The 509,576-nt window shown below is 42.4% G+C and overlaps 4 protein-coding genes, 1 non-coding gene and 2 pseudogenes across 20 annotated transcripts in view; 3 read left to right on the forward strand and 4 right to left on the reverse strand.

Moving 5' to 3' along the window:
* Window positions 1–17,839: 17,839 nt before the first annotated feature.
* On the forward strand, window positions 17,840–484,145 carry RERE (arginine-glutamic acid dipeptide repeats). 15 transcript variants are annotated; one of them, XM_063668267.1, is made up of 25 exons: window positions 17,868–18,434; window positions 42,993–43,177; window positions 182,685–183,153; window positions 214,752–214,822; window positions 224,434–224,559; window positions 281,450–281,555; window positions 282,408–282,504; window positions 298,047–298,151; window positions 332,806–332,854; window positions 341,158–341,282; window positions 343,501–343,600; window positions 372,347–372,445; window positions 415,130–415,210; window positions 470,588–470,750; window positions 471,716–471,808; window positions 472,306–472,505; window positions 473,704–473,865; window positions 474,676–474,789; window positions 475,062–476,440; window positions 476,552–476,774; window positions 477,624–478,344; window positions 478,468–478,578; window positions 480,283–480,429; window positions 480,928–481,108; window positions 481,433–484,145. In XM_063668267.1, the coding sequence occupies exons 3-25, from the start codon at window positions 182,829–182,831 to the stop codon at window positions 481,464–481,466; spliced, it is 4,812 nt and encodes a 1,603-aa protein (XP_063524337.1). In that variant the 5' UTR covers window positions 17,868–18,434; window positions 42,993–43,177; window positions 182,685–182,828; the 3' UTR covers window positions 481,467–484,145. The 15 variants fall into 15 exon arrangements, with proteins under 15 accessions (XP_063524324.1, XP_054296837.1, XP_063524350.1 ...); XM_063668254.1 differs by lacking the exon at window positions 42,993–43,177 and having other exon boundaries at window positions 17,840–18,434; XM_063668278.1 differs by lacking the exon at window positions 478,468–478,578 and having other exon boundaries at window positions 17,886–18,434.
* On the reverse strand, window positions 36,084–37,114 carry LOC129008571 (large ribosomal subunit protein eL27-like; annotated as a pseudogene).
* On the forward strand, window positions 48,040–55,435 carry LOC129008562 (large ribosomal subunit protein uL30-like). The gene has a single exon (XM_054440954.2). The coding sequence runs from the start codon at window positions 48,808–48,810 to the stop codon at window positions 49,345–49,347; it is 540 nt and encodes a 179-aa protein (XP_054296929.1). The 5' UTR covers window positions 48,040–48,807; the 3' UTR covers window positions 49,348–55,435.
* LOC129008569 (ubiquitin-ribosomal protein eL40 fusion protein-like) lies at window positions 63,383–65,924 on the reverse strand. Its single transcript, XM_054440968.2, has one exon. It carries the CDS (start codon window positions 64,029–64,031, stop codon window positions 63,474–63,476), a length of 558 nt encoding a protein of 185 aa, XP_054296943.2. The 5' UTR covers window positions 64,032–65,924; the 3' UTR covers window positions 63,383–63,473.
* On the reverse strand, window positions 85,085–85,810 carry LOC129008244 (large ribosomal subunit protein uL30-like; annotated as a pseudogene).
* On the forward strand, window positions 327,421–327,545 carry LOC129023956 (small nucleolar RNA SNORA77). Its single transcript, XR_008496990.1, has one exon. It is a non-coding gene; the product is annotated as a small nucleolar RNA SNORA77 (small nucleolar RNA).
* Window positions 484,146–492,329: 8,184 nt separating the features above from the next.
* The window catches only part of SLC45A1 (solute carrier family 45 member 1), a 25,006-nt gene continuing 7,759 nt past the window's right edge, over window positions 492,330–509,576 (reverse strand). For both annotated transcript variants that reach the window (XM_054440985.2, XM_063668324.1), the window contains 6 exons: window positions 509,135–509,359; window positions 505,078–505,805; window positions 500,597–500,750; window positions 498,175–498,351; window positions 496,471–496,676; window positions 492,330–492,750 (listed from right to left, as the gene is read on the reverse strand). In XM_054440985.2, the coding sequence (XP_054296960.1) occupies window positions 492,484–492,750; window positions 496,471–496,676; window positions 498,175–498,351; window positions 500,597–500,750; window positions 505,078–505,805; window positions 509,135–509,359 (1,757 nt within the window). In that variant the 3' untranslated portion in view covers window positions 492,330–492,483. The remainder of the gene's footprint in view (window positions 492,751–496,470; window positions 496,677–498,174; window positions 498,352–500,596; window positions 500,751–505,077; window positions 505,806–509,134; window positions 509,360–509,576) is intronic.

Raw genomic sequence — 509,576 nt, forward strand, 5'->3', positions numbered from 1 at the left:
GTGGCACGTGCCTGTAGTCCAACTACTCGGGAGGCTGAGGCAGGAGAATTCCTTGGACCTGGGAGGTGGAGGTTGCAGTGAGCCGAGATCGTGCCACTGCACTCTAGCCTGGGTGACAGAGCGAGACTCCATCTCAAAAAATAAATAAATAAATAAATAAATACGATATTACAACTACAGCCAAAAGATTCTTCTTGGCTGGGCACGGTGGCTTATGCCTGTAATCCCAGCTCTTTGGGAGGCTGAGGGGGGTGGATCACCTCAGGTCAGGAGTTCAAGACCAGCCTGACCAATATGGTGAAACCCTGTCTCTACTAAAAATACAAAAATTAGCTAGATGTGGTGGCGTGTGCCTGTAGTCCCAGCTACTTGGGAGGCTGAGACAGGAGAATCGCTTGAACCTGGGAGGTGGAGGTTGCCGTGAGCCGAGATTGCACCATTGAGACAGGGCAAGACTCTGTCTCAAAAAAAAAAAAAAAAAAGATTCTTCTCACGTTGCCTTCCTGCCACCCTCCCCAGAGGTAACTGATCCTGAAGTTGGTTTCACTCTTCTTAGAGAAGATGTGTATACTTATATGTATCCATAGAGTACATATGGCATTGTTTAGTATGTTTTTTTTTTTTTTTTTTGAGATGGAGTCTTGATCTGTCCCCCAGGCTGGAGTGCAGTGGTGTGATCTCGGCTCACTGCAAGCTCCGCCTCCCAGGTTCATGCCATTCTCCTGCCTCAGGCTCCCGAGTAGCTGGGACTAAAGGTGCCCGCCACCATGCCCGGCTAATTTTTTTTTTTTTTTTTAATATTTTTGGTAGAGACGGGGTTTCACCGTGTTCGCCAGGATGGTCTCGATCTCTTGACCTCGTGATCTGCCTGCCTCTGCCTCCCAAAGTGCTGGGATTACAGGCATGAGCCACCACGCCCAGCCTGTTTAGTATGTTTTTATAATTCATATGAATGGTGCCATTCTATAAATGTCTTTTTGTGTGTTAACTTTCTCCTTCAACATATATTTATTTCTTAGATTTTTTTGTGTTACCTCATGTAAAATTATTTTATCTTCACTTATTCCTTCTCTAATGTTCCTCCTTTCTTCATGTATTTCTGAATTTCTGACCAATGTCATTTTTCATCTCTCTTAAAAATTTTTTTAATTTTTATTTTTTATTTATTTATTTTTTTGGAGACAGAGTCTCACTCTGTCGTCCAGGCTGGAGTGCAGTGGCGCGATCTCGGCTCACTGCAACCTCCGCCTCTTGAGTTCAAGCAATTCTCCTGCCTCAGCCTCCCGTGTAGCTGGGACTAGAGGCGCACGCTGCCATGCCTGGCTAATTTTTTGTATTTTAGTAAAGACAGGGTTTCACTGTGTTGCCCAGGCTGGTCTCGAACTCCTGAGCTCAGGCAACCTGACCGCCTCAGCCTCCCAAAGTGCTAGGATTACAGGCATGAGCCACTGCGCCCAGCCTTATTTTATTTTATTTTGAGACAGCGTCTCACTCTGTCACCCAGGCTGATGTACAATGGCACAATCTCATCTCAGTGCAGCCTTGACCTCCCTAGCTCAGGTGATCCTCCCACCTCAGCCTCCTGGGTAGCTGGGATTACAGGTGTGCACCACCACATGCCGCCAATTTTTTGTATTTTTTTGTTTTTTGTAGAGATGAGTTTTTGCCATGTTGCCCAGGCTGGTCTTAGACTCCTGGGCTCAAGCAGTCTGCCTGCCTCGACCTTCCAAAGTGCTAGGATTACAGGCATGAGCCACTGTGCCCAGGCAAAAAACAAAAACAAAAACAAAAAAAAACTTTAGGCCAGGTGCAGTGGCTCACACCTGTAATCCCAGCACTTTGGGAGGCCAAGGCAGGCAGATCACCGGAGGTCAGGAGTTCGAGATCGGCCTGGCCAACATGGTAAAACCCTGTTTCTACTAAAAATACAAAAATAAACCAGGTGTGGTGGTGCGCGTCTATCGTCCCAGCTACTCGGGAGGCTGAGGCAAGAGAATCACTTGAACTGGGAGGTGGAGGTTGCAGTGAGTCGAGATTGCGCCATTGCACTCCAGCCTGGGCGACCGAGTGAGATTCCACTTCAAAAAACAAAAAAACAAAAACAAACAAAAAAATACTTCGAACATTTTTTGAAAAGCAGGTCTGCCAGCAAAAATGACCTTAATTTTTTGTTTGTTTGTTTGTTTTTAGGCAAGAGTCTTGGTCTGTCACCCAGGGTGGAGTGCAATGGCACAATCATGGCTTACTGCAGCCCTAATCTCCTTGGCTTGGGTGATCCTCCCACCTCAACCTCCAGAGTAGGTGGGACCACAGGCATGTGCCACCATGATTGGCTAAGTTTTGTAATTTTTTGTAGAGGCGGGGGTCTCACTATTTTGTCCAGGCTGGTCTTGAATTCCTGGGCTCAAGGGGCCCTCCCTGCCTCAGCTTCCCAAAATGCTGGGATTATGGATGTGAATTTTCTCAATTTTTGTTTGTCTGATAAAGCTTTTTTTCTTTTATTTTCTTTCTTTCTTTCTTTTTTCTGAGACAGGGACTTGGCTCTGTCTTCCTGGCTAGAGTGCAGTGGCCGGATCTCAGCTCACTGCAGCCTCCACTTCCCGGGCTCAAGGGATCCTCCTGCCTCTGCCTCCCAAAGTGCTGCTGGGGAATTACAGACATGAGCCACTGCGCCTGGCCTTATCTAAACAAATCTAAACATTAAAAGGGTACAGTAAAAATATGGTATCTTCTGGGACGATCATCATATATGTGGTCTGTTGTTGATCAAAACGTCTTATGCAGTGTATGACTGTAGTTTCCTTTCAGGGCAGGCCTTATTAAGAACAGTGTTCTGGGCCGAGCGTGGTGGCTCATGCCTGTAATCCCAGCACTTTGGGAGGCCAAGGCGGGCGGATCACTTGAGGTCAGGAGTTCAAGACCAGCCTGACCAACACGGAGAAACCCCATCTCTACTAAAAATACAAAATTAGCCAGGCATGGCAGTGCATGCCTGTAATCCCAGCTACTTGGGAGGCTGAGGCAGGAGAATCGCTTGAACCAGGAGGCGGAGGTTGCGGTGAGCCGAGATCACTCAATTGCACTCCAGCCTCGGCAAGGAGAGCAAAACTCTGTCTCAAAAAAAAAAAAATCCCCCGAAAAAATCAGAATGTTCTGGGTGTATTCCAAAATGGCTGCTTTTCCTCTTCCCCTGCTGGAAGCATGAGGGGATTTTTTTCAGATCATTGTGAGAACCTAGTTGGGCTTCTGGAGGTAAAACTCACAAAATTGCAAGAGCCCCTCTGGCAAAGAGGAGGCAGGAACAGGAATCAATTGTATCAGATAAGAATTAGCCAGCTGGACTCAGTTTAGATGATCCCAATTTTGTTGGCAACATTCAAAGCATCATAATCAGGAGCCAGTCGAACACATGCCTTCTTCTCTCCATCAGGCCGAATCAGGGTGTTGGCCTTGGCCACATCCACGTCATAGAGGTTCTTCACAGCCTGTCTGACTTGGTGTTGTTGGCTTTAACATCCACAATCAACACAAGTGTGTTGTTGTCTTCCATCTTCATAGCAGACTCGGTGGTTAGTGGGAACTTGATGATGGCATAGTGGTCAAGCCTGGGAGACAGGCAAAATGGGGTCACCTGGCCTGGGCTCGGTAGAAAGATGGGCTCTCTTTTGGAGTCCAGCTGGCTCTCCTTTTTTTTTTTTCTTTTTTTGAGACAGAGTCTCCGTTGCCCAGGCTGGATGCAATGGCGCAATCTTGGCTCACTGCTACCTCTACCTCCCGGGTTCAGTCAATTCTCGTACCTCAGCCTCCTGAGTAGCTGGGACTACAGGCAGGCGCCACCATGCCCAGCTAATTTTTGTGTTTTTAGTAGAGACGGGATTTTTGCCATGTTGACCAGGCTGGTCTCGAACTCCCGACCTCAAGTGATCCTCCTGCCTCGGCCTCCCAAAATGCTGGGATTATAGGTGTGAGCCACTGGCTCTTCCTTTTGATAGGAAAAGTTTTGGAGGAGAGGTTGAGTTAGAATGAGATTGGGGTGGATTTTACAGAGAATAGGAAACAAGGAATTGGATACAGCAAATGTAGATCATTCTTTCAAAGGTGTTTTGCTGGAAAAGGGAGCAAAGAAATGGGGCAGTAGATAATGTCTAAAGCCTAGTTAAGAGAAGCCTTATCATGGGAGAATAAAAAAAATCTTATGTATATTCTTTTTTTTTGTTTGTTTGTTTTTGTTTTTTTTGAGATGGAGTTTCACTGTTGTTGCCCAGGCTGAAGTGCAATGGCACGATCTTGACTCATTGCAACCTCCGCCTCCCAGGTTCAAGCGATTCTCTTGACTCAGCCTCCCAAGTAGCTGGGATTGCAGGCATGTGCCACCATGACCGGCTAATTTTTGTATTTTTAGTAGAGATGGGATTTCACCATGTTGGTCAGGCTGGTCTTGAACTCCTGACTTCAGGTGATCTGTCCACCTCAGCCTCCCAAACTGTTGGGATTACAGGTGTGAGCCACTGCGCCTGGCCTATCTTATGTATATTCTAATGAGAATGATCCAGCAGAGAGCAAAAAAAAATAAAAAATAAATAAATAAATAAAACCCTGATGTAGCAGAGAGCGGGGATAATTTCTGAGTGATATCCATGAGTAATCAGAGGGGACTGGATCAAGTGCACAGGCAGAGGGCTGGGCTCTAATAGCAGAGATGCTTTGTCTATAATAGTAGGCAGAAGCCCAGAGCGTGGGGATTTAGAGAACGATAGATAGGTGTGGGGAGGGTGGAGATCACACAGCTTCTCTGCTGATTGTGTCAACATTCACAGTGAACCGAAAGAAAGCCATTAACTGGAAGTGAGGGGAAAGGAGGAGGTGTTGGAGGTTTGAGCAGAAAGGAGAGGTTATAAAATAACTGCTTGGAAAATGAAGGAAGAAATTAACCTGGATAAGTGTTGTATGATTGCCAAGGGGCATGAAGACTCCACGTGAGGTTTGTGGTTGTGGATTTGAAAGTGAAACTCGTTAGTGTGATGCCAGCCTCATTTGGCTGGACAGGTGCAGGTGCCTACCAGGCAGCAAATTGGAATTATCACCAGCGTTGTGGTTTTGCCCAGGGAGTGTGAGGAAGTGAGAGGGGGAGGTTGATAAAGGTGTACACACGGGAGAGAGGACTCTGACTATGGAATCTAAACAGGGACAAAGGGGAGGGAGGACATCAAGTCACTGATGGTATGATCTTAGGACTGATTCAGATTTGTTTTAGGAAGACAAGAATCTACCTCTACGGGGAGAATTCTTCACAAACACACAGATACAGACCATTATGTAGATATAATCTAGTCACAGGTTCTTGGGAAATATTTAACTTTTTGTTTGTTTGTTTGTTTTGAGACAGAGTCTTGCTCTGTCGCCCAGGCTGGAGTGCAGTGGCACGATCTCAGCTCACTGCAAGCTCTGCCTCCCAGTTTCATGCCATTCTTCTGCCTCAGCCTCCTGAGTAGCTGGGAATACAGGAGCCTACCACCACTCCCGGCTAATTTTTTTGTATTTTTAGTAGAGACGGAGTTTCACCATGTTAGCCAGGATGGCCTTGATCTCCTGACCTCATGATCCACCCGTCTCAGCCTCCCAAAGTGCTGGGATTACAGGCGTGTTACTTGGTGTTATCTTTACTCTCCTTGGGTATAGTAAGAATTTGCTACTAGTTTGAAGGTCATGGGGTCTTTTTGAAAGGCTTCTTGTGGGGATGTGTTTCGGGGATCATTCTTTTTATTTTTTTAGACAGAGTCTGGCTCTGTCACCCAGGCTGGAGTGTAATGGTGTGATCTCATCTCGGCTCACTGCAACCTCTGCCTCCCAGGTTCAAGCAATTCTCCTGCCTCAGCCTCCCAAGTAGCTAGGATTACAGGTGCCCACCACCATGCCTGGCTAATTTTTCGAATTTTTAGTAGAGATGGGTTTTCGCCATGTTGGCCAGACTGGTCTCAAACTCCTGACCTCAGGTGATCCACCCACCTCGGCCTGCCAAAGTGCTGGGATTACAGGCATGAGCCACTGTGCCCGGCTGTTTTGGGGGTCATTCTTATAGAATTTTTACTGATCAAGATAATGTGAACATTCTGTAACTTATGGTCTGCCCCTTCTCCCCTTCTTTTGGGTTTTCTCTGTAAGAAAGGACAAATGTCCACTGTAAAGGTGATTATTTAAAAAATAGCTGCTAAGGTTCAGTTTTACCTTTATCTTTTTTTTTTTTTTTTTTTTTTTGAGGCAAGATCTCACTCCTGTCGTCCAAGCTGGAGTGCATTGGCAGATCTCAGCTCAGTGCAGACTCAACTTCCTGGGCTCAAACAATCCTCCCACTTCAGCCTCCCGAGTAGCTGGGACTACAGGCGCACACCACCATACCCAGCTAATTTTTTGTATTTTTTTATTTTTGTTTTTGAGACAGAGTCTCGCTCTGTTGCCCAGGCTGGAGTGCAGTGGCACGATCTCAGCTCACTGCAACCTCCGCCTCCTGGGTTTAAGTGATTCTTCTGCCTCAGCCTCCTGAGTAGCTGGGACTACAGGTGCACACCACCACGCCCAGCTATTTTTTGTATTTTTAGTAGACAGATTTCACCATGTTGCCCAGGCTGGTCTCAAATTTAAGGGCTCAAAGGATCCACCCGTTTTGGCCTCTCAAAGTGTTGAGATTACAGGCATGAGGTGACACTAGCATAACTCTTATCTTTTTTTGCCACCACCCATTCCAAAAGCACATTACAGTAGTCCCACCTGTATCTGCCATTTCTCTTTCCTCGCTTTCAGTGTCCTGTGGTCAATTGTGTCTGAAAATAGGTTAATAAAGTACAGTATAATAATTTGAGAGCAAAGGAGAGCAATCACATTCAGGTAAGTTTTGTTTTCCTTTTTGAGACAGGATCTCGCTCTGTTGCCCAGGCTGGATTGCAGTGGTGTGATCACGGCAGCCTCTACCTCCTAGGCTCAAGGGATCCTCCCACCTCAGCCTCCCAAGTAGCTGGGACTACAGGCATATGTCACCAAGCCTGGATACTTTTTGTTTGTTTGTTTGTTTGAGAGTCTCACTCTGTTGCCCAGGCTGGAGTGCAGTGGCCTGATCTTGGCTCACTCCAGACTCCGCCTCCCAGGTTCCAGTGATTCGCCTGCCTCAGCCTCCCAGGTGGCTGGGATTACAGGTATGCACCACCACGCTCGCCTAATTTTTGTATTTTTAGTAGAGACAGGGTTTCTCATGTTGGCCAGGCTGGACTCAAACCCCTGACCTCAGGTGATCTGCCCGTCTTGGCCTCCCAAAGTGCTGAGATAACAAGCATCAGCCACTGTGCCTGGCCAATTTTTGTATTTTTGTAGATATGGGATCTCCCTATGTTGCTTAGGCTGGTCTCGAACTTCTGGGCTCAAGTGATTCTCCTGCATCAGCCTCCCAAAATGCTGGGATTACAGGCATTAGAAGTGTGAGCCACGGTACTTGGCCCATGTAACTTTTATTGCACTATATTGTTTTTGTTTTGAGACAGAGTCTTACTCTGTTGCCCAAGCAGGAGTGGAGTGGCGCGATCAGAGCTCACTGCAGCTTCAACCTCTGGAGCTCAGATGATTCTCCCACCTCAGCCTCCCAGGTAGCTGGGACTACCTACAGGTGTGCGTCCCCACATCTGGGTAACTTTTTGTATTTTTTGTAAAGACAGAGTCTCACTTTGTTGCCCAGGCTGGTCTCGAACTCCTGGGCTCAAAGGATGCTTGCACTTTGGCCTCTCAAAGTGCTGGGATTATGGGCGTGAGCCACCACACCCCAGCCCTCTTGTTAATCTTTTACTGTGCTTAATTTTTTAAAAATTTTTTTCATTTTCCTTTTTTTTTTTTTTTTTGAGATTGAGTGTCACTCTGTCACCCAGGCTGGAGTGTAGTGGCACGATCTTGGCTCATTGCAACCTCCACCTCCTGGGTTCAAGCGATTCTCTTGCCTCAGCCTCCTGAGTAGCTGGGATTACAGGCACGCACCACCACGCCCAGCTAATTTTTGTATTTTTGGTAGAGACGGGGTTTCACCATATTGGTCAGGCTGGTCTCGAACTCCTGACTTCGTGATCCACCCGCCTCGGCCTCCCAAAGTGTTGGGATTACAGGCGTGAGCCACTGTGCTCGGCCTACTGTGTTTAATTTATAAATTAAACTTTATCTTAGGTATGAATTCCTAGGAAAAAGCATGGTAGAAATAGTTTACTATCCAAGGTTTCAGGCATCCGTGGGAGTCTGGAATGTATCCCCAGCTAAGGGGATACTCTGGTATTTGTGTGACACATCAGGAGAGCTGTCACGCCCCTGGGCCCATCTTCAGACAAGCTGTCCTGCTGAGCCTTTGGGGAAGCAGCTCCCTGGGACAGCCTGGCTGTGCACTGACCGACGCCTGACAGCCTTCAGTGGCCAGGCCAGGGTGGGGCCTGAAAGGATGACCTGGGCCAATTAGGTTTCTTCCTCTTAGGAATTTTAACTAGGAAATACTGAAGTCATGAGGAGTTGGCAGAAGCCGCCCAAGCCGCTCAGTCATAAGCTGCGGAACAACCGGAAAAGCTGTGAGAAGCCACATGCAAGCCGCAATTACAAGGGAGGTGCAAATAGGAGAAGGCTGTGAAGTCAAGAAAAGCCACGTGGTACAGGGTGAGGAGGCCGGTGGGTGGGAAGATGAGAACAGGGGACCAGTGACATTAACGCTGGGGAGAGAGCTGCAGTCCTGACCTTCCCGTGGCCTCACTTCTGTCTCTTCCCTGCCTGGCTTCCACATTGGAACCTCCTCATGCTGAATCTATACTTCAGATGTTGAGCAAGTCTCCATTTTTCACCATAAAAAGGACAGAACTCAAATGCTCTTGCTTTTTAAATTAATAGACTCTTAATTTTCGAGATGGAGTTTTGCTCATCTTCCCCAGGCTGGAGTGCAATGGTGTGATCTCGGCTCACTGCAACCTCCACCTCCCAGGTTCAAGCAATTCTCCTGCCTCAGCCTCCTGAGTAGCTGGGATTACAGGTGCCCACCACCATGTCCAGCTAATTTTTTGTATTTTTAGTAGAGATGGGGTTTCACCATGTTGGCCAGGCTGGTCTTGAACTCCTGAACTCAGGCGATCTGCCTGCCTCGCTGGGATTAAGGGTGTGTAATCCCTAAAGTGTTGGGATTACAGGCGTGAGCCACCACGCCCGGCCAATAGACTTCATTTTTTAGAGCGGTTTTAGGTTCACAGCAAAATTGAGCCCAAAGGACAGGGTTCCTGTTCCTATATACCCCCTCACTCCCCACTGCTACCCCTGTTATAAACATCTGTCAGTGTGGTCTCTTTGTTATGACTGATGAGTCAATATTGGTACAGTCTTATTCACTAAAGTCCATGGTTTATTTGTATTTATTTATTTATTTATTTATTTATTTATTTTTTTTTTTGAGACGGAGTCTCGCTCTGTCGCCCAGGCTGGAGTGCAGTGGCGTGATCTCGGCTCACTGCAACCTCTGCCCCTCCATGTTTAAGCAATTCTCTGCCTCAGCCTCTGGAGTAGCTGGGATTACAGGCGTGTGCCACCGTGCCCAGCTAATTTTTTGTATTTTTAGTAGAGACGGGGTTTCACCATCTTGGCCAGGAAGGTCTTGAACTCCTGACCTCGTGATCCACCCGCCTCGGCCTCTCAAAGTGCTGGGATTACAGGCATGAGCCACTGCACCCGGCCTATTTATTTTTGAGACGGAGTCTCGCTTTGTCGCTCAGGCTGGAGTGTAGTGGTGCAATCTCGGCTCACTGCAACCTCTGCCTCCCAGGCTCAAGCAATTCTCTTGCCTCAGCCTCTCGGGTAGCTGGAATTACAGGCACGTGCCACTGTACTGGGCTACTTTTTTGTATTTTTAGTAGAGATGGGGTTTCACCATGTTGGCCTGGCTGGTCTAGAACTCCTGACCTCAAGTGATCCGCCTGCCTTGGCCTCCCAAAGTGCTGGGATTACAGGCATGATCCACTGCACTCAGCCTCTTTGTTTTTGGAGACAGAGTCTCTGTCTGTCGCCCAGGCTGGAGTGCAGTGGCGCAATCACAGCTCACTGCAGCCTTGAACTCCTGGGCTCAAGTGATCCTCCTGCCTCTGCCTCCCTTTACAAAGTGCTGGGATTATAGGCGTGAGCCACGGCACCTGGCCCATTCTGTGGGTTTTGACAAACGTATAGTAACATATATCCACCAGTATCATGCAGAATAATAGTTTCACTGTCCTAAAAATCTCCTGTGCTCCACCTAGTTATCCCTCCCTCTGTCAAAGCCCTCGCAACCACTAATCCCTTTACTGCCTTTCCCAGAATATGCCTTTCCTAGACATAGTTTTGCCTTTTCCAGAATGTCAGATAGCTGGACTCATATAGTATGTAGCCTTTTCACATTGGTTTCTTTCACATAGTAATATGCCTTTAATGCTCCTTCACACCTTTTCTTTATTTTTTATTTTTATTTTTAAAGATCATTACTATTTTTGTGGAGCCGGAGTCTCACCATTTGCTCAGCCTGGTCTCTAACTCCTGGCCTCAAGGGATCCTCCTGCCTTTGGCTCTCAAAGTGCTGGGATTATAGGAGTGAGCCACCACACCCAGCACCTCCATGCCTTTTCCTGGCTTGATAGCGCATTCTTTTTTAGTGTGGAATAATACTGCATTGTATGAATGTATCACAGTTTATCTGTTCACCTAATGAAGGACATCTTGGTTGCTTCCATGTTAAAATGCTGTTTTTATTAATAAGATTTTAAAAAAGCAAATGTAGCAGAATTTATTTTATTTATTTTTTGAGATGGAGTCTCACTTTGTGGCCCAGGCTGGAGTGCAGTGGCGTGATCTCAGCTCACTGCAACCTCTGCTTCCCGGGTTCAAGGGATTCTCCTGCCTTAGGCTCCTGAGCAGCTGGGATTACAGGTGCCCACCACCATGCCTGGCTAATTTTTTGAATTTTTGTAGAGATGGGGTTTCACCATGTTGGCCAGGCTGGTCTCGAACTCCTGACCTCAGGTGATCCACCCGCCTTGGCCTCCCAAAGTGCTGGGATTACAGGCGTGAGCCACTGTGCCCAGCCATAGCAGAATTTATTCTGGAAATTGGAGTAGCAGAAGGAGATATTTGGCATTGAAAGGAATGGGAATGTGGATATTTTGAAATTAAGGTGCCTGGAAAAGTTGAACAAAGAGGAGGGAAGCACTAAAATGAGTGTCCAGGCATGTGTCACATCGACACTGGAGCGTGGATGGTGGAGGTGAATTTTTCTGGTTTTTTTTTTTTTTTTTTTTCTGGGTTACAGAGTTTTCCCTCTTTATTCTGTTTGTGTAGATGCCTTGGATTGAAGAAGTGAGTTTTGGTGGCCAACAGCACCTGCCACATCAATGTTATACAATTAAATTCTGGACCCCCTAAAGACAATTTTAGAATCTAAAATATATTTTCTTTAATGAGGAGATTTCTTCTGAGGGCCCCTTTGTGATCAATGTTAGTCTTGTTTGTTTGGTGTTTAGACAAACTAGGGTTTGTGGATAGTTCTCAACTCCCCATTATTATGTCCTTCTTATCTCTAGAAAATAACACCTTTCCTCCAAGGTAAACCTAGGTAATTTACAAGTAGATGTGGAGGAAATGTTTATTTTGAAATGCAGCTTCCCCTAGGGTGGAATTCACTGGCTCTCTGGCTCATGCAGTTACCAGTGGACAGCTGTTTATAACAGGAAGTGTGGAATTGCATGTCTCAGTGAAATGGAAGGGAGACCGAAGGAGGAGGACTCCTCATTATCAAACTTGGAATTGGGCCAAGACAATGAAAATCAGCGTCTCCTCCCTTTAATTCTTTCACAAGCCCTAGGAGACTTTTAATAACCACAAGTGGTCAGGAGTCAGATGTTGGGTTTAGATCTCATCCAAAAGGCATCCTAGTACCCCAGACAACACGCTGTGGCTAAGTGCGACTCAAAGAGAAGGGCATCCCTCCCCTGAATCCGACGTGGCTCGGTGAAGCAGGGTTTCTTAAGATCTATCTGTAAGTGTGTTGATAATCAGACCCACTTCTACCTTGGTGGAAATAAAATTCAATAGGGTCTGGAGTTGAATTGGAAATCTTTTTTTTTTTTTGAGACGGAGTTTTGCTCTTGTTGCCCAACCTGGAGTGCAATGGCGCCATCGCGGCTCACTGCAACCTCCACCTCCTGGGTTCAAGTGATTCTCGTGCCTCAGTCTTCCGAGTAGCTGGGATTACAGGCATGCACCACCATGCCTGGCTAATTTTGTATTTTTAGGAGAGACGGGGTTTCACCATGTTGGTCAGGCTGGTCTCAGACTCCTGACCTCAGGTGATCTGCCCACCTCGGCCTCCCAAAGTGCTGGGATTACAGGCATGAGCCACCGTGCCCGGCCAGAATTGGAAATCTTAATTGCTAATCCACAATAAATCACAGCCAAATACAGGAAAAGGGTTTCTGATATTTGATCTTTTGTTTTGAAAAGCTGTTTCACCTCTCTCTGTATTTTCTCACACATGTGCTCTGAAACATCAACCATTTCTCCATTCCAATTCAGTGCAGGGACTTTCAAAGGCTATCAGGGGTTACTTACTTGGCCCGAGGGGAAAAAACTGGAGAGGGAGAAATTTCGATTTACAATAAATTATAAAGTGAAAACCCGCTGTGGGTAAATGCAAGGTGAGCTCGGAGAACTGGCAGTTGGGAAGAAAGAAGTGCTACTGGAGGCTCAACCTGAAAAAGTGCAACGGGAGATATAGCTGAGGCTCGTTACTGGCTTATATTTGCACTACATAAACTTGGAAGCCAATTTCATAGAAAATGCCTAGAAACAAGCTTCAGTCTGCTACAAGGCTTGCTAAAGCACCCTAGTTCGGCTTAAGGCATTTTAGGGGAAAATAATTTACATGTTCTAAAGCTTGAGTACTTCTGGTGAATTATGAAGACTAGTTACCAGCCATATGTTCAAAGAACTTGAATGTTTTTTTTTAATTATAAGAATTATCCATGCTTGATATGAAAAGAAAAAAGTCGAACAGAACAGAGTCGAATGAAGTCAAATGTCAGCCTCCTGTTCCTTCCTCACTCCCTCTTCCACACTCAGTGGGCTCAATGTACACAACTTCTTGGAGGATGTGCTTCCAGGCATTTTGGAAGCACATACACATTTGTCCTTTTAAAAATACAAATAGAATTATACTTTACATAATGATTGTATGACTTGCTTTTTTCATTTAACTCTGAATTATGGCTATCATTCTTTATCAATTCAGATTTACCTCATTCTTTTTTATTTTATTATTTGTTATTATTTTTTTTGAGACAGAGTCTTACTCTATAGCCCAGGCTGGAGTGCAGTGGCTTGATCTCAGCTCACTGCAACCTCCGCTTCCTGGGCTCAAGTGATTCTCCTGCCTCAGCCTCCCGAGTAGCTGAAATTACAGGCACCTGCCACCATGCCTGGCTAATTTTTGTATTTTTAGTAGAGGTAAGTTTTCGTCATGTTGGTCAGGCTGGTTTCGAACTCCTGACCTCAGGTGATCCGCCCGCCTCGGCTTCCCAAAGTGCTCGGATTACAGGTGTGAGTCACCCCACCCGGCCCCAGATGGATTTTTTTTTTTTTAATCTTTTAAATTTTTTAGAGACGGGGTCTTACTTTGTTGCCCAGGCTGGTCTGAAACTCCTGGCCTCAAGTCATCATCCCTTTCGGCCTCCCAAAGTGTGGGGATTACAAACATAAACCACTGCGCCTGGCCCTGAGTATTTTTTAATGTAAAAAAATGAAACTAATAAGCCAGGAATGGTGGCAGGTGCCTGCAATCCCAGCTACTCCAGAGGCTGAGGTGGGAGGATGGCTTGAGCCCTCCTACAAGATCAGCCTAGCAACATACCAAGTCCTTGTCTCTAAAAAAAATTAAAATAAATGATTAAAAAAGTAAAACCACTAAACCACAATTTCTTAGGTTGAGTTTACTGGTGCTTATTTTATTATTATCCCCCTTAACCTATGTACACATAATGTGTATTCTTTTCTCTATGCCAAATTTTTATGATTTTAAAAAATGAAATCAAAAGTATTAGAAGAACACTAAAACTTTTTCAAATCATGGATTGAAGAAGCTCTTTCTAACATGGCAGGAAATCCAAACGCCATAAAGGAAAAAACACCAATAAATTTTACTGCATAAATATTTTACATCCCTATAAGGCATAAAAACACCATAGCAATGCAAGAAACAGGCAGACTGGGGAGAAACATTTTCAACACATATAAGCAAGGGCTAACTTCCTTTTTTTTTTTTTCCTTTGAGACAGGGTCTCACTCTTGTCACCAGGTTGGAATGCAGTTGCATGATCACAGCTCACTGCAGCCTCAACTTCCCAGGCTGAAGCCATCCTCCCACCTCAGCTTCCCCAGTAGCCTGGACTACAGGCATACACCATCACACTCAGCTAATTTTTAAAATTTTTTTGTAGAGATGGGGGTCTCACTATGTTGCCCAGAGTAGTCTTAAATTCCTGGGCTCCAAAAAAAAAATTAAATTAAAAAAATAAAAAAATCCACCTGTGATTTTGGGGGTGGGGTGTGTTAGGAGTAATATGAATCTAGGGGGTGTGTGTTGTTGTTTTTTGTTTCCCCATATAGCTATCTTGTTGTCCCAATATCATTTATTAAATAATCCCCATTTTCCATCTTCTTTTAATACAGCTCTGATGTGATCTCTGTATATTTAAAAAAAAATCACTTACCTGTAGTAAGATACATAAAATAACTACAAAAAGTCCTTGATATTTTCAGATTCAATAACTACTTTATTTACTTTTATTTACTTAATTCCCACTTAAAAATATTGCTGAAAAGAGAATAAGGAAACTAAAAAATTTAATATGGGAAAAAAATCCAAGTCGGTATTTTACGTCTTTAATCTTCAGCTAGTTATTTAACTTCCGTAAGCCCCAGTTCCTTGACTTTTAAAATGGAGATAATAAGCTGGGCGCAGTGGCTCACGCCTGTAATCCCAGCATTTTGGGAGGCTGAGGCGGGCAGATCATCTGAGGTTGGCAGTTCGAGACCAGCCTGACCAACATGGAAAAACTCCGTCTCTACTAAAAATACAAAATTAGCTGGGCATGGTGGCACATGCCTGTAATCCCAGCTGCTCGGGAGGCTGAGGCAGGAGAATCGCTTAAACCCGGGAGGCAGAGGTTGCGGTGATCTGAGATCGCGCCATTGCACTCCAGCCTGGGCAACAAGATCAAAACTGTCTCAAAAAAAAAAAAAAAAAAAAAAAGGAGATAATAATAATACACTTCATGGGGAGAAAAAGTGGGCTAAAGAATGTAACATGTTTCTTAGGGCACTGGGAACATAAGCTTTCAATCAAAAGTTTAATAGTTGTTCTTAACGATGAAGATTATTTTACTACATTATCAGCTTCTCAGATCCTTGGAAGGAGGTCCAGTACTCTCCAGCTTTATGGCTGGACCACAATTCTTTCGTGGGACTGTTACAGTTGAATGGGTTTAGTTTGCTAATTTTGTGGTCTGATACCATATATTATGCTTTGTAATTATGTGGCATTTCTAGACTTCTAAATTTACATTTTTATGGATAAATGAAAATGACGGCCAATCCCTAATACCATAGTAAATGTTATTTCCTAACGTGGAGAGCCTCTCTCCTCCCTGCTGGATGGCAGTGCATTGTCCCTTTGTCTATCACAGAGCCGAATCTTTATTAGAAATAATGCTCCTGTAAGTTCGAGACCACCCTGGGCAACATAGTGAACCCCCATCTCTACTAAAATTACAAAAGTTAGTTGGGTGTGGCGGCACACACCTGTAATTTCAGCTACTCAGGAGGCTGAGGCAGGAGAATCGCTTTAACCGAGGAGGTGGAGGTTGCAGTGAGCTGAGATCGTGCCACTGCACTCCAGCCTGGGCAACAGAGCAAGACTCTGTCTCAAAAAAAAAAAAAAAAAAAAAGAAAAAAAAGAAAAAAAAGAAAGAATGCTCCTGTAGATAGAGATTTTGATGGAAACTGAAGCCATCTAACTGATATACTTTATCCCGCATCATTTCCAAACAGGAAGTCAGATAGTCCTATCCATATCTAGAATGTTGGAAGCAGTTTATTGAATTTATTAGGTTTTAAAATTCAGTTCTCACATTATCAGATATATAAAGAGATATTAACTAGTTTCCCCATTTCATAACTCCAGCAAAGAGGATTTTTCTTGCTGAAAGTTACTCAGAAATGTGATGGCAAGGATCTATCGCTTTCTTTTTTTTTTTTTTTAGATCTCTTGGGTCATGGTCCAATAGTATCTGTTAGTCTAAATTATTCTTTAAAGAATAATTGAATGTGGACCAGGCGCAGTGGCTCACGCCTGTAATCCCAGCACTTTGGGAGGCTGAGGAGGGCGGATCACCTGAGGTCAGGAGTTCGAGACCAGCCTGACCAACATGGAGAAACCCCGTCTCTACTAAAAATACAAAATTAGCTGGGTGTGGTGGCGCATGCCTGTAATCTCAGCTACCCGGGAAGCTGAGGCAGGAGAATCGCTTGAACTGAGGAGGCGGAGGTTGCGGTGACCCGAGATCGCGCCATTGCTCTCCAGCCTGGGCAACAAGAGTGAAACTCCCTCTCAAAAAAAAAAAAAAAAAAAAAAAAATTGAATGTGGAAATTATAATCTGAATAGATATTTCAAGGAGAAAATTATCACTTCATTTGAAATAGATGAGTGAATTATTTTGTGCTACGTTTTCTATCCCTTATTTTATTTTATACGGACCTTAACTCCTTCGGGAAGAGTGTATGGTATAAGGACACCAATAAGCATTTACAGAATATTAACCAACAATAGGTTGATGATTCACCCTGGATTCGTGCCAGGCTCTGTCAAAGAACTCAATAAACATGATGTGCATTTCAAAAACTGCTAATCATAATTGAAATTTCTAAACCCCTCAATCCCATAAATTATATTAACTAGAATATGATCATCTGGCCTGCCCCTACTCCCTTTACAGCATGATAGACCCTGTGATTATTAGGCTTTCGGAAGTGGGACACAATACTTCATTCTTCAAAGAAAAAGAGGTGATGTTTGGTCTTTTCCTCTTTTTAGATATTTTTTCACACCCTATAGGGTTGTACACTGCTCTTTCTAAAATCCCTTCTGTACCTGTACAGTCTCTCCTTTATGCCTTCATGACACTTTTTATTCTTTTCAAATAAGTAGTGCGATTTATCACTTTTATTTTTCTTTCTTAATTCATCTTTTGTCATGTACACTATTTGAAAAATATTACAAGCCGCTCATCAGAATTTCGAAAGAGTCCATATGCGAATGGTTTACACCCACGCTGTAGCCCGCAGGAACATGGATCCGCGTCCTAATGACTGAAAAGGCCAATTAAGACCCGGGTAACAGCAGGATCAACCGGACTCCCGCCCACCCCACCCGGGACCTGCCCGCGCCGCCAACCCGGCCCCGCCCGGGGGGCGCGGGGGGCGGTCCTGGAGCGCGGCGGGCGGTGGAGGAGGGCCGGTCTCGCACTCTCACAAAGACGCGCCCCCGGCGGGAGCCCAGCCCACCGCCTCGGGCCGCCGCCTGCAGCGCGAGCCCTCGAGCCCCGGGCCGCGGCGTTGTCAAGGCTCGGCCTCTCTCCGCCTTCTTCTCTGCTTATTTTATTAAAAAGATTAAAAAAAAAAAAAAAAAAGGAAAAAGAGATCCCGCCTCCTCCGCCCGTCCTCCGTCTCCCATTGGCCGGGGTCCCGGTCGCGTCACACCGCGCTCTGCCAATGGAGAGGCGCGATACTGCGAGGTGGGCCGGGCCCGAGCGGGGAGTGGGCGGTGGGTCGGTGCAGCAGCTCCGCCGCGGCTCCGCCACCATCGCGGAGGTACCGTTGCTTCCACAGACGCTCGTGAGCAAGCCTCCGCGCTTCGGAGCCTCCTCAGCCTCCCGCACATCCCGAGACGCTCGCCCCGCTGGGCCTCGGTCCCCGCCTCCTCCCCCGTCCTTTTCCCCTCTCGCTCCCCATATTGTCTCTGCCTCATTTTCTCTCCTAGTTGAGGATTAAAAAAAAGAAAATCACCATCATCCTTAGGGAGCCCCCTCGCCCTCGGAAAACAAAACCAGACATGATCCTGGGCTCCCGCTTCTGAAAGATCTGCCCGACCGAGGAGGAGGGAGCCTAGGTTCAAGTCGCAGGAAAGGTCACGGCAGGGAAGCCCCCTCAGCCCCTCCGCGTCGCCTCCCCGCGGGCCGCCCCTCTCGGCCCTGCGCCCCGCGGCCCCGCAGACTCCGCGCGGCCTCCCGCCCCATCCCCGCCACTTTCCCCGGAGCTGGGCCGCGAACACCTCTCTGTTGATGGTGTAGCGCTTTAGGGGAAGGTAAGTGTCCAACTTGCCCGCGCCGGGTCGTGTGCTTTCTATTTTGGCCTCTCGTCCTGGTGGTCAGAGAGGGTCGGCCGTGAAAGCAGTCACTTCCCCGGGGGGAGGCAAGAAGAAAAGGCTGGGGTCGAAGCCGAAGTCGAGGGGAGTCGGGCGAGGGCAGGGCACTTCTTTGGTCCTGTCCGGGCCAGGTGACCGTTCCTGCGTGCCTTCTGACCCCTGCTCGCTCTTGGCCTCTTATTCATGCTCTTGTTGTACTTGTTTGAGGTTAAACTATTTCATGTGACTAAATTATTGGCTGAAACTGGAAGGGAAGGAGGTCAAGGACTGAAACTGTAAATTTCTTGAATGTTTGTGGATTTCGGGGTGCTGAGGGGAGGACTTTATTATTAAAGTATCATTTTCTCATTGGGGGAAGATTTCCTCTTTGTGCTCCCAATCTCTAGTTCTCAGCTGTATGTGATTAGAAAATTATGAAAGCCAAAGTCACTTGCAGCAGAATAAAATTCTTACTATGCTGTTTTAGTTCTGCTCTCTGAAGGAGGGTGGCTTCTATTTATTACTAATTTTTAAGGTGATGGAAAGATTAGTAGTTTTACATAGGATGATGTGTGTATGTGTGTCTGCTGGGAGGGGGCAAAAGTATTGCAGGCTTCCTTTGAAACTGGTTGCTTGAGAAGTTGTTGAAAAGAAAACAAAATGATTCATTGTTGAATTGTCATTTTCCTCTGTCTCTTTTCCAAGGTTTGCTTACAATTTTTCTGGATTACAGACTTCAAACATTGATTTAAGTAAAATGGGTCCTTGAGAAACTGGGTGCTTTAAATGTTTCAGTGTGTGTTGCTATTTTAAGGTACATTTAGAAAGTAGTTTTGTTTGAATCCTGAAATAGCCTTCTTCAAAACAATTTTTTAAACGCAAAAAAAGATAACTAGTAGGAGGGTGAACTTGGTGAATTTCAAGACAGACATTTTAATATAGCAGGAATTGATGCACCTAAGATTTGAAACAGTTTTCATAATTGCTTTCCATTTAAAGAGAGACCTTTTTGTCTAGTGTACACTGGTCTTTTTAGTCTCAGTCTGTTGGGGGAGGGGAGAGAAGCTGGATCTGTACAATAATAAAATCATCTTTGGGTTGATATTTTGTTCCATGGATTTGCTTGCTGAGTTAATACTACTGTAAATTATCAACCAGTTTTGATTTTGATGGCCTGGGATGGGTGGAAAGCTGGCTTCCAGCTCTCCCTGTTGTTGTTGAGGTCGAAGGGAAAAGAGGCAGAGGCAGACAGACATACATATACACACACACACACATACACACACACAATACCAAGCTGAGGGCTCATTGTTCTTCCATACACACATTCATTCTCTCTCTCCCATATTTGGGACTAGGTTTGCACAGACAAACACAGCTCTTTTTGGGAGAGAAGAGAGAAGATGGGGGAAGGGAGGGTGCTTTTCTGTTTCAGCTTTCTTCCACCCATCTCATGCCTGGCCTTTTTTGCAACCTTGTGAGGCAGAAGAGTGCATTGGAAACTAAAGGACACTCAAAAACATGTTCAGAGACTTCTCTTCTCTCTGCCTCCCTTTCTTCCCTTTGCAGCCCTGGTTTCTGCTGCTCTTTCTTTTTTGTATATGTAAAGATAAAATCCCTCTTTATATGTTGTGGCCTTATGTTCAGCTCTCATTGCTTTCGTATTTCTCATTGACCCTGATTTTGTTGGGGACAGTGATTTATTTGTTCACTTGAGTCTTACTAGTGAATGTGAGCAGAGTCTTTCTAGGTAGAAATAGATTTTATTGGTTAATATTATAAAGGTTGTATTGAGGTTAATATTTAGCAAGATGATGTTTGCATGTTTTTAGTGGTGTGATGGTTCGATGGTCAGGTTTGCTGGCAATTGAGCTGTCAGTGTTGTTTTTGTAAATAAGGGTTATAAGAAAAGATCTGGTTTTCTGTTTAGGGGGCTCCTTTGAATACTGGACAGGGAATAGGCTAGTCCACCTGGGATAAACCCAGCTGTGGCCCAAGGATGGAGGATGGTGTGAATACATGTGGGTTGCAGAATAGCACCTTCTACTGGTTAATTGCTTGGAAAGATCCAGACGAAGAGGATGGGGGAGGGGATTAACGGCTGAGGCTTAATGATTTTCTTTTAAGCGCAGTTGTTGTGCCTTTCTGCAAATGCCACTTCCCCGAGCTGCTAATACAGATGTCCTTTGACAGGCACGGTTACACTGAGGCATTATTATGTTACTGGTTGTGCTTCGACATTAATTTGTTCTGTTACCAGAAGTATTTACACTTTGTGACTTCCCAGGACTCCTTTGAATGATACCTTCTCATCTTTTATGAGATAATTTCTCTTGAAATATTAAACCAGAGGGTTTATTTCTGTTCCCAGTATTGGAAACTATATCTACCAGCAGTCTTTTAAAAAAGTTTTTAGTATCATTAATAAAAAATCAAATAAACCTACTCTATGGAAAGTAAAATTGTAGCACTGGACAGAGGTTTTTCTCGGGATTTAACCCAGGTAGAGGGGTAGAGAAGGAGTTGAGGGAGGGAAATCTCACTAAAATTGGCAATTTTGCAAATGTAGTAGCCTTGCATTGCAGTAGTGTTGTTTTCAGTAGTCTTATAAAGTCTGATAGGGTGACTTATTGTATGGATTAGATAAAAAAATTAAAATTGGAAGCCAGAGAAAATGTGAAATGAGTGTGTACACAAATTAACATAGAAGAGGGTCAAATTGTTGCCCAAAGGCTTGTAAACTAAGGTGCAGTTTCAGAGATAATCTGCTTAATAAATGTCTCAAAGGATTTTTATTTTCACAAATCCTAGCCCATCTCAGTTGTTCTAATGTAATGAACTATTAGAGAGGTTTGCAGTGGTAAAGGGGACTGGGTGTGTAGGATAAACATCTGTTCCAGACTGACTGCTTCTAGGAATGTGACTTCTGATTCACTTTACTTTCAAAACTTCAAGAGTAATCTCTAAAGTTGTGTATCTTTTACAATGAAATGTGAACAGTTCAAATGTATTATTTTCTCAGTGGGAATGGATTCAGGGGATTTCAGTTCAATATATTCTCCATCAGTGTTTTGTCACAAGGAAACTAGAACTGAGAACCAATTCACAACAAAAAGGTAATCCAAATCAAGAAATAAAATGTACCAGTTACCTTTTCAACTTTGATTTACTGGTCAGTCAAAAAAGCTTTTAAAAAATAGGACAGTAAGGCCTAGTGCAGTGGCTCACGCCTATAATCCCAGCACTTTCGGAGGCCAAGGCGAGTGGACCACTTGAGGTCAGGAGTTCGAGACCAGCCTGGACAACATGGTGAAACCTCATCTCTACTAAAAATACAAAAATTAGCCTGGCACTTTGGCGCGTGACTGTAATCCCAGCTACTTGGGGGGCTGAGGCACGATAATTGCTTGAACTCAGAGGCAGAGGTTGCAGGGAGCTGAGATTGGCACCACTGCACTCCATCCTGGGTGACACAGCGAGACTCTTGTCCAAAAAAAAAAAAAAAAAAAGGAAAAAATAGGACAGTAAACACTATCAGGTCCTGCAATAATTATGTGTAATATTGAACAGATACTGAACAGAAATGTTCCAGGTGCTGTAAAAACACATATATAAGAATATAATGTGTGCCCTTCTAAAAACCTGTATATGCTGAATATTATCATGGATTTAGTAAGCATTCATTACTTAAAAATTAGTTTCAAATATCAGTGATCAAAAAAAATTTAAGTAGTAAAATAAGTTGGACATACCAAGTTCTTTTGGAAGTAGTATGCTTTCCTACTAAACTACTTTTGGCAGCTACTTTTGCAGTTGATTTAAAGGTTAAGATAGCAGAAAATTCAAATGTTTAAGTGAGTCATTAGTGTAACCTAGCTGTGAACTTCGTTACACACACATACACACATCCTGAAAGAAAAACTATTGTTTTACATAATCAGTTTCTGATAATGCTGTGCTCTAGTTAATTACAGGATTTCTTTTTTTACTACTAGGAATTCCTCTTGAATGATATTTGAATCATATTTGTGTGATTGGTATCCTGATAATTATTCTGAAGTTGAAGCTCTCCTTGTCCTATTTAAGTGTGATTTTGCTGAGCCTGTTGGCTTATGTTTGGTTTCTTGTCTAACAGAGTTATAGTTTGTGTGTGTTTTTTTTTTTAAATAATGGAGGAGAAATGAGCATTTTAAATATGTGTTAGAACATTGTTAAGATTGCATAGGCCAATTTAATGAACACTTGAACACAAATAACTCAAGTTCAAATACTAAATATATTTACTAGCTTCAAGTTTGGGTTGGAATTGTGATTTGTATGGCTAACTTGTTGGTGTGCCAAGTAATATAAGATGTACTGTGTGTCTGTACATTAGGTAACTAGGTCAGAGAGTACAGTTAATATAAGATGCTTTTTTTGGTAAAGTGGTCGGTTTGTGCCAGTGTAAAATTATTATTATTATTATTTTTTGAGATGGAGTCTTGCTCTGTCGCCCAGGCTGGAGTGCGATGGCATGATCTCAGCTCACTGCAACCTTGCTTCCCAGGTTCAAGCGATTTTCCTGCCTCAGCCTCCCGAGTAGCTGGGATTACAGACATGTGCCACCACACCTGGCTAATTTTTGTATTTTTAGTAGAGACAGGGTTTTACCATGTTGGCCAGGCTGGTCTTGAACTCCTGACCTCAAGTGATCCACCTGCCTTGGCTTCCTAAAGGGCTGGGATTACAGGCGTGAGCCACTGCACACGGCATATTTTTAATTGGTAAAATTTGCCAGTATGTCAGCAAGTGTGAGCAATATATTTAACTGTGAAAATTTTCCTTATATGGTTAGTTATAAAATGATGTGACTTCTAATTCATAAACCGCTTGGTATTTGAGGAATCCTCATACTCTATTTGTCTTGGGTTTTTGCATCAGAAGTCGAAGCCGTGGGTTATATCTTAATTTTAAAGTAGTTATATACATGACTTTTAAGGACTTTGGTTAGCCTGTTTTTCATCGCAAGAAACAGAAAGTCTTCCGAGTCATCTCAAGTTGGGGAAAAGTAGAACAGAAATTTAAGCCGTACGAGCCAGGCCTCACCTAAGAACAAAAACCCCAGGTCCACAGTGCCTCATACATACTGGAATACTGTCAGGGATATGGGTCCCACCCAGCTTTAGCGACCAGATACCTTGTTGCCTCCTCAGCAGGAGGAGTTTGTGGCACCTTACCCTAGTGCCATAGCCCTGTATATGAGTGTCCAGGCTGTGTGTAGCAATAAATATACAACCCTAAAGGGGACAGTATTAACATTGTTGGCCTGGACTAACCTTAAAAGAGAGCTTGTGAGGAAGCATGGCTGTGCGGCATCTTTAGACAGTCCTGAAGCAGCAGGGCAGAGCTCCTCCTGCAAAAACCCATTCTCGCTCCCACAGCCATGCACACGCTCAGCAGAGCATGCACGGACACATTCATTGGCACCTATGTATGTTCCCTAGGCTCCCAGAAGTCTGATTCTTTTTTGAGAGAGGGTCTCGCTCTGTTGTTCAGGCTGGAGTGCGGTGGCATGAGCATGGCTCACTGCAGCCTTGAACTCCTGGGCTCAAGTTATCCTCCCTCCTTGGCCTCCCGAGTAGCTGGGACTGGGACTAGAGGTGTGTACCACTACACCTGGCTAATTTTTTTTTTGTAGAAATCAAGTCTTGCCATGTTGCCCAGGTTGGTCTTGAAGTCCTAGGCTCAAGTGATCCTCCCACCTTGGCCACCCAAAGTGCTAGGATTACAGGTGTGAGTCACCATGCCCAGCCAAAGGTCTGATTCTTGACCTTCTTCCTGCTTCTAGGGTGGGAAGCAAGGGAGTACAGTGATGGAGGCACTCAGTGTGTGTGGGATGAATACAGTTCAGGGGGAGTGTGAGCAGATGAGCATGTGGGTGTATGTCTGTTTGTGTGAACTGCCTGGGGAGGCACTGGAAATCTTCTCTGGCAGGATCTGGCTATGCTGGGGAAGTATATCCAAACAAGTGGATTCTAGGCGTGAGCCACTGCGCCTGGCGGCTATTGTTGATTTTGATAGCTTATTCTAACAGCTTATTTTCCTTCAAGAGACTTCATAGTTGTAACTCGTAGTCAGTTATGATCCTTTTTTTAGGCGGTATCATTTTATTACATTTGTCTTATTCTCCTTTTATTTTCTGTGACTCTGCCCGCCTACTGACTAGCTGTCTACCTACCTGCCTACCCAAGTCAGTGTTTCCCAAACTGTATTTATGGCTTACTAATATGCTGCAAGTATTTTAAGTGTGAGGTGAAATAAGTTAATAATGCACATGAGCTCTTTAAAGCCTCAGAAACGTTTTATACTATAGAGGGTTTTTGTTTTTCATTTTCCTCCCTTACCCCAAAGAATACCTGTTTCTTTCTCATGAGATACTCATGGGATAGATACTACTATTCTAGTTTAATAGAACACAGTTTGAGATGCACCTGTAAAATTATTTTTTTTTAAATTTAAATTTAAATTTTTTGAGGAAAGGTCTTGTTCTGTCATCCAGGCTGGAGTGCAGTGGCGCAATCTCTGCTCACTGCAGCCTTGACCCCCTCGGGCTCAAATGATCCTCCTGCCTCAGCCACCCGAGTAGCTGGGACCATAGGCGTGCACCATCTCACCTAGCTAATTTTTGTATTTTTTATAGAGACAGAGTTTTGCCATGTTGCCCAGGCTGGTCTTGAACTTCTCAGTTGAAGTGATCTACCCACCTTGGTATCCCAAAGTGTTGGGATTACAGGCATGAGCCACTATGTCTGGATTTATTTTATTTAAAAATAACTTTAGGCCAGGCGCAGTGGCTCACGCCTGTAATCCCAACACTTTGGGAGGCCAAGGCGGGCGGGTGACCTGAGGTCAGGAATTCAAGGCCAGCCTGGCCAACATGGTGAAAGCTTGTCTCTACAAAAATACATTAGCTGGGCATGATGGTGGGTACCTGTAAGCCCAGTACGCGGAAGGCTGAGGTGGAAGAATCGCTTGAACCCGGGAGGTGGTTCAAGTGAGCAGAGATCATGCCATTGCACTCCAGCCTGGGGAACGGAGTGAGACTCTGTCTCAAAAAAAAAAAAAAGAAGACTTTAAAAATGTTTATATTATTTTGTTTGAAGGGAGGAGTATCAAATAATTTTTTTGCAGGGAGGAGTATCAGATAATTTGTAGATTTATTAAATTTAATTAATTAGCTAATTAATTACTTTTGAGACAAGGTCTCACTCTGTCCAGCTCAGGCTGGAGTGCAGTGGCGTGATCACAGCTCACTGCAACCTTGACCTCCCAGGCTCAAGTGATTCCCCCATCTCAGCCTCCTGTGTAGCTAAGACTACAGGCACATGCCACCACACCTGGCTAAAAAAGTTTTTGTTGTTGTTGTAGAGATGGTGTCTTGTTATGTTGCCCAGGTTAGTCTCAAACTCCTGGGCTGAGTCATCCTCCTGCCTTTGCCTCCCAGTGTTGGGATTACAGGCATGAGCCACCAATCCTAGTCTGGATTTGTTTTAAAACTGCCGTAGTAGTTCAAAGGAGAGAGATGTGACATTTAAAAAATGTTTTTCCCCTTGATTAGTTAGTCGTTAATATCTTGAAGCATTGCTTTATTTTGACTGGAAAATAGTTGCTGGTTCTTAGAGGAGAATGTCATGACCAGAACCTCACGTTATTCATCTTCGCTATCTGTTGAGATAGCCTTTATCTTCTACCTTCTTTCCGTTCTTACATCAGATTTAATGTTTCATTTAAAACTGTGCTCACGGCCAGGCGCCGTGGCTAATGCCTGTAATCTCAACACTTTGGGAGGCTGACGTGGGCGGATCACCTGAGGTCAGGAGTTTGAGACCAGCCTGGCCAACATGGTGAAACCCCGTCTACTAAAAATACAAAAAATTAGCTGGGTGTGGTGGCACATGCCTGTAGTACCAGCTATTCGGGAGGCTGAGGCAGGAAAATCACTAGAACCCGGGAGGTGGAGGTTGCAGTAAGCCGAGATCGCGCCACTGCACTCCAGCCTGGGCGACAGAGCGAGACTCTGTCTCAAACAACAACAGCAACAAAAACAAAAACAACAAACTGTGCTCAGGACACAGTGCCTGAAGTTTTTTTGGTTTGGCCACTTTTATTTCCTACCACTTAAATACCTTTTCTTCAGTTCTTGTTATAACCTTCTCACTCATTTGATCACTTCATGTCTTGTATTAATGTTTATTACTTCCATTTATATTTTAGAGCTAATTATGTTCTCTTTATTAGATTATACATCTCTTGAAGGCAGAAAGTTTTCCTTTGACTACAGCAGTATATGTGCTCACACTTAAAATTAGATGAAAAACACATTTATTGACTCCAAGATGCCATCATTTGTAAAATGCATTATTATTTTATATACTGCTAAGAATGAAAAAAATGCCAGTTAACCTCTGTGAGACCTTTCCTAATTCCAGTGGTATACTATACAAATGTAAAACAAACATTATGAGTCTTAGAGTCATTGTAATATGGTCCATCTATTTAGGCTGACTTTCTTTTCACAACTGTCTGTTCCCTGGAAAGCATGTCTGAAGAAAGATTTTAAAGCAGATTATTTTCTCTTGTAGTAACATTATTATAGGTTGCATTCTTGCCTAAGGATTTAGCATGAAAAATCTTAGCTACAGCCAACAGAGATGCTACCATAAACCTATAGTAATTATAGTTAAATTATGTTCTAGTTCCTATGGAGTAGGTATAATCATTATGTATTTTGGTTTGTAATCTATGTTGTATATCTATAATATACACAAATACTACCTTACTGTATTATCATTTTGACCTAAAGTGTGCTGAGTTTATGTTAAATATTGATGTTCCTCATGATTCTATCCATTAACTTCTCCCTCAGTACTTTTTTTTTTTTTTTTTCTTAAGACGAAGTCTCGCTCTGTCATCGAGGCTGGAGTGCAGTGGTGTGATCTCAGTTCACTGCAAGCTCTGCCTCCCGGGTTCATGCCATTCTCCTGCCTCAGCCTCGCGAGTAGCTGGAACTACAGGCGCCCGCCACCATGCCTGACTAATTTTTTGTATTTTTTAGTGGAGACGGGGTTTCACCATGTTAGCCAGGATGGTCTCGATCTCCTGACCTCGTGATCTGCCTGCCTTGGCCTCCCAAAGTGCTGGGATTACAGGCGTGAGTCACCGCGCCCAGCCCTCCCTCAATACTTTGTTTAAACACCAGTTTGGTCCAGCCTCAGATTTTGAAAATCTCTCTCTGGAGATGCAGATCTGTGTTGTCTTTTGCCTCCTTGAATATCTTTTTGGCCCTAAGTTTCAGAACTTACCAAGCTGTAGTATTTGTCTACTATTGACTATTATGCTATTGCAGAAAAGTTGTTAAGAGCTCTAGACTCAATCTGCAGCCCACTGCTTATTGACTCTGTGACTTCGGGCAGGTTATTTACCTTTCTGGGCCTCAGTTTCCTCATCTGTAAAATTGAGATAATAATACTACTCCTGGGTTTGCTGTGAGGACCAAAGTAATTAATTCATATAAAGTATTTAAAAAGGCCCCTGGCACATAGGAAATGCTCAATAAATATTAGCCTCTTTTTATTATTACTGTTATTGTCATCTAGAGATCTAGCTTTCCAGTATGTTCTCTTTGTTATTTATAATAATCAGGAGATCTGCAGGAGACAGTGGGTGAACTCTAGACGGTTTGAATAAATTCTCTCTGAGGTAACAATTCTAAAATGTTTGCTATTCCTTGAATATAGGAAATGCTAAAAAACAATATGTGATTAAATACCAAGTGAATAGAGTAATAGTATGGTTTGAAGTTTGGGGTGTTAATAAATGGTCAGAATGTCATGGCTTAGCTGTTCCTCTTATTTATTATGTTCCTGAAGGAGTTTTTTTTTTTTTTGAGACAAGGTCTTGCTCTGTTGCCCAGGTTCTAGAGTGCAGTGGTGCATGATCATGGCTCATTGCAGCCTCGACCTTGAGGGTCCAAGTGATTCTCCCACCTCGGCCTCCCAAAGTGCTGTTACTACAGGTATGACCCACCACACCTGGCCTCTGAAGGAGATTTATATAAGTAGAACAATGGCAAGTAGGAAATTAGAAGTATTACTTATTATTAATTTGGGCTTTTGGCCAAAATACCAATGTAAAGTTGTGTAGTAAACAGGGTGAGAGCATATTACTTAAGCTCCAGGACTAGTCAAGCGCTCTCTCATCCTCCTAAATTTCACTCTGTTACTACTCTTTGGTTGACGGCTTTGCAGAAGACCCCAACGATTAGTCTTTTAGAGTGTGTAAGAGTGAAATGACCGAGAACAAGAACACAAACTCTTGTATGTGACTTTTTTTTCTATCTTGCACTTGAATCAAGATTTGTGTAACTTTTAATCTTCATTGATCTTCATACTTGTAAACAGGGTTCAATCAGTACTGTGGACCCCCGACCCAAGCCGATTAGAGGGATTCAAGAAGAAAGGCAGTTGAGGGAGAGAGCAACACCTCTTGTTGGTCTGGCTTCAGATCTCTAATGAGGTTGATGTAATGGCCTGTGAGGAATAACTAAAAATATTTGGCTATCTGCCTAAGCAACCCTACATTCTGACATTTTTCAGGATAGTCCCTGGGACTGGGTGGAGGGTGGCGGAACTGCAAAGTATTTTTCAAATTTAAGGATAAAGCTGGATGTGGTGGCTCACAACTGTAATCCTAGTGCTTTGGGAGGTTGAGGCAGGAGGCTCCCTTGAGACCAGGAGTTTGAGACCAGCCTGGGCAATGTAACAAGACCCCCGTCTCCGCAAAAAAAATTAAAAATTAGCCAGGCGTGGTAGCACATGCCTGTCGTCCTAGCTACTCAGAAGGCTGAGGCGGGAGGATTGTTTGAGCCCAGGAGGTCAAGGCTGCAGTGAGCCAATATTGTGCCATTGCTCTCCAGCCTGGGAGACAGAGTGAGACCCTATCTCAACAACAACAAAATTTAAGGATAAGAGAACCCCATAAGGTAGAGTTAGGGAAAGATATCTTGTGATAAATAAGATTTGCCATGTGGAAAACTGACCCACCATCAATGATAGCTGCTATGGCATTTTGGTAAGATGCTGATGCTAATTTTGGTAACAGGAGTGTCATCTTTGAGGAATATGATTATGTGTGATTATATTAGCAGAGCAAAGCTGAAGTCTAGTCACATTGTATTCTCATATTGTAGCCTGAAGCAAGAATATGATGACAGCAGGGGAGTGATGAACTTGGAGGCTAGAGAAGAGGGAAGCAGAGGCTTCTACAGCCTCGGCTGCATTGATACTGGCTTGCAAACTCCCGGAGGAAGAGGCCCATCATCTGCTTTGGTCACTTCAGTGCACCTCGCATGCGAGGAATACAGTAGGCATTCATTTGTTAAATGAATGAATAATATTACCGTATGGTATTATTGAGGTAGAGATAAGGGAGATTTGGCTTAATCGCTTGACCCCAAGGCATACTTAGGAAGTTATTATTATTATTATTATTATTTTTTGAGATGGAGTCTCCCTCTGTCACCAGGCTGGATGATCTCAGCTCATTGCAACCTCTGCCTCCCGGGCTGAAGCAATTCTGCTATCTCAGCCTCCCAAGGAGCTGGGATTACAGGCGATCGCCACCACACCTGGCTAAATTTTGTATTTTTAGTAGAGATGGGGTTTTGCCATGTTGGCCAGGCAGGTCTTGAACTCCTGACCTCCGGTGATCCGCCCACCTCTGCCTCCCAGAGTGCTGGGGGATTATAGGTGTGAGCCACTGCGCCTGGCCAAAAAATTATTGATAATAACAATTTTATACCTCAAATATAGTGTAGAAAAAACATTTTAGAGCTTAGTTATTTGAATCATCAAAAATAAGTTTGTTGGCCGGGTGCAGTGGCTCACGCCTGTAATCCCAGCACTTTGGGAGGCCAACACGGGTGGATTGCCTGAGGTCAGAAGTTTGAGACCAGCCCGGCCAACATGGTGAAACCCCATTTCTACTAAAAATACAAAAATTAGCTGGGCATGCTGGCGAATGCCTGTAATCTCAGCTACTTGGGAGGCTGAGACAGGAGAATCTCTTGAACCCGGGATGCAGAGGTTGCAGTGAGCTGAAATCGCGCCATTGCCCTCCAGCCTGGAAAACAAGTGTGAAATTCCGTCTCAAAAAAAAGAAGGTTGTTTTGTTTTGTGATGGAGTCTCGCTCCTGTCTCCCAGGCTAGAGTGCAATGGCGCGATCTTGGCTCACTGCAACTTCTGCCTCCCAGGTTCGAGCAATTCTCCTGCCTCAGCCTTCTGAGTAGCTGGGACTACAGGCACGCACCACCATGCCTGACTAATTTTTGTATTTTTTTTTTTTGAGATGGATTCTCACTCTTATCGCCCAGGGTAGAGTGCAGTGGTGCAATCTCTGCTCACTGCAACCTCCGCCTCCGGGATTCAAGTGATTCTCTTGCCTCAGCCTCTCAAGTAGCTGGGAATACAGGCGCCTGCCACCATTCCTGGCTAATTTTTGTATTTTTAGTAGAGGTGAGGTTTCACCATGTTGACCAGGCTGGTCTGAAACTCCTGACCTCAAGTGATCCACCTGCCTCAGCCTCCCAAAGTGCTGTGATTATAGGCGAGAGCCACTGCACCTGGCTTAATTTTTGTATTTTTAGTAGAGATGGGGTTTCACCATATTGGCTAGGCTGTTCTGGAACTCCTGACCTCAGACGATCCGCCCACCTCGGATTTCCAAAGTGCTGGGATTACAGACGTGAGCTGTTGCGCCCGGCCCCCCAAAATGAGTTTATTTTAATCCTAGTAAGTTTAAACTATGTATTCAAAATTATTTAATAGCTGGGCATGGTGGCGGGCATCTTTAATCCCAGCTACTCAGGAGCCGGGACAATCACTTGAACCTGGGAGGCTGAGGTTGCAGTGAGCCGAAATCACGCCACTGCACTCCAGCCTGGGTGACAGAGCAAGACTCTGTCTCAAAAAAAAAAAAAAACAAAAAACAAAAAACCAAAACAAAAACAATCATTTGAAAAAGTAAAATTCAATAAATATAGTACTCTTTCTCTATAATTTTGCCTTGTGTTAGGATTAGATTCAGCAGTGAGTGGTAGAAACCAAAAATAACAATGGCTTAAACAAGATAGAAGTTTCCTTTCTTTCATGTATCTCATAGACAGTCCTGAACCAGTATGCCACCTTCATGCTCATTAGGGGACCCAGCCTTCAACATGGAACTGTTTCCTTTTTGTCAAAGGTGTGGCTTCTCCACTTTCTCACATCAGTTCTGCATTCTCACCAGCAGGAAGGAGGAACAGGCAAAAGCTGGGCACACCCCCTTCTTGTGAAGATACTTTCCAGAAATTGTACATATCGCTTCTGCTATGTCCCTTCGATTATAACGGAATCACAAGGTCACACATAACTGCAAGAGAAGCTAGAAAGTATATTCTGTGCTGGAAATTACTATGTGCCTAGTCAAAAATCAGGGGTTCTCTTACTCTGGAGGAAGGGAAGAATCAGTATTGCACTACATCTGGCAGTTTGTGCCATAAATACCAGTGGAATGGCTAATGTAGTATTAACACATTTGATAATTTGACAGTATTGTTTGTAATCCTTCAGTATTATTTGTAAGAATAACCCCCCACCTCCAGTTCAGTATTCAGTATAGAATTTTCACTAAAATTTGTCTTGATCTAACGATGGCTTCAGATTTTTATTGCTGGGTAAATTTTCTGACAAGATGAACTGCCTTCTGATTTGAACATTCTGATCTTGGTAGCATAATCTGCCATGTGTACGTATATATATTTCATGTGATTCATTATTGCAGGAATAATTACTGAAATTTCCTAAGTTGTTATACACTTAGGATTATACACATATGATTAAAGACCTTGTTGAGACTTAATTTTTAACATCTATAAACTGGAAAAATGTGCAGACATCTTGTTTCTATTAATATATTGAGAAAAGTTTTCATTAATATTAATATTCCTTAGGAAATCTAGCTTTATAAAACATCTACATGTTTCTTTCATATTTTGGTTGGAATGGTTTAGCACCTTTGTTTGCATAGCTTAGTGAGAATTTAGTCTTTGTGGAATCCTTAAACACTTTTGACGCTATAAGAACTTTAGTTGGCTGGGCACAGTGGCACATGCCTGTAATCCCAGCACTTTGTGGGGCTGAGGCAGGCAGATCACTTGAGCCCAAGAGTTTGAGACCAGCCTGGACAACATGGCAAAACCCAGTCTCTTAAAAAAAAAAAAAAAAAAAAAAAAAAAAAACCAGGCATGGTGGCGTGCTTTAGTGAAATACGAGTTTAATTAATGTAGCAAAATAGGGCATACAAAATGACCAAGACAGAGATTGTGCTCATGATGATTTTCTCATTAATGGGAAAGATGAGACATGTACACAACTGAGTACTAGGTAGAAGAAAGTGCCTCAAGAGGTGTTGATACTATGGTTTAAGAAAGAGAATCAGCTCTGGATGGGGGCATTAGGGAAGATTTGGTGTAGGAGTTGGTGTTTCACCTGTGTTTTGAAGGACTGGCAGGATTTGGACATGTGATAAGTAGCTAAGAGGATTTCAGGCAGGAAATTGCATGAAGCAAAGGCACAGAGCCTGGAAAGCTTGGGAAATGGTGAGTACTTTTCCTGCTTCTATGATGGGGATTATTAAATTGTGTTTCAATTTTCTTTTTTAAAAAGATCTCTTTTAAAATGTTCTATAGCAGATGCAGGCAGGCATAGTTTTTTCAACTCAGGTAATTTGTATTTGAAGCTGTAGCGGGTAGCTGTTCAGACCACATAGTAAGAGCATTTTGGAGAGGGAGTCCTTGGGACTGGTTTCTCAAAGAAGAAACAGACTGGTTTGGCCAGAACCATAGAGCACTGGAAAGATAGGTTGGGATCATAGCATAGGCAGATTTAACACCAGAGTTAAATGACTTTATTTGATAGCTTCATGTGTTCAAACGAAATACAAATTATAATTATAAAATTAATATATACTCATTGTAATCACTTTCACACAATTTAGTATTCCTCCAGACATTTTCTATGCATATATAAGCATACTATACATAGTATCTTGAATTTAAAAAAATTCCAAACATATATTTTTCAATTCAATACTTATAACTCAGGTTTGTTTTTGAAAACAACTGCATAATCGGACGCTGTATGGATGTATACTTCACTTTTCCCATTGATGGACGGTTAAATTGTCTCAGACTCTTTGGTTTGCATCCTCATATCTGTACTGTTGTACAATTGTACAAGTATGTGTATAGGATAAGCTCTTAAGTAGAGTTGCTGAATCAGTGGGTTATGTTTACTTTTTATTTTGAAAGCTGTAAATAAATTGCCCCCAAAGATATGCCTGTGTACACACAGAATATTTTAGGGTTTTCATTTCCTTCTCACCATCCCTGGATATTACGAAATTTTATAATCTTTGTTAATCTGATAGGTGGAAATGTGTACAATGATATTATCTTTTCGTTAAGAAAATTTTTTTTTGGCCGGGCGCGGTGGCTCACACCTGTAATCCCAGCACTTTGGGAGGCCAAGGTGGGCAGATCACCTGAGGTTGGGAGTTCGAGACCAGCCTGACCAACATGGAGAAACCCCGTCTCTACTAAAATTACAAAATTAGCCTGGCGTGGTGGCACATGCCTGTAATCCTGGCTACTCAGGAGGCTGAGGCAGGAGAATCACTTGAACCTGGGAGGTGGAGGTTCCAGTGATCCGAGATTGTGCCATTGCATTCCAGCCTGGGCAACAAGAGCAAAACTCCGTCTCAAAAAAAAAAAGAACAATTTTTTTTGAGACAGGATCTTGCTTTGCTGTCCAGGTTGGAGTGCAGTGGTGTGATCATGGCTGACTGCAGCCTCAACCTCCTGGGCTCAAGCGATCTTCCCATCTCAACCCCCTCCAGTAGCTGAGGCTACAGGAATGCACTACCACACCTGGCTAATTTGTGTATTTTTTGTAGAAACAGGGTTTTACCATGTTGCTCAGGCTGGTCTCGAACTCCTGGACTCAAGCACTCCACCTACCTCAGCCTCCCAAAGTGCTAGGATTACAGGCGTGAGCCACCATGCCAGGCCTTACAATTTTTTTGAGACTGAGTCTTGCTGTATCACCCAGGTGGAGTGCAGTGGTGCAATCTCGGCTCACTGCAACCTGCGGCTCCCAAACTCAAGTGGTTCTCCTGCCTCAACCTCTCGAGTAGCTGGGACTTACAGGCCTGTGCCACCACACCCAGCTAATTTTTGTATTTTTAGTAGAGATGGGGTTTCACTATGTTGGCCAAGCTGGTCTCAAACTCCTGACCTCAAGTGATCACACACCTCGGCCTCCCAAAGTGCTGGGATTACAGGCCTGAGCCACTGCTTCCGGCCCTTACAAAGTTTTGTTAGAGACGGAATCTCTCTTTCTCAGGCTGGAGTGTGGTGGCACAATCATAGCTCACTACAGCCTCTTAACTCTTGGGCTCAAGTGATCCTCCTGAGTAGCTGGGACTACAGGTATGTACCACAGTGCCTGGCTCCTACAGTATCATTTGAATTTGCATTTCTTTGACCATGAATGAAGTTGGTGATCTTTCCATATATCAGAATTTTAAGATATACTTTCGTGGTCTCTCAGTCATAGAGACAGGTGGTTTGTGTTATATGGAGTACTTCGTTCTGAGTGTCATTTATTTTTAAAACACATTTAAATAATAAAAGCTTCATTGAGATTGGTCACATGCTATAAAATTTACTCTTCAAAGACTGCACTTTCTGGATTTTAGTCATTTATTTTGTGTATTTAATTTTTTTTTGACATAGAGTCTTGCTCTGTAGCCCATGCTGGAGTGCAGTGGTGTGATCATGGCTCACTGCAGGGGTGTCCAATCTTTTGGCTTCCCTGGGCCACATTGGGAGAAGAAGAAATGTCTTGGGCCACACATAAAATACACCAACACTGGCCAGGCGCGGTGGCTCACGCCTGTAATCTCAGCACTTTGGGAGGCCGAGGCGGGCAGATCACCTGAGGTCAGGAGTTCGAGACCAGTCTGGCCAACATGGTGAAACCTCGTCTTTACTAAAAATACAAAAATTAGCTGGACGTGGCGGCGGGTTCCTGTAATCCCAACTACTTGAGAGGCTGAGGCAGGGAGAATTGCTTGAACTTGGGAGGCAGAGGTTGTGGTGAGCGGAAATTGTGCCACTGCACTCCAGCCTGGGTGACAGAGCGAGACTCCATCTTAAAAAAAAGCAAAACAAAAACAAAACAAAACATTAACACTAACGATAGCTGATGAGCTAAAAATAAAAAAAAAAATCACAAAAAAACTCATAACGTTTTAAGAAAGTTTACGAATTTGTTTTGGGCCTCATTCAAACGTGTCCTGGGCTGCGGGTTGGACAAGCTTGGCTTACTGCATCCTCAAATTCCTGGGCTCAAGTGATCCTCCTGTTTAAGCCTCCTCCTGAGTAGCTGGGATTACAGGTGCATGTCACCATGCCTGGCTAATTTTGATTTTAATTTAATTAATTAAAAAATTTAATAACCTAAATGAAACATCTAAAACCACAGCTTCTGGAAGAACCACTTGTTCTTGACTGTCTTGTACCTCTCTTTGAACTTGACCCTGGCCTCTTGTTAGCCTTGCATTTAAGAGCAGCGTCTCTGAAGACATCCTTGTTGATAAGAGTTTTCTCCAAGGGGATATCCATAGAGCACCTTATGGGCATGAGGTGATAGTAGTTATAAACTTTCACAAAAGACTTGATCTTTGGCCGGGCGCGGTGGTCCACGCCTGTAATCCCAGCACTTTGGGAGGCGGAGGCGGGTGGATCACCTGAGGTTGGGAGTTCGAGACCAGTCTGGCCAACATGATGAAACCTCATCTTTACTAAAAATACAAGAATTAGCTGGATGTGGTGGCGGGTTCCTGTAATCCTAACTACTCAGGAGGCTAAGGCAGGAGAATAGCTTGAACCCGGGAGGCAGAGGTTGCAGTGAGCCGAGGTCTGCCATTGGATTCCACCCTGGGTAATGAGTTAAACTCCGTCTCAAAACAAAAAGGCCAGGCGCAGTGGCTCGCACCTGTAATCCTAGCGCTTTGGGAGGCTGAGGCGGGTGGATCACCTGAGGTTGGGAGTTCGAGACCAGCCTGGCCAAGATGGTGAAACCTCATCTCTACTAAAAATACAAAAATTAGCTGGGTGTGGTGACGCACGTCTGTAATCCCAGTTACTTGGGAGGCTGAGGCAGGAGAATCGCTTGAACCCGGGAGGTGGAGGTGGCAGTGAGCCGAGATTGCGCCATTGCACTCCAGCCTGGGTGACAGAGCGAGACTCCACCTCAAAAAAAAAAAAAAAAAAAAAAAAGAAGACTTGATCTTTGACTCTTCTTCATCTTCTTCTTGCACACAACAGCTGTCAGTTTGCGGGGATAGTGGTCAAATCCAGCCACCAGAGCATGGCTGTAAGGGCGATCTGAGGTGCCATCATCAATGTTCTTCATGATGATATCTTTGCTTCCTGAGTAGCATCTGGTATAGCGTCTGGCCAGAATAGCACCACTTTCCCAGGTTTCATGAACTTGCCCATTTTTATAGCAACCACCCAGGCCTATAGCAGAAAGCCTGGGTAATTTTTTTTTTTTTTTTTTGAGACAGAGTCTTGCTCTGTCACTCAGGCTGTTGTGCAGGGGCAGAATCTTGGCTCACTGCAACCTCTGTCCCCCAGCCGGGTTCAAGCAATTCTCTTGCCTCAGCCTTCCAGGTAGCTGGGATTACAGGCGCTCGCCACCATGCCTGGCTAATTTTTTTCTATTTTTAGTAGAGACCAGGTTTCGCCTTGTTGGCCAGGCTTGTCTCTAACTCCTGATCTCAGGTGATCCACCTGCCTCAGCCTCCCAAAGTGCTAGGATTACAGGCGTGAGCCACTGCATCCGGCCTAATTTTTAAATTTTTTATAGAAATGGGGTCTTGCTATGTTTCCCAGGTTGGTTTCAAACTCCTGGCCTCAAGCGATCCTCCCACCTTGGCCTTCCAAAGTGTTGGGATTACAGGAATGAGCCACTGCACCTGGCCTAGTCATTTATTTTAAAATTGAGTGCCAACCATTGTCATATTATTTGTAGTAAATGCCTATTAGGCTGAACTTGAAGTTCTCTCTTTCTTCATTCAGCATAGTAGGCCCCAAATTTGAAATGAGAAAGTGCAAGTTTTCCTGTTACTCTTCCAGTTAGAGGCTTCTCTTACTAGAGACTGCAGTCAGGTACTTGGATTCTGAAATGGAGTTAATGTGACAACTGCTTTGGAATCTCAGTGCTTTGATACTGGATGGGGAGTGATTTAAAGTAACTTGTAGTTGAAACTGATTTCCAACTGCAAGAGGTGATACAAACTCTGACTTTTTTGGAAAATGTTTTAAATATAAAACCTGAAGTGAAAAAGGCCTCTAAGGTAAAAAGATTTTAAAATATGGTAAATGCTTTAAATTAGTAAGTCAGTTTTTTAGGTGGGTGATTCAACTGCTTTCTAGTTAATCTGTTCATTTTTTATTCCAGAGATTTCTTAATATGTCTACTAAAGCATATGTGTGTTTACGCTAAGATGACTAAATTGCTTCACCTTAAGAACAATAGTGATCTGGTGTGTATCTTTCTTTTGTGATTCATGCTGAGTTTTTTTTTTTTAGGCGGAGTCTTACTCTGTCACCTGGACTGGAGTGCAGTGGTGTGATCTTAGCTCACTGCAACCTCCGCCTCCTGGGTTCAAGTAATTCTCCTGTCACACAGTTATTTTTAAAGCATACCAGTAATTTGTTTGACTGATTTGTTTTCAATTAAAACAACTTTTAATTTTTTTGTAGGGTCTCCCTGTGTTGCCCAGGCTGGTCTTGAACTCCTGGCCTCAAGTGATCCTCCTGCCTCAGGCTCCCAAAGTGCTGGGATTACAGCATGAGCCACCGTTCCTGGCCTCGACTGATTTTTTATTGAGGAAACTAGTTCTGTCTTCTAGCATTGGCTTCCGTCTGTTGGGTCCTCTGACAGCCCTTGTCTGTTGCCCATGGATGATTACAGAGTAGTAGGTCTTATCACTGGCTAAGTCTGTGACCCTCATCTGTATTGTTTCACTTGGGAGAAGTTGTCAACAGAGGCTCATAGTAGATGGTTTTCTGTTGATTTTGATGGAACTAAATGTATCGTTTCCTTCCTTTTGCTTTTATATATACTTAAACATTCAGTTTCCTGTTCTTCATAGTAAAATATTCCTAAAATTGTGGTTCTCTGTATTTTAACCCTTCGTATTTCATTATTTTTCTATAGTTTTATGCCTCTTCTGTTTGGAAGGTCATATTTTTCATTGGCTTGCTTTTAGTCATTTAAATTACAGTATCAGGCTGAAGTTAGTGATTTATCTTAATTGGTGGTTACAGATCAAAATCCTTATTCTACTCTTTCCCTCTTCTCACTGCTGTATTTGACTATTCTAAAAAAAAAAATCGCAGCATCTCCTCTTTTTCCCTTTTGACATCCCTTTTTTTAATTCCTAATTTTTTCATGTCTTAAGGTTTTTTCCTACCTTAAAGTTCCTTTGCCTTTTAGTTGTAGTTTTGATTAAAGTGGATTTTTTCTTGGGCTTTTAATTAGATTTTCTTTTCCTTCAGCTTTTCATAGGGAGATTGAAGATGATGCTGACTGACACTTGGGTCAGTGGCCTGATTACTGAGAATAAGACTGTGAACATTGAGTGGCTTGAATATAGCATTTAACTTAGCCTGTGGATGTTTCCACTTCTACTTGAAGGCTATTTCCTGGCTTAGAGGCACTGTCCTGAGAAATAACAAAATGAATATAAATTAAACATCCCATGTATTCTTGTGTAGTGCGCATTTGAATCAAGATGAGATCTGAGATCTGGGTGGCCTATGGCAGAATACTATTTATAACTCTAGAAACAATATTTTGCTAAGAGATATGTTGATTGCATTGGAGAGAACTGCTAGGTTATATGCTAGTAGTTTAAAACATACTTTATATATGCTACATAATTCCTGTTTTTTTTGTTTTTTTTTTTTGAGATGGAGTTTCATTCTTGTTGCCCAGGCTGGAGTGCAATGGTACGATCGCAGCTCACCGCAACCTGTGCCTCCTAGGTTCAAGCGATTCTCCTGCCTCAGCCTCCTGAGTAGTTGGGATTACAGGCATGTGCCACCACGCCCAGCTAATTTTGTATTTTTGGTAGAGATGGGGTTTCTCCACATTGGTCAGGCTGGTCTCGAACTCCTGACCTCAGATGATCTGCCGGCCTTGGCCTCCCAAAGTGCTGGGATTACAGGCGTGAGCCACTGTGCCCAGCCGCGTAATTCCTGTTTCTTCTGGCTTCACTGAAATGTCCTGAACTGTGATAGCCTCTGTGCATAAGAAAAATAAGCCATGACTCCTGGTTGGCATAAGACCTGGAGTCCACTTCCACCTGAACTATGGGCTTGAAGTATGATTATGTGCCCTACTTCCTTAGCTGTCAAATAGGGGCAGTAGCACATAAACCGAAATGAACAAATAGATATGGAAATACCTTGAAAATATAAAAATGCATGCTGGACATGTGGCGTGTCTATAGTTCCAGCTACTTGGAAGGCAGAGGCTGGAGGATCACTTTGGCCCAGGAATTTGAGGCCAGACTGGGCAACATAAAAAACTTTGTCTCTTAAACAAAAAAAAAAAGTGGGAGGCCGGGGGCGGTGGCTTACACCTGTAATCCCAGCACTTTGGGAGGCCGAGGTGGGCAGGTCACAAAGTCAGGAGTTCGAGACCAGCCTGGCCAACACGATGAAACCCCATCTCTACTAAAAATACAAAAATTACCCTGGCATGGTGGCAGGCACCTGTAATCCCAGCTACTTGGGACGCTGAGACAAGAATCGCCTAAACCCGGGAGGCGGAGTTTACAGTGAGCCAAGATTTCACCACTGCACTCCAGCCTGAGCGACAGAGCAAGACTCCGTCTTGGGGGAAAGAAAAGACAGTCTGGGTAACATAGGGAGACCCTGTCTTTACAAAAATAATAAAAAATATTAGCTGGGTGTGATGGTGCATTCTTGTGGTTCCGGCTACTTGGGAGGCTGAGATGGGATGATCACCTGAGCCTGGGAAGTTGAGGCTGCAGTGTGACATGATGGCACCACTGCACTCCAACCTGGGTGACAGCCGTCCTCTCACCTCAGCCACCCCTCCCTCCCCACCTTCTGGCAGTAGCTGGGACTACAAGTGCATGGCACCACACCTGGCCAGCTTTTTAAAATTTGTTTTGTTTTGTTGTGTAAAGATGGGGTTTTGCTATGTTTCCCAGGCTGGTTTTGAATTTTTGGGCTTATGCAATCCACCCGCCTTGGCCTCCCAAAGTGCAGGGATTACAGGCATGAGCCATCTTGCTGGGCCACCTTTTTCTTCTCTTTTAACAAATTCAGCAACTTTTCAGTCCCAGAAATCTGTAAATACATTGTTTGTGGAAAAATACAATGGGAATGGCATCAAAAGATGGTTTCTATTAGGAATGGGAACAGGTAGCAGTTTTTCATGCCACCTCAGCAATCACAGGTCCAGGACCCTTTAATATAAAGATGTAGAGAGAGCCGGAGTTAGCTTTTAGTTCCTGAAATGATTTCAGAGGCTTTTTTTTTTTTTTTTTGAGACAGAGTCTCGCTCTGTTGCCCAGGTTGGAATGCAGTGGCACGATCTCGGCTCACTACAAGCTCTGCCATTCTCCTGCCTCAGCAGGACTCTACTTTTGTATTTTTAGGAGAGACGGAGTTTCACCATGTGTTAGCCAGGATGGTCTCCATCTCCTGACCTCATGATCTGCCCACCTCGGCCTCCCAAAGTGCTGGGATTACAGGCATGAGCCACCGCGCCCGGCCTTCAGAGGCCATTTTTGTCTCTCAAAAAAAAAAAATTTTTTTTTTTTTTGAGACAGAGTCTTGCTTTGTCACCCAGGCTGGAGTGCAGTGGTACAATCTTGGCTCACTGCAACCTCCACCCCCTGGGTTCAAGCGATTCTCGTGCCTCAACCTCTCCTGAGTAGGTGGGACTACAGGCATGCGCCACCACATTCGGCTAATTTTTTTGTATTTTTAGTAGAGATGAGGTTTTGCCATGTTGGCCAGGCTGGTCTGGACTCCTGGCCTCAAGTGATCCACCTGTCTTGGCCTCCCAAAGTGCTGGGATGACAGGTGTCATCGTACCTGCCCTCAAATTGTTTATTCCAGTCTAGTCATTAAGGAAATAAGATCTGAAGAGTCAAAGAGTAACTTGTAATTAGAACAGTTAATATGGGTCCTTTCTTTCTGCCCTTTGAACTGTCCTGACTCAGAGTTATCTGGTTAAGTGCCTCTTCCCATGAGAGGTTAATATAATTTAGGTTTTCTCACTTTTGGTTTGGTTATTTGGCATAGTTTCTTCCTGTAGGAAGCGGCCATATTTTTACCACTTCTTAGGAGAATATAGGTGCTGACAAATTCCTTGCATCCCCAAGTCCATTTTGCTTGGGTCTTAACCTCCTTGCAGTTTTCTGGGATGCTGATTGCCAGCCTTGTTGATGTGGGACTGGCTTTGAAATCCAATACATCTTTTGAGGATATCAAAGTACTGTAAAGGATGGAAATGTTAAGGTTGCAGAATACTTGGAGAGTATCACATGCTGTTGATAGGCTTATTGTAGTGATTTTTGAGCCTTGGAAATAGCTGATTTTAAATAGTGATTTTAAAATCACTAGGAAATAGTGATTTTAGGCCTTTGATATAGCTGTCATGAAGGTGAGCCTCAGCCCCATCTGTGAATTTCTCCAGAATCATTCAGTTTAGGCTCCCAGTATCAAAATAGATCCTTCTTTCTTTCTTTTTTTTTTTTTTTTTTGAGACAGTCTCGTTCTGTCTCCCAGGCTGGAGTGCAGTGGCGCGATCTCAGCTCACTTCAACCTCTGCCTCCTGGGTTCTAGCAGTTCTGCCTCGGCCTCCAAAGTAGCTGAGATTACAGGCGCCCGCCACCATGCCCAGCTAAGTTTTGTATTTGTAGTAGAAACGGGGTTTTGCCATGTTGGCCAGGCTGGTCTCGAACTCCTGACCTCAAGTGATCCGCCCACCTCGGCCTCCCAAAGTGCTGGGATTACAAGCGTGAGCCACTGCACTTGGTCTCCCTGCTTCTTTATGTTCCACTATCCTATCCTCACAGCTTCTTTAAACCTTCCTAATATTGAGAAACATACCCGATGTAAGACACTGTTAAAAAGAATCCAGCATCTGGGGGAGGTGTTAGGGAATTGAATGTTGCTAAAGCACCAAAGAGAGAGGAGTTTGACTATTTTGAGCTCATCTGTGACACCTGTTTTGTTTGGAAAATGCTAATGACACTAGTTGGCAGAGCTGCATTTTTGAAGTTGTTTCATTTAGACACAGTGATAGTCATCTGTCTTCTTTTAGGAGGTGATTGTCTAGGAGTAACTGTATGTGCGCTCAGCACCGGGTCACAACCACCGTGGGATCCACTTACAGAGAAGATTTGTGGAGAGCTTCAGCCTGTTTATGGTTTTACTGAGAAAGGAATTGTGGCCGTTTGATATAATTCTGGACGGAAGACCTCTTATTTGTATTACATTGAATTAGAGGTCAGTATTTGAAATTTTCTCCTTGAGTGGCTATTATAAGAGGATCCTGTAAGAATTGATTACTGTGAAATTAGCCAACTACATAGTGTATTTCAAAGATAAGGTAAACTGTTGGACTTGTGATTACCTGGTTTCTGGTATGAATTACTGAACTTATGTTTGTTTTTATGTGCATAGATAAGGCTATATGCTTGATACTCTTTCAATTATAAACTTAATGGGTTATAAGAATTTATAACTTGGGCTTCATTAAGTGAAGAAGGCGCTCTTATACTTTATCTTTTTCTTTTCTTTTTTTTCTTCTTTTGAGACAGGGTCTTGCTTTGTTGCCCAGGCTGGAGTGGTGCAATCATAGTTCACTGCAGCCTTGACCTCCTGGGCTCAAGCGATCCTCCGACCTCCGCCTCCCAAAGTATTAGGATTACAGGTGTGAACTATCATGCCCGGCCTAATTTATCTTTGTTAAGCTTCACCTGTTCTGTTGATGATAAATTCTGGGAGATGATGGTGTCCTTTATTTGTCTTTAAATGGTTTCTGACAAGTTTTCTTTTCTTAGTATTTTCTATTTTTGTTTGACTCTTAAAGAGTTATAGGTTTGAAACTAATGTCTACTGCCTCTCCCTCTTCTTCTCCTATGATTCCTATGGGTGCCCAGGAGCTATGTGTTTAGTTTGAAAAGAAGAGATTTCAGAATAATCATGTTTCCCATATACTTACACTGATCATGAAAAGTAAAATTTATTCTGAAAAGATAGACCAGTTACTTAGTAAGTGAAATGTAACTTGTTGTAGAAATGATCTGTAATTTCAGGCCATATTTTCTAGGAAGGTGCTGTCATCTAAGTCTCCCTTCCCCTGGGCATTTGGCTGTTAATAAGGGATTATTTGAGTGATGTTTTGGGCTTGCCCATTCATTTGGCAGAATTTTATTTTTTTAGTGTCTCTTGCAAGATATAATGCTAGGCATTGGGGATATAAAGATGAGTAAGATGTGTCCCTACCCTCCTGGAGGTCATGACGAAAAGTGGGGAACAGATATGAAAAAAACCCCACTAAAATACAGACTGAAAGAACTGTAGTAATAGTAGAAACATGATGCTCCAACAATCTAGAGAGTCATTAAATGTGCATATACTATCTTGGGCATTTGCGTAGCACTTAGGGAGTTAACAAGTTGGTGTTTATCTTGGCAGACCACCTTCAGGTAGCTACCTTTGTGGTGGGTGTGTGACCTCATGTAACTTAAGTGGGATTTTCCATGTCAATAGTTCCTAGGGAGTAGAGAGTAAATCTCTTTTTGGAAGAGGTTATATTCTCCTGAATCCAAAATACCTTTCTGTATGTTTTGTTGTCTTTTAAGAATATTCTCTCAGATATTATATAAGTAATTTCATTTTTTCTGAGTCCCTTCTTTGGAAAAGGAGTTCTTGCCAAATGAAAGAGACACAGTATTTGGTTTTTTAGTTCATTATGAAACCCCTGCCACCCTGTCTCCCTAAAGAAGTAAAGCCTGGGCCGGGTGCGGTGGCTGATGCCTGTAATCCCAGCATTTTGGGAGGCTGAGGTGGGTGGATCACTTGAGGTCAGTAGTTTGAGACCAGCCTGGCCAACATGGCCAAAACCCATCTCTACTAAAAATACAAAAAAATTATCTGGGCATGGTGGCACATGCCTATAATCCCAGCTACTCGGGAGGCCGAGGTACAAGAATTGTTTGAACCTGGGAGGTGGAGATTGCAGTGATCCGATATTGTGCTACTACACTGCAGCCTGGATAACAGAGCAAGACTCTGTAAGTAAAGCCTGACCTTTTTTCTTCCTAGAAAATGGCTTAGTTTATTTCTATATGAAGGATTTGAAAAACTGTAAAAATAATTTATTAGCATCTTTTAAACTGACACAGGGATTACCTTGGAGCTTTATTAAACTCTAGGCTGTTGGTTATACCTATTACCTTCATATTTCTCTTAGTGGTATTAAATCTATTCATTTATCAAATAGATTAATTATTTATTTGTATTATTAGCTACATAGTATAGAAGGTACTGGGGAGACTTGTAATATGGTGGGGTTTGCCCACATTAGGAACACATGTTTTTCCTCATGTTTAATTTTTTTTTGCGGGGGGTGTCCTTTAACTATCTCGCATTATCAGTACATATGCCATTTCCTGTCTCAAAGGAGCACATAAGTCTAGTCCTAATCTTGGTGCTTGAACCTACAGTTTCAGAGAAAAGCAACCGGCACTGAATGCTCTCTGGCTCATCTTTCCACCCAGGATCTGTCAGCTAGCCAACAGGTGTGGGAGGTGTGTTTTCCAAGTTTAATGTTGCTGTTAGTGGGTTACAAAAGAAATAAAAGTTACTGTCTTTGGCCTCAGAATTTAGGAGGGAAGCCTTGCAAGAATACAAAATTTAGAGATTTCTAGAACAAAAGTGGAATTTAACCAAGTACTTACTGTTTAGCATAAAAAATTTAGTTCAGTTTCAGGTTAGAGATTGGTGTGGATTAAATAAGTTGACCAAAGATCCATTGAAAAGCTGAGTGGTCCATTGAAGAATGGGTGCTGTTTGAATAGCAGACTGGGAGAGCAGGTTAGGACAGTCCAGGCAGGGGTCGGCCTGAGGCAGGAATGCATATGGTATGCGCAGTGTTCAGTAAAGATAACCTGGTTGAAGTACAGAATTTGTGGGGAGGAATAGTACCAGATAAGTTAGGTAGACCAAAGAAGACAGGCTTGGAATGCTAGGCACGGAGTGTCTGTTGGCACCTGAAGGGAATTGGGGCGAGGTAATAAGGTAGCACGTCAGCCAGAGACTGGAGAGTACACATCTGTCTGAGTAATTTTGGCCCCAAATTTGTAATGTGGGGATGGGAAGTGTGTTGGTCAGTCCTGATAAAGAGTTATGTGTGCATCTGTGTGATGTGTTAAAATTGCTTCCTGCCACTGCTTGTGTTTGGTCAGATAGTAGGTTAGGCTGAAGGAAAGAGAGGTAGTAGCCACAGGACAGATAAGCTTTGAGAAGCCAGAGTGGTTGGTAAAGTATTTGGCTTTCATTTAGTATCATATATATATATATATTTTTTTTTTTTTTTGGTAGAGAGGAGGTCTTGCTATATTGCCCAGGCTGGTCTCGAACTCCATCGGCTTCCCCAAATGCTGGGATTACAGGTGTGAGCCACTGTGCCCAGCCTAGTATCATATTTTATACAAGACAAATTTTACCAAAAATTCTGCCATCAAATATAGAAGTTATTTTAGTTTTTTAAAAAATAATAGTTCACATATTCTGTTTCATGTCTTCTCTTGCCTCTCACCCCGAGTACCTACTGATTCATACCTGTTTATCTCCCCCTCCTTTGCTTCTTAGCTCCTGTTTATGCTTCAGGTCTGAGTTTCGGGATCATTTCATTTGGAAAGCCTCAGGGCTGTGCCCAGGGTGCTCTGCCTGGCCCCTGTACTCCCCCGAGCCATCTCTTATTATGCCTTATTGTAATTCCACCTGTACTTGTCAGCGGCTTTGCTACCCTGTGCGCTCTGAAAGCACAGGGACGAGTCTTGTTTGCTGTTGAATCCTCATCTGTCAGGGCTGGTCAGGCACATACGTGCTACATGGTTAGTAAATATTTGTGCAATATAAAAGTTGGACTTCTTTGTTACTATCATTACAGCTTCTTAAAAAAAAAAAAAACAACACTGGCTGGGCGCAGTGGCTCACACCTGTAATCCCAGCACTTTGGGAGGCGGAGGCAGGCAGATAATGAGGTCAGGAGTTCAAGACCAGCCTGGCCAACATGGTGAAATCCCGTCTCTACTAAAAATACAGAAATTAGCTGGGTGTGGTGGCACACATCTGTAATCCCAGCTACTCAGGAGGCTAAGGCAGGAGAATCGCTTGAACCTGGGAGGTGGTGGTTGCAGTGAGCCGAGATCGCGCCACTGAGCTCCAGCCTGGGCAACAAGAGGAAGACTCTGTCTCAAACAACAACAACAACAACAACAACAACAAAAAACTCCTTGATAAACACCTTTCTGCTTCTATGTAGTCATTATTAACATATATTAAAAATTACTACATTGTTATAACATTATGATGTTATTATAACATATTAACATAACATGGTTGTATTATGTTTTTTTCACATATATATTCTTTAAGTATTTTCCTATTATTGGGCACTTGGCTTATTTCCATTATTCTTTTTTGTACTCTATCTAGTACTACAACCATAAACTTCTTGTACATACAGCACTCCTTTTTAATGCTTTTATTTTTTTGAGACAGGGTCTTACTCTGTCACCCAGGCTGGAGTGCAGTGGCACCATCATGGCTCAGTGCAGCTTTGACCTCCCAGGCTCAAGCCGTCCTCCCACCCCAGCCTCCCAAGTAGCTGGGACTACGGTGTGCACCACTATGCCTGGCTAATTTTTTTATTTTTTGTAGAGACGGGGTTTTGCCGTGTTGCCCAGGCTGGTAATATTAAATTAAGAACGATAAAGGAAAACCATACACCAAAGCACAAATTTTTTTTTTTTTTTTTTTTTTTTTGAGGCAGAGTCTTCCTCTGTTGCCCTTGCTGGAGTGCAGTGGCATGATCTCGGCTCACTGCAACCTTTGCTTCCAGTATTCAAGCCATTCTCCTGCCTCAGCCTCCCAAGTAGCTGGGATTACAGGCACCCACCACCACGCCTGGCTAATCTTTGTAATTTTAGTAGAGACGAGGTTTCACCATGTTGGCCAGGATGGTCTGGAACTCATGACCTCAGGTGATCCACCTGCCTTGGCCTCCCAAAGTGCTGGGATTACAGGTGTGAGCCACTGTGCCTGGCCAAAGCACGGTTTTTTTTAAAGGTGTGTATGTTTGTTTATATATTGTGTTTAACTTCAAAATGAGTGGCCTATAAAATAGCATTTGTTCTGCCCAGATTTCATTTTACAGGGAAATAAGTGCTTCAGTTCTGACTCAGATTAAACAAATTATAAAATGAGGCAACCATGATACTCAGACAAAGAGAGAGACACTGACAGGGTGTACGGATGGTACCATTTTAAGTAGGTTATTTAGGGATGGCTTCTCTGAAGAGGTGACATTTGGACAAGGCCTTGAACAGGCTAAGGAGCCATGCAGAGGTATAGGAATAGAGCTTTCCAGGCAGAGGGAACATCAGGTGCAAAAGTCCCGAGGTGGAAGCCTGTTGGTTTGGTCAAGGAACAGTGGAAAGACTCTGGGAGAACAGTAGGAGGTGATACTAGGAAAGAGGGGCAGGAGCCAGGTTATAAAGTTCCCTGTGGACCATGCTAAGACCTCTGGCTTTCATTCCAAGTATAATGCCACTGGAAGGTTTTCATCAGGTGTGTGTGACAGAATCTGATCTCTGTCTTATAAAGATCACTATGGCTGCTGTGTGAAAGTTAGACTGCGCTCTTTACCCGCTGGAACCGTGGAGGGTGTTGAAGAGAAGAAGAAGGTTCCTGCTGTGCCAGAAACCCTTAAGAAAAAGCAAAGGAATTTCACAGAGCTGAAGATCAAGCGCCTCAGAAAGAAGTTTGCCCAAAACATCCTTTGAAAGGCAAAGAGGAAGCTTATTTATAAAAAAGCAAAGCACTATCACAAGGAATATAGGCAGATGCACAGAACTGAAATTCGAATGGCAAGGATGGCAAGAAAAGCTGGCAACTTCTATGTACCTGCAGAACCCAAATTGGCCTTTGTCATCAGGACCAGAGGTATCAATGGTGTGAGCCCAGAGGTCCGAAAGGTGTTGCAGCTTCTTCGCCTTTGTCAAATCTTCAATGGAACCTTTGTGAAGCTCAACAAGGCTTCAGTTAACATGCTGAGGATTGTAGAGCCATATATTACATGGGAGAACCCAAATCTGAAGTCAGTAAATGAACTAATCTACAAGCGTGGTTATGGCAAGATGAATAAGCAAACTGCTTTGACAGATAACGTTTTGATTGCTCTGTCTCTTGGTAAATATGGCATCATCTGCATGGAGGATCTGATTCATGACATCTATACTGTTGGAAAACGCTTTAAAGAAGCAAATAACTTCCTGTGGCCCTTCAAATTATTTTCTCCACAAGGTAGAATGAAGAAAAACCACCCATTTTGTAGAAGGTGGAGGTGCTGGCAACAGGGAGGACCAGATCCACAGGCTTCTTAGAAGAATGAACCGAGGTGTTTACCACAATTATTTTTCTAGTCTGATCAGTTTAAATAAACAGTAACTGCTCTCAAGTTGAAAAAAAAGAAAGTTAGACTGCTGCCAGTCAGAGTGGAAGCAGGCAGACTGATGAGGAGTGTGGCCAGACTCTGCAGGGGACATGCTGTGGGCCTGGGTTAGCGTGGTAGTCGTGGAGGTGATGAAGAGTGGTTGGGTTTGGGATTTGATAAAATGATGTGTTCTGAGATGTGAAAGTCTTACCAGTATTTAAAAAAAACAGCTCAAGGCAGGCCGAGCGCGGTGGCTCACACTTGTAATCCCAGCACTTTGGGAGGCCGAGGTGGGCAGATCACTTGAGGTCAGGAATTCGAGACCAGCTTGGCCAACATGGTGAAACCCTGTCTCTACTAAAAATACAAAAATTAGCTGGGCGTGGTGGTTGGCACCTGTAGTCTCAGCTACTCAGGAGGCTGAGGCAGGAGAATTGCTTGAACCCGGGAGGCAGCGGTTTCGGTGAGCCAAGATTGCGCCATCGCACTCCAGCCTGGGGGACAAGAGCGAGACTTTGTCTCAAAAAAAAGCAGCTCAAGGCAAATTATGAGTTAATTGGAGTTTAAAATGCCTTTTTCTTCAAAGTATGTCATAGATTCTGTATCCTTGAAATTCCTTTGTTGGAGAATGGAACCAGGAAAGGTAAGGACTAGGACTTGGTTGCATTGTGAATCCACTTGCCGATGGAACAAGAAAGATAGAACAGCAGATGTGCGTATTTTCCTCTGTAATGGTCATTGATTTAATATAAAAGATACGTCTGAAGAATGTATGCTTGGATAAGTAATATGCTGAATTCTGGTGTTTGGTGTGATTGTATCAGCCTAGACCTGTTTAGTAGTAACTGTGAAATATGTTGCAGCAATAATAAGGAATGTAGTGGGTGCCTTTCTGCTATTATCAAAATCCATTAACAGGTTTTCCTATGCTTGACTGCCTTTCATTGTTACGCTTTATGGTTCATACTGAAGGGGCGTGTAAATGACTTCTCTTCTATGGTTTCTCCAGGTCTTAAAAACAATGTTGTATTTTGAGTAAACATCTCTTTATTCCATAGTAAGGATAGATGCTAGACAGTTTATGATTTACTTTGGTTCTACTCCCCTACTTTGGATAGGATTTTACCTAGGTGGAGCGTTGGATCTTGTTCTTGAGCTGTGTGGAACTTTGACTGGCTTATGTGAATGCTTCACACTGCTGGCCACTCTTTGTTGCTTAAGCAGTAGAGACATAAGCTCATCCTGGGTACACCTTTTAGTGTACAAGGTTCTGTGAAAAGTGGGTGAAGGTACTTGTCAAGCCATTAAATTGTAGTGGACTGTCTTTTTTTCTTTAGCAAAATTTGGTTTTGGGAGTATGAAATTTAAACTTGTGTCTGCCATTTGTAAGATATGAAGTCATAGTATGAGTGTTTTTGGGGTTTTGTTTGCTTTTTTTTAGAGTTGGGGTCTTTTAGGATAGAATTCCCTTTTCCTTAACCACTTAAAGCTTGAGAACAAAGATTTGGAAACCTTTTTTGGGTAACAGATCACTTTATTAATCTGATAAAACTGTGGATTCTGTTTCCAGAAAAAGACATATACATATACATGTTCGTTCAACAGATTTATTCAGCATGTATTTATTGAATAGCTACTATCTGCCAGTCATAGTCTATAGATGTTTAGGATACACCAGTGAACAAAAGAGAAAAAAAACTCCAAGCAAACCTAAAAACCCTGCCTCTGTGGAGCTTATATTCTATGGAATCCAATGGGTAATAAACAAGAATGTTATGTAGTAAATTAGAGTATGATAGATGCTATGGAAAAAAATAGATACTGTAAGGGAGTTTGAAAGAAGTGGAAAGATGGTGGTTGTTGCAATTTAAATAGGGGAGTCAGGATAGGCCTCATAGGATGATGTTTGAGCAAAAAGCTAAAATGTGTGGGAGTTAGCTATGTGGAGTTCTGCAGCATGAGCTTCCCAGACAGAGGAGAATAGTCAGTGGAAAGGTCCTAAAGTGGGCACAAGGAAGACAGTGTGGTGGGAGCAGAATGAGCAGGGGGTGGAGTGGTGTGTCAGTTTCCTGGGGCTGCCATTACAAGCACATGCTTGGTGGCTTAACACAACAGACATTTATTGTGCCACGGTTGTGGAGGCCAGAAGTCTGAAATCAAGGTGTTGGTTGGCAGGGTTAGTTCCTTCTGGGGGCTCTTAGGGACGGCCCATTCCATACTTCCTCCTTGCTTCTGGTGGCTGCTGGCAATCTTTGGTGGCAGTCCCCAGGAACTGGGGGTTAGGACTTGGACATATCTTTCTGGGGACCACCCATTCAGTCTACGATGTCTGTTTTGATTTCTGAGGTAGATATTCACCGGTAAGGGGGTGGGGGAAAGTAAAGGTGCTTCTTGGGGCCCTTTTAAGGACTTTGGCTTAAATTGAAATGGGGAAGGCACTGGATGGTTTTGAGCAAAGAAGTGACATGATGTGATTTGCATTTTCTCTTCTTTCTTTTTTTAAAAAATTTAATTTCTGTTTAGTAGAGACAGCTCTCCTTAGGTTGCCCATGCTGGTCTCAAACTCCTGAGTTCAAACAGTCCTCCCACTTCGGCCTCCCATAGTGCATTATTTGCATTTTAAAAGGACAGAAGACTCCTTTGTGGACAGTAGACTGGGACAACAGGCTAGAAATAATGAGATAGGTGGGAGGCTATTATGATAATAATTCATGTGAGAAATGATGGTGCTTACATCCATTTGCTAGTAGACTTGTGAGAAGTATATGACTTCTGGATGTATTTTGAAGATAGAGTGACAGTATTTTCTGATGAGTTTTTTAATTTTTTTAGTCAGAATCTCACTCTGTTGCCCAGGCTGCAGTGCAGTGGTGTGAGCATGGCTCACTGCAGCCTTGACCTCCCTGGCTCAGGTGATCCTTCTACCTCAGCCTCCCAAGTAGATGGGAATATAGGCATGTGCCACCATGCTCAGCTAATTTTAGAAACTTTCTGTAGAAATGGGGTCTCACTATGTTGCCCAGGCTGGTCTTGAACTCCTGGGCTCACATGATCCTCTTGTCTCGCCCTCCCCAAGTGTTGGAATTATAGACATGAGCCACCATTCCTGGTCTCTGATGAATTTCACTGTAGGGTAGGGGTTGAAAGAAAGGAGTCAAGGATGATTCCAAGGTTTGGGACTGTGCAGCTCAAAGGATGGGGTTGTCAGGAGCTGACATGGGAAGGCTGTGTTTAGAGCAGGTTATTTGTTTGTTTGTTTTTTAAGATGGAGTCTCACTGTGTCTCCCAGGCTAGAGTGTAGTGGCGCAATCTTGGCTCACTTCACCCTCCACCTCCCGGGTTCAAGTGATTCTCCTGCCTCGGCCTCCTGAGTAGCTGAGACTACAGGTGCCTGCCACCACATCCAGCTAATTTTTGTGTTTTTAGTGGAGACAGGGTTTCACCATTTTGGCCAGGCTGGTCTCGAATTCCTGACCTCAAGTGATCTGCCCACCTCGGCCTCCCAAAGTGCTGGGATTACAGGCGTGAGCCACCGCACCTGGCTTCTTGAGCTTAGTTTGGACACACCGAGGTTAACGTAGTATTAGATACTCAAGTGGAGATGCCAAGTAGACAGTTTTAAGATGGTGTAAGAGTCTGGAATTCATGTGAGAAACCTGGGTTGGAGATACCTAGTTGTGAGTGTGTGGCAAGTGTAAGTAAAGCTGGGAAACCAGAAGAGATTACCAGTGGAGTATAGGGAAGAGAAGAGAAAAGGTTCAAGGACAAAGTCCAGGGACGTTGGAAAGTCTGAGACAACAGTCAGCAACAAAAGCTGGTAAGAGATCAGCAAAAAAGGAGGAAAACCAATTATATGGCATCCTGGAAGCCAGATGAGAAAAACGTATTCAAGCAGGAGGGGTAGATGAAGTGTGTCAAAAATCTGCTAAAAATCAGCTTAGGACTGAGAACTGATCATTGGATTTAGCAATGTGGACAGATGATCTTGGCAAGATTAGTTTCAGTGCAGGGTTTGGTTCATCATTCTTATTGGAGTGGGTTTAAGAGAGAATGAAAGGAGAATTTGAGAGAGTGAGTATAGCACCTTTTTAAGGATATTTGCTGTAAAGGAGAATAGAGAAATAGGGTTGGAGCTAGTGGAAATTCAGTGAAGACATTTATAGAAGTAGCACGCTGCCTCAAAATCAGGTATAATTTCAGGGGATTAATGGGTCCCCCAAATCCCTCTGTGAACCTGCAATTTAAAAACTGCTTCTCAGTAAAACCATGAGGCAGTAACTTCATTTCCTTCCTTGAGATTTCTCTTTTATATTAAGATGTTGCATGGTTTGGTAATTTAGATCACTACAAGGAATGAGAATTCCTATGTGTCTTCAGTTTTCTTTGTAAGGAATAGGCCTCGGTAGAAATTGGCCTTACATTTTTGGAAATCTATTTTATGCTAAGTATTTACCCAGGCATTCTAGATGAATTTAATCTTTATCACAATCCTATGTAACAGGTATTATCCCCGTTTTATAATTGTGAGAAAATGGAGGCACGGAGAGATTCAATAACTTTCCCAAAGTAACTCAGCTAGGAAGTGGCAGAGCAGAGTTTTATTTTATTTTGTTTTTTATTTATTTGTTTTAAGACAGGGTCTCACCCTGTTGCCCAGGCTGGAATGCAGTGGGACAGTCATAGCTCACTGCAGCCTTGACTTCCCAGGCTTAAACAACCCTCCTACCTCAGCCTCTGGGACACAGGCATGTGCCACCACACCCAGCTAATTAAAAAAAAAGTTTTTTTTTTTTTTTTTTTTTTTTGAGACGGAGTCTTGCTCTGTCTCCAGGCTCTGGAGTACAGCGGCACGATCTTGGCTCACTGTAGTCTCCGCCTCCAGGGTTCAAGTGATTTTCCTCCCTCAGCCTCCTGAGTAGCTGGGACAACAGGTGTATGCCACCATGCCCAGCTAATTTTTGTATTTTTAGTAGAGAAGGGGTTTCACCATGTTGGCCAGAATGGTCTTGATCTCTTGACCTTGTGATCTGCCTGCCTTGGGCTCTGAAAGTGCTGGGATTGCAGGTGTGAGCCACTGTACCTGGCCAAGAATTTTTTTTTTTGGTACAGACAAGGTCTCACTATGTTGCCCAGGCTGGTCTCAACCCTCTGGGCTCAAGTGATCCTTCTACCTTGGCCTCCCCGAGTGCTGCGATTACAGACATGAGCTACCGCGCTTGGCCTTGTGGTTCTTTAATTGTGGATGCTAATAAAGTTTGTGAGTGTGTGGCAGAGAAGTGAGGTGTAGGTAGGTGTTGAAGGGCAAGTGGTGCTTGGGAATTCTTTGAGATTTTCAGTTGGAAGATTCTCTGAAAGAGGAAGCATTGTCCTCATGGATTGCTCTCAGATGACATAAAATAGATATAGTAAGATTATAATAGTTTTTAGTCTAAGGACTTGAGAATAGCTTCTTTTCCTCCAGCAGAGAGGTAAGCATCCTGTTCCATTGTGTGATAGTTGTTGGCTGACACACAGATCTACTTTTTCTATTTCCAGCAGGTGAAATCACTTCCTCTCCACCTGTACTTTATTTTCTGGTCCTTTTGACAGTAGGGCTTGATATTTTGGTATACCCTGGATGGCATTGTTCTCTTGACTCAGATGACCTAAATTACATGCTGTTTATTGTAAAGTGGTTCAAGGATGCTTTGAGGTCCTAGAGTTAAAAATGGATGCTTCTGAATCAGTGTGGCTTGAAGAGCATGTCACTGAGGATCTCCTAGTCCAGTGGGATGCAGCATTTGATCTGCTCCAGGTCGCATCCCCTTTTTCTCTGCTGTTTGTGTTAGTCTTTGCTTTCTGAGGTAACTCAGGCATGTACTCACTGTAATGTCTACCCAAAGCCAGTCTCATTAAGACCAGCCAAGGCCAGGAAATGGGGAGGAAATAATACATACGAGGGTGCTGGAGCCCAAATAGGTTGTCCTTTACCCTGAGGTACAGGTCAAATTAGTGACAGAGCTGGCATTAGAACCCAGTCTTCTTAATGCCTAAGTTAGTGACTTAGTCATTTTTTTTGAGATAGAATCTTGCCACCCGAGTAGCTGGGATTACAGGTGCGCAACACCATGCCTGACTAATTTTTGTATTTTTTTGTGGAGATGGGGTTTCACCATATTGGCCATGCTGGTCTTGAACTCTTGGCCTCAAGTGATCTGCCCGCCTCGACCTCCCAAAGTGCTAGGATTACAGGCATAAGCTGCTCCTGGCCACTAAGTTAATGTTTTTTAAATAAATGAGTGTAAGCACTTTTATGTAATCATAAATTTTCATCATCATTATAATGAATGCATAATGTATCATAAGTGTTTTCTGTTTTTTACTGTTGTAACACTGTGGATCTTTTTATTTTCATTCAGTAAATAAGTGATTGTCATTGTTCTAGGCACTGAGGATATGATAATGAATAAATAGAGAAAAATCTCTGCTCTCATGGAGCTTACATTCTTTCTTTTTTTTTGGAGACAGTCTTGCTTTGTCGCCCGGGCTGGAGTGCAGTGGCATGATCTCGGCTCATTGCAACCTCCGCCTCCCGGGTTCAAGCAATTCTCCTGTCTCAGCCTCCCGAGTAGCTGGGACTACAGGCACCTGCCACCATGCCCAGCTAATTTTCGTATTTTTAGTAGAAATGGGGTTTCACCTTGTTAGTCAGGCTGGTCTCGAACTCCTGGACCTCAGGTGATCCACCTACCTTGCCTCCCAAAGTGCTGGGATTACAGGTGTGAGCCACCGTGCCCAGCCTAATTTTTGTATTTTTAGTAGAGATGGGGTTTCACCATGTTGGCCAGGCGGGTCTCGAACTCCTGACCTCGTGATCTGCCCACCTCGGCCTCCCAAAACTGCTGGGATTACAGGCGTGAGCCACTGCGCCCAGATGGAATTTATATTCTAGCAGATAAATGTCATCTCATATTTACAATTATTTCCTTAGGATAGAGTCTAAGTGATGTTACACATAAAACTGTTTAGTAACTGGAGTGGGCGTGGTGGCTCATGCCTGTAATCCCAGCACTTTGGGAGGCCGAGGCAGGCAGATTACTTGAGGTCAGGAGTTCGAGACCAGCCTGGCCAACATGGCAAAACCTCGTCTCTACTAAAAATACAAAAATTAGCCAGGCATGGTGGCACATGCCTGTAATCCCAGCCACTTGGGAGCTGAGGCAGGAGAATTGCTTGAACCCAAGAGATGGAGGTTGCAGTGAGCCAGGATTGCACCACTGCAATCTAGCCTGGATGACAGAGCAAGACTGTCTCAAAACAAAAACAAAAACAAAACTGTTTAGTAACTGTATCTTTTTCTTTCTTTCTTTCTTTTTTTTTTGGGAGACAAGGTCACAGTGGCATGATCTTGACTCACTGCAATGTCCACCTCGTGGACTCAAGTGATCCTCCCTCCTCAGCCTCCTGAGTAGTTGGGACTACAGGCGCATGCCACCACAACTGAGTGGTTTTTGTCTTTTTTGTAGAGACAGGGTTTTGCCATGTTGCCCAGGCTGGTCTTGAACTCCTGGGCTCAAGTGATCCTTCTGCCTCGGCTTCCCGAAGTGCTGGAATTACAGTTATGAGCCACCACTCCCGAGCCACTGTATTTCTGAACATCAGAATCAACTTTCTTTTAAACTCTGTAAAAAATGAAGTCTTCTATAGTATTTTTCTTTGCTTAAAATATATAGTGTTTGCTGTCTCACATACAAGTGCTATCACAAATTAAACTGAGTAGGGACCTCTGGAAGGAAGTTTAAGTATCATCAGTTCTTGATAAGTAAAGAACGTTTTCACTAGATTGCTAAAATATATAAATAGATCTTGTGATTTTTGGCATGCCTGAGAAAATTTTCAGGTTATTTATTGTAAATTTAACTGCACATCAAGAAACATCTTCTTAGAGCTGAATACAGCAGAGAGACTTTAAGACAACAGTCTATGTGGGGTCATCACAATGACAATTATTTGATGCTGTAACTCACTGTCTAATACATTAGATAAATTTTATGTAATGGCTTGAGGTGAGTCAGTTCTTGCTGTTTGCTTAGTGTGGTAACTGTAAGAAATGGTTGGAGAAAAGGAATGATTGAGCTGCTGTATTCTTATTACTTCTAATAACCCATTCTTCAGGGTAGATGGTATTACTACTCATTTCCAGATGAGGAAATGGAGGTTCAGAGAATTAATTTGTGCAGGGTATCACTATTAGTAATATAACATTTGGGCTTCAAATTGAGGTCTGGGTAGTTGAAGCTTTTTTTTTTTTTAACCATACCATATACTTTTATTAAAAGTATGACACTTTGGGGCAGGGCACGGTGGCTCACGCCTGTAATCCCAGCACTTTGGGAGGCCGAGGCAGGTGGATCACAAGGTCAGGAGATCAAGACCATCCTGGCTAACGCGGTGAAACCCCGTCTCTACTAAAAAAAATACAAAAAGTAGCCGGGTGTGATGGCGGGCACCTGTAGTCCCAGCTACTCAGGAGGCTGAGGCAGGAGAATGGCGTGAATCCAGGAGGCGGAACTTGTAGTGAGCCGAGATTGTGCCACTGCACTCCAGCCTGGGCGACAGAGCGAGGCTCCATCTCAAAAAAAAAAAAAGTATGACACTTTGTTTTCAGAGTGACCTGTCTCAAACTACTCTTTTCTTTTAATTTCATGTAGAAAATGTAATGTTCATTCTCTTCTGTTTTCCTATTTTCTTGATATTTTTCTTCAAAAAGTTCTAAAAATTAAACCTAGGCTTGGGTATTCTCTTTGTTCTTTCTCCCTTCACAGTCACCTCCAGTATTAAATTTTAATGGTATAAAACATAAGAAGAATATTTGATGACACTTGATAGTATGTGTTTTCTAGAAGGGCAAAGAGAAAATCTGGACTTCTTAGATAAGCCAATACTTTCCAAAAGTGGAAGCACCCATATAACTTAACTTTTTAAGTAGGTTACAGTGTAAATGTTAGCAGATAAAATATTGATAACTTTCTTTCGTGTTCTACTTAGAGCTCCTTCAAAGGTGAAGTGCTTATTGGCTTCACTCAGAATAAGTGGTTCTAATTTTTGACTTTGATACTGTTTTAACATTCAGTAAAAGAAAGTATTTAGGTCTGGTGTGGTGGCTCATGCCTGTAATCCTTGCATTTTGGCACTTTGGGAGGTGGAGACAGGCGGATAGCTTGAGCCCAGGAGTTCGAGACCAGCCTGGGCAATATGGTGAAACCCCACCTATACAAAAAGTACCAAAAAAAAAAAAAAAAAAATTAGTTGGCCGTGGTGGTGCATGCTTACAACTCTCAGCTATTCCGGAGGCCGAGGTAGGAGGATCACCTGATCCCGGGGAGGTCGAGGCTGCAGTGAGCTGTGATGGTGCCACTGCACTCCAGCCTGGGTGACAGTGACACCTTGCCTCAAAAAAAATAATAATAAAATAAAAAAAATTTAAGGGGAAGTTGAAACATTGATGGTTTTTAGAAGAAGAGGAAAACTTAGTTACAAAATTTGGTAAGTTGTATATTACATGCTTAATAGAATGAAACAATGTTTTGGGGCTAGGTGCAGTGGCTCATACCTGTAGTCCCGCACTTTGGGAGGCCAAGCCGGGCAGATCACATGAAGCCAGGAGTTCAAGACCAGCCTGGCCAACATGGTGAAACCCTGTCTCTACTCAAAATACAACAATTAGTGGGGCATGGTGGCGTGCACCTGTAGTCCCAGCTACTTGGAAGGCTGAGGCACTAGAGTTGCTTGAACCTGGGAAGCAGAGGTTGCAACGAGCCAGTGTCACGCCACCGCACTCCAGCCTGGGCGACAGAGGGAGCCCCTGTCTTAGAAAAGAATGGGACAGTGAAGAAAGTAACCCGGTAACTTCAGGTGAATGAAAAAATTAGAAAGTTACTGAGCCATTTAAAGTGAAAGGAAATGTAAAGTTTAGGAAATTTATATAAGAAATGGTTTGTGAAAATAGGAAGAATGTATTACTGTGTTATGAATGATAAACAGATGAAGAATTTAGAGATTATTACAATTGGTATGGAAACTATGTACTAATTTGGTGTTTACTTGAATATATTGAAACTAATTATTAACCATGTTTTCAGTGGAAAGATTTCTCAGTTAAGCAAAAGTTTAGCCTGGGTTTGTGAGGCAGTGTGGCATGATTGCTAAGAGCACAGATGCAGAATCCAAGACTACCTGGGTTTAAATCTGAGCTCTACCACATAGAGGCTTTATATTAATGAGGAAATTACTTAACCTCCCTGGGCCTCAGCTTCCTCAGTACAAAATGGAGATAGTAATAATAACTACCTCATAAAATTGTTATTCGAGTTAGATGAGTTAATATATGCAAAGGTTAAGTGATGAAAGAGGTGAAATATTCCATTGTTTATCAAACACACACCATGTGTATTTTATTTATTTTTTGTTTTTATGTTAGTTACTTGTTACCTAGAAAACATGAAATAACCACCATGTGTATTTAATATTAGGTGCTAGAAAATACAGTCAAGGGAAAAAAATTTTTTTTTAAAAAAGTTTATTTATTTGTTTAGCTTTTAGAGGCAAGATCTTACCGTGTTACCCAGGCTGGAGTGCAGTGGCGTGATTGTAGCTCACTGCAGCCTCTACCTTCTGGGCTCAAGAGATCCTCTCATTTCAGCCTCCTGAGTAGCTGGGACTACAGGTGTGTGCCACCACATCTGGCTAATTTTTATTTTTTTATTTTTTGCCGAGACAGGGTCAGGGTCTTACTTTGTTGCCCAGGCTGGTCTTGAATGCCTAGCTTCAAGAAATCTTCCTGCCTTGGCCTCCCAAAGTATTGGGATTATAGGTGTGAGCCACTGTTCCCGGCCCAGAAAAAATTTATGAAGAAAGAAGAAATGTGGCTGGGTGCGGTGACTCATGCCTGTAATCCCAGCACTTTGGGAGGCCGTGGCGGGCGGATCACAAGGTCAAGAGATCGAGACCATCCTGGCCAACATGGTGAAACCCCATCTCTACTAAAAATTAGCCAGGTGTGGTGGCGGGCGCCTGTAGTCCCAGCTACTCGGGAGGCTGAGGCAGGAGAATCGCTTGAACCCGGGAAGCGGAGGTTGCAGTGAGTTGAGATCGCACCACTGCACTCCAGCCTGGTGACAGAGTGAGACTGTCTCAAAAAAAAGAAAAAGAAAGAAGAAATGCTACTATGAAAGGCGATATGGGGCTTTTCACATGATTTAATTCTCCTCAGCTGGAATAATGAAATAATTTTAAGGAAAAGCAGATGAGGGTTGGACTATTGAGGAGTTAAAATACCCACCAATGAATGAGCACTTTCATGTTTGTCATGTTTATATCCTTAAGAAGATGAGATAAAGCATGGTTTTATTCTGTATAATAGACTATTAATTCTTGTTTGATTCTTTTAGGTCATTGAAATAAGTTAGATTTCTTACAGGTTTTAATAGTTTGCCAAAATGATGGCCGGGCGTGGTGGCTCATGCCTGTAGTCCCAGCAGTTTGGGAGGCCGAGGCAGGTGGATCAGCTGAGGTTGGGAGTTCAAGACCAGCCTGACACAACATGGAGAAACCCCATCTCTACTAAAAATACAAAATTAGCCGGGCGTGGTAGCCCATGCCTGTAATCCCAGCTACTAGGGAGGCTGAGGCAGGAGAAACGCTTGAACCCGGGAGGCGGAGGTTGGGGTGAGCCGAGATCGTGCCCTTGCACTCCAGCCTGGGCAACAAGAGCGAAACTCTGTAGCAAAAAAAAAAAAAAAAAAAAAAAGTTTGCCAAAATGAAGGAGATAATATTAAATTCCTACAAGCAGTGAGTATAAACCAGAGAAAGTAGAAGTGAAATCTGAAAGATGCTGAAATGAAGAAAACTGAGGACCAAAGAAAGACAGGTACAGTTGAGGCTGGAGAACAAATGCATCTCGAGTATTCAGGATTGCTAGTGATTATGGCTAGAGAATGGGATGCCTTGAATGAATGGCTTTAGAGGTGGAGCAAGTTTGACTGCATGTGTGGATTCATGGAGAGAGGACACCTAGGAACCAGGTACCTGGTTAGATGAGTACATTTTTGTTGGATTATGACAGGATCCTGTTGAGAAGGAAGGCTATGAGCTGATGTCAAAGACTTGAGTAAATGAGTGGGAAAGATCACTTAGAGATCATTCTATTAAAATTCTGTGGCAGTTCTTTTGTGACATTTCCCCTTCTCATTGTCTTTGACTGTCATTGATATCAAATGTATATACAGCATTGTAACTTCCTTTAGATATAACTTTTTTCTGAGATGGAGTCTCGCTCTGTTGCCCAGGCTGGAGTGCAGTGCAGTGGCGCCATCTCAGCTCACTGCAATCTCTGCCTCCCAGGTTCAAGCGATTCTCCTGCCTCAGCCTCCCAAGTAGCTGGTATTATAGACACGCACCACCACGCCCGGCTAATTTTTGTGTTTTTAGTAGAGACGGTTTCACCATGTTGGTCAGGCTGGTCTCGAACTCCTCACCTTGTGATTCGCCCACCCTGGCCTCCCAAAGTGCTGGGATTACAGGTGTGAGCTACCACACCCAGCTAATTTTTGTATTTTTTTACATGGGGTTTTGCCATGTTGTGCAGGCTGGTCTTGAACTTCAGAGCTCAAGTGATTGGCCCACCTTGGCCTCCCAAAGCACTGGGATTTCAGGTGTGAGCCACCACACCCGGCCAGCAACCTCCTTTCAGCATCTGCTTTCTTTGGACAAGAGTTGTTATGAAGACATATCATCTGGTTATGATTTAATATAATTTCATATTATTGCTATAGCATTTCAAAGCATGAAATATTTCTTGAACATCTCTATTTAGACAGATGTTTTGACTTTTAGATCTTTAAGTTAAGATGACAAATAATAGTAGCATTTTTGGACCTTAAAATTCTCAAAAACTTTCTTTGGTAATTCAATCAGCAAAATTCTTTTTCTTTTAAGTTTAGTTGATATTGTATTAAAGGTACAGACCAGATATTCACTTATTTTTTTATTTTTATTTTTTAAAGAAGTAAATTTCTTAGTCACCCAGGCTGGAATACAATGCCACGATCTCTGCTCACTGCAACTTTCACCTCCTGGGTTCAAGCGATTCTTGTGCCTCAGCTTCCCAAGTAGCTGGGATTACACACGTGTGCTACCAAGCCTGGCTAATTTTTGTACTTTTAGTAGATGGGGTTTCGCCATGTTGGCCAGGCTGGCCTTGAACTTCTGGCCTCAAGTGATCCACCTGCCTCAGCCTTCCAAAGTGCTGGGATTACAGGCATGAGCCACCGTGCCCAGCCCATAAATTTCTTTATCTTTTCTTTTTTTGAGACCGAGTCTTGCTCTGTTGCCCAGGCTGGAGTGCAGTGGCCAGTCTCAGCTTACTGCAACCTCTACCTTCTGGGTTCAAGTGATTGTTCTGCCTCAGCCTCCTGAGTAGCTGCTGGGACTACAGGTGCCCGCCACCACACCCAGCTAATTGTTTTGTATTTTTAGTTGAGATGGGGTTTCACCATGTTGGCTAGGCTAGTCTTGAACTCCTGATCTCAGGTGATCCACCTGCCTTGGCCTTTCAAAGTGCTGGGATTACAGGTGTGAGCCACCACGTCTGGCCAAATTTCTTCTTCTTAGAAACACTGATTTTCCTTGTTGAGTTCCTCAAAGCCATTGTAAAGTTCTTATCAGAGCAAGGTACAGTATGTAATCTAATTTTTTTTCCTTGCTGGATTTGTAAGTTTACTTTGTAAGATTTTTCTTTTTTTTTTACACGACTGAGGTTTTTACTCCAATTTTACAGATGACAAATCCAGGGTCAGGGACATAGGGCAGGGACCAATGCCGGTGTGACAGAATCTAGGACAGAGGACCCCACAGGTGGCACAGAATGGAGTGCTGAGTAGAGTCCCTAAGGGAGATGCCCACTCTTCAGCCACCTCCCTGGACAGACCAGCCATGAGGACACCAGTTGCTGCTCCAGTCAACGAAAGGGACACTTTATTGAGGCTCCAGGGCCATGGGGCCTGGGCAGGAGGCTGCCCTTCAAGGAAAGAACAACCTTATTTGACCTTCTTCTTGGGACGCAGGTTGTTGGTGTGGCCACACTTCTTCTTGCGGCAGTTGACAGCACAAGGGTGAAGGCGAGCGTAGCACTTGCGGCAGATCATCTTGTCGCAGTTGTATTTCTGGGCAAGCTGGCGGAGGGAAGGCTCAATAATGCCACCTTGCAGGCGCAACACCAGGTGCAGGGTGGACTCTTTCTGGATGTTGTAGTCAGAGAGAGTGCGGCCATCCTCCAGCTGTTTGCCAGCAAATATCAGACGCTGCTGGTCAGGCGGGATACCCTCCTTGTCTTGAATTTTGGCTTTGACATTCTCAATGGTGTCACTGGGCTCGACCTCAAGGGTGATGGTTTTGCCCGTGAGGGTCTTCACAAAGATCTGCATGTTTGCGTCTGCCGCACGACCGCTGCCACCCGTAAGATTTTTCTTAGAACGATGCTTCAAGAGGATAAAGTAAAACAGAGTTTCATATATCAGGAACAAACATCTCAAGTAGCAATAAGTTTCAGTCCAGTGTAGTGACAGGTTATATCTCGTAATTAAAAAAAAAAGCATATGTTTGTAACTGAGTATGTATTTCAATATAAAACAGTTGAAGCTCCTGCCGTCATAGAGTTTATAGAGATAACAGCTGTCTGTATTTTGGTGTCTTTTCTTCCAGTCTCTTTTTCTAATTATATGTATTACAAAATTTGGATTATTTTACAAAATTGGGTATATAGATATTACATATGTACATATACATACGACAGTACATACATACAAAATTTTATATCTTTTCCTAAACAGCGTTTGCAGCAGAGTTCTCACAAGTCTCTAAAAACCTATGTTATCTTTTTTCTTTCTTTTTTTTTTTTGAGACAGAGTCTCACTCTGTCACCCAGGCTGGAGTGCAGTGGCGTGATCTCGGATCACTGCAAGCTCCGCCTCCCGGGTTCATGCCATTCTCCTGCCTCTGCCTCCCGAGTAGCTGGGACTACAGGCGCCTGCCACCGCGCCCGGCTAATTTTTTGTGTTTTTAGTAGAGACGGGGTTTCACCGTGTTAGCCAGGATGGTCTCAATCTCCTGACCTTGTGATCCGCCTGCCTTGGCCTCCCACAGTGCTGGGATTACAGGCGTGAGCCACCGTGCCCGGCCCATCTTTTTTCTGATTGTAAAATTAATATATGCTAATTATAAACTTTACATAATGCAAAAAAATATGTAGCAAATAGAAGTTCCTAATTGTTTTGTTTTTTTTTTTGAAACAAGTTTCTCTCTGTCACCCAGGCTGGAGGGTAGTGGCGCAATCTCAGCTCACTGCAACCTCTGCCTCCTGGGTTCAAGTGATTCTCCTGCCTCAGCCGCCGGAGTATCTGGGACCTCAGGTGTGCGCCATCACATCCGGCTAATTTTTTTGTATTTTTAGTAGAGATGGGGTTTCGTCATGTTGGCCAGGCTAGACTCAAACTCCTGACCTCAAGTGATCCACCTGCCTTGGCCTCCCAAAGTTCTGAGATTAGGTGTGAGCCATCACACCCGGCCAAGTCTCTAATAGTTCTCATCTCCAAAATGATAACTGTTAGAGGAGTTCCATGTGTTTTCTCTAAAAAACATTTATGCTATATGCATTTTCTTTTTCATTTCATTTTTTTCCCCCCAGCAGGTGGGTTGTTGCATCTCCTTAGTGGATTCCAACTGCTGTAGTTATTTTCTGTCTTTTTTTAATTAATAGAAATAAGATTTTATTCTACATACTGTACTGAGACCCACTTTTTAATCTTAACCACAAATCATGAACATTTCCCCAAATAGGTGCACACATAGTCTATTTTTTAATAATTACAGGTATTCCATAAGAAAACATGTTAGTGTTATAATTTGGCCAGTTTTCAACTGATAGATGTTTAGATTGCCTCCAGTTATTTGCTATTATGAATGATGCTGCGGTTAACATCCTTGTCAATATCTTTTCATAAACCTGTGAATATTTTTACAGGATGAATTCCTAAAAATAGAGTTACTGACTCCAAAATTAGGCATATTTTAGATTTTAGTAGAAATTGGCAAGTTACCCTCTAAAAAAGATTGTACCAATTTTGAGCAGTACATTAGCCATAGGTTTTTAAAATACAGCATTTTATTGAGTGTTTGCAGTTTGCCACAGTGTTGTTCTATGTCACTGTACCCTTCCCTTGTTCTTCATGGAGTGTTAAGTATAGTTATTTCGCAGATGAGGAAACGGAGGACAGAGCTAGTACGTAGTAGGGCTATAAGTAGACTGAGGCAGTCTGCTTCTCGAGACTGTGCTCTCAATCAGTAGGTGACATTTTCTCTAAATCTAGTTTTGGCCAAAACATTCAGTGATGCTACAATATTGAAAATGTAGGTTTGCATTATTGAGAAAGTAAGGCCCTAATTATCCATAATCCATGGGGAATGATCCCTTACAGTCATCCTTTAAAAAAAAAAAATTTAAATAAGTACCCATTCTGTGTCAGGTACTGTACCACATGACAATACCTTACTTAACTATTTCAATAATATTCTGAAATGAGAATCTTTACTCCGTTATAGGTGAAAACACTGTGTTCAGTGTTATTGACTCTTTGTGTTACAGAACTTTTGGTGATAGTTGTTTCAAGCTTTGTTTTAGAAAATTTCCAATATATTAGTGTACTTAAAAATTAATGGTGTTGGCCGGGTGCCGTGGCTCACGCCTGTAATCTCAGCACTTTGGGAGGCCGAGGCGGATGGATTACCTGAGGTTGGGAGTTCAAGACCAGTCTGGCTAACATGGTGAAACCCCATCTCTACTAAAAATACCAAAAATTAGCCAAGTGCAGTGATGTGCGCCTGGAATCCCAGCTACTTGGGAGGCTGAGGCAGGAGAATTGCTTGGACCTGGGAGATGGAGGGTGTGGTGAGCTGAGATTGTGCCACTGCACTCCAGCCTGGGCAACACAGCGAGACTTCATCTCAAAAAAAAAAAAAAAAAAAATTGTGTAGCCTGGGTGTGGTGACTCATGTCTGTAATCCCAGCATTTTGGGAGGCTGAGGCAGGAGTATCGCTTGAGTCCAGGAGTTCGAGACCAGCCTGGGCAGAGACCCCATCTCTACAAAAATAAAATAATAAAGTTAGCTGGGCATGATAGCATGAGCCTGTAGTCCCAGGTACTTGGGAGGCCGATGTGAGAGGATCGCTTGAGCCTTGGAGGTTGAAGCTGGAGTGAGCCATGACTGTGCCACTGCACCTCACCCTGGGTGAGTGATTGAGACCCTGTCTCCAAACAAACCAAAATGATGTGTTTTACATCCTTTATAGTGGTTTGGAGTTTTAAAACTTTAAAAATGGTTCGGAATTCAGTGTCTTAAGGTTGTCCTTCTGAATTACGCATCTGCCTATCACTTTGTACCTGGACAGTCATTTATTGGGTCAGTGATTTTTTGATGGAATACTGTGGATTGGGATTGGAAGTGCAGTATTTTAAATCTTCTATATATGATTGTTTTTGTTTTTTGTTTTTTCCTTGAAATTGCTTTTTTCCTAAAAATAAAATACAGCAGCGGTTTACCCCTCAAAGCAAAGTCTTTTACTCCTTTTACTCAAATCATTGGGTAAAAACATTTACTCAAATCAACGATTTACTATGTGAGGTAGTAAACATTTTAGGCTGCGTGGGCCAGATGGTCACAACTACTCATCTCTACCCTTATAGTCCCAAAGCATGGATACATGCTTTTACAGCAAATGGGTATGTCTGTGTTCCTATAAAATTTATTTGTAAAAACAGATTGCAGTCCAGGTGTGGCCTGTGGGCCACTGTTTGCCAACCGCTGGCCTCTAGAAGTTGCCTGATGAACATTTTTCCCCTAAGGATGATGAACTCCTTCTCTAAGTACACGGTTTCTCTTGGAACTTGGGGTGTGAAATGGATTTCCTTTGTCCTCCTAGTCCACACCCACATTTTTGAAACTTTAGAGCTCTTGTATTATGAGAATAGAACCAAAGGCTCTTCAGGGACAAGCATTGGTGTTGTTACATGTATTCGTAAGTGAGTGAATTCACATCTTTTGTGTTGTAAACAGGACTCTTGGGCACCTAACTGGCCTGTAAATTTCTTCATTTTCTTTATGGTAGGCACTACCCTCATGTGACTATTTAAATTAACTTAAATAAAATTTAAAGTTAAGTTCTTCAGTCACACTAGCTGCATTTCAAGTGTTCGGTGGCTGCATGTGACCAGTGGGTGCTGTATTGGCCAGCACAGATACACAATATTTCCATCATTCCCAACAGTTCTGTTGGACAATACTCGTTTAGAATTCTGACTTAAGGATTAGAGAAAAAGGACATAGAAATGATATTAAAGTATAATGAATGAATGATACTTTCATTATCTTCTGAAATGGATATTGTGGTTTATACAACTTCCCTGGAAAGAATTTTTTTCCATGGTTAGAATTAGAATGGAGAGTATTCCTGTGTAAGTACATAAATAACCAAATTACCTCTTAGTTATTTCTATCTTTAAGGTATAGCTGAAAATCAAGACTCCAGAAACACGTTCTGTTTACATTTTTTGGAAGAAAGTCATTATGCTACTAAGTAATTTTAAAGAAAAAGACATCATTCAGCTAATGGATGCCTCATGAAGTCATGGCATTTTTACTCCAAATGGCCTGTGACTATTTCAAGTACTCCTTCTGTATCCCTCCACCACGTAGCTTGTCTTTTCTCTATCACTTTTATTTATTCATTTTTATTTTATTTTATTATTATATTATATTTGGAGAAAAAGTTTCGCTCTGTCACCCAGGCTGGAGTACAGTGGTGTGACCTCTGCTCCCTGCAACCTCCGCCTCCCAGGTTCAAGTGATTCTCCTGCCTCAGCCTCCCAAGTAGCTGGGACTACAGGCGTGCACCACCATGCCTGCTAATTTTGTTTTTATTTTTAGTAGAGATGAGGTTTCACCATGTTGGCCAGGCTGGTCTTGAACTCCTGACCTTCAAGTGATCCGCCTGCCTTGGCCTCCCAAGGTGCTGGGATTACAGGCTATTTTTAATTTTTTTTTTAATAAAGAAAGCTTTTTATTTAGAAATCCCATCCTTTTTGATAAGCAGCATTTTTTTTTCTTTCTCTCTTTTTTTTTTTGAGACAAGGCCTCACTCTGCAGCCCAGGTTGGAGTGCAGTGGTGCAATCTTGGTTTACTACAGCCTCGACCTACTGGTTCAAGTGATCCTCCTGCCTTGGCCTCCCAGGTAGCTGGGATTAATACAGATGTGCACCACATCACCCAGCTAATTTTCACTTGCTTTTTGTAGAGATGAGATTTCACCATATTGCCCAGGCTGGTGTCAAACTCTGGCTCAAGCGATTGTCCTGCCCCGGACTCCTAAAGTATTGGGATTACGGGCATGAGCCACTGTGCCTGGCCTCCATCGCTTTTATTTCAATTATGTATTAAACCTTGGATTCCTGGTCTACTTTCTTATACCACCCATCCTTCCATTCCATTTCCTGAATTGATGACCTCATTTCCTATTTCACAGAGAAAACAGAAGCCATCAAATTAGAACTTCTCGGTTTTCAACCAGTATTGCTACGTGCCAGTGATACCCAACTACTTACAGTTTCTGGTGTAGAAAATGAATAGTCAATTTATTGAAGTTAAAAAGTTTAAAGTCCAATTTTCCTTAAGCCTTGAGTTCAGTTTATAAATCATATTAGTCTATTCATTAATTCAGTACATCTTATATAAAGGTAAAAGAAAAATAATACAGCTTTTGATACATGTTGATTAATTCAAGTTGAATTCTGTTTAAATATCCAGTTCTACTTGTAAACATAACTAACATTAAATTGCATTTTAAAATTAGATAAATGCCCAAGAAAGCTTCCAACCTCTTAAAACAAAACCTTCTCTAAGTCCTTATATAACTTTTGTAAATATAATTAAATTTCACAATACAGTGAATTTTTCTGCTCCCAAACATGTCTTTCTGTGTTTTCCTGTTTCGATAAATGCTACTCAGTTTTCTAAGTAAGTAACCCTGGGCTGTGTTGATTCCTTCTGTTCTCCCGACTATATAGAATCAAGTATTGTTTCTTTTTCCTGTATCTCTTATCTCTTCCTAATCCATTACACTAGTTCAGGCCACTGTCTCTCTCTCTTTTTTTTCTTTTTTGTAATGGAGTCTTGCTCTGTCGCCTAGGCTGGGGGGCAGTGGTGTAATCTTGGCTCTTGGCTGACTGCAACCTCCGCCTCCTGGGTTCAAGTGATTCTCCCACGTCGGCCTCCTGAGTAGCTGGGATTATAGGTGCGTGCCACCACATCCAGCTAATTTTTTGTATTTTTAGTAGAGATGGGGTTTCACCATGTTGGCCAGGCTGGTCTTGAACTCCTGACCTCAAGTGGTCTGCCAGCCTTGGCCTCCCAAGTGCTGGGATTATAGGCGTGAGCCACTGCACCTGGCCACTGTCTCTTGCTTGAATTACTTTATAGATTCCAAACCAGTTGGCATGTTCGAATCCTCTAATTTCTAACAAAATTAGAAATTTTGTTCTTCACTACTGTAGTCCTTTTGATCTTTTGTTTGTTTTTTCTTTTTGTTGTTGTTGTTTTGAGATGCAGTTTCACTCTTGCCCAGACTGGAGTGCAGTGTTGCAATCTCAGCTCACTGCAACCTCTGCCTCCCAGGTTCAAGTGATTCTCCTGCCTCAGCCTCCCAGGTAGCTAGGGTTACAGGTATGCGCCAGCATGCCCGGCTAATTGTTTTTTTTTTTTGAGATGGGGTCTCGCTCTGTCGCCAGGCTGGAGTGCAGTGGTGCGATCTTGACTCACTGCAACCTCCGACTCCCTGGTTCAAGCGATTCTCTTGCCTCAGCCTTCCGAGTAGCCGGGATTGTAGGCACATGCCACCACGCCCTACTAATTTTTGTATTTTTAGTAGAGACGGGGTTTCACCATGTTGGCCAGAATGGTCTCAATCTCCTGACCTTGTGATCCGCCTGCCCCAGTCTCCCAAAGTGCAGAGATTACAGGTGTGAGCCACCGCGCCTGGTCTAGTTTTGTATTTTTAGTAGAGACGGGGTTTCACCAGGTTGACCTGGTTGGTTTTGAACTCCTGACCTCAGGTGATCCACCCACCTCAGCCTCCCAAAGTGCTGGTATTACAGACTTGAGCCACCGCATCTGGCCTTTTGTTTAGTTTTATAACAGCTTTATTGAGATACAATTCACATATCGTACAATTTACCTACTGAAATTGTACAGTTCAATGGTTTTTTGTGTTCACAGAGTTGTGCAATCATCACTGCAATTTCAGAACATTTAATTATGCCCAGAAGAAATCCTGTATCCATGAGCAGTTACTCCTCATTTCCTCCTCTACTCATCCGCCAGCCCTAAGCAGCCCTTAATCTTCTTTCTGTCTTTATGGATTTGCCTATTCTGGACATTTCACTTTAATTGAATCATGTAGTCTTTTGTAACTGGCTGCTTTGACTTAGTATAATGTTTTCAAGGTTCACCCGTGTGGTAGCATAACATCTGTACTTCATTCCCAATAAATGCCAAATAATAGTCCATTGTGTGGCTATGCCACATTTTATTTATTCACTGGTTGATGGACACTTTGAATGGTTCTACTTTTTGGCTATTAAAAAAATGCTGTTGTGAACGTTCATGTACAAACTTCTGTGAGGATGTGTATTTGCATTTCTCTTGGGGTGACTTCCGAAGCCTAAGAGTGAAATTTTTGGGGGGCATGGAACCTCTGTTTAACATTTTGAGAAACTGACAAACTGTTTTCCAAAGTGGCTACACCATGTTACAATTTTACTAGCAATGCATGAACCTTGCAGTTTTTCCACATTATCACTAATACTTATTATCTGGGGTTTGGATTGTAGCCATTCTGATGGGTGTGAAGTGGTATCTTACAGTTTTGATTTGCATTTCCCTAATGAGGTTGAGCCTCTGTCTTGTGCTTATTGGCCCTTTGCTTTTTTGGAGCCTTTGATCTTTTAAAAATAGAAATCTGGGTGAATTACTTCCCTGAGTAATGCCTGTGTGGTGAACATTCTTCTCTTCTTCTTAGCCTAGTCAACTCTTGCTTGCTTGCTTGCTTCAGTTTACATGTAATTTTCTTCAGGGAGCCTTCCTTGAACCCCGGCTATTTGCATTCAACCCACTCTATTGTTGTGATTGTTTATCTATACTTCCTTTCTGACCACACTAAGCATAGTTAACAGAGATTATACTTGGCATGTGATTGACTGGATGACTGAATCCATAGATGACTGTAGCTTTTTTTTTTTTTTTTTTAACATTTAACTTAAAAAAAAAAATTCTGTCTTGGAGTTAGTACCCGAAGCAGTATTTCATGATTTTTGTGCGTTCCTTGTTTCCTCGCATTTTCCCAATGGCCCTAAGGCACCTGCCTGGGATCCTATAGAGAGCGAAACATTGCAGTTGCTCTCTGCATAGTAAGCTTCCCTCAAGAGTCATAGATGAGGCAAAACCCATGTGTATTCTGAGGCCAGGGCTGAGTGCATAAGGAGCAGCTGCAACTTGCCCTGGGGATATTCTTTGACCTGGAGGAGGTAGTGATGAGGGAAAGGGAAGACAGCATGGGAACCATCTTGATAAGAAGCATGGGGCTCTGAGAAATAGCCTCCTAGGATTGGTACACTGCAGCTGGTGGCAGAAGTCTTCTTGACCTTGAGTTAGCTTTTTGAGTGAGAATAAATAACAGTCAACTAGCACCTCCACTTCTTGAATTATAGGAGGGACTTTGTTTTCGTTTTTTTTTTTTAGATGGAGTCTTGATCTGTCGCCAGGCTGGAATGCAGTGGTGTGATCTTGGCTTACTGCAACCTCTGCTTTCTGGGTTCAAGTGATTCTCCTGCCTCAGCCTCCCGAGTAGTTGGGACTACAGGTGCGTGTGCCACCACACCTGGCTAATTTTTGTATTTTTAGTAGAGATGGGGCTTCACCATGTTGGCCAGGATGGTCTCTATCTCCTGACCTTGTGATCCGCCTGCCTCGGCCTCCCAAAGTGCTGGGATTACAGGCATGAGCCACCGTGCCCCGCCTTTTTTTTTTGTTTGCTTGTTTGTTTGTTTTTTGTTTGTTTGTTTTTTGAGATGGAGTCTAGCTCTGTCGCCAAGGCTGGAGTGCAGTGGTTCGATCTTGCCTCACTGCAACCTCTGCCTCCTAGGGTCAAGTGATTCCCCTGCCTTAGCCTCCTGAGTAGCTGGGATTACAGGCGTGCGCCTCCACGTCTGGCTGATTTTTTTGTATTTTTAATTGAGACGGGGTTTCATTACGTTGGTCAGGCTGGTCTCAAACTCCTGACTTGAAATGATCCATGCGCCTCAGCCTCCCAAAGTGCTGGGATTACAGGTGTGAGCCACTGTGCCCAGCTGGACATCATTTTTAATACTGCATGGAAACTCTTGATTATGGGAGTAGATTTTTTTTCTTTTAGTTTTCAAGAAGTACCTCTTATTTATTTTTTTAAGGACGTCTTATTTCTGAACTGAGAAGTGAATTACACCCTATGATTTTTTACAGAGTTGTACAAAAACAAATAGAATCTGAATTTGTTCCCATGGTTGTAACTTTACTGAGGTAAATATTATCTTTCTCCATCAGGATGTCTAGAAATAATCTTCTGTTTTCATTTTTGTCCTCTAAACCTGCTATATATTGCAGATAGGAAATTTCTGAGTCAGTGTTTTCTTTTTTAAGCTTACTGGACCCTAACTTCGTTTAGTCTTCCGTGCCTAGATTTTTGCTGATTGAGGGACTGTGATAATTTTTTTTTCCTCCTTTTGCATAAGAGTGTGACTTTACTGTAGAAGGCAAAATACTAATTTTCCATGGCCCCAGGTCATTCAGGAATTTTGAGCTCCTAGTCTTCATTTATGTGGTGTAGTTTCTCCATAAGCCTTGCCATAAGGGGAAGAAAAAGAGGAGCTGACCTTATGGTGGAAACATCAATGTTTGGAGAAGAAGTATTGGAGAAATAAGGAGGCTGTTTTAAACAGGGTGGTCATTAAGGTCATCTTGAATCGTTTAGTCCATTGTCAGAGGAGAGCCCTCCTGAGGCTTCATCCAGAAGGACCAAAGCTGAGGCCCTAGGAAATGTTCCTGGCCTCAGTGAATAGTAGAGTTAGATGGTGCCTGACCTAGCTAACTGATGCTACTTTTTTTGTCTTCAAATAAAATAAGCACCTTTCTCTGGGTATTCTAGAAACCAAAAAGGGCTGGTTTCATGGAAATTATGATTAGTCTTCACAATTTGTATGTTTTTAAAAAATTAAGTAAATGGGCACAAGTTCTTGTGCTAGAAAGCTTGTGTTATAACCGAGAAAGCTGATTTGTAATTTTTTCATTCATTTGTCAAATATTTAAGTACCTACTCTGTGCAAGTATATTTTCACCTGAATTTGTGGGAGACTCACTGTTCAATTAGACATTGAACCTTCTCCTAAGGCGCTTGTCTTCCAGTAGGGTGACGATGCTTGTATGTTAGTACAGGTACTTGTGACAGGAGGCTGAAATTGGTAAGGGTCAAGTGAAGTACTGCTGAAGTTCAGAGGAGGAAGCAATGACCTCTCCTTAGGGGAAGGAGATTACACAAGGTTGCCTGGAGAAGGAGGCATTTGGTCTGAATCTTGAAGGGTTGATTGGTGGTGGGGAATGAGCCTTTTTGAAGGTGTTCTAGTAAAGGAGTGACATGATAGAGTTGTGTTTTAGGAAAGCTATTTCTAGTATGTGATGAAAGGAAGAGAGTGAAGACTGGGTGGAAAGTAATGAGAATCTAACCTTTCTTTTTTCTTTTTTTTGAGACAGAGTTTCATTCTTGTTGCCCAGTCTGGAGTGCAATGGCGCAATCTTGGCTCACTGCAACCTCCGCCTCTTGGGTTTAAGTGAGTCTCCTGCCTCAGCCTCCTGAGTAGCTGGGATTACAGGCATGCACCACCACGCCCGACTACTTTTTTGTATTTTTAGTAGAGACGGGGCGGGGGGGTTTCTCCATGTTGGTCAGGCTGGTCTTGTACTCCTGACCTCAGGTGATCTGCCTGCCTCGACCTCCCAAAGTGCTGGGATGATAGGCATGAGCCGGCCTATCTATCATCATCTATCATTACCCGGCCGAGAATCTAACCTTTCTAACTGTAGGGGAAATGAAGAGGTGTGACAGATGGGAGACGTTGTAGAGGTAGAATTAGTTGGATTTGGCAATTGTTAGAACAAGGCATAGAGTCTTACATGTGGGGGAGGTGTGCAGCATAGGTAATTTGCATTATACCTGTGCCATTAAAAAATTGGGAACACAGGAGGACAAACTGATTTGAGGAAGAAGATGCTAATAAATACAGCTTTTTATTGAGCTGAGTGATTTTTGTCATTAGGCAGCTGGAAATATTTAATATCTTGAGAAGTCGTCCAGGTTAAGATGGAGATACTGAGAGTGGGGTAGTTGAAGCCCCAAGGTGGAATAAAACTGCCAAAGGATTTAGTGTCAGATGTATCTTTTCCAAGTTTGTCACATTGCAAAATCTGAAAATCCTCCAGTTTTAGGACAGGATTGCTCTGGTGTTGTTTAAAGAACTCAGATTCTTCCTTTATTTCTCTTTGAGATTCTTTCATTTTGATTTTCATTTTGGTAAGACAGTAAAGCATAGTGGTTCTGAGTCTGAGCTTGAGAACAGAAGGATTGGGCTTGAATCCTTGTTGTGCCACCTCTCTGTCCTATAACCCTGTTAGAGTTGTGGAACGTCTTTGTGCCTCCATTTCCTTGTCTATATAATGGAGCTGATAATAGCTAAATGATAGGGTTGTTTATACATTAGTGGGATAATGTATGAAAATAATTTAGCCTGGCACATGGAACATAAGAAGTGCTCCATAAATGGTAGCTAATGTTGCCCTGAGAGTCTTGCTGGCTCCACTGCTTCTAATCCTAGAGTGTAGAGCTTCTCTTTTTAAATATAAAATTGTACAAAGTGTTTTGTTTTCATTTAGCATAATTGACACTGGCTGGATTTTCAAAGAATTTAACTTAGTATTAATATTAGTATTCCAAGGGAGTAATTATCGTAAATATATTAAGAAACCATCCTGGGTGACAGAGCGAGACCCTATCTTCAAAACACAACGAAAATCCATGGAAATGGGCTTAAAATATCAAAAGCCTGTCCAAATTCAGTTACCTGTTCTTGGGCTTCCTGCTACCTTCCCTGTGACCTCTCACCCTTCACACCAAGGAACTGTGTCTCTCACACCCCTACCAGGTCCCTGCAGATACTTGCAACAAAGCTGTGCTACTGACCCAGGACTCTTTCTTTTAATTCATCTCCGATTTTTGGCATCTTATCTAAGGCTGACTTTTGTGAACTGTGGTGATTGATATAAATGATGTATAAATGATTGTCTTAACTGTTACAGGCCTAGGGGCTGGGCGCAGTGGCTCACGCCTCTAATCCCTGCACTTTGGGAGGCCGAGGTGGGGGGATCACTTGAGGTCGGGAGTTCAAGACCAGTCTGGCCAACATGATGAAACGCCGTCTCTACTAAAAATACAAAAAATTAGCTGGGCGCGGTGGCGGGCATCTGTAATCCCAGCTACTCAGGAGGCTGAGGCAGGAGAATTGCTTGAACCTGGGAGGCAGAGGTTGCAGTGAGCTGAGATTATGCCACTGCACTCCAGCGTGGGCAACAAGAGTGAAACTCCATCTCAAAAAAACAAAACAAAACTAAACTAAACTAATGATAGGCCTAGGTCTATTTACTTGGGGAGAATTTATTTTGAATTATTTCTCAGATAAATCTTCCTTTTCCCTATAGGAAACTGACCTTGATTAGATTTATACAATGTAATAGCTCTGATCATCAAGACATATTGTGTGTGTGTGTGTGTGTGTGTGTGTGTGTGTGTGGAGAGAGAGAATAAGAATTTAGAGTTATATGTATATCGGCAGGAAAATTGTCCCTCACATTTGAATTTTGTAGTGTTTTTCTTCATGTCCGTTGAACTTGTGTAGTGTTCTGAGTTCTTTATGGCTGTTTTGCAATTGAGCATAGTGGGTGTACAGTTTCACACAACCTGCAGTCAGAAGAGCCACTTAGTTACTGGGATGGGAATGGCACCCATATCTCTTGAGATTTTGATTTTTTAAAAACTGTGCTAAACCGTATTATCCAAAGGGGAGATAATACTGTTTTTTCTTTTGGGAAGCGTCTACTTTGGAGAATTTAACCCTTTTCTAAAGTAACTGCAGTTGTCTTTTATTCCCCTTTTTGAAATACCTATAGTTTGACCTATAGTTTGATTGGACCAACAAAGGCCTCAGGTGCACTGGCTTGTTTCACTTGTGTGCTTCTGGCCTTTTTCTTTCTAATTCTTCATCCTTGCCTTTTGAAAGGATGATGCTCTTTTCCAAGTGACATCTAGCAGATTCTGAGATGTGGTGTCCGATTTAGTAATTTTCTCATATAAAAGGATTCTACAGTTAAATTAATGTGTCAGAAGAGGTAATAGTTGACAGTAAAGTAGGACTTTTTCATTTTTCTAAAGGAAAAATATAATCTTTCAGTGACTTAATACCTCTTTCCTTTCTTTAACAATCACAGTATCTTTTTATTTTTATTTATTTTTTCGAGATGGAGTCTCACTATGTTGCCCAGGCTGGTCTCCAACTCCTGGACTTAAGCAATCCTCCGGCTTCAGCATCTGAGTAGTTGGGAAATATCTTTTTAGTTAGTAACTCAATGTTGAGGTGAGAGAATAACCCCATTTTTTAAATTGACAAAAATTGTACACATTTATTGTGTATACCATGATGTTTTGAAATATATATACATTGTGAATGACTAAAATGAGTATCTGTATTACTTCACATTTTTTTTTGTGGTGAGGACACTTAAATTCTTCTTTGCAATTTTCAGTAATATAATACATTATTATTAATTATAGTCACTATATTATAAAGTTGATCTCTTGAACTTATTCCTCCTCACTGAAATTTTGTGTCCTTTGACTCACATTTCCCCAGTCCTCCTCTCAGCCTTTGGTAACCACCATTCTACTCTTTGCTTCTACTTCAGCTTCAGAAAAAAGGTTGATGAGGCAGGAGGATCCCTTGATCCCAGGAATTCCAGACCAGCTTGGCAAGACCTCATCACTACAAAAAATAAAAATAAAAAGTTAGCCAGGTATGGTGGCGCACACCTGTAGTCCCAGCTACTTAGGAGGCTGAGGCAGGAGGATTGCTTGCGCCCAGGAATTTGAGGTTACAATGAGTTATGATTGTGCCACTGCACTCCGGCTTGGGCAACAGAGTGAAACCCCGTCTCTTTTAAAAAAAAAAAGATTGAGGGCCGGGCGTGGTGGCTCATGCCTGTATTCCCAGCACTTTGGGTGGCTGAGGCGGGTGGATCAGGAGGTCAGGAGATCGAGACCAGCCTGGCCAACATGGTGAAACACCCCTACTAAAAAATACTAAAATTAGCTGGGCATGGTGGCGCAGGCCTGTAATCCCAGCTACTCGAGAGGCTCAGGCAGGAGAATTGCTTGAACCTGGGAGGTGGAGGTTGCAGTGAGCTGAGATCATGCCACTGCACTCCAGCCTGGGTGACAGAGTGAGATTCTTTGTAAAAAAAAAATTGAACTTAACATTTTAGGATTCTGCATATAAGTGGGATCATACAGTATCTGTCTTTCTATGTCTGATTTATTTCACTTAACATAGTGTCCTCCAGGTTCATCCATATTGTTGCAAGTAACAGAATTTTCTTAGATCACATAGTATTCTATTGCATATATATATGTGTGTGTGTGTGTATGTATGTGTGTGTGTGTATATATATGTGTGTGTGTGTGTATACATATGTATATGGCTTTATCCATTCATCTGTTGATGGACACTTAGGTTGATTCTGTGTATTGGCTGTTAGGAATAACATTTTGCATCCTTATATGGATAGTAAATAAACATCTTTATGATGAGTGTTTTTGGTGAACAGACTTTGAATGTTTAGCTTTTTGGTTGAATTTAATACTTTAGAGTGAAAAAAGACTGACTAGAATGAAAAAAGGCTGACGTTCAAATACAAAATTTTAGTGAAGTAGTTTCTACCAGCTCTCTTAACCCAACTACAATGTTCGATCAGCTGTGGGAGGAGTTGAGAAAAACAGGAATACACAAACCAGGAACAACAGTGAGCTTACCTTGATTTTCTTCCCGTTGTCTTACATTTGTTCCTCTGATAAGATTATGGGAAATTATGTAAATTCTAGGTCTCTTTTGATGGAGCATCCCATTTAGTATTACATTAGTGATGCAGTAGAGAATTTGATTTTGGTAGCCCATGTGGTTCATTCATTTAGTCGTGACTAGAGAATGAGGATTTCCAGGGTATTTCTTTTGTGTTAACTTTAGAAAAAATTGATTAGTGAAAGAAATGGGGCAATAATTTGCTAGGGAAAGTTCATGCAGGACAGTGATTATTAGGAATGAATTTTATTTAACAGAAATAGGAAAATGTTTACTTTGTGACATTTGCCAGCTGTTGACACTTTCTTTGTGTGTTTTGTGTTGAATGACAAGTAGCTTCATTATCTTCCATCTTTATTAGTGCCATCAGAAGCAGTAACTGGTTTGCTTTTTTTTTTTTTTTTGAGATGGAGTTTTGCTCTTGTTGCCCAGGTTGGAGTGCAATGGTACAATCTCGGCTCACTGCAACCTCCACCTCCCGGGTTCAAGTGATTTTCCTGCCTCAGTCTCCCAAGTAGCTGGGATTACAGGCATGCACCACCATGCCTGACTAATTTTTTGTATTTAGTAGAGACAGGGTTTCACCATGTTGGTCAGGCTGGTGTCGAACTCCTGACGTCAGGTGATCCACCTACCTCAGCTTCCCAAAGTGCTGGGGTTACAGGCATGAGCCACCATGCCTGGCCAAGTAAGTGGCTTTCTAATGAATAAATCATTTTCAAAGTTTCAAACCCACTGAAACTAACAAGATTCAGTGCCAGATTAATATAATTGCATGTTTTCCTTCTAAAGTTAAAGTGATCCTGATCTTCAAAGAAAACTTTCAAAAAGATGTAGTAGTACAGCAAAGCAGACTAATATTTTAGAAAGAATATTACCAGTAATAAAAAGGACAGAATTATAGTTTGATGCATTAATTTTAATAACTTTTTTTTTACAGCTCTTGAGCCAAGATGAATAAAGTTAAACAGAAATATGGTTCTCATTTTGATTGTACTGAATTTATTATATGGCATGCTCTCCTCCCTTCAGATGCAGAGTAAGGGCTTTTAGGTCCTTTTTGTTTAAAAGAGTATGGGTGATGCTAATATTATATAGCACTAGAATTAAAAATTATTTTCACTGAATATCCTTCAAAGCAATGTAATAAAAATGCAATAATTTGAATATTGCAGTTGAGGCAGTAGTCACTTTAGTTATAAGTGGTGCTCTGACTTTTTAAAAATAACAAATTGTTAGCCATGATCTAATTCTGTTTTATGAATTAGTTGCTTGTAAGAATTATACTTGTTTCTTGACCTAAAGTTATTATAAAATTGACAATTTGATTATTTTTTACTTTATTTTTAAATTTTTAAAAATGTTTAGTGGAGATGGGGTCTCGCTATGTTGCCCAGGCTGGTCTCGAACTTCTAGGCTCAAACAATCCCCCTGCATTGGCCTCTCAAAGTGCTGGGATTACAACTATAGCCACCACACTTGACTGATAATTTGGTTCTTTAATTGACTTTTTTCCTTTATAATAGCCCTTTTGTTGTGGTAGTATGCTGTAGATTTGGAGTTTTAAAATTTCAATTTAATTTTTATTTTTTGTGGAGACGGAGTCTTACTATATTGCCCAGGCTGGTCTCAAACTCCTGGGCTCAAGTGATTCTCTTGCCTTGGCCTCCCAAAGTTCTGGATTTACAGGTGTGAGCCACTGCACCTGCCCAATTTGGGATTTTGCATTTTAGAAATATATGTTATAAACAAATTCTGACAATACAGTTTGTTTTTGCTGATGTGCTTGCCTAGAAAGTCTTGTTTGCTCTTCTGTAGGTTGTCAGTTAAACTGTCTGCTTTAAAAATTTTTGTATTCTTTGTCCCAATTCCATGTGCCACTTGGTGTACTATTTAGTTTTTACACTGCCTTTCAACCTCCCCAGAGGTGGATTGTCCATGAAGCTTAAACCAAAGAGACCCTCACTTGAATGGCCCTCTTGACATTTTGTATACAAATTTTTGTAGTCTTTTTCTTAAAGAAGGCCCCCCAACTTGTATAAACAACAGATCTACAAAACCTTCCTTTTCTAAAATACAGGACTGCTAAGAGGAAATGAAAAACAAAAGTAAATGTGGATTTTTAGTTTTGTGGTTTAGGTAAAAGGGATATAAATAGAATATTGAATGGATTTGTGTGTGATGCCAGATTTAATTTATCATGATAACCATCAGTGGTGCACCAGATGTTTTGACTGTATTTAGCTTCATATTAAATTAAGCATAGCCAGTGGCCTACAAAGTCCATCTGTACTGCGCCAAAGGTAGCACTGAAGACAGCTAGCCGCCTTTTATGTCTGTTACCACTGCTAGCTGCTGTTTCCCTCTTGCCATGGTATTTAAGCTTTGGAATTGCTCATGCAGAGGTGAGCCTTTGTATTGAATTGGAATTTGTATTCTGTAAATCGACTGTACTGAATGACGAGGCTTGTCTTTCAGTAGATAGTCTATTATTATTTTTGCTTACCTATAAACCAGTGGAAATAAATACATAAGATTAGTTAGGGGTTTATTGAGGCTTGAATTCTAGAAAGAGGGGAATTACTATATTATGCACAAGTGCCAGTTAAACATGTACCAATCTGAAGAAGATTTTTCTGTACCTGCTACTAATCATGGAAAACAATTAACTTATTGGTTTTTGTTATATAAATACATATTAAGATCTGAAAATCTCAGCAGTTAGTTTTATTTATAATCAGAAGGACAGATGTTAACAATCACCGAAAACCTTTATGTTTTAAATGAACGCACCTTCACTTTTACTTGACTTCTACTTCATCAGCATAATTGGAGAACCATAGATTCTTTCCCCATGAGTGAGGGCAAAACATACATCTGCAGTGTTCTTAGCATGAGGATCATTAAGATGGCAGACCTTGTAGATCAAACAATTTCCTCCCATACACCCTCATTCTTTCCTAGAAAAGCATTGAGACAGCTCTGAAATTAGACCTGGAAAGCATGTGCTAAGGCAAGAACAAATATCTTGAAAATTTTATCATAATGTTGCTTTTTAAAGTCCTAAATGTCCTCTAAAATGAAATTCTTTTGTATTAACCTTCTTTCATATGCTGGCTTTCACCAGACTGCAGAATTGCCTGATTTGACTTTCTAATGTAACTGTAATGAATCTTCTGGGAAGCTGAAACGATTGAACACACATACTCTGCAACTCCATTGTAAAATATTCAGTCAGTACTGTCGATGCTGCTGATTAAAAAAGGGGGAAAAAAAAAAAGGAATTGGGAGTGAGAGAGAAAAATGAAACACTCCCTAACACATATTAGGGCTTAAAACCAAACATATTCTCTCAGGGATTTCAACCTTTGCGAGACATTATGATGTGCAATAATACCTTGATTAAATATATTCAGTAATTCCTTAATAAAAACATCAAGTTGGGTGAAGGTACGGTCTGCTTTGTAAAGCCAGAGTTAGGGGTATATGATTATGTTCAGTTTTGACACATTTGACACATCTGAAAAAGCATGGAGAAAAACTGGCCCATTTGCACAAACAGACAAATTGCCCTGTGCATTATGCATGAGGACCCAGTAGAGTTAAAGATTTGCCAGCCTATGAATGTGGGACCTACATGCAGTGGAGCCCAAATGTTTAATGCTGGGTCTTTCAAATGTGTGTCCTTTACATACTTTGGGTCTTATTTAGCAGCCAGAGAATCAAGAGGTATGCTTTTTCGTCGTATAAGTAATTTATCCCAGGTATTTATAATTGTAGCAGTATGTGTTTGGCTTATTTATCTGAAAGAAATTGAACACCAGAATTTAATAATTAAGGATTTATTAGTTAAAACTGAGTGTTATAATGAGCCAGATGCTGCTGCATTGAAACAGCCATTTTCATTAGCATTTTTAAGTAGAAGAGAATTGAATTTAAATTTGGAGTGTCTTGACTTTGATGAGTTGACATTTTAAAATCTTTTAAAATCCATCAAATAGAAGGCAAACTTCTTTTAATTTCAATGAAAGACAACACTCACACTGAAATATCAAAATAGGTAAGTGAATAAAAACCTACCTTAAAAATCTGAATTTCTGATTTTGAATACTGTAAAATAATGTTAACTTAAAATGCTTGCAAAAAGAAACGATTGCAAAAATGTGTGGAATATAAAAAATTAATTTTACCTATGACTGAAAAAGGTATAGATCACTCAAATGGAAGAGTCATTGGTGAATGGGAATGGAGAAGTGTGTTTATATTGTTTATTCCCTCCTTTTATCGCAGGGAAGCATTTTTAATAATAGCTTGAGTGGTTTGATGAAACATCCGAAAGAAACTCCCAGGAGAGGAAGATTATACTGGAGAGAGATCTCTCTGTGAATCATTTATGCTAACCTCTTGCTGAAGCACAGCTTGCATTTTTAATGAAGGATGATTGCATTTCATAAACAGACCTTTAAAAATTAAAATAATATTGATCCTTCCTCATTTAGGCCTATTAAAATAACATGCTATACATTTCTTTCTGATAGCTCAGGACAGATTATTATTATTGTTTTAAAACAATACACAATTTAATAATGTCTAATCAAAAGTTTCTTTAAATAGGACTTTGCTTAAAATATTTCTGGAAAATTTTTCTTCGTAATGTAATATCTATGAAAACAAAATTTAAAAATTATGAAATGGTTTAAAATTTGGCACTTCAAAGTATTTCCAACACAAACTATCTCTGGTAAGTTTCCTTTAATTTCTTTTGGTCATATCAGTTTCCTACAAAGGCAATAGCTTCATTTCTTGAAACATCTACTGTAGCATAGGAAAAGAGACTCACAAGGTTTTAAGAATCCTTGCTTTTACCTACAGCCTTATGCTGAGTACAAGTTACGTTATCTCTCAGTTTGTCAGTGTTCTTACTTTTAAAATATGTCCCTCAATGAGATAAAGATTAAGATGAAACTTAAACATGAACTTTTCTGAATTACCACTTCACTGTTGTTTATCATTTTGATAGGCTCTTCTCTGAACCTGAATTTCTCTTGTAAGGATTATAGGAATAATGTAGTTTAATGCCTTCTGTATCTCTTATAACTACTAGATGATACTGGGGTATTTTTTTTCTTTTTTTAAATGAAAATGTTCCTAAGTTTTGCTTTAGTACAAGAATATGAAACTGCAAAGGAAGTGTTTCTTTTCTGACGAAGGATTAGAAATAAAAAGCAAAGTCAAAATTCATCATCATATGATCGCCTTCTGGGTGATAGTGAATTTTTTGTTTTCCATTTGAAGAGTAGCAGCATATAGTGTATAAGAACACAGACACGCAAGGCAAATCCTGTCCCTGCCACTTCACTGGCATGTTACTTAGCCTCTGTATCTTTTTGCTGTCTGTAAAATGGGGATAATAATAGTGGCCCTTGAATGGCTGTTGTGAAGGTTAAATGGGTTATTCTAGATTAGTGTCTGCCGCATACACTAAGAGCTGTGTTAAGTTTTAACTATTATTATATTGAATTGATCTTTTTTTTTTTTTTGCAATCTTAAAACAGTTATTTGGGGACAGTTCCTGTACTATAGTCAAGTGCCAAAAATTCTATTATGACTTCTTAGAATGAAGTCTTTTTCCATATTTACTTTGTTGTTGTTGTTTCTTTGGTGCCTTGCATATATAACTAGATGATAACGTAAGTTCTTTTTTTTTTTTTTTTTTTTTTAAGTGAAAGGGATTCTGAGCTAAAGATTTGGTATAATTATGAAGAACATAAAACTGCAAAGGAAGGGCTTCTCTGAGGAAGTCTGTATGGAGTTAACACTGGGTCTCTGTTTAGCTTCCAAGTTGCTATAGGAATAAGCGCAGTATTTTGGACTTTTCAGAATAATAAGCCATGCATGTTCTGCATGTTCTTTCACCTGTCAGTGCAGAGAGGATCATCAGAGCAAAACTAACTGGGTAGCATAAGTTTGACTTTGGTGTAGTTCAGGAACTCTGGAAGAAATGGAATTTGCTCCCTTCCACCCTCCTCTTAAATTCTTCCATCAGAGAGGTTTTCCCATAGGTACCAGGTATTAAAAATGTGTTTCCTATAAGAATATTGCCTTTGTTACTATAGATTGCTATTTATTTGGAGATATTAGACTCATAGAGTGTAGTAAGGAGCAAATGAGAGACTAGATGCAAAGTGCTTGGCATAATCCCTGGCATGTCCTAAGTGTTTTTTCCAGTAGCGGGGCTGGCAGAGGTACGGTTGGTGGATGTTTGTAAACGGGGGCTGCTTGAATAAGTATGTTTCAGAGTTATTGAGAGATTGTCGTGATGGGCAACAGCACACTACCTGTTTTGGGAAGTGTGCTTAGATGTTTCAAGCACTTTGGAGCAGCTTATATTGTAGATAGTCAAGATTTTCTTCATTCTGCCTCGTGGAGAAGATAATTTGAAGGGCCACAGGAAGTTATTTGCTTCCTTGAAGCATTTTCCAATAGTATAGATCTCATGATCCTCCATGCAGATGATGCCATATTTACCAAGAGATAGAGCAGTCAAAGCGTTATCTGTCAAAGCAATTTGCTTATTGATTTTGCCATAACTATGCTTGTAGATTAGTTCATTTACTGACTTCAGATTTGGGTTCCCCCATGTAATATATGGCTCTACAATCCTCAGCATGTTAATTGAAGCCTTGTTGAGCTTCACAAAGGTTCCATTGAAGATTTGACAAAGGCGAAGAAGCTGCAACACCTTTCGGACCTCTGGGCTCACACCACTGATACCTCTGGTCCTGATGACAAAGGCCAATTTGGGTTCTGCAGGTACATAGAAGTTGCCAGCTTTTCTTGCCATCCTTGCCATTCGAATTTCAGTTCTGTGCATCTGCCTATATTCCTTGTGATAGTGCTTTGCTTTTTCATAGATAAGCTTCCTCCTTGCCTTTCAAAGGATGTTTTGGGCAAACTTCTTTCTGAGGCGCTTGATCTTCAGCTCTGTGAAATTCCTTTGCTTTTTCTTAAGGGTTTCTGGCACAGCAAGAACCACCTTCTTCTCTTCAACACCCTCCATGGTTCCAGCCGGGAAAAGAGGCTAGTGGTTTTTAAAAGACTAGTGGGTTTGTGACACTCACAGATATTGAATGAGGCAGAATGGTTTCTACATGTAGCACTTTACCACCCAAGTCTTAGCCCTCATCTTCGTTACCTTGACTATTGAAGCATTCATTTATTCAACACATTGACTACTGACTATGTGCCAGGCATGGTTCTAGAAGTAACAGTCTCCTAATTCCTCTCCAGTCTTCCACTTTACTTTCATCAGTCTATAATCCGTTCTTTTTTTTTTTTTTTTTTTTTTTTTTTGAGACAGAGTCTTGCTCTGTCACCCAGGCTGGAGTACAGTGGCATAATCTTGGCTCACTGTAACCTCGGCCTCTGGGTTCAAGCAATTCTCATGTCTTAGCCTCCCCGGTAGCTGAGATTACAGGTGCCCGCCACCACGCCTGGTTAATTTTTGTATTTTTAGTAGAGATGAGGTTTCGCTGTGTGGGCCAGCTTGGTCTTGAACTCTTGGCCTCAAGTTACCCACCCGCCTTGGCCTCCCAAAGTGCTGGGATTACCGGTGTGAGCCACTGTGCCTGGCCTGTAGTTCATTCTTTACACAGAGTTGGAGGAGTGGAATTGCTTTTTCAGAAACATAGATCACCTCATTCTCTTCCTTAAAACCCTCCAGATTCTCATTCTGCTGGGAATAAAATATAGATTTTTTTCCCCCATGGCTGTGTGCCAGCATAGCTGACACTTCTGGGTCTCTGATATAACTCTGACCACTCTCCACTTGCTCCCTTAGCGTCAGTCACAATGGCCTCCTGTCCTTTCTGTTGTTTTAGGAACTAACAAACTTAACTCTCACCTAGGTGTACTGCATTCATCATAATTGCCTCAATGCGGTTCCATCAGGTTTTTTTCTTTGCTTCGTCTTACAATTTAGTTCACATTTCAATATTATTCCTTAGGGAGGCCCTCCCTGGCTTCCAGTCCAAAGTAGCGCATTACTCTACGTCACCTTATCCTTTTTTTTTTTCCCAGAGCAAAATTGTGTTGTTTTCATTTTTACTTATGTATTTTTTGATGCCTTTCTTGTGAGTTCCATAAAAGCATTATCTACAATTAAATTCCCACTGGCAGGAATAATTCTCAGAATATAATAAACTCCTAAGAAATATTTTAAAAATGAATGAATAAGCTCACAATGATCTCCTTCACATATCTCTATTGGAGTCTACCGTTATAGTGAAGTTGCTAGCATGAGGTGGTTAGGAGTGCTGGCACCTCTTACTGATTGGGTGACCTTGGACATGTTACTTAACTCCTCCAGCTCTTCAATTCTTTATCCAAAAATTGTGATAATAATAATAATTATGCCCACTTCATGGAGTGGTTTTGATGATTAAAGGAACAGACAATTAAATGCTTGTAAAGCAAGTAAAGCAGTACCTGACACACAGCTTACCGAGATCTTGATAAATGTTAGCCATTATTACCATCATCACTGTCCCCCATGCCTATGAAATGCCAGAATAGAGACCCACTTATTTAATTAGCTCCTCTTTTTTAAGATATGTATATTCTGATACCTCATTATGAACACTTAATCAAGACCTATTTGGGCCTTCTAGGAATGGCAGTTTTGATTGGATAAAAAAAGAAAGGAGTAATTTAGGAAGGTGGGACTAGGTCTGATGAGGTCCTTGAAATGCTTAAAGTCCACACCTTTGTGGTTGGGAAGAAAGACAGAAGGAGAAATTGAGCAATCACCAGGTTTTTCGTACTTGGTGATATTAATGAGAATCTTGAAGTTGGGATGCTACCAAAAATTGCTTGGTAAGTTGCTGGTGCTGGAATTAATGCATGCATACTGATGAAGAAAGCTCTTGACACTTTTGGCTCTGTTTCCATAATCTGTAGGGTCCCGTTATAACCATATACTTGCATTGGAGCACAAAACTTGTGTTTGAAACTGAAGAGAGTATCTGATTAATAGTATGGAGAATGGATGGAAGGGGAGGGTTGTACAAGATACAGCAACGTAACCTGTGAGCCTATTGTGGTAACTGAGTTTAGAGATGGGGAAGCTCTGAACTAAAATAGTGATGGTGTGAGAGTGAATGACAGAGAGCATCTGGCGTGGGGCTGAGAGAACAGTCTAAGATAATTCCCAGGTTTCTGACTGAAGTGATTGTGGATGAGTTAGAATCCCACGTTTGAGTCTCAGCTCCACTATTTGCCAGCATAATAACTTCTGGCAAGTTACTGCATTTTTCTGAGCTTAGTTTCATTACCTGTAAAATGGTAGAGGTAAATAAGGGTGTTTCTCTCCCGGAATTGTCTTGAACTTTAGACGAAATTATGTGTAGTTGTATACAACTACTTAAGTAATATAGAAAGTTATGGCCAGGCGTGGTGGCTCACGCTTGTAATCCCAGCACTTTGGGAGGCTGAGGTGGGCGGATCACTTGAGGTCAGGAGTTCGAGACCAGGCTAGCCAACATGGTGAACCACCATCTCTACTAAAATAAATAACAAAAATTAGCTGGGTGTGGTGGCATGCACCTGTAGTCCTAGCTACTCGGGAGGCTGAGGCAGGAGAATTACTTGAACCCGGGAGGCGGAGTTCTCGGCAGTGAGCCGAGATTGTGCCATTGCACTCCAGGGTGGGCAACAGAGCGAAGCTCCGTCTCAAATATACCTACTCTCTTATTATCTCTAGTAACAACTAGGCTAGGAAATAACATTAATGAGATAATCAGAGAGTAAAGGAGGATTAGGTTTTGGGGGTAAAATGTGTATGGGATATTTAGTTAGATAATTCCAGTTCATTGTTTGCATATGGGCTTTGAGTTTAGGAAGATAGTTCTGTAACTAGATAAGGTAATATTTAGAGTGTCTTAAATATAGTAGATACTCAGTAAATCAGGTATGAATATCATGTGTTGATTTATCTGTCTTTCCAAAGTTGTAATTGGTAGCAAAAAAATCAGGATGTTTAAAAAAAAAAATTGGACAAAACTTTCTTTGAGCCTTCATCACCTCTGGCCTGGCTACCCTGGCAGGTTCTTAACAGGTCTTGTTCTCCCTGCCCACCTCCCGCTTCCATGCCCACCCACATGCCATTTGTTTTCACAGCACAGCAAGCCTAAGGATCCTTTTAAAAGTTAAGTCAGGGCCGGGCGCGGGGGCTCACCCGCGCCTGTAATCCCAGCACTTTGGGAGGCTGAGGCGGGCAGATCACGAGGTCAGGAGATCGAGACCATCCAGGTTAACATGGTGAAACCCCGTCTCTACTAAAAATACAAAAAATTAGCTGGGTGTGGTGGTGGACGCCTGTAGTCCCAGCTACTCGGGAGTCTGAGGCAGGAGAATGGCGTGGACCGGGGAGGCGGAGCTTGCAGTGAGCCAAGATTGCTCCAGCCTGGGCGACAGAGCGAGACTTCGTCCCAAAAAACAAAAAAGAAAGTTAAGTCAGATCCTGTCCCTTTTCTGCTTGGGAATTTGCAATAGCTTGACCTTTCACAATGCCATCTTGGGGTGTCTGTCTGTCTGTCTCTGTCTCTCTCTCCCTCTCCCTCTCTCCCTCTCGTTCCCCCATCTCTCTTCTCTCTCCCCTCCCTCCCCTGCCTGCCCTCCTTCTCTCTCACTGCCCCCCCACCCCCCCAATACACGCCCCCACACTTGCTTGCTCTAGCCACACAGGCCTTCTTGCTGTTTCTCTTATCTGCCGGGTGTCCTCTTATAACTGTTTCTTCGGCCCTGAGTACAATTAATTGTAATGTAAGTCAGACCACGATCATGACTTGTATGTCAGTATAGTCTCTGACTTATGAGTCTTTGACTTAGAATTTTGTAAGTTTATGATGGTGTAAAAATGATACACAGTCAATAGAAACCATACTTTGAGTACCATATAACCATTTTGTTTTTGACTTTCTATACAGTATTCAATAAGTTACATGAGATATTCAAGTTTATTATAAAATAGGCTTTGTGTTTTTTTTCTTCTTCTGGTGGTTCTAGCAGAAGTTATGGGGAGGGTTCTCAGTGGTTCTTACTGAGACATGGGCCCATTCTTGAACAAGTCATGGTGGCCAGGAGGATTTAGTAAGGTGAGCAACCCTGGATCCACCCAAACTACATGTTATTAGGTCCCCATATGAAGTGGTAGTTCCCTAGAGTAAAGTGAGTGAGGAGGGTGCTTTGTTAAACAGACAAAAGCTATCGTCAGACTATGATTTACACTAACATAGATACAATCTCTTTGAACAGAGATATAAACAGAATACTTTGGCAATACCCTGAAGGCAACAAATAATTCTGATTGTGAGGATCAAAGAAATTTTCACAGAGGTTACATTTAAACTGGGCCTTTCAAAATAAGAGGAATTTTATTTGGTTTTGTTTTGAGATAGGCTCTTGCCCAGTAGCCCAGGCTGCAGGGCAGTGGCAGGATCATGGCTCACTGCAGCCTCAACTTCCTGGGTTCAAGCAATCCTGCTTTAGCCTCTCGAGTAGCTGGGACCACAGGCATGTGCTGCCATGCTTGGCTAATTTTTAATTTTTATTTTTGGTAAAGATAAGATCTCCCTGTGTTGCCTAGGCTGGTCTTGAATTCCTGGGCTCAAGCAATTCTCCTACCACAGCCTCCCAAAGTGCTAGTATTACAGGTGTGAGCCACCGTTCACGGCCAGTAAGAAAGATGTTTTAAAACAGAAAAGAAAGGGAATGTATGTTAGGGGGTGGAAAAGTATGTATGCCAAGACATGGAGGTTCGAGCCTGGAGGAGAAGGAGCTGAGGACAGAGGTCCAATCCGTATATTAGAGTATTTAGGAGTTTAGACTTCATTTAGTGAACGGTGGAATCCTGTAGAAGTTTTAGGCGGGAGTATAATCTCATCGCACCTCCTTTTGCAGTTTAGCCAGGCGATCATGACAGCTGAACCTAGACCAAGGGTGGTCTGGAATGGAATGGGACAGATTGGAAAACATTTGGGAGATAGAAATGAAATTATAATAGCTGGACATGCCAAGTGTCAGTAGCTGAGAGAAACGTAACCATGTGTATTAGTCTGTCTTTGCACTGCTATAAAGAAATACCCGAGCCTGTTTAATTTATAAAGGAAAGAGGTTTAATTGACTCACAATTCTGTGTAGCTGGAGAGGCCTCAGGAAACTTACAATCATGGCAAAAGGCAAAGCAGGCACCTTCACAAGGTGGCACGAGCGAATGAGGAGCGAAGGGGGAAGAGCCCCTTATAAATCCCTCAGATATCCTGAGCACTCACCATCTCTAGAACATCATGGGGGAAACTGCCCCATGATCCAGTCACCTCCTGCCAGGCCTCTCCCTAGACACGTGGAGATTATGGGGATTACAATTCAAGATGAGATTTGGGAGAGGATACAGCCAAACCATATCACCATGGAAGTCACTGGAATGCCCTGGGGTGAAGTGGTAGAGGAGTGGTTTATACCTGAGAGTTTCTATTCATGGACCCACTTGACTGGAGGTAGGATGAACTGCATCTACAGCGCCATGCATGTCATGGGAAAATCAAATTGTCCTAATATGTGATTTTTGTTTTCTTGGGTCTAGGTGATTTTGAAGTTTTCCATTTTAGACTATGGGCATTTGTCTCCATTATCCTGTACACACTATTTATTCCATCTTAGTAGATTTAAGAAGTCTTTTTGTATGGGGAACATATATTTTATTTGTCTCTTACCACAAAATGCAGTGTAGAACTTTGTACGTTTTAGCTTACTGACTTCTGTTAACTGATTAACACCTCTATTTCTGTGTTTTCTTATTTTATCACTGAAGTTTGAAGGTGATCTCTTTTAGACCATATTATGAGCTATTTTGATCAGTTCTGTCTTTCCTATTGTTTTAATGGCCAAATGGCACACTGGTTGGTATAATTTTTCTATCGAAATTACCAGATTGAGAATGTACCCATCAGTTACATTGCTGTGTATGTTTTAGATAGTAGGCGTGTTTAAGAATGCAGCTAATACAGTGTTTGTGAAGAGTTGTAGTATTAGAGGACGTGTGTGTGGAGAAACAAAGGTGAAATGGAATTCTCCCTGTGGTTAGTGTGACCCTCATAATGTTATAAGTGGTGTGGTGTAAAATTGTTACTACCCACATATGGAACTTAAGCAGTTTACATTTTCTACATCAGGGTTTTTCCATTGCTTTAGCAGGACATAGAATTCCTTGCATTTTGTTAAAATGTACATGAGCACCCAGGGGCAGCCTTAATGATTTTTGGGTGTAGTTGGAATAACAATTACATTTTGAAAAGTCCTTTGGGCTTTAAGTTAAATGAAAGGGAATCATCTCTTAAAAGTATGTCCACTCCCACTTTGAGAGCTTTTCATTTCACAGCATCAGAATTTCTGGGACTGTCTATTTTCTTTCATTCAACCACTATTTATTGAGCACCTACTGTGCTTCAACACACAGTTCTAAGTGCTGAGGAAGCAGCAGCAAGTGAAACAAACCCAAATATTCCTTAATTCTTGGAGAAAATATTCTAGTGGGAGAAAACAGACAGTAATAGACAAATAAGTAAAGATTTGATGGTGAAAAGTGCTCTGGAGAAAAATCAAGCACGCACAGGGGAAATGGCTGAGATTTGGCGGAGGGAGTAAGTGGTCATGGTGGGCTTCAAGAATAACTGGGGAAAGGTGACATTTTAGCAAATAAGTGAGGGACTGAGCCCTGTAGATGTAAAGGAAAGATCAGTCTTGGTAGAGAGAATATCCCCAAGGCCCTTGTTCAGTTTCATTTTATTGACAAGATTTTCTTGATTAGACTATGCATGTCTGTACTGAGACATGTTACAGAAGATGAAATATATATCAGTTGGAATAAAAATAGTTAAAAAATGGCCAAGTGTGGCCGGGTGCGGTGGTTCACGCCTATAATCCCAGCACTTTGGGAGGCCAAGGATTCCTTGAGGCCAGGAGTTTGGGACCAGCCTGGCCAACATGGCGAAACCCCGTCTCTACTAAAAAAAAAAAAAATACAAAAATTAGCCTGTAGTCCCAGCTACTCGGGAGGCTGAGGTGGGAGGATTGCTTGAGCCTGGGAGGCAGTGGTTGCAGTAAGCCCAAATTCTATCACTGCATTCCAGCCTGGATGACAGAGTGAGACCTTGTCTCAAAAAAAAAAAAAAAAAAAAAAGATAGGACTCCAGGCATGCACCCCTGCACCTGGCTAATTTTAAAAATTTTTTTGTAGAGATAGGGTCTTGCCTTGTTGCCCAGGTTGGTCTCAAACTCCTGGCCTCAAGCAGTCTTCCCATGTTAGCCTCCCAAAGTGCTGGGATTATAGGTGTGAGCCACTGTGCCCAGCTCGAATAAACTGCATACTTATTATGTCTTTTTTAAACAAGTGTGTAATAAACTCACACACTTTTAAGTTCTATAATACAGTTGTCCACAATATGTCTCGAGGATTAAACAATTATTGAGTTGCTGAAATAATGTCTGTTTGTATCCTAAGTTTTTTTCCCCCTTTAGACTGTGAGAATGATATAAATAAACAATAACAACAAAAAAGCTTAAATCTTCAAGATTATACTTTTTTTTTTTTTTTGAGACAGGATCTCACTCTGTCACCCAGGCTGGAATGTAGTGGCATGATCATAGCTTACTGTAGCCTCAACCTCCCAGGTTCAGGTGATCCTCCCACCTCAGCCTCTCGAGTAGCTGGGACTACAGGGATACCCCATCACGCCTGGGTAATTTTTAACCATCATGCCTGGCTAATTTTAGCCATCATGCCTGGCTAATTTTTGTAAGTTTTGTAGAGACAGGGTTTTGCCATGTTGCCCAGGCTGGTCTTGAACTCCTGGGCTCAGGTGATCTGCCTGCCTCGGCCTCCCAAAGTGCTGGGATCGCAGGTGTGAGCCAGCGCCCCTGGTGGTTGTACTTTGTGTATTTTAGAGCTTTGGCTTGTGTAAGTTCTAGTCCTGAATATATTTCCCCTGGCCATTGAGTGGATGAGATTTCTACTCACTATTATGGATTTGGCTAAATTTCCTCCCAGAGTGGCAGAGTAACTTTATATACCAATTCAGCTCTAAAATCTTTGCTCCATATATCCCTGAGCAAATTCCTGGAGTTAGCCAGAGAGATATTCCCTTTGGGAGTGTCAGAGAGGACCTAGTTTTTATTTCATATGGGTCAGAGTGCTTTAGAAGACTGTTTGCATTGCTTAATGACTCTAGAACTGTGGTTGGGTAAACAAGTTACTGAAAACAAATAGGATATATTGATTTTCTACTGTAGAAGCATGGTGTGCAATGGAATGTCATGTTATAATATTTGATTTTCATTATTGGGTGTAAATAAACAGAATCCTTTGTTATATACGTACTACACTGGGATGGCACTGTTCACCTTGAAAACTAACAGTCTTTTTCCTCATCTGCATACAGGATACTGAAATCATATAAATTCATATTGCCAGCTGGTTGAATTAGTTCTCTTTCTTTTGAGGAATAGACTTTATATTTTACTTTATCTTAATTGTTAGGCAGAGACAAAGGCATTGTCTCCTTATCCTTAGAGTTATATATGTGTAATAATTTTATTGCATGTATGCTGATCAACATATCAGATATAATGTCAAAGCCAAAATTTTCTCCTTTTAAGTTGTTATTCGCTTCATAAAATGCTTCCCCTCATATTTGTCTGTTCTCGCTGCTATAAAGAACTGTCTAAAACTGGGTAATTTATAAAGGAAATAGGTTTAATTGACTCACAGTTCCGCAATGCTGGGGAGGCCCCAGGAAACTTACAATCATGGCAGAAGATGAAGGGAAAGCAAGGCATCTTCTTCACAGGGTGGCAGGACAGAGCGAGTGCTGAGCGAAGTGGGGAAGAGCCCCTTATAAAACCATCAGATCGGATCTTATGAGAACTCACTCACTATCATGAGAACAGCATGGGAGAAACCGGCTCCACGATTCAGTTACCTCCACCTGGCCTGTCTCTTGACATGTGGGGATTATGAGGATTATGGGGTTTACAATTCAAGATGAGATTTGGGTGGGGACACAACACCTAACCATGTCACCCCCCTTCATTCAACATCCATTAACTGAGCTGATACTGAGTGTCTGCTTTGTTCTAGACATCTTGCTAACTCTTTGGGATTCAGTGATGAAGAAATTTTTCTTGCCTTCATAGAGGTAAAAGTACGAATGATGAGAGTTAGTTAATAAGGAATTATGGTCATGTGCTGTGTAAAGAAATTTTGGGCAGTGGTGGACCACACCAAATATATGACAGTGGTTCCGTAAGATTATAATGGAGGTGAAAATTTCCTGTTGCTTAGTTACATTGTATGTGGTGTAAGGTTGTAGCCCAGTATATTACTCAGGTGTGTGTGGTGATGCTGGTGTAAGCAGACCTAATGTGCTGCCGGTTATATAAAATATAGCACATTCAATCATGGACAGTATGTAATACTTGATAGTGATTATAAATGATTGTTTTACTGGTTTATGTATTTACTATAGTGTACTTTTTATCGTTATTTTAGAGTGTACGTCCTCTACTTACATATAAAATAATTCAGTGTAAAATAGCCTCCAGCTATTCTGGAAGAGGTATTCCAGAAGAAGGCATTGTTATTATAGGAGATGACAGCTCCATGTATGTTATTGCCCCTGGAGACCTTCCATTGGTCCAAGATGTGGAGGTGCAAGAGCAACAGTGATGATCCTCACCCTGTGTAGGCCTAGGCTAATGTGTGGGTGTTAGTTTTCAACAAAAACATTTAAAAAGTTAAAAAATTTAAAAATAGAATAAAGCTTATAAGGTTATAAAAATAAAATATCTTCGTAGAGCTGCACAATGTATTCATGTTGTGTTTTAAGCTGGGTTATTAAGAGTCAAAAAGTTTTAAAAATGGTTTATAAAGTAAAAAAGTTACAGTAAACTAAGGCTGACTTATTGAAGAAAAAATAATATTTAAAAGAGGAATTTAGTGTAACCTAAGCACACAGTATTTATAAAGTTCACAGTGGTGTATAGTAATGTCCTAGGCCTTCACATTTACTCACCACTGACTCACTGACTTACCCAGAGCAACTTCCAGTGAGCTCCATTCATGGGGTAAGTGCCCTAGGCAGATGTACCATTGTGTTACAGTTGTTTACAGTATTCAGTACTGTAACATGCTATACAGGTTTGTAGTCTAGGAGCAGTAGGCTATAGGTATCATCTAGGCTTGTGTAACTACACTCTATCATGTTCACACAAGGATGAACATATATCCATTGTTAAGCAACATGTGATTGTACAATAATGTGTGGTAAGTGTTCTCAGTGGGGAAGAAGAGGATTCTATTGGGTGTACTTAGCGGGGGCAACTGACTTGGAGCAAGAGAGTTGAGAGCTGAAGAATGATGAAGAATCAGCTAACCAAAAAGTGGATATGGCAATAGGGGAAAGAAGGAAGGCTGTTCTGGGCAGAGGAAACCCATGTGCAGTGGCCCAGAGGCAAAACAGAATAACAAAAAGCAAGCAGGTAAAACTGGATGGGGGGATTAACACTGTTCTTAACAATAATATATTATTAATTATGTAATATAATTAATTAAACAATATATCACTATTATTAACATTAATCATAATGGAGTGAAGTGGATGGAGTGAAGTAGATGGATTCAAGAAATACTTAGAAGGTAGGACCTGTAGGACTTGATGATTGGAGGAAAAATCAAGGATGCCTCTAGGTTTTCGGCTTGGACAACTGATAGATGATTGTGTGCTTGTGTCAGTTATTGATTTATTGCTTCTCACCTCGAAGTATGTCCTTCATTGCTTGCTCTGTGAAAATGAATCTGGGCCTTTTGCTTTTCCTCTGCCAGCTGGCATGATGTTTAGTTTTGTCAGTAGAGAGTGCTGGAGAGACATTGAGGAGGAAAGAGATTTACTTGCTGGTTCCAAGAGAGGCCAGTGTGGCACATGGCGTTTCTTCAGTGCTCAGGCATTTGCAGCTCTTAGTGGCCAGCAGCTCTCCTGCTGCCCAGGTAGCAGAGTGCGTCTACTGAGACACTCCCCAACAAACAACTTGCCTTGGCATTCTAGAGGACTGATTTCTGGCAAATTTCACAGAGTGGATCTCCTAAAGTTCTGTCAGGTATGAGCCCCCTCCAGCAAGGTCTGGATCTCAGCCCTAGAGTTGGGGGAACTCTTTCTTGGGTGCTCTGTCTCAGCCTTAAGGGTGGTGGCAGTTATATGTTGTGTTACATAATATTGTATTTGCTACTATATTTTATGTCAGCTATTGCTATGTTCTTTTAAGGTCTTTTTCTTATTTGCCAGCTTCTGATTAATCTCTTGTTATAGTTAATGATTTTTAATCTTCTCTTGTTCAAATTACCATGTAGTTTCTGTCTCCTGATTGGACTTAGGCTATGACTGGACATAGAGTGTTCTGTTAGAATCATAGAGAGCATATTTGGGGAGAGAGATGGACAAAGTTTGGGACATGACCAATTTTAAGTGCAGAACACTCATAAGGAGATATCCAAGTGCCTGTCCTATATGGGTTTGGAATGAGCTCTGAAGACCTGGATTGGAGATTGCCCAGGAAGAGTGTGAGGAACAAGATGACAGTATGGCCAGGATAGAGTCCTGTAGGTTACAGCCTGTTCACATGAAAAGGAACCTCCTAAGGAGGCTGGGGAAGACTGATTGGAGGGATACTATAGTTTATTATTATATTATTCATATGGTTTTTGTGAAGGTGAAATGAGTTGATATTATATAAAGCACTGTGCATAATGTCTGGCATGTAAGTCCTTAGTAAATGTGACTATTGGCTGTGCTGTTGTCTGATGGGCACTGTGGTAGGTGACAGGGATAGAGGATGACCAGGGCTGCAGGCTCTGCCTTGAGGGATGGGGAATGGGAAGAGGCTTGTTAAGTGTATTATAGTGAGTGGTAGGTGTCAGAAAGGCATGAATAGGCTGGGTGTGGTGGCTCTTGCCTGTAATCCCAGCACTTTGGGAGGCTGAGGCAGAAGGATTGTTTGAGGTCAGGAGTTTAAGACCAGCCCAGGAGAATCACTTGAACCAGGGAGGCAGAGGTTGCAGTGAGCCAAGTTCACACCACTGCACTCCAGCCTGAGTGACAGAGTGAGACTCCATCTCAAAAAAATAAAATAAAGAGCAACAACAAAGGAAAGGCACGAATAAAGCCCCAAAAACTTCTGCCTTGGGGATTCTGATCAGGGGCCACAGAGGAGGTAAAGGCTCAGCTGGATCTTGGAGGAGAGGTGTAGGTTTGCCCCTTGAAGAGAAGGCTGGGAAGGTCTTCTGAACAGAGGGAACAGCGTTAGCAGAGGAGGGAGAGTGCTTGACAGCCCAGTCCCACAGCGGGGTCATGGTTTGCCTCTTGACTTAGGGGTGGACAAAAATTGGACGCACTTTCTGAATGGCTGTTTATTCTGCATCCTTATATTCCACAGTGTGCTTTGTTCTCATAACTAGATTTATAATTTATTTAGTGAGTTTTAAAATTTCTGCAGCACATTTGCTAGTTAACAATCTAAAATGATTTAAAACTTTGATTTGTGCTAACATTTTGCTTAAGCTTTCATTGAGTGTGAAATTGGAGTGTGTAGGCTGAAATCTTTAAGAGGGGAAAGTTGAAATGTACCGTGTGCTGTGCCAGTTCATTGAGTTTTACTCTCTGGATGAAAATATTTTTTTCCAGCCACGTGTGGTGGCTCACACCTGTTATCTTAGCACTTTGGGAGGCCAAGGCAGGAGGATCACTTGAGCTCAGGAGTTGGAGACCAGCCTAGGCAACATAGGAAATCCTGTCTGTACAAAAAGAGTTTAAAAAGTTAAAAAAAAAAAAAAAAAATCTGCTTCCTGAACATTGATAGAGCTCAGAACAGTTTCTGGGTCATGTGAGTTCTCTTCAACTTGCAATTGTCTTTCAAAGGTTCGACAATGGAAGAAATGGAAATTCCTAAAAATTGTATGACTCTTCTCTCTATAGCTCACATTCTGGAGATTTAGGAAACAGGTGTGATAAACTTTTGATTCTTTTGGAGGGAAAACGTGGCAGTTAAGCCTTAAAGCCCTCTGTGATTTATTCTTTGTGACTGGAATGTTATTTTCCTTTTTCTCTGTCTGGCAAACTCTAAGTGAATGTACAGCTCACTTATTAGTTTTCTAGTCTTTTCTAAAGCTTCTGAATTTGGTTTACCAAAGCACTGCCCTAAGATAAGTCTGTGGTAATACTGGCATGCTTTCATTGAAGACCTTCAAATTGTCAAAAAAAAAAAAAAAAAAAAAGGAAACAGTCCAGCAAGCATTCATTAGAATGTGTTATCTTTGGACCCTGGTAGAGGAAGTCCCATGGCTGAAATGGCACACTCTAATCCAGAAATTCTCCTGAAAGGTCTGCTTCTGAGTCTTCAGAGGAAAGGGGAATACATTTTCTAAAGAAAGATAATCATTTGTTTTTTTCAGAAAGAAGAGTTAAACCATTCTTTATTGGCTAGGACTTCTGGGAATTATATAAGAAGGAAGCTGAGAAGGAAGATGTCAAACTGTGACTCTCCAAAGGTTTTAGTTTTTTTTTTTTTTTTTCCCTTGCTTCTCCTAGAGGTAACAGACACCGATAACTCTTTGTTCTTGGTGAAGACCAAGTGTTTGCCTAAAAGAGTGTTGAGAGACCCAAGAAAATGAGACACTTAGGGCAGTTTTACTTTACTTGACTATCCCTTGGGTAAAATGATGGAAGTTGAAGTGTGACTCTTCTGATAATTGCCTCCTCTGTTCTTTTATGATGTTAAGCCAAGGGTAACAAACCTTTCAAGATTATTATATTTTTGAAATTTGGGGATTGTTTTGAAGTTGATAAAATATTTCATATTAGCAATTTATTGAGAAGTTGAAAGAAAAACATGATGCTCTCTCTAAGAACAAGTATAGGCCGGGCGTGGTGGCTCACACCTGTAATCCAGGCACTTTGGGAGGCCGAGGTGGGTGGATCACGAGGTCGGGAGATTGAGACCATCCTGGTTAACATGGTGAAACCCCGTCTCTACTAAAAAATACAAAAAATTAGCCAGGCTGGTGGCGGGCACCTGTAGTCCCAGCTACTCAGGAGGCTGAGGCAGGAGAATGGCGTGAACCCAAGAGGCGGACCTTGCAGTGAGCCAAGATCGTGCCATTGCACTCCAGCCTGGGTGACAGAGCGAGACTCTGTCTCAAAAAAAAAAAAAAAAAAAAAAAAAATCTGATGGTTTAAATGCAGAACAATTGCAGGAATTATATAGTGAGAGCACCCCTGCACTCACCATTTAGATTCTACAGTTGCATTTTACTATATTTGCTATAGTATATACATTTACCATATTTACTGTAGAATCATCCTCTCTCCATTTCTTTGTGTATAAGGATTTTGCTTTAGTATTTTATATTACAACAAAAGGCTACAAACAATATAGGAGAGTGGTTGAATATGGTAAATGTAATAGTCTGCTCTTGCATTGCTATAAATACTGAAGACTGGGCAATTTATAAAGAAAAGAGGTTTAGTTAGCTCACAGTACTGCAGGCTGTACAGGAAGCAAGGCTGGGGAGGCCTCAGGGAGCTTTTACTCACAGTGGAAGGCAAAGCTGGAGCAGGCATCTTCACATGGCTAGAGTAGGAGGAAGAGAGGCGGAAGGTGCTATACACTTTTAAACAACCAGATCTCGTGAGAACTTAGCACCGAAGAGATGATGCTATACCATTCATGAGAAACCGCCCCATGATCCAATCACCTCCCACCAGGCCCCACCTCCAACACTGGGGATTAAAATTTGACATGAGATTTGGGTGGGGACCCAAGTTCAAACCATATTATTATGGAATATGATGGAATTCTCTGCAGCAGTGAAAAAGAATGAGGCACTTTGTATGGAGTGACACGGAACAATCTCAAAGATACAGGAAGTAAAAATGGGCTCAGAAGGATATATGAAGTATACTACTATTTGTGTAACAAAGAGATGTACATATATGTGTGTGCATGCTGTATATGCATGAAATATCTCCAGAAAGTATAAGCAAGAAGCTGATATGAGTGGGGGGGTGTGGGGTAGCCCACCTACAGTACCATGCATATATATTATAAATTTTAAAACTGTGTGCACTTATGCTAACTGCTGGAAAGTTTAATTGCTTCCTTGATATTTTCAGCATGTCAGAAATCTCCACCTCCTAGTCCTTAGATTTTAGATTGTAACAAATTGCAGCCAAACAGCTAAGGTTTGAATTCTTATTCTTTATTTATATATGGTATAGATTTTACTGTCAATAAAACCAGGATAATTATGAGTTATTAAGAAGTTTAAGTTAGATAGTCTAAGTAAAGTGCTTAATATGAAACAGTGGCTGACACACAGTACTTGACACAATAAATATCAGGTATTATTATCAAGCATACAATTTTGTGGGAGAGGCAAATAATAATTAATTTAAATATTCTCTGTAGGTGTGTCTATGTGGGATGCAGTAAGTAAAAGGGAAATCAGAGAAGGCTGTATAAGGAAGTTGAGAAGGATAATTGAGAGAGAAGTGAAGGAAGGCTATTCCAGACAGAGAAAGTCCCTTTTCTAAGGTGCAAAAGCATAAAACAGTGTGGGTGAGTTTGAAAATTCCAGTAGTTCATAATGGCTTGAAATAGTCTGGGTTATGAGAGATGAAATGGCAGATGATGATGATAGCTGACATTTATTGAGCACTTAGACAACGTCCTGTTCTAAGTGTTTTTTATGTTTTAATGTATGAAGTCCCTATGGTAACTATGATATTGGTAGTATAATTACCTTCATTTTACTATGGAGCAGACCGAGGCAGGGAGATTAAGTAACTTATCCAAGGTCTTGCAAAGTCAGCCCATGTTTGTGTGCACCCCTTGTGCTGCCTGATGAGCCTGCTAGGTAGATGTAGTACAGACATTGAGCAGTGTCTGGATTCACTTCCATAAGCTTTGGGAAACTATAAAGGATTTTAAGCAATAAAGTGAAACTCTCAGATTTCTACTCTAGGATGACCAGCAATGGCTTAGGGAAGGTGATGAAAATCTCGTTTCCGCTTCCTTCCTTTCCCTTCTCCTCCCACCCCAAATCCTTTATGTCCTGAAGAAATGATGTAATTCATTGTTAATATAATACTTTGAGAAATATGGAGGAGTTCTTTAAATTGATCTTCACCTTGTGATGAATTTGGACACATTTTCAGGACTTCTCCAGCTCTATCAAAGTAAAGGCAAGAAGGGTCAACAATAACAATTATATTATGTGCATTTTATTTTATTTTATTTTAATTTTTGAGACGGAGTCTCACCTTTTTGCCCAGGCTGGAGTGCAGTGGCATGATTTCGGCTGACTGCAACCTCCACCTCCTGGGTTCAAGCAATTCTCCTGCATCAGCCTCCCGAGTAGAGTAGCTGGGATTACAGGCATCCACCACCACGCATGGCTAATTTTTGTGTCTTTTAGTAGAGATGGGGTTTCACCATGTTGGCCAGGCTGGTCTCAAACTCCTGACCTCAGGTAATCCGGCCCACCTCCGCCTCCCAAAGTGCTTGGATTATAGGCATGAACCACGGTGCCCAGCCACATACGTATTTTAGATTAAGCTCCTATATGATATATGCAACAAAATACCTCCAAACTGCTGCTTAAAACAACATTTGTTATCCCACACACCTTTTGTGGGTCAGGAATTTAGGAGCGGCTTGAGGTCCCTTCTCAGGTTGCAGTCAACTGAAGGCTTGATAGGGCCTGGAGGATCCAATTGCAACATAGCGCATTCACAAGGTTGGCAGAGTTCTTGCTGGCTGTTGGCAGAAGCTTCAGTTCCTTGCACATGGAACCTCTTCATAGGGCTGCCTGAGTTTCTTCATGATACTGCACCTGGCTTTCCCGAAGAAAGGATTCACATAAGAACGAGGTGAAAGCTGCAATGTCTTTTATGACGTAGCCTTGGAAGACATTATTGTCAAGAGTTTGAATACCAGGAGGCAGAGCTCATTGGGGGCCATTTTGCGGGCTGGCTACCACAGTTCTCATGAAAATGTTAGTAAATAGAATAAAAAACTTAGAACTAAAAGGAGCCGTAGCTCAGTGGTTTCAAGATGTGGCTCTTGAACTAGCCGCAGCACTTGTGAATTTGGTTAAAATGTAAATTATTGGGCCTGTCCCAAGACTTACTGCATTAGGATCGAGGAGTGACTCCCAACACTCTCTCTCTCTCTTTTTTTTATTTAAATAAACTTTATACTTTAGAACACTTTCAGATTTATAGAAAAATCGGGCCGGGCGCGGTGGCTCACGCCTGTAATCCCAGCACTTTGGGAGGCAGAGGCGGGCGGATCACGAGGTCAGGAGATCGAGACCATCCTGGCTAACACGGTGAAACCCCATCTCTACTAAAAATACAAAAAATTAGCCGGGCGTAGTGATGGGCGCCTGTAGTCCCAGCTACTCGGCAGGCTGAGGCAGGAGAATGGCGTGAACCCGGGAGGCAGAGCTTGCAGTGAGCTGAGATAGCGCCACCGCACTCCAGCCTGGGCGACAGAGCGAGACTCCATCTCAACAACAACAACAAAAAAAAAAAAAAAAGAAAAATTGAAAATTGAGCAGATAGTGTAAGTAGTTCACACACACATACACACACAGAGTTTCCCCTATTATTAACATCTTGCATGAGTGTGGCTTATCTGTTACAACTGATGAAGCAGTATTAATATATTATTAACTGAAGTCTACAGTTTAAGGTACACTCTTTGTGTTGTACATTCTGTGGGGTTTGACAGAAACATAAATGTCATGTGCTTATCCACAGTTACGATATCCTGCAGAATAGTTTCACCACCATTAAAACTTCTGTGCTCCATGTAATCATCTCTCCCTTCTTTGCCCAGCCCCTGGCAACCACTGGTCCTTTTACTATCTCTATAGTTTTGCCTTTTAAAGAAAGTTGAAGTTCCTTTTAAAGAAAGTTCTATGGTTGGAATCATATAGTGTGTATACTTTCAGATTGGCTTCTTTCACTTAGCAATATGCATTTAATGTTCCTCTTTCTTGTTTTTTAGAGCTCATTTCTTTTTATTGCTCAATGAACACCACAGTTCGCATATCCATTCATGAAGTACAGTTGAAGGACACCTTGGTTGCCTTCTGTCTTTGATTATGAATAAAGCTACTCTAGAATTTGTGCAGATTTTTGTGTGGACATAAGTTTTTAAGTCAATTGGACAAAAGCTTAGGGGCACGATTGTGGGATTGTATGGTATGATTATGTTTAGCTTTTTCAGGTCGGGTGCGGTGGCTCATGCCTATAATCCCAGCACTTTGGGAGGCCGAGGTGGGCAGATCATGAGGTCAGGAGATCGAGATCATCCTGACTAACGCAGTGAAACCCTGTCTCTACTAAAAATACAAAAAAATTAGCTGGGCGTGGCAGTGTGAACCTGTAGTCTCAGCTGCTGGGGAGGCTGAGGCAGGAGAATGGCATGAAACCGGGAGGCAGAGCTTGCAGTGAGCCGAGATTGCGCCATTGCACTCCAGCCTGGGTGACAGAGCAAGACTTCTCTCAAAAATCAATCAAACAAACGAAAAACACATTATGTTTAGCTTTTTCAGAAAATGCCATACTGTGCTTCATGTTTGCTGTGGGTATAGATGCTAGATGCTTCAGTTTCCTGTAGTTTTCTTGTTTTTCTCCACCTCTGGTTTCTTTGGGTTTCCCTAAGAACTCCTTCTTGAATAGAGTCTGTCTTGAAGCTCTGTCAGTTGTAATGCTTTTTTTTTTTTTTTTTTATACTGGAGCTCTGTTGATGTGGTGGAAAGGTGTTGGGGAAGGAGTGCCTTCTGTAATCTAATATTAAATCTCAGTTTCTTAGTAGGCGTAAGTCTCTAGGCTGTGATCTTCTGAAGAGTTCATTAGCTTTCCTCCCCTCACCCCTTCTGTGAGAAGGCAAGAGGGAGTTGAGTAATTGTCCTTTCCCCAGGTCTACAAAGCTCTTGCAAAGTAGTTTCTCTTAGCAGGTGGGCCTTTGTTATGGAGAATGCTCTGAGCAATTGCAAAATGGTTACTTTCCCCTCTCCCTGCCTAAAATACAAGGGGATTTTTTTGTTTGATGTTCTTGTAAGAGCCTGTTCAGGCTCCTGGAGGAAAAAGCTGTAGGTCCCTCTTAAGTCTGGACCTCCAGAAGTTTTAACTCTCAAGCTAGTCCACACTCAGTCTTCTGTAGTTTGTCAAAATTACCGTTCAGGTAATGATTACTGTATTGCTTACTGGTTCCTGTAGCTTTCGCTTCTGGTAATCTGATATTTTCTGTGATTCTCTGTATTTTCTTGTGATTTTTTTTCTCCAAATTTTGTGGCAGCTGTTTGCTCTGTGACTCCAGTTCTCTAATGGATCTAAGAAAGGCCATTGATTTCAGTTTGTTTAGCTGTTTTCTTGCTGTGAGGATGGGAGTGATGACTTCTGAACTGAAAATGAAACCTGGCACCCAACACCCCTTGCTTTAACAAATCCCTCCAGGTGATTCTGAGGCATGCGAATGGTTGAGAACCACTGATGCAGCCTAAATCCTTCAGTTCACAGATAAAGTACAAAAGGGAAACTGGCTGGTCACTGTGGCTCACACCTGTAATCTTAGCCCTTTGGGAGCCTGGGAGGTAGATGATGCAGTGAGCTGTGATTGCACCACTGTACACCAGCCTGGGTGACAGAACAAGACTGTCTCAAAAAACAAAACCAGACCGGGTGCAGTGGCTCATGCCTGTAATCCCAGCACTTTGGGAGGCTGAGGCAGGTGGGTCACCTGAGGTCAGGAGTTCAAGACCAGCCTGACCAACATGGTGAAACCCCGTCTCTACTAAAAATACAAAAATTAGCTGGGTGTGGGGACGCATGCCTGTAATCCCAGCTACTTGGGAGGCTGAGGTAGGAGAATGGGGTGAACCTGGGAGGTGGAGCTTGCGGTGAGCCGAGATCGCGCCACTGCACTCCAGCCTGGGCGGCAGAGCGAGACTCCCGTCTCAAAAAACAAATGGGGAAGTTACAGTGAGAGTCAAAACCCGGACTAGAACCTGGGTCTCTTGACTAGATCTTCTTCTAGCTGTATTTTTGTATCTACATATAGTGACCTTCAAAGGGATTCATTATATTTCATCTTGTATGTTTGACAAGTATATTTGTTTTGATGGTTCACTGATTTCAGTCCTTGGTATTTACCTCAAGTTCATTCTGGGATCTGGTTCTATTCATACACATTATCATAGCTATTTGGAAGCTTACTTGAAATCTTCTCTTTGAAAGAAATATCAGCCTATCGCAGGTGTGAACTTCAGTGTAACATTGATGTGAGTGAAATAGTATGTTATATAGAAAATTTTATTTTCCCCTGCCATCCTTTACACAAGATTTTTTAAATACCTGAAAGAAAACCTTAGAGCTCTTCATTCAGTCTTTGGAAAAGCCTGATGTGAACCATCATATGGGAGGAATCAGCTGCGTCTGTCATTCTTTCTTCCCATGAGTTCCCATAATTTCATTTTCTTAATATGTAGTATAGGGTGGATAACAGTCATAATCCGCTTTTCCATCTCAAGCCAGCCCACACTCCTTAGCCTCATGCACATGACATTCCTCTTAAGTTGTGATCTGGAGAAGGCTGGGGATGTTTGCTGTTGGCAGTCTTTTTCTGTAAAGGGCCAGACATAGTAAATATTTAGTCTTTTCGGGTTGTATGGTCTCTGTTTCAGGTATGGAACTCTGCCATTGTAGTGGGAAGACAAACAACCATAGAAAATATATATAAAAAAATAAGGCCGGGTGCGGTGGCTCATGCCTGTAATCCCAGCACTTTGGGAGGCCGAGGCGGGCAGATCACAAGGTTAAGAGTTCAAGACCAGCCTGGCCAACGTAGTGAAACCTCGTCTCTACTAAAAATACAAAAATTAGCCAGGCATGGTGGCACGTGCCTGTAGTCTCAGCTACTTGGGAGGCTGAGGCAGGAGAATCACTTGAAACCAGGGAGGCAGAGGTTATGGTGAGGTGAGATTGTGCCACTGCACTCCAGCCTGGGCAACAGAGTGAGACTCCATCTCAAAAAAAAAAAAAAAAAAAAGTTGGTGTAGCTGACTTCCAATAAAACTTGATTGATTGATTGATTGATTGATTGAGATGGAGTCTCACTCTTGTTGCCCAGGCTGGAGTGCAATGGCATGGCATGATCTCAGCTCACCGCAGCTTCCACCTCCCGGGTTCAAACGATTCTCTGCCTCAGCCTCCTGAGTAGCTAGGATTACAGGCTTGCGCCACCACGCCTAGCTAATTTTGTATTTTTAGTAGCGACAGGGTTTCTCCATGTTGGTCAGGCTGGTCTTGAACTCCCGATCTCAGATGATCCACCCGCCTCGGCCTCCCGAAGTGCTGAGATTACAGGCGTGAGCCACTGTGCCTGGCTATAAAACTTTATTTTCAAAAACAGGTACAGTCTCTTGGCCCTAGTTGCTAGCCGCTGTTTCAGAGCCTGTGGAAATCTTATCTTCACTTTATGCCCCAAAGGATGCCGTCGTTTTTGTCTACTGGATGGGATCCCCAAGATTACTTAGATTGCTTTCAGAAGTAATAACAGATGTCTGGGTATGGAGCATAGCATCTTAGTTTTAGTTTCCTTTTTGAGGGATGCTTTTTGGTGTTATGGTATATACCACAGGTGCCTAGAGAAAACTCCGTTTTAGAGAAATGCAAATCAAAACCACAATGAGATACCATCTCACACCAGTTAGAATGGCAATCATTAAAAAGTCAGGAAACAACAGGTGCTGGAGAGGATGTGGAGAAATAGGAACACTTTTACACTGTTGGTGGGACTGTAAACTAGTTCAACCATTGTGGAAGTCAGTGTGGTGATTCCTCAGGGATCTAGAACTAGAAATACCATTTGACCCAGCCATCCCATTACTGGGTATATACCCAAAGGACCATAAATCATGCTGCTATAAAGACACATGCACACATATGTTTATTGCGGCACTATTCGCAATAGCAAAGACTTGGAACCAACCCAAATGTCCAACAATGATAGACTGGATTAAGAAAATGTGGCATATATACACCATGGAATACTATGCAGCCATAAAAAATGATGAGTTCATGTCCTTTGTAGGGACATAGATGAAATTGGAAATCATCATTCTCAGTAAACTATCGCAAGGACAAAAAACCAAACACTGCATGTTCTCACTCATAAATGGGAATTGAACAATGAGAACACATGGACACAGGAAGGGGAACATCACACTCTAGGGACTGTTGTGGGGTGGGGGGAGGGGGGAGGGATAGCATTAGGAGATATACCTAATGCTAAATGACGAGTTAATGGGTGCAGCACACCAGCATGGCATATGTATACATATGTAACTAACCTGCACATTGTGCACATGTACCCTAAAACTTAAAGTATAATAATAATGATAATAATAAAAAAGAAAATTCCGTTTTAGGTGCTGTCCTTTGAGGAAATACTGCTGATCTCAAATAACTGTGGGTAATTGAAATATCATACCTTTTAATAATGACTACTAATCCCCTAAAAAGAATATAGACTTTTTCGCTCTAAACATGGTTTCAATAGGGGTTTTTTTTTAATGGTCTCTTATGACTCTAGATTGAAACAAACAAGAAAATAACCCTACTTCTATAGTTACTATAACAGCTGAGGCAAGCTATACTACCAGTGGTGCATGGTAAAGCCTGCCTTTTAATAAGTTCTTAAATATAAAGAATAATAGAAAGTTTCAAGTTATGGTGTGTTATAGGTGCCTATGGAGTTATTAGGTTAGAGGAATGATTTTAATTTACTTGGAGTGCTTAACACATTGCTTATTGCATGCATGCTCAGTAAAAGTGGATATTGGTGTTTGTGCTTTGCAACTACCACAGGTCTTGGTTGTCATGGCTTCTCATTAGTGCATTAAGATCCCTTTAGAGCTCTGGTTGCCTGGCAAGAGAAAAGGCAGGAACTGCCAGGAGCTGAAAGGACAGATGCTTAGCTACAGAAGTAGCCTCTGGGGCGCATTGGCTACGTTGGCTGAGGTTCGTGTGCATGTGGTCAAATGTGTGAACTTGGGTTTTGCTAGACAAAACTCTGGGCTACATGGATTAATTAATACATGCTACAAGTGGTCTTTGTTTTAGAAATCTTTGCAGTTTGAGCTATTTAAAACTTTTTTTGAATAAGCAAATTGGAAGATTATGTTTGGGGTGCATTCCTGTCCTTTGGGGGGAAGTATTGCTGACCTTTAAGAATAGTGGGTAATTGGCCGGGCTCAGTGGCTCACACCTGTAATCCCAGCACTTTGAGAGGCCGAGGCTGGCAGATCACAAGGTCAAGAGATCAAGACCATCCTGGCCAACACGGTGAAACCCTGTCTCTACCAAAAATACAAAAATCAGCTGGGTGTGGTGGCACGTGCCTGTAGTCCCAGCTACTTGGGAGGCTGAGGCAGGAGAATCGCTTGAACCCGGGAGGCAGAGGTTGCAGTAAGCTGAGATTGTGCCACTGCACAACAGCCTGGTGACAGAGCGAGACTGTCCAAAACAAACAAAAAACAAAAAAATAAAAAACAGTGGGTAATTGAAATATTGTAGGTTTTAATAATGACTACTAGCCGGATGCGGTGGCTCACATCTGTAATCCCAGCCCTTTACGAGGCTGAGGCGGGCGGATTACCTGAGGTTGGCAGTTCAAGACCAGCCTGACCAACATGGAGAAACCCTGTCTCTACTAAAAATACAAAATTAGCTGGGCATGGTGGCGCATGCCTGTAATCCCAGCTGCTCAGGAGGCTGAGGCCAGATAATTGCTTGAACCCTGGAGGCGGAGGTTGTAGTGAGCTGAGATCGCGCCACTGCACTCCAGCCTGGGCTACAGAGCGAGACTCCGTTCCCCCCACCCCACGCCCTCCAAAAAAAAGACTACTAATCCACTGAAAAAAGGTCAGTTGGCTGGGCCCAGTGTGGCTCATGCTGTAATCCCAGCACTTTGGGAAGCCAAGGCGGGTGGATCACCTGAGGTCAGGAGTTTGAGACCAGCCTGGCCAACATGGTGAAACCCCGTCTCTACTAAAAGTACAAAAATTAGCCGGGTGTGGTGGTGCATGGCTGTGATCCCACCTACTCTGGAGGCTGAGGCTGAGGCAGGGGAATTGCTTGAACTCAGGAGGTGGAGGTTGCAGTGAGCTGAGGTCGTGCCACTGCACTCCAGCCTGGGCAATAGAGGGAGACTTCTTCTCAATAAATAAATAAATAAAAGTTAGTTTACAATATTAGAATACTGATAGCTTGAGTAATTAGAAGAGTCTTATGATTAGAATTAATTATTTCAGGCTAAAAAATATTAGAAGGAGACTCTAGAGGGCAGTATAAGTCAAGTCAACATGTTCATGCTTCTCCTGGCAATGGAAAGTTAAATTTTGCTTTGGAAAAATATTCCAGGTGTTCTGAACTCTTTTCCCACCACATGGTGTCCCGGTTTGGTAGAAATGTGAGTTTTGGAAAGAAGTGCTCTGATTTGGCTTACAAAGATTAGCTAATATATCAGAATTATATGGCCCTAGGGAATATCTCTGCTTGGTTTACAATACTGTTTTAGAAAAACTGGAATTCCCTGGCCGGGCGCGTTGGCTCACGCCTGTAATCCCAGCACTTTGGGAGGCCGAGGCAGGTGGATCACGGGGTCAGGAGTTCGAGACCAGCCTGACCAACATGGTGATGAAACCCTATCTCTACTAAAAATACAAAAATTAACCAAGCGTGGTGGCACGTGCCTGTAATCCCAGCTACTCAGGAGGCTGAGGCAGAACTGCTGGAACTTAGGAGGCAGAGCTTGCAGTGAGCCGAAATTACGCTGCTGCACTCTAGCCTGGGCGATAGAGCAAGACTCCGTCTCAAGAAAAACTGGAATTCCCTTATTGATTCAACTAAATTGAATTGAGTTTGCTTTTCAGACATTTGTGGAGCATTAAGTGAAAGGAATATGTCTTTATAGCTAATATGTCTTTTGTTTTCAAATCTTGTTGGGTAGGAAGTAAATGTACCCTCTATTCAAACAAATGGGAAGAGTTTGACTTATTTTGACTTTTTTTTAAACAACTTTTTAAAACAAAGTTGAAATTAGATGCCTGATTCGTGAATGTCTGTGTTAATGTTGAACCTTTCAGAAGTTTGCATTAAGCAAAACCCAGAGCCTATTATGCCTATCACTTTTTCTTCTAATTTTTAACCTTCTGTGCATTTTCAGGGAAATCTAATCCTCATGTTATTGACTTATCTTACATATAATTCATCAAATACGGTTTGGAAAGAACTGTTTTGCAGCCTAAGAAGCTCTAGCTTGTAGAGCCTCTTAGGGTCTTAGGCTTTACAAGGCAGAAAGTGGGGATTACCAAGGGCGAACTAATGAATCTCGTATAAATTTAGATTTAATATTTTAAACTATTAATTGCAATTTTTGTTTTTTGAGACAAAATTTCACTCTGTTGCTCAGGCTGGAGTGCAGTGGCACGATGTTGGCTTACTGCAACCTCTGCCTCCCGCGTTCAAGCAATTCTCCTGCCTCAGCCTCCTGAGTAGCTGGGACTACAGGCGCCCGCCACCATGCCCGGATAATTTTTGTATTTTAAGTAGAAACGGGGTTTTACCATGTTGGCCAGGTTGGTCTCAAACTCCTGACCTCAAGAGATCCACCCACCTTGGCCTCCCAAAGTGCTGGGATTACAGGCATTAGCCACCGCATCCGGCCAAAATAGTTATTTTGATGTAGTTACAACTATTTTTCCTTTGGAAATAAATCAGGAATTTTAGAAAATACTGAGTTTCCCACATCTTTCAGTAATGTGAAAACTCGTGTGCACTTGTGAGACAGGAACGAGTATCATGTATTGCCTTTGATTATTGGTATTGGGTATTAGGTTTACTTCTGTCGCCTCTTGTGCATCTATGTTTTTTTCATCCTAATCACAAAGAGTAATGTAAAATAAGCATTCGTGTTTACAAAATATACACTACTCATCAGAACTTTCACCTGAAATTGTGTGTTTTTAATTTATATAGAATTGGTGTGTAAACTAAAGGAGTTTTCTTAATGAAGAACTAGAAAGTTAATTAGAAAGTTTCTAGGAAAGAAGATTGAGGTGTTTTTTGTTTTTTTTTTGTTTTTTTTTTTTTACAAAGTATCTAGAAATAAAAGGTAAATTTTTTTTTCTTTTGTTTTGAGATGGAGTCTAGCTCTGTCACCCAGGCTGGAGTGCAGTGGTGCAATCTCAGCTCACTGCAACATCCACCTCCCGGGTTCAAGGGATTCTCCTGCCTCAGCCTCCTGATTAGCTGGGATTACAGGTGCTTACCACCACACCCAGCTAATTTTTGTATTTTTAGTAGCGACGGGGTTGCTGGTCTTGAACTCCTGACCTCGTGATCTGCCCGCCTCAGCCTCCCGAAGTGCTGGGATTACAAGCGTGAGCCACCGCGCCCGGCCAGAAGGTAAAATTTTAAAGCAGCTGTGTAATATGTAGAGAAAGTAACTAAATCTTTGAGTTTACAAAGGATTTGAGATATTTGCTTAATTCTCAGACTTGAAATTAACTAACTTACTAAATGTTTTCTTTATTCTGGCAAGTGACAGAACATTGATAGAGACAGTATTACTCACGTTTTGTTTTATTTGAATGTAAATCGGCAGTCTCTCAGTATCTTGAAATATACAGGAGAAATTTTCCTTAACCTAAGATTGAAATATTATTTAAATGTATAACACTGCACACATACCACTTAATTTATTTCTCGTACTTTGGAAAACTTCTCTATGTATAATAATCTCTCCTAGTCCTTTGGAGGAAATTTTAGTTACTATTTTTTCCCTAATTTATTCCAGTTTACCCAAACCCATTGGTTTGGTTTCCCCAATTTACCCGTTTCCCCAGTTTACCTGTTTGAATATCTTGATTTTGTTTTTGTTTTTGTTGTTTTCCTTGATGGCAGTAGCTTCTTTTGCTCTAGAGAAAACATTTTCTGATATTATGGTTATAAAATATTTTATATGGACTTATGCCTTTGGGTGTTACCTAAAAGGATCACGTTATTGTTAAATGGCAGTTTCATATCTGGAATAATTCATGAAATGGAGATGTCGTCTGATCAGTGTTGGCAGGAATTTACTTTCTAGCTCCAGATTTGCCCACTAGAGGACATTTCCTTTCAGTAATTACACCCCTTCTAGTCAAGTTGCTGTCCACAGCTCCTTACATGTTTTTTAACTCCCTTACAATAGCTGGAACAGGATTGGGCAAGCTTTTTCTGAAACGGACCTAATAGTAAAGATGTTAGGTTCTGTGGGTCATCAAGTCTCTGTTGCAGTTATTCAACCTTGCCTTTAAAATACAAAAGCAGCCATAGGTGATATGCAAATGAACAGCCATGATCGTTTCTAAGAAATGTTTATTTATGGACACAGAAATTGGAATTTCATATAATTTTCATGTGTCGTGGAATAGTTTTCTTTTGATTCTTCACCTTCACCCTTCAACCATTTACAAGTACAGAAACCAAAAGCAGGCAGTAGGCTGAGTTTAACCCATGGGCCATTTTTGCCAACCCCTGAGCCAGAAACCCAAAGAAGGATACATACAGAAGTGGTTTCTTATTGACAGCTTTAATTTATGCAAATATCCAGGGTTGTTTTGTTACTACCAAAAATAAAATAAATGTATTTCTTAATATGTTACATGATATAAATGACATCATTTTAAATAGTTACTTTCTAGGGATAGAATATCTTTGGTAAAGATAAAAGCTGGTTTTCTTTGTCAGATGTTAAATGTAGAAAATTGACAAGGGCTGTGGAACAAAATCTTTGATTTACAAGTTGACAAAATGCTGGAACACACAGAGACTATATGGATTCATTTGATATAAGAGCTTCATTTAAGGGAAGGAATTCAAGGCTCTTTCAGCTTGTGATTTCTATTTTGGTGTATTCTGTCCCCACCTAATGATTTATACAATGTTATGATGGTAATTCAGAGCTACAGAGTAGGTTGTTTCTGGTTTCAGTCCTTCTTGTTATCTGAAATACTGAAAGAGCCGAACTGTATTCTGTACAGGTAGTGGTTACTTTTCTTCTGCTTAAACTTCAAAACACAGCCTGTTTGTTAGCTTTTGTTGGCACCAAATAGTACTTGGACACTATATATTTCATAGCAGACATATTTTTTCTACCTAACATTAAGCACTTGCTTAATTTGAAGAACTGTTCTGTTGAGCCTGCCTAAGACAAAATTTCAGTGTACACAGCACAGTCTGAATTAATAGAACTCAAACTTACTAGGCCATGAAAATGGCTTAATCAATAGTGAACCCTTTAAAGACCTTGTCAGGTAGCGTTCTAATAGTGATTTTAGGAAAAAAACAATGATTAGTGTTTAAAGATACTCTTTGTTTCAGAGTTTTTTTTCTTTTTTAAAGCCCTCTTGAATAACTTCTGGGGTTGTGCCTATGTTCTGTTTAGAGGGAAAAAAATTGCATTTCTATACTTTATATTGAGCCACAGCCATTCAGTGTAATTACTAATCTCTTCTTGGTAAAAGCCCTTTCAGACTGAATTGTTTATTCTTCCTTATCTCTAACCTGAGGGTATATTGTTGCTGAGTTGTTAGATTTTATTCTTCTTTGTTGTCATTCTGCAGTTTCGTTTCCTACCTCCCCCTCCCATTTTGGTGATGGATGGCTGATCTGATGTTTGTGAGGCATTCAGGATTTGATAGCTGTGTTAAGAGAGACTCAGCATTCCTTTCTGGACACCTTCTCTTTTCTCTGTTGAAAGTTCTGAATCGTTTGTGCTGTCAGTAGTTTTTGATAGGTAGAGGGTCAAAGATAACTCTGTTGATTAATTGAATTTCCATGTCAAATAGCTTTTTATTTTGAGGTACAGAGCCTGAGTTTAAATGCAGGTTCTGGAACTAACTACATAGTCCTCTCTCAGTATTCGTGGGGTATTGGTTCCAGGACCATCGGTGGGTACCAAAATCCACACACATTCAAGTTCTTTAAATAACATGGTGTCGTATTTGCATGTAACCTATGCACATCCTCCAACATACTTTAGACCATCTCCTCCCTTATACTTTACTTCGTCTCCAGATTACTTATAGTATTCAGTGCAATGTAAAGGCCATGTAAATAGTTATTATACTGTATTGTTTATGGAATAAAGACTAAAAAAAGGCTATACATGTTTAGTACAGAAGCAACCATCCTTTTTTTGTTCCTCCAAATATTTTCAGTCCGTGGTTGGTTGAAACCACAGATGTGGAACCCAGGGATATGAAGGCCACGTCTATGGCTTTATTGAACAGATGTTACTTAACACCTTTGTCTCTTGGGTTGCTCACTTATAAAAGTGGAGATAATAATAGTGCCTATCCTGTAGGAATATTGTCATATATGTATAATACTTACAGCAGTACCTAGCGTACAGTTAGCACTCAATAAATATTAGTATCGCTGTCATTATAGTTTGGATGAAAAAGCTAATGTGAGTTTTAAGTAGGAAAGGGATGTTACCAGAATTGAGTTTCAGAAACATTGGTTTGATAGCCAAGGGGAAGGTAGATGGGGGCTAGGTTAGCAAAGGATGAGGCAGGAAGACCTGTGCGTGGATTGAGTTGTGTTTCTGTCAGAAGACACAATTACAACAAATATCGTTTAAAGATTTGTGGCTTTATTTGTGGTTCTAGAATTGGGTAATACCTTATGAAGTAGAATAAATATAAGCATTCCAATGAGTGCAGTAGAGGAGGTTGGCTTCATAGACAGAAAAATGGCTGAAGAAAGCAGAAACAAAGAACAAAAAGCACCAGTAGACTTCCCTGATGTAGGGTTGCCAAAGCCTTCAGTTTGCTAGGCGAGAAAAAGTAGTATCTGCAAAGCGCAGCAAAGCGAATGCAATGAAATGAGATATGCTGGTAGCTGACTGTTCAGCTCCGTGTTACTGCTGTCAAGACAGAGATAAGGGTTTATGTTATTAAGATGATTTAGTTTTGAGTTTTGAGGTTAGCTAGCACTGAGGGACCCATCTTACATATTTAAGCAGTCAGAAAGGAGAACATATTTTTGCCAGATAGTAATTAAAATTTCTAATAGAGGCCAGCAAACCTTCCAACACAGTGAAAGGAGGTGTGAGACCAAGTCACCAAATCCCATTGGTCCTGGTCAGGTGCCTCACTTCTCGCCAGAAGAGGTTTTAAGAATCTCTTGCCGGGCGCAGTGGCTCACGCCTGTAATACCGGCATTTTGGGAGGCTGAGGCAGGCAGATCACCTGAGGTCAGGAGTTTGAGAATGGCCTGGCCAACATGGTGAAACCCTATCTCTATTAAAAATAGAAAAAAATTAGCTGGGTGTGGTAGTGGGCACCTTCAATCTCAGCTACTCGGGAGGCTGAGGCAGGAGAATTGCTTGAACCTAGGAGACAGAGGTTGCAGTGAGCCGAGGTTGGGCCACTGCACTCCAGCCTGGGCAACAGAGCGAGACTCCTTCTAAAAAAAAAATAATAAAAAAGTCTTGAGTGGAAAAATACAAAAACTCTTTCGATTCAACTCTTCCATTTCCTGAGATCTTGTGTTCAGGCCTGCAGGAAGTCCCAGGCTGTCGTTGAGGGGCTTAGGGAAGCATGACCTCTGCAGTGCTCCCAGTTGTCTGAGGAATGCAGTGTTAACTGTCCAAGTTTTACCAGCCTAGGGCAGTGTCTTCAAGGTGGGCTGCTTCTAAGATGACTTATGGGGTACATGAGAAATACTAAAACAACTTTTTTTTTTTGAGATAGAGTCTCTCTCTGTCACCAGGCTGGTGTGTGTTGGTGTGATCTTGGCTCACTGCAACCTCCGCCTCCTGGGTTCAAGCAGTTCTCTTGCCTCAGCCTCCCGAGTAGCTGGGATTACAGGTGTGCACCACCATGTCTGGCTAATTTTTGTAATTTTAGTAGAGACGGGGTTACACCATGTTGGCCAGGCTGGTCTTAAACTCCTGACCTCAAGTAATCCGCCCTCCTCAGCCTCCCAAAGTGTTGGGATTACACGCGTGAGCCACTGCGCCTGGCTAGGTTTTTAATTTTAATAGAGCCTGGATGTTTCATGTACAAGTAACGTATTTTGGGATGTGTGCTTCTCGTCTACTCTTGGGGTTATACAATTGTAAGAACTCCCCTACAATGGCCTATGAGGCTACCCTGACCTTGGACTCGACTCGTCTGTTGCCAGCACCCTCCACCCTCAGTTGTGTTCTAGTCCTGCTGGCTCGCTTGCTCTCTCTTGCTCACTCTTGTTCTCTCTCTCTCTCTCTTGCTTTCTCTCTGAGTCTCTGTCTGTCTGTCTCTCTGTCTCTCTCTCTCTCTCTCCAGCTGGTACCTACCCTCTGCGTATGTTTAATCCTTCTTGCTCTACTTTTTTTTTTTTTCTTAGCACTTACTGCCTTTGAATATTGTGTGAAATTTATAGAATACAAAAAAATCTGTTGGTTATTGTTTCTCCCTGCAGAATGTAAACCCCTTGAGGTCAGGAGTGTCTTTCTACTTTGTTCATAGATGTATTCTAAGTGCTTGTGCTGTTTTTTTTTTTGTTGTTGTTGAGACGGAGTCTTGCTGTCGCCAGGCTGGAGTGCTGTGGCGCGATCTTGGCTCACTGCAACCTCTGCCTCCTGGGTTCAAGCGATTCTCCTGCCTCAGCCTCCCGAGTAGCTGGCACTACAGGTGCGCACCACCACGCCCAGCTAATTTTTTTTTTTTTTTTTTTTTTTTGTATTTTTAGTAGAGACAGGGTTTCATCATGTTGGCCAGGATGGTCTCGATCTCTTGAAATTGTGATTTGCCCGCCTCGACCGCCCCAAAGCATCTGGCACATATTAGGGCTTATAAGTTCCATTAATGAGTGAGTAAATTATTTAGGAAGATTTGGGAATACAAAAATGAATCAAACGTGCTCCATGCCCTGAGTTGCTTCATATAGCAGCAAAGACCAATTTATGTGAAAATAATTTTAAGTCTGTGAGAAACGCAGCAGTAGAATTATATGGCGGGTAGAGAGGTGACAGTAATAAGGAGGTGATTAATTCTCTGGGGGTGGTGGTAGACACATAAGCATTTAAATAATGTAAATGTTTTGAAAATGTGACAGTTTTTAACCCATTAACTGTTGGTAGGCTTACTTTTGCTTGTCCAGAGAAAATGGAAATGAAGATTATTTGAATACAGTGTACTTGTGACTGTAGAAACTTGTCTTTGATAGACATCTATGTAAGCTGAATTAAGCAGAGGGCAAATCTCTGTCATTTGTTCCTCTATGTTTATGTTGTATAATTTGGTGTTATTTCAATCATTTCATGATTCCTGCTTTAGTAAATTTATAGTAGGGTACCTGTTGGTAGTATATCAATGTTCCTCACCCCCTCCTTTGTTTCTAATACACCCTGGGTCCTTTAGGATATTTAATAATTACCTTAAGGATGCTAATTTGGGACAAAATGAATCATTTAGGGATGGATTACTTTATTTCATCAAAATCATTGAACAGAGTGCTTGGACAATAACGTTTTGACATTGCCCAGCTGCTGTGTGGCTCCACTGTGCTCTCCCTAGTGGTGACTGATGAAGGGGAGAGAGGAGGCAGGAAAGGCGCTTGCTCCTGAGACAGGCACTACCTTTTGTGATGGATGCTCTGCTTGCAGAACCCAGCTGAGCATCTGTCCAGACACACTCCTTGCCAGTTCACATAAATAATGCGGCAGTGATAGTAACAAGGATGAAAAGCAAAATGCTGATTTTGCTGCCCCCTGCCTGTTTTTTTTTCTTTTTTTTGATGGGGTGATGTACTTCACAGACAAATAATGAATCACCAACCTCACTGTTGGGGTGATTTAGGCCCTCCCTTAATTGTTTTAATCAGGTTTTTACAATAAGTCGATGACAGAGTCCAAGATGACAGTGTTAATGGTGTCTGGCATTCATTGAGCATTTCCTGTGTGCTGTGCACTCCATCCAAGGCCTTGCTTGAATTATTTCATTTCATCTCCATGATAACCTTGTGCAGTGGGTATTGTTATTAATCACATTGCATAGATGAGCATATGGAGACTTTCCCAAGGTTATGCAGTTAGAAAATCTTAGATCAGGAGAACCCTGGCCATCTGACTCCAGAGCCAGAGACCTTTACCACTAGGCTAAATTTGCTGAAGACTGGGAAGCTCAGTCAGAACTAAGGATGAAATGTTGCTGCCTGCTCTTAGAGTACCAGATGAAGAGAGTCACCTACCATTTAAAATCACCCAGCAAAATAGGTAGGACTAAATTTCACTATTGATGAAATTAAACCACAGCTTTATTCTCAGAACTAAACAAAAAAATTCAGCTGTTCAGTGCGTTAAGGTTGGTGATCCATTGGCTTGCACCATTTCTCTTTTCTCATGAAATAGAAGGCATTTCTGCCTTTGCTGTGTAATTTGCTTGATTTTCTTCATTTTGCCGCTCTTTGGTGTAGAAACGGGCACCCTGCTTCAGCTGGTGGGGACTAAAAACTAATAGGAGGAAAGGCAAAATTCTTATCTGACCCTGTTTTTTAAAGAAAACTTGTCAAGTTCTAGAAATCTAACAGTTTTAGAATTTATGATTTTAGGAACTTATATGAAAGTCCTAATGTTTTCTAAGGTAAATTGACTGCTTACTTTCTTTCATACATTGTACTTGCTCTTGTTCTTACTCTCACATTCTGCTTTAGTAAAGAAATGGAGGACATAACAGAGATACTATTGGTAAAACAGATGTTTCTGACTTGAAATTGCATGCACTTACGGTCCGGTGTGTTAACCACTCTTAACAACTGTGTTTACTATTGAAACTGGAAATACAGACTTTGATTATAATTTTTCCAGCTTGCCTGGTACTATTCTTCTGTAACTGGATTATTTTTAGTTGAAATTTTTGCTCCAAGCCCTGTCCCCCTACTTAGTTGACTCTTCAATCACCACTTGCAGTGCACGTCAGCATTCCCATGGACATTAGATACTCACAGTATAGACAGCACAATGGCATTTTCTATGTGAATTATTGGACTGTTTTGATCACTTTTAATGCTGAAAATGGAATCTATCCTGGTTACCTTCCAATCCTCTAATGAAATTTAGGGAATGTATGTCTATCTCCTTTCAAAGTTTATCCTGATAGCTATTGGTGGTCATTGTAAAATTATCTGTCTGAAAGTTAACAGATTGCAAATGAAATAGGAATCTTAGTATTTATTTTGCTACTGCCTAATGATGCCTCTGTTTGAGTCATTGAATACTTTCAAAGCATAACCTTTAAGGTGTGTTTCTCCATCTTAATTTGCCACTTGGTACATTTAGTTCTAACAAACCAGAACTAAAGCAAATTTTGTTTCATGAGAAACTGCTTGCCAAGCTTTAATTTAGGTGTTCTTAGAGGATTATTAATGAACTCATGAAGTGTACATAAGCACTTTTTATTGACAAAACAATGGCATTAAAATTCAGTATTCTCAATCGATGACAAGGCATTATTGTGTTTGAGAGATACTGAAAACTACCACTGTTGACCTCATGATTAACTTGCAATTTAGAACATCCTTGATTTTCCTTTCCCTTATCCATCTTATTCTTACTCTCTTTTTCAAAAACCATTAGCTGACTATGGAACATAACTGTGAATAAACAAATGGGTAAAATGCTAAAAATGATTTTAAAAATTCATTAAGTTTTTTGAAGCTGGATGATCCATTTGTACTTTCGCCTACTGCTTCTTTTAAAAGCTGTTACTTCAGTTAGTGATGTATTTCTCATTTATACATACTAAAATTATAGTGATTGAGTTGTTACATCATTTATTTTTTAAAATTGTGATTGTGTTTGTGTCTTTTTCCTTTCTTTTTGGTATAAGATTATTATTATCGAGGGTCCAAATTTCAGGAGTCTTACTAGCAGGTTGCAAAATGTAGTACAGCCTGCCCTCTGAAGAAAAATAAATTTCAGTCTTATGCCTATGTCTTAAAAAGATTGATTGCTTCTTTGGCTGGTTTTTTTTTATTCCTTTTCTTTTTTTCCATTCCGAAATGTTATTACTTTCTTCACCAGGTGATCAAAGCACATGGGTTAGTGAATTTTTTTTTTTTTAAAGGTAGCAAAGATCTTCTGGGAACATTTGTGTTAATTTTTAATTTCATATGATTTTTTTTCTAGGTAATATATGTGCATGTACTTAAGTGGTGGTGTACTGTTTTTTTTTTGTTTGTTTATTTGTTTATTTTAGTAGTTCCTCCCATCCTTGAGTTTCACTTCTCAGAGGCAAACTGTTAGAACTTTTAAAACCATTTATTTTGTCACTTATCTCAATATTGCTAAAGGACATGCTTATGTTTTATGTTTTATTTTTATTTTTTGAGACAGAGTCTTGCTCTGTTGCCCAGGCTGGAGTGCAGTGGCGCAGTCTTGGGTCACTGCAGCCTTGACCTCCCAGGCTTAAGTGATCCTTTGGGCTCTCAAATAGCTGGGACCACAGGTGTGTGCCCTAACACTTGGCTAATTTATTTATTTATTTATTTATTTTTGTACAGATGAGATCTTGCAGTGTTGCCTAGGCTGGACTTGAACTCCTGAGCTCAAGTGATCCTGCCACCTTGGCCTCCCAAAGTGTTAGAAGTATAGGCATGAGCCACCATGCCTGGCTTCTTTATCTTTTCTTTTTGTCTTTTTTTTTTCCCCCCCCGAGATGGGGCCTTACTCTGTTGCCCAGGAAGGAGTGCAGTGGCTTGATCACCATTCACTGCAGCTTCGCCCTCCATGGCTGAAGGGATCCTCCCGCCTCAGTCTCCCGAGTAGCAGAGACCACGGGCGTGAGCCACTGTGCCTGACCTGTTTTTATTTTCTATTTTAGACATCACTTGCTGAGTTTACCCAATGAGTAATTTAAATTTAGCCATTTAAATCTCTCCCCTGCCCGCCCCGCCCCAGACAGGGTCTTGCTCTGTCATCCAGGCTGGAATCCAGTGGCATGATCATGGCTCACTGCAACTTCTACTTTCTGGGCTCAACAATCCTCCTGCCTCAGTCTCCTGAGTAGCTGGGATTACAGGCATGCACTACTACACCTGGCTAATTTTTGTATTTTTTGTAGAGACAAGGTTTTGTCATGTTTTCCAGACTGGTCCTGAGCTCTTGAGCTCAAGCGATCTGCCTGCCGTGGCCTCCCAAAGTGCTGGGATTACAGATATGAGCCTTCTTGCCAGCCTGTCACCTTTTATATATCTTCTACTTTCTCCTCGTCCTCTTCCTTCTCATTGTGGTAATATCACCATTTGTGGTTAAATCAGTATTGAATGTTTATATTATTATTATCATTAAGACAGAGTTTCGCTCTTGTTGCCCAGGCTGGAATGCAATGGTGCAATCTTGGCTTACCAAAACCTATGCCTCCTGGGTTCAAGCGATTCTCCTGCCTTAGCCTCCCCAGTAGCATGGATTACAGGCGCCTGCCACCACGCCTGGCTAATTTTGTATTTTTAGTAGAGATGGGGTTTCACCATGTTGGTCAGGCTGGTCTCGAACTCCTGACCTCAGGTGATCTGCCCGCCTCGGCCTCCCAAAGTGTTGGGATTACAGGCGTGAGCCACCGCACCCAGCCAAATGTTTATATTATTATAGGCATGTATATATTGTTATAGCTTAAAACAAATATTGTGGGCCGGGCGTGGTGGCTCACGCCTGTAATCCCGGCACTTTGGGAGGCCGAGACGGGCAGATCATAAGTCCAAGAGATTGAGAGCATCCTGGCGAACATGGTGAAACCCCATCTCTACTAAAAATACAAAAATCAGCCAGGCGTGGTGGCATGTGCCTGTAGTCCCAGCTACTCAGGAGGCTGAGGCAGGAGAATCGCTTGAACCCAGGAGGCAGAGGTTGCAGTGAGCCAGGATCACGCCACTGCATTCCAGCTTGGCGACAGAGTGAGACTCCGTCTCAAAAAAAAAATTGTGGTATGATTGAATTACATTTCTTGTACAACTTCTTTCCTGGAATTAATAATTGTCTCTGTTTTGATTCTTTGTTTTGTTTTGTATGACCCTGTCTCTAAATCACCCTTAAATTTTCCAACATAACTATTTAAACTACCCTCAATGTAATGGAAAATATTAATCCATAGATCAGCCTTGGTGCTATCCTCCTGGTACCATTGCCTCATTTTGGTGTCTAGATCTGCCACTGAGTTGTTGGAAGACTTCCCTTTCATATGACTCTGAGATCATTTTTCATGGGTTCTTGGTTGGTTCCCTCTATTGTTTGTGAAGTATTTTCCTGAGAAGGATGCATGAGAAGTAAATGTTTTGAGGCTGTGTGTATCTGAAAATGTCTTTATTTTATACTCATCCTTGATTATCTCACAGTTTGGCCGGGTATAGAATTGTAGGTTGGAGACTATTTTCCTCAAAATTTTGAAGGCATTACTCTATTGTCTTCCAATTTTCAGGAAAGAAGCCAGAGCATAATACAGAGTACACTCAACTGAAAGCCAGTATGGGCCTTTTAGGATGAGTTGTTACTTGAATGATGCCCCTTGGAAAGATAAAGTTATTAGAGTGATGTCTTCTGAACCATAAGGGAAAAGATAAAGTTGAGAGAATTTCATTTTACTCCTATCTGTTAAATGGCAGTAGTTCAATCCTCTCTAGAGATATTGTGGAAATAAATATTTAAAAATTTAAAGGTAGCAAGAAAATTACTTCTTGGGGTGAATGGCAAACTTCGTGGTAATAGCCATTTATGTTTGTATTTTAAAGCACTTTATCATGATAGGATTTTTCCAATCACTACCCTTTAAAAGCCAAATGAATTTTAAATTCATGTGATATGTGTATTTTAATATTAATATTTGGATACTTTTGGCTTAAAGTTTTTATAAGATAACGTTTAATTCCATTTAAAATGGAGTCCACAATGAAAAAGCCTCATTTTGATTGCCTGTGTAAGCTAAATATAAAGAATGGAATCAGAAAATTATAATTTTTGAAATAAAATACCTTTAGTGTTAGGTATGTTGACTGTTTAGCACTGTAGTTGAAGTTTGCAATTATTATTATTATTATTATCATCATCATTATTTTTGAGACAGAGTTTCACTCTTGTTGCCCAGGCTGGAGTTCAGTGGTACAATCTCGGCTTCCTGCAGACTCTGCCTCCCAGGTTCAAGTGGTTCTCCTGCCTCAGCCTCCCAAGTAGCTGGGACTACAGGTGCCTGCCATCACGCCCAGCTAATTTTTGTATTTTTAGTAGAGATGGGGTTTCACCATGTTGGAGAGGCTGGTCTCGAACTCCTGACCTCAGGTGATCTGCCCGCCTCAGCCTCCCAAAGTGCTAGGATTATAGACGTGAGCCACTGTGCCTGACCAAAGTTTTTAATTATTAAAATTTTTTTTCTTAAAAGCAGAAACCAACCATTTTGTTAGGGATAAAACATTTTTAAAGTTAATCTGCCTTTTTTGCAAGAATTTGCATTCAAGCAAGAGTGTCATTTTTACATTTGATTTTAATAATTAATATTAGTATAATGATTAAAATAGAGGTAATCAATAGAAAACTTGTATAAAATGGCAAGCACCAATTCTTAACCCACTGCTAATTGTTTCTAGGAGGTTGTCTTAGCATTGGTTACTATGGTTTTTCCTTAGCCTTTATAAATTACCACAAAAGACAAACTGTTCCTCCTCCAGTTACTAAATTAGTTCCTATTTAATGTTGAAAGGTATCTTGCAAGATTTATGATTCAGATTTTATAACAAGTCTTATTTTAAGATAATGTGCTTTTCTAGTTATATGGATACCTTTTTGGCCTTTTCCCTAGGGACATTAATCCTTGGCTGGAAAGAATAAACTGTAGTCCTCCATAGCAGCTGACTGCAAACTGCAACCATGACGCCTTAGGCTGTTAAAACAAACATTTCTCAACCTTATAGCACAGACTTCCTGTTTTTAAAGCTTTTCTGACCTTCCTGAGAAAAAGACCAATATAGCTATGGTTACATCCTGTGGTTTTTTTTTTGTTTTATTTTGTTTTTCATTAAAAAAAAAAATCCATTGAATTTTTCTAAAGCCCTTGAGTATAAAAGTGATTAATGCACCAAAAAATGTAAATAGCACAGGGCTCATGTCTGATCTTTGCTAGGCCTTCAATAAAAGATAATAGAACCAGGTCGGCTTTTAATGCGTCTCTGTTTGTTCAATGTCTGCTACAATTGGAATGTCAGGAAAATCTCACATTAAAGGACCTGCCCTATTCTGGAGAGATTGTGAAGGAAGCATTTGGCAGTCATTTCCTTTCACTTAAGAGAATGAACATGCTTTACATTATAATCGTTTAAACATACCAGAGTCAGCTGATAGGGCTCTCATATTCACTGTAGAGTCAGCTTGCTCTGAAGATTGGAGGGGATGATCAATGTTTAGATTTTATTGTTGGAATTAATCAGATGATGTAAACGTTAGAAGTTAGCCTGTGCGTTCCTTTGTACTCACTCAGTTGCTGTTTCCTGCAGCCCGAGTATTTGCTCTTTTAGTTAAAATTAAACTCCAGAATGTATGTTCAGCATTTGTCTTTATGACAGTCTCACTCACTTCTAATTCCTTCAAAAGAAAACACAAGAAACCACCCTGTCTTGTGCAGATCAAACATTCTCGAATCTGTGGCTTTTTTGTTTTAGCCAATGTATTATATAATGTTTGAGTGTATATTTTTAACTGGAGTCTTCTGGCATTTTCTAGAGAGCAGTTATTGGCTTTTAGGCAGGCAGTTCCTGGATCTGTAATGCTACCTCTGATGTTGAGACTGGCAAATGGTACTCATTTAATTTTTTGAAACATTTAAATGTATGTATTTTTTTCTGAAATACACGTGTGTAATTTTATTTTAAAATATTTTCATTTATTGGCAGCATAATACTAGAGAAAACATGTCCTAATAATAAAGGGCAAAATTATATTTTGAATTTGTGTACATTATTTTAGTAAGTCATACAATTATCTGTCTGGTTAATATTTTGAATTCTTAGGATATTGATTCCAGTTGTGGTTTTGAGTTATCCTTAAGATTACTTCCAATACATTTGGCTGGATCTCTACACTGATTTTATCATATATCATCAGTTCAAAATGCATGAGGGGCCTCATTTTAAACATCCCATTGAGGCCCTGCATCCCTGAGCTCTTTCTTCCACAAAACTCTCTTTGTTTTTAAATCTGTAAAACCCTTTTCCAAACGAGAAATTTCTCTTCTTAACCCTGCTTTGGCTTTTCAATGTATCACTCTATTGGAATTTAATAATTTGATCTACACAGTCTGAGATCTCTAGTGAGTTTTGAAATAAAAATGAAAATGGCTTTAAACATATTTAAAGCATATGCTATCTAAGAGGTCTTGCTCTCTGTCTGAAATTGGTTTAAGGCTACATCCATGAGACGGCTGCACACTTCCAAAAACTAAAACCTCCAGGCCTGACCTTCGATTGATGACTAATGTCATAACGGTTTGCTGTGATGCCCACGGGAGCCTAGTGGAAAGTTGTATTTTTTGTTTTCTGGAATATATTTTTATAATGCTGATAATGTATTTCATGAAATAATACTTTAAATACTTATTAGCAGCTTATTACTCCTTTTTTTTGTTTGTTTGAGACAGAGTCGCACTGTGTCACCCAGGCTGGAGTGCAGTGGCTTGATCTGGGCTCACAGCAGCCTCCGCCTCCCAGGTTCAAGCAATTCTCCTGCCTCAGCCTCCCGAGTAGCTGGGATTATAGGCATGCGCCACCATGCCCAGCTAATTTTTGTAATTTTAATAGAGATGGGGTGTTGCCATGTTGGTCAGGCTGGTTTCAAACTCCTGGCCTTAAGTGATCCACCCGCCTTGGCCTCCCAAAGTGCTGGGATTACAGGTGTAAGCTACTGTGCCTGGCCTGTCACTCTTAAATATGCTTTTGGGACTATGGCCAGGCATGGTGGCTCACGCCTGTAATCCCAGCACTTTGGGAGGCTGAGGTGGGCGGATCAAGAGGTCAGGAGGTTGAGACCGTCCTGGCTAACACGGTGAAACCCCGTCTCTACTAAAAATACAAAAAATTAGCCGGGCGTGGTGGGCACCTGTAGTCCCAGCTACTGAGGAGGCTGAGGCAGGAGAATGGCGTTAACCTGGTAGGCGGAGCTTGCAGTGAGCCCAGATCATGCTACTGCACATCAGCCTGGGTGACAGAGCGAGACTCCGTCTCAAAAAACAAACAAACAAACAAAAAACATGTATCTATGTTTGGGACTATGTTGGAAAGTAAAACATGAAGGAAAGTTGTAACTAATGCCCAACCTTAATGTTGTACCTATGTTATTTCACTTTAAAGTGTGCTATTCAGAGTTTTACTAAAGGCCAGTCTGTCTTGGGCTTTTTTTTTTTCTTTTTATAATCTGATGTTATTTCTAGTTATTTTTCAAAAGTATATTACGTAGATTGCAACAGTATTTATCTAGAAATTAACTCAGACATTTTATTACTAAATATAAAAGAGTAAATACTTATTAAGATTATGGCAATACCAGACATAAAAACTCACTAATCTAATACTCATGGAGTATTTAGCTAATTATTGTAACATTATTTTAATGTGTTTATGATTCTCTGTGTCTTTTTCTGTGGATGTAATTATCACCAACCTAATTGATTTAATATTTTATATTTCTGTTCCTTAGCACTTTTACCTGCAAAGAAGCATATGTGGCTAATAGATCATTAAATACTGGCTGAATGGACAGTGATATAAATGGATAGGTAATTAGGAAAGTTATTTTAAAAATTTATATTAATATATGCCTGACTTTGATTTGCATTTAAGACTTGTGAACTGTGGATTAGATGATAGTTATCTATTACCAAAATAAAATAATATGAATCAGTAGTACTGAAAGCTAAGAGGTATTTTATATTTTAATGTGCTAATTCTGATTTCATATACGTTTTAGAATACAAGTCATATTAGAAAGGGCATGCTCTTAATACTTACACCAGGGCAACAGATGTATCCTGGGACTGGGTTGGGGAAACCAGGACTTAGGTGGAAGCACATTTTGATTTGGTTTGGGATTGAGAGTGTCTGTGGAATGCCATTATGGTGGAACCCACAGGGCATTTGCACATGTGGGCCCCTTGCTAAGAAGCAAGCTCAGCTGGAAAAATCAAATTTTGGAATCACACACACAGAAGCAGCTTGAGAGTGGACCTCTTCACTGAGAGATGGCCGAATGTGATAAGAGGAGGCTTGACAGGGACTACTTGTATTTAGGAGGAGTCATGGAAAGAAAGAGAGAATCGCCAGAAAGGTGGGAGATCCAGGAGAGTGCATAATCCAAAACCAAACCAACAAAAACCAGAATAAGAGTATGGGAACAGGACCAGGACCCACGGCTGGTAAGAGTATAAGTTGTACAGCTTTTGGATGGCTGTTTGACTCTCTCTGAAAGAGTGCATATTCATTGAACTAGGGATTCCTTCACTGTAGAAATACATGTATGCACAAAGAAGTTTGTTGTAGCACTGTTTATAAGAGTAAACAATGTGAAAAAGACTCAATAAGGGGCTTGTTATATAATAATTATGGGACTCCCACACTGTTCAGTTCTTTGCAGTTATAAACAGGAATGGGATGTTAATGGTCTGCTGTAAAGTGAGAGAAGTGACTTGCTGTATAACATAAAAGTGGGATTTCATCTTTGTGACAAAAAATCAACAAGTGAACCCTCAGACAAATGAATACATAAGTTTTTATGTATATGTGCATGCTTTTGTACATATGTTCTAGAGAAGAGCCTGGTAAACCTTCAGCCTGTTAAGTGGAATTGCTCGGCTTTTCCGTAGGAACATATACTCTAAAAAAAAAATCTACAAGGGAGCTGGGTGCAGTGGCTCACCTGTAATCTTAGCACTTTGGGAGGCCGAGGTGGGTGGATTGCTTGAGCTCAGGAGTTCAAGACTAACGTGGGCAACATAGTGAGACCCTGTCTCAATAAAAGAAAAAAAAAATGAAAAAATCTAAAAGAGCTTCAAGAATTTTATATTTTTCTTTTTTATTTTAAAAACTCTAGAGTTGCCAGGCATAGTGGCTCATGCCTGTAATCCCAGCACTTTGGGAGGCCAAGGCGGGCGGATCATGAGGTCAGGAGATCGAGACCATCCTGGCTAACACAGTGAAACACCGTCTCTACTAAAAAAATACAAAAAAAAAAAAAAAAAAAAAAAATAGCTGGGTGTGGTGGCGGGCACCTGTAGTCCCAGCTACTCGGGAGGCTGAGGCAGGAGAATGGTGTGAACCCAGGAGGTGGAGCTTGCAGTGAGCCGAGATTGCACCACTGCACTCCAACCTGGGTGACAGAGCGAGACTCTGTCTCAAAAAAAACCAAAAAAACAAAAAAACAAACTCTAGAGTTTTTGTTGTCTAGTGACATTTTGGTGAGTTGAAAAAGCAAAAGAAGTAGATAGTTTGCTTAAAATTGTAACTCCATGTATTAGTATGTTTTCATGCTGCTGATAAAGACATACCAGAGACTAGGAAGAAAGAGGTTTAGTGGACTCACAGTTCCACGTGGCTGGAGAGGCCTCACAATCATGGTGGAAGGCAAAGAAGAGCAAGTCACATCTTCTATGGATGACAGCAGGCAAAGAGATGGAGAGGTTGTGCAGGGAGACTCCCATTTTTAAAACCATCAGATTGGCTGGGTTCAGTGGCTCATGCCTGTAATTCCAGCACTTTTGGAGGCTGAGGTGGGTGGATCCAGTGAGGTCAGGAGTTCGAGACCAGCTGGCCAACATGGTAAAACACCATCTCTACTAAAAATAGAAAATTAACTGGGTGTGGTGGCACGCACCTGTAGTCCCAGCTACTTGGGAGGCTGAGACAGGAGAATTGCTTGAACCTGGGAGGTGGAGGTTGTGGTGAGCGGAGGTTGTGGTGAGCTGAGATCATGCCACTGCACTCCAGCCTGGGGGTCAGAGTGAGACTCCGCCTCAAAACAAAAACAAAAACAAAAACAGAAACAAAAAAACAACCATCAGATGTCGTGAGACTTATTCACTATGATGAAAACAGCATGGGAAAGACCCGCCCCCATGATTCAGTTATCTCCAACCGGGTCCTTCCCACAACATGTGGGAATTATGGGAGCTACAAGATGAGATTTGGGTGGGGACAAAGAGCCAAACCATATCCCTCCATATTCTGTATAGGACAGTAGTTTCCTCTTACCCTTGGGAATGTGTTCCAAGGCCCCAGTGGGTTCCTGAAACTGGATAGTACTGAACCCTGTTTTTACTATTTTCCTACACATACCTACCTATGATAAAATTTAATTTATAAGGAAAATTAAATTATCAATAATAAGAACAATTATAACAATACATTGTAATGAAAATTATATGAATGTGGCCTCTCAAAGTATCTTACTGTACCTTTGTCACCTATTTTTGAACTGTAGTTGACTGAGGGTAACTGAAGCCTTGGAAAGCGAAACTGTGGATAAAAGTGGAGTACTGTGATACAAATCAAATCCTCTCCACCCTAGCATCCTATGTGGACATAGCTAACTGGTACTAATACAACCCTGGATTCAGTCACTGTTTGCTTGATGACTTTGGGATGTACTTTTGACATTTTGACATGGGTGAGCTAAATTACTTGGTCTGAATGGTTGTACTGGATAATGCTATAGGAAAGAATGTTGATTGTCTCTAACTTGAGAGTTAGAATTTTGACACTTATTAGTGTTATTAAATGAGTGCTACTGTTTAAACTTTCATGTAAAAATGCAGTTTCCTTGCTGCCTCGGTGGTCTTGGGAAGTGGCCCAAAGTTGCCATCTTTAGAAGATATGGCTATGATTCTTCCTTTGCTGTGACAGAGCAGAGTGGTGGAGAGAGTAAATGCAGGGTGGTTGCTCCAGGTTAAGGGTCTGGAATAATGTGGGTCCTGTTCAGCTATTGCTAAGTTTCCCCTTCACATTTCCCCTGTGGGATGTTTCTGGTCATAGCTTTAATGTTAGTTTAACTAGACTTTCGATTTAATTATAACTGTTAGGATAAAGTCAGATGTCAGCTCACTTGGCTGCATGCTGAGGCCTGTAGAATATAGAGTGCTTTGCTTCCAGCCATATCTGTTGTCTCCTCTCATTATCTGTTAATGGTACTCAACTTGACAGGGTTGTTTTGATAAATGACGGGTGTTATGGAAACCAAGAGCTGGAATTTGTGTGGAATGGAGCTTAGGACAAAGAGAAGCAATGGTGCAGACCAGGCCAGGGAGATAACATGTGGGAACCAAGGAATCCCTTGTGGAATGCTGACAGTCATAATGAGTATTAATTTGGGACGGATGTGGTATATCTAATATTTTTTCATTTATCTTACATAATTATTCTTCCTATTACTTTTTCATGTGGTCATGTGCAAAACACTTGAAAAATTGTAGTTTTTGTTGTAATAACTTTGATTTTTCCTCTTCACAAAGTAATTTACAAACTCATAGTAATGAGGGTTAAAACAAATGTTTCACTTTGAGGAGTACACCCACCATTGAGTTCCTAGGTGGAAAGAGCTCTTTCGAAGGCTTCCATGTCAGGTCTGTTACTTAGAGAAAAAAAAACCTGAAAATAAAGTAAGTTCAGTGTAAAAGGGAGATAAGAATGAACTCCTCTCATTCACAGCAGAATTTGGTAGTGCTTTTGCATTCTCAGAAGCTTTGAAGACAAACTAGCGTACAAAGTACTTTCTAAGTTTTATATTCTGTTGATATTGCTGTGTGTGTGTACAAGATTTAGTCCTCTGTCCAGTTTACCTGTGGCTGTTTGCATATCCCTTAAGGGCTGGCTAATAGGAAGAACTTGGCTTGAATAAACTAGCGATGGCTTCTATACTTCATTAACTCTTAAAAAAAAGTGTAGCTTGGAAATAGGACCCTAGTTAGGATCTCTGTGTTTTTGAGTAACCCCAGGCACAATTATTTATATCTTCATAAAATGGGGATAAAAATCCTCCTTTTTACTAGACTTTTTATTTTTTTTTATTTTTTTTCAGAGACTGAGTCATGTTATGTTGCTGGACTCAAACTCCTAGGCTCAAAGGATCCTCCTGTCTCAGCCTCCTGAGCGGCTGGGACTACAGGCGTGAACCACCACTCTTGGCTTACTAGGCTTTTAAAGGTTACTAGAAGAGATTCTTTTTTTTTTTTTTTTTTGAGACGGGGTCTCGCTCTGTCACCCAGCCTGGAGTGCATGGCAATCTCAGCTCACTGCAAGCTCCACCTCCCGGGTTCACACCATTCTCCTGCCTTAGCCTCCCTAGTAGCTGGGACTACAGGTGCCCGCCACCACGCCCAGCTAATTTTTTGTATTTTTAGTAAAGACAGGGTTTCACCATGTTAGCCAGGATGGTCTCTATCTCCTGACCTCGTGATCCGCCCGCCTCGGCCTCCCAAAGTGCTGGGATTACAGGCGTGAGCCACCGCATCTGGCCAATAGAAGATATTCTTATATGCCTAGATGTTACTTATTTGAGATAGGCTTCTTTGTGCCAAGAAATGTGCAGAGAATATATGGAGTGAGTAAAGCAGTGTTGTTGACCTCAGTTCATTTATTCATTCAACAGATTTGTGTACCTGACATAAATCTATATGATGAGCAAACATATAGAACCTTCTCTATAGAACTCTATGGAACAGTTTAGAAGGGGCTATGAGTGTTAAAAAAAATCACACCCATGACTTACAAACGGAGATCAATGCTGTGAAGGAGGAACACAGTTCTATGAGAACTTATAACAAAGGAACTTGACCTAGAATGGGATCTCAGGGGAAGCTTCTCTGAAAAAGTAATGTTTGACCTGAGATCTGAAGGAGGCTTTAAACGGTCTGTGAGTGGCTGTTTGGGGCTGCAGGGAGATTATTCCTGCTCTGGTGGGAAGAAGCCTGCTGGCCTGTGGTAGAAATCCCTATACCTGGGGGAAGTGGAAAAACTAGTGTAACTGGAAGGTGGGGGGCTGGGTGCAGGTTGGATTAGCAGCGGGTGCAAGATGAGCACAAAAGAATTTGAGTGGCATAAAATGCTGTCAAAGCATTTAGAATCTCTGAGAGACTAGGTACAGTATGAATTCAGAATAGAGCGGTTTGCTTCTTCTCACCAGCCTTTTCCAACTCAGTATAAACCAGCACTTTTAAAATGGTCTGTAGAAAAGAAAAAAGAAATTCTTTTCAGCCTGTGCCATGTGTCTGGATATAGCTGGTTAGAAAATTGGAAGTGTGTCCAAGTACAGGAGTAGCTTTGTAGCAAGGCTTTAGGATCAATTTCATCTCTGACATATATGGAGTCATCTCATAGCCAATTGGTTATGAAGCAGATTTTCAAGTCACAGGTCCCCCTCAGGATGGTTTCACTGAGGAATGGTGTTTAGTGGAGCTTATAGCAGAGCTAGATTTGCACTACAGACCATCTCTGATTTGTATTGATCACAGCCACCTTTCAGGGTGGCAAAGACATTATGCCTCATCAGCTCTTGCTCTCAGTACATGTGCTGTGTTAGGAGTTTGAGACAGATATTTCTATGTCCTGTAGAATAACTTGATTTGTCTTTAAAGAGAGACCAGCAGTGTTATCTTTAAATAGCAAACATGCATGTGCATGTCTGTTTGGCTATCTGTGGCAACAAAGCAGGACCCCTGGGTTCTATTCAGCCTGGCCCCACCCCCATCTTGTTGAGAGACTATAGGCAAATCACTTTAATCTGTCTAAATTTCTCTATTTATTGGAAAGAGAGTACCTGATAATGCAGCCACTTTACAGGGCCTTGGAAAGTCTAATTAACATTTATGAAGCTATTTGAGAGTTCCATGAAACTTGCCTGGAAGGGGAAAGGTGTAATAGTGAAGACACCAGAAGTAATCATTTAAATTTTCAGCTTGTACCTTTCTAATTTGGGTTGACACTGAGTGAACTTAATATTTAGAATTTGTATTTTATAGGAATACATTTAAAAAATTCCTATACAATGTCTTCTTTGGGAGGACAAAATGATCTTGGCTATCACCACTAGAGAATACATGCTTTAAATGTACTTTAATTTTAATAAAATTTAGCAAGTTGATATATATATTTTTTACCAGACTTAATTGGGGGTGGGTAAGAAATTAGTTTGAAATTAACAGTTGGTAATCTGTTAAGATGCACATAAAAATTGAATTAATGAGGGAGTTTAGAATCTGGTAGCTGGTAGGTTGTATGTTTATTTAAAGCCACATGGTAAGGAATGTGCATTTATTTTGCTTCCTTATTAGATGAATTTCAATCATGCACAATTTAAGCTATGTCTTGTCTAACAGATGGATCTTTATTTACTTGTGGAAAAGGGATTGGTGAGATTTTTAAACAAATGGCTTGTAGAGAATTCTTAATGTGTAAGGAAAACTGGGGTCAGAAGTGTTGTTTGACACGAAACAATGCTGCTTTCTCCCGGTGCATCTTTGAAACAAATGTTTAGCTTGTCTGTGATTGTTGGTTGTTTCATCTGCATTTGTTAGACGTCAGAGGTGGTTGGCATTAATATTCCTGGCAGAAGCAGAGGCAGCTCTAGGATGTGTGAAATGCTGATCACTCACAGGGATGCGCTGCCTCTTTAATATCTTGCTTGCAGATGCATTTTCTAGCTGACCACGCTATTAAGAGCTGCCATCAATCACGCAGGCTCCCAGTTCCGGCTGTCGGAGGGGGAGGGAGGATTGGAGCGGGTGGAGGCTGGCCAAGCAACGAAGGAGATAAAATTGCAGCTGGCATTGTGTGTGCGCGCGCCCGCGGCGGCGGCCAGCAGGGGCGCGCGCGGAGCGGGCTGGGCTCCAGCCCGGGTTTTGCCGGCCGCCGCCGTCGCGGGGAGTCTGCTCTTTCTTTCCCGGCGTCTGGGTCACCGGCATGTGGCAGTGCTGGCCCGGCCTCCCCGGCTGAAGGAGTGCGAGCTGATTGCCGCGGCCGTGGGCAGCAGGCTCGGGCCAGAGCGCCCGCATCCCTAGCCGCGGGCGGGGCCCCGCGCGGCCACCGCCTCCCGGAGCCGCCAAGCCGCCGGGACCTGCGCCCGCGCCGTGGTGCCCTGCGGCCGCTCAGGCCTCCTTTTGTTTTAGCAAGTGCACTTCACTCCCCGAGCCCCCACCTGCCCGCCTGCGCCGCCCCTTTCCGCGGGTCCGGAGTTGGCGGGGCCCTGCGCCGGAGGAGGAGGACCAGGCCCGCAGGCTCAGCTCTCGCCACCAGCGGGCCGCAGGCAAGTGGCCGGCGGCCTCGTGCGTCGAGGGGGACGCGAATCTCGGGCCAGAAAGTTGGACAAGTGCGGGCGGGGGGCTCGGGGTGGGTGCACGGGAGTGTTCCAGCCGACCCTAGAAAGATGGAACTCGGGTGTTCCTAAGAATGATGATGGCTTTCCAGGAACGGGGAGTCGGTATTTGCCGTGTCCCATTGCATTTCTGTTGGTTTCACTAGTTTTTAAGTAGCCCCAAACTCTGGAAATCTCAGTTAAATAAATAAAACAGAAAACATTTTTTTGAGGGGGGAGAGAAAACACTATTTAAAAATACATGTATATGTATTTTAATTTTTTTCTTCTGAAAGGAGAGTGCTTTTGAAGCTGAGCGGAGTATAATGCAGAAGTCGCTCTTTGATCAGAAACTTCATTGCCTTACTGTGGAATAAACTGAAGTTTAAAAATAAAATGAATTTGATGGACTTGATTTGAGGCTACTTAAGTGACAAATGAAATTTTCTTCTTGGACCGAACTACTGTTATTTGGCCAGAGTAGCTAAAATGCGGAGGTAGTCTTGAAGATTGTTTTCCGTTTAAATTGTTAAAAGAATTTTTTTAGTGTGGGGTGCTGTCTTCCTTGTTTGTCCTCTCGTTTACTCAACTCTTGTTTTCTGAAACCGTAGGGAGACCTGCTTGACCACTTTTTGTTTGCTGAGAAGGAAACTCCTGTAATAGCTTACTTTGTTTTACTTGCAGCCCTTAAGCGTCCCTGGCGCACATGTGCCCCGCGCTCTGTGGGCATTGTTTGACTGGAGGCCTCTCAGCCACACGGAAAATCTAAAAAATGGTCTGTGAATGAACACGGGTGTCTACAGAGAAGTTCCATTTTCCCTTTGAAATTGTGTGCCTCTGTGTTTTAAGATTGAGACACTGAGTAAAAGTTGAGAACAGATTTAACAAAGTCCTCACAATTCTGTGCCAAAATTACTGTTTTGAGTTCTGGCTTTTTTTTTTTTTTTTTCCTCTTTCTGGAAACTCCAAATTTAAAGTAGACATGATTTGAAACCTTACAGATGGGAACAATATCCCATGTAAGCACGTTGATCTGTGGGCAATTATTTCCAGAAGCACAACCAACTCTACATTTTTATGCATGTGTTAGATTTGGGCTCTAAGAGGCAGTTGCCTTTCTGAATATTTACATTGCCTAGTAAATTACATAAGGCAGATTTTTAGATGCTTAACAGCATCTTCACAATAGTGTGGGGGCAGCAGATTTGAGCTTGTATTTTTTTTTCTAACTCTGTAATTTAGTAGTGTTTAAACTATTTTATAAAGATCCCTGGGACCAGTGGAAGATGGTTTTTCAGTCTAGAGCAGTTGAGCACTCATTGTACGGCAGGCGCTGGCGCTTGGCAGCTGCACTTGAAATGGTGTTGATCTGGTTGCGTGACACAATTGACCAGGGTTACACTTTTTCCCTCCCCGTGGCTAATGAAAGCAATGCATCAGCGAGAAGTGTTCAATACATATTTAAAGACTTAACCCACATTCATTCACTCTAAGATTTCCAAAAAAAGGCTGTTTAGATTTTTGTCTTGTTTTGTGGTTTTTGCATTTATGAATTGAGGCAAGAGCTGACGTAATGTAGCTGTACCACTTCCTTTGTGTGTGTGTTTTTATAGCGTATAGGATGTGTTCCAATCTACATGGTTGTGATTATTTTTGAAATGCCTGAGAGAGGGAGGGAGGGAGTGTGTGTGTGTGTTTGTGTGTGTGTGTGTGTATTCCCCTCACCCCCATCCTGGTCCCTTCAGCTGTATGGCAATTTATTTTTTACATTGTAGGTTAGGGGAGGGAAGACTGTGATGGTAAACCCCATCAACTTGTCAGTAAGGTTCACTGAATTGTCTGTGTGTGATGCAGACTAGCTTTTCATTTTAATTAGTGCAACTGTGTACAGCTGTTAGGTCAGAATGCATTGGCTGCTCCTGCAGTGTAAGTTTTATCTTACACTGAAGGTTTTATGGACTTGACTGGCTGTTTCTTAATCCCTCTCCCATGCCACCGTGCTTGCTTTTAAGCAAGTGATAGAACAAGACAAGCTTTTGTTTACTTATTTAATAGTTGACTTGTGAGAGATTTATTTTTGGTTTTGAGGAAATTGGTAAACCATGTAACTTATTAGTAGGTATTATATTTACCATGCTTTTCCAAGGCCCCAGAGGGTTTTGCTTGCTATTGTGTAGGCTGAGAAGCCGATGGAGCCATCCATTTTCTAATGACATAGGAAGCCAATATTTTGTGTAAAAATCAACAATGAAAAATGGGTTCTTTGTTTACTAGTCTAGGATTAGTTTGTAAAACTCAAGCAGAAATAAATATTGGCATCGTTGGAGATAAGGTGGCTAGAATGTTTCCCCCTCGTCTCTTACCTCTTGTTATATTGTACAAAAGGACCTGAGCAACCCATTGACCAACAGCAGTTTGGCCATGGGCTGGGTGGCAAATAGAAGCTTTTAGACGTATCTGCTCAGGGGCATGTGTGGCCAACTTGATATTTTATAGTGTTATTGTTTCAAATTATTAGAAAGTATTTATGAGTAGATTTGAGTCTTTGCAGGCTTTTCAGGCTGTAACATAGATTGTAATGTGACTGACATGGGTTCTCAGTGGTCTGGTCTCTTTACTGTCTGCTTTCCTGTTGAATAGATACTACTGTCCAGAGCTGTTATTATCTACTGCATTTATTTTTATTTTTATTTTTTTTGAGATGGAGTCTCACTCTGTCACCCAGGCTGGAGTGCAATGGCATGGTCTCGGCTCACTGCAACCTCCGTCTCCCGGGTTCAAGTGATTCTCCAGCCTCAGCCTCCTGAGTAGCTGGGACTATAGGCGTGTGCCACCATGCCTGGCTAATTTTTGTAGAGATGGGGTTTCACTATGTTGGCGAGATTGGTCTTGAACTCCTGACCTTGTGATCCACTTGCCTCGGCCTCCCAAAGTGCTGGGATTACAGGCATGAGCCACTGCGCCTGGGCTATCCACTGCATTTTTAAAGAGGAGCAAAAGTCGTAGAAACAAACTTGATTGAAATCTGTTTATGACTAAAGCTGGTATTATAAACGTGGTACCTTTGTCAGAGGCCCAGTTTGCTGATGGAAGATGGGGGCTGAGGGTTGTTGGGGCGGGGTGGGATCTCGTGGGGGTGGCTGGGTAGAAAGAGAGCTTGTCTTAGACTAAGATACTTTTTAATTCATTGGAGAAATTGGTCCATCTTCAGACAACCTGGAATGAAGCAGTAGAGTGCAGTATTTTCTAGAAAACGTGATAATTTCAGTGTAACATATAGAAAATGTTTTCTCTAATTAAAAGAAATTAAAACATTTAGATTGGCAACAGACTGCTGAATCCAAGGAATAATGGAGGGAAGTAGGTATTCTACATCCAATTCAAACAGGTTATATCACAAGTTCATTTGTAAGTCTTTTTCCAGATTATGTTATCCAATTCCACATATTAATGATGATTGGGGTCTTAGACTTGCCCTCTAAAATCTAATTAATCCATGAAATAGTTGACATACTTAAATATTTATAATAAAACAATAATGGTGATGCTTAGTCAATAGGAAAATTAGCATAATTTTACTCAGTTTTTAATGTTATCATTGAACTCTGGTGTAATTCATTAATTTATTCAGTACAGCGTAGTGGTAAATAGTTAGGCTGTCTGAGTTTGAGTTCTATTCTTAGATTACCACTTACTCACTGTGACACCTGGGTTAAGTTATTTAACCTCTGTGACTGTTTTCTCATACCAGAAAATAATGAGTCTACCTAGGGGTTTACGAAATGTTTAGGACCATGCTTAGCATGGGAAAACAGTGAATAGTTAACATAGTGAGCACTAATTATGTACTAGGTACTGTTTTAGTTGCTGAAGATACAAAAAAGATGAAGTCTCTGTTCTCATAGCATTTATTTTCCAGTGGAGGAGGACAAAACAAATAAAAATGAGCATGATGATTTGTGAAACTTACAAAGATAATTTCTGAGCAGGTCAGTGAGCCATGATTGCACCACTGCACTCCAGCCAGAGTGACAGCAAAACCCTGTCTCATTGAAAAACAAAAAAGTAGAAAACATTTAATTTTAGAGTGTTAATCAGAAGCTCCTTGTTAAGATAATAAGAATATAATGGGTAAGTATGGGAGATCATTATAAAAGTAAAGTGTTGGGGCCAGGTGCAGTGGCTCACGTCTGTAATCCCAGCATTTTGAGAGGCCCTATTTGGGAAGATCTCTATCTCCGGAGTCCAGAACTTCAAGACTAGCCTTGGCAACATAGTGAGACCCTGTCTCTATCTATTAAAAAAAATAAAAATAGAAAAAGTAAAGTGTTTATGCTGTTAATGATTTGAAATAATCACTTGTCGTAAAGCTGAACAATTAGATTTGTTTCTCATATCTTGTTTTCCACAAGATGAATGAGCTTTTGTAGTTGTAGTTTTAAGAAGGGGTCTATTTATATGTGACTGGTGGGCTTCAAAGGAACAAAAGAGCCGGGCACGGTGGCTCACACCTGTAATCCCAGCACTTTGGGAGGCAGAGGCGGGCGGATCACGAGGTCAGGAGATCGAGACCATCCTGGCTAACACAGTGAAACCCCGTCTCTACTAAAAATACAAAAAATTAGCCGGGCGTGGTGGCGGGCACCTGTAGTCCCAGCTACTTGGGAGGCTGAGGCAGGAGAATGGCCTGAACCTGGGAGGCGGAGCTTGCAGTGAGCCAAGATTGTGCCACTGCACTCCAGCCTGGGCGACAGAGCGAGACTCCGTCTCAAAAAAAAAAAAAAAGGAACAAAAGAGTGTAAATATACTGTGCATTTGAAAAATTGCTTAAGTCGAAAGCCTCCAGATGGTGTGTGCTGCTGTGTTCACAGCTGTATTTACCAGTAGCTCACCACATTATCTACCAATAATTTTAAAATAGCTGGGTAGAAACAGTGGTATAGTCAGCAGTAGTGACTTTACTTGTGTGCCTTTTAATAAAATGACAGTGAAAGTACCTCCTTTTGCATGTTCTTCAGGATTTCTTAGTTGGGGCAGTTTATGTTTTGCACAAACAACCTGAGTTTTACATACAGAAGCAGATAACCAAGTTATTTTTATGTGGTGGTCTCTCAGGAATGAGGCTGGAGAAATTCTGCTGATCTGTATCACTCAAAGATGTTTTTGTTGTTTTACTCACCAGCTTTATAATTTTAAACATTTAAAAAATGTTAAATATAGGCTACTCTGCCTAAGGAATAGCCATTCTTTATTCCTTTGCTTTCTTAATAAACTTGCTTTCACTTAAAATGTTAAATATATGTAATTGATAACTTATACATAAATAATATTATAAGGTGAGTCTTATGTGACAACATTCTTTGGCATTACCAACAAAAAAAGACAGGCCCTTCAATACCCAGATCTACTCCCTAATATGAACTTTTTTTTTTCTATTTCAAAGATTTAATACAAGTTCTTTTGGAAGGACTCAAAATTTTAAATCTTATTATTTTTGGCCACAGATACTACTGTTCATTTGCTCAGTAAAGTGAATGGCTTGCATAAGTTACATGTAAAACAGAGAAAGCGTTCAGAACATTATCCAGGAACTCTAGAAAGTTGTGTGTGGTAGGTCGGGTGCGGTGGCTCGCGCCTGTAATCCCAGCACTTCGGGAGGCCGAGGCGGCGGATCACAAGGTCAGGAGATCGAGACCATCCTGGCTAGCATGTTGAAAAACCCTGTCTCTACTAAAAATACAAAAAATTAGCCAGGCGTGGTGGCGGGTGCCTGTAGTCCCAGCTACTCGGTAATCGAAGGCAGGAGAATGGCGTGAACTGGGGAGGCGGAGCTTGCAGTGAGCTGAGATCACGCCACTGCACTCCAGCCTGGGGGACAGAGTAAGACTCTGTCTCAAAAAAAAAAAGTTGTGTGGGGGGGTGTGGTTGGGGGAAGAAAGATACATGTGTATTTATTTATTAATTGATTAAATTATACAGAAAAACCTATATCTAGATTGAACATTTGAACACTTTTTTCTTTTTGTTTTTGCTGTTTATTTCTTACTGTTACCTTCTTTTTTGAGTGGTAGGAAAATGACTCAGACAAGTTTTCATCTTATGTGTATGTTTTTTGGCTACTTACCTAGGCAGCTTCCTTTCTTTCAGAGCCTGTGCTCTTTCCGCAGATCATAATTCTCAACATAGGTTAGAGTAAATGTTCAGTAATGAAATATTCACCTTTCTCGATATGTTAGATGTTCATGGAAAGGACTCTAACAGTATTTACTCTTAAGTGTGTTGAGTGCAGGAGCAATTTGAGTTTGGATCTTATTTTTTTCACTAGTACCTCCATTACATTTTATTTACATTTTTTTCTTTTTGATAATTTCAACTGTTTTTATTTTATTTTTTATTTTTGAGATGGAGTCTTGCTCTGTTGCCCAGGCTGGAGTGCAGTGGCACAATCTCAGCTCACTGTAATCTCTGCCTCCTAGGTTCAAGCTATACTCCTGCCTCAGCCTCCTGAGTAGCTGGGACTACAGGCGCCTGCCATCACGCCCTGCTAATTTTTGTAGTTTTAGTAGAGATGGGGTTTCACCATGTTGGCCAGGCTGGTCTTGAACTCCTGACCTCAGGTAATCCACTCGCCTCAGCCTCCCAAAGTGCTGGGATTACTGGCATGAGCCGCTGTGCCTGGCTTTCAGCTGTTATTTTTAGATTCAAGTGGTACATGTGTAGGTTTGTTGCATGAGTATATAGTGTGGTGCTGAGGTTTGGGATATGAATGATCCCATTAGCCAGGTAGTGAGTGAGCAGAGTACCCAACAATTTTTCAACCCTTTCCCCCCCACTTCCCTCTCTAGCGGTCCACAGTGTCTATTGTTGCCACCTTTATGTCCATTAGTACCCGTCGTTTAACTCCCACTTGTAAGTGACAAAATGTGGTATTTGGGTTTCTGTTTCTGCATTAATTTTCTTAGGATAATGGCCTCCAGCTACATCTATGTTGCTGGAAAGGATATAGTTTCATTTGCTTTAAAGGTAGTATAGTATTCCATGGTGTATATATATGTACCACATTTTCTATTTGTTTGTTTATTTATTTATTTGTTTTGAGACAGAGTCTCACTCTGTTGCCCAGGCTGGAGTGCAGTGGTGCGATCTCGGCTCACTGCAACCTCGGCCTCCTGGGTTCAAGCTATTCTCCTACCTCAGCTTCTCGAGTAGCTGGGACTACAGGCGCCCGCCACCACGCCCAGCTAATTTTTTTTTTTTTGTATTTTTAGTGGAGATGGGGTTTCACCATGTTGGCCAGGCTGGTCTCGAACTCCTGACCTCAGGTGATCCACTCACTTCAGCCTCCGAAAGTGCTGGGATGACAGGCATGAGCCACCGCGCCCAGCCTTGTTCGTTTATTTGTGAGAGTGTCTCACTCTGTTGCCTAGGCAGGAGTTCAGTGGCACAATCTCAGCTCATTGCAACCTCCACCTTGAGGGTGCAAGCGATTCTCTTGCCTCAGCCTCCTGAGTAGCTGGGACTACAGATGTGTGCCACCACACCTGGCTAATTTTTATCTTTTTAGTAGAGATGGGGTTTTACCATGTTGCCCTGGCTAGTCTCCTAACTCTTGAGCTCAGGTGATCTGCTCACCTCTGCCTCCCATAGTGCTGGGATTACAGACGTGAGCTACCGCACCCAGCCTGTACCACATTTTCTTTATCAGTCCATCATTGGTGGGTTCTTAGGTTGATTCCATGTCTTTGGTATTGTGTATAGTGCTAGGATGAACATATGAGTGCATGTGTATTTTTGGTAGAACGATTTAATTTCTTTTGCATGTATACCCGGTAATGGGAAATCTCCAAACTGCTTTCCACAGTGGCTGAACTAATTTATGTTCCCACCAATGGTGTATAACTGTTCCCTTTTATCCACAGCCTCAACAGTGTCTGTTGTTTTTTGACTTTTAATAATAGCCATTCTGACTGGCGTGAGACGATATTTCATTGTGATTTTGATTTGCATCTCTCTGATGATTAATGATGTTAAACATTTTATCATATTTGTTAGCCACTTGTATGTCTTCCTTTGAGGAATGTCTGTTAATGCCTTTTGCTTACTTTGTAATGGGGTTATTTGTTTTCTGCTTGTTGAGTTGTTAAAGTTCCTTATAGATTCTGGGTATTAGACCTTTGTCAGATGCATGATATGTAAATATTTTCTGCTATTTTGTAGGTTGTCTGTTTACTTTGTTGACGGTTTTGTTATTTTGAGTTGGAGTCTCACCCTTTTACCCAGACTGGAGTGCAGTGGCGTGATCTCAGCTCGCTGCAACCTCCGCCTCCCAGGTTTAAGTGATTCTCTGCCTCAGCCTTCCAAGTAGCTGGGATTACAGGCGCCCACCACCATGCTTGGCTTTTTTTTTTTTTTTTTTTTGTTAGTAGAAGTGGAGCTTCACCATGTTGTTCAGGCAGATCTCAAACTCTTGACCTCGGGTGATCCGCCCCTCTGGGCCTCCCAAAATGCTGGGATTACAGGCATGAGCTACCATGCCCGGCCCTTTGTTGATAGTTTCTTTTGCTGTGCAGAAGCTCTTTAGTTTAATTAGGTCCCAGTTGTCAATTTTTGTTTTTGTTGCAGTTGCTTTTGAGGACTTAGTCATAAATTATTTCCCAAAGCCAAGGGTCAGGATGGTGTTTTTTAGGTTTTCTTCTGGGATTTTTACACTTTGTGGTCTTACATTTAAATATTTAATCCACCTTGAGTTAATGTCTATATGGGAAAAGGTAGGGGTCCAGTTCTGCATATGGCTAGCCAGCTATCCCAGCACCATTTTTTGAATAGGCAGTCCTTTACCCATTGCTTGTTTTTGTCAGCATTGTCAAAGATCAGATGGCTGTAGGTTTATGACTTTATTTCTAGGTTCTCTATTCTGTTTCATTGGTCTATGTGTCTGTTTTTGTACCCGTACCATCCTGTTTTGATTACTGTAGCCTTATAGTATAGCTTGAAGTTGGGTAATGTGATGCCGCCAGCTTTTGGCTCTTCGGGCACTTTTTTTGGTTTCATATGAATTTTAGAATTACTTTGTTCTGTGAAAAATGACATTAGTAGTTTGATAGGAATAGCATTAAATCTGTAGATTGCTTAGGAAAGTGTGGTCATTTTAATGATTTTTCATTTTAACGATTCTTCCAATCTATGAGCATCAAATGTTTTTCCATTTGTGTCATCTGTCATTTCTTTTTTTTTTTTTGAGATAGAGTCTCGCTCTGTCACCCAGCTGTGAATGCAGAGGTATGATCTTGGCTCATTTCAACCTCTGCCTCCCGGGTTTAAATGATTCTCCTGCCTCAGTCTCCTGAGTAGCTGGAAGTACAGGCATGTGCCACCACGCCTGGCTAATTTTTGTATTTTTAGTAGAGATGGGGTTTCACCATATTGGTCAGGCTGGTCTTGAACTCCTGACCTTGTGATCTGCCCGCCTCGATCTCCCAAAGTGCTTGGATTATAGGCGTGAGCCACCCCACCCAGCCCACTTGTCATTTCTTCTATCAGTGTGTTTTAGTTCTCTTTGCAGAGATTTTTCCCCTCCTTGGTTAGATGTATTCCTAGTTATTTTCTTTCTTTATGGCTATTATAAATAGGATTGCATTCTTGATTGGCTCTCAGCTTCAACATTATTGGTGTATAGACATACTGCTGAGTTTTGTAGATTGACTTTGTATCCTGAAACTTTACTGAAGTTATTTATTGTACCAGGAGCCTTTTTGATGGCGTCTTCAGGGTTTTCTAGGTGTAGAATCATATTGTCAGCGAAGAGCAATAGCTTGACTTCTTCTTTTCCTGTTTGGATGCCTTTTATTTCTTTCTGTTGCCTGATTGCTCTGGCTAGCACTTCCTGGCTCTTTGAATGGAAGAGGAGAACTAAAAGTCCGGAAAATGTAAGGATTAAAGCAATCTAGCCGTTTTTTTTTTTTTTGGGAAAGAAAACTGGTGTTCTTCATTTTTGCTAACAGGCCTAATATTTAAGCATTTAGATAAGTAGCATTTTATTTTATATGGTAGATTAAAACATTAAAAAATTTTAGAACATTAAATCAGTAGACTAGTTTTTAGAATGGTTTTGGGTTTACAGATAAATTGAGTAGAAATTACAGAGTTCCCGCATCCCCCCTAACTCCCAGTTTCCCCTATTAACATCTTGAATTAGTTTGGTACATTGTTACTGTCGATGAGCCAATATTGATACATTATTTATAACTGAAGTCTGTAGTGTATGTTAAGGTTCACTCTTGGTGTTATACATTCCATGGGTTTTGAAATAAAGTTTCATGACACACATCTACCAATACAGTATCATATAGAAGAGTCTCCACTGCTCTAAACATGCCCTGTGTTCTCCCTATTCATCCCTCCCTCTCTGCCCCCAAGCCCCTGGCCACCACTGATCTTTTTTAGTATTTCCATAGGTTTGCTTTTCCAGATGTCATATAACTGGACTCGTACAGTATGTAGTCTTTTCAGATTCGTTTATTTCTCTTAGCAGAATGTACTTAAGGTTTCTCCATGTCTCTGTGAGCATGATAGCCCACTACCTTTTATCACTGATAATATTCCATCATGTAGATGTGCTGAAGTTTATTTATCTGCTTACCTACTGAAGGGCATCTGGATTGCTTAAAGGTTTTGGCAATGATGAATAAAGCTGCTTTAAGCATCTGTGTGCAGTTTTTTGTGGTGAGATAAGTTTTCAGCTCCTTGAGTAAATACGAAGGTGTGTGATTTCTGTGTCCCATGGTAAGAGTATGTTTAGTTTTGTAAGAAACGGCCATGCTGTCTTCCGAGGTGTCTCTAGCATTTTGCATTCCCACAAGCAGTGAATGAGAGTTTCTGTTGCTCCAGATACTTGCTACCATTTGGTGTTGTCAGTGTAGTGGATTTTAGCCCTTCTTAGTTATTAAATTTTTTTTTCATATAACTGCTCATTTCCGATGCCGGCTCTGTTACAGTTTTTATTTTTCTCTACTATTTGTCATGGAGCAGGAGAAACGAGGACCATAAATCTTATGCATTACATGTGCCTCATTCTCTCTCTTGTAAGTGGAAAGCATAAACTTTAGATTTAAAAAGGAATAATACAATCTAATTAGATTTTTAAATGGGCATAATTCTGGTACAGTGATAGGTTAGGGTTCATGTAAAATATGCTACACTAAGCCCTTTGTATTCTTGGCTTCTGTGTCCACGGATTTAATCAACTGTGGGGCAAAAATGTTTAGGAAAAAATACAAATTAAAAAATAATAGCGTTTATATTGTATTAGGTATTATACGTAACCTAGAGATTCTTTTTAAAGTATACTGGGCCGAGTACGGTGGCTCACGCCTATAATCCCAGCACTTTGGGAGGCCTAGACGGGCAGATCACTTGAGATCAAGAGTTAAGAGACCAGCCTGGCCATTATAGTGAAACTCTGTCTCTACTGAAAATACAAAAATATTAGCCAGATGTGGTGGTAGGCGCCTCTAGTTGCAGCTACTCAGGAGTCTGGGGCGGAAGAATCGCTTGAACTGGGAGGCAGAGGTTGCAGTGAGCCGAGATCACACCACTGCACTCCAGCCTGGGTGACACAGTGAGACTCCATCTCAAAAAAAAAAAAAAAAAAAAAAAAAAAAAAAAAAAAAAAAAAGTATATGGGAGAATGTGAGTAGGTTATATGCAGATACTATACCGTTTTATGTATGAGTGTCTGGATATTGGTATCTGTGGAGGTTCTGGAACCAATTCCCCTTGGATACCGAGGGATGACCGTAGTATTAATTTGTTAGTGGTTCCATGTAAGTGTTATTTCCCCTCAGTTTCCCTGTGTTCTTCGTTTTTCAAAAACATTTCATTTTATAAAACAAAGGGATACTTTTCCATTTTTAGAAATAAACCCATTCTGCTAAGGTCCTTATTTGCTAGATCTATGTAGAGTTAAATGTTTGTATTATTTTCTTTATTTATTGAGGACCATTTATTTTAATGATCAAGGAACTCAGAAATGCAGACGATTTGATCCTGTCCGTGGAGCTTGTAATATATCTAGTAATAATTGCAGCAGTGCATATTCAAGGGCTTGCTATGCAACAGGTACTGTACACTTCTTAGAGGAGGTTAGAACTGCTTCCAGTGTAAGCTAAGTTAGAGCGTTTGACTCTGCATTTATCCAGTACTAGCTACTTGTTGGAATTTAACATCAGCCTAATTGTGGCATATAAGTACCCAGTGCCTTGGTTATTAAGATGATTTGGATAGGCTCTCCCGATGGTTATGTAGTTCATTAATTCTTGTTACAGGTCCTTAACTTTATTTTTCTCAGGGACTTCTTTGAGTATTGGTGTAATATATGATCTTTCTCCCAGAACATAATTTGTGACTGTTTGAGTACATAAATTGCAGGTGGTTTATGTAGCCTTTGAAGCCTGTCCATGAACCCTCTCATTAAGAACTCCTATTCTGGTGAGCCCTAGATCTATGTTTGAATTACTAGGAAGGCTTTGCATTTCTTATTTTTGGCAGGTTTGCTTTACTTGTATTGATTTGAGGCCATTGACTTGTGCGAGCACTTGTGGAACAGTGTTTGTGTGTACTGAATGGTTTATAAAGGGGTTCCCAAGGCTGCTGTTCACCGTATTAAACTGCTTTCTTTATGAGGACATAGAGATAAACTTTTCTTAGCTCTTAACACCAGAAAAAACAAGAGCTTCTGAGCATGTGGTTTGTTTTCTGACTTACAGATTTAGAATCCTGTAACTCATCAAGTTTCCTTTGAGCCATTTGCTTATAAAATTTTGGCCGGCCGGGCATGGTGGCTCATGCCTGTAATCCCAGCACTTTGGGAGGTGGAGGCGGGCAGATCACAAGGTCAAGAGATCGAGACCATCCTGGCCAACATGGTAAAACCCCGTCTCTACTAAAAATACAAAGATTAGCTGGGCATGATGGTGCGTGCCTGTAGTCCCAGCTACTCAGGAGGCTGAGGCAGGAGAACCGCTTGAACCTGGGAGGCAGAGGTTGCAATGAGCCGAGATTGCACCACTGCATTCCAGCCTGGCGATAGAGCGAGACTCCGTCTCAAAAAATAATAAAATAAAAATAAAAAATAAAATAAAATTTTGGCCACATCTAACAAAAGGCACAAAATGAACATGAATACATACTTTTATGTAGCAGCTCATTCATGGTTTCATCTTTTCGACTCTCCTCCTCTTCTATTTTTTTCTTTGTTCCAAGGAAAAGAGAAGCAATATTGTATAATTAAAAGTAAAGGCTTTGTAGCCTGTGTGACCCATGAAACTAGGTGTGTGACCTAAGGAAACGATCCACAAAGGTAAATACTTAATACTTCTTAGCTATTATTCTCCACCAAATACCCTCATCTGTTTTTAAATTTTATTTTACGTTGTCTAAATCTCAGTAAGCTACCTTCAGCCCCCTTTAAAGCCATCCTTTAAAAGTGTCTTTCTTTCTCGATACAAAGATTTAATTTCTGCCTAGAGACAATCAGTAAAGAAATTGTGTAGACGAGTGCCGTGGACTGCGTTGTATTGCCTCAAAATTCCTATGTTCAAGCCCTAGCTTTCCATTCCCCAAGTGCTATAGTATTCGGAGGTGGAGCCTTTGGAAGGCAGTTAGGTTTAGATGAGATCCTGAGGGTGGGGGTCCTCATGATGGGATTAGTGTCCTTATAAGAAAAGGAAGAGAGACCAGAGCTGACCAGTGCTCACTCTGACATGTAAGGACATAGCCCCAGAAGGTGGCCATTTGCAAGCTAGAAAGAGAGCCCTCACTGAGAAAGTGAATCTGCTGGCACCTTGATCTTGGACTTCTCAGACTCCAAAACTGCAAGTGATAAATTTTTGCTGTTTAAGCCACCCAGTCTGTGGTATTCTGTTACGGCGGACTAATACAGAGCATAAATTTTATACATGCAGAAGATGATCAGTATGTTACTACAGAGACTGAGCTTTTTGAGAACGAAATGAGGATTATACTTCTCTTGGCAGAAGACTTTAGACCTACTGAACAGCCTTTACTGGCCTCTAGTTCCATCCTTACAGCTACCTTCTGAAGGAGGCAGAACAGATGTTAGCCTCTTGGGTTACACAAAATGAGATCCAAGTGTAGGACAGTTCATTGAGTTTCCCACATTTACAGTTTACATTTTGGAAGTGGCTAAGCCTGTTAGTAGTTTTTTCCCCCCCCCGTATCCATTGCTCCTTCTATGGGCACCTTAATTTGTCAGTCTTACAATCGCTTTGCTTAGAAGAATATAACCTTCATTTTTAGTCCCTGTGGTGATTTGATTTTCAAGGTGAAGAACTCTCTCACTTCTCACATTCTGGCATGGGAACTGAAACTTCATTGGGGAAATTATTGAATTATCTTTCTTGTCTCAGGGAAAAAATACGAATTCCTTGGCCTGCTGTTTAGATTTGAAGTGTAAAATTTCTTTGAAGTGTCATAACTCTAAGAAATGTGATAATACCTGAATTAGTACTTGTGATATTGTATCCTTTCATTTTTATACAGGTATTGGTTTGTTACTCAGTCTTGCTGATGAATGTCTGTAATAGGATAGAGGAGTTATTTATAGCTATCTACAACCAGAAAATTGCTGTTTATTTTAGTCAAAGTGATTCAAGTATGTCTTCATCAAAGGGATAAAGCAGGAATGTCAGAAACTATAAACTTTAGCCAACTAAAGAAGAAAAACAACCAAACCAAAGGCCAAAAACTCCATCCTCAATTCTGCCCTTCATTCTGAAAGAATTCTGAGTCTCTACAAAGTTTATATTCATAAGCTGTCAGAACATACTTAATTTGCTCCATTTTCCATTGAAATTTCAACAAAGAAACTAAAAAAAAAATCAAATTTTTACTTGATAAAACTATTTCTTTAGATTAAAAGCTTGGATTAGATTTTAAAAAAAGCTTGAGAGAAAATTCCTATACGAGGTAGCTCACTCATTTAAAAAGTATACAAATCAATGGTTTCCAGTATATAGCTGTTCCTTGACTTAAGATGGAGTTGTGTCCCAGGAAACCCATCCTAAGTTGAAAATACATGTCAAAAATGAATTTAATTCACCTAACCTACCAAAATCCATAGCTTAGCCTAGCCTGTGTTACACATGCTCAGAACACTTGCTTTAGCCTACAGTTGGGCAAAATCATCTAACATAAATCCTATTATATAAGAAAGTGTTGGATATCTCATGGTATATATGTATGAATGGATGGATGGATGGACAAATGGACAGACAGATGGATGTTTTGCCCAGTGGCACGACCATAGCTCCCATGCTCAAGTGATCCTCCCACCTTAGCTTCTGGAGTAGCTGGGAGGCTACAGGTGTGTGCCACTATGCCTGGCTAATTTTTTAATTTTAATTTTAATTTTTTTTTTTTTTGAGATGGAGTCTTACTCTTTTGCCCAGGCTGCAGTGCAGTGGTGCAATTTTGGCTCACTGCAACCTCCACCTCCCGGGTTCAAGGGATTCTTCTGCCTCAGCCTCCCAAGTAGCTAGGATTACAATAGCAGGTGCTGTGCCCAGCTGATTCTTGTATTTTTAGTAGAGACGGGGTTTCACCATGTTGCCCAGGCTGGTCTTCGACTCCTGAGTTCAGGTCATCCGCCTTTGCCTCCCAAAGTGTTGGGATTACAGGCATGAGCCACCATGCCTGGCCTTAAATTTTTTGTAGAGATAGGGGTCTCATGTTCTCCAGGCTCCTCTCAAACTCGTTGGTTCAAACGATCCTCCTGACTTGGCCTTCCAAAGTGTTGAGATTATAGGTGTTAGTCACTGTGCCCTGAACTGAAAGTGAAAAATGGAATAGTTGTGTGCTTACCTAGAGTATGTTTTCCACTGAATGCGTATCGCTTTTGGACTGTTGTTAACTTGAAAAAATCGTATGTTAGACCCTCTTAAGTTGGGGACCATCTGTGTTCATAGAGTTGTGCAACCAGGACCCTATTATTAGAAATGGATTTTTATATGGCAATTCTTGGTGATAATTGAATGCTGTTAGATAATCTTTTTGTGTAAATTTGTACTTCTGTGAATAAGAATATAACTAAACTAAAACTAAATTTGTACTTCTGTGAATAAGAATATAAGATGTTTTACTTTTGCAATATATAATTGGCTTAAGGCATTAAAACCCTGCTTTTGTTTACCATGGTCTGACATAAGGGAGTTAATTTCAGCCTAAGGTTATTAAATCCTTCAATGACTGATGACTCCCTTCAAGTTATGTACGATGAAGCAATTATGAATATGGTGTGAAAATGGGATGTAATCTCTTTCAACACATTATTTGGAGAAATTACAACTCTCCCCAAGAATTGTATATTCAAATATGTTAGACACTGACCATTTTCAGCAGTTTGTTAAAGAATTTTTTATTTATAGTAGAAAGTCAGAGTCAGCCTTTATGTCTCAGATTTGGTGAGTTTCTTAGTGTTAATTCCCAATTGGTTAATAAACGTCAAATGGGCCCTTAAGGCTCCTGGGCAAGTCCATTCACTTGTGCAGTTTCTTAGATGCCTGTTTCATACATTGTCCTTTTATACTTCCTCCTTGGCTTCGTGGTGGGCTTCCTGCTTACATGAGAAAATCAGAACAGTCTTAAGAGCCCTTCTGCAGACTCTACCACATCTTGCTACCTTCCAGGGCATCCTGTGCTTTCCCCACTGCTTGTGTATAGACCAGCTGTTCAGGGAACTCTCTGAGGCGCCACCCGTGCCCTCTCACATAGTAATTTCCTGTCTCTTATAATGTTGATGTTTCATTCTCCGCTGGATCTTTCCCAGCAGCATACAAACATGCCGCTTTTCTCCAATCTTAAAACAGATACAAACTCCCGTATTTGGATCCCACTTACTCTGCCAGCTGTTGCTGATTTCTCTGCTTCCTTTGCAGCAAAACTTCTCAATAAGAGTTTTCTGTACCCAGATCTCCAGTTCTCCTTTCCTCTTAAATCCATCCGTTGTTGCTCCAGGGAAACTGCCCTTGTGGTGATCACTAAAGCCTCTGCACTGACTGTTCCTTCTGCCTGGGATATGTTTCTCCAAATATCTGTAGCTCACTGTCCCGCTTTCGAGTCTCAGTGAGAGGCCTGCCTTGACCCTCAGTCTCGGCTCTACTTTGTCCTTATTCTGCTCTATTTTCCCCTAGAGTACTTGTCTTCATCACAAACTACATCTTTATTTTATTTTATTTTATTTTTTTTTCGAGACTGAGTTTCGCTCTTGTCGCCTAGGCTGGAGTGCAATGGCATAATCTCAGTTTACTGCAACCGCCACCTCCCGGGTTCAAGTGATCCTCCTGCCTCAGCCTCCCAAGTAGCTGAGATTACAGGCACCCACCACCACACTCAGCTAATTTTTGTATTTTTAGTGGAGATGGGGTTTCACCATGTTGGCCAGGCTGGTCTTGAACTCCTGACCTCAGGTGATCCACCTGCCTTGGCCTCCCAAAGAGCTGGGATTTCAGGCATGAGCCACTGTGCCCGGCTACATCTTTATTTTTGTTGCTTATTGTCTTGTTTCTTCCACCAGAATGTAAAGTCCTGAATGACAGAGAATTTTGACTCTTCGGTTTACTCCTGTGTCTCCAGCACATAATAGGTGTCTGATAAATATTTGTTGAATTTCTACGTAATTCCCTAGGATGCATGGCTTTAAAAATTACCTAAATACAGGCTAGGCACAGTGGCTTACACCGGTAATCCTAGCACTGTGGGAGGCCAAGACGAGCGGATTGCTTGATCCCAGGAGTTCAAGAGCCTTGGGCAACGTGGCAAAACCCCGTCTCTACTAAAAATACAGTAAATTAGCCAGGCATGGTGATGTGCGTCTGTAGTCCCAGCTACTTGAGAGGCTGAGGTGGGAGGATTGCCTGAGCTTGGGAAGTCGAGGCTGCAGTGAGCTGAGATCGTGCCACTGCTCTCCAGCCTGGGTGATGGGTGTGAGACCTTGTTTCAAAAAAAAAAAAAAAAAAAAAAAATTACCTAAATAAAGGGTTTAAAATGTTATCTTTAGTCCAGACCTACTTAGCTGCCTTTCTTGTATCTCCACTCAGAAGATATAGCTCCACTCAGATGTCCAGTAAGCACCTAACATTTAACATGTCTAAATGGAACTCTGATGTTTTTCCCCAAACCACATATCATTGTGGAGTTTTATTTTTAACTTCTTCAGCCAGCAGAATTTTATGCACCAGCGTCTTTTCTTTGGCTTATACATTGTACCACCTGAAAAACCAGCGGTAATTGGAGCAATCTTAGGTTATTTAAATTAGTCTCATTTGGCATCTCTAAAGCAGTCACATTTTTGGACGTTGAAAACGATTCTAAACAGTAGAGTAGCTGGGACTACAGGGGCGTGCCACCACGCTTGGCTAATTTTTATTTTATTTTATTTTATTTTTTGTATTTTTAGTAGAGACAGGGTTTCACCATGTTAGCCAGGATGGTCTAGATCTCCTGACCTTGCGATCCACCCACCTCAGCCTCCTAAAGTGCTGGGATTACAGGCGTGAGCCACCTCACCCGGCCTTAATGGATAAATCTTTATTGTGGATTTCTTAGGATTATTTGTATTTTGTTGTTTTAATACTTGGAAATATGGTTGTAGCTTTCAAAGTAAGGAAGTAATGATAATTGTTATTGAAACTTGGATGACTTTAAAATATTTTACTTACTGTGTACTTAGCAAATATAAAATGCTTCCTGGAAAGCCTTTCTGTGTGTAGTAGGTAAACTGTTGAATCAGGAAATGTGTAGTTTAAAAGTTCCTCTCTATGGAAGCATCAAATTAGTTCTTTAAAATCCAAATTTGGGCTAGGTGTGGTATGTCACTCCTGTAATCCCAGTGCTTTGGGCAGCCTAGAAGAGAGGATTGCTTGAGCCCAGGAGTTGGAGACCACCCTGGGTAACATAGTGAGACCTTGTCTCTACAAAAAATTGAAAAATTAGCTGGGTGTGGTAGCACGTGCCTGTGGTCCCAGTTACTTGGAAGACTGAAGCAGGAGGATTGCTTGAGCCCAGGAGGTTGAGGCTGTAGTGAGCCATGATCGTGCACTGCACTCCAGCCTGGATCACAGAGCGAGATCCTGTCTCAAATGAATGGAATGAATGAATGAATGGATGAATGAGTAAAGGGATTTCCCACCCATCGCTGGTATTTAGCTTCTGGAGGTGACCAATTTGTGTTTCCTGTTTATTGCAATTGCAGGAGGCAAAGATGTTGGTGACAGGAAGGCTTCTCATAGGGAGAGGTGGGTTAACAGCTCATAGGGAGAGGTGGGGTTAACAGCTGATAGGGAGAGGTAGATTAACAGGCATCAGATTATGCTTGGGTTTGATTATCCTTTGTAGGAGCTATACTTTCTATTTCACCAAATACTTTTGAACTTGATTATTGCTTAATTAATCATTCTTGTTTGTTTTTAAATGTCTAGTTGAAATATGTTGGTTTTAAGCCCCCTTTTCCTGTGTCTGATACTTAGTGCTTCTGTAACAGTTGGTAAAATGATTGTATAAGCTTCTGTGTTTCAGCATTGATTCCATCATGTGAGAGGAGGGAGGGGTTTTTTGTTTATGCCCAGGATTTTTTTTTAATGATAAATTATTTCTTCTTTTATGACAGTGGCTTCATGATACTAGCTTTTCTAACAAAATTGCCTATAATTAAAGCGGATGTTTGAAAATGTATTTGGTCATTGAAGCATTCTTTAAAATGAAGGCTTTTTGCACACCTTGAACCATGAAAAATTTGTCATGCTTTAGCATGACTTTAAGTGGAAATTTTGTTTAGTATCTATCTTTAATTACTAAGATCCTTTTGGTGTGCTTTAATGTAATCATTTAAGGCCAGTGGTAAAAACCAAAAAAAAACTGGCATTTAACCTGTGAAGTAGTTTTGTTAACCTGGCTTTGAAGGAAAACCTGTGATGTGAATTTATTTTTTAATTAAGATTAGGTTGTAATATCCCCAGGGAGTTGGTAGCTGTGATTGGTTGATTGATTGATTGATTGATTGATTTGAGACAGAGTTTCGCCCTTGTTGCCTGGGCTGGAGTGCAGTGGTGCCATTTTGGCTCACTGCAACCTCCACCTCCCAGGTTCAAGCGATTCTCCTGCCTCAGCCTCCTGAGTAGCTGAGATTACAGGCATGCACCACCCTGCCCGGCTTATTTTGTGTTTTTAGTAGAGATGGGGTTTCGCCATGTTGGTGAGGTTGGTCTCAAACTCCTGACCTCAGGTGATCTGCCTGCCTTGGCCTCCCAAAGTGCTGGGTTTACAGACCTGAGCCACTGCGCCTGGTCGATTTATTTTTTAAAAACAAAGTCATATAAATGCATATATTTTGTTTTTAATCTCTGCCGTAAATGAATATTTTCTGTGTTTTATACCTTTATTGGTATTCTGTTAAAAGCAGCACCAGTAACTGTGGGGAACAGTTTTCCCTTAGACAGTCTACAGTGGATGGGTTGTAGAATTTCTGTGTGTCTCTGAAGAGGTTTCTGGAAAGGTGTCCCGTCCCTCCCCGTCTTTTCTCTTTAGCAGGGTCCAGCCATTTCATTTCTTTAGTCTTTAAGTAGAATGATTAGATTCTACTAAGTGGTGCCCTTTTATGCCATTCTCAAGCAGAGAATTGGGGAAAAGATGAAGAACAAGTCTGGAGGGAGGAGTGGGATTAAAAGGAAAACAAAAGGGTGAAGGTACATGTGTGGTATAGACTTGTAGGATTCCTGGGAGGATGGCTTGGCATGAGGCTGGGCCTGCATCCTCTCCTCTTTGAATATTCCATTTTTGATGTTATTAATTCTTCAGGCATTTGGCACCTAAAATATGGATAATTTGTAACATTTGTTATATTTGGTTTTTGAAGCTTGATGATTATACTAATAGAATTTTTGAGTTCCATTCTTTCCATTCTTTTTTTTTTTTTTTTTTTGTAAAGACAGTGAGGCAGAGTTGGTAAATTATGGAGTCTAACTTCTGATTCGGGTCTTCGGGCTATACCAATGTTTATTTTACCAAAGCATAGCATTGAGTAGTTTTATTTCCCATCATTGAATCTGTTATCTTCACACTCAGATCCTTGATTGCTCTTTGGATTAAATTAAGGCATGCGAAAGAATCACTTGTCATTTCTAATAAAGACTTGGCTGAAAACCTGATTGAGGCTGGCATACCTGTGAAGTATGAGTCATCACTTGCCTAATTTTTATTCTGCATTATAGTACTAGAGCCGGCATTTCTTGTTAAACATTATTACATGCTTCACATTTCTAGGTATAGAGACATTCGTGAATTAGTATAGTTATTTTTATTTTGTAGATAACAATTTTTACCACCTATACATTGGAAGGCTTATTACCAGTCCCTAGTGGACCTTGAGACATCAAAGAAATCAAGAAATACACTCATAAAACAAGACATGGTCCCAATCATTTTGAGAAAGTTTATGTTGGGTAAAACTGAACTGGACAGATAATTAATGTCATACAACAACAACAGTGCCCATAGGAAAGTTTCATTTAAACAATAAAACAAGTCACATAATATTTTCATAGTACCTCAGAACAGAAATTGGTTGTGTGGTTTAAGCAAATTCAAAGGCTGTGGTATTGATAAAGAGATTTATATTGAAATGTGAAGAAGTTATTGTATCATGGAAAGAAATGAGATAGGATTTAGTTGCAATTATTAGTCATGAAATTATGAAGAATATAGAGCCTGACTTTGTTATAGACAGCCTATAATATAAAGAAGGGAACAAGTCCCATTTCACCTATTACTAAGCAGACTTCATCTCATGATACGACAGAGCTTCGGTACAGGTGTGGGGTAAGCCTGGGTGGAGGAAGGCCAAAATCTGTCACTTAGCCAAAATAGGGTAGGTAGGGTTCAGAGTAAAGGAGATTATGATCAAAATAAGCCCCTAGTCTGATTAGGGCTTTGCATGGTTATGTTGAAATGAGAGTAGAATATACAAAAATATTTCTGGTGTGGAGTTTATTGTACTTAAGTGTTTATTTCTCAAACCCAGAACAAAGTTGGCTTACTATATTTGCCCAGATCTCTCAATATGAATATTAGGATATAAAAGAATCAATTTCCCCTTCCATTCCTGTCCTACTTATTTAATGGCTACTCTTAAAATTTCAACTAAAGATTAAATTTCTTTATTTCTACTGGGATCTGTGGAACTCTATGGTGATTGTATTAGTACCTATTTCAGTTTAATTTCTTTGTTGATTTCTAGTATTATAGATAAATTTCATTTACTTTTTTTGATTTAGTTTAAAACCTGTGATGTAGAACTTAAAGTGTTACCTAATCTCAATTTGTTGAGATGTTTAATAGCACATTTTAATCTGTGGCCAAATTTAGGTATTAATGATTTGAGGTTTCAACTCATATTTTGTATTTACAGGGGAAGTAGAACAATATATATGGAATAATTAAGCTAAGTAAATATTTGCCTTTTGCCATGGTGTTCAGTGTTCTAAAGTCAAATATTTACGATAGAAATGCAAGCTTAGCTAAACTGAAAGCCAGCCATCTTACCTTTTAAGATGAATAGGTATGCTGTGGCTTCTAAAACCTCATTTTCAGAGCTCCTGACAAAAATATTAAAAGAAAGACTCCCTGGTTATTATAAATAATTTAGTATATGAATAGTCCTATATGAGATCCTTATGATTTATTCCTTGTATATAAAATTTCTGATTGGTTTGGTTTGGAGGCGCCTGCACCAGTGAGAAAGTGATAGGAGAATAGTAGCTTATTGTTGGCCGTTTCTCTCCTGCCCCCTGCCCCGTTTGTTTTATTTCTGGATGGTTTCAGTTTGTGTTTTCTGTAAGTTAGAAAAGACAAATGGTTTTAAAAGCCTAGGAAATTTGTTTCCAGGGACCTCCATGGTTTTACATGCTTTCCGACTCCCATTCTCTGGGTCTCCACTCAGGTGGTTGAGCCATTGGACATTTTGACCTGTATTTAGCATTCGTAGAGGGCACTTGGTAATTTCTTTTATTTTTGCAAGTATTCCTGGAAGATTGACCCATATTAGCGGTAAGCAGTTGTCTCAGTCCTGTGTATGTTTACCTGTCTCTTTCTCCCGGGCTATAGTGTTTTCAATTTCCGACTCCCAGTCTGAGCTGAATGTGAACTGTGAAAGGGTGCTCAACTTCTAAATTGGTAAGGTTTATCATACTCCGAAAGGGAGTTGAGGAGGTACAATTCTTTTCCTTTAATCCTAGCTGAGTGCTTTCTTTTCTCTAAAGGATCCATTTAAACATAGATGTTACTTTTCACAGTCTCTCCTTTCTTTTTACCCTGAAGCCCACAGTTCTGATTCTCATGCTTAAGAACTAAGATTTTTCTCAGACTCTTCCTCTGTCTTCCTTCTTTTCCTTTCTTTCCCCCATCCATATGGCATTATGTCCTTGTTCTTGAATTGCTTCTTTCTGTTGTCAGAGTCCTTCTGGAAACATTTTCTATGGAATCCTCTCCATTCAAGCTAGAATTCCAGGCGAGAATTTGCTTTATACACCACACTATGTTTGCTTGCTTTCTCAGATTCAGAAGTGCTTTGGTTAGAAAGGAATAGTTGCCCACATTTTGGCCTCTTCTCATGGCAGATGGCTGACCTTTCCCCTCAGAGATCATTGGTACCTGGACTCAGAGGGCAGAAGGAAGTACTCCAGAGAAATGCAACTTATGCATATACTCAGATGTATTTTTTTTCTTTTAGTGAAGTAATAACCAAAAAATCAGAATGATAATCACTGAACAGGTTTTTCTGGCTTTCTCCATTTTCCACCAGGTGTATAGGAAAAGGACATTGGTGTCATGTGACTGCCTTTCTTGCGTGCACAGAATCTCTTGCACCCCTCCCCGCTACCACCTTCCCCATACATCACTAAGAAAACAGCTATTCCATGATGATAATTTTAAAGGCAGTAGCATAGTGTTGCATTATAGAAAAACGTGTGTAGTTTAAATTTCAGAGAATTTTATAAAACATCCCTGTGCAAGGTCATAAGTTCTTTCCCGTTTCCTCTCTTCCTGTGTATAAGCAGCCTGTGATAATTAACTTGAGTGGCAGATCACACCAGTGAAGTTCTCAGGGAGCGCTTGGAGATATTTCAATCATTCTTGAAAAATAAGTGATTGAAAACATGTGCTCCTAAAAGCTCTAGTTTTGTAGAAAACAGAACTCTGCCATCATCCTGTATTATAAATACAGAGGTAATTTATTGATTTTGCAGAAATTGAAGTTTTGTTTTTATTATGAAGAAAAATGTGCAGACTTCTACCTACCCACATGACAATTGCATAGGGTTGGGAAATCCTCTGAGGGCAGGTGGACTTAAATTGTATCCAGGCTGTCATTACATATAGCCTGTCTGCCAGAGACTCTAGGCCCTGATTTCAGAGTGATGGTATAATATGTTGAGTGAGTCAGAGAAGATCAGTGTGGAAAGGGGAATTTATAAAGGAAGAGTGCTGACGGTGTAAGATAATGGAACCTGTGATTCTAAAACTTGGCAGATGTGACTATGTTAGATAAAGGTATAGTGGAAAAAAATGGTTTCTTGCTCTTTTTTCCTCGGGTCACGTTGTGTAAATTGCTGAAGAAATGGAAGAATAAAGCCTTAGATTGCTATGGGACTGTCTCACTGTCTTTTCTAAGAAGAATTGTAATCTGTTGCCTTTGTGAGAGTCAAAGATAAAGTCCCCTGGGTTCATGTTTATGCATATTCTTGTACTTAAGGCTATTAGAGTTGATTAAAAGAGAGTGACTTATTGAGGAAATGAGAATCTTAATATTTTTACTTAACATACGTGTAGCTTTAGGTCAGCACTATGGAATAGAACTTTCAGTGGCAATGGAAATGTTCTGTGTCTGTGCTGTCCAGTGTGGTAGCTGCTAGCCACATGTAGCTAGTAAGCACCTGAAATGTGGCTAGTGTGACCTAGAAAGTACATTTTTAAAATTTTATTTAATTCTAATTTATTTAAATAGCCATGTAGATAGTGACTACTATACTGGACAGCATGGTCCTAGATTAAAGTTCTGAAGTGGGTCACATGGCTATAAGAGGAATAATACCTGAGAGCATTCTCTTATGTCTGGACATTTTGTGGTTTTGTGGACACATGATTATTTCTACATTTTTTCTTTAGAGAAAGTTGTAATGGAAAGGGGAATGTAAAGACTATTAGCATGTGAGATGGACAGTTATAATTTACTTTTTGTATTTTTATTTTTATTTTTTTTTGAGATGGAGTCTCGCTCTGTTGCCCAGGCTAGAGTGCAGTGGTGCGATCTCGGCTCGCTGCAACCTCTGCCTTGCAGGTTCAATCGATTCGGTTCCTGATTCTCCTGCCTCAGCTTCCCAAGTAGCTGGGACTACAGGCGCGTGCCACCATGCCTGGATAATTTTTTTTTTGTATTTTTAGTAGAGATGGGGTTTCACCATGTTAGCCAGGATGGTTTTGATCTCCTGACCTCGGGATTGCCCACCTTGGCCTCCCAAAATGCTAGGATTACAGGCGTGAGCTACCGCGTCCGGCCCCATAATTTAATTTTTAAAACAAAAAGACCCAAAAGTCGCCTGTTTTTTTTAAGTATTTAAGAAAAACATTAGTGAAAACCATATTGTTTTTACTTAAGATTCTGTGCCCTTTGATTATAAAAGAGGAAAGCTTGTTAGTGAATAATGAGAAATGAAATCTAATAAATTGATTTTATTCATGACCAAATATTTCATTACTTTCAGAGGTAAATGTGGCACAGTTGCTGTTCTCGTGGATCTGAACAGAAACCAGGAGACCATGCTTCAGCAGCCTGAGAAGGGTTGGCTTGGGAAACCAGGCTTCCAGAGGGCTTCCTGGCTTCCAGAGGGCTTCCTGGCTTCCAGAGGGCTGAGGGCCCTTTGGAGAGGGATATGAGGAGTCAAGGCAGGCTTCTTGAGTAGAACAAACAACTCTTCCTGTTAAGCAATACAAACAAATAGTTTTTCTGGGACCAGATTGATGTGTTTTAGATACTGTTTTCTGCAAAATGTTGATTGCTTGCCTCTGTGCTGTGGGATTCTAAAGATGTGAATAACATGGTTTGTCATCAGCAGTGTTGAGGTTTATTGAGCATCTTGTATCTGCTAGCATTGTGTGGATTGGTAAGTTTACATGGATTATTTTGCTTATTCCTCACAACTCCATGAGATACGTCATATTATTATCTTCATTTTGTCAGTGAAGAAACTGAAGTCTGGACAGAGAAATTGACTAGCTCATGTTTACAAAGCTAGCAAGGACAAGGGTGTGTTCAAGGGTGAGGGGAGATGATACGTGAAACATATGAATTAGCGAATAATAAGGTTTTTACATTATTCTTATGTGTTAGAATGCTAACCTGTAAAGTACTGACTGTGCGATTACAAAAGGAATTAAGGAACGGCATGGCATGGGTTGGAAGCATCAACAATTTCTTTTCTTTTTTTTTTTTTGAGACGGAGACTCACTCTGTCGCCCAGGCTGGAGAGTGCAGCTCACTGCAACCTCCACCTCCCGGGTTCAAGCAATTCTGCCTCAGCCTCCCAAATAGCTGGGATTACAGGCACGTGTCACCACGCCTGACTAATTTTGTATTTTTAGTAGAGACAGGGTTTTACCATGTTGGCCAGGCTGGTCTCGAACTCTTGATCTCAGGGGATCCACCTGCCTTGGCCTCCCATACTGCTGGGATTACAGACGTGAGCCACTGTGCCCAGCCAAATTACTTTTCTGACACTTGAAGTGGATGTGAATGGTGTGCATTTATCAAAAACCTGTTGGGCTACTGGCAAGGACAGCATGAGCAAAGGTGAAAGGGTGAGCTCAAGCACAGGGGATCTGTAGAGAAGGCTTGTATTGGAGAGTCAAGGGGGAGGCTGTTTAGGGAGGACTGGAGGAGTGGTTTCTTGAAGGAGGAAATTGGGCCTGACATGATTTTTCTTCGTAAGTTTTTGAATGAAGATATTAAAAACTGAGACAAATGTAGGTGGCATTTGCAGAGAGCAAATGCCTCATTGTCTAGGACAAATGAGGGCGCTTTGAATGGAGAAAAAGATTCACAGAACTGCCTCAGATGTTTTCCTCCAGTTCAAGTTAGTGACCAGCAATAATTGCCCTATTTGGTACTCATCCCTGTGGGTGGTTGGGACTCCCTGGGGACCACAGAGAGCTTCTGCCTTTGTCCCTAGTTTGGAGCCTGGGTTGTGATGAGGACTCATTGAGGGCAGAGATACTTTTGCCTTGGGACCCTAAGGTGGTTTTAGAAATTAACAGTCTCTTTTTCCTTGAGTTTCCAGTATTCCTTCTTGGTAGTTTAGTTTATGAACATTTTGATTGAATGTCACACTTGGGAGGTAACACCTCTCTCATTGCTGTCAGGTTCTTTTTTTTTTATGTAAAAAAATATGTGACTTACTTTAGTCCTTCAGCTTGCCATTTAAGAATGTTTTGTGACAGAATCATTCTTTACATGGTTCTTCATCTGAGCTGAGTCTCTAACGTGAAAAGAAAGGCCAGTTGGGCTATTTTGGATTACTTTTCTGAAACCCCATCAGTAGATAAGGCACATGTTGATGTGACAGATGTCAGATTCCCACCGAGAACGCCTAAGATAGTTAAGTGCAGTTAAATTGTAAGATTTGTGTTATTCTTATCTGTGACTCACATCCTATTCTAAGGAAGAGACTTGGCATTGATCATTTATAAGTTTTGTAATGTGGAGATGAATGACACTGGGAAATTTACTGTGGGTATTTAATTTTGTTGATTACTAACTTGTTGAACAGTTTTCTTACATATAGACTTCATAGACCCTTTATATGGTAATATATAGTGTAAACCTTAAGAGTCCAGGTTGAGGATCTTAAATCCAAAAATATGATATCTGAAATGCTTCAAAATTCAAAACTTTTTGGGTGCTAAGATGATGCTCAAAAGAAATGCTCATTGGACCATTTCAGATTTTGTGATTTGAGATGCTCAACCAGTAAGTATAATACAAGTATTCCAAAATCTGAAAATACCTAAAATTTGAAACAGCTCTGGTCCCAAGCATTTCAAATAAGGGATATTCAACCTGTATGTATGTATGTATGTATGTATGTATGTATGTATGTATGTTATTTTGATTCGGAGTTTCGCTCTTGTCGCCCAGGCTGGAGTGCAGTGGTGTGATCTCAGTTCACTGCAACCTCTGCCTCTCGGGTTCAAGCGATTCTCCTTCCTCAGCTTCCCAAGTAGCTGGGATTACAGGTGCCCGCCAACACACCTGGCTAATCCTCCCGAGTAGCTGGGACTACAGGTGCTTGCCACCACACCTGGCTAATTTTTGTATTTTTGTATTATTATTTTTTTTTTTGTAGAGATGGGGTTTTGCGACGTTGCCCAGGTTGGTCTTGAACTCCTGGGCTTAAGCAATTCTGCCAACCTTGGCCTCCCAAAGTGTTGGGATTACAGGCATGAGCCACCACTCTGGGCCTTTTCTACACAATTCTAATACTGTCTGATATTCTAAAAATGCTTTTTATCTATACCATATCATGTCATTTGTTTATTTAAACTATATCAAAAGTGACAGGCCTATATATAGGGAAGAAAGCAGCACATATCATAACCAGCTGATTTAAAAAAAAACACTGTAATTTACCAGTTGCTGAAAATGGCACGTCTCTAGGCAGTTAGTCATATTGTTAGTCACTTCAGAATGTGCAAGGTAAAGCAGGGAGGAGAGAAAAGAGAGGGATCTGTGCATTCCCCCAGGGCCCCATGGATTTGATCAAATTAACTAATCAGAAGTAGCAGTTTTTCGACTGAAAGCTTTTGAGAAGACCGCTGTTTGCTGAAGTGAGAAAGGGGATTTCTCTGGAGAATGCTGTTGTAACTGTGTGCTCCATTTACATTTCAGCCTCTCAGGTTGCATTTGTCAGTTGCTTTTGGGATTTATGTTCTCTGGTAGTGTATATTGCCTTTTTTCCAGGTGATCTGAAGGGTCGCTAGAGACTAGAGTTCTTCAGTATATGCTTACATTGGGCACCAAACTGAGCTTCTGATATTTTTGTGGTTGTGGAGTATGAAATGATTACTTTGCTTGTAAAATGAAGTATGAGTATGTAAAATGGAGTATGAAATGCGTATTTTTCCTTGACAACAAAATTGAGGAAGTTTGTCAAGTCAACATTGGGGCACTTGACTTTAAACAGTTGGAATACAGACCTTATTTAATCTAGCAGTTGCTCTACTGTCTTTATTTTACACTATATGAGATGGAAGCTTAGAAAGAAATAGCTGTGTGGTATTGATTAAGCCTTGCCAACACAAGACCAGTACAAGTGTTGTTGGGAGATCTGCTGGCTTGCGGAAGAAATGGAGTCTCTGCCTCCTTCAGTCCTGCTTGGTGTTATCATAGTTATTGTTTGTATGTGTGATCCTATTCAGTTATTTTCATATTTAAGAAAACTTATTTGGTAAACCTCTGAAGACGTAGCTGTTTTTTTGTTTTTTGTTTTTTTATCCTGAAAAAGAAGTATGTATTACTTTCCTTCTGATGATAATGTCCAGGTCCATAAATCAAAGGCTCTGTTTTAGCCTTGTGATATTTAACAGGCCTGTGTTAATAATTTATAAATGTCAAGATGAGGCCTCTCTTAGGCCATTGATCTATGGAAAAAGCTGCAACTTTGCACATATTATTTAACGAAAGCTTGCATTTTACGTTTGCTATAGATTTAATTTGGGTATGTTTTGTTATAAATGGGAGCTAAATAATACCAAAGAATAAATATTACAATTTTAATAATTTGAATATCTTTTAATATGAAAATATTTATTTTTGAGATAGGTCTTATTCTGTTGCCCAGGCTGGAGTGCAGTGGTACAATTATGGCTCACTGTTGCCTCAACCTCCCAGGCTCAATGAGCCTCCCACCTCAGCCTCTAGAGTAGCTGGGATTATAAGCCTTTGCCACCAGGTGTGCAGCTGAATTTGTGTAGTTTTTGTAGAGATGAGATTTGGCCATGATCTCAAACTCCTGGGCTCGAGTGATCTACCTGCCTTGGCTCCCAGAGTGCTGCGATTACAGGCATGAGCCACTGCGCCAGCCAAAAAATATTATAGCATTAAGCTTTTTCACTCCATTTTTTAAAGAAACACGATGCTTGACTTTTTCTTATTTTGGCACTTCTCTTTTGGAGCCCTTTTTTTATTTCACAAATAAATGCTTTTCTCAGTAATGACCTTCTTTCCAAGATCTTGACAGATGCTTGCTTTAGAGGGGAATCGTATTTATGTTGAAAACCCATGAAGTAGACTTGAAGACATTCTCTTTTTTATTCCCAGGTAGGCATTGTCAGGGGGTATGAATTTTTATTAGAGAATATGTTACATGCTAAACAGGACTGGAGTGTATTGTCTGTGATATGGGATCATTAGATCATCTTTGAGAGCTTGTTGTAATAAATTAAGCTCCTGGCTGGGCACGGTGGCTCACGCCTGTAATTCCAGCACTTTGGGAGGCCGAGGTGGGTGGATCACCTGAGGTCAGGAGTTTGAGACCAGCCTGGCCAACATGGTGAAACCCTGTCTGTACTAAAAATACAAGAATTAGCCGGGTGTGGTGGCGGGCGCCTGTAATCCCAGCTACTCGATAGGCTGAGGCAGCAGAATTGCTTGAACCTGGGAGGTGGAGGTTGCAGTGAGCCGAGATCATGCCATTGAACTGCCTGGGTGATGAGAGTAAAACTCCGTCTCAAAATAAATAAATAAATCGATCAATTAGGCTCCTCTCAATGATAAAGATTATTTTATTCTTGAATGTATGGCTGTTTTCCTTATCAGGAGGGTAGAAATGAAAACCTTTTCTTCCCTCCATCTGATTCTAGTCATTCTGTCCTCCAATTCTAATTACTGCTGATTAAATATTTAAAGAGCTTTGTTTGTTTGTTTGTTTTGCAGATAGAATTGGTATTTTACCCTGAGCAAATAGTATTAAAGATTTTTGTTTGGTTGTAAACATCTGATACAAGGATGCTGGCATATTCTTGAGTTTTTTTTTGTTGTTGCTGTTGCTGCATGGAGACGCTGTAAACTGTGAAGTTACAATAAGATTGACATATTGATTGAGTCCAGAAGCCAAGTATATCTGAGGCTGAATAACCATAAAGGTTATTGTTGACACCTGCAGTGGTAATTTTAAGTGACGTTTTTGAAGGTATGCGCCATTCTTTGCTTTTTCATAGTTTCCTTTTTCCACTTGCAGTGAGGAAATTTGTTTGCACAGGAGTGGATAGAAAGTGGTGGAATAATACTGCATTTTTTCCAGTTGCTGGAAGCATCTTTCCTGTCATTAGCCAGAATTTGATAATTTGATCTCTTTAAATTAGATTTCCAGGCTGAGCATGATGGCTCACACCTGTAGCCCAGGATTTTGGGAGGCCATGGTGTGAGGATTGCTTGAGTTCAGGAGTTTGAGACTAGCCTGGGAAACCTAGCAAGATCCCTACTCTACAGAAATTAAGGAAACTTAGCCAGGTGTGGTGATATGTACCTGTAGTCCCAGCTACTCTGGAGGCAAAGGTGGGAGGATTGCTTGAGCCTAGGATGTCGAGGCTGCAGTGAGCCATTATCATGCCTCGGCATCCCAGCCTGGGTGACAGAGAGAGACCCTGACTCAAAAAAACAAACAAAAAATATATTTCCAGAGTGAGATTCTTCTTTTTTTGTTTTTAAAAATTATTTATTTTTTGTGGAGATGGGAGCTCACTATGTTGCCCAGGCTGGTCTCAAACTTCTGGCCTGTAGTGATCCTCCTGCCTCAGCCTCCCAAAGTGCTAGATAGAATTTTAGGGATGAGCCACCACGCCCGGCTGAGAAGTTTTTTCTAAATCTAGCAGCTTTCCCCTTTCTCTTACAAATGTAATCATATATTTCTCATGATAATGCTCACAGATTTTGGATCTAGTTTTACCTTTTCATATCAATTACTTTAAAACAGTGTGCCTTCCTGAGACATATAAATGTTGCTCTATTTGAATTATTTCGGATTCAAATTGTGGTACCAGCTAAACATCACTAGCGAACCCATTAAATTTCATTTTTTCTACAGTTGAACTTTGTTTTAAATTCATATAAGTAGTCACTACATGTTTTCTTTTTCTCTTTTCACATGGACATTAAAAATTTTAATTTAGGCCCTCAAAAATGTTAAGAAAGCTAATTTTTAAATCTGATAACTCTTTTTAAAATTAATTTACAAGGCAAGAATCTTTCAAATAGTGTTTCCTTCCTTAATTCATTAGCCCAGAAGGGCCTGGCGAAAGTCATTTGGACAGCTGGTGTATTTCCCTGTGAAACAGCAGGGGGAGGTGTTCCCATCCTATGTGTCTTCTAGTGTGGAAACCAGCCAGGAAGGACTTAAGCAGTCTGGATTTTATTAAATGCAGCATTTGGTAACATCATTAATACAGAATTTGTCCATAGGCAACCATTACCTATGTAGAGGGCTTCTCTGTGAATAAAAAAGTGTATCGTTTTCAGAGCGTGGTCATGTACAGTCTTTCCATCATTCTACCATTGCAGCTTCATTGGCAGTTCGCAGAACGTTTTTGGCCTGTCCATAATGTTCACTCCAAAGCATTCTTTGCCATCTTGAATATTTCATCCCTAGTAGTTTGTTTTGATACCATCCAGCCCCATGGTTATTAGTACTTGTGCGCTGAGGACTCCTAGCTTTAGGTCTAGCCCAGAGCTTTCTGACCACTCAACACATACATCTTAATACATTCCAACAGAATTCCCAGTTTTTGTTCTCTTTCCATGTCAGTAAATGACTGTAGTTGCTTGAATTTAAACCTTATTGTCTTCCTTGGCTCTCCTTTTTTCTCACACCACATGCGCTCTGTCAGCATAAAACTCTGTCAGTTTCTGAGGGCTAGAATCTGACCACTGCTTAACACCTTCACTACTACGACCTTGCCTGAGTTGTTTCCTAATCGTAGAGGAGCCAGAGGGAGTCTGTTAAAATGTACCTCAGATTGTTACTTCTCTATGCAAAACTCCACCATGGCTTTTCCCTTATTTGAGTAAGTACTGAGCTATCTCTCTGGCTCCAACTCTTCTTGCCCTCACTGCTTCAGCCACCATGTCCCTTTGCTGTTGCTTGGACATGCCAGGCATGTCCATGCCTGAGTCAGAGCTTTGTGCTTGCTTTTCTCTCTGCCCAGAATGCTTTCCCCCACTTTAACCATGTAACTTGCACCTTGCTTCGTTTAGGTCCAGTGATCCCTTGCCAGTGATTACCTTAAATTGATGACCTCTCCATGCCCATTGCCCAGCTTTATTTTTTTTCTATAGCACATCTTATGGCCAACTTATAGACTGTGTCTGTAGTAATCTACTTGTTTGTTTATTGTCTGCTCTCTCCCCCACTAGATTGTAATCTCTCTGAGGTTAGAGATTGTGTGTGTTCTGGACATAGCTCCTAGGCCACCTAGTATGAACTCAGTAAACATTTGCTGAAATAATGGGGGAACTGACAGAATCTCCTCTGGAGATTGATGTTTATTTGATGATCAGTGTTATAACTACATTTAAGTGTTATGTTCTAGCTCCTGGGACTTCTCCTGCCCTCCCTGGTTAGTTACTAGTTGCTGGCATCTTAATTGAATTGTTCTAGTGGCTCTTCTGCTTTTCTCTTTGAATGACATCAGGTTAACAGAGACAGCAGGGTTAATACATTTGGTCAACCTAGAATCACACCCAGTTAGAATGGCTCAGACATAGAAAACAGCAAATTGAATTTTGACTGAGACTTCTGTTTTTAGTGAGAGCTACTTTGCCTTTTATCTTAGACTTAAAGATTCTAAGTGTTTAAAAGAGCTGCTCTCATGAGTTTTGTGGTTCCATTTTTCCTTTGATATAATTTGTACCTGTGGATTAGAAGTGCATTTTGAATGCTTTTGATTTTTTTCTGTAGGTGTGAAGTGTAATTGTATTAAGTTAAATATAAAATTCACCCTGTCATTTCCTTTCATCACACGCTGAGAGCTTATGTGCCATGGTTGCACATTACTTTGAATCTTAGAACTCTGCAAACTGAAAGAAACCCTGTCCAACTTAATCTACTTTTGAACATGCTATACAGAGATAGTAAGCCTGACCAAGAATTCCTGTATATTAAAGATTACCGTGGTCCAAAGAAGGCTCTCTTTCATTCTCAGCATTACATGAAATAAAACTCTGTCTACTAGTTTAATTGACTGTGTTTTTACAGCTTTAAAAGGTGGTTTTTCTCAATTGCAGAGGTAAAGCTCATCCTTGTGAATTTCATAGCCAGATGCACCTTTGTTTGGCTGTAGTGAAGCCTGAGCTTTTTCTTGTTAGTTTGTAATTGTTGCTGCTGCTGCTGCTGTGTGTGTGTGTTTTTAAAACAGCTTTGTTGAGATATAATTCACATGTCATATAATTTACCTATTTAAAGTGTACAGTTGGCTGGGCATGGTGGCTTATGCCTATAATCTCAGCATTCTGGAGGCCAAGGCGGGCGGATTGCTGGAGGGCAAGGCAAGCAGATTGCTTGAGCCCAGGAATTTGAAACCAGCCTGGGCAATACAGTGAAACCCCATTTCTGCAAAATACAAAAAAATTAGCCGGGTGTGGTGGCATACACCTATAATCCCAGCTACTGGAGAGGCCGAGTTGGGGGGGATTGCTTGAGCCCGGTAGGTCAAGACTGCCGTGAGCCGTGATCACGCCACTGCACTCCAGCCTGGGCGACAGAGTGAGACCCTGTCTTAAAAACGCAACACAGACACAGACACACACACACACACACTTTAGTGCATTTTAGAATATTCGCAGATACTGGCAACTATCACCACAATCAATTTTAGGACATTTTCATCATTCCCAGAAGCAGCCCCATAACCATAGCAGTCACTCTGTATTTACCCCTTGCAACCCTAGGCAACAAGTAATCTGCTTTCTGTCCCTATGGATTTGTCTTTTCTGTACATTTATTACAAGTGGAATCATATAGTATCTAGTCTTTTGTGACTGGCTCTTTTCATTTAGCATAATGTTTTCAAGGTTCACCCATGTTGTAACATGTATCTGTACCTCATTTCTTATTGCTGGATATTTTATTGTGTGGATGTATGCCACACTTTATTTACCCATCTGCTTGTGTTTTGCATTTATCTTTTCCACTTGGTTTTCTGTTTACAGCCATGCTTTGGGAAAGTGAGTTTAGGAATTCCTTTCCCCTTTCAGATCAGGGATTTGGTTTCATCGGCATTTGGCTTCCCTTGCCCTTGGCATTTGTGGACACCAGGTTTTCTCTTTAGTTGTGTGACAGCGGAAGCTTCCACTTGACCCCATGACCAGAGCAGGTCACCTATGAGTAATACTGTTCCTAGCAAGCTTCAGGACTTGCCAGTAAACAACAGAATTTTCAGGATATTTGATTATGTTCTCCTGATTCACCCTCAAACATCTGTGGAATTACCGTTTCAAGCAGTACTTTGAATTTGTCTAGTTTATTTCAGAGAACAAAGAACATGGCAGACTATAGTTTTTGTAATGGTGTTTTATGGATTGCATATTAGTGAAGCATAATTTTGCATGAAGCAACACAGATGCTTAACCCTTTGAAATCCCTGCAATGGACAAATAATTTGTTTAAAGCAGTAGTTCTCAACTGTGGGCACATTTGCTCCCCAGGGGATATGTGGCAGTATCTGTAGATATTTTTGTAGTTCTCATTGGGGCAGTGGGTTGCGTTGTTAGAATCTATATGGGTTGAGGCCAGGAATGCTGCTAAATATCCTACAATGCACAGGATAGCCCCCCACAACAAAAAATTATCTGTCCCCAAATGTTAATTGTAGTTCAGTTGAGAAACCCTGTTTAGAGTGAGCAGTGCATTTCCCGTTAACCTGCTGAGTAGAAGAGACACAACTGTTGGCAATGTACAAGCTAATTGTATATAATTGAAAAAGCTTCACATTTAAAAGTATGTGAAAGCAGTTACTTGTATGAATGAGTTGGTGTGGGTTTTGTTGTTGTTGTTTTTTTTTGAGATGGAGTCTTGCTCTGTTGCCCAGGCTGGAGTGCAGTGGCGCCATCTTGGCTCACTGCAACCTCTGCCTCTCAGGTTCAAGCAATTATCCTGCCTCCGCCTCCCAAGTAGCTGGAATTACAGGCACATGCCACCATGCCCAGCTAATTTTTTGTATTTTTAGTAGAGATGGGATTTCGCCATGTGGGCCAGGCTGGTCTCAAATTCTTGACCTCAGGTGATCCTCCTGCCTCGGCCCCCCGAGCATGCTGGGATTACAGGCGTGAGCCATCACACCTGGCCAAGTTTGTGTGTTTTTTTAAAGAAAGACAGGATTTTTAATTTTTATTGGAAACCTCCTGGGGCACCTTATCTTTGGGAATTTTTTGCTTCAAATAATAAAGGTTATATATCATTTCTTACTTGGTTTTAATTGGGTTAGTTGTAGCCTCGAGTTTTCCTGTTTTGGGTACTTTTGCACCCTCTGCAGCAGTCTTGTGTTTTGTTATTACTATGTCTTTTTGGAAGAAATTGAGAAGCCTTATTTATTAGAGTCTTTTAATCTTAGTTCTCTCAGTTGTTTCCCCAAAGCTCAAGGAGATGAGGAAGTGCTACTATCAGCATTAAACTCAGTCCTCATGAAAGGGTTTATTCTGTGCTGCCGTCTGCTCTGACACCACAAAGGCTGCTCTTTGAATTTGGCCTGGGCATCCCATTGCAGTTATTTAGGTTCCTTAAATAAGCCGTCTGTTCTGAGAATGAGTGTATAAACCCTTAGCAGGATTGATTGAGTTTATTCATTAACCTCAGAGGTAGAGAATTGTGCAGGGGTATATGTAGCTGTTTGCTTATGTGGTTGGTTTGGGTCAGGTGGAAGAACTTTAAAACATGGAAAAACTCTCAATACCGCATAACTTTCAGATAAAAAGCTGTTTTATTTCTGTCTGAGTTTACAGATCTGCTGACTTCATATTTCAGTGGTATCTTGCAGTTTCATCTGCAATTCTCTGGCATATTTTGAAGTATTCTCTGCATCAGGTTACTGTTTATGAGAATGCCTTACTTCTTATTCAGTGAATACAAGTGTTAGAGTGACATTTCCCTTTCCAGAGCAAAAGCCATTACGTCTTCTTTCCCAGGCGTGTTGATATGAAAGGCAACAGGAAAGGAAAATTGATTTCCCTTTGGAAGCAAGTCTCCCAGCTATAGGGTGCCTCTTTGGTTTTCTGCTGCGTGCTGGCTGCAGCTGCTTCTCTTGGAGGCAGGGCTAGCAGAGTAAGATGTTCATATAGGTCTTCCACACGTGGACTGTCTCCTTGTGTTCCTAAAGGAGAATGCTAACACATTTTTTGGATACACAATAAATGCAGAAATGGCACAGGCAAAAGTACTTGAGGTGCCTCGGTTCCTTACTTAGGCTTTCAGAGAATATGGATTTGAAAGTAAGTTTGTTTGGCCGACACTAACAACTCTTGGTGGAAAACATCTCCTACTGCCAGATAAGATGAATGTTCCTAGACTGCTCTTTTCATCACAGTAGCCTGCAGCAGCACCTTTTTCACTTAACCTACTGTATTGGATAACTTGGCTTTTAAGTCCATGTCATTGAAGGCAGGATGGCTTTGTGGTTAAGCATATAGGCTCTGGAGTCAGCTGCTTGGGTTCATATCCTAGGTCTCGCACATAGTTGTGTGGGTTTGGTCAACTTGCTCGGCCTCTCAGTGCTTACTTTTGCATTGATAAGATATACATAACAATAGTACTGACTGAATAAGGGTATAGCTAGGATATATGACCTGGCCTTCATATGTTTTTCCTGCATAGTTACTTGTTGTGTCTTTTTTCTCTCTCAGATCTATCCAGTTTGGATCATAAATTACATTGTCACCTTTGTTATAGTGAAGATTAAATGAATTAACATGTGTAAAGTGCTTGATGCATATTAAGTGCCCAGTGAGTGTTGGCTGCTTTATTATTTTTGGGGCATTCCATTATTCCTTCCACCTGCTCTACTTAAATTTACTTTTACTGCTCTTTTTCCCCTGTAGCTATTTAACTGAACACTCTCTTAAGTGAAGTTCCTCCCACCTGGACTGTCTTCTTCTCTTTGCGTCTCCTTATCCTACTCATGGTTTATGAACCAAATCAAGTACCTCTTCAGTTATTTATTCATGAAATATTTTCTTTCCCCAATAAAAATCTCATCATAATGCCCTCTTTACTGATCCAACGTATGTGTGAGAGGGTGGGAAGGAAGAAGAAATAATTTATTATTCCTCTTTCTGTGCCAGGCAGTGAGTTAGGAATTGGAAATACAGCAAAAGGCAAAAAACAGTCAAGGGTCAGTCCCTCATGGAACTTCTAGCTGGGAGGTGGAGATAGAAGCTAACCAAATCACACAAGTAAATTTAAAACTACAGTTGTGGAAAATGCTATGAAGGGGATTTAACCTGTTTTGGACAAGAAAGCTATCCTCAGGACGTTGCTGTTGAGCTATGACTTGAAGGAAGGCTAGGAGGCACCTAGGCCAGACGAAGAGCATTACGAAGGATAGGAAGAACCTTAGCAAAGGACTCTGGGTAGGAAGGAGTGTGGTGTGTTCAAGGAACTGAGGGAGGGATAGTGTGGCTGGGTGTAGACTGAAAGACAGTGCTGTGAGATGAAGCCAAAAAAGGATAAGCACCTTGTAGATCATGATAAGGATTTGGATTTTTAATGTACCAAAGTGAGGAGTCACTGACGTATTGTAAAGTGGAGATTGACATAATGTCATTAGTCTTTTTAAAGGAACACCCTGGCTGCAGTACAGTAAAATAATTGTAGGAGTTCAGAGGAATGGATTTGAAGAGACTAATCAAGAACCGATTCAAGTGGTCCAGGAAAGCCATACTAGTAGATTGAACTAAGATTTGTGATGTTGGAGGTGTTTGGAGGTATAAGTTTGAGAGAAATTTATAAGGTAACGATGAGATAATTTGTTGATGATGGGATGTAGGGATTAAAGAGAAGAGACAGGAGGATTGCTTGAGCCCAGGAGTTCAAGACTAGCCTGGGCAACATAGTGAGACCCTGTCTGTACAAAAAATTTTAAAAATTAGCCAGGCTTGGTGGTGCACGCAGAGTATGCCTTTGGTTTGGACATGTTGAGGTGCCTTTGAGATATCCAAGAAGAGACCCCAGGTGAACAGTTTTCACATGCGTCTGAAGCTGAAGGGGAAATCTGGTGGACATGTGCATGTGTGGATCCTCCTGTGTGTCCTGGTATCTGATTACTGATGAACGCATTATATATGAGATTGGCCAGGTAGAAAGTAGAGGATGAGAAAAGAGGGAGTGCCCCAACAGAACTCCTACACTGGTTGGCCTAGTATAAGAAGTGGAGGGAGCAGTTAGATAGGCCCTGGAGAGGATCGTGTCTAGAAAGTGAAAGGAAAAGAGGCCTTCCAGGAGGGTGTGTGGCCAGCCCCTGTCAGCTGCTACTGAATAATCAAATAATGATGAGGAAAATGCTCTCCTGAATTTGCTGCAGAGAGGAAATTGCTTGAGTGGGAGTTGCTTCACGGAATATGACATGGTAGACATGGTCTTTGCCTTTGTGGACTTTGCTGTTAGTGGGGAAGTGATGTAAGTTAACAACTGATAACACTAGTAGGATCAATGAGGGCCATTTTACAGGCAGGATTGAGGGGCAGAGAGAAGGCTGGACTCTGGGTAGGTCTGGGAGGCCTCCTGGAATTGGAGAGCAGAAACGCTGGAGACTCTGAGGGTCAGTAGACGGTACACAGACAAAGGGGCGGGGAAGAGTATTCCCAGCAGTTGGGTTCTAGGGACTGAAGGAGTGTCTTGAGGCAGCAGGAGGAGCATGCAGGAGGGGTGGAGGTAGAAGCAGTAGGGGAGAGGTGAGGCTGGAGAGGTGAAGGGGCAGCCCCATAATCTTTGAAAAGGAATGGTGGGCATTGCATTGTATGCTTTAAATGGTGATTCATATGGAATGTGAATTATATCTCAATTGAGCTATTATGAAAAAAAGTGGTGGGACCTCAGATATGCTGGCTGGCTGGCTGCACTGGAGGACAGATGGGAGGAAGGCAAAGGCAAACAATGTTTTGTAGTCACCAAGATCTGTTAGAAAGCAGTTGTATTCATCTGCATGAGGGATGATGGTGGCGTGAAGTAGGTAAGCTAAGATTCATTTGGAGCAGTGGGTCCATTACAGAGGTGTTCAGGATGTGTCTGGTAGACTAAGTGCTTAGCAAAATGCCTAGAGTGTGGTCGGGCATTTGAAAAATATAAGTATGTCTTACTGTGGTTGAGTGAGGAAGAATTAATTGGAGGACTTCGCTCACTGTATTTAGTCAAAAGTCAAGCATCCTAATAGCCTGGCTTGAGCAATGGAGATGAGTAGAGCTTGAGGATTGGGAACTCAGGAGGGAGGGGCAGATTTCCATGGATAAGTGAGTTTTACATGACCCAAGAGGAAATATTTTTAATTTTTTTTCTTCGTTTGTAGTTAATTCTGCATGATTTGTTTCTTAATCATGGAACTGGATAGATTTTACCCCCGCCCAAATAGATAAGTTTCTAGAGGATAGGGGTGTTTTGGCTACCTTTATATCTTCCATAGCTTATTATCTACCATAGTAGATGTAAATCATGACTGAAATAAATATATATTGTTGATATTTTACATTTGTAAAGCACTTTGCAATCTATAAGTACATTTACATGTAGTATACTTGTGTAATTCTCAACAGCAGCATTGTGAAATAGGTAGGTCTTGTCCCCTTTTACAGCAATGAAACTGAGACTCAGACAGGTAGAGTGATTTGCCCAAGGCAGTGCAGCAAGCGGCAGTGCTAAGAACTTGGATCTTGGCTTCTCAGTCCAGTATCCCCAGTTCTGTCCTGGGCCCATTCCTTAAGCTTAAGTACTGACAGGAAGTGGTTTTCTTTTTTGGTTTTTTAAGAGACAGGGTCTCACTCTGTCCCCTAGGCTGGAGTGCAGTGGTGGTGATCACAGCCCATTGTAGCCTTGAACTCTTGGCCTCAAACAATCCTCCCACCTCCCACCTCAGCCTCCCGAGTAGCTAGGACTACAGGTCTGCACCACCACGCATAGCTAATTTTTACATTTATTTTTCTTTTGTAAAGATGGAGTTTTGCTGTGTTTCCCAGGCTGGTCTCAAATGATTGCCTCCTTGCCTCAAATGATTTCCCCACTTTGTTATCCCACAGTGCTGGGATTACAGGCATGAGCCGCTGTACCCAGCCAGGAAGTGGTTCTCTTAAATGAGATTTGGGCCATGAGTATGACTGAAATTTTTGTGCTTTATCTGAATTGGTTTTGAGAAGTAGTGTGAGGTGTTTGCGGGTGGTGTTGGCTTCATTTTGAAGAGGTAAGATGGTGTTTGTAGAGGCTGAAGTAACCTAAAATGAAGAGTAATTCTGTATATTGGCTCTGTTGAAAGCTTTGATCCTTTCCCCTAGATTAAGTGGGGAATCTAATAGGATCAAAAAACTGTGAGGAATCTGGCCTTCAGCTAAATAGGTGAAGCTGCCATTATTTGAGCTTTGGCAACTGCCCACATATTCTTACTTAAGATGAAATGATGATGTATGATCTTCTAATCAGGAAATGATTGAGAGGAATATACTTAAAAAGAGTCCTAAGGGTACTGCCTTTGGAAATGTGTAACTCGTAAGTCTATTTTGAATATCCTCTCCACTCAAGCGTGAGCAATAAATGTTTTTATGAGTTTTAAAATTTTTGTCAAAAAATTGTACTCACTTCCTGGGTGATCTCATTCAGTCTCATGGCTTTAAAAACTAAATTATTATCTCCAGCCTGGACCTCTGCCAACTTAGACTCTATGTGATTTTCTAGGCTTCTTGATCAAGCTTAACACATTCAAAGCCAAATTCCTGGTCTCCCCATGAAACTCAAATAGCAGCTTCATCCATCCAGGCCAGATTCCTTTTTCTTTTTTCCCTCTCTCTCTCACCTCACAAGTTTATCAGCACATCCTATTTATTTGACTCTTACCTTTAAAACATACAAACATGAGACTTTTCCCATTCTCTGTTGCTACTACCCTAGCCCTTCCCAGGTGCTGCTTGTCTTCGCTGGGTGATCATGCCCCCTGTGCCCCTTGAGGTTTTTCTCAGCGGCCAGAGTGATCTCCGGTAAACAGAAGTCAGATCATGCGTTTCTTTGCTACTCACATCCCTGCTGAAGTGTCATTCGAGTAACTTCATTTCACTTGAGTAAAAGCCAGAGTCCTTTCCCTGGCCCATGAGGCCTGCCAGGATCAGGTCCTCCTCCCCCTGCCCCTTCAACCTCTGAACTCATCTCTGACCTCTCTCCCCCTTCTTGTGCTACTCCTGCCCCTCTGGCCTCCTGTGTCTTGAGTGGGCCTGGCTCCTTCCTGCTTCTGGACCTTGCACTTTTTCCCCTCTTTAGGTATCACCTCCCTTCATGTGTCCTTGGCTTTCTCTCTAATGCTCCTACTCAGGGTCAAAGCCCCCTCAGAGAGGCCTTCCCTGAACATCTTGTTTAAAATTGCAGTCCTGCAACACTGTCTGTCCCCCTTAGATTTCCCATGTAAGATCTTCTCATTAGGTATGGTGCCTTTTGTTGGTGGTCTCTCTTCACTGCTGAGCACATAAGCTCAGGATAAGGGCAGGGGTTTTGTGTTGAGTTTTCTGTAGTTTACCAACACCTGGAGCTGTAAATAGCACATAATAGGCATTCACTTGACATTTGTTCACTGAGTAGCTGAAGCTTGTTGTAAATCTGAAATGTATTCTAGGTTAGGTTTTCTTCCTTTTCTTATTTAAAGCATATTATAATGTGTTTCCTGTTTCACTGGGTTGGGTAGTGATTGACACAGATATTTTCAATGTTTTTGGCTTTCCGACTGGAGAAAAATAGCTTTGGGGGCAGAGTGAGTGTGTTTCTTAAATCTGTCTGCGTGAATCATCAGCATGGATGAATGTAGGAGAAGTTGGTGCCTGTGAAGAGCTGGAGACCCTGGCAGCACAGGCAGCAGGAGTTCCTGTGCAAGCCAGATAGGGTTGAGCTCTGAGACAGCTGCACTGGAATCCTACTTCGTGCCCATTGGCTGCGTGGCCTTGTGCAGATGATCTCTTCTGAGTTCTGTAGACTGTAAAGCGAGGATGACAACTTTTGTCCAGTTCACGTCATGAGTTGAAAGAATCAAATGAGGGACTTGCTCTGTAAACCTCATGTTGCTATAATAAAGATGCTGTTGTTGTATCGTCTACTTTGTAGATCATTTCTAGGAAATTGAAGTGACAACTCTCCTCAGTGCCATCTGGTTCCTCTCTGGGTCCCTTTCTTTAGCTGTCACATCATTGGTATGTGTTGATCACTGTACACTAAGGCTCAGAAGAATTATAATTCATATGTTAAACGTAGAGGAAAAAAATATATTCCCATTGAGCTGTATTTTAAAGCCAAATGTAAATGGTAATTGGATTGACTTTTGCTTAGATTATTAATGTTCATACTTATCTGAAAGTTGGTTATATAAATATGTCATTAATATATAAATGATATGGTATTAATTATTCATATAATTTAATATATTAATATAACATGCAGATAATGTAATATATAAATAGAGCCAACTTTCAGATAACTCAGAACATTGATTTTATAAATATACACATATACTGGATTTCGTTTTATAGACATCTTTATTGTTTCTTGAATTTTTTAACTTTCTTGCTTTTTGGCAGAAACAACTCTATTTTCTTTGTAAATAGAAACAGTGTATGATTTTGTAGTGAGTAGTGTTGAATGTACAATTTGGACTTACTATTTTTTCTCTTTGAGTGCTGAAAAAATGTTTTCTACTCAGTTTTCTGGAGCAGTTATTTTGTTAACCCCAGGGAGAATGATTTTTTTTCTTAAAGTTATCAGAAGTGTTTCTGTCTGAAACTGCAGTTGCAGTGGAGAGGTTTTCAGCCCAAGCTTTTCATTCTTTTTGGACTCCCAGTAGACACTGATGAGTTTTCAGGGTCAAAGAGGAACATTTTAACGATGGTGTTAGCTGATCGTTTTTTGTTTGTTTATTTTTTATTTTGAGACGGAGTCTCGCTCTGTCTCCCAGGCTGGAGTGCAATGGCACAATCTCGGCTCATTGCAACCTCCGCTTCCTGGGTTCAAACGATTCTCCTGCCTCAGCCTCCTGAGTAGCTGGGATTACAGGCGCCCACCACTGCACCTGGCTAATTTTTGTATTTTTAGTAGTGACAGGGTTTCGCCATGTTGGCTAGGATGGCTTCGAACTCCTGACCTCAGGTGATCCGCCCGCTTCAGCCTCCCAAAGTGCTGGGATGACAGGCATGAGCCACTGCCCCTGGCCTGATAGTTTTCTTTCTTTCATGATTGGCTCGTTCATGCTCTAAACTTAAGACTCGTCAAGGAAGTAGTAGGTCTCTGTATTTTCAGTTGCTAGCACTAGTAGCCTACCAGGACTTGGGCGTTTATGAATATCTGTTTAGCAGACAGTTCATCTGGGCAAAACATTTGTAGGCAGTGATAATTTTTCCTTTTCTTGAAATATGTTTAGAAAATGGAAATTCTATTTGAAAGCATGTTTCTTACGTAGAAGGAAGTAATCTGGTTTTGTGCTACATGCGTTCCTTCTTCTAATGTAGCTTATGATGCATGATTGCTCCTTCATCACCTATCTCCCAAAGACTAAATACTTTCTGTTTTGCTGAATGTCTAAGGATATTTGAGATGCTTATGAGGAGGTCTTTTCTGGTATGAGGTTTGACCTAAGAGCGCTGCAGAGAATATATGGTAATTGTTATGGTTTTAGCATGACCAAAGATAATTTTCTTTTTTCTTTTTTTATTTTTTTTGAGATGGAGTCTCTCGTTGCCCAGGCTGGAGTGCAGTGGCGCGATCTCAGCTCACTGCAACCTCTGCCACCTGGGTTCAAGCGGTTCTCCTAACTCAGCCTTCCGAGTAGCTGGGACTACAGGCGTCCACCACCACGCCCGGCTAATTTTTTGTGTTTTTAGTAGAGATGGGGTTTCACCGTGTTAGCCAGGATGGTCTCGATCTCCTGACCTCGTGATCCGCCCACCTTGGCCTCCCAAAGTGCTGGGCTTACAGGTATGAGCCACCATGCCTGGCTGACTAAAGAGAATTTTCTCTGCATCTGAAGCATACAACTGCAAACTGATTTGTTTGTGGTTGTTAAGTAAAGAGGACCAATCTTTTGTTTGTTTATATGGACTGTTTCCTTTCTCGCCCTAGTTGCATGAGAAACAGAAGCTTCTTAGATTGATCAGTTGCCTCCTTTTGTTGCATTTGAGCATTGAGAACAAGGACCGTGAGTTTTCTCCTCCATTGTGGTTTTAGTTCTAACACTTGGCACATAGTATTTAGTAAAGATTTGTTGAATAAGTGAGATAGGGTATTGGGGAAGATCATAAGAAAAACAAAAGATAAATTATTTATTTATAAATTTATTGTTAGGTCTATTCCAAAACTGACTTAGAAAGACAAAATTTTTTCCTGCTATAAAATATCTGTAAGAACTGTGTTGGGTTGGAGTTTGGGATTCACTTTTCCCATTGCAGATGCTTAAAAACCTCAGACTTTTCTTGTTGGGTTTCTTTTTGGGGAGAACTTTATTAGGGATACCATTTATAGTAGAAATTTGGAAGACTGTATAAACCACTTAATATTCCCGAAAGATGGAAGGTTGTTTCTGGAAGCTGCTATGTTTTGTTAAGGCAGAGATAATACATTTTCTTGTCTTTATGGAGACGGAGTCTTTCGCCCAGGCTGGAGTGCAGTGGTGTGATCTCGGCTCACTGTAACCTCTGCCTCCTAGGTTCAAGCAGTTCTCCTGCCTCAGCCTCCCAAGTAGCTGGGACTATAGGCGTGTGCCACCGTGCCCAGCTACTTTTTGTGTGTTTAGTGGAGACAGGGTTTTACCACGTTGGCCAGGCTGGTCTCGAACTTCTGACCTCACGTGATCCCCCTGCCTTGGCCTCCCAAAGTGCTGTGATTACAGGTGTGAGCCACCATGCCTGGCCAGTAATACATCTTTAGAGAGATCATTTTCCTTGGAACATAACTGAAAATGGTAGGATGAAAAGATGTGTAAAATGTAACTGAAGGTGGAAAAATCTTGCTCTGAAGCTCTCACTTTCGTTTGAGTTAAATATTATTTTTATTCTTGAAGGAAGTTCTGGGAGTTTGTAGAAGTAGCCAGAAAATATCTTTAGAATATAGTGCTCTATGCGATATCCTGAGACTTTTTTTTTCTTTTCTTCTTTTTTTTTTTTTTTTGAGACGGAGTCTCTCGCTCTGTCGCCCAGGCTGAAGTGCAGTGGTGCGATCTCGGCTCACTACAAGCTCCGTCTCCTGGGTTCACACCATTCTCCTGCCTCAGACTCCTGAGTAGCTGGGACTACAGGCGCACACCACCACACCCAGCTAATTTTTGTTGTATTTTTTAGTAGAGACAGGGTTTCACCATGTTAGCCAGGATGATCTCGATCTCCTGACCTCGTGATCCATCTGCCTCGGCCTCCCAAAGCGCTGGGATTACAGGCGTGAGCCACCGCACCCGGCCTATCCTGAGACATTTTTGACAGTGCTGTAAACTGTTACTGTTTTTTCAGGTAGAAATATTTTATTTTATGTTGGCGATGGGATCTCACTTTGTTGCCAATGTTGGTCTTGAACTCCTGGCTTCAAGTGGTGCTTCTGGCTTGGCCTCTCAAAATGCTGGGATTACAAGGCATGAGCCACAGTGCCTGGCCTGGAAATAATTTTTACTACAGATTCTTTCCTCTTTAAATTAATATTATGGGTTATGAAGCTCCTTTTGTATAATAATACCTATTATATGTTGTCTACCAGGGTATTGCTTTGCTTTTTCTTTAAAAAGGAGAAAACATGTAAGGTAGAGGAAGTGTAGTTTACTCTTAGACGTTCAGACAGTTTTTATTATTGGTGTCATAGAAAACCCCAAACCATTTGCGGAGACCAAAAACTGTAGTTTTAAAATTTTAACACTTAATTTTTCTCCTGTGGCTTGTGCGAAGTTTTTAGGTGTAAAGCATGAATAAGTAAGAGATTCATTTAACAAAACATTATTTTAGGAAACAAATATGAAAAAGCGTTACAGTAAAACCATTCTTTTTTCTCTCCTAGCATTTTTGAAACGTTGGGGTTGTTGGAGTGGTTGGATTTTCCCTGGAATTGAGTGAGAAATTCAGAAGACTGAAGCCCAGGCTTACTGTCTACCTTTCACGGAGGCCTAGCCGTGAGAGGACAGAAGAAGGCACGTGGCGAATCATGACAGCGGACAAAGACAAAGACAAAGACAAAGAGAAGGACCGGGACCGAGACCGGGACCGAGAGAGAGAGAAAAGAGACAAAGCAAGAGAGAGTGAGAATTCAAGGCCACGCCGGAGCTGTACCTTAGAAGGAGGAGCCAAAAATTATGCTGAGAGTGATCACAGTGAAGACGAGGACAATGACAACAATAGTGCCACCGCAGAGGAGTCCACGAAGAAGAACAAGAAGAAACCACCGAAAAAAAAGTCTCGTTATGAAAGGACAGATACCGGCGAGATAACATCCTACATCACTGAAGATGATGTGGTCTACAGACCAGGAGGTAAGGAGCCTTACGTTTGGGTCTTGCCAGTGTTTACAGTGGGGGAATGATCTTAGCATTATGGTGAAATAAATACGCTTTGTACACTTTAAGGAAGGCTTGGAATCTAGAAGAGTAGGAAACTTAATTTGGTAAACATGTGACCCACTTTTGGTCAGTTAGGTTTACCCACTTCTTGCTTGTGTCTGCCTTAATTTGGTCTTGTGTCCTGGTTTATGCATTCATGAGTTCTTTTCTTATTTTCCTGTGCTGCTTGTTCTCTAACTGGACCATCTGCTTAGTATTTTTTTGTCTTTTGAATTCATGCTTGCTTTTTAATCTTCAATCGTAAATGAGACTCTGGTGACCCTGCAGAATTGACTGCTTGGTGGAGACAAGTAAACCTTAAGATTCTTGGAAACAGGAAATTTTACCTTGGGACAGGATCGACCAGACTCTAGAGAGGTACTTTTGAAAAATGGCCTTTAGGCCAGGCATGGTGGCTCACGCCTGCAGTTCTAGCACTTTGGGAGGCTGAGGCGGGTGGATGACCTGAGGTCAGGAGTTTGAGACCAGCCTGACCAACATGGTGAAACCCTGTCTGTACTAAAAATACAAAAATTAGCTGGGCTCGGTGGTGTGCACCTCTAATCCCAGCTACTCAGGAGGCTGAGACAGGAGAGTTGCTTGAACCCAGGAGGCGGAGGTTGCAGTCAGCTGAGATCACGCCACTGTACTCCAGCCTGGGCGACAGAGCGAGTCTCTGCCTCAAAAAAAAAAAAAGGCCTGAAGATCAGAGATTTATTGCTCCTGCTAACTTCCTTTTCCAAAAATTTGAGCTTCAGGCTCTCTAATCAACGATAATGGAAGAAGTCATCTAACCTGCTTGGTTTTCCAGTAAATGTATTATGGTCATGCGAGTATATTGTGGCTTATAGCATTGCTCAAAAAAAGACAGACTCAACTTTTAGATGAGATCAGGGAAACAAGTGAGTCAAAACCTGTTGAACACTAGCAAAGCCTTTCCTTTTCATTTGATGTATTGTGTGTATTAAGACACCTTTTTTAGGCTGGGCACAGTGTAATCCCAGCACTTTGGGAGGCGGAGACAGAAGGATTGCTTGAGCTCAGGAGTTCAAGACCAGCCTGGGCAACATAGTGAGACCCCATCTCTACAAAAAATTTTTACAAATTAGTGGGCCTGGTGGCACACACCTGTATGTAGTCCCAGCTACTCAGGAAGCTGAGGCAGGAGCATCACTTGAGTCTGGGAGGTCGAGGCTGTAGTGAAGCATGATTGCACCACTGCATTCTAGCCTGGGTGACAGAGCAAGACCCTGTCTCAAAAAAAAAAAAATGAAGATACTTTTCTTACAGAAGCCAGTAAAACCTAGGTGAAATCATTTTGTTTCAGTTACTTTTACTGTTGAAGAGTGACATGAATTTCGTATGAGATGTAATTAGCAGATTAAAGCTGCCCATTTTTATGTTTTTCTGAGAAAGAGATTAAAATACTTCACTGTGTTATGTCCATAATCTGGAACAATCATTTTACTGAGGAATGCTGTTACTGTTCTGAACTTCACATCAAGTTCCAGATTTTCATTCTCCCACACAGGAGTTTTTTAAATTTCAAAAGATGTCAGTGGGGCTGGGCGCGGTGGCTCATGACTGTAATCCCAGCACTTTGAGAGGCTGAGGCGGCGGGAGGATTGCTTGAGCAATGTGGAGACCAGCCTGGGCAACATAGTGAGACCGTATCTCTACAAAACAGTAAAAAATTAGCTGGGAGTGTGATGAGACTGTAGTCCCAGCTACTCAGGAGGCTGAGGTAGAAGAATCTCTTGAGCTCAGGAGGGCAAGGCTGCAGTAAGCCCCGTTCACATCACAGCACTCCAGCCTGTGCAGCAGAGCGAAACCCTATCTCCACCCCTCCCCACCCCGCCCCGCAAAAAAAAAAAAAAAAAGTCAGTGCTAGAACTTAATACAGACAAATTTGCATTCACAACTACAATTTCTTGGTTGGAGATTAACTGAGAAGGTATTTGTGTGATATAAATTGATCAGAGTGGAGGTTTTAGAGCAGTTAGAAATCTGCTGTAAGGATTAAATGATGTGTGTAGGTTACAGTACTGTCTGTATTTATCTTTGATTTAGACTCAGCTATTGGGCAGTAAGAATTTCTTAGTGACTGAAGAATCTCTCAGAGTTACCACAGATTGTTTGTTTAGGGCGTACGTACATCTAAATCATGGGAAAGGAACAAAATATGTTAACTCTTTTTTTTTTTTTTTTTGAGATGGAGTCTCACTCTGTCGCCCAGGCTGGAGTGCAGTGGCGCGATCTCGGCTCACTGCAAGCTCCGCCTCCTGGGTTCACACCATTCTCCTTCCTCAGCCTCCCCAGTAGCTGGGACTACAGGCACCTGCCACTGCGCCCAGCTAATTTTTTGTATTTTTAGTAGAGACGGGGTTTCACCATGGTCTCGATCTCCTGACCTCGTGATCCGCCCGCCTCGGCCTTCCAAAGTGCTGCGATTACAGGCGTGAGCCACTGCGCCTGGCCGACTCTTTTAGATATAGATTACATTATGATAACTTCAGTATAAGGAAAGATTTACTTATTTATTATCCTTTCTCTTGATAACAATTTAATGTGGTAATACAGTTTGGATCACTGTCAAGAGGTAAGCTGCCTTGTGCAGTATTGAATGCTAACCTTTCTCAACATTTATAATATGGAACGTTATTCCGGTGTCAGTGGGGACATTTCACCAAAAATAGTAGTCAAATATGTGTTGAAAATGCTGCCTGTACAGTCTCCCTCATGAGAGAGTCAGAATTATTGATTCCAAGAAGCCCGACAGTTAAGGAAACCTCTTTAACATGAAAAACACCGGCTATTTTTCCCATTTACGGGACTGTGGCACCCTGTTTCTGCTGAGTATCTCCCTAAAAATAGAAATCAACCAACAAACCAAAAACAGTCTTGGATCTGGGCACAGTGGCATGTGCTTTTAGTCTCGGCTACTTGTGAGACTGAAGTGGGAGGATCTCTTGAGCACAGGAGGTCAAGGCTGCAGTGCTCTATGGTTGTAGTGAAATTTTTACAAATTAGCTGGGCATGGTGAACTATGATTATAGGAAGTCCTCCTGATATGGTTTGGCTCTGTGTCCTCACCCAAATGTCACCTTGAATTGTAATAATCCCCACGTGTCAAGGTCGGGACTAGGTGGAGATAATTGAATCATGGGGGCAGTTTCCCCCATCATGTTCTTGTGATATAGTGAGTGAGTTCTCACAGGATCTGATGGTTTTATAAGGGGCCTTTCCACCTTTGCTCAGCCCCTCTCTCTCTTGCTGTCATATGAGAAGGATGTGTTTGTTTCCCTTTCCACCATAATTGTAAGCTTCCTAAGGCCTCCCCAGCCCTGTAGAACTGTGAATCAATTAAACTTCTGTCCTTTATAAATAACCCAGTCTGAGGCAGTTCTTTATAGCAGCGTGAGAACGGACTAATACATCTCCCTTCTTGAGTCTGGAAGAATACGTGAAGGGAGATTGCTAAGGACTTATTTACAGAATGGTTCTTAAAGCGCTTGGGCAAGAACTATGTATTTATGGAGGCTGATAGTGTTTCAATGAATCTGAAAACCTCTGTGACATGTGAAAAAGGTATGCTGTCTCTGAAAGCTAAGTGTATTATGAAGGATCTATAAAGGCCACACATGGTTTGGAAGATTTCCGTGGCACCCAGAGCAAAACAACTCCATGTGAGGCACCCTTTTGCTTGAGTGGGGGCTGTGCCTTTGCATCCTGCCAGGTCCAGTGGATGTCTGACTGTTTGGTAAGGAGACTGTCTTTGACCTTCTCAGTGGTTTCCTTTCGTTTTGGTGATGGATTTGAAGCTAACTGAGTTGGCTGCCTTCTCCAAACAGCTTTTTCTCTAAATGAGTATTTGTTAAATATTGTCTGTTCTTTAGGGTTACTTAAACTGAAGAATCAGAAGTAGGGTGCTGGGCTGGACAAGGTGGCTCACACCTGTAATCCCAGCACTTTGAGAGTCTCAGGTGGGAGGATCACTTGAGGCCAGGTGTTTAAGGCTGTAGTGAACTACATGCCATTATATTACAGCCTGGGTGACAGAGCAAGACTGTCTCTTAAAAAACAAAAAAAACAAAACAAAAAAAGCAGAGTACTGCAATTAGATTCCCAGATGGGGGTTGAGTTTTTTCTTTCCTTTGTTTTGTTTCCTGATTTTTTTTTTTTTTTTTTGAGACAGGGTGTTGCTCTGTCATCGAGGCTGTCAGTGGTATGATCACAGCTCACTGCAGCCTCGACCTCCCAGGCTCAAGTCATCCTCCTGCCTTGGCCTCCCAGAGTGCTGGGATTATAGGCATAAGCCACTGCACCTGGTCTTTTACTTTCTTGGTATAAACTACTACAATAACGTCCTTTGTTAGTGATGAAAGACCATTATCCTCACCCACTTGCAGAGATCCTGTGTGCTTAGTTGTATCTTAAAAGCTTAGGATCTGTGGAGAATGTTGTAAAGGATATCTTCAATGGATTACTAGCTTAAAAAAAGAGAGTCTCACTCTGTCGCTCAGACTGGAGGGTAGTGGCGTGATCATAGTTCACCACATCCTCGAACTCCTGGGCTCAATTGATTCTCCTGCCTCAGCCTCTTGAGTAGCTAGGACTACAGGTGTGCTCACACCTGGCCTATTAACAATTTTTTTGTAGAGATGGGGTCTTGCTATGTTACTCAGGCTGGTCTTGAACTCCTGGCCTCAAGTGATCCTCCTGCCTACATCTCCCAAAGTCTTGGAGTTACAGGTATGAGCCACTGCATCTGGCCAAATTACTAGTTTTTAAATGGTAAATTTTTTTTTTTTGAGACGTAGTCTCACTCTGTTTCCCAGGCTTGAATGCAGTTGCGAGATCTCAACTCGCTGCAACCTCTGCCTCCCGGGTTCAAGCAATTCTCCTGCCTCAGCCTCCTGAGTAGCTGGGATTACAGGCATGTGGCACTACACCCAGCTAATTTTTATTTATTTACTTATGTATTTATGTATTTATTTATTTATTTTATTTTATTTTATTTTATTTTTATTTTTTTTGAGATGGAGTCTCACTCTGTCGCCAGGCTGGAGGGCAGTGGCGCGATCTCGGCTCACTGCAACCTCCGCCTCCCGGGTTCAAGCGATTCTCCTGCCTCAGCCTCATAAGTAGCTGGGACTGCAGGCGCGTGCCACCATGCCCAGCTAATTTTTGTGTTTTTAGTAGAGACGGGGCTTCACCATGTTGGCTAGGATGGTCTCGATCTCCTGACCTTGTGATCCGCCCGCCCTGGCCTCCCAAAGTGCTGGGATTACAGGCGTGAGCCACTGCTCCTGGCCTAATTTTTGTATTTTTTGTAGAGACAGGGTTTTCCCACATTGGCTAGGCTGGTCTCGAACTCCTGACCTCAGGTGATCCACCCACCTTGGCCTCCCAAAGTGCTGGGATTACAGACATGAACCACTGCTTCCAACTGAATAGATGTTTAATACTCATTGGTTTCTATGGGATATAAAGCACAAATTAAATTTTTCAAATATATTATTTATTGCTTTCTACATCTCTGAATTGGTTTTACTACTCAGAATAAGTATAAATTATAGGGACCTCTCGAAATTCCACTAAGAATGAGCATAGCAGGGATACTTTAAGGATAAAGGTAGGCTTTCATATAATCATACTTTTCTGTCCCAAGCTGTATTTAAATTGTTTAGTGTTTAGAAGCATGAGATCTTATGGAGAAATTAAATATTATTTAGAATTTATCACTACAGTTTAATCTCATGCATTGTCACAACCAGGTCTTTTTCACCTTTGCTCCTAAACTCTGGGATTACCTTAATTTTGTCCTTAGGAGCTCAGCATAATAGATTTTGTTACTTACACTGCCCATGTTCCTGCCTGCCTCGGGGCTTTTGCACTTGCTCTTCTCGTCTCGGTAACACACTTAATTCTTATCTTTTCTTAAGCTCTGCCACCCCAGTGTCATTGCCTTTCCTCTCCCAGGTTAGTCAAATAAATTTTCTTAATAAATACTATTATAGCCTTTTTTGTATCTTTTCTTCTAGCACTTAACAACAGTGATAATTTTTTTATTAGGATTAATAAGTCTCCCTGCTCCAAAAAAACAGCAATTCTTATTTTTCCCCACTCATCATTGAATTCCTGCCATCTACTGACAACAGTGTACACATAGTGTGTATTCCATAATACATATACATTTTTTTTTCTTTTTTGAGACGGAGTGTTGCTCTGTCACGTAGACTGGAGTGCAGTGGTGCGATCTCAGCTTACTGCAACCTCCACCTCCTGGGTTCAAGTGATTCTCCTGCCTCATCTTTGAGAGTAGCTGGGATTACAGGCGTGTGGCACCACGCCCGGCTAAGTTTTGTGTTTTTAGTAGAGTCGGGGTTTCACCATGTTGGCCAGGCTGGTCTCGAACTCCTGACCTGTAGTGATCTGCCCACCTCGGCCTCCCAAAGTGCTGGGATTACAGGCGAGAGCCACCACGCCTGACCTGTATTCCATAATATTTGTTGAATAAAGAAATTTCTAGAAACATTAAAAAAATTTATTGACTCATTGATGATGTTAAAATTAGAATAAGACTTCTGGAAGTCTGTTTTGTATTACTTCCCAATGAATAATTTAACAGACTTGTTAAAAATAAAACCAAAACAAAAACCTTGTGGGGCTCTATTGTATATTGTCCTTGAGTCAGATCTAACTTCTTTGTTGTCTGTCAGCCATTACTCCTGTTTTGAGATGACTGTCATGGTAACAAATTGATTTATTACACAGCTGGGTGCAGCCAGATTTCCCTTCTGGACTTCTTTAGCATAGGATATTGATTTCTGGAGTTTGCTGTAGGTGGCATATTAATTTCTTTCTACTGTTTTCAGTTAGGTTCTAGGAAATTTGATTCCTTTATTTCTGGTGTAGGTAGAACTGGTTAAAAAACTAACTTCATATTATTGCAAGATTTTTTTTTTTTTATTTTGGCATATTGGTATTGCTTGCTATTTGGATAATGAAATGTATTTTTTTTTCAAAAGTGTGTATTAAGCTGGTTCTCCATTTTTTAATATTTTGTCATATTAACTGATAATTTTGTTTGATTGTCCAGTTTACCCTAGATATAGTCCTGGAATATGCGTTCCTTCTACTTTCATGAACATAGTGCAAAACATGTATTTATGTAGATAAGTTTGTGGTTTGTGAAATCTTAGGTGATGCAAAATATTTGAACCTTTTATTTGCCAATTTTGTGGAAAAATGTCCTGGAAACTAAAATTGTTTACTTTGATCACTTAAGTGTTATTTTCTTTTGATGCAAATGGAATTTAAGCTGGAAAAATTCAAACTAGGCAAAATGAAACCTGAGGATCTAGTTTGAATAAAAATGGTATATACGTATTTCTAAAACCTATTTAAAGTAAATGACTATAGGTCAGGTGCAGTGGCTCACGTCTGTAATTCTAGAACTTTGGGAGGTGGAGGTAAGTAGGTGTATTGAGCCCAGGAGTTGGAGACCAGCTTGGACAACATGGCGAAACCTCGTCTCTACTCAAAATACAAAAATTAGCCGGGCTTGGTGGTGTGCTCTTGTAGTCCCAGCTACTTGGGAGGCTGAGGTGGGAGGATCCCTTAAGCACGGAAGGTCGAGGCTGCAGTGAGCAGTGATTGCACCACTGGACTCCAGCCTGGGTTACAGAGTGAGATCCCATCGCAAAAACAGGTAAATGATTTCAAACATAATGTTGAATGGACATATAAGAGCATAATACTGTATAATTCCTTTTATAGAAAATTTTAAAACAACCACAACTAATCTTTGGTGTTTGAAGTCAGGAGAGAGATTGCCCTATGGGTACGGGGAACAGAACATTAAGGGGACCCCCAGGTTCTGGTCATGTTACGTGTAATGGTACTGGTTACATGGACTTGTTCTGTGAAAATTTATTGCATTTTGTGTTTCTCTGTATATGTATTACACTTCAGTAAAAGTTTGCCTTAAAAGAAAAAGTAAAGATAACATGCAACTATTTTCTAAATGGAAAATTTCCATTGAATCAAGTTACTGTTTAAAGTGGGGAGGGAGTCCCCAGTATTTTAACAAATGGTCCTAACATTTAGCTACTGCTTCTTCACTGAGGGGTTGGTCTGCGGAGGCTGCAAGTGGTGTCACATCCTTAGTTCTCTGAATCATTGAAAGCTTCTCTAAGGCAATTAATTACTCAGACAAACATTTCCTTCCCAAAATAAAATGAAACCAAGATGTGGTATTTGATGTTCCAGGACACACACACACACGCACACGCACACGCGCACACACACACACACACACACACACACACACACACTTTTTTAAAATAAAATCTCATTTGATCTGTAACTTTTTATCTACATCTCTTAATATTTAGAAGAATTTTAGGTATTAATAGATGTGACATACAAATGAAGGTGTCTTCTTGAAACATTCATATTTTGTGGTGGGGTAGAAGTTTTATTGATAATGGCAAGAATATTTTTGTGTAACATAGCATAAAGGCATCTTTAGGCAGAGCTTAATGTTTTTTTCAGACCTGTGACAAATTCAGTTGCACTTATTAGACCTATTATTAATCTGCTTAAAGCTTTTCAGTGTATTCCCTGTTCACCAGCAGGTTCGTTTCCAGAACTTGGCACTGCAGACCCTCTGTGACCTAGTTGCCTATCTGCACAATCATCTTTAATGTTATTTAATCAATGTTAATCTTATTTGGGAGGAAACACAATGCGGCTGTGTGTTAGTTTGTTAGGGATGCTGTGGCATAGTATAACAAATGTAGTGGCTTAAACAACAGAGGTATGTTGTCTTACAGTTCTGGAGGCCACACATCCAAGAGCAAGGTGTTGGCAGGGTCGTATTATCTCTTTTTCATTTCTTTTTGAGACAGGATTACCCAGGCTGGTGTGCTATGGCACAATCATTGCTCACTGCAGCCTCAGTCTCCTGAGTAGCAGGGACTATAGGTATGCATCACCATGCCTGGCTAAGTGTATTTTTTGTAGAGACAGGGTTTTGCCGTGCTGCCCAGGCTGATCTTGAATTCCTTCGCTCTCACACTATCCGCCCACCTTGGCCTCCCAAAGTGCTGGGATTTCAGGCATGAGCCACTGCACCCGGCCTCATGTTACCTCTGAAGGCACCAGGGAAGGATCTGTTTCAAGCCTCTGTCTTTGCTTACAGTAGTTTGCTGCTTTGTGGCAGCATAGTGGTGATCTTTCATAGCATTCTCTTTGTGTACATATCTCTGTGTCTATCTACATTCTTCCTTTTTATAAGGATGCCAGTCATATTGGATTAGGGCTCACCTTACTTAATGTTAACTAATCATACCTACAGTGTAATTATATTTTCATGTGTCCTTATTTTAGTTACATTGGCAATGATGACCCTGTGTTTTTTTTTTTGAGTGGCGGGGAATGGTCTCACTCTGTTGTCCAGGCTACAGTGCAGTGACATGAACACGGCTTACTGCAGCCTTGAACTCCTGAGCTCAAGTGGTCCTCCTGCCTCAGCCTCTCAAGTAGCTGGAACTACAGGCACACGGCACTGTGCCCAGGTAGTTTCTAAATTTTTTTTAGAGAAGGGATCTTGTTTTGTTGTCTAGGCTGGTCTTGAACTCCTGGACTCAAGCCAGGAGTCTTGCCTCAGCATCTCAAAGTGTTGAGATTATGGGCATGAGCCACTGTGCCTGGCCTTACCTGTTCTTTAATAAGGTCACATTCTGAGCTATTGGGAGTAAAGACTTCAACATACGAATTTTGGGAAGGACAAACTCATCCTGTAACAGGCAGGAAGAGCTTTGTTGTTAGGTAGACTCAGGTTCAAGTGATTCACATTTGAGTGACATCTTCAGTTCTCTTAGTTGTATGTCTTTGGAACAGTTGGGAAAATGTAGTTCTTATTTTCAGTCACATTATAGTGAACTTTTAGTTGTGGATTACATTAGTTAACTTTTAATTTCTTGTGTTTCTTTTGAAATTTTATTTCATCTTTTAGTTGATTGCCTTTTCGCGTATATTAGGAAGTTATTCGAATTCCACGTATGTGAAAGACAATTCTTTAGCACACATAAAAACTTATTACTTTGTGAGGATAGAGGAAAGAGAAAATACTAAAGTTATTGTAATTAGAGAAACGGGAAGTGATATTTGAGACAAATTAATCATGTGTTTTTTGATTTTATAGGGAAAGGATCATGACATATCATGAAACCTGTACTGTAGTTGTTCTCTGCTCCAAGCATTGGCCGCAGATTGGCATCCCATGGGAGTTGGTTAGAAATGCAGAATCTCAGATTCCGCCCCCAATCTGCTGAATCAAAATCCATGTTTTATATAATAAGATGCCCAGGTGATTTAAACACACGTTTAGGTTTGAGAGTCACTGATCACTCATTAGTGCTTTCCAGTCTTTTTCAAGCTAACGCAGATAGAAAATGAGTCCATTGCATGAGGTGAGAGGATTAGTACTCAGCATGCTTGTCACTTACCTGTGGCAGACTAGAAATTAGGCAGATCAAAAATTAAAGAGAAAAAATATGTGATTTCATGGCTTGAGATTTTGATGTTAAAATATGATGCATGCAGTTCAAGAAGAACAGAGGTGGCTGCAGAATTACATTCTGGCCAAATTATTGGGAATAATTTGGATCTTCTAAAGTGCCTGATTGCAAGGGCACTGTGAACTTGGCTGTAAATAGTAAGGGAGCTACAACATGGGTGACAACCAGTTTTAAAGCACCTTCTATCTACTGGGTTTGCTTTGAGCGTGTAGTTTCTAGTCCTTAGAAAATTCCTATACAACCTAGACATTGTTTCCCTGCTGTACAGATGAGCAAACAAAGACATGGAGGCCAAAGTCACACAGCTGGTTTGTAAAATGGTGTGGGCCTGTGAGAACTGGTTAAAGCCAAGAATGAATGGATATTTGCATAAAATCCTGAAGAGAATACAAAAAACAAATACACCTGTGTTGAAGAAAAAAGAAGAGATAGACCGATTTCTTCGAAAATGCAAGTGATATAATTACTTTGCTCTTTTTCTCTTTTCTCCTTTTACTCCTAAAATTATTTATAACTCTCATTTTTCCAAAAATTGTATGTCTAGTCAGGCACAGTGGTGAGCATCTGTAGTCCCAGCTACTCAGGAGACTGAGGTGGCAGGATCATTTGAGCCCAGGAGTTTGAAGCTAGCCTGGGCAACATAGTCCATAAGGAAACTATGGGAAGTAAGCTGAGAAGATGAGCGGTAAATTGTTCAAGAATATATAGGCTAATGGTGATTACTGGATTTTGAACCCTTAGTAACTGAAAGAGAAATACTCATTTTCTGTGATCTAATAACAAGCAAGCATGTTGTATGCATGAAAAGTTTTTTGATGCAAGGTGGTGTACATTGATCACATAACACAAAAGGCAATTTGTTGTTAGAGTAGTTCACATAATTATAGGCTTTCTGCATAATGGTTGGGAAGCTGGAAAAAAGTCTCCAAAACCTACTTGGAACGAGAGCATTCAGATACTTGGTTGGCGGGAACTACTGACCATTCCAACCACATGCTATAACTGGAATAGGGCCCTTCAGGATCTTCCTGTCCTTGCTGTCACTCGGCTCAAGATTCACAGTTCCAAAAGAGTAAATATAGTATGTCTACCTTGAATTGCATGCACATGTCTTGTATAAAAAAAGACAGAAACCTGGATTGATTGCCTTCCCAAGCCTGCACATGGTGGGGCTGAAGTTATTCCCTACAATGAGATTGGGAAGCAGTTTGGTAGGGGAAATCGATGTGGGCTGGCCATGAGACCTTGTTATTGCATATGGATATTTAGCAATAGTTTGTTTTGCTTTGTGTGTGATAGGTAAGTAAATAGGAGAGTGATGTCAATAAAATGTGCAGTTTATGCTTGTTCATGTGCAACTTTTGCTAGGCAAGAGGAGTGTGACCACAGGGAATAGAATTATAATATATACTTTAATGGTATAATGTGGGATTGTATTTTAGCAGGAAAGGAAAAAAAAGGTGAGAATTTAAACCTTCAGTTTGGCTGTTGCACCAGCAGGAGCTTTCTCATTTCTATTGAAAATGAAATGAAAAATGAACACCTGTCCCCCGGGGTTCCCTCCCCAGAGAGGCACACGCTAACATTATGCTCTATGGCAGGTTGCCCTGCCTGCTGTGCTCACCTTCACAAAAGCCCCCAGATTACTGCATTGTTTTGGTGCCTTCAAGCCAGCATCTGTTGTTTTCATGTATTTTCAATATCACCTTTGGCAGCATGCAGCCACTCTTGGGTAACTGCCTGGGTTTCTTATTTCTTAAGTATTGATTTTTAACAAAATAGCCATCTGATTTCAGAGTTGCATAGGGTTTGAGTAGTCGGCTTTTTACCCTGTATTTTACATAAGTCCCTTTATTTTTAGTGAACATTTTTGCTGAATATGTGGTCTTCCCAGTAACCACTGCTATATATTGTGTTATAGCAGAAATATCTACATAAGAAGCAGTGAACCACAGTGTGTTCAAAAACTGTGTTCCAAAGGAAGCAGAAATGTTCTTTAGGTGGCTGTTTAAAAATCATGCTTAATAATGAGCAAAAACATGTTGAAAGGTCAATCTTTGAAAGTATTTTTATGAGCAATTAATGATCAGATTCAGGAATGCAGCCTGGTGATGATCTACTCATGGATTCCACTCTTCTACCTCTTAACTTTTCACCTTCCTACCTCTTAACTTTCCACCTTCCTGGGGCCAATTGATCCAGAAATTGTTTGAGCCCACTAGGATTTTCAATTCTTGGATCCCCCCACCTTTCACAGTCACTCACACCCATGGCATCTTCCATTTCCATTTCTGTTGTGTGTCTTTTTCCATGCTGGTTGGTTCGAGCAGGACAGGGATCTTTTTCCCAATGTATCCCAGGTACTTGGAAAAGTGTCTAGCACATTCTAGGCACTTACTCATTCCCTAGATACCTATTAGCATAGGCAGAGTTAGCTGCTAGATTTGAGTGCTTAGCCCTAGGTGCCTCTCTTGGGTAGCATTGTCTCAGCTGTGCTTCCTTTAGCAGTTGGGTACGAGACATGTGCACAGAGCAGTTGATGGGAGGACTTTTTGGGAAGAGTCCTTAAGATTGATATTGATATGCAGAAATGACTGTCCAGAAAGTTTACCTAGGTTTAAAAAAATTGATACTCAATTAGTTAAAGTTGCAAATTGAAGGATACTGTTCTACTTTTTTAAAAATTTAGCGTATAAATCTCATTTATAAGTTAAACATTTTAATCACTTTTAAGGGATTTTGAATTACGAATTAGTCTTGTTTATAAACTAGTTAATATCTTCAACATTTAAGCTTGCCTTTACTAATTTAATATTTGGTTTCTATTTTTAAAAAGTCTATTAACACAAACCTCAAGTACTTAACTCTTCTTATAAGTTAATTAGACTTACAAATGAAACAACCCTAAAAAATTCTCTTAGATGTTTCAGTGTTGTGCATAAACTTCCTTAGGTTTCATCTTGACCACAAAGCTGAATCAGTTACACAGAGGGAGAAAGGACAGCATAATCCAGTACCCTACTGCTGGTGGGTTAAGGTGGTAGAGGACAGCCTCTGTGCCTTTGTCTTTTCATCAATAAAATGGGGATAAGAGTACTTACCTCCAGAATTGTGATGGGGATTAAATAAGTATATACACAAGCACATAGGTGCGGAACTCAGAAAGGGCCAGTCCTATATTAAAATCCTTGTTAAGTATTACTGTTTTACATTGGGATTACAAGGCCAGTTTCTAACAGACCAAATTCTTTCAACTATAAAATGATTTAAAATATAAAATATATCCTGATTTTTTTTGACCCCCAAAATGTTAATACGATACTTTTGATTCTGTTAAATCCTTCTGCACTTTTCTAGATCTTCACAGGGATAAAAGATGCATATTAAGGAAGTGAACTGCCACCCTAGTTAATTTGATTACTTAATTTTTAATTCTCCTTGGTTTGAAAGATAGTTGCTAAGTCTCCATTATCAAAACTCCAAAAGGGGATGGCTCCTGGCCTCACGTGATCTAATTCTGAATGAGGAAAGACAGTGAGTTAGTTAAGGTGTCACCATTACAAACTAGGGTAAATCATGAATATTTTCAGAGATGTTACTGCCTCACAGTTGTGTGATATGTTCTGTGAGTCTTATTGGTTGGTTGTAAAAGCAAGCTGACAGTCTTCAGAAGACCTTCCTTGTTCAGCACAGAACCTGGAGGTACTTGTTTAATTCAGTAGTGTGTGGAGAGACACAGTGGGGCAAGGAGTTCTTTGGTTTGACTCTCCAAGCCAGATGCTAAAATCAGTCCGGAAGACTGTGACAGAGTTCCAGTCACAGTGCAACAAGATATATATTTACCTAGAATCTAATTGGACTGAGATTTCCTGCAGTTACATTAAAATCCTCTGTCCTTTTTTCTTAGTGAGCAAGCATTTGAACTCCTAAGCTCTGGAGATTTAGCTTTAGCTGGCTCAATTAATTGTTCAATGTTCCCCTTATTATAATTATACGTTGATGCCTTACTTTGTAGTAGCTAAGAAAATTGCTGAAAGAGTTGTTTAATCTGTTATACTCTATCAGTTTTGTAAAAAGCTCTGTTTAAAGGGAAACAATTTTCATTTGAAGTGGCATGGTGGTATTTGAGTTGGATAGTGTAATTTAAATGGAAATGCAGGAATTTGGCTCTTTTCTTGACAGAGATTGGCTTGTATTTGACATTGACCCATGTGTTTGTCATCTTTCCAGATATTGCCTTCTATTTATTCTGACAGCTTCACCAGCTGAGAAAACCAGACTTTCCAAAATTAAAAATATTGTCTGTGAATTTGAAGATGGAGCAGTGTATTTTGTTTGTTAAATTACTTTAAAATGTATGTGGACAAGAGTGATTTGTTGTTTTAAAAAGTTTTAAATACTGCAGAATAGATGGCTGTGCATGAACTTTACTTTGGAGCTATGTGAATACCCTAAACACTAGAAAAAGTGAGGATAAATGCTTCACTATTTTACTCCTTCCTTAGTATTAGTCTGAGTTTTATAATGCATATTGTTAAGTACCAGAGATAGCTGGGAGAAGGTAAGTTAGTCGCTTCATTATTTTAAGTGAATGCTTAAATGCCTGGAAATGGATAAATTTCTAGTCACTTTACCAAGTCTATTGAATTCATACATAATGACTATTTGTCATTATATATGCATTAAATATCCAGTACCTTTAAATCTTTTTTCATTATTTCACCATTAAAAATTTACCCAAACTAATTAGGCAGCATAGTATATGTTACGTATGAAAGATACTCCACCACTGTTCACTCATTTAACCCCTAAATGTGTTTTCTGACTTATATCTCTAGATTTCCCTATTCAGTTATGTTTGCAAGGAATGTCTTTTCAATTATGTACAGTGTGATAGTGTAACGTGTAAAATGATAAACCAAACTTTAAAAGGCAAAGGTACAGTTTTATATCCCTTTGAAGGCTGCAGGCATTGTTCTGGCTTTCTTTGTGTGTTGGACAGATGTTGATACTTGACAGATGGAGTGTTAGTGTCTCACTGTAGACTGATCAATAGAGATTCATATAGTTAAAAAAAAAAAAAAAGATGGGAGGGGAGCTTTGATTATAGTTATACCTCTCTTTTAGAAAGGGAAAGTGGAGTGAGTTTATGATACAGATTTTTCACATAATTTCAATATGTTGTTTTTTATTCTCTTTTTTTTCTTTTCTGAGACAGGGTCTTACTCTGTCACCCAGGTTGGAGTGCAATGGTGCAATCTCTGGCTCACTGTACCCTCCACCTCCCAGGCTCAAGCAGTCCTCCCCACTTCAGCCTCTCAAGTAGCTGGGATCACAGGTGCATATCACCATGCCTAGCTGTGCTTTTTATTCTTAATTTTTTCATTAACATTTTAATTTGGGCTCTATTTGTAAAGCTCTGTATAACTTGGCTCTAAAGCAGGCTATCATTATTATTAGACAGTATTTAGTTTTTAGACTTTACTTGTCCTGGCCATCCCATTGTGCTGGTATTATAAAACATACCTACTGTGCAGTTACCAAATTGATTGTGGCAATGTTAATAATACTGTGTATAATTATAATTTTTCCTTTTTAGTAGAGGGAAAGGAAATGTCACAAAAAGGTCTCACCTGGTATGCTGTATTTTTACATCCTTAGGAACAGTTTAACGGAAAAGTGGTGGTTTAATTACCACCATTTCACAGCATAGAAATACACATAAGGTTTTGAAGTTTGCATTTGATAATTACTCTATTAGCACTCAGACTTGGGGCGATGATATTTCTTCCTTGCAAGGAGTTATATGACTCAGTTTCTAACTGGACAGTGGAGACTTGATTTCCAGTTTATTCTCTGGACTGGCTGGAAGATATTTGGATGGAGAAAAACTCGGAGCTATCTTTCAGGGTTATAAACCAGAATGATTTTGAAGCCTACAGCAGCTATCCCCAAACTAGGTATTTGGCTTCATGGAGTGCAAGCTTTTTAAAGATTGCAGTTGGCATTTGGGTCAGGATTGGTGGAGGCTGGCTGTTGTAGAGACCATCAGTTTTGTCGTATGTTTTACTTCTATTATCTCCCAGTTGTCAGGAGTCTAAGTGCTGTGGCATCTGATACATGAACATACGGATTTCCAACACCCTTTTCAGTGTTGTTTCTCTAACTTAGCTTCTGTAACGACTAAGGATGGTCCATTTTTATGTTCTCTCCCCTGAATTTACTTACTGCTGCTTCTTTTGCCCTTTGAGTACGTTTATAATATTTGGCTATAGACTTCAAAAATTTTTCTTGGCCGGGCGCGGTGGCTCACGCCTGTAATCCCAGCACTTTGGGAGGCCGAGACGGGTGGTTAACGAGGTCGAGATGGGTGGTTAATGAGGTCAGGAGATCGAGACCATCCTGGCCAACATGGTGAAACCCTGTCTCTACTAAAAATACAAAAAATTAGCCGGGCGTGGTGGCGGGTGCCTGTAGTCCCAGCTACTCAGAAGGCTGAGGCAAGAGAATGGCATGAACCCGGGAGGCGGAGCATCGCACCACTGCGCTCCAGCCTAGGCGACAGAGCGAGACTCCGTCTCAAAAAAAAAAAAAATAATAAAATAAATTTTTTTTTCTTCTATAAGTTTCTTCCTGCATTTTCCCTTTTTGATGAACAAATAATACATTTTCAAGGAATAAAATTGAAAAATGTGGACAAGTAAAAGTTAAAATAGAAACTACTTAACCACTGTTAACATTTGTTGTATGGTCAGTTTTCTTAGTGAACATATATGGAGTTAAGCTATTTGCAGTTTTGTAATGTGGTTCTTAACATGTCCTGAATTTACTTCCATGCCAGCAATTGTAAATCTGAACTGTCCTGGCTGCTTTGTATGCCATTCATGCTGAGATTCATAACCTGGGGAATATGGCCAACCAAGGAGAATTTAAGGGATTGTGAACTTGGGTGAGGAAAAAATTGCATCTTTATTTTTACCAGTTCATCAAATTTCAAATGACATTCAGCATTCACTTCATTTATGAAGCTAGATGATAAGCGCAGCAATACTGGCAGTGCCTATGACATCAGTATAAATTATAGGCATTCTCCTATCACATCACATGGAAAAAAAAATCTCAAAATAATGTTTATATTCCGCATTACTTTGAAAGTATGGAGGTTATTAAGGGAATGACCGCTAGTAAATCCTGTTATTTAATGAATCAACTAAAAAGTACACATATTATTATATTACAAGTTTTTTTTATATTACGGTATTTCAATATATGTTGCTTTCGTACATTAAAAAATTTATTTGAGAACAGGTATATAGAATGCTAAAGTCATCCATGGCACAAAAAAATATGAGATGCTCACACACTAATGGGTATATGCCACGGTTTAACTAGTTCTGTGTTGTTGGACTTGATGTTTTCCAAATATTCTCCGTTCTAAACAGCAGTGATGAATATCGATAAATTTATTTCAGCTCACTTTCCTAAGGAATGGAATTACTGAGTTAGTATGTCTGGACATTTAAAGATTTTACACTTCTTTCTAACCAGCCTTGGTGTATTGTAGGGCTTTGGCCTATGAAAGTGACTGAATTTGTAGTTTTGAAATTGAAGAAATGTCCTTATGTAAATTTAGTGTCAACAAAAAAGAGAAATTGGAGAAATGTTGTGTCAATAGAACAGGAGACTTTGTATAATCTTTGAAGGGTAAATCTTTGCCACCATGAGTGGATCAGACACATTTTTGTGCTCTTCTTTTGGTCCCTGGGTTGAGGGTGTGGAAAGGAGGTAGAGCTGTGGCATCACAGAGGATATTGTCCTTCTACTATGAAGTAAAATATGGATTATAATCGGAGAATTTAGGATAGTATGATTTTGGTCAGCTTTAACTTTTATAAATAATACAATGTTCTAGAAAATTTGTTTATCAGTAGTCCCTATATTTTTGTGGAAGAAGCAGTCATGTATTCTCTCTCAAGTCCTGACCAAACCTGTACAGAAGTAGTGTAAGAAAGAGGGGAGACTGAGTAGTGCCAGCAGACACCATCCACCTGCCCTCACAAAGAATGCCAGGCAGTCTGCAGGAGAAGTTAACAGCACTTATTCCTACTTGTGCAACCTTATAGTAGAGTCATGCTAGGAACTTGACTTCACTGTAAAGTCTCTTAGGGGAGGAAGTTGTGACTTTATCTGCCGCAAGGGGTTGATTCATAATCCTAGTAGAAGGTAATAGTTTAATCAGCCTGTTTTGATCATTCTAAATTAAGAGCTCTGTTCTACTTTTTAATGCATCATCTGTTCCTAGCATTTTCTGTTTAAAAAAATTAGAATATTTTCCCCAAGATGTGTGTTCTGGATGCCACTAGGGCATCTAGAAATTTAAATTTAATGGACGAAATTTAAATATTTTGCCTGATTTAAAAATAATTTATAAAAATATTTGAGTATAGTGGCCGAAAATACTGATCTGTGAATCAGGAGATGTGGATTCTTGGCTTCCTTCTTGAGCTACAGGCAAAGCTTCTGTTACTCCATTGTATGTGGCCTCCATTCTCTTTGTTCTTCCACGCTCCATCTCCTGCTCCACCTCCACCCACACATTTGCCTTCAGACTACTAGTAAGAGTAAGAAGAGCAAGGCTTCCACTTTTCAGGATTCAGTTTCCAGAAGTTGAAATATTATAGGTCTGCTTATATTTCATGGCTAGGACTTTGTTGCATGACCGAGTTAGCTGTTAGAGAGGCTGGGAAATGTCTTTATTCTGAGGAGCCATGTGTCCAGCTGTGTACCAGATGTTATGTTTTTTATTTTTTATATTTTATTTAATATTATTATTGTTATTATTATTATTGCTTCTTTGTTTCTGAGATGAGGATTCACACTGTTGCCCAGGCTGGAGTGCAGTGGTCATCATAGCTCACTGCAGGCTCGTACTCCTGGGCCCAAGTGATCCTCCCACCTCAGCCTGCTGAGTAGCTGGGGCTACAGGCATGTGCCACCATGCCCAGCCTTCTTAATAAGGAAGAAGGGGAGAATAAATATTGGGCCCAGCTAGCAGTCCCTGTTTCAGAGACAAAAAAATAAGTAACCATTAAAATTATTGAAGACGGCCAGGTGCGGTGGCTCATGCCTGTAATCGCAGCACTTTGGGAGGCCGAAGTGGGCAGGTCACCTGAGGCTGGGAGTTCAAGACCTGCCTGACCAACAAGGTGAAACCCCGTCTCTACTAAAAATACAAAATTAGCCAGGTGTTGTGGTGCATGCCTGCATTCCCAGCTACTTGGGAGACTGAGGCACGAGAATCACTTGAACCTGGGAGGCGGAGGTTGTGGTGAGCTGAGATTGCGCCATTGCACTCCAGCCTGGGCAACAAGAGCGAAACTCTGTCTTAAAAAAATAAAATAAAATAAAATAATTGAAGACATACAGTTGTTTCCATGTCTACCTCTTATATTAGATTGTGAACTTGTCAAGGGAAGGACAGTGTTTTTTTCGCCTTAGCATCTCCAGCACTTACATGGCACATTAGTGGTGCCCAATCAGTTTGTGTGTGAATGTTTTTATGAGATTATGATTCTTCTCCTTATAGAATCTTTCATATTCTTTATTTTTAATGTAACCTTAACAAGACTTGCCTGTAAGACAAAGGGTCTTTCATATACTTTGTTTAGAATGGGGAAGTCTTAATTTTTCCTCCCAAAGTTCTCATACATTTTGTCTTAGCAGATGTTCAAAACGTAATTTTTCCAAGGTACAAATTACAAAAGGAGCATGCTAAAGCAACACTCTCATTAAGTGTTATATTGGCCTAGAGCAGCTGCACTTATTTGTTGAACGCAGTCTGTTGTGAATACGGTTTCATATAGAAAGCATCCAGAGCCTCTTATGGCTTGAACAATAAACAGAAGCTCTCGTCTCATTTTAGGAATCAAGAAGCATTTAGATACTTTAAATACTATGACCTTGCTGAAATCTGTGCTAATTTTGATTATGAAAGTGACAGGTGGACAGCAGATTACCAGACAAAATCCCTTACACCCATAGAATTCTTTTTATCCTGAGTATATTGTATATTTCATAAAGCAAAATCACTATATCATAAGGAGATGGATGATTGCAATCACAAGGAGATAGATGATTGGAAATTATTGTGTAGGTGGAATTATTTTTTCAAAATATCTGTTGAATATTTGTAAAATGACATTTGTAATTCACAGTGGGCTGAAGATCTTTAATGGAAAAATGAGGTCTCAATATTTATTGTCATAGGAAAGTGTCTTGATGTTTTAAATTATTCTTAAAGTATCTTTATTCAGGCCACGCACGGTGGCTCACGCCTCTGATCCCAGCATTTTGAGAGGCTGAGGCGGGCAGATCACAAGGTCAGGAGATCAAGACCATCCTGGCTAACACGGTGAAACCCCGTCTCTACTAAAAATACAAAAAATTAGCCAGGCGTGGTAGCGGGCACCTGTAGTCCCAGCTACTCACGAGGCTGAGGTAGGAGAATGGCTTGAACCCGGGAGGCGGAGCTTGCAGTGAGCCGAGATTGCACCACTGCACTCCAGCCTGGGTGACAGAGCGAGACTCCGTCTCTAAATAAATAAATAAATCTTTATTCTTTGACTTCAATTAGAAGAAGTAAGACCTGCGCAAACAACAGCAATGACAACAAAAACCCGAATGAAAACAACAACGATTTAAGGGAGAGAAGGAGTAGGTATGGGTAGATTTGGAGAGTGAGGGAACAGGTTTCATTTGCCCTTTCAAGTTTATATAAACTAAAGCAAACAATTAAATTTGAAGCCTGCTGACACTGTAATAGATTTCAAGTAAGCTAGTAGAATTTAATGGGGTGTATTAGATGTCAGCTATAGTATTAGTAGCATTTTATCAATCAGCCAATAAAATAAGAGCACAGTCTTCTGTGCCTGCAACTTTGTAGAAGATGTTTTGTAGTGGTATGGTACTGCAAGATAAAAAAAGTAGAAAGGATTTTAGCCCTTGATCCTTCATTTTGTGGGGAGAAATTACTCCCATTCAGGGAAGTGATATGTTAGTAATGGGCAGTGAGTGGGCAGATAACTGAATAGAACAGATTGTAAGTTGGTGGCATTTGGGTCCTGAAGGTTGAGCAGGATTGTGATAGGACCTGGTTGGGGAAGAGCGGTTGTAGTAGCAGCAGTGTGAGGATGGGCATGGCTTGGTCTTGACTGAATGCGTCTATAGGAGAGGAGAAACAAAGCCATGTGAGCAGACTTTGCTTGCTGAATGAAAAGGGTGTCTCTGTTTTACCTTTACTTCTCATCTGTCATTGTGTGACCCTGGTGGTTATAGTTTGGGGCAGCAAATTCTGGGTCCTTACCTTATTACTATTTGGGTGTTGATTTGATAAGTTCATTTCTCTTCGTCTTTTCTTTCTTTGACAGAGTCTCACTCTGTTGCTCAGGCTGGAGTGCAGTGGCACCATCTCTGTTTACTGTAGCTTCTGCCTCCCATGGTGAAGCGATCCTCCCACCTCAGCCTCCTGAGTGGCTGGGACCACAGGTGCACGCCATCACACCTGGGTAATTTTTTTTTGTATTTTTTTGTAGAGACAGAGTTTTGCCATGTTGCCCAGGTTGGTCTTGAACTCCTGGGCTCACATGATCCACCTGCCTCGGCTTCCCCAAGTGCTGGGATTACAGGCCTGAGCCACTGTGCGCAGCCAATAAGTTTCTTTTAAGGTGCATCTTTGCATGCCTTTTTCTGCTTTAAGCATGTCTTACGCAGCTGTGTGGATGTTTTCTCTTCCATGAAAGAGTAATCACTCAAGAAGAAAAATCACTCATGGAATTGTTGTGATTTCTAGTAAATAACACTCAGAAGTACATTTGTGTGTGTGTGTGTGTGTGCACATGCGTGTTTAAGAGACAGGATCTTGCTTTGTTTCCCAGGCTGGCACGCAGTATTATAGCTCACTGCAGCCTCAACCTCCTGGGCTTAAGTGATCCTCCCACCTCAACCTCCTAAGCAGCTGGGACTGCAGGTGCCTGCCACCATGCCCAGCTATTTAAAAAATTTTTTTGTAGAGATGGAGTCTCGCTATGTTGCTCAGGCTGGTCTCAAACTTCTGACCTGAAGTGATCCTTCTGCCTCCACCTCCCAATGTGTTGGGATTATAAGTGTGAGCCACTAAGCTTGGCCATAAGTAAATTTCTCTTAAACAGAATGTCAATCTCAGAAGCAATTCAGTGTATATTAATATATGCCATGTGCCTTGTTTGTATATTTAAATCCATATGGGATATTTAGTCTACTTTTAATAAATTTCACTTAATGTTTACATTGTAACTGATTTGAAATATATAAGAAAATCATCCAAGAGTAAGTTTTTAAAAATGTCATTTAATCTTGAATTTTGCTAACTTAAAAAAATCCATATTAGTAGAACATCTTTCCAGAATGGCAATTAAACTTTTATTTTCTGACATTTTGGTTGTATTTAAGTCCTAACTTTCTAGAAAGTTGGAGGTAAATATTTGAATGGGAAAGAATATTAAATGAATATGTACATTAGCCTTACAAGGAAGGCTTCCAAGAAATAGAAGATGCCCGTGAAGTACAGGAAAATAATTGGTGTGGGAAATTTTGTAGCTTGATGCTTGGACTGTGGAACAGTTGCATTTACAAAACTGAGAACTGCAGACTACAATTAACTGTCATTAATTTCTTTGAATAGAAATATGTTCCATTTACTGTACAATCAGGAGCCAGGCTTGAATGAGTTTAAATAGATGAAATCTAAATTATGCTGACAGTCTGTTAAACAGTAGCAGAAAACCTGTAAAGAAAATGGATTCACTGTGATACTAGTTTATAATAAAATCATTTGCCAAATAAGAATTATAATGCAGGCATTGTGAATTGTCCTGTGTATTTCCAGTGAGCCCTGTAAATTGGTTGAATCATTTATTGTAAAGCCCAGGCTCCTAGTGTGTTGTTTTCTGAAAAGGAGCAAGCGGTGTTGCTTGAAATCTTGTTGCTTGAAATCTGCGCTGCAGGATGTGGTACCAGAAGATCAGACCAGCAATTTGTTTGTTGTCAGCCATACGGGGAGAGAAGAATTTTCACCCAGCCTACCTGTCACTGATGATGTTTTCCTATAAATACTGGGCACAGTGTTCTAGAAGTGTTTGGACTCTTTGTATTGATTTCTTGAATGTACATTATTTCAGCCATATATCAGTTCTCATCATTAAGTTAAGGATCTGTCAGCATTTCCATTAGTAATCATCCTCTACTTAATAGGGTTTAGAGCATAGTTTTTTTGGGGGAGGGGATGAGTCGTTAAATTGAGGATAGAGTCGTCACCTGCATTTTTAAGCTTTAGGAAATTAGATACCCTGAAGTATCAAGGGGGCAGAAAGAGTGAGTGAAACCTGGAAGTTCTCTTCCTTTGTGTCTGTGGTGCCACAAACACTACTTCAATAGGTAGATGGCTGTCACTGAATTTTAAAATAGATTTCCCCCCTTGGATTACTTTTTTTCTCTTACAGCACATAAGCTGTATATGAACACAAGTTTTAAACTAGTATAGAGATCCACATCACTTAACTGGAACTTGGATGTTACATTGGCTAAACTCACTTTCATGATAGGGACTCAACCAACAGCTGACAAGGGGTGCCATTTAAGGAACGTTTTCAGAATAAAATAAGGAGATGAGAGTGGTTACAGTGTTCTTTGCTTGGGTAATATAAGTGTCCAACCATGGCTAATATTTAGCATATCAGTATAACTAATAAGATTTCTGCTACTGGCAGGATAATTTTGCTTTTTCTTGTTCCACAGAGTTTGCAAGTTCATATAGCATATGATTGATTTGGGAAGGGGGGTCATGCTGCAGCAGTTAGTCCAAAACATCCACATCACCGTTATTTTTTATTTTTTTAAGAGACAAGGTTTCATGCTGTCACCCAGGCTGGAGTGTAGTGGTGGTACAGTCATAGCTCACTGTAACCTCAAACTCCAGGGCACAGGCAGTCCTCTGCCTTGGCCTCCCAAAGTGCTGGAATTACAGGCATGTGCCACCTTGCCTGGCCCAGCATTATTTTTTAAAGTTGGGAAGATCATTATCTGAGATCAGTTTTTAAGTTTTCAATACATTGGGAGATTTCCTGACTTCTAAAGGAGAAAAGAGAAATGTAGGAATTTTCAACAAAATCCCTTTTAGTTTATTATGACCTGTTCCCCTCAACTTGTTCTCATAATTTAACTGTCCTTGTTAGCAATGAGGATAAAGACAGGTGAATGTTTGCTAGAAGTATTTAGTGTTCTGTGTTCAGACAAAAGCCCATGTAGGCTTTCTTTGTAGCACTACTTGGGAATCTATAGACATTTCAGTACATGGAATGTAATTATTATGATGTTTAAAAAAGAGGGAAACAAAGATATATGTTATCTGAGATCTTTTCCCACCAAATTTAGAATCTTTAAGATGATGCGGCTGATTTTGATAACAGTTGATAAACAGAGTAAGGGTAAGGACTGGAAGGCTTCATTTACGGAGGTGCCCTTTTCCTAATTTTTGTTTCCTTTTCCATGTATGTGTGTGTGTATGTATGTACGTATGTATGTATGTATGTATGAATGTATGAATGAGTGACAGGGTCTCACTCTGTCACCTAGATTGGAGTACAGTGGCTGGATCATAGCTCACTGCAGCTTTGAACTCCAGGGCTCCAGTGATGCTGTCACCTGAGCTTCCCGAGCAGCAGTCAATATGAGTTACAGTCAATATGAGTACCCCTCACAGCAAAAGATTCCGGCAGAAAACTAAAGTAGGTTACCTGGCAATCGAGTTATTTCCTAAAGAAGTATTAGAATACAGCATTTGTTTTGTTCATATTGATAGAGCGTAGCAACTTTCTTGCTAGGATCTCTCTCTCTCTCTTTTTTTTAAACCATGTCTCTGTTCAGTTTGTTTGTTCCTCATATAATTTTTGAGTGTTTACTATGAAGAACAGTGCATTGTTTATAGAGTTGAGGAATGGTGATGGGTTTGAGGATGGTTTTATGGTTTGGGAGACTAGAACTGGGAGGGTTTGTTGGAGGACATGCAGTATGCCAGAGACTCTGGATTGGAATTTGGGTACCGGGATTTCAGTGTTGTTTCCAGCATGCACACGCACATAACATGTACACTCTTTGTGTGTCTTGGAAAATGGAGGACATCTGTTTTAACTGTAAGAGATACTTGTGGATTTTTTATTCTGCAATATTAGACCAACATACTGTACCTCATTGACTGTTACCTCCAAGCATTGAGGGTGGAGGAGTCATGTAGAGGAGAAATAGAAAGCAGAAGAGCGGTGCAGTCCTGAGAGTCAACTTCCGTTGTTCACCGCTGTGCCACCCAGCTTGGTCTCCGAAAAATCTCTTTGTGAGAAAGTCTTTGTTCGTGCGTGCTTTTTACAACGGGGTTTTCTATTGGAAATTATATCAGAGTGGCACTGCCATGCTTTGCAAAGGGATGAGAAGGTATTTCAAAGATTAATAGGCGGAAACACATTGATAGAAAGGAAAATTCTTTATGAGGTGGAGCAGTGGCTGAGCGTTGCCTATATGTGTTGTGACCACAGCTTTAGTACTGGCGTGTATGGCACTGCTTGCTAAATTAGTGGGTGAGGTAAGTGTCCACTCTGCTCTGTAGGAGGCTGTCAGAAAAGATGCTGACAGGTTCTTTGTGTTTCATAATGACAAACTGCCTAATGCTTCAGACTGAGATTTTTACCCTTGAGGGGACTGTGCTTTTGCTATATTTACATAAACCTGCTGATTTGCTGAGGGTTGAAAAAGCAGAGAGGGCCTTCTTTGCCTGGAGAATCTGCCTTCACGTTTTGGCTGACTTCCTTCCCCACCTTAGCAAATGCTCTGTTGTTTACAGATGGCACAATTGATCTTTGGACATGAAGCTGTGCTGAGGTTGTGAGAAACAGCCAGAAATACCTCTGTTCAGTATCATTGCCCAAATTACGGATTTTGTTGCTCCCTGTTCACAAGGATTTGAGGTCACTTAATCCTGTGATCCATTCCCAGACAGAGGTTAGGTGTTAAGAGAGTAGGTCTCAACCTAGACCCATGGTTTCATTTCTAGACATCCCTAGTAAAGACACATTGGTTATCATGTGTTGGTTGGAATAATTGATATTGATGGTAATAGCCTCATTCATTTTTCTGGCCCATTACAGGCATGCTGATTTGAAGATTTAAAAAATATATATACTTGCCCTGCCGAAACCGTTTGCTCAGTTCTGGTAAATACGTGTTTTTATATGGGTGATTCTGAAAATGTGCGTTATGCATTTAGTGGATCGCATCAGCTTTGTGCAGTTCTTTCAGAACTGCTAGCTTTCTAATAAAAAAAGAAGTATATGCAGTGCTTGGGGGCCACGGGAGATTTTCAGGTTGAGAATCATTGATCCTGCTGACTAAAACCAATTTTATAATCAGCTTCAGACATCCCATGCACTCATAAATTGCATGAAAATCTTGCCAAATCATTTTGGCTTTAAAAGATTACTGGGCATATATTCCAACTGAGATTTTAACATGGCTCTTGACTACGTTCTCATCTGTCCCTTTTCAGATAAAGTACCTTTTATTTTTGTGCTATAAACATTTATATAAATTATTTTCTTAAATAGCTGCTTGATTAATGAGCCAAGGGGAAATACTTTTTATATGAGAATTTGGCTTTAATTGAACCTTGTTTTGAATATTTTTAAGAGTAATATAAAGTAGAATTTTTTTCTGTGAGACTTGAATTCTAAATTGTGTTTATTTTTTGTTGGGTCATCCTAATATTTGTCAGAGGGTTATAAAGAAAAGTTTGACTCTACAATAGTTCGTCATGCTTTGATTTTAAAAATGAATTAGACAAATCAGGTCAAAGCAATGTATTTTTTTTCCCCATTCCTATGGCAAGTTTTACACAGTGTAAAACATTTTTAGTTCTTATTACCCCAATCTTAGCCATTCTGTGTTTCATGACTATGTATGTAAAGTTTGTTTTTTTTTAACAGCCACCCTCCAGTGGCTTACAAAACTGTAAGTTTTGTCAGTTAATTTTGCAGTGAGCTTCTCTAACTTTTTCATATATGTGTTTCAAAGTACTAATAGAGATCACTTGATGCACTCACCCATTTTACAGATTATTAACCTTGTATATTGGACTGTCTGATATGAATTCATAGCTTTGGATCAGTTTGAGTTGCCATGGTCGTTTTTTAAACAAAAAGAGGTGGCTTTTAATCTAATGAAAAGTAATAGTGGTAATTCCGTATGTCCGGTTGAGGATCTCTCTCATGCTAATCCCTCATGGCAGCATTTCTTAGGCCAGGTGTGTGAGGCAGCTCCAGTACAACTGCTGAGAAGTGTTTAGGCAAACAGATGTGCTTGGCTGCTCTTGACATACTGGCATATTCCTTTCCTTCCTTCTCTAACAGAGCTGTATCGTAGTATATTTATAGGCAGTCCTTTTCCTGAATGTAACTTTGCAGTGGGAAATGAAAGAACATAGGTTCTTTTTCCTTTTTCTGGAAAGCTTTTTTGTATGTAAGTTAGCTTTATGTCTCAGAGTAAGATGGTGTGTGGTAATGATCCTATGGATTATTTAAAGTATATATAAGTAAAGCTTTTCTTTGTGTAAAAAGAAAAACATTATACATAGTCTTTGCTTTCCAAGCGTCTCCCATTTATTTCAGGTTTTTTTTTTTTTTTTTTTTTTGGGACAGTTTCACTGTCGCCCAGGCTGGAGTGCAGTGGCGTGATCTCGGCTCACTACTATCTCCGCCTCCTGGGTTCAAGCACTCCTCCTGCCTTGAACTCCTGAGTAGCTGGGATTACAGGTGTATGCCACCACACCTAGCTAATTTTTGTATTTTTAGTCGAGTTGGAGTTTCACTGTGTTGGCCAGGCTGGTCTTGAACTCCTGACCTCAGGTGATCCACCTGGCTTGGCCTTATTTTTTATTTTTTTTTAACCCCCACACTAATGGCAGACATTAGTCCTTGGTGAGTACAGGGAAGGTAGAATTGAGTACATTTCTCTGAGCCTACAAGATTGATAATAATTGTTAGTGGACAGTGCAGACCACCTTACAGCCAAATAACTTGACAAGGATGTAAATTGTTAATGTTACATAAAAGAAGGGAGGTGTTGCCATTTAGTTACAGAGGAGCCATGAGAAGTTACTCCATATGGAACTGATAACTAATTCTAAGGTTGATGTGATCAGGGGCTAGTAGAAGGAAAGAAGAAAGAGTTTTGCAGATTGAGAGCAGAGTTGGGGTTTCTTGTAGTGAATGCAGCCTAGGGGAAGATGGGGTGTGGAGTGAGACCAGACCATTGAATGCAGTAAGTTTTTTTGTCACTTGAGCCTTAAGAAGGTAGAAGCAATTAATTAGAAAGGGACCTATTAGTTCTGAAGCCAGTGAGTAGTAGCTGTAAGAGTTAAAGAATGAGGAAAGAAATGTGAAAAGTGGCTTAACAGTCAAAGACAGGTTCATTTTGGAGAATAAACCTGAGAGGAGCTTCTGGCTGATTTTGGTCAGGAGCACTCTCTATTACAGACTAACAGTATTACTTAAGGGTTTAGGGCAAGAGAGCTTATCACAGGCTTGGAATGTTTCTGTGTGGAGGAGAAGTTTATTGTGGGGTTGGAATGTTTTGGAGCTGACATCTCTCCAGCCAGAGGGGAGGTTATCTCTGGGCTGGCATGTCTGTGGTCAGAGAGGGGTTTATCTTAGGGTTGGAATGTTTCTGGTTGGAGATATCATTAGCCATTAGGCTGATGCCCTTTGGGTTGGATTTAGGTGGTTTTTGATCAAGGGGAACTTTAAAATGGTGGTGCTTGTCCAAGATGGTGGTGCTCCTGCTCTGTCAGTAGCTAGGCTATGATGGTGTTAATGTCATGAAATATAGTATGTAGGAAGCGACAGAAAGGAGAGGGCATGTTGAGTCGAGTAAGATGAGTAAATAATTGATAACTAGAGATCTGAGATGCGGCAGTGGGTATAACAGGGACTGAAACACAGGAAACTAAGAACTTTGGGTTGTTCCAAAATTGTGTAATTTGGAGCTACAGTTTTTATCTAGGGAATTGAGTTTCTTCTGTTTTTACTTGAATACCAAGGTAGGAGTATGAAAGAATGATCTACTGTGGTGGGAAGAATTCTCTTGCTTGTCCCTTAAGATGATTAGTATGTTAAGTTGATGTTGCCTGAATGCTGAAGCAGAGTTATTTAGCATCTGGGACCTTGGAACAAGATAGGGAAAGCTTAGTCAACTGTTCATTCCTGAGCTACTGTTTTACATGGATTCAGGGATTAAATCTCTGTTGAGTCCATCTTTGAGTAGAGAAATCAGTTGGGGAATTCTGAATGCCTAAATAGTTGGCATTGAGATTTCTTTTTTTCTGGAGTGCCTTTTGGGTAGGTACAAAGATCCTGATGTTCTGCAGAAAGTTTCTTGGAATGTACTCATTTGTGAGGACTTTCTTCATGATTGTCTTAGTTGGTCTGTTGGGGCTTGTGATGACTCCCAATTGCTACTTCTGTGCTTTTTCTTGGCTCTCAACGCATAAGACAAATGAGGCAGTAGAGGAAGTTGCCCGTGTTGTCAAGCATCTAAATTATTCTAAGACACACTCATTCTGAAGGGTCCAGAGGAAGTATAAAATGAGTGGCATTATGGGCTGGCCGTGGTGGTTTATGCATGTAATCACAGCACTTTGGGAGGCCAAGGCAGGGGGATAGCTTGAGCCCAAGAGTTTGAGACTAGTCTGGGCAACATAGTGAGGCCCTGTCTATGCAAAATGAATGAATGGGCATTATGGTCACTCTTCCTAGATTTGATTGCCTGTGCCTTTACTTTTCAGTAAATAATACGTAGACTTTCCTGACCTAAGCTTTATGAAGATCTCAGGTTGTGATATGGAGGTAGGAGGAGGTTAACTCTCTCTATAGCCACTGCTTTCCTTCAAATCATTGCTTTTTATTTAAGTGTCTTAACGTGGCATTTTAAAAAGCAACCTTGGCCAAGCATGGTGGCTCATGCCTGTAATCCTGACACTTTGGGTGGCTGAGGTGGGAGGATTACTTGAGCCCAGGAGTTGGAGACCAGCCAAAAAAAAAAAAAAAAAAAAAAAAAAAAAAAAAAGCAATGCTTTACACTCCAGTCATTGAGAGCATCAAAAATTATTTTCCAACCACTGCCATGTCAAATGTAATTTAAGAAAGCACCCTTCTTCCCTGAAGAAAATGCAATTTGGTTTACTTTATTCCATCTCTGATTAGTGGCATTGGTTTTATTTACAATTAGAAAATAAAATGTGTTTAGGGTACAATGTAATGGCAAATTGTCTATAAGAGATTAGTTTTCTTTTTCTTTTTGATTAGTTGAAAAGGTCATTGTAGTAGCATGTTCAGGCTAGTCATCTTTGTGTATTTCATTTATTTCCTCACAAAATATTTATTACAAATATAGTAGCATGTGGCAAAGCCGTTTCTCTTTTTTGAAGACATGTGAACATCTATCTGAATAAGATACTCAAGATTTCATCTTGATGTGTGATCTTGAGCAAGCGGTTTCTTTTATCTAAATGTCTTCATCTGAATATGGATAATCCCTTGGAATCCTCCCCTCCTTCTTCAGGGACTCTGAAGAAAATAATTTAGGCTTCATCAGATTCTTTAAATCATTAGAAAAATAATCAGAAAGAACCAAAGGGCTGTTTTCCTTTAGCCTAAAGATATTTACAATTTAATATCATCTTTTGGAAAAAAATTTACAATAAAAGATATATGCTTTGTCATTTATTTATTTATGCAGTGGCTTTATGGGCCCTGTCTTTGTTCCTTAAAGGTAAATGCCATTGTTGTAAAATTTCTTTTTCTTTTAAAGACTGTGTGTATATCGAGAGTCGGAGGCCAAACACACCGTATTTCATCTGTAGCATTCAAGACTTCAAACTGGTAAGCGTTTTTAATGTGCTGTTCACTCTGCTCTGTATTCTCTCTTTTTCCAGTTCCATTGGCTATCTCTTATTGTTACTCCATCGCTGTTGACGTGGTTACCAGTTCATCTTTTGAGTGCTAACTGCCTCATGGCAGTAGCACTGAAATGAGGGTTACTAGTTCCATCTTTTCAGCTTTGTAACACTTACTCTCATAATGCTTATATTGTAAACAGTATTTCTGAAGTTTTTATCCCTTTAGTAACTGTTTTGACAATTTCATATAGTCCCTTGAATTTCTGAAGTAGCTTGTTTCTTCTCAGCCATTGTTAAGAGCCTGAAGTAAAGTAAATTCAGTAAATTGATGAGTAGGGGAAATAGTATAAACGGGTCAGAGAATAGTTTCCAGTGGAAACCTGTCACTTCCTTCAATATTTCGGCAAGTGTGGAGTATATGTTGAAATTGTTGTGGGGGTTTCCCAGGGTAGCGGTTGAAAGAAGTCTGGCTTGGGCATGGTAAAGCTGTTATACTTTCTTTCCAGTTTTAGTGCATGTGTTGCAGAAGTGAGGACATAGCTTCTGTACTTTCTCATTAAAAATTCTTCCTGAATATTTAAGTGTTGATGTTCCTCATTATGAAATCGCTTTTTTAGGGCCAGTGGTTCTCACACTTTAGGCTTTGGATCCCTGGATGTCTGCAGAGATTTGGCAGAGGTCTGCAAATAAATATGCTAAGCTTTATATAAATAAATTGATCTCACACGTCTGGACAGCGATTTTTCAGCCTGTTTTCAGTATGCCTTTATGATTTTTAAAAATTTCACTTATTTAAAAGCAATACACAGTTAAGAACCACTATTTTTTGTTGTTGTTGTTGTTGTTGTTGTTTGAGACAGAGTCTTGCTCTGTCACCCAGGCTGGAGTGCAGTGGTGCAGTCTTGGCTCACTGCAGCCTCTGCCTCCCGGAAACAAGTGATTCTCCTGCCTCAGCCTCACGAGTAGCTGGGATTACAGGTGCGTGCCAGTATAACCGGCTGATTTTTTTTTTTGTATTTTTAGCAGAGAACAGGGTTTCACCATGTTGGTCAGGCTGGTCTCCAACTTCTGACCTCAAGTGATTTGCCTGCTTTGGTCTCTCAAAGTGCTGGGATTACAAACGTGAGCTACCATGCCTGGCAGGAACCACTGTTTGTTTGTTATTTTCCTCAAACAATTGGTATTTGAAATACTACTGAAGTAGTATCATTTGGGAATCTTTTGAAACATTTTGATCTTACAAGGGATCCTAGTACTTTGAAGATTGTGAACCACTGTCTGTACTCTCAGGCGTAGAGAATTCCTAATTCCTTAGCTTTGTAGAGATGTGTATCACTGTCTGTGAATGCTCTTATTTCCAACACCCTTTGTAATTTGACAGTATTTGTGTTCTGACATATGTTGTATATATCTCAATCTAAAGAAATGTAGTTTGAAAAGATCTTTCTCTGCATCTCCTTTGTTTTTTATCATTTTTAATGGCCCAAGTACCAAATTAGTATATTCAGTAAAAAAAAAAAAAAAAAAATCATGTATTTTTCTTTGTTAAAAAGTTATTGCTTAAGTTATTGCATGCTTACTGTTTTAAGATGAAGTCAAATGTGCTATTTACTTCTAAGATGGATCTATTCTTGATAGGCGGCTTTTAACTTTCTTGGTTGCATTGCGAGGTGGCCTTGCAGTTTAATCTTGCAAATCAAATGCTTTCTATCCAGTTTTTATGTCTATATGAATTTTTAAAAACCATTTTTAGAGGTCTTTGCTACTTATTATATCTTTCCTTCGAAAGTGTTTTTTTTTTTTTTTTTTTAAACAGATACAGCACTGACACCTGAAATACGGGTGTAGCCTTATTCCTGAAGAGTTTTGTTTTGGTATTGGCTGCTGCTACTGCCCTTTTCCTGCCCATTGTCTTTGTGTGTGATTTTTACTAAACCAAACATCAGTGCACTGTGAAAAATATATAGCTGTGAAATAAAATTGTAAATATTTTTAATTTACCTATTAGATCTTGAGCCCCCTTTGTACAGTTTTTGCACATTAGCAGTTGCCTTCATGTTTGAACAGCATCTCTTATGAAATGCTGATTACAATGTGATAGTTGCTGTTCTGGGCAGAGGTTCCTGCTGAGTTACGATAATTGCTCAGGGTATTAACAGTAATAAAAGCTGAAGCTTCTGTTGTCAGTATTGGTCTAATACAACACATTAAAGCAGTCTACAAAACCAATGTGGGAAGTAGGGTGCAGTATGTTTAGATACCTTTTTCTAAATCACACACTGCTGTTTCTCATGTTTTTGTTGGAGGTTCTGTATTCAGCACATCCTCATAGTTGTGTAAGAACAACAGATGATGAAATATTTGCTCTGGGAATAAATATAGTTATTTCCACTTTCTTATTTTCTTACTTCTCTGTACTTATTAAAAGATAATCAAATAGATGAGAATGATCAAGATTTTTTTCTCCTTCAGTTCACTGAAGCTGTAAGGGTAAAAGATGAGCAGAAGGAAATAAGCCTTGTTTCTCTGCAAGATTTTAAAAAGAAGAAGAAATTGAATTTGATTTTGCTCACAGCAAATAACATGACTAGTGGACCAATGAAAGAAACAAAAACCCGATAGCATTGAAATGTTGAGTAATTAGATATTTTATCTTTTTAATAATCATAAAATAAAACGTTGGTTTGGGGTTATAACTGAGAGATGTGTTTCATTGTTTGTACTATAAATGAGAATCCCTTTGCCATGGTGAAATTTTGTGTATAAAGTATGTTTGGGCACTGTAAAAGTAACTGGGTGAATGCCCTTTATGATACAGATTAGTAGGTACAATTACGATGTTAAAGACAACAAAAGCTAATGAGGTGAGGCGTGGGGAGGAGGAGACATCTACCGCCAGTCACCGAGACTAGAATAATGGCAGTGTATTGAACCGAGGGCCTTGGGTCACATTTCATGAAATAACTCTATATGAGATAAGGAGAAGGGTCTTTGTATTTTATGTGGGGACCTGGGTTGTCTTCTCAACTCTGCTGCTGCGTTCCCTTAGAATTGAGTCTGTGGTATAGAACACAGCTGCCTCTATGTCCTGATCCCTGTCTGTTGTCCTGCCAGACTACTAAACAGCCTCCCCTTTCACTCTCAAAAATGTCCGAGTGTGGATGATAGGTTGTGTGGTTATCTTGCCTTTGGGGATAGGATCCATGGCTTCTGCTTTATTAATGTTCAACCATCAAAACACATAGGGACACCACCGTCCTACACTAGTAGGTGTATTTCGAGCCCACACTTCCACAGCGTAGGTGGAGGCTATGAGGTTTTAAAGGTAGGAATTATGTATTCTATTAGGAAGCTTTCATCCTCTTAGGAAGTATTCATTTGGTTGGGCTTATTTACAGACGGAGAGGTCTGATTTTGTTTGAATGCGCTGACCAGAGTATTTATGGAAGAAGTAGTCAAAAGCAGGCGCCCAGGCGAGCGGAAGAGGCACGGAAGAATTATGGACAGCGCGCACTTAGAAGCAGGAGAAAGAAGTATTGTTGATTAAAAAGGTCGCTTCACACTGTAGATTTCTGAACTAAATAGTAAAATAGCCGGCAAAGTCTTTATTTAGCTTTTTGAAGGACTAGTAATACGGAATGACAGTCTGTGATCCTTGTGGCCTGGCATGAAAAGATTAATTGAGCCAAATTTCATTTTTAGAATTTAGAGTTGAGAAACTGAGAGACTGAGGTAGTTAGTAGAGGGGAAAGGTGAATAGATAATCAAGAATTACCCCTAATATATCTGTAAAAATTAAAAATAAACAAAGAATTACCTGAATGACAAGAACAAGGTTAGGGCTGGCATAGGCAAGCTCACTTGCTAGGGTAGGAAACTGGGAAAAGCAGAGGACAGGGAAGCTGTGGGAAGAGCAGCAGACTGCCAAGGGAAGTGTGTGCACAACCGTCTTTTCCTTGACTCTCCTGGGTCCCACTGCACTGATGTTCTTCCCACAGGATTCTTAGATTATCCTGTTCGCTCTGAGTAAAGAGCTCTCATCTGGGCTAGCTTGAGTGGATCTTCATGAATTGCAATGAAAAGAACCTAGGTTAACATCTCCAACCCTTCTGCTGCCCTCCCGTAGCTTTTATAGGTCACCATGTGACTTAGTTAGTTTTAGGGTTTTGTTCTGAATGAGTCAGTATCATTGAGGAGCATTATATCACAGAGTGCAAATAGGAATGTTTTGGGCTGTAATCAGGGCCTTCCACAGGCATTTACTGAATACCAGCTTTGTGTTCTTTATGGAACTCAGCACCTAAAGGGAGATTGAAGAAGTATAAAATATTGTTCATTCCCTCAGTGATCTTAGATTCTAAGTGGACAGACAACTTGTGGCATTATTGGATGTCAGTCTTCTTTGGAGAACATTCTGAATAGGATTGACAAGAAGGGCATTCATTCACTTTAGTTCTAAAATAAATGATTTCTTTTGTGTGTTTACAAAAAACAATAAAATCATATTTTTATGGAAACCCAGGCATTAAGAAGTATAATACAAATAATTTGCCATCTGGAAATAATCATGGAGTCCGAGAATGCTAACAAGGTCATGGAGACACTGATTTTCATTCCGTATAACACTGAGGAGCTCCTTGTATAGTAAGTAGTTCCTTGTAGCAGTTACTACCTTTCTTTATTCACAGATAAGTAAGCAAACTCACTCCTGTAATATTCTCCATGGAAATTCAGTGTGGATTCTTGCATTGCTGTCATTCATACAGTAGAGGAAAACATGCTTTTGGTTTCCTAAAGTTACATAGGTGTTTCAGCTGTTACTTATACCAAATGAGTTTCTAGGTAGTATATGTAGCTATAAGAACTATTTAGGGTTAATAACATTGATTCATTTTGGTTCCTTAACTGTTTTATTAAAACTTGGAAAATTGTCCTTAAAGTTAAGCCAGATACAGAGATTCCTTAGAGTTGGGGGTGATAGTTAGGGATGTTAAAGTGTTTCAGGTGATGGTTAGCTGGGCTCGACATATTGTTACGGTTCTGCATAGATGAGAATGCCACTGTATCATTTGTGTCCCTAACAGCCTACTTTCTAAGTGCTGGTTCTGAATGTGGAATAGCTAAGGATGCATACTACTAGTTACCTTGGAGAATGCACATTTCCATTATTGCTGTGAATGTGGGGGCCAAGTTATTTATCGTTTAATACCATATCCCTCTCGTTTCATTGTCAAATGTGAGCAGTTGGAGGAAAAACACTTGGAATTTCTCTCTGATCCCTGGTCTGTACTCATAAGTTGTTTGCTACTCACTACCCTTTATTCATGCCTTCCCCGACAATACAACAGCAGAAGGGCTGCAGAGAAGTTAACTTCATCTTAGGTTCCACTTGCCATTGAGATTGCCTGCCCTCCACCAAATTTATTTTCTTAAAAATTGATTAAAAGTAACAAGAAGCTATTTCTCCTCCTTTGTAATAAAAACTTACTGAGGATGAGTAATTATGTCTTCTTTTCTTATTAGGACCATAGATGATGCTGGTAGATATCAGATAGCGACTTAATTACACATACTCTTTGTGCACACATTCAAGTGTACACACAGTGACTTAATTTATCAGACTTACGCATTATCGGCCGCATTTCTTTAATCCCAGCTTGGCTGTTACCACTTAGCACAGAAGGTGTAGTGTATGGACATTTCACGGAATGGGCATTCGTTTAAAAGGAGGTAAATCTTGTATTAGAGCCCTTTTTTGGTTGTGGGGGTGGGCAGGAAGGTCCATATAATTTGAACATGGCTAATTCAGAATTTAGGATCTGTTATTCTGGGATTGAGATGAGGGATGGTAGATTGCCAAGGTTCAGAGCTCGGACTTCGACATCAGGTTGTCTGAGTTCACATTCTCCGTCCATCAGTTGCCATCTTTCCTGACCTTGGGAAATACACTTAACCCTCTTAACTTTCTTTAGTTACCTGTGAAGTTGGGATATAAAGTACCTACCTTGCCAAGTAGATTGTTTTTAGATTAAAAGGTCAGACTTACAAAGTGTCCAGTGCCCCATAGAATGACACTGATTCTGATGTTGATGTTTAGTTGGTACCTTAGGTTTATGCTTTTTATTCACTGATGTATGTATTGTGTGCTTAGCACATTGGCTGGCTGTAATGTTCACAGTAAGTATTTATTGAATACTGAATGAAGTAACATTTAAGTGGAATAAATTCACTGGATAAGTATTTTTAAAAAACTTTAGTAGTAGTTGTTTGATACAGTGCATACATCAACAACAAATTAACATTCTCTTAAACAAGCCAAAGAAGTCTACTCAATTACCTTTGGTTAGCCTGCAGTGCGTAATGTATAGAAATAATAAAACTTTATTTCTTTTAAAATACTTGAAGGAAATTCAGTTTCTTGTTTTCTTCACGAATTTGAATGAATGTAGCCTAAGTCATAACATTTTTTAGGCATCATTATATTGTTTTGAGTTTTCCATATGACTGACTTTCAGCAAAGATAAATGAGGGCCTAGTATACATGTGAACCTCCCAGAAAAGGCCAACTGTTATGAAAAATGCCTTACGCTATGATGATTTGTTTCTGTGTGACACGTCAGTTGTTTCTGTTTTTGTTTTCGACAGTCCTTCAAGGTAGGCCTGCAAAATTGAGTATTTCTTTCTATAGCTCCTTCTTCTCTTTACTTTCTTGGCTTGTACCATATAAAAAGGTCAGTATCACCCAGTTACGCCTTTGTGACTTGTTGTGTAGTGTTGGATAATGAAGTAAAAACTTTAAAGTTCGTTATCAAGTATTTTCAGCTATTATATCCAAGGACCAAGTGGCCTTTTCGCATATAAATTTGTGATTTCTAATGTTTAATTCTTTAAGAGGCAAGAGTTAGGATGGAATTCTTTTTTTTTTTTTTGGAGACAGAGTTTCAGTCTTGTCACCCAGGCTGGAGTGCAATGGCATGATCTCAGCTCTTTCCAACCTCAGCCTCTGGGTTCAAGCAATTCTCCTGCCTCAACCTCCCAAGTAGCTGGAATTACAGGCACCTGCCACCACCCCCGGCTATGTTTTTGTATTCTTAGTAGAGACGGGGTTTCACTATGTTGGCCAGGCTGGTCTTGAACTCCTGACCTCGTGATCTGCCCGCTTCGGCCTCCCAAAGTGTTGGGATTACAGGCATGAACCACTGCATCAAGCAGGATGGAATTCATTAGCCCTGAGTTTGATGGACTCAGTCAGAGGAGGTTGTATATCTATACTCCCCTCCTGCCACAATTATGGAGTAATGGTGTTGAAAGTTTTTTGAACCACCACATCCTTTTTGCATGATACTGATGTCAACCTCTAAATGGACAGAGTGGTATTAACATAAGTGGAAATCAAAATGAGGCCTTGGGAATAAATAATCCCAGCATTTTGCTGGCCCCCTTTTCTGAGCTTCCCAGCAATTTGTCTTCACTCGTAGCTGCCAGTCAGGGTCGGGCACTTGGGATTTTAAGTTTTAGTGTTTAACTACTACTGTGAGGTTGGGTAATTCATTTTCTTCTAATTTACTTGGGTCAAGGGACTCTAAGAAACTATTGAAAAAGTTTTGTTTAATTATATATATTTCCATAAAATATATTTCTGAAAATGTTATTTACTAAAATTGTTATCTATATGTGAAATTTTTTTCAATGCAGAAAACTAGGTATTCTAATTTTAAAGGAGCTTAAGAAAGGTTGAGACAATCTGATATTTGCAGCCATCTACTGTGCAAGAATATTGGTAAAGTCTTGTTCAAACTTAATTCTTTTCAATTGGAAATTTGTAATTTGTATGTATATATGGATGCTTGCGTTAAGAACCAACTCAATAGTCCAAGAAAAACCTATTAGAAGTACTAAAAAAAAATTAGGGAAACAGATACTGTCAACGCTTTCTCATTTCGTGTGTGAGAACAATGACTTGTTTTGAAAAAAATGCCTTTTTAAAATGCATAAAATGTTTTAATAATTACTTGAACTATTTGCATGTTTAAAATAATGCCAAAGTGTCTGGAAATGCTTTACCAGGTGTTTTTGATTTAAAACCCTTAATTTGAATTTAAGGATTTGAGTGGTTTGGGCAGTCATATTCCTAGTGGAAGAGATTATCCAGAAGTCCATTTTTATTTTGATGCTTCTGGCAAAAAATATTGAATATGCTGTACATTCAAGTGCACAGTGAATCTTTAATTTGGAGTTTGCAGTGTTGGTGATGGTGGGGAGAAGGTGTGTGGTGAGAAGGTTATGGCTGCTGACACTCTGTCAGCTATACTATCACTGAGGCCATGACAATCAGAGACTGACTGCACAGAAATTTTAGTGTAGAACCCAGGATGTACTCTAGATGGTCATCTTTAGAAAAAGAAAAGAAAATGATCATGATAAAACATTCTGAACATTAGCTTATTTTCCTGGTGTTTGTTTTGTTTTGTGTGTGTGTGTGTGTGTGTCTATGTGTAGGGAGCTTAAGAGACTTACAAAAATAGTTAATGAAATATATTAAAATCTTTGTTTACAGAAAGTTGTTAATTGCCCTTTGCTTTTCAAAGGGAATTAATATGGAACAGGACGCCCTAATAATGATTTAATTTTAAAAGGTTGTTCACCTGTAATTTTTAGACAACCGTAAGACAGGTTCTTATATAAATATTGGGATTTTATGGATTTTTTTAGTTCATTGAAAACCACATGAAATTGGTTTAAAAATGTTATGTGCTCTTTAAAATATTTGAAAAGGAACATATTCAAACTGTTTTCTGAGGTATACTGTGCTAGCTTTCAGAAGTTGCTCTATAGTCTTTTTTTTTCCTGGTTTTTAAATGTTTTCAAAGTTAATTTTAAAAAAGACACGTGATACATACTAAACTAGTTTTGCCTATAAAAATAAGTAATGTCTTTCTGGAACTTTATGCTCTGTGCCTGTTCATTATACTCACTTTGTGGGCGTTTGGAGAAAATTATAACTCATGTGAATGTTGTCTTTTTCCCTCTGTTTTGGGGCCTTTGTCTATTTACTTTGCCTTCAGCTTTACACAGTTAAACTTGAACTTTGAGAAAATGGCAGGGCCTTTCTTTGGCCACCCAAATGCCCTATTTCCTTATTAAGTACATGTCTTATGTCTCTAGCTTCTGTCATTAGAAACTCTTCTGAAAGCTCAGTTTGTCCACTTGTGATTCATTTTACGGTTGTGTTTATCTGACACCATTGCATTTCTGTTTTTATTATAAGCATAGCATGTTGCTGTTAACTGTGCTTTGGCACTATCTCACATCTTAACTTGGTTATTTTGAGGGGCACACACCACACTGCTTTATGATAGGACCTGGATTAAAGTGTGGAGCCAGAAGGGTCATATGTTTGTTCACACTGAAATAAGGTAACAGCTTTGATTAATGCAAAAAGGTTAACTTTAGTGGTAGAACAAATTATCTGAGGTTTCAGAGGTCATCTGCTAAAGAGTTTTTGCAGATACCGACTTGTGTGCTGCGTGCCCCTAATAACCAGGGCATGATGGGGCATTGGGCACGTTAACTTAAAACTGTTTTCTTTTTTAGGTCCACAACTCCCAGGCCTGTTGCAGATCTCCAACTCCTGCTTTGTGTGACCCCCCAGCATGCTCTCTGCCGGTGGCATCACAGCCACCACAGCATCTTTCTGAAGCCGGGAGAGGGCCTGTAGGGGTAAGGAGAATCCCGTTTTTAAAAGCTATCAGTATTTTATATCCCATAGGGTATAAAATAGGAATATTACCTCCCTCCCCAGAGCCCCTTTTAAAATGTGCTGTATTACATGTGTTTTTAAAGGAGTAACAAGTACATGCACAGAGGAAGCAAAATACGGGACTTGCCTTACCCCTCTAGGACAGTTCCAGAAGTTAGCGGGGTTTGGTGGAAGGGTATTTTGGCACCAGCAGAGAGCATGCTGGGCTGCTGCAAGGAGCAGGAGCTGGCAATCAGCAGCGAGTATGGATGTTGGCAACTGAAATGGGGAAAAAAGGGGGTAAGTTTGAGTTCAAGTGTGGAATGTGCGTTTCCCCAGGCTCATTGGGACTCATGGCCCGCCAATCTAAACTATTTTGGGTGTTGTCCTCTCGGGTGACATTTTGTAGGGTATTGCTCAGAAATAGCGAGGCTTTTCTTCAGTGCTAGATGCAGAATAAGCACTTCAAGAGGCTTGGGTCGGGCTGTAGCTATACTTCTTAACAGCTATCCCTTGGTTATTCATCTCTGTTACTAGTGGTGGTCCTGAGGGATGTGTAAGAGGCAGCAGGATTAAGTATCTGTAGTGTTTTATCCCTTAAAACACAGGGACCCGTGTGGGTGACCATAGGGGTTATTATCGTGTAGTGCATCTCCCTTTTTAGGAAAGTTCACACTTGTCTTCTTTTTTTTTCCTTTAATGGTAGGACTTAATGGAGGATTTAATGGTAATGTTTTCTGAAAGTCGAGTATTTATTATTCTGAATGACTACTGGGTTAATATAAAAGAAGTGTGGTTTTAGTTAAGCATTGAAGTCAGTGTAAAGAAGTGACTGTGGCACCCCAGTTCATACTGAATTAGCAAATAATACAAGAGGATAGCAAGCTCTCTCACACTTAGACACACACAGTGCAAGATACTGTCAATATACGGTGAATTGTTCAGTTGCAGTGTAGAATGTTAATATCTTGGGGCGAAGAAAAGAAAGTGCTCCAGATGGGCTGTGGCACTTGGGGAAGTTCTGTGAAGGTGGGTAGGTTTTGAGGATCTGGGTATGTTTTTCACACATCAGTAAGAAGTGGATAGGCAGAGTGTAGGAGCCTTCCAGGTGTACATGGCAGCCTGTCCTTATAAGCAACGCAGGCAGTGAGGCTGACGAGTCTGGGAGTTGTGAGAAGATGACCCGCAGGACATCACTGAAGAGCACAGGTTAGTGGATTTTGGGAGGCAGGTTGTGGAGATATAAAATGGGGCTAGATTATAGAGGATCTTCAAAGTTAGCAAAGTTAAGATTTTGTGTAATAGGCAGTAGAGAGCTTGTGTAAGCTTTTTTATTCTAGGCAAGCCACCTTGCAGACCACTGCTTAAGAAGATTGACTGTAGCAGTTTGCAGTGTGGAACGGGGAAAGATGGTGAAAGTTCCAAGTAGGAGGCTAGGGCCGCCATTCATGGGTAAGATGAAGAGGACCGAGACAGTAGAGATGATATATTGATAATTGTAACCAAATCAGGAGTAATTGTTGCAACAGCATAACACGTTTACATATTTGCTGATGTAATTACTCAAGGGTCATACCAAAAAAAGGGGTGGGGGTTTCACATTATGGAAACCTTGGAATTCTCTGTCTTACGGTGGGAGACAGAACCCAGTGTAGTGTAGATAAAAGTCTAATTTTAATTCCCAGAGAAAGACTGACGTCTTACGGGAGAAATTAGTAGATTCCCAACGTGACTACCTACTTTTAAAGCTTCAGCCTTTACCAATTGCCAATATGTCTTATTTACCGATATGTCTTATTTCCACATATATCTAAAAAGTAGGTTTTACTTTCAGGCTGATATTTTCTTAATCAATGTGGATGCTATTATTAATACTTTTATTTACTGTAATACTCAACAGGATTTGCTGAATGGATTTTAAGTCTTCCCCATAATAACATTAATTTTTTGGTAAACTTTTTATATTAGAATTAATGATTAGTATTTATTTTTTAGCAATAAAAATATTTGTGTCTACTGATGATTTAAATAAGTTCATTACTGGTGGAGCACTTGGGTACATTATATGTAGGTGTAAGAGATTCTGTAGTGAGAGGATAAATCTTTCAGTCAAGATGATGGTACATAAAGCTAACTGTATTGATTGTTCTTTAATGATGCTTTGTGCTGCCAAAGTCATTTGAGCTGGATCTGAATCAGATCCAGTTGGCAAAGCTTCCCCATATGTGGAGCTCTCATAAATCCTGCAGGCACACAGATCTAATACAGTGTGATGAGAGAGCTGCTGGGAGAAAAAATTGATTACAGGGTTGCAGACAATATCATTAACATTTCTTGCCATGATACACCAGATGTCTTCCCTAATAGACTATTTTTGTTAATTTAGTTTTTATAGGATAGCATTGATTGCATCATAATTTAACTTTCTTTGCATATTCAGGTATATGTGATCTGTGTTTCTACACTAATGATGGAATAAACATCAGATTTAATTTTGTAAGTTTTAACTTATCTGTTCATTTTTCTATCTGCTGGAGAGGCAACATTTTTACTTGTACTGAGAATCTGTTAGCTTGGATGTTTTCTAGTAAAAAGTACTGTGTTCAGTGGTGGGGAGGGAGTAGTGAGGGAGGTAGGAAGGCAAAGATAACATTGCCCAGAACCTCCCTAAACTGGTCAGAAATGATTCTACCCGCCAGCTGATTTACATAGAAACCACATGGCACCATGACAGAGGCTCTAGCCGAAGCAGGAAAGGTACAACCTTTCAAGGGGACATACATGCACATTTATCTCCATTGTCAAGGGTGTGGCTCTGGAGGACAGGAATCATGTTGGCTGCACCCATCCTCTTCCTCACTAGAAGATCAAGGACTAGTGAGGATATTAGTTAGCATCTTAATTCTTTTAGCCATATCTTTTTGTGTTTGACCTCTTTTGAGTGGTTAACACACATAATAGGACAGTTGTAGGGGTGGTTTGAACTGTTTTATTTGTGTAGTGTTTTGTTGTTGTTGTTGTTTTTGTTTTGAGACAGAGTCTCACTCTGTTGTGCAGGCTGGAGTGCAGTGGCATGATCTCGGCTCACTGCAACCTCCATCTCTTGGGTTTAAGTGATTCTCCTGCCTCAGCCTCCTGAGTAGCTGGGATTACAGGTGTGGGCTACCACACCTGGCTAGTTTTTGTATTTTTAGTAGAGACAGTGTTTTGTCTTATTGGCCAGGCTGGTCTTGAACTCCTGACCTCAAGTGATCCTCTCATCTTGGCTTCCCAAAGTGTTGGGATTACAGGCGTGAGCCACTGTACCTGGCTGTGTATGTTTTGTTGTTGTTGTTTTTTGAGGCAGAGTCTTGCTCTGTCACCGAGGCTGGAGTACAGTGGCATGATCTCAGCTCACTGCAACCTCCACCTCCTGGGTTCAAGCAATTCTCCTGCCTCAGCTTCCCGAGTAGCTGGGACTACAGGTGCATTCCACTACACCCGGCAATTTCTTTTGTATTTTTAGTAGAGATGGGGTTTCACTGTGTTAGCCAGTATGATCTTGATCTCCTGACCTCATGATCCACCCACCTAGGCCTCCCAAAGTGCTGGGATTAGAGGTGTGAGCCACCGCGCCTGGTGTATGTGTGTGTTTTTTTTTTTTTTTTTTAAATCATTATTTTTGTTGTGCATTTTCCATTAGGGAACTTTTTTTTCTTTTGACATGTTTCTTGGTAACATAGGATATGTTAACCTTTCTAACTCTTAGTTTTCTCACTTGTAGTATGGGTATAATAATACTACTGTCTATGACAAAGCGTTGTTGCAAAAATTCAATAAAATAATTCATTAAATTTCTTAGCACCATACTTAGCATATAGCAAGCATACATTAAGCATTGTCTATTATCCTATAAGACTTGAATTATACAAATTCTGGTCATTCTTTCTTTCTTTATTTATTTTTTTGAGATGGAGTCTTGCTCTGTCGCCCAGGCTGGAGTGTAATGGCACGGTTTTGGCTCATTGCACCTCTGCCTCCCGGGTTCGAACGACTCTCCTGCCTCAGCCTCTGGAGTAGCTGGGATTACAGGCATCCACCACCATGCCTGGCTAATTTTTGTATTTTTAGTAGAGATAGGGTTTCACCATTTTGGCCAGGCTGGTCTCGAACTGCTGACCTTGTGATCTGCCCGCCTCGGCCTCCCAAAGTGCTGGGATTACAGGCGTGAGCCACTGTGCCCGGCCCAAATTCTCGTCATTCTTAATCTGAAATCCATAAAGTCTCTTGAGTTTTAGAGGGTCTGTGAACATCCCGAAATTGCTGGCAAAGTCTCCTATATATGTGCATTTTTCTGGAAAGAGGATCTATACTTTTTGACTATGGATGCTAATCAGTAGATTGCTTAGGTGTCGAAAATAATTTAAAAGTTAAGATTAAAAACAGTGAAGGTTCTGCTGTTTGTCATTTAAAACCTCACCTCAGCCCGGGCATGATGGCTCACGCCTGTAATCCCCAGCACTTTGGGAGGCTGGGGCGGTTGGGTCACTTGAGCTCAGGAGTTCAAGACTGGCCTGGACAACATGGTGAAATCCCATCTCTGCAAAAAAATGAAAAATTATCTGGGTGTGGTGGCATGTGTCTGCAGTCCCAGCTACTCAGGAGGCTGAGGTGGGAGGCTCGACTGAACTCAGTCAAACCAGTGTTAATAGAGTTATTTTTGCTGAAGTAAGTCACTTACCATTAGTAAGTATCACTTCTAACATTAGTGCTTTCCATGCTTGATACTATGGTACCATTGAAGAATTAAAAATGAAAATTTATTATAAAATGCTCTTTTGGAAATGCTGATTGTGTTAGTTTGTTACCTACTTGTTGCTTAGAAAGAACTCCAATCTGGTTGCTTTTTTAGTGGTGCAGAAGTTTATAGAGGCTATATTGCTTTTTCATTATTTACTGTGGCTTCCCTGCTTTGGCATACTTCCCCATTAAATATGCCAAAAATAACCATTGATAAAGATCATGAGACATTGCTTTTTCTATTTGATTTTAGTGAAAGATATTAAGATGGCTGGATTTTCAGAAGAATTGCTAATACAAATGTTGGGATTAATCCAGCTACCCTAAATGAAAGATGATTACTAGTTGTCGACTTATAATGTAACAAATTAAGAAAATTCTGAAAGCACCCAGCTGACCTATAATGCCAAGGCTTACTGCTACTGGCATCAGAGAACCCGTCTGGGCCTGCTTTCAGCTCTGTTCCTTTCACCTGGAGCAGTTGTTGTGTCTGCTTCCCCATAAAAGCTAATTGTCAGTTAATTTTTTTTTTTGGGGGGAGATAGGGTCTTGCTCTGTTGCCCAGGCTGAAGAGCAGTGATGGGGTCTCAACTCACTGCAACCTCCACCTCCTGGGTTCAAGCAGTTCTCCTGCCTCAGCCTCCCGAGTAGCTGAGATTACAGGCATGTGCCACCACACCTGGCTAATTTTTGTATTTTTAGTAGAGATGGGGTTTCACCATGTTGGCCAGGCTGATCTTGAACTCCTGACCTCAGGTGATCTCCTGCCTCGGCCTCCCAAAGTGCTGGGATTACAGGAATGAGCCACCATGCCCGGCCTAATTTTTGTATTTTTAGTAGAGACAGGGTTTCACCATGTTGGCCAGGCTGGTCTCAAACTGACCTCAAGTGATCTTCCTGCCTTGGGTTCCCAAAGTGTTGGGATTTCAGGCGTGAGCCACTGTGCCCAATTTATTCTTAAGACTGTCTTTTCATCATATTCATCATCTTTTTTCCAAAAGGGGCATCAAGCCGCATTTTTAGATCACAAATATCAATAACCCTATGCTTTTATAACTGCCTACAATTTAAATGCCTTTTTGTTACCGTAGGCATATATTAGATTTAATGATCCTTTGCAAGTTTTATTGAGCTGCTGCTTCTTCTTTCAGGGATAGTGCATTGCTCTTTATTACTTACAGGCACTGTTAGGACTTTCAGCCCTGCCTTTCTTGGGGTATTTCATGTTTTGGGGTTTTTTTTTGTTGGTTTTACAGACAGGGTCTCACTCTGTCACCCAGGCAAGGGTGTAGTGGCACCATTCTGGCTCACTGCAGCCCCAGCCTCCTGGGCTCAGGTGATTCTCCTTTTTCAGCTTCTCATGTAGCTAGGACTATAGGTGCCTGCTACCTAAAATTTAAAAAATTTTTGTAGAGACAGGGTCTCCCTATGTTGCCCAGGCTGGTCTTGAACTCCTGGCCTCAAGGGATCCTCCTGTGTCAGTACCCCAAAGTGCTAAGATTACAAAGCCACTTGGTACAGCCCTTGTTCCGTACTATTTGAAAAAATATCTGAACAGCTGGGTGTGGTGGCTCATGCCTATAATCCCAGCACCTTGGGAGGCTAAGGAGAGAGGAGTGCTTGAGGCCATGAGTTCAAGACCAGCTTGAACTGGTCAGACCAGTCTCTGACCAGACCCTGTCTCTACAGAAAGTAAAAAAAACAAAAACAAAAACGTTAGGCCGGGTGTGGTGGCTCACACCTATAATCCCAGCACTTTGGGAGGCCGAGGTGGGTGGATCACTTGAAGTCAGGAGTTCGAGGCCAACCTGGCCAACATGGCGAAACCCTGTCTCTACTAAAAATACAAAAATTAGCCAGGCGTGGTGGTGGGCGCCTGTAATTCCAGCTACTTAGGAGGTTGAGGCAGGAGAATCGCTTGAACTCAGGAGGAAGAGGTTCCAGTGAGCTGAGATCACACCACTGCACTCAAGCCTGGGCAACAGAGCCAGACTCCATCTCAAAAAAAAAAAAAAAAAAGCCAGATATGGTGTTGTGTGGCTGTAGTAGTACCAGGCTCTAGTACCAGCTACTCGGGAGGCTGAGCAGGAGGATTACTTGAACTCAGAAGTTCAAGGTTACACTGGAGCCTCGACGACAGAGCGAGACTCCGTCTCAAAAAAAAAAAAAAAAAAAAAAAAAAAAAACAAGAAATATATATAAAACAATATGCGGGGCTTCTTCTTCTAGGCTTTATTTTTAGCAATAGAACTGCCAAAGACATTTCAGGCCGTGGAAGTAAGCTTGTGGTTTTACTTATTCTAACTTTGTTTTGAGGATATCATAGTATTTTTTGATGGGAATATCTTTTTTTTTTTTTTTTGGAGACAGGGTCTCTCCCTGTGTTGCCCAGGCTGAAGTGCAGTGGCCTGATCATGGCTCACTGCAGCCTCAACCTCCCAGTCGCAGATGATCCTCCCACCTCAGCCTCCTGAGTAGCCGGGAATACAGGCGCTTGCCACCATACCCAGCTAATTTTTAAATTTTTTTAGAGATGGGGCTTTGCCACATTGCCCAGGCTGGTGTTGAACTCCTGGGCTCAAGGAATTCGCCTGCCTCAGCCTCTGAAAGGGTTAGGGTTACAGGTGTGAGCCACTGCGTCTGGCCAGCAATATCTTCTATAAATATCAAGGCCTTCAATGGAAGAAGAGATGGTACTCTTTCCCAAGGATATTAAATGTTTCTAAGGACTGGAGTGAAGTTGAAGTAATACACTTAAAGTTAATCCTTTTTTAGAGTCTATATAAATTACTATGCCTGGTGCCTGGAAGTTGCATTTTCAGTTCTTATCTTTGATCTCATGTTTTACGATTAGATCATATCAGGTACTTTGCCCATCCCCTTAAAATGAATGTATTTTTTCCCTCTTATCCCAAAATGTATTCTCTAAATGAAAATTTGAGAATAGAAAATCTTAGATTTTCAGCCTGTAAATAGCTTTTGTGTTCTTTTTTAGGAACTAGCAACCTATTTTCAAGAAACATGCTGTCTAAAAGGACAGAAGGGTGTGTATTTCCATCATGCTAGTTGATGTAAAGTTTGTTACTGTATTCCTCCCACCTTTTGGCTTTTCTCTCCTCATCCCATTGACATTCTTATGATGGAAGGAAAAAGGCGTCTTTTTTAGCTTGATTAAAACTTAATAGCTGAAGTAACCAAAACATTCATAAAATGAGGAGATTGAAACTGCTTACAGATTTAATTTTTCTCTGGAGCATCCTAAATATTTATTCCTTGGTAATTTCTTTTTAAACTATGTATATTAGTACTCCTAGCCATTAGTAAATTTTAGTTATAGCTTTTCTCCCTTTCACTTAAATTTCCTGGAACATAAATTTGGAAATTTTTAAAATTTAGAATCCGTCTTGAATTTTTTGAGGTGACAGCTAGGTAGACGTTAAAAGTAGATAGAATTTTTAAATCTTGAAAATAGAAATTATATTAAAAATATAATATTCTTTGTCACCTGTATCTGGAAGTTGGAAAGGTCGTGTAATTTCAACCATATTACATGGTAATTGGTGGAAAATAGTTGAATACTAGCTTCACCTATGTAATGTAAAACTTCGGTGTTGGCTGGGTGTGGTAACCCATGTCTGTAATCTCAGCACTTTGGGCGGCCAAGACTGGAGGATTGCTTGAACCTAGGGGTTTGAGACCAGCCTGGGCAACAAAGAAAGACCTTGTTTCTACAAAAAATTCAAAAGTTATCTGCTACTTTTAGGGCTGAGGTGGGAGGATTGTTTGAGCCCAGGAGACTGAGGCTGTAGTGCGCTGTAATCATGCCATTTTATTCCAGCCTGGGTGACAGAGTGAGACGCTGTCTCAAAAAAAAAAAAAAAAAAAAAAAAAAAAATTGGTATTTAACACTTAAATTTGTTTTCTGCTGCCAGTAATGTAGATAATCTATTATCACTTTTTTTAGGTTTTTTTTGTTGTTGTTGTTTTTTTTTTTTTTTTGGAGATGGGGTCTTGCTCTGTTGCCCAGGTTGGAGTGCAGTGGCATGATTTTGGCATGATCACCTGCCTTCCAGATTCAGGTGATTCTCCTGCCTCAGCTTCCCAAGTAGCTGGGATTACAGTCACTCGCCACCACACCTGGCTAATTTTTGTATTTTTAGTAGCGATGGGGTTTCACCACGTTGGCCAGGGTGGTCTCGAACTCCCGACCTCAGGTGATCCACCCGCCTCAGCCTCCCAATCCAATCACGCTGGGATTACGGGGTGAGCCACTGTGCCCATCCTTTAGTTACCTCTTAAAGTAAGTTGGGAAGGCCAGGCTCAGTGGCTCACACCTGTAATCCCAGCACTTTGGGAGGCTGAGGCAGGTGGATCACGAGGTCAGGAGATTGAGACCATCCTGGATGACACGATGAAACCCCGTCTCTACTAAAAATACAAAAAATTAGCAGGGCATGGTGGCATGTGCCTGTAGTCCCAGCTACTTGGGAGGCTGAGGCAGGAGAATCGCTTGAACCCGGGAGGTGGAGGTTGCAGTGAGATCATGCCATTGCACTCCAACCTGGGTGACAGAGCGAGACTCCGTCTTGCGGGAAAAAAAAGAAAAAAGTTGGCAAAGAGTTGATTTGTCCTGTTTTTCAAGGGAATAACTAGATTTCACTTGACTGAAATTAGTTGGAGACATTGTTATATTGACTGACAAGAGATTTCATGGTACAATTTCCCATTGATCCATTAGGATTACAAAAAATTATCGGCTGTATGGGTGGCAAACACTTTTCTTGAGATTTTTCTTCAGTAAGATAAACCTCAATTCCAAGCATCACAGATTTTCTTGAAGCAGAAACTGTGCCTTACAGTTTAGCACAGAAGCAGGTGTTTTATGTAGTAGTGGAAGGGTTTAGAAATTGTGTGGTCAGTTGTTTGGACTTCAGAATGCATTTCTCTATAAACATAAACAGGTTTTTTTTTGGCAAGTTCGTAAATGTTAGTTTGAGTTTGTAATGTAGAGAAATACAGAAAGATCGTTCCTTTATTGCCCACTTTACAGATATATGGACTTCCTTCCTCCCTCCTTCCCTCCTTTCCTTCCTTCCTCCCTCCCTTCCTTCCTTCCTCCCTCCCTCCCTTTTTTAAACTCCTCAGCTTGCTATTGCCTGGTACCTCCTCTTCCCCCACAGCAAAACAAAATTGAAAACCACCCGACCTCCTCTGTGTGGAGATGGAGCTCTGCCTCTGCCCTCCTTTCAGAGGCCCCTGCCTCATCCTTTTCCATTTCCTATCCCACCTCTACCTCTTAACACGTCTCAGCCTGTTATCTATTCTGTTTGGTTGTTGTTTTTAACTTTCTATTTGAAAATAATTTCAAGCTTACAGAGAAGTTGAAAGAGTAGTTCAGGGAACTGCAGTATACCCTTCCCCCAGATCATGGAGGTAGTTAAAAAACCTCACGTTTTTACTGTTAAAATCATCGTATCGGTTTGAATCATGTTGGTTACACATTGACTAGTTGTACGATCAGGTGACTCAATCTCTCAGAGTCCCACTGTCTTCACATGTAAGATGAGAATACTGATTCATTTGTGTCAGAGTCAAACCCAGGAATCCATACTCCTTTGAAGCACTTCTCAAAAGATTTTGATGGGTGGCCAGCATTAGCAAATGAAGGCTTGTCCTCAACTCCAGTAACCAGTGTAAAAGCAGATCTGATCTTGTCCTTTGCAGGATGTAGAACTTCTTCTTCTTTTTTATTTTTCTTTTTTTTTTTTGACACAGGGTCTCGCTTTGTCCCCCACCTAGAGTACAGTGGCATGTTCTGGGCTCACTGCAGCCTCGGCCTCTCTGTCTCAACCTCCTGAGTAGCTGGGACTACAGGCACGGGCCACCATGCCCTGCTAATTTTAAAATTTTTTGTAAAGACAGGGTCTCCTCCTTATATTGCTTACGTTGAGGATGTGGAACTTCTGATGCAGTTCCAGGGTCTTTCATGTTTTTGAAACTTGAGTATGTTTACTTCAAAAATAGTTTTTGTGTTCTTCTATATTACTTAATTTCCTGCCTTCCCCAATACACAAATTAGGTATAATTTGTGTGCTTATATCCCTAATGCAGCTATAAAAGGCAGTTTATAAATTAATTTCAAACCAAACTACAAAACCAATAAAGTTCTAACTACCAACATTAATTTATTAGACTGGGCGATGATATTGTGAAATAACTAGCCACTTGTGATGTAACTGTTACTGCTTCCTTATGGTCCGTGTTCTTGGATGCTGGGTTGGTGCCTGGCTTGTGTAGATGGCTGGATTCCTTGTAATGACTCAGTTTTCCTGTCACTTTTCTTTCAGTTATTGCCACTCAGAAACCATCAGTGTAAATACAGCTTGCCATGAAGTGACTTTGCCTTTGTTTGGCATAAATGTGCCCTTGGCAAATTGAGTACATCTTGTTTATTTATCAGCTTGTGATAATTATGGTAGTACTACTTAGTTATATGTAAACTTCGAGCCAAAATCTTGTGCCTCTGAACTGTATTAATGAAGTTGTAAAACATGTAATTCCAAAAATGAATGTTAAAAATATTAAGGTATACATTGAAATCAAAAATAAAAGTGAGCCTCTCCTCTCCACCTCCCACTTCCAGTCATCTCTCGCTTCTGCCTGAGAGGCGCTGTCAGCCAGCATCGTTCTCACATCATGCCTCTGTATGTGTCTGTCCTCTTAGCTAGATTAAGAGAAGGGGCTGTGTTTCATTCACCTTTTTGTCCCCAGTGTCTGGAACAGTTCCTGGCTCTGAGAAATTGCCCCCTATCCATTGTATTGATAGTTTGTTTTAATTACAAGACAGAAAAGTCACATTGATTTTTTTTTTTTAATCAGATGAAGAAAGATTTCTTTTAAACAAATAAATTAAATGCATGGGACTGTTAACACAAAGGATAGCACTTAATACCGTCAGGAGAAAGATTGGCCAATACTAGCTAGAAAATTCTGCTGTGTGTAAGTTTTTTGGTTTTGTTTTTGTTTTTTAAAAAGGAAGTGACTGTTGGGTGTCTCTCTACCTTGCTTTCTACCTCCCTTGTAAAGGAGAGGGGCACGGAACCAAACGGGTATTCCTGGCTATAGTTTTAGTAATTTTAGTAGGTAGACATCAGTATATAGCTCAAGTTTAGTTTTTTTTTTTCTTTTTTTTTTCCTGAACTATTGGAATTCTTATGGGCTTCTATAACTTATAAAACATATACATGCATATAAATTTTCCAGTGAACATAGCATGAGGCTGTTTTATTATGTTTTGCTTTTCAATTTTTTTTTTTTTTTTTTTTTGAGATGGAGTCTCACTCTTGTCACCAGGCTGGAGTGCAGTGGCGCAGTCTCAGCTCACTGCAGCCTCTACCACCCAGGTTCAAGTGATTCTCCTGCCTCAGCCTCCCGAGTAGCTGGGACTACAGGCGCCCACCACCACACCACCACGCCTGGCTGATTTTTTTGTATTTTTAGTAGAGACAGGGTTTCACCATGTTGGCCAGGATGGTCTCGATCTCTTGACCTCGTGATCCACCCACCTTGGCCTCCCAAAGTGCTGGGATTACAGGCGTGAGCCACCGCACCCAGACTGCTTTTCATTTCTTTATGTCTGGCCATTATGTAATGCTGATTTTTGGCGTTTTGAATTTTTATTAGAGAGAAGTATACTGTGCTTTTACAACAGGTAAGTGATTGCCACACAAAGGGTGTGCTTTTGTTGTGAGGCTGCTGCCCTTGGTTGCAGCCTACAGACAGTGAAGTTTCTCCTTGATGCCTGATTAGAATGGAGAACACTGCTGCACTGCCACAGGGCCTTGTAACGATGGATAGTTTGGATGGAAAGGCAGAAGGACCTAAAAAGGCAGCTGTCAAATGCCTTCAGTCCTCTCTAATAGAAGAGAGAGAGAGAGAGAGAGAGAGAGTGAGAGAGAGAGAGAGAGAGTGTGTGTGTGTGTGTGTGTGTGTGTGTGTGTGTGTACCTTGGACATGAAGGCAGTTGGGATTAAGGTACCTCAATCCAAAGTATCATGGAAAGATGTTTGAGAATAACATCTTAAGGCAAATTACCAGCATAAATGATTGCTCCCACCTCCCACTCTCAAACAGTCTGTCACCACAGTGACACCCACTGTCACGTGGTCTGTACCCCCCACTCCCTGGAAGGGGGTACTAATTATTCACAGCAACAGTGATAATGGATAGTAGGGTAGTGTAACTGGATTGGGGAACATTCTCTCAGTGATGTAGTTTGATTTGTACTTGAATGAAAAAGTATTGGCTTGGCCGGGCATAGTGGCTCATCCCTGTAATCCCAGCACTTTGGGAGGCTGAGGAGGATGGGTCACTTGAGGTCAGCAGTTTGAAACCAGCCTGGCCCACATGGTGAAACCCCGTCTCTACTAAAAATACAAAACAGCTGGGCGTGGTGGTGCACGCTTGTAATCCCAGCAACTTGGGAGGCTGAGGCAGGAGAACTGCTTGAACCCAGAAGGTGGAGGTTGCAGTGAGCTGAGATCACACCACTGTACTCCAACCTGGCTGACACAGCAAGACTGTCTCAAAAAAAAAAAAAAAAAAAGTTTGGGAGACCGAGGCAGGCGGATCATGAGGTGAGGAGATAGAGACCATCCTGGCTAACACGGTGAAACCCCGTCTCTACTAAAAATACAAAAAATTAGCCAGGCATGGTGGCGGGCGCCTGTAGTCCTAGCTACTTGGGAGGCTGAGGCAGGAGAATGGCGTGAATCCTGGAGGCAGAGCTTGCAGTGAGCCGAGATCGAACCACTGCACTCCAGCCTGGGTGACACAGCAAGACTCTGTCTCAAAAAAAAAAAAAAAGTATTGGCTTGTTTTCAGTGTAATTTTTTCTGTGTTTTGAGTACTTTTTTAGTATTTAAAGATGCAGGGACACTCTTAAATTAATATTACTGCTAACTTTAGTATTTGGTTAATTTTCTCTGGAAGGTGGGGGACTTTCTGATCTTCCTATGTCAGGATAAGGAAATAATGACTGATTTCACTATCACTTCCCCCTGGCTTTTTCTTTTGTTACTGGCATTGTCTTGGATATATTAGAAATATCCACAGATGTCCAGAGAATTGGCACAGCTATTATTATGATTTTCAATCTGCTCTTAAGATACTGAGCAGATTTGTTAACAAACAAGTTGGAAATGCACAAAGATATCTGATGAATTGTTTAAAAATTCTTAAAGAAAAACAGCTGGCAAATGGTAATTGACAGATAGATGTGTTTAATCTGTAGGACTTGAAGTGCTGCTATGGTATATTAGTCTGTTCTCAGGCCGCTAATTAAGACATACGGAGACTGGGTGATTTATAAAGGAAGGAGGTTTAATGGACTCTCACAGTTCCATGTGGCTGGGGAGGTCTCACAATCATGGTGGAAGGCAAAGGAGAAGCAAAGGCACATCTTAAATGGTGGCAGACAAGAGAGTTTGTGCAGGGAAACTCCCATTTATGAAACCATCAGATCTTCTGAGACATATTTTCTACCGTGAGACCAGTATGAGGGAAACCACCCCCGTGATCCATTTATCTCCACCTAGCCCCTGTCCTTGGCACGTGGGCATTATTACAGTTCAAAGTCAGATTTAGGTGGGACACAGCCAACCATATAATATGGTTACTGTGGTTTAAGTAGGCAGACACATCTTCGAGATCAGGATTTTCTCTACAAATGGATGAGGAATGGCACGGAATCCTAGGTGACAGTTTAAGGATTGCATGGCAGAAAAGGCTCTGTGATTAAATTCTCTGATGTTGTCACTGAGCTGTAAGGCTGGAGATAACACTGTCTCCTTCTGCTGAAAATAAGAATCAATACTCACTCCTTGATGGGCTGAATTATTAAAAAGAGCCCTTCTTACAGTGTTTCATTATCTGGGATTTGCCTCAGCTGGTGATTTGTCAGTGGCACAGGGAGATTTGTGAGGCATTTCATATTAAAATTAGTCAGTAGCCGGTGAATCCCTTTGGATAATTCTCTTCCGTTTTACAGTGCTCCTGAATAGATTTGTGATTTATTTTTGCCTAAGTAGCTTTGTGTTTTTTTTGGAATTATTAAAAGAGGGTTGGACATCTACACACTTTTTTTTAACCTTGTTTTTCCTCATATTCTCTGTGTTTAACAGTTTAGTATTGGCCTTAGCAAACATCAAATATATTTGCCTGGTACATTGACCTGACACTTGATTAACACACATTGAACTTGATGTTTTTCCTGTATGAAGGAAGTTATACAAGATGTTGGGCTTGCTTTTTTCTTTGATTTTAACCGTGGACAGGGTTGGGGTTGTTAATTGTTAGGTGGCTGGTAGGATTTCAGCTCCTCGATTGAAAAAGAAAAACAGCCCATCTCGTGAGCCTCAGTGACCAAAAGAAATAGTCACTGTGTCATTTGGGTGCTCGTCGTGTCTCATCCCAGTGTAGTGTGATGGCTAGGGAGCAAAGAGAAGGCGAGCCTCTGAGGGTAATCCCTGCCCGCTGTCCTCCAGGCTGGGAGAAGTTCTGCAGGAGGTCCTCTCATGGGCGGTGCTTACTGGGCTTGTCAGTTGGAACAGCACAATTGCAATCTGCTGGGGGATGTTTGCAGCCTTCTGCCTTCTGTCTAAGGAGAGGTAAGACTCTCTACTTCAGTGTTTTGAAGTCAGTGCTGTGGTGTATTTACATTCTGCTGGTGGAGACAGTACTGTTCATGAAAGATTTTTTGGTTCAGCCTCAGGAAGAGTATGGGCAAAGCTGTGTTAGAAGACGTTGATCTCTGTAGCAAAACCATGAGGTGAGGCTAAAGAACAGTGTAATCTCACATTTCTGCTTCCCTGAAAAACTCATCAGATTTGAAAATCTTTTTCTCTGGCATGGAGGGGAGAGGGTTGAGTGGAAAGGGAGACTGATTAACAAAGGGCAGAAAGAAACAGAGGTCTTTGAAATCCAGATGGTCGACTTCTAGTAACAGAGCACTGGATGTGGTTTCTGTGTGTGGAATCCAGCCCTGGTGGGTGTCCAGCTGCCACGAGAGGCTGTGGAGTGACGGAGGACCGTCCTGGAAGAAACAGAGTCAGGTCTGGTTCCTGTGTGAGAGTCATTGGAGAGAACCGTGCTGCCTCAGAACGGTGCAACCCACCCAGCACCCAGCTCCATGACGTTGCTTCTGCTGGAGGGCCGGAAATGCCCTTCACGTCCCACCTGTCACCTGCTGGAGTCAGCGCCATCGTCTCATAGGTGGTTAACTGTTTTCTCTTCTGTCCAGTGTGTTCCTAGTTGTTTGTTTCCTGTTTCCCCTACCAGATTCACAGCTCGTATGTTCGTTCCTGCTTAGTCCATGGGAGGGAGTCTGGGAGCAAGAGCGAGGTGGCAGTACAGCAGGCTGGCTTGCTGTACACTTTATAATTCCAGCAAGGAAATCTTTCGAATACACACTTGCATTCTGTCACAGTAATGTGGAGAACACATCTAGGGCTTTCAGCTTGTTTTATTCAGCTGCCTGGAGTAGTTAGAATTTTTCTGAGCATATTGCTTCCCCCAACCCCATGAGGCGGGAAAGAGATGTTTAGAGACATATTTCTCTTTTAGGAAGAAATGCAGAACCACTGAGACCTGGACAACTGTTGGTCTTATTTTCTGCTTGGATGAAATACCTTCCTGCTGTTTCTTAAGGAAATATAGTTATCCATCCTCACAGTCACAGCTGAATACCAGGCAGTTGGTTGAATAGTGAGTTCTTCTAGAAGATGGACTGAAAAACTGTCAACAGGATTGATCATTTAAAAAAAAAAATCCAGTGAAATGTTTATTTAAAAAATTAATTGAGCTCCCTTGCTTTTAGAGACTTGACTATTGTCTAGATCAGATCTTGTCTCGAGTGTGCACATTCATATATAACAGGGCTGTGAATCAGACTGGGAAAGCCTGTGCTGCAGACATTCTTCCCTCCCCAGCAAACACAGGACAGGGGGTTCTTGGCACATTGTCAGATAAATTCTTTTCTATCTACATGTTTTAATTATGAAATTTTAATGTTGATTTTCATTCTGTTTTCCAATCCCATATATTTTTTCCTTCTCATTGGTTTATTGTATGGGTTATCATTTCAGTGACCTGGTTTGACAAGCGGCAACACGAATTTCTTTGAGAATTCAAATGTTCATTTAAAAATTAGCATCAGGGGCTGGGCACAGTGGCTCACACCTGTAATCCTGGCACTTTGGGAGGCTGAGGCAGCGGGTGGATCGCTTGAGTTCAGGAGTTCGAGACCAGCCTGGGCAACATGGCAAAACCCCGTCGCTATAAATAATATAAAAATTAGCTGGACAAGGTGGCGCTCACCTCTAGTCCCAGCTGCTTAGGAGGCTGAGGCCAGAGGATCAGTTGAACCTGGGAGGTTGAGGCTGCAGTGAGCCATGATCACGCCACTGCACTCTGGCCTGGGTGACAAAGGAAGTCCCTGTCTCAAAAAAAAAAAAAAAAAAAAAAATTAGCATCAGTACAAATTAAATGATTAAGCATTTGCTTTTTCAGCTACATATGAGACAGGTAACCCAGTTAACTTTATTGGCTCATGCCCTGGGCATCTGTCATGTTAATGCTTTTGACCTTTCTTAAAGATTATTAAAGGTGAAATTTCTTGCAGGTCAGGGGGGTTTGTACTTGAACACCACCAGGTACCTTGTGTCAGCGCTGTTTCCAAAGATAGACACACTGTGTGGTAAATCTTATCAGTTAATTCATTAGAGAAAATTGTTTTCTGGCCAGGCGTGGTAGCTCACATCTATAATCCCAGCACTTTGGGGAGTTGGAGATGGGAGGATCACTTGAGGCCAGGAGTTTGAGACCAGCCCTGGCAACTTAGCAAGACCTTGTCTGTACCAGAAAAAAAAAAAAAGAGCCAGGCATGGTAGCTTGTGGCTATAGTCCCAACTACTTGGGAGGCCACAGACAAGAGAATTGCTTGAGCATAGGAGGTCCAGGTTATAGTGAGCTTATGATTGTACTACTACACCCCAGCCTGGGTAACAGAGCAAGACCCTGTCTTAGTTAAATTAAAAAAAAAAAGAGAGAGAGAAAGAGTAATTTATTTTCCTACAAACTGGGTTTGTCTGTAAGAGAAAATATCAGTGCAATTCACTAGATTTTAATGTCATATTCTGACTTGTGTCTGAGAAACCGATTGGAGATGTTTTGTATTTGGGTCAACTTTTTAAAAGACAAATCTTATGTCTCATGAATTAAGACTGCATATGTATACACACCAAAGTGTTTATGAGGCAGAAAGCTTGCTCCTACCAGTTTCTAGAGGAGAGCCATCCTGTTTTTTGCTGCTGCTCAGCCAGCTGATTCCGAACATTCTTACTATTGACAGGTTATTTTTGTACTCAGGGACAGCAAGCTTTTTCTATTAGGGGCCAGATAGTTTTTTCAGTTTTATTTTCTCTATGGCAACTACTCAACTTAGCCATAGACAATTTGTAAACAAATGAGCATGACTGTGTGGCCGTGTTTCAGTGAAACTTTATTTTACTGGATCACTTTATTTCTAGTGGATCAGTAGAGTCCAGGTGGTGTCTGGACATGGCCCGTGGGCCTATAGTTTGCTGAGGCCTGAGCTGGTGTAAACTTTTGGGGATTGGTGCCCTGAAGGAGTCACTCCAAAGCTTGCTTGCTTTCTTCATTGTAGCCTTGTGCCTGTGTAAGGTTTGAGGGTCATTTGCAGAGTTAGTGGGAATTGCATTTCTTCTTTCCTATATTATTTGAGTTGATGCATCCTTTTTTTTTTTTTAATATATCTGTATCTATACCAATACATCCCTCTAACCACTCCTCCTTCCATTAATTGTTTTTTGTATAGTGTACTAGTGGATAGGTATTGTAAGAACTCATTTTCACTAATGATCTTTAAGGATTTTTATAACATGTTTAAATGCTAGGAGCAATTGAATATTGCTTAAACATGCTTTTTCATCTTTTTTTCTTTGGCAGTTAGTTTGTTTCTGAAGGGAAAATATGACAGGAAAATATGTACATAATAAGATACATTAAAGTTTGTCCGAATTTTTCTTGTGGGTGTGTACTTTTTTTAATGTTGTAACAAAATATTCAGGACAACAGAAGAGTTTTTATTGGCATTTAATGATAAATATAACTTTTCTGTTTAGTATTTAATAGTTAAGTATGGATATGGACAAATAAATGCTTTAGCATTTTTTTATTCAGATGAAATAAAATGGTTGATAACCACATAGGCAAAGAAAATTTATCCAAAGAAAAATTAGTCCACAGTCACAGATAACATGGTAGATCCAAACCAGCAGGTTTTTTTTGTTTGTTTGTTTGTTTTTTTTGACACGGTCTTGCTCTGTCACCTAGGCTGGAATGAGTGGTGTGATCATAGAGCGCTGCAGCCTCAAGCTCCTGGGCTCAAGCGATCCTCCTGCCTCAGCCTTTTGAGTAGCTGGGACCACACAAGCACATGCCACCACACCTGGCTAATTTTGTAATGTTTTGTAGAGATGAAGTCTCACTATGTTGCCCAGGCTGGTATCAGACTCCTGGCCTTAAATGATCCTCCTGCCTTGGCCTCCCAAGGCACTGGGATTACAGGTGTGAGCCACTGTGCCTGGCCCTCTCAGCTTTTTAATAATATGCTTTTGCTCATCAGGGCCTCCTGGAAGTGAGTGGGGATGGCTCTCTGCCAGCCTTCTTTACCATCAAAAGAATGGTTCAGAGCGCATCTGATTGCCAGTGATTCTCAGAAGTCTTATTTATGCCAAAGGATAGTATGTTACTATTAACCATGACATTATTATTCAAACTGTCTTAAACATTATTATTTATTAATAGATTGTATTTAGATCTAGTATTAGTTGAGACTATATGTTATATGTAGAGGCTCAAATGTTGAGACTATATATATAGTATTTGCTCATAGTTCACTTGCTATATTGCTGGCTAAATTACTATAAAAATTGTCTGTGGTTTTTGCGCCTCTATCTACTTTCACAGATGCTTTGTTACCACTGTAAAATGCAGCACATTCTCACTGTAGCCATTAAATCTGACTTTATATTAACTAGTTGACTGTGACATTTTTGTCATATCTTTCTACCCAGTGGCATACACATTTTATGTGGTTTGTTGTAAGTACACACCTCTGATCATGTACAGCGTATTTTATGTACAATCGTGATGAGGTGATTTCACTTCATGGAGAGGTGAGTTGTTTTGGAAAGGGTACCTAGCTGGCTTTTGTTTGTGGGTCTATACTTGCTGGCCGTGTTACTTTAGATAAGCTATTTAACTTTTTAGGACATTAGTTTCCATAGTTGTCAAATCAAAATAATACCCATGCTACATGCTTCATAGGGTTATTCTCATGTGAGAATAAAAAGCAATAATGTAGTGCTGTGACATTTTTGTAGTGGTCTACAAATGTAGGAGCATCAGTTGTTGTTAGGATTTGCTGTTTATTATATAACCCCAAATCATAGTTGTTTAAGATAAACATCTATGTTCTCATATAAAACGAGGTGTTTTCGGGGTGTGCTGCCCAGGGTTGGTAGAGTGACCTAAAGCTCAGGTATCTAGTCTCCTCCTGTCTGCCCCGGTGCATGGTTTTCTTCTCAAGGTCTCGCCATGGTCCCAGATGGTGGCTGGAGCTACAGCCCCTAAAGTCCATGCTCTAGACCAGTGCTATTCAAATGGTGGCTCACCAGTAGGACTGTTTGCTACCAGTCCAGCAGGAGATGAATAGAGAAGCTGACAGTATCTGCTTAGAAACTTTTCTAGCCGTTTAACATTGTAAAAATCACTGCTCTGCAGTGGATTGGGGGACACTGGTCCTCCACCCCAGCCAGGCAGCTGAAGGAGGGTGTATTAGTCTGTTCTCATGCTGCTAATAAAGGCATACTTGAGACTGGGTCATTTATAAAGGAAAGAGGTTTAATTGGCTCACAGTTCCACATGGCTGGGGAGGCCTCACAATCATGGCAAATAAGGAGGCAAATAAGGAGCAAAGTCATGTTTTACATGGCAGCAGGCAAGAGAACGTGTGCAGGGGAACTCCCCTTTATAAAACTATCAGATCTCATGAGACTTATTCACTATCACAAGAACAGCACAGGAAAGACCCACCCCCATAATTCAATCACCTCCCACTGGCTTTTTCCCACGACACATGGGAATTATGGGAGCTACAATTGAAGATGAGATTTGCGTGGGGACACAGCTGAACCATATCAGAGGGGCACACAGCAAAAGCTATTGTAGGCCCATTCCAGAGCTTTTCCAGTAGCTCTGCCTAACAACTTTGGTTTACTGTGCTCCAGTAATGTAGGTGCTCTGTTATTATGGAAAATGGGGAGAATGGAAGTTGAATGGGGAACAAGCACTCTCTGCCACAGTTGGACATGTCTGAAACCAGTCACACCATTCAGCACAGAATGAGATCCACAAACAGCCCAGTTCCTAAGTAGTAATGACCCCAAAGTTGTAGCCATTTCTTGGGATTAGGAGAATTATTGCATATCTCAGGTGGAAAAACATGTGAAGAATACCAAAACAGAGTAGAATGATAGAAGAGATTACGTGGTGATTGTAGGTAAGAACAGTTTCAACATGTTTTACATGTATTTGTATTTTAATGATTTAGAACTAAATTTATGAATTGAATTTCTGTTCATTTTCTTAAACAAACATGGATTATCTCCACGCAAATATGATTAAGTTTGATTCTCCTAGGATAAGGGTGTAAAAGTAGAACTCTGTGCAAAGATGACTTTTTCCTTTTGAGATGGGATCTCACTGTTTCCCAGGCTGGTCTTGAATTCCTGGCCTCAAGCATTCCTCTCACTTAGGCCTCCCAAAGTGCTGGAATTACTGGCATGAACTACTGCGCCAGCCAAAGATGGCTTTTAAAAGATTTTTTTTTAGGCTGGGTGTAGTGGCTGATGCCTGTAATCCCAGCACTTTGGGAGGCCGAAGCGGGTGGATCACTAGAGCCCAGGAGTTTAAGATAAGCTTGGGCAACGTGGTGAAACCCGATCTCTACAAAAAAGTACAACAATTAGCCGGACATGGTGGTATGCACCTGTAGTCCCAGGTACTTGGGAGGAAGAGGTAGGAGGATTGCTTGAGCCTGGGGAGGTCGAGACTGCAGTGAGCCAAGATTACAGCACTGCACTCCAGCCTGGGTGACAGACAGAGACCGTGTCTTTAAAAAAAAAAAAAGAAAAGAAAAAAAAAGTACCTTTTACTGGTTTGGAAGGGCAGGAGCCTATTATATCTTGCACGTAAATGCATTTAGGGTGGAAGTAGTAGGGAGGGTTTTAAAGACAAGTTGCTAAATATGAAATGGCCTGTGATTTAGTTAAATTGTTTATGTTTTCAGTTGTATTTCTTTGTTCCTTTTCATTGAGGGGGGGAAGTGCTATAAAATGTCTTTATTGTGAATGTACTACTTCACATTAGCATTACAGTGTTTTTTCCGTCTATAAAAATTTTTGTTTCCTTTCAGTGTGTTAAGCCAAAGTTTATTAAACCCTCACCTTACGTATCATTTTATAGTAGGCACCTTTAGAGGAAGGGATTAAATGAATGGTAGCAGCATCTTTAAGACAGGATCTGAGTTCTTACCCTCAGCATGTGCAGATTTCTGTGGGAAGGGCAGGACATACGTTAGATGTGTTTCACAAGAAAGCAGTGCATTTGGCATAGTAAGTGTGAACTGCAAAGGAAGCATGCGTGATGGAACCTGTCAGCTGGTAATGCTAAGGAGGAGAATTTGGAGTGAATTTGGAGTTGGCTTGGACAGGTATGAAAGGGAGAGAAAAGTGGATTCTAGGTGTAGAAACTAGTACCCCTAAGTCTTCTTGGTTTAGCCAGGAAGACAACTGCTTCCTGGAGTTGTCGTCCTACGGATAATTTCTAGTCACTAACTGGATTTGGACTGTGGGAACATGTTAGGGCAGGGTTCATTAGGTGGCTATATAGACAGTTTGCATTTTGCATTGAAAATAGGTGATGGTACTTGGATTTTCATCTAATGGCATAAATTGGCTTTTTTTTTTTTTTTTTTTTTTTAAAGCAAAAAGAGTGCTGATGGCCATTTGCCATTCACTGTCACTGGATGGTCAAAAACAGCCAGTGGCTTCTGGGAGGGTCAAGATTTTTCTTGCTTTTACACCATCTTTGTCTCGACCATTCTTTTTGTACAGTATATAACTTTTCTACTTGTTTTATCCCAGAAAAGCCTCTTCACATCACTTAAGTTATTTATAGAGAAAGGCTTTGTCTGGCAGCTCAGGTGGTTTGATCTTTACTTTCTTGTTGCCCCGTGGAGGCTGGGACATGATGTAGTAGATCTGATGTCAGCGCTGCAGAAATCTCTTGCAGCCTTCTCTTCAGAGTCTCAGTTGGAAGAGGTCTGCTGGCTTTCCTCTTTATAGTGAACACACATTTGGGAAGCTTGTGCTTAGTTCTTAACATCTGATATAGCCAAGTAACTTTTCAGTTGCTCCACACACTGATGGAATAATACAGTGCAGTCGGGATAGTTTGCAGACTCTTTCTACTCAGCAGTTCTTCAGCTGTTTCTAGAAAAAGAAACTGCTAGAGGATTCTGGGTGAGAGCAGGCCTGTGGTGTCTCAGAGGGAAGCAGCAGCTGTGAATCAGCGTGGCCCAGGAGGCTTCAAGAGTGGGAAGAAGTCAAGGAAGCTCACAGGTAAGTGAAGGAAATGCAATTCAAGGACTAGATTTTCCAGAACAGCAAATAGACAGTGTGCCTGGAAGCCTTCATATTTCCTAAGTGTGGACTAATTAAGGTTTTTTAAATTTCAGGTTCCAATTTGGAAAGCTTAAAGGCATAGTTTGTATACTGTTTCCAGCAGCCTATGTACCAGAATGAGAATACCAGAGGCACTAGCTTGGCCTTTGAGGGAACATGACCAGTGGGCCGCACGGCATTTCCATTCGTCCTCAGGCCATCTCTGGCCTTCAGCTTAAGTCTCTACAGTTTCATAAAATTTGTTTCCTGAGTTAATTTACTTCCCCAAATGGAATTTAAGCCTCTTGAGGGAGAAAACAGTTGTAAACATTTCTGACATTCTCTGTGGTCCATAGTACTGTTGAGTGTGGATTGTGGACTCTTTTTGATTTGATGGCTTTGTTCTGTATCCCTGAGTGGTTGACTCACTTTTTGTCAGGTGTTCGAATGGCACCTATTCTGGGAGGTTTTTCTTACCATTTTATTCAGGCCCCACCCCTTTTCCTTCTTAGTCATTTTCTAAGATACTGCTCAGTTTTAATATCTTTATTGTTTTTATGGCACTGATTATCATCTGAAATTACCTTGTTGGTTTATTTGTTTACTTGTTCTGTCTGGCCAACTCTCAGATGGATTTACCCCAAAAGCAGTGGTGGTAGGAGTGCTCCTGCAAGGGACTGACTTAGTCCCGAGGTGGTGCTGATTAGGATTCCAAAGAAAGAAGCACTAAACAGCAGGGCAAAAGAAGCATTTATTAGGGGAACTTACACACAGAGGGCTGTACCACACTTGCGATAGACATTAATACAAGAGATGTTCTACCTAGATGTGTCTATGAGGAGGGAGTCAGGTTATAGAGTTTATATGAGGGTTTGAGGAATTCGATTCATGGTCAGAACAAGTTTCTGTGAGTTTTGCCACATTTGATCTTGCAGTATTTCAGCAGTGCCTGGGAATGGCTAAGCCCTCAGCTTGGGCTCAAGCCTTCAAGGCAAAACTTGCAGCTGTCCAGGTCACAGAACTGTGAAGGCACCCTGTGTTTCTCAGCACAAAGAAAGAAAGTGGGAGGAACTGGGGGGCCCTACTCTTGTTTGCCTTTCTCCAATAAAATAAATTTGAGAGAAGACCTAATCTGTCTTATTCTGTGACTATCACAGGACCTAGCACTTAGTTAGATATTCAATAAATAGGGTGCCAAATGAATGCATAAAAAATAAATAAAAATGTGAGTAAATACTTGGAATTTAGCAAGCTGATTATTTGGTTCTTATCTATTACTTGGTCAGCAGTGTTGGTTTGTTTGTTTTTGAGACAGGGTCTCACTCTGTTGCCCGTGCTGGAGTACAGTGGCTTGATCTTGACTCACTGCAACCTCCACCTCCCAGATTCAACTGATTCTCCTGCCTCAGCCTCCCAAGTAGCTGGGATTACAGGCATGCACCACCATACCTGAATAACTTTTGTATTTTTAGTAGAGACCAGGTTTCACCATGTTGGCTGGTCTAGAACTCCTGACCTCAGGTGATCTGCCCACCTCAGCCTTCCAAAGTTCTGGGATTACAGGTGTGAGCCACCATGCCTGGCCTTGTCAGTAGTTTTTGTTTGTTTGTTTGTTTTTTGGGACAGAGTCTTGCTCAGTTGCCCAGGCTGGAGTGTAGTGGCACCATCTCAGCTCACTGCAACCTCTGCCTCCCCAGTTCAAGTGATTCTCCTGCCTCGTCCTCCCAAGTAGCTGGGATTACAGGTGCCTGCCACCACACCCAGCTGATGTTTGTATTTTTAGTAGAGATGGGGTTTCACCATGTTGGCCAGGCTGGTCTTGAACTCCTGACCTCAAGTGATCTGCCTGCCTTGGCCTCCCAAAGTGCTGGGATTACAGGCATGAGCCACTGTGCCCGGCCTCAGTCAATAGTTTCTTAAGCCATGTTTTAAGGTGGTACATTTTGGGGGATCATTATGGAAGATGTCCAAAGGGAGGTTCTGTGAGAGAAGCTCTGGGCTCCTGTTTCTACTTGAGGGATGATTTAGCAGATGAGCTCATGATCAAAAGTATTTCCTAAAGATTTTGTTTGGCATCTTGCATCTTTATTTCTTCTTTCCTGCTATTACTTAGTTGCCATTATTTCAAGTTACTGACAGAATTTGGGCCAGCTTATCTTTTTATCCTGTAATGTATGTGTTTTTGTCTGCTCAAGAGTTGGCTGCCTTTGGGTCAGGGGGTCACTCCTCATAGAGTCAGTGGGAGGCCCTAGGCCAGAGTTACATAAAACCAAGCATGGCCACCCAGAGAGACTGGACGAGGCGATGACCGTTCATTGGGGGATTTGGGAAGGGTAGGCCTCGGGACTTCTTCAGCCCAGGCACTTTGAGAGACTTTTGATGAATTTAAAAAGTCAGACATGTTTCTGAAAAAGAGAAGGCCTGCTAGAATATGTTAAATTTGCAGATTAGAGTATAAATGAGAGTTTTCAATGATTTACTTTAAATTTCCCCATTGTGTTAATTGGTCTTTTGAAATGTTTTGATTAAATTCAGCCAGCATTTATTAAATAAATACTGTATGAAGAACAGTCCATTATGCAGGAGGAAAAAGAGATGAATTAGTCTCCCTATCAAGAATGGCCGGCTCCATGAGGGGAGAGACATCTGCTTGTTTTGTTTACTGCTATGGCTTCAGGCTTTGCAGTGCATGGCACATAGTGGGCACTTAATGTGTGTTTGTTGAATGTAAGAATATGAATAAGATATGGCATCTGCACACAGAGTGGTTCAAAGTGAGTAACACTAATGAAACTTGCCTTTCAGGGTCCCAACATACCCTGCAGAGAACAGAGCTTGGGGAAGTGTGAGAGTGGTTTCTGAGGGAAGGACTTAGTCAAAGTAGGAGCTTTTAAGGTGGGACTCACAAGGTTGGAAAGAATTTGACTGGAGAATAGAAAAACTTTTTAGACAAAGAATAGAGGCAGAATATTTTTGTTGAATGTTGGAGTCCAGCTTGGTTTGGTAAAGAGAGTGGTGGGGGATAGAACTGGAAAGGTGTGCTGAGCTCTGAAAGCTGAGAAACTACATTTTATTTGTTGGTCACTGGGGGGCCAAGATGGCGTTTTAGCAGATGAGTACGTGATCAGAATTACTCTTTAAGAAAGATTAGAGATAGAACAAATTGGGAAGCTACTGAGACAGTTCACATGAACTGTATGAGGGGTCTGAGCCAGAATGCTGTTAGAGTTAGTGGTGGAGGGGAGGGATGTGAAGTTAACAAGCAGTGTTTATCTGCTTTGCAACAAAAATGTGTCTTTGCTGTCAGTGATTTGTATTGTAGATAGGGAACAGTTAGAATTCAGTGGAATAATTTGAGGTAATTATTAGATACACTGGGGCTGGAAGGAACTCCTTGTAGTGTTCCCTTGTAAGGGTCGACGGAAATGATTCTAGTTTTGCAGATTGGGAATAGAGGCTCAGAGATGTTCAGTAATTTTCCTAATGTCACATAGTGTGAGAGCCAGATTTCGAACCCAAGTCTCCATAATTTTAAAGCCTGTGCTTAAACTTTTCCTATGTAATTTTCTATAGAGGACAATTGAAGACAGGATGTCTAGGATTTCCTGGTTTTCGACTTGCTGTTAGATGTGTGAGAGGAGGGGAATGAGGATTCCTTTAAGGCTTTTCAGACCTAGAGGCTGGGAAGGGGCTTGTTCTATCAGAAGCTTTATGTCTGTGGCATTTATTATGAGTATGAGTTAATACAAGTTCTCTCATAAATGTTTTTTGCTTTTCATATTTCCGAATTATTCTTAAATTTTAGTTTCCTGGGCTGCATTCTTAATCCAAGGATGTCATTCTGATCACTCCAGACTGGGTAGGGATTATCTATTATGTGTTAAGCAGCTATTCTTCCTTTTGTAGGATCCTGTGACAATTCCAGCTGCTTTCTCATATTGTGTTTCTATTTTCTTACATACATTTTCTAATTTAGTTCTGTTGGTTTGGATGCTATTTTGTCTTTCAGCTAGAAACCACATAATTATGGAATGTTTAAGTTTGTGAGCATTGGTAAAAATCCATCTTTTATCTGCTGATATAGTGCATCTGTGGCATCTGGTCTCCAGCTGAAGTCTGTCTGAGTCAGGAAGTTCACCTTTATCCTGATGGGACTTGTCCTTTAGATTCGCTTCCCTTCTCCTGAGTTTCTTTCTGTGGCTGCCATAGCTTTAGTTGATGCATTTTTTCTAAGCAGAATACAGGTGAGGTATGTTATTAGTGTTTTCTTTTTAAAATCCTTTTGATTGTAGAATAAAACACAGATACATACAACCACACGAAACATATGTATAGCTTAATGAATTATAATGTGTAACTACCTCCCAGGTCAAGAAACAGGATGTGGTCAGCCATCTTCGAGGTCCTCTGCAATGACAATTCCTTCTTTCCCTAAGGAATTCATCACTATCTTGATATACAGTAATTATATTCCATTATAGTTTTGTCACCCAGGTGTAGATGTCTGTACACTATAGTTTAGTTATGCATATGATATGTCTTCTGAATCTATTATAAAATAATCTGTAGATCTCTCGCTCCATTGCTTTATTTTCCTAAATTTTGTTTGTTGTTGATTCCAAGTCATTTGACCTAGATAATCTACTGCAATCTGGATTTTATTGATTGTGTAGTACAGTTAAAGGTGTGCCTCTGACCCCTGCATTTCTTGTGTATTAGTAGCTGGATCCGGAGGTTTAATGAGACTCAGGTCTGTTCCTTTTGGGCAAGATTACAAGTGGTGTAGGATATTTTTATCAGGAAGTGTATAATGTCTGATTTTTGTTAGCCTGTATCCATTAATTCCTTGAGATTTTCAAAATTGTAAGATTTTAATTATATGATTTCATTTTCATTTATTAGCTAGAATAATTTTATATGGTAGTGTTGTCTGTCATTTACTGTTTTGTTACCCAGTTGCACCGTTTATATAGGAAAGACAGAATAAAGGTTTGGTTGCTTCCGTTTATTTACCCAGTTTTCAAATAATACACTGGAGTATTCTTAAACCTATTTGATGGATTTCAGCTAATTGCAATTCCTAATCCTTATTGAAGCCAGATTGTCCCATTTTTGGTTAGTGGGAACTTGTATTGGCTCCTGAGTCCTTCTGAATCTTTGATAGTTTCCTTACTATCTCTATGCCAGGGTGTTCCATCCTCGTCTTGTACATGTCTTGCAGCAGACACATCATTAGCATCTCTTCCCAAATCCATGGTTTATTGTAGTGAGAGATGTTATCGCAAGAGCATAATCTAGAACATTTGAGTCTCATTGCTGCTGGGCTGTTTATTTTTTCTGGGCCTGTTGATTTATATACTAATGATGTTAAAATATCTATAATTGGAGTGGACAGAGCTGGGAAATATTATATATGATGTCTTACAATTTATACTGATACAACACGCTCTCTCTCATTTAAATCCGGGATTACAGAGTTTTTATTTAATGTCAACTACTTCCATCTCTGTCTCTTTTCTTTCAGACAGATTTCTGGTTCGACAGAATTAGACTATCCCATAATTACTTCATTTTTTTTTTTTTTGAGTTGGAGTCTTGCTCTGTTGCCCAGGCTGGATGGAGTGCAGTGACATGATCTTGGCTCACTGCAACCTTGCCTCCCTGGTTCAAGTGATCCTCCTGCCTCAGCCTCCCAGTAGCTGGAACCACAGGCATGTGCCACCACACCTGGCTAATTTTTTTGTATTTTTAGTAGAGACGGGGTTTCACCATGTTGGCCAAGCTTGTCTTGGACTCCTCACTAAAGTGATCCACGCGCCTTGGCCTCCTTAAGTGCTGGGATTACAAGGGTGAGCCACTGGGCCCGGACTCATAATTACTTCTTTATCTCACCTACCCATACAGTAGTTTCAGAGTAACAATACTAGTACTGACACCACCAATTATGATTTCTGGAAACAGTAAAATAAAAAATTTTTGTTTGCACTCTCCCTTTTCTCCGTCTGTGTGTTAAATGATAATAGAATGTCTGCATTTTTAGATTACACACTATAGTCTTTTTAACCCTCATTTAGTCTTAGTTCTTCAAGTCACTATATACTTCATCTTCACCACTAGTCCTTATATAGCTGTCTCTCTAGTCATTTTTGTTCGTGGTCTGAAGTTTATTCTCTAATGGATTCCTTTGAGACAGGGTTTCTCATTCTGTCACCCAGGCTGGAATACCGGGCGTGGCAGGATCATAGCTCACTGTAGTCTCAAATTCCTGGGCTTATGTGATTCTCCTGCCTCATGCTCCCTAGTAGCTGGGACTACAGGCATACACCATCATGCCCAGATAATTTTTTTTTATTTTTCATTGAGACAGGGTCTTGCTATGTTGCCAAGGCTGGTCTCTAACTCCTGTCCTCCTGCCTGAGCCTCCCAAAGCATTGGGATTACAGGTGTGAGTGACCATGCCCAGTGCCTATTTTTAATATTTGTTACTTTCTCCTTAATCCTTTTCATATTTTTTATTTATTTTGACTTTTAAATGTTTTTTTCTTTCTGACTTCCCTTTTTCTTAAGACATTGCCAGCTGTGTTCACTCACTTTTATATTGCTTTGGGTTTAGTCTTAATTTTTGAAATTATTTATGTCTGTCACTTCATTTCTGAGTTTTCTTGTTTCTGATTTATGTTACTGTCTGATATCTGGTAGAATTTATTTAATAATATCTTTAGCATGTTTTGAAGTAGTACATTATAGATTTTTGTTTTTTATGAGCCCAGTTGTTGTACTGTCCTTGTCTATAGGGGTGTTATTCTGTTCTGTATTCTCTTTTTAAAATAGTAACATTATATGAGGTTTGTATAATGTACTTTGCTTTTGCTTGTTTTTATGTGAATTTAATTTTCCTGAATTTTTAACTTTACAGAGCTCCCCCTTCTGTTGTTTTTATGCAGTGGTAAAAAAAAATGGCAGCTTGCTGTGACTTTCTGACTCTGTTCCTCTCCTTCACTTTCGTTTGGATGTTCTTTTTTCTTTAATTTCTTTAAATTATTTAATTAATTTAAATTATTTTGTATTTTTTGCAGAATTTATATTCCATTACCGGTAGTTTCTCCCCTGCCTTGTCTCCTTGTGCCAGCAGGGAGCTATGGTGGCCCAGTTTTGAAGAGTTCAAAAGTGGCTAGATGACTTCAGCCCCTTTAGCCCTGCAGGGTCTCTAGGGGTTCTGACCTGCTGTCGGCATGGGCAACCCCACCAGGCTTCAGCTGCTCTTCACACATTGGCCTTCCTCATTGCCTGGTAGCTGTTTTATGGTCCTCCTGATCTTAGCTGTATCCCATATCTCATTGATTGATTCTGTTTTCTCTCGTGCAGATGCTCATATCCAGAGATCTTATGGCTGATGGTAGTTTATCCCTTCCAACCTGCTTATATTTTGCGGTTTGTAGAGATGCCTTGTTTCTGAATTTTGTTGTGTGTCAGCAGGAATTTGCTTTGACTCTCTAATCTGTTTTTATGTGGGGATTAAGGGACATTTGTAAACTATGCTGCCAATGCTACCATCCTTCTAGTACTTCTAGTATGTTAGTTTTTATTGAAACAGAGTTTTACTAAGCCCCAGGACCACAGACACTTGAGTTCTTAAATCTTAACCCGTTATCTCTCATGGCTGCCACCATTCCTGTATAAACCATGAGGGAGAAATAGGTATTGAAGACAAGATCAGACAGAGGAATCATTTTATCCTTTGCTAGTTGGCTTTTGTTCCCAACCCCCATTGATGTGATCTAGTCTGTGTCAGAGGTACAAGCATGTAAGTTTTTTCTAGGATTTTTCCTAGGCCAGGCTTAGATCTATGTAAAAGAGACCCTGGTCCTATCATCTTAAATCAGTACCCTAATTGGCCTGTGAAATTTCAGCTTTGATGGTGAAAGTATGCTGTTCTCTATACCGTGACCACTACCTCTGCCCGGTATCTGTTTTAGAGATTTCAGGTATGTGTGTGTGTGTGTGTGTGTCTGTGTCTGTGTCTGTGTCTGTGTTAGAGATTTCAGGTGTGTGTGTGTGTGTGTGTGTGTGTGTGTGTCTGTCTGTCTTGTTTGTTTGTTTTTGAGATGGAGTTTCGCTCTTGTTGCCCAGGCTGGAATGCAGTGGCACAGTCTCAGCTCACTGCAACCTCTGCCTCCCAGGTTCAACAATTCTCCTGCTTCAGCCTCCCCAGTAGCTGGGATTACAGGTGCCCACCACCACACCCAGCTAATTTTCCTATGGTTTAGAAAGTAACCCTTAAAATATAATAGCCAGGTGTGGTGGAGCATGCCTGTAATCCCAGTATTTTGGGAGGTAGAGGCTAGGAGTTTGAGACCAGCCTGGGTGACACAGTGAGACCCTGTCTCTACCAAAAAAAAAAAAAAAAAATTGTTTTTAAAGAAAGAGAGAGAGAAAAAAAAAAGCAGGCACTATAGGTGATACGCACCTATAGTCCGAGTCATTAATACTTGGGAGGCTGAGGCGGTAGGATTGTTTGAACCCAGGAGTTTAAGGCTATTGTGTGCTGTGATCAGCCCTGTGGATAGCCACTGCACTGTAGCCTGGGTAACACAGCAAGACCCTCTCTCTTTAAAATAATAACTTAAAATATATTAAGTTTTGAGGAAAATTTTACATTGAACCAGAGGAGCAACTGTGTGGTAGCTGAGGTTGGAGATTTGAGGAAATATGTCATTTAATATGATTATTTTTGTTATATACATTTTATCTGAATTATATACCAGCAAGCAATTATATTAATAGCTGAAAATTTACATATTTTATAAACATGAACATTAGCCATTAAAAGTGTCAGTTTCAGTGTATATGCATACATATTAAATAATAGTATATTTAAGAAGTGTAATTGCATAACTCAAATGGAAAAAATATCTCTGTGTACCTATTACACCAATATTTTGTTTCATGTAAATATGAGGTATATTAATAGTAGGAAATGATGCTTTCCAATGTTGGTAATACTATACAAAGTAAGATTAAAATGCCAGTGATCCTGTGGACTAAGATGTACTTTATATCTCTTGAATGCAAAATTAAATGAATCCACACATATATGATCAAATTATTTTCAGTGGGAAAAAAATCTTTTCAATAAATGGGCTGGAACAACTGGATAATCCATATGTGAAAAACAGAATATAACCCAACCTCATACCATACATTAATTTGAGATGGATCATTGATGTAAATATAATCTCAAACCTATAAAAACTTGTAGAAGAAATCAGGAGAGTGTGTTTACTTTCGTGTAGGCAATGATTTCTTAATGAGGGGATAGAAAGTACTAACCACAAATGAAAAAAATTGGAATTCATCAAAAGACATTGTTACGAAAATAGGGCAGCTTCAGACTGTAAGAAAATATTTGTCACTCATATGTCTGAGAAAGCAATTGGATGCAGAATACATTTAAAAAAATACCTTCCAACAAACAACACTCTTATAGGATAAGACCAAATCAGTGTTTTAAAATTGACAGAGTCTTAAACAGAGACACATTAATGGCAGATAAGCCCATGAAAAAGTGCCCATCATTATTGGTCATCAGGGAAATGCAAATTACAGTCACAATAAGATCCTCAAAACAGCCTCTAGAATGGCTAAATGGAAGAGATGGATAACCCTGAATGTTAGCAAGGTTGTCAGGAATGCAAGGAGTTCTCATACATTGTTGGTGGCAATGAAGATGGTACAACCACTTGAATAGTTTGACAGTTTCTTAAAAAGTTAAATATGAATCTACCCTGTGATTTATCTGTGATGGAAATCAGAGTAGTAGCAGGATCTGGTTGCTCACACCTGTAATCCCAGCACTTTGGGAGCCTGAGATGGGAGGAGGATCCCTTGAGCCCAGGAATTCGAGACCAGTGTCGGCAACATAGTGAAATGAGACCTCTTCTCTACAAAAACAAAAATAAGAAAAATTAGCTGAGCATGGTGGCACACGACTCAAGTGGGAGGATCACTTGAGCCTGGGAGGTGGAGCTTGCAGTGAGCCGAGATCACACCACACTGCACTCCAGTCTGAGCGACACAGTGAGACCCTGTCTCCAAAAATAGCTAGCTAGCTAGCTAGATCGAGGTTTTCTATGGGTAGGGTGAGGATTGACTGGGAAAGTGCTTGAGAGAACTTTCTGGAGTGATAGAACTGTTTTGAGTTGAGCCTTTATAAAAACTAAGTAGTATATCTAAAAATCTCTGCATTTCACATGTGAAGTGTAACTAAAAAAGTCCAATGCAGATTAGAAAACATTTTCTGTATTTTAGTAAGTGAAAATCTTATAATGCGATTTAATGAAATTTTAGTTTTTGGATTGAATCCACATTTTAGTTGTGTGTGTTTTTAAATTTTATTATGCAGTACATTAGAACTGAAATAAAAGCTTTCACATTTGCTTTCACTCACTTGTTTAGCAGGTTTCACTATAGTGCATGAGATGAGTTCCAGTGTATATGGACCAGTTATGTGGTAAATGCAATTAAACTGGTTATGCTGTGGACTCTGAATCACCTCAGTTATTATTCATGAATTTTCTCTAGATATTTAAGTTGTTTAATGATAGCTTATAGTAATGGAATTCTTTCTTCGTGTAAGTTTGCCTACTTTATCCGCTACTAGGAGCTGTATACATAGGCTCACATGATGGGCTGGTGAATTTCAAAGAAGAGATTATGTCAAATTACTTGACGTTGTCTATAATGTCAGTTAATTTTCTAAGTGTCCTTCCATTTTACTGTTGATATTTGGTTAGGTTTTAAGCATCCTTTATCTTGTGTTTTTTCTTTTTTGAGATGGAGTCTTGCTCTCTCTCTCAGGCTGGATCCCAGACGTGATCTCAGTTCACTGCAACCTCCGCCTCCCAGGGTCAAGCAGTTCTCCTGTCTCAGCCTCCCATGTAGCTGGGATTACAGGCATGTGCCACCATGCCCAACTAATTTTTGTATTTTTAGTAGAGACAGGGTTTCACCATGTTGGCCAGGCTGGTCTCGAACTCCTGACCTCAGGTGATCCACCTGCCTTGGCCTCCCAGAGTGTTGGGATTACAGGCGTGAGCCACTGTGCCCCGCCTTAGGCAGTAGTTTGCATGGCATGCAGATTTGAGATGGGGTAGTTGTAGCAAAAGTTAAAAACCATTGTTCTGGAGCCTGATTTGTGGTGTAGTTACCAGATAATGATTTCTTTATTAATGCAGAGGTAGTAGCCTCTATAAATTCCCTAGGCTTAGTTCCACTATCTTTTCTTCTGTGTGGTCAGATTGAATTTTCTTGGGTGTTGTTTCATTTTATGTTTCAATAATTATTTACTGCCTATTAGAACTCTGACAGTTTTTGTTGTTAGCCTATCTGACATAACATTGATGGTAGAGCTAGAAAATGATTTCCTACATTTCCCTCTATAGCTAATTTTTACCCTCCAATTATAGAATATGGTAATATTATTAATAGGTTAGTGGTGGCTCTATTATGTGTTAATTACCAAGAGTCAGCTATTAAAGTTTTCTTTAGACAGTAATAGCTTTTCTGAACACAGAGGATTAGGAACGTTTTCTTGATTCTTGTTTTAAAGATCATCATGTGATGGTAGCAGGCAGAGAGCTGGAATGTGCGTTTCTGCGTATCCATGAAATTTAACTTGTACTAATCGTGGTGGTTCTGCATGAGTAACAGACATGGACACAGACAGTGGAACACAGTGGGGCATAGCTTTGTGCTTGATGGCTGCTTTAACTTTGGGGCTCTAAGCAAGGATTTCAAGAAACATTTCTTTGGTCTTAAAAACTGGGAAATTAATAGATCTTCTGGACAAGAGGGCTCCCTAATTTCTGTGGGGCATGTGCCTAAACAAGGGCTCCTTAGATATTAATATAACTTCTTTGTTAGTAACCTTGACAAAAGCTCAATTTTTACATGTATTTATTTTTCACATAAAGAATCTTTTACTGTTTTGTGTTTTAACACAAGGGGCAGATGTCTCTAGCTCTGAGCTGTGCTTTACAGCATGTCTTGTCTTTTGAATGTTTCTTTAAACTGGAGCAGCTTCCTTTGTTAAAAGGCCAACAACCCCCTAAGTGAGATGTTCTTGGAAAGAGGACCCCTTGATACTTGAAAGGTGAGAAATCCATTTAAACCATGTGATGCCTTCCACTGCTCTACTGCTGGGTTCTGCTTGTTTTAATATTAGTGATAGATGCTCTGGCTGGTGTATTCAGTAATTGGAAGTGAACTATATAATATAAACGACATTTCATGGCATATGTGAGGGCACAGTGGATGACACTTGATTTCAGTGTTGCCTGCCTTTAGGTTTAAAGTTAGAAACCATAATGGAATTTAATTATCAGCATATATTCAAAGGTTAGTTCAATGCATTTGTAATACCCTTAGTTGTTAGGTAACTGTTTCATTATTGGGCATGACGCTGAGTGTGTGTGATTTATAATGCCAGAGTGTGCAGTGCAGCAATAGAAATGCTAACAGGCTTTGTGTAAGGACGTCTGCCATCAATACTTTGTCAGCAGTTTGCTGCCAAATAGTCTTCTTGGAAAGACATAATCTGTAATCAAAGAGGAGTTTGTGGAAATACGAAACACAGACAAAATATGTTATGATAAAAAGAGGTGCTCATTGCTTTCTTTCAGGACAGGTTTCAGTTACACCTTATTAATGATTTCCTCTTTCCCCCCCTTTTTTTTTTCTTTTTCCCAGACGGAGTCCTGCTCTTTCACCCAGGCTGGAGTGCGATGGTGCAAACTCGGCTCACTGCAACCTCTGCCTCCCAGGTTCAAGCCATTCTCCTGCCTCAGCCTCCCAAGTAGCTAGGACTACAGGTGCCTGCCACTGCACCCGGCTTTTTTGTATTTTTGGTAGAGACAGGGTTTCGCCATGTTGGCCAGGCTGGTTTCAAACTCCTGACCTCAGGTGATCCGCCCGCCTCGGCCTTCCAAGTGCTGGGATTAAAGGCATGAGCCACCGCACCTGGCTCCTCTTTCCCTTTTAAAGTGCATGTCCAACCTCAGTGGTATATCTCACAATGAGTAAGATTTAGTGATAAGCTATTTTCATTCTAGGGCTTGTTTATAAGGTAGCATTGAGTGGACTATCTTATATTCAGTAAGATACTCTAGATCTCATATTTAAAGGCTCTGTGCCTATTCACTTTCAGAAACATTGTGAGCATTTTTAAGGTCAAGTGATCTGTGTCAGCATGACGAGTATGGGGGGCCAAGGAGTATGTGATTTTCTTCTACAAGCAGTTGAAAACGTGTAACTTCTTTAAGTTTTAAGTGTAAAAGATTCGTCACCAGACTGTTGGCATGACCAACTGTAATTATATAGGCTTGTTTCTGTTCCGTTTTATTCTCTTAACAGTATATGGCTGATGCAGGTTCCAGTTCTGTTGGTCAGACACCATCTATCCACTGGAAGGCTAGCTACATAGAAAAGAAAGAGCAGCAATATACTAGGATAGAAAGAGAGGGGAGAGAGAGCAAGCAAAGGCCTATGACATAAACAAACACGCTGTGAATTTTTTAAAATAGTTTTTGAATAGGTAATACATTTGTATAATTTAAAAAAACAAAAAATAAAAAAATCAAATGTCATATTAAATTTCTTTCTTTCTTTTTTCTTTTCCTTTTTTGAAACAGAGTCTCTCTCTGTCGCCCAAGCTGGAGTGCAGTGGCGCCATCTCGGCTCACTGCAACCTCCGCCTCCCGGGTTCACGCCATTCTCCTGCCTGAGCCTCCCAAGTAGCTGGGACTACAGGTGCCGCCACCACACCCGGCTAATTTTTTTGTATTTTTAGTAGAGACGGGGTTTCACTGTGTTAGCCAGGATGGTCTCGATCTCCTGACCTTGTGATCTGCCTGCCTCGGCCTCCCACAGTGCTGGGACTACAGGCGTGAGCCACAGTGCCCAGCGCAAATGTATCTTTAGAATAAATTTCAGTAAGTGGTACTGCTGGAGAAACAGATCTGAGTATGTTTGTAATTTTGGTAGATGTTGCCCAGTTACTCTTTCTATAACACAATTGTGCCAGCTTATGTTTCTGTAAAACATAATGACAACCCTTTTCCCATAACCTGGCCAGCAGAGTGTTATCAACTTGGATATTTGCCAGTGTGAGCAATATATTCTTCATATAAGTTTAATTGGCATTTTTTTATTATGGTTTTATTCTTTACATTTCTATCTTTGACCCATTTAGAATCATTTCAGATCATTTTGAATCATACAGTATGAGGTATAGATACAACTTAGTTTTCTTTTTTTAGATGACTTTCTAGGAATCTCAACAAACTCATTAAATAGTTCATCTTTCCCTGCTATTCTGTAATTTAATCTTCATTATGGACTAAATTCCTGAAACTGATTTTTAATTGGCTGGCATTAACATGCTTTTATCCTTACAGTTACATGTAACTTTCTTCTTATTTATTTACTGAGTTTTAACTCTGATTGTTTGTCAAAATGGCTTTTAGTGACCACTGCCTATGGTTACATATTTTTATAATTGGCACTAAAGTTTATTTCTCCAATCTTTTATCTAACCCACCCCAAGCCTATAGAAAAGGTGCAGGTACAACACAGAGAATTTTTTTTTTTTCCTGGAACCACTGGAGAATAAGTTGCCAAATAAATACCCCTTTTACACACTGATACATAATGGGTGTGTGTTTCTTACAAGGACATTTTCTCATATAGCCCTCAAATCAACAATCAAACCTAAAAATTAATAACATTATTACTGTCTAATCCTCAGACCCTGTACACAGTTTGGCTTTTGTTTCAATGCCTTTTGTAGGGAATGGATCTAATCAGAATTATAGGTTATATACTTAGTTATGTTTCTTTAGTCTTCTTCATTTTAGAACAGTTCTTCAGTCTTCCCCTGATTTTCATGACCTTGACACTTTTGAAGATTGCAGTTCAATTACATTGTAAAATGTTTCTCAGTTTGCATTTGTATGGTATTTCTTCATTATTAGATTCAGGTTCGGGATCTTTTCCTTGTACCCTGCCAAGTAGGGCACAATTTTGGTTCCTTCTATTACTGGTATTCACTTTGATCACTTGAGATTGGGTTTACAAGGCCCAAAAGTTAATTATAAAGGTACTTCTTTGAGGTGGGCACAGTGGCCCAAGTCTAATCCCAGCACTTTTGGAGGCTGAGGTGCGGGGATTGCTTGAGCCAGCAGTTAGCGACCAGCCTGGGCAACATAGTGAGACCCTGTCTCTGCAAAAATAAATAAATAAATAAATAAATAAAAATTAGCCAGGTGTGGTGGCACAGTCCTAGCTACTTGGGAGTCTTGAGAGTGGGATGTTGAGGCTGCAGTGAACTGTGATTGCACCAGTGCACTCCAGCCTGGACAACAGAGCAAAACAGTGTCTTAAAAAAAAAAAAAAAAAGGTTACTTTTTTCATCCTTTGTTATCAGTGAATATTTTATGGAAAGGTGCCATGTGACTCTGAAAGTGTCTGGTTATTTAGCAACTATTCACTTTATTCATTTACCTGTATCAGCAAGGATGCACGATTTCTGGTTTTCTTTGTAGTTTCTACTCTATTACTAACATTATGTGTTGATTCTCAAGTTGTTCTAGCAGAACTAGCCCAGCAGGTCTATCCTTTCAGGCTGAGTTTTGCGTGTCTTTCACATTCTTTGAGCACTTTCTTACTTTTTGGAATAAGTTGTTTCAGGGTTCTCCTGCCAGCTTCTTGTATCTTTCCAGAGATACTTCATGCGCATACATGTTAATGTGTATATGTGTATGTAAATTTTAGCATTTGCGAATTAGACTTTTAATTTTAGAAAGATTTTAATTTTTAATTTTGTAAATTAGACTTAATTGAAGTCTAATATATATTCAGGAAAGAACAAACATTCTAAATAGAAAGCTCAGTGAATTTTCATATAGTGAACACATCTGTCTAACTTCTGGTATCAAGAAATAAAATGTGTGCACTCCAGAGGTTACCCTCATGACCTCTCCTAGCCACTAACTGCATAACTACTGCTGTGAGCCCTACCATCACAGATTAGTTATGGCTGTCTTCGTACTTCATATATAAAGGGAATGAAATGCAATATATATTTGTTCGCGTCTGATTTTTTTGGCTCAGCATGTTTGTGAAATTCATGTTTTTGTAAGTTGCAGTATTTTCATTTCTAAATAATATTGCGGGCTGATCATGAGGTCAGGAGATTGAGACCATCCTGGCTAACACGGTGAAACCCTATCTCTACTAAAAATACAAAAAGAAATTAGCCGGGCGTGGTGGCGGGCGCCTGTAGTCCCATCTACTCGGGAGGCTGAGGCAGGAGAATGGCGTGAACCCAAGAGGCGGAGCTTGCAGTGAGCAGAGATTGTGCCACTGCACTCCAGTCTGGGTGACAGAGCGAGACTGCGTCTCAAAAAAAAAAAAAAAAAAGACTATATATAGATCATAGTCTTAACATATTTCAGAGCATTGAAATCATACAGAACATGTTCTCTGACCATAGTGCTACTAAGCTAGGAATCAAGACCAAAAGGAGTACCTGGGAAATACACAGATGTGTAGAAGGAACCCAGATTCTTCTAAATAGTCTGTGGGTCAAATAAGAAATCACAGTGGAAATTAGAAAATATTTTGCAGTGAATTATTAATGGAAATACAACACATTGGTTGGGCACAGTGGCTCATGTCTATAATCCCAGCACTTTGGGAGGCTGAGGAGGGAGGATTGCTTGAGCCCAGGAGTTCAAGACCAGCCTGGGCAACATGGTGAAACCCCGTCTCTATAAAAAGTACAGAAGTTAGCTGGGCGTGGTGGCATTTGCTTGGAGTCCCAGCTACTCAGGAGGCCAAGGTAGGAGGAGAGCTTGAGCCCAGGAGGTCAAGGCTGCAGTGACCTGTGATTGGGCCACTGCACTGCAGCCTGGGTGAGAGTGAGACTGTCTCTAGAAATAAAAGGCAACACATCACAGTTAATGGCTTTATCTAAAACTATGCTTAGACATAAACTTTTTAGCCTTTAATATATATTTAAATTACTTAGTAAGACACTGTGAACAACATTTTACCAATACCAAAATTTGAACACTTAGCTGTGGCACCAAACATTCAGAGTAATTTAAATCATTTGAATAGATAAGTTTTATGTGTGAAAACATATATAGGAATACTTATTACAGCCAAGGTTGTAACAGTGGAAAACTGGAAATGACCCAAATGTCTACTATCAGGAAACTGTATGAACACATTGTGATGTGCTATATATGAAGGTAATATATGTCACTTAAAATAAGTGAACTAGGGCGTGGATGGATCATGTAAGCATAATGCTGAAAGAACAAAGCATATTATAGAAGAACTCAAAGAGTCTAGTGTCATTTATGTACAGTATAAAAACATGCAAAATAATACCTTATGTATTTTTAGTTATATATATTAAGTAAAAGCATGAAGTACTGGATGGGAAGGATCAGTGAATTCAAGGTGGTGGTTACCTCTGGGCTGTAGGCAGGTTCCACAGGCAGCTTCTTTAGGTTCGATAATGTTTTTGTTGCTTTAGGTATGTTTGGTACAGATGGTTTCTGTTTTTTTTATACCTTTCTGCCTGTCAAATATTTCGTAATAAAACTTTGAAAAGAAAAATAAGAAAGATAAAGCAAGAAAGTAGAACCACCTTTGGGAGTCTTCATGAACATGCTCAAGAGAGCAAGCAAGACATTTGGGTTTCCTCCTGGGTCCTGTAGGCAAAGAAACTGGTATATGGAATCATTAGGGTTATTTAAACCTGTCTCTGTATATGACATATCAGGTCACAATACAGTTTTTCCTGCTATCCTGAAGTACTTTTGAGAAGACCACTAATTTTAAGGAAAATAATATCCAAAGAGATTAAATAACAGTGTAAATAAATGTTACTTGCCTAGGATTTATGGTTACTAAGTGGCAGATTTCATTCATCATAACTTTTTAAAAGCACTTAACCATTATTGGACATTTTAGAGGAGAGGGTTGGGGAGTTGGTAAGGGGTCTTCTCCTCCATTGGAATGGAAGTTCTACCAGGACTGGGACTTTCAGTTTTTCCCACTTCTGTATCCTCAGCGACCATCTCCAGAACAGTGTCTGGTGCCTAGCAGATGCCCAATAAATATTCCTTATATAGTTTGAGGAAAGTATATCTCAGATCTAATTTGAAATTATTTTTGTTTATTTTTATATCAGTTGTCACTGAAACTGTTGTATGTTCTAGGAACTTCCTGAGACCATATTACATCTCAGCCCAGAAGTTTTATCTAGCCAATTACTTGATTTAAAGATCATGGGATTCCTGTCTGTAGTATTCTCTAGCAATAGATAGAAGAGTCACAGCGGACTCCAAATTGTTTTTCTCCATATTAACTTCTCTGTGTGCTAAAATGGAGGAAGGAAATTAGATTAGAATGTTGTTTTTCTGGCAACACTGGCACCCAAAGCCTTTTCATCACAGCAAATGTTGATTCTGTAATGGAAGTTGGTCTTTTTGTGGTAATGGGAAGGTTGCCTATCTTGATTTTGGTGGAGGTTACACAACTCTATACATTTGTCAAAACTAGTTGAAACTAAAATAAGTTAATTTTATTGTGTGTATGTAAATTATACCTCAATAGTTAAGATAAATCAAAACAAGAAACAAAACCCAAAAGTTGAAACTTGTTTTTGAAAAAAGATGACAAGAGATTTTAAAGGAAGGGGTCTTATTGCAGAAGATATGAACATTTCTGTGTGTTGTTGTTGGTGCTTGAACGTGATGCAGAATCTTTGTGACAAAAATTACCCTATTTTAAAATGAATTGTGGCTCCAGTCACATGCTCTTTGATTTTCTTTTTTTCTTTTTTAAAGCAGCATTTTCCCAGCTCAGCTCACACTTGACTGAATACACTGATCGATTATTTGGAGATTAACTAAGGCTTCTCATTTCCTGCTTTCCATTTCTCCTCTCCAGCAGGCCAGTGGGCCTTTGTTGTCTGGCATGTGCACTGAGATAAGGTATCAGGGCATGTTTGTATTAGAAAAATGGTTGTAGATGGAACGGTTATAAATAGACTAACTAGTATTAAAGGTTACCGTCTTTGTTTTGGTTTAAGTTAAAGGAAGAGAAGAAATAAGATATTTAAGATAAGACAGACTGATTTACATAAACCAGGAAAATATAATTTTTTTAGTGTTCCTGCTGATTTTCCCTATTCTTATCCAACTATTTGAATTTGTTTATTGGTAAGTTGCTGGCTGTACTTGGATTCCTATTATGCAGGCCAACTTTTGAGTCAGTAATTTCTAAAACTGTGTCTCTAGTGCTTCTTAAAAGTGCAAATATTTGTGTTGCTAAAAGTTACTTTACTGTGTTACCAACTCTACACTCAGGGTTTAATTCAGACAGCAGAGGTACAAAAAGCGTATCACCAGGAGAGGGCAGAATATTGCTAGATTCACATAAATTAGGTATATTAATCAATTATAAAAGATATGATTCAGTTAACATTGTAAGCTAATATCTTTCTTTTTCTTAAAGGTTTTGTTTAATGTTGCCAGTTTTCTCAGGTGGAAAGCAGTATCATTTTTGAAATGGCCGGAAAGTTGCCTGGAATAGCGGAAATTATCTAGGTTATTATTTTCTGCATGCTTTCAGCTTCAAGGGTTCACCGTTGTTTTAAAGTAGTATACCTTTTTAATGTAGACAAATACATACTTGTTTGAATCAAGCTTTAAATATTTCTTTTATATCCTGAGCTCAGTTTCTGGAGGGAAAGATACCTTAAATTTGACAATGAGAGTTTCCTATTTAGATTTTTCTTCTTGTATAACTTCTGCTGTCTACTGGAATGTCTGGAATGTTTGGAATGTTTGTATAAATAATGATGAAATCTTTTTTAATAGTATCTGACATCTAAATGAAATTGTGCCTTAAAATCTCTAGTCATTGTGCTGTTTCGCGAGCATACTTTTTATTTAAATAATTGTGTCTAAAAGAGAGGGCACCTGGAGCCATCTGTGCAGCTTGTCGACTTCATCTCAGAGACCAGCCATTCTTAACTATGGTCCAGGGGTCCGTAGAGTTGAACTATTTTCATAATGATACCAAGACATCATTTGCTTTTTTTCCACTGTCATTCTCTCAGGAGTGTACAGTGCATTCCACAAAAGGCTAAATGATGTGTGATATAGCTCAACAGATTGAATACAGAAGCAGAAGTATATATGGGAATCTGTTTTCTTATTAAGCCAGAAGTAAAAGAGATTTGCAGAAATAAAAGTGTTATTCATTTCCTACATTTTGTTCGTTCTAAAAATTATAGTTATTTGTTATAATTATATATGTTAACACGAGCATGTAGTGGGTTTATTACTGTTATTAATGAATTCATAAATTACAAAAAAATTTATTTTTTTATTTTTATTACTTTTTTTTTGAGATGGAGTCTCACTCTGTCGCCAGGCTGGAGTGCAGTGGCGCAATCTCAGCTCACTGCAACCTCCACTTCCCTGGTTCAAGCAATTCTCCTGCCTCAGCCTCCTGAGTAGCTGGGACTACAGGCGCCCGCCACCATGCCCAGCTAATTTTTGTATTTTTAGTAGAGACGGAGTTTCACCATGTTGGCCAGGATGGTCTCGATCTCTTGACCTCGTGATCCGCCCGCCTCAGCCTCCCAAAGTGCTGGGATTACAGGCATGAGCCACTGCACCCAGCCAAAAATTTTTTTATTTTTAAATACAGTAAGTATTGATAAGCTATAACCCATGTTCTTTGACTCTTTAATAATTTTTAAGAATCTAAGGAATCTTGAAGCTTAAGATGTTTGAGAGGTCCTTCTGTAAAAAGTGTATTGAGTCAATAAAATATATTCTTTTTTTTTTTAGACAGGGTCTAGCTCTGTCACCCAGGCTGGAGTGTGGCAGTGCCATCATATCTTATTGCAGCCTTTAGCTCTTGGGCTCAAGAGATCCTCCCGCTTCAGTCTCTGGAATAACTGGGACTACAAGAGCATGCCACCATGCCTAATTTTTAAATTTTTTATAAAGGCAGAGTTTCACTTTGTTGCCCAAGTTGGTCTCAAACTACTGGGCTCAAGAGGTCTTCATGCCTCTGCCTTCCAAAGTGCTGGAATTACAGATGTGAGCCACTGTGCCCAACCTCAAGGAATTATTATCATGGTAGCTCATCATCGGTTTTTAATTGTAAAGTCTCTGCCATGTATCTTTAATCATAAGTTGGTAACTCTTACTTGTAAAATAATGTGATGTTAAATAATGTGAGAAATTCCCCACCCTTTCTTTGACATCCTCCTCATTACCGCAAAGTCTGACCCCACCATTGATGTGTGGTTGAGCTCTGTAACTTTTCTGGCTATGTCTTATGTAAGAAGTCATTAATTCCCTCAAAATGAATAATATCACTGCCATCACCACCGTCAGCAAACAACAACTAAAGTATTATTACAAAACTGTCAAATTTTGTGATATTTGTAGTCTTTTTTTTTTTTTTGCTTTTAAAGAAATTTAATGGACTGTTTAAAGCTTTAGTAGGGATTAAGGGAGAATTTGACAATTTCTTATTACACTTTCTACGAATAGCTATTTTTTTCTTCCTTTATGGGAGAAATCCTTTGGACCAAAGAGAAAATTTGTGCTTCTGTGTTGATCTGATAAAACCAGAGCTGCTGGGGGAATACTGTTTAGAATGGGATTCATTTTTGTGTTTGGTCAGCAGATTTTGGAGGTCCAAGTATAGGATTTTAATTTATCTGTGAAATTTCGTCTTGCCAAATTGACCCTTCAAAACTGAACTTTTAAAGCTGAATCTGACATTTAGTATTTGTCAGTGTATTAGTCAGGGTTCTCCAGAGAGACAGAACCAATGGGCTGGCTGGCTGGCTGGCTGGAAAGATAGACAGATGGACAGACAGGCAGATGAGAGGGGATTTATTAAGGGAATTGTCTCACTCCATCATAGAAGCTAGGTCCCATGATAGCAATGTCTTAGTTTTTTTTTTTCTGAATACCTGAGACTGGGTAATTTATAAAGAAAATAAATTTATCATAGTTCTGGATATGATCTGAGACTGCAGATCAAAGGGCTGCATCTGGTTGGCCTCTGAGGAGGGCTTTGTGCCACGCCATAATGTGGTTGGTAGAAGGCATCCAGGACAATAGGGCTCACAAGAGAGAGCCAACCTGGCTTTTATAAGAGACGCACTCTTGTGATAAGTTGTTAACCCATGAATGCATCAGTGAATTAATGAGTTATCAGGCTCCTTGTGATCTAATCACCTCTTAAAGGCCTCACTTGTTAATACTGTTACATTGGGGATTAAGTTTCAGCATGAGTTTCTGAGGGTGACAAACATTCAGACCATTGCAGGTCATCTGCAAGCTGGAGATGCGGGGAAGTTGATAGTGTGGCCCAGTTCAAGTTCAAAAGCCTCAGAACCGAAGGAACCTATAGTACAACTCTGTCAGAGGCTGAAGCCCAGAGAGCCTGGGGGGCCACTGGTGTGAGTCCTCAGTCCAAAGGCTGGAGAACCTAGAGTTCTGATGTCCAAAGGTAGGAGAAGAAAGGTGTCTTAGCTCCTGGAGAGAGAGCAAAGTCTCTTTTTCCCTGCTTTTTTTGTTCTGTTCTGGACCCCAGCCGATTAGATGCTGCCCCACTTACATTGAGGGCAGATCTTCCCACGCAGGCTACCATCTGACACACCAGTCTCCTCTAGGAACACCTGTACAGACACACCCAGAAATAATGCTTTACCAACTATCTAGATGTCCCTTAATCCAGTTCAGACACCTGATATTAACCCCCATAGTCAGGTTGAAGTACATTGTGGGATACTTTTGGGGAGCTACAGAAGTGCTCTTTAGTTTGCTATGTCTGTCCCTACCTGCTAAGTCACCTTTACGTATAGTTTATCTGTGTGTGTGTGTGTGTGTGTGTGTGTGTGTGTGACATTAAGGACAACAGAGGTTATCTAGTTACCTAGCCTTGTAGTTTACAGGTGAGGGCAAGAAGTACAAATATTCCCAAGGTTTTACCTGTACTTACTTTTGGCCTCTCTGCTACAAACAAATACAAGAATGAATTGTCTGAAAATTTCAGTGTTCATACACAATATAATCCTAAGTAGAAAATCCTTGATGAGTTTTGACTCCTTAGCTAGCATTTCAGAGATGATTTAGTTTTCATGCACTGTTTTAGTTCCTACCAAAATATTGGTTGATTTTTCTCCATATTAAAGTGTAAAAATAATTTAACAGCAGCAGAGGTTTAACAAACAAGGTATCATCAAGAAACAGTGGTTTTGAAATTATTGCTGATCATCTGAGCCTGTGCTTCAATACATTCATAGTTACATCATCTTTCTGAGTGTTTGGATGTAGCCAGTTATTTGTATATCTTGATTGTAAACACTGTAAAAAGTCATCTGCCTTTCTACCATTCCCCCTTCATGCTTCAACATCTGATAGACAGACCCAGATGCTGATGTTATCTCTTGACAAATCTTTTGAATTGAATACCACTCATAGGTTTTGAAAATGAGCCTGTAACCTTGATCCTAGTGCCTACAAGCAGTAAGCAGCCTAGTCAGATGGATGTGGCCATGGTCTCCTTCTATTTCTTTCATCTACTTACTTTTCTTTAAAAATTCATTATGCCAGTTCTGGCCGGGTGCGGTGCCTCACACCTGAAATCCCAGCACTTTGGGAGGCCGAGTCAGGCGGATCACGAGGTCTGGAGATCAAGACCATCCTGGCTAACACGATGAAACCCCATTTCTACTAAAAATACAAAAAATTAGTTGGGTGTGGTGGCACGTGCCTGTAGTCCCAGCTACTCAGAATGCTAAGGCAGGAGAATTGCTTGAACCTTGGAGGCGGAGGTTGCAGTGAGCTGAGATGGCACCACTGCACTCCAGCCTGGGTGACAAAGTGAGACTCCGTCTCAAAAAAAAAAAAAAAAATTACTATTCCAGTTCTGAGTAGACCCCTCCAGTAGTCTGCTGTATATTGGATATACCAGGAGTTCCAGGTGTACCCATTTGGAAATGCTAATAAATGTGATGTTACCACCAACAGGATTCTGTGTCCCATCTAATTTTTGTTTTCAGGTTTTTTTGTTTTGTTTTTTGTTTTGGAGACAGAGTCTTGCTCTGTCGTCCAGGCTGGAGTGCAGTGGTGCGATCTCAGCTCACTGCAACTTCCGCCTCCTGGGTTCAAGCAGTTCTCTGCCTCAGCCTCCCAAGTAGCTGGGATTACAGGTGGTCGCCACCACGCCTGGCTAATTTTTGTATTTTTAGTAGAGACGGCGTTTCATCATCTTGGTCAGGCTGGTCTTGAACTCCTGACCTCGTGATCCACCTGCCTTGGCCTCCCAAAGTGCTGGGATTACAGGTGTGAGCCACCACACCCAGCCCAGGTATTTTATTATGTTTTATTTTTCCTCTACCTGCCCCTTGTTTTAAGGTATTTTAGAAATGGGAGTAGTGTGGCCACCTGAGGGGAGCTGTGCCACAGCTGTGGTCCTTCCACAGGTGGGTTCAGGCACCACTGAGAGTGGATGCAGAAGATGACCCTGTGGATTTTTAGGTCTGTTCAGTCCCAGCCCTACACTAAAATACACCGAGGTTGGGAGAAGGTGTTCCAGGATCAAACAAGAGTGGATACTTTATCAATGGCAATAAGAAATTTACTTGCCCTCACTCTGCCCTCTCAAAATGAAACAAAATGGTTAATGACTCTGTGCATTTGGGAATGTGTATAGGATGGTGTGATTATAAAGTATATTCAGAGTCCTTTCTTTCCCCTGAGAAAAAAAGTCTGTGGAATCAGTATTTCAGCTTTTCCCTTACCCACTGGTCCCCATGTCAGAGCAGAACCCTGGGATACATGAACCTTGATGGCCTGAGGCCTGGTGATATACTCTGCTTTAGGTTTTTCTATACCTCTTTCCTGGCATTTTGAGCTGTAATGGCTATAAGGTTATACAGATAATATATATAGATATGTAAAATTCTTAGATCCTTTTTGTTTGTTTTGTTTTGAGACAGAGTTTCGCTCTTGTTGCCCAAGCTGGAGTGCAATGGCACGATCTCCGCTCACTGTAACCTCCAACTTCTGGGTTCAAGCCGTTATACTGCCTCACTCAGCCTCCCGAGTAGCTGGGATTATAGGCACCCACCACCACGCCCAACTAATTTTTGTATTTTTAGTAGAAACAGGGTTTTGCTATGTTGGCCAGGCTGGTCATGAACTCCTGACCTCAGGTGATCCACCTGCCTCTGCCTCTCAAAGTGGTGGGATTACAGTCATGCACCACGGTTCCCAGCCATTCTTAGAGTCTTATGTTAAGTAGGGTAGAGGCTTGAAATATTACAAGATATTTCCTATCTGATTTCATTTTCAAAATTTCATTTTGTTGTAAGTTGACAACTTATAATTGTATATATGTATGGGGTACAAAATGCTGTGTGATTCATTAATACAATGAAGAATAATTAAATCAACCTAATTAACATACCATCACCTCAATTACTTGTCATTTTTTATGATGGCAACATTTGAAATTTACTCTCTTACCTATTTTGAAATGTACAATACACTGTTATTAACTATATTAATCATGTTGTGCAGTCGATCATTTAAAAAACCTAGTTATTCTTCTTTACTGAGATTTTGTACCCTTTGAGCATTAACTCCCCATTCCCCCACTGCCCAGCCTGTGTAACCACTTCTGTTCACTTCTGTGAGTTGGGCTGTTTGAGTCCACATGTAATAAGCACATGTGGTATTTGTCTTTCAATTCGTGGCTTATTTAACTTAGCATAATATTCTCCAGTTCCATTCATGTTGTTGCAGATGACAGGAGTCTTCTTTTTAAAGGCTGAATAGTAGTTTTATATATATATATGTATACACACACACATATATATACACACATACATACACACACACCACATTTTCTGTATCCATTCATTGTTGATAGGCACTGAGATTGATTCCCTAACTTGTTTATTGTGAATAGTGCTGTGATAAACTTGGGAGTGTAGGCTTTTCTTTGACAAACTGATGTTAAACATTTTGGTAAATTCACAGAAGTGGGATTCCTGGATCTAATTTCATTTTAATTGAATTAAATTTAATTTCAGATATTTATCCACAAAGTTGGGTAACTATGACTGGTACAGAAAGCTTATCTTTAGTTTTGATTTGCCTGTGTAAATAAATACAGGTTGGGCATCTTTAATTTGAAAATCCGTAACTTTTTGGGTGCTGTCATAACGCCGTTAAGTAGAAAATTCCACATCTAACCTTTGTGACAGGCTGCATATATTATTAAAATGTTTTATATAATTACCCTCAGGCTATGTGTATGAGGTTTATATGAAACATAAATGAATTTTGTGTTTAGACTTGGGTCCCATCCCCAAGATATCTCATTATGTATACCCAAAGATTCCAAAATCTAGAAAATTCTGAAATCAGAAACACCTCTGGTCCCAGGTATTTTGGATAAGAGGTTACTCAGTCTGTATCTGGAGTTAGCTTTGACTTTTGAAGAATAGTGATCTTTGACCCCATTGTCTGTCCCTATCCTTCTCCCTTGAAGTCGGGAATGATCGAAGCCATTATGACTGTGTCCCCAAGGTCTTAGCTAAGGTGACACGTCTAACAGTCATTGTCCTGTAAGTGGAGGTGGGCTCAACAGGCAGAGTTAATGCCTCTTTAAACTGGTTGGTGAGCGCACTTGAAGGGAGATAGTGATATCTCTAGGAGACGGTTTTCCCCCCTCTGTATGCTTAATTAGTGTCTGACTACCAATTAAAAGTTTTATGTATACATTTCTGAATTATACAGTAAACCTCTAATGTTCAGACAACTCTTAACCTTATTGTCACCATGTTGTGGAAATGCATGAAAAGTTTCTTCAGAAAGTATCTTTTTAAGCCATACAGTATACACATGTTAGCCACTTCATCCCAAATTTCTGGAGAAACTTGGTTGGCTATATTGGCTTATAAAGTAAGAATTTTGATCTGATTTCACTTGGTTCTGAATCAAGAGCCCCCATGACTAAGCAGTTAAAAATATGCAGGAGGTTACTCCTCTTCTCTCTAGCAGATTGTTTTGACTTGGCAAAGTTATTTATTTGCTAATATCCATCTTTGTACTCTGTTGAAGCTGTCTTTGGCCTTGATATCCCTGTCACATTTGATAACACAGAGGGACAGGAGTGGTCTGTTTTGGAGGCTTTGGGGACCTGATGATCCCTGCTATGAGCTGGTGGCAGGTATCATCAGCTGGTGATCAATGGGACAAAGAAGCTCTTTCCTCTCTATCGTAGGTGAATTTACAGTTGTTCCATCTGGCTTGCAGGCCACCTCTGTATGAAGGACTCTCTCTCTCTGCCCTAGTCCTGTTGGTATTTATGAACTATCCAGATACCCCCTCGATTATTATTACTATTTTTATGTTGTGGAAAAACATTGCCCTGAGGCTGATATTAAGACTGTTTGTGGGAAAGACTCAGGCTATTTAAATTGATAAAACACTAAACTAATAATCATGAAAGATCTCTAGGGAAGGAAGTTTCCATCTCAACATTAGACCCTGTGTCTGTATTTGGGCAGACTGTGTTGTGTGTTGCTGATGACAACACAGTTGCACTTCAACAGCAACTTTTTCTTGGCCTTGCCTGTCTCCATTGCCTTCCTTTTCCCCTAGTCTACCCCTTATCAGTTATCTAGTTCTGAGTGTTTCATTTCAGTTATTTTAAATTTGTTAAATCTCAACACTATTGTCTGATATTCAAAGATGTGTAGAAATCTTTGCTATTCTGCTCTCAAATAGCTACCATAAGGATCTTTTTTCTAAGCCCAGATTTGGGGGATGGATTGTGTCCTCTATTAATCTCCTTAAATCGACATATGTTCTTCATTTCAAGACAAATCCAGCCAGGGTCCATAATTTAGCCCAGAAACAACTCCCCCTCCCCCCCCTTTTTTTTTGCACAGAGCCCCGAAACTTTATTATAAGCAGATTGGATGTGCTCCTGTTTAGTGGTTTAAAACATAGCAAGATGTCCATCTCTACAAAAAAATTTTAAAAATTAGCTGGGTGCCTGTGTTCCTACTTACTCAGGAGGCTGAGGCGGGAGGATCACTTGAGCCTGGGAGGTCGATGCTGCAGTGAGCCATGATGGTGCCATTGCACTCCAGCCTGGGTAACAGAGTGAGACCTTGTCTCTAAACAAACAAACAAACAAACTGGTGAGAAGTTATTTACTTCCCAGTGGGCTCCTCTTACTATTCAGAAGTATACCCTAGGGTGCTTTCACACAGGAAGCTTCACTTCCCTCTTTATTCCGCATTCTGTTTAAAATATATTATTTATAAACATTTTGACATCTATGCCATTGTTATATTGGTAGTAAAAAATGAGGCTTCTTAAGAAATTATTGATAAGCGTCTAGAATTGTTGGAAAAGTGAAGACATTTTCCTCTTAATTTGCTGTATGACATTTTCATATTGCTATTACTAACATAATTTTGAATCTTAGAAAAGCAAAACCTTTAAGTGACCTCTTTTCTCTCTATGTTGGCTGCTCTCTTTTTCTGTAAAACAATGATAGTAATATCTAACATTTATTGAGCTTATCCACTTGCTTTATATTAATTTATTTAATCCTCACAACCGAATAAGGTAGAAACTTGGTTTTCTCCCATTTTGTATATGAGAGCATTGAGGCTTGGAGAAGTTACTTGTCCAAAGTCACATAGCTTAGTAAGTTGCAGAGCCAGGATTCAAACTTAGACAGTTTTGCTTGAATTGCATGATCTCTAAATTCATGTCTGGCTTTAATTTTCTGTGATTTTGAACAAAATTCTTCAACTAGTGAGTAGTAGGAATTACATAATTAATTACCTGTGTCTAACTTTAGAGCAATACTTTTGTGTCTGAGGTAGCTCTGGGAACACTTACTCAGGGGAGGGGATGCTCTCTTCTTCCCTCAGTATAGCAGTGGCCAGCTTCCACTGAAGGTGACATTTTAATTTGTAAACCTTCTTTAGGATGGCACTGTTAGCTAGTGCCATTGCACAGATACAGGGGAAAAATTAGATATTCTCCCACAGCATCATTTTATCTACTTGGTTTTGTTTGAGGAGGAAATCTAGATATAAACATGTAAGAATGGAAAGAGAGCATAGAAACAATTTTGTTCCATCCCTTCACTTTTCAGAGGGTTGGGGGACTCCACTAAGGTTGCAACTAGTGGTTGCAGACTGAACTGCAATCCTAGATTACCTAATTTTAATCTAGTACCTGCTGAAACCACACACTGCCTTCCTTTATAGACTTAATTTTTAATTAAGTTACCGGCCTATTTAGAAAGACTGTGGATATTACAGCTACTTAAATTTGTTCCAAATTGTTGTTTACTTCCAGTCTACCTTTGTGTGTTTTATCTGTGGAATTGATTGGGAAGTCTTTTTAGCACAATGCTGCCACTCCCTGGTTATTGCGTAGTACTGCATTGGGGAGTCCAATAGTTCCTTCACTGCCATTGTAAAGTATAATATTAGGAGTCATACATCTAGGTACAAATAAACCAAAGCAGTTAATTTATTTGTGTAATCAGGCATTCCTACGTCATAAGATAACATAGATATTGTACTTCAGAAGATCACCAGTATCCCTGGCTTGGTTCTAAAAAAATAGGCATTGTACAAATTTGAGTTACTGTATCTAAAAGGTATTTCTGTTGCCCTTCAGGTTTTCAGATGTCTTAAATGTGTTGCAGAAATACATAGACGGTAGATTTTAAAACATTGTTGTTAGGAGTGCTAGTAGATCTGGACTCCTGTATGCTCAGTGAAGTAATTCATTTCTGTGAGCACTGAAGCATGTATTAGTAGCTCAGTGACTAGAGATCACTATCATCCCTTGCAGGAAACCAAGTTCTGGTGAAGAAGTAACTCCTACACTTCTCGGCACAGTTCTTCAGATTTTTCTGTGAACTATTGGTTACAATCACCTACCAACAGAGGAAACACTTTTCATTGAGCACCTACTCAGTTCTAGATGCTTTCTGTCTTTTTGATTCTTTCAGTAATTATTTTAGGTAGATTTCAGTGTCTCCTTTTTACAGAAAAGGGGAGACTGGGAGAATCTCGGTCATGTGCCCCAAGTCACATACATGGGAAGTCATGGAATTGAGATTGGAGGGGCCACAGGCCTTCCCATCTTCTTTCCAGTAGGCCATCTTCCCTACCCTGTAGTGCTTGAACCAGGTTTTATTTTTGCCATTCTGGTTTTGTTTTCCTTAAAAAACAAAACAAAATGAATTACTAGACCAATGATTTCTCAACTAGGGACAATTTTGTCCCCACAGGGGAGATTTAGCAATGTTTAGAGACAGTTTTAGTTGTCAGAACTGGACGATGGGTGCTACTGGCAATTAGTGGTTAGAAGCCAGGGATGTCATTAAGCATCTAACAGTGCACAGGCAGATCCCCACAACAAAGAATCCTCTGGCTCAAATGTCGGTAGTGCTTTGGTTGAGCGAGTCATTACTATAGACGGCGTATTTTAACTGAATGCATCCCCGAGCACTGCCAAACAGGTGCTGCTGCTTCCCCTGGTTTATATGTATTTTTTTCTATAATGAGTAATCTTATCCTGGTCCTGCTTTTTATTATCCTGCCTAGGGAAGAAACTAAGTTTTGTTGGAGACAAAATATAATTTTTCCTGTACCCCTCTTAAATTCTTGGCAAAATAATCCTTGTGCCAGAGAGCATATTTTGAGGTGGTGTATTCTGATCTCCTACACTTCCTAGCTGCTCTCCCATATCCTGGCGATTTGTCCCTTGCTGCCTGTGTATGTGGTCAGCAATAGAGTTAGAAAACTCCAGTTGTCCTGTAAGCTCACTAAAGGCCAGACAGAGTCAGGACTCAGGTTCGTCTCCATATTTCCCTAGAATGGCTTCCTCGACGCATGCAGATGGACTGTGGGGTCTGGATATGTTCAGTAGTTTGTCTATCTTTATGTCTTTCAATGAAAAAATTCATTGAAATCTCTCCCATTTTTTCTCAAGTCAGATGTTAGCACGTCCGTAATCCCCTGCTGAAAGTAATTATTTCTCTAAACTGCTACATGTAACATTTATTCTATTTATTTAACATACTGGTATGTCCTCTTTTTCCCATCTGCAGCGTAAACAGTGTAGAAAATGTTTTTGCCATCAAAAATTTTAATATAAAGGCATAAAATGGATACATGTTGAAGAGTACTCATCATGTAGGATTATTCTATGTATAAAGTGTAATTAAACCAGTGATGATGCACTATTTTTGTAGGCCACGTGTATTTGGCACAGTTAAATGCAAAGAAAGAATCTTGGTATTTATGTTATTTACTTTGGTTTTTTGTTTTGTTTTGTTCTGTTTTTTGTTTTTTTGTTTTGTTTTGTTTTGAGATGGAGTTTTGCTCTTGTTGCCCAGGCTGGAGACACGATCTCAATGGCACGATCTCAGTTCACCACAGCCTCCGCCTCCCGGGTTCAAGCAATTCTCCTGCCTCCGAGTAGCTGGGATTATAGGCATGCGCCACCATACCCGGCCAATTTTTGTATTTACTTTGAAACAGCACATTTTCGTCTGGCGTGGTGGCTCATGCTTGAGATCCCAGCACACTGGGAGGCTGAGGCAGGTGGATGGATCACTTGAGGTCAGGAGTTCCCGACCAGTCTGGCCAACATTGTCAAAACATGTCTCTACTAAAAATACAAAAAATAGGTGGGCGTGGTGGCACACACCTATAATCCCAGCTACTTGGGAGGCTGAGGCAGGAGAATTGTTTGAACCTAGGAGGTGGAGGTTGCAGTGAGCCGAGATCACGCCACTGCACTCCAGCCTGGTTGGCACAGTGAGGCTCCTTCTCAAAAAAGAAAAAAAAAAAAAGAAATAACACATCTTCACATTTGAGTTCTGTTGAAACTTGTGGCAATTGTCATCTTTCTGATTCTTTAAATGGCTTTTAAGTGTTTTTTAGCAAAGGTTTTTTGGAGCCTTCCTGGTGTTTTAGTGTTGGCTATATTTGTGACTGCTCGTTAAAGCAGGAAGCATCTTCCTTCATTAATGAGGGCTCTTTTATCATATTTTAGGATTTAGGCATCCCCTTTATAAACATGAGGCATTTCTTGAATTTTAGCGCTCATTCATTACTGACCAACGGGCCTGTGATGAGAATGTAGAGGCTGCTGAAAGGCATGATACAGCATTCGCCTTGGAGAAGCCTGTTAAGGCCGCATATGGGTTGGAAAAGTATTTTAGGAGGCCGCAGGAAACCTCAGTGCACTCCCTGTTGAGCTATTTATTTCTTGACCAGCCACAGAGACGATCTTTTGCAAGCTGTAGCCCCATAACTTGCTAATGGAAGGGCAATATTTGATCCTTTATTCTCTGAACAAACTGGGAACAAAATTAACTTTTAGGGATAACATAGTTCAGTGTCCTGCAAACATTTACAGGGTCATTTATGTGATAATCATAAAATTCTTCATTATTCACAAATAATTATATACAAGATGTTCTATTATCTGGAGACTCGGAAATAAATGAGATGAGGTGTCTGGACTATGGTACCTTCATCACCACCCATTCTTCGCTATATTCATTTGGCACTTAACAGTAACTGTGGCTAAACAGTGGAAGGAGAATCTAATTTAGTCTGGGTAATAGGCAGACCTTGGAGAAGAGATGATTTTGTGCCAGGCCTTGTGGGGTAAGTTCTTTCTAGCTTATTGCCCTTAATGAGCCTTGACAGTCAGGTAACACTGACTCTAAATATTTACCAAAATGATTAAAGATTAAAATAGGATATATTAATGTAGTATTGTATAGTTAATGTTAAATAAAAATGTAATATTGAATGGATTAGTTAATCAAACTGGGGAGATAAACAGATTCAAGACTGGTCTCCTTTTGTTTCCTGAAATAAGCAGTTCAGAGGGGTAAGGTGAGAGGGATCTATTGATGGGTGTTTTTAAAAAATAAAATTTGACCTCATAACTGACTTACGTATTGTTGTGGTCCTGATGGTAATTGTGTCTCTCCCTATCTACCTGTCCACCCGTTTACAGGGGCTTTTGGTCATGGGTATGATATGCACTTATGGCCACCTGAAATCCTGTTCCTAATGCTGTTAGATTTTCCTTTTCAGAGTAAGAGGGACCATCTCCTCATGAACGTCAAATGGTACTACCGTCAATCTGAGGTTCCAGATTCTGTGTATCAGCATTTGGTTCAGGATCGACATAATGAAAATGGTAAATATGTCCTTCTGGTTTGATTCGTGTATTTCTTAGCTTTGGGCAGAGTTCTTTCTAGAGACATTCATTAAATGAAGATAACTTTTTGAAAAATGGATTTTGGAGTGTTGGTAGGCCTTATGCTTGACGATTCACATTGGCTACCAGTTAGTCACGTGAGGTGGGTCTGTCCCTCTCCAGTTCCAGATGAGGAAACTGAGGTTGAGAGATGCTAAGGACGTTGCTGGGGCCATGCATCCTCTATGTGGCAGTGCTGGCGCTGGTATCAAACTTTGCCTGGCCCTGATCCTGCTCCACTCTTCTCACAGTCAACAAACCAATGAAAAGCAGCTAGGAAGAATGATGTTCTTTTTTTCATCTTTCTGAGTTTTTTTTTTTCCTTCTTTGAAACTATAAAAAAAACCTCTGTTAAAGCGTGTAAATTATAGTTCCTTGTTAAAAATATTCTTTTCAATGGAAGCTGTGTGAGTTCACTCCATTTTGTAATATTTAGCAAGAAAAATAAGATGGACAGGATCACTAAGTATTTTCGTAGTTGAAGGAGGTGCTAGGATAAGATAGTTGTTTTTCTTCTTTTTCCATTTGTGCTGAATCCATTTTGGCAAAATATAGGTTCTTAGTAAGTGGTATAAAACATAGCCAAGAAGATACTTTGTTGACAAAAACTGTACATTCTGTTATTGTTATTCTTGCAATTTATGATTCCTCTTCTCTATTTTGCATACTTACGATGCTAACCAGGCCTGGTTATTTAGTGGGTGGTAAACCTGAAAGAAAAGTTTTACAAAATTTTTTTTACTTGTTTTGGGAAACTCAGTTTTAATGTCCTCTTAATTAATTTTTTGACAGACTCTGGAAGAGAACTTGTCATTACAGACCCAGTTATCAAGAACCGAGAGCTCTTCATTTCTGATTACGTTGACACTTACCATGCTGCTGCCCTTAGGTAAGTCCTGGAGACGTGCTCTTCCATGTAAAGGAGGAGTCACTGAGTGCAGGAGGTGGAGAGTCTAATCTCTCCTGATCTTTTAGTAGTCACTGTATTAATCAGACTCCTATTTTGGCTTCAGAGTGAACATTCCAGCGTCCGCTCTGGATTGTTGAGATTGCAGAGGTTCTCCATGTCTTCACTAATCTAGCTTTACCTCTCTCTCTCTCTCTTTTTTGATAATTTACTTTTTAATGCCATTTCTATATTATTGTATCTTCATTTCCTTGGAAATTATTATCCTGGTATTGTTTGCTGAAGTGTGTGGGCGAAATGTTCCGATGGGCCAGGTGCAGTGGCTCACATCTGTAATCCCGGCATTTTGGGAAGCTGAGGTGGGAGAAAGTGTTTTGATGGTCTGCAGTTTACTTTCTAAAGATTTAATTCCTGCCACTAGAAAAGATAGAGAAATGGATGAAGCAGATATGGCAGCGTGTAATTAATTGAGAACCCAGGCAAAGGTTATAGAAATTTTCATTGAACTGTTCTTCCATTTTCTGTATGTCTGAAAAATTTCCTACTATACAGCTTCATTGGCAGGGGGAAGAGATGGGTAGAAAGATACTGAAGATTTCATTCTGAGGCAGAAGGTAACATTCCAGCCAGTCATAATGTCTTCAGGAATTATGTCAAAAAAAGACCACGACATTTGCATCTGTGGGTATTTTCTGTCTCTTTCAAGAAAAGGATGGCCATAATGGCTCATTTTGTGTGTGTATGGCTGACTTTGTGCCTTTTAAGTGGTATAGGAAGTAAGACTACTAATATTCTTAAAACCCTTTCCTCACTGGAAATAAAGTGGTGAAAGACTACTTTTTTTTGTTAAGTACTGTAATATGGTTTTAACAAAATGCTGGGATTTTGGTAGCTTTTATCTTAAAACTACAATGAGTTACAATAATTTCTCCATTCTGATGCTCAGATGGCATTCAGGAAAACCACCTGGAGTCTTTTTTGCAAAGCTACATAGCTAAAGTCAGTTATTTCAAGGTAAATTAGTAGCAACTCTAGGGCAGGCTTTGGCAAGCTTTTCGGGTCAGCTATTTCACATGGTATCTGTTGCAGTGACTCAGCTCAACCATTGTAGCATAAAAGCAATTATTAGACAACATGGAAGTAAATGAAGTGGCTGTGCTGCAGTAAAACTTTATGGATATTGAAATTGGAGTTTCATTTAATTTTCATGTGTCAGGAAATATTCTTCTTTTGTTTTCTTTTTCAGCCATTTAAAAATGGAAAAACTCTTCTCTCAGGCCACAGGAAGCAGGCGGTGTGCCAGATACAGCTTTTCTGGCCGTAGTTTGCCAACTCTGCTGTGGGGTATGGCATGGATGTAGTTAGGTTTGACTTCTTACAGGAATTTAGATGAATTTAGAGAGTTTCTCAGTGTTTCATAAACTTCTTGTGAACTTCCACAAGCTTTGTGTGACTTTTAAGATTGGCTTTCCAAGCTTAAGCTCTCTTGCTGAACAAAGGAAGTTAATGCAGGGTTGATTATATTGATGGAACAGTTAAATGGTTACCTGGGACCAGTGACTTAATCCTGGAATATTGTTAGCTGGGACTGGTGACTTAATCGTGGAATATTATTACCTGGGACCGGTGGCTTAATCCTGGAATATTGTTAGCTGGGACCGATGACTTAATCCTGGAATATTTCTCGTCTTTTTTTTTTTTTGGAGACAGCATCTCGCTCTGTTGTCCAGCCTGGAGTGCAGTGGTGAGATTATGGCTGATTGCAGCCTCAAACTCCTGGGCTCAGGCAATCCTACCTCCCCAAGTAGCTGGGACTACAGGTGTGCACCACCACACCTGGCTAATTTTTGTATTTTTCGTAGAGATGAGGTTTTACCATCTTGCCCAGGCTGGTCTTGAACTCCTAAGCTTAAGCAATCCACCCACTTTGGCCTCCCAAAGTGCTGGGATTACAAGTGTGAACCACTGCACTCAGCCAAATCCTGGAATACTTCTTACGCTGGTTTGCATACTCTTTCCTTCCTGTTTCCATCTTGTCTCACGGGTTGAGGGAAAAGATTTTAAGCGATTTAGAGTTTCAGTTGAACAAATATGTGAGATATGTAACTGTGTATTCAACATGTTTTGACATAAATGCTTAAAATCAACATATTTCAGTACTTATCATTGGTATTGAGATTTGTAGAATCTTTTTTTCTGAGACGGAGTCTTGCTCTGTCACCCAGGCTGGAGCTCAGTGGCTTGATCTTGGCTCACTTTACTGCAACCTCCACCTCCTGGGTTCAAGTGATTCTCCTACCTCAGCCTCCCGAGTAGCTGGGACTACAGGCATGTGCCACGATGCCCAGCTAATTTTTGTATTTTTAGTAGAGACAGGGTTTCACCATCTTGGCCAGGCTGATCTTGAACTCCTGACCTCAAGTGATTACCCACCTCGGCCTCCCACCTCAAGTGATCACCCGCCTCGGCCTCCCAAAGTGCTGGGATTACAGGCATGAGCCACCACGCCCGGCCCGTTTTTATCTTTAGCATTTTTAGAAGAACAAGTTATCCTAAATAATTCCATCTGATCTCCATGAATTTACTGTAGCTAAGTTTACAATCAGATGTTTCTTGGAGATGTGTGAATGTGTAAGTCACTGTCCTTTCACTGGCCACCACAGCTGGAGTGCTACAGTGGTAATACTTTATCTTCTTTTCACTGGGTATATAATTAGAATCCTCATTAATTAGTTTTTTTTTTTTTTTCTCCTGTGGTGTTTTCTTTAAAGTGGTCTTAAAAAGTGGTAGCTGCTTTATAAAACTTTTACCTTGAATTTGATTTTGTAAGTTTCAAATACAACATCCTTTTGTGACTTGACTACTGGGTTTTTTTCAAAGACATCAGATGACAGGTGGTTGTTTGGTCACTGAACAAGCTGGCCTAATGGTGCAGTGTCGTGTGAGTGTGTGGACGTGCTGACCTAGTGGTGCAGTGTCTTGTGCTTGTGGACACGCTGGCCTAATGGTGCAATTTTGCGTGTGTGTGTGGACGTGCTGGCCTAGTGGTGCAATTTTGCATGAGTGTGTGGACGTGCCGGCCTAGTAGTGTAGTGTCACGTGTGTGTGGACGCGCTGGCTTAGTGGTACAGTGTCTCATGTGCATGTGGACATGCTGGCCTAATGGTGCAATTTTGCGCGCGTGTGTGGATGCACTGGCCTAGTGGTGTGTCGCACACGCGTGTGTGGATGCGCTGGCCTACTTGTGTGGTGTCACGTTTGTTTGTGGGTGTACTGGCCTAGTGGTGCAGTGTTGCACGCGTATATGTGGACACGCTGGCCTACTGGTGTGTCACGTGTGTGTGTGGACATGCTGGCCTAGTGGTGCGGTGTTGCACGCGTGTGTGTGGACTCGTTGGCCTACTGGTGTGGTGTCACAAGTGTTTGTGGACGTGCTGGCCTAGTGGTGTGGTGTCACGTGTGTGTGGACGCGCTGGCCTAGTGGTGCAGTTTTGTGTGTGTGTGGACGCACTGGCCCTAGTGGTGCAGTTTTGTGTGTGTGTGGACGCACTGGCCTAGTGGTGCAGTTTTGTGTGTGTGTGGACGCACTGGCCTAGTGGTGCAGTTTTGTGTGTGTGTGGACGTGCTGGCCTAGTGGTGCAGTTTTGTGTGTGTGGACGTGCTGGCCTAGTGGTGTGGTTTCACGTGTGTGTGGACGCGCTGGCCTAGTGGTGCAGTTTTGTGTGTGTGTGGACGCACTGGCCTAGTGGTGTGGTGTCACGTGTGTGTGGACGCGCTGGCCTAGTGGTGCAGTTTTGTGTGTGTGTGGACGTGCTGGCCTAGTGGTGCAGTTTTGTGTGTGTGTGGATGCACTGGCCTAGTGGTGCAGGGTCACACGTGTGTGTGGACGCGCTGGCCTAGTGGTGCAGTTTTGTGTGTGTGTGGACGCGCTGGCCTAGTGGTGCAGTTTTGTGTGTGTGTGGACGCGCTGGCCTAGTGGTGCAGTTTTGTGTGTGTGTGGACGCGCTGGCCTAGTGGTGCAGTTTTGTGTGTGTGTAGTGGTGCAGGGTCACACATGTGTGTGGACGCGCTTCCCTAATGGTGCAGGGTCGCATTGCTGTCAGTGATCCGGCCTCGCTCTTGGCAGCAGCGCTCACTGTGACAGAAGCGTTGCCTGTCCCATTACTCCCATAAAACAGAATGGGATGGCAGTGCCCCCAGCAGTTCTCTTTCTCTTCACCAAGGTAGATTAGCTTAAAAAATGTTTGGGATGTCTTTGGTGGGGGATGGTTAAAGTTAAGCTTTAACTTTTTTTTTCCAATTTTCTTCTCATAGTTTATTCACAGAAAGAGTTTATTCTTTCTCCATAGTTATAAACCAGCACTACTAAAAATAAATTCAATTTTGAGAGAGACACAAATAAAATAGTCTGTAGGCACATGAAAAGGGATCAAATAAATGTAATGAAAAAAACCATGGGGAACAAAAAAGAAAAAAGAAAAAGACTGATCATGTTAGTGCTTAGCACCATTCTTCTTGAAGATCAAAGGGCTCGGTTGTGTGGTTTCATCCGGTCACAGTAACTCTGAGGGGGCTCTTGCCATTCCATTCACTCAGGAGGAAACTGATGTATAAGGTTTTCTTTCAAGCTGGTGCTAGAGTTGGGTTATAAAGGAGGAGAGAGAGCTTTATCCTTTAGCCATGGTGAATCAAAAGGAAAACAAAATGCCCTGTAGTTTCTTTGTAAATTGTGAGATTATAGCTTTTTCCTACCAGAGTTTCTTCCTATAAGAAAATCTGAGCCCTTCGCAGTTGTAGAAATGTGTGTTGAAGTCCAGCATTACTTCATTGCTGTTAGTTTTGAATTCTTGACCTTAGCTATCCCTTATCTCTACCTTTCAAGATAAGTTTCTACAGCTGCTGATCTTATTTCATCACACTTTATCCATAACCGCCATAGAGTAAAGTTAGCATTTTGAATAGAGTATTTGTTGAGTTCTGTTTATTCCTGGGTAAGAATTTTTGGCTGGCATTGTGGTATAATAGACTGAAGTTAGAAGACTTGTGTTTGAATCCTGGCTCTGCTGTAGCCTTGTGGCCAGTGTCACGTTTTTTAACCTTTTGACAAACTTGTTCAGGGTCACATGACTAATGACAGAATCCTGAACCAAACACACACATCTGGTTCCACATCCAGTACAGTAAGGAGTGTGAAAGTCCCTCAAAGAGCATCTCAGGTCCTAGTAACATGTGTAGTACACTCCATAGCTCATTGAATTTCTGCTGAGTTCTTAAAAGTATAAGGGGAAGAAAAGAAAAAGTGAAATTAAGAATAATTTTGTACTGAGTTAATGACGGTGTAATCACTCAGCATACACTTATTTTACTATTTCTGTGTGGCCTGTTGGAGGAGGAGGGATTAGATATTTAGATTCCTTCAGGTATATGGAGAAGAGTTCAGCTTAGGGAGCTATCTCAACACACTCCAAGAACGAGCAGATAAACTTGTAACTTGTAATTTGTTTTCTATGCTACTTTTTCTCCTCTAAGGATAATGTTTTATTAATGATCCAAGGATCTGGAGTGATTGCTTTGTGATTGGACTGAGGACATGTGACCTGGGGAACATTCTCAGGTTTATTGTGTACTCGCATCAGTGCATTCTCCAGTATTGATTGTGGAGGGCAGCACAGGAGATCATAAATGTCTTGTCGGCTTGAGGGCTGTTTTCCAGCTTTCTGATTACCTGCTTCCTATTTGGAGGAGTCACTTGGGGAAAAAAATACTCTACTGCAGGTCAGGTTATAGGCTGTCATTTTACCCAGGGGCTCCTATTACAGGAAGATGCTTTAGGATGAATTTTCTGGAAGACCAGGGCCAAGGAGCCCTAAATTAGCTGTTTGAGGCTTCCAGTCTGTTTCTTTTCATTATAAATTAATTTATCTCCCTACTTTGTTATGAGCAACTAGGATCATGTATATGTTTAGGGCTTGAAACAGATTAGTTACATCTGTGGACAGTTTCCCAACCATTCCTTAAACCATTTAAAAATCCTTTAGTGGCCGGGCACGGTGGCTCACGCCTGTAATCCCAGCACTTTGGGAGGCCAAGGTGGGCAGATCACCTGAGGTCAGGAGTTCACGACCAGCCTTGCCAACATGGCAAAACCCCGTCTCTACTAAAAATACAAAAAATTAGCCGAGTGTGATAGCTGGTGCCTGTAGTCCCAGGTACTAGGGAGGCTGAGGCAGGAGAATCGCTTTAACCTGGGAGGTGGAGGTTGCAGTGAGCTGAGATCGTGTCACTGCACTCCAGCCTGGGTGACAGAGCGAGACTCTGTCTCAAAAACAAACAAACAAACAACATCAACAACAACAAAAACACCCTTTAGCTCCTGCAAGTTCTGTAAGGAGTTTCATGGTGTCTCAGAGCTCTTAGTTTTGCAGTTTAAGAATCCTTCTCTGGCTTTAATCTACAGTTGTTTTTATATGTGAAATAACTTTGATCTACAGCATTTTTATTGTTTTGTCTATACATGCTTAGTACTTCATTAGACATCATAACCTGTCAATTCCTTTATTTATTCATTCATCATTTAACACTTTATTAATCTACTAGTAGATGAAGGGCTCTATATTTGGTGATGGGAACCTACCCAGTAAGATATTCCGTCTGCCCTTCAGTACTTCATAGTATTTGAAAAACTTTGTTTTATTTGGAGGTATTTTTAGACACACAGCAAAGTTACAAGTACTCAGCTTCAATATATCCCTCCCCTAACCTCCCACAATGTGAACTTCTACAACTGTAGTACAGTTATCAGAACCAGGGAATTAACATTGATACAACAGCATTAGACTAAAGATTCTCTTTGAATTTCAATAATGTCCTCATTGTTGTTCTAGCATCTTATATGGGATCCCACATTGCATTTAATTATTTCTCCTTAGTCTCCTACAGTGTGTAATGGTTCTCCAGTCTTTCCTTGCTGTTCATGACCTTCCTTGGTATTGTAAATATTATTGATCAATTATTTTGTCAAATGTCCCTCAATTTGACTTTTCTGAAGTTAGGCATTTTGGGCAAGAACCACAGAAATTACGTGTTTCTGAGTGCATCTTATCATGGGCTTCATGAGGTTGATAATGTCTAATTACTGGTGATGTTGACCTTGACTACTTGATGAATGTGGCTTCTGCCAGGTTTCTTCACTGTAAAGCAGCTTTTCCCCGTACGTAATTAACTTGGAGACACTTTGAGACTCTGCAAATCATTTATCTCCTTAAATTTTCACCCAGTGATTTTAAGCACCTATCAGTGGATTTCACTTGTAAAAGTTACTTCTGTGAAGCTTGCCTATGGTGGTTTTTCATTTTTTTTCTTTTCTTCTACATGTATTAATTGGAATTCTACTGTAGTAAAGAAATCTCCCTTTTATCCCCTAAATCTATTTGAGTATTTACATCAGCATGAACTTATGGATATTTATTTTGTTTTGTTATAATTTATTATTTTTTGTTTTATTGCCCAGCTTTGGCCATTAGGAGCTACTTCAGATTGGCCCCTGCACTTTACCAGCAAACTTCTGTATTTTTTGAGCACTTTCTTATTTCTAGCTCCACAAGATGTTCTCAGACTTGTATTTTATTTTCTAACCTCCAGCGCTGGAATTAACCATTCTGTGAGGAACCCGGGTTCCCTTTAGTGGAGAGCAGTGTTTAGAAACCAAGATCTGGGTATTAGGCATGTGTATTACTACTGGGTGTCATTGTTTCTAGATCCAGTTAGCAGGCAGAGCTAGGATGTATATGTGTACTAACCTGTGCCTGTTCACTTCCCCTAACCCCAGACTCGTAAGGTTATATTAATTTCAATTCCAGTCCAACACTGGAAGATTTTATTTTATTTTTTTTGAGACAGAGTCTTACTCTGTTGCCCAGGCTGGAACGCAGTGCCGCAATCTCAGTTCACTGCAACCTCCGCCTCCTGGGTTCATGCAATTCTCTGCTTCAGCCTCCCGGGTGGCTGAGATTACAGGCACCCACCACCACACCCAGCCAATTTTTTTGTATTTTTAGTAGGGATGGGGTTTCAGCATCTTGGCCAGGTTGGTCTTGAGCTCCTGACCTCCTGATCCACCCAACTCAGCCTCCCAAAGTGCTGGGATTACAGGCATGAGCCACTGGGCCTGGCCTGAAGATTTTATTCTTCACTTTCCCTTATTTATAACTACTTTCTCCAACACAGAAGAAACTCAGTTCTCATTGTTTAAAATATACTTACTTGTTTTTGTTTAATTCTCAAATACATACAACTTAGTTTCAGAATTTGTAACCCACGTCTTGGTGAGAAACCCATTTATTGACTCTTTTTGTCTTCAGTCTTATAGTGCAAGATACTGTTTTTGCTCTTACTTAGGTCAGTTCTGTTCTTTCTTACCTCCTTATGTGCGTTTGTTTATTTGTAATACATTTAGGTTCATTTGTTGCTGTTTACATCCTATTTTTGGTTTCTCCTTGTTGACCTGGACTGTTTATTTTATGGGTGTGTGAGAGCATGTGGACTATTGCTGTGGTTCTAAGAGTCAGGGTTATAGGAAGATGCTCTTCAACCCTGCCACCATGTTCCCATCCTCTACTTCTTTCCCTCTCACTCCTACCTTGCTGCTCTAGGTAACTGATCATTTTACTTGCTGGATCATCCTTCCAGCATTTTCTTTTCACAAATCAGCAGATGCATGCCTCTTTTCTTAAAACCCCGTCTTTCTTATACGACGGGTAGAATACTGTAGATCCTCTTTTGTACTTTGCTCTTTTCACTTGATGACAGTATATTGTGGGAATTGCTCCTATCAGTTCATAGAGGACTTTCTCATTCTCTTTTACTTCCTTATGTTGATACACTATAGTTGATGTAACTGCTGTCTTGTGTATGAGCATTTAGATTAGGATTTTGCAATTATAAATGATGCTGCAATGATATCTTTGTGCATATATGTTTTCTTATCATTGGGAACTTCAGGGTGCGTTTATAATAGTGGGATTGCTGGGTTGAAAGGTTTATGCCTATGCGGTTTGTTACATATTACCAAATTTCCCTTCAGCTGGCATGTACCAATTTGTGTTTCTTCTGATAAGTATGAAGCAGCCTGTTTTCCTAATAGAATGTTTTGTCTTTTTAAAATTTTACGTCTGATAGGTGAGAAGTGTTATCTCCGTGTTTTTATTTTATTTCACTAACAATGAGTTTAAACATTTTTTCATGTTTGAAGGATATTTTTGTCTCTTTTTTGTAAATTGTCTGTTTTTGTATTTTCTATTGGGTTTTCTTTTTGTTTTACTTTTAAAGTGCTTTATATGACTGTGGTACATGGCAATTGTTGCAAATATTTTTCTCCCACTTTTGTCAGTTTTCATTTAATTTCATGTATTGTATTTTTTATTGTGTAAAATGTATTTTTATCTAATCAAATTTATCAGTCGTTTATTGCCTCTGGATTTTGAGTCATAGTTAGAAAGCCTTTCCCTACACCATATTTAAAGAATAATTCTACCCAGTTGTTCTAGCTCTACGTATTAAAATACCTATGTTGACTGTAGTGGTTTCAGATGTCACCATTGTCGTGTTTTGCTTTCCATATGTGTTTTGTACTTGCTTTTTTGTTTTGTTGTTCTATTGTCTATTCACGTGCTAGCACTACACTCTTAATTACAGAGGCTTTATAGTATGTTTTAATGTGTGTTCCTCTCTTTTTTAGTTATTTGTTTTTCCATGTGAACCTTAATATTTTGTTTCAAAAAAAAAAAAAAAAGCTTGTTGGTATTTGTACTGGGATTGTATTGGATTTATTAATTAATCTGTGGAGAAATGCCAATTTGAGTTTTCCTGTCTAAGAACATGGATGTTTTACCATTGTTCGCATCCACTTTTTTGTCTTTCAGTAGTGTTTAAAAATCTTCCTTGTTAAAGATTTTGTACAGTTTTGGACTTTTTACTCCTAAGCTAATAATCTTAATTTTGTTTTTTGTTTTTTGTTTTTGTTTTTGTTTTTTGAGATGAAGTCTTGCTCTGTCACGCGTCCTTGTAGTGGCGCCATCTTGGCTCACTGCAACCTCTGCTTCCCAGGTTCAAACGATTCTCCTGCCTCAGCCTCCGAAGTAGTTGGCATTACAGACGTCCGCCACCATGCACAGCGAATCTTTGTATTTTTAGTAGAGACAAGGTTTCATTGTGTTGGCCAGCCTAGTCTTGAACTCCTGACCTCTTGTGATCTGCCCACCTCGGCCTCCCAAAGTGCTGGGATTACAGGTGTAAGCCACCACACCTGGCCTACAGACATATTTTGAACTCTATCCTGTAATAATAAAGAATACACATTGATTTGTGTATCTTGCCACGTTCTCAAAAATTGGTCATATATTAGATCACAGAAAAAAAACATTCTGATTAAAATGCAATAAAACTGTAGTTTACTAAGAAAAACAAAGAACAGAAGACCCTTTCACCTGGAAATTTAAAACTTCCTGTTAAGCAACTCCTGGGCAAAAGGGGAAATACAAACTAAAATTATTTATTTATTTATTTATTTATTTGTTTATTTATATTTTTATTTATTTATTTTTGTCCAGGCATGGTGGCCCACACCTGTAATCCCAACATTTTGAGAGGCCAAGCTGGGCAGATTGCTTGAGCCCAGGAGTTTGAGACCAGCTTGGGCAATATGGTGAAACCCTAGCTCTGCAAAAAATTGTTGGGTGTGGTGGCACGCACCTGTAGTCCCAGCTACTGGGAAGGCTGAGCTGGAAGAATCACCTGAGCCTGGGAAGTTGAGTCTTCAGTGAGCTGAAATCAAACCACTGCACTTCAGCCCAAGTGACAGAGGGAGACCCTATCTCAAACAAACAAACAAACAAACAAACAAAAAGGCCGGGCATGGTGGCTTGCACTTGTAATCCCAGCACTTTGGGAGGCTGAGGCAGGCGGATCACGAGGTCAGGAGATCAAGACCATCCTGGCTAACACCGTGAAACCTCGTCTCTACTAAAAATACAAAAAGTTAGCCGGGTGTGGTGGCACGTGTCTGTAATCCCAGCTACTCAGGAGGCTGAAGCAGGAGAATCGCTTGAACCCGGGAGGCGGAGGTTGCAGTGAGTCGAGATCACGCCACTGCACTCTAGTCTGGGTGTGAGAGTGAGACTCTGTCTCAAAAAAAAAAAAAAAAAAAAAAAAGAATTTTTTATTATTAAGACTCCATCTTAATAATAGTAGCTTTCAACAGATTTACTACTGTAAACATTCTGTGTGTGCTCGTGCACGTCGTCCTGAGTCTTTGGGGTTTGCACGTGCCTGGGGATACAGGAAGACCTTCCCAGTTATTGGTAGTTTTAAGGGAGTGAATTTCTAGGCCAGAGTTTTCATTTGTATTGTCTCCTTACATAAGAGGGGCTCTCTTGTCTCTTCTTCATCCTTTTCATATAGCCACCTCCTCTTGGTAGCCAGAAGACCCTTCAGATGATGCCCCAGGTGTGAAACTCCCTGGGGGCCCGCTCCGCTGGGAAGGATTACTGAAATGAGTCATTTCCGGGACGCCTTTTTTACTGTTGAATGAAAGGATGCTAACACATGGGGCTTCCCTGTCTTTAGTCATATTTCTGTTAACAGTGAAGCATTGCTTTAGATACAGAGTATACAGGACTTTAGGAGGCTCTGGAACTGGTTATTTCAGCAAGGTGGATGTGATGGCAATTTTCTCTTAATGGTCCCTCCTCATCTACTCTGTAAACAAGGTCAAATAATGTCCTACTTTTGACAGAGATCATGGTGAGAAGAGCGCTCTGATAAAAAACACTGAATACTTAAAATCATACCCATACTTCTGCACACATATACACACATTTTTAAAGGTAAACACTGTTCATCACGAGGTAATTTGTAAAATACTTCAAATGGGTGCCACCCAGTCAGAGCCAATCCTAGTGGCCTTACCTGGTCATGGAAACCCTTTTTTCAGCTCTGCTCAATACTCAGTGTTTGAGGGCTGGCTAACTGGCAAGATGGCCAGCTTTAAACAGCTACAGCTATATGGTAATTATTCTCATTGTTTTACTTTCCTCCAGTAGTTTTTTAATATACAGTACAATGTAGATTTTAAGTGTACATTTTCAGAAATGTGTTTGACCCTAAACAAGACCTGGCATATTCCCCTTATCTCAGGAAGTTCCCTCAAGATCCTTCCCTCTCAAAACCTCCCACCCAGAATCACCAACTGTTCAGGTTTCTCTCACTATAAATTATTTTTTCCTCTTTTAAAGCTCATATAAGTGGAATCATACAGTGTATAATGTTTTTGTGTCTGGCTTCTTATACTCACATTTAATTTTTGAGATTTGTCCATGGCATTTTATTTATCACTAGATCTTTGTATTTGTGTAGTATTTTATTGTACATATATACAATTTGTTTATTTACCTGTTGCTGCACATTTGGGTTGTTTCTAGGCTATTATGAATAAACCTTTCATGAATAACAGCAACAAAAAAAATGTACAAAGAAGGAAATAATAAAGATAACAAATTTGTGAGGAAGAAAACTTAGATGTAATCAAATTCTTTTTGTTTTTTAAAAATTTAATACCTTCTTTAAAAAATACATTATGACCAGCTGGGATTTATTCCAGGAATGCAAGGTTGATTCAGGTTTTCACTCTGTTGATAACATATATCAAACTATTAAATCTAAAGGAGGATATCAGTCAATTATTTCCAATACTATGATTATGGTTTGATTGTCTATAAAGCTAGTGTCATATTTAATAGGAACACATGAGAGACATTTCCACTGACATCAAGAACTAGCCAAGGATGTTCACTCTTTCCACATTGTATTAGAGGTACAGTGCAATTAGAAGCATAAGAAAGGATAAAACAGTAAAAATGTTTAAATATCAGTACTTTTCATATATACAAACAGAATCAAATAGAGAAAGGGCTTGATGGTAGAGAAAAATCCCATTTATGACAACTTCATAATCATTTATCAGATGAAATGCTTCTATTCCTATTGCTTTTGGCTTTCTGTAAGCCAGTAGTTTCGCCCCTCACAGGAGACATTTGGCAAGTCTTGAGACATTTTTTGTTGTAAGGAAGAAATGTGTATGGGTGCTACTAGGTAGAGGCCAAGGATGCTCTTAAATATCCTACAATGTACAGGACAACCTCTGACAATAAATAATTATTTAGTACAAACTGTCATTAGTGCCAAGATTGATAAACCCTGCCCTAAACATACCTGATTTCTAGTGGTTGTGTTTAGGTTGGGTTTTCTTTACCTTTAATTGATACATTACTCACTCCAGTTTAAGAGTGAAATAACGAACAATAATAAAAGAAGAATCAATTTCCTTTAGTAATGTACAACAATAGGAATAACTTACTTTACATAGCATTGTGTAGTAGAGTTTTGTAGGCTTTGTCTTTATAAGTGCAGTAGGTGTTATTTCTATTTTACTGCTAAAGGAACCTATTTCTTTTGGCTTTCAGGGATTAAATCACCTTGTATGGATGAGTAGTTAGTTTAAAAGTGAGCTAGTTGTTCATTTGTAAAAAAGATCATACCTGCCTTTTCTTTCCCAGAAGCTTATTTTAGTTCTAGTTAAATGCTAGAAGAGGCAGTTTTGGGCTTGGGAAGTTGATGCTTAGTCGGTATTTTTCCTTGAATTGGATCTTACTATCTACAAATAGTAGGTATGAATACTGTAGCACTTCTAATAGAACTTTCTGCTGTGATGGAAATGTCTTATAAATCTGTGTTGTTCACTATGGTAGCTAGTAGCTATATGTAGCTATTTAGATTTACATACGATCAAATAATTTATTTGTTAAGATCAAATAAAATTTTAAATTCAGTTCTCAGTTGTATCAGTGTTGTTTGAAGTGCTCAGTAACCCTGGAATACTTTCTATTCTGTAGCTTCTATTCTATAGAACTATAGATACTTTCTAATCTATAGTTCCCAGAGGGACTTTATATCAACAGCATTGTTATTTAATTTAAAAAATGGAGATGGGGGCTGGGTGCAGTGGTTCACACCTATAATCCCAGTGCTTTGGGAGGCCAGGGCAGGAGGATCACTTGAAGCCAGGAGTTTGAGACCAGCCTGGGCAACCTAGTGAGACTCCCATCTACAAAAAATTTTAAAATTAACCAGGTGTGGTGAGATGGGGTCTCAACTAATGTTGCCCAAGTTTGTCTTGAATTCCTGGCCTCAGTCCTCCTGCCGTAGCCTCTCAAAGTGCTGGGATTACAGGTGTGAAGCCACTGTGCCTGGCTGACCCTGCTTTGGTTACAGGTACTGAAGCCCTTAAGGTAAAGAAGAACCTTGCTTTTTAATTTCTTGGTAGGAAGTGAATGAATGAACCCATGCTGATAACCCCTCAGCCAGCTCTTCCTAACACTGTGGCCATTAGCTGGTGTGTATGTTGTTACCATGCATACTCATGGAGTTCTTATCACAACAGATAGCCTGCTCAAGCAGTGGGAGGCCACGTCCTGGAAGTATGCTGCATGGCTTTTGATATGAAATGGGAACTTTTGGTCCTCCAATGCCATCTAACCTCACTGTAGCCTTAGGCTTCCACTTGACATTAAAGTGACCGGGAGGGAGTTAAGAGTTCTTAAGCCTCCCCTGCCTCTTTGGGAATACTGGAGTGATTGTGTGTGTGCATGTGTGCATTTGGATTTGGAAGTTAGGCCTCACCATGTGATATAATGCTTCTGGCATTTACATTGATAACTTGGTGCATGGAAACATTGCTTAAGCCGTTTTGGAGTAAGTATTGTAGAGTTTTCAACTACAGGTTGGTTTAACTTTAGGTGATAGATGAACCTGAAAACTTTACTCCACTTTATTTTAGTATTTCTATGGGAAAATGATTTCTAACTTATAGCCATTTAAAGTTACCCCAAAATTTGAGAACTCCTTGTATATTGGGGCCCATGTTTATGCAAAAAAGTTAAAATTTCTCTAGGTTTTACTTTCCAAGTAACTATATTTTGTTGCACATTACAGGAGCAGAAAAATATTTATTGGCCAGAAGCTGTATTCCAAAGACATGTCAAATATTACACATTTTAGCTTTAAACAGTTAAACTTTCTGCCTATCATAATATAGTAGGAAGAAAGACTCATTTTTTTTTTATGATTTAGAAAGGCTTTAGGCTGAGTTTTTCTTATTTTCACAATGGTTTTAATTTTTCTCCATTTCTACTTTGTTTAATATTCTTTCTCATAGTCCCGTCTCCAGTTTATCTTTGTTTTAATTAATTTTACTTTATTAGTAAAATGGTGATATAAAAGTAGTCAAATTACACAGGTGTACAGTGAAGGAGTCATGAAACAGCTGAATAGGTGAAATAAAGTGTGGTGTTTGTAGCCGATTCTCCACGCACATGGACTTGGTTCAGTGCTTCCTCCGCCCTTACCCCTCCAGTTTTGGTTAGCAAAAGCAGTTGAGGGTATTACTAATTATTTGTTTCTCTTTTTCCCAGAGGGAAGTGTAACATCTCCCATTTTTCTGACATATTTGCTGCTAGAGAGTTCAAAGCCCGAGTGGATTCATTTTTCTACATATTAGGATATAACCCTGAGACAAGGTAAGTGAGTCACTTGGGTCCATTCATTGAGAACTCTTTTCCTTTTCTCATTTGTGTGTGTGTGTGTGTGTGTGTGTGTGTGTGTGTAGTTTATGCTTCTGGACATACACTAGTAACATACTTAAAAAAAATGACTCCAGAGTCCTTCAGTAAACTTCTTTGGGAGGAGTTGTAATTAATGTCTTTGACATCTAAAGTGGCTTTTTGTTTGCTCTTTACTTTTATTCAGAAAAAGAAAAATGAGAAAATTTGGGTTGAAAGAAGGTGGAATAAAGGTATACTTTTAGTTGATCTGTATTTTGAATTAAGTATGAAGAATTGGTAGATGATTTCCCTGATTCACATTCTGTCAAGCCTTCCATAATCCCATATTGAAAAAGACTAAGTCATTTTGGAAAGTTTGTTGGTTACTCATTTGTTTTGTTCACTCTTGGTAATAAAACTCCAGGAACACACACTGAAATATCTTTAGTAAGACTACTAGTATAAGTCAGACACATCAAGTTCTCACAACATCTTGGTAAGATCTGTGTAACAGTTTGAATTACTATTTTTATGAAATGAGAAGCAATAGGGTCAGTAATTTAACAATTTTTATGTCTGTCATAGATGCTACTTTAATGTAGCACGTGGAAGAATTTTTATGAGCGTATGTATTCATACTCGCCCTGTATTGATCATGTGACTGCATATTTTATTAAGGATTTTAAAAACAGGATGTTAGCCACTGATCAAGTAATATATGCTCTGGACACCCAAGACATGTTTATACATGTGAAGATTTAGAAGGAAATAAAACATCCGCAGCCAGGCACAGTGGCTCCTGCCTGTAATCCTAGAACCTTAGGAGGCCACAGTGGGAGGATTGCTTGAGTGCTTGAGCTCAGAAGTTTGAGACCAGACTAGCTAGGCAATATGGTGAGACCTCTTCTCTCAAGAAAATATAAAATAAAAATTAACTGGATGTGGTGGGCTACACCTGTGGTCCCAGGTACTCAGGAAGCTGAGGCAGGAGGATTGCTTGAGCCTGGGAAGTCAAGGCTGTAGCGAGCTGCATTGGCACCGCTGCACTCCAGCCTGGGCAACAGAGGGAGACCCTGTCTTTAAAAAAATAATAATAATAAAAAAATAAATAAATAAATAATAAGTAAATAAATAATACTTGGCTCAAAGAAGTTAGCAAAAGAACTACATTAAGTGTAAAGGCAAAATGGGTATCATTTTATTGAGAACATTTTTCTAGAGGACTCTCAGAAACCATATGTAAAACTTAGAATGTTGTTGAGTGGTCAACGTAGGGGTAAAAGGGAACGTATATTTTGTTGTGGTTTTATGAAGCTGCCCACAGCTCTCTTGGGGCTCACGTTAGTGTATCTGTCTGTCTGTCTCCCTCTCTTCCTCTCAATATTAGATGCTAGTTTCTAGACAGCATCAGAAGCTAGATTCTAGATAGTGCTTGATGTATGGATAGTAATATGCTCATCAAAGAGTACCTTTTCTCCTTTAGAAAACTATGATGCTTGGCCAGGTGTAGGTGGGTCACGCCTGTAATCCCAGCACTTCGGAGGCCGAGGCGGGCGGATCATGAGGTCAGGAGTTCAAGACCAGCCTGGCCAACGTGGTGAAACCCCATTTGTACTAAAAATACAAAAATTACTGGGCATGGTGGCACACACCTTTAATCCTAGCTTCTCTGGAGGCTGAGGCAGGAGAATTGCTTTAACCCGGGAGGCGGAGGTTGCAGTAAGCCGAGATTGTGCCACTGCACTTCAGCCTGGGCAACAGAGCAAGACTCCATCTCAAGAAAAAAAGAAAGAAAACTATGATGGTTGAGTTTGTTTGTTTGTTTGTTTGTGTTTTCAAAAGTATGCCATGTTCCAATGATAAGCTGGTCAGTGGTAATATTTCTTAAGCATCGTATATTTTGAAATGTTTATTTTACATATGCATTTGTAGGCTGCCTTCTCATGTCTTCCTGTTGCCCAGGTAAATTGTAAAATGCTTGAACTTGGATTTCTCTATAGATACAAAGGAATTGGATGTTATTTTAGTGATATTTTGCTTATTTAATCACTTGATAGTTTTCCTGTTGCACAAGTTATATTAACTAAAGTAGCTTTTGTCTTTTAAATGTTCAACTCCTAGGTTTGTAACAACTAACCAAAATTATTTTTTACGAATGTTAGTTATACATGTTTTGCTGAATGCTTATTAAAGGTAATATGTAACTTACCTTTGTAAGCCAGGCACTCACACAAGTTCTTTTCTTATTTTTCATTGTGTTTTGCTGACAGTCTTTCAGGGCAATACATCCATCAGGTTTGTTTTAAAATATGGATGCAGTAAGGAACACAGAGACATGATGATAGCAGCACACTTACAGGATCTGCATCCTGAATCACTTCCCTTAGTGACCTTTCTAGTCACCACTGATTTTCTTCTACACTTGCGTTCCCTATGTCCACCTTCTGCTTTGTGTGTTTTAAGTGCTTGAGTAGTGTTGGATGAGTTGAATTGAACAAATACTTAAGTGCCCATTTATAAGTAAACTTTGAGGCAAATCTCAAACTTCTCACAGTTGAAGTGTAAAGGCTGTTGTAGACATTTGCAGCAGTGGAGCCAATGCAGCCTACTGCCTTGGCTTGCTAATGTTATCCTGAACATTTCCTTATATCCCTGAAGTCTGGGGTTAGGGCTATAGTTCCCACAGCTGCTCAAATGATCCAAAAATGCATCTAATTTAACAGAGTGTAGAAAAACTGGCTATGCACAGCCCAGTTCTTAGAATTCCCAGGGTGCATACCCTTGCAGAATTTACCTCTGTTTCTGTCTTCGTTTCAAGTTTGTGAGGGAGGAGGCTGTATGATAAGCTGGTTTCCTATATAGTTTTCCCCCAGTTTTAATGAGTAGGACTAGTAAGTAGTCATCGCTACATAGCGTACTGTATGCTGACTTTTAGTGCCCCGAGTTATTTCAGTAAATATGTAAGTTAATGTGGAAAGGAAATGTCAAAGTTTTTCTGATTGTGTAATGGTCCTGGGAAATACTGCATATAGGAAAGTCCACTGGAAATTTAAGGAATAGTGATTCCATGACTGCAGACTTTCATGACTGTTGTCCCCTTAAATAATGCAGGAACTTTAAAGTGAGCAGTTGAAAGTGAACCTTAAGATGGAACTGTTTATTTCTCAGAGCTAATTTTCCAAAAGTAGTTATATGTTGATTTATGTAATTTTCCATACTTTATTAGCATATTGAACAGCACTGAAAGTTTGGAATTTTTTCACATTTATTTGCATAGATCCTTTTTAAATTTCAGTGTACAGCTTTATTTTTTTCTCTAACCTGGTCATTATATTTCTGAATGTTGTGTCTTGTCAGCGATCTGATTTTTTTTGTTCCTGATGGATTACCTTTTATTGAACTAATAATGTGTGATAGTGGGAAACAGACTGACTGTTCTGTACTCTAGAATTTGTTGCCTTTAACATTTGGGGAGAATGGATTTCTTGGTAATTGGCATGGAATTACTTTGTTATTATTAGGTATAAACTTATATTTCATTCTTTTTAATCTAGAATACTTATTAATACTGATAAAGCATCTATAGTATTATATATCCATACTCTCTTAAATTCTGAAATATGAAAGTTCTGAAAATCTAACAAATTTTATGCCAAGGTTGGTACCAAAATGCATTTGATGGCTGAACCTAACCTGAACTGATAGGAGGCTATTTATATTCTTAATTCAGTTCGCTTTATGTGAGTTTGTATAAGTTTTACTCTAAAAATACTGATATGGTGGAATATGGATTATTACTTGAACACGGCTGGGGTGTTACATGCTGTGGTATATTTGCTGTAGTGCTAAAATAAAAATTCTGAATTCTGGTAAACCTCCCATTGTAAGGATTTTAGATAAGGGATTATGACTGTATTAGTGCTAGCCATGAAATTTAAGTAACAAAACTTATTATTTTGTTTGTTTTGAGACAGGGACACACTCTATTGCCTCAGCTGGAGTGTAGTGGCGTGATCAGGGCTCACCACAGCCTCAACTTACCTGGCTCAGGTGATCCTCCTGCCTCATCCTCCCAAGTAGCTGGGACTGCAGGTGTGCGCCATCATCCCTGGCTCATTTTTTAAATTTTTTGTCTAGTTGAGGTCTCACTATGTTCCCCAGGCTGGTCTCTAAATCCTGGGCTTCAGTGATCCTCCCTCCTCAGCTTCCCAAAGTGTTGGGAGTACAGGTGTGAGCCGCTCCACCCAGCGGGAACAAAACTTAATTGGGCAAAAATTTAGGGGGCATTTTTTTTGCCCAAATAGAATATAAACTACTAAGGGATTGTGAAAAATGAGAGAGCCTTAAATCTAATGTTGACCTGACTTTGAAACCTGAGGTAATTGGGCTTTGCTTTTGGAGTTTGTTTTTGATGTTTCTACACTCAGGGAGCGTTCAGTTTTGCATATGTGAACAAGATTCATCCAGATTTACTTCTGTGGTGAGCATACTCTGCAAGTAATGTCATTGTGTTCTCTGTTTGTTTGAAGGGTCTGATCTAGAGTCCGCCAAGAAACTTAATAAAGTCAATAAATTTCAGCTCAGAGGTCTTCATAAATAAAGCCAGTTAGGAGGCCTTAGGTGCATTTGGCTAAAACACCAGGGTCGATGGTTAAACTAAAATATGAAATAGATTGGTCTTAGCTTGCAAAAAGAGATGAGCATAGGGACGTGGTTATATGCCTCTCTTTACTGTCCTTAGTTGCTTTTTTCATTTGTCTAACACCATCTAGCCATTTAATCTGACTGCTTGATCCTTCCAGCCATCTGGTAAGATCTCTCCTCTTGGATCCGGGTGGCCTGGGTTCTAGTCCCGTGCTGCTACTTAATCCTCGTGTCCGTGGGTAAAGCATGCACTTTCTGGATCAGTAAGATGGAGATGATGAAAGCTACTCTGCAGAAAACTTCTGTAAACTGTCAGATTTTTTGTTTCTTCTTGGGAATTGCAGAAGTAATTATAAATTTTCTTTTAGAGACAAGGTTGAAAAATATCTAACTTTTTTTTTTTTTTTTTTTTTTTAAGATGGAGTCTCGCTCTATCACCAGGCTGGAGTGCAGTGGTGTGATCTCGGCTCACTGCAACCTCTGCCTCCCGGGTTCAAGCAATTCTCCTGCCTTAGCCTCCCAAGTAGCTGGGACTACAGGCACCCGCCACCACTCCTGGCTAATTTTTATATTTTTAGTAGAGAGGGGGTTTCACCATGTTGGCCAGGATGGTCTCGATCTCTTGACCTCGTGATCTGCCCGCCTTAGCCTCCCAAAGTGCTGAGATTACAGGCAGGGGCCACCGTGCCCGGCTAAATTTTTTTTTGTTTTAATCCTGTAAAGTGTTAAATCCAAAAGCAAAGCATAAACTACTTTTCTAGATATCATGATTCTGCCAGGTAGACCGTTAGCCATCTGGTTGATTTGCTGTTTCATTGAGAAATGGATTGGGACTTTTTATAGCAAATGAACCTATCCCCTATAGCAATTAAGTTTTGCTGGATTTTTCGTTGTTTTTTTACCCTATCTTCCCATCTCTCTACTTTCAGCAGTTCAACCATGGGCCAGTGCCTTCTATTTTTTTTTTTTTTTTTTTTTTTTTTTTTAATCTATACTCTGGACCCCTTCGGGCTCTCTACCCTCCTTTCTGGGAAAAGGTCTCCTTTGCTTCCTGTCTGTGAGTTAGGAGGGAAAGGAAGTAATGGTGAATGGAGTTCCAGTAAGAACAAAAGATATGATAATGGCCATTGGAGAAGAAATGGCTTTATCTTCTTGATAATTAAGCATTAATTTTCCCAGGCAGCTGTTCTTTTATTTCCCCTTGCCAAATGAAATGTTCTTTAGGCTCCTGAAGTGCATTTAAGGACAGTGAAGAAGACATATTATTTAAAATATAGCATTTTGTATGGGTGCTATCTCTCACTCTCTAATAATGTCTTATAAAACTAGCAGCGATTTCCTTAGGCTTGGTCTGTGCCGCAGAAACACCGAATTATATTCTTGGTTCTTTTGTGTTTTGCACACTAGTCTTCTCTTGCCAGTAAATGGAAAAACAAGTTGAAGGCTCAGGTCTGATCTCAGATCTTACCTGGGGGAGAATGTCCATGATCACCTGCAGTCTCCTGCAGCCTTTCCGCTTTTTTCCCACCTCTTCTCATCCTTTTCTCCCTTCTCCTCTTCCTCTTCCTAGAGTGTAGTTTTGCAGCGGTGTTGAGGCTTATATGTTACTATCATTATGTTCAGGAGCAGTCATAAACTTGAGGCGTTTGCAGGGACTATACTTTCTCTCTCCTAGACTGACAACTGCAATAATGTTAATAATAGCAAGAGTTAAGAGTTAGTGCGGTAGTTAGAATACTGTGTGCATTTTATTTTGTTTTAAAACAGAATAATTCCTTGTAAGTAGAGTAGAAGACCTTTATTAACCGAATCATTTGGAAGTATGTGTCACCCTGAAGCTCTTTCATACTCCAATATTTTGTGTATTTCCTATGAACATGAGCATTTTCTTACATAACCACAATACAGCCCTCAAAATCAGGAAATTAACAATGAAAATATTATTACCATGGTATTCTCAGGCCCCATTCAAATTTTGCTGGTGTTCCCAATAAAAACCTACAACAGAAGGATCTTGTTTGGCATTATGGATTTAGTTGTCATGTTTGTTTAGTCTCCCTAAACCTGGAACAGTTTTTCAGTTGCTTCTTGGCTTCATGACCTTGGAAGAGAATAGGCCAATTATTTTGTATCCTGTCCCTCAGTTTGCATTATTGTTATTATTTTTTTAAATAGCAATAGAGTCTTGTTATGTTGCCCAGGCTAGAGTGAGGTAGCTATTTGTAGGCACGGTTTAAGTGCACTGCAGCCTAGATTAAGTGATCCTCCCTCCCCCCTCAGTGATCCTCCCGGGCTCAAGTGATCCTCCTGCCTCAGCTTCCCTAGTAGCTGGGACTACTGGTGTATGCCACTGTGCCCAGCTGTCCCTCAGTTTGCATTTATGGTGTTTCCTTATTATTAGAGTTAGATCACGTATCACAGAAATTATGTGTTCTTTTTTTCTGTATCCTGTCAGTATACAATTCTTATTTGTCCAGTTGCTGGTAATGTTCACTTTGATCAGTTGCTGAACGTGGTGTCTGCCAGGTTTTGCCATTGTACAGTGTCTCTTTTTCCCTTTGTAATTAATAACCATTTGGTGGGAGGTTGCTTTGTGACTGTGTAGATCTCATCTTCATCAAACTTTCTATTTATTCATTTATTTAGTGGGATAATGGCCTCCTATTTTATTTAATTGTTTATAGCCTGCTACTGTTGTTGTTCATTTTGAGGTCAGATTGTCTCAGCATTTGGAGAATGATATTTTAAAACCTAGATTTGGTTCTAAGTGTGCTCATTACTTTGTGTTGCTGCTCTCTGGCCTTCTGAGAAACAGAGCTAGGGAGTGCGTGTGTTTGTATCTATCTATCACATATATAATGCACACATTTGCACTTATAGTTGTGTATTTATGTGTGTATATTCATAAGTTCATGTGAAATTCTCCAAGTTCAATCCAGTACTACAGAATTTCTGCTAGTTTATTCCCTTTTCCTTATTCGTAACGTTCTTCTTTAACATTAAGAAACCTTATTTCATTATTTTTAATGTCTTTATTTCTTAATTTTCTGTCACTTTGCTCTGTAACATTGGGACCATTTTTTCCTCAACATAAATCTTTATACTTAAGCAGAAAAGTTAACAATCTAAAACACCTGTATTTCAACTAATTTGAATTTGAGACATTCTAAAATTTACTTTCATTTGAGTAACAGTTCCCTTTTCCACTCACCACAGCTCGTGGTCTTTGTGTAGCTTTTGAAGATGAGCAGCTAGAGCTGGATACAAATTTTTTCCTGTTTGCTTTTATCTGCCATCACATTTGAATTCTCAAAAACATTTACTTGAGGTGGAAAATATTGGAGACGGTTGAGAGTACATGTTGGAAAACACAGCCTACTGAAGTTAAGATAACTTTAATAAAACAGGAGCCTATTTTTCATTTGATCATTTGATTTGATCATTTCAAAAACCCTTTGATCATTTCAAAAAAACCCTTTGTCAGATAACATCTAGGAATGTTATTTGGAGTAGTGGAATAACACATAACAAAACTTTTAACTGCAGAGCTGAGCTCCAAAGAATTAAGAGAAACTGAAAACTAAAGCAGTAAGCTGATCCTTCAGTAGCACATGGTGAGTTTGGATTGAGTTTGTTAGCATTTTCCAACCTAGAGGGGAGTAACAGGGAAACTCATCTGTTTAGGGTTGGAATTCTGGGCCCTTCAGAATATGAGAACTCTAGGATAAGAAGACAATATAAACAGTGGTCTCATGCCGGTAAACCCCTCAAGATACCTGGCAGAAGCATATGTAAAATGTTTTTTGATGGGACACACCCTCATCCAAGATCCCCACAGATAAAATATCCTTGGATGCCAAGCTTACCGTCAAAAATATCGGAAGAAACCATGTACCATTAACTGTGGTCAGATGACACAAACAGCAAGACACACCCAAGAACTTCAAATCCTGGAAGCTTCAGAAAGAGACTGTGTAAAAGGCTTAAATAAAATATCACTTTTATTTCTCTCTCATGTAAGCAGAGTTTGAAAGGAAGCACTCCTAGACTAGGACCTCACAGTCCTCAGGGGTCCACCCCTTACCACCTTGTCTGCCACTGTTCTCTTGTTTCACGGTGGCCATGTAGTGATGGCCATTACATCCAGATTTCTGCCTGGAAGAAAGAGGAAGTAGGTAAAAACTGCATACCTTCTCCCTTTAAAGGCAGTTTTTATAATTTGCGTTGGATAATTTTTTAAATCTCATTAGACCAAAAAGAAAAATAAATCAGGCTGGGTTGGTGGTTCACGCCTGTAATCCCAGCACATCGGGAGGCTGAGGCGGTGGATCACTTGAGGTCAGGAGTTTGAGACCAGCCTGATCAATATGGTGAAACCCTGTCTCTACTAAAAATGCAAAAAAAAAGGGCCAAGGGCGGTGGCTCATGCCTATAATCCCACCACTTTGGGAGGCCAAGGCAGATGGATCACCTGAGGTCAGGAGTTCAAGACCCGTCTGGCCAACATGGGAAACCCCGTCTCTACTACTAATACAAAAATTTAGCTAGGTGTGGTGGCATGCACGTGTAACCCCAGCTACTTGGGAGGCTGAGGCAGGAGAATTGCTTGAACCCAGGAGGCAGAGGTTGCAGTGAGCCGAGATTGTGCCATTGTACTCCAGCCTGGGCAACAAGAGCAAAATTCCGTCTCAAAAAAAAATTAAAAATAATAATATTAGCTAGGCATGGTGGTGCACACCTGTAATCCCAGCTACCTGGGAGGCTGAGGCAGGAGAATCTATTGAACCCTGGAGGTGGAGGTTGCAGTGATCCAAGATTGTGCCATTGCACTCCAGCCTGGGTAACAAGCGAAACTCTGTCTCCCCCCTCCCCAGACCCCCCCCCCCCCCCCAAATAAAAGAGAAAAAGAAAAATGAATCAGACTCATGCTTTACAGGTGAATTCTACCAGTGTTCCAGAGAACAGAGAAAGTTGGTATGGGTCCCCTGAGTCATTTTATGAAGCTAATAAAACCTTTATTATAAAACCAGGTTAAAAAAATGAAATTTATAGGTTCAATCTTATGAACATGAATGTAAAATGTTTAAATGAAATGTTAACAAACGGAGTCTAGCAAGGTAAATATGCATGTCCAAATTTATAGAATATAAGAATGGCTTAATAATTTATCTGTTGGCATATGTTACCTCTTTGACATATAGAAGAAGAAAACATAGACAATCATCTTTTTCTTAATTTTTAATTTTTGTGGATACATAGCGTATGTATGTGGTACATGAGATGTTTTGATACACGCATGCAGTGCATTATAGACACATCATGGTAAAATGGGGTGTCCACCCCCTCAAGCATTTATCCTTTGTGTTAAAAACAATCCAATTATACTATTTTAGTTATTTAAAAATGTACAATTGGATTGTTATTGATTGACTATGGTCACCCTGTTTCACAGTCAAATACTAGACCTTATTCATTCATTCTTTTTTTTGTACCCATGCAATCATCTTAATGTAGAAAAAGCACTTGATAAAATTCAATGTTCTGTAATAATTGGGGACTCTTAGAAAAGGAAAATTAATTGTAGAATGAATTTCCTTAGCCTAACAGAATACTTACCATAAACTTACAGCAAGCACCATAGTTAAAGGCAGAGTGTGGAAACTTTTTCCTCTAAAACCAGAAACAATAGCAGGATTTCAATATCCATTAAGACTTGAAGAAGAAAATATATGAGGGTTGGAAATGAAAAAATGAACATTTATTAATAAAGTATAATTTTCACCACAGGAAATCTGAGAAAACTTGTGAAAAAATTGGTTTTGTTGTTGGTGTTGGTTTTGTTTTGTGTTGTGTTTTTTTTTTTTTTTTTTTTTTTTTGAGGTGGAGTCTCGCTCTGTTGCCCAGGCTGGAGTGCAGTGGTGCAGTCTCGCCTCACTACAGCCTCTGCCTCCCAGGCTCAAGTGATCCTCCCACTTCAGCCTACTGAGTAGCTGGGACTACAGGTGCATGCCACCACGCCTGGCTTATTTTTGTATTTTTAGTAGAAGCTGGGTTTCACCCCATTGGCCAGGCTGGTCTCAAACTCCTGACCTCGGGTCACCCACCCACTTCAGCCTCCCATTATATTTGTGAGCCCTCGAGCCCATCCAAATTGTTAAAGCTAATAGGTAAATCAGCAAGCTTCCTGGATGGATGGATGGATGGATAGATAGATAGATAGATAGATAGAGAACTCAGTTCCATGTCTAGATATGCAGGGGCAACTAGTAAATGAAATTTAAACAAACTGCTTCTGAACACTTCTCTTTTGATGTGAAGTTAGTACTAATTAGAATATCTCTTCCAAACTTTTTCTCTAGAATTTCCTGAGTGTTGCTTTCCCCCCCCCCCCCCCATTTTGGCTTTAAAATTTCTTGTTAATGAACACAGCATTGTAGACATTTGTTGTTTCTGGGAAGTAGGAAATTCTTTAAGATAAAACTTAGGCAATTTTCATGTTACAGCTTTTAGTTAACTTTGATAGACGTACATAATCTACTCACTACAAATTAAGTATTGTAGTGGACAAAGTGGTTTTTTTTTAATTTTAGAAAAAATTGATTTGAATTGTGTATTTTTCTCTCCCACTCAGCTCTCATTTAATCTATTCAGAAGTGCTAATCCTTCAACTGTTGTTCACTTGGGATTAATAGGAGGAGAGAAGGATGTCTAGGATCCAGAGATTATAGATGTACATGGGGATCACAGGACTTCTGGGAAGGCCTTGGCAGTTGGCGACAGATGGAAATATGAGGGCGCTAGGTTGCAGATTGTGTGTACATCCCTGCAGGCTGGCAAACGATGGGCTAGAAAATGTGGTGGCAGGAGTGAGGTCCAGGTGGGTAGTCAGCATCAGTACGCAGGCAGCCCCTGTTCAAGCAAACTAGGAGAGAAAACAAGGCCCCTATCTGGGATGCCCTTAAGCACTGAGTAGAGTACCAGGGTGAACTCAGTGTAAAGTCTTGGAAACAGAGCCCCATTTCTAAAATTGGAATTTGTGGTTGAATGTGACCTAGTGGCTAACCTAATTATGGAACTACTCAGTTTCAAGACTCCTTGAGATTCTCTGACTAGGAGGAGGAGGAGGAGGAGGAGGAGGAGGACTGATCCTATATTCTTGAGATTGGAGTGAGTTTGGAGCTGGGTGTTAATTGACTTCCGTTTGTGGGTGAGAGCACCATGACCGCAGGCAGGGAGGCAGGTCATTCATTGCCCCTCGTGTCAGCTCTCCAGATGCCATGAGAACTGATGGTTGTGGCCGGGCGTGGTGGCTCATGCCTGTAATCCCAGCAGTTTGGGAGGCCGAGGCGGGAGGATCACGAGGTCAGGAGATCGAGACCATCGTGGCTAACACGGTGTGAAACCCCATCTCTACTAAAAAAAAAAATACAAAAATTTAGTTGGGTGTGGTGGCAGGCACCTGTAGTCCCAGCTACTCGGGAGGCTGAGGCAGGAGAATGGCGTGAACCTGGGATGCGGAGCTTGCAGTGAGCTGAGATTACTGCACTCCAGCCTGTGCAACAGAGCGAGACTCCGTCTCAAAAACAAAAAAAAAGGGAGAACTGATGGTTGTGGAGGCTGGTGGAGATATTTTTTGTTTGTTTAATGTATTTAAAATTTTTCTGTTTGGAATTTTATATTCATAATTCAAAGAGGAGTTATGAGACTAGTACAGGAAAGAACCTCCATATATCTTTTACTCAATTCACTAGTTGTTAGTATTTTGCCATATTTGCTTTATATTTATTTTATTACCTTTTAAACTTTATTATAGATTTGCTTTATTATAGGTTGAGCATCTCTAATCTGAAAATTCAAAATCTAAAATGCTCCAAAATCCAGAATGGTTTGAGCACTGAAGTGATGCCACAGGTGGAAAATTCCACTCCTGACCTCCTGTGACAGATCACAATCAAAACCCAGTCAAAACCTTGTTTCATGCACAAAATTATTAGAAATATACAGTTTATGAGATAACCTCTATCTCTTTTTTTGCTATATTGCTCTCTGTGTTACCATCTTTGCTTTCTGACTCTCTCTGTGGTACAGGTTGAATCTGTCCCTTACCTGAAACGCTTGGGATTAGAAGAGTGTTTTGGATTTCATGTTTTGGTGCGGGAGGGGGAATTTTGGAATATTTGCTTATTCTGTATCCTTAATCCAAAAATCTAAAATGTTCCAGTATTTCCTTTGAGCATCATGTTGGTGCTCAGAAAGTTGCAGATTTTGGAACATTTTTGATTTGGGATTTTGGGATTAGGATTACTCAACCTGTATTTTCCTTTTCTGAACAATTTGGGAATGAAATACAGACATCACACCCTTTCCCCTGAATACTTTAGTGTGTATTCCCAAGAACAAGAAAATTATCTTACATAACTGTGGTATGATTATCAAAATCTGAAAAGGTAACATTAATAGAATACGATATAGTCCAATATAGTTCATATTCAGATTTTGCCAGTTTTTTCAACAACGGCCTTCATAGTAATTTTCCCCATGATCATGAGCCTCATTTAATTGTTGTGTCTCTTTAATATCCCTTGTCTCTCTGTTTTCATGACATGTTTCCTCGCCTTTTTTAAAGGTTTTTTATGACATCGACCTTTTTGAAGAGTTAGAAGCCAGTTTTGTCAAGTGTTCTTCAGTTTGAGTTTGTCTGACATTTCCCCACGATTAGATCTAGCTTATGTAATTTTGGCCAGCCATACTATATGAGTGATACTGTGCACTTTCCACTGCTTCAGATAGAGTTTTTTGAGGTAAAAAATAGGAGAGTTTGGTGGTTCCAATAAAGATGATTTAGGTAGTGTCCTTGTCCCTGAAGGACTTAGAATCTAATAAGAGAGGTGCAGTTCCCCAGAGAGGTGCAGTGAGAGGATTCTGGGGGCTCCTGCATTTCCGAGCTGCTGCCGGGAAGGAAGTGTCTTCAGAGTGGAGCTGGCTGGCATGGTGGTAGTGTGGGTGACTTTTCCACAGGAGAGAGTGTGAAAGAGAGGAGATCTGGGGTGTGACCGCTGGAGTATGCTGCCCCTCAGGGGTGACAAGAGAAAGGGCTGTCTGTCTCGGTGGCATGGCATGTGAAGCCGACTGTGAGATGCCAGCTCCAGGAAAGACAATGAAGAGGATGTCCACAAAGGCTGGCGCCACCACTGGAATCCATTATTACAGGGGAAGGCCATTGGATTTTGGTAACTCAGGGCATCTAATGAGACCAAAATTAGAATCCACATTTCTTAACTTGCTGTTACAATAACCGTTTTTATAGTGTGCTCTATGTAACAGTTTCATGGGTTTTCAGAGACTGATGAATTTATTACATATTATTTTGTGTCGATTTCTTCAAGTAAACATTTTCCATATGAAAAGGTTAGGTAGTGTTTTTTTTTTAAGATATACGCTTTTGGGAGGAAATACTTTGCTGCTCATATTCATATTATTTGGCCGCTAGGTTCTAATTCCATTGCTTTTGTGTTTAGAAAGTATTTTTCTCTAGACTGTTTGTAGTAACAGCAGTTTTGGGAATATGTTGTCTCACATACCAATAAGGGAAAATGTTCTTCCAGCCTGTAGATACTTGTTTCATGTGTTAGGTCAAAGGAAAACATGTTTAAGTGTACTTGGCATTTCTTGTATTTTCTAAATTACATTATCAGCAGGATAAGAGTTTATTGAATCATAGTTTCAGAATTTAGTTTATTTCATAGCATAAACGGGAGTGCTATGGCAATGGAATTGATTCTGCATTTACTGTAGGAATCTTGAGGACACTGTCTGTTCTTTTCAACAGGCTTTAATTTCCTGACATTCCATTACATTTCTGGGAAACAGAATTGGCACTGCCCTTTCCTGCCCTATCTTGTCCTTTATAATTTTGGTGAAGGTTCATGGTCTTCCATTTCTTTTTCTTTTTGTAACTGATTAATAATCTATAGAATCACCTCTTAGTTTGTAAGTGGAAACTAAACCTGCACATCCAAAGCTAGGATTTCTTATATGGATCTGCCTTAGTATTTTGAATCAGGACCTCAAATGAGATTTTTGGATGTTCATGTGTTTGTGGCATGATGTTGAATCTTGAACCTTCCTACCTTTCTAATTGTTAGAATTAGATTCTTCAAGCTAGACTTGATTGGGCTAGTATTACTTTAGGAAATGTTTTAATTTATTATTTGGGGAATGTTTTATTATTTTTAGTTTCTTATCTAAGGAAGATTAAGCTGTTTGCAGAAAATACAGCTTTCTTTAGCTACCCTGCTCACAATACCATCTACACTGTGTCTGTACCTGTGTGACAAGGCCAAGCACTCCATAATTTTACCCTGATTGTTTGGTCTTTTTCAAAATGTTTAGAGTTTCAAAAAGAAATTTGTGAAGTTGCTTCTCTTAAGTAGCTACTACTATGTTTTTAAATGTGTTGCAGTATTTCTGTTAGTTGATCTTGTGTGTAGCCATTCATATCTGTCTTTTGATTCTACTTCTTGGTGATCTTGCTTTTTAAAATCACCATTTACCTTTAAAAAAAAAAAAAAAAGACAAAACTTGCTGTTGTCTTGACAGAGCAGAGAGCATTTAACTGAAGCTCCTCTGTGGCTTGGCTTGCTGAGTTCCTGACAGAGCGGGGCATTTAACTGAAGCCTCTCCATGGCTGGGCTTGCTCAGTTCCCTGCTGTTGGCTGTCTTAGATCCCCTTTCTAAGGCCCCAGTTCCCTGCACACTAGCTTGGTGTGCAGGGAGAAGCTGCAGAGTCTGTTGGCTGGGCTTTATTTACGGAAACAGCAGGGTTGAGATTGATTGCGTCGTCGAGAGACAGTGTGTGGATGAGGGAGGGTCACAGCACATGCTCAGTCCTGTCAGTGTGAGGGGAAGTTTCTGCGTTCTGCGTGAAGGCTTAGGTCATAGCACAAGCTCAGTGAAAGCTCTATGAGGTCTCTGAGACTGCATGTGCCTCCATTTTGAGTTGTTAGTGTAGAAAAGGGCAGAGTTTTAGCAGAAAGTAAAGGTTCAGGAATCCAGCTAGACTCACCAGAGCCCGTGTTAGTCATGGATGATCCATTCAGCCCCTGCAGGTAGGCTATCCTCCCCTGGCCTCACCGAAACAGTGATGGGTTTTGCTGCTCTTTCTCACTTCTGAAGGTGTTGATGAATCATTTCATCATTCATAGTGCATGTTCCTGAGAGCCTTTAATTCAGCCCTGGCTGGCCCTGTAGGTGGTATTGTGAAGCGTAAAATCAGAACTAAGAATGGGGACTACCGGAGAGGCATTCAGCAGACGTAGGATGTGAAGCTTTGTGGGTCCCTCTCTGTCCCTGTCCTCTTCCCCTTTCCCTTACCTCTTCGGCTCTTAGTATAATCTTAACCTGAGTCGTGCTGGGTGTGTGTTGCCAAGCTTGTTTGCCTTCAAGACCTACAGAGCAAGCCTGCAGGCCTCCCCCTTGCCTTGTGGCTAGTATGGAATGCCTGGGCCGGAGAGCAGCTCTGTTTGGATGTTTTAGGAAGGATGGTAGGTAGGCAGCTATTGGTTGCTTTGAAGGTGGGTGGAACCTTGTTTTGATTGAGAGCCTGTTTGCCAGAGCAAATTATAATTGTTGTGATCTTTTTCTGAAGTCTGACATATGCAGGAAACAGTTGTGAATTATGATTGCAACAATATCATCTTAAAATGGATTTTTTAAAAATGAAAGGTTATGTCACATCAGTTTTTACTTAGTCTCTTGCCTTCAAAAGGAAGTAGACTCATCTTCCTTTTAGAGCTTATGGAAAATTCTTTGGCAATTAAAAAAAGTATGCATTGACTTTTGTGTTAGAAATTGAAGTTTAGGTATTTTGTTTATTTTTGTATCTGTTTAAGAATCGGATAGCATTTTTTGCATATGTTTATGTTGTCATGTGACTTGGAATTCTGTTCTCTTAAATGGAGTAAAAAGAGTAGTTGGTGCTGAGAAGGCAATCATTGACAAGGCCTCATTTCGTACCCACTGCTTGATAGCCAGACACTAGTTTCTTCTACCCAGGGGAAGTTGTGCTTTTGGGGTGTCCTGTTGCAGAGCAGGTTCAGACAGATGGCTTTCACCATGGTTTATTTAGGGGGCCAGTCAGAATAAGATTTAGGACAAATTGAATTCTTACCCAAGCAGATATTAAATGAAGTTTTTGAATTATACTATTTGCTCCTTTTTGTTTCCACTCCTCCTTTTTCTTCTGATAAAGGTTAGAAAAAATTGGAATGCCACCTAAATTTTGTGCATTTGTGAGGATGGAAGAAAGCATACAATATAGAAGAATGTGCAACTGAAAAACCCTCATAGGAAGGAGAAGAAATTTACCATGCATTGATACAAGGAGAAATTCCTTGTGTAAGCTCAGTGGTGTAGTGTGAATTTGGAGCGTTGCATGGTCAACTCTTTCCAGGGGGGCCCTTGATTTTAGTGGAAAGTTTTTAGGAAGGCTAATGTTGGTGAATTCTAGTCACTGAATATATTACTGAAGTATAATCTGTATTCTTACAGATTGAATTTTGGGATTGCAACTAAGGAGATGAATTGTAGAAGGATAATTTAGGGTGTGCGTTTATTATTTTTGTGATCAGTTTTTTCACCCATGTGAGGGCTTTCTTCCCATTGTCACCGTATTTATTTGGGCATTGCACTGGGGAGTTTTGGGGAGGTACCCCATACCATATAATGTTGCTTCTGGAACTTGCCTTATTTTACTCTGTTTAAAAGCACCATTGCTCTTCCTTCCTGCTTCTTTCTTTTAATAAAAGTATCCCTTCAGTAGACGAGAGGAACTGGACACTGACTGCACCACTTTCTGTCATGCACTTGTGAGATCTGGGCAAGACTCACATTTCAGGCTCAAGGAACAAACTCATTGTTTGAGTCAGGAGAATATTGCCTTTCTGTTCTAGATCTTTACCTCTTCTGAAACTTTCTTTACAGTTAACAAATAAAAATGTGAACAGGAAGCTGTGCTCACAGCCGAATCAGCTCTGGATCAGGTTCCTGCCACTGGTGTGGCTGGCTTGTGTGAGCCTAGTACAAATCTGCATTTATGGAGCTTGGATGCTGCCATCTATTTGATGGTGAAGACTTGTGGTTACTGACTGTGATCTGTGGAAATTCTGTTAAGAGTCGAATTTGTCTATGTTTCAAATCCAATAAAGTAACTCATTAGAGTTACTTCTTGTGTATTTCTTCTATATTATCCTGTCTTGAAAAAATATTTTTTGGAATGCTAAAGGCTTGCTTCAGGGCTTCTGTGCTTGTCTGGTGGAGGAGGTGAGGGAACAGCACATGGGAAGTTACTCTAATGGTTGATGAAGTCTTTGGTCTGTGTAGCTTGAACATGGAAAAGATGCTAGTTTGTTTCATTTTGGCTTTTGGTTCTGCTTCTGTTGCACTTGAGAATATCAGAAATGTTGGGAATACAGCAAGTAGATGTTTCAAAAAAATAGAAAAGTTCACAAAGTTATTATATTATTAGTTGTTCTTATCATTGTAATAGAATCTTGAATTCAAATCTGAGGGAGCCTCACATTTAAAGTGTTCCTCTGTCAACATAAGTTTTGCAGTCTGTCTTTGGTTGAAAGCTAGAATGAACTTGATTGTGTTTAATTGACATGTCACTTTCTTTTTCTTTTTGAGATAGGTTCTCATGCTGTCACCCAGGCTGGATGGAGTGCAGTGGTGTGATCTCAGCTCACTGCAGCCTCGACCTCCCTGGGGACCTCCCTGGGCTAAGGTGATTCTCCTGCCTCAGCCTCCCACATAGCTGGGACTACAGGTGGGCACCACCACACCTGGCTAATTTTTTGTATTTTCTGTAGAGAAGGGATTTCACCTTGTTGCCCAGGTTGGTCTTAAACTTCTGGCTTCAAGCAATCCATGCTGCCTTGGCCTCCCAAAGTGCCAGGATTACAGGCCACCGTGCCTGGCCTGACACTTCATTCTTTTTTTTTTTTTTTTTTTTTTTTTTTTGAGACGGAGTCTCGCTCTTATTGCCCAGGCTGGAGTATGATGGTGTGATCTCAGCTCACTGCAACCTCCGCCTCCTGGGTTCAAGCGATTCGCCTGCCTCAGCCTCCTGAGTAGCTAGGATTACAAGTATCTGCCACCATGCCTGGCTAATTTTTGTATTTTTTAGTAGAGACGGAGTTTCACCATATTGGCCAGGCTGGTCTCAAACTCCTGACCTCAGGTGATCTGCCCGCCTCAGCCTCCCAAAGTGCTGGGATTATAGGTGTGAGCCGCCCTGCCCGGCTGACACTTCATTCTTAATCTGCTTTTCAGTTCTTCCTTGACTCTTGGCTACTGTGTTAATTTATGAATTAGAAGACTCTAATATATCTAAGACCAGATGTCTGTGATTCTCTAGTTGTTCTTTTTTCCTGATTCTTTTCCTTCTGAATTTGTTTTCTTTTCCATTTTACTTTGTGTATTCATTTATTCAACATATTCATACCAAAGACCCATTTGCCAGGTACTTTTTGTTACTGAACTGAGTTGTCTTCCACCAGAAAACCATGTATTCTGAGACTGTAAGATAGATGTCTGACAGGATGAGAGAGAAGGTAGAAAATAATAGCTAAAGGAATATTTTAGGTGGTGTGTACATTCACGAGTCTTCTCCTAAATAAGCACAGATAATTAGTTATCATCTCTTCTGAGCAGTTTCTGATGTGGGCATGCCTGTAATCCCACCACTGTGGGTGATAAAGCATGAGTCTGATTTATTTTTCTTTTTGGTCTAATGAGACTCATGCTTGAATGTACTTTTAAAACAATTCTGAAAGATAACTAATCTCATATTGTATACTCTATGATACTTTGAGTCTAAGGTAAAACACTTCATCTTAATTCAACTGGAAACATTAGAGATTATTTCTATCAAACTTCTTTGAGCTACACATTTATTTGTGATGATTTGATTATTTTCCCTATTGGACATCAAGCTTTTGGGGCAGGGGCCAAGTCTATTCTTATAGTCTCCATTTCTAGTAGAGTACCTGGCAAATGGGTCTTTGGTATGAATATGTTGAATAAATGAATACGTCATCTATGGTAAGAGGAAAGGCTAGATTTGGAGCCAGGTAGTATGGTTCAGATTCCACCTAATAAGTGACATTGGGCAAGCGGTGACATTCGACAGGTTCCTTCCCTCCTCTGAGCTTCATTTTTCTCATGGGTAATCTGGAAATAAATATTTCTTATAGTTTTTGTAAAGATTAGATGAAAACAACTTGAAAGTGCTTGGCACATAGTTGCTTAGTACATTATTGTTTTTAATTCACAGGTCAGATGTACAGTCTTAAGCTCATGTAGATATGATTATCTCAGCAACAACATATATTTTTAAAATTTTTAATTAAAAAAAATAGGCATGCAGGTCTCACTTTGTTGCCTGGGTTGGTCTCGAACTCCTGGCCTCAAACTATCTTCCTGTCTTGGCCTCCCAAAGTGGTAGGATTATAGGCATGAGCCACTGTGCCTGGCCAGCATCTTTTTATTTTTATTTTAAATAGCCCGTTCAACTAAGACAATGCTAGGGATTGTTTTAGGAATTACACTAATTATTAACCACCAGTATGTTTAATAACTATTTACTGATCCACTTTCTTCTTACTCTCTTTGAGTGTTTATGTTTTTCTTTATACGTCTCGGAGTTTTTTTTTTTTTAAAGAAGCTCTACTTCCATAATTTATAATATTGGGTGTGTTCAGCATTAAACATTTCCTGCCGGCTTTCTCACTTACACACACTAGGTGCATGTGTGTGTGTTAGTTATTGCCTGTTTGTGTTCTCTTCCTTCTGTATTCATACCACTGCAGCGAGGAGGAATAAGGCAATTGTAATGTTTTTTTATAACATTCCCCTGAGGGGACAAAGAAACCTTTTAGACGTGTTGTAGACATGCTTGCTTGGTCCAAAGTCCTTTTATTTTCCGGGGGTGCTTCATTCAGCTTTGTTATACAGTTTGATTTCAATATGCAGAAAGCTAGCACCATCTTGGGTCAGGAGAGCAGCTTAATCTACAGTGACTGCTGCTTTGTAAGTGGGTTTCGGTCATAGTGGGTTTTTTGTTTTTGTTTTTGTTTTTTTAAAGTTTTTTGGCTGAAGCTCCGTGTGTGTGCAGGCAGCTTTGTTAGGCCACAGGCCATTACAGTAAAGTTCCCTAGGAGCCTGTGGTGGAATGTTGTTTTATGACGTTGCCAGATACACGGTAGGTTACCACATAATGGAGGAGAGAGAGAAGGCAGATAAGAAATTTAGACAACGGAGCAAAGTCACTGTAGCACTTTGAAACTGGATCTTTCTCACCCGTTAAATTTTTTGACCAGTTTTTTTCCTGACATTACTCATACATTATTGTGTGTGGAGGCCATATTTACTGCGTCTTACCAGCATGGAAATTCTTATTATTCTTCAGGCAATGCCAAATTTCTAGTTCTGGACCCTGAATTATATTTAGGAGGACCCTGTGGGAGAGCTGCCTGTGTGGCCTGGAGTCTTCTTCAGTAATTAACTCAGTGTGATCCCTTAAAAGAGCACTTTTCTTTCCTTAGGCCTTGATTTCTTCTATTAAGCTAGAAGATTGGATCAGGGACCTCTCAGGAACTTTCCACAGAGAAAATTTAGAATTTTATGATTTTGGATTTTGGACAAGTTCTTGTGTTGGCCTTTGTATTTATTTGTGTGTGAACATGGAAGTGGTAACTTTAAGTTGACTAAATCTCTTTGTTTTTTCATTTGTATTTGTTTTTAGTTTTATTTTTGATTGAATAATGAATTTTGTTCCTGTTAGGCAGTTTAATCAAATCTACTTTTAAGTGAATTTTGCTTGGAGGGCTGGCTTTCTGTCACGGTGACTTCACTATCTGAGTTTTGCAGCAGAGCCATTACTTACTGTCTGTGGCTAAGCAGTAGTTGAGTTAGAATATTGGAGTCATTTATTTATTAAAAATGTATCTAATGAGAGCCAGTGAGTTCTGCATTATGGTGACCAAAACCAGTCTTAGTTCTTACCCGCATGTACTTCCAGTCTAGAGGGCAAGACAGCCATTCAAAGAAATAACTACACAAAATAAACATAAAATCCTGACTGTGATATGGGCAGAAGGAGAGGTAAGTGGTACTTCGGGAACTCATAATAGCCGGATTAGCTTCCATTCTCACTTATTGCCAGTATATAGAGTTTAATAATATTAATGACCCCTAAGCAATAGGTACTGTGTCTAGTTCTTTCCATAAATCGTCTTTTATTTTTATAACAACCTTGCATAGTAACATTATCAACTTCATATTATAGATGAGGAAACTAAGGAATTAGTGTCCTCAAAATCACACTTAGAGCTAACAAAACTTGGGTACTGAAACTTATTTTTTTATTTTTAAAATTTTATTGGCGACAGGGTCTTGCTCTGTTGCCCAGGCTGGAGTGCGGTGGTGTGATCATAGCTCACTGCAGCCTCAAAACTCCTGGGCTCAAGTGATCCTGTTGTGTCAGCCTCCCAGCTAGCTGGGACTGCAGGTGCATTTTACCATGCTTGGCTAATTTTTAATTTTTATTGTTTTTGTTGTTTGGTTGGTTGGGTTTTGTGTTTGTTTGTTTGCAGAGACTAGGTCTTGCTATGTTGCCTAGGCTGGTTCTGAACTCCTGGGCTCAAGGGACCCACCCTTGAGCCACCCAAAGTGCTGGGATTACACACATGAGCCACCACGCCTGGCCTGATACTAAAATTTTAATTCAGGTCATTTAATTCTGAAGACCATGCTCGTTCCCTGCTTTTGAACATCTAGACTCAGGTGTGGGTATGACAGTGTCATGGGAGATCCTAATAGGAAGTACAATGATGTTTCTTTTAATGTTTGTTTATTTGTTTGTTTATTTATTGCTGTTTCTTCAGGAGCAGGGCTAACCCACAGGAAGTATGCCCACAGTCGGCCAGCACAATGATTTTATTCAGATTTATGGAAATGTTTCTCTAAAAATGAATGGGAATATATGATGGGCTAGAATACAACATTCACATGGCTTTTTAAGATACTATGTCAGATTTTAAAAAGAAATTTCAGACTTGTTCAGGGCAGCTTTGAAGTATGTGTTCGTGCTGGAGAAAATTGAGAACAGCATACTGCACTCGTCTTCCTTCTTAATCCTTGCTTTCACTCCTACCCCACAATCCATCTAAAAAGGTGATTCTGATAAATTGCCTTTTGGTTTTCTTAAAATGTGGTGTATTTTGTTCTGGACCCACAGACTTCTTCTGTGGTCATTTTCTAAATGTGCTACTAAGTAGCGTTTCTAAGATCTTCATTCTGTTGATGCCATGTCAGTCTTCCTGCTCAACTTAATGCCCTGTGGAAAAGACAAGAATGTCTGCTGTGTGATGTTTACCATCTGAAGGACAGGGAGAGAGATTTCTCAGTGATCTCATTCATACATGACGCCAGCCACAGAACAAGGGTCTGACTTGAGCCTTTTCTGTCCCAGCACCTTGGGAATGGGCCACCGGCTACGCGGCTGTTACAACCCAAGGCTTGGGGAGGGGCTGAATGAGGGGGTCAGCTCTTGCCCTTAGTTGCTTCATGGTGGTGCCTTCTGTTCATGTGTTCTTCCCATATCTGTATCCTCCTCCCTCATCTTCCCTTGTAGAATCAAGTGCCTATCTTAAGCAGTCACCGTGATCACATAGAGATCTTTGGGTGTTTTTGGTGAATGTTCACAGAACATTGCCTTTCTGCCCCTTCCCCTTTCTTCAGGGTGAAGAAGTGGCCGCATCATGTTCTGGGCCAAGCCTCTGTGTTGGGCTGGGATCCTGCATCTAGCAGGCATGCTCTTCTCACAGACCCTCCCTTTGCCTGCCCTCGCCACCTCCATCTCCTCTGCAAAGATGCTTCTCCCTTTTTGATACTCATTTACAGGCTCCCTGCTCCTTTCTGTCCATTCCCTGTTTACTTCTTAGACTAAAATGTTTCCATGGTAACGGGTTACTTTTCAAAGGGAACATCTTGTCATTTTATTTAATCCACTGCAGCTGAAGAGGACTGAAATATTAAGTTGTAGTTGCTATGGATACTGCTTTGTTACGTTGGGGTTTTTTGTATCAGATTTCATATACAATGACTTTCTGTTTTTTTAATACTTCAGGAATAAAAACAACGACTTACCATTATTGTTGTAATTTGGCTTCTGGAACTATTTTTTTCATATACTAAAACAAAGATTTGTAGAATAATGCAGGCTGAACTTAAGTTGTTTTGAAAAACATATTATTTACATTAGCTACACAGAGAAATTCCTTCTTTTGCTGGGGATGATAGTGACAATTCTTAATTCGGTTTTTGTAATATGATTCACAATATAAAGATGTCTCCAAGATGATGAATCCACAGCAGAAATCCTTAGTAAACATAAGGAAAAAATAAATATGTCACTTAGAGTTAATTTCTTGAATCTCATTGCTGATAAGCTGTGGCCCTCTTTCTTCAGTTACTGGTTCAGCTGTGTACAGTGTAATTTGGGGTTGATCTGTTGTCCTTTAATCAGCTTTTCTCATGTCTAGTGTTCTTTCTGATTTCCCATCTGCCTGTAGTATATCCCCCTCTTCATTTGACTTTTTTAAAACTTTAAATTTTTTGGATTCACAGGAAGTTGCAAAGATACCACAGAGTGGTCTCATCTTTTGTAACTGTAATACGATACCAAAACCAGGAAACTGGCATTAGTAATTGTGTGCGTGTTGTTCTGTGCCATTTTATCACATGTATAGCTTTGTGTAACCACCACAACAATGAAGAGACAGAGCTATTCATCACTACAAAGCTCTCCCTTTGTGGTCACACCCTCGGCCTCCCTCCCTCTCCCCACCATCTCTAACACCTGGCAATCACGAATCTGTCTCCATTTCTGTAATTTTGTCATTTCAAGAGTATTATATAAATTGGCCTCTAACTTTGATAGATTTTTCTCTTTCATCATGACTTTCAAACTTAAAAATATTCTTTTGATCATTTTGTCTTGCTTGGGTGTTTGAAATGAACATAGAACCAAAATAGGGAAAGGGATATGGATTCTCATCATTCTGTTTGTAATTAATTGCATGATTTTGGTTCAGTAACTTAATCATTCTGCTGTATGGGAGTATGATTGAGAGCTCTGACTTTGGAGTCAGCTGACCTTGAGTTCTAATCCTGATTTCTCCACTTATGTGCTGTTTAATCTTGGGCAACTGCATAACGTCTCTTGGCTTCAGTGACCTGACCTATACACTTACTACAATAGCACCTATCTTACAGGGTTGCCTGTAAGATTAGATAAGAAAATAAATGGAAATTGCTTACCTTGCAATGCCTGGTACATAGTAAACGTTCAATGGATATATTAGTTGCTTTATTAGTGTTAAAATTAGTATTGTTATTATTACCTATGGAGATACTGCCTCATAGAGTTGTCGTGGAATAATGAAATAATATATGCCCAGCATAGAAAGCACTTAGTAATTGATAGCTAGTATTATTATTTTGCTTGTGTTTGTTATGTAACTATAATACACCTAGTTTTTTTTTTTTTTTCTCCTCTGAGATAGAGTCTTGCTCTGTCCCCCAGGCTGGAGTACACTGGCGGGATCTTGGCTCTCTGCAGCCTTCATCTCCCAGGTTTAAGCAATTCTTCTGCCTCAGCATCTTGAGTAGCTGGGATTATAGGCACCCACTATCGCACCCACTACCATGCTTGGCTAATTTTGTATTTTTAGGGGTGGGGCTTCTCCATATTGGCCAGGCTGGTTTCGAACTCCTGACCTCAGGTAACCTGCCCACCTCGGCCTCCCAAAGTGCTGGGATTACAGGCACGAGCCACCGCACCTGGGCTACACCTAGATTTAAGATAATGTATGTGAAAACTCTAAGATGAGGATAAAGATAGATGTGTGTGTATGTTGCATTATCCTGGACATGACTTGCATCTTTGGTTTCTTAATTCATACAGTAGTATCCTTTGTATGACTTGGCTAGGATTCATACTGCCTTTGGTCTGGATTTTTCTCCCGAAGTTGATGACCACCCTGGCTTTGACTAGACCTACTTTGTTAATTCAGCAGCATTGTACATCCAAGCAGAAACCTCTTTAGTAGCTATGTTTTGTTGTTGTTGTTGTTTGTTTTTTGAGACAGTCTTGCTCTGTCACCCAGGCTGGGGTGTAGTAGCATGATCTTGGCTCACTGCAACCGCTGCCTCCCAGACTCAAGCAATTCTCCTGCCTCAGCCTCCTGAGTAGCTGGGACTACAGGTGCCTGCTACTACGCCCGGCTAATTTTTGTATTTTTAGTAGTGTGGGGTTTCACCATGTTGTCCAGGCTGGTCTTGAACTCCTGACGTCAGGTGATCTGCCTGCCTCAGGTGAGCCACCACGCCCGGCCTGTTTGTTTTTATAAAGACAGTCTAGTTCTATTTTGCCCAGGCTGGAGTGCAGTGGTGTGATCATAGCTCATTGCAGCCTCAAACTCCAGAGCTCAAGTGATCCTCCTGCCTCAGCCTCCTGAGTAGGTGGGATTATAGGTGTGTGCCACCATGACCAGCTAATTAAAAAAACATTTTTTATAAAGCCTATTGCCCAGGCTGGTCTGAAACTCCTGAGCTCAAGCTATCCTCTTGCCTCAGCGTCCCAAAGTGCTGGGATTACAGGTGTGCGTCACCATGTGTACTGCTATGTTGTTTTGAACACAGGATAGAAAGACACCTGGATTTCCGTGAATAGCAATACTAATATGTCTGTTAATATCAAAACATTAATTAAATGCCTTAATATCTAGAAATGAGATAATATTGTAGAACACCTAGGACAGATAGTAAGTGCTGAAATGTTAGCTACTGTTGTTATTAATCAAAGAAGAAAGCTGGCATCTTCTAGATGAATTTTAGCCTCCAGGACTTTCTGAAGTTCACAGTGTGCCATAATCAGTGCTTCTCAGAGCATAGCTTGTGGACCTCATTATTATTATTATTATTATTATTATTATTTCCTTTTCTTTCTTTTTTTTTTTTTTTTTTTTTTTTTTTTTTTTTTTTTGAGGCGGAGTTTCATTCTTTTTTTGCCCAGGCTGGAGTGCAATGGCATGACCTCGGCTCACTGTAACCTCTGCCTCCCGGGTTCAAGCAGTTCTCCTGCCTGAGCCTCCTGAGTAGCTAGGATTCAGGCACACGCCACCCTGTAGGGCTAATTTTGTATTTTTAGTAGGGACGGCGTTTCACCATGTTGACTAGGCTGGTTTCGAACTCCTGACCTCAGGTGATCCACCTGCCTCGGCCTCCCAAAATGCTGTGATTACAGGCGTGAGCCACCTCGCTCAGCCTATTATTATTTTTTAATCCCAAGACTTGGCTTCCTGACTTAAAAGTCTTCTGCCCTATACCAGAAGACAGTGATTGTCTTGAGGAGAAGCCTCGGTTCTGTCGAGACATTTGAGTTAGAAGCGAAGCTAGCCACTTTTTTCATGGAATATCAGTTACTCTTTGAAAGAACAACTGACAGACAAACTGTGGTCATTCAGATGTGGGCATTTGGCAGAAACTTTCTTGAAGATGAATTAAGTGAGCTTGTTATTTCAAGGAAAACACTGATATTACTTGACAAGGCTAAGATTTGAACTTTCAAGTAAAAATTAGAATTTTGAAAAGCTTGTACTCACCACTCTGAGCCTGACAGCTTCTCTACACTGAAAGGCATTTCTTATGAGATAGGTGATATTAATATGATTTTAAAAAAATTCTGTATAAAGAACTGGTTGATATTTGAAAGATCTGCAGAACTGAGTAAACCGACATTCTCCATAAAACCAATGCATGGCATTACAAAATCACATCTGAGTAGAAGATCCATTCATTCAAAGGCAAGACAGACCAATGGATTTCGGAGTAGCACAGTCAAAAGGCTGTTGATAGGCTTTTAGATTCACCTTGTGTACACATCTTTAAGAAATGATTACTTGTTGAGTTTCTGTTTTGTTTTGTTTTTGAGACAGAGTTTCGCTCTTATCGCCCAGGCTGGAGTACAATGGCACGATGTTGGCTCACTGCAACCTCTGCCTCCCAGGTTCAAGCAATTCTGCTGCCTCAGGCTCCTGAGTAGCTGGGATTACAAGCATGCACCACCATGCCTGGCTAATTTTTTGTATTTTTAGTCGAGACAGGGTTTCACCATGTTGGCCAGGCTGGTCTCGAACTCCTGACCTCAAGTGATCCTCCCACCTCGGCCCCCCAAAGTGCTGGGAACTTGTTGAGTTTTTGGTGTAGTATCAAAAAGGCTATATTCTTCCCTTTTCTAGTTACATGGCTGTGTTAGGCTGTATTATCTTCATATAATTTAATCACAACAATATATTGCAGCAGATTGAATTCAAAAGTAGATAGGAGAATCTAGCTGTCTTTTCTATTAAGTCAAATGTTAATGAGATTTGCAAAAACATAAAATAATGCCTCACTTTTCACTAAAGGTTTCTGCTTAAATGCAATTACTTTTTATAAGAATATGCATATTGTTATGTAATGGGCTTACTGCTATTTTTAAATGAATATTTTGAAAGTTTTCAAAAATTTAGATTTCTTGGGATGTTCAGTAATTTTTATTTTTATTTTTTGCAATAAGCTTTATTTCTGCTTTGTCCAAAGCTTGGGAGAGGGGTCCAGGGTAGTGGCTGGAGGCGCTGCTTAGGCAGAAGCCCTGAACTTTGAGAGGGGCTCCTAAAAGTTTGCTGGGCTCTATAGGCTCCTAGTGGTGCTTGAGGGTGAGTCTTTTGGAAGAAACATTTACCCAGCCCAGCCTAGGGAGGTTGGTCTGGTAGTCACCGATCTTCTTGTTGAGTTTCACCTCTTCATCTAGGAAGTGGCTCTCCGGAAGTCACAGAGATGGGGGTCTGTGCAGGCAGAACCCAGGGCCTAAAGGTCGAGGATCTGGTTCAGGTTCTTCCCCAGGGCCATGATGGCTTCCATGCAACCCAGGGTTTTTACCCCCACTTATTTTGAGATGGCTTCTCCACATCCTGGAAATGGGTGCCGCTGCCACACACACATCTTCAAGAGACACTCAGTGCCCTGAATCTTCTTGGCCGATTTGTGGAAGAAGTCACCCATGCCTCCCAGAGCTTGCGGGGTTGGTCAGCAATGAGGAGCTAACCACAAAAACAGTGGTGGCTGGTCCCAGAAACAGGAGATGGCCGAGAAGAAGGGTCCTGGAGGTTGCAAATGGAGAGGAGATTGGAGGGCAGTTGGAGGCTGGAACAGATGGAGTCCCAGGATATGTGCTGTCCAAACATTGTTGAAACAAGAGCCAGATTCTGGGACCACCAAGACACACTCCAGTAATTATTAAGAGTGTAAAAGGGTACAGAGACCTAAAAGTTTGAGAAATGTTGTGTTAAGTAAAAGACAAAATGTAGTCATTGCATCAAGATTGCAATTGACGATTAAGAGTGTTTCCTACAAGCTGTTGATACTGTCCATGTTTAAATATCATTAATGAGTGAGGTGTGGACCACAAAGGGTGCATTCAAGAAGGGAGCAGTTCACAGACTCACTTTGCACCTGGCTGCAGCCTCATGGGGGTGCTTTTTCCATGTGCCAGGGAAACATTCTGGGGCGTTGTGGCTGCCTGACCTGTCAAGGGTGATGCAACTGTCTGGGGATACAGGATAAAAAAAAAAAAGAAAAAGAGAAAAGAGAGGAGAGCAGTGCGGCAGCAGGGGAGGGATACTTAGTTCAGTAAGGAGGATTCTGATTGCTCGGTGGATCCAGATACAGCTGGATGCTGGCACTTCCCCACCATGTGTACTTCCTGTCTTTCACCTTCAGCTCATATTCTGACAGTTTTTCTGTCAGCTGCATCAAGCTTTCTCTAATGGGGTGTGTTGCTATCTACCTCTTTATATCTTGGACCTAAAAAGTACTTTTGCCATTTATTCTATATTCTGTAACTCTTGCATATAGTAGGCTAATGCCATTGTCTGCATCTCAGATCCTACCTGCTCAAAAAGAACTTTGTTGTATTCCTTGCTACAGAACCCTGATATTTAAAAGTTACATACAGTTTATTTTTTTATTTTTATTTTATTTATTTATTTATTTACAATATAGTACTCATATTTATTATATTCCCACTATATGCCATCATCTGTGTATTAGCTACTGAGTACACTATAGTGAAGACAGGGTTTCTAACCTTTCAAAGCTTAGAATTTGGGAGGTTTGGAATGGCAAAATTATTGAGTCTTGGAAAAATTTAATTAAACTTTTTTTGGCTGGATGTGATAGATTACATGCCTGTAATCCCAACATTTTGAGAGGCCAAGGCAGAAGAAACACTTGAGGCCAAGAGTTTGAGACCAGCCTGGGCAACATAGCCAGACCCTGTCTCTATAAAATTTTTAAAATTAGCTGGGCATGGTAGTGTGCACCTGTAGTCCTAGCTACTCAGGAGGCTGAGGCAGGCAAATCACCTGAGCCCAGGAGTTGGAGGCTGCAATGAGCTATGATCATGCCACTGTACTCCAGCCTGTGTGACAGAGTGAGACCCTGTTTCTTTATTTAAAAAAAAAAAAAAATTTAAAGGTTGAAATTTTGTTTTGTTGACATACACAGAATTTTTTTGTCCTATTGTTAGCCAGCATAATTTTCTGAAGGTAATATGGTGTTTTTTTTTTATTTTTTTATTTTTTAATTTTTTTTATTTATGAAGTATTTATTGATGATTCTTGGGTGTTTCTCGGAGAGGGGGATGTGGCAGGGTCATAGGATAATAGTGGAGAGAAGGTCAGGAGATAAACACATGAACAAAGGTCTCTGGTTTTCCTAGGCAGAGGTCCCTATGGCCTTCTGCAGTATTTGTGTCCCTGGGTACTTGGGATTAGGGAGTGGTGATGACTCTTAAAGAGCATGCTGCCTTCAAGCATCTGTTTAACAAAGCACATCTTGCACCGCCCTTAATCCATTTAACCCTGAGTTGACACAGCACATGTTTCAGAGAGCACGGGGCTGGGGGAAAGGCCATAGATCAACAGCATCCCAAGGCAGAAGAATTTCTCCTAGTCAGAACAAAATGGAGTCTCCTATGCCCACCTGTTTCTACACAGACACAGCAACAATCTGATCTCTCCTTCCTTTCCCCACACTTCCCCCGCTTCTTTTCAACAAAACCGCCATCCTCCTCATGGCCTGCTCCCGATGGTCGCTGTCTCTTCGGAACTGTTGGGTACACCTCCCAGACAGGGCGTCTGGGCAGAGGCGCTCCTCACCTCCCAGACAGGGTGGCCGGGCAGAGGCGCTCCTCACCTCCCAGACAGGGCGGCCGGGCAGAGGCGCTCCTCACTTCCCAGACGGGGCCGCCGGGCAGAGGCGCTCCTCACTTCCCAGACGTTGGGCGACTGGGCAGAGGCGCTCCTCACTTCCCAGATGGGGCAGCTGGGCAGAGGCGCTCCTCACATCCCAGACGATGGGCGGCCGGGCAGAGACGTTCCTCACCTCCCAGACGGGGCGGCCGGGCAGAGGTGCTCCTCACTTCCCAGACGGGGCAGCCGGGCAGAGGCGCTCCTCACTTCCCAGACGCTGGGCGGCTGGGCAGAGACGTTCCTCACTTCCTATACGGGATGGCGGCCTGGCAGAGGCGCTCCTCACTTCCCAGATGGGGCAGCCGGGCAGAGGGGCTCCTCACATCCCAGACGATGGGCGGCCAGGCAGAGACGCTCCTCACTTCCTAGACGGGGTGGCGGCTGGGCAGAGGCTGTAATCTTAGCACTTTAAGAGGCCAAGGCAGGAGGCTGGTAGGTGGAGGTTGTAGCGAGCCGAGATCACGCCACTGCACTCCAGCCTGAGCACCATTGAGCATTGAGTGAGCGAGACTCTGTCTGCAATCCCAGCACCTCGGGAGGCCGAGGCGGGCAGATCACTCGAGGCCAGGAGCTGGAGACCAGCCCAGTCAACATGGCGAAACCCCGTCTCCACCAAAAATACAAAAACCATTCAGGCGTGGTGGCATGCGCCTGCAATCCCAGGCACTCGGCAGGCCGAGGCAGGAGAGTCACAGGAGCCCGAGGCAGGGAGGTTGCAGCGAGCCGAGATCACGGCAGTACAGTCCAGCTTCAGCAACAGAGGGAGACCGAAAAAAGGAGAGGGAGACCGGGGAGAGGGGAGAGGGGAGAGGGGAGAGGGAGAGCACATACAGTTTAAAAATACTTTTGTTGCAGAGAGGGATTTTTAAATAAGCTTTTAAGAAGTTTCCTTATTTTATCTTGGTTTTCATGTTATAGCCTACTTATTAGTACTCTTCCCTGTTATAAACTTAAACAATTTTCAAGTCTCTTAAGATGGCCCAATACATTTTTTGTCTCATTTGTATTATTAGTTTAATAATAATTATCTGCATCCTATTTTTATGGAAATACGTGAGATGTAAGTAGTACTAGTCAACAGGGTATTTGGGAGTTTGTTTCATTATCATGGCACATTGGGTTTTTTAAAGCTAAATATGACGATAAATTGGCTTATTAAAATAAAAATGGGGTTGTGGGGTGAGTGCGGTGGCTCATGTCTGTAATTCCAGCGCTTTGGGAGGTTGAGGTGGGGGTCCCTTTGAGCCCAGAGTTTTGAGAACAGACTGGGCAACATAGCAAGACCTCATCTCCAAAATAAAATAAAAATCAAACAGGAATGTTTTTTCCGGAATTATCAGGGACTTAACAGTGTAGCCATGATATGGAAATGATATCCAACCACTGGAGAACTCCAGAGTAACAGACCTTCTGGAAGAACCCAAAGGTTGAGCTGCAGGCACAAGTTACTGAATGGGCTGTGGCTGAAGGTTTCTGAAATGATACATTCTGGCTAGACCTACTTGTAGGCAAGAAAGCATTTGGAAAGTATTTAGAGCTTTTGGCAGCTTGTTTTGCTCACAGCTAGTTAGAAAATAGAAAAGGACAAGTTGGAAGGGAAATAGTGGTAACACTGGCTGCTTGCTTGTTTTTCTTAGAGAAGCGCTTGTGATTAAAATAACTTGTGGCTGATTTGATTCCTCTACATACCTCCTAAAACACCTTCTTCCATTTCCTACATAAACCTATGAGAACAATCCATCTTTTAGCTTCTTTTTTCCACATACCATTCTCCTAATGAAGAAATGAAGATGACTTGTATGATGAAGTCAGCCCACATGCAAGCATTTCCCCGTCACCGTCCCTCCCTTTCAGCCTGCCACCTCTGCATGCTTTCATTTCTACTTGGAAAGTCCTCTTTTTTTTCCTGCTGCTAGGCCTATTATCTCCTTCTGTGTCTTCTCTTGAAACCTGCCTCATTTTGGTACCTCCCTTTCACATTTTTGTACTGTGTCTTTTGAAGTGTCTTATGTTGATGAATACGGGCATCGGCCTGTTCTGGTGTTTTGGTACAGATGCTGCCTCGCCAGCTGGAGGCTTGTAAGATTCTTGACGACTGGACCACCACATTTTTTCTTCTTCCTCTTCTTCGTCTCCTCCTCCTCCTCCTTGTCTTCCTCCTCCCTTTCTCCCCTTCTTCCTCCTCTTCTTTTTTTCTTCCTTTGTCACATTTACCACCACCTTTGCCCAAACAAGATTCTTCATGAGAAGATGGTTGGATTAAAAGAAGAAAGTACTGGACCCAGGTGCCCTAAAGAAAATAATAGCTTTCCAAAATGTATTTTTAACAATTTCAAACACAGTGGGTATGGATATCAGATCCATGAGAGAAAAACAAGAGCATGTGCCTCCTCTTAGGCCATCTTCTTTGACACTGTTTTGTTTGTTGCCTTTTTTATAGACAGGGTCATGCTCTGTTGACCAGGCTGGAGTGCAGTGGTGCGGACATGGCTCACTGTAGCCTTGACCTCCCAGCTCAAGTGATCCTCCTGAGTCACTGGGTCTACAGGCATGCACCACCATGCCCAGCTAATTTTTAATTTTCTTGTAGAGATGGGGTCACTCTGTGTTGCCCAGGCTGGTTTTAAACTTCTGGGCTCAAGCGATCCTCCCGCCTTAGCCTCCCAAAGTGCTAGGATTACAGGTGTGAGCCTCTGTACCTGTCCCTGTTTGTTGCTTTATCCCCAACACCTAGGACAATTCCTGGCTTATAATAGGTACTTAAATATTTGTTGGATGGATGGATGGATGGATGGATGGATGGATGGATGGATGGATGGATGGATGGTTGGCTGGCTGGCTGGCTGGCTGGCTGGCCGGCTGGCTGGCTCAGTATGTGTCCTAGGATAAATTTTCTCATTTGTATTTTATAAGGCTTATGGTAGGGCACCCTGAAATGTTTTGAAAGGAAGAAATGTCTGACTGGAATTGTACTACAGGAATGTCCATCTCTCTGAGGCATGAAAGAATGATGGTATAGGGGCCAGGTGTGGTGGCTCATGCTTGTAATCCCAGCACTTTGGGAAGCCGAGGCAGGCGGATCCCTTGAGGGTCAGGAGTTTGACACCAGCCTGGCCGAACATGATGAAAACCCAAATTATTAAAATTACAAAATTTACTGAAATTTACTACTAAAATTACAAAGATTAGCCGGGCGTGGTGTAGGCACCTGAAATGGAGAATCAATTGAACCCAAGAGGCGGAGGTTGCAGTGAGCTGAGATTGTGCCACTGCACTCCAGCCTGGGCGACAGAGTGAGACTCTGTCTCAAAAAAAAAAAGAACGATGATGTAGGAAGGTTCTCATGAAAGGAAGCTGCAGTTCTTAGGATTTTAGAAGGAAAAGGTTTTAGAGGTGCGTGTGTGGTGGTGGGTGGTGTATGTATACAGAACATTAGAAGTAGTGGGGACGTTAATTCTTCCTCAGTTTTTCCTCATTTATTTGAAGAGAATTACTTTTTTTGAAAAATGTGTGAATGTTTATGTCAAAACTATATCGCGCTAACTTAATCTGCTCTATTTCTGTTCCAGGAGGCTGAACAGTACCCAGGGGGAGATTCGTGTTGGTCCTAGTCATCAGGTGAGGTTCATTTTCATAGCTTCCTTAATAGGTTTTTGTTTCTTATTATTCTGCTGGCACTTTATTCTGTTGAGCAGCATCTTAGAATGTTGTTATTGCTATAGGGAATTTTATATAAATACAGAGGTTTTTTTTTTCCCCCCCTCAGATCACCACATTCATTTACCATCTCCCATTTTTAAGTGCAAAGTTCAGTAGTTAAGTACATTAATATTGTTGTATAGCCATCACTGTCGTCTATCTCCAGAACTCTTTCTATCTTGCACAACTGAAATTCTGTACCCATAAACAGTAACTCCATTTCTCTTCTGCAGCATTGGCAATCACCATTCTCATTCCTCTCTCTGTCTTTGACTGTTCTACCTCATGAAAGTACCTCATGTGAATGGAATCATACAGTATTTGTCTTTTTGTGCCTGATTTATTTCACTCAGCATAATGTCCTCACGGTTCATCCGTGTTAAAGGCATGTGTCAGAATTTCTATCTTTTTTAAGGCTAAATGACCCATTGTATGTACGTGTCACTGTTTATCCATTCATCCATTGATGAACACTTGATCACAGATTTTTATTTAAAACATTTTTAAAGCCAGGCACAATGGCTCATGCCTGTAGTCCCAGCACTTTGGGAGGTTGAGGCGGGCAGATCACTTGAGGTCAGGAGTTCAAGACCAGCCTGGCCAACATGGCAAATCCCGTTTCTACTAAAAATACAAAAATTAGCCGGGATTGGTGGCAGGTGCCTGTAATCCCAGCTTCTTGGGAGGCTGTGGCAGGAAAATCACTTGAACCCCGGAGGCGGAGGTTGCAGTGAGCCGAGATCGTGGCCACTGGACTCCAGCCTGGGCAACACAGGAAGACTTTGTCTCAAAAAAAAAAAAAAAAGATAAAAGATGTTTAAAACCTCTTTTCCCGGCTGGGTGTGGTAGCTTCTCGCCTATAATCCCAGTACTTTGGGAGGCTGAGGCAGGCGGATCACCTGAGATCGGGAGTTTGAGACCAGCCTGGCCAACATGGCGAAACTCCATCCCTACTAAAAATAGAAAAATTAGCTGGGCGTGGTGGTGTGTGCCTGTAATCCCAGCTACTCAGGAGGCTGAGGCAGGAGAAGTCACTTGAACCCAGGGGGTGGAGGTTGCTGTGAGCCAAGATTGCGACACTGCACTCCAGCCTGGGTGACAGAGCGAGACTGTCTGCAAAAAAATAAACAACCTCTTTTCCTTCAGGAGAGTCAAGATGGTTAGGAAACTTTTCATTCAGAGGGTTGCTGTGTCACGACTGTTGCTCTTTCTTATTTCATTGCATTTACTACAGCTCTTTGGTTTTTGTTGTTGTTTTTACTTTTTTCAGAGACAGGGTCTCACTCTGTTGCCAAGGCTAGAGCACAGAGGCACGATCACGGCTCACTGCAGCCTTGACCTCCTCCTGGGCTGAAGCAATCCAACCTGCCTCAGCCTCTGAGTAGCTGGGACTAAAGGCATGTGCCACTGGGCCCGGCTCATTCTGTTTTGATCTCAGTATCAGTTAGGATGCTTTCACTGGCAGGACTCTGGCTGTGTTTCTGTCTCCCACGTCATGACATCCTGGTCAGGCAGGGCCGGGGCTCTGCTGTGCTTCTCTGAGACTGTCTTGTACCCAGCTGGCCTCCATGGAGGTGGCATCATCCTCAGCTCAGTTTGACTAATTCTAAGATACACTTTTTTCCTTCACATTTGCTCTCTATAGTTGGGCTTCATTGTACATTCTGTGGTGTGGTTATAATTTATTGGCTATATTTTATCCTTTCTCAGTGCACATAAAATAACAGTGGATCTTACAATGAATGAAATTTAGCAAGTGTTGAGAGGAAGAAAGAATTGAACTTCCTTTCCTCTTAGGAGCAAGGAAAATTTCCCCAGCAGGTCCCCAGTAGACCCACATATTGTTGCCATGGATTGGATCATGTGTCTATTTCTAAACCATGAGGAAAGAGTTTAACATGATTAGCATTTGAGTTGGAATGGATGCTGGGGAATCCATAGCTAAGGCCGTCATGTCTAAAGACATGGGATACAGGCAGCAATGAGCCTTGGAAGTGCATAGAGATTTCAGTCGTCTGTCTAGTTATTATTTCTGTCTAGATTTTGAGCATTTCTAAATTGGGTGTCATTTACATTTTTAAATAACCTATTTTAACTCTGTAATGAAAGAAATTAAGAAGTGAAGGAGTTAAGAAGTGAAGTGAACACAGAAACTATCAGGGTCACATAGTTTATAGAAGATACTTCTCATCCCAGACCTAGGGTTATAACTGATACAGACCGAAAGAAGCTGCAGGAGGACAATGTCTGCTTGTTCAAGTAGAGTCTTTTGTTGGTGTGTTCCATTAGGTGGGCCTGACTGCTGCCTCGGGGCTGTATTTTCAGTCTGGGAACCTGGTACTCACCTAATGCCACTCAGTTTCATCTCCCATTCTCTACTTTCTCTTGCACTGTATTTTACTACCCATTTTTTCCCTCTCACTGTGTATTCCCAGTGTCTTGAGATCTTTGTACCAGACTTTTATTTTATAGATTTTTTTTTTTCCTACCATAAAAGAAAAAGTAGTTCCTAAGGAAAAGATGCTTACTACATTCTTGGAAAAGGAGCAAATTTACTGTGATTGGATTTTTGTATACTACCGTTTAAAATCAGATGTTTGGTTTTTTACATCAGATTTTAAATGTATTCTGTGTGCTTCATTTTCAAAAAGAAATGTTTTGGAGCACCAAAAATAATAGAACTTTTAAAAATGAATTGGCAACATTTACCTTTTTAAAATTTTTGACTTTTGGCTCACGCCTGTAATCCCAGCACTTTGGGAGGCCAAGGTGGGCAGATCATTTCAGCTCAGGAATTCGAGACCAGCCTGGGCAACATGGCAAAACCCCATCTCTACAAAAAATACAAAAATTAGATAGGCATGGTGATGCATGTCTCTAGTCCCAGCCACTCAGGAGGCTGAAGTGGGAGGATTGCTTGAGCCTAGGCGGTTGAGGCAGCACTGAGCCAAGATCACACCATTGCACTCCAGCCTGGTGACAGAACCAGTCTTTAAAAAAAAAAAAAATTAACCTTTTTGTTAGGGAAAATACTAACATATACAAAAGCAGGGAAAGAATAATACAATAAAGTCCGTCTCTTCATTACTCAGCTTCCACAAGTATCAAATCCTAGTCAAACCCGTTGCATTTATTCCCCCTCACACATCTTCCTGCTGTTATTTTAAATGCCTCACAAATACATCATTTTCCTTGTAGATGTTCCAAAGATAAGGGATTTGGACACAATCACAATATATCACAACTTATAAAAATTAGCAATTTCTTAATATTCAAGTGTATACTATGCCCATATTTCCCTAATTGTCTGTCTCTATCTTTCTCTCTTTCTTTATATTTTCATAGTTCAAATTAGAATCTAAATGAGAGCCATTAATTGCAGTTGGTTGATAAATCTCTTTTTCTCTCTTAATTCCCAGGTCCTTCCCCCAGTCCCCCAGTGTATGTGTTAAAGAAGCTATTTCATCCTGTAGGGTGTTCTGCAGTCTAGATTTGGCTGATTGCATTAAATTTGTTACTTTGTTCTTTGCATGACTTGAGAATTAGTGGTTAAATCTAGAGGTTCGGCCTCATTCTAGTTTGGTACCCTGCCTTCCGGAAAAATGCTTCCTGGGTGGTGGTAGGTGCTTCTGCCAGGAGGCTCATATGTCTCTTTTTTAATTGTAAATAGCAGCCACTGATAATTTATTTTTTTTTTGAGTCGGAGTCTCACTCGGTCGCCCACGCTGGAGTGCAGTGGCACAATCTTGTCTGACTGCAACCTCCGCCTCCCGGGTTCAAGCCATTCTCCTGCCTCAGCCTCCTGAGTAGCTGGGATTATAAGCGACCGCCGCCACCATGCCCGGCTACTTTTTTGTATTTTTAGTAGAGACGGGGTTTCACTATGTTGGCCAGGCTGATCTCGAACTCTTGACCTCATGAGACACCGCTTCAGTCTCCCAAAGTGCTGAGATTACAGGCCTGAGCCACCGCACCCAGCTACCACTGATTATTTCTTACATCCATTATTTTATTAGGGATTTCAAAACAGTGATATTCTAATTCTACCATCCATTTATTCCTCGTACAAATAAATGAAACTTCACCCTTATCTTTCCATGGTTACCAGTGGATTTAAGATTATTTTTTAATCTATAATCAACTTTAATCAGTTCTTATTGATGATTAAAAGATCCATCTTGGGCCAGTAGGGGCATCTTCCTGCGTATTTGTCCTTTTCACTTAATCCCAGTGGTTTTTGTCCTTTTCACTTAATCCTTTTTCTCTGGTAAGACATGATTTTACTGCCTCACCTTATACATTGTCTTCCCTAGATCTGGAATTAAACTTGTCTCAGAAGAGCCCTCTTTTATTGTAGTGGGAAGCGGTATTTACATACTGGGTGCTGGGGTATTCATTCTTACTGAGTTGGTTGCTATTTCGAGGCCTTTTCAGTAGACAGAATAGGAAATAGGTGTTTTATTTCCCTACTTTCTTAAAGATAAAATACATTATAAATTTATGCTGATATATCCAATTCAAATTCAAATTTTTATATGGCCTTTATACTAATTCTGTCCTTCTTTTATCTATATCTTTATCCTGTGACTCAAATCCCATTTTTTAATGACACCAACAAAATTACTTATTTGCTTCAATTCCGTAATACACATATAACAGCCCAGAATAACAGTAATCACATGGCTACAAACAGTATGCTTATTGAAAACAGCTTGGTATTGCATTTTGTTTTGTATATCCTGCCAGGGCTGTATAAGCAAATTAATATATCTTAGGGTTACTTGAAACAGTTCCTAGAGTAGAACCAGCTCAATTGTTGCATTTCTTTCCATTTGGTTTACAGTTTTAATGAGATTATTATTATTTAAGCTTCTTATTTTCATTCCCTCTGCCCCTTCTTAGATAAATAATAACATAATGTACATCCTTTTGCCACCTTTCTTTTAACAATATATTCTTGTATTCTCCTCATAGCAGTATATAGAGCTCCTTCTCATTCCCTTCTATAATACTATTTCATAGAACTCCATGTGTGAATGTAGCAGTTTATTCATCTGATCCCTATTAATAGGCATATGAGTTGATTCCAGTCATTTGCCATTACATGTAATGCTGCAGTGAATAGCCTGTGCATATAGATTTTGATGTTTTTGCCAGTGTATCTTGGGGCTATATCCCCAGAAGCGGGATGACTGACTTAGAGGACAAGTGCATATATAATTTTGGGGGTGTTGTCACATTCCCCTCCACGGAGATTGTATCAGTTTGTGTTGACACTAGCAACTAATATGAGTGCTAGTTTTTTTCATGGCTTTATGTGTTGTCAAACATTTGGATTTATGTCAATATGATAGATGCAAAATTGAATATGTGCCATTAATTTGCATTTCTGTTGTCAGAGAGGTTGACTCATCAATTCTTAAGACGCATTTTCATTTCTTTTTCTGTAAACTGTCTAATTATATTTCCAGTCCATTTTTCTCAAGAATCGGGGGCGGAGAGGTTGGTCCTGCTCACAGTAATAGTACTTTTCGATTAATAACAGACATTAGAGAACTGCTGTACCCAGTACTGTAGTTGGTGCTGGGGAAGCAGAGCTCAGTACTAGTGTCAAAGACCTTTTGACTCCAACATTTGTTGTGTTGTTGTTGTTGTTGTTATTATTATTATTGTTATTATTTTGAGACGGAGTCTTGCTCTGTCACCCGGGCTGGAGTGCAGTGGTGCAATCTCAGCTCACTGGAACCTCCGCCTCCCAGGTTTCAAGCGATTCTCCTGCCTCACCCTCCCAAGTAGCTGGCACTATAGGCATGTGCCACCATGCCTGGCTAATTTTTGTATTTTTTGTAGAGACAGGGTTTCACCGTGTTGGTCAGTCTGGTGTCGAACTCCTGACCTCAGGTGATCCGCCCGCCTTGGCCTCTCAAAGTGCTGGGATTACAGGCGTGAGCCACCACGCCAGGCCCATTGTGTTTTAATTTTATGCCACTATTTTCACTACGTATTAAGCAGAACTAATTGTGACACTCAGTTTGATGTTATAGAAGGTCAGTACTTAACCAAAGAAGAACATCCTTGCTTGGAGAAAGTCAGCGTGATACACATTTAGAGGCATGGAAGACAGCCTGTAAAGCTGTGTGGGTGCTGACGGCTAGCCTGCCACATGGCCTACTAATGTGATGTTTTGCTATGCAGTTGCCTCAAAAACTTGAATAACCAACATTTAAAACCACAAACTTTTACATAAATGTGAAGATTTCTGGAATTTGGAAAAAGATGGAGGATGTACACACACTGGGTCCCGTTCCTATGTGGCAGCATTCCCTGGATGGGGCGGTTCTATCTCCATTTCACCGTGGTCCACTTCACTCTTGAGTTCTTAACACCTGCACATACAGGTCGGGAGCCACTGCCACACATAGCTGTTCAGCACTTGGAATATGGCTAGTCCAGATTGGGATATGGCATTTTGTTTAACGTGACTACTAGAATATTTAAAATTAAATAAATCTTATTTTATTTCTGTTGGATGATGCTGGCTTATATTCACCCTACTGCATTCACTTAAATTTTTTGCCCAGGCTTTGTGTACCATGGAGCTTTATCAGACTGATGTGCCCGTGTTCATCATTTGACAGGATGAGAACATGAGTATCTTGCAAATGTCTGACTTTTCACAGGTCTCTGCTGGTTATGGTGGTCATGACACCTGCTTGCTCTTGCTCTGTCCCAGCAGAGTGTGGGTGAGAAAATGCCACAGGTATTTAAATCTGATGACTTACAGTCTTGGAGGGGAGCGCTGTTGCTCGAATATTTTTTAAAATTCTTTTTATTGAGGTATACTCTATGTACAGCGAATTGTTCGTATCTTACGTATGCTTTTCAGTCTGCCCTGATGATTCGTATCAAGGCACAGAACATTTCTGTCATCCCAGAAAGGTCCTTCCTGTTCTTCACAAGCAATTCCTTCTTTTGTGAAGCAGTCACTACCCTGATTTCTGTCACCAGAGGTCAGTTCAACTACATATATAATAAATATATATAATTTTTTTTTTTTTTTGAGACGGAGTCTTGCTCTGTCACCTAGGCTGGAGTGCAGTGACACAATCTTGGCTCACTGCAACTTCTGCCTCCCAGGTTCAAGCGATTCTCTTGCCTCAACCTCCCAAGTAGCTGGGATTACAGGCGCATACCACCACGCCTGGCTAATTTTTGTATTATTAGTAGAGACGGGGTTTTATCACGTTGGCCAGGCTGGTTTTGAACTCCTGACCTCAGGTGATCCACCCACCTCAGCCTCCCAAAGTGCTGGGATTATAGGTGTGAGCCACCGTGCCCAGCCTCAACTATAAATAAATTTTTTAAATTTAATTTAATTTTACTTTATTTTATTTTTGAGACGGAATTTCGCTCTGTCTCTCCCAGGCTGGAATACAGTGGCATGATCTCAGCTCACTGCAACCTCTGCCTCCCGGGTTTAAGCAGTTCTTTGCCTCAGCCTCCTGAGCAGCTGGGATTACAGGCGCCCGCCACCATGCTCGGCTACTTTTTGTATTTTTAGTAGAGACAAGGTCTCAGCATCTTGGCCAGGCTGGTCTTGAACTCCTGACCTTGTGATCCACCCACCTCGGCCTCCCAAAGTGCTGGGATTACAGGCGTGAGCCACCAGGCCTGGCCTCAGCTATATTTTTTAATGTTTACTTTAATACTCATCTAGTTTTGGTATTGACCATGACTTAAATTGCTATTGACTGTCTTAAGAGTAACACTATTCTAATAGGATAGCTCACTTAATTTTTTAGCAAATATCCTTAGGTGAGGTATCATTTGCATGTCTTCTTTGTCAGCTTGTTATATTGGAAATGTATGTGTGTTTCCCTTCTTTATCAATAGCTGTTATCGTCTAAAGACATTATTTTGTTTTTTTATTTTATGCATATGTGTGTGCTTCTGTTTTACTCTTGGTATCATGCTGGCACTGGTTTACTTTGACACTGTTAAGCAGATATTAAGCAGTCTATTGTGAAATCTTCTATGGTGAAATGATCCTGACATGTGAAATAGGTCAGTTTAAATGACTCACGGTTTTGTTGTTATTTTTCTGCTGTCCAAAGAAAGAGGCTCAGTAAAACATTGTATATGTTCCTAAAGACTGCTTATTGAGATAGCTCTTTATAATTAATACATGCCTTGATTGTGACTTACTCATCCTTGTCTTACAGGCCAAACTTCCAGATCTGCAACCATTTCCTTCTCCGGATGGTGATACAGTGACCCAACATGAGGAACTGGTCTGGATGCCTGGAGTTAACGACTGTGACCTCCTTATGTACTTGAGGGCAGCAAGGTAATAAGAATCTACCCCCATCCTGCTTTCTGAATCAGACCATCTGAACTGATCATAGGCAGTAAACTTTGCCTTTCCCCTGAGATTTTATTTCTATATTGAGCGTTCTCTGACTTTAAGTTTGGTTACACCCTCTGTAATCGGGACCCTGGCTCTTCTTAGCAGAGAAAAATAATTTGAAGTAATTTTTTTCATGATGAAATAATGTTTTTCTTCTTGGTGTTTGCCCCACATCAAATTTTGGAACTTTTCAAGAGGAAAACAGCTTAGGCCATACATACAGTTACCAAAACCTCTCAATCCAGTTGAGTACTTGAGTCATTCAGCTCATCTTAAAACCCCACTACAGGGGGGTGGGGGTGAGGGGAGGGAGAGCATTAGGACAAATAGGTAACGCATTCGGGGCTTAAAACCTAGATGACGGGTTGATAGGTGCAGCAGAGCACCACGACACACATATACCTAATATAACAAACCAACACGTTCTGCACTTGTATCCTGGACCTTAAAGTAAAATTTAAAACAAAAACAAAACCCACTACAGATTTCATGTTCTCTCTCTACTTTGTGGCTGTTCATTAGTGCCTGTCCTGAACTTGACATTTTTGTGGCTTGCCTACATGAGAATATTTATCTGTGATCACCCTCGTAGCAGTTGCATAGAACATACAAATGCCTCAGATGCAGAGAGAAGTGTGAATTCGCTCCTCACACATCACAGAGCAGGCAGGCAGACTTTGTTTGTATGTAGTGATTCTGGGTCTTGGCAGCGTCAATAGCATGCAACGACAACAAAAACATGAAAGCAAGGATTAGGGCATCTGAATTTTAACCCTGGCTGGGTTTGTGGGTTTCTTTTTTTTCTTTTTTTTTTGGTTGTTACTTGTTTTGTTTTTTTTGAAACAGGGTCTTGCTGTGTCACCCAGGCTGGAGTACAGTGGCACAATTATAGCTCACTACAGCCTTAACTTCCTGAGCTCAAGCGATCCTCCCGCCTCAGCCTCCTGAGTAGCTAGGGTTATAGACCCGTGCCACCATGCCCGGCTATTTTTAATTTTGTTTTTGGTTGAGATGGGGTCCTTTCTGTGTTGCCCCAGTTACCTGGCTATTTTCTAGTCAACGGTGTTGTGCATGGTGACATTCAGTAGAGATGAGAATGTGTAAGTGGAGTGAATGACTAAGAGGTTTTATCTCTGGTTTCTCACTTTTTTTTTTTGAAGACAGGGTCTCACGCTGGAGTGCAGTGGTGTAATCATGACTCATTACAGCCTTAACCTCCTGGGCTCAAGTGATCCTCCCACCTCGTCCTCCCCAGTAGCTAGGACTACAGGCATGCACCATCATACCTGGCTAATATATATTTTTTTGTCTCTCTATGTTGTCAGGGCTGATTTTGAACTCTCTGGCCTCAAGCAGTCCTCTGGCGTCAGGCTCCCAGAGTGCTGGGATTACAGGCGTGAGCCGTCACACCCAGCCATGATTTTTTACTTTTAATTCATCTAAAGGTAGTTGATATGCAGAATGAGAGGAATGAAGTAAAATTTTAGATGACTTAATTTCACATGTTTTCTGGAGACTTTTCTTTCAGAAGATTGTCATCTACTGAAATATTGTGGCTCATAGATTTAGATTCTTCATGCTCTCAAATCTAAAATCTTGGTACTGATAAAGCATGGGAAGAAACAATACAAATGGATCTGACTAAAAGTAACATATGTCTTTCTGCGTGAGTGAAGAGGAACTTAAATTTATTTTTGGTCTGGGCGTGATGGCTCACGCCTGTAATCCCAGCACTTTAGAAGGCTGAGGTGAGCAGATCACCTGAGGTCAGGAGTTCGAGACCAGCCCGACCAACACTGTGAAACCTTGTCTCTACTAAAAATACAGAAATTAGCTGGGCATGGGGTGTGCCTGTAATCTCAGCTACTTGGAAGGCCGAGGCAGGAGAATCCCTTGAATCCTGGAGGTGGAGGTTGCAGTGAGCCAAGATTGCACCACTGCACTCCAGCCTGGACGACAGAGTGAGACTCCATCTCAAAAAAAAAAAAAAAAAAAAATTATTTTTAAACAGGAGCAGAGGCAGAGCTGGGAAGTGGTTCATCATGCGTGTGGTAATGGAATTTGTTCTGGGCTGGAAATGTCCTCTGAAAATTGAAGGTCTAAGTCTCTGTCCTGATATTACTATGTACTAATGAAGGAAAAACCTTTTCTTCTGAAGGAGCATGGCAGCATTTGCAGGGATGTGTGATGGAGGCTCTACAGAAGACGGCTGTGTCGCAGCCTCTCGGGATGACACCACTCTGAATGCGCTGAACACAGTAAGTCTTTTGAAGTCACCCTGAGTGGGAAGACACTTCTTTTTCCCCTGAACTGGCTGTAGGGAATGTGTGATGAGTGCGGAGCATGAGGTCACCTGTAGACTCAGGAGTGAGTTGTGATCTTGGCTGTTGGGTGCCATGGGGGCTCCAGGCCAGTGATGTGGCACCTGCAGGTTCATTTCCTAATCTGTGTCTGTGCTGCAGGTTTGAGGTGACTCTCAAATGAGATCCTAATAATAGCACCTGATACTTAACTGAGGCTTCACAAAGCCAAATACTGTGCATAGAAGATCTTGCTTAATCCTCACAACCCCCTCTAGGTTCTATTTTTATTTTTATTTATTTTTTATTTTTTATTTTTTTGAGATGGAGTCTCGCTTTGGCAGTGGTGCGATCTCGGCTCACTGCAAGCTCCGCCTCCCGGCTTCACACCATTCTCCTACCTCAGCCACCTGAGTAGCTGGGACTACAGGCACCCACCACACCCGGCTAATTTTTTGTATTTTTAGTAGAGACGGGGTTTCACCATGTTAGCCAGGTTGATCTCAATCTCCTGACCTCGTGATCCTCCCACCTCGACCTCCCAAAGTGCTGGGATTACAGGCGTGAGCCACCGCGCCCGGCCTCTAGGTTCTATTATTATCACCTTTTTAGACATAAGGAAGTAAGTTGAGATAGATTAAGTCACAATTTAAGGTCATACCCCCAAGATTGGAATCTAGAAGCCGTGTTTTTGTACTTCACTGTTTCTGAGGCCATGTATTTATTTTAAAGCACATGGAGGGATGGGAAGAAGCTAAACTTTTTTGCATAAACTTGTTTTTTATGAAGTATACTTTGGAACATGTTAATATTTTACATGACTATAAAAAGTTTTACAAGAATAATTTCTAAAAAATTAAAAGTAAAATGAAATAAATGAGGCTAATGTTACTGAGTTGGTTGCATGACGTACCATCATAATTACTCATCTACTTTAATCCCATAATAAACACACAGCAGCTCAAATAACAACACACTGCTGCAAACAATATGAATTCTGAAACCAGTTGTCTTTCATTCTCTTTGTTTGTTGTCGTTGTTTTTATTTGTTTTGGCCTTAGGCTATATCCCATGGGGCTGTATAGGAATATTAATGTATTTTAAAGTTACATGAAATAATTTCTCTCTATCATTACTAATGTGAAACCATTAAGTCTGAAGAGCTAATGATATTTATGGAATCAATTTCTGATATATTGATAGTGTGTGTGGTTGTGTATGTGTATGTAGGCGAGGCTAAGCACCTCTTCTGATGATTAACCAAATGTCATTTAAGCACCCCTTTATTCTTTTTTTTTTTTTTTTTTCTTGAGAGGTCACTATAGTTAGAAGAGACTTTCAAGATCATCTGTCCCAGTTTCTAAATAGGAGAATCCAAGGCGGCTAGATGAGTTAAATACTGACAATCCCAAAAGTTCCTAACAGAGGGAAGAAAGTAGTCCCCATTCCTGATTTAGAAATCTACTATGCAGCTTGCTTTTGAGGAAACATGTAGATATCTGCGTGATATGGCTGATTTTTATTCCTAGTATAATTAGATTTCTTGAGTATGATATAACATTTGAGTGGTTTTGCTAGGGATATGCCATTCTCTAAATAAGAGAATGTTTTTTCACATTGTCATAAATATTGTGTGTTTGTGTACATTCTCACTGATTTGATAGGATAGTTAGTGGGGATTTTTTTGTTTGTTAGTTTTAAATACAGAATCTTTATTTTGAGCTTATGATTGAGCCAGAAGGGGCCTTTGAGATTATTTTACAGTTGAGGAAGCTGAAACTCAGAGGTTGATGATACTACTGCCAGTAGAGGCTGTGGTAGGTTAGATATGAATGTCTGTGAATTCAGAATACCTTAAAAGTGTCTGTGCAAAGAGAGAAAGTCTTTGATAGGAACTTTTTTCTGTTGTTGTTGTTGTTTGTTGTTTTTTCTTGAGACAAAATCTCGCTCTGTCACCCAGGCTGGAGTGCAGTGGCACAGTCACAGCTCACTGCAGCCTTGACCTTCCAGGCTCAAGCGATCCTCCCACTTCAGCTTCCTGAGTAGCTGTAGCTGGGATTACAGGCATGTGCCACCGCACTCAGCTAATTTTTGTTTTTGAGACCATCTTGCTGTGTTGCCAGTCTGGAGTACAGTGACGTGGTCTTGGCTCACTGCAACCTCAACCTCCCAGGCTCAAGCTTTTCTCCCACCTCAGCTTCCCAAGAGCTGTAGCTGATATCATAGACGCCCACCATCATGCTTGACTAATTTAAAAAAAAAAAAATTTTTGTCAAGATGAGGTCTCACTATATTGCCCAGGCTAGCCTTGGACTCCTGGGCTCAAGTGATCCTCCTGCCTCGGCCTCCCAAAGTGCTGGGATTACAGGTGTGTGCCACTGCACCTGGCCCTTTTTTAAGTTTTATTTTTTTGTAGAGACATGGTCTTACTTTGTTGCCAGGGCTGATTTCGAACTCCTGGTCTCAAGTAATCCTCCTGTGTCAGACTCCCAAAGTGCTAGGATTACAGGCGTGGGCCACCATGTCTGGCCAGTTGTTCTCTGTATAAAAGCTTTGTGAAAAAAATCCTGCTTTCATAACTGTGCTATCAGTTGAATTTTGAATAATGAAGATCTTGCCATATTTAATTAAATGTCTGTTTTTGGCACTTTCTTGAATGTATATGATTTATTTCCCTTTTTATTCCAAATTCTCTTAAGAGTTCTGTAGACCATACTTCTGTATAGAAATCATTTTGGCTACTTTTGCCCATGGTTCTTTGTGGCAAGCTCCTTCTGAAGGTTTTGTTAGCACTCCCAGAGATTTTTTTGTTGTACTATTTTTTATTTTTATGACACTGAAACTCTGTAGACTAGCCTGACATGGCTCAGGTGTCTTAGGTTATGTGTACATATTTTGTGATGAATTGGAAAGTTATGTGCTGTTTTAATTTTTGTACTTCACTGTTGAACTGACTCCAAAAACTTTAGTTGCAAGTGTTTTCCTAATGAAAAGTGAATGAAAATATCCTGTGAGAGAAGTTACGGGATTTTTTTACTTCCCTAGAGTAATAGAAGATTTGAGCTGTGTTAAGTAATAAGTTAAAAAGATATATACATTGTTGTGTGGGAAGCATTTATTGTTTTCTTAGAGTATTGCATAGATTTAAAACAAGGTTAGGCATTTATCAGTTTAGAAGAAACCTGTGAGTAATTAGTATATATTTCCTGCTTCCTAGGGCAACATAAAACTTAAATGAAATAGGCTATATGGCCACATTAAAGTGTGTTGAACATCCAGTAGGAGTATTTAAATATAAGTAAATTTAAATAAATCGTTTCATTTTTAAAACTGCAATTGGTATAGAAAATTTTTGAGCTGTCAGTTCTTTTTTGTTTGTTTGGTTTTTTGAGACAGGATCTTGCTGTGTTGCCCAGGCTGGAGTGCACTGGTTGCCCACCAGTGAGTGGTGGATCACGGCTCACTGCAGCCTTGATCTCCTGGGCTCAAGCAGTCCTCCCACCTCAGCCTCCAGAGTAGCTGGTACCACAGGTGTGCACTACCATGCCCAGCTGTTTTTCATGTTTTGTTTTGTTCTTTGTTTTTGTTTTGAGGTGGAGTTTTGCTCTTGTTGCCCAGGCTGGAGTGCAATGGCGCGATCTTGGCTCACCACAGCCTCCCAGGTTCAAGTGATTCTCCTGCCTCAGCCTTCCGAGTAGCTGGGATTACAGGCATGCGCCACCAAACCCGGCTAATTTTGTATTTTTAGTAGAGACAGGGTTTTGCCATGTTGGTCAGGCTGGTCTCGAACTCCCGACCTCAGGTGATCCACCCGCCTTGGCCTCCCAAAGTTCTGGGATTACAGGCGTGAGCCACCACGTCTGGCCCAGCTGGTTATTTTTACTTGTAGAGATGATGTCTCACAATGTTGTCCAGAGCTATCAGTTCTTTATGACAATTATATGGACCTATTTTTGAATCTAAGCTCTTAGATTACTTATTTTTATTGTTTTTTTCTTCATTATTAACAAAAGAGATTGCTAGTGTGTAATTTTTGAAACAACTTATTGAGGTAAGATTTATGTATAATGAACTGCTCTGTTTCAAAGTCAAAAATTTGAGGGTTTTTTTTTCCAGATATATAAACCTGTGAAAGTACTATAATGTCAAGATACAAAACATTTCCAACACCCTCAAAAGTTGCCTCATGGCCTCTTATAATCATTTTCTGCTTCCAGCCTCAGATAGCCATTGAAGTATCATGTTTTCAATGGTTTTATTTTTTTTAAATCATTTTAGAGTAGTTTGCATTTCGTGGAATGTTACAGGAATGGAATCATATTGTATGACTTCTTTGGGCATAAGGATTTTGAGAGCCATTTGTGTTTCATGTATTGATGGTTCATCCCCTTTTTATTGATAAGTATTCCCTTGTATGGATATGCATATCCGCAATCTTTTCATATTCTTTAACCTGGTGGTGGACATTCTGCTTGTTTATAAACTTTTGGCCATTATAAATAAAAGTTTTTTCAACATTGTTGTATGAGTCTTTATGTTGACATTTATCTTCAGTTCTCTCAGGTAAATACTTGGAGTGGCAGTATTGTTTGTACGTAGGAAGCTCTCTCAGAAACTGTTAAACAGGTTTCTTTTCTTTTTTTTTTGGAGATGGAGTCTTGCTCTGTTGCCCAGGCTGGAGTGCAGTGGTGCGATCTGGGCTCACTGCAGCCTTCTCCTGGGTTTAAGCAATTCTCCTGCCTCAGCCTCCTGAGTAGCTAGGACTACAGGCATGTGCCACCACTTCCAGCTAATTTTTTTGTATTTTTCGTAGAGATGGGGTTTCACCATGTTGGCCAGGATAGTCTCCATCTGTTGACTTCGTGATCCGCCTGCCTTGGCCTCCCAAAGTGCTGGGATTACAGGCGTGAGCCACTGCGCCCGGCCTATAGTTTCTAAAGCGGTTCCAATTTAGATTCCCATCAGTAGTGTGTTATAATTTTACATCTTTAGCATCTTCACCAAGACTTGGTATTGTCAGTTTTTTTTTTAATTTTATCCATTTTAATGGATGTGTAGTGTGATATCTCATTGAGGTTTTATTGGAATTTCCTAATTTAATAGGGTTGAGCATCTTTTCATGTTTTATTGCCCATTTGTTTATCTTTTTTTGTGAAGCATCTGTTCAAATAGTTTGTTTACTTAAAAAATTTGTTTTACAATTTACTTATAAGGATTTTTTGTTAATATTTCAGGTAGAAGTCCTTTGATATATGTATTGAGAATTATTTGTCCTATACCATGACTTTTTTTCGTTCTTTTAAAAAAAATTTTTTTTTTTTTTCAAAGTCTCACTCTGTCACCAAGGCTGGAGTACAGTGGAGTGATTATAGCTCACTGTAACCTCAAACTCCTGAGCTCAAGCAATCCTCCTGCCTCAACCTCCCGAGTACCTGGGACTACGGGCTACCACACCTGGCTAATTTTTTTTAGAGTTTTTGTTTGTTTGTTTGTTTCTTCTAGAGACAGGGCCTCACTATATTTCCCAGGCTGGTCTAGAATGCCTGGCCTCAAGTGATCTTCCCACTTCAGCTTCCCAAAATGCTGGGATTAAGACATGAGCCACTGCCCCTGGCCTGACTTTTTTTCCTTAATGTTGATTTTAATATATAGTTATGCTGAAGCTTAATAAGTCATTATTTTCCTTTTATGGTACTATCTCTGATTACTCCAAGATTACAAAGATTGTTTCTGTGCTTTATTCTAGAAGCTTTACTTCTTACATTTAGGTCTTTGATTCATTTTGAATTGCAATGCATTAATTATGGTGTGAAAATTGATTCTCTTCCACACAGATACCTGTTGTTGGAACAATATTAGTTGGAAAAACTTTTCTCATTTGACTGCCTTGACATTGTTATTGAAAATCAGCTGCTTTTTTATGTTTGGATCTTTTTCTGGATTCTATTCTGTCTCATTGATCGTTATTAGGGCCTCTGTGTTTTGAATACTGTAGCTATGTAGGAAGTCTTGACCTCAGGGGTGTCTTTCTGCTTTAAATGTGATTTTAAAGATTGCTTTGGCTATTTGAGGTAATTTCCATTTCTATGTAAATTTTAGAATCAACCTGCCAGTTTCTAATTTTTAAAAAGTCTGGCAGGCGCGGTGGCTCACATCTGTAATCCCAGCATTTTGGGAGGCCGAGGTGAGCGGATCACCTGAGGTCAGGAGTTTGAGACCAGCCTGGCCAACATGGTGAAACCTCGTCTCTACTAAAAATATAAAAATTAGCCGGGCATGGTGGCACGTGCCTGTAATCTCAGCTATTTGGGAGGCTGAGGCAGGAGAATCACTTGAACCTGGGAGGCGGAGGTTACAGTGAGCCGAAACCACACCACTGCATTCCAGCCTGGGCATCAAGAGTGAAACTCCGTCTCAAAAAAATAATAATAATAAAAAATAAAAAGTCTGATGGAATTTTAATTGGGATTCTGTTGAATTTATGGATCAGTTTGGGAAATACTGACATCCTAACAATATTGGATCTTCTAATCCATAAATACGATATTTCTCTATTTTTAAAGAAGTTTTCTTTGATTTTTTTTTAATTAAAAAAAAATGTAAAGAGGTCTTGCGGTGTTGTTCAGTCTGGGCTTGAAGTCCTTGGCTCACGTGATCTCCTGCTTCACTCCTGAGTAGCTGGGACTACAAGTGCATGTCACCATGCCCAGCTTTCTTTTACTTCTTACAATAAGATTTTTTGGGAATACAGATCTTACAACATTTTGTTAAATTTACTCCTAAGTATTTCCTTTTTGAGGATTCTGTTGTAACTAAAATTTTAATTTCTAAATGGTCTTCGATAGCATAGAAACACAATCAGTTTTTATATGTTGGCTTTTTTTGGTCCTGCTAAACATGTCGTGTGGAAATATAGTTTTACCTCTTCCTTTATTATCTATGTGTTTTATTTCTTTTTTGTGCTTTATTACACTTCCTTGAACCTCTGCTACAATACTGAATAGAAGTGATGAGAGTGGACATTATCTTTCTAATCTTAGAAAGTTTTCAGTCATTTACTATTAAGTACAATGCAGTTTTTGTTGTGTTTGTTTGTTTTGAGAAAGGGTCTATTGCCCAGGCTGGAGTGCAGTGTAGCAATCTTGAATGACTGCAGCCTTGACCTCCCAGACTCAAGTAATCCTCCAGTCTGAGCCTCCCAAGTAGCTAAGACTACAGGGCACACCATCATGCCCAGCTAATTTTAAAATTTTTTGTAGAGAAGGGGTCTCACTATGTTGCCCAGGCTGGTCTCGAACTCCTGGGCCCAAGTGATCCTCCTCAGCTTCCCCAAATGCTGAGATTATAGGTGTAAGCCACTGCACCTGGCCTTTTTTGTTTTTTTTTTAATCAAGTTAGAATGTTTTCTTATATATCCAGCTTGTTGAGTTTTTATTGTGAATGGGCATTGAATTTTGTCAGTTGCTTTTTTTTTCCTTCTACATCTAATGAGATTATTATATGATTGTTATTCTTTGTTTTGTTAATATAGTGAATTACATTGATTTCAAATATGAAGGAACTGTTTGTTCCTAGGATGAATCCTGCTTGGTCACTACGTACTATTGGATTCAATTTGCTAATAATTTGTTAAGGAATTTTACATTTGTGTTCATGAGAGATATTGAGTTGTAGTCTTCCTTCTTTGTAATAAGGAGTTTTGTAATAAGAACTTTGGTTTTCATATCAGAATAATACTCCCTCAAAAAATTAGTTGGGAAATAGTTCTTCCTGTTCTGTTTTCTTAAGATGTTTATAAAGGATTGATATTTGTATATCAAATGTTTGCCAGAATTCACAGTTTAGCCATCTAAATTTTTTTATATAGAAAGTGCTTTTCGTCTTTTCTTTCTTTTTTTTTAAGATGGACTCCGCTTTGCCAAGGCTGGTAATTTGTTTCCTCTTGATCAATATAAAGATGTTTCAACATTATTGATCTTTTTAGAGTTTGGTTTTATTATTTTTTCCTGTTTGTTTTATATTTCATTAGTTTCTGTTCTTTATTAATTTTTTTCTACCTATTTGGGGTTTAATTTGATGATTTTCCTCCTATAATTCAGTGGTCAAAGAGTACTCAGTAACATTTCAGTATTTTGAAATGTTTTGAGACTTGTTTCTTGGCTGAGCATGTGATGTATCTTGGTTCATGTTTCATGTGTACTTGTAGTCAACTTATACTCTGTAGTTACTGGGTGTGCTGTTATGCAGGTGTCAGTAGTTGATGTTAGTATTCATATCTTTTCTTATACTAATTTTTTTTATCACCTAGTTGTATGTTACTGAGAGACATGTATGAAAGTCTTCAATAGTGATTGTAGGCCAGGCGCGGTGGCTTACGCCTGTAATCCCAGCACTTTGGGAGGCCGAGGTGGGCAGATCACAAGGTCAAAAGATCGAGACCATCTTGGCCAGCGTGGTGAAACCCCGTCTCTACTAAAAATACAAAAATTAGCCGGGCGTGGTGGCTCACACCTGTAGTCCCAGCTACTCAGGAGCCTGAGGCAGGAGAATTGCTTGAATCTGGGAGGTGGAGGTTGCAGTGAGCCAAGATCGCGCCACTGCACTCCAGCCTGCCAATAGAGCGAGACTCCATTTCCAAAAAAAAAAAAAAAAAAAAAAAAGTGATTGTAGAGTTGGTTGTTTCTCCTTTTGATTCTGTTAATTTTGGCTTCATGTATTTGAAGTTGGTTATTAGACACATGAACACTTAAAATATTTGTGTCTTTCTCTGTCTTTTGACCCTTTTACCTTTCTGCTGTAACCTTGTTTGTGTCTACTAATATTCTTTGTCTTGAAGTCTATTTTGTCTAATATTAATACAGCCACTATAGTTTTCTTATGCTTGTTGTCTGCATGGTACATCTCTTTACAACTTCTTACTTTGAATCTTGTTTTTTCTTGTATTTAAGGTAACATCTCCTGTGTTCTTTAGTTGTTTCATGCCTTTTTATCCAGTTTGGCAAGCTCTGCCTTTTGTTTGGAGTGTTTAGTCTGTTTTAATTCAATGAAGATGGTTTTCAGGTTATATAAAACTTCAGCCGTATGTCTTTTTTTTGAGACAGAGTTTCGCTCTTGTTGCTCAGGCTGGAGTGCAATGGCGCAATCTCAGCTCACCACAACCTCCGCCTCCCAGGTTCAAGTGATTCTCCTGCCTCAGCCTCCCAAGTAGCTAGGATTACAGACATGCGGCACCACGCGCAGCTAATTTTGTATTCTTAGTAGAGACGGGGTTTCTCCATATTGGTCAGGCTGGTCTCGAACTCCCTACCTCAGGTGATCTGCCCACCTCGGCCTCCCAAAGTGCTGGGGTTACAGGCGTAAGCCACCGGATCCAGCCCACATTCTTAATAGTAGAGGCCTCATTGAAGAATCACAGAGGCAGTTAATAAATATCTTATTTTCATGGCCACATGACTTGCTACCTTTGGTCCAATGGTGAACTGGCAGATAGTTCAGGACAGTTTATGTTAACATGTATTTCTTATCTTTTCATACATAAGAAACAGCTTTGTACTGCTGTAGAGGAAGAAGATGTAATAAACATGTTGGTCTCTCTCATTAGGAAAAGAGGGATTTCTTAGTAACACTGGGCGTATTCCTTTTTGTATGTAGCAATGATATGTTTTATTTTATTTTAATATTTCAAATGTGAACACCTATAAATGTAAAATTGTTTTATTTGGCTGGGCACAGTGGCTCACACCTGTAATCCCAGCACACTGGGAGGCCAAGGTGGGTGGATCACCTGAGGCTGGGAGTTCCATACCAGCCTGGCCAACATAGTGAAACCCCATCTCTACTAAAATTACAAAAATTAGCTGGGCGTGATGGTGGCGCCTGTAATCCCAGCTACTTGGGAGGCTGAGGCAGGAGAATGGCGTGGCCTGGAGGCAGAGCTTGCAGTGAACCGAGATGGCGCTACTGCACTCCAGCCTGGGCGACAGAGTGAGACTCCATCTCAAAAAAAAAAAAAGTTTTATTTGTATTTTTATATATTAAATATAAGCTTATGTTAAATATGAAGAAGTAATAGTGTTTCCCCAGAAAGATCTTGTGTGGAAATATTTCTGTGTGTGTTTCCTCATACAGTGTTTGCATTAGGCTCATCTGAACACTTGCAGCTGACATAATTTGTAAACATCATGCTATATAACATGTAGATGATCTGTCTTATCCTAATGGGGTTAATTTAGCCACCTTTGAGTGCTTACATTTATTTGGCCATTTACAAAATAGACCTTTATATTCCTATTTAGAAACTACAGAAAAGCCCCATCGTTTGAGACAGACTAAGGTTTTCTAGAATATATCATGCCAACTTATTTTTACTAAACTGATGTTGGATTTCCTTCTTTGGGCTCAGGTATCTTTCCTAGTTTCTAATACAATTAAAATTATTTTGTTTTCTCTTTCTCAGTAATTTATTGCCATTTTCTCACCAACACTAAACATAACTATATATTCACTGTGTGTAAGTAAAATTTATAATCATGCAACAAAGATTTCACCTCCGCCTGGACAGTTTTATTCCCTGAGACATGGGTGGCTTTTAGACGTTTGGATTAAGCTCTTTATGTATTCAAGAAAGTGCATGTTTGTTTGCTTATTTATTTATGCACACCCACATCTCCTTCAGCAAAGAATTCAAGGCTCCCAGCGGCTTCATAGTTTTTCATCTCTGGTCTATAAATATCACTATTTGTTAACTATTGAGTATTAATTATTTGTGTTTTCTAACCCTAGTCTGATGCCTGATACATGGTAGAGAGATACTAAATGGTTGTTGAATGATTGAATAGATAAATCAAGTTCAAGTTCATATCACTTGATCATCCAGAAATTGATGTTAGGAAGTTGGCATAGCAGAATATTGCAGATAACCCTATTCTAAGGATCATTTTCATTTCTCTTTTATTCTAAAAAATTAAGTCCATAGAATTTTTGTCAGGTATTTTGTTTGTTCATTATAAATGGCCTTCACTAAAGTATCTGGACCTGGATTAGCTTTGCAGTGCTTATGACTTGAATGTGGAATATTTCTCAGCTCCCAAATAAGGCATTGCCAGGAGGCCCTTTCATAAGTTTTCCCTAAGCATGTGAGAGGAGCCTTCTGACATTCATTCCATACCCACACCCTTTACTTAAATGTTTCTATCCAGATGAGTCAACATTAAATGGTTAATGTTTGCTGGCTTGGGTTAAGGTAAAATGTTGGGTTTTCTTGTCGTTCAGGATTTTTTATTTGTTGTTGGAAAGTCTAATGGGTAAAGCTGATATGCTGTATGATTTCTTATTATGGAAATCCAATAAATTTCAGAACAGCACCTCATATAAATCAGCCTTGACAGGCACTGTTGCCAGTGTTTTATTTATGTAATAGCAGGATATTGAAGTCAACAGAATGTTGCACTGTTAATTATAGCATTAGTGAGGATGCAGAAAAAGATCACGCAGTTGAGGTTTTCTGGTATAACCAAGACCTTTTCAGCTGATTATTAGCATAATAATATATAATTTTCAACTTTTATTGTTTGTACTTTGATCAGTTAGAAAGATTTTGAGCTATTGTTTTGAAAATTAAGTGTTTAGGTGTTCACCTATGTGGCTTCCTTTGGGCTGAGAAATTCATAAATTCACTTCTAAAGTTCCATGTAACAACATTTTAACACAAATTGCGTGATTTAATTTTTGTCTTTTTTTTTTTTTTTTTTTTTTTGAGACGGAGTCTCGCTCTGTCGCCCAGGCTGGAGTGCAGTGGCACCATCTTGACTCACTGCAAGCTCCAACTCCTGGGCTCACGCCATTCTCCTGCCTCAGCCTCCCAAGTAGCTGGGACTACAGGCGCCTGCCACCACGCCCAGCTAATTTTTTTTGTATTTTTAGTAGATGGGGTTTCACCATGTTAGCCAGGATGGTCTCGATGTCCTGACCTCGTGATCCACCTGCCTCGGCATCCCGAAGTGCTGGGATTACAGGCGTGAGCCACCGCACCTGGCCTATTTTTTGTCTTATTTGAATGCAATGGCTTTTAAAATTTAGTACTTTGTTTCTTTTTAGATAATCTGTAGCTTTATTTAAAGTCAAACTTTATACCCCACTTTCTTCTTTTCCCTAAACATGAGAGGGAGCATTATCTAAACTTCTCTGGGGTGGATGGGGAGATAAAAGGCCACTTACATGAGCAACCTCTGATAATGGTACCTTCCGTACTTACTGTCATGGAAAAGGCTTGATGCAGGCTCTCTTTGTTGGCCTTGGTCCTAATGCAGCCCTCCACAGCTGTGGTTCTGGCTTCACCTGCCTCTTAACCACTCTTATGTTTCTTAAGGCATTCCTTTCTTCTTTTCTTTATGTAACAGCTTTATTAGGGTAACATTCACCCATTCAGAGTGTGCAATTTTATGGCTTTTAGTATATTCACAGAGTTCTGCAACTATCACCACAATCTATTTTAGAAAATCTTCATCACCGCAAAAAGAAACCTTGTTCCTATTAGCAGTCACTCCCCATTTTCGTTTCCCAACCCTAGGCAACCACTCATCTGCTTTTTGTCTCTATAGATATGCCCATTTTGGACATTGCATATAAATGGCATCATATAATAAGTGGCCTTTTGTGACTGCTTTCTTTTACTGAGGGGGTACTGTTTTCAGGCGTCATCCGTGTGGTGGTATTAGCCATTTTTATATATTCCATTTTATTTATCCTCCTGGTCTGCTTTGCCTGTCATTTAAAATGTGGCACCTGCACTAAGCAACACTCCTCAGGTCTGATCAACATAAGGTGACCCGGGGATACCCCTCAGTTATCCTAAAAGCTCATCTTCTCAGTGCAGTCTCAGCTTATAAGAATGTGTGCTCATCACATTCTTTTTAGTCCTGTGTTGTAGTCTTGTTATGTTTCATTTTTCCTTGTATATGTGCTTTTGATAAGCCATTTCTTTCCCACCCTGAGCTTTTCCACTGAATTTTGAGCCAGTCATAGGACCTTAAGTTCATCACTATTAATTTTATTTTTTTAGGCATCAACTATTGGTCAGCTTCCTGATTTTATTAATAAAAACAATAAAATTGAAATGTATTTGTGGTTTGAGTATTTATATGCTAGGCAAAAGTTTAAGTGTTTTTTATGAATGAATTCATTTAATCTTCTTAACAATTCTATGAAGCAAGTGTGGTTATCATCTAAAAATTAATAAGCACACTTATTTATATACACAATATTTATATACATAACTATTTAAACTTGGTTTAAATTGAGGCCAGTACCTTATAGCGTCTTCTTGAAATGTCTGGTTAATCGGGCCGGGCGTGGTCTCACGCATGTAATCCCAGCACTTTGGGAGGCCAAGGCAGGCAGATCACGAGGTCAAGAGATTGAGACCATCCTAGCCAACATGGTGAAACCCCATCTCTACTAAAAATACAAAGATTAGCTGGGCGTGGTGGCGTGCTCCTGTAGTCCCAGCTACTCGGGAGGCTAAGGCAGGAGAATCACTTGAACCCAGGAGGTGGAGGTTGCAATGAGCCAAGATCACGCCACTGCACTCCAGCCTGGTGACAGAGCGAGACCCCATCTCAGAAAAAGAAAGAAATGTCTGGTTAATTTGTAATTTGGAGGATTTGCTGTTCAGCCAATCAGAAATCCTTCATGCCACAGCTTTTCCTGCATCTCCTTCCTGTTTCCTAGGTGCTCAGCAGGGACTGAGGAATGTGATTCAGCTTTTACTTTTGTTTGGCATAAGTTAGAAAGTTCATTTACTCATTTAACAAACTTCTTTATCAGATGATTTTTTTCCATGTTAGAGAGTGGTAAAATGTTTTGAGATGTATGTGGTATTTATAAAAACATCCACTTACCATTTGATCAGTTAGAATTTTAACATATTTGAGCTTATTAAGTATTAATAATATAATGTCTTCAGCAAATTCATAAAAGCCTTTAGCCTTTTTACATTTAAAAACAGGCTTAGGCCGGGTGCAGTGGCTCGTGCCTGTAATCCCAGCACTTTGGGAGGCCAAGGCGGGTGGATCACCTTAGGTCAGGAGTTCAAGACCAGCCTGGCCAATATGGTGAAACCCCATCTCTACTAAAAATACAAAAATTACCCAAGTATGGTGGTGCATGCCTGTAATTCCAGCTACTTGGGAGACCAAGGCAGGAGAATCACTTGAACCTGGGAGGTGGAGTTTGCAGTGAGCTGAGATCATGCCACTGTACTCCAGCCTGGGCAACAGAGCAAGACTTCATCTAAAAAAAAAAAAAAAAAAAAAATTTCCAGGCCTGGTGGCTCAGGCCTGTAATCTCAGCATTTTGGGAGGCCAAGGCGCGCAGATCACGAGGTCAAGAGTTCAAGACTAGCCTGACCAACATGGTGAAACCCCGTCTCTACTAAAAATACAAAAATTAGCCGGGTGTGGTGGTGCACACCTGTAATCTCAACCACTCAGGAGGTTGGGGCAGGAGAATTGCTTGACCCAGGAGGTGGAGGTTGCAGTGAGCCGAGATGACGTCAGTACACTGCAGCCTGGGCAACAGAGCGAGACTCTGTCTCCAAAAAAAAAAAAAAAAGGCTTTAATAAAATCATATATTCGTTTATTTATTTGGTAATTAACATGTTTGAGTTTCTGCAGCCCTTGTGGGGAGGGTGTTTGATGAGAATCTAAGTGAACACTTCATTGTTAGAACAAATCAGGCCCATGAGTTTCAGAAGGGCTCATGTATTAGTTCTACAGCACACTACAAAATTCTAAAATTTATAATATTTGTCCTAGTATTCATTTCCTATATTTTGGAAACATACCTCAGAATGCTTTTTTATAGCTCTCTTAAATAATTTTTTATCCCCAATTTTTGAATGTTAGTGTATTTATTTCCTGTGGCTACTGTAACAAATTACCCAAACTTGGTGGCTAAAACGACAGAGAGGTGTTCTCTCACAGTTCTGGAAGCCAGAAATCTGACATCAAGTTATCAGTGGGGTACCCCTCCGGCTCCTCCTGGCGGAGCCCACTCTTTGCCTCTTGTAGCTTCTGGTGGCTGTTTGCACATTTTGGCTGTGGCCCCATCTTTCTCTGCTCATCTTCACGCTGCCTTCTCTTCTGTGTGTCTGTGTCTTCTCCAGTCTGGGTTTCTCCACCACCTCTGTTTTATAACTACTTGTCATTGGAGTTAGGGCCCACCTAAGTTATCTAGAATCGTCTCCTTTATTTCAAGATCCTTAGCACATCTGCAAAGACCCTTTTCCCAAAAGAGGTCACATTCATAGGTTCCAGGGATTTGGTGTGTATATCTTCTGGTGGTCATTTTTTGGCCTACCACAGTTAAAATGACTATTATGTAAAATATTACTAAAATATATTACTTATTTTGAAATTAAAAAAAAAAAGTTCATTATTATTATTTTTCCATCTATTGTGACTTGCTTATTTTTATTTATTTAAAAATTTTTTTTTTGTAGAGACAGGGTCTCACTGTGTTGTCCAGGCTGGTCTCAAACTCTTGGCCTCAAGAAGTCCTCCTGCCTTGGCCTCTGAAAGTGCTGGGATTACAGGTGTGAGCCACCTTGCCCAGCTGTTATGACTTATTTAAAGTGTGGAGTTTCTGATATTGAGAATGTATAAAAATATTTCTAGTAGTGGCTATGATATTTCTGTAATGTGAGGACATTTGATTTATAAAATAGGGAGTATTTGGCTTCCTTATGCAAAGAATATATTTATTTAGATAACAAAATTGTTATGTATAACTACCATATTAATTGATACGTTCTGACCTCCCAGGTTGCCCAGTGTTTCTTCCTCAGCCACTACCCTAGCCCCTCAAAACTCTGGGTCCAGCCTGAGCCAGTCCTAGCCTGGGCCTGATAGAGTAGGGAAGGTATTGCCCATTAGCGACCCTTGCAGGCAAGTTCTGTTGTTTTAAGGTTGGTCTTTGAGCTGGCCTGGGATAAACTCAGGCAATCCTTGAAGCTGTAGCTTTTTCAAGTCTCTGGTGTCTGTTTTAGCTTCAGTTCCACAGCCCTCCCCAGAGCCCAGTCCCACTGGACTCTGACAACCTGTGTTGTCCTGGCCAGCCCTGTCCTCCAGAATCTTAGATGTTTCCCCCTTACCCAGCAACTTTCTGTGGTTCATAGGTAATGACACTGGGGTGCCCCACTCCTGTCCTTCCTGTTCCCCTATTGGTTAGGTGGCCTGTCTTCTCCCCATACCCGGTATTTGTTGGGCTGTGTATTCCAGCCACTGCAGCACTTTAGAGTACTAGTTATCCCAGCATTTTTAGGAAAACTGGCTCTTCTCCTCCTTTTCTTCTTTCTTTACTTTTTTTCTTCCATTTTAGAAATGAGGAGGAATACATTTTCATATCTTCTCAAGTCAAGTCCACCTTTACTCGATGCCTCTGAGTGATCATTACTGGTGTCCATTAACAAAAGAATGTGTAACTGTTAGAGTTTGAGCTCTTTGGTTTGCATAATAGTTGCTAAATTTTTGTGTCTCCCACAGTCAGGCTGTCTGCTGCTGCTCTTCTCTTTTGAAATCATAGTCTTTCTGATTTTTTCTTTTGAGACCTGTTATTAGATTGGGAAAGCTAGAATTGTGAGGTAACTAAGTGTCTAAGGCTCAGAGTGGGAGCTTCCTGGCTCTCCAGGGCCTTGGCTTTTGGGGACACTGTTTTGGTTGCTTTTTGCTTATTTCTTAATTACTAAAGCTGTGTTCTTGGCTGAAGTTTTTAGATAAAAGTGCAGTCGCTTGTATATTTTCCCAACTCTGGAGCTTTATATGCATCAGTGTATGCCTCTTCAGTCTTCGTTGTTCCATAACTTCATTATCATTGCCAAAAATATTAAGTGGACTGTTGTTTGCATAACCTTAGAATCACTCATCACAAAGCACTGAGATTCAGACTGCTGAGCCCTTGGATTGGGGGCAATTATTTCTGTACCTCAATTCTACTAAGTAGGATTTAAAGCAGTTACTATAAATGTTTCTTAATACTGATGTAACTGGTCTTGATTTTGTGTTTTTGTGCGAAAGCCTTTCACACACACTTTCTCGGTCAATTTAGCGTGTATGAGTGGGTTCACTAGTGCCTGCGTGAGATGGTGAGACCTGTGGTTTTTACGTCATCCTCCAGCCTTCTGCCCCGTTTCATGTCACATATTTTTTTCTGTTTTCAAGGCTGTGAGGATGCCAAGAGTAAGTGAAAACATGTTTTAGTTTTCACTTGTGGTCCCGAACCATTTCCACTTGTGGTCAGACATAGGTCTTTCTCAGCTGACAATTATTGAGAAAAGCAGCATAAACAGTCTAGGTTCACGAATGTGCCAGGAGCTTTTCTCCCTGTGGCCAGAGTTACACTCATTGTGGGTCCTCAAGCTGAGTCTTCTTAGTAGATTATTGACTGCGTCTGTGGAGTCCTCCTGCCCCGGCAAGCAGCCTACACCTTCCGCACCCTCCCTTTCTACTGTTCTGTGGCTGATCTCGCATTTATAAAAAAGGAGTCAGGCTGTAGACCTGTTAGCTATGTAAATGATTAATTATCCATAATTGCATTTAAAGACCTGTGGCATAAACTTCAGCTTTCACAGAGACTTGAAAATTAAGAGGCACAACCTTAATCCCTAAAGTGTAAGTGAAGCCTGTTCAGGAGCCATTCATTTAGTGTTTGGCCTGGGGAATGTGGCTTAATTCAATGGTTATATTGTTTTTTTATTTTTGTAAATTAATGTATTAACATTATTACCATTTGTTTATTCCTTTTTAGAAGAATATTCTATAATATTTTGCCTTTTAAAAAGTCTTTGTAAAGTGAAGGAATGTTGAAAACTGGAAAGTTCCAAAAATGACCTACCTCAGCCTCTTCTGTGACAGCGAAAGAAGTGAAGGACACAGGTCCGCCCTGCCTCGTGTAACCTGTTTTTACTGCAACAATAACACTGCTTATTTCTCCTAGAATAGTGTTTTTTATTTGGTTGTTGCTGTTCATAAAGCATAGGCAAGTTAATCATATTACACTGGTTGTTGATTTTCAAAACCTACTCTGTGAATGCATTTTAGATTTTCCAGACTGAGCAAATGTCATCCCCATCAGCTTTCATTTAGCACTTTGAGTGTTTTCATGGATGGGGATTTTTTTGTTAGTTTGTTTACATGTGTGTCTTTCCTTTTTTCTGAGCTGCTGGCTCCCTCCTTTCCTCCACCCACCCTCATCCCCTAGCCCCAAGTTAAGAAAAGACAGTGTGCTTGCTTTGTCATTGCAGCGGAAAAAGTCCCTGTGCCCATTGCTCCCACCAGATTGCCTGTCCTAAACTGCCCCAGTAGCGACATTCTAGGGTAGGGACATCTTCCTAGAACATGGGTTTATGTTAGAATCCTCATGCTGCTACTTGCTAGGGAAGTGGCCTAGAGAAACATACTGAACCTCTGGATTTCATTTCCTCGTTTTTAGTACTCTTGCCATGGAAGAGAGGCGTGTGGAATGATGAAATCATAAAGACCTAACACAGTTCCTAGCACACTGTGCACTGCTCAGCAAATGTTGTGAGCCCCTCCTTTCTTCCATGTTGACTCCAGGGCTGGCGCTTAATTCCTGGAACATCGTAGTTTCAGAAAGTGATGGAAAGAGGGAGGGAAGGTTGGTTCAATAACTGTATATTTCCTTCTGAAAATTAACTGGACCTTTCTCTCAAGCCCTACCCTCTGCAGTTAAATTCTTTGTCTTTTCCATTATCCCTGAATTTTGCTCCCATAAGACCATTCGGACAAATTTTAGCTTCTCTGGTACCTAGTAGCATTATATGAAATGATAGTGGCCAAATAAAAATAAACATTGTGCTCTTAGTTTCAATTCTAGTTTTTTAACATTTACGTGTTTCATATATATTGACTTGGCACTAGGTCATCGATGATGGAGGTATAAATGAAAATGTATTGATATTTGTGAATTATGGTTATAAGAAATTTTTCTTTTTCATTTCTTTTTTTTTTTTTCTTAAGACAGAGTCTCACTCTTTTCGCCTAGGCTAGAGTGCAGTGGCGTGATCTTGGCTCACTGCAACCTCTGACTCCCGGGTTCAAGAGATTCTTCTGCCTCAGCCTCCTGAGTAGCTGAGATTACGGGCACACGCTACCATGCCTAGCTAATTTTTGTATTTCTTTTTAGTAGAGACAGGGTTTCACCATGTTGGCCAGGCTGGTCTCAAACTCCTGACCTCAAGTGACCTGCCCACCTTGGTCTCTCAAAGTGCTGGGATTACAGGTGTGAGCAACCACACCCAGCCAAGAATTTTTTTTTTTTTTAAAGACAAAATCTCGCTCTGTCGCCCAGGCTGGAGTGCAGTGGCGCAATCTCGGCTAACTGCAACCTCTGCCTTCCAGGTTTAAGCGATTCTCCTGCCTCAGCCTCCCAAGTAGCTGGGATTACAGGTGTGCGCCACCACACCTGGCTAATTTTTGTATTTTTGGTAGAGACGGGGTTTCACCATGTTGGCCAGGCTGGTCTCAAACTCCTGACCTCAGGTGATCTGCCCACTTCAGCCTCCCAAAGTTCTGGGATTACAGGTGTAAGCCACTGCACGTGGCTAAGAAATTTTTAAATTTTGTTTTGAACATATTTTGGCAAGGTCTTTCTCACTTATCTTAATAGTTGAAATAATTAATTAAAACTATATGAAGAATTTTAAGATTTATTCCAAATCCTTTTTTTCCTTTCTCAATTATTTTGACAGTTTCTTGTGATGTATAAACAGATATTTTGCATAGCAAAAGACTTTGATATCTAATATTGTTCTTAATGGACTGGAATTATTTAATTAGCCTGAATGCAGTCTAACTTAAGTAGGCTTTTTATATAGTTATTATAATGGCTATATTTGAAAAGTATGCTTTGGCATAGTAGAAACTGCCAGATGCAATGCCATTTGATCTAAAAAGGTCACGGGAAAAGGGACATTTGAATTAAGTTATAAATTACAATTGAAGAACAATATTTTGATGTGTGAGACCAGAGATGTCAGAGCAGGGAGGTGTAATTCATGGGTTCATTATAGAACAGAGGTGCCTGACAGCTGAGCCATGCCAAAAGGAAAATTTATTTGCAACATCACGCAGACAGAAAATGGTAGCTAAGATGAGAAGCCAGAATAGAAACTTGAAACCTTGTGGTAATACACAGAGTTTATGCTAATAAGATTGCCTGAGATCCAGAGATGTTTAATGACTGCTGTAATATTAATGAGGTGCTTGCACATGTGCACATTTTCAATCTTATAAAAATTAAGACCTCATCCTTGCTCTATAAAATAACACACTTTATAACCATGCATTAAGGTGGATTCTCTTACCTCTCTGCTCAACATACAGATTTGCTGGAATTTCAGAATTGTTTAGGCAAAAGAGTTAAAGCTTTAAACAAGATTTTTATCCATGGTAGCTTTGAGGAAGGATATAATTTAATGTTTATAGCAATCCATGAGAAGTTCAATCATGAGTTAATTAAACTGTAGGCAGTCATTAAGTATTATTTATTCTTTTGAGAAGCTTGCCAGTAAAGCACTTATATATATTAAATTATAGAAAGTAATAAGCATGGAATGATTTGTCAGGCAGAGTGAGAGTAGCAGATTTAACTTGGGCAATTATGCAGAAATGTTTTTCTTGTAGCATGATCCTTTCTTTCTGCTAATCAGAAGGAGGTCAGAGGCTGTAGTAAGACAGTTGCAGATGTGTAGTGACTACCGGCATTGTTGGCTCTATTGAACTTCTTGTTTGAATAGTGTTAGGTAAGAGCCATGTGTCTAAAATATTACTCCCCATGATGATACCACTGTACAGCTTACAGCTATTTTACATTTCAGAGTATCTTGACACATTTTGTCTCATTTAGCACTTTCCATTGTTCTGTGACACAGCTGAGGGCTGGTGGTGTTAGGTCCATTTTACAGATGAAAACCTCAACTCAGCTGGTTCGGGACAGGGCTATTAGCAAGAATCTGTCACTTGCCTCACATCCTGTACTGTTTTCACTAGGCTGCAGAAGGTATTGACTAGTTGTTAATTTATTGTAGCACCCAGAGTTAGTTACTGAGAGCTTTTTATGCAACTAGCTAAATATGTCTAGTTATTGTGGCACAGTGTCTTTGGCTCTGAATGAATCAGTACAGTGGTTACTTTTGTTATAGTGGAGCCAGACGACTTGTTTGTTATTCAGAAGTTACTATTGTTTTTAGCACCAAAATCCCCGATGAAGTCCACTTTGCATAGTTCATGCATGCCTGTCTTTGCACACCACTGTATCCCTCCCCATTGCTAGCAGGCAGAGTTGCTTGGTACCTCTTGGTTGAATGAATGGAAGCAAAGAGAATATGGTGTGAGCAGCCTGCCTCTGAGGCTGGAATGTCCTACTGGGTTCAAGGACACCAAGGACTTCTGCTGCAGAAGGTGTGGCAGAAGAGGGCAAGACACCACATAGGGAAAGAGTTCACTCACATTTGTTCTTTCACAATGAACAACCAAAAACGAAGGAAAAATCACATCTCAGAGGATTCCATGGAGCAAACCCAGAGACCAAAGGCCAATTGCTAGAAAACAGCAAAACAGGCATAGTTCTGAGATGGAATGACTTGAAAGGCTGGTGGATTGTTGAAGAAATCACTGTTTTGTTATCAGATTCCCTAATCATAAATCCTAGGTCTTAACCTGTGGTTTAGGGAAGACAGGTTTTATTTGGGTAGAAATGCAGTCATGCAGTTTAGTGATGTGGAAAAGAGGCGGAAAGATTTACAAGTAAATGTTTCCTTGATCATTGGATTTAGTTAAAAAAAAAAAAAAAAAAAACACCACTGCCACACACCTGTGGTGATGAATCTGAAAGTGCTTTCTGCTAAATGACATCCTGCTATAGTGGTTGCGTGGGGGTAGCATAAGATCTAAGTGCTTCTCCCCTCCCTAGCTTTCAAAGATTGGAAGCTGTCTGAGTCACGATGCTTTATCTTGGTCCCTGCTTTTTGTACTGATCTTTTTACAGTTGCTCCAAAATGTACAGTTCTCTATACTCTACATTAAAATTGCATTTAATCCCAGATTTTACCAGCCTGACTTGGCTGCAAAATGGACAGAAAGGTTTAATTATCTTGCTTTAATTGCTTTTCTGTGGATACAAAGTGAAGCTGTAAGATGTTTGAGAGGTGTTTCTTTTTTCCCCATCTTCATGGCAATTTATTTTGCATAGCCTTCTTAGGAAAATGATAGAAAATCTTATTCACATTAAAGGACATTTTACCTTAGCAATATTGGGAAGCCTGTGTTTAATTTCCTGACTATAGACGGAGCTGTGTGGTCGTGATCAGGTGTTTAAAATTTGAAATCTACGTAATGTTTTTCACAATATGAAATTATGGCAATCCTTCAGAACTTGATGTTATATTAGAGGGGAATGTTTCTAATGACAATTTTTAGAGATTTAAGATAGCCAGTGTTTTGATAAATCTACCAATTCTACTTTATGTAAGGAATATAGTTGAAATATCCAGTTTAGCTCTTTCTTGAACATTATTTCTTGAACATTATCCTCATCTAAAGAAAGAAAAACTTTGGCTGGGTGCAGTGACTCATGCCTGTAATCCCAACACTTTGGGAGGCCGAGGTGGGCAGATCACCTGAGGTCAGGAGTTCAAGACCAGCCTGGCCAACATGGTGAAACCTCATCTCTACTAAAAATACAAAAATTAGCCGGGCGTGATGACGTGCGCCTGTAGTCCCAGCTAGTCTGGATGCTGAGGCAGGAGAATCACATGAAGCCGGGAGGCAGAGGTTGTAATGAGCCGAGATCATGCCATTGCACTGCAGCCTGGGCAGCAAGATTGAGACTGCGTCTTAAGAAGGGTTATTTGGGGCAGGTGCAGTGGCTCATGCCTGTAATCCCAGCACTTTAGGAGGTCTAGACAGGAAGACCACTTGAACCCAAGAGTTTGAGACCGCACTAGGCAGCATAGTGAGTTCCTATCTCTACAAAAAATAAAAAAAATTAGCCAGGCATGGTGGTGCATGCCTGTAAGCTGAGCTGCTTGGGAGGCTGCGGCAGGAGGATTGCTTGAGCGCAGGAATTCAGGCGGAAGTGGGCTGATTGTGCCATTGCACTCTAGCTCAGGCAACAGAGTGAAACTGTTTCTCAAAAAAAAAAAAAAAAAAAAAGCAACCCCGGACAGCATGGCAAAACCCTATTTCTACCAAAAATACAAAAATTAGGCATGGTGCACAGCTGTCCTAGTACTTGGGTGGCTGAAGTGGGAGGACTGCTTGAGCCCAGGAGATTGAGGCTGCAGTGAGCCATGATCGTGCCACTGCACTCCAGTGTGGGAGACAGAGCCAACACCCTGTCTCAAAGAGAGAAAAAAAGAAGGGCTATTTGATATATCCCAGCACCTAATAGAGTGCCTGGCATAGTTGAGCACTCAATAAATGTGTTGAAGGAAAGAAAGATGTCCTGATCACCAGTAATTTTCCCCAAATGTTGTAAAGGTAAGTTTCCCTATTATGAAGCTGTGTAGGCCATAACAACTTCTAGCATGTTAAAAGTGTATCTTTAATAAAAAGGCTGGGCGCTGTGGCTCACACCTGTAATCCCAACACTTTGGGAGGCTAAGGCGGGGGGGATCACGAGGTCAAGAGATGGAGACCATCCTGGCCAACATGGTGAAACCCCATCTCTACTAAAAATACAAAAATTATCTGGGTGTGGTGGTGCGCCTGTAGTCCCAGCTACTCAGGAGGCTGAGGCAGGAGAATCGCTTGAACCTGGAAGATGGAGGTTTCAGTGAGCCGAGATTGTGCCACTGCACTCCAGCCTGGTGACAGAGCGAGACTCTGTCTCAAAAAAAAAAAAAGTATTTCTTTAAAGATGTCTCAGAATTTTCTCAGACAAGATTTCTACAAGGTAGAAGTCAATGTCTATAACATTAAGAAGATAGTGCCCCTTTAGAAAGAGTCCCCTTGGTTCCCTAAGGAGGAAAGAGTCCCTTAGGTTTCCTAAGGAGGAGGGCACACCAGAACAGCCACTTGAGCAAGTTTTGTACTGGCCCCTGTGAAACACTTATGGTAGCGCAATAATATTCTTCCTTCATCCATTCAGGAAATATCACTTTGGGGCCGGGCATGGTGACTCATGCCTGTAATCCCAGCACTTTGGAGGTGGGTGGATCACGTGAGGTCAGTTCAAGACCAGCCTGGCCAACCTGGCGAAACCCCATCTCTACTAAAAATACACAAAATTAGCCGGGCGTGGTGGCGGGCGCCTGTAGTCCCAGCTACTCAGGAGGCTGAGGCAGGAGAATCGCTTGAACTGGGAGGCGGAGGTTGCAGTGAGTCGAGATCGTGCCACTGCACTCCAGCCTGGGCAACAGAGTGAGACTCCATCTCCAAAAAAAAAAAAAAGAGAGAAAAAAAAATTTATCACTTTGGGTAAATAATCCCACACTTTTTACTTCTCAGATGTGTCTTTGTGTAGGGGTGAGGACGGGTAGGGACTCTCAATACTTACTGGTATCATGGGAAAGTCAGGAATAGGGACTATTTTTTTAAGGAATAGGGATATTTTAAGAGGCCAGACAACAGGTCAAACAAAGGGAGAGAATCCACCATTATATAGAGAACAGAGTAGGGAAGGAAACTCGAGTTACCGTGTCACTGGAATAGCTTCTTAGGAGAAACTGCCATCTGAAATAAAGTTTTGTGAAGGAGGTGGGAATGCCAGGACTTGTTCAGAGGAGTGCCTCTTTCCCCATTAAGCTCATCAGTAGAAATTCAGCTGAGGGGCATTATGCAGGCTGCAGCCATGCTCTCTAACAAACGGAACAACTACAACGAGATGTTCAACACTTCAGTGGAAGCATCTCTTCCAGCTGTAGTTTAAAACTCTTCTTGGTTCACCAGAAGGCCGGAATGCCACAGGGATTAATGATATTTCATTGAACTTCATCCGCTCAGCAGTTTGCTTTTGGAGTGGGCTTTATGTTCTTATGAGCAATTTCCTGGTAGCAGGCACCTAAGATTTTATTTTTCTTATTACTATTATTATTTTTTCGAGATGGGGTCTCACTCTGTCTCTCAGGCTGGAGTGCAGTGGCACAATCTCGGCTCACTGCAACCTCTGCCGCCTGGGTTCAAGCGATTCTCCTGCCTGCCTCAGCCTCCCGAGTAGCTGGGATTATAGGCGCCTGCCACCGCGCCTGCCTAATTTTTGTAGTTTTTTAGTAGGGATGCGGTTTCACCATGTTGGCCAGGCTGGTCTTGAACACCTGACTTCATGATCTACCAACCTCAGCCTCCCAGAGTGCTGGGATTACAGGCGTGAGCCACCACGCCCAGCCAAGATTTTAAAATTCAAATTTTTTCCTGTATGTGATACCAGAGTTTTAATCAAATTTCATTTAACGTGGGTAATTTTATGTGACACATAAGTGGTGTTTGTTTATAGCTTAACAAAATTTTTTGTCTCTGAGAAGACCACTCTGTAATCTGGAAAGTTGATCAAACTTGAGGCCGATTTTTTTTTTTCTTTTTAAAAGAAGTAGTTAACATATATTTTCTAATATTATCCTCTACCCCTAGGAGGTTGATGTTATTATTTTATCCATTTTTAAAGATGTCAAAATTAAGGCACAAAAATGACAAGTAACTCTTTCAAGGTCACATACCTAGTAAATAGTAGAGCTAGAGTTGGAATCCAGGCAGTTTGACTCCAAAGTCCATAGTTTTTCCTACTTACCCTTTTTTCTTTCTTTCTTTCTTTTTTTTTATTGGAGACAGGGTCTCACTCTGTCACCCAGACTTGTAGTGCAGTGGTGTGATCAAGGCTACTGCAGCCTTAACCTCCCAGGCTCAAGCCATCCTTTCACCTCAGCCTCCTGAGTAGCTGGGACTACAGCTGGGACTATAGGCACATGCCACCACGCCCAGCTAATTTATTAAATTTTTAGTAGAGATGAGGTCTCACTGTGTTGCCCAGGTTAGTCTTGAATTCCTGAACTCAGTCTTCCTACCTCAGCCTCCCAAAGTGTTGAGCTTACAGGTGTGAGCCACTGTGCATAGCCTCACACTTTTCTTATAATTAATTACCCCATACAGTATAATTACCTCTTATAAATGTTGTTAATTTTGCCATGAGCTTTTCATTAAAAATTTATGATTTGATCAACTTCATTTGATTTCAAATTATCACTAAAATGTATGCTTTTTGCATTAAATAGGCATGTAATTCTTCCTTTTATTCAGTTCCAATCCACGTTGACCTGTGATTATAAATCCCCATTGTATTATAGAACTTGACAAATGTCTGCTTGTTCTGGATATTAGGCAAAGTATGAGAATCTGACTTTGTTTCAGATCTTTTTATATGTCTGAAAGAAGGCTATATTGGATAGTTTTCAAACATTTGCAAATCATAGTAGTATTTTATTTTTAAAAGAGTCTAATGATAATAATAAATATGAATCTAATTATAAATAATAATAAAAATAAATAAGTTAATATTTATTCATTGCACCACCACTCCCAAGTGGGATCCAGCATTGATCATTGTTGTAGGTCTTTTGTTTTGTTTTAAGATAGTTGATTTATTGTTATAGCTAATGTACAACCTGGACTTCCCAGTCTTGATTTAAAATAAATTAGTGTCCTCTAAACTGTGAGAATGCTCTGGAAATTCAAATTTTTAATACTTTGTGTTTTGCTGAGTGAGCATTGAAAATGGATGTTTGGGTCGGGTGCGGTGGCTCATGCCTGTAGTCCCAACACTTTGGGAGGCCGAGGCGGGTGGATCACGAGGTCAAGAGATCGAGACCATTCTGGTTAACACGGTGAAACCCCATCTCTATTAAAAATACAAAAAATAAGCCGGGCATGGTGGGCGCCTGTAGTCCCAGCTACTTACTCGGGAAGCTGAGGCAGGAGAATGGCGTGAACCCGGGAGGCAGAGCTTGTAGTGAGCCGAGATCGCGCCACTGCACTCCAGCCTGGGCAACAGAGCAAGACTCCGTCTCAAAAAAAAAGAAAATGAATGTTTGTGATATTCCTTTCGTTAGCAGTTAAATGGTTGGAAGAGAGACTTGCAGTGTGTGTTTCAGCATTTATTTATTGATTTCATTCAACAAATATTTACCACTGCCAGCTTACTGTGTGCCCAGCCCAGGGGCTCTAGCAGTTGCCAGGAAGGCATCTGCATGTCCTCCTGAGTCTTCTGTTAGAAAGAGGAAACACATGGCTGTCTCCTCTTGTGATTCCACAGGTCTTTGCCTAAACCTAAGCGAGAGTAATTATTACAACCTACTTAATCTTATCATTTTGCATGTTTTGTATCTGTACCAATTTGTAAGTTTCCTGGAAATAAGGGCTGCGACTTATTAAGGTTTATTCTTTACATGTCTTGAATGTTCAGCTTCACTTGTCCTGAATGTTCGGCAAATGCTGCCTCATTGTTAAAATAAGAGATTGAAGCACGAGTGAAAGATCAGAACGTCCACTCCATGAGAACAGGGATCTCTGTGTTGTTCACTGCTGTGTCTCAGAACCTAGTATTTTATTTAGGAAGTTAGCAAGTTTTTCTGGAGTATTACCTTATACTATGGACTGTGTTCAGCACTGGAGATGCAAGTCTCAGACAAAACCAATCTTTGTGTAAGAAGACTAGATGTATAAAGGAAAGGTGGATTTCCAATGAGAATTCTGAGTGACAGCCACAGTATGGGGAGGTAGATAGAGCAGGAGGATCTTTGTACCTGCTGTTTCTCTACATCATCTGCAAGTTGGAACTCAGAAACTTGGAGTGTCTGGAGTATCTTTGCGAGGTGGGGAGGTGTCTGTCCATGGTGCCAGACACTACACAGGGTTGAAAAGACGCAGGGTGAGAAAAGTTGATTAGCTTTGACAAGAAACAAGTCTGGTCCTAAAGGGAATATGTAGATAAACCTGCATCTTTATTCATATGTACTGAAAAACTAACATACTATTACAGACTTATTTTCTTTAAAAAGCTCTTAAATTTTAGGCACTTTAAATATTTTGTTTTTGTGTGAAATTAGCACAGTCGAAAAATTTGAGAAATGCTAAAAAGAAAGAACATAATCTAGTGTGACTTTACGTTGCTTTGCGGAGAATGAGGCAAGAGTGGGGGTCCTCCTGGCTGGGTTGGAGTCTTGGCTTCACCACCTGCTGGCTGAGTGTGTTGAACACCTTTACTTTATCTTTCTGTCCCTCAGTTTCCTCATCTGTGAGGTAGGGCGATGATAGCTCCTAAACTGTAGATTAAATGAGAGAATACTTTCCCCATAGGATTAGGTAAGATAATGATTACATGGAATGTCCTGAGCACTGGGCGGGGCCAAACATTCCCTAAATGTTTGCTTTATGGGAATATAGGGGAATCCTATTCCTATCTTTGCCACAATATTTTCTGCCTTGCTTGTCTCCCTCTCCCAGAGCGAGTAGAATAGGGGTTGGGATAGGGTGGTCTTGGATGAGAACAAATTCCTGCGCCTACTGAAATGATGTAATCTCAGTGCCCCTTTCCTGACTCTTCTGTGAGAGATAGTCAATGAGGAGCTTGCCTTGGATTGATTTGTGTCCTGTCTGTTATTTGGTGCAGTTAGCTAACTGAAATTGTTGTTGTTTTAGCTGCACGAAAGCGGTTACGATGCTGGCAAAGCCCTGCAGCGCCTGGTGAAGAAGCCTGTGCCCAAGCTCATCGAGAAGTGCTGGACCGAGGACGAAGTGGTGAGCAGGAACCAGCATTTGCCTTGTGCTCTGGGGCATCGGGCCACCGGCGTCTCAGTGTGTGACCTCCCTGCTGCTCAGGGAAAGCAGAAGCTTCAGTCATGCAGAATGGCTGTCCGTGGCGGCGCCAGGCAGGAGGATGGGGCCCTTCAGCCCCATAATTGTACAGAAAGACTTGATTTTATTAAGATTAGGCTTCATAGATGATGGGAAAGATTGTCCAACTTTCATGGAAAGAAAGGAGAAATTGATAGTTACTCCTAAAAAAAGTTAATTTGAACTTGTTTTTGGTGCAAGCTAGCTTGTGATACCTCCCTATTTAAAGACACAGCATGTTAAAACCCGTGGACATATAACCTAAAGTAGGGTTGGTGACTTGTCTTTTTTTTAATCGTAATTATTTTAGAGAAGGGGGTCTTGCTGTGTTGCTCAGGCTTGTTTTGAACTCCTGGGCTCCATCAGTCCTCTTGCCCCAGCTTCTTGAGTAGCTGGGACTGTGGGCATGCTCCACCATGCTTGGCTTGGTGGCTTGTTTTTATAGGGCTTGTAAGACCCCTGACCTCCTAAACGACATTGATTACAAGCGGGAAGCAGAGAGTTGATGAAATAAATATACTGGATTTCACATACTGATTGTATTGCTGTGGCCTGTTGAAGGAAGTGGGGAGAGAGAAATGCGCCCACAAATACAGCCTTGCAAACCCATGGATTCCCATCCAGCAGACAGTTTTAATGAAGCTACATCTCCATCTTGTGACTTGTAAAAGGCATTGCTGTAAACGACTTACGGATTTTTTGTGCTTTTGAAATACAGTCTTCAGTATGAATGTTACCGCTTGACATTTGCCTTTCAGGTCGAATGAAATTTAAATGAAGGCTGGCACTAATACACATATTGATTGCAAGTTCCTCTCCTGTATTTTAAAATATGCTAAGAAAGAATGTTTAGAAATTGTATGTGCTTTCCTGATCCCGCTCTTTCATTGATTCAGCAATATTTACTGAGTGCCTGCTTGCGTGCCAGGTGTTGTCCCTCCTTGGGAGTCTTAAGTTTTAAGAGGGGAGACCTTCGTAAATGAGTATGTGTCAGGGGGTGGTGAAGCAGATACAGAATAGGGTGATGAGGGAGAATCAGCTGGGTGGGGTACTGTCTTAGCTAAGGGAGGATCAGGAAAGTCCTGGTAAGTAACATTTAGATAAGACCTTAGTAAGGTGAGGAAGGCAGCCTTTTGGATATTAGAGAATTCTGGGCCCTAAGGTGAAAGCATGCTTGGCATGTTCAAGAAGTAGGCAGGAATGTTTCTGCAGCACAGCAAGGAGGGGAGTGGTAGGAGAGGTGGGCGGTGGGCTTGTGGGAGGGGTGTCCCAGAGGGAGCAGATCAGGTGTGACCTGTTGGCCCGCCGTCAGGGCGTGGTGATGTGCCCCACATGAGCAGCTTCTGAACAGAGGAGTGACTTGCTCCGACAGTGGGGCTCACTCTGGCTGCTGAGTCCGGTGGTCTCTGGGGGTTGCTGCACATCAGGCTGGGACTGGTGGCTGGGTGGTGTGGCAGCAGTGGTCGTGATAAGAAGCAGCGAGATCCAGGCTGCACCTTGAAGGCAGAGAAAAGAGAATTTGCTCCTAGAATGGCTGTGGGTGAGGGTGGGCAAGGGCCGAGGAATGGGAAAAGCTAGGCGGAGCTGAGACGCACTGAAATGGCCCTAGGGTTTGGTAATGGAGTGCTTGTTGAATAGTCCCTTAAGACTTTAACTTCATCAGACTTATGGAGTTCATGAAGCTGTTTTAAAACAAACAAACAAAAACATAAAAATCTTACGTGATTAATAAAGAGAAAGAAACATCTTAAACATTTAAAAATGTTTAGACAACGTTAAATTCAGTTTTGAGAAGTCATAATGATACTGTTTTTTTACCGTAAGCCTCTTTATGTGAGGAGTGGATAGGAGATCTGATTGACAAGGTTTTAAAATTCTGCGAAAAGCCTGTGTGGAAGAAACACATAAGGAGATGAAAAGGATGGAACAAGTGTATAGACTGTGGTCATTTAACCACCCTTTGTGAGATTGCCTTCACTCCCCTCAGCCTGGCCTAGGCGGCCTCAGGGCCTTGTCAGCTTGCGATCCACGGCTGCTTCTGCTTCTGCCTCTCCCTCAGTTCCTGGCCATCTCTCTCTTCAGTCTCCAGGCCCTTTGGCGTCCTCTCTCCTTCGCCACCTCTCTGCCTCTTCTTGGTGTCTCCCACCCTCCCCACTCCTCACTCATGCCTCCCAGCCCCTCGCTAGCCATGGCTCTCCTCTCTCCCTTCTTTCGTTTCTCTTGTGACCTTTCATTCCCTCTGGAATTTTAAAAATACACAGCCAAAGTCCTCTCTTCCTGCTGAAGAGAAAGCTGCTTTCCTTTTTCTGCAGCGCCTGCTTGTAACATCAGGCAGCTGTTGATTGTCTCCCCATTGCTGCTGCTTGGGGATTTGTCGCCGTGAGCTGAGAGGGAAGTTTTGCACATCAGAAAGAGCCTGGTTTATTTTGAAAAACAAAACAGGACTCCAAAGTGGTGAATACTTTGAGTATGGAATAGTGATCCTTAACTGTATACATCCGTATCCGTTTGGGGTCATTTTTATCATGTTTGCTTCTTGGTTTGAAAAATGTCTTGGCAGCCATCCAGCCCTTGCAGAGCCTCAGGATCAAATGGTTCCCTTATGTGTAGGAAGTGAAGCTTCACTTTGAAAACCTCAGCAGTGAAGAAGAGAGACTGACTGAATAATTGAGAGGTTGAAGGAAGCTTCTGGTGAATGGATCCAAATCAAATCTTTGAAGAGATTTATGTGGCAACAAGGCAGTCCCCTCTTGACCCTGGCCTGGCTTTGGCTGTGAAAAAACACCTGCTGTGTTCATGTGGCCCCCTTCTGTTGAATTTACCACATTTTCTCACCTCAGGAATCACAGGAATAAGCAAAACAAAGGTGTCCCAGCTAACATAAATACATGGGCCTACCTCCCCCTTTTTCCTCCCAGTTTTCTGTGTACTTAGAACATCCTAATTATTATTTTTATTATTATCATTACTATTTTTTAAGAGATGGGGGTCTTGCTATGTTGCCCAGGCTGGACTCAAACTCTTGGGCTCAAGTGATCCTCCCACATCCGCCTCGGAGCAGCTGGAACTACAGGCAAGCCACAATGCCTGGCTACTTATTATTAAACTTTGCTGCCGCTGGCATATTAATTTGTTCTAACTACCCACTGTCTGATCTGACTACAACAGTCTTGATGAACGGGTTTCCCTTGGCATTTTTACATGAATGCTTTGAAGCAGCTGCTCTGTGAGAGGGTTGGTGAAATAAGCACCTGAAGGTGTGAGTTCCCTGCTGTGCAGCGGACAGGCTGGGCCTCTGCACCTCCTGGGCCTGGCAGGCCTGCTGCTCTATGAAGAAGCTAACCTCTCATGCCAGTGCAGACCCTACTCATTCTCCAGGCTCAGCTCCGTTCCTGGCCCATTCCGCGGCCAGTGCTCCCTCTTCGCACTGTCTCCCCTCTGCGCGTCTCTCGCTTGGCAGTTCATCCTCTGCCTGCTCGTGCTGACTTCTGATCCCCAGCTCTTCATTCCTTGCAGTCTTATTTCCTTGCGGTCTTATTTCTGAGTTGATTGTCCTCCGAGTTTGTAAACTTGTTAAGGGTAAGGACTTAATGATGAAGATAATTTCTCTTCATATGAGAGGCTTGAAGAATATTGATGACTCTTTGTTCGAGGTAATCCTTTTAAAAAGTTCTTCACTATAATTGAGTGTCTTCAATCCAGCATTTTAAAACTTGTAATAGTTAATAGTTATGAATCAGCACATTAAAGAGAAAAACTTTTACATGCCTCAGAAACCAACCTTAAAAATTTTACTTTTGGAGCCTGGTCAACACGGCAAGACCTTGTCTCCACAAAAAATTAAAAACATAATAAAATAGCTGAACATGGTGCCATGTGCCTGTAGTCCCAGCTACTTGGGAGGCTGAGGTTGGAGAATCGCTTGAGTCCAGGGGTTCGAGGCTGCAGTGAGCCGTGATCATGGCACTGCACTTCAGCCTGGGCAACAGAGCGAGACTCTGTCTCCAAAAAAAATAATAATATAAAAGTACTTTTGGAAAAAGCTCACACATTAAACTCTTTCTTCTTCTTCTTCCTTCTCCTCCTTCTCCTCTTCCTCCTCCTCCTATCACCTGACCTCTTCTTCCTAGGTCTTTCAGATAATCATGAGTTCTGGAGATCTTAGACCTCAGAATCACACAATAGGAGGCCTTTCATCTCAAACTCTCAGTTTATTTCTCTGACAATGTGCATGTATGATGTTCCTAATTGAAGTTGCTTTGGAGCTGAGACACTTCAAATCTTGAACTGAAGCCAAAATGTGCCAGTTTCTGTCAAATTCTGTACCGGATACTGCAAATTAATTTTGCTTTTGCCGAGTGTCTGCGAGCAACACCTGGGTCGTGTCTTTCAGGCTAAGTAAACTTGGTTAGATCAGAGAAGCATTTTGGAAGAAATGCTAGGTCAGTTTGTGAAGCTTTAAATACCAAGGTATGGGCAAGGGTGGAGCCAAAGTAAATGGCTGCCTTCTGCCTCTGAGAGTTACATTGATGGTTAACCAATTTCACATGTATTATGCTAAAAATACTGTTCCTTTTCAGGAAGTCATCCAGATTGGTAGAACTTAGGAAGATAAAGAGGTGGAAATACAGATTAAAACATTAAAAAAAAACCCCAAACAAAACAAACCTTAGATTATTAGGTTTTTAATTAAACATGATGAACACATTCAAATATAACATAAAGGCCCCAGGCTGAACTGCACCTAATCGAAACAGATTAAGTCACCCTTCCATGCTTGGGTGGTTATTAATTCTGTTTATTTATGCATGCGAGCTGACGGTAGCATTTGCTGCTGTTGTGTTGGTGCATATTGCACTGGGATTCCGTTGCCGCTTGATGCTGTGCTCTTAATTAGCATTCAGCTGTTGATTATGGAAATACTGGGGATGCTAATTGAATTCTTTTTAAAATTCAGGGCCTGCATTTTCCTTGTGGAGTTTGGTTTGACTTGCAAGATTGTAAGATTGGGTGCTCCACTGAGCTGTGCATCTCACTCTTTGCTTCCTACCCACTTAGCTGTGTTTTGGTTTTTAAAATTATTTTCATGTTGAATTAGCTTTCTGCAACAATCCAGGTGTTGCACAAAGTGAAGGTTCTGTTGCTTACCATGTTACTACAGGGTGTTTTTATTTCATCTTGGATAACTATAGCTTTTATCTTGAAATACACTACCCATTAAATATTTTATATCAATTCTGATGTAATACATTGAGGTGAACAACCTAGATACAAATAAGCTCTGAAATTTTTATCCAAAGATAGTTAATCTGTGGTAGTGATAAACCTTAATTGGCCATGTACATGGATTTATTTACAAGCTCATAAATTTTAAAACATCTAAATCTTCCTTCAATTTAAAGCTCAGTCTATCATAAATATAAATGAAAATCCTTCTTTCAAAATTGACATGAGATGGCAAAGTAATTTTCTAAGTATTTGTAATCCAGTGAACCCGTGCGGCCGGTCAAGGAATTACTTACACAGAATACACACAACTATTTGCAGGGTGTCTTTCCCCAGCAGCATCTCCAGATGCCTTTGTTATGCCCTTTTTGGAATGTCTGCTTGAGAAAACATTGTTTTCATTGTTCACTCTTTTCAAGCTAGGCATCTGAATGTGCCAGAAGACAGGGCTGCTTAGTGGGGCAAAAATACAATGAATTTTATTTACTGTTTGCGTGGCAGCTGAGGAAAATGGAATTCACAGCAAAATCCCAGTTAAGGTCCAATAGCAGCAGGAGGTTGTGGAGGTGAAAACAGCAAGGAGGACAATGACAAAGAGAGAGAGAGGCTCTCAGAGCTTGTAGTTATGGTTACATGGATTTCAGATACTAATAATCTTGGTGATTTTGTTTTAAAATTTTACAACCACAATATAGGGGAAGGCTTAGTTATACTTATTTTAGGAATGGTAAAATTTCCAGAGTTGTTGACCATTTTATGTAGTCATTCAACAATGATGATAGGAGAGTCTTGTAGGTCATCTAGTATGAACCTTTTCACTTTCTTATTCTTTTTAGGATTTTGTGCAGATTTTTTTTTTATTGTTAGAACAACATCCTAAAATCATTAAAGGGAATTTAAAACCTCACCACTAACACGTCGTCTCACAGTGTCTGGCTTTATCGTCTCATTTGCTGGCTTCTTGCTCTCTTCTGGTCTTTGTTTATGTACGTACGTGGTTTTATGTCATTGTCAACTTACGTATGTGTACAGGTTTGCATACATGTGAGTTGAGTCAGAACATTGAAATTATCTTTCTAAAGAAATTATAACTTGAAAATTTTTACAATTCATTTGGAACCTTTGCCATTAACCCAAAATACAGATACAATGTATCTACTGCGTCACATAGTAGGTACTTAGTACATTTTAAATTGAATCACAGTAGGTTCTCCTCTCTACTAACCACCCTTCCTCCAGTTTTAAATGACAGTGGTACTGTTTCTTATGAAGAGCTAAATTTGTATATATGAGAGTAGGAAAAATAAGAGAAATAGAAATGTTGATATATTACACATATGTACATATTACTCCATATTATGTATTCTTAATGTGACCTATAGTAAGAATTAGCCCTTAATATTAAAAAAGAAAAATGTAGATTCAAGTGAGATTTGCCTGAAGTTCCAACTATTAATAAAATTGGACTATTTTTCCTATGGTTAATTCCCATCAGCCTTTGAACCAAACCCTTGCTTAAAGAAGTCAATAGTATGGATAGAGTGGAATTTATTGTCAAGTCCTTTCGGAAATGAGACAGCAAATTAAAAATCAATTATATGCACAGAAAAGTTGGTGTAAGGCAGTCAATTCTGTCAGTTAGTTTGCAGAAAGATACTACTGTTTAACAAGCTCTAAAGAGAAATGTATTTTTAAAATCCTTTAGTAAATGAAATAGGACAAGCATTTTACTAGAAGGTAAGAGATATTTCAAAAATATATTTCAGTAGTTCATGTCAGTAGAAGTCACCTGTGGGATAAATGTACAGATTCAGCTGTGACCTTTCCATTCACATCCATGGCTCACTACTTTCTAGGCTTCCTCTTTATGCTGTGGCCAAAGAAGTTAGTATGCCCATTTTGCTCTTTGTGTTTAACAAGATTATTCTTTTCTTACTGTCTTTAACCAGTACTTTTTTTAAGTTCATCATCCCCAGCCCTACTTTTAGATTAAAAAAATAAAAGCCAGCATACCTTGTGCTGTTCTTTAGGGCCGTGTGTGTGTGTGTGTGTGTGTGTGTGTGTGCGCGTGCACACGCATGCATGTGCACACGTCTGTGTTTAGGCATTAGGGCTATACAGAGACCTGGAAAGTAACCCCACATTGAATATAAGCACACCTTCAATTACTGCTGGCTGCTTGGGATCATCTTTGTAAATCTAAGAGCACTTTTTGGGTGTATTTTTCATTTTTGCTTGAGCGGGGAGTAAGGGCAGTAATGGGGGGAGTCTTCAGCTTGAAAGATTAATAAATACTAGAGCAGTGGGTTATTGAAGCCATGTTTCCATCTCATTTTCAAGGGCATGTAAAAAAATGGAGGTAGCATACACTTTCAGCCACTGTCTATCATCTTTCTCTGTTCATTTAAAAAATGAGAACAAGGCACAAGGGGACTTGAGAGATTGCATTTGTTCTCTCATAGAGTGGTTATTTTATAAATGAAGAGGATGGAAAACTCTTTTCTTGTGCAGTTTCTTAGCAACAGAATTGGAGTCAGTTTTAATGTGTGTGCTTAGAACATTCTACGTATAGTGACATTGGAGTCTTACATTTTCACAGGTGAGACATATTACATTGGTAACTGGAATTGAATGTTGGGAGAAGGAAACAGGAAGTGAAAAATGAGAACCCTACCATGAGAGGAAGTCATTCATTTAAAGCCACCTCCTCTCTCCTGGCATACTTCTGTCTTAAATCTAAAGTCTCCCTTAGGCTAGGCGCAGAGGCTCATGCTTGTAATCCCAGCACTTTGGGAGGCGGAGGCAGGGAGATCAAGTGAGGTCAGGAGTTCGAGACCAGCCTGGCCAACATAGCGAAACACTGTCTCTACTAAAGATACAAAAATTAGCTGGGCATGGTGGCGCGTGCTTGTAATCTCAGCTACATGGAAGGCTGAGGCAGGAGAATCACCTCCCCAGGAAGCAGAGGATGCATTGAGCCAAGATTGTGCCACTGCACTCAGTCTGGGTGACAGAGCAAGACTCTGTCTCAAAAAAAAAAATAAATAAATAAATAAAAAATAAATAAATAAATAAATAAAGTAAGTAAGTAAGTCTCCCTTAGGTAGAAGTAGTGATGGCCTTGGTAACCCCCTAATTGCCATCTTCACTAGAGTGCCAGCCTATTTTGTATCTTCCCTAGTAGTGTTTTGTTATTCTTTTCCTAACACCCTGCGTGCAACTAATTGACACTTAGATTTGATTTTGTTTTTGCACTTGCCTTAAGGCATTTTTCCGAAGTACCTTTATATAGGTGAATTCTAGTGTGTTTTCCATATTTACGAGGCAAAGTACTGAGCTATCAGGAAGCAGCATGTGTTTGGTGGTTATAAGGGGAGAAAGACAGTGCCTGATATTGGCCTCACCACCTGAGCATGGGGGCTCAGGATCTGTCTCTCTGGATCTGCGTTCCTTGCAGAGGAGTTTGGTGTTGGTTTTGCTCTTCCTGTGATGTTGACTCTGTGTGAACATGAAGATAGAATGATTCCTTCCTACTTACCAAGTTTCTCATTCAGTTCTGATTTTAGCTCACTAGTTGAAATTCATTCATTCATTCATTCATTCTTTCATTCTGGAAATATTGGTAGAGCATTGACACTCTGCCAGGTGATACAGCAGTGAACAAAACAGACAAAATTATCTGCCTTCATGGAGTTGAGATTGTAGTGGGGAAGGAGGATAGATTAAAACAATTTTGCTAAGTGACATATATATATAGTGTATTAGTCCTGAAAAAATTAAAAGCAGGAAAGTGATATGAAATACCAGGTAGAGGGGTTGAACTTTTTCTTAAGGTAGCCACGGAGAGTTCACTTTTGAGTAAAGACCTTAAAAAGTGAGGAAGCTAGCCTTGCAGATACATAGGGGAAGAGAATTCTGGGCCAAGGAAACTGAGTGCAAAGGCCCTGAGGTGGGAGCATGCCTGAGAGTGTTCCAGGAAGAGCAAAGATGCCCTGGAGTGGATGGAGAAGATGAAGTCAGAAGGCCACCAGGATCTTAGACCAGAGATGTTCACTTCTATTTTGTACCTCACAGTTAAATTACATTATCAAATTAATGAGGAATTCTTGAGGGCTGTTCTGTTTTCTCCTAACATCGTATCTCTCATAACAGTGTTTTTACGCCTTCAGTTATATAGGACTCTGAGTCATGCATTCCTCTGACTTCTGCAGCTGCTCATTGTGTCAAGATTGAAGCGTTTTTGTTTTGTAACTGGTTTAGACAATATTTACTATATATGTTTACTATAAATTCAGCATTTGTGAGAGGAGCTGTTTTTCCTGAGTAGGTGCAAGAAAATACCTAGAAAGAAAAGTGTACCTGCTGTACCTCTATCTTGGAGTAGTCATTACTCTTGTTATCAGCCTGTCCTAACAAATTTTAATTCAGGAAGTGAACACTGTGGAAAACTTAAAACTGCAGATGTCATGCTCTGAATTATACCACCTAATGAAAAGAGTCGTCTCAAAAATCTTTCTTTCTTGAGTTAAATACCCTGGCTTTGAGACTCAGCTCAGGGGAGAGTCCCTCTAATACTGCTGTTTGACAGAAGAGGCCAGCTTCCCTTGTCAGCTGGCATTTGCTTGCTCTAGGCCTGTGGTGATTATTCTTAATGTCTGGAGGATGGATGCTATGTGCAGTGACTAACTAGAATGCTGGGCCAAGTTTAGCGTTCCCTAGTAGTGTTCTGATATTCTTCTTTCCCCAACACTCGTTCTTCTGAGAGGTTAGGGTGCTCACGAGGCACTTTAGAATGAGGAGTGGCCCATGACTGATGAAGGCCTGGACGTCACTGCATTTTGCAGGCCCTGCTGCACCAGGTTGGGATGACAAGTTCATTTAGGTGCCTCCGCACAAAACTAGGAAGTCTTGAGGGCAGGGTTGTAGTTTAATTCCTTTTGTATTCACAGAACCTGGCCCAGCACCTGGAGCAGGATTGATAATCAGAAAATATCATTTGAGTGGGTGGAACAGAAGAGAAACCTCACATTGCTGCAGTGCAGTGACCTCTTTGGCTGAGCTCTTGAGCTGCCACAGTCTAGGGACGCTTCTCCTTTGAGAGTTAATTAACTGGATGTGTCCCTGTTCTTTTCCTCTCAGTAGCTTTCTTTGGAAGGAGCAACAAACTCCTTCCAGTTTGTGGTTTTATTTTCTAAATTCCAATTTAAAAAACTCATTCATTGCCAACATCACCTGATGTGTACTGATGATACGTGTGGTTGAGATGTTCTATTATGGGAGAATGAGTGATGGAGAAGGAAAGAGCTCAGTGGGCAGCACAGGTGAATCTGGCTGTTCTAATACACCTTCCCACACAACCCAGCACTGTTCCCCCAGTTCAGGAATCGTGCTCCCTCGTGATCTCGCCACTGCACTCCAGCCTGGGTGACAGAGCGATACCCTGGCTCTAAAAAATAAAAAATAAAAATAAAAAAAGGAATCATGCTGCTAAGAACACCAGGAAGATTGTTATTCTGAAAATAGGAGAATGCCCAGAGTTGCCCTGAACAGCTTCGTCACCACTGCCCCGTGTCGCTCCTGGCTCTGCTGTCTGAGGGCTGCTGACATCCTGGCACCTGAGCTCTCTAGGGAAGGCACAGTTACCTCCTGAAGAAGATAAGCCAGGCTCTTCTCTTTCCTATATGGAAAACTCATTTTTGGGGTGGGTTGGTGGGCAAAAGCAGGAAAAACAGGCCTGGTGGTTTGTGGAGAGAAAACTGGCCCGAGAGTCAGAGGTGCGGGTATCAGTACTCAGATTGGCTGCCACCTGTGTGGCCTCAAGAAAGTATGATCTCCCCACTCCCCTTCTTGAGTCTTCAGTTTTGTGGGGTTTTGTTGTTGTTGTTGTTTGTTTGTTTGTTTGAAACAGAGTCTTACCCTGTCGCCCAGGCTGGAGTACAGTGGTGCGATCTTGGCTCACTGCAACCTCCGCCTCCCAGGTTCAAGCGATCCTCCCGCCCCAGCCTTCCAAGTAGCTGGGATTACATCCTCACACCACCACGCCCAGCCAATTTTTGTATTTTTAATAGAGATGAGGTTTCACCATGTTGGCCAGGCTGGCCTCGAACTTCTGACCTTGTGATCCACCTGCCTCGGCCTCCCAAAGTGCTGGCATTACAGGCATGAGCCACCACACCCAGCAAGTCTTAAGTTTTTTTTTTTAATCTAAAAAATGATAGGAAAAGGAGAAGGAAAGGGAAGAGGAAAATTCCAAGGTGCCAGCAGCTGTGTTTGAAAGGAGGTCAGGATTAAGCCCGTCTTGGTCTGCTGCCTGCCCCATCCTTTCACTTCCCAGGTGAAAAATTGGCCACATGATTTATCTAAAGCTAACAGAGTCATTCCTGTTTAAGAAATTTGAAAACACACGTGTACACATGCATGTGTGCATACACACACACACAGTGTCCTTTTGTTACTGAAAGTTCTGGGATCTCCCTTGAAGCTGATTTGTAAGTTTTGATCATACTTTTATTTTTCTAAGCTTTGCCATTGACAGTAATGAAACCAAATCTCCTAGGCTGCAGAGACGCAGGCTAATGAGTACCATAGACTGCACCAGAGTAGGAGGAAGGATGGCCCATCACCGCAGCCGTGCTCTGTGCTCTTCTGTCCCTTGTGCTCCCCTCAACAGCAGCTTGGAGTCTTCTCTGCACCTCAGAATTAAACCACTGTTTAATATAAAACAGTGGTTTAATATTAAAAACTGTGGAGGTGTCACACATTTGCTAATAAACTGCTTTCCAAACAGACATGTTCATCCTAAGTATTACTCATTTTCTTTTTTCAGATAGGGCCTCTAATTAGTTAGGGTGACAGAGCTAAGTAAGCTTGGTTATCCAGTTTTCAAAGAGAATTTTAGAAAATGAATTTTAAAAGTTTTTTTTTTTTTTTTTTTTTTTTTTTTTGAGACAGAGTCTTGCTCTGTTGCCCAGGCTGGACCAGTGCAATGGTGTGATCTCAGCTCACTGCAACCTCTGCCTCCTGGGTTCAAGTGATCCTCCCACTTCAGCCTCCCTAGTAGCTGGGACTACAGGCGTGTGTCACCACGCCCAGCTAATTTTTGTATTTTTAGTAGAGACAGGGTTTCACCATGTTAGCCAGGCTGGTCTTGAACTCCTAACCTCAAGTGATCTGCCCACCTTGGCCTCCCAGAATGCTGGGATTACAGGTGTGAGCCGCCATGCCCGGCCTAAGGAGGTCTTGATAAGCAAAGGATAAGCAAAGGTTTGGGAAACTGGTTGACCTGGACCAAAAACCCACCTAACATTAATCTAAGAAATAAAGGAGCTTTGCCTAGCGAAGACCTGGAGCTCTGATCTGTGGTGATCTCTCCCACGTTGAAGTCTTGACTTCATCAGGCAGAGCTGTTCCAATTCTCAGAGCAGCTTAAAGAGTGGGGTGGGCTCTGGATTTTTGGGATCCTACCGCTCAGTCCAGTCCATGGAAATGAAATTCTCCAGTACTTTAGCAATAACAAAAGTAGAAAATTATTTTCAGATCGTCCTTTGAGACAGCCCAACTTCTTTGTCAGCTTCATAGTCACTTTCCAAGTTTATGACCCCAGAGCAATCTGACCTTGGTAGCTTGTCTCCCTCATTAAATTCTCTGACTTCATAATCAGCTCACATTCCCTTCCTCTCTCTCCCTCTCTTCTTAAATATCTGTAAAACATTCAAATGATCCACGTAGATTTATCTTGCTTTTAGGCCACACCCTGAGATGCGTAATCCGGTTGCTCACTCATTTAGAGGAGTCCGTGAGCATCACACCATGCTGCTCTCCACTGGTTTGAACATCTTAGGCACTCAGGCATTCCGCCGTTATGAAGATGGGCATGTGTAGGGGTGCACTCTGCTGAGCCTGAGTATCTTCACAAAAGGGGTGGTGGATTCTTGAAGGTGAAGAGCAAACATTTTTGTCTGTTTCTGGATAATTAAATTTACCTTAAAAATATACTGGAAAAAGGAAGGTCTTTATTTTTCACCTTATACTGAATTTAATTCTACTGCGTTTCCATTCCTACTCTTGTGTGCAGGGCTCTGCTGGATGTTTGAGACCCTTTTATCCACTGTTTGCTCTCATAATTCTTCCTCTAGTTGAATCTTCTGTTCCCATCGTTGTTAGTTTGTTCTTCTATTATTCAAGTGACTTTTTTTTTTTTTATTTGGCTTAGTTTTTTGGAAACAAGACTTAGAAAAAACATTATTGATTTCTGTGTACAAAAGGAAGGGAGCGTATCAGTGACTTTAAACAAACTGCATTTGTTCTTTCACTGCTAAGATCTCTGCAGGAGTTACCACCAACCTTGGTAATTGCTTGGCAGTATGGCAGGCGACATGCCATCCCACTGTGGTATCCTTGACTGATTTTGGTGGTGGGTGTAAATGAGTGCCTGAGTTGGATTTATCACCACAGAATCTAGAGAGGGGACAGCAGCCACACAATTGGAAACTTGTTTTGAGTGCCTCTTTTGCTTCAGATGGTGTTCTGGGGCTCACAGGGCCTGCTGAGGTGAGCAGCTGCTCCCTGCTCTTGGACAGGGAGATCAGGAAGGGTGCTGTAGAGGAGGCTTATTTGAGAGGACCTTGAAGGATGGATAGGATTTCACCGGGCAGAGTTGACAGAGGTTAATTGGAGAACAAGGGCTAAAAGAATTTGAGTGGTTGGTTAGTAGCAAGTTGCCCAGTTTGGATGAAGCTTATGGGAGGGGGAGGATGTGAGGTAGCTAATTCAGAGCCTCCCACTTTTGACTGAGAAGTTTATGTTTAATTCAACAGGAAACGAGGAAAAATTATATATTTTTGAATGTGGGGAAGGATAGGACTGGAGCTGCCCTTGAAGACCAGTCTGGCAGTAGCATTGGAAGAGTGGAGGTGGGCTGAGGATGTCTTGTAAACTTGGCTGTGCATTAGAGTCATTGCGAGAACTGGAAAATGCCCCAATGCTGGCCTGTACCCCAGTGAGTCAGAGCAGAATCTCTGGGGTGGGACATGGGCATCCAGGCCCTGAGAACTACTGGACTGGATCAGGACTATGCTCCTAGTGAGAGACGTTGAGAGCTGTCAGTGTACAGCAGCACTTCACACTGTTAGGAGCACGCTGGAGTCACATGAGGAACTTTAGAGACACAGAGCAGAGACTTGGGTCCAATTTAATTCATCTGGGGTACAAGTTTCCAATGTCCCAGGATGTTAGGACACTAATATGCAGCCAAAGTGGGTGGAAGATTGGGCTAGAAAATTGGTGGGAGGTCGGGATGTTGAGGCAAGGAGTATTTTTTTTTGTTCTTTTTTGAGATGGAGTTTTGCCGTGTCACCCAGGCTGCAGTGCAGTGGCACAATCTCAGCTCACTGCAACCTCTGCCTTCCGGGTTCAAGCGGTTCTCCTGCCTCAGCTTCCTGAGTAGCTGGGATTATAGGCACGTGCCACCACACCCCAGCTAATTTTTGTATTTTTAGTAGAGACGGGGTTTCGCCATGTTGGCCAGGCTGATCTCCAACTCCTGACCTCAAGTGATCCACCCGCCTCAGCCTCCCAAAGTGCTGGGATTACAGGCATGAGCCACTGTGCCCAGCTGAGGTAGTGAGTATTGACTGCATTGTTGAAATAATGGATAGTTAAGCCCCAGGCTGCATAGAGAACATGGGAAACCAGTACAGAAGTGGTAGAGGAGTTGAGGGACACAGTCAAGAAGAGGGATGTTGTGGGGGTCATGGTAGCTATGCAGTAAATAGGGAAAATCTGTAGTTTCACATCTTAGGTATGGCTACCGGTAGATGGCTAAGCTGGAATAAAGAGCACCAAGAATGGTAGACACAGACTATTAGAAGGGCCGTGGGCAACCTTTTCCACGTTCCTGAGAGTGCTGTCGAAAGGTAGGATGGAAGAAGAGACTTAGCTAGCTAGGAAGAGACTTTGGTGCCAGTCACAGGATAAGAAGGAGATGGGTTTGGCAAGTGGTTGACACTGTGATGGGGGACCCCGGATGGGCATGGTTGATGAGACGGTGAGACAGGATTGCTACTGTTGACAAAACTGAACTTCTGGCCCTATAACTGGAGGGGTTAAAAGGGATTCTGTGTGGATCTGAAAGTGAGAAAGCTGCAGCAGGGCTCGGGGGTTGGGGTATGAGGCCATATGGAGAACTGCGTGTGAGAGGACAGTAGGTCTCTAGGGGACGTCGTGCGAGGCGTCAGTTGGGATTTGCTAAGGTGAGCATCTGGTCAGAAGGACGTCTAGTCTGGACTGGGCTGGGAATACAGGAAGGGCTGGGAAGGAGGGAAGCGTGTGCTATGCTGGTCATTTAGGTCCCATGGAGAGGGAGGTGGGCGTTGCCTCCACACGCAGCTCTGCTGGGTGCTGTGCTTCTCGGTGGCTGTTGGAGCTCCTGGCTCCTCAGTGGGATCACTAAATAGTTAACTGGTAAATGGAGCCGAAGTGCATTAACATGGAGAGGTTGAAGGTGGAGGAAAGGTACGAGAAGATAGAGTTTTGTGAATGGAAGACTATGTAGACCAAGATCGCAGATTCTAGTGTTGGCTGTAGAATATATTCCTGCTGTTTATCTCCTCAGTCACTCAACAATGAGTACTGACTGTGTACAAGGCACCTTCTCAACTCTGGGAATAGAAATAACTGTGGAGGTACTGTTCTCATGGGATTTGCATTCTAATAGGGACCACAGACAAATAAGCAAATTAACTTAAATAAGATGAATTCAGGTAGATGCCATGAGGAGGATAAACTAGTTTTGCCACACAGAGACTGAGTAGGGTAGAGGTTGTATAGCTATAAAAGTGACTCCTTCAGGGTAGAAGCAGCTTCTCATTCCATGTTACTATTCTCTCTTAAGTAATTGTGGGTAAATGATACCACTGATCATTCATGTCAGTCAAGAGTGATCTGTATTTTTCTAGAAATTCAGATTACGACCCCCATCCAATAATCTTTGTGGTCATGTTTCACAATTGCCTATAAACTGCTCATTGTTAGGACCTGCTAAATAAATGTCTTTAGGACTCAATAATTTTCAGAGTTTAGGACAGATTAAATTTAGCTGAAAGGAAAGATGGAATCTCTGCTATGGAAGTGCAGTCATGTAGTGGTCTTTGACAGAGCAGTCTATGCGTTTTTCATACCTAGATGTGCATTTTTCAGCATGAGGGGCACAATAATAGAATATTTTTAAATTCTAACAAGATTCTTTCAAGTTTTTTCATGACATTTTGGATTGGGGGAAAGATTAGAAGAGAAAGGTCTGGTTCTTGTTAAAACCTTTGCTGATAATCTTATGTCAGCTGTGGGTGAATACTCCCCATGGCCAGGAGAGACAGAACAGGGAGAAGTTGGAGCTGAACCCAAAATGAGGCTCTGTCTAGCCGACGGAGTTCCCTTTAAATGTCACTGTCGTTTCATTTTCTTTGATGCTTTCTCAGTGTAACATGTTTTATCCAAACAGGCTGAAGGGCCTAAAACAAACAAACAAAAGACATGAAGGAGCTTGATGTGTGGATAATTCATTTCCTCTTTGTAAGGAACATTTCTTTGATCCTTTATTAGGCCACAAAATGTTTCTGCCTGCCGTTAGCCATTCTTGACTGTTGAGAGGCCCCGCCAATCCCAGCTGGCCTGGATTCAGAGCAGCCTGATCTTCCACCAGCCTGGGAAGAAGGCCGTAAAGGCTGATCTCATGTCTCAGGGCTGTCCCCAAGTTAACCAAGCTGCAGTGCTGTTGTGTGAGGTTTCGTGCATGAGGTTTCCTGTGTGAGTGGTGCTGACATCGTGTCCAGTCATTCTTCAGTTTGATTTTTCAAAAACAAGAAATTCTGGTTCTTCTTCTTTTTTTTGTTTGTTTGTTTGTTTGTTTGTTTGATTGATTGTTTGAGATGGAGTCTTGCTCTGTCACCCAGGCTAGAGTGCAGTGGCGTGATCTCGGCTCAGTGCAACCTGCACCTCCCCGGTTCAAGAGATTCTCCTGCCTCAGCCTCCCGAGTAGCTGGGATTACAGGTGTGCGCCAGGGCCATCTGGAGGCCTCTGCACATGACAGGCATTTAATAAATGTTTCTTCGATGACGTTTCCTATTAGCCACCGTGCCCGGCTAATTTTTGTGTTTTTAGTAGAGATGGAGTTTCACCGTGTTGGCCAGGCTGGTCTCCAACTCCCGACCTCGTGATCCGCCCGCCTTGGCCTCCCAAAGTACTGGGATTACAGGCATGAGCCACTGCGCCTGGACTTTTTTTCCCCCTTTTTATTCCCTTCCCTCACTTCTACCTTTTTCAGATAACGCTTCATCTATCTGTGGAAAATGCACCCAATAGTAATTATTTTCTTTAGAATATTTATGCTGAGAAGACAAAAATGTTGGTAAACCTGCTTTCTGGTTGAGTCTGTGCCTTGGACCAGTTGCTGTACCTTGGGAGAGTCATTGGTCCTCTCACTAAGAAATGAGAGTAATAATAATTAAATAGTCCCCTTCTGGCTCTGAAAGGCCCAGATGCTGATAATAGGAAACGTCATCGAAGAGACATTTATTAAATGCCTGTCATGTGCAGAGGCCTCCCGATGGCCCTGGACAGGAACTCCCCACCTCAAGAAGATGATGTTCTAATGGCAGTGGTGGACTTGGATGCCCAGAACATAGTGCTGGGCAGAATGGGGAAGTTCCATGGGGCACACAGAAAGATGGAAACACAGAGGAGCATGACATGACGTAGGCATGAGATAGTAAGGAAATTTGTTCAGAGCTGCAGCAGTGGTAAGTGGAGTACTCAGGAATCCAGGTCAGATCATCCCACTCAATATCAGCTCCCCAGACAGCAGAACTACCCTGTGAGGAGACACAGCGAGTGCAGGATGTATTCGAAGAAGCAGGCAGAGCCTGGCTCGAGTTGGATCTGGAGCTGGGGTGGCAGACGCAGGCAAGTGCCGCACACTCATTCTTCTGTGTCCATTGCATACACGGTCAACACAGCACAGCCTCCACTGTAGCTGAAACGAAACCTCAGAATCCACATGCTTGGTAGATTTTACCTCTGCGTAAAAGTGGGGTTCCTCAGGCAGCAACCTTTGCTGTTCTGCAGCCTCTGCTGGCGATACCCAGGCAAACAGATTCTGAAGTGGACCTCCAGAAAACTCCAGCAGACCTGCAGCAGAGGGGCCTGACTGTTGGGAAGGAAAACTAATAAACAGAAAGGAATAGCATCAACATCAACACAAAGGATGTCCACACAGAAACCCCATCTGAAGGTCACCAACATCAAAGACCAAAGGTAGATACACCCACGAAGATGAGGAAAAAGCAAGGCAAAAAGTCTGAAAATTCCAAAAGCCAGAGTGCCTCTTCTCCTCCAAAGGAGTACAGCTCCTTGCCAGCAAGGGAACAAAACTGGATGGAGAAGGAGTTTGACAAATTGACAGAAGTAGGCTTCAGAAAGTGGGTAATAACAAACTCTTCCAAGCTAAAGGAGCATGTTCTAACCCAATGCGAGGAAGCTAAGAACCTTGAAAAAAGGTTAGAGGAACTGCTAACTAGAATAACCAGTTTAGAGAAGAACATAAATGATCTGATGGAGCTGAAAAAAAAAAAAAAAAAAAAAAACAGCAGGAGAACTTTGTGAAGCATACACAAGTGTCAATAGCCGAATTGATCAAGCAGAAGAAAGGGTATCAGAGATTGAAGATCAACTTAATGAAATAAAGCGTGAAGACAAGATTAGAGAAAAAAGAACGAAACGAACAGGCTCGGCACAGTGGCTCACGCCTATAATCCCAGCACTTTGGGAGGCTGAGGCGGGCGGATCACGAGGTTAGGAGATTGAGACCATCCTGGCTAACATGGTGAAACCCCGTCTCTACTAAAAATAAAAAAAAAAAATTAGCCGAGTGTGGCGGTGGGCGCCTGTAGTCCCAGCTACTCGGGAGGCTGAGGCAGGAGAATGGCGTGAACCCGGAGGCGGAGCTTGCAGTGAGCCGAGATCACACCACAGCACTCCAGCCTGGGCGACAGAGCGAGACTCTAAAAAAAAAGAAAAGAAAAGAAATGAACAAAGCCTCCAAGAAATACGGGACTATGAAAAGACCAAACCTACGTTTGATTGGTGTGCCTGAAAGTGACACGGAGAATGGAATCAAGTTGGAAAACACTCTTCGGGATATTATCCAGGAGAATTTCCCCAACCTAGCAAGACAGGCCAACATTGAAATTCAGGAAATACAGAGAACACGACAAAGATACTCCTCGAGAAGAGCAACCCCAAGACACATAATCTTCAGATTCACCAAGGTTGAAATGAAAGAAAAAACGTTAAGGGCAGCCAGAGAGAAAGGTCGGGTTACCTGCAAAGGGAAGCCCATATCAGATGAGAAGAGTAACCCCAAGACACATAATCTTCAGATTCACCAAGGTTGAAATGAAAGAAAAATGTTTAGGGCAGCCAGAGAGAAAGGTCGGGTTACCCGCAAAGGGAAGCCCATATCAGACTATCAGCGGATCTCTGCAGAAATCCTACAAGCCAGAAGACCGTGGGGGCCAATATTCAACATTCTTAAAAGAATTTTCAACCCAGAATTTCATATCCAGCCAAACTAAGCTTCATAAGCGAAAGAGAAATAAAATCCTTTACAGACAAGCAAATGCTGAGAGATTTTGTCACCACCAGGCCTGCCTTACAGGAGCTCCTGAAGGAAGCACTAAACATGGAAAGGAACAACCGGTGCCAGCCACTGCAAAAACATGCCAAATTGTAAAGACCATCGACACTGTGAAAACTAACACAAGGACATAAAATCAAACACCACATGTTCTCACTCGTAAATGGGAGTTGAACAATGAGAACACATGGACACAGGGAGGGGAACATCACACACCGGGGCCTGTTGGGAGGTGGGGGGGTAGGGGAGGGATAGCATTAGGAGAAATATCTAATGTAGATGATGGGTCGATGGGGTGCAGCACACCACCATGGTATGTGTAAACTATGTAACAAACCTGCATGTTCTGCACATGTATCCCTGAACTTAAAGTATGAAAAAAAAAGTGGGGTTCCTGCCCCAGGTGGTTGCTGATGGAAGACGATTGTCTGTCTTCTTCTGCAGTTGGTTCAGAACCAAGATCACCTCTGTAATTTCCTGCTTATGAATATTATTGTCTTCAACCACTGGGCGTTGGGGCTGGCCCATCTACATGTGTAGATGATGGCTGAAAAATAAAATAAGTAAAAAAGAGTCCAGATGCTTTTGGGTGTGGTGTGGGTATGCGAGAGTCCAGGCTGAAGTGACAGAATGGAAGGTGCCAAGCACTTTAATTGGCACACTGAGGAGTTTGTGCTTTTTACTGTCCTTGAACAGAGCCATAGTCAGCTTTGGAATTCTAATGAAGAAAAGTCTGTACCTTGGTGGAACAGCAGTTACATACGGCAAGATCTTCCATGGTGCAACCTGCCTTGGTTCAAGAAAGTGTTTTCAGTGTGTTTCTGTTAGGTAAAACCAGACTAAATATAGCTGAGATGTGGAAGCATGCTTGGTACCCCAAAGAATTTCTGGGTCTTCCTTTAGGTAGATACAAAGCTAAGAAAAATATTTTATCCCTATGAAGCCCGTAAAAGAATTTTGCCTAAAAGCACATACCCACTCCCAAATTTAAATTGACATTTTTTAATGATAAGGATTAACTTCCAAAATTACAAACATTGACATTTAAAAATAAAATTGTCCCATCACTCTTTTAAATATTAAGAGTGAATTTTAAATACCATAGTGATTTATACACATTATCTTTTTTTTTTTTTTTTAATAAAGAAAAGAGGTTTAATTGGCTCACAGTTCTATAGGCTGTACAAGCATGACACCAACATCTATGCAGTTCCTGGGGAGGCCTCAGGGAGCTTTTACTTATGGTGGAAGCTGAAGCGGGAACACCATATCACATGGTGGAAGAAGGAGCAAGGGGGTGGGGCTGCTACACACTTTTAAACAACCAGATCTTGCAAGAACTCACTCACTATTGCAAGGACAGCACCCAGAGGATGGTGCTTAAACCATTCATGAGAAGTCCACCCACGTGATCCAGTAAGCTTTCACCAGGCCCCATCTCCAGCATTGGGGATTACATTTCAACATGAAATTTGGGAGAGGACAAATATTCAAACTATATAATTCCATTCCTGGCTTCCTGCAAACCACATGTCCTTCTCACATTACAAAATACAATTATCCCTTATCAATAGTCCCCCAAAGTCTTACCTCATTCCAGTATAAACTCGAAAGTCCTAAGTCTCATCTGAGACAAGGCAAGTCCGTTCCACCTATGAGCCTGTAAAATCAAAAACAAGTTATTTACTTCCAAGATACAATGCGGGTATAGGCATTGGATAAACATTCCTATTCCAAAAGGTAGAAATCAGTCAAAAGAAAGGGGCATTGAGCCCTATGCAAGTCCTAAACGCAGCAGGGCAATCATTAAATCTTAAAGCTCCAAAATAGCCCTTGACTCCATTTGCCACAGCCTGGGCACACTGATGAGGGGCAGGTTCCCAAGGCCTTGGGCAGTTCCACTTCTATGGCAGTTCCCAAGGGTTCAGCAAATTGGAGTTGAATGCCTGCAGCTTTTCCAGGCATACAGTGCAAGCTGCTGATGGATCTACCATTCTTGGGTCTGGTAGACAATGGCCCCTTCCCACAGCTCCACTAGGCAGTGCCCCAGTGGGGACTCTGTGTGGGCCCTCCAACCCTGCATTTCCCCTCCACACTGCCCTAGTAGAGTATCTGTGTGAGGGCTCCATCTCTTCAGCAGGCTTCTGGCCTGGGCACCTGATACATCCTCTGAAATCTTGGCAGAGGCTGCCAAGCCTCCATCACTCTTGCACTCTGTACACCTGCAGACTTAACACCACCTGGAAGCTGCCATGGCCTATGGCTTGCACCCTCTGACGCAGCAGCCTGAGCTATATCAGAAGCCCTTTGAACCAAGGATGTAGCCAGAGGGGCATGTGGGAAGCAGCGTCCCAAAGCTGCAGAGGGCAGCAAAACCCCATGCCTGGCCTTCCTCTTAGGTTTCTCATCCTATGATGGGAGGGGCTGATGGGAAGGTCTTTGAAATGCCTTTAAGGCCTTTCCCTCATTGTCTTGGATATCAGCGCTTGGCTCCCTTTTAGTTACACAAATATCTCTAGCAAGTGATTGCTTTACAGCCTGCCTGAATTTCTCTCCTGAGAGAGCTTTTCTTTCTTTCTTTTTTTTTTTTTTTTTTTTTCTGAGACTGAGTCTCGCCTGTTACTCAGGCTAGAGTGCAGAGGTGCTCACTGCAACCTCTGCCTCCTGGGTTCAAGTGATTCTCCTGCCTCAGCCTCCCAGGTAGCTGGGATTACAGGTGTGTGCCATCATGCCCGGCTAATTTTTTGTATCTTTAGTAGAGATGGGGTTTCACCATGTTGGCCAGGCTGATCTTGAACTCCTGAGCTCATGATTTGCCCGCCTCAGCCTCCCAAAGTGCTGGGATTACAAGCGTGAGCCACTGCGCCTAACCAAAAGCTTTTCTTTCTTTGCCACATTGCCAGGGTGCAAATGTTCCAAACTTCTTTGCTCTGTTTCCCTTTTAAGTATAAATTCCAACTTTAAGTCATTTCTTTGTCCCCACATTTGAGTTAAGCTAGTAGAAGCAGCCAGGCCACATCTTGAATACTTTGCTGCTTAGAGATTTCTTCCGCCAGATACCCTAGGTCATCACTCTCAAATTCAAACTTCAACAGATACCTAGGGCAGAAACACAAAACAGCCATCTTTTTTGCTAGGGCATCACAAGGGTGACTTTTGCTCCAGTGCCCAATAATGTCCTCATTTCCATCTGAGACCTTCTCAGCGTGGTCTTCACTGTCCGTATCACTGTCAGTATTTTGGTTACAACCATTTAACCAGTCTTTTAAGAAGTTCCAAACCTTCTCTCATCTTCCTGTCTTCTTCTGAGCCCTGCAAACTCTTCTAACATCTGTCCATTACCCCATTGCAAAGCTGCTTCCATATTTTCAGGTGTCTTTATAGCAGTACCCTACTCCTGGCACCAATTTTCCGAATTAGGCCATTCTTGCATTGCTATAAAGAAACACCAGAGATTGGGTGATTTATAAAGAAAAGAGGTTTAATTGGCCCACAATTCTGCAGGCTGTACAAGCAGGGTGCTGGCGTCTGTGTGGCTTCTGGGGAGGCCTCAGGGAGCTTTTACTTATGGTAGAAAACGTAGTAGGAGCAGGCACATCACATGACGAAAGGAGGAGCAAGAACTATCATCTATTTTTAAAATACGTGAGTAAGCTTTTTTTTTTTTTTTAAAGATGGAGTCTTGCTCTGTCACTTGGGCTGGACTGCAGTGGCACCATCTCAGTCCACTGTGCAATGTCTGCTTCCCAGGTTCCAGCAATTCTCCTGCTTCAGCCTCCTGAGTAGCTGGGATTACAGGCGTGCGCCACTATGCCTGGCTAATTTTTGTATGTTTAGTAGAGACAGGATTTCGCCATGTTGGCCAGGCTGGTCTTGAACTCCTGACCTCAGGTAATCTGCCCACCTCGGCCTCCCAAAGTGATGGGATTACAGGTGTGAGCCACCGTGCCCGGCCAGTTCATTTTTTAAAAGCAGTCCAATGTTGCATCGTATCCTTTTCCCCCTTTAAGTTTTATTTCCATTCTACTTCTCCAGGGACTTTATACTAAGATGATACATTTTATGCTTGAAAGTCTAGTGTCCGCTTGACCTTTGGTACTTCCCTGCGACAAAAAGCGTGTGTATTGAAATCGGGCATGTGGTCATTTCCTTTAACAATAAAGCTCTAAGTATAGGAGAAATGTTTTTCTCAAATTATAATTATTAGAGCACAGTTAATGAAAACGAAATATTGTAAATGTTGATATAATTTTCATTTTTGCTTGACATTTATTGGAAATAAATTGCATGGTTTTTTTTAAACACGTAAGTAAAAAAATGTCTTTTGTGACCATACATCCCATTTTGCGGACTATGGTCTTACACATCTTATATGCCAGGCCCAATTCTGGGCACAGGGAGAGTCAAGGAAACCCAGGCCCCCACAGGAGCTGGGCTGGTGGTGTGGAGAGGGCTAGCTTAGGAGCTTGGGGCAGGAAACCAGGCTGCACATTGCACTGGAGATTGAATGATGAAAAACTTGCTTGTCCTTGCCCTCCAAGGGTTTATCATCTGAGGTCACATGATAAAGCAAAACAGCCCCCTCCCCACCCCCCCGAAAAACAAAAAACCTGCAAGAACTAAAGAAAACCCTCTGCTAGCTCTTGTTATTTAGTGTGTTCATAGAGCAGTTATATTACTCTGGCATACTTTCTAATTTTTTTTTTTTGAGATGGAGTCTCCCTCTGTCACCGAGGCTGGAGTGCAGTGGCATGGTCTTGGCTCACTGCAACTTCTTCCTCCTGGGTTCAAGCGATTCTCCTGCCTCAGCCTCCCCAAGTAGCTGGGACTACAGGCATGCACCACCATGCCCAGCTAATTTTTTTTTTTTTTTTTGTATTTTTAGTAGAGAAGAGGTTTCACCATGTTGGCCAGGCTAGTCTCAAACTCTTGACGTCAGGTGATCTGCCGGCCTCGGCCTCCCAAAGTGCTGGGATTACAGACGTGAGCCACCGTGCCCAGCCTTTTTTTTTTTTTTTTTTTTAAAGATGGAGTCTCGCTCTGTCGCCAGGCTGGAGTTCAGTGGCATGATCTCGGCTTACTGCAACCTCTGACTCCCTGGTTCAAGCAATTCTCCTGCCTCAGCCTCCTGAGTAGCCGGGATTACAGGCATGCGCCACCACGCCCAGCTAATTTTTTGTATTTTTAGTAGAGACAGGGTTTCACCATATTGGCCAGGATGGTCTCTATCTCCTAACCTCATGTCCGCCTGCCTCGGCCTCCCAAAGTGCTAGGATTACAGGCATGAGCCGTGCCTGGCCATAAACCATTTTTAGAAGGAGTCAGGCTTTACCATACTGCCAAAGGGTCCATGGCACAAAAGAGATAAAGAACTGTGCACTCAGTGCTGGCCCCTTCCACATACTACAGATAGTTTCCAGAGTCCAAGATGACAGTTTCAATACAGTGGTTTCATGGAAGGATGCTGCATAGAGTTGGTGTTGGGCACAATGTTACTGGCTTGGTACATGCACCATAGATATTTTGTTTTTGTTTGTTTGAGATGGGGTTTCACTCTTGTTGCCCAGGCTGGAGTGCAATGGCGCGATCTCAGCTCGCTGCAACCTCTGCCTCCCGGGTTGAAGCAATTCTCCTGCCTCAGCCTCCCCAGTAGCTGGGATTACAGGCGTTTGCCACCACGCCCAGCTAATTTTTTGTATTTTTAGTGGAGATGGGGTTTCACTGTGTTGGCCAGGCTGGTCTCAAACTTTTGACCTCAGGTGATCCACCCACCTCGGCCTCCCAAAGTGCTGGGATTACAGGCGTGAGCCACTGTGCCCAGCTCACACCATAGGTATTTTAAATGTTGCATTAGACTCTCAGACCTGTTATTGTCCCGCATTATCCTAAGGATGCTACTGTTTCCTGTAATCCCATTTACAGTCAAGTATCAGGGAATCCACCTGGAACCGCCAGGGTTCCCAAGGGTCATTGACCTTCCTTGCTCCTCCTTACCATCTGAGGGAGAAAACTTTCATTGCCTCCAGATTGTGTTTCAAAACAATGGAGAATGTTCTTGGTTTTATTACTAAGTAGTCTTGACCTCTAGCTTCGTAGTTATTGTTTGGTTTGTTTCTTTAACATCTTGACATTCATTATTTTCTTCCTGGTGCTTTCTTAGGCAGTTGATTCCTTCACACACCAGCTCTCCTGACTTGAAGCTACGGAGATGCATTTAGATCAGGTTTCTTGCATGCTGCTGGCTTTATCTCATTTACAGTATCGCATTTCTGTTGCCATACACTGTAGGATCTGGGCCTCCCCACAGCTTTAGAACAATTAGTAATTGAGCAGGAAGTGTGTTTTTATTACAGTGGCCTTTGGATTTTGATTTTACAATCATGCAGTGTTTAGCAGAGAGCAGAGGTGGGCAAGTGGCTCTCTCAAACACATTTTTGACAGAGAGAAGTCTGTTGTTTCAGCCACTTGGCTATCTGTCAGCGGTTCTCAGACTTCCCCCGTGTGTGGGTTGCCTGGCAACCTGGGGCTGGAGCAATCAAACCGTGGCCAGTGCTTCTCCAGCCCAGATTGGGAGATGATTTATTGGTGGAACTGTAAGTACAGTAAACCCAAGCCTCAGAAATGGACCTTTTTTCTTTTTTAAACCAAGAGTTTATACAAACCATATCAAGGCAAAAAGAGAGGGAGAATATAAATTAGAGAGTTTTGTTGTAAACATTTTAAATAATAAAATTAGGGCGTGTAATGAGCTTGTTATTATCTATCCAAATATGTATAAGTTAATATTTTTACTTAGTTGGATTATTACCTTTTTTTTCTTTAACTATTTTACTGGAACACTCAACATTTTAAAAGTTAGTACTTTTAAACGCTAAATTTGAGTACTTGTGATGCCATCTTTCCACTAAAACCTCAGGCGCAGAGAGTGTTCATGGCTTGCCAGAGGTAAACTGTGAGGCCTTGGTAGAATCAGGCATAGAATCAGAGCCCAGCTCTCCTGATGCCTATGTTCCTGGTTTACTGTGGTGAGCACAAAATGCTGATTGCTCTTTCCCTATTTTTTAAAATTAGCTAAAAAATCCAGAGACCCATCTATATGGGAAATCCCTATACCTTCTGCTCCGTTTTGCTGTGAACCTAAAATTGCTCTAAAAAATAAAGTTTATGAAAACATTTTGAAAATGCAAAGATTCTGCCTTACTATATGCTGTTGTAACAGATGTTTTAGTAGGTCTCCCTCTTCGTATGTATATACATCTTTTTAACTGAAAATTATCCTATATTGACTTTTTTCCTACAGGAGTGAGATCTGCCTGGGCACAGTGGCTCATGCCCATAATCCCAACTCGTTGGGAGGCTGAGGCAGCAGGACTGCTTGAAATCAAGAGTTCAAGACCAAGCCTGGGCAACAGAGTGAGAACCCTGTCTCTACAAAAAAATATTTTTAAAATTAGCTGGGCATGGTGACTGACACATACCTGTAGTCTGACCTACTTGGGAGGCCAAGCCAGGAGGATCATTTGAGCCCGGAAGCTCCACGTTACAGTGAACTGTGATCATACCACTGTAGCCTAGGTGGCAGAGCAAGACCCTGTCTCTAAAAATAATTATAAATAATAATAAAAGTGAAATCTAACAGCACTTGTTGAGGTTTCTCCTTCATAGCATCTCAAATATCACAAACGAGGATGAAAAGGACTCTATTTCTGGGGACATACCGCATGGGGGTGAGGGGATCAGAAGTCTCAGCCTGGCTTAGCAGTAACCTGAGCATTTCTTTTTGTAAAATTTTAGAGAAATACTTTGAAACTCAAACTCCCCTCTGCATGCAGCCCATTGTATCCAGCTGTGTATGTAAATGAGCTATTAGTATGTTTGTATTCCTTATAAATATACAGATCTAATCTGTTCGTGTGTGTAATTTACACACAGCTGTGTTCATGCTCCCGTATTACCAATATTTTCAGCAAGAGTGAGGTATCATGGGAGCACTATTGTTCCAAACAAAAGCCAGCAGCGTAGCCTTGTGGTGGGGCCCATTACCAGCCCCTGATCTTGGGACCCTCCCTTGGGAGACTCTCTTGAAAGTCACAGCCATTCTGCATGGGGTAGGCGGGAGACCAGAGTGCCTGTAATAGAAAAAAAAACAATGATCACCTGTCAGACAGGGATCTGCATTGTGACTGAGGTTTGGCTTTTGTCATTGAAATGCTCCCTCCACCCCCACGCTGGACTACATTTCCTAAAGGGGTCATTGATTTTCCTTTCTTCTTTGAGATCATTCTTTAAATGAACAGAGTCAAATTAGGAACCCAGTCCCATGTTGTATTGTCATGAAGGGGAAACAAAATCCAGGAGCGCCTCCTGTATCAGGAGCTGAAGGAAGGCCCTGGTGCTGGTCGGGGTCTTCAGTTTCCCTTGTTTGGGAAGTGGGGCAGATCTTAAGAACTTTGGCATTTGGTCAAGTTCTTCTGGAAGACAAGTTTTATGTAATTTGAAATAACGGCCCTATGTGTTTTTATTTTAGGAATTTATGATATCGTTGCCCATGATTCTAACAGTATAGTTATTTTGCCTCCCTAATAGAAAACTTGGAGTGCTTTGGATGTTGCAGTATTTTACGAAAAAAGAAGTTAGGATTATTCTAGACCTGTGCTTTCCAATATGGTAACCACTGGTCTCTTGTGGCTGTTGAGCATCTGAAATGTGCTGGCCCAAGTATAGATACACAGTCAGTGTAAAATACACACTGATTTCAAAGACTGAGCAGGAAGAAAAAGAATGTAATATATTGATTACATGTTGAAATGATAATTTTTTTATCTTTTTAGTTAAATAAAACATTTAAATTAATTTTACCTGTTTCTTTTTAAAGTATGGTTACTAGAAAAGTAAAACTTACATTTTTGGCTTATATTTCTATCGGGCAACCACTGGTCTAGATTCCTTTAATTACAGTTTTTGCAAAAGGTTTTCTCACGGAGGATTTCTACTTTTTTGTTCCCTTGTAACTTCTAGACAATCCACATTTCTTTTTTTAGCTTATTTCTCTTTCCTCCTGTGTTGAGATCTACTTTGCCAAGGAAAGGTGAACATTTTAATGACCTACTTAGGAGCCACTTTACAGGGGCATTTATGTAGAGACTGTAGGGTGATATTGTAGGGAGAGAAGGAGCCTCCCATGCCCGTTTGGATTCTGTTATGAGTGTTGGGTTATTTTTATTTTTTTATTTATTTATTTATTTATTTATTTATTTATTTGAGATTGAGTCTTGCTCTGCCGCCCAGGTTGGAGTGCAGTGGCACAATCTCAGCTCATTGCAACCTCTGTCTCCCGGGTTCAAGCAATTCTCCTGCCTCAGCCTCCCAAGGAGCTGAGATCACAGGCACACGCCACCACGCCTGGCTAATTTTTGTATTTTTTGTAGAGCTGGGGTTTCACCATGTTGGCCAGGCTGGTCTCAAACTCCTGACCTCGTGATCCGCCTGCCTCAGCCTCCCAAAGTGCTGGGATTACAGGCATGAGCCAATGCACCCGGCCGTGTTGGGTTATTTTTAATTTGGGCGTAGCTGTGTGGCCATAATTGGCAAGAGGCATTTGTCTGGCACAGTCTCTACATCTGTTAATGCTGCTGCTTAACTAGCCAGTTCTCATTTGACTTGAAAGTGCATTGATGCATGCTTTCTGATATTTGCCCAGTGGCAGTACTTTTTGTTGGGCCTGCAATAATGAAAGGACTTCAGTGTACCCAATGTAATTATCTAGACCCAGAGGGGCACTGACAGAGATGTATATATAGGATAGCTCAATGGGCTGTGCTAGTGGGTGCAGTTGCTATTTAAACCACCAACATGAGGTCATTTTCTCATTGGGCACATGGTCTTTGAATGAAAAATGGAGTAACTTTTATTTGATATTTGAGACCTCCTGGGAAGGGTTTTTGGCATGCAGGTGTGTTGACAAAGGAAATCACTGGCTCTACTCTGGATGCTGAGCTGGCATCACGGAGGGGGTGGTGTAGTTCCTCTAGTGGGTTTGAACGAAGAACATCTAATGGTTTTGTCAGTAGTAGTTAGAGAGTTAGAAACTTAACAGTGCAATGAATATATATTAAGAGACGTTGAGTCAAACTGGAGAACAGATGATGAGAGGTCAAATAGCCTTGGAGGAACACTAAGCCCGATCACCTCCAGATACGTTCTTGTACTGAACCAGTGGTTGTCAAGCACCTGCTATATGTTGTCAAGTGCTGTTCTAGGTGCTGGGGATATAATAGTGAGCAAAACAAAGGCCCTTTCCTCATATATTCAATAACATAGCCTATATCATGTCATCTAATCATATCACATGGTGATGATAAGAGCTAGGCCTTAAAATGAAGCAGAGTAAGGTTATAGAGAGTGACAGGCATGCAAATTGGGGAAGCGTAATTGGAAGATTGCTTACTTGTTTGCTTAAAATTAATAGTGACTAACAGGTTAAAGTTTTTAGTGGTTTTAGTAATGAATCTTGTATTAGTTTCCTATCGCTGTGTAACACGTTACCCCTGATAATAAAATTGGCCCAATTTAAAACAATGATGATCATTTATTATCTTTCAGTTTCTGTGGGACAAGAATTTAGGAATGGCTCCACCGTGCAGTTCTGACTTAGGTTTTCATGAGGTTGCAGTCAAGTGATAGGTGGTATTGGAATCATCTTGAAGGCTTATTCACTTATGAGTCTGGGCTAGGAAGACTCAAATGGCTGGGGACTAGAATAGCTAGGGCTTCTGTAGCACCTCTCCATCCCTGATGGTGTCTCCAGCATGGTGACTTTAGGCAAGCCAGACTGTTTAATCTGGCAGCTCAGGGCTTCAAAGACACGTGTCCAGAGAGGGAGAGCCCAGCAGAAGCTGTGTTGCTTTGTATGATGTAGTCTTAGAAGTCACCTGGTATCATTCTGTCACATTCTGTTGGTCAAGACAGTTAAAAAGGTCTACCCAGGCTCAGGAGGAGAGAACAGAGAGACCCACCTGTCAATGAAGGAGTGTCATTATCACATTGTTAGAGCATGTGGGATGGAATCTGTATTGCAGTGGCCACCTCTAGAAAATATAGTTTGTCACAAATGTAAAGATTTTGTGGGTATGTGTGGTTTGATTTGTTGGTGTAACTTCAGTTAAATGATTTATGGTCCTCATCAGTAATATGAGGGTTTCAACCAGCGTAGTTCTCTCAAGCTTCTTTCTAGCTTTATCATTCTCTGATTCCACTGATAGCGCAGGTGTGGCAGGGAGTGTTGAGTTGACAGCTGCTCAGCTTTTGTAGACATTTCTGGGCACATCATCAGAAGAGTCAGCTGGGACATTGAGGGGCTGTTGGACTCTTGCTGGCCTCACACACTGAAAGACCTGGCACTTCAGTCACCCTTTGTGTTATGTTTCTATAGCTAATCTTAACTGGGGGTTGCTAGTGGTGGGGTGATGGAATAAAACAATGATTTAAACCAGGAGCTGTCCATTATCATGATACTTATGAACTAAGGAGGGTAGAACAGCCAGGCAGGATTATATTAGATCTACCTTCCCAAGTGCTCCTTCTCATTCTCTTTGGCCTTTGGAAGATTAGGAAAAAGAGGAAAAGAAAGGAAACAGAAAAGAGAACTCTTTGGTATTACTCCTCTGTGTCAGCTAAACAGCTGCCATATTTGACCCTAGAGAGGACTTCTTTTAGAAATGAATGGACTGTTCATTCTTTTAGAAATGAATGGACTGTTACTCAGGGGGCTTGGATTTGGGATCCTGTTGTAATTACCATAGAATCTTCTGGGACTAGCCTGGGAAACAGGTCTTTTTTATGTGTGCTGAAACTAGGATTTATTTCAAAGACACATGTCCAGAGAGGGAGAACCAAGTGGAAGTGGTGTTGTTAGATATTAAAGGTATTTAAGACAGTTGACAAAACGTATCATGCAAAACAGGATGTCTTTTTGGAAATAGTTCAGTCCTCCTCTTGTGTCTATGTAGGACCAAGAGGCTACCCTGCTTTACTACTGTTCCATTGTTAAGAGAACCAGGGACATAGAAATTGAGGCTTCGAAGATGGTGGAGGCCTAGACACCCATCTTGCACCCAGGAACACAGTAGTCCTGAGATAGGGCTAGTTACCAGTACGGGGGATGTAGTTATTTAGTTACTCAACCATGCCAGGTTGTTTGTGGGAAAATTTTTCTCATGGATATCCAGCATACAGCATATAATCTCCGACATGTGCTTTTATTTCAAGAGTTTAAATGTGTATATGTATATGTGTATATATATGTAAACTTTCCTTTAAAGTATCTTAAGAAGTACCTTAAGAAGTATCACACCCTTTATTCCTCTGAGATGAGTAGATATAAAACAGTGTTTTTCTGCACTGAGAGTCCAAGTAATTAATCCTATTTTAAAATATTATTTACTTCTCCATTCTTCTTGGAAAAAAAGAAACAAATCTAACATTGATTAAAAATTTTGTTTCCATCCTACCAAACATATATTGTGTTTCAGGGAAAACTCTAGGACCAAAAACAATACCCATGCAGCCACCCAACAGTTATCATATTGCTTGGTTACAGTTTGCCAGGCACTCTGAAGATTACACAAGACATGAAATACTCAACTCTTGCTGGAAAGGAATACACAATTTGGTGGAAGATCTATAGACCTTTTAATGGCAGAAGTGCTTATTCTAGTCGTAAACAGGAATTGTTTTTCAGAGAAGGGAGAGACAGCAGAGCGGACTCTGTGTAGGGATAGAGTTGAAACTGGAGCACGCTTTGCACAGTGCCTTGTGCTGTGCTCCTTGTTCACTCAGTGCCTCGTGCTGTGCTCCTTGTTCACTCAGTGCCTCGTGCTGTGCTCCTTGTTCACTCAGTGCCTCGTGCTGTGCTCCTTGTTCACTCAGTGCCTCGTGCTGTGCTCCTTGTTCACTCAGTGCCTGGTGCTGTGCTCCTTGTTCACTCAGTGCCTGGTGCTGTGCTCCTTGTTCACTCAGTGCCTCGTGCTGTGCTCTTTGCACAGTGTGTTCACTAGAATGAGGGCTCAATGAATGTTAGTTGAATTGATGTATTTGAATAAGCAGAAGTGAAGAGGGGACATTCTAGGTTGGGTAAGAGAGAAAGGCATTGGTAAAAACCCAGAGAAAGGAATCAGGATGGAGTACTGCAGTAACTAACTTCACTACATGGTGGTGTAGGTGATTGGGAACCCAGTTGTGGAGGCTGTTAACTAGCAGACCGATAGTTTGGACGTACTAGGAATTGTCACAGGTCTTCAAATAAGAGGATGCATTAATATACAGAATTCCCAGAATTGGAATGTTGGGGGGAGGGGTGTGGAGACACACTGAGGCCAGGGAGGAGACCAGTGCAGTCACTGGCATGACGTGGCCCTGTAGTTGGCAGAGCCCCTGCAAAAACCGAGGAGCATGCCCAACAGGAAACTCCATGAAGAATAAATCTAGAGGGCATGGTGACTGATGGAAGGAGTGGGAATAGACAGAGAGCACGCCAGGCACTTCTTCTAGGAGAACTCTGCTGCAGCTGACAGAAATAGGGCCACAGGGAGCCAAGAGAGGGCAAGCTGGCTTGGGGAGAGAGAAGCTGGGGAGATTTGAGGTGCTAGGCCCATGAGGTTAATTTTAAACTTTATAAAGTAAAAAAAAGTTACAGTAAGCTAAGGTTAGTTTATTATTGAAGAAAGGAAACATTTTAAATGTTTAGATTAATTAAGCAAACAGTGTTTATAAGACTACAGTGGTATACAGCAGAGGTCCCCAACCTTTTTGGAACCAGGGACCAGCTTTGTGGAAGAAAGCTTTTCCATGGACTGGGGGGAAGGATGGTTTCAGGATGATTCAAGTGCATTACATTTATTGTGCACTTTATTTCTATTATTATTACATTGTAATATGTAATGAATTAATTATACAACTCCCTATAATGTAGAATCAATAGGAGCCCTGAGCTTGTTTTCCTGCAACTGGACAGTCCCACCTGAGGGTGATGGAAAACAGTGACAGATCATCAGACATTAGATTCTCAAAAGGAGCACGCAACCCAGATCCCTCACATGCGCAGTTCACAATAGGATTCGTGCTCCTATGAGAATCTAATGCCGCTGCTGATCTGACAGGAGGTAGAGCTCAGGCAGTAATTCAAGCTATGGGGAGCATCTGTAAGTACAGATGAAGCTTTGCTCACTTGCCTGCCGCTCACTTCCTGCTCTGTGGCCCAGTTCCTAACAGGCGATGGACTGGTAGTGGTTTGTACCCTGGGGACTGGAGACTCCGTCTTAAGGTATATGCAGGAAGAAGTTTTGCTTGTTCCAGTAGTTACGTAAGGGTAATAAGCCTGCACCTCAGTTGGTATTTGGAAGACAAAGGAATGCCTGGAGGGGCCTACCCAGTGTGGCTCTGGGTCACCCTATGGCATCTACGGACTTTAATGGCATGAGTTAATACACAGAAGTACTTAGCAGCTCACACTCACTCTGTTACCATTGGCATGGTTTTTGTTGTTAGAACTGGACTTGAACCTGGCCCTGATGATGATTAGACGTGGATGGGCCAGGAGATTTAATTTACCTAACCTTTAGTTTCTTTATCTGTAGAATGGGCCCGGTTACACTTACCTTGGAGAGTGTACTGTGGCAATTAGCATACTTGTGCCACTGCCACTACCACTTCCACTCTGCACAGAAGCCTGAAGGCCTTGGGGAGCTCAAGAAACACTGAACTATTTCAGTCAGTTCTCTGGGTTCATGAGTTGCTGCTTTGAGGAGGATGTGGCCTGTGGGCTGTCAGTGCCCAAGTTGGGATGGTGATGTCCTAAAATTATGGAGGATGTTAGTCTGAATAGAAAGTGTAGGTGCAAGTCTGAGCTAGGGTAAAATGTCAGATCTGGAGAGAGATTTGAGAACCATCAATAAAAATGGGATGATTATTTTAAATTATCCCATTTGCTGCCTTTAAACTCTAACTAGTTTCATTAAACTATTAACTGGCTCTCCTGGAATAACACTAGCAAGTGCAAAGTGTTTTTAAAGTGGAGGCAGAAATCGGGAGCAGCCTATACTGGAAATTTTGGAAATGCCCCTCATGGCTTGCTGGCAGGTCTCCTCTCAGGCAAATTGGTTCTGTTGCTATTTATTGAAAAAGTAGTGCCTTACTCAAGTCACCCTTTCATTAAAATGTTAAATATGTAAAACCAAAACCAAATGATACATCTCCAAGCAGTATCAACAGTAAAGCTCCAGAAGGAAATATGTTTTAGATATGGGGTGACAGGATCTGTAACCAACAGGATGATACAGATGAAGTACAGTTCTCATGCAGTGGTTTATCAGTGAGAGCCAGCATTATGTAATGCAAACGTTTGGAAAGGCTTTTATTTCTTCTGCCTGGCATCCGTGTTCCCTTTTTTCACCCTACCCCTCCTTACTATTTAACATTTAGGACATGTCTTTTTCGTCTGCTGCTCTGTGTCTTTAGTGGAGCCATGGGTCTGTTCCTCTTACCCACTGCCTGTGTGTCTCCTGGGGGGAGCTATAGTTTGCTTACTTGCAGATCTGCCTGCTTTTCTGTCCCCTGTGAACCAGTAAGTTATTAACATAAAATTTTGTGCAGAAATCAGGATAAAACAGAAGGAGCCATTTTCACAGTAGGAATCATTTTAATACCTACAGTGTTTTCCAAACAGTTATGTAAGAGGACTGAGTAGACGTCGCTTTTCAGAAGTCATGGTGAGTTTCTGACTGTGATACACTAGTTAAAATTCACCAGAGGGAGTTAATTTTGAAAGCTCTCGGCCAGGGGTTAATGCAGAGGTATCTTTTAGCCATTTTTGTAGCTTAGCCCCTGTCTTCTGCTCTCTTGCTACTACAGATAGGGGTCAGGTCCAGCACCTGGGATAACGCCAGAATGAGATGTGCTGGGAGTTTCATGTGTAGATGAGGGGAATTCGCATACCTTACCCTCTCAGGGTTTACTCTCAGCCCAGTATTCTCTATCCACACATAGATTTTTTGGGAAACAATATCTTGGGATGCAAACACAGGCAGCAGCCACATCATCACATCCCTGGTCTGCACCCTTGGCTCCATTCCTAGGCCCACCACAGCTCTGAGGCTTCCCAATTTTTTACACTGGTCTCCCTTGACCCTCGCAGCCTGGTTTAAGGATTTAGTGATACATGGTTACTTTTCCCACCTATAAGATGGGAATAGTAGTAGCCTTTGCCTCATAAGGTTGTTGTGATGATTAAATGAGCTAGTGCATTAGAGCCTTTAAGACAGTGGCTGCCACGTTATAGTGCTCGGTGTTCACCATTTTTATTGTTCTAGGGTGGTGTTTCCCTGCCTTTCTCATACCATGACGCGTGTAAAAATTAATGCCGTTTGTACTCATCAGTAGGTTAATGGTGATGCTACTTGCACCAGGCTCACCTGCCATCCCAAAGGTGGAGAGGTGAGGACCAGTATCTAGGCAGACCAGTGAGGCTGAGCCACAAGGCTTGGGGGACTATGACGGGGTGGACTCAAGCAATTGCATGAGGAACTTTGAACACATTAATTTAATGCATTTTGACGTGGTTATTTTTATTTTTATGTTATTGTTATTTTTATTCCAATATAGCTGTTTCTAAAGTGGCTATGTCTAAACAGCCATGTCAGAATTTCCTTTTTGGAACAGAGGAGCAGACTAGATCACATGGCTTCCAAGTGTGAACCTTGTGTTCTTTCCACTGTAGCAAAAATGCAAAATAGAGCTTTCCAGGTTCTATTAAAACCCAAGGCTAGTAATGCTGGGTTCAGGTAACTTACTTTTTTAAAGCCAGAAGTTAAATTTTCTCTACTAGGGACTTGTAGGTAGGTAACTTTTGATGGTGATACGAAATTCAGCTCAGTAGTGGAAAACTATAGCAGTTTATCTAAAAATTAGAGCACAAAATCATAAACGTAAGTTGTAACACAAAGCAACAATCTCCTTGCCATAAATAAATATTTATTTATATTTGGATCTCACCTGGCTATGGGGATACAGAAACAGAAAAGGACTTGTTTTGTGTTTCCAAGGAGCAGCACCTAGTTGGGTTGGTTGGGCATGAACACACCAGAGAAACAAGTGCCAGCATCCCAAGATCCTCAGTTCGTGCATCTGAGAGTGGGCAGGCTATGAGCTGGGGAGCATAAACAGCTGAGCTGCCCAGCGCTGGCAGCAGTGGCCAAGTCAGTGACTCGCCTTCTACATTTCCTTCCTCCTTTACCCTTGGCATCCTGCTATTCTAATATCTATACACTGGGAGTGATAGAAAAACTAATGGACACAGAAATAATTCATGAGACCTTGAATTTCAGCACTGGAAATGCCGAATTTCAGCTCAACAACTAGAAGACTGTTAAGAAACAGACTGTCTCCATGAACTTGCATTTAGAGGCTAATAGGGCCTGTTAATTTATAAGTCAATAGTGTTAATTGTTAAAGTCTTAAAAACTTCAGGGTCTTCATTTGAAGAGAGATGAATTTATAGAGGGAAAGGAGACAGCCACAACAGAAGTCTCTTTCACGTGTGACCCCTTCCAATCATTGACTACTGTGAGTGGTCGTCTTTGTTTCGATTTTCAAGGCTACTCTACATTTCTGGTAAACCACAAGCTAAAGGCTGGTCTCTGAGAAGCAGATGTTTTGCTGGTTTTGAGGCCTTGTGGCTTTCCATAGAGAAGTAACAGTACAGGCCACATGAAGCTTTTACTTCCTTTTTTTTTTTTAAAGTGGGGCCAAGGGTGCTTTGCTCTTGATAGCATTATATTGACATACATTGACAGCTGTGGTAGGTCTGTGTTCACCACCAGATGTCAGATTCCTATTTCTGGAAGTAATTAGTTTGAGATACCTGTGAAACGTTCAAGTTGAGTGTTCCCAGTGGACTTGGACCATAGATTTAGTCTTAGAAATACCAGTGACAATCTCGAAAGATATTTAGAGGCAAGGGATCAGTGGAGATCATATGGGGAGAGGATATATATAGCAGAAAGCCCTAGGACAAAGCTTTAGGGAGACTCCAGCATTTAGAGGTTGAGTAGAGAATTAGGCCAAGTGGTATGAGCAAAACTAGGAGAGTTTGGCATCATGGAGCAACAGGTCAGCTCTGTTAGGAGAGTTCAAAATGGACCTTCTGGCTTTCAACAGTCCATTTCCACTGTGACCACCCTAGCCCAGGCCCTCAGCATCTCATGGTTGGTTTCACTTGTCCAGGTGCGGTGACTCACACCTGTAATCTCAACACTTTGGGAGGTCAAAGTGGGAGGATTGCTTGAGGCCAGGAGTTTGAGACCAGCCTGGGCAATATAGTGAGACCTCATCTTTAATAAATAAATCATTTTTAAAGGAAACAAAAAATGTGGTGAGCATCAACTGCCTAGTGTTATATGGAGGCACTAGGTGTAAGATGTAATTCTTTTAAGAGTTTATGGACTTTTTGGGTAAGCAGGCCTTATACAAATAAATAAACGAATGAGAGAGTAACTGGACATCTGGTTTCATTTGGGAGTAGGAGAGATTTTGAGGTGAACCTGGAGATGCCTTACCCAGATTCTGGAGTTGAGACAGAGGTCCCAATGTGGGCCAGTTGGCATTACTGGACGTCTGGCTGGAAAGGTGGGCAGGGCCAGGATCCTGGAGGGCCTTGTATTCAGGGCTAAGGAGTGTAAACACTGTCCTGCAGAGACCACCATGTTGTTCTTAGGTAGGGGCTAAGGGCCAGATAAGGTGGGACTCAGGATGAAATCTATAGTTTGGAAAAATTCCTTGGCAGAGGCTTTTAAATGGCTGGATGGGGGAGATGGTTAATAACCTAGCCTATTGGCTAGTTATTAGGAAAGAGATAAAGGTCTGGCCTGGGACTGCCACTAGCATGGACAGGAAAGGAGGGCGTTGAAAGACACTTCTTTTTTTTTTTTTTTTTTTTTGAGACGGAGTCTCACTCTGTCGCCCAGGCTGGAGTGCAGTGGCGCAATTTCGGCTCACTGCAAGCTCCGCCTCCCGGGTTGATGCCATTCTCCTGCCTCAGCCTCCACAGTAGCTGGGACTACAGGCGCCCACCCCATGCCCAGCTAATTTTTTGTATTTTTAGTAGAGACGGGGTTTTACTGTGTTAGCCAGGATGGTCTCGATCTCCTGGCCTCGTGGTCTGCCCGCCTCAGCCTCCCAAAGTGCTAGGATTACAGGCATGAGCCACCGCGCCTGGCCGAAAGACACTTCTTAGGAAGAATACTGAGAACTTCATGATTTGATGTTGGACCCGAGAAGAGGAAAGTACAGAGTCATAGAAAATGGTAACAGAAAATAGTTACCACTGTAGACACCTGCCTGCATTTTACAGAGTGTGGCTCTGAGGATTTGAGGAGGCTCAGTTTGAATTCTGGCTTTGTCTGGGAGGAGTTGATCTAGTTACCTGTCTGTGCCTCAGCTTCCTTGTCTGTAAAATGGGGATAATAATTGTACTTCCTTCTTAGGTTGTAAAGATTTCGAATTAATATATATGAGGCTCTTGGCATATAGTAGGTACTTAGTAACTATTGGTTGAATGGATGATGTTCAATGGATTGCATCACAATAAATGGAAGAAACAGGATCTGAATTTGTTTGTCCATCTCTGCCACATTACCCTGATGTTCTAGAGTCAGCCTTTCTCACATGCTGCCTTTATTGTGTAGCCCTCTTTTACTGGACCTGTTAGATGTCACTTGGCATCAAGCCCACATTCAGATTGCATGGTCCTGGCGTTCCACAGCCTGGCTCACTCCAGATTGCCCCCCCCAACTCTGTGTAGACTGTCTCCCATAACCCACCTCCCATTCTCCACCTCTGATCTTCACGGAGGGCCCGGTCACCAAGCCGCCTCCCACCCCTGCAATAGAGCCACCTCCCACCCCTGCAATAGAGCCACCTCCCACCCCTGCAACAGTTGCCCACCCCTCGTGATCTGGCTGATGTCACTGCCTTGGCGAAGGCATTCTGAACTACTACAGACCACTGCAGTCTAGCCTTCTTGGGTCCCTTGCTGCACTGATGAGCTGCACCTCACTTCTTTATGCTTGGCCAGATAACATCTCAGAATGTTCTGTAATGACTTCACACATATTTATCTTACGTGCAAAAATGAATCACAGTTCAATAAAGGTCCATGGCAACCTTTATTATCTTCCTAGACCCCTCTCAGCTAGGTGCTCGGTAAATACCTGAATACTTGAAGAATGGACTAAGCGGCAGGAATTCTGATGACTGAGGTGGAGTGTGCCAGTAGTTGAGGTCCTCATCTCATACCTGAACTGTGTCACCAGCCTCTTTAACTGGTCTGTCCCTAATCTACACTTAGGCCACACTGCCACTGGCACAGTCCTCATCCAGTCTTTTCATGGAAAGCTCCAGCTTCAGCCTTTCTGCCAGCCTACAATTAGGAACTCTTCCGAGCGGCCTGAAGGGCTCTCTGCAACCCGATCCTTGCCTGCCTCTTTCGTCTTATCTGCTGGCACTCCATTCTGCACACCCTGTCCTCCTTGCAGTTCCCAGAATGTTCTCTGTGCCTTTTCCTGGCTGACTTCTGCTGGAAGCCCTGCTGGAGCCCACCTGGCAGGCTCACACTCTTCCTTGTCACTTCCTCTAAGACATCAGCAAGCAGAGTAAGTTGCTTCCTCTTCCTAGCTCCACCCACCACCCTTTGTTCCTCTGCTGCTTTTCTTGCAGGCCCTAGGACTGGTTTGTTTACCTGTCTGCCTTCCTGGGCAGACTGCAGCTCCTTGAGGGCAGGGCCATCTTTCCGTGCCGTCTCTCCCGGTGATATGCTGTGTGCACACAGCGTAGGATGCCTGTTGATCATATAAACGATACTTTTGTCAAGTAACAAAGGTCACTCCTCCTCACACTAGAGGAGAGCTTGCTGCTTTCTTGTGCCTTGAGAGATTTTCCCTTCGAACTGTATGAATTATGTTGAAAATTGACTATGATGAGTCATATCTCAGCAAGGGTGAAATTCAAAAACGCAAAGCCTCCACTACTGGAATAGGAGGTTGCAGACTGGTCTTAAAAGGCTAAGTCTGGCCCTTCACTGAATCCGCCTGGCGGGTCTCAAACACAGGGAGTGGGAGGGACCCTCTGCCGGTGGGCAGGTGATTTATTGGCTGGGAAGCTTCGCGGTGATTTAGTTGTGAAGCGGCGCCCGGGGAAGTGCAGGCTAATGCCTGGGCCGGCAGGGAGAGGCCGCCCACAATCGCGGGCCGGAAGGGACCGCGGGGGGCGTCGGGGCCAGCCCCCCATTTCGCAGCTGACGCGGGGTGGGGGCGGAGGGCGTGCGGCCGGGGTGCTGCCGACTTCGTCCATCCGGAACGTGGGCTGGAGACCCAGCAGCCTGGGAAGGGCCCCAGCCCCGTGGGCGCCCTCTCCCCACGCTTGCTGCGGTAGGGAGGAAGTTTCTGTGCTTTACCGCCTTGATGTTCTGTCCGGAAGGAGGACACAGATTCCAGCGCCGGGTGCCCTGGAGGCTGCGGCCTGGGGGTGGGGGTCGGGCCGGGGGCGGGGCCGGGGCCGGGGCGCGGGGCCCCGGCTGGCGGGCAGGAGGGCGGCGGCGATCCAGGCCGCCTTTTGCAGCCGCCCGCGGCCGCGCCGGGCTCTGCGCGCCGCGCTCCTGCCTCCTCCCCCGTCGGCGGCGGCCCCAGCCCCGCGCCCCCCGGGCCCCGCGCGGCGCGGCCCCGCCGCGGTCACACGCCGAGCCACCCGCGGCCGCCTCCGCCCTGCGCTTTGTGGAGCCGGAGCCCAGTGACAGGCGACGGCCTCTTGCCGCCCCGGACCCCGGGCGCTTACCTGTGGCTGCTGGGGTCGGCCGCCCGGGAGCGGGCTGGGAGCCCCGAGGTGGGGGCTCGGAGCCAGGAGCTGCCCCCACCGGGGCGGGGAGGGGTGCTCGGGAGGCATGGGACAAAGTGAAAGTCTCCGGGCTGGGGTTGGGGACGAGTCTGAGACTGCTGCGAAAATGGATGGGGGCGGCGAGTGGCGTCGGGAGGGCGGAAGGGGTGCTGGTTATTCTCTGGTGGCTCGGAGTGGCTTTTAATGACGGACAGCGGGGCAGGCCTGCTGGCTTTCGTGTTCCCGGTGGGCTTCTGTGATACTGGTGCCTTCCAGTGCCTCCTGGCAAATTCTTTGGATTAAGGAAAGCGGCCTTTTAACCCCCTAGGGTTCCCTTCTGGAGAAGGGTCACCGGGTTTGGCTCTGTTGCCCCTTTCTGCTCGACACTTCTGGGAAGCTTGGTTCTCAGGTGGGAAAGCAGTTGTGTTTTATTAAAACATGGAGCGTATTTATACCTTCGTGCACCAGAATGTGCCTGGTGGCAGAGGGGACAGATTGCTTCTTAGCCTCAGACGCAGGATTCCCTTCTCTTAAACGCGCTGCCCTGCCTGGTGGGTGGGATTGGGGTTCTGATGAAGGTAGCTGGGGCCTGCCCTGGCCAGTGGGTCCCAGCTGAGCTGCTGACATACTGGCAGTATTCCCTAGCCGAGACTTTTTTTGTGGTTGTTATTCTGCTGATTGTAGATATCTTTGCTTTGCTGACATCCTGTTTTGTTTTTGGTTTTTACATCCCATTTGTTTCTTTTTATCACAGAAACGCTTCGTTAAGGGACTCAGGCAGTACGGGAAGAACTTCTTCAGAATTAGAAAGGAGCTGCTTCCCAATAAGGAAACAGTGAGTACAATTGGACTTTATGTAACTTGATTTTTTCCTCTTTGCTCCTGCTGCCTCTCCACATTTGATCTTATGAAATGGTTTTCTTTAACCCTGCGCTGTGCTCAGACTCGGGCTGGCCTGCAGAATTCTCTCCGTTTTACTCCCTTGACTTTTAATTTGAGTTCATGATTTTTAAATAGTAAAGTGACAGATTATGCTTATCCGCCTGGAGAACATAGACTTCTGTTGTAACTCTAAGAACAGAAAGGTCTTTGGGAACAGAGGGTTAGTTGTGGGGGAAGGATTGTTGGAGAGTTAACATCAAATTTTAAACATAGTGGCTGGAATAGGAAATAGCATTTTATCACTAGTTTGAATTTGGTAATTGGCAGAAATCATCAACCAAACCAGAGGTTTGTGGCTTATTATACTTTGAGTTCTGGGAGATTTTTTCCATTTTTCAGTGTTGCTCTGTTTGGAAGAAGAGTTTTAACTCTTTAATATTCTATCCCTAAAAGTTTGCACTTTCCGCTGGACAGATATACAAGGGGATCTTATAAATTGCTTAAATGGAGCTTTACAAAAAACTACTTTGTATTTCACAAAGCTGGGGGTCAGAGCTGACAAATATGCCCGATAAACGTGAGGTAGAAGGATTTGCTGAGGAAAATACAGAGTGAAATTATATGAAGAGAAGGCGGGGAAGGGATTCATTCTCATTTCACTATAGTTGCCTCCCTCCTCATCTCCTTCCCTGGTGGTGTAGAGGCAGATGGGGAGAGAGTCTTCCCTCTGGCTAGGCCACGGGATAGGGCAGATGGGATGGAGTTGGACCAGCCACTCCACTGTCTGAGGGCGAAGGGAGGACTCATTAACCAGAAACACTCTTCAGGACTTTGGGAGGAGTGATCCATGTTTAATCTGCCTAGACATTGAGCTGCTTTTTTAGGGAGTGGAGGTGGGAGATGGATGGAAGAATATCTACTATAAAAGTATGTGGATAATTTGGGTTTTTTGGCTTAGTTTTTTAATTGGGTGGTGTTTACTGATTTCCTCTTGTTTAATTCTGTCTTTTTAAAAATGAGCTGTTTTTCTGGACACTTACTGTATAGTACCTCAAGGACAGTGATAACTCATGGGGGAGAAGGGTTTTGTGATTTCAAGTATAGTCTTGTATATATAAATGGATGATTTGCATCAGTCAATGACAATTAAATTTAGGTATTACGCATCTCATATGCTAGGATGGATCATATTGAGAATGGTAAAAAACAGAGAGAGAAACCTGTTTATAAACATAAAACTAAGATGTATTATGATGCCAATCTATATAATCAACTTATTTCTTACCCTTCCCAGAACAGGTTAGAGTTATTTAATATGGAATATTGAGATACATATTTTAAGTTTTCTGGGGATTTCAGTGACTTGAAGTTTGATATGATTAAAAATTAAAATGCCTCTGCCCAAGTGTAGGAAGTTTGGTTTGGCTGAGTAAAAAAGAGATCAGTGAGTAGATTTCTCCTGATCGCTCAGATTGTAGCCTCTGAAGTTCTGTCTCTGCTCTGCTAAAAGTTGCAAAACCATGAAGAATTTGATACAGAAATATCTTGACAATTATTTCATCTTTCAGTTTTAAAAAATAAGTTTATAATTGCAAGATTAAGCATTAAATCTAAATTTTACCATCTGGCATTTGGAAATGCTGGGTAATTTTACTTAGTGTTTTATCTCCGTAGTGGAAGCAGATGTGAGTAACCTTTAACCTAGTTAAGTTCTTCTACTCTGTTTTTCTTTTTGCTCTTGATTGTCCCTTCTCATTGATGATGTGTGACTCTGTAAATAAATAGCCTTTTTTCTCCTTCAGAGGCATTTTCAGTACACCAACCTTTTGAGCTAGTTCTCTGGTTGTCTTTTCCACTAGCCTCTTTCTTGAGACCTTTCCCCATCACTCCTCCACCTTCACAGTTTCCCACCCTGTAGCTCTTCTCCCTTCTCTAGCACCCAGCAGTCTTCCTATTTCCAAAGTCTTCATCAGTCACCATCATTGGAACTAATGAGGGAGTTGTTTGCAGCAATGGAGAATTTATTATGCCTGACATTTGCTAAATATTCATAGTGTCCTTGCTGTCTTTTGCATTGCACTGGAGGAGTTTGGTAGTAGGGTAAATCTGTAAGTATTATAATGAGCTGGGAGAGGCACTCATCTTGTATTTTCTTATTTTCTCTAGTTATCAACATAGCCAAGCTAATCATTCACAGCCCACAGGGAGGGGAGGGCAGAGGTCATTTTTTACTTTTTGCTGCAGAAGATGAGATTTGCATGTACCAGTGTTGTTGATTCAAAACCTGCTGGGTAGAATTCTTATAGTCATGCCCCTTTTGATAGCAAATCCCTCTAATATAGATACTTTTCACATTCTCTCTCTCTCTCTCTCTCTTTTAATGAGACAAGATCTAACTCTGTTGCCCTGGCTGGTCTCAAACTCCTGGGCTCAAGTGATCCTCCCCTGAATAGCTGGGATTACAGGTGCGCGCTACCATGCCTGGCTTACATTTTCTTCTGTCTACCAGAATTATTAACTTATTTCTTTGCTATTCTCAAGTGACTTGAAATTTGAGAAGGGTGTCAGCATCCAAAAGAACATGCCTGATTGGGCATTGGTGCAAGGGTCAGCAGACCTGTGTTCTATTCTTGGCCTTACTGGTAACTATAGTACTTGATCTCTTTTTAACTGTGCAGTCTGCCTTGAGCTGTTCATTGGAAAGCTCAGGTCAAGTCTTGACAACACTGGGAAGTTATTTTCTGTAAAATGGTGTTTCTCTGCATGAGAATTGTGTAGGTGCTGTGGTCGTTATAAAATGCCTGTACATCATTACTTGCTGCAGTGCCTGAGAACGAAGTGATGATTCTTGCCTTCTCTGCTACTTACTTGCTCTGGGACCTTAGGCAGATTATTCATCCCCTCTGTCCTTTAATTTCTGTGTTTGTAAAATAGGGTGATAATTCCTACCCTTTTGATTATTTTGAGAATTTAAATGAAATAATGTTTGTAAAGAGTGCATAAAAATACTTGGAAATGATTGTTCTTTCTGTCTACCTTAATACTACATAAGGTGGTAGCTAAATGCTTTGAAGAGTACAGAATTCCTTTCTGCTTGTAAATATACTGAGGCTGTATAAAAAGAAGTTACCTGTTTTTCATTAATCTGTCTTGCCAAAAACTTGGAGGGCAGCGACTAGTTAACAACCTCCGTCTTGAAGCTTTGTTGAGACCTCATTCTTACCAGTTCATTCATGCGGTTCTAGCAGAGAAGGGTTCCTGGTGGGCATAGATGTAAACAGCTTTCCTAGCTCTTTTGGTTTCTGGTGTTTATTACACAGGAGCTAAATCTGGCTTTTCTCTGAACACTGCTGCCCACTGAAGTGGGAATAGTGGCTGTGATTGCGGAAAACCCAACTGTTTATAGAGGCTTAGTTGAATGGGTATTACGTGTTAACCTCAGGGTACCCAAGAGAATAACTACAAGTCAAATCTTTTAGTGTCATGGTTGTGCAAATATCCTGTAGTTTATTATACTTTTTCCCATTCTCTGTTTCTCTGTAACCATTTACCTCCCCTCAATATGCTTATAAAGTATAATTAGTAGGTGAAATGTAGTCAGGAATACGGGTGGAGCATTTTAGATTCACCTTGACTGTATACCTCTTCTCTGTCAAGCCACTGTTTGTCATAAACCACATCAGAGTCTTAAGTGTTAGTATATTTGTATAAGTCACAGAGCGTCCGGTGTCTGAACTTTTGGGAGGACAGTGGAGAACGAGGCCTTTTGATTCTGCTTTGAGCCCTGCCACTTATTGTTGGGTAGATGGATGGTACATGACCTTTGATGTTAAGATAATGCCTGAAAAAGTAGGAGGCCTAGTAGAGAATCTTAATTACCTAAAGGTGAATCCATGTTAGGAATAACACAAAATCGTGGATGATCCAAAAATAATTTTTTGTTTGATTTGTCTATACATTGCAGTTTTCCTCAAAATCATGAGATAATTATTCAAGCAGTGGTGACATATCTCTTCTCTGAAGACATATCGGTTATTTGAACCAAAGACTTTTTGTGTCTGGCACCTGGATGATTGTCCCTTGAATCCTGGCCTTTGTTTATAGCTGTGTCTCCTATTACTTAGACAAATTCAGCTGGCACTGGGTCGTAGTCCAGGAGCACTTCCTCAGTGACCTGCCATTGCTTGTCTCTGATGCAACTAAGATTGGTGAGAAGACAGTGTGATCTGCCCCAGCTTGGTAGCCAAGAGGTGTTCCCAAAGTGTTAGCCCCTGGAGAGAGATGGAAGGTGAAAGGGGACATGTTTTGGCTGTCTTTCTCATCTCTTTTTATTTATGAGCACTTAGCCCAGTGAAGATTAAGCCTGTGTCATTTGTAATCCCAGTTGGTGGTGCATTGATACTTACTATACCAGAAACTCATTTTCGTTCACATCCCATTATCAGAACTAAATTTTGCGTATAGTTCAACTTTTTAAAGTTCTGGGTACCCACAGAGCACTGCAATGGGTAGGGTATCTATAAAGAGAAGCAAGGTGCCATCCCTGCCCTGCAGGGAGCCAGCATGACATTTACGTACCTGCCATACTTGGTAGAATGTGCTGAGGGCCCTGGTGGGTGGAGGTTCAGGCCCCACAAAGTGAGCACAGAGGCTCCTAGAAAGCTAATTGGAAGGGGGTGGTGTTTGAACTGGGCTTTGAAGGAAGGATTCATTTTTGACAGGCCCTGGTTGGGAGGGTAGAGGAAAAGCAACTTTCCAGCCATAGGAAATACTATGAACAAAGGCACGGAGACAGGAAATTGTAAAACGTGCCCAGCAATTACATGAGCGTGGTTGGAAAGGAGGTTGCATAAGCGGATGCAGTAGAACTTGGGCCCAAATTATAGCTGCAGGGTAGATTTTGGGGGACCTTGAACTCCCTCCAAAGAATGTGTATGGGTGAGTGTGGGGATGGGACCCATTTAAGGCTTTTAAGAAGAGAAGTGAGGGCTGTGCTACCGAAGTATGTATAGGATGGGACCAAAGAGGAGGCTCTTCTTGTAGTTTAGTCTTGTAGGAAGACAGATAGGGACTTGAAAGTTCAAAGTTAATGGGAAGGGAAGCCTGCCTTCTATCTTCATTTTCTCTATTGGAAATGTGTCACTGTTTGAATGGCACCAAGGGCCCAGTGAAAGGGCAGCCAGTTTTGACGTTTTTAACTTTAAGTAATGGGATGAAAGGTATTAGAGATTTAAATTTTTAATTTAATAAATAACATGAAAATCAACCACCTTTCTTAGCCACATTTCTGGGAATGAATTCTATTAAATACGTACGTAACTACTGGCCATTAACTGTACTTTTTTCTTCAGGCAAAATATCATTTGCATAGACCATATTCCTGCAGCAGAGAATAAATGCTATTGAGAAAGGGCTTTAAGACTGAGTAATCAAGTTCCTGTTAATATTGAGGTTAAAAATGATTCTAGCATTCAATATGAACTTCCAGCCTGAAGTTTTATTTAACTTCAGATTATAACCTTAAATAAACAATTTTCCTAGCCTCATTAATGCTTAATCTAACGTTACATAACAAAGTATGGACTTCCTTAGTCGGTTGATGCTACTGAGAATGTGCAAATGTGCCACGGCCACATACCAGTACATTAGAAGAGCTCTGTTTTTAAACCTTGTCCCTCTTCTACAAACGTTGTCTATCCTGACTGCTCACAGTGTGCTCCTCAGGCCAGCACTCTCATCGCTGTCGTTAAAATGGAAGATTCTCAGGCCCTGTCCTTGTCTCTTGAGCCAGAATCTGCATTTTAATGGACCCCCCAGAGGATTCCAAAGTACTGTAAAGTTTAGGAAGCACCGCTATTTACAGTAATGCAGACTTGCGGAATTCTGGCCTACATAGTATATCATTCTTAAAATGATATTGTCTTTATTCTGTTAAAATTGTAAAGTTTCACTATTAGGGCTTGATTTTGTTTTTCTAATTATTGCAAAATATTTCAAACATACAGAAAAGTATCTGGGCTTATTTCCATTGTCAATAATAGGATTTCTTTTTTTTTTTTTTTTTTTTTTTTTTGAGATGGAGTCTCGCTCTGTTGCCCAGGCTGGAGTGCAGTTATGCGATCTCGGCTCACTGCAAGCTCCGCCTCCCAGGTTCATGCCATTCTCCTGTCTCAGCCTCCCGAGTAGCTGGGACTACAGGCGCCCGCCACCATGCCCGGCTAATTTTTTGTATTTTTAGTAGAGACGGGGGTTTCACCGTGTTAACCAGGATGGTCTCGATCTCCTGACCTCATGATCCGCCCGCCTCGACCTCCCAAATTGCTGGGATTACAGGTGTGATCCACCGCGCCTGACCGCGAGCCAGGACTTCTCAATATAGTTTTCTTCTCAATTCCCACTCCCATTTTTTCCTAGAAACATGATTGTAACTCCTGTCTTACTTTATACAAAAACTCTTGTTCTCTTTACCTTGTGGCATGCAGTCTGAGTTACCTTGCCAGATTCTATTTCAGTTTCTAATAAGCCTTTTTATGTGGAAGGATGGCCTTCTCTTGTTAACTGAAGTTTACATAGTCTTAAAGGTTTAATACCACAGTGTTTTCGGGCATTGCTTTCTTTTATTTGCATTCCTTATGTATGAAAAAGAAATATAAGTTATTTGAGGGGCTGGCAAGATGGGTAAGAGGAAAGACATTTATGTGCCATACTGTTTTTCTTAATAATTTGTGCTCACATAGATAAAAACAGTTGGAATTTTCCATTTGAGGCCAAAGTGATTGCCAGTAGAAACAGGCACTGCATTTTGGCAGTAAGTACTGTGATCCTATAGCTATTCCTGTGCTGAGAGTTTGTTCCCATTAAAGTGGAGCAGAGGCTTGAATCTGTTAATTGTGATAGTCTGAACTATAGGGATATTTGCCTGGGCAGTGGTCCAGTTTTAGTGAGGGTAATCTATGAGAGACTGGCTGATATTCCCTTGTGTAAGTGAAGTACGTAAGAGACTTTTGATGCTGATGTTGGAAAGAAAAGGAGGTATTAAAAAATTAGGTGACTTTTTAAACTAAGGGCCTTGGACAGTTGCCGTTCTCAGTGTAAACAGCCTGACCTTGGTGTTATCCTACATAAGAAAACTAGTGGGAATGGCATGAGAATGCTTTAATTATTTGAAATGTATTACTTATAGAAACTGCACTCAAATGAAGTATGCTTGGGGCTTTTAAAGTGTTATTGAACAAAATGTTGCTTGCAGGGATTTATTTGCTGTTGGTATTTGCTAACCTATATTTCTTATGATTTGGCTGTGTCTTGGTTACCTGGATGACTTTTAGATGGAGACATTTATGACTTTGAAGCCTAAATAGTCTCCACCATTTTATTAGCTAGTAAAACAAATGGAAGGTTTGAATTGGTCTTTAGAAAGACTTACAAGTTGTGGTTACTGTGGTTAATAGTCAATGGATGTATCCACTTGGAGCTTATATTTTATATCATAGATTCTTTTTTAACCTTGTAAGATCTATTCTGACTTTGAAAACTAGTTTGCTGATATTTTAAAAATATATCTATCTAGTCTGTTAGGAAACCGACATTAAAACTAAGTTTCAAAATGTATCTGAAATTATAATCCTTGAATAACTAGTTCATTTTTAATCTTATTTGAAACTATACCCTTGAGTAATGCTTAGGAAAATAGAGTAAAAATTAATAGTATTGTTTTGAAAAGTAAAGCAAAGCATTAACCTCAGTCTCAGTCCCAGCTGCTCAACATGGGAAAGGCATCCCCCTACTCCCAGTAAGATTTTTTTTTTCCTGTCATGTATAATTTGAAAACCATTAATTGTGTTAGGTAAATAGGAAAAGCAAACAGGAGAAACCTTCCTTTGGGATACCAGAATTCCATTAAGCTAAGTTTCTGAGATGCTGAATTTTTCAATTAAGTTTCAGTATTAATGGCCCATGTTTCTTCCCCCCCTACCGACCCCCCTACTTTGGAAATATAATTCTTTGTTCTGCTGAAGTGTCTTAAATCCTTCTTCTGAATCCTCTCAATTGTGGTATCATAATCCCCAGGATTTGACTTTTGAAATGTTATTTATTTATTTAGAGATGGAATCTCCCTCTGTTGCCCAGGCTGGAGTGCAGTGGCGTGATCTCAGCTCACCGCAACCTCTGCCTCCCGGGTTCAAGCGATTCTCCTGCCTCAGCCTCCCGAGTAGCTAGGACTACAGGCATGCGCCACCATGCCCAGCTAAGTTTTGTATTTCTAGTAGAGTTTTGGGAGAGATGGAGTTTCACCATGTTGGCCAGCATGATCTTGATCTCTTGACCTTGTGATTCGCCCGCCTCGGCCTCCCAAAGTGCTGGGATTACAGGTGTGAGCCACCACGCCCGGCCGACTATTGAAATGTCTAAACTATCCCAGTTGACAAAGTTGGGATTTTTGGGGAAGCTTTTGGTAACCCCAGGCCTGTGCTGTCTAGGATGGGATGTCTGAGGTGAATAAGGGTGCTTACCTTCATGGCCCCTAGTGAAGGGGCCAGGTGGGCCAGGGGTCTTCTCTGAAAGGTATCTGAGTTCCCTCGTTTCTTTTTTGAGATGGAGTTTCATTCTTGTTGCCCAGGCTGGAGTGCAATGGCGCAATCTCAGCTCACCACAACCTCCGTCTCCCTGGTTCAAGCGACTCTCCTCTCTCTTCCTCCCGAGTGGCTGGGATTATAGGCATGCGCCACCACGCCTGGCTAATTTTGTATTTTTAGTAGAGATGAGGTTTCACCGTGTTGGCCAGGCTGGTCTCGAACTCCCAACCTCAGATGATCCACCCACCTTGGCCTCCCAAAGTGCTGGGATCACAGGCGTGAGCCACAGTGCCCTGCTAAAGTTCCCTCATTTCTTAACGGTCTTGCTGGGGCTGCCTCTGCTCCTTCCCAGGCTGGTTGCTGTTACACAAAGGACCCATTTCATCTCAGCAGAGTTGGGTTTTGTTCCACCCTCTTAAAATTAAGATTGGCTAGGTACAGTGGCTCATGTCTGTAATCCCAGCGCTTTGGGAGGTTGAGGTGGGAGGATCACTTGAGCCCAGGAGTTCAAGTCTAGCCTAGGCAACATGGTGAAACCGCATCTCTACAAAAAATACAAAAAATTAGCTGGGTATGGCGACGCGCGCCTGTAGTTTACAGCTACTCGGGAGGCTAAGGTGAAAGGATCACTTGAGCCCAGGAGGTCGAGGCTGCAGTGAGCCAAGATCACGCTGCTATGCTCCAGCCTGGGCAACAAGAGTAGTCTCAAAAACAACAACAACAACAAAAATCAAAATTAAAATTTATTTTATTTTAGTCTTGGACTTGACTCTGATTCCTCTTTTCCATGCATTTTTATTCTGTACACATGTGTGCATGAATGCATATATGTATTTATATAGAATATAAAGCCTTCTGGGCAGGGACCTCATTTTAATACCACTTTGTGGCACCCTTAGAGTCCTGTAACAGGCCTTACTTATTATTTGCTTAAAATGAAATATGTGTGTGTGTTCACACATGTATAAATAATGGGTTAGAAATACATTGTAACCATGGGTAGATAATTAATGGTCCTAAGACGTGAAAACTCTTCATTGTTTTTAAAGGAACATTTTCCTCATCTTTTGCTCTTCAGTGTGAGCAAAATCTAACAGACCAAAGGAAAAAAAATCCATCAACAGTCATAGGAAGCTTACAAAGCTTCAGAGATCTGGCACCGCCAGAGCTTCTCCACCTGATCTGCTTTGAAATGCTCTTTTTAAGACCAGTTTGAAACCTGGATATCCCAGGCCTTAGACTTTGTATAATAGACAGAAAACCCCTGTGAACTCTACTGTCCCAGGACAATGGGACTAGGACTTGGGGTTCACTGTGCCACACTGGTCCTTCCTGTTCTGTTTATCATGTGCAGTAAATCAGCTCTCCTGTTTGCACAGCGGTTCTGTGTTCTAGATTATTTATAAGATTGAAATCCATTGTTTATTTTTCTCAGCAGGTTTATTGAGCCAGTCAAGAATAAAATACTGTCTTAAGCAGTAGAGTAAGCCATTAGCCAATTGCAACTTGGCTTCAAATTAATCCCTAAAGGGTGTGCACATGAACACACACACTTTGTATGTCCCACATACATGTGTGTACTGGAGGTGAGAGCCAGAGGAGGTGGAGGAGCTTTAGTGCTGCCAGATCTCTGCAGCTTTGTAAGCTTCCTATGACTGTTGACGGATATTTTTTCCTTTTAGTCTGTTAGTGAGTCATCATCATATGCCATTTTATTATCTTGAAAACAGTCTGTGGAATTTTTTATCCCGTGTCTTTGCTGTATGAGTGAACCACCACTGAGGGTGTTGGGAGCAATATTAAGCTGGAGACTTTCTTCAGTGATGCTTCGCTTATGTATTTGCAGCTGCTGCCATTGTCGCTTTGTTCCCATGTGCAGGAGTTGGATTTTTGTGATTGTTGTTTGGCAAGAAATATTAATAGTAACTTTTGTGTGTTTTATTATTTTCGGGGCTGGAGCAGCATCTATCCAGCACCTTTGGGATTTGGTGATTATTGACTTAGGCACAGGGCTTCTAAGATCAGAGCTTGGTTCTTCTTCCCACAAGTGCTCTGTTTTGGAAATGTGCTAATGAGACACATTGAATTAGGTCAGAGGTTTGTGGCCTTAAGTTGTTCAGGGAAGTGTTTTCATTTGGAGAGAATCTGTAATTTGTGGAACAATAGGAAGAATAATTAAGTTCTAAAGGAAATAGGCCCAATGAATCTGTATACATGGCTAGTTTCGCAAAGTAAAGCACAGAGCCAGTGAACTGGGGGCAAACTACACGTTTTGGATAATGTGAGCCTAAAAAGAAAAACCCTAAAACTTTTAAATAAATTTCTAAAAACTAAAATCTTTTAGTATATTTAATTTACTGGCTTAAAACTATAAATATTATAGTTTTAATAATTTTGTAGATCAGGAATTTAGGTAGGACTCAGCTGGCCATTTGTTTCCATGTCATGTGTCCAAAGCTCACTCTGTAGTATCACCTGGTAGATGGGTTGACCTGAAAGGTCCAAGATGGCTTCCCTTATGTGTCTGCCACCTTACTGGTGGCAAGCTGGGAAGCTGGCTCATCTGGGGCTATTAACCAGAATACTGGCATTTGTTCTGTCCTCTGGGGTGAATTTTCCCATCAAAACTTGAAGTTCTAGCAGGGCACGGTAGATGCTCCTACTATAGTTCCAACTACCTGGGAGGCTGAGGCAGGAGGATATCTTGAGTCCAGCCTGGGCAAGCTAGCAAGACCCCATCTCTTAAAAAAAAAAAAAAAAAAGACTTGAAGCCCTTATTTCTTTTGATCACATAAATCTATCAGGTGACTCAGGAGAAAAGTCCACGTGCCTCTTTCCATTTTATGGCCACCAGATGAGTTGAAGGATGTAATGCTTCTTTGTGTAGTAATTTTGTATTTTTATTAAGATGTCCGTGTTTACGAATAGGAATACCCATTTGTCCAGTATATCTTAGACTCATACAAAAGTGTACTATTTTCTTTTGTACAGTACTCTGTTCTAGTTATTATTTCTCCAAATGCTACATACCTTCCCAGGCATGTCTGTAAATACTTATATTTGTTGCAACATTTTTCTGGAAATCTGTTATTTGGGATGTTTAACTAGATGGTGTGAATGTAAGATGCTCCTAGTTTATTCCTAATGCTAGTCAATCATCAAGCGCTTACTGAACTTATTGAGCATGGGGAGAAAAATAGTGAGCTGCGGTTGTGCTCCCTGGGGATGTCTGACTGGCTGCCACAGTGCATATTGGAGGGAAACCAAGTGCCGAACAATGTAGTGTGGATATTAAGTAGTAATGGGAGGATGAAGGCTTGGGGAGTCTTGTGCATCCTGGAAGATGTACACTTGGGGCTTCAAGCTCTTTGAAGGATGGGTGTTTTCAGTATTAAAACTTGTTTGAAAGGCCTTGCCAAAGGAAGTCCTTGAAGTAGCTTTCTTGTCTTTTGAGATATTTCTCACTACCTGAACCTTCTACAGCATTCCTGCAGAGTGGGGATATCGAACCCATTAAATGAAGCCATTGTGGTTTTGAACAGTTCCATTTTTCGGGCCGCCTTCCTTTTATTAAGCTGAAATCTGCATCACTTCACCTTCCATACATTGTTCTGATCTCGTCCCTTGGAGACTTAGAGAATTATTGCCATAACATCTTCTTCATGGAGGCTCTTCATGTGGGCCTGTGTAGTTGGCACACCCCCTGCCTGTGCTTCTGGCTACAGGCTGCTCAGGCCTCTGCTTCCTGCAACAGCCATTCTGGGTGAGGTCTTGTGGACCTTTATCTTTCGGCCCTTTGTAAAAATTGATGTCTACAAAGAGGAGAAAGTGGCAACAATGGCCCCAGCAGCCATGTCCCCCAGCCAGGGCGGCCCCCTCCCCTGCCCAGCCCTCCTTCACCCAGCAGGCAGGCAGGTATGCATGCATGTGTGTTAACTTAGTGCCTCCTGGGTGTGCATCAGTGCACAGTTCCTAGACTAACATAAAGTCACATATAGGTTGTGTTTGTTCTGTTGAGTTGAACATGTCTTTATCCCAGCTCTCATTTCCCACAATGAGAAAGCATTAATGTTCGGATTTAGTAAAAAAAAAAAAAAAAATTGCCTGATTGAATAGTGCATACCCAGGCTAACCATTAATTACACCATTTCGACACTTAGAATGGACCTGAGCAAAGATTTCCAGTGCCAAAGCACAGCAGCATCATGCATGAAATAGTAGGCTCTTTGCTCCTGGGAGAGGGACCATTAGCTTTGATCATGTCCCCAGGCCCTCCCCAGGAACTTGTCCATGCTGATAATCTTAACACCTGTTAATTTCTCAATCCATTCCTACATGTTTTGATAAACTGTGGCTAAAGATTAAGATAGCAACCATTTAGCAGACATATGCCTTCATGAGTGTGCTGCTTTTGTTTCAAATCAGCTGTTGAAAGAAAAGCTCGAATGACAGAGTTCTCCCTTTTGCCCCCTCATAAACAAAAATTCTGGAAATGAGCTGTTCACAGACTGGCCTAGGAGCCCTGGATTTTAAGGTAAAATCATTGCTTTGGGATTTGCTGTCAGTCCAAATTGGACTTTCTGCTTTTCATTGAGCCTTCCCCCTGCTTCTATTCCTCTCCCCAAAACAGTGCTGCTCACAGGAACTGTATCCCGACAGAAGTGTGGACAGTTCTCCTTTTCTCTCTGCTGCCTCATGCGGTTGTTAGAACAAGCTAATTCCATCTGAGTAGGTAGTATAGCTTTTCATTCTGTTTACTATTGCTGGGTAACAGGAGAGCAAGGGCAGAAGGTATGGTAGATAGCTCAGCTTTACAACCATTGTCGGGGCTGAACATGAATCCTCAGGAATCGGGTTGGCCATTCCTCAAACACTGTACTCCCTCTGCTGGTTTTGAGACAACTGATATTTCCTTAAGAAGTGTGAGGCTCTGCCTTCAAAACGGCACAGTCTCTTTTCCCCAGATCTGCAACTGTGTGTGTTGCACACACACAAAGAAGACCATTCTTTCTGGCTGTGGGGAAATGATTTCAGTTCTTGGGCAAGGATGGCAAGGAATAAATGTAGAAGAAATTCCTTTCTGATACCATTCTCCTACCTCACATCCTACCCCCAAATCATTGCGGGACATTTAGACGTGTTTGGGGGACCCCCAAACACAGCATTCTCAGGCGTTGTGTTCACTTCTACTTGTTTTCTTTGACCACCACCACCCCCTGCCCCAAGCCCAGCCTCCACCTCCCTGCAGCCCTCATGGCAGGAGTCATTTTTTATAGCACACATAACCTTTACACCAAAAGGAAAAAGTGCATTGCTTATAACAAAATGAATCTCTTTTCTGCTTTTATTTTGAAAAGTCCTCCCTGTTGTTTAATGTGGAGGATATTCGTGCTGAAAGCCTGTTCCAAGTAGGCATTTGTGCGTCCCAGAGGAACTTTTGATTTATTTCCTTAACTCTGCCCTCCTTTCTCTGCGGTTCAGAAACCTTTAATGATCTGTGAAGCTCAGAGACTTCAGTGCGAAACAGTAGTCGTTTTAAGAACCCCTCCCGCTGTATAAAAGGCCTGCCAGTTTCCACATGCTGGGTTTTTGACTCCCTGAAAGGCTGACCTCTTACAAATTTTGGTTGTACAGCAGGGCATCCTGGGTTGGGGCCTTGATAATGCTTTTGTGAAATCTTTTTTCCTCCTCCTCTCGCTCTCTTTGAAAGTTGTAATGAAAATTCCGGGCTCTTGGCCAGCCTGTGGGATGTGATACAGTAGAAATGTTTCTGGTGCCCTTTGTTACTACTCGGCTTTGATTAGGTTTATTTCCCGTAAGTTTGATTTTGCTAGCCCTCCCTCCACCCCGCTTTTTTTTAATGGCTGAGGAGGTTAACTTAGCCAAGGTTAAGCGTTTTATTATGCAGGCTGCTTCAACCTAGTAGAGTCACTTTGGCCAGGCTTTTGTGGCAGAGAGAGACAAGGGGAAGCTGTGTTTTCCCTCCATGTTTGCATTTCTTCCTCCCAAGGCTGCCTTTTACTTTTAATGCCAGCATTCATAGAAGGTAACAAGCTAGGTAAGCTGTGTTGGTTTCCCATTTCTTTACTCAGAATGTTCCAGGAAACCATTGTACAACTTGTCTTAAGATTTTGTTAGTCAAGGTAAAAATCATGGTAGACTTCTCTTTAGGGTTTCTGCCAGGTGGAGAGGGCAAGGCCTTGAGAGCCGCAGTTAACAGCAACACGCCTTTGATCCTCCCCGTGGTTCTCTGTTTCAAAAGAAAGAAGTGGTTGCAGCTTTAACAAGGTTTTTAAATGCTGCTTTGACCTTGTATTTATAGCTCTTTTGCCCTTGCAATTAAGAGCATTTTATAGACATCAGCTCAGCAGTCAGCCCCGTAAGTCTATGAGGGCTGCCAGTATCGTTCCACATACACAGGTGGAGAAACTGAGGCACAGTGATACTAGAAAGGGCACCCTCACAGGTCTTGTCCAGGTCATGGAGTGGGGATGAGCCAAGAACTAGGGCCTTGAGAGGTAGGCTTCCCCCACAGAACCTCTGTGGTAAGTGCTTGCATTTGGGACAAGGTTTGCTTTTTATAGAAAAAAAAAAGTGGGATTTTATTATCTTAGAAATTCTTTATTCACAGTAGGATTCCTTGGCCAACTTATAAAGTATAAATATATGTGCTTCCTTTGTATCCTAGAGCTGTTGAGATGCGAACTGTCTCATAAGGTAGCAAAAAGCACTGTGATGGAAGCTTCTGTTTGATCGGTGTCCTGGAATCTGCTCCATCCCCTTCTCTAGGCAGCAATACGGTCCTGCTTCCTTCTGGGTTTAGGTCCTGGGAGCCTGTCACAATTCTGTCACACAAAAAGAGAATTCTGTAATGACCAGCACAGCTGTATCATTTCAAGGGTCTATGCTAAAAATGTGCAGATCACCAAATAGTTGGCCACTGAGAGAGCCTATACCACAGAGGGTTTCCTAATGCAAATGCCTGCCCCAAACACCGCAGACAGCACTTTCTGGACTTCATCCTCCGTGTTCATTAACTTTCCACTGATTGAACAGTTCTAACCAGAGTTATTCTTGATCTTTGATGAAGTAGATTTTTGAACCTCAGGTGTTGGATGTTTTGTTGTGGAGATGATGCAGGCTCTGTAGCACATTTGTGGCAGGGTTCTTTTCACTCCTCCACAAAGTTGTATGAACTCTGACTCTTGCCTGGGCTGAAAATGTGGTCTAAAATTATATATGTACGTAGTACTTCTTAGGTTTCTTTAAGATTCTCACTGGACTAAATGGAATAGAATTCTAAATTCTCAACCTGTTCTGATTATTCTGAACTATTCTCCCTCTCACAAAAACACATACAGATACACACAAATTTATTTTGTGTGTAACACTTGACTTTCAAAAAGTTTGGGTTATTCTATGCATAATTTTTTTAAAAAAACATTTGGTTTAAAATAATTTCAAACTTAAAGAATTTGCAAGAAGAGTATAAAGCATTCCCATATGTTCTTTACCCAGATTTTCCAAATATTAACATCTTATCACATTATTTAACCCTCCTTTTGTGTGTGTGTGTGTGTGTGTGTGTGTGTGTGTGTGTGTGTGTGTGGTTTTTCCCCCACATGAACCATTTGAGAGTAAGTTGCAGACCTGTTGCCCCTTTATTCCTAAAAATGTACCTTAAAAAGTAAAAAAGTTGCATTACTGCTTTCTTCTCTTTAAAATATTAATCTGACTGGGGACAGCATCACGCCTATAATCTTAGAACTTCTGGAGGCCAAGGAGGGAGGATTGGTTGAGCCTAGGAGTTCAAGACCAGTCTGGGCAACATCGTGAGACCCTGTCTCTACAAAAAAATAAAAATAAAAAAATTAGCCAGGTGTAGTGCCACACACCTGTAGTCATTTGAACCCAGGAGGTCGAGGCCGTAGTGATCCGGGATCACACCACTGCACTCCAGCCTGGGAAACAGAGTGAGACCCTGTCTCAATTTAAAAAATACTAATCTGGTGGATTGACTCACTTAGAATCCTACTGCTGCAGTTAAAAATCACAGTACATTTAAGTTTGGCTTTGTAGTAGTTAGAGGGAAAGGGAAGGGGTGTGTTTTTAGTAATTTTTTTCCCCCTTGAAAACACAGAAAAATATACAGTAGAAAATTAAAATCAGGCCAGCTGCGGTGGCTCACACCTGTAATCCCAGCACTTTGAGAAGCTGAGGCGGGTAGATCATAAGGTCAGGAGATCGAGACCATCCTGGCCAACATGGTGAAACTCTCTCTCTACTAAAAATACAAAAATTAGCTGGGCGTGGTGGCGCGTGCCTGTAATCCCAGCTACTCAGGAAAATGAGGCAGGAGAATCGCTTGAACCAGGGAGTTGGAGGTTGCAGTGAGCCAAGATCGTGCCACTGCACTCCAGCCTGGCAACAGAATAAGACTCCATCTCGAAAAAGAAAAATAAAAATCAGTAATTCCATCACTAAGAGATGGCCACTAATTAACATGTTGGCCCATATTCTTCAGACTGTTTCTAGGCATATATCAATAAATATTTTAAACAGAAATGGCCTCATTCAGTTCTATAACCTAATTTTTAATTTTATTTTTATTTTATGACTATTTAAAACTTACCTGTATTGATCTTTTGCTTAACGCGTGTATCTATGGAGTCATTTTTGATGGTTGCATTTTTAAAAGATATAATGTTATTAACCAACTTCTAGTTTTGAACATTTATTTTCAGTTTCTGGGGTATTTTTCGGGGGGTGGTTACTGCTGCAAAAAAAATTTCTTAATGAGTGACTTTGTCTTACTTGGGGGCAGTTATTTCCTTAGGATTCATTCCTAGAAATATTTATTTCAAGTAGTGTGTGCATTTTTAAGGCCTTTGGTAGCCAGTGCCTTGCATCCTCCTGAGAGATTATATTGAGCATACCGCTACCGGCAGAGCCACGCTCCCCTCTTACTCTTGACCATCAGTTACTATTCTTTCAGTGTTTTAACTTAGCCTGCAGTCTCCTTTTTCTTCAAAAACTTTATGGTACTTCAAACAACACCTCTGCCACTCCCCTACCCACCTCCACTCCCCAAAAAGCAAACCCAGAAAACCGACATAATAGTCAGTTGGTTTATCCAGAGGCAGAGAAGTAGCACAGGGACCAGGGGCTTCATCTCACCAGCTTTGGCAATATTTTGGTGACTGTCTAGGGCTGATTGCCATCCTCAAGGAGGGTGGGGTGAGGACCCAAGCTTTCAGGACTGTGCTCTGGGTCCTCCATATCACTTCACCCAGAGCAGCCTTCCGCCTGGCCCTGACACGGTTGGCACCAGTCTGCTGCCATCTAGCCCAGCCTTATAAGTAGCCGTATGGATTGTCGGCCCTGGTGTGATTTTACTGTGGTTTTTGATTGTCCAAGGACTCTTCTTCTCTCTCTCACTGTTAATCAAGAAGTAGTTTAGTCAACAATTACTGAGGGAGAGTAATCTCAGATTAGAATCTGTGGGACACTCTGCTTTTAAAAACGTAGGATGATTTGAAATGTAAAAGCTAAGATTTTGGCCAGGCTCACGAACCTGTTATCTCAGCACTTTGGGAGGCTGAGGCAAGAGGATCATTTGAGGCCAGGAGTTTGAGACCAGTCTGAACATAGTGAGACTCCGTCTCTTTTTTTTTGGAGACAGAGTCTCGCTCTGTCGCCCAGGCTAGAGTGCAGTGGCGTGATGATCTCGGCTCACTGCAAGCTCCGCCTCCCGGGTTCATGCCATTCTCCTGCCTTAGCCTCTCCAAGTAGCTGAGACTACAGGCGCCCGCCACCACACCTGGCTAATTTTTTTTATTTTTAGTAGAGACGGGATTTCACCGTGGTCTCAATCTCCTGACATCGTGATCCACCCGCCTCAGCCTCCGAAAGTGCTGGGATTACAAGCATGAGCCACCGCACCTGGCCTCTATTTCTTTTTAAAAAAAAGCTGGGCGCAGCAGCTCAGGCCTATAATCCCAGCACATTGGGAGGCCGAGGAGGGAAGATCATGAAGTCAAGAGATCGAGACCATCCTGGCCAACATGGTGAAACCCCCTCTCTACTAAAAATATAAAAATTAGCTGGGCGTGGTGATGCGTGCCTGTAATCCCAGCTACTCGGGTGGCTAAGGCAGGAGAATCACTTAAACCCACGAGACGGAAGTTGCAGTGAGCCAAGATGGCATCACTGTACTCCAGCCTGGCGACAGAGTGAGACTCTGTCTCAAAAAAAAAAAAAAAAAAAGAAAAGAAAAGGAAACTAAGATTTTATTAAGAAAAATAGAAAAAGAATAACCACAAAAGAAAGCAATTTTGAACGAGGAAACAGTAAAGGTAATAGCAGATATTAATGAAATGGGAGGAAAAAATGAGATGATCCACATTAAATCAAAAGCTGATTATATGAAAATACCAGTATAGGCTGGGCACTGTGGCTAACGCTTGTAATCCCAGCACTTTGGGAGGCCAAGGTGGGAGGATCACTTGAGGTCAGGAGTTCGAGACTAGCGTGGCCAACATGGTGAAACCCTATCTCTACTAAAAATACAAAAATTAGCTGGGCGTGGTGGTGGGCGCCTATAATCCCAGCTATTCAGGAGGCTGAGGCAGGAGAATCACTTGAACCCGGGAAGCAGGAAAAAAAAAAAAAGAAAATATGAATATAATACAGCAAGGCTGATCTTGTAAAAAAGAGAGAAGGACAAGTAAACAGTATTAGAAACAAAGAGCCAGTGCAGGAGAGAATTTTAAATACACAAACCCACACATGTAAGGGCTACTGTGAAAAGTTTTATGATAGGAAATTTCAAAAGAGACAACAAAATTCTCAAAATTGACTCAAGAATAGAGACTCCAAATATGCTAATAATTATTAAAGAAACTGGATCATTGGCCGGGCGCGGTGGCTCACGCCTGTAAATCCCAGCACTTTGGGAGGCCGAGGTGGGCAGATCACGGGGTCAGGAATTTGAGACCAGCCAGGCCAACATGGTGAAACCCTGTCTCTACTAAAAATACAAAAATTAGTTGGATGTGGTGGCACGTGCCCGTAGTCCCAGCTACTAGGGAGGCTGAGGCAGAAGAATCACTTGAACCGGGGAGGCAGAGGTTGCAGTGAGCTGAGATCGCGCCACTGCACTCCAGCCTGGGAAACAGAGTGAGACTCCGTCTCAAAAAAAAAAAAAGAAAGAAACTGGATCATTGGTTTAAGTACCCCTTTCCCAGCACCAGACCCCCCAGGCAGTTTTACAGGTGACTATACCTGATATTTAATTAACAAATCTTTAAGCTATTTCTCAGAGACTAAGAAAAGAAGGCAAGCTTCACAGCTTTTTTTTTAAAAGGCTAAGTTTAACCTTGATCTCAAAACCATATAAATACTATCTAAGAAGGAAACATTTTTTGTAGGCCAATCTCTCCCTTCACCAAGCGAAACATAAACGTCTTAAGTGGAATATTACCAAACTGAACCCAGCAATGTATAAAAAGTACTACATGGTGACCAAGTAGGATTTATCCCAGGAATGCAAAGATAGTTACCATGAGAGACTCTAGTCTTGTGTTCCAGCTGTCCACCGTTGCATGACATACCATCTCAAACCCATCCAACCTTTTTGTTCTGTTTATGGATTCCATGGTTCAGGAATTTTGCATGGGGCAGTAAGGGTGTCTTATCTTTGTGCCATGATTTTTGGGGCCTCAGCTGGGAAGACACAAATGGCTGTGTGTGACATAAACAGCTGTGATCTTACTCACATTTCTGCCACCTGGCTGTGATGGTGACTCTGAGGCTGGGCTCGACTGGGATGGAAACCTGGCATACCTGTACTTGGCCACTGCATTTGGCTTGGGCTTCCCACAGCATGATGGTTGGCTGTGTTCTGTGGCCATTTCTGACCTAGCCTTAGAAGTTACACAGCGTTGGCCACGCACAGTGGCTCACTCCTGTAATCCCAGCACTTTGGGAGGTCGAGGCAGGTGGATCACGAGGTCAAGAGATTGCGACCATCCTGGCCAACATGGTGAAACCTCGTCTCTACTTAAAGTACAAAAATTTGCTGTGTGGTGGCGCACGCCTGTAGCCCCAGCTACTCGGAGGCTGAGGCACAAGAATCACTTGAACCTGGAGGTTGAGGTGGAGATTGCAGTGAGCCGAGATCACACCACTGCACTCCACCCTGGCAACAGAGCAAGACTCTGTCTCAAAAAAATAAATAAATAAATAAAATAAAATAAATTCACACAGCATCACTTATACTGTTTTGTATTGTTTACAAAGCAGTCACTAAGTCCAATTCACATTCAAGGGAAGGGAAAGTAGGCTTTTTTTTTTTTTTTTTGGAAGAGGGTTTAGATGTCGTTGAGGCTGGAGTGCAGTGGTACATCACGGCTCACCGCAGCCTTGACTTCCCAGGCTCAAGCAGTCCTCCCACCTCAGCCTCCCGAGTAGCCGGGACTACAGGCGCATGATGCCATGCCTGGCTAATATTTTTATTTTTTGTAGAAATGAGGGCTCTCTCTGTTGCCCAGGCTGGCCTAGAATTTCTGGGTTCAAGTTATCCTCTTGTCTCAACCTCCCAAAGTGCTGGGATTATAGGCATGAGCCACTGCACCCAGTTATAGACCCGATATTTATTTATTTATTTATTTATTTATTTATTTATTTAGTGACAGGGTCTCACTCTGTCGCCCAGGCTGGCGTGCAGTGGCAGGATCTCGGCTCACTGCAAACTCCACCTCCCGGGTTCAAGCGATTCTCCCACCTTGGGCTCTGGAAGTCCCCATCTGTTGATGGGGAGCTACAAGGTCACATTAAAGATTATGTGAGGTGAGAACTACTGACTTGGCCGTCTTTGAAAATGCAATTTGCCATGTAATATAATTCACTGAGAAACAAGTGCATTTGTTTCCATAGTTACATAAAATTCAGTGGGTGAAATGCAGTGTTCTTTGTAATGATGACTTATAGAAGACTAGGAATGACAGGACATGTGCTTAATGCGAAAAAGAATAACTTCCAAAAACTATTAAGTGTCATATGTATTTATATATATGTGTGTGTGCGTGTGTGTGTATACATATGTATATGTATGTGTGTGTGTATATATATACACACACACATATACATAATTTTTTTTTTTTTTTTTTTTTGAGACAGAGTCTCACTGTGTCACCCAGGCAGGAGTGCAATCATGGCTCACTGCAGCCTTGACCTCCTGGGCTCCAGTGATGCTCCCGCTTCAGTCTTCTGAGTAGTTGGGACTACAGGTGCACGCCATCATGCCTGGGTAATTTTTGGGGGTTTTTTTTTTTTTTTTTTTGAGATGGTGTTTCACCATGTTACCCAGGGTGGTCTCTAACTCCTGGACTCAAGTGATCTTCTTGCCTCAGCCTCCCAAAGTTCTGGGACTTCAGGCGTGAGCTACTCATGTAGCCCCTATGCATCATATTTAATGGTGAAATTCTCAGTCCTTCACTGAAAATAAAGAGCAAAATAAGGTTGCCTACTGTCATCACTAATATTATTAGACTCTTCACTCAGATTTCTATATGACACAATTGGACAAAGACCCTATATATGTGTGTTTATATAAGAGTATATAAATATATGGCCAGGTGAGGTGACTCACTCCTATAATCTCAGTGCTTTGGGAGGCCAAAGAGGGAGGATCACTTGAGGCCAAAATTTCAAGACCAACGTGGGTAACACAGAAAGACCCCATTTCTACAAAAAATAAAAATATTAGCCGGCCATGGTGGCGTGCGCCTTTAGTCCCACTACTTGGGAGGCTAAGGTGGGAGGATTGCTTGAGCCCAGGCGTTCAAGTTACAGTGAGCTATGATCATACCTCCGCACTCCAGTCTGGGTAACAGAGCATGACCTTGTCGAACTATAATATATATGTACACACACACACACACACACACACACACACAAATATATGTATGACACAGGAATGGAAAGGAAGAGACAAAACTGATTTGTAGGTGATAACGTTTATATTAAAAATGTAGAGACTTAATTAGTGGAACAAATGAAAATATAGAAAAATTTTACAGTTTAAAGATTTTTTAAAAATAGGTAGTGTTCCTATGGACCACCATCAACAAAGTAGAAAATGTAATATATTAAAAATACTGAGCCAGATGCAGTGGGATGACCTTGTAGTTGCAGCTACTCAGGAGACTGAGGCAGGAAGATCACTTAGGCCCAGGAGTTGGAGTCCCGCCTGAATGACATAGTGAGAGACTCTGTCTCTTAAAAAAAAAAAATGCCGTTCACAGTGGCTACAGAAACTATAAGATTCCTAGCAATAAGTACAACAAATGATATGCAAATTCTTTATTTTTTTTAAAAAAAGACAAAATATTAAAAGACCTAAAAAAAAAAGACATAGATAAATGGAGAGATGATGTGCCAATGTTAATGGAAAAAGTACTCTACATTATAAAGATACCCTTACTCTCATTGCTATATCATTTCAATCAAAATTTTAACAGGGTTTTTTTGTGGAACCAGCAGACTGATTTGTGTGGTAGAATAAAGGTCCAAGAATAGCAAGAAAATTGAGTAAGAAACAAGAAAGATAGGCTTTATACAAATGAGATAAGACTTGTAAAGTTAGAGTAATTAAGACCTGGTGGTATTGATGCAAAATAGAGACGTCAGTGTAATGGAGGCAGAACTATGTGATATCCGTGGGGAAGTAACCAATTATTCAGTAAATGGTTTGGGACCAATGGGCTTAGCTGGCATATGGGAACAAAATAAAATAAGATTATAACTTTCAGATAAGTTAAAGCCAGGAAAAACAAGCCTTTAAAACTGTAAGAAAATAGAACATTTTAATGTTCCCTGAGTAGGGAAGGGTTTATAAGAAATAGTACAAAAAGTACAACTCAGAAAGTAAATGATAATATATTTATCTATATTAAGACTTAAAAAGTCTGTGTTTTATAGGAAACCATAAAGTGAGAAAAAAGTGGCAGACTGAGAGAAGATATTTATAACATAACCGGATTAGTATCTAGAATACATGAAGAACTTGTATAAATCTATAATAGACACAAGCAGTTCAATAGAAAAATGGGTGAAAGATGAGAACAGGTAGTTTTAGCTGAGAAAATCTGAAAAGTCTGCAAAGTTTTGCAGCCTCACTAACAGGGAAATGCAAATTAAAATGCACGTATTATTTCACACCCGTTATATTTACAAAAAAGTTTATCAGTTCTAAGTAGAAGTGAGGTTGTTGAAAAGCAGGTACTCTCATGTACTCCTAGTGGCCGTGCACATTGATGCACCTGTTTCTTGTTGAGATATGAAGTGAAAATCACAGATATCTGTAAAAATAGCAAATTTTCCATTGTATAGCAAGGCCCTGTGCCTGATTCCATGGGTGTAGTGGATTGCATACCCAGCTGGTCATCAGAGTCACCTGACAAAATCTGTTTTTAGGCTGAGTATTTTCTGGTGATCTTCCAGATTTGGGGAAGACTCCTCTGCCACACTAGAGTTCAGTGAATACTTCACTGGGGAGTCAAAACATAAATATGCATCATAAATAATAAGAAAAAGGAAAAATCATTTAAGACTGATAACAGATGTTAGAAGCACTACGTGATTAATCGCCAAATAAATTGTAGAGATGGTCGTTGTTAATAGAAGAGGATCTTATTTTACACTGGGGCGGTCAAGACACACTTCAGGAAGAAGCTGAGACTTGAACTAGGCCTTGAGTGATGGGGAGACGGTGAGAAGCAACCCTGAGCAAAGCACACAGGAGAGCAAAGCTATGGAGATTCATCAGCCACACTCAGTACTAACCCCCTTGCCTGAGAGTCAAGACCTTTTATACTGTGGTCCAAATCAGCTTCTCTAAGCCCCTTCCCTGCTGCTTTTCTTTCTGCACCTCTGGCCCTTGCCAAACACTCAGGCTTCCTGTCTACCGTTTCTTCCTGCAGTGTTCTGCCCAGAATGCCTGCCCTTCTGTTACTCCATGTGGGAATGCTCTATATTTTTAAACTTAATTTCCTTCATTAATCTTTCTCTAATCTGAGGAGGATATAACTCTCTCCTTTGAATACCCCCTGTAGAACAGCATGCCTCTCTTAGGGCCTTTCTCTGGCTCTTTGTCTTATGAAGTTATATCTTACACCTCCCTTTTTGGATTGAGCTCCTGAAGGCAAGGACTGTCTTACTCATATTATCTCCATCATGGTGCCTTGCACCTAGATGCTTAAGAAATATTTGTATTATTGAATTAAAGTTGAAAGTTGCAGTCAATCTTTTTGAAGATTATTCTGGCAACAGTGTGTATCAGAGAATAAAGAGCCTGAAATCAGAAAGTACAAATAGCAGAAGGTCTTGGGGGATGGTACCCAGTAAGAACACGAAAGATCAGAAGAGTCGGGATTACTGCATATCGCGGAGGAGGTAATAATGGTCTAAGGCACGTGGATCCTCAAGGCCTAGAGAACTGAGAAGCCAGCAGGAAATAAAACTGTAGCACAGTTGGGTTAGTGCCATTTTGGTGACAGTTTCATGTGTGGTTTTTTTTTTCCCCCTTGTGCGAGTGTGATTTTGCTCAATATGAGTTTGGTAAATGTGATCAGAAAGGTTTTGTTCCTTGGTACATTTTACAGAATGGTTGCTAAGCCAGCAGAACTCAGAATTGAGTTCAAATCCCAGCTATCCCACTTATTCTCTGGGGGTTTGGGTAAGTCTCTTAGATGCTGTAAAATTTAGGTTCCTCAGTAATGAAATGAGGGCACAAATAGAACCTCCCTCAGGGTCGTAGTGAAAGTCAAATAAGGCAGCGGTGACCGAGCTGTTATTATGCACTAGACACTGTTCTAAGCACTTGAACTTACTTAACCTTCATAGCATCTCCATGAGGCAAGTGGTGGTGTTGCCATCACAATACATGTGAAGAGAAAGGAGGCAGAGAGATTACGATGACTTGCCCAAAGAACACAGAGTTCACACTGAATTGGAACTGGAACTTGGGCAGTGTGGCTGCAGAGCACCCAGTCTTAGCTGCTGTGCTGTTTCTGACTCAGAATCTGTCACATAGTAAACATTCCATTAGAATCAGCTCCTGTTTCTCCTCCCAGGGAAGACACACAGTACATTTTGCCTGAGATAACTGTCTCACCAGATGTGTATACAGTCACGTGGTAGACTGGAAGGCACATTTGTGAGTGTTAGTTCTCGTGGTCCTTTGGGTTTTCCCTTACCTTTAAAATGCAACGATGCTGTTGAAAGTGAATAAATTGATACTGTGGAGAAAGCATGATATATCACAAAGAATGCCATTGGAGAAAAAGTTCATTTTGACTGCTTAATGAGGGGGAGGGGTCTCCTTTGGGGGATGATGAAAGTGTTTTGGAATTAGATGTGAGGGCTGTACACATTGTAAATGTATTAACTGCCTCTGAATTGTAAACTTTAAAATGATTAATTTTATGTTATGTGAATTTTACCTCAATAACAATTTTTTTAAGTTAATTCGAGTTGGGTTTTACCTTTGGAAGTATAATTACAAAAAGGAGTAGTGGGCAATACTTTATGCTGTTAAAATTAAACTTGATTTATTAGACGGCTGACTGCTTTCGTTGTTATCCACAGCTGAAAAGGAGATGAAAATCCTGCTTGTAGCTGGGCAGTCTTTAGAAGTCTGCTGCATTCCTCCCAAATTCCATCACTCTAATTAAGAGTAAGAGGATTTGATAATAGGGGACTGGTTTCCTCTTGGCTCTGTGATAACTGGGGACTGGTTCCAGGAAGGCAGGTACTTTGTATGTGAGTTTTCATGTACTTCACATTATGTCCATGTCACATTCTTCAACTTGATCAACCTTTGAATTTTGGCAGCATGGACAACAAACTCCACATTGAATTCAGCTCTAGAAGCTGGGATTCAGATTTGACCACAGAACGGACCCCAAGTGATAGCACAGCAGCCCTTCCCCCTCCCCCTTTCCTGGTGGTAGGAACAGGATAATTAGCATAGGTTTTCAAGAGATGATCTCTGCTCAGTTGTTCTGTGCCTTCTCACTTGTCACTAAGGCTCTTAGCCCTGGCTTGAAGGCTTTTGCTAATATTCCTTGGGGAACAAGGTCTTTCTCTGGAATCCATTCAAGGTGGGTAGTTAATGGAATGGCTGTCCTTTAAGCACAGAGAGAGGGGTGGTGTCCCCTGTGCCTTACAGAGCAGAATAATAATAATAGAATTGGTCCTCGTTCGAGTGTTCCTTCTCAGATTTGTGCTCCTGTGTTCCTTAGGCACTCTCACTGGCTAATTCTCTGCAAACATCACAACTCAGGCATGGAGCCTCTCATACTTCCTCCTGTGCCCCCACTGCAGGCCTTCAGTGCGTGGCGGTGGTTTTGGTTTTGGTTTTGGTTTCCTCTCCTCTCCCGTTTTAGAAACACAGATGTCTTACATTCCCACAAAAGAATTTAGGAAAATTAACCTGTTTACAAAAAGATCCACACAGGTTTGACATTGCTTCCTCAAAGCACCTTGTTCACAGTTGCCCTTCTAGGTCAAGCTCACCTTCACTTTTTTTTTTTTTCCTACCTCCAGCTTCAAATGTCTCCAGGTGCCTGCACAGCTGAGCAGGAGAGGTTCCTTTTTTATGCAGACAAGACCAAAGAGGAAATTGCTCATTCTTTTTTTTTTTTTTTTTTTTTTGAGACAGAGTCTCACTCTGCTGCTCAGGCTGGAGTGTAGTGGCGTGATCTCAGCTCACTGCAACCTCTGCCTCCCGGGTTCAAGTGATTCTCCTGCCTCAGCCTCCCGAGTAGCTGGGACTACAGGCATGCACCACCACGCCCGGCTAATTTTTTATATTTTTAGTAGAGATGGGGTTTCACCATATTGGCGAGGCCAGTCTTGAACTCCTGACCTTGTGGTCCACCCGCCTCGGCCTCCCAAAGTGCTCGGATTACAAGCGTGAGCCACTGCGCCTGACCTGGAAATTGCTCGTTCTTTGGTATTATTATTTTTAGTTTCTTTGTACTTGATTTATTCTGTGGGGAGGAGAAGGGGAATATACAATATCTTATTACAGGAAACACTAGACACCTTATCTGAAAGTTTAGTAACAAACTTCCCTCATTGAATGTCTTTGGGCTGTTTGGCCCTTAAAATATGTTTTCTTTTTAATTTTATTTACATTTATTTACTCACTCAACCAGTCACTCAACAGACATTTGAGTTTCTGTGGGAAAGACTTTTTAGATAGATGCTGAGGATATAAAAATGAGTAATACAGTTTCTCTACCCTTAAAGTATTAATCACCTGCTAAGAAATGCAAACAAAAACCAAGTGTAACTGTGGTAAGTGCTTCATGGAGATATAATATATATATACCAGTAGTGGATTTTATGGTTTATAGAGCAAGTTAACGTATTTTTTTCTTATTTCCTTTGGGTAACAGTCTTCTGAAGCAATTGGGTGACTCTGGCTGAGAGTTGGGACCTTATGATTTGTCACTTTTTTGTTGCTCATTCCCCCTCTCCAGCACTGAGTGATGTGGGATTCCATGACTGATAAGTTTGTTCTCTGCAGTAGCTCCTTCCTTCTTAAGTTAAATTACTGGAAAACGGAAATGTTTGTGAATTCTTTTTCCACTCCCGCTGTCCTTGGACAAATAATTTCATCTCTCTGTGCTTTAGTTTTCTCATCTATAAAATGGTGATAATATTATCTGCTTCCCAGGATAGTAGTGAGAATTAATTGAGTAGTTGATAGAATGATCTTGCCTGTATGTAGTTGTCGAACTTCAAATATTTTGAGAATCTGAAAAGCAAGAAATATTTCTCAAAATTATTTAATTTGGAATTGTGGGCAGTATGTTTAGCATACTTCCAATCAAGATTTTGGTGAAGCTTCTTAATAATGGGGAAAGCTCTGTATAGTGTTGTGTGCAAGATGAATTGTGTCTGTTTACATTGGATTTCAGCTCTGTCCTACCTGTGCAGTTAGAGCCACCTGCATTAGAAATTGAAAGTTGGGATTATAGAATGTCCAGAATGGCAGCTAATTTGGTTTTTCCAAAGTATAGGTCACCATCCTTCATTTTGTCTTTCTGGTCTCAGGGGCCCTTAGTGGAGAAATCAGGGATTTTTCTTGGGTTATGGTGTACAGGATTTTGCAGTGTTTTAAGTCCCCAGGTGGAGATTGGAGGTGGCCAGGCTTCATGGCAAAATCATGGGCCTTGAGCTCCTATCATCTGAAGCTTCTAATTGCCCTTCAAATTATAAACAAAAAATGAAGGAAGTTTTAAAAGGTATTTTTATATTTTAATATATTTTCTTAGCGACATTGTCAACTCCATATAGTTTTTACTTTTACCTGGATACTAATAATCCATAGTTGATTTGATGCCATTAAACTTTCATTCATGTAAATTGTCTCTGTATTATGTAGTTGCCCAGTTCTGGATACATCAGAGTTGAGGGTTGCTATTTTATCTTACCTATGCTTTTCAAATAATATTGATAACAGAAATAACCAGAAATGGACCTTGCCTGCGCTGGGGGACCTTGCCTCCCATTGGTTGGGAGATGCCCAGTATGCTTTATGAACACTGTATATTATTCTTAAAACACCTTGAGCTGTTAGGAAACCAACCCCATTTTATGAGTAGAATTAAATGGGACATGGAAGGGGGGAGTGCTCACCCAGAGCAGTTTAGATTGAGTCAGCAAGAGAAAGGAGGGTCCCCTAAGCCACTGCTCTTTGTCACGCTATGGTCTAATCAGAAAGGCCCAGATGATGTGGATGCTATGGTTCCTGGCTTTGGGCTCCCAGTCACACAGGCCACACTAAATAGGATACTGCATCTTACTTGGCATTTATTACCCTTGATGGAGGCGGAAATAAGAACTATTGTATTTGGATCTTCCTAGAGCAGTTGGTGAACTGATGGTGCACTAGACTAAAAAATTCACAGAAACATCTGGAAAGGTAAGATCAAGTACTATAAAGTGTAGGACAGTTTCTGGCAAAGTAGCCTCCTTCTTGGTAGGTTGAGTCTTTGGGAACTTGGGGACGAATCCCTGCAGAAGTCCTATCTGAGCACCTTGCTATTCCTTCTCATGAGTAAGCCCACCACATTCTCCTTCTCCTACTTTCAGGATAAACTTCATCATGGTATTTTGGTGCACATCTTCATTGGGTAGTATCCAAATATATTTTCCACTATCTCTACATGGTTTAGAATCCTTTCATTTTCTGTGAAATAGAAACCCTTGAAAATGCCCCCAGAGAATGCACATCGTGTTCTCTGAAGCACTCTGTCGCTTGCTTTGGTTAGAGGGCTGCTTCACGAAGAGCTGAAACTTTGCTCGCAAACATCCCTCCAGGGCTGGTAATCTTCCAGACAGGATGGCCCGCTTGATAGAAATGTTTTCAGCACAACCTTGCAGCAGATGTTTGCTGTGGTCTGCTGGCGTAACAGATGCTGACCATAGCTCTTGAGGGCTTCCACGTCCCTCATAGATCGACTCTACTGCTAGTGTGAGTTATGCATACTTCGGGGCCATAATTAAAGCTCCTAGATGGAGGGGTGGGGGTAGATACTGGCTGTGTTCAAAGCAGGTGTTTATGGTTGATAGGAAAGGGCAAATGTTTTGTCTTTGCTGAATTTTTAGAAAGCTAGGAATGAAGAGTGAGACCCAGCGGAGAGGAAAAAGTTTTGGCTAAGCTTGTTTTTATCTAGATAGATTAGATAGATAGATAGATAGACAGACAGACAGGAAAAAGTTTTGGCTAAGCTTGTTTTTATCTAGATAGATTAGATAGATAGATAGACAGACAGACAGAGAGATAGAGATATTCATTTTCCAGGTTAGGTAAAAATATAAGCATAAAAGGATTTTTTAAAAAAAGGATTTTGTTAGATTCAGCTTTTTTTATTTTTTCGATTGTGTATTTTGTTTATTTCTATTTCTTACAAATGCCCTCTGAGATTTTTGGTATCAAGAATGAGTCATTAACCTCTTGAGCATGTACATGGCTTTTTAGGTTATTTCTTCACAAGGTAAGTCAAGTTGTTATTAGATTTCTTTATACTCATTCATCTTACAGATATTTACTGAAGATCTGTAGAATGCTGAACGTTGTGTGAGGTGTGAGAAATGCAGCAATAAACAAAAGACATGTTCCCTGGTTTCTAGAATTTTAATTTTTTTTTTTTTTTTTTTGAGACAGAGTCTCACTCTGCTGTCCAGGCTGGAGTGCAATAGTGCGATCTTGGCTCACTGTAGCCTCTGCCTCCCGAGTTCAAACGATTCTCCTGCCTCATCCTCCCGAGTAGCTGGGATCACAGGCGCCCGCTACCATGCCCGGCCAATTTTCATATTCTTTAGTAGAGACAGGGTTGGCCAGGCTGGTCTAGAACTCCTGACCTCAGGCGATCCACCTGCCTCGGCCTTCCAAAGTGCTGGAATTACAGGTGTGAGCCACCGTGCCCGGCCTCTAGAATTTTAATTCTGTGAAGAAGACAGATTAGGTGAATAATTAGATATATAATTATAAATTCTCTTAAGTGCAATAATGGAAATCTGCTGAGTATTATGAGAAATTATAACAGGGGGGCCTAACTTAAGAAAGGAATATCTGAAGATATTTCGTTTCAGTTATGACCCCAGGGATGAGGAGGGAAGGATAGAATCAGAAGAGCCCCACAGGCCAAGGGATCAGCCTGTACAGAGGCCCTGGAGAAGGATAGGCTTGGAACTCAGGGGAAGCTGAAAAAGTAAGTGTAGCTGGAGTGTATGGAGCAAAAAGGAGAATGGAGGGGGGTGAAGTAGCAGTGATGGGGAGAGGTCAGGTCATGGAGACCTTGCATGCTCCATGGCAGTAATAGCATGTCCTGAGGGCCTCTCAGGTGCCGGACACTGTTCTCAGTGCTTCACGTGCATCGGTTCATTGACCACATAGATAGAATGCTGTGTAACTTACCCAAGTATGTACAGCTTGGAAATACCATAGCTGGGATTTACTCTCAGGCAATCTGGCTTTACAGTCCATGCTGTTGAACACCTCCCTAGATTTTTGTGCTGAGAATGTGACAAGTTAATAAGGAATCTCAAACAGGGAAGTAACGTCAGTTCTCCTGTTTATTTTGTTATTTTTAAGACACAATGTGGAATTTGGGTTGTAGTAAGTCAGGGGGAGTGGAAACTGGGCGCCAGGTAGGAGTCAGTGCGATCATGGAAGGTGACCCCGAGATTGGATGAGGGTGGTGGCAGTTGAGGCAGACAGAAGTACAGTTTTTTTTCTTTTTTTTTGAGATAACATTTTGGAAGGCAAGATTGGTGAGATTTGGTGTTGAATCAGAAGTGGCAAATCAGAGAGGACAGCGTCAGGGAGGACCCCCAGCTGGCACAGGAGCCAGTGGGTAGGGGAAGCGCTGCTTGTTAAGATGGGGAGGTAAGTTTAGGAGGGAGAAGTGAAGATCAGGAGTTCCCTCTTGTGTAGCTGGTTTTGAGATGTATGTTTGTTTTATGGAAGAATGGATTCAAAATGTACATCGTTTAACTGGATAAATATGATTTTTTAAAAATAGTTTTAAAAATATTTACTAGATAGGAATTAGTTGGGAGAATTTTGGACTTAGGTTTCTGGGGCTCTGTCTTCACTACTGTTTGGGTCCCTGAATGAGACTGATAAATTAGTGCCCCTTCTCCCTTCCCCAAGTTCTGAAGAAAGAGAGATGGGTTCAAAATATTACCTATAGTTATTGATACAGTTCAGACTATGGGACATAGATTAGTGGGCAGGGGAAGAGCCTCCCCTGGAGAAGAGGATCAAAAAGAGCAGCTAGCTCCCAAAACTACCAGGGCGCTAAACCATGCATGCCAGGTTTGTTTTTTCCACTCCCCAAATAAGCAGCTTCCCTACCTGGGGTGGGGTGACGACTGGCCAGAAGTTGTGCCAAAGGCCTCTCTGTACGTGGGTGTAGCTGTCTGGAGTGGGGTCTCTGCTCTTCTGTATGCCGTCGTTCTTGTCAGATGTGTCACAGGATGCCTCTGGGTTCAGATGTGGTGTGGTTGGTTGTGGCACATGGCTCTGTTGACACCTGTGGAGTAGTCATTTTCAGCCTTATCTGGAAGCACAGCTCTGCTTATTTTAGACTGATTTTGATAATTTTGAAGATTTCGTGTCACCCTTCCCAGCTCACACACGTCTTTCTAAGAAGTGTCATTTCATAAGCACTGTACTTTCCTAAAGATAATACAATACTGAGGAAAACAGTGATCCTAAGAAAGAGAAGGGGAGGTCATTTGGGTTTGAAGAGCTGGCACACACAAGTGTGCTCCCAGGTGGGAGTATCCCTGCAGTGGGTGTGCTGTGGAGCTCGGACAGCACCTTTAGAGTGGGTGGGCAGGCGGCAGTGGGGAAAAGTGAGGTCAGGTGGAAGAGAAGTCATTAAACCCCTTACCTAGCTGTCTAATGAGCAAGGAAGTACTTGCATATCATTTCCACATTATCTGTAGAGAAGAGAAGCCTTTCTTTAAATGCAGAATTGGAATATTTGACAATCTTCTGGTTTAAATTTTTTTTAGTTAAATATTGAAGAGTTACAAAAGAATGTAACGTTTATGTATGGTATAAAAACAGCCACACGGTGAACTGTCACCACCACACAGCTTAAGATTGCACAGACTGTTTCCTCTCTGGTGCAATCCCCCGTCCTTTCCACTCAAAGATAAACACTAGACTGGATATTCTGCTATAACCCCCCTCCTTTTCCTTATGGCTTGCCTCATAAATGTGTACTGCTACACAATATATTAGTTTTGCATGTCTTTGAACTTCCTATGAGTGGAGTCATGGAGGAAAAATGTCCTGCACCTTGTTCATTCCCCTTTATCCCGAGAGGCAGCTCTGCATCCTGTGGTACTTCACAGCCTTGTATGAATAGAACATCTTTTCCTTCTCTTTTCTGCCGTTGATGGACATTTCAGTTGGTTCCAGTGTTTTGCTGTTGCATACAGTTCTGCTGTAAACTTTCTTGCACACATCAGTTGGTACACATGCACACGAATTCTTTAGGGTATAGTTAAGACAATTTTTGAGTTACAGGTATGCATATCTGCTATTTTACCAAGAAAAGCAGATTGTTGTTGTTTTTCCAGCTGTATATAAGAATTCCAGTAACTTCACATCCTAGCCAACACTTGATAGAATCAGACCTTAAAATGCTTACCAACATTATAAATTTGAAATGTCTGAGTGATTTTAATTTGTATTTCCCTGGTTTCCGGTCATATTGGGCATCCTTTAATGAGTTTATTGGCTATTTGTGTTTCCTCTTTATGAAGGGCCTATATAAATCTTTTGCTTACTTTTCAATTGGATTGTCTTTTTCTAGATTTGTAAGAGTTCTAGATACTCATCTTAAATAATGTGTGTTGCAAATACCTTCTAGCTTGTGGCTTATCTTTTCACACTTTTTATGATTGGTTAAAGATTAATATGTTGTTAATTTTAACGATTTTATCCTCTCTCCTTAAATGTATCAGTCTTTATACTTTGAGCTTTTATTTGTAAGAAATCTCTCTCGGTCATTTAGGCAGTCTCCTGTACTTACTGTTTTCTAAAAGTTTTATAATTTTGCTTTTCATATTTAAGTTCTTAGTCCCTGGGTTTGGTGATTGTGTAACATAAAGAAGGAGACCAGATTTACTTGTTTCTGTAATACATCACCAGGTGTCCCAGTGTCATCTCTGGAGAAGTCCAGCCTTTTCTCCACTGATTTGTGTTGCCAGCTATGTCAAAGTGAAATTTCCGTAAGAGTGTGAATCTGTTTCTAAGCTGTTTTGTTCTGTTGGTCTCTCTGTCTATTCCAGTGCTTCACTGTCTAGCTTTAGGATAATTGTTGATAGTTGACTTGGCAGGTCCCCTACCTTTTACTTGTTTTTCAAGAGTGTCTTGATTAGTGGCACTTTATTCTTCTTTAAAATTTTTAAAATCAGCTTGTCTTGTTCCACAAACTAACCAGCTGGGATTTTGAATGAAATAGTGTTGAATCCATTTGAGTACGTTCCCTTTATCCGTCTTTTTTCTACTTTTGAAGTCCTTTCAAGTCATATTTTTATCCTCTCTCCTTTCCCTCACACTACTTCTGCACCCAAAGTTGCAGCTTTTCCCCTGAGAGAATATATAGTAGATTTCAAAACCTTTGTCTTCTGTGTTAACTCTTTGAGGTAAACTTTACTTGAAAATCCAACACAAAGAATTTGGGCATTTGAGGAGTTTGTATTTCCCTGGTTACTAATCATATTGGGCATCCTATAATGAGTTTATTGGCTGTTTGTGTTTATTTTTCATGAAGGGCCTGTGTAAGTCTTTTGCTTATTTTTCAATGGATTGTCCTTTTCTTTTTCATTTGTAAGAGTTCTAGATATTCATCTTAAATAATGTGTGTTCAGTTCACTGCCTTCAGAAAGGGAGCTCTCTGGCTGTTTGGGATTCTGTCTCGGCTGGTTTTCAGAGCTCAGGCCCAGGGAGTGGAAAGCCTTATTTGTGTGGCTTTACTGTCTGTATGAGACAGGGCCACACAAGCTCATAGGACCTCAGGAATGTTCTCATTATTGATAATGCCCAATGTGGGAAGGATCTCTTGGCTTGGGATGAGAGGGGTTCCTAAGAAGTTCTCTTGGCTCTATTTTATTCTTATGATTTATATAGGAGCAATGGTAATTTTTTTTTTTTTTTTTTGGTTTCTCTGATTCTAAAGAAAAATTTGTGAGGAGAGAATAGTTAACCGTAGTCCTACAAGTTTTCTTAAATATCTTGATATTTTGACCAGTTGGGATATAAGTATTCATGAAATTTATAAAAATTTTTGTCTTCACCTACATGGAGGCTTAGAAACTACTGCTCCTTTGTGGTTCTTTCGACTGCTGTGAACCAAGAAAAAAAAAAAAAAGAAAGAAAGAAGGAAAAAAATATATATATATAAAAGTTTTTTGTTTTTTGTTTTTTTGTTTTTTGTTTTTTTGTTTTTGAGACGGAGTGTCGCTGTGTCACCCAGGGTGGAGTGCAGTAGCGCGATCTCCGCTCACTGCAAGCTCCACCTCCCGGGTTCACGCCATTCTCCTGCCTCAGTCTCGCGAGTAGCTGGGACTACAGGCGCCCGCCACCACGTCCAGCTAATTTTTTTTTTTTTTTGTATTTTTAGTAGAGACGGGGTTTCACCATGTTAGCCAGGATGGTCTCGATCTCCTGACCTCGTGATCCACCTGCCAAAGTGGTGTTTTTTTGTTTGTTTGTTTGGTAGAAGGCTTCCCTTCAAGAAATAAAAGCTCTCCGGGTAGCTGGTCAGGCGTTCTGAGGCCACAGTTGGTTGTGTTGTGTTACATTGTTTTGTTTGGTCACCAGGAGCTGGAAGTACATCATTGTCTGATACTCTTCAGGGTCCTTTTGGCATCTGGGGAATTCCTGTATTTCCTTTGTGTTAATGTAAGGCAGGATTTAAAACTCCATGGTAGCCTGCTCCTGCTACCATTCAGTTTTTTGCAGTTGTATCCAGGGTCTCCCTTGGATCAGTTGTGATTTCTGCTTAAAGCACAGAGTCAACTTTCCCTGAGGCCTCTTGAGGGTTCGGAACTGTGTAGCTGCACAAAGGGCAAACGGGCAGTCTGAAACTCTTGAGGAAGGAAGCATGGGGCTGTCAGTAGAAGTTAATAATCAAGTTATTTCTTACACTGTGATGGATGTTGATATTATTAATTCAATTGCCCATTTATATGTGAAACTCATTTTGATTTTAGACAGTGAACATGTTAAATTCTAAAATACAATTAGAATAATTCAAGAGATATATTTTCCTCGGTGCTTCCTCTAAAGAACAGCATAGACCCAAGGCCATGCTTGACTCAGTCTTGCTAGGAATTCCAAGGAAGGAAGATGGAGGACACAGGACCTGTGGCTGGCAGAAATAGCCCTGCAGAGCTGCTTTTAGATGGGCCCATAAGGAAGGTGCAGGCACGAGAGACTTGTCAGGTGCTGCCCTGAGTGCACTTTTAGATTGTCCTTGAAGTCAGTGTGGTTGTTGCATTGGCTGAGAGCTGTACCCATGACTGGCATGTTGATGGCCAGCTATTGCCCTCTGCCACTCAGGAACGCTGGTCACATGCCACTGCCATTCCTGCCCACAGCAGGAGACAGAAAGTTTAGCTGGGACTGAAAAACAAGTAGCCCAACCTCTTTATTAGTAGCCTTCTGGAACAGGTGAGTAAGAGTGTACAGAACTGTTAATTGTAACTAGAGGGAGCAGAGAAAATGCCTTCAAAGCATCTGGTTGTGATGTCACAGCCTTCTGATCCAGATCATATGTGACAAGACTTTTTAAGTGCTATTCATCAGTTCAGATATTCATCACTCCTATCTGGAGTTAGCATACAACCGCTCATGTTTGCTGTTGCCTTAAGCAGATCTCATTTACCTCTTTATTTGCTGGTGTATGAAAGCACTGTTTAAATGATTGCTTGAGTTCCCAGGAGAGGATCCCTGCTCTTCTTATTAATGCCCCTTTAAGATATAGGTGTTTCAGTACCTCATTGCATCCAGAGAAGCATGTTCATTTTCTGAGCACATCAGCACATCTCTTTACCCCTATAGAGGGGACAGATTACAGAACTGACATTGTATCCCACAAGAAAAAACTAGGGCAGCAGGAACAGGATGCGCATGACTCAGGGAGAGATTGGACCTCCGTGCATCCCAGCTTACACGTTCCCAATCACACAGCCTAGAGGGGTAGAGGGACAGCCACAATGTGGAATAAACAGTAGGACCCCGACCTGAGGAAGCACTGGACCCAAGGAGGCTTTGGGGTGAGGTGGTTGATTGTACAACCTGTTCCCTATGCTCTTCTCAGCATCAGAAACAGATTCTTTCTAGCTTAATTCTAAAGAGTCTTTAGACCTTTCTACTAAGAGAGTTTGTAGTCTAAGCCACCAGTTTTCATTCTGGGGTGTGTGACACTCTAGTGAGCCCCACATTATCATAAGTGAATATTTTTAAAATTCGGCAATAGAATTCATTGTAGTTGGGCATACATTTTTATTGTATTTTATTTTATTTATTTTTTGAGACGGAGTCTCACTTGGTCACCCAGGCTGGAGTGCAGTGGCGCGATCTCAGCTCACTGCAACCTTCACCTCCCGGGCTCAAGCGATTCTCCTGCCTCAGCCTCTTAAGTAGCTGGGATTACAGGTGCGTGCCACCACACCCGGCTAATTTTTGTACTTTCAGTAAAGTTTCACCATGTTGGTCAGGTTGGTCTTAAACTCCTGACCTCGTGATCCACCCACCTCAGCCTCCCAAAGTGCTGGGATTACAGGTGTGAACCACCGCACCTGGCCATTGGGCATAAATTGTAACCTAAGTGTATGTTCTTCGACACATTTAAGAGTGGAGTGATGGTGTCATAAAATTAAATAATGGGACGTTGTAAGTCCCTTAAGCTGGACCTTTCCAATCTGTGCATCAAAGCTAATTCTGCATTAAAGTGCAAGGACGGCTCACAAACCCCATAGTTGCCTGATATAGATTGGCAGGTGCATTCTCTCAGTTTCATTTTTATTCCTGCTGAAATGTTTAATGATCTTGTGTGGCGTCATTCTGTTGCCGATTATGTAAGAGTAGAAGTTGGACTTGGGCGGAGACAGGCTTCTTAGGTGGCCTCAGTGGGCTGTTGGGCATTTATGGTTCTGCTGGTTGCAGCTGGGATCTTCAGACAGAATACTCTTCTCCTTGACCAGTGCTTATCTTTCAGATTGTGAACTGGGCCCAGACACCATTACCATTCACCATCTCTAACATTCCCTTATTCTTTGACTACATAAGGCGCTGTCGTTTTAGGGGAAACATGATAGAGGAAGGAAGTTGGTTGCAGAAACCATTTTTTGAAAGACTTTTTTTTTTTTTTTAAATTCAGTCAATTAAAATAGTCCTTTAAGGTGAACTTAGTTCTGAGTTTCTGGTCGTTTTCCCAGATGGAAAAGGATTTTTAAGAAAAAATCCTGTCACTTACTGAGCATGTGTGCCAGGTCCTTTTTGGCACTTTCATCCTCACCACAACCCTATAAAGGAGGGAGCTCGTGGCGAGGCAGCCCAGGTTTCTAGATAAGGAGAGTCTCGAGGAGGTTCCTTAACCTTCCTGTGGTTGTTTTTCTCCATTTTTAAAATGAAGAAACAGAGGCCAAGAGAGGTTAGGGAATTTGCGCAAGGTCATACAGCCAGTGGCAGCCGTTCTCACTCAGAGTTCCGAGAGAGGTAAGCCTCAGAAGCCAGGCATCCATTGTATGTAACGTAGTAACATCTTTCCTGCGCATCTAGAAAGGTACTTGTTATGTTTCATTCATAGGAGAATTGAGAAAATATTAATAGTCACTTCATTTTAAGAACTCCAGTTGAAAAGGGCTAGACAGTCAATGTTTGTTCATTGTTTTTCTCCATTCTTTCCCAGCATGCGCGCTCGCGCACGTGGCTGAGCCAAGGCCTAAGCTGAGGATTGAGTTTCCTTATTCATGTGGAGGCAGCTGAGAGTGCCACCTGATCCTGAAGAAACTGGGATACTTGTGGGCACAAAGGTGGACATGAAATCACTGGAGCGAAGCTGGTGGAAGCGTTGACCACTGCCGTCGGCAGAGAGCTGTCATTACTGGTGCTTCAGGCCACAGCCCAGCAGGCTCTCCTTGTTCTGCTTTGTTCTGTTTTCTTAAGAGCCTCGCAGCATGGCTAGCTTGCAGGCACAATCCCAGAGCCTCTTGCTCTCTGTCTGCAGGAAGTCTCTACGTGCTCCAGCACACTGAAGGAATTTGGTGCTCACTTTCTCCTGCTTTTGAGCTTTGGTCCTGTGTTATTACTAATCCTTAGAGGAAGATTTTGACTGTAACCACTTTCCTGAGTGCTCTTAAGTCAGGTCCAGAGGATTCTCACAGTGTGAAATGAGAAAACACTCAGCCTCAGAAAAATGGAAGTTACTCTTTTAGTGCCAAAGTGTCATTGGACCACAGTGCAGCTTGGTTAATTCAGGTTAAGACTTAGCCCCTGGAACAGTGTCAAGCCAAGGCTTGTGTGGTTTCATCATAGATATGTAAAACAAAAAACACATGTGTTCTGATAAATTCCAAGCGCACATTAGTGCATATGCGTATGTGCAGGAACACTACCCGTAAGACTCTTGTTCTCATTTCACACTTGCGCGTCCCCGGGGCTAGGGAAGTCATTTTCATTTTTGAGAGTAACCTTAACTAATTAAATGGATCAAGGGACTCTTTGTGTTTTGTTTTCATTTTGTTTTGTTTTTTACTTTAATGTACAGATAAATTAAGGGAAGTAATAATTACCTTGAATAATTTTCATTCTCATAACTAATTTTCCATCTATATGTGTTTAGCTCAATTTTGAAAAGGTTCACTGAAAGATTTCCAAATTTCTTACCAGTGAAACTGAGTTATTTCACTTTTATGACTGTTAGTGACTTCTCTGTTTTATGTATTTCTGGTGCAGTATAATTCTTCTATGTCTGTGTTCAAATTAGCATTTCCTGAGCACCCATCTTGTGTCAGGCACTCTGCTAATGATTGCTCAGGTTACAGGGTTTAGAGTGGCCACATCCCTGTTCACCTGCAGCTTAGAGTCCAGTCGGAGGAAAGGGAGGAGGGGATCGTGTTATAGACATAACTCGATATCCTGCAGGACTCAGTGATGGATGAGCCACAAAAAGGTCACAATTGAGTGAGAGAGTTGGTAATCATGGAAACAGGCGCATCAGAAACTCGCTTCCTATGGGTCAGTAAAGAGTGTGTGTGAGGCGGTGTGGATGACAGCAGATAGAGCTGGCGGAGTGGGCCAGCAGCAACCAGGAGAAGGCGTTCCAGGCGTCTGCACCCAAGAAGAGCCTGGGGTCAGAGGCAGGACATTTGGGAAAAACCATTGGTCCCTTTTACCCAGGGAAGGACTCAAGAAGCCGAATGTAGTAGGAGATGGAGGCTCCCAAGCCCTGGCAGACAGTACAGCAGCGCTGAGCACTTTCAGGACCAGGACCCCAAGGTCCAGCTCTGGAACGCCCCTCTCTGCCCTGACTTTGGTTCCTCCATCAGCAGAGGGGCTCCTGGGCCATGGGCTCAAGTCTGAAATCACCTTAAAGAGAAATCTCTACCTTTCTGTTCTCCTTCATTGCTGAGGATTTTGACTTGTGTTGAAAAGTTTCTGAAGCTTTCTGCAGCTGGAAACTCAAGCTTTTAAAAAAGCTCTTGATGGGCCAGGCTTGGTGGCTCACGCCTGTAATCCCAGCACTTTAGGAGGCCAAGGCAGGCAGATCACGAGATCAGGAGTTTGAGACTAGCCTGGCCAACATGGTGAAACCCCATCCCTACTAAAAATACAAAAATTAGCCAAGTGCGGTGGCACGTGCCTATAGTCTCAGCTGCTCGGGAGGTTGAGGGAGGAGAATCGCTTAAACCCAGGAGGTGGAGGTTGCAGTGAGCTGAGACCATGCCATTGCACTCCATCCAACCTGGGCGACAGAGCAAGACTCTGTTTTGTTAAAAAAAAAAAAAAAAAAGCTTGTTGACTTTTGGGAGTTGTGTCTGGGACCTAGGCTTGAGCAGTGAGGACGCAGAGCTCATCATCAGCATGGCTTGCTCTGAGGCTCTGTTAGAGATTCTGATGCCGAGAGAGGCAGGCCTTTTGCCATGTGGGCATGAAGGAGAAAATTACTTCCCGAGAGAGGGCCAAGGGCACCTTTGCATCACAAACCAATCTCAGCATAAACATGCATGGGTGGGAGGGATGGGGTTATGGTATGTTCTGGGAGCACAGTGACATACCTCCTCCTGCCACATGCCATGTCAGCCATGAGGTGGACGTTGGAGTGGGGTGACTGAGGTCACCCATCATGACAACAGTGGTGATTTGTCTCCAGAACAGGAGCGGCCAGGATTTGATGCAGGCTAAGGTGTGCTGTGGTGAGTTTGTGGCATACGTGCTGCATTAGGTGAAGTGATCCCACCCAGCCCCACAGGCTTCCCCACTACATAGCGTGTTGCAGAGATCTAGGTCTGTCTGGCCTTCAACTTATGTGTTAAATGGAAAAGGAAGCTCCTGGCTCTCCTTTGGGGAGTTAGCCCCATCATCTTTGCAAATTCCCTTTGGGGTAGGGAGCGGCTTCCTAGAGTCTCTAGACAGTGACCCCCGTGTGCTCCCTATGGGCCCCACATGCATAGCAGCCTGCATGGGATGGCGCTGCCAGTCCCACACTTCCTGGGCCTCTTGAGGGAGAGCCAGCCGCCCTCTGTAAAGAACCTTTGAGGAGACCTAGATATGGACCAGGAGAGAATCCTTGGAGCCCGTATCACAGTCACAGTCAGAGATTTGGAGATCCATGGCTGTTTTCATAAATTACACCCGAACCCCTGGTGGTTCCCATTGTGTGTGTTTTCTCAACTGCAGTGTGCCTGTTGATGTGAGGAGCCCAGAACAGTGTCTTGGAAACCCCTGGAACCACAGAGTTGTGGTGGTCAGAGAGCCTCACACATTTGTCTGTCTGTGAAGTGTGGGCTGCATGACCCTCTTTTCCCTGGTCGCAGCTTCATGGGAGGCTGTGCGGGGCAGGCACAGCCCCATGGAGCTGGGCTCTTGCCTGTGGAAACTGACCAGAATTAAGTGGTCAGAAACAGGCCCACAGAGACTCTGGAGGGTTCTTCCTTTGTGTTCTGCTGGCAGCAGTTTTCCTTCCCATCTTGTGGTTCTCTTCCGTCCCCCGTGTCCCTTCACGCGAGCCAGCTGTCTTTAGATCCACAGCATCTGAGAGCTGTTCTGGAGTTGGGCTGGTTCTCCTGGGTCAGAATGCAGCCGTCCTGAGGGAACTGTGTGGCATTTGCCCTTTAGAGCTGCTAGGATAAGCTGCGAGGTTTGGCCCCACTTAAAGTAGAAAATTATTTTGCTGTTTCCCATATTACTCTACCCTTTGGCACCTGTTCTTCTCCCCCAGCAGACTGCATCTTCACTGCTGGCAGTCAGCTCCATGAGCCCCGTCTCACAGCCCAGGGCTTAGAGGTTCATTCAGCAGGCCACACTTCTCTGCTGGTTCCTCTCCTTTCCTCGAGGCTCACTATGAAGCCCTGTCCTTAGGTTTATGTATTAGTCTGCTGTGGTTGCCATGACAGAATACTGTAGACTGGGTTGCTTCAGCGACAGAACTTATTTTCTTACAGTTCTGGAAGTTGGAAGTCCAAGACCAAAGTTCAGTAGGGTTGGTTCTCCTGAGGCCTCTCTCCTTGGCTGTAGATGCCATCTTCTCCCTGTGTCTTCCCGTGGTCTTCCTTCTGTGGGTGTCTGTGTCCTCATCTCTTCTTATAAGGACACCGGTCATATTGGATTAGGGCTCACTTAACCTCATTTTAACATAATCACCTCTTGGAAGAGCCTGTCTCCAAATAAAGTCACATTGAGAGGCCCTGGGGGTTAGAACTTCAGCATAGGAATTTGAGGGAGGACACAGTTCAGCCGATACAGTTGCATAAAGACAGCTGCAGTCTCTCACCTTCCTTCCTGGAGCTTCTTTGCTAGAAGGCTCTGTGAAAGAATGGCTCTGGCTGCACGTTTGAGACAAAAGCACAAAGAAGCAGGGGCCTGGTTTGCAGGCTTGCCTGAATTTTTCTAAGATGTTTGCCTTAGGTTAAGTCCAAAATTCAGGTGAAAGAGATGAGACATTTCACATCTTGAAGAGGGTACACAGTACTGTAATTGTGTTTTTGTGCTTTGAAGTGTAATTTTTGTTTCCGCTCCTTTTATTAAAGGTAATACCGTGACAAAATTAAGTACCCTTTCTTTTCCTTTCTTTGTATTGAGGAATTTTAAAATTCAACTTGCAGAAATGGATTATACATGATAATTTGCTGTGCATCCATAAAAACCATAAAATAGAAGAAGAAGTGTTATTAGAGTAGCTGTTCTCATTTCCTGGCAGTCATTACATGCTTCCAATACAAAAACATTTTTCTCCTAACTATCTTTTCTGAGCTCAAAAATGGATTTCCCTCCAGCCCCTGTCATTCAATTATCACCTCGGGAAATGCACAGATATAACTGATGATCCCTTTCAAACGTCCTGCGGCAGGCCTCGCTCTCTCATCCTTCATCGTTTGTCCCGCTCCCGTCATTAAATGTTACATTGCCGATGTATATTTTATAGGGTGACCCTGACGGATGTCACTTTGATGCTGTGCAGGGATAATAAGATTGCACATATAATGAAAGGCCAATAAATAGAAAAATGTTTACGAGATAGAGAATGGTAGTTTTAACAGTTTTATGGCTTTCGTTTTTTCTTTCGTCTCCCCCTTTGCTGGTAGAAAACATCAAGAAAGGTGAGGTGGCGATAGAACCAACGGCAGTGAAATCCCACTTGCCCTGTTTCTGAACTCTAATAAAATGAATTCAGGAAATAATGAAGTGTTCAGCTTGTGGGAAAGAAAAGTGATGTCAACAAATGAATTCTTAGGGTTTGGGAGGCGCTACCGAGAAAACAAGATTTTTCTGGTATTAGCATTATTACACTTAAAATATTTACAGCCTATATTTAAACAAACAGTTCAGTAAAACAAGAAATAAACCTCCAAGAGGTTTATAAATAAAAGCCTCCAAGGGTGCCCTTGTGTGTCGGTTCCATGTAATTGAAATCGTGTCAGAACTGCCCAGGGCTTCCAGGCCAGAGGCTGGGGTGATTCCCCTCATGTCGTGGGAGTCTTTCAGTTCAGCCTGGGCTTTAGACTGTTTTGCAATGGCCTCAATCTTTGCCTTCAAATGAGTGGTTTCCAAATCTGTTATTTATTTATTTTTAAATTATTTTAATTACTATTATTTTTTAGTTAAGTTGAAGTTAGGAAGCCACTGTCAGCGCTTCCTCACTCAGCAGCTTTATTTACAAATAAACAAGCAAACCAATGGTTATCTATTGCTTGATCAATGAATATAATTTTTTTAAATAGATCTGCTTGCAATGGGTAGCCACAAGGTCATAGAGGTTCAGCAGACCCACCCTGGGATCCCTCCAACACCTGTATGGTTTTGAGCCGCAGTTCAGAGCCACTGATTTAAATAGATACTTCTAGCTGGAAGCAGTTTGGAAAGATGCTTTGTATAGTAGGTGTACGCAAACATCTTTTTTTGGGCAGAGCCCATATCTCTTTAGGGACTCTACCTTGTCTAGACTCAGGCATCACTGCTTTTGGATCAAGAAGCAGGTGAAGGCCACTTTTTGGCACATTTCTGGGACATATGTTGCCTAGAGCCAAAAGTAGGCCAGAGGGCTTCTCCTATATCAGAAACTGGTGGGTGGTGTGAGGTATGGTAAGTAGGTAGTGAGGTGGGGAGGGTTCATGATTGTAGGCTCCCAGTGTCTGTCTCATGTCGTCATAGAGGTTGTTCTTGGTGCAGGAAGCAGAAAGCGTTTCTATAGACGTGCATAATTCTGAATCTTCACTCGTGGCTACCAAATGTGCTTCTGATTTGGGTGCCCCCGAAGTTGCTTCAAGCAGATGCAGTTCTGTAGTCCATGGGTGCTGGTGGGGGGGCTCTACCCTGAGCTGGGAAGGCAGGCATCCTGTTGTTACCAGGATGCACAGGGATCTTTTGTGCTCTTCAACCATAACTGCTAAAGGTCCAGGTATGAGGATTAAGATGCTATTGCGTTGAATTCCAGAGATTCCAGAGATCAAAGATAGCCCAAATTTGCCCCCCTCACTTAAAAAAATCTAGATGGCTATTTCCTCTTAGTGCTTTAAACCATGATGGTCAAACTTTTTAGAGCAGCAGCACAGCAGAGTCTAAGGTTAAGGGCGTTAGACTTCATTGATACTGAGCTTGGCCACATGGCTTCATCTCACTGTGCCTCAGTTGCCTCATTTATAAAGCAGAGAAAATGATGGTTTATCTATTTGGGAGTCTGTGAAGATAAAATATAAATAAAGATGAAGATAAAGTATATGTAAAAGATAAAATATATATTAAGATATAGAAAGATATGGCTAGCTTAGTTATCATGGTAGATTTCATAGTAAAAGGTTGTTTGCTTGTTTTTAAATAAAGCTGCTGAGTGAGGAAGTATTGACAGTGGCTTTTGAGTGAGGATGCATTTTCAGTGGCTGCTGAGTGAGGAAGCATTTTCCGTGGCTTCCTAAGCCACCATTCCATGATACTCACCTTCAGAGCAGCCACTTCCAAACATCGGCACGTGGATTGCGTTTTCACTGGCCCATGAGAAATAAATGTAGCCATTTTTCCTAACAGTAAATGTAATCAAAGAACTTTTTTTGTTTACTTTTTTGGAGATAAAATGTCATTTCTTTTATGAAATAATGATGAGATCAGGAGGCAGTTACCGCTAATGACCTTACTTGGCAAAATAAGAAAGTGGCAATTCAGTATCCATTTCTTAAGTTTTATCCTTTTAATTTCAGATGAATTTTAATTCTCCAGAAATAATCATTTCATCAGATGTTTACTGAATACTTATTCAAGATGTTGTCTTAGACCTGTGGGGTACTCACAGATGAGATGAGCATGTACTTTGGCAAGTTGGGTGGGCCCATGTGTGGTTACAGCACAGGGGCGGGAATGAAAAGATGTAGGAGTGAAAATTGTGTGATGCCATCCAGTGGTGGGGGAGTGAAGTGAAGGGAAGGCTTCTTGGAGAAGAAGGCAGCAAAGGTGATGAATTGAGTCCTGAGTGATGAGGAGGACTATAGGGCCTGGACAGAGGAGGAGGTGGGGGTGGTATGGGGCTCAGGGGCTCACCCGGCAGGCGGGAGAGTGCCGAGGAACAGAAAACTGGCCATTGTGTTTGACATAAGCCAAAGGCCGTGAGCCAGGGGAATATGGTAGAAGGAAATATGGTAGAAAGGAATATGGTAGAAAGGTCTTCCTGTAACACAGAGAAAGGCCCAGAAGAAGTAGTCAAGCAGCTGGGCCTTTGTTCCTTAGGCCCTGAGGAACCTTTGACTGTTTGGAGAAGAAGTGGCAAGGTACTAGCGGGGCTTTGGGAAGACTCACCTGGTCTGTGTGCAGCGTGGGAGGGCTGGCCCAGGGAAGAGCTATGGCAGAACCTCAGGTCCAGACGTCTTGAGTGGAGGTGTGGGGCCAGGGTGGGATCAGCAAGTGGCTGAGTTCATCAACCAGAACAACACAGAGCTTAGGAAATCTCATTACAGTGTTCAGTGTTGGCAGAAATCTTGAGCTATTACAGTTCCTTTGCACTGTACAAATGTAGTGGTAATAATTGTAAAAAAATTTTTTTTAACTGATTTTTTAAAATGTTATGAAAAGGTGCCTGGGTAAGGAACATCTTCATGAGTGTCTTAGACTGGCCCCACCTATTTACAAGTTAAAGCCACAAGACCTTCACGTACTTCCCTCCTTTCCCTTTGCCTTTCCCCAGAAGAGGATCTGGAGGTGGCACCGAGGGACTGCCTTGCCTAGAGGCAGCTGCCTCCTCACTGTGGGCTTCCTCGTGGGTGGCGGTTTAGATCAGAGCCCTTCAGCCTCTTGAACGTAGGAGGCTGAGATTTCAGAATTCCACTTCTCTGCGTGTGCCTTCAAGCACATCATCATTCTCCCTGCTGCACTCAGAGACCACAGAGGTGATATTTAACGATTAGCAGCAGAGCCTGCTGACAGTGCCAGGCTCCTTTAGGGATTAGAGGATTCGGTTGGTTAACAAAAGGAGGAGCCCAGGAGAACAGTGCTTTAATTACCAGAGTTGTTACTGGAAGACAACCAGTTGCCTGCTGGAAAAAGATCTGTAGAAGGTGGCTGCTCCTGAATATCGCTGCTGGTTCTGCCCAGTGCCCGGCTTCTCACCTCAGATGTTCTGAACAGTTGTCAGATCCAGCCCTTGAATCGTTGGGGAGGGAAAGGAAAGAATGACTCGCATAGGATTCCATGCCAGGAAATGCTCCTGACTGCACTCGGCAGCAGCGTTGGAGCACTGCAGTTAGAGCAGCTCTTCAGGGGACAGCGTCGCATGCAGACTTCCCTGGGACCGGCTCTCAGGGCCACAGCTCTTTCCTCATGGCCTGCGTCACTCTCTGGGCCCGGGTTTAGGAAGCAGCTCTACACCGTATTTCTTTCTCCCTCTCTGCCCTACATAATTTGAGGCCTTGTTTTTTATTATTTGTTGCTTGCTGGGATTTCTCCCTGAAAAAACATACCTTAAAAAAAATTTTAGATCTCTCCACTTCAGTACGGAAGGGGTGGATTTCTTCATCCCCTTTACGTGGACCACCAAGAAAGGAGCCAGATGATCACTGTGGGGCATTTTTTCAAACAAAAGTTTAAGCAGGGGAATTCTAATTGCACATTAGCACAGAGAGTTAAGGCATTGTATAGAGATTATTTAGCTGCTCCTTCTGTATTCATGTGAAAATATTTGTTTAGCCCTAGAAACAGATAATCTTGTGTCTTAAAGAATTAAAATGATTTCTTCTAAATGCTTACTTTTAAAACTCTGCGATGGGGTCAGGTGCGTACAAGGATGTGCACTCAGCAGCCCTGCCCCTGGTGGCTCCTGTCCCATCACATAACTACAGTCTGCTCAGCTGACAGTGGCAGGTGGGCTTCGAGGACCTGTGAAATAGCTTCGGAAAGAAATTGTGTTTATAATCCTGTTATCCATGAGAAGTTTCCAGGCCTGCCTCCTCATCCCCTTTCTCTCCGACTGCCCCCTCCTTTTTAGTGGGCGATGCGTGGCCCCGAAAGGGTGCCCATTGGAAACTTTGGTTGTGAAAAAGAGAGGAGCTGCAGCTGACCCTCACTAGTGGCACAAGGCCAGAGCCTGGGCACATGTGACATTGCAGGGATCTGGTTTAGATGCCTGCCTGCCTGTATCTCCCCTCCGTCTGCATGGGCAAGAGGCAGGAAACTGGTGTTCCAGGGCCTTCCTTAACATAGCTGTAAGGCCAGCAGTCCTCATCATTCTTTGCTGTTGGTCGTAAAACTGTGTTGTGACAATGGAAGATTCTCACTGTTCTCTGTGAACTGAATTGAAAGGGGGTGCGCATACGGTTATTTACAAAGGACTGAGTCCTTCTTTGGCTTAATTTAAAACACACACACACACACAATTTGAAACACACACACACACACACACACAACACACACACACAACCTGATGGTAGGTGGCAGGCTGCAGACACCCTGGATGCCATGTGTGGGGGTCTCCAGACCTCATCTTCTATTGCACTCCCTCCCCTTCCTCAGGGGGTGTCCAGACTTCTTGGGTGATGTGGTAATAATGATATAATTACCAAAAAAAGTGGGACTCAATCTTGGGTGTACCCTTATGCTTCTAATATGGGACAGCAGAAACCATTGATTTAACCTTCTCCTGTCTCCACGTCAGCCTCTCAGAGGATCCTGTCTGAGGAGTTCATGCTGGGCTCGGGCAGAAGAGAAGCTGGGCCCCATACTGTTTGAAACAGGCATCCTTGCTACGAATGAGCCTTTTATACTCAAAATGCTTCCAGTGCCTTCCTCTTCAACAATCTGTTCTACTCTTTCACTCCCCCATGCCCCTAAAGAGAGAGAAGACATGTAGCTTATCTTACTTTAAAAAAAATAATTATTTTTTTTAATTGGGCAGGACAGGTTACAGGTTCTCTTCCTGTAGCATTCCACTGCCTGCGGGAAATTAAATAGCAGTTGTGTTGGTGGGTAGTGTTTTAGTTTACCAAATGCGCACAGGTAAATTGACCTGTTGTAAAGTCTGGGAGGAGACCCTGCTCACATCTGTGCACACATGCACATACACGGGGCACCCACTTAGCCCCTGGATTGGGTTGCCTATCACTTACCCAAGATAAAGCAGAACTGGACCTGGCCAGAACAGCAGAACCAGTATTAATACCTGAAATGGGTACAGGCAGCCTCTAGGAGGTAGGCAGCCCCGGCCCCTGTTGCTCCAGCCCAGATTGCCTAGGCAGCAGAGGGAGCTCTTAAAGACCTGCGCTGATGTCTTATGTTGTGTCTGTGTGAACTTGATAGAGTCGCAGCCTAACCCTGGAGGGGGCAGAAGTAAAGTGGTGGCTGAGGAGGAGAAAGTGGCCTGAGCCCAGCAGGCCCCTGGGTGGCAGGAGTGGCTGCCGCTGAGCTGTTCCCCCACTAGGCCCGGAGTCAGCTGACTCTGCGTCCTTAGCTTTTTCCTTCTCTCCTAAGGCCCTTCACCCAGGTTGCCTGGTGCCAAGCAGCTTACTACTTCTTCCCTCTCTCTTCTTCCACGTGTGGCACTCCCTTCCCCTTGTTTTTCTTTTTATGGGAAATTAAAGGAACCTAATGGTGCTTATTTTCCTAACTCCGTCTTAGTGTATAGCCTGGAAGGACACTTCTGCTGGGAAGAGACTCCTAAGTCCAGGAGCCAAGCTGCTGTCATTGCCAATGGCTTTTTGCTTATGACCTGTGGGAAAAATTTAGCCCCCCCACCGCCAAAAGAAAAAGGAAAGGAGAGAGAATCTGCTAAATATAGCCCAATGGATTTGAGCACTTCTCTTGGCAAGAGCTGCAGTCGGGAACACTGTCAGTTGGAGATGACTGCGCCCCCTTCCTTTCCCGTTTCTGCCCAGGCACTAAACCAGTTGAGTTCCTCATGCTGTGTGCAATTATAGCACCGAGACATAAGATACGTTGACTGTGAGACCTTGTCGTGAGATGAGGTGAGAGCATCAGGAGCAAAATGATCATTATAGGCCATTCATGTCGACAACATTTATACCTCTGTGTTTGCTTGCAAGCAAAATCAGGAGCTAATTTGCAAGGCTGCCTTTGTGGAGCTGCCTTTTGATTAATGATTGCCTGTGTTAATGTTTCAGTAAGCTATTGATTTCTGCAACAGCTTTTGTTCCCTGAATTTATGTGCAGTGGGTCTCTGCAGCACACACTATGCATGTTTGATTAAAGTTCAATTGACTTCATTCCTGGCGAGGCCTCTAGCTGCTTCACTCCCTATTTGTAGAACCAGAGCTTTCCTCAACATGCTCTTTTGTTTGTGCTCAAGACCTTGCCACCCATGCAGTCACCAATATGCCATTTCCAATCCTAGACTCGCTCCATTCCAGTGTTGAATCCCTTGGTAGACATAACAGTGGTTGAGAGGCAGCTAATAAAACCCAGCCTGGATTTGTTGTTGTTTTTCATCAGCTTTATTGACGTAACCTGCCATACATGGTATGAATACCATAAAAATGTACCCACTTTAAGTACACAGTTTGGTGAGTTTTGACCACCATATACATTTGTGTCAGTGACACCACATTCAACTTACAGAGCATTTTCATCACCCTGGAGTGCTTACCTGAGTTCTTTTAGTTTCTTGTCCCCCACCCTCCAGGCTCTCGGCAACCACTAGTTTGGTTTTTGTGATTTCTGGGAAGGAGTCATGCAGCACCCACCGTCCTTGTCTGCCTGCTTCATGCAGCACGGTGGTGTTGCATGTGTCAGTGGTCTGTGCCTTTTAATTGCCAAGTTGTAGTCCAGTGAATGTGGGGATACCATTATTTGTTTATCCATTCTCCTGCTCGTGGGCATTTAGGTTGTTTCCAGTTTGGCCTGTTAAGAATAGTTTCTGGCCGGGCGCGGTGGCTCACACCTGTAATCCCAGCACTTTGGGAGGCCAAGGCAGGCGGATCACGAGGTCAGGAGATCGAGATCATCCTGGCGAACACAGTGAAACCCCGTCTCTACTAAAAATACAAAAAAAATTAGCCGGGTGTGGTGGTGGGCTCCTGTAGTCCCAGCTACTCGGGAGGCCGAGGCAGGAGAATGGCATGAACCCAGGGGGCGGAGCTTGCAGTGAGCCGAGATAAGCCACTGCACTCCAGCCTGGGTGACAGAGCAAGACTCTGTCTCAAAAAAAAAAAAAAAAAAAGAATAGTTTCTATGAATGTATCCGTGAAAGTCTTTGTGTGAGAATTTTTTTTTTTCTTTTGGGTAAATAAGAGAAGAATTGCTGGGTTGTTTGGTAGATATCGTGGTTTGAACATTCTGTATTTCCACCAGCAGTGGATGACAGTTCTGGTCACTCCGTCACCTTCCTGAATTGTAAGTTTACCGTTCTTACCACCTGTGACTTCACTGCTGTGGAGGACAGTCCTTCCTGCCTGGTCATTTTCTTTTCTTTTTCTTTTTTTTTTTTTTAGTAAAAGGCGAAAGATTTATTCGATCTGAAGAGAAACCAGTTGCCTGGTCATTTTCATCCTTGGCACTCAGATGGTGAAATCTGTTCTAGACTACTTCTTTAAATGTCAACAAAAAGTTGACGTTGATTTCAATGTTAGATTTCTTTCTTTTGGGTCTTGATTTTTTTCACTTGTTGGCAGAGATCAGTGAAGCCAGGAGCAAAGGTTTGAAAGTTGAGCCTTTTTTCTGTCTGGCACGGGGCAGTTTCTTACCTCACTGAACTCTGGCTTCTTGTTTTTAAGTCTTCTTTTATTTTTTTAAAGAGATGTCCTCTCGCCCTGTCCCCCAGGCTGGAGTGCAGTGGCACAGTCGTAGCTCACTGCAGCCTCAGCCTTTTGGGCTCAAGTGATCCTCTTGTCTCAGCTTCCTGAATAACTGGTATTACAGGCACACACCACCACACTGGGCTAATTTTTTAAACTTTTTTTTGTAGAGATTGTTACCCAGGCTTGTGTTGAGCTCCTGGCCTCAAGCAATCCTCCTGCCTTGGTCTCCCAAGTAGCTGGGACTGCCAGTGCACACCACCATGCCCAGATAATTTTTTTTTTTTGAGGTGGGGGACTAAATCTCACTATGTTGCCCAGGCTGGTCTTGAACTCCTGGCCTCAAGTGATCCTCCTGCCTTAGCCTCCCAAAGTACTGGTATTACAGGCGTAAACTGCTGCGCCTGGCTTCTTCCCTTAACCTGGGATCTGCAGGTTACTATCTTTTACGGCCATTTCAAAACATATATATTTGATAAATAGAAATAATTGATTATAACTGTGTGTAGCAATATTGCATTATAGACAACTGCTATTTAGAAAAGTCAGGTTGCTGCTTTTTAACAGCCTTCAGGTAAGACCCGGAGGCATGGCAGAGGCTCAGGTACCACCTTCTCACTCGATTTTTCTCTCCCGTTTTTGTTCCCTTTTGTCTCCTATAGCTTTGCATTTCTTCTTACATCCCAAGCTTTTTTTTTTTTCTTCTTTGAGACAGAGTCTCACTCTGTCGCCCAGGCTGGAGTGCAGTGGCGCGATCTCGGCTCACTGCAAGCTCCGCCTCCCGGGTTCACGCCATTCTTCTGTCTCAGACTCCCGAGTAGCTGGAAATACAGGCATCTACCACCATGCCCAGCTAATTTTTTGTATTTTTTTTTCAGTAGACAGGGTTTCACCGTGTTAGCCAGGATGATCTCGATCTCCCTCAGGTGATCCGCCCGCCTCAGCCTCCCAAAGTGCTAGGATTACAGGCATGAGCCACTGCGCCTGGCCACATTCCAAGCTTTTATCATTCAGTAGCCCCTAAAATGACTTGGACTGAGGAGGTAGAAGGAACCACTGTGAGTTTTTTCTCATTCTTCTTTCAAGCTCTGGAATTGAGCTGTGACTTATCACAGCACCAGTTGCCCTTTTGAGCTCATGAAGCATGACCTTGGACAGAGCATTTGGAGTGTGACTGCTCCCTGCCTTGATTTCTCTTCCATATTTTCTCAGAGGAAAACCGGACACAAGTCAGCGTTTATGTCAGCAGTGATCTTGTAACCCCCTAGCAGGATTTACAAATCTTTTCCGTCTAGCCAACACCCAAGGATCAGTATAGATAAATGCATTTCCAAGTCTGGAAAGCAGGAAATGAGAAGAGCTAGGAGGTTCACAGATCATGACCTTAGGGGCCAGGATGCTCGTGCCCGCTGGGACAGTTGTAGCTTGCATTCCTAGACTAGCATGGGGGAGAGAAGCCAGTCGGAAATTCCAACGGCAGTATCTGCATTTCTCCTTATCATTCAGTTACCATCTCATGGAACCAAGGGGTGGGCACGTGCGCACATACGTGTAGGAACATGAGTGTGCTTGTCTCGAGGTGACTCCCTGGCCCCGCTGGCCTGGGGTTATGCTTCACCTGCTAGGTATTGGTGATCAGGAGTAATTTGTGAAGTGTTAAGTGCTTGGGGAGGTTGAGACACATCCAGGGCTCCAGGAGATACATGTGATGGGCGTTATAGGCCAGTCAGCCCTCCTTCAAGGCATTCCCGACCTCCTTTAGGGACCACAGCTGTGGTCCCACTTCTTAGAAAAATGCCCAGGCATAAGATGCAGCTGTGGGCAGTCAAGTACTCAATGCATGGCATCCCCTGCCTTGCGGAAGCCACCCCCCCACCTAAAATCTGCCCACTTCTCTTGTCACTGTGTTCTGAGGCCATTTCTTCTGGGGGTGTTTTGGATGAAACCTGGTCTGATTGGGTGAGTTTGTCATGTGGCAGCTACACGTCTTTGTTTGGTTTGTCTATTTTAGTCCTTCCAACACTAGTCTTTCCATCCCCCACTTTCCCCTCTCTCTTTTTGGCTCCTCCATTCACAAGACAGTGTTTGATGAGACAAAGTAGGGGTGCGGGTACCTCCAAGACAACTCCCAGCATCTAGTCGCCAAGCTAATAGACTTTCTACAGTGTTGATTTAATTAGAGGAGAACAGGGTGATCTGTGCTCTCTCACTTGGCTGTGTTTTTTTTGTTTTGTTTTGTTTTGTTTTTTGTTTTTTTTTAGTTCTAGGTAAAGAGACTTTATCTTGGGATGTTTAAGAAATCGTCTTTTGTTTGTAGGGTGAGATGGCAGCCTGCAGCGCCCTGAGGGCTGGGGGTGCCCAAAGCACCCTTTCTTTAAAAAGCTTACATTTGCTATATTTCCAAAAAGATGTCTTGCTTTTGTTTTTGCTGGGCCAAGAAAAGAAGCCTGACCTTGTAATGTGTGACATTTCACCTTTGCATCAGCACCGCTGTGTGTCTGTCCTCTTGTAGTCTTTCTTTGTCAGTGTAGTCTTTCTTTGCCAAGCCCAGTCCTTGCCTCTGGACGTCGTGCCGGCATGTCAGATGTGGGCCTTCAGATGGAGCCAGGTGGAGGCTGTGGAGCAGTTTCCTGAGCGTGCGGTCTCTGTTCTCCCCGACCTTCTGTTTGGCCCTGGTTCCTCACCACCTGGGCAGTTTGCTTTGGTTGATTGGTTGTTTCTGGGGGAGTCTAACTGGCCGGGCATTTCCTTCTCACACCTGTGTGATTTCACTGGCATTACTGTAAAGAAAGCATCGTTGTGTTCACACACATGCACAGACTCACATGCGCACACAGCTAGAATGTAAGCTCCTCGTGGGCAGGAATCTTCTCTCTTTTTCGTCCATTGTGGATGATGTACCTCCCATGTGTACAACAGTGGTGGGGTCTGACATGGCAGACACCCAACAAGTACTTGTTCTTGGTGTCTGGAAGTCAAGCTGTGCTGGGCTGAGGAGGCAGGCCCCATTCATGCAGTCCACGGGCAGCTCAGTGGCTATTGCTTGGGCAAGCCCAGTTCCTCTCCCCACTCCAGGAGCAACCGGTCTTTACTCTCATCTCTGGCACAGCTATTACACACCCAGCTTTCCACTCTGGCAGAGAGGGTGCGGTGGGGCACGGAAAAGCCCCAGGCCCTCCCCCACAGTCACGCCTTCTCTTTTGCAGGGGGAGCTGATCACCTTCTATTACTATTGGAAGAAGACCCCCGAAGCAGCCAGCTCCCGAGCCCATCGTAGGCACCGCAGGCAGGCCGTGTTCAGGAGGATTAAGACTCGCACTGCGTCCACACCCGTTAACACACCCTCCAGACCCCCGTCCAGTGAATTCTGTGAGTAGGGGTCTTGGCAGCACCGTGGGTGGAGGGGAGACTGTTCACAGGCAGCCTGTCCCACTCTGGGCCCGTAGGAGCTGATGGCTCCGGGAAGCATGAGGGGGTGTGCACCCGTGCTCCAGTGCATGTGTGAAGCCTGACCTAAATATAGACCGATGGTGGGGGCAGGGAGCAGGACAAGGATTCAGGAAGGAGACTTTAAAACATTATTTGTACATTTAAATATTTCTCATAAACTCAACATCATCTTAGGTTTTTACAAAAAAACATACGTCTTGGCCTGGGATGTTTTTGGCCTTGTCCTGGGAAGGTTTTCCATTTGACAGATGATGTACTTGATGTCCTGTTTGAATTCTCATTGCACTTTTGGTTGTAATAAGATCAGATTAACACTTTATGCTTTTTCCTCCTGCTTTACCAAGATCCTCTTTTTGGTCCCAGTATGATGTACAATCTAATGATGCTGGAGCCCATGCCTTCTCACCCCTAAACTGGGATGTAGCAAAAGTGCCTTATAGCTCTGTCCTGGCCCGGGACGCTGAACCTGAGGGGCACCTGTGTTGCTCATGCAGGCGACCAGAAATCATCTAGCAGGACTGGTGGGGAGCGCTCGGTGAAGATGGAATTTCTTAGGATTGCCTGGGCGTATTAGGGAGGGGGGCAGTATGGACGCGCTTGTCCCAGTTCAGACTCACCCGTTATGGGCATCAGTGGCAGGGCAGGCCCTTGAGTATGGCGCCTCATGCACAGGCCCTCTGTTCTGGTGACTGACACTGAGGAGCTCGAAGTGGTCCTTTACAGACACTGTCCTACCTCGGCCTGTGCAGCCAGCCGCTCTGACTGGCGGCGAGAGCTTGCAGTAGGCCAGAGGTCACAGGGCCCCCGCCACCCCCGCCCCCCGCCGGCCTTGGCTGAGCGTGATGGTGTCTCCCTCACCCCAACTATGTGCCTGCCACGCCCAGTGGACCTAAGTTCAGCCAGTGAAGATGACTTCGACAGTGAGGACAGCGAGCAGGAGCTGAAGGGGTACGCCTGCCGCCACTGCTTCACCACCAGTAAGTGGCCTCGTCACGCTCCTGGGTCGGGGCGGGGGCACAAGCACTTCTATGTTCTGAACATTTCATGCATCCAGCTGGAAACCTGCCAGGGACAGTACTTGATTTGACATTTGCATTGTGCTTTGGGATTAAAGAAAGTTAGAAATGTTTAGTTTGCTTTACTCCCCGGCTTGGCAGTCGGTATGGAATACTGACTGGTAGGCAGGACAGACTGAGTGGGATTGGGGATTGACACTGTAGTTCCTAGGAGCTTGCTGCCAGCTTTTCCTGGGCACCCCAAGATGAAGTGGGCAGCAGATGCCCCCGAAACCCTCTCCTGGCCTTGGAGGAGCAGGGCAGCACTAGCCCTCAGGTGTTGGGGCCCAGGGCTGCATGGCAAACCTGATGCTGGTGGCATCAGGTTTGGGTAGAGCCTACAGAAGGGCCCCTCTGCCCAGACATCCCCAGGGAGAGGGATGGTTTCCAAGGTTGGTCCCCGCCACTTCCTCACACAGCCTCTAAAGATTGGCACCACGGAGGCCGGGAGAACATCCTGCTTTGCACCGACTGTCGCATCCACTTCAAGAAATACGGCGAGCTCCCGCCCATTGAGAAGCCCGTGGACCCGCCACCGTTTATGTTCAAACCCGTCAAGGAAGAGGATGATGGGCTCAGTGGGAAGCATAGCATGAGGACACGGCGGAGTCGGGGCTCGGTGAGTCCCCTGGGGCCATGGGGCTCCTGGTAACTTCTTCAGTTTCCTGGGATGTGTGGGGGCTTGAGCCTCCCAGGGGGAGGAAGCGAAAGTCTTGTTTACCAGACAGAGTCCTGGAGGGGAGCTGCTTTGCCCGAGGCGGTAGCTTGCCTGTGGGCTGGGAAGAGCGCTCTGTTCTCTCCTTTGAGGGGCCCCAGGGTGGCATCCTGCTCTGGGTTTTTTAGCAAGCTCTTAGCTTCTGGCTCAGTGAAGGCTCTCCAAGGCCCCTCTTGCTCGCCAAGGCTGCTGCTTGTGGTGTCACTTCCATTGTAGCAAATCTCTGCTATTTTAAACTTGCAGGCTCTTTTGTGTTGGGGTGTGTGTGGTTTTTTTTTTAAATGTTTGATCCCATTTTGGAAACTTCTGGTACATTTTTCTGCTCACTGCACAGCCCCTCCCGTAAAGAGACTTTGTTTCCTAGGTTGGAAATGTGCCAGGGACTTTGGGAGAGGCTTTTTCCAGGTTTGGGGCTGAGGGTACTGACAGGGTCTTTCCCTTGAGCCTCCCTTATGGCCCCTTCTGGCAGGTGGGTGGGACCGTCCACCTTCCTCTACCCCTTGTATGCCGTCGAGGCTGCTGGCAGCCCGGCCCCAGCTCACTCAGAAGGGAGTGGGTCAGCCAGCCAGAACCATTGTCTCCTGATCTCTTCTGAGCCCTCAGAAACATGCTGAAGCGCTCGGCGGCTTGGGGAGCTGAGCTGCTTTGACAGCTTCATCTCTTTGGGTCACTTCCTGTCCTGTCAGATTAAATCCGCAAGTGTTTGATTTCATTTGGTTTGGTTGGAAGAATGGACGGTCATGAGGAATAAACAGAAAGGGTAGGGTGCTTTAAAGATGGCCCCAGGCGACTTTCTGCTGCTCAGAAAGTGTGGTTCATTTCCAGCACACATTGTTCAGGACAGTCCCTTGGGATGAGTGCTTTAGGTTTGAGAACCACCCTCTGGCGTGAGCCCACCGATTTCCCCACCTCTTCCCTGAGCTCCACACCGACCTTCATGCAGCCAGAGACAGGGAGGGCAGCCTGTTGTTTGCCAAGGTCTAGGATTTGCTGAGAGGCTGATGGGGTGTGCTCTTCAGGCTCCTGCCTGTGGGTTGGGCTCAGGTGGGTCCACATGGGGACCGGGAATCTGGTGTCACCAGTCTTCGGTTTGGGTGGGCAGATGTCGACACTACGCAGTGGTCGGAAGAAGCAGCCAGCCAGCCCTGATGGTCGCACCTCACCCATCAATGAAGACATCCGCTCCAGCGGCCGGAACTCCCCCAGCGCTGCCAGCACCTCCAGCAATGACAGTAAAGCAGAGACAGTGAAGAAGTCGGCCAAGGTCAGGTGCTGGGGGGATAGTAGGGGCTACCCTGTCCCTCCCTCCCATTAAAACTGGTTTGCTGGTGTTCGTGATCAGCTCCGTCGGACACGAGGATGCAGCTCCTTCATGGTGCCTCTCTGGACACCAGCATTGTCCTGGCCTAGGGGCTGCAGACTGAAGGCTGGGGGCCTAGAGAAGGGGGCTCGAGCACCAACCCTTGGGGGCCACCTCTGCCTCAAGCTTCCCAGGTTCTCAGAGAGTGTGGGGAGTGGTTAGAACGGCTCCCTCCAGAGCCAAGTACAGTCTTCCCTTGGTATCCATTAGAGATTGGCTCCAGAGCCTCCACCGCCCAGGATACCAAAATCCACAGGTGCTCAAATCTCATATACATTGACACATGGTTTGCATGTAACCAATCACATCCTCCTGTAGACTCTAAAATCATCCCTAGGTTACTTCTACTGCCCAGTACAATGTAAATGCAGTATAAACAGTGGTTCCACTGTCTAGTTCAGGAGATAATGACAAGAAAACATTGTGTGCACATTCAGTATAGATGTAACCATCACAGTCCCGCCTACATTTTCAGTCCATGGTTGCTTGAATCTGAGGATGCAAACCCACAGGTGCAGAGGGCTGGCTGTCATTCCCACCCCCAGATACGTGTTCCTTCTTGGCCCCAGTGGACGCTTCTAGAGCTTTTTGCTCCTGGAGATGGAACTCAGAATGAGGGAGCAAAGTGTCTACAAACCGTCATCATTTCCCTGCTGAGGCTGATGGGATGGCCTCCCTTGGCCTGATTGCTCCTTGTGGGCTTTCCCCCTGCAGAAGGTGAAGGAGGAAGCCTCTTCCCCTCTTAAGAGTAACAAACGCCAGCGGGAGAAGGTGGCCTCTGATACGGAGGAGGCTGACAGGACCAGCTCCAAGAAGACAAAAACGCAGGTGAGGTTTGCCCCTGAGCCTTGCTGAGTAAAGCTAATGCTTCTTCAGAAGCCCCCAGCCGGGGTTTTCCCTAGTCGGTGGCCGTGCCCCGTCTCCTAGGGCAGGGCTGGAGTGGCCTTTGACACTGGCTGGGTCAGGGCATGACCTGTGGTCCCGGAGCCAAGCTTGCTGCTTCATCTGCACAAACCATTACTGTGTGTCCGGCACTGGCAGTGCAGAGCAGACAGGGCTCTGCCCTCCTGGGACTTCCATCCTTCCTTCTCTGACTCTAGGAGATCAGCAGGCCCAACTCGCCATCTGAAGGTGAGGGAGAGAGTTCAGACAGTCGCAGCGTCAACGATGAGGGTAGCAGTGACCCCAAAGACATCGACCAGGACAATCGCAGCACGTCCCCGAGCATCCCCAGCCCCCAGGACAATGAGAGTGACTCGGACTCATCAGCCCAGCAGCAGATGCTGCAGGCCCAGCCCCCAGCCTTGCAGGCGCCCACTGGGGTCACCCCAGCTCCCTCCTCAGCTCCTCCAGGGACCCCTCAGCTGCCCACGCCAGGGCCCACGCCCTCTGCCACTGCAGTTCCCCCACAGGGCTCCCCCACGGCCTCCCAGGCCCCTAACCAGCCGCAGGCTCCCACAGCGCCTGTTCCCCACACCCACATCCAACAGGCACCGGCCCTGCACCCCCAGCGGCCGCCCTCACCGCATCCCCCACCGCATCCCTCGCCACATCCCCCACTGCAGCCTCTGACTGGGTCGACGGGCCAGCCCTCTGCACCCTCTCATGCCCAGCCCCCCCTGCACAGTCAGGGCCCACCCGGCCCTCACAGCCTGCAGACTGGGCCCCTGCTGCAGCACCCAGGCCCCCCACAGCCCTTTGGCCTCCCTCCCCAGGCCTCCCAAGGCCAGGCGCCTCTGGGGACCTCCCCAGCAGCAGCGCACCCTCACACCTCCCTGCAGCTGCCAGCCTCTCAGTCAGCGCTGCAGTCCCAACAGCCTCCACGGGAGCAGCCCCTGCCACCAGCGCCCTTGGCCATGCCCCACATCAAGCCCCCGCCGACCACTCCCATCCCCCAGCTGCCGGCGCCACAGGCCCACAAGCACCCTCCCCACCTCTCGGGGCCCTCACCCTTCTCCATGAATGCCAACCTGCCGCCCCCTCCAGCCCTGAAGCCCCTGAGCTCCCTGTCCACACACCACCCCCCGTCGGCTCACCCCCCACCCCTGCAACTCATGCCTCAGAGCCAGCCATTGCCCTCCTCGCCCGCCCAGCCCCCCGGACTGACCCAGAGCCAGAACCTGCCCCCGCCTCCTGCCTCCCACCCCCCTACAGGCCTCCACCAGGTGGCCCCCCAACCCCCATTTGCTCAGCATCCCTTTGTCCCTGGAGGCCCTCCTCCCATCACCCCTCCGACCTGCCCCTCCACCTCTACCCCACCGGCGGGACCTGGCACCTCGGCCCAGCCACCCTGCTCTGGTGCGGTGGCTTCAGGAGGCAGCATAGCGGGGGGGTCGTCCTGCCCAGTCCCCACCGTCCAGATCAAGGAGGAGGCTCTGGACGACGCTGAGGAGCCTGAGAGCCCCCCTCCGCCACCAAGGAGCCCATCCCCTGAGCCCACTGTGGTGGACACCCCCAGTCACGCCAGCCAGTCAGCTAGGTACGCTTCCTAGGGCTCCGGGACGGGTCAGGTACAGGTGGGCTGGTGGGGGCAAGTTCCGGTGGGAGGGTCTTGGCAGGAGCTCCCAGCAAGATCTGTGGCTTTTCTCAGGTTCTACAAACACCTGGACCGGGGCTACAACTCGTGTGCCCGGACAGACCTGTACTTCATGCCTCTGGCCGGGTCCAAGCTGGCCAAGAAGAGGGAGGAGGCCATTGAGAAGGCCAAACGCGAGGCTGAGCAGAAAGCCCGAGAGGAGCGAGAGCGGGAGAAGGAAAAGGAGAAGGAGCGGGAGCGGGAGCGAGAGCGGGAGCGCGAGGCAGAGCGGGCGGCTGTGAGTCCAGGGTCGGCGAGGTGTGAGGGGGGTGCTGGTCCGTCCTGTGCCTGGGAGCCACGCTGGGCCACCGAGCTCTGCCCTTGGCTGCCTGACGCGGCCTCCTGGTAGCTAGAGGGTTGGGTGCTATTTATACCCTGTCTCCACACCTCTGAAGGGTGCTGCGCATCCCAAGCTGCCCGGGTAACTGCGCACGGCAGGTCTAGGCTGGCTCCCAGCAGTGACTGTGCGTCCTCCTACCCTGAGGGCCTTCGAGGAAAGGGCCTGTCCTTCCCCTGCAGCCTTTGGGTTCATAACTTACAAGTAATTTGAAGGAGCCAGGGAGAAGCACAAGGGGGCGCCTTGAGAGAAGACCCGAGCACTCAGGCGGTAACCAGGCCGCAAGGGGCCTCTCCAGCTGCCCTGCCTTTGTGGCCCCCTCATGGGCTGGGTGCTGTGGTGGTGGCCAGCTCTCTGCTGTCGAGGGGAGGAAAGGGCAGCCAACCCAGGAAGTGGCATGAGGGACTGCCGGTGAGGTTCCTGGCCTGCTGGGCTCACTCACCCCTGCCCCTCGGCTGTCACTCCCAGACACAACCCTCACACGTAGACACCCCATGCATGAGCTTTGTCTCACAGGGACACACACTCATCTGGGCCTGAGGGGAGCTGCGGGCACAGGTGAGCCCGACCCTGCAGGGCCTGGACTGCATCCTGATGTCAGGCCAAGGCCAGAGCCGGGTCTCTGTGGAGGGACCAGGTTGGCCCGTCAGAGCAGGACCAGGAGCAGGACCAGGCCCACCTCTGTAGTGTGGACCAAGCGGAGACCCCAGGTGCTCGGGGGACCCCTCACGCTTTCTTTTCCTTCTGCAGAAGGCGTCCAGCTCAGCGCATGAAGGTCGCCTCAGTGACCCCCAGCTCAGTGGTCCTGGCCACATGCGGCCATCCTTCGAGCCACCACCAACCACCATTGCTGCCGTGCCCCCCTACATCGGGCCCGACACACCTGCACTTCGGACTCTGAGCGAGTACGCCCGGCCCCACGTCATGTCGCCCACCAACCGCAACCACCCCTTCTACATGCCCCTTAACCCCACGGACCCCCTGCTGGCCTACCACATGCCTGGCCTCTACAACGTCGACCCCACCATCCGCGAGCGGGAGCTCCGGGAGCGGGAGATCCGAGAGCGGGAGATCCGGGAGCGGGAGCTGCGGGAGAGGATGAAGCCGGGCTTCGAGGTGAAGCCCCCAGAGCTGGACCCCCTGCACCCAGCCGCCAACCCCATGGAGCACTTTGCCCGGCACAGCGCCCTCACCATCCCCCCGACCGCCGGGCCCCACCCTTTTGCTTCTTTCCACCCGGGCCTGAACCCCTTGGAGAGGGAGAGACTGGCCCTGGCGGGCCCCCAGCTGCGGCCCGAGATGAGCTACCCTGACAGACTGGCAGCCGAGCGTATCCACGCAGAGCGCATGGCATCGCTGACCAGCGACCCCCTGGCCCGACTGCAGATGTTCAACGTGACTCCACACCATCACCAGCACTCTCACATTCACTCCCACCTCCACCTCCACCAGCAGGACCCCCTCCACCAAGGTGCGTGCCCCGGCGTGGCAGGTGGGACAGAGGCACGGGGAGGGGTGCAGAGCCTGATGAGTGACAGTCACCATCCAGGAGCGGAAAGTGTTCTTTTCTGAACAGATCCCTCATTCCTGGCAGATCTTAGAAGAGCTCAGCATCCACTACCATCACGGTTTTGCTGTATCACAGTCTCTCCTCGGCCCCGCAGCTCTCCAGAACTGCAAGGCCTCAGACAGCTGCAGCACACGGGTGAAGCCTGGGTTCTTGGCCCTGTGCCTGGGATGGAGGGAAGCGGCCTAGGCCCACAGGGCAGGGTGAGGGCAGCGGAGCAGTGTCATGTGGCCTTTGGAGCCAAGGAACGTACAGATGAGGCACTGGGCTACTCAAGGGTCGCTGAGGGAGAATTAAAAGCACAGTCCTCTTCCCTTGAGGAGCGAGGCTGGGCAGGCCTCCTGCTGGCTTTGGCTGAGTTCTCCAAGCTGACCCACCTGGCCAGGGCTGCCCAGTCCTGTCCACCCTGGGAGTAGGAGCTCCTTAAGGCCGCTCATTGACCAGCTGTGGGGCGGCTGCTCTGAGGCAGAGGCAGGCCCAGCTGGCATCCTCACTCCCTCTGCAGCCTGGTGAGATGGCGCAGGGGGGTGGCTACTGTGCTTAGGAGGCAGGTTCACCTGCTCCATGGGACTTGGAGTACAGGTCCTGTGGTACAGCCTACGTGCAGGGCTTCCTCACTGGCCACCCTCCAGTGTGGGGCAGGATGACTGATAGAGCAGGGCCCAGAGGGGGGGCGGGAGCCATCTTGCTTGGAGGCACCAGGCGCCTTCCCTACTCCTGTACCCAGTCCTGACATGGGAGAGCACTCACCATTGCCGTCCTCATATCTGAAGCTCTGTCAGCACCTGGTGTAGACCTTACAAGCCTCAGTATGAGCAGTGTTGAGGACAGGTAGTCATTTGTGCATTCCTGCATCATTCATTCAGCAAGTGTTTACTGAACCCCTGGAATGTGCCAGGCCCATTTGTAGATGTTGGCAGAACCCCTGTCCACATTTACCATCCAGTTTGGGGAGATAGTTGAAAGATGTGTGCCACGTTGCGAGAGGTGGAAAGTATATGTTCTGGAAGAAAATAAATCCAGAAGAAGGGATCAGATCCAGAAGAGAGCTGGGGGCAGGGGCAGTATGGCAGTTTCGAGAAGGCCGTCAGGAGAGGTCCGCTGAGGAGGTAGCAGAGACATAGAGGAGGTGAAGGGGCGAGCTGTGGGAAATCGGGACTAGAGCAGCCACAGAGGCAGAGGGGTGGCTCCCAACCTTGCAGGGACCCCAGGGCAGCATGGCTGGAGGTGGCAACCCTGAAATCCCTGCCAGTGCCTGTGTCGGCTGGAGCTGGGGGATAGGAGGTGAGGGCAGGAGGTGGTGCAGTGAGGTCAGATCAAGGCAACGTTCTGAGGGGAGAGACGCAAGATTTGTGCCAGCAGAGAAGAGAGGGCAGTGCTGGGCCAGGTCCCCATTCTGCGCCACCCGCTCTGCTGGCCTTTAGGTTCTGCCAGTGAAGGGCAGGGAGACAGCCCTGGGCAGGGGGTGCCAGCCCAACACCCGCTGTCACAAGGCTGTGTGTTCCTGTGACCTGACAGGCAGAGGGCAGGCCCAGGTGGCCAGCGAGAGGGACCCTGCTGATCCCGGGTCCTCGACAAAACTGGCCTGGGATTGCCTGTTAGGGGCACTCCACAAGGGGACGAGGAAGTGCCTGCGTCACCGGTGGGCTCGTCACTTCTCTCGGCCTGTGGAGCTCTTGCTGAAGGTGGAGGCAGCCACTTTGGGGCACCAGGTGGTGCATCCAGCCCTGGTGACCAGGAGCCATCCTGGGTGAGGAGGAAGTCATCGGCCATTCCAGCCAAGGGGGACAAACATTGAAGAGCCGCACACCGCCTCCATCTGGCGTTTTGTCCTTTCCTTAGGTTCAGCAGGCCCCGTTCACCCGCTGGTCGACCCACTGACTGCCGGCCCCCACCTGGCTCGCTTCCCCTACCCGCCTGGCACTCTCCCCAACCCTCTGCTTGGACAGCCCCCCCACGAGCACGAGATGCTTCGCCATCCAGTTTTCGGTAGGACTTCCCCTCCAGGAGGGGCGGGGAGGCCTTGTGAGGGTTGGATTGGGGTCTGGTCTGCTGTCTTCATTCATTACTCATTCATTCATTCATGCACTGAGCAGGTGGGTTCCCTTCCCCTGCATGCAGGGGGGTCCGTGGGGGAACAGGCCTCCTGCCCTCTGGGGGCTGTCTGGGGTAGGGGTCATAAATGCATCAGCCTTGCTAAGGGCCGGTGAAAGTAGCAGAGGGGGCTCATGGCAGGTCTCTGAAGGAGAAGCACTTGGGCTGAGGCCTTGGAGGAGGGGCTGGGCAGGTCGAGGCAGAGGCACCCAAGGGCACCTCCTGCCTCCCCAGAGGCTCTGCCTTCCAGCTGTCTGCAGAGTCTGGGAGGGGCTGGCTCCTGTGTCCGAGCTGGCACCTCTCCTGTGCTCTTTGCTGTTTGCTGTGCCTGTGCCGCCCCGGTCTTGGCCAGTCCTCTAGCTATTTCTGTAGCGCAGGTTTTGTGTTTGGCAGGCACCCCGTACCCCCGAGACCTGCCTGGGGCCATCCCACCCCCGATGTCAGCAGCCCACCAGCTGCAGGCCATGCACGCCCAGTCGGCTGAGCTGCAGAGACTGGCCATGGAGCAGCAGTGGCTGCATGGACACCCCCACATGCATGGTGGCCACCTACCAAGTCAGGAAGATTATTACAGGTGAGGCGGGGTGCTGGGAGGGAGTGGAGGGGGTATCTGAGCCCAGGCTCCCACCAGCCCCCCCGTGTGCCCACGGTGCTTCTCCCCTAGTGCCCAGGGCCAGGCTCCTCCCCCTCGGCCTGCTGGGCCCTAGAGGGGACATTGTGGAACCACGGTGATGGCAGAATCAGAGGAAGGGAGGTGTTGGGAGGGTAGGTCAGCTACACAGGAGGCTGCGGGCTTGGGGTTGGATTGCCTGGCTGTTGTCTTTGGGGCTGCCTCCAGCCTGCCTGACTGCCTGCCTAGGCCTGAGACTAAATACGCTTTCCTGTTTTGTCTTTCCAGTCGACTGAAGAAAGAAGGTGACAAGCAGTTATAAGTTATTTATTTGTTAACGCTGGCTGTGGAAACCCCAGTTCTTGGGGGGAGAAACAGGACTTTTTACATACAATAGGAGCTGCAAAAGCAAAAAGAATATCTTCTAAAGATTTCTTTATATATTTAAAAACCCGCAACTAAAAATGTATCCACATAATAGTGTTCGTTTGTCGAGAGGATTTCCTGAGACTGTTTTGGATCTCCCTGCATGACAGTCCCCCAGAAACTTAGTGAGTCCTGGACTGGACTGAACATCCAGAAAGCTTCCCTACAATCTTGGGGTTTGGCTTTGGTTTTCTTTTCCTTGATTTCTCAGTAGGTGCTAGAATCCAGTTCACACCCTTCACTGTGCGTGCAGACACACTGACACACTCCGCCACGAGTGCACCAGAGCCCACGAGGCTTGCAGATCGGGGGCATAGGAATTTGGAATCCAAGAGCTATAATTTTTAAAAAAATCTTTTATTTTAATACATTGTAGGAGATCTTCATAATTTGAGAAAGTTCTGCAGCATGGCTTTTTACGTCTGTAAATAAATAATTTTAGAACAGCCTTTTTTTTCTTCCATAAACTACTATTGTGATCTATTTTTTCCAGCCATGTCACTAATTGTGAATTCCTACCAACTATTGACAATACAGAGTTGATTTTTTAATAAAAAGTTATATATAATTATCCCTTTAATTAAAGGGAGCAAAGGGGCGTTCCACATGGACAGAGGCTTGGACCGAGGCCTGGTCACAGCAGTGAGCATCCAGGGTTTGCAGGGACGATGTTACAGACTCTGTTTTCTGCCTTGCGCTTCACTTGTGTCTGCTCCTAGCCTGTGCTCTGCCAGCAGTGCAGACATCTGCTCCATCAGACCTCTTCCATTTCGCACAGGGAGTGCAGGAGGTGAATGTTCACTTTCTGTTCTCCAGTGTCACTGTTCTGTTTCCACAGGATGGAAAGCGCATGGGCCTGTGTCCATTGTAGATTTCCTTCTAGATTTCTATGTACACACACTTGATTGTTCTGGATGAATGTCTTTTTTAATACTCCGAAAATTTCATCATCTAAGAAAATGATTGCATACAAATAACTCAGCACACGAGTGACCCAGGACATATGCCTGCCAAAGGTATCTGTTAGAAGGCTGCCCTCTCATGCGCTTTGTCACTTGGATCTTGTGGTGAGGACGGCCCCGTCTTTCTTGCCACAGATTGAGGCCACTTTTGAGCAAGGGAGATCTTGGAGTTAAGACAGGTTGAGGGCAGCCTGTATTTTACCCTAGGGGCGGGTCTGTATGGTGACCCCACGTCGCACTGGTAAACCATTTGAGTCCCACTGTTCATCCTGGAAGTGGGAACTGGAGTCCCACCCACAGTGCAGTCAGAAAGCAGGCTGCGTGGGGGCCGCTTCTCAGGAGGCCAGGCCCTTCTGAGCAGAACCGTCCTGGAGAGAGCCTGCCCTCCTTTCCAGGCCGCAGCCGTAATGCACTTTCTCCCAGGCTAAGGGCGGGTGTTCTGGGGTGTCTGTCCTCTGTCGGCCCTGCTTCCTGCCAGGACGTGGCCTGTTCCGATCCTTTTCTCTCAGACACTTGATGGCTCTTCTGCCATTGTGCTGGTCCCATCCCGAGAATTGTAGGACAAAGAGACCACACTGGGTCGGTGGACACAAAGTCCACCCAGGACCCAGGCTGCAGAGGGAGCAGGAAGAGATGCTGATAGTTTGATCTAGAAACCAGCAGGTACTGGCTCAAATTCAGGTTCTGGAGTCAAATAGGGGCATTTCCAGTTTCTCTTAAAAACCGTGTTTGGTTTCAGTTGGGATAGGATTGTTTTGTCTGTTGAAAATGTTTCTAGTTTTTTTTTCTTTCATTTTTCTCTCATTCCATTTCTGCCTTAACTTTAGTTTCTTAACGGGGAGGCAAAGCTCACATTAACCTTTTGTCATGGGACTTCAGCCACATTGGCTTGGAGGCATTCGTTTCCTCCTGGGGTGGGGACAGGCCCTCGTGGCAGGCTTGTTCCCCGTGGCTCTGAGTGAGGCCTCTTCCTGCTGGGCTCCCAGACGCCTGGATCCAGGCCCCCACCTTCTCGGCTTTTGGTTTTTCTTTCTTTTTGGTAGAACACAACATCTACCATTCAGTTAAACCTTCTTTATCTCCTCCTCTGGCATCCATTTTTCCAAAGAAGAGTCGAGTCCTCTGAGGTCTGTGCTTGAAAGCCGTCCGAAGGCATTCTCGTTAGCTTTGCTTTTCTGCCCGTATCCCAAGGCGAAGCACTGAGGTTCTTCCATCTAAAAAACCCTCGACCCAAAACCCTCACCAGATAAACTACAGTTTGTTTAGGAGGCCCTGACCTTCACGGTGTCTTTGAAGCCCAACCACTTGGTTTCCTTCGGGTTTTCCTCCCTTTGTTCGGGGTTTGGTTTGGCTCCTCTGTGTGTGTCCGTATCTTGTTCTGTGTCCTCGAGGTTGAGCTTCACTCCACTGCAGCAGAGGCAGCGTGCACACTCGGATTTGCTACGTTTCTATATATCTTGAAGCTAAATGTATATATGAGTAGTTTGCCATGAGATAACACAGTGTAAACAGTAGACACCCAGAAATCGTGACTTCTGTGTTCTCTCCATTTGAGTATTTTGTAATTTTTTTGAAATATTTGTGGACATAAATAAAACCAAGCTACACTACAACCCCTGGGTGTCTCCCGTGCACTGCCTCATTCCTGGAGAGTGGGCGGGGATCCTGGCTGTTACCCCAGGTGGGGAAGGGGCAGAGGGAGGGTCGGCTGTTCCCTGCTGCTCGGGACCCTGTTTGCATCCCAGAGTGGCTTCCAGAAACATCCTCTGTCTGGGAAGAGGCTTTCCCTGGTGAGGCTCCCGTCTTTCTTTGGAGGCTCCCATCTTTCTTTGGAGGCTCCCCAAGCAGCGGGATGGGCCCTAAGCAGGCACTGGCATTGGGACTAAGAGCATCTTCCCCCACCCCTCGCCATTCACCCCACACCTCTAATCCGTGGGCGTTACCACGGATGGTAACGTGGTATGGGCATATGGCACCCTCCCTGCTCAGGAGAGACATCGGAACCACCCCATCCTAGCGGCCTCCTGCTGGCCCCCATCTGCCTCCCCGAGGCCTGCCAGTGCCCCCACACCCCACCACCCCACCCGGCTCTAGAGCTGCACTCCAGGTGCAGGATGCATCCCAGGCCTAAGGGGCTCTAACCCTCCAAAGGGGCTGCAGGCAGCTTGCAGGGTGTGGACATGGCCACAGGGGGGCAGGCGTTGGAATTGTGCTGTGGCTTCAGAACCTGTCGAGGGCATTTTCCTGAAGCCTCAGGATTGTACCCGGAAATGTGTGTCCACCCTTTGTCATCTGGGATAGGGCCATGAGTTTCTAGATGTTTTGGGACATGGGGCAAGAGCAGCCCAGAAAGTTGACTGTTGGTAAACTGCCCTCAAACCAGGCAGGGTCTGCCACATGGTAAAGACTTGGGGAGCAGCAGGCACCAGGCACTGCCTCACTCAGGACCTGAGAAAGCTTCGCCATGCAAGGACCCGAGTGGCGCACGCGATGACGGCCCTCGAGGCGAACAGCAGGGGTCTTGCTCAGCAGCGTGGCTGATCAGGGCACAGGGATGGGCCCACAGGCCGGCCACGGGAGCCCCAGGTGGCTGTCAGTCCAGGTCTTGGGTGAGAGGATGGCACTGGGGTGGCTGGGAGAGGCTGGAATCCAGGTGCCATCTTTGTGGGTCTCCGGGACTGTGCCCCTTAGGAAGCTGCAGGGTTTAACAGGTACAGGTCTGTGAAGTGTAGATTTCAGGGTGGTTAAATGACTGGACCCAAGTGTCTTGAGTAGATAGTAGGTTCATGCTACAACAAGGCCTCATCAGAGTTGGGCAGCTTCTCAGGCATGAACAGCTGTGGCCATTGTCACCACTCTGCCATGCACCCATGTGAGGAAGAGGGCCGGGAATGCTAACCAGACATCTGCTGGGTGGACGGGGCGGAGGGAAATGGTGCTGTCCTCCAGCCGCAGCCCCGCTGGTTCCACTGCAGGTGGGCTAGGAAGATGGCACTTTGCAGGGCATGGTGTAAGTCCCAGGGCCTCAGCACAGTGTAGGTGTGCAGCTGGGTGTGTGGCTGCATTGTTGATAACTGTCCATGGTAAGTCTAGGGAGGGGGAGACCTCACTTAAGCCTCACCTGAGTAAGTCAAGATCACGAATCTGAAGGGCAAGGATGCACCGTGGAGAGATCAGCAGTGGCCTCCCACACACACACAAGATTGCAAGCTTCCAGGCCCTCAAAAATCAGCACTGGTGAGCTATACAATTGTGGATGTGATCAGCTGATGAGTGGTGGTGGGGGTGGGGGAGGGGGTCAGGGCCAGAGCCCTTCTGTGTGGAAGCTGAGGAGACGTGGGGAGCCCTCATCTGAGCTAAGAGCTCTCACTAGCCCCAGCCTGACCACATAGTGAGACCCAGGGCAGTGTGACTGGGTACCAGCACAGACTCAGTGACCACCGTCAGCCTCACCTGACCAGCCCAGAAGGCTCGGGTACGCATCTGAACTCAGAGCTTTGAAATCAGAACCAGCTACCGAGATACTGGGGATGAAGCTGCCAGGCCCCAAGACCAGTGGAAAAGTCTGTCCTGCACTGGACCCCTGGGGTCCTTCCTGCTGCCCAGTGGAGACCCAGGAACAGCGGGGTCCTTGGCCTCCCTACCTCCTCCTAAGGAGGATCTGCCAGATGAGCCAGCCAAGGGAGGCAGCCCTTTCTGGTTCATAAGGTTCATAAGGTTCCTGGACCTCCCGTTGGAAGGCAGGGCCTGGCCGGAGCTGGCATCCATCGTGGATCCCCAGGGGGCCAGGAACAGCCTCCTGCTCAGCACCTGATGAGCTCCAGCTGCGGATGCCTCACCGGGTCCCCTCAGAGGCGGCATTGTCGGCCTTTGACAGTCTCGGTATCTGAGGTCCTTTCCCTGAATCCCTGCTGGGTTCCTAGCTGCCCTGGGATCCTTGGCAACTCAAGTTCTGGGCCCTGGTTGTCTGGTCCTCCAACTCAAGCTGGCTTCTCTAGGGCCTGTCTTTGTCAAGAGTGGTTATTGTTTCCTTTTGACACCTCAGGGATCCAGGCTGCAGAAGTCCCCCTGTATCTCCCGCAGCCCAGCTCTGTGTGTGCACAGGCACCCGGGCCCCTTCTTAATGAACCAAGTTCTTTGTGGAAGGCACTTGCTCTGTAGATACTGGAGGGATGGAAGGATGGATGGATGGATGGACCCTGCTGGATGGACCCTGCTGGATGGATGGATGGATGGATGGATGGATGGATGGATGGAACCTGCTGGATGGATGGATGGATAGATAGATGGGCTCTGCAGGGCAAGGTTCCTTGCTGCCAGTCCAGATGTGCTGTTGGAAAGTGGGTGTGAAGGACCAGATAGAAGGACCTTTTGAGTTGACTTAGGAAGGCTTCCCAGGGACGCCTCTGCTGGGCACCTGGAGGCCCTCCCTTCACGTTCTCTTGACTGTGCCTGCCACGTGGGCCCTGAAGTCCCTCTGACTCCAGCCCTGGTTGATACCATCTTAGAAGTGGGGAATGGGGCTTGGGGAATCAGCTTCTGGTGAACCCCTAGGGTTTAAGTATCCATTGGAGTAAATTAAAAGAGGCCTTTAGGGCACCTTTTAGTTGTCCCAGAGAGGATTCCTGAGGCCATTTCTTGCCTATCCCACTGTTTTCTGGGCACCTGACCACCCAGCCCCCTCCATCCCCTTGGACCCTGCTGCTGGGCAGCTGTCGAACAGAGTCCATCCCCATCTTGGCCACCAGGTGGCAGTCGTTACAAGGTCCAGGTGCTTGCCCTGGGCCCGCGGCCGCCACAAGACCTGCGGCCCTGGCGTAGGGGCGAGTCAAGGCCCCCCTTGGCGATGGTGGGGAAGGCTGGAGGGTTTGACAGTGAGCATTGTGTAAGAGATCTGACATTTGCTGGAGGCAGGCAGCCGGATGGGCAGGTCAGAGATCAGGCAACTGGACAGGCCCCAGCAGAGCGGGGTGTGGAGATGGCTGGGAGGAGGGGGCTCAGTGTGGGCAGGTGAGGCTGATGGCTGTGGGCAGGCAGGGCGGGCATGGCTGTGAGAATGAGGGCAAAGGCCTTGTCTAGAGAACAGGAGGTTTCTTCTGTTCTCTGCTGCATCCCTCAGGGTTTGGGAGGTACCCGGTAGGAACTCAATGTTCCTTGTGTGGAAGAGAATCCCAGGATGGCATCAGCAGTGGATGACTTCCAAGAATCACGACTCCCATAACTAACCGCGCCCCCACTCCCCGAAAAGCCCCCTAAGCAGCTGCTGGGGGTCCTTGTGTGCCACAAAAGTACCCACCCCCAGTTCCAGACACCTGCTCCTTCCCTCTGCGGACGCCCTCCACCTGCTCCCTGCTGAGGATGATACGTCACACCCCACGCGCCCGAGTGGATTCGGCAGACACACTCTGAGCAGGTGCAGGGAGGGCCAGGACCTCCCGACTGTGGGGGGCCCAGGCAATTGTCAGTTCTTGCATATTCCAGGGAAATCACCTCTGTTCCCCCAGAAACCTGTAGCCCAGCCTGGTGAGTGTGGGAATGCCACCTTACCCTGTCCCGGTTCCCCAGGGAATGGTCCAGGGTTAGCCCAACAGCCTAGGGAGGTAGAAACACAAAACCCAGGGAGGCGATGACCTCTAGGGCAACAATTCCTTTGATGACATTCAGTTTCCATGCTAAGTGCTGTGGGCAGTGCTCGATGGCTGTTAGATGTGTTTCGTTTCTGAGTGGCATCAAGGAATGGGAGCCACTTTCCAAGTTTGCTGACAGGAAAGTCAGGAGTGGCTTCAGATCTTGGTGATGCGGTTTTTGTTTTGAGTGGCCTGAGAAACACGAGTCTCACGGAGCACTGGCCGATAAAGCAAGAGGCCTTCTCCCGCTGTCCCCTCGCCTCTGAATAGGATGAGAAGCTCCCTCCAAGCTGAGCTCCCTGGAGAGCAAGCCCAAGACCTCCCTGCAGCAGCACAGCATTCAGGAGACAGGCGGGGAGGGAAGCTGCCCGCCCTCAGGGGCTTGGCCGGCTCACAGCGCTCCTGAGGCACTCAGCAGCATGAAGCTGGACTCAGACTCCCTGGGCTCAAACTCCACCCTGTTGTGACCTGGGCCAGGTACTGGGTTTGCTCGTCTCAGGATCCAGGGCTGTCAAATGGGGGAAATGATACCTCTTTCCCAGCAAGATCGGAGAATGGATTAAGATTCATTGACACGTGGCCTCGTGTGTAGTGAGGACTCCACAAACAGCAAGCAGCGGTGACTACCCTCATCATCACAGCTTGATTTTTTTTTTTTTGAGATGGAGTCTCGTTCTGTCACCCAGGCTGGAGTGCAGTGGTGCAATCTCAGCCCACTGCAACCTCCGCCGCCCAGGTTCAAGTGATTCTCCTGCCTCAGCCTCCCAAGTAGCTGGAACTACAGGCGCCCACCACCATGCCCAGCTGATTTTTTGTATTTTTAGTAGAGACGGGGTTTCACTGTGTTAGCCAGGATGGTCTCGATCTCCTGACCTCGTGATCCAACCGCCTCGGCCTCCCAAAGTGCTGGGATTACAGGCGTGAGCCACTGTGCCCGGCCCGCAGCTTGATTTTTAAGTAGAGAGCAATCCTCTCTGAGATGTGGAAGTCAAACGAATGTGGCTCTCAGTGAGTCCCAGGCCTCGTGGTTTGGAGCCAGTGGCTGCTCCCACTGCCATCTGCTAGGAATAGACCTGGAGGTCAAGGGCAGCCTCCCCACAGTTCGGGAGGCAGGGCAGGTTCTCAGAAAAGGGAGGCTGACAGGGACGATTCCCACGTGTAGAAGCAATCTGTGTTTTGTTAGAAAGTTCTAGGAAGAAAGCCTAGGATTTGACAAGCCAAGAGTAAGAGGGAAGCCCCTTATTCTTCATTTTGACCAGTTCTGGGCAAAGACAGCCCAGACCAGAGGACAGCCACCCAACACCACATTTTCTAGAAAGTCTGAAGCTCTTCCAAGTAACATAAATGCGGGGAGGGTAAGTCTGCAGTTCCAGGAAAAGCATGGGACTAACAGGGCCTAGGTCTACGGAGGCCCAAAGGAGCGGTGTGACTTTGAAAAGCCACTAAACCTCTCTGTGCTTCAGCTACATGTGCATCAGGGACCGTGAGACCCGCTTCACTGAGCTCATGAGCATGAAGGGTAAAGCGGCATCACATGAAAGCAAAGGGAAAGAATCACTGGCTCCAAGCAGGGTGGACTGCGCGGAGGAAGTGGCATTTCAGACAGGTCTACATGGATGAATCAGATATTGATGGGCAGAGAAGAGGTGGACTTGGCCTGCAGGAAGATCCTAAACACAGGAACCGATTGTGGCCCACAAAGGTTCTGTGACTGTAGTACAGGGGGCTGGCAACGTGGCGGGTGGCCGGCTCGGGAAGATGGGCTGGGCTCTGTTTGGTGGAAGGAGTTTCTACCTGATTCCTTAGGCTCTGGGGAGCCAGGGTAGGTGTCATGGAAGACTAGAAGAGGGGATGGGCTCAGGCCTGTGTTTATAGCCCCCCAGCTTTAGGGTGGAAGATGGATGTGAGGGTAGACAGGAGGCCAGGAGTCCGGCAGGGGCGCAGAGAGGAGCGGTGGGGCTCCAGGAGGCAGCAGGCAGTGGCACTGAGGAAGGCTATGGCCCATGGGGGAGGCCAGGGCTCAGGTGGGAAAGTCATAACCAAGGTGGGGAGGCCGTGGTTGGGAGGAAGGCTGTGGCCCAGGTGGGGAGGTAGCCTTTCTGACTGGCCCTAACTGGTCACAGCAAGATGATAAGACACTGTCATGAACGCCAGACTCTCCAAGGCTGGCAACAGGCCCCAGAACCCCTGTCGTTTGTTTTGGATTTGTGGTCAGGGATGTCTTATATGTCCCCAGAACGCAGGAGCCATGCAGCGAGGGAACTGGGGGCTGCACAATCCCAGGCCAGGCCCAGCTTGGCGACAACAGGGACCCGGCCGTGACCCCTCGTGGCCATTAATCACCATGCGTGGAGGAGCCCTCCCAGGCCTCTGAGAAGGGGCCTCGGTGAGCTCGCAGCGCCAGGTGACGAAGATGGTTGGAGGCCAGATGGCGAGGGACTGCCACACTCGCGAGAGCTTTGCCAGACCCATAAAGGGACACTGGGAGGCAGTGGGCACAGCCAGGGCAGACCCAGGCTCAGCGACGCCCACACGCAGCAGGCACATGGTGTCCATCTGTGGAATGAACCTTTGGCGGATGGAGGGGGAAGAATGACCCGAACCATGCCCTCCAGCCCCTAGTCCCTGCCTGTGGAGTCAAAGGGCAGGATGGGCGCTGGCCAGCCACATCGGCTCCAACCGCTTTGAGATTTCAACTTTTGGGGCATTTTACAATCCGAGCATCTTGGTGCCTATGCTCCCTCGAGCCTGTCAAGCAAGTGCTCACCTCAGAGATCACTCCCTGGCTTCATCAGGGCACTGCTCAAATGGCACCTCACTATTGAGGCCACCCAGACACGCCACTGCCACCCCGTCCTCCTTCCCTGCTCTTGCGCTGCACAGAGCCTCAGCAAGCCACGTGTCTCCCTTCCTCTCACATCAGTTCCAGCAAGGCAGAGTGGATACTCACAGCTGGATTCCCAGGCCAACCACTGTCTGCCACACCCAGGCACTCGCTGGATATCTGGAGGGTGGATGAGCGGATAAGAGGATGGATGGATGGATGGATGGATGGAGAAGTGGATATTTGGATGGGTAGATAGGTGGATATGTGGATGGATGGATATATGGATGAGTGGATATTCGGATAGGTGGATATTTGGATGAGTAGATGGATGGTTATGTGGATGGGTAGATGGGTGGATGTGTGGATGGATGGTTATGTGGATGAGTGGATATTCAGATGGGTAGATATTTGGATGAGTGGATGGATGGTTATGTGGATGGATGGATGGGTGGATATGTGGATGGAGGGATGGAGGGATGGATGGATGGACGGACGGATGGATATATGGAGAAGTGGATATTTAGATGGGTGGATGGGTGGATATGTGGATGGATGGATATATAGATGAGTGGATATTTGGATGGGTGGATATTTGGATGAGTGGATATTTGGATGGGTGGATATTTGGATGAGTGGATATTTGGATGGGTGGATATTTGGATGAGTGGATGGATGGTTATGTGGATGGATGAATGGGTGGGTATGTGGATGGATGGATATATAGATGACTGGACATTTGGATGGGTGGATATTTGGATGAGTGGATGGATGGTTATGTGGATGGATGAATGGGTGGGTATGTGGATGGATGGATATATAGATGACTGGATATTTGGATGGGAGGATATTTGGATGAGTGGATGGATGGTTATGTGGATGGGTGGATATGTGGATGGGTAGATGAATGAATGGATGAGAGAATAAATGGATGAATGGACAAGTGAATGAATATGAGGCCTTCTGATCCAAAAGACCTGTATGCTGTGACTCTACCCTGGGAAGCAATGTACAGAATGTATGGTCCAGTTAGACCAGGCTCACTCTACCTCAGCACGATTGACATCTGGGTCTTGCTAGCTCCTTGCTGTTGGGGCGGTCCTGTGTGCCGTGGGAGGTTTACAGCATCCCTGAGTTGTGACAACCAAAGCTATCTCCAGACTTTGCCAGATGTCTTCCTGGGGGTGGGGGTGGGGTGGCAAAATTGCCCCTGGTTGAGAACCATTGAATTACACCTTTACTTTCAAAAAAAGATTCTTACAAACCTCCCCCTGCCCAAGTCCTCAGGAGGGTAACTCAATCCCATGGGGACCTCTCAGCCACCGGAGAGCAATGCCTAGAAACCATAGGCTTTGCCGCTGTCATTTATTATTTTATCACATATTTACATTCCAGTAGGCAGCCTGTCCCCCTGTCCAACAAGGCCCTTTGGTCCTCACTGGTCGGCCTGCTCCAGACCCCCAGGTGAAGGCGCGTGTCCAGAGTTGAGGCTCCGCGATGTCAGACGTTCAGCAGGAGGGGCCGGTGCTCCTCGTCTGCAGCGTCGCTGGGAGGAATTTCATAAATGACAAACAGGGAGGAGTACAGGCAGCCCAGGAAGGACACGAGGCTGGAGAAGTACATCACCCCATTGGCGCTGCCCACAGCCGAGGTCAGGGGCCCCAGGACAAGGGAGACCAGAATCTGAGCCAGGAAGTACTGGCAGCTCAGCAGAGAGATGTCCACGCCCATGCCCCGCCGGGTGCCGTCCGCACTGGACCCTGCAAACTGACCCAGAGGAAGAAATGTGTCAGCGAGACATGCCGCGGCCAGCACGAGGTGACCGAGCTCCGTGTGTCCTGTGAGCCCAGGAGGCCCCGGCGGCCCACGCACAGCGGCCTCACATTTTTCTGCGCCGACATGCACAGGGAGTTCAGCCAAGAGTTTAACAATATTTGTGTTCGGAGAGATGACGACAATGAAAAGAATCCATGACTAATGGGGCAGAGGGCTGAGCTCCCACGGGCCGAGGTGGCGGGAGACACTTTCCCCGCTCAGCACTTGAGCTCTGCCCCGTCCTCTCACCCAAAGAAAACCAATCTGCCCAGTCAGGCGGCCGCTCCACTCCTGCCATCCCCTCCTTCACCTTCGTCCAGGATGGGACCTGCCCCACACCCCCAAAGTCCTCTGCCCATGACAGCCACTGGTCCTCTGTCCGAGGTTCCGAGGTCCTCGTGGCCTCCAGCTCGGGCACGTCACTCACTCACTCTCCCTGCCCTGCATGCCGCGCTGGGGGACAGTGGCTGAGAGTGTGGTCTGTGCAGAGTGACGGTGGGGAGTGGTGGCATGGCTTTCCCTCACTCGGCTCCCCCAGCACCAGCCGGCCTGCAAGGTGCTGCGTGAGTGGGCATTGCTGTGACCTGGGAGCCTGGGCCTCCTCTGCAGCTTCCCTGTGCCAATTCTACTCCATCAGAAGGGCTGTGCTCAGGGCCAGCCCGACTGAACTTGTCAGACTCCAAACTCCCTAAAACAAATCAGGCCCAGGCCTGGGGGAGGCAACTGAGGCATGAGGTTAAAAGGGAGAGAGACTCAGTAATCCAGGCCACATTTCTTTTCTTTCTTTTTTCTTTTCTCTTTTTTTTTTTTTTTTTTTTTTTTGGAGACAGGGTCTTGCTCTGTTGCCCAGGCTGGAGTGCAGTGGCACGATCTCAGCCCACTGCAGCCTCAGCCTCCTGGGCTCAAGTGATCCTCCCACCTCAGCCTCCCGAGTAGCTGGAACTACAGGTGCATGCCACCACACCTGGCTAATTTTTAATTTTTTTTTTTTTTTAGAGATGGGGTGTGACTATGTTGCCCAGGCTGTCCAGGTAATATTTCACTGCAGCATTTTAAAATTTCAAAGTCACTGCAAAGGAAAATTATGGTGGGAACATTCTGTGACCATAAAAGGGAATGAGGCGCTGACCCAGGAAACAGCATGGATGGAGCTCGAAGCCCACAGCTGCGCCACAGATGCCAGACACGAGAGGCCGCAGACTGCCTGACTCCATCACAGGAGACGTCCCAAATAGGCAAGTCCATGGGGACAGGAAGTAGGTTAGTGGTCGCCTAGGCCTGGGAGAGTGGGAGGGTCAGAGGGGTGACGGCTGACGGGTTTCTTCCTGGGGTGACAAAACTGTTCTGAAATTGATGGTGGTGATGGTTGTACAACTCTGCGTGTGCTGAAACCACCAAACGGTGCACATCACACACTATTAGATGGTGCATATCTCAATACAGCCATTAAAAGTCTATGCTGAGCAAAATATCAACAAAAATTTAAGGCACTTTATTTATTTATGTATGTATTTATTTGAGATGGAGTCTCGCTCTGTCGCCCAGGCTGGAGTGCAGTGGCACGATCTCAGCTCACTGCAACCTCCGCCTCCCAGGTTCACACCATTCTCCTGCCTCAGCCTCCCAAGTAGCTGGGACTACAGGCACCCGCCACCACGCCTGGCTAATTTTTTGTATTTTTAGTAGAGAAGGGACTTCACTGTGTTAGCCAGGATGGTCTCGATATCCTGACCTCGTGATCTGCCCTCCTCGGCCTCCCAAAGTGCTGGGATTACAGGCGTGAGCCACCGCACCCGGCCTATTTATTTATTTACATAGCCTCTGTCACCCAGGCTGGAGTGCAGTGGCGCAATCTTGGCTCACTGCAACCTCTGCCTCCCAGGTTCAAGCGATTCTCCTGCTTCAGCCTTCCAAGTAGCTGGAATTATGGGCACGGGCCACCATGCCCGGCTAATTTTTGTATTTTAGTAGACACGGTTTCGTCATGTTGGCCAGGCTGATCTTGAACTCCTGACCTCAAGTGATCCACCTGCCTCGGCCTCCCAAAGTGCTGGGATTACAGGCGTGAGCTACTGTGCTCGGCCTTTTAAATGCCATTTTTCCTTTTGCCTCAGACTCCAATATGAGGTGGCTCGGCACTGTTACTTATCCTTTTTTTTTCAAAGTATTACTATCTTTTTTTTTTTTTTTTTTTGAGACAGAGTCTCGCTCTGCTGCCCAGGCTAGAGTACAGTGGTGCAATCTCGGCTCACTGCAAGCTCTGCCTCCCAGATTCACGCCATTCTCCTGCTCCCGTGTAGCTGGGACTATAGGTGCCCGCCACCACGCCCAGCTAATTTTTGTGTTTTTAATAGAGACAGGGTTTCACCATGTTGGCCAGGCTGGTCTTGGCTGATCCACCCACCTCGGCCTCCTAAGTACCTGGGACTACAGGTGTGAGCCACCGCGCCTGGCCCCCTCTCTTACTCTTAATTTATGCCTGATTATTTTTCTTTATGCTAAATCCATAATCCGTAACAAGATTTTAGCTGTCCTTTTCTAAAGGACGGGTACCATATCCTTTTAATCTGCTTGATAAGGTACTCAGGGCACTCCAAATAATGAAATGGTTTGGTTGTTATTAAAGCATGCCCAGTATTTGGCCAAAACCAACGTCTAATAAATTACACTGTCACCTAATACCCACGGCTTGATGGGAAGCCATGAGGAACAAGGGTGAGGTGATAAAACTGGCAAGTGGATTGAGGAATAAAAGCCAAGAGAATTCTGAGACCAGAGGGCAAGAAACATCTAGTCAGGATTCAAGGACAGAACTGAAGTTCACATAGAAAAAGGATCAGGAGCTGAGCTGGCTATCAGAACCCCTAGTACATGGTGAACTGATCTTCTCTTTATTTAAAATTTTGGACCGGGCTTGGTGGCTCATGCCTGTATTCCCAGCACTCTGGGAGGCTGAGGCAGGCAGATCATTAGGTCAGGAAATTGAGACCAGCCTGACCAACATGATGAAACCCCATCTGTACTAAAAATACAAAAAATTAGCTGGGCATGGTGGCACGTGCCTGTAGTCCCAGCTACTTGGGAGGCGGAGGCAGGAGGATCACTTGAACCTGGGAGGCGGAGGTTGCAGTGAGCCGAGATCATGCCATCGCACTCCAGCACAGGCATCAGAGCAAGACTCCATCTCAAAAAAAAAAAGAAAGAAAAAAAGATGTTTTTGTTCTCCATGGATTTTTGGCAAGAATTCTGATTTTTAAAAATACTGCATTAACATATTATCGATCTGGATTGCTAAGTTTTCCGAGCTTCACTGCCTCCCCATAAGCCCCACCCTGAATGGCTGGGACAGACATCAACAGGAGACCCGGTGGCCTGACAATGGAGTAGGAAGGGGCAGCCTCCCATTCCCCACATCCCTGGGAAGGACAGAGCCCGACCCAGAGCCTGGGTGGGCTGGAGGCTTCTGCTAATAAAGCAATGAGGGGATTACAGACAGGGGGCGCGCCCTATGCTCAGAAGGGCCCCCCTTGGTTTAATGCTCTGCTGTCGCTGTCTTGACAGTCGTCATTTTGCACTGGGCTCTGCAGATTGTGCAGCTGGTCCTGGGGGACAGTTCTCAGGTGGGGTTTCTCCAAGAAGCAGACCCGAAGCAAGACAAGGGAGAGCACTTACCTTCTTACTCTGGTAGTAATCGCAGAGCAGCGAGTAGGGCAAGGTGCACAGGGTGGAAAATAAAATCCCGTAGGTTATGCAGAGCGACAGGACCACGTAGAGGTTCCTGGAGAGGGTGGCGAGCCCAGTCCCCAGGCCGAAGGCGAGATAGGCGATGAAGTAGAGGGTGCGGACGCTGAGGAACTCCTCCAGCTTCTCCAGGATAGCTGCGGGCCACAGACAGGGTGAGCAGTGCCACACGGCCAGAGCCTCCGGGAACTCAGCTTCCAGCGCCACCTCCCCGCGGCTGACCTGAAGCTAGCAGTGGTGGGACCCGGCTTGGCAGGTCACTTGCCCCAGACCAGAAAGTACTTCCTGGGGGACCCAGGGGAGCTGAGAGACCGCCCCAGTAACTCTGGTGGGTGCCCAGGAGAGGGCTGTCTGGATAGATGGCAGGACCAGGGTGTCCTGTTCACACCAGCCTGGGCCAGGTCCCCCAGGGCTTCTGCAGGTGGAGGGGTCTTGGGGCTGTGACACCAAAAGGGCTCAGGGACTGAGGGTCTCGAGCTAAACCTCTGTGTTCCTGTGTAATTATGGGCACAACAGCAGCCCATCCGGTACACGGCCACCATCTTTACGCCCCCAAGATGATGTGACAACATGGATGTCAGCAACGGGCCTCCCTAGAATCAGATAAAACGGGGCCAGTTCCCCACGCCCCAAGGCCACACGGCTATGGGGGAACCCAACACCCGAGGTGCCGCCCCATGGACTCACAAGTGAGATCTGACAAATTTCTTCTTGTCGCAGCCCCTCAGTGACCCTCTACTTTGGGGCTCGAACCCACAAAGATGGGGGCAACTAAAATAAAGCAGTTGGCAGATTATGGCTCGAAGGCGAAGTCCAGCCTGCAGCCTAGTTTCATAAATTAAAAAAAAAATTAATTTAAAAACTCAAAAAAAGATGAATATTTTGTGACACATGAAAATCACATGAAATTCGTATTTCAGTGAACACAGTGCTGTTTGATTGGCACACGGCACACCCACTTGGTTTCCCGTGTCTGGTTTTCAGTGAGGGGCTGCAACAGAGACCGCTGGGCCGGCAAAGCTGGAAACACCCACTCTCTGGCCTTTTGCAGAAAAACTGTGCGGACCTCTGGGATAACATTTGCCCGGTGCACGCTACCGGCCAGGCCCCATGGGGATGGCACCTCGGCTTCACCCTGGTGTGAACTCAGCACTGTGCTCCAAGGGTACTCCACAGACAGAGAACCTCAGAGTCATCTGGGACCCTGGCCCCTGCCCACCCCTACGCTCCACGATCACACACCCCTGCCCCCACCTCCCTGGGGACCGGTTGCTTCTTGAATCGAAGTGGGAAGGAGCTGCAGGCTAGTGGACAGCACGCTGCCTGGGCGTGGCCTCGGGGTTCCTCCAGGGCCCCCACTTCGCCCTCGCTACAGCCTGCTGGTGTAGTCAGGTCCTGACAAGCACCTGTGCCCCCATAGGCCACTAGCTCTCGGAGGCCTGAGGCCCACAGGCTCCATTTCTTCAGCCCGGCTCCCCCAGGCCCAGTGTCCTGCAGCCAGGAAAGACAGTGGCATCCCCCAAATTGGGATATAGTGTCTGCAATCATACGGCCATGAACCTGCCTTCATTTCACATGCTCCATGGACCCAACCAAAGCCCTCACTGCCGTGCCAGCCTGGCTGGCGGCGGGTACCTGAGTAGAAGGCGGCACTGAAGGCGTAGATACACATGCCCCAGCAGCCCATGGTCACGCCGCTGTTGTACTTCTGATACGCCTCTGACGTGTGCGGGGCCTTGGGGTCCCCCTGAAACACCACCTCACCCATGAAGTCTGTGTAGAAGAGCAGCATCCCCTCGAACGACAGCCACCCTGGAAGAAAGAAAGGGGTTCATGACCTCGGGGGCAAAGGCCAGCACTCCGCCCTTTCTCTAACCAACATGTGTCTACTGGTTATAAAAGTAACGAGCAGCTGGGTGCGGTGGCTCACGCCTGTAATCCCAGCACTTTGGGAGGCTGAGGTGGGCGGATCACAAGGTCAGGAGATCGAGACCATCCTGGCTAACATGGTGAAACTCTGTCTCTACTGAAAATATAAAAAATTAGCCGGGCATAGTGGCGGGTGCCTGTAGTCTCAGCTACTCGGGAGGCTGAGGCAGGAGAGTGGTGTGAACCTGGAAGGCGGAGCTTGCAGTGAGCTGAGATCATGCCACTGCACTCCAGCCTGGGCGACAGAGCGAGACTCCATCTCAAAAAAAAAAGTAACATGCAATTTAAAACTGTGTTCGTTTCTGATATGGTTTGGCTGTGTCCCCACCCAAATCTCATCTCTAATTGTAGCTCCCATAATCCCTGTGTGTCGTGGGCGGGACCTGGTGAGAGCTGATTGAATCATGGGGGTGGGTCTTTCCCATGCTGTTCTCATGATAGTGAGTAAGTCCCATGAGATCTGATGGTTTTATAAATGGGAGTTCCCCTGCACATGCCCTCTTGCCTGCCGCCATGTAAGATGTGCCTTTGCGCCTCCTTCGTCTTCTGCCATGATTGTGAGTCCTCCCTAGCCATGTGGAACTGTGAGTCCATTAAACCTCCTTTTCTTTATAAATTACCCAGTTTCGGGTATGTCTTTATTAGCAGCGTGAGAGCAGACTAACAGAGTTTCCTTACAATTTTTTTATTTTAAACCACCAAATATTTCTATAAACATGAGGCAAGGGTAGCAGTGGAGGTGCTCCAGCTACCTGGGTGGTGCAGGGGAGGGGGCCCATTTAATTGGGAGAAATCCACCGGGAAGCACAGACATGGATGTGCTGGTGGATGTGCTTAGCACTCTGTCCCTTGAACCATGGGAATTCCTTCTTTGGTAGAGGAAGGTGGTATTTATGGGCCCCCTTGAACCATAATGAATTATCATCTACAATGTTCTATGCCATCAAGAATTATTAAACAGACTCGTCTTGATGGAAGCAAAATATTTCACAGTGTGGGTGCACCCTAATATATTTAACCCTTCCCCAACTGTTGGACATCTCTATCCCCCAATCGCAGTCTGTGGCTGTCTGAAACCATGCTGTGATCAACACTTTGCATACATATTCTGAATATAGTCTTTGATTATGAGCTTGCACGGAATACTGAGTAAGGTCATAGGGAAAAAAGGTAGGACCATTTTTAAGGTTCTCACCCATTATGAAGTTGCCTTCTAGAAGGTCATGTTGATTTATGTCCCACAATGTATGAGAGCCCTAGATTATCTCAAATTCTTCTTTTTTTTTTTTTTTTTTTTTTTGAGACGGAGTCTTGCTCTGTCACCCAGGCTGGAATGCAGTGGTGCAATCTTGGCTCACTGCAACCTCTGCCTCCCTCTGCCTCCCGGGTTCAAGCAATTCTCCTGCCTCAGCCTCCCGAGTAGCTGGGACTACAGGCATGCGCCACCACGCCCAGGTAATTTTTGTATTTTTAGTAGAGATGGGGTTTCACCATGTTGGCCAGGATGGTCTCAATCGTCTCACCTCGTGATCCACCAGGCTCGGACTCCCAAAGTGCTGAGATTACAGGCATGAGCCACCGCGCCCGGCCTCAAATTCTGAATCATGCTCAAACATTCAACCACTCAACAGCGGAAAGAGACTAAATGGAACGAAATGCAAGTTGGTGCTTTTCAATGGTCATTCAAAGGCCAAGCCATGTGAATTTACAAAAGCAATAGACATGGGCGGGCAGGTGTGGGGTCTGTGCTTGAAGACAGAGCAAGACAAAGTTGGAAGGTGGGAAGGTGGGAAGGTGTGGGTCCATCATTTCACTGTGGAGTTGTCCAAAGGGCTTCTGGTAATGAGAATTTTGGCTCTGTGGAGACCCAGGTGTCGGGCCCAGAGTGAGCTATGTGGCTCTCAATGGTGACACCTGGTTTAGTCTGGGGCTATGCAGGGCAGGCACCCCGGAGAAAAGCCCTCCAGGGCAGCCACAGCACCCCAGGCCTGCCCTTGGTGCTGTTGTGGGTGGCTGGTGAACTCAGAAAGGTTCTGGGAAGGGAGGCTCAGGGGCATCCTGGGAGGCCAGCGGGGCGAGAGCCCTGAGCAGGACCAGGACTCATGGGGACGCTTGGCCGGGAGCTCACCCAGGAAGTGGTTGACGCAGAGGGTGCGTAGCGCCTTGGGCATGTTGCAGATGGTGGAGCAGAGGCGCCCCACGGACAGAGGCTGCTCCGCGCGCTCGCTGGAGCCCGTCAGCTCGCTCTCGTACTTCACGCCGTTGAGCAGGATGTTGGCGACCTGGGGAGAGCCCGCAAACCCCTCATCAGAGCCCCGCACCCCCATCACACAGCGCGGACTCTGCTCTGCTCAGAGGAATGTGCTCTCGGAAACACCACACGGAGGCTGCACGGGTCTGTCTTCTTATCAGACGGCATGAGCCCCGCATCGACACCAACTCAGAGGAACGACTTCAGGGCATCGCTTCCGAGACCCCGGAACAGCTAAGACTAGAATTCCATTTCAGGTGTGCCCACAGTGTGGCCACAGGACACGATCTGTGCCACAGGGAGTAAGATAAGACTTTGCAAAATGCAAAATACATTTGAAATGAAAAAACATGGGTCAGTTCAGATCCACACACTTAGGAAGTCCTTTCTTTTTCATAAAAGAAGGCTGAGAAAGACTTATTTCAAGGTGGCCACCAGGAACATGTGTTCAAAATTCTCTCTGGACAGGTGGAACCCCCACCACACAGAATACAGGGCGGCCCTGCCCACATGAGCACCTCAGCCCTTGACTGGGTCTCAGAGAGCACGCAACACGCCCCACGGTCAGCAGGATGGAAACAGGTGCGAGGGGCTTAGATTTCTTTCTGGGGCTCAAGAACAATATTCCAGGGACATCTTCACTAGGTTTGCAAACTCCTCCTGGAATGAGAAGGTTTCATTCCAAGTAGCCCTGCTTGGGTTTGGGGTACAGACTCTAGTCAGGGGAGCTTGTTATTTTGTTGTTGTTGTTGTTGTTCTTGTTGTTTTAGAGACAGTCTCGCTCTGTCACCCGGGCTGGAGTGCAGTGGTACGGTCATGGCTCACTGCAGCCTCGACCTCCTGGGCTCAAGTGATCCTCCCACCTCAGCCTCCCGAGTAGCTGGGACTACAGGCGAGCACCACCACACCTGGCTAATTTTTTAAAAATTGTTACAGAGATGGGGTCTCACTATGTTGCCCAGACTGGTCTCAAACTCCTGGCCTCAAGTGATCCTCCCACCCTGGGGAACTAGTCGTTTTTGAATTTAGATGTTTAATGGGCAGCAAAGAGGCATTGCTGCCCGGCTCCACTGGGGTGTCTGTGGTGTGGTCCGCCCTGGATACTCCCAGTGGGAAAGGAAGCTGAGAGGCCGCAGTGCCGGCTCCCAGAACACCCACATCAGCAGAGCGCGTCCCCCACGCCTGCGGAGGAACAGCGCTGCAGTTACGCCTGTCTCCATTGAGCCTGGATGTGTTTATATTTAGCTCATGATTTTTACTTTCCTCAAAGAACTGATGCATAAATTACACTCTAAGGAGAAAGGAAACAGAAAAAGGGGGTGAAGATGAGATTTTCAACCACACCTAAAGAACCAGATCTAAAGCCAGTTTGAACTTTGTGAAACAGTCTGGGACGATCCAGTGTTGACAAAGACCAGATTAATTACCCCAGCATCATCCACAACGAGGCTGACGGTGCCCTCAACATGAGCGATTAGAAAACCTCTTTCCTTGATAAGGATGGACTTCCCTGGCTCTCCAGTGATTTCCAGTTCCTCAAACCCTTTCCAGACGGGAGCTCGCTGTGTCCTTGCTGCCACCAGGAAGCTCAATAGATGTCCCTGTGAGGCCTGCGCACGCCTGGGCAGTGTCCTTCCTCACGCTGAGACGGTACGCAGGCGTGAAGACACCCCGGCCACACACACCAGAGAAAAGCAAACGAAAGGCACTATCCTGCTCACTCCAAGGAGAAAACAGGGCTGGGTGCGGTGGCTCATGCCTGGAATCCCAGCACCTTGAGAGGCAGAGGTGGGAGGATGGCTTGAGCCCAGGAGTTCAAGACCAGCTTGGGCCACATAGTGAGGCCCCGTTTCTACAAAAAATAAAAAATTAGCTGGGTGTGGTGGTGCGCACCTGTAGTCCCAGCTACTCAGGAGGATGAGATGGGAGGATCACTTGGGCCTGGCAGATTGAGGCTGCAGTGAGCCGTGAATGCACCACCGCACTCCAGCCTGGGCAACAAAGTGAGACCCTGTCTCAAAACAAAACCAAACAAGGCCGGGCGTGGTGGTTCACACCTATTATAATTCCAGCACTTTGGGAGGCCAAGGCAGGTAGATCACTTGAGCCCAGGAGCTCAAGACCAGCCTGGGCAACATGGTAAGAGCCTGTCTCTACATTTTTTTAAAAAGTAAGTAAAAAACAAAACAAGACAAAATAATCAAAAAAGAAGAAAAAAGAAAGAAAAGAAAAAAGGAAAGGAAAGGAAAAGAAAATGAACAGTGCAAGCCCCATCTCTAGTTAACCTCCGACTAAATCAGGGAAGTCATCTAGGCAGAGACGGGACACCTGAACCCCTGACGGGGGAATGAACTGAGGACCAGGTCCCATTTAAACCCAATGGGATGGGGCCGGGCAGAGCAGGGTCTACTTCATTCAGGAGACACGGCCCACATATGTCTGCGGCCGAGTGAAGTGTCTCCTTGGCTAGGTCTCCAGGCTACACGGCTTTTCCAGCTGCCTCCCTGGAGGGACAAGGCAAATGAGACTCGGCTTTGTAGGACCAGGAACACCACATTCTTACCGAAATGCACTCTCCTCCTGCAACATCCGCTGGGGCGGGCAGGCCAGTAACTCTTATGTCTACTTTAAATAAGAGAATAACCTTTCTTTACTTAAAGACCATGGATTCTGGCCGGGTGCGGTGGCTCACGCCTGTAATCCCAGCACTTTGGGAGGCCAAGGTGGATGGATCACTTGAGGCCAGGAGTTCGAGACCAGCCTGGCCAACATGGTGAAACCCCATCTCTACTAAAAATACAAAATTAGCCGGGCGTGGTGGTGGGTGCCTATAATCCCAGCTACTCGGGAGGCTGAAGCAGGAGAATCACTTGAACCCGGGAGGCAGAGGTTGCAGTGAGCCGAGATCGCGTCACTGCACTCCAGCCTGGGTGACAGAGCAAGACTCTGTCTCAAAAAAATAAAAATAAAATAAAAATCAGCCCGTGAAACCCCACAGATCAGTTGGTGGCCTTGTAGCCCATCTGACGCATAGAAAATACAACTTAATCAGCTTTCCAGAAGGTTCTCGGCCTTCGCGGAAGATGGCACTGCCCTGGAGATTCCCGTTTTTGCAGCCTCCGGGAGTTAACCGATGTCAGGCGCCAGGAGGGATGATCCCAGACACATCTGCAGGTTTCACGTTTTGTTTCCACCGTCAACGAAGACTTGGATGTATTGGCACAGGATTCCCACTGCCAAAACAGGCTGGAGCCCGCACATCTCAGGAAAAATACCAGAAACAAGTGGGGCGCACACTATGCCTGTAAGAAACTCACTAGTAGAACAGGCCCAGCCTGAATTACATTTGGGCAAACGTAAGTGTTTAAAAGAGTTGTTGGCTGGGCGCAGTGGCTCACGCCTGTAATCCCAGCACTTTGGGAGGCAGAAAAGGGCAGATCACGAGGTCAGGAGATCAAAACCATCCTGGCTAACACGGTGAAACCCTGTCTCTACTAAAAATACAAAAAATTAGCCAGGCGCGGTGGCAGGCGCCTGTAGTCCCAGCTACTCCGGAGGCTGAGGCAGGAGAATGGTGTGAACTAGGGAGGCGGAGCTTGCAGTGAGCCGAGATCGCGCCACTGCACTCCAGCCTGGGCGACAGAGCAAGACTCTGTCTCAAAAAAAAAAAAAAAAAAAAAAAAAAAAAGAGTTGTCACTGTCACTCCCAGCCAGGATTTTAAGCCACCTGATACCTAACAGATGCCCTGAACTCACTCACTCATAGGTGGACTCAGTCCCAGAACTTGTTCACTAACAGGCAAGGGAAGACGTCACGTTTCTGAGGCTTGTCTTTTTTTTTTTTTTTTTTCTGAGACAACGTCTTGCTCTGTCACCCAGGCTGGAGTGCAGTGGTGCAATCATGGGTCCCTACAGCTTCAACCTCCTGGGCTCAAGCCATCCTCCTTCTTCAGCCTCCAGAGTAGTTGGGACCACACATGTGTGCCACCAAGCCCAGCTACTTTTTATATAAAAAATACTAAAAAGTATTTTTTAAAAATATTTTTTAAAAGTATTATTTAAAAATACTAAAATACTAAAAAGTAGAGACGGGGTTTCGCCACGTTGCCGAGGCTGGTTTCAAACTCCTGAGTTCAAGCGATCCTCCTGCCTTAGCCTCCTAAAGTGCTGGGACTACAGATGTGAGCCACCACCCCTGGCCTCTAAGGCTTTTCTCTTTAGGCCAAAGCACTTGATAACACCCCCATAACAGCCAGGAATTTCTTCCTGGAGGGACTCTCCCTCTTCGTCATGTAACTGACCAGGAGACCCCCGAATGCCGGCCTCTGAGCCTCGGTTCCCCCAACATTTGCTGTTACCTGCTGACTGAAGGTCACATTCCTTCTCCTGCTGGTTTCGGGACCCCCTCCTCCGGCCACGTCCGGGATGGCCAAGGTCTGGGGTCTCTTCAGAATCCCTGATGACCTTGGCTTAGAGGTGTCCAAGGAGCCCACCCTCAGAATGTCCCCGTCACAGCCGGAGGTCAGGGCACCCTCTCTGCCCTCCAGAAGTCCACGGTCCTGGCGGTAGAAGCTGTCGGGGGCACGGGGGAAGCTGACGCTGATGGGCGGCCGGGGGACGCTGCCGGGGATGGCCAGGTAGCTGTCGTGGCCACCCGTGAAGCAGTCGATGAGGACGCTGTCTATGTTGGCCGTGCCGAAGGATGACGCGAACTCGCTGATGCCCGTCAGGGAGCTGTCCCTGCTGATGAAGCTGCCGTACTTGGGCGTGAGGGGGCTGGGCGGGGAGATGGGGCTGGAGAAGTTGGTGGCCGTGTGCGACGGGAGGGTGTCGCCGGGGCCTTCCTCTGGCAGGACGGGTGGGGACGGGGGCAGCGGGAGGCTGGGGCTCTTCATGGCTGCCCGCTTCTCACCCGGCGGCCGCAGCGGCCTCTCAGGGATGCTGACCAGGGTCAGGACGGTGGTGACGCTCAGGGTGACCGCGGTGAAGAGGTAAATGACACGGAGCTGCCCCCCCAGGGCCCTCCCGAAGCCCGTTTTATCCCAGTGGATTCCGCCAACCACGTATCCGAAGCCTCCTCCGAGACCTGGGGAAAGAGACAGGGTTTGAGTTCCCTTCTGCAAGAGGAGAAGCCCCAAGTGCGGTGGCCCCGTTTCTTAGAAGGACATGAAGGTAGCCAACGCCATTCCAGGGACGTGGGCACAGAACCTGTTCCACCTAAACCCCAACAAAATGGGACGGGATTCCCAGGGCGGGCCCCTTGAGGAGGTCCCCCTCCTGCCCTGCACAGCCACCTGCAGGGCCCTTCCTGGCATGACCCCTGGCAGCAGCAGTGACCACCTGCCCACATCCCCTTCCATTTCCTGCCTGTTCCACTTTCCCCATAACCTTTCAGGCCCCAGGAGCAAATGCTGACACCGGACACATCCTCCCTCCGAGGGCCCCTCCAGCTCAGGGCCGACCCCATGGCTCACACACAGCCGACCACACGTGTGCATGCGGGTGTTTGTCCCCATGCACAGAACACCATAAGGAGAGTCACCCCTTCTGGTGACCACACATGGGTCCTGCCTGCCCACACCCTGGCGGGCAGCTCTCTGATCTCTGAGCTATCAGCCCACAGCAGAAAAGCAGGGATCAGTTCCTGCTCTGTTCTTGCTCCACGCCTCAGGGCACCAGCCAGCCCAGCCCTGGCCATGGAGCACGGCAGGAAACTGTGAGCGATGCCGTGGGGACCCAGCCAACAGTAGTGGGCAGATCTACCTCCAAACACTACGGCTTCTTCCAGCCAGGCTCTGTGCTTCGATGGCAAGAGCCAGGGAAGCCGCAGGGGTGCCACCCCAGCTGCGGGTCCACGACACCCACCCCATCAGGGATCCAGTGTTTTATTTTGTTTTATTGTGAGTTCAGCTACATTTTGAGTCGGTCTAGTGTTGAGAGGAGAGGAGGGTTCTCTCGGTTTACCGCTGCTGGTGAGGAGGAACCTGCCTGCTACCAGCATGGGATTTTTGCTTTAGGGAAGACTTGGCCACATTAGGGGTTTACCTTTCAAATAAGAACTTCTGTGGACAGGCCTGGGCTTCAGACATGCCCAGCTCAGCCTTCCACATGTAGCTAAGGGTGGCATAACCATGGATCTCATTATTTCGAGGTTTCACTGTAGATCTTCCTTCCTTTGTCCCAGATGGGCCTTTTCATTTCACTTGCGTGTCCATTTAAAAGCCCCAGTCCCGTCCCTTCTCTGCCTCTGTCCTTCTAGACTTGGGAGTCTTTCTGCCTCCCCACTGCCCCCCAGGCATTTTATTATTCTTGACTTCCCACGCTCATGATTCTACTTACCTTCCCTCCTCCCCTCCTGAAAGACACCATTGCTGTTCGTGACCTTATCCAAGGTCAGATTTCAGATGAACTTTATTTTTTATTTATTCTTTTTCTTTGAGACGGAGTTTCACTCTTGTCGCCCAGGCTGGAGTGCAGTGGCACCATCTCGGCTCACTGCCACCTCCTCCTCCTGGGCTCAAGTGATTCTCCTGCCTCAGCCTCCCGAGTAGCTGGGACTACAGGTGCACACCACACGCCTGGCTAATTTTTTTGTATTTTTAGTAGAGATGGGATTTTGCCATGTTGGCCAGGCTGGTCTTGAACGCCTGACCTCAAGTGATTCACCCACTTCAGCCTCTCAAAGTGCTGGGGTTACAGGCATGAGCTGCCACGCCCGGCCCCAGTTGCTATCTTAAATGGAATATTTTTCTTCCATTTTATTCTGTAACAAGGCAAGTATTTTATATAGAAAAGCTAGAGTTATCTATTTAATTAATTTTATGTTTTTAGAGATGGGGTCTCACTGTTCGCCCAAGCTGGTTTCAAACTCCTGAACTCAAGCAATCCTCCTGGCTTAGCCTCCCGAAGTGTTGAGAGTAGGCCCGAGCCACCGCACCCGACCAGTATTGATTTTTATACAGTACATTGATAACTAAGCATCATACTCAACTCCTGCACTGCTTTGCAGCTAATTCTCTTGAAGTTTCCATACGTCCAGCCCCAGAGACCAGTGGGGCTGACCTCACACCTTTTGTTTGTGTGTCCCTAATGGCAGTGACTCTGTGGGATGGGTGCATTCTTGCCTCATTCCTGACTTTGATGGGAACATTTGTCCTGTTTTGCCATTAAGCATGCCACAAGTGTGTATATATACATACATATATGCATGGCATATATATAGCCGTGTGTGTGTCCATGCACACACACTCAATCCTCATGATCTGTAGATTCTGTATTTGTGAATTCACCTCCTCATTTAGTGAGATAAACTCAGAACCAATCCTCATGGTGCTCTCATGATCATTCAAGGATTTGAACAGAACAGCACAACACCTGCGCTTCCAAGGGTGCATGGTCCAGCTGAGGCCCTGCAGGGCTGAGCTCTGCCTTCTCGTCTCCACGCTCATACTGGAAACAAGAGTTGGTGTTTGTTTGTTTGTTTGTTTTTGAGATGGAGATTCACTGTTGTTGCCCAGGCTGGAGTGCAATAGCGCGATCTCAGCTCACTGCAACCTCCGCCTCCCAGGTTCAAGCAATTCTCCCGCCTCAGCCTGCCAAGTAGCTGGGATTACAGGCGTGCGCCACCACGCCGCGCTAATTTTTTGTATTTTTAGTAGAGATGGCATTTCTCCATGTTGGTCAGGCTGGTCTCGAACTCCCGACCTCAGGTGATCCACCCACCTCAGCCTCCCAAAGTGTGGGGATTACACCACGCCTGACTGAAACAAGAGTTTTTTGTGTGGTCTATTTAGTGCCACCGTTTTTACATTTTTGTGTTTTTTGTCGGTGTTTCACTGTTTAAATGGCCCCCAAGCTGTCTGACGTTTCCAGGTGCAAGAAAGCCGGATGTGCCTTGTGCAGAAAATGCATGCGACAGTGACGCTTCGTTCAGGCTTGAGTTGCAGCACTGTCGGCCATCAATTCAATGTTAATCAGCCAAAGGCATAGATGAAATAAGGGGTTTTAAACAGAAACACATACAACAAGGTTATGTGTTGATCCATTGATGAAAACGTTGTGACCAGAGGCTCACAGGAACCTAACCCTGTATTTTTCCTAGGAGTGAGACTCGGTGTTTGCTAATTCAGTATTTGTGGTGACTCGTAGAACATAACTACCTCAAACAATGAGAATCCACGAATATAAACATTTGAATTTATAGACCTATAATTGTTGTTTATGTGACAACAGCATAGGTTGTGGTTGATATGTGTTGTGTGAGATATGTATTTTCAATCACTTCAGTGTTTCTCCATATATTGGAATTCTCCCAGCTTCTTTGTTAAATCAGGGAGTGAGGAAGGGCCTTGAAAGCCACACGTCTGAAGCCTGCAGCCCTACAGACTCAGCCTCGGCCCTGCTGCGGAGACTCACCTGCCAGGAGGGCGTGGATGTTCAGGCCTCGGTCCTGGTCCGCGGGGCTGCACACATCCATCATGTAGGCGTGGCTGGGGTTGTCCGCCGAGTCGGCGCTGAAGTCCATCAGCACCACCCCGCACACGGTCAGCAGCAGGCCCCACTTGTGGTTGCCGGTCACGTCAGCCAGGGCGATGCCAATGTCCCGGCCATTCAGCAAGAGCGAGAGGCCCAGCAGTGCCCCTGGACACAGAGAAACAAAGTCACTCCAAGAAAATGCAGACCAGCTCTGTCCCCGGCAGCTCACGACTTATGTCTAGAATCTTTAGGACCCAAGAATTTTTAAAACTTAAACCTCAAGCACAGCCCAGTGGAAAAGCCGCCTGCAAACTCACCATATATTTTGCACTTGGATGGGGTTTTTATTTCATTAAGCAGAGAAGAAATGAGATGAACGTTA

This window comes from Pongo pygmaeus, chromosome 1 (genome assembly GCF_028885625.2).
Source record: "Pongo pygmaeus isolate AG05252 chromosome 1, NHGRI_mPonPyg2-v2.0_pri, whole genome shotgun sequence".
Lineage (NCBI taxonomy): Eukaryota > Metazoa > Chordata > Mammalia > Primates > Hominidae > Pongo > Pongo pygmaeus.

What these genes read in the sequence shown, in the direction of transcription:
- RERE (XM_063668254.1), top strand. Translation starts at nt 182,829, where the DNA reads ATGACAGCGGACAAAGACAAAGACAAAGACAAAGAGAAGGACCGGGAC. An exon ending in GCATTCAAGACTTCAAACTG is followed by an intron (nt 214,823 to 224,433) that starts GTAAGCGTTTTT and finishes TTTCTTTTTTAG; the next exon opens with GTCCACAACTCCCAGGCCTG. An exon ending in GCTGGACCGAGGACGAAGTG is followed by an intron (nt 372,446 to 415,129) that starts GTGAGCAGGAAC and finishes TTTTTATCACAG; the next exon opens with AAACGCTTCGTTAAGGGACT.
- LOC129008569 (XM_054440968.2), bottom strand. Translation starts at nt 64,031, where the DNA reads ATGCTTTTTTTTTTAATTACGAGATATAACCTGTCACTACACTGGACT.
- LOC129008562 (XM_054440954.2), top strand. Translation starts at nt 48,808, where the DNA reads ATGCACAGAACTGAAATTCGAATGGCAAGGATGGCAAGAAAAGCTGGC.